Source organism: Drosophila eugracilis, unplaced genomic scaffold (genome assembly GCF_018153835.1).
Source record: "Drosophila eugracilis isolate 14026-0451.02 unplaced genomic scaffold, ASM1815383v1 contig_2154, whole genome shotgun sequence".
Lineage (NCBI taxonomy): Eukaryota > Metazoa > Arthropoda > Insecta > Diptera > Drosophilidae > Drosophila > Drosophila eugracilis.
In genome coordinates, this window is record NW_024573038.1 from 10,747,409 (window position 1) to 11,309,980 (window position 562,572).

The 562,572-nt window shown below is 41.5% G+C and overlaps 44 protein-coding genes, 1 long non-coding RNA gene and 2 other non-coding genes across 99 annotated transcripts; 18 read left to right on the top strand and 29 right to left on the bottom strand.

The window, feature by feature from the left end:
* Positions 1 to 17,380: 17,380 nt before the first annotated feature.
* LOC108113836 (ataxin-2 homolog) lies at positions 17,381 to 19,938 on the top strand. Its single transcript, XM_017224546.2, has 4 exons — positions 17,381 to 17,419; positions 18,657 to 18,994; positions 19,122 to 19,157; positions 19,510 to 19,938. Exons 1-4 carry the CDS (start codon positions 17,389 to 17,391, stop codon positions 19,873 to 19,875), a joined length of 771 nt encoding a protein of 256 aa, XP_017080035.2. The 5' UTR covers positions 17,381 to 17,388; the 3' UTR covers positions 19,876 to 19,938.
* LOC108113837 lies at positions 17,777 to 18,608 on the top strand. The gene has a single exon (XM_017224547.2). It carries the CDS (start codon positions 18,020 to 18,022, stop codon positions 18,458 to 18,460), a length of 441 nt encoding a protein of 146 aa, XP_017080036.2. The 5' UTR covers positions 17,777 to 18,019; the 3' UTR covers positions 18,461 to 18,608.
* LOC108113835 (nucleoplasmin-like protein ANO39) lies at positions 19,885 to 20,953 on the bottom strand. Its single transcript, XM_017224545.2, has 2 exons — positions 20,750 to 20,953; positions 19,885 to 20,683 (listed from the first exon to the last, which is right to left on the bottom strand). The coding sequence occupies exons 1-2, from the start codon at positions 20,775 to 20,777 to the stop codon at positions 19,977 to 19,979; spliced, it is 735 nt and encodes a 244-aa protein (XP_017080034.2). The 5' UTR covers positions 20,778 to 20,953; the 3' UTR covers positions 19,885 to 19,976.
* Positions 20,954 to 22,307: 1,354 nt separating this feature from the next.
* LOC108113840 lies at positions 22,308 to 23,533 on the top strand. Of its 2 annotated transcripts, none has more exons than XM_017224550.2 (2): positions 22,308 to 22,385; positions 22,473 to 23,532. In XM_017224550.2, exons 1-2 carry the CDS (start codon positions 22,355 to 22,357, stop codon positions 23,474 to 23,476), a joined length of 1,035 nt encoding a protein of 344 aa, XP_017080039.2. In that variant the 5' UTR covers positions 22,308 to 22,354; the 3' UTR covers positions 23,477 to 23,532. The 2 variants fall into 2 exon arrangements, with proteins under 2 accessions (XP_017080039.2, XP_017080040.2); XM_017224551.2 differs by having other exon boundaries at positions 22,319 to 22,385; positions 22,470 to 23,533.
* A 1,343-nt stretch (positions 23,534 to 24,876) lies between these two features.
* LOC108113867 lies at positions 24,877 to 26,057 on the top strand. The gene is made up of 2 exons (XM_017224581.2): positions 24,877 to 24,978; positions 25,029 to 26,057. Exons 1-2 carry the CDS (start codon positions 24,915 to 24,917, stop codon positions 26,024 to 26,026), a joined length of 1,062 nt encoding a protein of 353 aa, XP_017080070.2. The 5' UTR covers positions 24,877 to 24,914; the 3' UTR covers positions 26,027 to 26,057.
* A 278-nt stretch (positions 26,058 to 26,335) lies between these two features.
* LOC108113869 (transmembrane protein 19) lies at positions 26,336 to 27,864 on the bottom strand. Of its 2 annotated transcripts, none has more exons than XM_017224583.2 (2): positions 27,669 to 27,864; positions 26,336 to 27,593 (listed from the first exon to the last, which is right to left on the bottom strand). In XM_017224583.2, the coding sequence occupies exons 1-2, from the start codon at positions 27,775 to 27,777 to the stop codon at positions 26,710 to 26,712; spliced, it is 993 nt and encodes a 330-aa protein (XP_017080072.1). In that variant the 5' UTR covers positions 27,778 to 27,864; the 3' UTR covers positions 26,336 to 26,709. The 2 variants fall into 2 exon arrangements, with proteins under 2 accessions (XP_017080072.1, XP_017080071.1); XM_017224582.2 differs by having other exon boundaries at positions 26,336 to 27,605.
* Positions 27,865 to 28,638: 774 nt separating this feature from the next.
* LOC121529980 (spaetzle-processing enzyme-like) lies at positions 28,639 to 30,309 on the bottom strand. The gene is made up of 3 exons (XM_041818154.1): positions 30,287 to 30,309; positions 29,096 to 29,389; positions 28,639 to 29,032 (listed from the first exon to the last, which is right to left on the bottom strand). Exons 1-3 carry the CDS (start codon positions 30,307 to 30,309, stop codon positions 28,639 to 28,641), a joined length of 711 nt encoding a protein of 236 aa, XP_041674088.1.
* A 1,354-nt stretch (positions 30,310 to 31,663) lies between these two features.
* LOC108113828 (spaetzle-processing enzyme-like) lies at positions 31,664 to 32,802 on the bottom strand. Its single transcript, XM_041818204.1, has 2 exons — positions 32,239 to 32,802; positions 31,664 to 32,175 (listed from the first exon to the last, which is right to left on the bottom strand). The coding sequence occupies exons 1-2, from the start codon at positions 32,721 to 32,723 to the stop codon at positions 31,776 to 31,778; spliced, it is 885 nt and encodes a 294-aa protein (XP_041674138.1). The 5' UTR covers positions 32,724 to 32,802; the 3' UTR covers positions 31,664 to 31,775.
* Positions 32,803 to 37,028: 4,226 nt separating this feature from the next.
* On the bottom strand, positions 37,029 to 38,624 carry LOC108113833 (POC1 centriolar protein homolog). The gene is made up of 2 exons (XM_017224541.2): positions 37,628 to 38,624; positions 37,029 to 37,562 (listed from the first exon to the last, which is right to left on the bottom strand). Exons 1-2 carry the CDS (start codon positions 38,516 to 38,518, stop codon positions 37,281 to 37,283), a joined length of 1,173 nt encoding a protein of 390 aa, XP_017080030.1. The 5' UTR covers positions 38,519 to 38,624; the 3' UTR covers positions 37,029 to 37,280.
* A 6,383-nt stretch (positions 38,625 to 45,007) lies between these two features.
* On the bottom strand, positions 45,008 to 49,687 carry LOC108113842 (zinc finger protein sens). Its single transcript, XM_017224552.2, has 4 exons — positions 49,287 to 49,687; positions 47,990 to 49,062; positions 45,895 to 46,045; positions 45,008 to 45,683 (listed from the first exon to the last, which is right to left on the bottom strand). Exons 1-4 carry the CDS (start codon positions 49,444 to 49,446, stop codon positions 45,451 to 45,453), a joined length of 1,617 nt encoding a protein of 538 aa, XP_017080041.2. The 5' UTR covers positions 49,447 to 49,687; the 3' UTR covers positions 45,008 to 45,450.
* A 10,684-nt stretch (positions 49,688 to 60,371) lies between these two features.
* On the bottom strand, positions 60,372 to 61,558 carry LOC108113839 (GPN-loop GTPase 2). Its single transcript, XM_017224549.2, has one exon. The coding sequence runs from the start codon at positions 61,370 to 61,372 to the stop codon at positions 60,449 to 60,451; it is 924 nt and encodes a 307-aa protein (XP_017080038.2). The 5' UTR covers positions 61,373 to 61,558; the 3' UTR covers positions 60,372 to 60,448.
* Positions 61,559 to 61,763: 205 nt separating this feature from the next.
* LOC108113860 (actin-interacting protein 1) lies at positions 61,764 to 65,404 on the top strand. The gene is made up of 7 exons (XM_017224573.2): positions 61,764 to 61,920; positions 62,252 to 62,373; positions 63,018 to 63,108; positions 63,299 to 63,562; positions 63,623 to 64,677; positions 64,732 to 64,882; positions 64,947 to 65,404. Exons 1-7 carry the CDS (start codon positions 61,887 to 61,889, stop codon positions 65,054 to 65,056), a joined length of 1,827 nt encoding a protein of 608 aa, XP_017080062.2. The 5' UTR covers positions 61,764 to 61,886; the 3' UTR covers positions 65,057 to 65,404.
* A 714-nt stretch (positions 65,405 to 66,118) lies between these two features.
* Positions 66,119 to 71,292, bottom strand: LOC108113859 (protein bric-a-brac 2). 3 transcript variants are annotated; one of them, XM_017224571.2, is made up of 5 exons: positions 71,124 to 71,292; positions 68,758 to 68,902; positions 67,870 to 68,193; positions 66,728 to 67,776; positions 66,119 to 66,665 (listed from the first exon to the last, which is right to left on the bottom strand). In XM_017224571.2, the coding sequence occupies exons 2-5, from the start codon at positions 68,869 to 68,871 to the stop codon at positions 66,200 to 66,202; spliced, it is 1,953 nt and encodes a 650-aa protein (XP_017080060.2). In that variant the 5' UTR covers positions 68,872 to 68,902; positions 71,124 to 71,292; the 3' UTR covers positions 66,119 to 66,199. The 3 variants fall into 3 exon arrangements, with proteins under 3 accessions (XP_017080060.2, XP_017080059.2, XP_017080061.2); XM_017224570.2 differs by having other exon boundaries at positions 71,009 to 71,292; XM_017224572.2 differs by having other exon boundaries at positions 71,205 to 71,220.
* Positions 71,293 to 72,161: 869 nt separating this feature from the next.
* LOC108113862 lies at positions 72,162 to 73,044 on the bottom strand. Its single transcript, XM_017224576.2, has one exon. The coding sequence runs from the start codon at positions 72,882 to 72,884 to the stop codon at positions 72,222 to 72,224; it is 663 nt and encodes a 220-aa protein (XP_017080065.2). The 5' UTR covers positions 72,885 to 73,044; the 3' UTR covers positions 72,162 to 72,221.
* Positions 73,045 to 73,228: 184 nt separating this feature from the next.
* LOC108113861 lies at positions 73,229 to 74,234 on the bottom strand. The gene has a single exon (XM_017224575.2). It carries the CDS (start codon positions 74,232 to 74,234, stop codon positions 73,251 to 73,253), a length of 984 nt encoding a protein of 327 aa, XP_017080064.2. The 3' UTR covers positions 73,229 to 73,250.
* A 25-nt stretch (positions 74,235 to 74,259) lies between these two features.
* On the bottom strand, positions 74,260 to 75,410 carry LOC108113863 (tetratricopeptide repeat protein 36 homolog). Its single transcript, XM_017224577.2, has 3 exons — positions 74,886 to 75,410; positions 74,633 to 74,808; positions 74,260 to 74,571 (listed from the first exon to the last, which is right to left on the bottom strand). Exons 1-3 carry the CDS (start codon positions 75,193 to 75,195, stop codon positions 74,500 to 74,502), a joined length of 558 nt encoding a protein of 185 aa, XP_017080066.2. The 5' UTR covers positions 75,196 to 75,410; the 3' UTR covers positions 74,260 to 74,499.
* Positions 75,411 to 84,163: 8,753 nt separating this feature from the next.
* Positions 84,164 to 90,152, bottom strand: LOC108113870 (GATA zinc finger domain-containing protein 10). The gene is made up of 3 exons (XM_017224584.2): positions 89,663 to 90,152; positions 85,168 to 85,843; positions 84,164 to 85,089 (listed from the first exon to the last, which is right to left on the bottom strand). The coding sequence occupies exons 2-3, from the start codon at positions 85,821 to 85,823 to the stop codon at positions 84,309 to 84,311; spliced, it is 1,437 nt and encodes a 478-aa protein (XP_017080073.2). The 5' UTR covers positions 85,824 to 85,843; positions 89,663 to 90,152; the 3' UTR covers positions 84,164 to 84,308.
* Positions 88,014 to 88,086, top strand: Trnav-aac. The gene has a single exon. It is a non-coding gene; the product is annotated as a tRNA-Val (tRNA).
* Trnav-aac lies at positions 88,567 to 88,639 on the bottom strand. The gene has a single exon. It is a non-coding gene; the product is annotated as a tRNA-Val (tRNA).
* A 518-nt stretch (positions 90,153 to 90,670) lies between the features above and the next one.
* On the bottom strand, positions 90,671 to 94,979 carry LOC108113830. Its single transcript, XM_017224539.2, has 8 exons — positions 94,833 to 94,979; positions 94,334 to 94,770; positions 94,055 to 94,267; positions 93,546 to 93,746; positions 93,056 to 93,248; positions 91,499 to 91,735; positions 90,958 to 91,439; positions 90,671 to 90,895 (listed from the first exon to the last, which is right to left on the bottom strand). Exons 1-8 carry the CDS (start codon positions 94,918 to 94,920, stop codon positions 90,671 to 90,673), a joined length of 2,076 nt encoding a protein of 691 aa, XP_017080028.2. The 5' UTR covers positions 94,921 to 94,979.
* LOC108113853 (protein obstructor-E) lies at positions 92,777 to 93,751 on the top strand. Its single transcript, XM_017224562.2, has 3 exons — positions 92,777 to 92,924; positions 92,986 to 93,422; positions 93,486 to 93,751. The coding sequence occupies exons 1-3, from the start codon at positions 92,777 to 92,779 to the stop codon at positions 93,708 to 93,710; spliced, it is 810 nt and encodes a 269-aa protein (XP_017080051.2). The 3' UTR covers positions 93,711 to 93,751.
* A 692-nt stretch (positions 94,980 to 95,671) lies between the features above and the next one.
* Positions 95,672 to 97,065, top strand: LOC108113838. The gene is made up of 3 exons (XM_017224548.2): positions 95,672 to 95,799; positions 95,998 to 96,063; positions 96,192 to 97,065. Exons 2-3 carry the CDS (start codon positions 96,010 to 96,012, stop codon positions 96,873 to 96,875), a joined length of 738 nt encoding a protein of 245 aa, XP_017080037.2. The 5' UTR covers positions 95,672 to 95,799; positions 95,998 to 96,009; the 3' UTR covers positions 96,876 to 97,065.
* A 120-nt stretch (positions 97,066 to 97,185) lies between these two features.
* On the top strand, positions 97,186 to 103,718 carry LOC108113864. The gene is made up of 9 exons (XM_017224578.2): positions 97,186 to 97,543; positions 97,859 to 98,015; positions 98,246 to 98,631; positions 98,701 to 98,799; positions 98,862 to 100,380; positions 100,500 to 100,768; positions 100,832 to 101,382; positions 101,763 to 102,876; positions 102,936 to 103,718. Exons 1-9 carry the CDS (start codon positions 97,280 to 97,282, stop codon positions 103,533 to 103,535), a joined length of 4,959 nt encoding a protein of 1,652 aa, XP_017080067.2. The 5' UTR covers positions 97,186 to 97,279; the 3' UTR covers positions 103,536 to 103,718.
* Positions 103,719 to 103,729: 11 nt separating this feature from the next.
* Positions 103,730 to 104,779, bottom strand: LOC108113865 (bifunctional peptidase and (3S)-lysyl hydroxylase JMJD7). The gene has a single exon (XM_017224579.2). It carries the CDS (start codon positions 104,746 to 104,748, stop codon positions 103,798 to 103,800), a length of 951 nt encoding a protein of 316 aa, XP_017080068.2. The 5' UTR covers positions 104,749 to 104,779; the 3' UTR covers positions 103,730 to 103,797.
* Positions 104,780 to 110,649: 5,870 nt separating this feature from the next.
* Positions 110,650 to 111,676, bottom strand: LOC108113866 (lipase member H-A). Its single transcript, XM_017224580.2, has 3 exons — positions 111,625 to 111,676; positions 111,449 to 111,566; positions 110,650 to 111,387 (listed from the first exon to the last, which is right to left on the bottom strand). The coding sequence occupies exons 1-3, from the start codon at positions 111,674 to 111,676 to the stop codon at positions 110,700 to 110,702; spliced, it is 858 nt and encodes a 285-aa protein (XP_017080069.2). The 3' UTR covers positions 110,650 to 110,699.
* A 2,900-nt stretch (positions 111,677 to 114,576) lies between these two features.
* LOC108104016 (speract receptor) lies at positions 114,577 to 119,917 on the top strand. The gene is made up of 14 exons (XM_041818309.1): positions 114,577 to 114,987; positions 115,044 to 115,353; positions 115,414 to 115,664; positions 115,797 to 115,868; positions 115,935 to 116,080; positions 116,147 to 116,312; positions 116,508 to 116,598; positions 116,661 to 116,848; positions 117,216 to 117,434; positions 117,493 to 117,597; positions 117,675 to 117,746; positions 117,811 to 117,985; positions 118,045 to 119,365; positions 119,428 to 119,917. The coding sequence occupies exons 1-14, from the start codon at positions 114,577 to 114,579 to the stop codon at positions 119,633 to 119,635; spliced, it is 3,735 nt and encodes a 1,244-aa protein (XP_041674243.1). The 3' UTR covers positions 119,636 to 119,917.
* A 605-nt stretch (positions 119,918 to 120,522) lies between these two features.
* On the bottom strand, positions 120,523 to 129,239 carry LOC108104017 (tyrosine-protein phosphatase YVH1). 3 transcript variants are annotated; one of them, XM_017209847.2, is made up of 7 exons: positions 128,719 to 129,239; positions 124,047 to 124,135; positions 123,272 to 123,388; positions 122,760 to 123,210; positions 121,686 to 122,201; positions 121,395 to 121,590; positions 120,523 to 121,342 (listed from the first exon to the last, which is right to left on the bottom strand). In XM_017209847.2, exons 2-7 carry the CDS (start codon positions 124,065 to 124,067, stop codon positions 121,312 to 121,314), a joined length of 1,332 nt encoding a protein of 443 aa, XP_017065336.2. In that variant the 5' UTR covers positions 124,068 to 124,135; positions 128,719 to 129,239; the 3' UTR covers positions 120,523 to 121,311. The 3 variants fall into 3 exon arrangements, with proteins under 3 accessions (XP_017065336.2, XP_017065337.2, XP_017065338.2); XM_017209848.2 differs by lacking the exons at positions 124,047 to 124,135; positions 128,719 to 129,239 and adding an exon at positions 123,452 to 123,791; XM_017209849.2 differs by lacking the exon at positions 120,523 to 121,342 and having other exon boundaries at positions 121,484 to 121,611.
* A 2,893-nt stretch (positions 129,240 to 132,132) lies between these two features.
* LOC108104012 (BAG domain-containing protein Samui) lies at positions 132,133 to 138,387 on the top strand. 4 transcript variants are annotated; one of them, XM_017209839.2, is made up of 4 exons: positions 132,133 to 133,052; positions 135,927 to 136,026; positions 136,105 to 137,251; positions 137,314 to 138,387. In XM_017209839.2, the coding sequence occupies exons 1-4, from the start codon at positions 132,795 to 132,797 to the stop codon at positions 137,651 to 137,653; spliced, it is 1,845 nt and encodes a 614-aa protein (XP_017065328.2). In that variant the 5' UTR covers positions 132,133 to 132,794; the 3' UTR covers positions 137,654 to 138,387. The 4 variants fall into 4 exon arrangements, with proteins under 4 accessions (XP_017065328.2, XP_017065327.2, XP_017065330.2 ...); XM_017209841.2 differs by lacking the exon at positions 132,133 to 133,052 and adding an exon at positions 135,374 to 135,588; XM_017209838.2 differs by having other exon boundaries at positions 135,927 to 137,251.
* Positions 138,388 to 138,405: 18 nt separating this feature from the next.
* LOC108104014 (drebrin-like protein) lies at positions 138,406 to 141,153 on the bottom strand. The gene is made up of 5 exons (XM_017209842.2): positions 140,474 to 141,153; positions 139,962 to 140,413; positions 139,726 to 139,902; positions 139,191 to 139,666; positions 138,406 to 139,128 (listed from the first exon to the last, which is right to left on the bottom strand). Exons 1-5 carry the CDS (start codon positions 140,726 to 140,728, stop codon positions 138,896 to 138,898), a joined length of 1,593 nt encoding a protein of 530 aa, XP_017065331.1. The 5' UTR covers positions 140,729 to 141,153; the 3' UTR covers positions 138,406 to 138,895.
* Positions 141,154 to 141,467: 314 nt separating this feature from the next.
* LOC108104015 (extensin) lies at positions 141,468 to 162,979 on the top strand. Of its 2 annotated transcripts, XM_017209845.2 has the most exons (4): positions 141,468 to 141,663; positions 142,172 to 142,339; positions 161,437 to 161,739; positions 161,806 to 162,979. In XM_017209845.2, exons 2-4 carry the CDS (start codon positions 142,279 to 142,281, stop codon positions 162,573 to 162,575), a joined length of 1,134 nt encoding a protein of 377 aa, XP_017065334.1. In that variant the 5' UTR covers positions 141,468 to 141,663; positions 142,172 to 142,278; the 3' UTR covers positions 162,576 to 162,979. The 2 variants fall into 2 exon arrangements, with proteins under 2 accessions (XP_017065334.1, XP_017065332.1); XM_017209843.2 differs by lacking the exons at positions 141,468 to 141,663; positions 142,172 to 142,339 and adding an exon at positions 155,039 to 156,536.
* Positions 162,980 to 163,184: 205 nt separating this feature from the next.
* On the top strand, positions 163,185 to 172,093 carry LOC108104008 (mediator of RNA polymerase II transcription subunit 12). Of its 2 annotated transcripts, XM_017209829.2 has the most exons (7): positions 163,185 to 163,849; positions 163,911 to 164,852; positions 164,912 to 167,074; positions 167,143 to 167,386; positions 167,449 to 169,056; positions 169,563 to 169,850; positions 169,913 to 172,093. In XM_017209829.2, the coding sequence occupies exons 1-7, from the start codon at positions 163,814 to 163,816 to the stop codon at positions 170,305 to 170,307; spliced, it is 5,676 nt and encodes a 1,891-aa protein (XP_017065318.1). In that variant the 5' UTR covers positions 163,185 to 163,813; the 3' UTR covers positions 170,308 to 172,093. The 2 variants fall into 2 exon arrangements, with proteins under 2 accessions (XP_017065318.1, XP_017065321.1); XM_017209832.1 differs by lacking the exons at positions 169,563 to 169,850; positions 169,913 to 172,093 and adding an exon at positions 169,390 to 169,543.
* Positions 172,094 to 172,228: 135 nt separating this feature from the next.
* LOC108104009 (vacuolar protein-sorting-associated protein 36) lies at positions 172,229 to 173,664 on the bottom strand. The gene is made up of 3 exons (XM_017209833.1): positions 173,508 to 173,664; positions 172,721 to 173,446; positions 172,229 to 172,668 (listed from the first exon to the last, which is right to left on the bottom strand). Exons 1-3 carry the CDS (start codon positions 173,601 to 173,603, stop codon positions 172,291 to 172,293), a joined length of 1,200 nt encoding a protein of 399 aa, XP_017065322.1. The 5' UTR covers positions 173,604 to 173,664; the 3' UTR covers positions 172,229 to 172,290.
* A 292-nt stretch (positions 173,665 to 173,956) lies between these two features.
* Positions 173,957 to 176,840, top strand: LOC108104011 (liprin-beta-2). Its single transcript, XM_017209837.1, has 3 exons — positions 173,957 to 174,378; positions 174,438 to 175,381; positions 175,445 to 176,840. Exons 1-3 carry the CDS (start codon positions 174,184 to 174,186, stop codon positions 176,340 to 176,342), a joined length of 2,037 nt encoding a protein of 678 aa, XP_017065326.1. The 5' UTR covers positions 173,957 to 174,183; the 3' UTR covers positions 176,343 to 176,840.
* A 115-nt stretch (positions 176,841 to 176,955) lies between these two features.
* Positions 176,956 to 182,346, bottom strand: LOC108104010. 3 transcript variants are annotated; one of them, XM_017209836.1, is made up of 3 exons: positions 179,841 to 180,295; positions 179,479 to 179,762; positions 176,956 to 179,355 (listed from the first exon to the last, which is right to left on the bottom strand). In XM_017209836.1, exon 3 carries the CDS (start codon positions 179,342 to 179,344, stop codon positions 177,203 to 177,205), a length of 2,142 nt encoding a protein of 713 aa, XP_017065325.1. In that variant the 5' UTR covers positions 179,345 to 179,355; positions 179,479 to 179,762; positions 179,841 to 180,295; the 3' UTR covers positions 176,956 to 177,202. The 3 variants fall into 3 exon arrangements, with proteins under 3 accessions (XP_017065325.1, XP_017065323.1, XP_017065324.1); XM_017209834.1 differs by lacking the exons at positions 179,479 to 179,762; positions 179,841 to 180,295 and adding an exon at positions 181,496 to 182,346; XM_017209835.1 differs by lacking the exon at positions 179,479 to 179,762 and having other exon boundaries at positions 176,958 to 179,355; positions 179,841 to 180,292.
* Positions 182,347 to 191,473: 9,127 nt separating this feature from the next.
* LOC108104005 (CUGBP Elav-like family member 4) lies at positions 191,474 to 320,113 on the bottom strand. Of its 30 annotated transcripts, none has more exons than XM_017209808.2 (13): positions 319,712 to 320,113; positions 317,725 to 318,180; positions 305,060 to 305,101; positions 291,485 to 291,533; positions 254,078 to 254,212; positions 235,216 to 235,295; positions 195,955 to 196,098; positions 195,580 to 195,856; positions 195,170 to 195,268; positions 194,214 to 194,291; positions 192,517 to 192,675; positions 191,773 to 192,448; positions 191,474 to 191,546 (listed from the first exon to the last, which is right to left on the bottom strand). In XM_017209808.2, the coding sequence occupies exons 2-12, from the start codon at positions 317,782 to 317,784 to the stop codon at positions 192,321 to 192,323; spliced, it is 1,251 nt and encodes a 416-aa protein (XP_017065297.1). In that variant the 5' UTR covers positions 317,785 to 318,180; positions 319,712 to 320,113; the 3' UTR covers positions 191,474 to 191,546; positions 191,773 to 192,320. The 30 variants fall into 30 exon arrangements, with proteins under 30 accessions (XP_017065297.1, XP_017065293.1, XP_017065288.1 ...); XM_017209804.2 differs by having other exon boundaries at positions 192,517 to 192,693; positions 195,170 to 195,289; XM_017209799.2 differs by having other exon boundaries at positions 192,517 to 192,693; positions 195,170 to 195,289; positions 195,580 to 195,880.
* A 116,931-nt stretch (positions 320,114 to 437,044) lies between these two features.
* On the bottom strand, positions 437,045 to 460,228 carry LOC108104007. The gene is made up of 4 exons (XM_017209828.2): positions 458,389 to 460,228; positions 447,373 to 447,546; positions 443,706 to 443,815; positions 437,045 to 437,994 (listed from the first exon to the last, which is right to left on the bottom strand). Exons 2-4 carry the CDS (start codon positions 447,401 to 447,403, stop codon positions 437,776 to 437,778), a joined length of 360 nt encoding a protein of 119 aa, XP_017065317.1. The 5' UTR covers positions 447,404 to 447,546; positions 458,389 to 460,228; the 3' UTR covers positions 437,045 to 437,775.
* On the bottom strand, positions 458,865 to 467,960 carry LOC108104004. Its single transcript, XM_017209797.2, has 3 exons — positions 467,908 to 467,960; positions 464,479 to 464,909; positions 458,865 to 458,914 (listed from the first exon to the last, which is right to left on the bottom strand). The coding sequence occupies exons 1-3, from the start codon at positions 467,958 to 467,960 to the stop codon at positions 458,880 to 458,882; spliced, it is 519 nt and encodes a 172-aa protein (XP_017065286.2). The 3' UTR covers positions 458,865 to 458,879.
* Positions 467,961 to 487,248: 19,288 nt separating this feature from the next.
* Positions 487,249 to 488,168, bottom strand: LOC108105956. Of its 2 annotated transcripts, XR_001772374.1 has the most exons (3): positions 487,697 to 488,168; positions 487,547 to 487,630; positions 487,448 to 487,476 (listed from the first exon to the last, which is right to left on the bottom strand). It is a non-coding gene; the product is annotated as an uncharacterized LOC108105956 (long non-coding RNA). The 2 variants fall into 2 exon arrangements; XR_005993729.1 differs by having other exon boundaries at positions 487,249 to 487,630.
* A 432-nt stretch (positions 488,169 to 488,600) lies between these two features.
* Positions 488,601 to 488,953, top strand: LOC108105957. Its single transcript, XM_017212757.2, has one exon. It carries the CDS (start codon positions 488,634 to 488,636, stop codon positions 488,919 to 488,921), a length of 288 nt encoding a protein of 95 aa, XP_017068246.1. The 5' UTR covers positions 488,601 to 488,633; the 3' UTR covers positions 488,922 to 488,953.
* Positions 488,954 to 492,605: 3,652 nt separating this feature from the next.
* LOC108105924 (farnesol dehydrogenase) lies at positions 492,606 to 493,609 on the bottom strand. Its single transcript, XM_017212705.1, has 3 exons — positions 493,026 to 493,609; positions 492,827 to 492,967; positions 492,606 to 492,761 (listed from the first exon to the last, which is right to left on the bottom strand). The coding sequence occupies exons 1-3, from the start codon at positions 493,599 to 493,601 to the stop codon at positions 492,720 to 492,722; spliced, it is 759 nt and encodes a 252-aa protein (XP_017068194.1). The 5' UTR covers positions 493,602 to 493,609; the 3' UTR covers positions 492,606 to 492,719.
* A 315-nt stretch (positions 493,610 to 493,924) lies between these two features.
* LOC108105958 lies at positions 493,925 to 494,348 on the bottom strand. Its single transcript, XM_017212758.1, has one exon. It carries the CDS (start codon positions 494,197 to 494,199, stop codon positions 493,969 to 493,971), a length of 231 nt encoding a protein of 76 aa, XP_017068247.1. The 5' UTR covers positions 494,200 to 494,348; the 3' UTR covers positions 493,925 to 493,968.
* Positions 494,349 to 494,625: 277 nt separating this feature from the next.
* Positions 494,626 to 496,699, top strand: LOC108105928 (tetraspanin-17). Its single transcript, XM_017212709.1, has 2 exons — positions 494,626 to 495,141; positions 495,242 to 496,699. Exons 1-2 carry the CDS (start codon positions 495,085 to 495,087, stop codon positions 496,280 to 496,282), a joined length of 1,098 nt encoding a protein of 365 aa, XP_017068198.1. The 5' UTR covers positions 494,626 to 495,084; the 3' UTR covers positions 496,283 to 496,699.
* A 993-nt stretch (positions 496,700 to 497,692) lies between these two features.
* LOC108106000 (hemocytin) lies at positions 497,693 to 512,764 on the top strand. Its single transcript, XM_017212838.1, has 27 exons — positions 497,693 to 498,006; positions 498,963 to 499,058; positions 499,142 to 499,294; positions 499,353 to 499,400; positions 499,458 to 499,850; positions 499,910 to 500,037; positions 500,096 to 500,191; positions 500,248 to 500,445; positions 500,528 to 500,688; positions 500,745 to 500,902; positions 500,960 to 501,114; positions 501,177 to 501,779; positions 502,233 to 503,351; positions 503,423 to 504,316; positions 504,378 to 504,926; positions 504,992 to 506,314; positions 506,370 to 506,448; positions 506,504 to 506,753; positions 506,806 to 507,544; positions 507,606 to 508,091; positions 508,151 to 508,657; positions 508,730 to 509,213; positions 509,272 to 511,049; positions 511,107 to 511,319; positions 511,381 to 511,836; positions 511,894 to 512,150; positions 512,210 to 512,764. Exons 1-27 carry the CDS (start codon positions 497,900 to 497,902, stop codon positions 512,333 to 512,335), a joined length of 11,556 nt encoding a protein of 3,851 aa, XP_017068327.1. The 5' UTR covers positions 497,693 to 497,899; the 3' UTR covers positions 512,336 to 512,764.
* Positions 512,735 to 519,583, bottom strand: LOC108106001 (alanine--glyoxylate aminotransferase 2-like). Its single transcript, XM_017212839.1, has 4 exons — positions 519,285 to 519,583; positions 518,093 to 518,211; positions 514,241 to 514,475; positions 512,735 to 514,138 (listed from the first exon to the last, which is right to left on the bottom strand). Exons 1-4 carry the CDS (start codon positions 519,371 to 519,373, stop codon positions 513,097 to 513,099), a joined length of 1,485 nt encoding a protein of 494 aa, XP_017068328.1. The 5' UTR covers positions 519,374 to 519,583; the 3' UTR covers positions 512,735 to 513,096.
* A 2,458-nt stretch (positions 519,584 to 522,041) lies between these two features.
* LOC108105976 (putative cyclin-dependent serine/threonine-protein kinase DDB_G0272797/DDB_G0274007) lies at positions 522,042 to 525,644 on the bottom strand. Its single transcript, XM_017212793.2, has one exon. It carries the CDS (start codon positions 525,633 to 525,635, stop codon positions 524,901 to 524,903), a length of 735 nt encoding a protein of 244 aa, XP_017068282.1. The 5' UTR covers positions 525,636 to 525,644; the 3' UTR covers positions 522,042 to 524,900.
* An 87-nt stretch (positions 525,645 to 525,731) lies between these two features.
* LOC108105974 (whirlin) lies at positions 525,732 to 559,018 on the bottom strand. Of its 10 annotated transcripts, XM_017212780.2 has the most exons (19): positions 557,217 to 559,018; positions 545,906 to 546,743; positions 545,639 to 545,777; positions 545,285 to 545,296; positions 544,128 to 544,258; positions 541,621 to 541,916; positions 541,214 to 541,534; positions 540,973 to 541,144; positions 540,718 to 540,828; positions 540,628 to 540,657; positions 539,269 to 539,363; positions 538,514 to 538,826; positions 536,787 to 536,858; positions 530,905 to 530,910; positions 529,588 to 529,668; positions 526,926 to 527,012; positions 526,076 to 526,270; positions 525,918 to 526,010; positions 525,732 to 525,860 (listed from the first exon to the last, which is right to left on the bottom strand). In XM_017212780.2, exons 2-19 carry the CDS (start codon positions 546,728 to 546,730, stop codon positions 525,732 to 525,734), a joined length of 3,108 nt encoding a protein of 1,035 aa, XP_017068269.1. In that variant the 5' UTR covers positions 546,731 to 546,743; positions 557,217 to 559,018. The 10 variants fall into 10 exon arrangements, with proteins under 10 accessions (XP_017068269.1, XP_017068270.1, XP_017068280.1 ...); XM_017212781.2 differs by lacking the exon at positions 545,285 to 545,296 and having other exon boundaries at positions 541,621 to 541,904; positions 557,217 to 559,017; XM_017212791.2 differs by lacking the exon at positions 545,285 to 545,296 and having other exon boundaries at positions 557,217 to 559,017.
* Positions 532,213 to 536,586, top strand: LOC108105977. Its single transcript, XM_017212794.1, has 2 exons — positions 532,213 to 532,386; positions 536,167 to 536,586. The coding sequence occupies exon 2, from the start codon at positions 536,183 to 536,185 to the stop codon at positions 536,414 to 536,416; it is 234 nt and encodes a 77-aa protein (XP_017068283.1). The 5' UTR covers positions 532,213 to 532,386; positions 536,167 to 536,182; the 3' UTR covers positions 536,417 to 536,586.
* Positions 559,019 to 562,572: the final 3,554 nt, after the last annotated feature.

A 562,572-nucleotide genomic window follows, 5' to 3' on the forward strand; every position in this document is an offset into this window, starting at 1 on the left:
AATACGCACACAGAGGCACACACTCTCCATGAAAGACGCGCACACACACATGCATTTATTGCTGAATAGACGCACAATGTGGCAGCCACAATAAAGAAATAAAAGGCTCAGCAGCAGCAGCAGCAGTAGAAGCAGCAGCAGCAGCAGCAACATAAGCCTCATCGTCGTCGTTGTCGTAGCGACATCAACAAAAAGCACAAAAGCATTTGCATTGCAAATGCAACATAATGCAGAACAACAACATAGAGCACATACATATATACAGACACGCTGACAGACACATTTGCTTGCCACTTCCGAAGGATGTTGCTCCTTGCATGTTGCCCAGCAGCAATGGCAACAGCAACAGCAACAGCAACAGCACCAGCACCAGCGGCAACAACATCGAAGTATTTGCCATGACAAGTATTTAAGTTCCTCAGCAGCTCCTTTTGCAGGACCTTATATGAATGCATACATAACTTTTTGCATGCATTTCAATGCATTCGAGATGCTGGCATGAAAATATGTATATTAAGGTGCAGCAGGTAATACTAAACTTCAATAATACTAAGGGACCAGCAAGGACTTTAGTTTACCAATATATAAATATCTTTGGAATAATCTGAAGCTCTTGTCATGCAAATAAATAATAATGTGAAGCTTTTACTAAAGTGTAACTTAAATCCATGGAGATAATGCTGATTTGGAAAGAATATCTAAGCTAGAATATTGAAGCTGAAAGTTGAATTTTAGAGGTTATTAGTTCGGAAGTTCGGAAACTGAAATATCTGTCAAACATAATATTAATGGACTTTCGTCTTTAACATTGGAAAAGTTACTTAAAACTTCTTTTTTCTGTTAAAACCTTCAGTTACTCCTTGGATTTCCAAAGAGCCTCTCTCAGCCACTCGACGTCAGCTTTGGGCCATTGATTGCCTTTTGCCAAGAACCAAACCACAACCTTTTGTCTCATCAAGTGAGTTAGTTGAGTTTGGAGTCGCGGCTCACAGAGTGGCCTTTTGCATATTCATGTATTCCGACAACGAAAATTGACGGCAACAGCTGCCTTAGCGCTAAGACTGCGGTATGCAGACGGCAGGAATGCAGACACTGGTGGCCAGGAAGTCCTCGATGACATCCTTGTGAGCACTCGACTGTGGCCGCGTTGATTTGCAGGCAGCCAGCCAGCCCCCCATAGCAATCCCGACGGTTCGTTTGCTCTGGCTGTCGTTTTGCATGAATATGCATGAGCAGTTGAGCAGTTACAAGCCATCAAAACATGCCACACACGCGCTACAAAAAAACGCTAAAAAAGTACAGTAAATACTCGTTAATGAAGTAAATTATGTGATATTGCTTTGAAAAATAATATTCATCTGTACAAGATTTTCAAACTTCAAGTTTTAAATTTGGAATTTTTTTCTACTTCCCATATAGCCAATACTTACTGTATCCAGGAATTGTGGCATTATGGCGGATATAGCTTTAAAACTAAAAAGATGCGCCAGCGTTGCCATTCGCTTGCCATGTGAAATTTAACCGCGTGACTAACGAGTATATCGTTAGAGCCAGATCCTGGCTAGCGGCATGGCCAATGCCACCCAGAAGCACAACGTGGCGTATACTTGATGTCCGCCTCTGTTGTTTGACGTGTTGAGTTTAATTGGAACACTCCACGACGTCGACGACGACGGCGATGATAACGTCGCTGGGTTTGGTCGTGGGTTTTGGCATAGCCGCTGTCGCTTTTGATGTTGCAACCTTCCCCCTCATGCCACGCCCACCTCCACCATTTTCTGTGGCATTAATTCATGCAGTTTTCAAAGCTGCCAGCGCAAGCAACACATATTCATTTAGTTGATTCTTTTTTTTAGCACCTCCTTTTGCGCACTCAAAAGGATATACACTTTTCAGTGTTAGTTAGCGCCCAGACTATCCTCTATCCTTTTTTTTTTTTTCGTTGTCATCATTAAAGCGCGTGAATTTTAGCAGGAGGAGGTGGAGGCAGGAGGTGGAGGCGATGGGAAGTGAGCACTTTATTAAAATCTAAAGTTCATTGCAGAGTTTGATGGGCGTTGGCAGATAGAAGAAGTGATGAAAAAAAGGCGGCGTTGGCAAGCACTTAACTTGCCAGCTTACTTTAATGCAGATCAAGTTACTCGCAATCTGGAATCTGCGTGCTTTAACGGGGTGAGAACACTGTAACCATTAGCAATTTGTATTACTAGGAAGGGTGATAAGTTGTAATATTAAATATTTAAGTTAAAAAGTGAAAGAAAATGTCATTTCCACTATTCAAACTTTAACTTATCTCACTTATCTTAAAATGCCAAGAATCCCAATCAAAATTTCGCATTAGAAATATCCCCAAACACATTCCATCATCACCCATAATCCCCGAAATATCATTCGATACCCTAGAATACATTTACGAGCCATTACATCAAATCGTTTCTGGAGTAAAAGCCCAGACGCAAATAATATTCATATTATTATGACAGCAAGGATTCTCGTCTGTCTGCGCAGGATAAATAAAAATATTGTATTTCAATTGTCAATTGAACTTAGTGCAGCCGACGAGAAAACCTCAGGAAAATAAACGAAAATGTAATCAAATCATATGAAAAAGCCACGAAACTTGAAAGTCCCCCCAAAAAAAAGAGGGGTAAAAAACGAAATAAGATGACTTCGATGGATGTCATCGTCTGCGTCGACGATTTGCAGTTTTGAGGACCCATAAAGAATGAATCTGGCGCATACTTTCATAGGGCGGGCTGACGGATTTCACAACTAAATATCCCCGTCCTATATATACTTTTTGTTGTTGCCGTTTGTGGCTTGTCAATGGTTATTGATTGTCTGGGTGTCATGTGTGTGTAATCCAAAACGGGCGATGCCATGTAAGGCGGGACGGAAGCTTTTAAGACATTTGCCCTGCCAATCCTAGCACAGAGAGAACAATTAAGGAAAATTATGTTTTAGCAAAGAAAAACTGCATTTAAGTTCCTTAATTATAAATATTTTGGATATTTTTTAGTACATTTTTTAAATATTTAAATATATTTTAAGAAAACAAAAGCATTCAAAAAGGTTTAACTCATTTTCACAATTTTTCTCACAAACTTTTCTGTATTTTCTCTGTGTGGAAATCATTTGAAATGTGAGACCCTCATTCTGAGCTCCTTGGCATTTGCATTACACACAACAAGAGAAAGAAAAATAAAAGATTTTCCTTCTTACAGGCGAAATCAGAGCACATAAAAAAGTAAAACGCGTTTTCAAATATTCCAAACACAAAAGCGGCTTGGCAAATCCTCGAGAGCTAAGCAGCATATCACAAACGGCTCAGGAAGAAAGCTTCCTGCAGGACACGGCTCTCTGTCTCTCTGACATTGCAATGGGGCAAAAAAAAAGGAATGAAAGCGGGAAAATGGGAAAGTGGAAAGCAGGATGGTTGAATGGGAGGGGGAGGTGTTGGGTTGCCTTGCCAAACGTTGACAGTTGAACATGCAGGCGCTGAACGAAAACTTTGTCATAACTTTGCTGAATTAAATTTTGCTAAAAGTCAGCGGAACGATTCATCTTGTTCGTTCATTGTTTCTGGCATTGATTGCACTTTCCATTGGGGATGGCGGAAAAAGCGCCACGGCTTTCACTTCGGCTTAAGTTGCAAGAATGTGTCTTATTTTTGGGCTGATGAAGCGGAAATTTCTTTCAGGATAAAGTTATGTGAAGAAGTCGAACTAAAATAGACATCACATGTATTATTTGTGAGACAAAATGAAATGAGAAATGATCCTGTCAATGAATAAAAACTTTGTCTTAAATAAAATATAGTTTAAATACCTTTTGAAAAGTATAACAATCAAGTTGATTCACGAAATAAAAATCTTATTCATACTGAAAGCCATTTTTCCGCAGTTCAAAAGCGTTTTCCGAGTTGCCTTTCCAAGGCATCTCGTTCAATCCCTTAAAACTTTCTTTCACCAAAACCAATTCATTTTCCCCCAAATGTCATATTACAGTTAATTCCGTGATTTCTGGTTTGTCATTTAAATGCTGGCTCGAAATTTGATGCGTATCATGAGAGCCCGCATGTCAATCACTGAGATTGAGCGGATCTCCGTACTCACTCCATATATTGATAATGTGGGGGAGTTGAAGCTCCAGATTGGTGGTTGGTTTGATGGTGGTTGCTTTGTTGGATGCTAAGCAGCTGCACGTGACTCCCAAAGTGGTTGCCCACACCCCCCGCATATCGGTATCCGTATCTGTCTCCGCCTCTGTCTGCGTTCTGGGCTTTATCTTTACGGCTCGCATCACCCACAATATACGGACCACACCAGAACTTGGTACCTCCAGGTGAAAGTTTGGCACACACTTAAAGTTGCCTCATTAGAGTTGAAGTGTTTGTCCGAGGATATGTGCTACACAGAAAGAAATAATAGATATCTATTTTACCAATGAAAGAAATCATTTCATATTCAAATTAACACTCAACCAGATTAAAACTTAAGAAAATAGCAGGACTTTGGTCCTACTAACAGATCTAGCATAATAACTAATGACTTGATAAACTTTCTCACTCTGTACATCTTTAATAGACAATCGTTTCTAGTTGCAATTGCTTTGGCTGTGCGTGTCAATCGGTTTTTATCCTGTGAGTGGGTGAAAACAAAAGGTGTTGAGAATTAGCACAAGTTTAATGAAGTATCCATCCCAGAGCCGTATCCTTTGCCAGCGATTGTCTGGCATCGGTGGGTTTTGTTCTTGGTGCGTTAAGTAGCTGCTAACCCAGCGAGGCACTTTTTCCCTCTTGCCTCCTAAGTGGATAATGCATTTCCTTAGCCGAAAAGGAAACAGCAATGCTGGAGCTAAAACCAAGCAGGACCAAAAGGAACTCGGGCTGGAAAAGCAAAGTAAAGCAAAGGAGTCGCACGCACTCACAGTGACTGGCAGACAAACTCACTTAGACACTTGGACTCGGCCAGACAATTGCCAAACAGGGGACAAAGATGGCAAAGACTACTTTTAGGGATAAAAAAAGAAAATTACTATTCTAGAGAAGTTTAAGCTTCAGTTTTTATCTTAAATACTTTTTAATCTTACAATTTTCAGCTTTTTTTCATTAAAATACTTCCTTCACTATCACAAATTCGACCCATTTGTCGCCTGTCTCTGAGTACATAGAAAGAACTGCAATACGCTTCGTTGCACAACCCATCCAGCAACAATAACGAAACACTTAATTCGTCGTCGTCTAGCGACGTCATCAGTAACATTCCTCAGCTCTCCGACACCTTTCCTGCCCCGCCCCCTTTCACAACTGCCGCCCATCAAGACATACACACACATCGTTAGCACACAAACTGAAAAAGCACCCGCAAGGTATGCTCTATAAAATTTTACTTAAAATGCCACAGCATTGCCATCGCCCTTGCCACGCCCACACTCTCTCATTTCGAGTTGCTTAGCCGAAAGTTTTGTAACGAAAATTGCTGCAGACAGTTGAGAAAAGAAGAAAGGGCAACAGTGCTGAGCGCTGATGCTGATAGATAGAAAAACTAGCTCTAAAAAGGTTAAAAAATTCCTAATATCTGATATTAATCAAAAAAGTATTTAATTATCAATTTTAATTTTAAAAACTGATATTGATTTGAGTTTGTAAGTAGAGTTTTGATATAATTTATTGACTTTAAAAAATCCATTTTAAGCTTTAAAAAAGCTAAGCTGGTGACACTGGCGAGGCGTAGTGAAGTTTCCTTTTCTTTATTCTCTCAGTTTGGTGCTGCCAGTGCACTTGACTTATAAGCTGCCATATATATTGGCTATGGAGGCAATGGGGTGGGGCGGTGACACGCCCACAATACGTTCGCAATTTCACACACATACGTGAGGTAATTTTAAATTGTTTTGGGCAAGTTTCTCGATGGCATACAAACGCACACTTTTTGTGTTTTCTCCTCGCCCCCGCCGGAGAGTATGCAATGATTTTTGTTTCAGCTTCCAACATGAAGAATCCACAAACGTTTGTTTCCTTCCATTTACGCATTGGCGAGCAATGAGCGCAAATTAAGCGCATCTGGCGGAGTTTGAAAAAGAGCAAAAAGTAGCAGTATCAGATAAGGGCCAAAATGGATGCCATACACATACATACATTCAAGTCCTTTGTCCTTTGTCGTCCTCGTCGTTCTCGTCTGCTGTTACATCAGCTTGAAAATTAGTTGCTACTTATATGCTTCACTTAGTTTTTCTTAAGCAGCAGGGATCAACTCATATGAGTTCGTCTGCCAGCAGGTGTATGCCAGTTTTGGAGATGACAGCGTGAGGCAGGAGTTTTACAAGGATTTGGAGTTTAAGAAAGGAAAATAAAATCCAATATTTCGATACTGAATGATCTAGATATTGATAAGCATTTCAGTTAAATGATTTATTTATCATCCAGCAACATATTAATTGGGATTATAAAAGTTATTTATTTCTACTTTATTTCAATTGTTTGTGACTGCAAAAATAATCGACAAAGGTAGCTTTAGATGTTACGATTTTTCACCTCTGGTCCCATCGCCAGCGTTTAAATCCCCACTGACTTCTACCCTCTTTTCCTCTCCGACTTGGGGATTATTTTCTTTCTCCAGCTGCATTTTGCACCCGAGCATTTTCTACTTAAGAGAGTCTGTCAACGTGATTGCATGTTAGCTCCTTTCGCCTTAAACTCCTGACTGCTGCACAAGGTGCAGGGGGATTTGCGGCTACAGTTGCACTTAAGATGGCAGCTAGTGTTGCAGTATCAACTTTAAGAGATTTTCCATTAGGATTTATGATGCAGCAGCACAAACAAAAAACCAAAACAAATTTTAATCAGTTTTTGTCTCTTCATAGAATATATATTCTAGCTCTGACTTAATTGCCTAATTAAACAGAGATACAAGCGAACGTGACGAATGCATTTGAATTTACCTCCTCGCTCTCGAATTTGGTTATTGTTTGTTTGTCGCTCTTTAAGTTCATTAGTTTTGTGGCACGTCACTCGTTATTCTGTTTATTGAGTTATGTGCAAAACAAGCAAACAGACAAACAACTGAATGAATTTCTCCGCCAATTCCCTTGCCTTATGCCTGCCCCAATGCCAAAAATGTGCTCTTCTGTTGCTGTTCTGGTTTATTAAGCATACGCCCTGTGTGACGCACACAAGCAAGCCCCTTTTAAATGTAATTAAACCGCCGTATATACGAAGGCCACCACCCTTGGTTGCGCTTATTTTCAGTAAGTTTCGCCTTTGTTTTGTCATATTTGCATTATTCCGATTGCAGAATCTCTTTGTCCTATTAAATATGTCTGTGTGTGTGTGTGTGTGTGTGTGGGTGTGCCTAATAATAGGTGAGCTTGGTTGGGTGGTTTGGTTTTCGGCATCCCACGCATTATCCTCGAGGCCTTTTGACTATGAGTTTAATCCAATTACATGAGGTTCCCACAGCAGTTTCGGTATGACGTGGGTGTGGTCCACTAATTACATTAGCTAATGAATTGAAATAGAATTAAATATTTATTATTTATTTGCTTAGATTTGCACTTTGTTGCAATTCATTTTCCTCATTGTTGCCTAAGCCGTGTAAATAATTGTTTAATGGCATTCACCCTCCATTTACCAGTTTCCATTTGCCATTTGCCATTTTCCATTCACCGAAAAACAAACACAAACAAACTAAATGAAATGTGCTTAAATTGAAACATTTTCGGTAATATTTATTTTATTTATTAGCCTGCCATTTTTTGGTGTTGGGCATTTTGTGGCCATTTAAAACGGTCTCATTTTGCGGTTGGCCATAGATGGGCATTTGGTAATCGGCTATCGGTTATAGATAAATGTGCCTTGCCACCACTGTTTGAATGGCGATTAGAACGCTGGTGGAATCAGCAAGCCTCGCCACAAACCAAATGGCTTTAATACGATTTGATAGTGCTACAAAGGTCGAACTAAAATAATATTTAAATTAATCGATTTAAGTATTTGGCTAATCGCTATCCGCTTGGTTGATATCGATTGTTAAATTTTGGGTTTTGAACTTAGAGAAATTAAGTTTTATATATAAAAATTTGTTAATAACTTTACAGTTTAAGTCATAAACTTTCTCACCTGAAATATGTTAAAGTTCCCTCAACCCTTAGATTTTCCTTAATGTACTTTAACCAATGCCTCAATTGGCCTCAATCATGTTATCCGCAATCACCGCAGCATTTAAATTCCCTCCATCATTTCGAACCACCCATGATCACTTTGCCAAAACCACACACCCACCACCGCCCACAGAGTCGACTTAAACAGCGGAGGAGTTTTGGGATTCAGGTCAATGGGTTTCGAAAGGGCGGAGAAAGCTTTCATCATTCAACATTCGCCATGTAATGACTTTGGTCAACAGAACTCATCAACGATATGTCAGCTTACCCTTGAACCAACCAATCCACCCAATCCAGCCCACCCAACTCAAATCCGGATCCGTAGGTCTTCACTTCAGCAGTGGGCTGCGGTTGGGCGCTCAGCGGGCGTACAAAGCACTTAACTCGTTAGCGGTTAACGCTATATTGGTAAGCCAACGGCAGCGCGAACAATAATTAAACAAGAGCAGGTGGCGAGCGACTTACACGACTTGTCAACCGAGATCAGAAGGCCAAAGTCCAGGTTAAAACGGGCGAACATTTGGCGTTGGCAATTTGCAAATGATTGCTTGGTTTCGATGGATTGATTGATTGATTGATTGACCCCGTTCGAATGCTACAAATCTTAGCCAGAAGTGCGCAAAGCATTACGAACAGATTGTTATTTCAATTAAGTGCAATTAATGCGATTAAAGGAAGTCTGCAGTTGGCCGATTAAGGGCTAAGCCAGTGATCGAATGAATCAGAGTCGGCCATACCAAGTTGGCCATTTTGGCAAATGGCCAACAAAATGGCAAAAGAAAAAGAGTATAAATTATAAAACATATCTGACTACAATCAGAGCTAAATCATGGCCTTTCTTAAGTGCATGCTACACCCTGGTAAATGAGTTAGGGCCCGCCGGCTAATAGACTCCACTTAATGGGATATTAAGCCACGATGCTGCGAAAAACAACTAGCCGGATTGAGGGAAAAACTTGCCAGCCAATAGCACACATGACTCAACACACAAAATACTTGGCCAAAAAAATGCTACATCCCCAGACTTTCGAGGCCGAGTACCGGGGAGGACCAAAGACCAAGGATGGAGGTTATCAGGCGGAGGGACTGAAGCAGGACAGAGGACAGAGGGCGCGTAGAAGGCATCCCCGGAATAAAAATAACAAATATCCACAGTTAATTGAAATTCCTTAACTTTCTCAATTAAACTTTCGTGCAATGCTCTCTCTCTCTCTCTCTCTCCCTTAACTTTTGTTTGGGGCCCGAGACGAGGGCGAGACTTGGCTCAGTCTTTCATTCACTCTGCCGAAAAAAGTACAACAAGTAAAAATAAGTTTCTCCCCCCTCTGCAACCTTCTGCTTGCAACATGGCGTATGAGCAATGGCTACAAAGACGAGAGCGCCGAACGTTGAACGTTGAACGTGGCCAACCTGTGGGCGTTTTTCGTCGCAACTTTATGAACTTTCCACAGAGGAAGATAGTGTGCAACTTCTGTAAGACTATTTGAAGTATGTGCAAGTAGCGGCAACAACAATAACTGTCTGCTTAGTGCTGAAAAAAAAGTAAATGCAGCAAGAACAACATCTATAAACAAGCTAAGGAAGTAGCAACCTGCAACAAAGTTTTTATCAGAGATGGTCAGCCTTGAACTGGGGCTAAGATTTCATACTTTACTTTATCATTTATCGCAGATCTCCATAAAACTAAGAATTTTACTTAATATATAATTATAACATATTTTATAAATTTTTCTAAACCTTAAACTAATAGTACTTAATAAAGCCAACTCACGAATCACGAGCCCACCTACAGGTATCTTTAACAAACTCCAGACATGGCCAACAGGGTGCTCAGACCCCATCGTTATTGTTGCCACTGCTGATTCGCTTTTTCTGTCGCGTTTTTTTAGGGCGTTAGTTTATAAAAAATGCACAAAGCTTGGCCGTGTTAAGAACTCCCTCAGTACCGCCTCGTTTTCTCGAATAAGCTCAGGCCAAAAGTGGCTGCCTTACGACGTCTATGGCTCATTCTTATCAACTTTTGGCCGTGCTTATAACTTTTGCCAAGAGGTGGAGGCATGAGGATGAGGACAGAGGATATACAGGAGTCGACTTTCTTAGCAGCACGCGACAGAGTCGAGTCCTGGCAACCAGAATCCACCCACTCGGGCCAACAACTTCCAGCTAACAACAATAATTGTTAATAATGTTTATGAAAAGTTGCCCCGCATCGCTGGTATCCGCCGCCATCGTTTCCTTTGGCTCCTTGTTGCCACTTTGGCCATAGTTTGGCATATCTTTTGGTTTTGTTCAGTCGACTGCTGCTGGTCGAGCAATTGGCCTGAATGGCGGTATAGCAGTAGCCAGTATAGCCCTGGCACTTGCTTAAGTTTAATGATATTTGTTTATTTATGGCCAGTTATTGTCAAGTTAGTGCACAAAAGCAGATTGCTTGGAGGCCACTTTGGCTGGGCTGCGGAACAAAGGAAAGCGGAATACCATGGGTCATCAAATAAAATGGAGGGCCGCCCCCCTTTGCTTCCACTTTCTGCACCCGGATCAGGAGCCATCTATCAACCCACATTGAGGTAGATCAAATGCTCAAGGAACTGACGCACTGCCTCCAGGATACTGCCTGCTCAAAGGAAGTATGTCCTGCACTTCAATTTAAACCGTAAGCCAGCTTTCAGCTCAGCCGGACAAAATGGGAGTGGGTCTCGTCGTTCGAATGGGTGGTAGATTTCACCTTTGTCACAGCATTTGACATGACTGCCCACCCGCTCCTCCTACACCCCCAGCATCCGCTGGAAATGCTCCGGACAATGTCTGCCAGCTGACGCGAGTTTCCGTCATACACTTGCAGAATTCAGCTCTGGGACTTTACAAATCATTTGGGAAACTAATATTATACTTTCTTTAGATTTTTAGTAATGGATTTTTAATATAAAATGTGAGTTTTGGTTTTAAGTCAACAAAAGTTGTTAAAATGATGAAAATTCTCTTAAGTTTTTTGCAACAAGACCTGTTAAGGACTCTCTAAGATTTTAAACACTTAACTATAACCCTTACAAAAACAAGTCTAAACTTCAAAGCCCACTTTTGTTTAAGTACACAAACAGTCAAGAAAAAAAATAGAGCGCTGAAGGATAACTGAAGAACAGAGGAAATGGCTGGATACCCGAAAGACTGTTGCTTGAGCTGGGTGCCAAGTGTTCAATATATCAATCAAAGGTGTTGAAAATAAATGAAAAATGTGTCGAAAGTTTATCATTGGATGCGGAGAGGGTCGACCAGCGGATTTTCCATTTTCTGCAATTTTCCAAAAGGCAGCGATGGGTGGGGCGATGGTGAGTAGAACAAATGGTGCGTAAAAATAAAGTAGCATGGCAAGGGTAGCTCACAGGACATGGCAACTTTTTCCAAATCGATTAAGCTGCGACAACTTACCTGTTCCAAGGCGAACTCCCCTGACTTTCTCGTCCTTCGGAAATGTTTAAAGGTTATCGTTTGAAAAGTGAAAAGGAATTTTCTAACTCTTTTACTCTTTTTTACTCTTTTTTTTTTTTGCCCCCTCTACTGACGACTGGCTTTGGACTTGAGCCAAATGCTCCCACAAGGCCAACCGCAAAAAAACGAGGCGCTGGGAGCGATGCATTCTACCTTATGCAGTCGGCAACTATTTTCCGAAAATCTGTCGAAAATTGTTCACTTTTGCCCACTGGCAATAAGCCCCAGAACCCAAATAAGTGGAGGTGGAATAGGAAAAACCATTTGCCAGTCAACCTGGGGTCTGAAGTTTGAAAGTAACCTGGAAATTGTAAAGGAATAAAAGTTGCACTATTAAGGCTGAAGGTGGAATGCCCTTTAAAAATAGTCTTAGCATAGTGCTTAGTTTTTGATACTCAAGTTATTAATTGTAACTTAAAGTTAGCATTTTTAATTTCGACTTTGGTTTTAGAAAACAGAAATCAAAAACTACATTTCGGAAACATTTTCTTACTTTAGACTCTTCTTCTCTTTACCAAAGCATTTTCCCAAATTATTAAAACTGAAATTCTAAAAAAAAAAAGAAAATGCTTCTTCAGGAAAATTCAAACAAATCAACTTTTGTGTACTTTTTCAATGGTGAAACCTTTTGAGATCTTTTCCAAAGAGGTTATTGTATCGAAAATCCTCAAACTTCACCGGAAAGTTTTAGAACCTTCCTGCCTGAGGAGGTCCCTCAGAAAGGCAGGGGCAACATTAAGCAGCGGTAAGTTATTGGCAAAAGTGTGGCACAAATTTCTGCTGACTGCTGCCAGTAGCAGGACACCACCGCCTTTCCATAGACTTTCTGGCTTAAACGCCCGCCCCACTTCACTTAACTTTCAGGCGATGCTGTTTCCCTTTTTGCCTGTTGCCCAGCCCAGCCCAGCTCAGTGCTTTTGGCGTTGAAATTCTCCAGTGTTTTGCTTTTGGTCAAGTATGATTGGAATTTTATATGGCCAAAAGGTTCGAACTTCGACGACGACGCCGACGACGACGTCAAAATGGCCAACACGTATATTGAGGAGCAGCGGGTGGTGTTTGACTTTTATTTGGTAATAGAGAGAGCTCTCTAGCCTTTTTGCAGAGCAAAGCAAATTGTTACCGACTGCTCTTCGGTATTATTATTAATTTATGTACCGCCAGCAAAGCTATCCAACTAGCCAGTCAGCGAAGCGGTGAAAGTCCGATCGGAATCAATAAACTAGTCACGTTTGTGGCACCCCAATGGCCAATTCAATCCCATCGGAGGAAACCGGAAATGAGCAGCAAGCGTAAAATATCCATTCGCAATTTGTTGAGCTGCCGCGATTAATGAAGACCAAACGAAATCGGGCGAAAGAAATCGGCTAATTTATGTTCACTTATCAAAATGGCGCTAATTGAAAATTAGCCTGTTATCGTGCAATTATCAGGATGCGTCCCTTCTGCACATATGACTCCATTGCCAATTTAGTATACATCGTTCGTTCGCTTTTCATGATGATGATGAGGAGCACATCGAAGGGGAAATTCAATTTCCATAGCCCGAAAGATAAGCCTTGGAAGTCGGATGCTCTGGCCTTGCCATTGGTTTATATATTTTGATTTGTGCGAACAGAGATTTCCTGTCCTGGCCCACCCCCACAAACTCCCTCGCAGATAAACGTGGCTAAATTAAGAGGCACCCCTTACCCCAGATCTCGATGGAGTTAATAGACCATGGGCACGTTAAATTTATGGGCAATAAGCGAGGACTAGCAACTGCGGCTAAAGGCACAGAGCGTGGCTTGTTTTCATAATGGTGGGGCGATGAGATTGCAATTGGTTGAACAATGTTGAAAAGGACTTAACAGATTGTTGGCCAAGATATGGCAGTTAATGCGAAATCGAAAAGGAGAGTCAGATGGGGGTGTAATATAATAGAGGGAAACTGTTATTCGGTTTGCAAATTTACAATTTTACCAGTTTATCAAACTTATCTAGCTAGAAAAACCCAAAAATATGATAAGATTCTTTCCTACTTCTGAAAACCCAAAACCCTACACAGATAGGGAACACCCTTGGATAGGCTATACCCACCCTAATCCATATCCTTATCTCTAACCAAAAGATATCCTCAATAGAAGGTTTAGTAGATGCGTGTCCGTTCGTGTTTACATGGCCTATTGCCGAAATGCCAACAAATTGGACAACTTAAAGAGCTCATCAAATTAACTGCACGCATCTGTAGAACTTTTGGCCATTTTCACTTGTTCTACATATTTATTATTATCTTTCTTTTTCCTGTCTCTGCTGTTGTGTTTGTTCTTCTTCTCAATTTCATTTTGTCAGTTTTTGTTGGTTCCTCCTTCTCCGTTATCCCTGCTGACATGACATGAACTGTAGTTTATTTATTATTTCTCTGTGCCCCATTCTTCTTCTGGCTTCTTTTCATTTTATTTATATCCTTGACGCATGCTAACATGTATGTACATGTATATGTTTTAAGAATCAGGTCATACACTCAAACAAACTACAGCACACACACACACACACACACACACATACAGACATATACGTATGTCGTGCAGTTTATTGTCAATTGTTTGTGGCATTTATTTCGCAATTGTTTTCCTTTATTTTGTCACTTTATTTGCTCTGCCAGCCCAGCTTTGCTGCCCAGCCCAGCTTTTGTTCATTTATTTATTTATTTGATTAGTTTTTATTGCATGACAATTTTTCGTGCATATGATATAAACTGTTTCTATTTCTTTTCACCTTACTCTTTGCCTTCTTTTTTAGTTCTCTTTTTGTCAAAAGCTCGAATGCAGATATTTTGACCCCCTTTTAAATTATTGGAGCAGGCAGAACCATTTCTAATTGAATTTCTGTTTTAAGAGAATAAGAAAAGTTCTTTATTCTTTATCTATATAGGGTGGCCCACGGAAGATTTGCGTTTTAAAATCGCTTTAAAAATATCAATATTACCCTATTTCGAGCCTAAAATTAACCATTTTGTAAACCGCAAACCTTCTACTTACTATCTGACACATTCACAATGACATTCGAAATCTCAAAGTCAAAATTATCAATAGTTCAAAAAGCAAACGCTACATGGGCCACCCTGTAATAAGATACATATAACTGAAACTTAGAAAATCTTTTAAAACAAAAGAAATTCCTTTAACTACAATCAAAAACTTACAATTTACCTTACCCGAAAAACCAAACAAAACACATCCCTTTTAGGCCATTTGCTTTTGGGGGATAATTCATTCATCGTTTGACCATCATTTAACCATTTCAAAGTCAGTTGCCGGGCAAGGAGTCCATCATATGGTCTGCACAAACACAATAAAGGTCCTTCCGCAAGGTTCCCCAACCATTTACCCTATTTGACTGCAATGGGATTGCATTACTTTGACTGCAGCCATATGCAGAATGGTGGTGGTGATGGTGGAGAACTCTGGCTGTCAGGATAGCCATCCATCCGATGTTATTTGGTCGCTCAGTTGACTCCTTGCCCCGCAGTCGATTGAATTGCCATGCGGCACGTGCAACACGAATGGAGTCCCAGCAATCGTTCGGCGCATACAAAAGGAGGCCTCCAACCCCATTCCGCTAAAAGCTGATGATGATTGGGAACAGCAAAGGGTGAGCCATGCACTGAGAGATATTATTTAAATGTTAATGGATTTCCTATGCAAATTTTGGTTAAATGTAAGTACAGGAAGTAAACTTCTTTCTCTTTATCAGTATATTTTTATGGATTTTTAAAATATTTTTTTTAAGAATTTGTTAATGTGTAGAAGATCCAATTCTAAAGGTGGAGATGGACCCAACTTCAACGCGTGGTTTCAACTCAATTATCAAACTTTTGGCTGCCAATCCGGGAGCCCGCGAACCACCTGCCGATGGATCCACCGGATCCACCATACTCCACGCCGTAGACAGAGTGAAACAGACGTGTGGATTCGAAACAAACGGAAATGGATTTTTGATTGAGTGCACAATAAAATGTGAAATGCATTTTACAGACCGAAACAAGAGCGATATATGAACTGAAACAATATAACTCCACGAGAGGAGTTTAGTCGTGTGTATTTTATTATATTTTTAAATGAACAAAAAATAGATGAGACTCGTACTTAAAAACAAAACCAAAAAGTGTTTTTAATTTGCGGTGAAAAGTTGCCATTTATTTGCTGGGCCGTCCATCATGGAAGTCCATTTATTTCATTACGATGGGGGGAATCCCTTTTATTTCATTCTCCTGCTGGATATTATCTACTGCCGGACTGATGACTCCTTCTGCCTTCCACTTTATGGCGCATATTTGGCCAATTTATTGGCCTTATGGCTAACAAATTGCAAACACACAATGACGATGGAAAATTATTGCCCCACTCATTCGATTGGATGCAATGAAAAAGTTTTCCCCACTCTGGCTTTGACTTTTTCTGCATTTATAATTGGAAATCTATAAAGGGCGGATCGTAAAATTCAGACCCCCCCACTGAAGGGTCAGAAGGCCATAAAAACCAGTAACACTTAAGCCGAATTAAATGATGCCCTTATCAGGGGAATAAAATTGATGGATATGTATAAAATTTCATTCCATTACCAACTTGAAGGTTGGTAATTGGAGGACAGATTTTCTTTTTATTTAAACTTAGATTTATCCTCGGTTGTAAATATCTTGCCGAAAATATATATTCGCTCTGCTTAATCCAAAAAAAGAGACAAAAAATTAATTCGGATAAATTTGCTGAAGAAAACGTTGCCAATTTCGAGTCATGCCATTTCCCTATGGCCAAATTTGTATAGCCAACTTCTTGGGGCAATCTCGGTAGATCGATGTCTGGCACTGGCTGACTGAATCTCGGTCTAGACATTGTCTAATGACAAACGCAAACCGCAAAAGATGAAGGACATTGAGGGAAACGTTATGCAAGGCAGTCGGAGCCAAGTCAAATGGAAATGCCCGAACTCCCCGTCTGGCTGCTAGATAAATAAACTGAACTTTAAATGGATGCGGCCACCCAACGATGACTTTTCCATGGACCAGGCTAATTCCGATTGACCACACAAGGAGAAAAAGTAGCCTTTACTTACTAGATAATATTAAGTTTTTAGTTTTATGATAATATTTTTAAAATATTTGTATCAGAGATCACTTTACAGAGGGGAAAATCTGAAGAAGTTTTAGTGCGGGTTATTCCCTTAACGAATTGCTATAAATATGTTTAAAAAGTAATAAGCTTAATTGAAACCACAACCTTGTTTAGTTTTTCTCTCAGTGAAAAGTAGATTCGCCAGCAGAGATATGAAGAAACCCAACAACTTTTGCTGAGCACTGAGGCGAAAGAATCTCTCTCGAATCGAAATTCATAAAATGCATGCAAAATAAACCGAAAAAGTGGCGCATCATCATTATTTATTCGATTTTCTACCCACCGCCACACCCCCAGGCCAGCCCATCAACAAGAGACTCGACTCAATCAATGACGACATCGGCGTTTTAAATTTTGTAGGGCCCAAGAAGCTGGCAAAGTCAAATTTGCATAGCTCTAGCCATCGCCTGAGAAAGAGAAAAGTGGAGCCAGACTATTGAGAAATTAATATGCAAATTTCTGCCCGGTAGAACTTCGCATTGTTCCCATTCAAGTGAAATTTCTCGAGCTCCAAAAACTTTACCTTCTCGGGTATAAAATAGAAATCTCATGCCAAGAGCGGTTTCAGTATTATTTTTAAACACGAAACATGCAGACATCTTGGAGCTTTAATTGCGGAGGTGCGTTCTTTGAGGAATTGTGGTGTACGATGTGGGTTAAGGATACTTGAGAAATAGCCAAGAATATGTATCTAAGTGACTGTGTGAAAAAAGAGAAATGCTCAAGAGGGCAGCTCTTGCCTCCAGGAAAAGCAAATGTTGTCTAGAGATTTCTAGGGGGACACAGGGTCGTCTCCTTTGCCGAATTCCATCGAATGTGCTTCTAGAACTATCTACTGTCCAGGATTTCTGCGAAGGATATACGGGTATCCCCTGCTGAGTTCGGTTGGAAAAATCGCCACAAAAACCCAAAAGGTTCTGGGCGACTACGGCGCTTAGTTGGCTGCCATAATTGAGGATTAAGCCGGGTACGCGGATCTTTGGCTAGTCATAAAGCCATAAACGGGGAAATTCCCAGTGTCCGGGATGGCCAAGAAAAACCGAATGAAGAGCCTGTTAACGGTTTTTCGGTTTATGACATGCAAACGCGTGACTGGCACCCGCTAATTACCATGTCTACCTGGTCAAAGGATCTACCTGGTCGATAATATCCTTTAAAAGGATCTCACCGTGCAGGTCAGGGCATCATTCGCTCTAGAGACATAGAACCAGCAACACATCATGATTGATCAGCACAAGTCCAGCCACAAATCGGAGAAATCCAGCCGTAAATCAGGAAAGAAGCATTCCGACAAACCCCACAAAGTGAAGACCCACGATCCGCTAAAGAAACAGAAGAAGCGGGCCATGAAGAAGATGCGCCGCAATGCCAAGACCATCAACTTCCCGTACCAACTCTTCCTATATCGCCAGGAACTTAAACGAGCCAGTGCCGACTTCTCCTATCTCCGGCTTTCGAAGGCCAAGATACAGCTAACCTCGCAGCTGATAGCCAAGAAAATGGGCAGCTGCAATCCCATGTGCAGCGTGGATGAACTCAAGGAACTCAGCCGTGAGGTGCAGTTTCAGAAACGCCTCTGCCATCAGGTGGAGCGACTGCAGCAATTCCGGCAACTTGGACTCACCGAGATGATACTCAATGGCAAGAAGACGACCCTGTAAACTGTGGGATATTGGAGGGGAGGCTGATAGGCTGGGGCTAGGCATTATGTTAAGTTAGTCGGTAGTTTTTAGGTTGTAATATTTTATCAAATAAAATATCACATGGAAAGAGCAAAAAACATCATTTTTTTAAACTCATATTTAGTATAGTAATTACAAAATAATTAATATAATCACTGACCTTGTGACCTCTTAGTTTTGCTCCTTTGTGCGACTCTGTGCTCTGGTCAGAATGTAACAAAACCGAATGGCAACCAGCCGGCCATCAAAGTGAAGATCTATCCGCAGTCATCTACATTAGAATCGTCGACTAGCTCCTCTAGTACTACCACTACCACCACCACGACTCCCAATCCCAAAGGCAACCCGACTCCCAAGTCCTCGATACCGGCACACGAAATCGAGGAAGATGACTATAACTTCCACAACGATCGTCTGCCCGAATTAACAGAGGATGAGTACAACAATCTCAGTGAAGATGCCAATCCGCTGCACTTCCTCAAGCATCAGCCGCTGGATCTGGAAAGTGACGAGGTGAGAAGCTTTTAGAGGTTTTATATAAAAAGATTAGAGAATTTTCAGTCTAGAGGGTCTATAATAAATGTTCAAAGATCTAGTCTTTAGTTACTAATTTTACTTTTTTTGCTTTTCCTTTCCATAGACGAAGCCACCCCAATCCGAAAAGGAAGAGCAGGAGGTGGGTTTCTGGAATTTATTCCTTATTAGTGTTAAGCAAATTCAGTTTTAAATGATAAGCAAATTTCTTATATGCAAACTTTTTTTCACATAAACCCCCTACTTTCAACTTCATTTTTTCCTTGCATTTTTAATCTCACTCATTTGCATTCCATTTTTTGCATTTATTTTTGCATTTCTAACTCATTTCTAATCTTCCATCTTTTCAATATCAAATCAATATCAAAAAACTAGTATACTCGTATAACTTTCACATTCTACAATATGTTTAAAATCTTTTAAGAAATAAGAAAAACTTTTAAAGTAATCGAAGATCTCAATAATAAATATTTCCCATAATCTATATTTTTTAGCCTCAGGCTGAAAAACAGGAATCTCCAAGCAAGACCCAGCCCGAATCGCCAGTAGCTGCTCCACAACTTCCTAGTTCACCCATCTACATAACGATTCCCATTTATATCAGCACGGGTGGTAAGCTCCCTGTCACCCTAACCATTGGTGATCAAGAAGTGTCCCTGAAAAAAGCATCAGGATCTGGGTCCAGCAGGAAGAATCCCTCTACCAAGGCACCCAACTCGCATTTCAATCGCTTGCTACAGCAAATTGAATCGCCCAAGAGGAGAACCACCAATCGCCATCGTAGCCAGCTCAAGAGTCACATCCATGCGCTGGAGGAGAGGAAGAATCGCAGGGATCTAGTGTACCATCCGATGGACTAAACATTATCGTTTTCAAGATATATGGCATATAATTTATAGCTAAACAATAAATAAATGACAATAAATAGCTGAGGAATGAGTTGTGGAACTTAGTTGCTAGACTAGACAGCATTGCTATTGGGAGCTGAAGTCGAAGAAGTGGACTCCTCCATCTTCATGGGTTCCATGGCTTGAGTCTCCTTTTCGGGCACTACAGCAGGGACCTCGACTTCGGGAATCTTCTCCGAGTTCTCCCCCTCCGGCTTCTTGATATCTTCAATTGTGGTCTCCGTTTCGGGAAGGACAGTAGCCGGAGTCTCCTCCTCGTCATCGTCATCGCCGATTACTTCCTCAATGGCCTGTTGGATGAAGTGCTCGAACTGCTGGAAGTACTGCAGTGCATTGTTGGCCACCTGGGCGGTGGGCAAATCGGTGGTCACCTTCTTCAGGGCATCCCGAATAAGCACGAGCACGGGTTTTCGTGTTGGAGCTGTTCCAGTAGTAGCGTCCACCTTCTGATCTTCGGTGGGAGTTTCGGTGGCAGTCTCCTCCGATGGTTCCTCAGTGGCTTCCGCCTCGCGGCGTCTTCGGATCAAAGACTCATCATCGTCATCTTCGGCGTCGTCGTCCTCGTCATCATCATCTTCTTTGGATTCGTCTGCTACCTTTTGTACCTCATCCTCCTCTTCATCGTCATCCTCACTCGTATCGGCACTTGAGTTTTGGATCTCAGGATCCTGCTTAGATACTGGCAGATCGTGGATGATCTCTTTCTCGGATTCCCCCAGTGGAGCTGCACTTACAGAGCAGGTCAAAACGAAGAGAGCAACTGCTTTTAAAGATGGAAAGATTAGGTTTAAGTTTAGGTTAAGACCTAGAGATTAAGTCAGCTCACCGAGGGCCAGGTAGATGGGTCTAACCATTGTGGTAATCCTTTGCTTCCAGCTGGCTTCGTAGTGGACTTTTGCAGTTTTGCGGTCTTTATGAGCGAATCCAGCGCTCTGCTTTCGCTTTTTATAGCCCCTCCAAAAAAATGAAAGTAAATGCGAGCAAACAAGGCGATCCCAAAACGCTCCGCTCTCAGCGAGATCTTGGCCCAATCTCTGGTGTGGACTAAACAGAGCGTTGTCCATCGGCTTTTACTGCACCCAAGCTCTCTTTCATGGATGGGTTTTGGGTTTCTTTCCTCCCACCTCGGCCCATCTCATTTGGTTTCTTTCTTTTTGGCTTGAAACTCTTTTGTTTACACGATCGATGGCTTTACCAAAAGCACCGAAAAGAAACTGAAATCATTTATTTAAATTTGTTTCAGTCTTTTCGGTTTTCTGGTGACTTCTTTCATAAATCTGTTGATTTGTCTTCACAGACAGTCTCGGTTGGCTTTGTGTTTGTCTAACAGATTAGCGCCATTTGGCTAGCCAAGAGTAAGTCTTCAGCTGATATGCAAAACTGTTTACAAGATCTCAGAGTGGTCTACCATTTCTTGGGATTCGGTCAAAGCCCTAATTATGTAATTAGACACGCTTTGGCATCGGCATGGGTATCGATTTGATCGCCCCCACCAAACAGCCGGCGGCAGTGCATCACAGATTGGTTAACTTTCTAATGCTAATGGGAAATTTGAAAACTTTTCCATGGAACTACATTTCAAAATCAACAAGAAGTGATCACGAGCTGAATGAGTCATCAAACTGATGGTGGTAATAATAAATGCAATTATGGATGGCTCTTTTGGTTGATCAATAGATAATCAGGGATAATCATAAGAGAGAGCTTTGATAATGGTTTTCCATATATCTTCCAAGATATAGCAATATATCAGTTTAGAATATATTACAACCTATCGATTTGTAAGCTGATCACTCTTCTCAAGCTCGCTCTAATTACGATCACAATTACTAACGTTGAAGATGATCTCTTACACAGATCAAAGATCAACAGAGATCAACGGCAGAATAACAGAATAACAACGCTTGATTGGATGTGATGGTTTCCTGTGAGCGAGTGCAGCTGCCGGCGATCGCGGTCAGAAGAACCTCGTAAAATAACAACCAGATCACCGAACCTTTCCAGATTGACCCAATTTCAGAGAACCGGCTGGAGAAGCGTCGAAGAAGTCAAGCTTGGGAGGCTGGGCGTCGAATGGAGGGCATCGAAGGTGTTAAAAACACACACACCAACCAGTTCCAGATCTGAGACATTCTAGATGGCTATCGCTGGAAAGGGTACGGCCACATGAGTTTGCATAAAATTTCACCAAATAAGATATATGTAGTACCAAAAAAAATAAAAACTTGACGTACTTTCGTTCGGAACTCGAGACGACGCGAAGTGTAAACAAAACTCTGAGAAGATGTGGACGTTGGAAGAGCTGCAGTGCGAGGAAAAACCGGTAAGCGTTTTAAGAATTCCCCGGCGAGTGGCTAAGACTGGTACTTAAGCAACGGTCGCCAGAAGATGCGATCAGTTGTTGTGGAGACGAGCAGCTGACCAGATCAATATGAGGCCATATCAAATAGCTTGTATCGTGGGTAAGTCTCTGATATCCAACCTGACCAGTTCTGGTCAATATCCCATAATTAACCACCGGATCTCCCATTTCATTTTGTATCTAGCAGTGGCAGCTTTGCTGCTTTTAGAGGCGACACCAGCGGATGCAAAACGCCGCAAGCACAAGGGTTCCGATCACCATCACGATGGTCATGATCCCCAAAAGACCAAGACGAAGACCAAGTGGTCTACTTCTACGGATCTGGGAGGTAGCACGCAAGTTTCCACCGAGGAGCATGGCTACTATGTGAAGCGCACCTTTGCAGCGGCCGGTGAAAATGGAGCGGGACAGAAGCGTTTGAGTCCACCCTATCTGGCCATACCCATCGCCTGGTTTAGCTGTGAGTCTGGACAAAAGGATTGCCAGACATCCAATTCGGCGGCTATCAACAGTGCTGCCCAGTCCTTGAGCGAAGGATATTTGTGCGACGATGATTGCACTGATCTCTACGATCCCATCTGTGGCAAGACTTCCTCGGAGGTGGCCGTCTTCTATAGCAGGTGCAAGCTGGATGTGGCCAAGTGCCGATCGCATGGCATTTGGTCTGATTACTCCTATTCCGAGTGCAAGGAGAAATATCCCAAGGAGACTGCCTATGCCGACAAGAAGTTCCGATCGTCACCTTACTTCCGGGATGCGGCTCTGGTCGAGCAACTGAAGCTGGAGGAGGAGAAACGAAAGCACGAGGAGGAAATACATAAGCTGGAGAAGGAGCAGAAGAAGAAGGAAAAGGCGGAGAAAAAGCAAAAGGAAAAGGACAGCAGCGAAAGCAGTGAGGAGAAGCAGAACCAAAAGGAGAAGGACGAGGAGGAGCCTCTGACTTTAAATCTTCAAAAACCAGTAGAGGCACCCCAGGTCCCAGTGCCAGTTGCTGTCCAAGCCGCCATTCCTAAACCAGTTCCAGTCGTAGAGCCTGCGAAGGCAAGCGAGGACATCGCTTTGCCACCCATGCCCTTGAAGGACACCACCAGCCCTAAGCCACTAGAGATCGCTCCCCTGAAGGAACAGACCCAGCCCAAGAGCATGGACAGTAGGCTTAAGTATAATGTAGCTTACGCTAAAAATATCTAATTTAATACAAAATATTTATTTAATTTATTACAATAAAAAACAAAGGATTTACAAAATTAAAAACTTTTTACGTTGCTTTTCGCCGTGATTTTTAAGATGTTCGTTGTTTAAGGTCCATGGGGAAACCAGTCAGCTCTCCCTCCAACCTTCAAAAGTTGTCGAAAAAAAGTATTTTATTCAAAATTGTTTTTAACGAGCTTGAAAGTTACTTTTGGCAAGATCAATTCTAAGCTTGATCTCAGCAATACCTATTAGGTTTGGAATTATTATGTAAATTTTATAATTTCAGGCAGGTTAATTTTCTAAAATGAAGTCTTAGATCTGCTGCAGGGAAGCAGATGAAAGGCAATATATATATATGAACCCTATGAAGTCAGAATGTATCCCCTAATTTAAGTCATTTAAAATTAAGTTAATATAACAAAAAAAAATATTAAATCATAACATTTATCTGGATTACCTCCGGCTTTTCATACGGAAGAGGTATGCGCATTCTCCTTTCAATTGCCTTATCATGAATGTAATCCACATTCCACTGGTATTCAGTCATGGCGTCCTGAAACTACAGTCCTTTATTAAACCTTCCTGCTGGAATCCTGCTTAAGGATATCCACTTACAGCAAACAAGACGAACAGCAGGCAGATTAAGAACCTTCTCACCATTTTGAGTTCAATATTTAATCAGAGGTTGGTGGTCTGAATTGAAGGAAGATGATTTTACAACTGATCGAATGTCTTCATTATAATTATTAAAAAGACTCTGTTTTGCGCAGCAGCCCGTTTATGGCTTATCAAAAGCAATTCCGATAGGTTAAGGAACCAATATATTAAGATAACACTTATATGTATAATGTGATTAAAGTTGATTCTGATCATAAAGTCGGAGTAATGTTTAAGTAATATTAAAAGAGTTTTTATAGATTGCAGAGGCTATCAGCAGTCCAAAGATCAGAGAGAACTTCATATATTTTTAAATAATAATTACTTTTGTAAAGACATTTAGTTGAATTGGAGAGCAAACTACACTTCCTTTTTATCGCAGGTGTTATTTTAAACAAAACAATGGTTTCCATTAGCAAATACACTAAAAACCTTTTTCTTCTAAAAGGCATAACAACTCGTAGTTACTCTAAATTTTTATATTTCTTCCAATCAGACCCTATAAACAATTTCCTTTGAGATAAGCTCTTCACTTTATAATTCAATTGAGAGGAATTCTGAGATGATGCAGTTTCTTTCAAGAGCATTGACCCTCGAAACGAGTTCTATAAACTGATTGATATCAAAAGTTTGAAAGGGCCGTCATCCAAAGTCGGGCAGTAAACCTAAAAACTAATTGGGCGTGGGATGCATTGTGGTCACTGCAGCAGGTTGCACTGGAGTTGCCTATAAAAGCAGCGGGATTTGTGTCACATATCACAGAAGTTGGCCAACTGCAATGGGAGCTAGAAGTGTTGAATTTGGGATCTGGAAGATTCAGCTACTGCTCCTGTTAAGTGGATGTAAGATATCTGAAAAAAACATTTTTTTATATTAATAAACCCTTTTTTAGTTATACTCACTTGTAGAGCTGCTCCGGTGGAGGTAGCTGAAGGTGTGACCCATCCACCGCCCGATCAGCTGCAAACAGAGTCTCGATCCCGCAAAGACGATATCCTAGATGTGGATGACGACCTGGATGCTCGTAATGCCTATATTAACAATCAGTTTGTGCCTAGTGAACCAGCTGAAGTTCTAGAGGATGAACACAATACTCCGCTCTATGAGATCCTCCAGAAGCAGATGGAACAAGTGCTGGCCGCATCAGCTCCCACTGATCCAGTCTATGAGCAACGAGAAAAACTGGAACGTCGTGACCAACAGCCACCACACCAACCGCCGTACTTCTCCGGCGGAGACCGAGATGCTGATCTTCAGGATGACTATGAGGACGAAGAGGATCAGACAGATCAGGGCTATCCGTTGGATCCTGAGAAACCAGATGCAATGTCTGGTTCTCCCGAAGAAGTTGACCAAAACGAGGCAGGCTACCAGGGATCACAGTTGAGCTTCCCAAGCAGCACTAGCAGCACTCGGCGACCGATCAGGCGACGCACCACCTCACATCCGCGAACTACTAGGACAAGATCAACTGCGCAGCCGAAGATCACAGCCAGACCTTTAAATCAAACCAGCACTACTGAGCCACCAACGCCCGTGACCACCACCACAAATCGTCCTAAGATTGGCTCTAGTACCAATTCCAAGCCAAATCCATTTCAGGGAAACAATTTGATTAGTGATCCGCAGGTCTACCAGCACAAGCGCCGCATCATATTCAAAACCATTTCGACAGGCTCCCAGTTCATCAACTCACCCATTGGCGATCTAATGATAAAGTTCTCTATTGGCTTTGCCAAACCAAACAGTCCGGTTGCAGCCAGCAGTCCCTCCACTTTACCCAGTTTACCCAGCTCCTCTAGCGAGGCATTGCGTGCCCTCTCCCAAAACTTGATTCGTAATCTAGAACTGCAGAAGCTAAAAAGATCGAATAAAATTCAGAAAGATTAAAAATATCTTGATAATTTTATAAAAACAATAACAATATTTCAATTAGAGAATGTATTATTAATCAAATATCAGTTAAATTTTCAATATTCCAATTAATAAGAAAAGAAACTCAAAAGAAGAGTCAAGTCGACGACCCAAATAATTACCATAAGCCAAACAGGGCGAGGTTTGCTAAAAATATTCCATCGGGAATCATGCATTGTTCTCGGAATTATAGAAAACAACTTGCGATGACGCAATGGGAGTATACATATATACACGATCAGATTTCTTCGGTCACGTACAGGAATTTAAAGATAAACAAAAATATTGTTCATATATAAGGTTAGTTTAATCGAGATTTTAAATACGTAATCTAGGTGGACAGTCGCGGTGCTACTAAGCAGTATCAACAAAGTCTTAATTCCTTTAGGAACATGGTAGCTACCTTAGTGTAATATATGAACTAGCTGCCTTGGCAATCCGCTGCCTTTGCCTTAATCGTTGTTTCTATCGAGTCTCTTTTAGTCGGTTAGTTCGCTTGGCGATCTGGAAGCTTTACAAAAATAGATATGGAGAGCATTCACTGGCCTTGATTATGATAAACATTGGATTTGATCTTCTCAGGCACAACATTTTCGAATCGGGCTAGTGAGTACAGATAGTGAATTGCACTTAAAACTAATGTAAAACAAACAATAACATCAGCGTACGGGCCAGAATCTCTGTGCCAAGACGGGAATGGTGACGCCGGTAATGATACTGGAAATGAGGTTGACACTGTGGTTGTCCAGAATACGTAGTCCGCTTACATGACGTACACCCTTGCCGGGCGCTTCCACAATTTTTCCCTCCGCATTGATGCCCGAGAATTGCAGCAGTCCACCCAATACGGAGTCGAGCAGAGAGCCAAAAAGTCCAGCAATGCCGCCAAAAGCGACAATTGGCCATTGTGGTGGACTAACCAATAGCATTTTGGCCTCCACTGTGTAGCGTACGGTGACAAAGTATCCAAATCCAACGAGCAGTCCGCCCAGCAGACTGACAGCAATCCCGGCTAGCGAAACGCCACCGTTTGTGCCGCGCGGCACTCGACGCCAAGTGATAATGGACACTGGATCACGTTGCGACAATACTGAGCCCAGTTCACTGGACCAGGTGTCGCCGTTGCAGCATGCAAAGGCACTCATAACAGCAACGCCCAACCAGCTTGATCGGTACTCTCGGGAAAAGTCTATCGATCGCTCTCCACTGCCGCAATCCAAGAGATAAAGAAGCGCCAGCTGGGCGGCCATGCCTCCATTGCACAGCACCTGGACCCAGTTCCGCTGGCCTTCGCCCTCTCGGAAATCGCTCTCAAAACGCCGTTTCATGTGCGCCCGGAACTTGGTGGCTCGTGAGGAGCTAAAGAAGAACACTACCAGACTGGCGAAGAACGGATGGCTGGCAATGGAGAGGATGAAGGCAACCAGGATACCCAATGCAGCTCCAGATCGATTGACGCTCCTCCTTCGCAGTGCCACCGTCATTAAGGCCAAAGGTGCCAGTGTGGAGAATAGCCAACGTACCGGCGGAATCACCCGAGACTCTGTTGGATAACCTTCTCACATTATTTGACCCCGCTATTCGTATGGGAATCCATTATAGGGATTCCACCGCTTACCCTCAAAGTCGCTACTCCAGATCTTCGATATCGCCACGTTTCCCAACCACATGAAGAGGGAGAGCGGCACGGATAGTCCGCAGAAGAGTACCGGCATCCAATCGCGCATATTGACGTCTGAAATATACGGATTTCACGGGCGTTGTTTATCGCCACTTTCTCTAAATTTTGTTTATTTTTTGAGCTAGTAAGACCGTTTCTAATAAAGTTAAATAAACCAATATTATGTCCAACTGGAAGGAATCCACAGACACAAACCCAGCCGCTATTGTATTTCACCACCATTTTTCAAAATACATTAGTTTGAGATGCACTGGAAATATTTTAATTAATTTAATATTTTTATTTTTTCTGAGACTCACTAACTTTCTTATAAATAGTATACTATCACATTGAAATAACATTAAAAATCGAAATGATTAGACAGATTCAAGGCTCTAAAGCTTAAAAATATTTTTTTTGCATTTTAGTGAGTGATGAATTCATTTGTTTTTCTTATTCATAAATGCATAAGCGATGAGTTATTACTTTTTCATTATTTTCTGACATTCTGTATGTGGAATTTAATTTATTTAATGTTTGTGAGTTTAAAAAATATGTACATATATACAATATAACTAATTTAACAGTTATACTAACTATATACTAACAATATCTAACAACCAATTCACGTCTGAATTAAGATCCTATATATTATCTTGATATGCCCCGTAGAATCACTTTCCAAAAGGTGGTAATGGAATCCCTAGTTAAAACATCGATCTTTGGTTAATTTTCGAAAAATTTTAAATAGAGAAATATCAAAATGAGTGGGCGAAAAATAAATAATGAAAATATCAAATTGAATTTTCGTCGTTCAGAAATTGTATTAACGTTCTTTTAGTTTTTAAAGCTCTGCTGTAATCCTTAAAAGAGTTCCTCACATATTAAGTACCTATTACTCTGCAAAACTAAAAAAATACCTAAACAATTAAGGTCTTAAATTGTTCTTTATCCAATCGTAAAATACTCCTGTTTTTGTGTAGACAGATGGAGCCGTTCCGCAGTCACCATATCCATGGGATGTGATGCCTGCGGCATACACATATTCTTTGTCGCCTCTTCCCCTGGTATCCATCAAAGGACCACCGGAATCGCCAACGCATGTATCCTCGCCTTTCTGGCCACCGGCACATATTTCGGTCTGGGGTAGGAAACCACTTTTACCCCAACAATAACGTATATCTTCTTTAATGTCGGCAAGCAGCAATACTTGGGTTTTTTCTTTGTTTTCTTTTTGACCCCAACCGGCTATTTGCAAGATCCTGTTTGCGAGGGATATGTGATTTTCCAGAATACAGATCGGCTTAATTACATCAGTAAAACTGAAGGATAGCAAAGAAATCATTCATTTCTTGTTGATAATGTTTTGGAGTTTTATTACTCACGTTACTGGAGATATGACTCGAACCAGGCCAATGTCGTTCTCATAAGAAGTAGTGTTTTTGTACGCTTCGTGCATAATAACTTTGTCCACTTCGATATCCACATGTTGGGGCGAGCACAACTGCTTTCCATTACGAAGTGTGACGCAATCAATCTTAGTGGATAGGTCATGCTCGCCCAGTCGTACACTTCTCAGGTCGAAGTCCGAATATGTTGCATTGTCAATACAGTGAGCAGCAGTCAGAATGTAGCGAGTAGTTATTAGGGAACCAGCACACTTTGGTACAAGTCCCTGTCTGGGAGATGATCGTATATTATATAACAGCAACGCCATCCAGGGAAATTCGTTAGGATCAGATTCATTTCCACGTGCAATACGATAACCTGGTGGCTTTTGACCGCATATTTGTTTAGATGGCAACACGTGGCCATTTCCCGGTATGGGGCAGCAGGTGTATTGCCTCTTATTTATCGATTTTTTCCTCATATCAAGAGCGCATGTGTTTTTATTTATTTTATCCTTTGTCTGCTGGGAAATCGGTGAGGGGAGTGACTTAAGACATATATCTCGTCTTAGGCAATTCTCATCGGGTCCACAAACATGAGGAGTGTAATTTTTCAAATCTGGGCAGCAGATGTGTTGGTTTCCACATATTCTGGACTTAATCTTTTCAATTCCCGATATGTGTTTCATCTCGGGGCACAGATTCTTTTTGATACATTTCTCATTGCTTTGACAAACTGGAAATGTTGTAGGACAGCAAACATACTTTGTGCCGAAAGCCCCATGAAAGCATATTGTGTAATTTGAAATTTTATTCCGATTCGAATAAATGCGTTCAGTTATTTTGTCGCATTTTTTTTGCTTAATGCATCTCTCATTCGGTCCACAGATTTCTGATTTTGTAAGAACAAAAAAATTAATTAATAGATATTTAACTTTAAAATTGACTTCCCTGTTGCTGAATTTGAGTTCAACATGTTAAAAAACAGAGCGGATGTTTCCTTTTTTTTTATATTACAAGCCTTGCTCATAAATTCACTTAATGTTGATATGCTCCTTCAGACATACAATTTACAAAAATTGAATAATAAAGTGTTTAATGATTATCACTTATTCTAACGCTAGTTACCATTCCAAGCAAAAAGTCCCAGAAAGAGACTCTGTAGTAAGAGCACAATAAACAACTTACTTTGGAGGAGCATTGTGCTCCATCCAAGTTTTCAATTCAAACTGAAGCTCAAATTAGTAAATACAGATATCTTTCGGGTTTTTTTTTAAGACAGATCCATTTCCTGGAAATCCAATTATTCAAGGGAAAAACATTTTTATTATTGTTTGATCATATATGTATCATATACATACATATACGTACGTAATGCTCGCTTATGTAGATAAAAAATTCAAACAATTTTTGAAGTTTTTTTTTAGGATTTAATTAATTTAATTTTCGTTATGGTTATTTATAGAGGAGTTCTTAGTAACCCAGTCAGTGGTAATACGTCATTGATGTAACTTGCATTTCTTAGTAATTTTATAAATAATTGTCAATACTAAATAATAATATTTTCATTTAAATAAAAATAAATTGTATTGCGTAGTTAAAATATGGAAAATGGTTTGAAGTAAGGGAAGTAATCTTTTAAATTTATCATATTTTCAGGACCATTAATGAAATAATCTTAAATCACAAGCTAGACATACATATTTACATGTATATCCATTTAATAAGTTTAACATATGTACATACATATATTATAATAATATAAAGACGCTTACTTAGCTATAAGGAGTAAATGCCCTCTAGTCGGCGCACACGTTCATCGATCAGGGCCAACAGCTTGTTGATCTCTTCTAGCCGCTCAGAACAGGAGCAGGCCCCTGATCCAGATTCGAAGGACACGTCCACAACCTGCGAAAGGTTCGTCTGGTTATGTGAGTTTAAAGGTTTACCAGCTGTGGCAAACTTGTCCCTATCCTAACCAAAGGCCACCGCATTCGCCGCCACCGTATGAAACCGTAATTTTTGCTATTGTATTATATTTCAGCACCACAAGTTTGAAATGCACTGGACTACATATTTTAAATATTTCTGAGACACACATTATGTATAACAGATGTCACGTTAAAATAACATTAAAAATCGGAATGAGTAGGCAGACTCAAGGCTCTTAAGCTTTAAAATAGTTTTTTTTGCATTCAAGTGAATTATGACTTCATTTGTTTTTCTTATTCATAAATGCATAAGCGTTGAGTTATTACTTTTTCATGTCCTTTTAGCTTTGTTTTATGAATATGCTCAATTGCTTTTATTTTGTATATTCAATTAAAAATTTATTTAATTTTTGTAAAACCAAAAAATATATATTTACAAAATAACTGCTAATTTATTTATTAATAATATCCATCACTATTAGCCATTCCACTTCTGAAGTAAGATCCTGTATATTACATTGATATGCCCCATAATATCATTTCCTAAAATAAGATAATGGAATAATAGAATAGATTTGAAATATATAAATATAATTAAAAATAAATAATGTGAATATCAAATTGAATTTTCGTCCTGCAGATAATACATACGTTTTGTTTTTGGTTTTGAAAGCTCTACTTTAATCCTTAAAAGAGTTCTGTAAATATTATGTACTTTAAAAAGTAATAAAATATTACAAACAAATTTAAGGCCTTAAATGTTGCTTTATCCATTTGTAAAATACTCCCGTTTTTGTGTAGATAGCTGGAACCTCTCCGCATTTATAGTTTTCATATCCATGGGATGTAATACCTGCGGCATATACAACTTCTTCTTCTCCTCTTCCTATGGTGGCCATCAAAGGACCACCGGAATCGCCAACGCATGTATCCTCGCCATTCTGGCCGCCGGCACATATTTCGGTCTGGGGTAGGAAATCAGGTTTACCCCAACAGTAATATCTTTCTTCTTTAATGTAGGCACGCAGCAATACTTCGGTTTTTTCTTGGTTTTCTTTTCGACCCCAACCGGCTATTTGCAAGATGCTGTTTGCGAGGGATATGTGATTTTCCAAAATACAGATCGGTTTGATTACATCAGTATAACTGTAGGATAGGAAAGAAATCATTCATTTCTTGTGGATAATGTTTTAGTGTTTTATTACTCACGTTACTGGAGATATGACTCGAACCAGGCCAATGTCGTTCTCATAAGAAGTAGTGTTTTTGTAAGCTTCGTGCAATATAACCTTTTCCACTTCAATATCCACATGTGGGGGCGAACACAACTGCTTTCCATTACGAAGTGTAACGCAATCAATCTTAGTGGATAGGTCATGCTCGCCCAGTCGTACACTTCTCAGGTCGAAGTCCGAATATGTTGCATTGTCAATACAGTGAGCAGCAGTCAGAATGTAGCGAGTAGTTATTAGGGAACCAGCACACTTTGGTACTAGTTCTTGTCTGGGAGATAATCGTATCTTATATAACAGCAACGCCATCCAGGGAAATTCGTTAGGAGCAGATTCATTTCCACCTGCAATACGATAACCTGGTGGCTTTTGACCGCATATTTTGTTAGTTGGCAACACGTGGCCATTTCCCGGCTTGGGGCAGCAGGTATATTGCCTTTTATTTATCAAACTTTTTCTCATATCAAGAGCGCATGTGTTTTTATTTATTTTATCCTTTGTCTGCTGGGAAAGCGGTGAGGGGAGTGTCTCAAAACATATATCACGTCTTAGACAATTCTCATCGGGTCCACAAACATGAGCAGTGTAATTTTTCAAATCTGGACAGCAGATGTATTGATTTCCACATATTCTGGACTTAATGTTTTCAATTTTCGATATGTGTTTCATCTCAGGGCACAGATTCTTTTTGATACATTTTTCACCGCGTTGACAAACTGGAAATTTTGTAGGACAGCAGACATACTTTATGCCGAAAGCCCCATGAAAGCATATTTTGTAATTTGAAATTTCATTCCAATTCGATCGAATGAGTTTATTTTTGCTGCCGCAATTTTCCTGCCTAATGCATCTCTCATTCGGTCCACAGATTCCTGATTTTGTAAGAACAAAAAATTAATAAATAGTTAGCTTTAACTGTTACAACATGTTAAAAAAGAGAGCGGGTGTTTTTTCTACCCGTTACTGGTAGAGTAAGGGTATATTAGATTCGTTAAAAAGTATGTAAAAGGTAGAAGGAAGCGTTTCCGACCCTTTAAAGTATACGTATGTATGTATATATTCTTGATCAGGATCAATAGCGAAGTCGATTGAACCATGTCCGTCTGTGCGTATGAACGCTGAGATCTCAGGAACTATGAGAGTCGCAAAGTCGATTAAGCATAAAGATTCTTGTTTAATTGATCCAGTTTATTTCAGCATCCTGCCACGCCCACTCTAACGCGTACTAATCACGGAAAACTTTGACGTCCATAATATTATAATATAATGAATGTTTTTATTACAATACCTTTTATAACAATATCAATATATCAATATCTATCGATTAACCAAAAATTTTTTAAATCGAAACATTATTTCGCTATTTATGAAGAAATGTAGGTTATAAGGTGGCACAAAAGCCGGCTCTTTGACATTTTCCACTAGCAAAATTAATATTTTAAAATTTTTCTCATAGCTTGACAACGCACATATATAACATGTGCATATGGATCTCTCTCGCGCTCTCGCCTTATGTGTGAGGATCAGTGCTGCCAACTTTTGACCAGCAAAAAAAGCTGTTTTGGCGGGAAGATAGGAGAAAATAAGCTAAAAAAAAAAAGTATTTTAAAAGTCCACAAAAAACATAAGGTAGGCCAATTGGTGATGACCAAAAAAAAATTTAAAAATGTAGAATAGAAATCTTACGGAACACCAATATTCTTATACATAGACGCTGCTGCCGCTCTGCTCTGCAATAAATTATAGTCAAACACGACGTTTTGCCACAGGAATAATTACATGGCGACTATGACAGTCCTGTTGTGGTCGTCAGACAATATGGCCCTAGTAAGGCCGCCCTACATTATTACACAGTAACACTTGTCTTATATTCGCGGCTCTCGACTATAGCGTTTCTTCTCGTTTTATATTACAAGCCCTGCTCATAAACTCATTTTACGTTGATATGCCCTCTCAAACGTAAAATTTTAAAAACGGAACAATAAAATGTGTTTAATTAGTATCACTTATTCTAACGCTTTTTACCATTCACAACCAAAAGTCGCAAACAGAGAGTTTGTAAGAGCACAATAAACAATTTCTTTTGGGGGAGCATTGTGCTCTGTCGAAGATTTGAACCGCAACTAAAAGCAAAATTAATAAATATATGTAGATATCATTCTATTTTTTTTTAATCGTGAGAATAATTTCCAGGAAATTAATCATTCGGCATTCGGCTAATATGATAAGGTGTGACAGTATTTTGAAAATTTGGCAAGAGTTCACAGCTGCCCACCGAGAGGCATATGGGTTTTTATACCCGTTACTCGTAGAGTAAAAGGGTATACTAGATTTGTTGAAAAGTGTGTAACAGATAGAAGGAAGCTTTTCCGACCCTATAAAGTATATATATTCTTGATCAGGATCAATAGCGAAGTCGATTGAGCCATGTCCGTCTGTCCGTCCGTATGAACACTGAGATCTCAGGAACTATAGCAGACACAAAGTTGAGATTAAGCATGAAGATTCTTGATGTTCCGGGACAGCGCAAGATTATTTCAGCATCCTGCCACGCCCACTCTAACGCCAAAACCCGAAAAACCAAAAATGCAAAAATCTCGTGAACTAAAATAGCTAGAATGTTAGGCTTAAGAATACGTACATATTTAAGGGTTGCTACTGCAACTTCCCACGAGTTTTCATCCGGTCACGCCCAGTCTTACGCCCACAAACCGCGGAAAACTGTGGCGTCTATAATAATTTTATGAATGCCTTCGCTTGACCTTGTATAACTTATTTCTGTTAATATCTATCGAAAGTTATAATGCCTCCATGACTTGTGACGTCACTATCATTTACTCAACATGCTTTCTCCAACAATAGGTAATTTCCACAAGCAAAATGAATATTTTAAAATTGCGTAAAACAGTAACGGGTATCTTATAGTCGCGGCACTCGACTATAGCGTTTCCTCTTGTTTATTTTTATTTTTTCATTCATGTATGTTCGCTTATATAATCTATGCACGTATATACATAGATATACACTCGAAGAATTTTGGAAGTATTTTTATGAATTAATTTACTTAATTTTGTTATGGTTTTTTATGAACATGAATAACCCCGTCAGTGATAATACTTCACTGACATAACTTTAATTTCTTAGTAATGTACATTTATATGTACATATGTATATATGTATATGTATGTACATATGTACATATGATGTAAGCAAAGTAATATTTTAAATTTATTCTATTTCCCAGAACATTTTGAAGAAATAATAGTAAATCACAAGCTACATACATATACATACATACAGTGGATCCAAGCTTATTTCGTGCAAGAAAAATTCAAATTTTTAATTTGATACTGTTTTTACTAATTTAAAAAACAAAAGAATTTTTCATACAAAAACTAAAAAATAGGGCAACTCCGACGCACAAGCTTGTTTCGTGCAATCACTTTAACGGTTAATAACTCTAAACTAGGACTTTTTAATCCATTTTTTTTTCTTAATACAAGTAAAAATATATTAACAAAAGCATATTTATAAGTTTTCGAGGCTGGGGGCACCCAAAAATTACGGATTAACGAGGATTTTCAAACCTATTGCGCCACGAATAATAGTCAATAGTTATTGAGGAAAGCGAATTAGTCCTTAAACATTTTATGGATTGGAAAACCCAGGAAATGGTTGCCTCAAGCCCTAGTTCAAACCCATACATAACCCAAACACTTTTTTGCGAAAATCGGGTGGCAGAAAGGGGCGGTAATGCACCGAACAAAATTTTTAATGACCAGGAGGAGAGACGTATTGTCCGAAAAGTGAAGGAAAACCCCAAGCTTTGCACCAAATTTTCTTTCAAAATAGTTGAATATTTATTGGCATCCATGATTCCGTCAATAAAAACCAAATTTCGGAAGCCGGACAGAGTCATACATGCCCAAACTACTTAATTTTGTTATAGTTATTTATGAACATGAATAACCCCGTCAGTGATAATACTTCACTGACATAACTTTAATTTCTTAGTAATGTACATTTATATGTACATATGTATATATGTATATGTATGTACATATGTACATATGATGTAAGCAAAGTAATATTTTAAATTTATTCTATTTCCCAGAAATAGATTTTTAAGAAATAATAGTAAATCACAAGCTACATACATATACATACATACATATGTATGTACTCTTTTCGGACTAATTAGACCCTTAAGAGTGGAGTAAGCGTATCAATAAATAACTTACATGTCGGATTAAAATATCGCTCGTCGTAATATATGCTCCAAATGATGTCATTTGAAAAAAGCTTTTATATTTTTGAGTGTTTGCAAGAAAGTGACGTGATTTTGTTTTTTCGCCACAAAGCAATGACCTTGTTAGCTTGTCTCTTTTCTTGGCGTTGTTCATTCGTTCGAATTAATCGTATACTCCGTTTTTACCACTTTCGCCAGATGCTCACTTGCAGGTGCTCATTTGTTTTTGGAAATGCTATAAGACGATTTTAGCACCCCTCAGTACACGACTCATTTTTTATCTGCGCAGCAAGTCGTGATGACGTTAAGTCTGTGCAGAAACTCTTTCAAGACTGATTCTTAGTTTGCAATCTGTCCTTTAATCGTTCTCTCTGCCTTTTTACTCGTCAGTGACGAGTGCTGAGTCTTCACGTCTCACTCAGTAAAGCTTTTTTTCTATTTCCGACATATGTTTGTATGTATGTATGGATAACTAAATTAATACTGCCTGGTTTTTATTTTGTAGAAATAAGAAATGATTTTCATCGAATTAGATTTTTAATTGCATTTAAGGCGGAACAGAGTTCGCATGGTTAGCTAGTAATAATATAAATACGCTTAGTTAGCTATAAGGAGTAAATGCCCTCTAGTCGGCGCACACGTTCATCAATCAGGGCCAACAGCTTGTTGATCTCTTCTAGCCGCTCAGAACAGGAGCAGGCCTCTGAGCCAGATTCGAAGGACACGTCCACAACCTGCGGAAGGTTCGTCTGGTTATGTGAGCTCAAAGGCTATTGAACATTTTGGTTAGAAAGGCTGGTTTGGGCTGCGCGTTTTGGAGTCTGGTTTGAGCCTTTACTGTCGAGCACCTGGAAGTTCTCCTCCGACAGCTGATAGGCCACGGACTGACGGGGATCGATTCGAATACTGCGGTCGTTGGATTCTGAGTGGTCACTGCCTAAGCTGACGCTCGACGTGCCGGCACTGGTGTCACCACCAGAGGAGGCTAAGGCAGCTCTAGCATCGAACTGGGAGGCGTCGTATGTGTGCAAGTTCGACTGCCAGACCATAAGCTGCCAATTAAAATGGATATAAAGTATTATTGACATTTATATACCTAAAAGAAGCCCAATCTCACCTGACGATCATTACCAGCTGTGGCAAACTTGTCCCCATCCTGACTAAAGGCCACCGCATTCACCGCCGCCGTGTGACCTGTTAATGTGTAGATGGGTCTACCCTCCAGAAGATCCATGATGCGGATGGTAAAGTCGTCGCTGCCGGAGAGCAGGAAATGCCCACTTGGATGGAAGGCTACATCATTGACTGGGGCCGAGTGAACCACATACAATTGCAGCAGCTGGCTACCGCCTACGTCGAAAATTTTTATGCGGTTGCAGCCGAGGGCGACGGCTATCATTTTGCCCAAGGGATGCCAAGCCAGTTGCCTTGGAGCCGCTCGTTCCTCGGGGAAAGTGCGAACGCATTCACCACTATCGACATCGTAGATTCTCAGCGATTTGTCATCACTAACAGTGGCCACCAGTTGGCCATTGGGACTGAATTTGGCACTGCGCACCCAGTTGTTTTGATGGGCAAAGGAGGTTATAAACTGCCTCCTGGCCACGCGCCACATCTTGGCCGACTTGTCATCGGATGCGGTCAGCAATAGTTGACCGGTGGCATCGAAGTCCACACTGCGTACCTTCTTGCTATGAGCCACAAACTCTCCAGAAGCGCCGCGCAACTTAGGCTCCCAGATCTTAACGGTGCGATCGTAGCCGCCGGAGGCAACCAGATTGCCATTGGGCGACCAGGCCACTCCGCTTACGGCCGCCGAATGTGATGCAAATCGAATGCATCGCGCCGCTTGGTTCAAATTCCACAGGATCACAGAAGAGTCCATCGAGGAGGTGGCGATTTGGGTGCCATCTGGACTGAAGCGCAGCTGCGTTATCCCACCGTGGTGGCCCGTAAAGTGTCGCTCCAATGCCGGATCACTGAACAACGCCTGCATCTCCTTATTCATTTAAAAGAATTTTCTTTAAAAATTTACAAAATTTTCTATCAAACTGGATTGCCTTGCCGCTTGGGTTTGAAATTGAGATAATTGTGTCGCCAAGCCAACCCTAAAGTGTGACCAGACTTGAAATTAATAATATACATATAAAGGTTAAAAATATACTAAACTGAAAAGTTTTAAGGCGCCATCTTTTGCTGGGAGTAAAATTAACTGGTTTAAAGAATTTTTATAGCAACATTATCTACATTTCGGGTAGTTATTGTAAATATGTAAATAAAAAACTAAATAAAATTTTTTTTTGTGTTATATTTTGAATATCAATCAATTCTTTATTAATAAATTTTGTTTCCATAGAAATTTTAAATACTAAATAAAAGATATACTATTTAATTTTCCTATTTTGCTATTTTTAATGGTTTAGGTTTAGAATTTAATTTATTTTGCTATCAGAAAAGCAAATTTCTTGATTTTTGGATAGATTTTAGCAGCATTAGAAAGATTGTAATCAAATCTGTGATGACAAGAATACCAAAAGATTTGTACAACATCCAAAAGATGTATTAGAACTGATAGTATTTTCCCTTTGAGGTTGTCCATTTCGCCAGTGTCCCTACCTGCTGTCATTATCCTTTCAACTGATCGTCGAACTCTGGGTTGGTTCATTCAACTTCAACCTGCTGAGCTGCCCATGGAACTGAACTCTCTAATGATCCTCTGCTGGGTTTTTGGCCAAGTTCAATGCCTCCTCTCCTGTGCTGCTATCTCTATCGGTTAATTATGCGTTTGCCAGCATGTCGGGCAATGGACTTTCGGTAGTCCAGAGGTCCAAAAGGTCCAAACAGAACTGACATCAAATTAAACAACGAAATGTGACAGGAGTGCAACTGTGAAAGTGCAATGGCCAATGGAGCGGACTACAAACAAAACCACCGACCCAATCGAAAACTGGACTCGAACTTTGAGAAATTAGTGTGACAAGCACACGATTTCCACCTGTATATAGAGCTCTGACCGTAACTCGTAACTGTTCTTTGCCAATATGCAGTTAGGACCGATATTGCAACCCCTGGCGATGTTTTTATATATATTCCAGCAGATCGCATAGACAAAAGGTCGTTGTCGTCTGTTCCCTGAGGGGAGCCACTCATTTCAACTCCAACTTGGGCGAGGGTTCAACAAACTGCTTTTATCAAAAAACTGTTGCACTTTCAAATAAACTAAGCTAATGTGCCAGAGGGGAGAAGTCGACAGTACCTCACGCTGAGCGAAAATCCTCGGTCAAATAAGGATGAAACTACTCGATTTCCTTACCTTGAATGGCAAATACTCTTCTTGGAATTTGCTGATGTAGGTCATTAAACTTGTAGATATACAGTACAGTATTAATTTGCGTAATTTTCTAAGCATTTTAATTATTTCAAACTAACTAATAACAATAATAACGTATTCAATTTTAAATTAAAAGATTTTTTTCCAAAAGATTTCTTGGCAATGCAAACTTAAACACGTAGCTAAGGGTACCCTATGGTAGACTCATCTAAAAGCCGCTTCGGGAGAGGTCCTGGATGCGTGGCATGTGGCTTGTGCCACAAACGAGCCGCAGGATCGAACTGGGACCAAGAACCGGGATCGAAATCGGGATCAGGGCCCGGGAAGACCCCAAAGCGACCAATCAAGCAGCGGACCCTCGTGCCGGGGCTTCTCCACAAAAGCCCTAAGTTGGCTCGTGTCATCTGTTGAATTATAAAATATGGCAAGGAATTAATTTGGCCAACCCCTGCTGGCTTGGTCGCCAGAATCTGGCACAGCAGCAGCAGCAGCAGCAGCAGGAAAAGGACCAAAGCGGCAGCAGGATAACGATCCCAACCGATCCGATCCGATTCGAATCATCTACCGCTATATGCGATGTGCACTGTTTTGCTCTGCTCTTATCTGGCAAGAGCACCTGTCGCCCGAATCCCAATACCGAATACGAACTCAAAACTGAACTCGAATACGAATCCCGGTCCTGGAAAACAAAACGAAAGGTGCGCTTAAATTCTTATAATGACTTGGCTGGCTCGCGTATTCAACCTGCTGATCTTCTGATCCCTTGAGCCCTTAACCTCACCCCTAAAACTGTTGCATCTTCGGCCGCAATTTGTTGGCCATTGTGTTAGTATATGTTATGTGTGTCTGCCTCCGTCTGCTGCCGCCTCAAAATCTGTCTATAATCTGTGTTTTTTCGGGTTTCAGAGTCTGAAAACACCTTGAGATCGGTGTATTCCTTCGTCTTTGCACCTTTTCTTAAAAAATCCGTACCAATTTCATGTTTAGATTTTGTCATTTTAATTGCCGGGGCTTTAGCCTTTTGTTTTGCGTTTTGACTTAACCTTTTGTTTTGGCTCTTGTCTTCGCAACCCTTTCGCTAAGCCCAGCGGATTGGTCATTGATGTCTTACCTTCTTTTTGTTGTGTTGCCAATTAAGCTCTGCGAATAGATTTCACAATTTGCCTTGTCGACCCAAGAGGGGTTGCAGTTGCATATTTGACTTGGATTTGTCCTCTGCACTCAAATCGAAACAGCTTAAGATTTTCCCGGCGTTGGGGGGTTGGAGACTAATCTGCAACTTGCAGACTAGTCGTTGACACGGCACTCTATTGGCTTCCGATTTGGCCAGCGAACTTGGGCCAAACTGCAACAGTATTTGTTCTCTTGGCCAAGTCTGATTAAAGACCGGTCAATGCAATCTCAACTTGAAGGGAAGGAGATGGGTTAACAATTTCTTTAAAAAAATAAAAAGAAGGTTCTATTTCCTTCTCTACTCCAACTAGAACTAATCAAAATATGACTACTGTAAGGACTCCAGAATGACTTTACAATTGAGAGGACATGTAATATATTTTTATGACAGCATATGGAGCCCGTCACCTGTCCTTTTATGCCCATTCCCAAACACCTTAATACTTTCGTCGTCTAACAATCAATTTCGAGCAGCCCATCCAGCCAGGTGACAATGCTCAATCAAACAAAAGTGAAGCAATCATAACTTATCAGTTTCGAAAAGAAAACGAAAGAAGGAAACAAAAATGTAGGGACAAAGGCAAAGAAGAAGCCGGCGGTTGGTGGAAATTGGGTCAGTTTTGGCCTGGCCAACAAGTCGATCTTGTAATATCGATCGAGCGTGACAGGTGCAGCGGCGCACTTACGACTGTTGTTGCACCTTCGCTTGTGGATTTTAAGCGACAGCTTGTGGCTCAAAAACACACTCGCCAGTTACTCCCCTGAGGGCCAAGATTAGATCCAGATCTCTCTCTCTGTCTGTCTTCCGAGATCGGTTGTATATTTTTGCGGTCTGTCCGTCTGAGGGAGAGATTTTTACGACTGTTGCATCTTTTGGCTTCTGCTGTAGGTGCTGCTAAAATTTATGCACTGCAAATAAATTTTGGGGTGCTTAAAGATACGTAAAAACATATTCTTTTCAGAAATTTTTTGCTGAGAAATTAAACAGAAATTATTATTTTGATAATGCTGAATTTTAATTTTTAATATTTTTAGATGACTATACTATATAATAACAATCTCAAAGATTGGCTTGTATAGGTAAGTACTCTGTTTTTTTTTTTAAGTGCTGGCGATATAGCTGGTGTCGTGTGGCCCATGTCAACTGGTTGCAGGTCGCCGTTGTAATTTGCCTCCTGGCATATGGCTTTTTGCCGCAAACCGGCTTTGAGCACGCGTCTCGTCTCGTCCTGGCTCAATAATTGTGCGACAGGTTCCAGGATTCCGCCAGCAGCAGCAGCAGCAGCAGCAGGAGCAGCAACAGCAGGAGGAGCATCAGAAACGGCAGCAGGTGCTCAATGCTGCTGGAGGGAATCGGGAATCAGCGCCAGGCTGCTTACAACGAAAGGACATAAACATAAATGAGCCGATGTAATGTTGAGTCGCTGCTCCGCTTCTCGAGGAGAGTCCTTCCGTCTCCCTCTATCTGTGCCTTACAGGTGCCTTTTGCGGCTGCATCCCCTCCGAATTTTTAATTGTGAGCCGGGCTCTCGACTTCACCTGCAACACACAACTGACCTAAGACATCTTTTTTGCCCTTGCTCTTGGCCGTGCTCTTCACCTTTTTTTCTTGTATTTTTCTTCTTCTTTTTTAGCCGCAACTATTATTTTTATTAATAGCCAAAGTCAAAAGTCACCTGCCCGGCACCAAAAAGGCCCAAAGAGCTAAGGGTAGCCGGAAAACGGAACCGAATGGCGTGAGGGGGGAAAGGATCTGAAGACATGATGTTGCGGGTACTCTAGGGTCCTCTTCTAGACCACTTCTAAGATCAATTTCCTTTTCACAAACAAAATGTTACCCCATCCCAGATCATGGGTTTTCCATTGTTTGCATTTTGGGGTTGCAGCTTTTCAGTCTTTTTGATAGCCACAATTTTTGTCGTAGCTCTTCTTTGTTTCCATGGGGGCTTGGCCCGACTGTTGAATAAATTCCAAACGGCATGACAAATTATGTGGGCTCAGGTGTTATGCGGAAAAAGGGGTTAATAAACCGAGAGACAGCACTGCGGAGAAACTCCAGCATATGGCCTGTAAATAATTATCTTTGTAGCTGATCGGGAGTGCATTATAGAAAGTAAACTATAACTAACTGGGAGTTTCTTTCTGAATTATTTTCTTTTGATTACATTGAACTGGAATAAGGATCTGTATCTTTTGCTTTAACTTATAATTTTAGGTTCCATAACACCAAAGATCTGATAACCAATAAGATTCTGCTAACAAAGTTCTCTAAGACTTATAGTATCTTCCGACCTTGAGCTGGTCAATTCCCTGCCTGGTTGATCCACCTGCTCATCTTATGCAAAAGCCATTTCGTTACTATAATCAACAGTTCCAGATGCATCTACATTCTTTGGCTTTCGATACTTACTTTGTCGGCACTTGGCGGAAAGTCCTTGAACTGCATTTTTCTTCGGCCACAATTGAACTGCATATTTCTCTTTCCCACCCTTCTTTTTTTTTTCTTCTTCAATATTTTGTCAATTTCGATCAATTTGTGGCGTGCCAAAGTCCAAAAGAACAACCCGCCGATCGAGTTTGGTTGCACAAAAGTGGTCCCCCATTGACATCCTTCCCGCAGAGGTTCGCTGATTTCGTCGATTTCTGATTGCGTCTCTCGATGAATGGCGATAATGAGGGAAGTCGGTGATTTGTAAACTGCCAAACTTCATTTCGGGCGTTTTAAAGTGCCGCAAAATGCATTCGGACATTTCGATTACCCAAAATTGCGATCAGCAAACCTCAATGACCATTGCTCCAGCTCTACCATCCCCCCCAAACATACCCCTTCAGCGCATCATTTCTCACTTTAGTTCGTCAGCAATTAGTTCGAACTTCGAACACTTATTGGCGTTTTCCCCAAGGGCGGAGGGAAGGGGAAGTACCTGCTGCTGTAACGCGGCGACTTACAAAGGGCATTCCCCAAATGCCACATTGGGCACAGATCAAAGATCACCGCGTCACCCGAAACAGGAGCAACTTATTCCCCATCAATCGAGTACGTGCTGGAATTCATCTATAAAATCAGGTTTACGGCCCAAAATCCACGAAAAAAATATTTGGAGCGCTTTGGACAATTTGTATCAAAATGTGTAACTTCAAAGAAGGAGGCATTGTCCTTGATGTTCAGGAATTTCTTAGCGGAAGGATCGAAAGGGGATGATCGATATAATGAGATATTTAACCCACATAAGGCAGAAAGGGTTTGTTGGGCCAACCAGCCAAGGACAAAACGGAGGGTTAATCAGCAGTTTCTAGTTTGTTTTGATTATCTCAGTTTCGCATGCGCTTTACTGTTAGTTGGGCCAAGAAGCCAAAGACAAAGACGGATAAGCAGCGACGGGTTTGTCAGCAGTTTCTAGTTTGTTTTGATTATCTCAGTTTCGCATGCGCTTTACTGTTAGTTGGGCCAAGCAGCTAAAGACAAAGACGGATAAGCAGCGGCGGGTTTGTCAGCAGTTTCTAGTTTGTTTTGATTATCTCAGTTTCGCATGCGCTTTACGGTTAGTTTGTAGCGCATGCGCTTTTGGAAGCTTTTGTAGAACTGCTTTACCTCGAAGCTGTACTTCTTGCATTCGGCGTGGTTTTGTTGCGAAGTTGATTTGGTTTTGATTTGAACTCGAAATAAAAATTTAGAAATAGAACTTCCCTGGCTTATTTATTCTACAGTAATTAAAAAATCTTAGTTGCTCAACATGGTTAATTAACTTGGTACCTCTTTTAAAAACTGCTTATCAATCGATGAGCATCCATTTAGTATTTAATATTTTCCCATCTTTTAATAGATATTACCAACAAAATCTCATAAGTTTGTTCTCTTTTAGCTTTCAACTTTATTTTCCAAAAAATCATATAGAATTCTAATAAATATAATTACAATAAAAGTCATTGGTTAAATTATAAATTAAGAATAAACTAAAAATTCGCATAAATCGTATAAATAAATGTGTGGGATGCCATCGATAAACTTAAATAAATAAATATAAAAACTAAATTTAGACAAGTGGTCGCCAAGTGGTTGGGGGGGTGATTTAATTTGTTTTGAGGTTGTTCTTTGGTACGTTTAGCTGCCAATTTTGGGTTAAGTTTAAACCAAATCGTTAAGGGTTAATGCAATAAATTAAATTAGTTATTACAGCTACGTTTTAACAGCTATAAGAAGAGTCTTGTTTTGGATAACTATATATACAGGCAGTATCTTAGCTAACAATCTAACTTTTTAACTAACTTATAAATCTTTGCGAAGGCCTAAACAAAACAAACTTTGGCTTCATAGCAACGACTTAGACTTAGGGCCAACTGTGATCTGCTCCTTCGGCTGGTTCTTAGAGTGTGTCTCCTGCGATCCTGCTTAGCTAATACTGGGATCTCCTCGATCTGGGATGTCCTAGCCTTGGTCAGCAACTGCTGCTGCTCACCTCCATCTTCAGTGGTTTCATATCCTCCATAGGTGGCGCTTCTTCATGACGACTCTCCCGATGACGGCGTAGATCAACCTTTCGCTGGAAGGATTGATCGCAGAGCAGACAACCGAAGGGCTTGTAGCCCGTGTGCTTCCTCATGTGCGTGATCAGGTTGGAGCTCTGACTGAAGGCCTTGAGGCAAACGGTGCACTTGTGGGGTTTCTCGCCTGGAAAAACGCAGGGAAATCGATAAATAACAATTAGTTAAATGCCAGTTCAAAGTTTATTAATTGTGGTGGTCAGCTTTACAGCAATTAGACAAATTGAAAGGTGATAAAAATCTACACCCTCAGGAAGGGTGGTTCTGTTTACATTACTTTCTGACACATTTGCTTAGTCCCCAAAGGATGGCTTTGATTTCCAGGGAATTCAACTTACCGGTATGTATGTACGTGTGCTTCTTCATGTCCGACTTCTGGTGGAACCTTTTGCCACAATATTGGCAGGGATATGGCCGGGTATCGCTATGGATAAGCAGATGCGTGGACAGGGTGGATGAACGCTTGAAGCTCTTGCCACATTGTTTGCACTGGAAAAAAAAAATAGACAACAAAAATCAACATTAAAACCAAATTCAAACAGAACGAGTCACGATTTGTTAAGAACCCAGAATGCCCCATATTTGAACAGCCTGTGTGTATCCCCAAAAAACCAAATAATCAAAAAATCTGAAAAGAATTAAAAGACTCTCTATATGTATATATATAGAAATCCACCTTTTGTGTGCCTCTGAGCCAAATTCGCAGTGGTAACATGAATTAAACTAGATTTGTGAGTGATCAAATATTTGTTAGACAGGTGACGACAAGCTTTGGGCCAAAAGGGAAAACCCAAAGACCAACTTGGTTAGCCCACATAAGACACTCAGAGTAGAAACAGCTATGTAAACAGGCTTTCGTCTCGTTCCAATGCTAAATCTCAAGTGAAATACTTTCTAGTGGTGGTAGCTTATATATATACATAGATATATATATGTATATTTGTGGGCCAAACACAGCTGGGGCGGAGTCGGAGATCGATCGGGGATTGGACGGTTCCACTGGCTGTAACATCTTCGGTTGTCAGATTAAATGTTTGAACAGTTTGCCAGTTGCAGCAACATGCAAGTAGCCAAACATTGACATAACACAACTCAAATCGTCGGCCTACGTGGGTGACATTTATTAAACACAAAAAACAACAACACAGAATATGCTTTAAAAAAATGTGAGACAATTTTTCGAAAAAAAAACCACGCGTAATTGTAAATTGACACAAGTGTCGGTTTTTAAAAATTTCTTTCAGTTTTTTTATTGATTTTTTTTTGTTATTTATTTTTAGTGGCTTGTTTTTGGGATTTTCTATTTGCGCATTGCATTCGAGTGGACCATATCCACATTGGCTAGACTCAGACCCAATTAGTTGCTCTATTGTTAAGCTGCGTTCGACTGCCTGAGCCACAAAGTCAATTTGCTTAGCTCTGACAACGGAACGGAAGTTGGCAAAGCTCGAAAAAAAAGTTAAGTAAAGTAAAAAGAGCTAAGGAGAAACCCCAAAGTCTGAGTCAGCCGGGTGGGCCTCCTATGGTGAACAGATGTAAAGCACGAATTACAGAAAAAAAAAAGAGATATATATTCGAATTTATACATAAACAGCGCCTGCGCCTGCGCCAAAGACTCTGAGGCAACTGTCTTTTGGCCATATGGCCTGGCCAAGTCCTGAAGCCCGTAAACCTATCGCATTTCACTGACCCTTAAATGTGTGAAAAAAAAGGGAACAAAAAAAAAACAAAACAAAAAAAAGTGAACTCGCGGCTGGTGTTGATGGATATAAACGCAATATGACATCGGGGGTAGGCATAAGGTATAAGGGTAAGTCGTCTCAAATTCCTCAGGGTCGTGTGCCCTCCTCTTAGGCCCTCTACGCGGGCGGGCAATCCAATATCGAAATGACAATTATGATTGTAATTTGTACATAAATCTTCGTGGGTCAACCCTTACCCCAAGTCCCCCCAACCCCAACTATCGCTAATCAAAATTATTTGATTAACTAATTGCGTGATTTCGATGGGACTTAATTGAATTTCCATAGAGCTCTCTCCATCGGTTTGGTTTGTATTACCAATTTTATTACACTATTTGTTGTGCCACTTTTCCAAATTGAAAGTGGCAAGAGTGTAGAGGGGGGTAAGAGGGGTAAGCGGGTTTTCGGCTCGGTGACAATTAAAACCCTTCGAGGACAAAATATGAAACAATTAACACAAGGGAATTGCTAAGAACACGCAACCTTATGCAATGAAAGTATTAAACTTTCGAAGTGGGTTTGAGTTTTGGTTCTATATAGATCATAGTCTTGGATGGACACGTGATAAACCCATTAGAGTGGAGTCAGAGTTCAGAGATTTTCAAGAGATTTGCCCTCGATTTCCTTTTTCTTATATATATATATATATATATATATCCCCCTGACCATATCCTGTTTTGAGAGTGCTTACCTGGAAATTCCTGCCGCTGCGCTTCTCTTCGTTTTCGCCCTGGTAAGAGGATGAGGAGGATGAACGACGCGCAACATCTGTGGCCGTCGAGTCAGGATGTTGCTGCTGATGCTGATGATGTTGGTGCTGCTGCTGCTGGTGATGCAACTGTTGCTGCTGCTGCTGCTGTTGCGGCTGTTGGTGTTGATTACGCATATAGCCAAATTCGGCGGCTGCCACCAAATTCATGAGAGCTGCTGCCGAGCGGTTATCCTGCTGCTCGTCCTTGATGCGATGCTGCTGTGGCTGCTCACTTTTCTGCTTCAAATGCTGGGTAAGTAGCTCCAGATTGTTGCCCGTTAATCCGGCCATGAAGGCGCTACGATGGGCATACAATTGCTGCTGGGCCACCTCGAATTCCAGATCCTGGGCGGAGTTCGAGGCTGGAGCGGAGAGCGAAGAGATCGGTGACTGTAGCGATGATATGGAAGCTGTTCTTCGTTCGTACTTGAACTTTCGCACAATGGGATCCACCTGGTTCTCTTCATCACAGGCCTGCTCCTCCATTTTCAAGCCATACTGATCCCTTCTCGCTGATCTCTCGCACATCGAAGCCGGTGACCAGATGATATTACCCTGCGATCTCTGGCGTTGTTGATGTGGTGTTCCCGAACTCTTCAGATTCACTGCCCTTAAAGGAGGCGGTGTCACATTTAGAGAGGTCATCGGATGCATTGACTCAGCATCACTGCTGGAGCTGCTGCGGCTGCTGTTGTTGCTGCTGCTGTGATACTGATCCTGATTGGAAAGATTCGAGGTGATGCGTTCCTTGGTGCTCAGATTTAAGGGCATATCTTCGTCCTGCTCCTGATCCTCATGCTTATCCACCACATTGTTATTGTTCATCTGCAGTTCATGCTCCTTTTCGGGTGTTAGGGCAAAGTCACGATCTCGCTGTCCCAGAACCACAGAGGCTGGTGATTTTGGGGTCATGGGGGTCAGCGGGGTACCCAAAGCTGTTGCCGAGGACAACAGGAATTGGGGCCACAGAAGGGCACTCGAGTAGAGCAGTGGGTTGGACCAAAAGGGTAAATCTATGGGAAGGAGATTTATTAAGAAACCTGATTAGTTGGGTTCAAGAGTTAGGAAGGGAGAAAAGTATCTTTAGACTGCGGATAGGGATTTGGTTCTTATTGTCCAAATTTTTTTCAGATTCTTCAAGAAACTTTAACTCAGATGAGAGATAAGTCTGATAACCTAAACTTTACACGAATCTTCTCCGTACTTTTCTGGCAATCCAAATGGATCAGAAACTCACCTCTTCCATTGAGTTTCTGTGCCGCGGCGGAGGCTATCACAGTGTTGAAGGCGGATGCCCGCTGCATCCACTGCTTGTCTAGAGCTGCTCCATGGCAGCCCAATCCCGCTGGACTTGGCTGCTGGGAGTGCGGTGATGGCGGCGGCGATAAGTGATTCATTTTTGATTTTAGATCTTAACTTTGTGACTGGTCACTTGTTTGAATTTTCTTGGTTTTTTTCTTATTTGTTTTACAGTCTTTGGGTGATTTTTCTCAGTACTTTTCACTGCACAAATCTCACTTTCTTAGCGGATTGATCTTCGATTCGAACGGATCTTGGTTGGGTAACTCTCATGTGCGGTATTCTTGACTAACTGGAGACGAACACGTCCGTATCGCTCGGTGCTTCGCACCTGACTGAATCTTTGGTCGATGGCTCGGTTCTAAATTGAGCCAACGGTGAAGCGACTTGGCCAGGCCCGAAAATAAAAGGTACAAATCGAGCTCTCTTGTTTTCCTCCCGTGTGTGTGTGTGTGTGAGTGTATTGTGGCAGCAAGCCGAATCAAAACGGGCCCTCTGTGTATTGGTGTTGACTCTTTGGTGGTAGTAGTAACAGTGGTGGTGACTCTCGGTAGCCCTTCAATGTGTTCGTGTTACCAACTCTGGTTTTTCACCTTTGGCAGCAGTTGGCGGCTGTTGCAGTCGCCGCTCTATCGTGTCCTGTTCATGTTGTAAGGGTCAAGAAGACGCACAGTTAGGAGTCCTCTGACGCCCCCATCCCTTGCAACTACTATCTACTACTGGTTTTCTTCACTGCAGCACGCGTTTCCCTACTAATTGGTATGCTGTTAAAGTTTGGCGGGCGTTTTTTCTTCTTTTTTTTTGTCCTTTTCCCGCTTACCGCTTGTAACTGTTACAATTGCTATTGCTGTTGCTGTTGCTGTTGCTGCCACCAACTGTTGTTGGCTGGGACTTTGGCTAAGGGAGTGGAAGCGGGATAGAGCCAAGAATCGGCAGAGGATTTCTCTACTGATCGCTGATAGAGAACAAGGACGAGGGCGGGAACCAGGCGGGATAGCCTACAAATATTTAGGTGGATGAATCCACAGATCTAACATCTGTCGTGGCAACTCCACATGCCACAATTGATCTAGGAAATATTTGTAGATAATGTTTAGATTATATTTAGATTTGACCAAGATTATGTAATGATTATTAATTTTTTTAATTATTTTTTAGAAATATAAATTTGGAAAGTGAAAGATAAAGATTTGAATGTAAATGTAAAGTACAAAATAAGATAAATTAGGCAGCTACTATCATAGCTTTAAGTTATAAAGATCGTTTTAAGACTATTAGAAGAAATCTAAACTTAAAACAAAAATCACAAACGAATATGATAAAAAACTAATTTGGTTTAAATACAAAATTAAAGTTTTTGGTTTTGGTCTTAAAAAGCAAACTCATTTTGTATAAATAAAATAAGTTTTTTTACAGAAGCTCAAGAAATATGAAATAGTATTTATATAGGGTGGCCCACGGAAGATTAGTGTTAAAAATCGCTGTAAAAATATAAATATTTCCCTATTTTCTTTGAGCCTAAACCTAACAGCTTCGTAAGCCGCAAATCTTCTACTAAATATCTGACACATTGACAATGACATTCCAAATGACAAAGTCAAAATGATCGATAGTTAAAAAAGCAAACGCTACATGGGCCACCCATCCTGTAAAAGGAATTATTTTTATTAAGAAATACTTGATCCTTTTTTAGCTTACTCAGATTTTCTAACATTTTTTGTAAATGATAATAAGAAATCAATAATAATGTTGTCAATGTGTTTTCTTAATATAATTTCAATAAAATATCTTCAATCAATAATTGTAGGATCTTTATAAGTAATTTTACTTTATATAATTTTAATACGAATTACTTTACATAACTGACTTCCCTTGATTGCGATTTAAAACTGAATCGTTTCTTAGCCAATGGTTTAATTTCCCATTAAAACAATTTAAAAACTATAAACCTTAAAGATCCCTTAAAGATCATTTCGTTGGATCGTATATATTAAACCTTTCAGATAGGACGAGCACCTGCCACTTTCTCCCTCTACCGATCGGTGCACCTTTTCCCGAGCTTATCCTTCGGCATTTCGAGAACCTCCTCCTCAGTTTGGTCCTTCGCCACGCTTGGCCACCTCGTCTTGGCCGCCTCAATTCCAGTTTATCTATCCTTGGCGCGGGCCAACACCTGCCTAGAAAATTGACTAAGAAAAAGAAGTGGCAGACGCACACTTCCACATTTAACGATCCTTTTCCTTGTCAGCAATTTTTTTTCCCTTCCCCTATTTTGGCGCAATTTCCTTGGCCAGGACATGTGCAGAGTTGAGGCGACATCGAAATTCCTATGGACTCGTGTTCGCCACGGGTTCTGCCGATCTAGCGAAGCGGTACGAGGCACGCGGCCTCAAAGCGGGCCAAAATGGGGGAAGTTGAAAAACTGCCACCGCGATGAGGGCTGGCCAACTTGGTGGCATCGTTGCGCTTGGCGGCGTTTCTTTTTTTTTTTTTTTTTTGTTGAATTTTTGTGGAGTACTGAGGGCGCGTGCTCATCCCCTGCCGCTTTGTAACGGATTCGCCGTATGCCGCTGACATCTATCATTGTTTGATAGGCGGTGGTACACTGGGAAATATGAATGGGGAAACAAAATTTGTGATTATGATGTTAGATTTATAAGGTAATTGGAATGAAATTAAATAGTATTAACTTCCTAAATAATGCTACGATAATCCAAAAGTAAGATAAAGTTCTGATTATCATTAAGTAAATATTGTAAATTGTTCTAAAAAAATCTAAAGAAAGGGGAAGCCTGAACAAAAATTTAACCAAAATCCCAAATTCCTCAAAGAACATTACATATATCAGATTAGTACTTTCGAAGAATAGTTCGTAGGACAAAACTTGATTATATATCAAACTTAATAATTAACATTTAAGCTACAAAAAAATTAACATTTAAGTTGACAAAATGTTAGTAGCCCCTTAAGTTTTATGATCAATTTTGTTAGCACTAGCATGTAGTACAGATCATTAATTTTTTTATGTGCAAGACACCACAGGTAAAGCAGCCCGTGAGTCGTAAATAATTTCCATTCTCTGTTTTTCGTATCGGGCGACATTTTATTTACGACACCCTCTGAGAGCCCCTGTGTGTTTGAGCAAATTCCACACTCTGATGGTCGGAAACTCGGAAATGCCTTTGCACTTGGCTCGTGGCTCTTGGCCCGCTGCTTGCTGATTGGCTGAAAGACTGTTGAGAGGGCGGGTAACACCTACAGCGAACGGGTTTGCCTCTGTATGTGTGTAAGCCAGTTCGTCGTGGTGAGGTGAGTTTCGGCTTCAGGCCAACTTCGGCGGTGTGTTTGTGTGTGGGTTGTTTGGACCGTTAGATAGATGTTGGATTGGCTGAATGAAAAACACCTTTGATGAATGGTCAAGTTGACTCAGTGAATGGTTAAGTAAAGTGTGCTATTAACTGAGAGGCAATAAGCTAAAACGATTGACGACGGATTTTTCGTTAGATTAGGCAAATTAAAATATATATCATATATATATTTTTTTAAAGTTTTTACTTACGTCCATAAGGTTATTAAATATTGTTAAGTCCTTGAAATTTTAAACTTTATCTCCTTTTTAAGAGAAGTATAAAAAATATTACATAGAAATTTAATTGGTTTTGAATCAACATCTTTCCCTGATTTAGTTATGATTTTAAATATGATTTTCATTTTCAATATTAATAAGATGAACGAAATATTTAAAGACGAACTTATATTCTGATTTTTAGCCCACAAACTATTTAATTACTGAGATTCCTTTCCGTATTAGCCTTAACTCTCCTCACCCACTTGGCCAATCTCTACTGATTTATCGTACTATCTGCCGACAACGTTTTAAGCACCGAGAGACCATTTAAGTATTCTCTATTTGTCTCACAGTGGGTGCTGGATGCTGGCCAAGAAAATTCCTTACAACAAATCAGGCGGAAATCTGTAATAAATTTATTATTATGTAGCCTGGCCATGTGGATTATAATTGTGTTGGCAACAAATGGAGGCCGGAACGATGCCCACAGCGTGGCGACAGTGGCCACCGACTGGCTACTGGTTATGAGCACGACCAGGAGGAGTCGCTGTCGCCCGGTTCATATCGTGCAGATTGTTGGCAATTATTAAAATGATAATTGCACAAATCTGGCTATCAATTGACGACCATCGAAGACCTTAGACCAGGCCGCGCAACCGCAGAAGCAAGCCAATGGACGGCCAAAACGAGCGAAAGCCGCGCACAGAAACAGCGAAAACTGCAGCGCAGACGCATTCGCAGATGCAGAGTCAGCGGGCTCCCATTTCCCAGTTTCTCAGTTACCAGTTCTCCAGTCGTCTAGATCTCCAGTTGCTAACTCCAGCTCTCTTTTCTGGCTTGGTCTTTTCTGGCTCCTACCTCTTATCATGCGGCGTTGGCGCGCTGTGCTGCTTTTCGCCAGCGTTGACAATTTGGTATTAATTTAAGACAACAGCGTCGGCCACAACAGCCGACCAGGCCCAGACAGTTGGCCACTTGGGCCACAGCAGAGTCAGAGGCACAGCCGCAGTGGAGAGCAAAACAAAAGACGGACATTTACATGCTGCCAACGAGGCTAACAATGAAATCTGCGTAGTTTGTTTTGGCCTACAGAAGGAGGGGTCGCAATCGGCTAGCTTAGTCAGATCGGAAATGTGACCAGAGGTGAGACAAAATATTCTAAGATATTTGTTTATATTAAAGCAATCCTTGTAGATTTATTTTCAAAATGAATTATGAGATTTAAAATTTTTTATCAAAATTAATATATAAAAAATGCATTACCATTATGAAATAAATTCGATGTGTTTATTAAAAACCGAACCTAATTTTTATAAAAACTAAAGTTTGTAAAACTAAGAGCGTCCTACCATTCCCCTAAACATATTTTTAGTATTTTTGAATATCATAAAATCAAATTTCAAAGCTCTGAAAAATGCAACCTGGTCCCACTTACCATTTTCGCTCTGCTTTGCTTTGCTTAGTTTTCCTTTGTTTTTGGCTAACTTTTGTCCCTACACTGCGTCTGCGCACAATTATAAAACAAAATTGATAAAATTATTGTTGCTGTTGTTAGAGCTCTCCGCTGGCCAAAGGAGCCTCGATGGGCGATTAGTCCAAAGCCAAAAGGTTGCAGTTGCCCCAACTGACCAACATGGATGGCTTGGACTATGGGGCATACCCGACCCTACTTTCGCATGATGAAAATCAGCGAGGAGCGCTGGAAAAAAAAGCAAATAGAAATCTATGGTAATGCGGATTGGAAGACGAGGACCTCGAACTATTCGGTAGGTGGCTAAATGAAATTTATTTCAATTTCATTTGATATTAATTGCTAATGGCCATAAGATTGAATTCCAATGGGCTGACTGCCTTATTTGGTGACCGAATGGTGGAGGAGGCCAAAACAAATCGGGCTAGCGACTTCTCACACGCTGACTATGTCGGTGGCTTGTTAGGATTGTGTTTTGTTGTTGGGGACCCCGTTCCTGAGGGGTGCTTGGCGCCACGACAACAATTTCGGGCTACAAATAAGGCACCGACTTGGGGTCTCGCCCGCACAAATCTCTGACAGTTGAACGCCGTTTGTCGTTTGTCGTAATTAGCAGCCAAATGGTTAACTTACGATACTATTTTCCCTTTACCCTTCACCCCTAACTACCCATTATGCAGCTATTTTGACCATTTCTGGCCTGGGGCTGTGCGAAAGTTCAGTTTAGGAGGGAATCGGTTAGCTGACTTTCGAAATGCAACCGGCAACCCACACGCTGACACAATTAAGCCAAAGACATGTCGTCTCCGGCGGAGATAAGCCATTTATTAACTTTTCACAAGACCTCCAAATGATGCCATAATCTCCGCTTACGGTTAGACATATGGGAGAGGAGCCACGGCTATCTGCACCGCCGCAAGATGCAAACAGATAGAACGGAAGGAGAATGGGTAGAAGATCTTCCTGAAGAAGATAGGATGCCCTGAAATCAAAAATTATTCTATAACACAATAATAGCATTTGAAAGGTCAAGCTCCTATAGAAATCCAATTAAAGTAATCCAATTATTATGTTATTTTAAAAGATCAAGAACCTTATTAATAAAATTAGTTAGCGTAAACTTAGTTAAATTCTTAATAATCTGAAAATTTAAACCTAAATTTATTCATCTGACTTGATAAAGCTGTAATGCCTTAAGTAAAGACTGTAATTTACTGCTGCTAACTGCGGCTACTGTTTCGCTTCGTAGACCTCCAACGAGCGCCGCTTGACAAGATCCCAGGCAGCAAACAAACCCAAAGGAGCTGAAGCTCGGCCAACAATTGAACTGCAATAAAACAATTTACCCAAAATAGCGTTCGGCCCAAGAGCAATCTGCTGGTTAACCTGGCATCAGACTGTCGTTGCACTGAGAAAAAGTTATGATAATGTAATGAACTGGCTAAGGAAAGTATGACAAGATTATTTTCATAAAATCAATGCAGTAAGGAGAAGCTACTAGCCATTTTTATCTAAACCATTTCACTAAACCACTTAAATAACCATTTCTTACTAACTTAACTTAACTTCACTTTACTTTCCCTTAAACTTTTTAGAGATTAAAAATATTAAAATAATGAATAATTCAATTAATGACCAATATTTTTTTCTAGTGTATGACTGCTGCTGTTACTGGACTCTGGGCAACATTTATCATTGAAATGTGGCGTGCGGTTTCTACGCAGTCGCAGCAGCAGCAGCCGAGGATGCTTTGCGGCACCAAAACGAGCTCCCGAAACTCTCTTTTGACTTTGGCGGTTGCTTTGCATATATGCAGTGTGTGGCAGGGCTAAGAAGGGGCTTAAAGGGGGTGGGCGTGGCAGTTGGCCGATAAACTAGCCTCGAAACCCTACCAGTCGTCAGTCGCGTAAGTCAGGCAGTCCGATGGCTATGGGCGCAGGAAAATCAATTCATTGCCCTGAACAGATTTCCCTTTTATCTCCGGCAACCTCTAGACTGGTCGGTCGCCTGATTTGCATATGTTTTGGTACTTTGGTAGTTTGCTACTTTGGTAGCTACTTGCGACAAAGGCCCTCATAATTGCTTGCTTTAGCGACCCATTCAAGGCGAAAAGTCGGCGCCATCCTCATCTTGCTAACTTAGCTCTCAGGTTCCTTCTTCGTGGTGTAAATTGTCGTCCGCGAATGCTACGTGTGGTGCTGGGAGTTACACTAGGAAAAAAGGTATAAGGATTAAGGAGAAAACGTCTACATAATAATTTGTCATAGTAAGTTTAAGTTTCTATGGTTTTTAATCTTCTGTAGCATGGTTATCTTTCGAAATTTGTTAAAAAACTTTTATACTCTTCTTTAAAATGTCAAAAACTGAATAATCGTTAGAATAAGAATCTAAATTGAGAATTTTATTCTCTGTGCAAATGTTTTTCTGTTTTTGCTGCAAGGGTAGTGGGTGTCTTGGAGGTTTCTGTCGCGTAAATTGCCAAGCAATTCATAAATGTCAACGCGTCTCATATGAACGATGGTAGCAGACTTAAGGAAAGGAAGGAGACTTGAGGAAATGTTGGGGGAGATTTATGAGTTTGTTGGGCTACTCGAATCGGTTAAGCAACAATTAGAAAAGGTTTAAGTACTAAGCTCTAATAATCTGTTTTAAAACTTAAAAACTGCAATTAATATCTGCATAACTGCAAAAATTTCAAAGATTCCTAAGGATGTTTGTCTTTCGTTCTGATACCTTAAATTGGGCAAACTAAATTGAATTTTTCCAGTCATTTCATTTAAATAGAAGACAATGGAATATCATATAATTTATACCGTTCTAAGCCTTAAATAAAACAGTATAAGCCATCCAAAATCCTCTCGCCTTTGCTTACTCCCTTGAACTTTGTTTACTCCTTTCGACTCCTGTTGATTTCCAACTGTCCTCGTCTCCTCCTGTCCGATCAAAATATTTGCATAAGCAGAGAGGCCTGAATTACAGTTTAAGCCAAAAACCTCAACGGCAGAGAAAAAACCAAAAAAAAAAACTGAGAGCTGAGCAGCGTCATGTGCTCTGTTCAGATACAGATACACCGAAACCCAAGTCTTAAGACCCACCAAAGACGACGACGACAGCAGGCACGCGCCCCGATCTCGAATCCGAAAACCCGAAAGGCAACTCAGGAACTCAGGTACAAAGGAGGCAAAAAAAAAAGAGCAAAACAGTCAGCAAGCAAAAAAAAAAGGACCCAGAAATGTGCAACTGTTGAAGGATCGGGTGAATAACCCGCAGAGAGATCCCTTAGAGAATCTCGATCTAGGTGGAAGCTTAGTTTATAATTTTCGACAGGAAAAAGCTGCTGTGCTGGAATATGAAAGATCTTATCGTATCTAATATCTGTGCGCGGGACTCGATCAAATTACAGTTCCGGTCAAGATTGAGCATTTGGTTCCGCTTTTTGTTTCGGGGATGAAGACAATGCAGCAGGGGCGACCGTTAACCTTAAGTTAATGATTTGGCCGCTGCCGATGCCGCTGCCTTAGCCTTTGGTTGCTGCCTGCTCTTCAAGTGCAGCATATGGCATTTTCCTCTCCTCTGGCTGTGGCTTCAGCACAACTGACGCAGGATACGCAGGATACTTGCAGGGATCACAATGCCGGCCTACCTACCTACGATTGGAGTTTTTCGGGTTTTTGGGCTCACTTCCTATGTTCCTATCCTCCACATGGACCCGCCAATCTCCCCATCTCTCCCTTTCGAGTATGTAAAAAGATCAATCAAATATTGGGTTCCCTTCGCTTGGAAGGACTCTCCCTAGATGGAATTCTACTCGTATCTAGATGCCCACTTGACTCTGGCATTTTTTAAGGTATTTATACGGTGTAATAATAGGGAATGGGGCTGCCAGGGTGTCAGTGGGGTATGATGGTTTCAGGACTCGTATAAGGAAAGTCGAAAGATAGTACAATATTGATTTCCAATAACTTTAGCTTTATAACGTTTTAAGTTTTAAGATTATTTAGGATTACTTTTTAGGTTTATTATTAATATAAGATTTCTTATTTTGGATATGCGGGAAAAGTAAAATTTTAAAAGCTATTAAAAAGCATATTTAAACAAAAAAAATCAATAATAGTTAGAATATTTGAGTATATCAAGTTTTCCAGGTCACCTCCTAGTCTTATACCCTTACTACCAAAAACTCCTTTTTGTATTTTTCCTCTTGCTTAGCTGGCATTTTTTCCCTACTGCCACTGCTGGTGCTGTGCACCTGCTTCTTAGACACAGGACGCGCGTCTTTTGACCGCAATCGTTGCCAAGGCCCGCCTGCAAAAGCAAAACCGAATAGCACTCTTACAGGCCAGGTCGTCGCATAACTGTTAAGCTTGGCGCTCTTACAACTCTGGGTATCGCACTTAAAGTTTCTTTTTTTGTTCTCTTCGGGGACGGGACGAATGATCCTGCAGAGCGTGTGCCAGAAACGAAACCGCAGCCCGCTGCTTTACACAAATCCCAAAAAGCCAAAACGAATCCGAGCTCGGCTCACTTCGTCCTGGTCCCCAAAAACCACTTTCGTTTATTTTAATTTGGCTTGCGGTCAAGGGGATTGAGGGTGCTTTGGTGGATCGAGGGAATTGGGGAATTGGCAGCCAGCCTGCTGCAATCTGACAAGAGCCTGCTGCATTTAATAACTGTTTTCGTTTTTGCCGCTGTTTTCTTATACTCTACAAAGTAGAGTTGCTACGCTAAACAAAGCATTTTAAAGAAGAAGATTTTGTTAATCTCATCTATAACTTAAAATTTTGTTAAAAGTGCATCTTTGATACAAAAATTTAAAACATAATTACTGTTACCAAAATCGACCTGGGTTTGGGGAAGACACAAAAGGTGTTTCATTCTAAAACTCTTTCAATGTTAGATCTGCAAAGGCTTGATCAGTAGGATTAGTATTTATAAAACTCTTTAGACATGGAAAAAGTAAAATAATTTGTTTATAATAAAATGATTTTAAAGTGTATTTAATGATTCGAACTTTAACCATGATGTGTTTTTTTATTATTTTTTAACTCGTCTTCCCATGCCCGTAAAACTGCACCCCGAGTCATCACGACCTGGACTTGGTTTAGGACTCTATAGCGATCCCGTTTTGCGGTGCACGTGCCACATTTTGCAGCTTGCCACGAGATGTTCACCGGCCGATCGAGCTCTTATCTTGCAAAACAACGCGCCTCTGACTTAATTAATTTTTATTTATGTTAACGAGGCTTTTGGCTTTTATTTAAATCAAAGTTTAGGGTTAATCCCTTACTGAACTAAAGATCGTTTGGGCACTTTGAACCATTTGCTGGGCAAACTGGAAGGAATTGATTTCCACATTTAAAAAGGTGCCGAGTTGTAAATAAGAACTTATTATAAAGGGGCTTAAATTACCTTTTCTTACGCCAAAAAGGACTTAAAGGACTGTTACCCTTCCAAATGACTGATTCTTCCCGGAACTGGAACTATAACAAAAAACTAAGCATCAGTTTAAGAAACGAATTTAATTGAATATACTCATTGGAAATTTAAAATTTAAACTTACTACTACTTACATCTATTATCTTTTTTTATGCAATATAAATAAAGATTTATTGATGTATCTTAGTTTTTAATAGGAAAAAACATTTTTAATTTTAAAATTAATTGTTCAAACTATTAATTTATTCCTAAAACCTTTCTTTGAGTAGAGAACCAATTCTACATGTATTTTACAAATAAATGTATCCTTACATTGGCAAAGTCCACTAATAGATGTCGCTGGGTGTTTCTTTGATAGGTGGGAGTAAAAAAAGATTTTTATATCGAAATCATCTTTTTAAGATCCTTTAAGATCCCGTAAAAGTTATCTCTTATTTCAGTTCAAAATGAAAAGTTACGATTATTATCAAGCCCAAACACCGCAGATAACAGCTGGGATTTATAGATTTCGGTTTCTAAGATTTTCTTTCTCTTCTTCAGAGCCAATGTATATTTTCGATCAAAATCTTTATTTTCCAGTACAGGGAATCTTATCACAGACTAATTTTAATCATCCCCACTAATTCTATTCCACATAAGGCTGAATATCATGCTGTTGACGAGCGGCCTCAGTTTCTGCACCCACGGCGCATGCTAGCAATGAATTTACCGTCTGCTCCTCTCCGGCCTTGTAGACGTATCCATTGGCTTTGTCGATGTGGTTTCGCAGACGCAACATGCTATCTGTGCTGAAGGCGTCCAGCAGTTGAAACGAAACGAGAGCGTAGTCCTCCACCATGGAGCAGATGGCAGCATTTAGTTTGCGGTGTTTTCGAAAGACGGGATCATCGTCCAGTTTGTCCAGCAAATACTTAAGGTCCAGGACGTCTGTGTAGTAGTCTACATTGAAATGGAGTTTGGACTCATGTTTCCTTAGCAGATCGGCTTTGGAAAGGACATTTACTTGAGGTAGACTCATTCGTAGCATAGAATTTAATGCCATTAGCAAGGTGGCAATGAATTTTGAAGGCTCGGAGCAGTAATGCGAGTCTATGAGGTTCACGGTAACCAGGCTATAACGCTCTCGTTCTAAACGTTCGAAAACACGTGCCATTGCAGAATGATGAGTATAGAGCTCAATTTGCCCTGGACAATCAAAAAGGAAGTAGTTGTGAGTGGCTCCCAGTTTTCGCAGTGCCGGCAGAAGCCAATCTTCCAAGTGGTCGGCCAGATACTCGGCGCAGTGCATCAGGGCTCCATTGGGACCTAGCTTTAAGTGTTCCATGCAATCCTCAACCGTGATTAATTCCATCACACTGAGAACCGGTTCATAGGACATGTTCTCATTCGCCGGGTCCAGATTCACCACGCCGACTTGACGTCCAAGTTCACGGTAGAACTTAAAGGCCTCAGCGCAATAGGTGGTTTTCCCGGAACCAGGGGGTCCAATGATTAGCTGTCCATAGCGGGGATTTTCCACCGTCGTCTGTGTCGGAAATCTCTGCAACATATTTGTGGCGATTCAAAGATCACGAAAACGTAAACAAAACAAGTAACAAAAATAGTGTGGTCAGACTTGCTACAGCTGAAAATATACAATCCACAATTAAATACAAAATTAGTTTTCTACATACACTGTTACAAAATTATAGTAGTATTAATTATATATAATTGCATCTTTCTCAATATTAAAATTGGATTTCTTTTCCTGGTAAGCAAAAACGTTTCTGTCAATGACAATTTATCGCAGGATGCTCAAGTAAAATATACATAATTCATAAATATGAAATGGCTATGAATTTATATATTTTTACAGCTAAAAGTATTAAAGTATTATTGCGTGGGCGGATATAAAAATACCGATCAGCGTAGGAGTGCACTTTGTAGGAATTGGGCCGGCTCGCGATCTGGTCACACAGCACACAGTTCGTCGGCGAGAATTCAGTTTGGTGTTTTCATTTATCCGCGGAAATTCGCATTCATTAGTAAACTCCTAATAAGCACAGAGGAATCACACCACCGCAATGGCTCAACCCCAACCACCGGCGTACGAAAACAGTGAGTTGGCATCCCACAATGATAAACCACATTCATAAAACCGATCCAAATCGGTATTTGAGAGAGTGAAGGGGGATGAGTCAACAGGCGAAAACGGTAAAAGCAGAAAGCAAACGCCGGAAGCGCCGTGATTATGCCCATAAATGGGCATAGCTGCATAATGAAAGACTTTTAAAGTTAGGAGGCGGGGTGAGACATTTAGAGCCACCCCAGGCGTAACCCCAAATAAAGTAGCCGCACCCTGACTCTCACCCACTCTCCACTCCGATTCTGCCGGCGTTATCTTTAGGCGTTTTCAGTTCTAATCGTTTATTATCGCCATTAATTGCAGAAAACATCTACGCAACTCTGCCTCGCACCCAACGCGGCCAACCCATTGTCTTAGGATCCGATCCCAAGGGCAAGAACTTCCTGTACACCAATGGAAACTCTGTGATCATCCGTAACATCGAGGTAAGCTGATACGGATATGCTGCTGCAGCCTGCTGCTCCGCTCCTGCCATAAATCCATGGCATCTTTTTGTCCAAATGGTGTTTTATTTTTGGATAGGCTGCAGTTTTCTGTTGCCAGTTTGTGTGTGCTATCTGGCTTTCTGGCAGCTGTTCTATATTTATTTTTATATACGGCGCAAAACGCAGATTCCCATTCCACAGGCCAGCCGGCAAAATCAGCCATACACACCATACAAACTGACACACAGAGAAATTTCTTGTTTGCCGCCCACGCATCATCATTATGATGTTTTGATCTGGTAAAAGTGATTCGACAAAGCGGCTAAGTTTGAGTATCTTTCACCCGTAGAATCCGTATAAATTCAAAAAAAATTTCCTTTGTTTTCCCGCTAACAAATTTGTTTTTCTTGTGAAAGAGTGTATTTTCTTTACTTTTTATAACAATTACCTTTACTTAGTTATTTTCTTCTGATAAAAGTCGAATATATTAATTTTGTATTCCTTGCTACCTTCTGAAAAATAAAGTAAAGTGATAAGATATTCCTATGTTTGTCATCCAAAAGAAATCACCATTAAATTTTCTTATTCCGGTAAAAGTGTTTCTAAAAAATAGATTTGTTTTTTCCTTTTCTTCCCCACAACAGAATCCAGCCATCGCCGATGTCTACACGGAGCACTCGTGTGCAGTGAACGTTGCCAAGTACTCACCCAGCGGCTTCTATATTGCATCTGGCGGTAAGTCTGGCCCAGCAATTTCACACTTCGAGCACCCGGCTTGGGGCAACAGAGCATAAAGAATCGTGACCACCATGAGTCACGCCACGGCCAATGATTAGCATTTCCCTATTTGGAGCTTTGTCTTTATCTTATCTGCGGTTTCGATTCGAGCAAAGTTATTTATTTGCCTTTCCCCTTCTTTCACCAGACGCATCGGGCAAGATTCGCATTTGGGACACGGTCAATAAGGAGCACCTGCTTAAGAATGAGTTCCAGCCCATCGCAGGACCTATCAAGGATATTAGCTGGTCCCCGGACAACCAGCGCATCGTGGCAGTAGGCGAGGGACGTGAGCGTTTCGGTCATGTCTTTATGTCCGAAACTGGTACCTCAGTGGGCGAGATCAGTGGCCAGTCCAAGTCTATTAACTCGGCAGACTTCCGGCCAGCCAGGCCATTCCGCATTGTGACGGGTGAGTTCGCGTAATAGCCACATAATGCGGTTAACTTATTCCACAACTCTATTTTTACAGGCAGTGAAGACAATACCATTGCTGTGTTCGAGGGACCACCGTTCAAGTTTAAGATGACCAAGCAGGATCACTCCCGATTCGTCCAGGCTGTGCGTTATTCTCCCGATGGCAAGTTCTTTGCCTCTGCTGGCTTTGATGGCAAAGTCTTCCTGTACGATGGCACTAGCTCTGAACTGGTTGGTGAGTTTGGATCGCCTGCCCACAAGGGCGGTGTTTACGCTTTGGCCTGGAAACCAGATGGCACTCAACTGCTGACTTGCTCCGGCGATAAGACCTGCCGCCTTTGGACAGTTGAAACCCGCGAGCTGGTTAGCGAGTTCATTATGGGCACAACAGTGGATGACCAGCAGGTGTCCTGCCTGTGGCAAGGAGAGAACCTGATCACCGTCTCGCTTTCGGGCGTGATCACCTACCTCAATGTGGCGGATCCCTCGAAGCCTCTGCGTGTGGTTAAGGGCCACAACAAGCCAATTACTGTGCTGGGATTGAGCGACGATCGCAGCACCATTTACACGGGCAGCCACGACGGCGTTGTGACCAACTGGAATTCGGGCAGCGGCACCAATGACCGCATCACTGGTACCGGTCATGGTAACCAAATCAATGGCATTGCCGCTTGGGGCGACTTCGTCTATACCTGCGGCATCGATGACAGCCTGCGCCAATTCAGCGTAGAGGGCAACTCCTACACCGACTATGTGGTCAAGCTTAACTGCCAGCCTCGCGGCTTGGCCATCCTGCGCAACGAGAACATCATTGCGCTGGCCTGCATCAAGGAATTGACCCTTGTGCAGGATCAGAAGAAGATCTTCTCGCTGCCCATCAAGTACGAGGCCAGCTCTATTGCCGTAAATGCGGATACTTCCGATGTTGCTGTCGGCGGTGATGACCAAAAACTGCACATCTACAGCCTCAAGGGAGGAGTCCTGGAGCCCAAAACAGAACTGGATCACTTAGGCGCCGTTACGGATGTGTCCTACTCTCCGGACTTGAAGTATCTGGTGGCCTGCGATGCCCATCGCAAGGTGGTGCTCTACTCGGTAGAGGAGTACAAGGTAACAAACATGGATTTTTAAATTATTTCTTTTATTAATTAAATGTTTTTATAGCCTGCACACAACAAAGAGTGGGGCTTCCACAGTGCTCGAGTCAACACGGTGGCCTGGTCGCCAAACTCGCTGTTGGTGGCTAGTGGATCCTTGGACACCACAATCATTATCTGGTCCGTGGCCAACCCGGCCAAACACACCATTATCAAGAGTGAGTTTTTAATAGAGAAAATTTCAGATTATATTTCTAACTCTTCGTTTGTTAAACATTCCAGATGCCCATCCGCAGTCGCAAATCACCCGGTTAGTCTGGCTGGACAACAACACTGTGATCTCCACCGGACAGGACTGCAACACCAAGGTGTGGCACGTGGAAAGCATCTAAAATGGCCCAGCCGTGAAGCATATTTTTATACTTATCCAGGGAGAGCAGCCAGCAGCCCCCTGGCTTCATTTCATTTAAGTGCAAGAGTTTACATTTAGCTATTTATGTCTCCAACCCCGCCCCGCGCACCTCATGTCATGTCTTTAATTTTAAGCCCAAAGTGTTTGCTAATCATCATATCATGGATATCCTACTATTTTTCTCCGCTATCATTTGCACCTGTGTTTTTCGAAGTCTTTTTTATACTACTGGAACTACGAACTACGAAAGGAAACACAAAGATATGTAAAGTACGCCAGCGTACATAAATTATTGTATTATGAAATGAAATATACTAGTTTTTGCATAGATCGCTGTCATTTTTTTGTCCTTTGGCTGTTGATTTGGGAAAATCAGCTAAACACGCACCATATATTTTGACTTCTTAAACATTTATTCCTTTTTAAAATTGTGTTTTTTGGTTTTGGTAGGTCTTCACCCTGTCTTTTTGTGTGCAAGTGTGTGTGCGTGTGTGTTCAGGTGTGTATAATTACAATATTTATAAAAACTTGGCTTAGTTTACTAGAATGTGGTGTGGACGTGTGCTTGTGAGAAGAGAGCGTGAAAGCGAAAGGTAAAAGTGTTTTGTAACTTGCAGTTTGAGAGCCTCGGAGGTTGCTACAGTTTGAGAAATCATAAACGTAAATTGTGCTAAATTAAGTACATAAATTAAGATAAGATAAGAAAGGCGCTCGCATGTGTTTGTGTGCAGAAGACGAAAAACGAATTGCGCTAATTATCACAGCCGGGTCTAAGACGTTGGTTTCGGTGGGGCTAAAAGATGTGCATATGGCACTAGTGTTGGGCTTTTCCAGAGTGGGTGATGGTTTTCCTTCCTCTGAATTAATTTCCGATCAAATTTAAAGCAGAATTTTATGTTAGTTAACCAGAAATATTTAGTGACAGTTTTGTCAGTTTAATCTGCATTTGATCGGTATCAAAATCGAGATAGGGGGAGCTAGTCACTCACTCATGAGCCACCCAATCACTATGCAATATGCGTGCATGTGTACGAGTATGTGTGTGGGTGGGCATGTTCCTTGTGCTTGTGTGCGTGTCAGTGTGGTGAGTTGAACAAATCGAAAATATTAAAAAATATTATTCTCAGGTGGTTGCCGCTGAAGTCTCCACACCTGTCACCTCTCCATTGGTGGCCGCCGGTGGCTCACGTTCACTCTTAATGCCCAGCGGCGGCGCCTCATGGGCCAAGTCCAACGATGGCTGACCAGAAGCTGGAGAGGATTCAGCCACGGCCACGGCAGCTGCTGCGGCCGCCATCTGAAATTGATTGGGCAGGAAGAGGTATGGATTTCTTGCTTCCTGGCCCGAACATCCCAGAGCGGTCGCCGGTGATGGACCTATCTCACCGCTGGTTACTGTGTGACTGGCTGCCATGGGCATCGGTGTAGGTGTGGCCACTGATGCAGCAGTGGTTGCCGTCAGCTTGGATACCCTCTTTCGACGAGCCTCGTTCTCACAGGGTGATGGCGCCCCAGGATGTCGGTAGCTAACATGCTTGCGCAGGGCATCCTTGCTTCGGGACACATGGGAGCAAACGTTGCAAGCGTACCTAGAAAGATCGAATCAGGATTAGATCCAACTATTTCTTTCCCAAAGATATAGACGACTTACCGCACATTCTGATGGGTTTCGAGGTGGACACGCAGGTTGTACTGGTTGCTCAGCTGCTTGTGGCATATAAAGCAGGTGGCATAGAGTTTTGAGTTGGACGGCGGCTTGATGGGTGCGGCGGCCAGTGATTTGTCGCGGTCGGCGCTTAGTGAGAGCAGATTGGGCTCCGACTTGGCGCTGACCAGCGCCATACCACCGGCAGCCGCTGCAGCTGCTGCTGCCGCTTCCCGCTGATACTGCTCGATGTGGAGCTGCAGTTTGGCATGATCCTCGGCCGAGATGTACGGTGTCGGCCCCTGCGGTGGATGGTGATGCATTTGGGCCGCCTGTTGTGCCGAAGTGGGTGTGGCTGCAGCACTATACAGCGGCGGCTTGCTGTTATACAATTGACTTTGACCGAGGGTGCTGGGGTAACTGGCCGAGGAGCACTTGACCACCGGTAGCTGTGGTGAAAAGTGTGCCATGGCCGGCGGAGCAAGGGTAACGGGGGATGTGGCTACTATAGGATTTGGTATGGAGCTTTCCTGCGGCGACTTGCTACTGCTGCTGTTGACAGCAGATGATGATGCTATTTTAGGATTCTTGACCAGACTCTTCTCCAGACGCCGCAACTCCTTGGGCGGACTTTCACCCTTCAGCCGCTTGGAGCCAAAGCAGTCCGTTTCCAGGTGATCGTCCTGCATTCCGCTTTGGTAAAGCTGACATTGCTGCTGATATTTGGCCAGCAGTTCCGAGGTCTTGTTAAGCGCCGTCTGCGAAAAGTTTAGAGGTTGCGGCAGCAGACTTGGATAGAACTGCAGCGACTTAAAGAGATTCTCCAATGGCGTCGTACCCATTCCGGTGGATCCCACCGATCCCAGCTTGTTTGCCAACAGTGGTGTGCTAAGCGCCGGAGTGGGTAGTTGAGGCAAACTTGGTGTGGGAGTGTGGGAAGGCGTGAGAATGGGAGTTGGCGTGGGCGAGGGCGTGCTGGGGCGCTCAAACTCAGAGGACTTCTCGTTCGCCGTATCCATGTAAGAGGCGCCACCACTCCTCGCTGTCTTTGGTAGCTGTGGAGATTAGAAATTTTAGAAAATAATTTCATGAAGATGAATGTGTTAGTGCCAGAGATAATGCCTAAGTTCTAAATCTTTAAGACTCACATTGTTGTTTTGGACATCGGCCAGTCCCTTGATGCCCAGAGTCTCGGCCAGATTAAGCAGCATGGGAATCTGTTCCTCATAGACATTCACCTCGCCGGAGTACATAAAGGTGAGCAGTGAGACGATGGCCCCAAAACTGGCACCTGGTATGATAATAACAGGGTGGTTACTAGCCTCCAGAGCCCGGAAGATGTCCATAAAGAAACTACTGCAGGCACTGAGAACCACACGGTGAGCCCTTAGCTGGCGGCCCTCGGCCGAGATGGTAACATCCGTCAAATGGGATTGGTCCAGCAGAATCGGGAGAGTGCTCAGTAAACTGGTCTGGAAGAGATCAGTGGGGTTGGGAAAGTGAGAAGAAGTGCTTGTAAGTGGGTCATACGATCATAAAAATACAATTTTCCTGGGCACAGAGCAGCTCTGGGGAGGGAAGCTAAGGGGCCTGCGGCTGCAGCTGCTTTCCAACTTTTCGATTTACTCTCAGTGGAAATTCTTTGGATTTTGGCAATTGCACGAATCTGTTCATTTATGTGACACACCACCAATCCCCCTTTCATCCGCCTCATCGCTACTCTTTGTCCATTTGGCTCTTTTGCTATTTTGGACAGCAAATGCCAGTGCCGCCCGTTTCCCGCTTTTCACCCTTTGGGCGGCAGCCTTAGTAAACATCGAAAAACAAAAATTGTCACTATATGAAAATGCGGAAAACTATGTGTGAATCTGTACGTTTGGATAGATGGATCCTATATATAGATTGGTCGACATTTGGCTAGACCTGTTCGCTTCACTGAACGATGTCCAGTCCAGTTTTTATGGCTCTTACTTATCCGGCAAGCAGAGTGGCGGTTATGTCGAACATAAGACATCATTAAAGCTCAAGGATCTCACCTGATGATTGTGCCAGCGTAGGCAAAACTGCTGCTGGTTGTCATTGTGCTGCAGCTGCTGATCAAAATGATGATGCTGCGGTTGTCTGGCATTAGTGCTATTTACATGTTCCATAATTCATCTGGGTTTGGATCACATGGACCAGCTGCAACGGAAGGAGGAGAAGGAAATGCAATTAGTGGATGTGCAAGATGTGCAAGATGTCGGTTGTCAGAGAGAGAGAGAGAGGTAAACAAAATCTTTTTTTCGCCTTCCGCGAAGCCCACTTGGCTTCTTTGTTTTCGTTTCTCATAATTTGTTTGTTTGCATTTTGGTGGTTTGTTTATTTATTGAACGTTTTGTCACACACACACTTTTCGTGTCTGCTCTTCTGACTTTGGCTAGCTAGAAGAGCGTCTGCACCACGAGGCGTATACGTATTCTGTCGTAGCAGTTGGCTTATTACTCATACGCCTAGTCACGGGAAATCTAGGGGAATGCAGGGGAAGGAATCATTTTCTAGTGACCGGGAAATGGCATAATTTTATTTAATAACAGTTTGATCCATCTTTAGGTGGGTGTTTCTTCAAGGTATCCCGATTTCGAGTACTCCTTAGAGGCACATTCTGGTCTCGTTGACCAAGTCAACGGGCTGATTTGCTGAGACATTTTGCTGAGTGCCCAGTTTGACGAATCGGAATTACAATAAAAACATACACACTCACGCACACACACACACACACACGCCCAGTGTTATTTGTGTTCTTTGCTGGCAATTAAACTAAATTTATTTAAATAAAATAAGTTTTCCTTGGCTGGCCTGGCCTGGGCGATCTGATCACAGTGCCGCTGTGGGTTTCTGGGTGCACTATAAATTTGGCAATTTCCATTGTTCGGATCGTATAGATGTGATGCACTGGGCGGGCGGGCGGTTGGTTGGTCGGTTGGTTCACACTTTTGTCCGAGGGCTATTTATAAGATTCTAAGAGATGCTAAAAGGAAGCTGGGGTGGGGATTTTGGGGATTTCTCGGTCTATGCTGCACCGCCGACCATTGGAGGCCCCCCAAAAACAGCCCGGCCAATGCAAATCCGCAGCAAAGTGACAAGTCCGAGTCTTGTGTTTTGCTTTTTTCTTTTTTTTTTTGTTTTTTTCTTAGCATTTTAGCTAGCCCAGCGTGCAATTGTTGGACGACGGAATTTTCTTCATTCCATTATGTGTGCACATGGGACTGAGAATCGCATCTAAGCATTTCTCTATTGAGAGACGATGGATGGTGGAGGTTGCCTTGCCATGCCATCCCATGCCTTTCCTTGCCTTGCCTGATGGGGCACAATGGTTGCCTGGGATTGGAGGGAGGAGCGAGGTGCGGCACGGCCTTTTTGGCGCTCGTTCACACAAGAAAGTGTTGTCGTGACAGTCAGGCAGCCTTCTTTTCCGTAACTCTTTGGTATTTCGCTCAATTTTTACTTGATTTTCCGAAATTAGTTTTTCAGCCTTTCAGCTAGCCAGCTAGCCATCTTCTCCTTCATCTCCTTATACTTCTCCGTCCTCTGGCTGTTGTTTTAAATAGCCATCCAAAAAATAAAGATCTGTGCTAAACGCTCTCGCCAGGCTGTCTATTTTGATTTGTTGTCCAAGTGCCTGCCTTTTGTCATCAACGGCAGGCAATTCATTCCAAAGCACCTCGCAATCGTTTTCATTTCGATATTTGGTTTTGGTTTTTAGCTTTAGTTTTGCTTCATTTCTTGGCCATTCCGCTGATGCGTAATATTTTACACATAATCACTCATACGCCTCGTTGAGCATGGTATGTGCGGTGGGGGAGGATAAATAAAATGATTCTTAAGCCTTCGACGTTGTCTTCTTGTTGCTGTTGTTTAACTTTCATTTGTTCCATGAAATGTGGCGCACATAAATTTGATGTCAAAGCTGTTTTCTTTTTCGAAGAGGTATTTAGATTTCATTATAGAATTCGCACGATCAGAGCGGTCTCTATAACATATATGTGGCTGTGAATCACGCATAATCCAGTGGCCCAGCATATCTGCCCCTGGGTATAATCTAATAATAGAGCTCCGTGGCCAACCCTTATGGCCGAGGATCTCGAAAATACTTCTTTTATGCTAATGGAATGCTCGTGCCGACCATCAAAATTATATTTCCTTTTTATGTTTTTTATTTGGTGTTTTAATGGCTCGCCTTTAAGCGCTTTCATTCTTCCGTATTCGAAATCTCTTCTTTGGATTCCTCAACGACATTACACAATTTACTTGAGTTAATCACTCGTTTCTATGTTTTGTTCACTGGGTTCTCTTTCGTAGAATCCTTCACATTCTTATTTTGATTTTTAGTTTCTTTTTTTTTTTTTTCGTTTTTGGTTCACACATATTTTCCTAATGCCATTTTCCCCGCTTCCGTTACGAATTTTCCCTTTCGGTGATTTTTCGCGACGGGACGAGCGCGCACCTTTGTTAACCGTTTGCTGCTCGCATCTGAAATGAAAAAATCCGAAAATGTTTCAATTCTTTCGTTTTAGTTGGAGATTTTCTATTTTTCGAATGTCCATCTCTTGACAATTTTCCTCTATCTCGTGTTGCTGTTGCTGTTGGTGTTGCTGTTGGCCCAAATGTTGTTGCTGCTGCTGCTGCTGCTGCTGGTGGCGTTGCTGCTGCCATTTGTTTAGCGGATTCGAATGTGGCTCTCAGTATGTCGGGTGGATCAGTTTGTCGCCCGATTCCATGTTCTTTAATTAATGAGCAGCCAGACCCCAGAACAGTGAAGAGAAATCTCAGCGGTTTTGTACTCGCATTCTAGCCTCTTGGCCAAAAATTAATTGGCTTCCCCGCACTTAGTTAATCAAAACATTTGCCACACTGGCAAATCATCATCATAATCATCATTATCATTTTCGTCATCAGGAGGAACGGCGTCCACTTCGTCTCTAGACACAATTGACATGATCGGTCGACAAGCAGTGGAATTTGTTGCTGCATCATGTGCATTATTAATTTGCAATAAAATGTGGAACCCGGCGACAGCAGTTGCCGCCACATGAAAATTGCCCAACGAAAATAAATTCATACCTGGCACATTGGATTTTGAATTATGGCTGACAAATACAAATGGAATAGCCAGATGGAGACGGGCAACCCAGCAACTGGGCACACAGCACCTTCATTATGCACTTTTTCAAACCATTAAAATGCCACAAATACTTATTTATTATTGTCATCTGCGGGCACCTAGATTTGGGTTAGCAGCGTCGCAGTTTGGAGGCAGTCTGCAAATATCTCATAATATTCCTTTTCTCTAAAATAATTTCATATTTTTAAAAGTGATATAAAGAAATAATTTTTAAAATAAATTAAGATTCTGTTTAATCTGCATAACAGGAATAAGAAAGGTAAGCAAACCATTTTAAAGGGATTTTTGTAACACTTTCCTTTAAGTTAGTTCATCTTACTAGTAAAGTTTAAAATAGATCTAAAGACTCAAGCAGTGAGCCTCGGCCATCGGCTTGCATTGCATTGTGGGAAAGTCCCAGCCATATTTGTAAGGACATCTCACGATAGTTAAGTAACCGCTGAGGCACCTGTAGAAGTACTCGCAGCGCTGGGGATGAGGATGGACACCATCTCCGGTTAAGTCGCAGTGTGGTCTTTCAGAAGCTGGTGAAGATGGTTTGGGGGTTGATGAAGATGGTGAAATGGTTGGGAGGGTTGGGGAAGAGTCTGCAGAAGGTGTGGAAATATCTGAAGCTGCTGTAGAAGACTCCGAAGATGTTGTGGGTGTAAATTGAGCAGGCGGTGTGGGATGTGGAGTAGTACCATCACTTCCCTCCTCCTTCTCAGTAGTCTGCTGATCGCCTTCCGCTTCGGTCAGGGCAGAAACAGAGTTACCTAGGCACACTCCGTTATCATCAAAGGCACACTCCTGAGTCTGGTCGTCGAAGTAGGTTGACTCCGGACAGCTATCCCGGAAAGAGTCCTCGCCATTGCAATAGATGTACGAGGCGCAATCGTCGATGGCCATGACAAAAGTATCAAGAACCGCATTTGCACATTGCGGAAATTCTTCTCCTTGGATTGGACTAAGACATCCTGCTAGGAGCAGCAAAGAAAGCCAGGATTGTACTTTAAGTGACATGTTTATGAAGTTCTTTCACTCTTTTTGATGGAACTGAAGCTGGTGTGCCCCTTTTTATGGCAAATTTCAAGGTCGACTGCGAAACTCTTATCGCAACTCTTGTCGCTGATATCTGCCATGAAGAAATGTTGCCAATTTTGTTTTCTCTTTTTAACTAGTAAATATGTCAAGGCCGTGTAATGACTTTGAGACAATGATAGAGAAACATAGTTAAGTATATCTAGAAATTGGACTTCATTGTATGTTTCTTTTATATATTTAAATACCTATATGATTGACTTGAACTTAACCTATAACAAAACTTTAATTGGCAGTTCATTGATCTAATCATAAGACTTTCCTAGTCTGTGTTTAAGCTACTTTTATTTAAACATTTTTGTATAATTTTTCATATGCAACTGTTCCACAGTTAGACTCCTGTTTTAAGTACACCTTAGCCTGTGAAAGCATGCTCAGATCATGGTCCACTAAGTCCAATTGCTGTTCCAGTTGCCTCTTGAGGTTACGCACTCGCAACGTGCCCATGGAAAGGGGCAACCGGTTGTATTGGGCAATCAATTGGCTTTGCCGTTCACGGGCAGCATCCAAGAGAGCCCTACGTTGTTCGCTGGATATCAGAATAGGCTGGGTTTCCTGCTCTTTAGGTGACGCTGGCTGAAGATTCACTTGATCTTGTGGTTCAGACTCTTCTTGTGGTTGGGCCTCCTTTTTAAGGGATGCCTGCGATTTCACGCTTAACACATCCTCTGGGTCCACATCGACAACCTCGGGAATGTCCATTTGGCGGACCCTAGGAGAACTCGCCGTAGAGGAATGGGAACTCATAGATACATTATCATCCTGCTTTACGATAGATGAGCAACAGTTGTCCAAGAAACATAAACCGCCAGGCAAAATGCCGAACACGTTGGCTAGCGGCCGGTGCAGTGTGTACTGCCCCGGTTGATAGCCAATGCGTTGTTTCGGCACTGTGCCCAGCTCAAAGTTGGACGCCGTGCAACGCAGCTGCAAACCTTCGCCGGAGAACAGTTCTCCCCTACCGTTTAAGGGATCATCACCCTCGCTGCGGGATTGAAACTGCGATTGGCTTTTGTCCGTACATTTTAGCAGGGCGGCACTGAGAAACCGTTCGTCGCTGATGTCCTCCGTTTGGATCTGTTTCTCGGATAGCTCTTGCTGATTGGAAATAGTTTGTGCGGGTCTACCTGCACGTCGCTGAGGTTTTGCCAATGGTAGCTTAACTGATCCGCAGCATCTGGCCCTTGAGGCAAGCGTGGGCTTTTGATAGCTTGGCGAGCCCTGGCTGACCATCATTCGGTTTTCGAGCAGAAAGTTGCGCGTTTTGGTCATCTAGGGCCACGCTATCGACTGCTGATTAAGTTAACACAGCAAGTGAAAAAAAAACAAATATAAAAACGATGAACGTGGGTAATTGTTTGGGAGGCTACAAAAATCAACTGGAAAATAATATTTAATTTATAGGAAAATGAAGCTTTAAGCAAAAGAAGTTGTGATCTAATCTCAAGTTTAGTTGGATTTATAGAAGAATTATATTATTTAATTTTTAATTATTATTTAAAAGAGTTATAAACTTATCAAGAATCAATATCACATCCTATTTAAGCTGATCGAAGGCCTGTCTTAGCATTTGATTGCAAAGGGCAGCAAAGGGATTGATTTCCACAAGCTAAAATTAGTATCAAAATGAGAAAAAATGTTGTTGGGAATAAATTGAAGAGTTTGGTTACCTGTTCCCTGGCAAATTTACTACCCAATTGGGCTGCTGCCTCAAAATCTGCACGTGCCTTATCCAAGTTATCAAGTTTACGATATAAGACTCCCCGCTGGCAGTGGGCATGGCACTTGGTGCGTGCCTGCTGATCATTGGCCAGTTCCAAGGCTCTGTTTAAGTCATCCAGTGCCTCTAAAAACGTAAAAATAGATTAAAAGCGTTCTGCTAAACTGAAATTGTTTAAAGTTTAAGACTCTTTTATAACCAACCTTCATCACGTTTTGTCAAGCGTAGCGTCTGAGCCCTATTGTTTAGCACAGAAGCCCTCTGAGACAGGGTAAGTGATTGCTGGAATAGATCTAAGGCCTCCTCCAGTTTACCCTTTTCAGATAACTCAATGGCTTGTAGTTCCAGTTTCCTTGAAGCTCTTATGGCTTCAGTGTCCGGCTCTACATCCTTTAGATCACCTTCGGCGGGCACGGAATCTGTAGCTTGGACACCGCTAAGCTCAAGGGGATTAAAGATGGAATCGAGTACTTGCTGATCGTGAGCACTTAACTTAAGATTGAGCTGAGGCATCTTACGATGTTGTTAACTTAAGTGGTTCAGTCAAACTGAGCTTGGCATCTGAGTAGACAAACTACAAAATAGTTGCGAGGAGAACGAAATGCAAATTATGTCGTTCAACCTGTTCAGGCAAAGTTAAAAAACAAAAAAAACATTTTCAAAACCAGTCGTGTTTACCGACTTAATAAAGCCTCGCTATGAGCTGTCTTGATAAGAAGATAAAATCCCATTTCTGTAAATGTTACAGCTTCCAATATCAAAAGGTCAAAAATGTCCCAACTAAATTATAATCGAAAGTACATTCTTTAGTTACATAAACATAAATATAAACATAAACTTAAACATAAACATAGCCTTAAAATGTAATATTATATTAGCGATTCCTATCGTATCACGGGGACGGACTCTCGCCATTTGGAAGTTGTTCATCCGTTATCTCCAGCATTTCCATTGATGGCGCTATTACGGACTCAGCATCCACGGGTGGGTTGTTCAGAAATCGACCTTCACTCATATCTATCCAGCGGTCGGTGATCTGAAACTCAATACTTGGTCTTGAAACAAATCTATTAGCCTTCCATTTGCAGTTACGTATAAACAAATAGACGGTTGGGATTATTAAAATTAACAGGGCACTAAGGATCACTACCCCTTCGATTATAACCGTCTTCTGTTGTAATACACAATCTTGCAAAAACTCTATAAGCCGTAAGATACGTTCTGAGTTTTTATTCAGTTGCTGTTTGGGGTTATCCATTAAGAATTTGTCTATTTCTGATTTATTTTTGGAGCTCACAACCTTCACAGTCGAGGGATTGAAATGTACTAGTTTTTTCCTTCCCTTTTCTTTCTTTGATAAGCCCCTTCTCTACACTTGAAGTCTACACAAATTGCTATATACCCTATTTTTCTTGATCTCTTGGTTATATTTTTAATCACATTTTTAATGTTTCTAAATTTACATTTTTAGTATATAAGATAAAATGATAAAATGTACTGGAAATATGCAATTATTTTCTTAGTGCGAGGTAGTTTTTAGGCGGGACACTTAACACTAACGTCTATTCGGTTCTTATCTTTTGAGCGCTGAAATGATTAGTTTTCTTTTTTTGGCGTTAATACAAAACATTTATTTGAGTTTTACAGTTTTTTTTTTAGAAAATATAAATAACTCATTAGGCGTTAAGCCGGTTGGAAGTCTCTATATGTCTCTCCCACTATCCAGTTGCCGTTGGTCTGAGATTCTGAAACAGCATAGCTCTTCCTCTTCTTTTCGCAGGTCAGAACGAAAAATATATAAAGCAGGCTGATTAAAATTAATAGGCCACCAAGGATCAGTATTAGTCCAAGCATAGTCGCATCCTGCATGGCTATGCAATCATTAACAGCATCAATAATCATTTTATTTCTTTCAAATTCGTTTTGGAGTTGTTCTCTGGCTTCATCGTTATCCATTATGACTTTTTCTAATCAGTTAATTTTTGGTGCTCACAACATTTAAATTCGAGGGTTTGGAATGTACTAGTTCTCGACTTCGTTGATCCACGCACTTCCCTTTATTGGGCTTGATAAGCCATTCTCATATTATATTATGAAAGTGGTTTTTGTATACCCTAACTGTCTTCAAAGTCTTTAATAATGGTAAAAGATATTTTGAAAATTAAAGTAAAAGTTTAAAGATTCTTAAATTACTTTTTTTTTAATTTATAATATAAACAAGTTTTATACAGGAAAAATGCAATTGTTTTTATTAATAAGATATACTTTATAGTCGGTACACTAATGTGTAATGAAAAATGAGATTTTTTTATTTTTTGCCGCAAATAAAAACATTTGAAGTATTTTTTGTAGTTTTTTTTTGTTTTAAAATTATTTTTGCTAATTTGATGTTGTGAAGAATGTCTCGGCGGCGACCGCCCTTTATTTAGAAGTTGCTCCTCCCTTGCCGCTGGCGTTCTTAACGGCATCTGTAAAGCTTCGTGGTAGGAGGCATTACGACCTCATCGGTTATCCATGGCCAGTGACTGCTCCGTCAATCGGCTATTGCTCCTATCCATTCGGCTATCGGTGGTCTAAGACCTATTACTAATGCGAGAAACAAATCCCTCGACCTTCGTTTGGCAGGTCCGCGTTATCACATAGATGAGCAGAATGATTGCAATTAACAAGGCAAAGAAGATCGGTACTGTGGGCGGTAAAGCACTATCTTGCCCGGATTTACACTTTTCTAGTTCACTTTCAATCCTTTCAATGGATGTTTGTGTTCTTAATTTAGTTTCTCTGACCTCTTCCAGATTTCTTTTAGTGTCATGTATTACTTTTTGATTGGCTGTCTTTACCGAAAAATGACTAATTTTTGCCCATTTCAATGCACTAATTTCAGAACAGAGTAAATGGCGAGATCGGCTTTCACATTGAGAACTAGAAGCGTTGGACACATTCAGAGCGATAGCCGCGTACAAAAACAACAAAGTCAACTTAAGCATTTTGGAAGCTCACAACCTTCAAAGTCGAGTGTTTGAAATGTACTAGTTTTTGATTGGGTTCGCTGATTCACGCAGTTCCCTTTACTTTACTTGATAATACAGAATTTTAGATTTTAAATCGCGGAATATGAAGCTTTCTTGATATTTTGTGTACCCAGCTTTTGCCTGAAAGCCATGCTTAATAATCAGTTTAAAATATTGTGATCACTTAACATATTCTAAAATATTTATAATAATTTAAAATTAATATCTACAGGAATGGAGGTTATTATACTTTTTAAAATGTTACCTTGAGATATATTTGTTCTATATTACAACATTCAAAAGTGTGAGATATTTTTTAGTCGGGACATTGAGCTTTAAAAGTAATATAACTTGTGGCCCACGGAAGATTTGCGTTTTAAAATCCCTATAAAAATATCAATAAATCCCAATTTCGAGCGTAAACTTAACCGTTTCGTAAACCGCAGACCTTCTACTAAATATCTGACGCATTGACAATGAGATTCGAAATGTCAAAGTCAAAATTAACGATAGTTCAAAAAGCAAACGCTACATGGGCTACATGTCTCTTATCTGTTGTGCGTTGAGATGAGCTTTTATTTTGGCGAAAAAATATGAAACAAATTTTAGGAAATCAGAATTCTTCTTTTATATATTAAATATACATATATAATATAAATTAGGGTTTTTAATAGAGAATCCTATCGTATGACGGCGGCGGGGTCTCTTCATTTGGAAGATCTTCGTATATAGTCTCCGGCGCTTTTATCGGCATCTGTAGAGCTACTTGGTAGGATGGCGGCACTCTAGACTCATCGGTAACACATGGCTGCTCCGGTAATCGGCTCTCGTCCATTTCCATTGGGCGGGTGGTGGTCTGGGGACCATTATTTACCCATCTTCCGCAGGTCCGTTGAATCACAAAGACGATCAGAGCGATTAAAAGTATAATGGTAATGATGAACACTGATATTCCGATAAACATACTCGAATCCGGTTTGGATTTACAGTCTTTTAGTTCAGCTTCCATCTTGTTAAGGATTATTTGTGATGTTAGGCTTTCTTCCATTGCCTTTTTTAGTTCCTCCATAAGTTTATCTTTTATGCTTTCATTGTTGCGCACTTCAGCATAATACTTATCTTCTTCCATTCGCATTTGTATAATCCTGGAGCAGAGTTCGCTGGGTTCATGGCTTTCACAATAGAAACACGACGCGATTTTTACATTCAGAGCAATAGTCGTAAGCAAAAATAATATAGTAAGCTTAAGCATTTTGAGAGCTCACAACCTTAAAAGACGAGTGTTTGAAATGTACTAGTTTTTAATTGGCTTCGCTGATCCCCGCTCTTCCCTTTATTTGGCTTGATAAGCCATTACCACGAATTCACGAAGCCAGTCGTGGCGAATATTTATACCCTACTTTCCTTAAAGGTTTTGAATAATAAAAAAGACAAAATATATTTTTTTTTTATTTAATGATTAAATCAAAAGTTGTAGGTTTTAAAATTACTTTTTTAACATAGAATGGAAATAGTTTTACTATTGCGAGGTACTTTATAGGGGTCACTAAAATCTAACTCCCTGTTTTGTTCTTATCTTTTGAGCGTGAAATTACAGTTTTTCATTTTTGGTTTTTGCTTTTGTAGTTCTGTGGTTCCAGACGTTGTTTAGAATTTGTTTTTTAATTCTTTTTAGAAAAACGAAATGACTCATTTGTCTCGAGGCAGTGAGTCACTAAATATCTTAAAGATTTTTATACAATATGTATAGTTCGGAGCAGAAGTAAGGCACAATTCATAAAATCTAATGTTTGTTTGGAGATTCATTTGTAAACAAATAATAACGAAAAAGATTACTTCGGGTTTTAAAACTTTCGATCCGTTTTTCCTCGCTGACACTTATCTCTTATATTCTATTATCGTTGTAAACAATAAAGTATATGGCATGTGAAGAGGTAGGCTCCTCAATAAAGAATCCTATCGTATGATGGCGGAGGCACATCTTCGCTTTGAAGTTGTTCATCCGTAGTCCTTGGCGTGTGTATCGGCACAGTTAGAGCTGCTTGGTACGATGGCGGCAATAGGGTGTCGCTCCTATCCACCCGGGGGCTGGTGATCTGAGACCTATTACTGGGTGTTGAAGTAGATCTCTTCACTTTCATTTCGCAGGTTCGTCTAATCAGAAAGACGAACAGAATGATTGCGATTAACAAGGCACAAAAGATCAATAATAATCCGGTGGACATAGATCCATCCTGTCTGGATATACAGTCATGCAATTCATCTTGAATCCTGCCTCTTGATGTGTATACTGTTGTTAGTTCTTCTCTTAATTCCTCTAGATCTTTAGTAAGTTTGTCTATTAAGGCTTGATTCGTTGTCTGTACATCAAAGTGACTGCTTTCTGCTAATTTCATTAGTGAAATTTCAAAACAGAGTAAGCTGGGATCAGTTTCTTGGCATGGCAAACACGACACGATATGCGAATACAAATTTAATATAAATAATATTAATATTTTTGGTTTCAGCATTTTTGGAACTCACAACCTTAACACTTGAGCGATTGAGATGTACTAATTCTTAGAGGTGGAAAAACATCAATGCCAACATGTCATCGATGTTTTCGGAACATCGGCAACATCGATTTCTGCAGAAAATCGCGCATTTTTACTTTTGCATTAAATTGGCATACATACGATATATTATTTATAGGGGCATTAATTTTTTTTTTCCTTTAGTTTTCATTTACAAATTGGTAATTTTTTATGTAGAAAATTTTATTTCTATTTTTAAGCATTACAAATTAAAATAAACTCATTGTATTATATTATATTATTATATTATATTTATTATATTTTTTATTTTAAACATCGAATCAAAAGGATCGAGAATATCGATGTTTCCCCACCTCTGCTAATTCTTGTTTCGCCTATCCACGCACTTTCCTTTATTTTGCTTGAGAAGCAATTCTCATATTTTTAAAGTCATAGCAGTTATATGTATACCCTTCTTTTCTTTCTAAGTTTCGATCAATAATAAAGCCCAAAATATTTTTACTTCTTATTTTAACAATTAAATCAAAAATTTTTAGTTTTTAATTTACTTTTATAACAAAAGAGTTAAATAAAGAACAAAGCTAATAAATATATTAATGCAAGGTACTTTATAGTCGGCTACAGAAATCTAACTCCCTGTTTGGTTCTTATGTTTTGAGCGTTGAAATGACATTTTTTGGCGCAAATATGAAACATTTTTCGTTTTTGCTTTTGTAGTTCTGTAGTTCCGGAGGTTGTTTAGAATTTACTTTTTTTATTCCTTTTAAAAAACGAAATCACTCATTTGCCATGAGGCAGTGAGTCACCAAATATCTTAAAGATGTTTACATATATACATACATATGTACTGTTCGGAGCAGGAGTAACCCACAATTCATAAAATCTATATTTGTTTAGAGATTCATTTGTATATAATTAATTACGAAAACCATGCCTAAGGGTTTTAACATTCTCTATCCGTTTTGCGTCGCTTTCACTTATCTCTTATATTCTATTATCGTTGTAAGCATGGCGGTGTAGGAAGTTACATAGGCTCGTCAATAAAGAATATCGTACGGCGGCGGAGGCACATCTTCGCTTTGAAGTTGTTCATCCGCAGTCCTTGGCGTGTGTATCGGCATATTTAAAGCTGCTTGGTACGATGGCGGCAATAGGCTGTCGCTCCTATCCACCCGGGGGCTGGTGATCTGAGACCTATTACTGGGCGTTGAAGAAGATCTCTCGACCTTTTTATGGCAGGTTTGTCTAATCAGAAAGACAAGCAGAATGATTGAGATTGGCAAGATCACTATTAATGCTCTCCGCATATCTCCACCCTGTCTAAATTTGCACTCATACAATTCATCTTGAATCCTGTTCCTTGATATGTATACCATTGAGCTATTTTCTCTTAATTCGTTTAATTCTTGAGTAAGTCCGACAAGATTGGATTTACACTCATCCAATTCATCTTGAATCCTGCTATTTGATTCTAATAATTCGATTTTATCTTGACTATATTTAGAAATATATTCCATTAATTCTTGATTTTGTATCCGTAGATCATTGTGTCTGCCTTGTATTATTGAAATTTTAAAACAAAGATCGCTGGGAGAAGTTTCTTCGCACGATGTGTGACACGACACGATATACTGATTCCATGCAATAGCCGCGAAGAAAAAAACTATTTTTGATTTCAGCATTTTTGGTGTTTACAACATTAACCTTCAAGGGTTTGAAATGTACTGATTCTTCATTGTTTGATTTCGCTTTATTTTGCTTGAGAAGTCATTCCGATATATTTAAAGTCGTAGCACATAGTGACTCATCTTGTAGTTCAAATTTTTATACATAAATTTGCTTAAAAGCATAAATATATGATAAGAACCAGATGACGTTGTGGGGAATTAAAGTATTTAATGGAGAATCATATCGTATGATCGTTTACATCAGCATCTGTAGAGTTATGTGGTACGATAGCGGCATTCTGGACTCTTAGGCTGATGGTTTGAAACCTTTTACCATTTCTAGAAATAAACCTCCATTCTGAATGTCCGTTCAATCACAAAGGCGAACAGAGAGATTATAATTAACAAGACAGAAAAGACCATTGATTATGCGGTCCACATATCTCCATTTTGTCTGGATTCACACTCATCCAATTCATCTTGAATTCTGTTCCTTGATTTATATAATTTTGAGCTATTTACTCTTAATTCGTTAAGTTCTTGAATAACTTCGACAAATAAGTCTTTATATGTTGTCTGTAGCTCAGTAAGTGCTTCTATTAATTCTTGATTTTTTGTCCATACATCATAGTTTCTCTCATATAGTTGTGAAATTTTTAAACACAGATCGCTGGGAGCAGTATCTTCGCACGATGTGTGACACGACACGATATGCGAATTCCAAGCATTAGCCGCAAAGAAAAAAAATATTTTTGAGTTCATAATTTTTGAAGCGCTCAACCTTTACATTCGAAAGCTTGAAATGTACTAATTTTTCATTGGCTGATCCAGGCATTTCCCTTTTATTTAGCTTGAGAAGCCATTCCCAAATATTTAAAGTCGTGCCACATTTTTGTATACCCTTCCTGAAAGTTTTGAATAATAAAAAAGTATAATATACTATTACTGGTTTACTAAACTTAAAGGCTCTGCTTGTCCCTTACTTTTCAGCGTTGAAATGAAACAACGCATTGACTCATTACATTTTCCAAAATTTTTTATATATGTACATTTTAAAACATACGTATATGAAAAGAATAAGATGGTGTTGTGGAATTAGTACTTTTAAGGATTCTCTCTGTCATACGACCGTCTGTATCGGAAGCTGGACTCTTAGGTAGCCCATGGCTGCTCCCGTCGGCTGATGGTTTGAGACCTATTAACAGTTTTATAAATACACCTTCATTCTGAAGATCCGTTCAATCACAAAGGCAAACATGATGATTTTGATTAACAAGACAGAAAGCACTAGTAAAAATGCATTCCACGTAGCTCCAACTTGTCTGGTCTTACACTCTTCCAATTCATCTTGAATCCTTTTAATTGTGTTTTTGAGATATCTGTTCTTGATTTGTTAAGCTTCTTCTTAAGATTATCTAAGAAGACTTGATCTGCTTTTCATTACTTTAATTCTAGAACAAAGTGAATGGCGGTCACTGCTATCACATTGGAATCTATAAGCATTGAGGGAATTCAGATCGAAAAATAATATCTGGTTAGGTTTAACATTTTTGGACCTCACAATATTTAAAATCGAGAAATTGGAATGTGCAAGGGTAAAAAATTATTATACTTGATAAGGCTAGCCTTTATAAAGTTCTCCAACTGATTCATATCAACTATATGATGTGAGTTAAAATGAAACAGCTTTCTGGGTTTTCAACAAACTTCATTAATTGTACTCATTCGACTTGAAACGTTCCTCTATTAATATTAAGATTCCGCAGAAAGTAGTTAAGGTTAATTACTGAAGATTCTGTCGTCAGAATAATACAATACTTTCGGTATATTTATGATCGCTTTATTTAATATATGTCGTATTTACTTAAAGATATTGCACTTTGATTAATTTATTACTTAACTGCCTACTAATACTGCTGCTTGAATTCTTTAATTTCGGTACCAGCTATTTCTACTTCGTTTTTCTCGTTGCATTGGCTTGTCGTGTTTTTTTGTTTTTATTTATTTGTATCTAATGGTTTAACATATATACTTTGATCTGGCGGTCACTATAGCATATGATTTCTTGATCTCTTGAGCATATCACAGAACAAAAATGACAGTAGAATATGACATGTTCGGGTCTAGTGTGGAATAGTTTAAAGTTTAAACCTTAGTACGGGGCATAGAAAGTGTAAAAATATTATTCGGAGCTTAAAATTAATATATTCGTGTATGAGTATATGTTTATCTGATATATATATATATATTTATGTATATATATGTCGTGTAAATGTTTATATAAACTGTGATATCGTTTTGTTTTTTGTTTTTTTTTTTAGAAAAATACTGAGCAAAAGTACTTGGCATTGTGCATTGAGGGTGTCAAGGATCAGGGTTCGCGAACTCTAACTGAGGATCAATTCCTCGACAGCCTATACGAGAATCTTGTCATATGAGGGCGGCGGCGATTCATCCAGCGGAAGTTGTTTGCCCATTGTCGCCGGTGTCTGTTCCGGCAACAATATGGCTATATGGTAAGGTGGCGGGCCGGCAGTTGCAGCCGTTCCGCCCACTGCGGTTAATTCCCGTTCCTCCAGATACCGCCCCTCGCTCATCTCCAGCAGACAGCCAGCTGACTGGGGCGTTCCGGATCCTGCTAAGGAGGAAGAGTTCACACCACGACTATGACAAACCGCTGCCCGTCCATCCGAGCGACCGGAATTAGAGAGCAACGCCTTGGGAATGCGACAGAGACTGACCAGGCAGGCAGCCAGGAAAAAGGTGGCCGAGAAGGCGCAGAAGATCAGCACCTCCAGTCCGGTGCCTTGGTGGTCAAAGTAGAACTTCGTTCCGGCCACAAAAACTGAGGCCAGCACCAGTGAGGCGCACATGCCGCACTTCAAATGGCTGGGTAGCAGTTGTGAGTCCGCATGTTGCAGCAATGCATGATGTTGCTGCTGCAAGCGGTTGCTGTGCCCTGTTGCAGGTACGGCAGCAACAGTTACCGCTGGACTGGCGACGTTTGCTGTGTCGGCTACCGTTGATGTTGCTGCTGTTGCGGCTGTCGTTGAGTGTCGCATGTTGTTGCTGGAATTGTGACGACGGGGCGTGGCATAGGCGGACGATTGTCGCTGGTTGTTGCTGCCGCTGGTCGAGTGATTGCTACTGTGCTGGTGATGGGGGGTATGGTGATAGGCGCTGTAGGCATCATCACTGAAATACGATTTGGGTTGTTATTAAAGGCAAACTTTGCTTAAGAGTTAGGAGTTCCCCTTAATCTCAGCTACTTACGCATAGATATTGCCCGAATATTGCTGCTGCTGCTGCTGCTGATGTGCATCGTAGTGCCTCATGGGCACTGCCATGTTGCCAAATTGTGGATGGTGATAGCTGTAGTGTTGCTGCTGTTGATGCTGTTGCTGCTGCTGTTGTTGTTGGTGCAACAACTGCTGCTGCTGCTGCGACCTCGGCTGATAACGCGCACTGCCATGATGATTGTAGTGCGAGCCACGCGCCACCAGGGGAACGATAGTTCCACTACCAGTAAGGACAGCTGCCGAGGAGGCTATTCCGCTGGCATTGTTATTGTTGCTGGCAGTTGTTGTTGTACCGGTGGCAGCTAAGTTATTGTTGTTGCTAGTGCCACCGCTGTAATGTTGATGCAACATGTGCTGTTGCTGCTGGCCGTGCACAGGGTTATTATTGCCATACTGCGACGACTGAGACTGGCGACTTGTGCCCGGTTGGTGCAGATCGTACGGCGTCTGTGGCAGAGATCTATGCACCGGGGGCATCGACTGCCCGCTGTTGTTGCTGCAACTTGTAGACTTAGTTCTGCGTGGTGGATGACCGTAGCTTAGGCCGCTGCCAGCATGGGACAAGGAGGCAGCCACACGGGAACGTCCAAAACCGCATTGCTGCGATCGCTTGTCAATCCAGAAATGCATCGTAGATTGGGTTGAGCAAACTGAAAGTTATAAAAGTATAAAAGATATTAGATTAAAAGGTATTTAAAGATAGTTTAAGAATTAAAAAATCAAATTTTTCATTTGCGATAACTTCAGTGATAACCAAGATCAGTGACCAGCCCGAAGCCCTCATCATCTAGAAACTCAATGAAATAATTTCATTTGTGAGTAATAGAAAGTTATTTCACAAGTTATAGAAACACTTTCTAGTTAAAAGAAATCAAGGATATACTTTCTTAGAGTGCAGACAGACAGTCATATAGTCGGCATTAAGTGCTGCAAACTTATTTGAAGTTCATGTTGTGTGTTTTGTTGTTTGGGGGGAAAATCCTTGACTAGACAAAGCGCATCTGACTCATTTGGCTTTGTGTCTGCCAGACGGAAGGGAGTCATCCCCCGGTCCCGGCTTTCCCAATTGCTCTTGCGAAAAGCTGAAACAGGAAACGTGCGCATCGCATTTCATTGAGGCTGCCTCTCTGTCTGAAAAATAACAAAAAAAGAAAACCCCCTTCCAGGATCTGGTTCGGTATTTCCTCTTTGTGCTTCCCGGTTCGAAAGGTGCAACAAGGAACAAAGGTTGCCTTCGGCTGAGTTCGGTTTGCCTGGTCAAGGAACCCGCCCGAAAAATAAAACATTCATTGAACGCTTTCACTTCCCGTGTCATTGGCATCCAGCCACATCCAAAACATCCTAAAACACCAACACGACCACAAGGACCCCAACGCGCCAAAATACACAGACAGAGTGCGGCGGCATGATGTGGTGTTGGAAAAAGGCAGTGGGGTTAAGAATTTAGCAAGTCGTTTATTTACCAGTTTGATAAACAAATATTTGCACAAGCTCTCGCCTACAGAAGGTTATTAAAACATTTTTAAAGTATTAATCTGAATTAAGTTAATTAAGTTTTTTTTTCTAAGAAGGCATTATTATACCATAAACCCCCTTCTGATAGAAGTGCACCTTTGTTGCGGGGCACTTGGTGAAGAAAAGCTGAAAGGATGAGATGACTTGGGGTTCGCGAACTATTCAAAGATGGATTATGACGCGCACCTTAGTCTCTGTTCTTAGAAGTGTTTTGAGAGAGAGTTAAATCCCCGAAGCCTTTGTGGCTGATGTTTGCATTTTTGGTTCTTAACTCGCTTAGCTGTTCGTTGAACTGTTCCCCTGCTCTGACTTTGTTATGGTCTTATCGTGGTTTTAACCAATCAACGATGACAGGAGGGGAAAAAGTATGAATTTTAATTTTAAATTATCCCATAGACAATTTGCCGTGTCACGTAAATAATCGAGTAAGCATACGCATCGAGCAGCGTGGCCAAAAGTCATAAAAATCAACCGCACAATAAAATTATTTTTATTTCGGGAACTTTCCTGTTCTACTTGGCAGCAAGGTTCAAAGTTCAATGCCTGTCAACATCTTCGAGAGCAAAATTACACAATACAATGCCAGAGAACGGAGAGAGAATAAATAAATACTCAAGCCCGGGCCAGGGTAATAAAATAAACATATTTAAAAGAGACATTTTGACAACCTTTTGATAGGTACATTTCGTTTCTATTTCTCGCTTGGCGCCACTCGGATTTCGGTTTGGTTTGTTTTTGGCCACCAACACCCACCACCCTTGTTCTTCCCAGCTGGAAGGTTCAATGCTTTGTGCTCCTGCCACCCTGATTACAACCATTTAGTTTGCTTGCCATTCGGAGCAGAGTTCAGCTCGATTTGCCTCAATGCTGGTCAGGATTTGTGCGGAACTTGAAGGAACTCGGCCATTGACATTGTCTCTATGAAAGTGTTGGCCCTTGGACAGATAATCATAAAGGGAACTCCTGCCACTGCTTGTAGAGTGCAAGAAAGAATGATACTCTGCCCACAAAGAATGCCAATTCAATTTGTTTTAATCACCATTTACACACACTATATAAATCACTATCTCAGCACCCACCTTATAATAATTCTATTATCAGGTCCGTCATGCCCCTCGCTGGGCTTAAGACCATCAACAATGGCAAACTGCCCAATCATTGGCTCTCCTTGAAACATTCCCCATAAAATTCATTTAAATAGATACAAATACACTTTTCGATTTCATTCACTGAACCTGTTTTATTTTTGGCCCTCCGCCAGATGAGGTCGCTGAAGTTGCCCTCTGCGCCGCGTTAGTTTCAACTGTTTCCGTGGTGTAGCGGTTATCACATCTGCCTAACACGCAGAAGGCCCCCGGTTCGATCCCGGGCGGAAACAGATGTAACCAACTTTTTTGGTTCTTTTATTTTAGAAATCTCTTTTAAGTTTTATTTATTATCAATTATTTTTTCTAATTAAGTTTAAATTTTTATCATGTATGTACATTAACATGTTCTATAGGGAAATAACAAGTTGAGCTATACGATATGATAATTTTATGAATTTATACGAGTACTTCAATATTATTGTGAACAGAAAAAGAATTTAAATTATACATGTTTTCTAAATTTATATTTATTTTATAAAACATTTTTTGGTTTAAATTAATATTATAAGAGTCATGAGTGCGATGTGTTTAATCTTTTAAAATGCCTTATCTATGATTTTATATAAAGGAAGTAAACAGAAAGACTTTCTTAACTTGAACTTCAAAATACCGAAAACAGTTTGTTTGGTATTTGAAGTATGGGCAAAATAAATTCTTTTAGTTAAACTTATTATTTAATAGTTAAAAAAAAACAAAAGGTTTGTTACACCTGTTTCCGCCCGGGATCGAACCGGGGGCCTTCTGCGTGTTAGGCAGATGTGATAACCGCTACACCACGGAAACAGTTGTACAAAGCTTGTTCAAAGAGGCCCTAGTGACTCATGTTCGGGCAAAATGCCAGCAAATTAAATCAGATCATAAATCTAAACTAATCTAAAGTTAATCAAAAAGCTATTGCTTCACTTCGTTAAATTTAAAATTCATTCAGTCAGGCTGGCATATGAAAGACTTAAACTGGTAATCTTGAATAGATTTTATAATAATTCGAAATAGAACCATATTAGATTTTAAGTAATAAATGCATTTAACATATACGCGTATTTATGTGTATTTTGTTTCTTAAATGAAAATCTAAACGATTTAATAAATCCAATCAAAACTCGCCCAATTAATAAGCAGTCTACAAAATATTTACAATTTTAAAGGTCAGGCCCAGCCAGTTTATTGACTGAAAGACTTGATTGAATTTCGGGCAAACGACACGCTGGAGAGTCCACAGAAATGTTTATTAAACAAAATACTTTGGTCAGTCAGGAAATTCATGGGAAACAGAGCTATCCCAACCCCATAGGCATTGCATAAATGAAATGCCAGACATTCATATTTTCCTGCTGTATTCCCAGGCATTTTTCCTCACCTCCGCCAGCCGGATGAAATCTATGCGTCATTGGGCAAAGATGCCAAAACAAAACACAAAATTGTAAACTTTAAAAGCAGGAAGAAGCACCCCTTTTGGCCATTTTACTCTCACTCGGATGGTTTGTTTTTGCCATTAACCTTTGCCGTTCGCTCTTTTCGTTGGCGGGAAGTGAATTTGTCTCATTCGAGTAACTTTTCAGGTGGGAGGATTGGATGGCAGGTTTAATATTGTGAGGACCGACTGAGTGACTGTCTGTCTTTCTGGCTGTCTGTCTGTCTGTCAGTCGTCCCGACTAAAAGGCCACAAAAACGAACAAAAATCCCTGCCCACTTGATGGCGTACGCTGCGTATGAGCAATGTGCTGAATGCATGTGATTCTGTCTGCGAATATGTGTGCAGATGTGGGTTGTTTTCAAGTGCATCTTGCTACATTTTTTTTTTGTTACCTGCAATATTTTCTTGGTTTTCCGTTCACTCAAAAATATATATGTTCCTTTTCAGCTTTTCAATGCCTTCTCGCCTATTGGCACGTTGCTGTCACGTTTCTCGCCTTTATTGCACACATATTGTTGTTTCTGGCACTGGTTTTCTAGCTATTTTGTAGTTGCTGCAGCAGAGTCCTTGAACGCTCAACTGACCCGACACGACAAACACACACACACACGCGCGCAAACACAGAAACTGACTTGGCAAATAAATATCCTTTTTATGAACAGCTCGTCATACGAAGGACTCACGCGAATTGCAACTTTGTATTCAATTTAATTTAATTCAAAAAATCAGCCACCACGGATTCGCGCTCGAATAATTGTATTTTGCCAACCTTGCGGCCCGAGACGCAGGTGGGCGGTGGGCGGTATTGGTGGTGGGTGGTTTTTGGTTGTTTTGATGGACGATGGGTGGTGCCGATTTGCCTGCGATTCGAACAGCGCAAGGACTCGCAGCCAACTGAATGTATGAATGCAGCTGGGCCAGCGTCGTGCTCGTTTTCACTTTCATGAGTTTCGCAGACCACTCTTTCAACGACCCCTTCTGCCACCCACCACCCTCTCCGGTGGTTTTCCTCTTCTTTTTTTTTAGCCAGCAGACAGCGTTTTGTTTTTGCTTTCTGTATATGTGGCCGTGCAATTTGGTGGGCTTAACGGATGGGTGGTGGGTTTCATGCAATGAGAAGAGCATGAATGGGGCGCTCTCTCATTTGCTCTCTTTCTCTCTCAGTTTTGAAAATAACACGGTGGCTGCACGGCACATGCGCTCCCCGCATATCGCTATTGTGAATGGTTTATCAGATTTTGAACAATAACGGCTGTACTGAGAATGGTGAATGATGATTTAGATTTAACAGTTATATTGGGAAATAACCGTTACTTTAACTTATTGCCGATTAAAAAAACGGTAAATATCCAAAGTAAACAAAGGTCAATAGATTGCCATTGTTTATTTGCAAAATCTAGTTAGAAACCAATATATTCCGGTCTGCGGCACTCCTGCACCTTGGGATCGTAGAAAAGACCCGGAGTGCAGTCTAGTGTAACTCCACTGCCATCGACGCAATAGTAGTAGGCATCCCGGCGGGATTTGTGGGCAAAGAAGTGAACTCCCGATTGGGGGCACTTAATGTCGGCACGACGCATGGGAGATCGGGAATACGGAATAATATTCCGGGCAGCAGCATCAATCTGGAATTGATATAACTAGTTTAGTCAAAATACATATCAGAACTAAATATCTTTCAGCTCACCGTGCACTCTACATTCTTAGCGAAATCGCAATATTTGCCCTCGGGATTGTAGGCCAAGCCGGGTGCACACTCCTGCTCCCAAGGATGACCATTGGAGCAGACAAAATACTTGCTGCAAGAGGCTTTGCTGGGCAGGTAAATGATGTCCTGCGGCTGGAAAGTGGCCGAACAGTCGTTGGCCACACAGTCCACATACTCCGGAAAATCACAACGATCCGTTACGTTGTTATACTGAAGTCCATCCTGGCATTCTCGTAGTACTGGCTTACCATAGTAGCAGAGAACGTACTTAGTACAGGTATTGTCATAGCAGAAGCTGCTCAATTGAAACGACTTGCAGGTGGGCAGGCACTGCACCTTCTTATTGGTGCACACCTGAAGGACAGGATCATATCTAAAATCACACTCAGTCGCATTTGTACACGCGTCTGGGTTGCTCATAGCAATATCTATACAGCTGCCCATTTTCTTTATTGTGTTGTCTTAAAGTTTAGAATATATTATATAGATTAAAAAAAAAACAAATATCCTTCAAACTTACTTTCACACTCGATAAATTTAGAGCAATCTCCCACAACGGGCAGATGAACTCCATCGGCAACATTCTTGCAGACGTCGATCTGGGTGTTGGTGTACATATCATATATATCCTCTTCCTTAACATCTTCTTCTTCGAGGCTTTCGTCTGGACCGGGTGCTTCCACAAGATCTTCGTCGGCCTGAATCCGTGGGACCATCAGAAGAACCAACACTAGACCGGCACTTATTAGCCACTTCACTGGGGAAATAATGGAAATTTTATAGAATTGGAGCCTTCAGAGCCTTCAATCTCTGAGCTACTTACTCCTGGACAGCTCGAAATTTGCAACGCAACTGCTTACTTTCAGCCTGGTAGATATCCACTTTTATATCAAATACTTGTAGACGCCTAATTAGTTTCTGCACTTATCTCTTAGCTAATTTCGGCACACGCCTCTCCTAGGAAAACTACATCTCAATTTCTGCAAACATTTTAACTTTCAATTTGTAGCCACCAAACATCGTGATAATATGCGAACTTTGAAATGCTTTAAATAGGCTGATTCTCAGAACTCTTGAATATCATCATGAAAAGGTGTGATAAACACTTATTGGCAATTTCAACTAGAAACATTTTTTCGAGATTTTTCTGATATCATTCGATGAAAGTTAGTTTTAAGAAAATGTATATAACTATATCTATAATCATTATAGTCCCTATGATATATTTTCTAGCAAAGGGATCAAAAGGAACACATTATTTTTAAACCAAAATAAATAATACTATTCCATCCTTAAATCTTTTGTAATCAGGGAAGAGTCTAAAAGGTATAACTTCCTTTCATCTTATGCAAATACCCATTGGACTCATTTTATCTAATTATTCTTAGCACTTGTAACAATTACATTGGACCTAGTGCGATACATCAGTAACTAGTCATACATAGATGCAAATTTACAGCTGTGGCTCATCGTTACACGTGTTCCCTAATGGCAGAGGGAGCTGCACATATCTTTCAGATTGCCTCTTGTTCGCCAAAGTTATCTTTAACAGTCAAATTTTTATGAGATGATGATGGGGAAGGCACCTTCTAATTACCACCTAAGAACATGCATCCACGTCTGATAAGATTTGGAATTCGCAGAGAAGGAAAACAATCCAGAGATTGGGGTTTACCTATAAATGGAGAAGTTTCCTGAACTGAGGCGATAGTAAGTGGAGGAAACCAAACCAAAAAGTGTGAGTAAAAATCGGTACTCAGAAAGAAAGGCTAACTAATTAGATTTTTCACAGTTCATGATGAATTACCAGCTGGCCATTTTGGCTCTAGTTGCCCTGATCGGTAGTTCTACAGCTGCGGATGGTGATATTAATATCTGCTCCAGTGTGGTCAACAATCTCTTCCTTCCCCACGTGAGCAACTGCAGCAAGTACTACTTGTGCATGAGTAAGTTACTAGGAAAGCTAAATTCCATTATAATTCTCATACTATTCTATCCCCATCAAAGGTGAGGTGGCTATAGAGCGTTCTTGCCCTGCAGGCTACTATTTCGATGCACGTGATCAGGAGTGTGTTACCATTGAGGAGGTCCAATGCATCCCATCTTGTAAGTCTCGTGGTCTGGGCTCCTTCTGCTACGATCGCACCTGCACCAAGTACGTCCTCTGTTTCGATGGTACCCCCGTGATCCGTCAGTGCTCCGATGGTCTGCAGTACAATGCCAACACCGATCGTTGTGACTATCCACAGTATGTGGACTGTGTGGATAATCTGTGCATCCGTGAGAACAATCCGAATAATATCGTCTACATACCCAGCAAGGCACGTTGCGACAAGTATTACGTTTGCTTTGATGGTCTCCCAAGGGTTCAGAATTGCACAAATGGCCTACAGTACAATCCCCAAACTACGAGCTGTGACTTCCCTTCGAAAGTTAACTGCACTGTGGGTGTCTTCAACGTTGTAGTTCTTATAGAAGTTACTTAAGAAATGATTTTCTTATTCCAGGTGGAGAGCCTGCAGCGGAATATCTTGCCTTATTCCCGAGCACCTCCTCGCATCGCCGACATTGAGTGTCCCTTGGAGGGTGCCCATTTCATTGCCCATCAGAAGCGTGAGGATGCCTATTACTACTGCCTGAATGGTCATGGAGTTACCTTGGATTGCACACCTGGTCTGGTTTTTGATGCCAAGCGCGGAGAGTGCCGGGAACCACAGTTTGTAGGGGCCTAGACCTGGCTTAGACTGGCTTAAAATAAAGATCCAATGCTAACGAGATACATAGAAGTTTTTGAATGTTAGGGCTAACAATATTTTCTCAAATAATTTGTTTACCCAAAAATTCGCGCAAAAGAAGTTCCTTTGGTACTTTCTAACGCTCCAGTTCAAGTTTTTGTGATTAATTTAGAGACTCTTAATAAACTTTAAATTGTAAATATTTACTAAGAAGGATTCACTTAGACGAAGAGACTTGGACATTTTTGTTAGGCTAAAAAGAATATCCACCAAAAAAAAGGTTTTATCTTTAGAACTTTTTTTCAATTTTATTAAATTCCGGAGGTACATTACACACCCACATTCTGCGGTTCACGACACTCTTTAACCTCCTGATCGTACCACAGACCCGGCGAGCAGTCCAGAACCAAGCCATGTCCATCCACACAATAATAATAGGCATCCTGGCGAGACTCATGGGCATAGAAATGGACACCATTAGGGGGACAGATTCCGTCAGTAGTTCTGGGCAAAAGACGTGAAAACTGCCGAGCTTTCCTCTGTTCCGTTGGAATCTATAAGGAAGAAGGATTAATCAGTGTGTTCCTTAGAATTATATCAATATATAATATTGCCCTCACCTGACACTCCGCTTTCGATGGAATATCACAGCAATCACAATGGGTACTGAAATGCAGACCAGGAGCACAGGTCTGCTCCCTTGGAATTCCATTGCCGCAGAGGAAATACTTCTCGCAGGACACCTTGCTGGGCACATATTGCAGGTGATAGGCATTGTAGTAGATGGAACATTCGGATTCCACACAGTCCACGTTCTGGGCGAAGTCACAGCGATCTGTTTGAGAGTTGTATTGAAGGCCATCCTGGCATTCCCTTAGAACAGGATGCCCATAGTAGCAGAGCACGTACTTAGTACAGGTTCTCTGATAACTAAAGGTGCTGAAAGTGAAGTCTTCGCAAGTGGGTAAACATTCAGCCTCGCCGGGATTGACACAGCTCTGCGTCTTGGCATTGAATTGATAGGGCCATTCACACTGCAGTTCGATGGCTTGGCCGGCTAGTAGATACAAAAATATTATAATTTTATAAGGGTTATTGCGATCTCATATCAAAACTCACAACGGCAGAGATAGTACCTATTGCAGTCACCCACAAAAGGCAGAAAAACATTATCCGACACGTTGCCACAAAGGCTTAGATTGCCCATAATTAAACCATAAGCCTCATCCTCTGAAGAGCTTTCAGTACTCCCAGAGCCTTCAAACTCTTCAGCTCTGGACTTCAATATGCCACATAGTAGGCAGATAAAGAACCATTTTTCTGCAAAAAGATTGAAAATTATTATTTAAATTCCAGCTACTGACTTGCATACCTCCACTCATTGTCAGCAACTGATTTGCCGCTCATAAAAACTCACCTTTTTAAGGTTCAAGCATCAGATTACCTTATCACTTTATCAATGGAAGCTTCTCTCATACAACTGACAAATTAATTGGCAGGAAAAGTGATGACTCTTGGGGGTCTAATTTTAGATCACAATTTGTAGTGCAGGTTCAACTTAATCTGTATTAGAATGTGGGTTATATTTAGATGAGCAATGTATTTAGGTGTTAAATATAACTTGTATTAAGAGGGTATAGGTTATAATTGTTAAATTTCCTAAATAAAGTTAAATAAATCATTAAAATGTATAAGGAAAAACAAGCGTAGAAAATGTTCCAAAATATGTTTAAGTTTATAAAAACATTTTCTTGTATTTATTGAATAATTCAGATTTCTTTTTATAAATTTGTTAGTTTTCACTGAGGCTTTATTTTACATTAACAGGATTCAAAATCGAAAAGTGTACTTCTTTGTAAGTTTTTTCAAAAAATTTCCCAAATTCATTTCGAAACATTTGCCGCCTGGTTCAGAATTTTCTACGTACACACGAAAACGTTTGAAAATATTTTCGTTTTCGGCACTTCGTTTTAGTTGAAACTTTGGCATCTTTCTGTGAACAGCTCATCGTTCGGAGGATCAAATCTTAAATAAATAGAAATATTTTTTAAAGATATTTTTAATAGATTTGTTCGGTGTTTAGTGTGTAAGTTTTGCATAATTCCTACACTATGTACTGCTGTCAAGTGCCAAGATGATTGACACCATTCTAACTGAAAATATAGTTCAACAAAGAGGCATTTATTTATAGACAATGCCTCGCGGTGGGCCTTTGTTTGTATTGAAAAAATAAATTCAATGTGCACGATATACATAATACCAAATATTCCGTATTCTTTTCTAGCAACTAGAGAATATGGTCAACGAACTGAATAGGCCACAAAATGGGGACAATGCCGCCCTCAGCGAGGTAAGCAGGAATCTCGAAATGCATTTATGCATTATGACACATTTACAAAACAACAAATAAGATTTCATTTCTATATAATTAGTCGAGCCAGATCATTCTGACTAATAATTACATTTTTGTCTTTGTAGCGCCTGGCAGCTTCCAACCGACAGCTGCAAGAAATGCAGGAGGAGCACCGCCAGTTGCTCGAGGAGATGGAGACACTGCGTTTGCGAGCCGCCGAGCTAACACGGCTGAATGCCCAGCGCCAACATCTGAGGCAGGAGGAAGAAGTTACCCATTCATCGACGGTCCGCTCAGTGGAAGCTTCAGAAGAGATCATAGAAGTACCCTCATCTTCTGCCCCTCCTGTTGAAACCAGTGCCCAGGTGGATACACCATCTACCCAGGAAGAGGGCGACAATAGCGACGAGGACAAAGAGGAGACGGCCAGTTATCTGCAGGCAAAGCTAAACGAGATCGCTAACCTAAAGGCGCAGTTTAAGCGTGTACAAAACATGGTAGACACCACCAAAATGATTGAGGAGCACATGTCCTCTAGGCAAACGGTACAGACTAGTTCCTCCATTCAGACCAGCCGCCAGACAACCACTTCTGAAGTTCGAGTAGCAAGTGAGTCTGGAGAGGTTGCTCAAGAGTCCAGTCCTTCGACGCCTTCAGCTCCCGACAACGCAGAGCTTCTGAATTCCATGCTAAACATGTTCACGGACTTCACCAGTGATCTGCGTGGTCAGGCGGAGAGTCTCCGAGCAGAAAGGGATCGTATCAGGACTCTTAAGGAGGACATAATCCAGCGCAAACAGGGAAAATAAGAAAGTCTTGACTTGGATCTAATCCTATTATAATGCAAATCAAAGAAGAATATCCAATTGTATACATATTTACCATATAAATATATAATTATCGTTTATCCTTTAAAGATTTTAGTGTTAAAACTATAAATCCCTGTTAAAATAATAATATTTTTAACATTAAAACCAAATTTTAGATTTCATAACAGCATTAAATACATCTTTTCAAATTTACCGCCTATATCGATAACGATATACCGATCCACAGTGTGAACGCATTATGGTAGGCTTTTCAACCAGTTGACAGCCCTATTTTGGAACAGCTGTCAGAATACGCAAAGCAAAAAACAAAAGTGGGAGTACAAAAAAGAGGAGAGTTTTCAATTTTCTAGCGTCGTTTTTTGTACGCAAATATATATTTTCTAATGGCGCCGCCGCCCAAAGTAGTTGTGGACCAAGGCAGCGCACGCAGCAGCACTAGTAACAACAACAACAACAACTCGGTGGGCGGGGCAACCGGCGCCGTACCCAAACAACAAACGCCTCCAAATGGAGCACCTCCATCCGGAGGAAGTGCTTCAACGGCAAGCAACAGATCAGCTCGATCCCGTCGACAGCAGGAGCACTTGGGTGAGCCGGACATGGACTTCGTGGAGCCATTGCAAAGGGAGACGCTAAAAACATTAAATGTAAGTTAGCGGCACGGTTGTCATGGCAAATGTTCTAGAAGAGAAGACACCAAAGATCTTTCTCTTCTTTGGGTTTATAAATACACTTTACACTCATCTCGGCCTGAGAAAATTCAATTTCCACTAGTTCAGTAGCGAAAGCGTACGCAACCATAGCGGATAACGAATTTCGATCGGCCAAAGCAGCGCCCTTATACATAAATATACATATATATATATCTGAAATAGATATATATATATAGACACCGAACTAGCAAAATTACCGCCATACTCGTGATAATACTTCTGCTAACCTTTGTTTGCTGCTGCTTCAAGGATCTCCTCCATCGAGCACGCATCACCAACGGCAAGAATCGATCCCCGGCTGAGCAGCCGCTGTCCACTAAGGAAACCAGGTCACCATCCCAACAGCAACAACAACGCGCGACCCTGCGTCAACTGGCTGCCGAGCAAAGCAACTACGATTCAGCAGGTTCGTATCGAAAAACTTTTTAAGGAATACACATCTCATTGAGTAATTTCCAATATCCGCACCTGGCCAAGTAATCGGCCTGGCCCACACAAAGATCGGTGCGCCAGTTCATGTTCTATAAATAAGATGCGCACAAAAATAAACGCCCACTGAGATGATGTAGTTCGCTGCCCACTGTTCAGCAATATACCTAAACCTCCATACTGATCTTTTCATATTTTTCATTGCAGAGCAATTGCAGGAACAGCAGCAGCGCTATCGATTTCCCGTGCGTCCTGTCCAGAGAGTTCAGCACCAGCCATCCTCGTCATCTAATAGTACGGGCGCCCCATCATCTTCGTCGGCATTGCTGCGTTTGCGTCAATCGACGCCACCGAATGCTACAGTAGGCGTGGTTATTCCAAACGCAACTACCAGCAACGGGAACGGTAATTTAAGTGGCACCGAAGAGCACCCACCGCCACTGCACCAACTTATCAATCGGCTATTTGGTGTCCAGCACTTCGTACCCAGAATTGAACCAGGTCGTTCCCAGGTAGATGTTTTGCGATCTCTGCTGGGACTGGACGAGAACCTGAACTGCACAAGACACCAACCGAGTGCACAGCAAGTGGAGGTGAGTCTTATACTTTCTAAGCTCAACTTAAAATTAAGCTCTATGATAATTTCCTATATCACTTTTCAGGCACAGATCAACAACATGGTGCACGAGATCAACCCAACCGGAGGACAGGATGAAGGCATTGTTAATTCGACTAGTTTGGAGGATGTTGCATTAAGCGAGGTAAGCTTCTTAGCAAATCCTGTTATCTAACAGCTTAAATTACAGTTTTATTTACCTTGCAGATGAGCGACAATCGTGCCCAGTCCATCCAATCCCTGCACAGCGTTTTGGAAACACCCACGCCCGATACCACGCCCACTTTCGATGAGCTGCAGCAGCGCCTAGAGGCATCAAACAGGAATATGCAACATCTGCAGGATGAACAGGCCAAATTGGTACACATTCAAAATATGGCCAAATCTCACCTTAGCGAGATGGAACAGCTGCGCCAGGAGGCTGATCGCATGCCGCACAACAGCAATGGAGGAGACGCACCCAAATACGAATCGGTGCAACAGGTCCAGAACGACATGGCCTCGCTGGTAGGCCGCATGAAGAATCTCACCGCCTTTATTCACAACCAGAACGAGCTGAGCGCAGTGCTCGGGGATGATGGTCCTGAAATACTGGCAGAGCAGCAGGCATTGCAGGAAAAATTGGAATCACTGCGCACCCAACGGGAGGATATGCGCAATCTAGTGGATGAGCTTAATAGCATAAACCGTACAGCGAGGGAGTCAGCTAGGGTCATCAAAGAGACGACACCTACACCTCCTCCGAAACCAGCTCCTGCTCCAGAGCCGGCCAAGGAGCGCGTTGTACCAGTGGAGTACCAGAGGAACGTACCCATCATGCGTCAGGAAGCGGCAAATGCGGCTCAGCGAGCTCTTCACGCACAGGCAATGATCAACCAAAAGACGGCCGATATAGAAGCCTTAAAGGCTCAGATGGCCAGATTGAAGGGAATGCTCAACACTGTTACCCAGATTGAGGAGGGCACTCCCAGTATGGGCGGCTCTTTGGAGCGACGAAGTGAGGAGAGGTCCAGTGTGGATCGCGAGCTTCCGGCGGAGATAGCCCAGCGCGTGTTCGCCCTGAACGACGTCACTTCGGAACTACGTGCTGAGGCAGCTAGTTTGCAAAAAGAGCGTGATCGCATCCTGGCTCTGAAGGCGGAAATCGAGCGACGCAAGCAACAGGCAGCCGCAGCAGTTCAGATGGGTGAGGAGGCCCTTAAGCGAAACAGTCTAACTCCGACACCGACGCCCGGGAGACAGCGTCAGGTGGCCGAGGAAGAGGATCCGTCTGAGGTGGATACTTCACTTCAAGCCACACCCACTAAGGAACAGCTGCGCGATGAACTGCGCTTGCAGTGCGAGCGCCTGCGCAAGGAGTACGAGCAAAAGCAGCGGGAACTTGAGCAGCGCTACGTTGCCAGCAATAACACCACCTCGGAAGCTGATGACGAGGGAAACGATGACACGGACAGCGATAAGTACTTTGCTAACGTTCGTACCGCCTCCTCGGCAACCCTTAAGCGGGCTGCATCTGCTAGTACAGTTGTGGAGCAACGACGCGGACAGCAGCCGAACTTGCCACAACAACAAGCTCCGCAGCCTCCGGCACCTCCATCCACGCTCAACGAAGATGATCTGAACGTGACAATCGATACCCTGTCCCTGGGCAACGACAGTCTGCCGTCGAGCAGCAACAGGTCACAGTATATGCCGCCACCCATGCCCCCAGTACCGGGAATATGGGGTAAGTTTCTGGGGTATCAATCGCGGGATTCACTAGAACTTATTTTAAAACAATCTAGGTTATTGATTTAAATATTGCTTGAAATTTAATTCAATATCTTATCCAACGAATACCCTTAGCAACACACAACTCTGGTAATTCGTGGCATGGACAGCAGCCGATTTATGGCCAGGCCAGCTCCAGCACCGGAACAGAGTTCAAGCCACCACAAGTAGTCCCGCAAGTGGGCTCCTCAAATGCTTCCGGATCCAACGCCTCAAACGATGCCGTGCTGCTGCAGCAGTTTATGCAGACACAGCAGATGCTCATCAACTCAGTGTGCCAGTGCAACCAGACGCTGTGGCATCAGCAGCGGGAGATCGACAACCTCAATAACCAGCTGCATACGGTAAGTCAGTCTTAGGGATTGCAAAAGATTTGTACAAACTAATAGGATATTTTGATTATATAGCTTCAGGATCGCTTCAATGTAGTGGCATGTCAAGATCATAGCTTCGGGTTGCGCTCGGAATCCGTTCCGCCTCCGAATCTGCCGGTAGGTCCTGCTATGGGTCAGATGCCTAACAATCTGTGCATGGGCAACAGTCGTGCTCAATCGGAGCAGCTATTTAACTTTGGCACCCACCAGAGCGCCTTTAGTAACTATCAGCGTAGCTGTCACCGTACGGGAAGTGAATCTCATCATCATCAGCAGCAACAACATCAGGCGCAGCCGTTCCTTAACAATGCTGCTCCACCGCCGCCGCCGACGCATTACAACAATGAGACGCCCCTTTCACCGCCAACGTACCGCTCAAGCCCGGGTCCAATTTTCATGAACCACCACAACAACACGATCCACCAGAACAACTCAAATCTGCGCACCCAGAATCAGCATGCCAACAATCTGCACTCATTGCCCGAGGGACCAACTGGGGGTGGAGCACCAGGTGGCGGTATTACACTGAACAATCAGGTGCCACCCGGCAACCGGGCCAATAACTACTGGGATAATTTCCGCAGGTAATATAATAACTTTGGTGATGGTTTTTGATCGGGTGTTTTGATGGAAAAGGGTTAGAAACAATAAAAAGTAAATTAAAACATGAGTCTTGAGTTCATTTTCAATTCTGTGATTCGGTAAGTGCAACCAGGCGTTGCAAACGAGTGTTCCATTAACAGAGTTGAAAGTGACTAACCCAAGAATTACTGCAAGTACTAAAAAAAGGGTTGCCATCTGAGAAATATCAAATTTATTTTGCGTTGTAAATAAATTTTCAACTTATCTTATAATTTAATATTTTAGTTATTTATTTTGGTCGTTTAACTAGTAACAAAAACTAACTGCTTGATTTTTGCTGACTGCTTGCATTAACCCATTAATTTACCGTGCGCTTTTGCAGCCACTCGCGCCAGAATCTCCTTTCGAACAAAAGCAATGAGGAGTTGAACGTGGACCATCAACAGTACCGTCGACAACGGGCGCGTCCCAGCTACTTTCAGCCGGCTCCGATACTGGCACCGTTAACGACCCGAAGTGGTTTGACCCACCAGCAGCAGCAACAGCGTCGCCCTTTTTTCGACCAGCCACTAACCGCTTTGCATGGCAGCAGCTCCAATGGCAGCAATAATCTCAACAATAGCGGCAGTGCGGGCAGAAAACGTGACTGGCGCGAAGATCCCGGTCATAATCGCGACCATGATGATGACGATATTGATGAAGTGGAGGAGAACCATGACAACGCCATATTTGGCTCTGGTAGACGCCGGAATCGTCGTCGTCCTCAACTTTCCACACTGCGAGATGAGGAGCCCGAACAGACCAGTTCATCTAATCTCAACATGAACGTAAACTACGGTAACAGTCCGCTGTATCAACGGAACAAGGTACCAGCAAAGCCAACCACTTCAACAGTATCGCTGACTCCTTTGCAGCAGCGACACCTTCGATTCGATTTCGAGCTTCCAGCTCACTATATGGACTATATTGAGCTGCCCCAGATAACTCCAGTGGATAATACTCCTATTCTTGGACAGGAAGTCTCCACCGCGGACGAATCGAATACTTTGGAGCAAACCGAAGAAACGGCCTCCGAGGAGCTGAATCGAAATCTTCTGGTAAATGCTCTGAAGAACGATAAGTTCACCACAAAGTTTTACGAGTCCATAAAGGAGGATGTCTACCGTCGATTGGAGACGCTCTTTGAGCAGCAGCAACAGCAACAGCAGCAACAACAAAATCAGCACTTACAGCAGTCACAAGAGCCGCGCGGGCTGCGAAAAGCTCTAAATCAGGAGGAGAATGAAGCTTCGGGTGATGTAGAGGCCACCGAAAGTCGTAGTGAGTCGCCGCTGGAAGTGATGCGCATGCAGCTGGATAACGACCGTCCCGAAGACGAGAAGGGATCGCCAGTGAAACAACTAACTGTGGTCATTCCCCAGAACGGACATGACCTAGAAGAAATGGAGGCTAGCGCTTCTGCTGTTAGCTCTTCTCTAAGGCTGGAAAATGAAGAGGTAAGAAGGGGTTTCGTATTCCTATTCGATTCACTCATCATTTGCGTCTTCCTAACTAGCAAATGATCGAGGGGAAAGTAGAACATGTCACTGGGTCTGGATCAGGGGGAGGAACCAGCATGGAACTGGCCCCGGATCACGAATTGATCGAGTACATTATCAAACGCATTCGCAACCAGACGCACAACAACACCGTTATCAATGATTCCTTACTGGCTGAGGTGTCCAAGCTGACTGCCACTGCTGCCCAAAATTCAGCAGCCAGTTCGCCACTCATCTCGCCCAAGCGAATTTATGCCAAGATTAAGAAGATGGACATACCACGGCAGCGCGACGAGTTTTTGCTTTGGTATCGTTCCTATTTGGAGCAACTGTTTGTGGTGGAGCAGCCGCAGGACAGCTGCAAGGCTAAGTCGAAGGTGCCAATCACTGGCAGTCCGGCCAAGCAGACAAATAAGCGAGTGCGCGAACAGTCCCAATCCCAGTCGCAAGACTCCAATAATGACGCTGACCTGGCTGAAGCAGATCAGAAGAACGTTTCCTCGTCGGGAAATGGCGACCTCGAGTGTGAGAACAACGAAAATCCCGGCGAGGAAGCGGATGGCCAGGCTGCCGCAGAGTCTTCCGGTGCAGAAAAGCAGGATATCAGCCCGGAATAGGCTATCCTTTACCAATAAGCAAACATTCCTAACTTAACTATACACTCTTATATGGATATTTCACAACTCATTTACGGAATTCGCAGACGTTACATCTTTTTTGTCCGTGTCCCTATTTATATTTATTCACACTTCATTTTGGCCTATAGTTTTATATTTAACATTAAATTATGCAACATCTATATATATATACACAACGTATAACAAGATGGTTTTTGATTTCTGTAACAATCCCTGAGGAAACAGGATCTCCTGTTTGTGACTAGTTACTCCTGCTGGCTGTCATCTGCTCTAGCATGCGGTAGTAGCAGTAGCGACTATCATAGTCTAGGTCGTACCAAAAGTTCACGGCAATGCACTTGTGGCTCTGGGATACATGATGGAACCAGTAGTTGGGCAGGTACAGGATATCTCCGGCGTGAACACGCACTTTTAGCGGCTTGGCTCGGGCATACTCCGGATATGTAGCCAGGTCAGGTGCGAGAGGGTCAATACTGACCCATTCGGTTAGCTGCTCTATGCCATCCTCATCTCGGATGGGTTCAATGTAGAACTGGCCATTTTCTGAGGTTCTGTAAACGCCAGTGGGATAAATTCCACGGGGCACACAGCTGAGCTGATGGGGCGGGATAAGGATAAAGTCCTTGTGACCGGACATTACGCAGTAAAGGTTTTCGTAGGGATCTTTGTGCATGGAGGTTACGGCGCGCTCGTCGCCCAGCCAAAAGTTGACGGCATCGGGACGTTTGTTGAAGGACTGCTCAGCAAAGTCCAAATCCCCTAACCGCAAATCAGCAGCTAGTTCCGGCATGTCAACACTGAGATTTGAATTTTGCTTCTGGATGTAATGGACGGGTCCTGATCGGTCATCCAGGTGGCGAACTAATTTAGACAGCTTCATCTTTGTCTCCAGTGGCAGAACGAAGTACTCCTGTCCTTTTTGAGTGGCCAGACCATCAGCGTAGCCATTTGGGGTGATGGCCACGTCCACGTCCTTGTCCCCTAGAGCACGGATAAGGTACTCCGGTGTCCACTTCGCAATTGCGGGCCATGAGAGCGCCTTTCGAATGACCACTGGTTGGTTTTTGGAGTAATAGTCGCGGCAGAACTCCAGGGCAGTCGGAATCTTGTCGAGCTCGACCACACTGCTGCCGATGCACAGCTCCTCGGCTTCCTGAAGCAACACATCTATCGCCTCCTTAACTTGGGACATGCCGGCAATCACAATCCTATATTAACATATGTTTTTCTAGAGTGGACCTTGTTGTAACAGCGATATGTGGTGTTCCGGTTTTCAGATATATTACAACATTATTATTATGCATATGATTTTATTTTCTGTGAATATCTTTTAAAAATCTCAAAATGTAAACAGAAATAATGTAAATAAAATATTTTATTTAAAGTTAACATATTATAAGCTTTTAATTGTCAACTAAAGACTATTACCGTTACTAACACTATCTATTCCTACATCGTGGTCACACTGAATTCAAAGCACCGATAATCGTTACAAATAATCGTTGAACAGAAAGCGAGGCATCGATAAGCCAATCGGTTCTTGGCCCACCTTTAGTTGACGGTTGAAGCGACGCGAGTGTGAATGCGAGTGCGGGAGTTTCAAGACGCGCGCGAAGCTGCGGACTGTCGGATTGGAAGTGGAGCGAACTGAAAAGCAAATAAGGCGGCGCGTGTCGAGTGTTTATTATACAAACGATTTGTTTTCAATTTGCAACTGCAAACTGTGTTCGTGTTTTTAAATACAAATAATATTTTAACAAATGTACACAAGGAGGATCGGGGCCACCTCTTTTGCATGCCTAACATCTTTACCACGGATGCGAAAAAGCTGTTGGTGATTTCAGCAACAGGTGGCAAACGTAAAAAGGGGCAAATGGATCGTGTCAATGGGCGGGATTTGGCGAAATTTTGATGTTGATAGACTGACATAGGCCCATTATTATTTGCGGCCAAAAGGGGTCAGGCTGTGTGCGCGTGAAGAAATTGAATTGACTTGGCCACCGGCAGTCCGAAACCGAAATCGAAATCTGTGTCGCAAATGTGGCACTAATAAATTATCGCACATTCGCTCGCCGCACTCGCGAGTGCTTCATTAATGCAGAAATCGCAAATGACGGAGAATATCTAGTTTTGCAGCGGCTGCGTTTGTTTCATTTTGCTAGGAACGTGACCAAAATTTTCAAGTGCCGCGTAGATCACCCAAAATAATACAAGTCCCATTGCTAACAACTACAGTGAGCGGGAGCCACGCTTCGCAGAGCAGCGCACAAACAAAAAGAACGCGCTAACTCCGTGGCCTATAAATAACAGTATTCAAAATTACTAAATCCAATTGCAGTCCAATTAGCAGCCGAGCGCCAATGAAGCGCCAGTGAAAGAGTAAGTACAAGGCTTTTTTTTTATTTAAAAAAGTCTTTGACAAGACGAAGTTTAGATACGCTATCGGTTAAAAATGTGCACATGTTAAGCCCATAAATATAGATGCCAAATTCGTATACATTCAAATCCTTTTTTAAGATCACACAATAAGACCTTATGTTGATTTATATGGAATTTATTTTTAGAAAAAACAAAGTTTTCCAATTTAGAGCATTGGCTTCTGTGATAAAATTAATTCTATAAATAAATTTAACAAAATTTGTTGCACGTGCCATGACATAGCTACAAAAAGAAATAATTTATTAACTTTTAACGAAACAATAAAATTAAAAACATATAATTACGATCATTCCAATCAGAACTACGCTAGCTATAGTCTGATCAGCTTCAATCGGTGCGTTTTCCAAATCTTATCTTGGTAATAAAATAAGCTTTATATTGATAGCTTTTAAACTGGGCAGATATGTCTAAATTCAAAGACTTTTTAAACACTTCCGGTGATATGGTAAAAGAGAGCGCTATGCTCCTTAAGCCAATAGTAAAGATACCCTCTAAAAGAGTATAAAAATCAACAAACGCCAACACTGCGTATGACAGTTCTTACGCAATTAAAATACCATCGCACGCTGTAAGATTTACATACAATTTTGACTGCAAAATTGATAAGCGTCATAAAAAAGCAGTAAGCAACAGCTGTGTGAATCAAAAAAAAAAAAACGAAACGAAAGGCAATAAGCCAGTCAAACAAACAATGCAAAGCTCTCTCACACACACACACGCACAGTGAGCAATGCAATTTTTCCACAATTTATTTAAATTTCGCTTAGTTGTTGTTGCTGTTGTTGTTGCAATGCCAAAATCCCAAAATGAGTCAGTCGCGTGGCGTTGCCGCTGCATTTTTTCGTTGCATTTGCAGTTGCAGTCGCCGCATGCCAGCGCGTACTTCTTTCTGGCGACAGAGGCTGCGCCGTCATAAACACTGTCAAATTGCGATCGCCCCAGTGGGTGGGGTCGAGAGGGGTGTGCTGAGGGGGCGTCATTGGCCCACTAGGCGCGCTTTTTTTTCTCTTCCACTTCGCTTGCCCCGCCTTCACTGACCACACTCAACGGCAAATCGACAGCCGCCACTGGGCACAGACGAGGTCGAAAATATAGCACTCGAGGGCACAGAAATCAATTATCAGTTAATAGTTATAGTTACCTTTTCTGTACCTTTTGTTTACTTTAATGTTTGTATTTAAATCATAGACAGAGTAAAGCTTACACTTAAAGAAAAATAATTTAAGTTTTAAAAACAAGTTCTGGTGACTTCAAATAATTTAATAGAGTAATCTCAATCACGTTATCATAATCAGGGATTTCCCTCAAATCTCTTTAAATAAACTTCCAGACGAAAATCTAATCTTCAGTCCATATTTTTCGGGTTTATTGCGTTTTGAAAATAGCTTTAAAGCCACCTGAGTCAGTCTAATATGACTTAGTTTTCCTAATACGATGATTCTTCTAATTGATGAACTAAACTACTTAGAACTTTTATTTTGCTCACCATGCCTATGCTGTCTGTCTAGCTGCTTGAGTGCTTTGCGTGTGGCTTTTTGGAATTGCATTCGGCAAACGCAAAATGATAAATGATTGATGCTCGTGGCCAGAATGCGCATTAGTCGGGCATTAGACGGCCTTTAGGCGGCGCCTGAACTTGGTAGATTCGCCAATATTTTTGGCCCACACACTCCATAGTATGTTATCAGCCACGTCACCGACGCTCACGCACTTAAATTTAAATAGTTAAGTACCCACAATATATAAAAACTAATACTGCTGATTAGCGGCGAAACGGGGCCAAGAGATTATGCGTGGCGTTGAGGATGTCCCTCGGTGGAACGCAAATTACCCGCAAAATTCTTCCATCGAGTATAAACATATATGGTGTACTATAACCCGTCACTTGTTACCTGCATGTCATTCGCACCTTTTGTTGTTGGCATGGAAATTTTAATTAAACCTTTATGCAGATGGCTTTTCAATCGTTTGCTACAACTTTGCCAGCCCTTCGCCTCTCCTCGAGGGCCAATGAAATGTTGGACAAACGCCCGCTTATCATTTAAAGGCAGCTCCAAATGTAAAACACCTGGGGGCGTGGCAGCAGGTGGGTAGTCGACATATGTTACACTCAGCTTTGTTGCTTATCACCAACAATAAGCCACCCGGTTGAGTTGGCGACAAAAAGAGCCTCACCCACCAGTTGGCACACTTTTCGGGGGCTTGGAACTCTCTCATATAGGAAATGTTTTTTGAAGAAGAGGGTACGAGAGAGAGGAAGGTTTCACTGGGTCGCAGTTGGTGAGCCGTTCAAATGGCATCCCATAAAAACCTTGTACAGAAATTAACATAGCCATTAAAGCCAATTCTCCAGGGGAGAAAAGGCACCTTAATAACACGCGTGCTGGGTCCCCAAAAAAAAAGGAGAAGCTTTAATTGATAAAATGCCAGGCAGCTGGGGAGACCAAAGATTCCTTATCAATTCCAACTTACCAAATTCAAACGCATTCCTGGCCTCATTAACATTAACATTAGAAAGAAAAGCGGGCGACGGAAAAACCGTAATAGCAGCTCAAAGCGAAACAAAGTGAAATGGAAATGAAAATGAAATTGTTGCGACTTAATTTCTGTTACACATTCTGTAATGGCTATATTTTATGCTTGCAATGCTTTAAGGGGGGGAGTTGTACGAAAACCACAAAAACAGAAATTGTAGGGATATCGTTTGGGGGTCGACTAAGAGATACCCAGTAAACATAATTATAAAGGTAAGGTTTTATCAGTTCATAAAGTTTACAAAGCCTTAATAAGAACAAAAACGACGATGGAAAAAAGTACCAAATTTATTCTCTTATATCGATTTCGAATAGTCGATCCTACCCCGTCATCCTGAACTACCAAGTGAAAAAACCATGGACATTTAGCAGGGTTTGTGGTGAACTGAGGTTGGTCGCATTTCCCACCTCCAGACCCATTATTGGATCCTGTAGAGCTCTGCTGGAGTGCTGGGGTGGGGAGTGATTCTATTTTATGGCCTGACATTTAATGCTCAGCCACCGAATCTGAATCCGAAACCGAGAAACTGAGATTTAAGCAGGCCGTTGAGGCCAAGTGCAGGCGGCAAATGGAGTGAAGAAGCTGAGCTGAGCCAAACGCTGTGGGTTTAATGCCCGCTTAACCCACTTCGGCTGACAAATGTGCAACTTTAAATCTTCTCCTCAAAAAGCGTTTGAATATATAAATCACACCGGGGCACGCATCACAAGTCGCGCCGGAGGACTGCTCCATTCCCCAACCAAAAATCTGACGCTAATGAAGCCCCAATTAGCGATGTGAAAACTTTTGCCGGGAACCTACCGCTCATGTTGCAGGCTTTTAGGCGCTCGCTATCGCCAGAACTTAAGCCCCTTATCAGCCGGCAATGGATCATCATCAAAGGTAATTGACTAATTGTCTGATATCCACGAGTCATGACGGGCGATAAAGGCCTTTCGTAATGAAGTGACCACAAGTTTGATCTTTCTTTTGGACTTTCCGGGAAATGAAATCCGTATAAAGGCTACGTGAGCGCACTCCTTGAGAGGATTGGCCCAGTAACTTGCACTGGGCACGCAGCAAATTGGTTTCGCCACAAACTTCGGTTCCGGTTCATGGAAGGGAGGAAGTCCGGGGTTGCTTCTGACATTCGTTTACACATTCCCCGAAAGATAAACTTAAGTACAGCGCATTTAAATGCAATTTGTGACAGTTTTCCTTTAGCGCGACTTTCAAGTGACACGCACACAGCAGGGGGCGAATTTACTGGGCGATGGGTGGGTTCAGTAACCAGTGCAGTTAGGCGAGGCAAAGAAGGAGAAGGAGGAACCACCCGGTTTGGAAAAAAGTTAAGGCATACTTGGCACAAAGGAATTTTCCTATAATATTGCTCGCAAATATGCGCAGCAACTACAAAACTGGAGATGGGCCATGGGTCACGACATGCTAGCATGGTGGCCAGCAACTATGTCAAATATTTTAAGTAGATAAATTGATTTCCATAACATTTTTGTTTGAAGAATTAGTAAGCTTTAAAGAGTAACTAAATGTTTAGTCAAAGGTCATCAAAAAATTAAGCTTTGAATGAGCGTAGTTTTCTCTAAACTAACTTCCTTGCAATATATGATTTCACCTATTTAAAATTCAAAAGAAAATCCTTTATCACTTCCATAATAACCAACTTTTCCTGAAGCTAACACGATGCTCACCCACTCCTCCTTGAGTCAGTCCTCCTTGCATGGCATAAATCTGCCTCAATCCAGGAAAAATACGCAAATCCTTGAAGCATACTCAAAGGAGCCGATTCTCGATAAACTTTTATTATATTTTTTTTTGCCTTCCTTTGGCTGGATCGTCACTTCAGACAACATCTGGCATATGGAAAAGGGAAACTTGGGAACTTCTGCTATCTCCTGGGCTCATGCATTTGTCAAGGGAAATGAGATAAGAAGGAGGAGGAGCATGAATGGCTTCCCCACTCTTGCCAGGACGTGCGTCAAAACTTTTGGTAGGCGAGGCCTCTTAAATTGATTTTAAAATAATGAATGAGCCCAATGCCTGACGCTCATCAATTTTGGCACTTGCTCATCGTCTGTTGCCCCCTTTTCAACCATCATTGCTGCAATGACTAATGACAAAGTTGCTCCTTTGTTTCCTTTATTCGTTACGGCTTTTTATTGGATCCGCTCCTCACAAGAAGCTGACGTAGTAGGCTCCCCGGGCAAAGGGTGAGGACTGTTGGGTCTCTAGGAAATATATTCCTGTAACAGCTTCTTTCTGGCCCATTTTGTGGGTGGACCAACGACATTTGGAGGCACCTAGAGTTTCCACGGATCCACAAAGGGCACTAAGGAAGTCATTCTCTGGGGACCACATCTCTGCAAGCAGCTCAAAGGATCGCTCATGCGAACAGGAGTCTGTGGAGCAGCCTGGCTGTGTTTCGCCTCCATTCGGATAGTAGTCCACATGACCCAGTTGCTCCCATGTGCCCTCACCTCCAGCATTTGTGTGCACTACTTCTACGAACTCTGCATCGGCTGAGGATAACTTATGCTCTAGATCTTCTCCAGATGAGGGATCAAGGGCTGTTAGTTGGGTTAACTGACGACCTAAGTCCTGCTGCACCTTGGCAGCCACTCCGCCTGCCAAATGGGCACCCTCAGCGAAACCTACTAGGAGAATGCGATCGAGTGGCACATCGAAATTTTCGTTCAGGAGAATCACTAAGCTAGCCACGCTATTGATAATTTCTGTTTCGTTGTTAGCTTCCGATAGATCCACACTGACTATATTGCTATCCTGCAGCTGAAGTCGGGCAGTAACCACAGCAGAGATCTCCGGCGAAGAGCTGCCTCCCAGCCAGCGGGGAATGGTTAAGCTAAAGAGTACAAAGATCACTTATTAGAGGGATTACGCACTCAATAGTAGTGATGACTCACACAGTGGGATCCGCGGCGTAGAATGAGCTACGCACCAGAGCCTCCACCTCGGCCTCGATACGTTGGGGATCTTCCTGGATGCGACGTGTGTTCAGGAGGAATCCAGGCTCTCCATAAACTGGATTTAGATAAGGTTTAAGTAATGATTAAACATTTTATTATATTAGGGAACTTACCTGCCGCAAGTGTGAGGGTCAAAAACAAAACTAGAAGTTGTCCCGTCTGCATTTTTAATGTAACTGAAGTCAGTTAGGAAGCCTTTTGCCTAGGCATTCCTCAAAAAGCTCGATAAGATTGCGATTAGGAGTCTCGTTTTATGGCAATTTGATAAGCGATCCCTTATCGTTGGTCATCCACGATCGCTGATGGATTGCATGCCATCAGCCGCTAAAAATTTGAAACCACTTGGCCACTGATTTTCACACGTTCATCGGATTTCGTTCGTATTTCTCTCACGCTGAAATTGTTGTTTATGGCTCTTGTAGATTGTCAAATTAATCAGCGGCAACAGCAGCGTTGCATAGCAAGTGTCGGCACTCCCCGTGTGCCCTCCACTTCATCCGTTTCGATTGCAGCTGCATTTGCATGGCAGACAAATTGCATTTAATTGCCTGACAGCCTCAAGAGTCGAGGGCCACCGGCACTTCGAGTGGGTTGGTGCTGGGGTTTGGAAAATGTGTAGCAAACTTCACGCCACTCCCCAATATAGTGACTCCTCCTCTACAACCACCACCCCCCAGAGCAGTCGTGCCTCCAACATCACTGTCAGAAGGCAAAACAATGAAATTGGCAAATTAAACTGGAAGTGCAATGCTATGGCTTCACTGAGAGGAAATGTTAGAGGTTTTAGAGCTATTTTTAACAAATTTTAAATATAAATAAATCTTAGTTGACAAATTTAAGTTATTTTTACCTTAAGATACCTTTCAGTAAGCAGAGATTTCTATGGCTCCATTGTGTTTCTGGGAAGACCTTCAGGGACTTCTTTTCCTGCAGTGCTGGAAAGCAGCACCTGGGCCTGCTTTGATTAGGCTTCTGTTATGGAAAGGGAGTCATAATCTGATGGATGCAACAGCTGCAGATGACCTCGCCATGCACAGAAATCTGACACAGTATCCTTGGGCAGCTTTGGTATTCGGACAAACTGGAGCGGAAACAAGAACACTCCGTACTTTCATGGATGGCTCTTGTTTTCGGGGCTCCACCCAAAACGGTTTTGCGGATAAATCGCTTGCGAAATTGTTGTGTCAAGTGCAGGCGGTGTATCCTAAACCCACTCCTTGGATTCCGATGGGGAACAACAATTAACCGAAAGATCCGGGAACACTTCTTGCCGGCTCAATGGGCACGTCACGGGCTTTCGCTAGATTTATGGCCAAGGAAGCGTTATTAAACGATGCCTGTGCCGATGGCGGCCATTTATAACATTGTTGTAACCGGGACAAAAGGATGGGGAATGGATGGTTGCCAGGGTTAGCAACTTGTATTAGCATAAATAGAACAGCATGCGGCACGTAACACTTTACAAGCCCAATATAAGGGAGCGCATTCAATATAGGAACAGTAGATTTCCCTACTGTTCAGCTTTGGGGTCAAAAGAGAAAGTCAATATGCCAGGCAGGCTAACTTTCAAGTGGTTGGCTAGAGTGCAGCGCGGAGGGTGGCTGCTGCTCGAGTCAATATAATAAATTACTCTGATAGCTTCAAGAAGTTGCAAAGGTTCTGTTCAATACTCCTCCTTCTCCTCCTCCAGAATCCAAAGGGCGTGTGAAAGAAGCAATCAGCCATGGAGAGAGTGTGTGTGTGTGTTTGGGGGGCCAGTGAGAGATGATGTGCCAGACAAAAGGCAAACAAAGACATTCCAAGAGGAGCTAGGGGTAGGGGGGGTGTGTGTGAACTGGGGGTTTGGGGACTTTGGGTGGGGCTGGTCTATCAGCAACTTCACATGCAGCATCCAAGTGAAAATCACACATGATGCGTCGCCATTTCTCATAAAAATTTCATTACATTGGCCGAAATGTGTGGCAAGTTTAATATCAGAGAATTTCATTCAACACATTGTTAAGGTTGCAGCACATAAAGAAAAAGATACCCTTAACGTACTTTATCAGCCCTTGGCACGCCCCGAAAACAATTAGAACTGTGATAAACGAGCTCCTAACTTAAGTTGCCCATTCAGTCAGCGAGGTGAACTTCTTTATTACCAAACATTTCGCTACAAAGAAAACAGCAGACAAGTCTATTTTCTTTACTTTTTAGGAGAAGATATTAATTTAACTTGGTTGGGATAAACTTTTTATATTCTTCTTATTGTTATTGGTTAAGCTATTTGAGTAGATTGGTCTAGGGCTGAGTAACATTTTGTAGAATTATTTTACAAAGCTTTAATGTTTTATTTTTATTGCAGTTAGAATGTCTGTTGTTTATGCTAATAATATAAGAAATCATTATCATTTGAGAAATCTAAGAATTGTAGGGTTTCTTTAAGGTAAATTTAACACCCAAAGATCTCTCTAACAACCTTCAGCCAGATTAAAACACGTATTAGATATATTGTATTAATTGTCTTAACTAAGTCGCATAATAAAATGTGCTGAAGTGTACATAAATGAAATCTTTTGCGTCATTACGACGGCAGCCATCTTTTACGAAGCCTCCTTCGAAGTATCCTGCATTAGTTTATGTGTTATTTGCCCCCATATGGCTGTGGGCCTGGACGGCAGGAGGAGGATGGTATGTGTGTGCCCCCGCATAAATCAGAGGCAGTCCTGCATGACCGTGTCCTCGGCCCTGTGTTGTTACAAGTCTCAAGTAAAACGAATTCGTGATTAAAGTCCTTTTACTTTCAGAAGCAGAACAAGAAACAGGAAACAGGACTGTAGGCAAAAGGGAGCTGGCCAGAGACGAGGACGTAATTAAGTAGACGGGAGCTGGTTACGCCCAGAGAGGGGTGTGGCAATGCAAACGGAACAAAAATGTTGCATCTCCTTGAAGGATCAACATCTGATGCCAAGGACACTGTGACACAAAGGGGAACCCTCTTTAGTTACGCGAACCAATTCCATTTAAATTAAGAGCACCCCCAAAAAGAAAGGAGCAGCATCTTACGCGATTCCCGTCCTCGCGTAATGTTTGCCTGTCCTGCTCCAGCTGGAATCTACCACTCAGGACTGCTGCAACTCCTCCTCCTCCTATTGCTCGCTTTTAGCCATTTCCGGCCAACTCATGGAGAGGTCTTCACGCTCGGCTACCTCACAGCCTCGCAACGGCGACCGGGAAACCTGGACTACAATCGACCCGGTCTTACCATCTCGGGCGCCATATCGCTGGCGGTGGAGGAGGTGAATGCAGGACGACTCCGGGATCGTGGCCATTCACTTCAGTTCGTCGTGGCCGAGACTTATGGCGAGGAGGTGGTCAGCATCCGGCAAACGGCCGCACTGTGGACTCAGCAGGTGGCCGCCTACATTGGCCCTCAGGAAACTTGTGTTCACGAAGGTCGCATGGCAGCCGCCTTCAACCTGCCCATGATATCTTATGTAACTATGGAAACCCTTTGTATTTGCAATACTTATTAATAAGTAATCTCTTTTAGTACTGCACCCACCGGGATCCATCGAACAAGGCTGATTTCCCCACCTTTGCTAGAACAAGACCGCCGGACACGCAGATATCCAAGTCCGTGGTGACTCTATTGTTGGCCTTTAACTGGACGCAAGTGAGTTTTCTGTACTTGGACGACGCCAGTGGTCAATATCAACCTGTGGCCGAGACCATCTTGAGTACGCTAAGTGAAGCTGGAGTCAGTATCAGGGATATTCGCACATGGAATACCATCTACCATCATGGGTTTATGGACAATCCCTTTGAGGCGCTAGTGGAGCAGACTTATGCCAACACGAGGAGTAAGTATGGTCGTAAATAGGAATTCCATGAATGCTAATCACATTAAATATCCTTAATAGTCTACCTAATTCTGGGCCACTACTATGAGCACGTTGGCCTAATGATTAGCCTTCAAAGGAGGGGACTACTTTCGAAGGGTGACTACTTCGTAGTGGGCATCGATATCGAACAGTATGATCCCGCCAAGCCGGAAAAGTATCTGCGTGGTCTTCTTATGGAGGATGTGGAGTCGATAGCCGTGCAGGCTTTTCAGTCCTATCTGGCCATTGTTCCCACTGCGTCCGTCTCCTTTGCCACTTTTGCCAATGAGGTTTGTCCGCTGACAGGTTCTGACAGTGATGTGATTGATGCGCTGCATCCGCCTTCAGCCTCATCTCATAATTGTCAGGCCTTTCGCCACATTGACCACACATTCTGACCCTCATTTCGGTTTGTTTTTCAGGTCAACAAATACATGGAGCGACCGCCATTCAATTTCCCCAATCCTCTGGGTCCCTTTGGTGGTGTAAAGCAGGTTCGTCCCGATGAAACCTAAGCCGAAAACATTGACTGACCTCCAACCTCATCCCTACTTTTGTAGATAAGCGCTGAGGCTGCGTATCTCTATGATGCCGTGCATCTCTATGCCAAGGCCTTGATGGAAGTTCTGGATTCGGGCGGAAGACCAAGGAACGGCAGCGCCATTGTGGCGGCCATCAAGGGCTCGCGATATCGCAGCGCCATGGGGTGGGTTATGGCCCATTTGACAGTTAATCCGGTTGGAGCAATCGCTAACATACATTTTATTTTTAGCTATCACGTCTACATCGATGAGAATGGCGATGCGGCTGGAAATTATACAGTATTAGCCAGAGGACAAGTACGGAATGGTCGGAATCAGACGGTGCTGGGTCTGCGACCCGTGGGAACCTTCATCCATCGGAACAGCAGCTTCAGTAGCATCAGCAAGGCGTTGCCCGTAAGTAAATCCCAGTTTTTTTTCACATACTGCTCTTGTAACTTGCTCTCTGCCACTCCTCCAAAATCGCTTGGCCCGCCCAGCACCAGGTAAGCGCTTCTGCCTGGTTCCACTAATCGTACACACACACACCTTGCTGTTTGCCCCCGGTATTGCCTTTTAATCCTTTTCCTCTCTTTCTTCGCTTTCCCGCAGGATCTCAAATTGTTTAGTCCCATTGACTGGGTGGGTGGTTCGCGACCAGCAGCTGCTCCACGTTGCGGATTTGGTGGCGAGAAGTGCGTTAGTGAGTATGGAATTTTACCAGCAAACTCCATGGGTTAACCCACCTCTTTTTTTAAACCGCAGATTACACTGGCGAAATTTCGGCGGCCATTGCAGGAGGAGCTCTATTGCTGCTCAGCTTGGTTTCCTTGGTCTTGTACCGCAACTGGCGTTATGAGCAGGAACTGGACAGTTTGCTGTGGAAGATCGACTTTCGCGAAGTGCAGATTCATGAGAACGAAAGGGAACAGCAAAGTCAAAAGCAGACGCGCGTAAGTCCCAGTATCTGTCATCTTACCAAGATGGCAGTGACGTCTAGCCTAATGGCAATGTGTCCTGACACAACACTAGGAAAAATATTGGCCTTAAAGTTGGAGTTCTTAAATGGTTTACTATAAACATAGACCATTACCTTATGTTAACCTTTTTAAAAATAGAAAGTTACTCTGTCATGATAAAAGTGATTTTTGTAAGAATTAGATTAAGATTCTATCATACATTTCGAGTGTATGAAGGAAAACGGAGACCATGTCATTCGTTTTAGTTTATTATATGAAAACCTGTCAGAAGTCCAGGCAAACTCTCTCATATTCCTACAGTTAAAGACTCTTCTCCCGCCATTGCATGTCTGACAAACAGCACTTGCTAAATCACTTGCCGCGTCGTCTTCCTCCGCAGTCCACCCATCCATTGATCCGCACCAGCCAGGTGAGCCTGAGTTCCAACCCAGACGCCGACTTCCGCTACACGACCATCTTCACGCCAATCGGACTATACAAAGGTCAGCTTTATGCCATCAAAAAGGTGCGAAAGAAAAGCGTTGACATTACACGCGAGATGAAAAAGGAGCTCAAGCTGGTAAGTCATATAGTTATAGTAAAACCTTATCCTTTTGACATGATCGAATCCGTTCCAGCTTCGAGATGCCAGACACGACAATATATGCGCCTTTATTGGCGCCTGCACGGATCCACCCAACATTTGCATCATCAGCGAATACTGCACCCGTGGCAGTCTTAAGGTCAGTCGGTCAGAGAGTCTCCTGAAAGACCCAAAGCGACCCTTCCATTCCCACCTCCCACTTCCTTCCCATTGCAGGACATACTGGAGAACGAGGACGTCAAGCTGGACAACATGTTCATTGCCTCCATGGTGGCAGACATTATACGCGTGAGTGCTGTAACATTATACTAATGGCCGGCCCGCCCACTGACCTCTTTCCCCATCTCGGTAGGGCGTCATCTATTTGCACGACTCGCCCATTCGATTCCATGGCGCTCTGTGCACTTCCAATTGCCTGGTGGACTCCCGATGGGTGGTCAAACTAACGGACTTTGGCCTCTTTGCCTTCAAACAGGGCATCGAAGATAGCTCAACGGATATGCAACACATGTCGGCCAAGTGTCAGAGTGAGTACTCATTCGAAAATCTTGTTTTTGAATCTTTTAAATACTATTTTTGGTTTCAGAACTACTCTATCGAGCTCCGGAGCTGCTGAGACAGGGTCCATCCTCGCTGGTCATGGGCACACAGCGCGGAGATGCCTACTCCTTTGGCATCCTACTCTATGAGATGCATGTCCGTCGTGGACCCTTTGGGGAAACGGGTTTAACGAACATGCAGTGCCTGCAGAAGGTTCTCCAGCCTCAGGATCAACAGCATCCTTACAGACCTTCTCTGCAACCACTGGAAACAGCCTTCGACTGCGTCAGCGAGTGCCTGAGGGAGTGCTGGGCTGAGAGACCAGAGGATCGTCCAGATTTCAAAACCATCCGTACCAAACTGCGACCGCTGCGAAAAGGAATGCGGCCTAACATTTTCGATAACATGATGGCTATGATGGAGAAGTATGCCAATAATCTGGAGGCACTCGTTGACGATCGCACGGATCAGCTGCAGGAAGAGAAAAAGAAAACGGATGCCCTGCTTCATGAGATGCTACCGCGTTGTGTGGCTGATCAGTTGAAGAAAGGTCACAAGGTGGACCCTGAGCACTACGAACAGGTCAGCATCTACTTCAGTGACATTGTGGGCTTCACAGCAATGTCCGCCGAGTGCACACCATTGCAAGTAGTGGATTTCCTAAACGATCTGTACACCTGCTTTGACTCCATCATCGGCCACTATGATGTCTATAAAGTAGAAACTATCGGCGATGCATACATGGTGGTCTCTGGACTCCCGCTGCGCAATGGTGACCTGCATGCAGCGGAAATAGCCACCATGTCGTTGCATCTACTTAGTGCCGTCTCCGAGTTTAAGATCCGCCACAGGCCTACAAATCGCTTGCTCCTGCGGATCGGCATTCACTCGGGACCCGTTTGCGCCGGAGTCGTGGGCCTAAAAATGCCTCGTTACTGTCTTTTCGGGGACACTGTAAATACAGCTTCACGCATGGAGTCCAGTGGTGTTCCCCTGAAGATCCACTGCAGCTGGCAGTGCCGGCAGTTGTTGGAGAGATTGGGTGGCTATCACTTCCAAGAGCGAGGCGTCATCGCCATGAAGGGCAAGGGTGACCAACGCACCTACTGGCTGTTGGGTGAAGATGAGGAGGCACGCACTCGGCGAACCTATGAACGATCCCAGAGGCGGGGATCAAGGGCACTCAACAAGTTCATTCAAGGCACCATCAAGCAGGCCCAGGATCAGGCCAACGAGTACGGGATACGTTCCTCGCTTAAACAAAAGAATCTGCCGCGAAACTCACTGACCCGTTCATCCAGTCTTGAATCGCCCAAGAAGCTGAGATTTGCCGCTGGCAGTCTCCTGGAGCATCATCGCTATCACAGGTTTGATATCTCAGCAATCTAATTAAGAATCCTTCAATGTTCAAAATCTTATTGTCTTTCAGTGACGAAGCCTTACTAGAAGTGGACTCCTACACGGGACTGCGACGTTCTTCGGGAGGATCCACACAATCTCGGTACGAGGAGACGACCCTTTCGCTGACTCTCTCCTGCCAAAGTATTGAGGTCGTGGGTGGCCTACACAATAAAAGGCGTCCCTCCTCATATCCCACTGCCAATACGCCGCTGCTGATGAACCATGTGGAGGTCTGAAGCGGCTATCTTAGTACTTATTAAACCCAACTACAGGGATCTTAGTGGAATTTGTGTTCAGTATGTTTAGCCGAAGTATTTGTATCGCTTTTAGTGTCGTACCAAGATCCGCAAATCCTTGGGATCTGTAAATGCAATTGTGGTAAACTATAGCATCAGCATATTGTGAGAGTGATTATAAATCTAGTCGTTGTTTAAACACATTCATGCGGTAACCTAAATCAAACTAAAATAGTCAATAACCTAAACTAAAGTATATGAATAAAAATATAAAGATTAAAAGCCTATGTCATGGTATCGGCTAGGATTGGCCAAGGACCTGTTTATTATGTACTATGCTGCAATTAGATTTTGTTTGAATTGCTGTGTCTTGGAGACAGTTGCCTTTATTATTGTATAATAATTGTATTCATTTGACAAACTTAACGATTTCTTTATATAACTTTAGTTTAAAACCGATTTGTGCATTTCTCTAGGCATTATAAATACAGTATTTGATTCGCCGTTCATCGTCATATATATATATATATATATATATGTATATGTATTTGTGTATCTGTGAACCATTTTTTATAATTTTTTCAAAGCCAGCTTGCAAAAACGTTTCAAAGGTCCATTAGATTGTTTTCGATATTCTAGGAAAGTTTGTAAATAATTTTACATTCTTATATGTTTATAATTTGAATTGTGTTTTCTGTTTTTTGTTTTTTTTTTTCTTTATGATAAGCCACAAGCTTTAAAGCACACTTTAATGCAATTTGTTTAGTTTAGATTAAATTTTGTCTGTGATTTTTGTTAATGTGTAAAAGTCCGCTCCATATTGCTTGTCGTCGTATCGAGTTTCATTTTTGTGTGTGTTTTTTTTTGTGGAAGAAAGAGGGTGGGGGTGAGCTAATAAACTTTGTTTATATATATTCAATGCTACACAATGCAACAATTCTAAATAACAATCTCAAATCTCATATGTCATTACTATATCAACTAGGTATGAATGTATATAACGCATCTCTCTGGGGTTTCCCCCATTAGTTTTTCTTGGTTTTTGTTTTTGTTTTGTTTCTCTATCAAAATATTTGCAACAACAATGGATATAATCAAAAATACGCAATTGTACAATTCTCAATTATTGTTCGACTGTCAACACAATCGCTATGCCCGCCAACTTTCGGTACAAAACTAACAAATGGCCATTACCGTGGGCTGGCCAAAGGGGTGTATCAGTCCTGACAAGTGGACCGACAACAAATCTGCTCGTATAAATAAATACACTATATATAATATACAGTAAATATGTGTGTATATGTATATGTCGGTATTTCTTAAATGCGTCTCTGAAAAATAATCTCTCAACATTTGATTTTTCTTTGATTCAGGCTGCACTCCAAGGGCGAGTGCCCCGAATGCGGTTTAAAAATTGATCAACAACTTTTTTTTTTAGCCAAAGCCGGAAACAAAGAATGCTTCAGCCCTAGCGTCTAACAAGAGTAAGCTACTCGAAGACCTGTCGAATCCCAACTTGGGCATACGTAGTCCTCTTTCAAACAAATCAGCAGGTAACGCGCGCATTTTGCCAAAGGGTGCCAAGTTGCTTAAGGATTACAGATTAGATGCAGTGGGTGCCAATGCAACTTGCTTTAGAAAAAACCTCCTCGCCTTTTGACGACATCCTCAGGCCTTCATCTTGGCTTCTTTACCAGACTGGTGGATCTGTGGAGCAGGATATTGTTTAACTAAGGACTATAAGAATTTAAGAACAGACCTTTTCACGCCATGACGTGGACTGGCGGGTGGAGTGTGGCAGGGTGAGGGTGGAGCCGAGCCTCCCGAGGAACCCCTTGACGAGGATATAGATAGTGTTGAGGCCCTTGGTGCCGAGCACCCCAGGTATATAGCCGATCCTTTATCGGCATCCCGCAAATCCACTCGAGACCCGTGGACGGAGGAAGGAACCGAGCCTGTAAGTGGTTAAGGAATTACTACTCATTGTTTTCAGAAATGATTATCTTCCAAATTCTCTAAAGATTCCCTTAAAACTACAGCTTCCACTCACCCGTATATGCATGCAGACCAGCAGGACTACTCCGTGGTCTTACTCCAAATCCACTGACCGTACTGGCACTCCGCTGCAGCTGGGCAGAACTGTTTCCTTCCCTGGCCGCGGACTCCCTCCGACTACCGGCGCTGCTCACCCGAGGCGCATCTCTGGAGGAGTTTCCTGGCCGGGGAGATCGTTGACTCCTGCCCAGCTGCTGCTGGCGCTGTTCCTGCTCACGGCGAGCATCTTCGAAGGCGGCAGCATACTCGGCCGCCTCACGGGATGTGGTGGGCGGCTGTTCCAGGACGATCTCATCCTCCGGTATACGCTCATTGCCCACCGAACGACGAGCAATGGGCAGCGGTGAGTTTTTTGGTGATGTTGGGCAGGATTGGGCGGCGGCACTGCTCACGCTGAGCGAACTGGACGAGGCATTGGCATTGGAGGACTGGGCACGCAGACGTGAGTGGGTGGAGGCGTTGGAGGGGCGACGTCGAAACAAGCCTTTTGTGGGGTCCATATTGCAGACGCCTGAACGGAAATAAAAATGTATGACTTGTTAATTTATTTGATTTGATGCATAGATCTAAAGAGCTTCAAGCCTTTAATATATAAATATATTTAATATTACTTTTACTTATATACTTTCAAAGATAAAATATAGAAGATTTGCAGAAGATGATCATTTTATTGAGGATAACTATGATTTCTTAAGGTTGGCTTGGGTCTTCGAAGCGGAGTTCAGTTGACGGCGCCTCTTGACTTTTGTGGACTTGTCGTTATCTTTTGGCTTTGTGCAGGCCTTGATAGTACAGTACCGATCTTCATCATCGTCCGAGTCCAAATTCTTAGCAAACCAGCCTTTGTTGTTATCCGCATCATAGAGACGGACATTAGGCATAAGATCCACGCCAACACTGAAATCCAGCTGTGGCTTTTCGTTAAGTTTCTTTTTCGGCTTGTCAAAGGTGCTGCTCCTCCATTTTTCCACCGCAAAGCTCAAAGTATAGGCCACGTTTTTCCTAATACCACCCCAGCCCTCACCCTCATCATCTTCTTCCTTAGCCTTATCTAAATCCTCGCTCGCACCTGTAGGACATTTTTCGCCGCGGGAACAATTGCCCTCGCAGATGTCGCGGTTCTGCAAGAGCTCCTGGTAGTTATCCAGCGCAGTTGCCACTTTGGTGCGATCCAGTTGCTCCAACGCCGAGGATGGAAAACGTTCCCTCAGCCGGCGACGTTCTTCGGGCAGCTTAAACTGCTCAAATTCCTGCAATTGGTTCTGGAAACCAGTATTGGGATTGGCCACGGCGCGACCAGCGCGAACTACTTTGAGCGCCTCCTTCCAATTTAAGTGGGTGGCCGTCATGATGTAGGCAACAGCCACGGTCACCGAGCGCGACATCCCCGCTAGGCAGTGGATGAGCACGTTGCCTTCGCGTAGGCGGGCAGCGTGTATAAAATCGTTGCAGACGGAGAAGTACTGGGAGAGATTCTGATCCGGCGTATCTGAGGCCATCACGCACAAGTAGTGTTTGTCCTAGGATATGGATAGGAAGGTCAAATGGAACATCATCGGATGAAGGCCAGTGGTTACTTACCGGTAGCAGACGACGCGGACTGTCATGTATGGCGATGATGTGCGAGATCTTGAACCTTTCCAGTTGAGCGTGATCCTTGGAGTCGCGGTAGTTGCCCACATAAAGTCCCGGCAAGACCTGTAAAAGAACAGAAAAACACCATATGGTTGAGGGATTAGGCTATGTCAGCTTTGGGTTTACCTCTCCCATATGCCAGTTCATTATGGAGCTATCTGATCGCAATGTAATATTGTTGTGTGACTACAATTTATATGAAAACATGAAAATGTAACGGCTTTCGTGCATGTTGTTTAGTTTTTGTTGCCTTTGACAAGTTGCCGTGACAACAATCGTAGATTCTGATTGGAAAGTTGGTACCAGAGTACCAATTCCTCCTCACTGCGGAACTAGTTGGTTTATCGATAATTAATCATCGATCTATACAACAGTACTGCCAGTGCAGTCTAGCTAAACTAACAGAAACTTAAAGCTTTGGCAAGACGAAGTTTAAATGCCGTTTAAGTTATTATTACACAAAATTTGAAAAGTTAAACATAAAGAATATTTAAAATTGTTTATAATTAGATATTTAAAGACTAGTTATCCATTTTATGCAGGTTTTTTAATACTGCTTATATCTTAACTGAAATATTTTAGGATACGCCTATGCCTAGCCATTTGAAACCCGAAACTACTTAAATTATGGCTGCTTAAGTTTCGTGCAGGACCTTGAAAAGTGTTGTCATTGGCTTCCGTATGTATACTTTTCAACCATAAATCTCGTCCTTGTTCTTACCTTGTTCATGCCATTCCCCATGTTTCTTCATTTAAAAGTTGCGGCTCACTTCCTCAATTGTCAAACAACGAATTGGCCCAAAAGCAGTGCTGAAAGGATAAGAAGCAGAGGAAGAGAATCCTTTATTTGACAAGTTCAGGGCGCAAAATTGCCGGCGAAGGCCAAGAGGAAATGGAAATGCAAGAGGTTTGGGAGGCAGCTAAATGCTAAATGCTTTTGTTGTTGCGGGCCATGATGAAAGTGCAAGTGGCAAATGTTGCAAGCTGTTGCCACTGCCATGGCCGGGACATAATGGATGTCTTTTGTCGCCGCCTTCGTCGCGGAAGTAAACAGGCCTTGACGCTGGCTCGCCTGCATCTCATTAGTGAGACAACCAGCCATACAGACAGACAGACAGATAGTTTGTCCTGGTATTGGGGGCTAGGATTTTGATTCGGATTGGGGCCAAAATGCCAAAGGCTAAACGACACCACCAACTGGCCTACCTGTTCGGCCCCCAAAAGTAGGCAAGGTTAGGTGCCGGGTCCTTGCAACAGTTGGTTGGGCCCGTCCTGCCTACCATGTCTTACTCTCCTTTTACTCTTCTCAAACCCCGCATTTTAGGACAATGGCAAAGGCCTCATCACAAAGTCAAGACGTGGGCAGCCCACCTCGGGTTGTGTAACACAGTTGGTTCTGAACACCGCGAGCCCCATCCTTTGGGTGCACTTGGAATCCGACACATTTGCATAAGTTGTCTCGCGTTGAGGCAATGGGCAAAGTGTCGCTTTGTTGTAATTTCATTCCCGGCACGTTGTCGTCGCAGCCACGGGCATTAAATTGACTGACATACTCGAGAGTAGTAGGAGCAGATAAGGCACGTGTGTGTACCGCGCCAGCAGAAGCAGCTGTCATTTACCAGTCAGCTTGACTTGGCCCGCCTCATCCTCTTCCGGACCGGGGAAATTACGAAATTAGAGCAGTCAATCTAGCCTCTTCATCCCCTCAAAGGTATCAGAGGCAATTGATCAGCCAAAATTGCTGCTTAGCAGCCTTTGGACAGCGGCGACATGGACTTCAAGTGCATCCAATCAGCATCACAGTGCCTATAAATAGTCTGCGCCCACTTCTGTTCGGTCCGAGTTGAAGGAATCAGCCCCAGAGCCGCAATTCAATTCAATTGATGTGTCACTTCGCTCATCTCTGCCTCCGTGTTCCGCCCTACGGTTCCGCACGGATGGAGCATATCGTGTCCTTCGTATTTCTGGGATTAGGTTTGGGATTAAAAGGGCTTTGCTGCACTCAGAAAATTGTCTTAAATTATGATAGTTTTTTCTTTTTGACTGAATAAATATTATAAAAAATGTATTCTCTTAACTTCTTTAAGAATTTGACATTAGTAGGGACTTCAAATCAAGGATATAAAACTCTATCATAAGACAGAAGTCTACCAATTGATATACATTACAAATTTCCTGTGTGTGTGTTTGGGGAAAATGAAAACCGGAACAGCCTTGCTTGTGCGCCTGTGACGTCCTTGTGTCAGTGGAAGTGTGTTGGTTTAGCCGTTGGCCAAATATTTTAGGGGCCATGATTGAATTCATCGACGAACTTCTAATGAAATCGCATTGTGGTGGTTAGGGTCCTGCCCATTTTACAGCCATGCATTTCCGGGCCGTTTGCCAAGGGGATTTCTTTTTTTTTTTTGCAACCAAAGAAAAACTAAAGTAAAAAGTGTTGCATGCCCCGAGGCGCAGACACTGAGGGAAACGAAATTTATGGAAAGCTTTAATCAAATTAAATCGTTCCCCGCTCAACTGCTCTTCCTGGCCAGGATTTCGATTCGCTGCCAAGTTTTTCACTTGGGTTTTTCCCCGTAATGGCGTTAGTTTTTCCACGAATGTTTTTCCATTATCGTTCCCCTTCAATCGGCTTTTAATTCGGGGTTTTTTTCTTTTACGTACCCAATGTCATTTGAAAGGGGGGAGAGAGGGCGTTTGGTGTATATATTGTATGCATATAAATTAGCCGGAGTCGGCCTTGTACCATCGCCCATCTCGTGAGTCGCCCCCTACGGCTGGCAGTCAATTATATCGTTTAGACATTCTACATGAGCAATAAAATACATGCCACAACGGCACCAAAAGCCGCACCTACCAGGACGGGATGGGATTGGGAGGACTGGTGACGCTTTATGACTCCATCGCCTGGTGGGCTTGGTGAGTCAATGGCGATATGGGATATGGCTGTAGGGAACCCCGGTGGCAGGGACACCAATGGGTCCCAATTGCTCAGTGACTGTGAAAAATGTGAGTTTTTTGCCATCGAGCTTTGTTTGTTATAAATGTTTCGGGCATGAAAAGGACAAACACGCCGAGGCCTATAAACATACAGTTTAACCTCTGTAGGATGAACTTTAGATAGTAAATATAGTTTTAATATATTTCTTTTACAAGCTTTAATAGTTATTTTTCACAAACTATTGTAAAAGTCAAATTACGTATATATGTATCTTATTTCTATGTCTAATCGTCACGTCTCTTTTATTTCAATTTTCAACCAAGAATAAATACAATCGAAATATGCTATCCATCCAATGATCTTGTCTAAGCTTAACCTCGCTTCATGGGTTATCAGAATCATATCGATAGTTAAGGTGACCATCTTACTTCAAGCCTTTTACATTATCAAAGTAAGATTTAACCCTTGCTAAGGAATATATAAACATTCCATATAAGTTTCTTAATTTTTGACAATATGACAGTTTGTAATATAGAAACATTTTTCTACTTTTTAAAATATCCTTTTCAATCCAATTTCCACTGTACTATAAATATATCAAAATAGCGATTATGTTTTGCTTCCTTTGCTGCCAGGCAGGCAGTTTTAAATAAATTCGAAGGCCTACACCCTCTCTCACACATGGGAAATGAAGGAAGGCTCAGTCATGTTTGCCCCTCTTCACAAGATAGGGACGATGAAGCCAAGCCGGCAGCCAAATAGCGCCGCTTTGTCTACGGATATGTCAATGGACCGACAGCAACCTCCAAGGAGACGGGTCAGCAGTGAGGAGCCGACTAAGCAAAACTTTCTCTCCAGAGGGCACGTGATGCCATAAAATGCTTTATTAACATACAACAGTTCGGGCCAAGATGGGTAAATACAGGGTGAAAAAGAAAGAGGGGGTGGTGTTGTGTTGATTTCATGAGCTTCGAGGATTTCATTGCTCGGAGCAAACATTGTACCGGCTCCTAAGCAAACTTAAAACAAATGCTAGTGCCAGCAGAAACTATTTCCACTAGCCACCGGCTATCTGGACCCCCGAAAATCCCCTCTTACCCCCCTCTTTGAACCACAAACTGTGACAGAGACAAAGTGCTGCCATCGCCGGGGCAATAAAACTGAAATGTGATCGCCTGGCATCACCTACCCGATGATGGCACACATAATCTGAGCCAATCTGGGGACATCAACCTTGATTTCGGAATGCATCCGTTTCCCAAAGAACTCAGGTACTCTGTCTACATTTTCATTTTACCCATTCGGGTCACAGCTAATTAACTGCATTCAGAAGCGAAAGTCCTGCCAAATGGAACCCTCGAAAAATGTTACAATCTCAACTTAATGAACCGTACACAGTGAACGGAACTTGGAAAGTTTTCCACTGCTGACAGAACGCAATTTAAATAAATAATTAGACAGGTGGGAGGAGCGGTCGAATTGCATGACTCAAAATATTAATTTCGTTTTACATATGCAATGAGTGTGGCGTAAAAAGTTTGGCCATGTTTTTAGTGTGCAACAAGGGAAATTAAGCGAAATGAGGCAATCAAATTGGGGGTTGCTCTCGAACGAACTTGCGAAACGGGAATTTTTAAATAAACGGATGTTAAGCTATATGGTATGTGAACCTTTATCCTAACGTTATGTTATGTACTGTGTGGTTTTAATTACTACTATTAATGTATTAACTATTCACATAAGGAATAAGTTAGTTATTTTCAAATTTCATAGCAATTAAAACTGATTTTTAGGATTTTCATAGCTTTGGGATAGCTTTTGATGCGCATAAAATCTAACCAAATTACGAATATATAGAAAAACAAATTTTGTAAATTCTTTTCTTGGTAAAATGTCTCACTTTCATATTAAGCTGGACAAAGGTGCAAAGTATGGACAACATCCTAAAATATAAGTATAAGATATTACCATTGAAAAGATGTTTATAAAGGTAGAAAACTGAAAACTATTCCCAAAATCTCTTTAAATCAAAAGTGAATAAGGGAATAATTTTATTGCCATGGCATCTGCAACTTCTGACTTCCACAGTTTCCTACAGTCACGTTTCGGGGCATTTTCACACCAATTCGACTTTGACGGCCGGCTGACAGTCCACGACCCGCCCAGGCCGCACATTACCCATACGACCCGTGGGGCAAGATTTACATGGAAAACACTTACGCGCTCTTGACACGGGACATATAAAGGTTGAGGACTGTTCGTTAATTCCCCAGTTGCGTGCCCAAAAAAAAAACGCAAAAATAATTACTAGAAAGGGCCACAAATTGTTTCGTATATGCTTAAGGAGGAGTCTAATTTTCGGGACATTTGCATTTAAGGAGTAACAGACGTGGGTCAGTCACCTGACGGAATGATGGCATTCTAGAGCCATAAAGGGAATCGCAGGACTTACGTTAACTTCGGCGCTCCGGTTGCTTTCCTCCTGGTCAATGGAGCTGCCACATGGGAATCTCAACTTCGACTTTGACTCGAGCGCCCGAGAGAGAGAGAGAGGCGGAAAGGAAGTAGAGAAAGTCAAGCGGCAACTCCTGTTATATCACGGTGCCAGCGGCGGCCGCAAAATTTACACACACACACAAAATTTAGATTCGCTTCTCTACCTTTCTGCTTCAGCTTTTCTCTCAGTGTGAACACGAAAAGTAAACTGTGTGACAGTTAAAGCCAAGTTGATTGTATCCCAAACATTTTTCCGTATCGTTTCGCGGCAAAGAGTGTTGTGAAAAATGAAGCACCGCCATAGAGGTGAGAAACGTGAAAAGCGTTTGAGGGTCGAGTAACAATGAAAGCCAGACCGCAAGAAACGCAGCCGTGAAATATGTGTGTGGATAGTAGAAATCAGGAAAAAAAAACGAGCTGCAGCCGCCGCGTGAGTTCCTTTTGCAGAAGGAAGGATTGCGCCAAACGAATCGGCTCGAGCGCTGGTCACAGACTGAGCAGCTGAGCACTGCTGCCACTTCGGACTTGGCTCAAACAGAATGTTAGTGTCTCATACTGCATGGGTAACAAATACCCGCGGGCATGAATGGGAACAAGCCGAGTTTGCGCATTGCACTCCAATGAGCAGCGCGCCAAAATAAAAACTCACTCAAAGTTAGGAGCTCAAAACGAGAGAGAGAGAGTGAGATTGAAGGTTCCTGGCCGCAAAATGCGTAAAAACCTTTGATTCAGTTATATAATTGAGGGGGCGACCGGCCAGGTTTTTTCTTTGTGTGTGGGGTGTTGTTTTTCTTTTCCGTTTTGGGCCCACACCTGTCCGTGGTCAATTAACGGCCGAGTTATAATCATCAAGCTGCCCGCATGGCCATAACCAGGATTTGCCGTTACCTTCTTGAAACGGTTAATTGAGCCAATATTCGATATTAACGGTAATGGAGTACTATTGGGTAGTAGCAGCAGGGACTATGGGAATAAAAGTCTTTAGTATTTCACATATATTTTATAAAATTAAAAAACATTGCAAAGTTTAAGTCTTTTTTTGACAGAGAGCTTTATTTTAAACAACACAACATTTTTTCCATCAGTTTCCGTTCCACAATAACGCGGAATTTCAACTTCTTTGCAACTTAAAAATATTCTTCTGAGAACTAAACTGAAATCTTTCAGAAATTCCAAACCTGTATTACAAAAGGTAAATGCTTGCTAATAAATATGCACAATCTGACTTAACAGAGCCAAGATAGTATTAATATATGTTCTATATACTCTTATAAGGTAAGTAGAGCAGATATCCCATATCATGTCTACTGCAAACAGATACATTCAAAAATGTACATTTTCCAGAACAAAAACTGAACTCTACACCAAACCAAATCAATCGAAAGTTTCAAATTCCAAATATGAAACTCATATTTGTTTTACTTTGCTATGGGAATCGGGGTTTCTACGATGTCAGCATATTTAGCCAGAATAAACACTTGCTTCTCACTGACTCATCCAATGCGATTTGTTTTGACGGCTTACATTTCATTCACGAGGCCATAAAAGGAGCTTATTAAAATGCCAAAGAACTCTATACGGAAAAGCTTGTTGCCCCATCAATTGCAATTCTAAAATATTAATTCAAATATCAAAATCAAAGAGAAGAATCATGTTCAGTGTACTATATATTTTGACCCATTTCAGAAAAAGATACAATTGTTTTCGAACTGAGAATTCTCAGGAAAAACGTCTGAAATGCAACATGATTTTAAGCCGATTCGCATTGCGTTTCGCTTGTGTATCTACATGGGATTTATAACAACAAAAATCGTATCTATATAAACAGATATATACCCAAATATATATGTACAGCGAGATGTGCAATATTTAATTATGAATTATTTCAATTTTATATGCTCTGGCGACGCAGTTGTTCGGCTGAACAACAAGAAAATATTTGGAAAATACATCTAACGGATAAAGATGGGTGGGCGTGCCGCCGCCGCCGGCAGTCCGATTATACACATGATCTTGCATATTCTCTCAGGTCTACAGATATTGAAATTATTTTAAAAATGTTTTTTAGGAAATTCCTAAGAAAGTTCTCAAGATTATTAGTCATTTCTATACATTGATATTTTCCATTTTGCATTGAAAAATTTAACAAAAATTTGAATCTTTAGTAATCCTTTATCCATGCTCCTATTATGCTGACCACAACTGTGCGTTTGGGTCATTTTGGTGTTCTAAGGAAAATGCTTATGGCGTGAGTGACTAATGGCTGCTTAGAAGGTGAAGTAAACAGTTGGCCCAAACAACTGGCCGTAATCAGCTGATCGTTTGGCAATAACAGTTGACTGCAGAAGACTTTCTGTCGCTACTGCACATTGTACTCTATTGTTTATTGTACTTCATTGTTTATTGCAAAAATACAACAACAACAAGAACGTATTGAGAGTGCGGGGGAGCTGTGGCAACAGATCGTTGGTCATTGATCGATTGATTGGCCGCTCAACAAGATTCGTCGTCGTCGTCAGTGGGCGATGACAACTGTTTACGCTGCTGATTTTGCCTTTGCTCTTGCCTTTGGCTTACTTGCTGTTGTTGCTCCTCGACGGCTGTGACGCAGTGGTTGTATGTAGGCGGTACCACTGCACAGAAATAAAAGCAGCTAAATGTCATATTTATAAAAAAAGTTATTGTTTCATGTTGAACCTTATATTATATAGAAACTAGATTGATTTGGAATAGTATTATTATCATTTACGTACCACTGTCTTCTATCTATTTTTTGTATTTATGTAACAAAAGTTTAAGTTTAAGTTATAAAGTTTTATAGTTTAGTAAAATCTACTTATGTTAACTTTGTTTTAAACTAGCTTTCAAATTTAAAAAGTGATTCTCATCCAAAATAACTTGAAATAATATCCCTTTTCTTTCACATATCACTTAAATTTTTCTTTCAGTGTGGCTTACGGTTACAGATTCGAATTCTAGAAGCCATGCGACTGCCGAGGAATGCGTTTTAGAGAGCCGCTCTCCCACTCTCTCGGCCAACTTTCTAGCGAACGTCTATTTATAAGTCTGATGTGTGTGTATCTTGGCCATGGTGATCTTGGTGCAAACACAAAGAGAGAGAACGAGAGAGAGAGTTGAAAAGAGCGGATCGAGAGTGCCGTATCCGTATCCATAAGATAGTATTAAATATTTACCAATTAAGGCCTTAAACCGCCGGAGGAGAGTGTCAGGTAGAAGCCAAGCAAAGCTTACTGAGAGAGGGAGAGTAAGAGCAGAGAGCTTCTGTGAAACCAATTGAGAGCCAAAAGAGAGAGCAACTGACTGATGGCTATGGCCAAATGCTAATGGCTAGCAGCAAATGGCGTTGGCGCTCAGTCGACGAGCAACTTTGGCAGCGTGAGGACGCCCGTGTGGATGCGTGTGGCCCGTTAAGCAACAACAATTTCGAGTGGCAATGTGCAAAAATAAAAAATCTATATATATTTTAAATTGAATATAGAAATCCGAAAACCCACACTCACACTCGCACACACACACACAAACGCAGGGCCGCAGAGAGCGCGAGCGGAAATACTTAAAAAGCTTAAAAAGTGGAAGTAAAATAAAAATTGGCCGTATCGGTGTGCGGCAGCTAGAAAGTGTGGCCAAAAGTGACATCACACTCCGTTCAGCGAAAAAGGAGCAAACGTTTCAGGAACATACGAGAAATCGGAAAACGAAATCGAGCGGTATTCGCACGCGTCGTAGCTCAAGGTGAGCCCGCGCCACCCCTCCTCCTCTCAATCCAACCAAAATTAAACCCCCTCCCCCCTTGCACCCCACTCTGCGTCCAAAAATTAATCTCAACAACTGGCACGACGACAAGTAGTCGCCGACGAAGTCACAGCCAAGTATCAACAAAAGGAAATAAATTAAAATTTGTCGCTACGTAGCGAGACGACGACGACGACGACGACGGATTCGATAGTGGTTAGGCCAGCGAGCGGTACGGTTACGGATACGGATACGGTTAATTCGGCCAGCGGTACACCAATGAAGCCCACTGTGATGGCGGCCAATCAGGCGCAAACTAATCCAGGCGTTGCCGGTGGTAATGGTTCACCCGGTGGACCCGGAGTCAACATACCCGTTAACCGGGAGTACGTCAGCGGTGGCTATGGTTCGCCACAGCAGGCGGCACAGAATACACACTTCCATAACCCTCAAAACGCTTTCGGATCGCCCAGGCAGCAACAGACGCACTTCCAGCACCAGCAGGTTCCTCCAAATCAGCAACAGCAACATTTTCAGGTGAGTGGCCGCCAGACAGTTTGTATGCCGGAGGAGGGTATTGCGGGTAAGGGGGTGGCAGACGAGCGGCGAGAGATCCCAAGGTTGGCGCCTGGCAAGGTCGATTCACCCCGCCTCCTCCTCCTCCTCCAGATCTCCCCCAACCCCAAAAACCTCGATCGCATAGCTGGGACATATTCGTATGAGTGTCATGGTTTTTTTTGTTTTGCTAGCTGTGTGGCAATTCAAGTACAGTGGGGATTCTTAAGAGGGAAATAGAGGTTTAGGTAAATCAATTCAATATAGTTTTAAAAATGAAAACAATAGTAAAGAAGCCTTGACTTAGATTTTCTCACAGATTGTATTAAGTATTTCTTTAGGCAAATTTAGTGGAAAAAACTTGGAGATATCAATCAGTCCATAGGTTAATTTATTCCCTTAAAGAGTGTAATAGTTGTAATATTCAAATTTCTTCTAATGATAGTTTAAAAACGTCTTTATAAGTTCAATTTGTTTATTCTGATCTATCTACGTTTTGCATATATTTAGCAACTATCTTGTATATTAAATATTGACTTTAAACAAATACGAAAGCAAACAGTTCTGCATATATAAAAGGGGTTATTAGGGGTTAAAGATCTCGTTTCTAACTTTAATACTCGCTCTTACCTAACTCCTTGAAATACTCAGTTAATAAAATCATTTTATTAAGATTATTTATTCTACAAAATTTAAATTTTAATTTATATTTCCCATATAAAAACCAACCATGGGATGTCGAAATCTTTACTTTAGTAGCCTGGGCATTTTCCAAATTACATTTTACGCACTGCATTCTTTGTTTGTGGAAAAATTTCCGGGAAAACAATTAAGTTTTATTTATTTTACTGTGCCATGACACAGCGTTTTTTCCATTCGTTTCCATTTTTCCGAGTGAATCCTTGGCAATTTCGCATTGCCTTTTAGCGCTTTGTAAACTGTCTAAATCGCAATAAGAGTACAAAAACAATGGGGGAAAAGTCAGTTTGGTTGCGTAAAGGCAGCTGCCTCCTAAAAGAGGGTGTTCTTGGGGGAAAACAACCCAACCAGCCTGTCCGCCGCATCAGTGTGTCAAGTGTGTGTGCACACTCTGTTGACCTACTGGGCATAAACTTCTAGTATCTGCTGGGGGGATGATGGCTAAGTTTTTTTCCTGGGCTGATGTCGTGTCAAGCTCTCTTCTAGTGGCCAACGCTACGTATGATTAATGCCGCAACGCGTGCGGAATTTTACCAGAAACAAGTAAAGTACAGCTGTTTTTTTTTTTTTTGTATTGTTGCTGTTGTTGTTGCGGCCTAATCTAATGGCCAGCAATCCAAATCTATCACGAACGAATCGTTGAAAATATTTGAAAATTTCTAGAAGAAAACACACACATAAGCTAAATGGACGCCTTCTCGTTCTTTCTATTTTGGCGCCGATTCTCAGTCGAAATATCGCTCTATTCTATTGCCGCCGCTCTTGATTCTTGGCTAAACTTTGTGCTGTGCGTGTCTGTCTGTGTCTTCCGCTGTAGGTGGGCACCGTACAGTAAATACATAATGACACTCCATATGTGAGCAAACATACTACACTATACACTATAGCTGTGGAAGCAAGCCAGTTGTCTAATGGAAAGCGTGGGCGGTTTTTGGTTGCTCAACCTCTTGGCCAACGCGGGGGCCTCAGCAATGCGTTGGTGACGTTGACTATATAAAAACGTCATCACCAGGTTAACATTACAGTGGATATAGGCAGTTAGACATTGGACATTTTAACAGAAAGCTAATAAACTAATATTTTCTGCAATTAAACGCTTAAAATTATATGCAAGAATTTTTAGTTTGGTTTAAGTGATTTGTCAGATTTTTGATATTATTCCATTCAAAGATTTCTTATATATTTTTTTTAATCTCAAGCTAACTCTATAAGTTACTATTTTCTTTCTTGAAGTGTGCTTATGTAAGATAACGAATAAATTATCATTAATTATTGAGAGGTACTGTAAGACAATGATAATTTCAAAAGCAAACACAATTATCTCTCACTGAAAGTAAAAATTTGTAAAAACCCATTCACTCTTTAGAGTGTCCACTGTATCAGGTTTTCTTATACTAGGTACTTACTTTACTTAATTCACTGTTCATATTTCCATGAGTTCATTGGGGTAATTGAGTTGGAAAACAGCGAGAGAGCAGAGCGTCCTTTCGGGAGAGACTCAGAAAGAGTCTCAAGAGTTGCAGAAACTGCGAGAAGTGGCCAGAATGAGCCAGCAGTTACGAGAGTGGGCGACATTCGCTTTAAAAGGCCTTCTCCGACGACGAGTCGCCTCATTCGCATTTAAACAATCGGACGCAGTGCATCACGTCACCGAGCGGAAAAGCAATCAAAGCTATAAAGACAGATAAACTAAAGCGGAATATACACACGTACATACATACATATAATAGAAGTCTAGCACTTGTAGCGAAAATAATTGACGGGCAGTTAGCAGTGAGCAGTGCTCATTGATAAAGTAAACAAATTGAGAAGGCAAAAGGTAAGGTTCCGAGATCGAGATCCGCTCCCCAACAGCTGTTCATTCAGTGCCAATTGACATCACTTGTTTGCCCACACTCGCACCCATTCTATGGGACTCTGACTCATTCTGTTATTTATAAACAATTCGCCCACCGATCCGAACAATTTGCACTACTCTATTGCTACACGGAAAGAACAAATGATGGGAAATTATAGTTAATTGATTTATATATCAATTTAAACCATTTACTCTTACTTCATTATCAAATTAGATCTTGAAACATAGATCTTAAGATAAATTATATGACTCACCAAAGTTTCAAGTTCTTTGTACTTATTACTCTCTTCTTATTCCAGCCGACCTTTGGATTTGAACCGAACATGGACATGGACAACATGTTTCCACGCTCCCACCTGGGCAGAATGCATGATCCCTTTGCCGGCTTCGGCGACTCACGTAAGCGGAGTAGTTTGCATGGTCCCAGTACCCAAGCCCATGCTGATGATGACTTTTCGTCCTATTTCGACGATCCAGACTTTGCTTTCCCACGATTCTCGACATTAGGAAGGCGAGGACGTACCAACAATCATATGGATCACGATGACGACTTCTTTAACCGGCTGCCCTCGGAGTTCCGTCAATATATACCAGATGGTTTTGGAGCCAGACGTGGTCCGGGACCGGCATCAGGCCCTGGTCAAGTTCCCCAGCAGCAGCAGCAGCAGCCGCAACAGCAGCCACAGCCACAATATACACAGCAGCATCCCCAACAGCACTACCAGTATGCTGGACCGCCCCAGCAACAGCAAGTCTACGTGGGATCACCACAGCAACAGGTGCCACAGTCGCCCTCGAAGCGTTTGTGTGATGCTGCCATCCAGACGGAGGATCCTGCCGGCCGCTCAGAGGTGGATTGTGCCCCGCCGAGCAACTTGAACCAGCACGGATTACGAAACACCGTTGACATGGGCGTAAAGAGTGCCGCCGAGCAGGATCAGGGTTTGCGCTCCCACTCCGCCCCACCGCCAGAGCAACAGCAGCAGAATTTGCTCTACCAGCAGCAACAGCAGCAGCCCCAACCAGGAGCACATCACCAACAGTTCGGCACTCAGACCAGTCCACCTGTCCAGGGTCAGCAGTTCAAGACCTACTATGCGCCCCAGCAACAGACTCACCCACAGCAGAAGCAGCCCACCCCGCCGCCAGCACCACAGACTCCTGGTGGCACCTACGTGCGCACCATACCCATCTTTGTTGAGGGTCGCACCGAACCGATCATCAATGCCCACAAGGAGATACCCAACCAGAACGCTCCGCCTAGTGCCCAGGCTCAGGCGCAGGCACAGGCACAGGCTCAGGCTCATTATGCTCCACAGCAACAGCAGCAGAGACCCACGCCACTGAATACTCAGCAGGCTCATCCCGACCAGGAGGTGCCAGTAGAGGGAGCTGCTGGTATACCGCCACAGACGCCACACACACTCAACTCGATAAACAAGATCCAGGATATACAGCGTGACGTACTGGAGCTGATGGGCAAGGTGGAGCAGTTCAAGGGAACGCGCCAGGAGAAGGAATATGCCTACTTGGACGAGATGCTGACCCGCAACCTGCTGAAGCTGGATACGATCGATACAAACGGCAAGGATAGCATCCGCCTAGCACGAAAGGAGGCCATTAAGTAAGTTTACTTTGCTAAAAAGCACCCCTGAGATTGCCTTACTAATCTTTACTTCCTTTTAGATGCATTCAGGCTTCCATAAATGTCCTGGAGGCTAAAGCGGAGGAGAATGCCAGGGTGGCGTCTGGAGAAGCAACTGCAACTGCCACGCCAGCTGAAGCAGTGGAAGCGGGTGCAGTTGCTGCCCCAGAAGTCGCCGGTCAAATTCCGGAACCAGTGACTCCACAGCCACAGGATGCTACGAAAATCCAAGAGCCCATCCCTCTGCCGCCACCACCAAATGCTGCACCCTTAGATGGAGCAGCTGCTACCGAAGCCACAACAACAGAGCCTGCTGCTCCAGGTGAGACGGCTCAGGCCGCCGCCTCGCAGTCTGAGACAACCACAACGACGTCGGAATGATGAACGCAGCGCCTTTACAAGGCGACCGTTTCGAAGCAGCTACGCAAATTAACCAAATTTAAGTGACAACAGGCGGGAGAAAGCGGCGAGTCCCGATCCCAATCCCGACTCATCAAAGGACAGCGACAGACTTGATTATACTGAATTCGAAGTGAATGTGAATTGGATGGTGGATGTGAATGTGAATAAGAGGAGCTGGCGACGAATCTTTGCTAGTATTTCGTAGAAGCACACCCGTACTATCTAAACATGCAAATCTCATCACACATCATAGCACACCCATAAACACACAGCATAGATTATAGGCTAGTAAGGAAATTAATATTGAGAAAAAGTGCCTGCATATAGAATTCGGAAGTTAACAGAACGAAAACGATTTGGCAACCAGAGATTACTCCAGTAACTCAGTTGGCCTTTAATTAAAAGAGCTGATTATGTTTAAGCGATAGATCACCATGAGGATATTTTTGAACCTGAGTCCAGTTTTTATACATACGTAAATTGTACCGAGGGGCAGCAATAAGCAGCAAGCCGCCGTATGATCTCATACAAATCTACAGCAATCGCGCTTGCTTGCCACAGCCACCTCATCCAATCCACATTGAGTGCACCACACTCACGGCTATGCTGCTGGTGAATTGTTAAACAAAGGTAAACACTTCTAGATGAACTATGATAATAACTATTTATGCTACTAATTAATGCGAAAATAAATGTAGATATTGTTGACCATATAAGGATATGCTTTCTACTTTCTGTTGCACAATTATCAAAGTTTATTATCGAAAAGGTTATAAATTTCAATCAATAATACATATACAAAAAACCCTGGATCGGGAATGGAGCGGGCCTTAAATACTGACTAAGTGGTTACTCTTTATGTATCTTAAGAACATTTTAAAAGGACGCAACATGTGGCTTCGGCAATCGAGGCCAAACAATGATATATAATATGTATACAGATGGGAACAACGTATGAATGGGTTGCATATGTGGCATGGAGTATAATTTATATAATATGTATGTAGATAAAAAACAGACGCGTGATGTACGATAAAAATCTTATAGTCGCATTTAGTCATCGTTGAATCTCTTTTAGGTGTATCGCATTATTGTTCAAGTATATTGGGGTAAAGTGTTTAAGTAGCTATAGTCCGGATCCAAAATATATAGTTAGCTAGCTGTGTTGGTGTAGATATCTAGCAAAAGGGTGACCCAGCTGCTTGGCACTTGGGTATATCCCTAGTTGATGATCTCGACATAGTTTGCCGGAAACAGTCCATATGTTCCATCAGGGCCCAGGCCCTGCCACCATCCCTCATCGATTTGATCGATATGCGTAATGACATCGCCTGGATCAAAAGTGATCTCTGACTCGTCGGCTGCTTGGTAATCGTACAGAGCTCGGGCTCGCAGTCCCAAATCGCCGAGAGTTTCCTGGCAAATAAAATCATCCTCGTTCACCAAATCCGTCACTGCAAAATACAAATTATTTTAATTAAGTCGACACTTTGAGCCGCAGCTCTGCAGTACTTACAAGCATTCCTTTCCAATGTACTAAGGCCACTTGACTTAGCTGATTGCGACTGTTGCACGGTGACCGAGACCTTAGTGCGTACTTCTTCTTCCTGATCCTGGTAAACAGCGGTGTCCGTCTCATTGGAAGAAGTGGTCTCATCTGGAGACTGCGACTGGAGTGAGTTGGTTTTGCTGTGTGGTGATCGCTTGATGGTAGAGAACTGCTCGCTTTCATGGGCCAATGGAAGGTCGTCTATCGGATGGGACTCCTCCACCTCTGCTATGGTAGAGACTACCTCAGCAGCAACAGGGACAGCAGCAGCAGCTGGAGTAGGGACCACTGGTACAGGAGTCTCTACTGGCAATGGTTTGGCAGGGGAAACAGCGCGTGGTGGTGAAGGCACAGGTGCATCTTGAGGTTGATTTTGGTTAAAGACATTAATGCGCTGGGCAATCGAATTTCGAGCTGGTTTGGCTGGAGGTTGCGTGTTTAGTCTGAGAATCAAACAGGCAGTTTAGTTTAGAACGGAGTAGGAAATAGGGGGGAGACCTACTTGGACTGGAGCTGACCCTCGCTGGTGTGCTTGGTAAACATGGCCTTGGCAGCTCCAACACGCGAGCCAATCAATTCACGGGCCTCCTGGTTCCTCGCTTGACGCATGCGCTCCGCATCGGTAAGATTGTTAGCAAATCCTGGTGCTGTTTTCTCAGGGCTCAAAGGTTGCGGGGAGCTGTGAAACAAAATAGTAATTAGTACCAATAAAGATACGTTCCCGAGGCTTTTAATTACGTTTTGATGGGAACATGCGCTGGCTGAAGCTTGGTGGTGCTTATGACCAGCTTTTCCCGCTCCTTGTGCTCTTTCTCCTCGCGACTGCGTTGCTCTTGCTCTAGCTTTTGAAGCTCCAGGCGCTTGGCTTCTTTTTCTTCTTCTTGGCGAAGTTTTTCCTCGGCCTCCTCCTTTTTCCAAAAGTCCTGCATAACGCTGGCGTTTAGCTCCTTGGTAGGAATAACCCGAGTATAGTTGGTGCCCACCGGCGCCTTCTGCTCCTCCATGGCGCCGCGTGGCTCCTTAAAGCTGTAGGCCGAGCTCACGGTGCTCAATTTCTTGAGCAGCCGGTCTAGATCAATGTCGTCCTCATTGCGTGCGTTGATGGTAAGATGGGCGCCGGATAGGAGATTACTCACGTCGCGGATATGGTTGGCACAGGTGCCCTTGCGTAGTACAGGTGCGCCTTCGCCCTAAAAATGGAGCAGAGTTAGATTATGCGTGCAGCGATAAGATTGCGCCACTTGACTCACCTGCCAGTTGATGAGTAAGTACTTGTTGAGGCCCGTTTTTGGGTCTTCAATGCGCACGAAGGCATACATAATCTTGCCGCTATTTAGGTCTTCATTCAGCTCCTCCACGCCGCCATCGCCGGTGCCCACTACCTTTAGCTCGTTGGTCTGACCCTCGTAGCCGAAAAGCGACCAATTCGTATCGCTTTTGTCATCCAGCACATCCTTCCAGGCGGCCACTATTTGTTGCCGATTTTTCTCAAAACTGATGGCCATGATTCACTGCCAACGACCTTGAACAAAGAGATCTTGGCCAGCTTTCACTGGGTCGCCTTATCGAGGTGCCCTCTTCGTCGAGTGAAAGCCAACGCCCCGCAAAGACTCCAAATTAGCCTGGGTTGTCTTGACTTAAATTTTAATTAAGTGCAGCCGCCTCACAAAAGCACACAGACAAAACAGACACCACACACATGCACACACCAGCAGAACAATAGGATAGCGGGTGATTGATTTTCCAGCCTGTGCGAATTTCCACTCTTCCAAAATTCCAGTTATTCACTTATTTAATTTCGGGTTACGTGTGTAAAACGGTGTCCAATGTAATGTTCAGGCACTTGCAACTACACAATTACCCAATCCAATTGGAATTTTAAACTTTTCGATCGCTGGCGGCGACCCACACACTTTTTCGCAACAACAAAGTAGGGATGGAACTGAAAGCGATAATAATTCGATATCATTAGTGATGCCAGAAGGTTGGGATTCTGCAATTATCGATAACATCCATATTGGTTTGAGTAACTACTAGATTGGGCGAATTGAGGGTGTCACAGATAACCAAGTGTTTAAACTTATACTATCCGGCTTGTGGTTTGAGTTAGCGCTATATTACCGATTGGAATGGTGCCCCGGATAAGCATGTGCTTCAACCATTAACTATAATGGCGGGATAACTATTATGGCGGTTAAAATCTGTTTCACCATTTGGTAACACTAACCGATAGGCTCAGTCGAATAACGCCTCCTAATATCGAAGTGCGATAGGTTCACCAAAAACACTATTGTGATTGCAATTATACCAAAAACCATCAAAACCCCGCTTTTGCCAACGCAAATCGTGATCAAAAGTTGCAAGTACGCAAGAAGAAGCCGCCGAACAGCTGAGATACCATATTACAGCGAGGATTTGGAGGCGTCCCCCCAGGCGAAAGGTAAAGTGGCCCGTTGTTGTTGGTTGCTAATATTTTGAGTACATTATGTGTGGAATATCCAATGTTCGATGGATGCTGGCTAGCAACAATATGGCTGGGCTGCTGTACTTGGTGTGGTCATTGCCGAAAAATTCAGCAGAGCGGGCCCCGTTGTGTTGGTCTTGGTGGTACCGAAAAAATAAAAAAAACCAGTCCCAAGTGCATCGTGCCCCCGCCACCCCGCCACCCCGTCATCCACATCCACATCCTCAGCTTTCCGATCAGATGGCAACTGTTTGGCAGCAGCAGGATTTTGCCTTCGTCTTACTTGTTTCAAGTCAGCCAGTCAGTCTTTGTTCGCTTTGGTTTGGTTTTGGTTTTGTTCCATTTACATATATGCCAATGCCAGGCTCGGGCGATATATCCAGTTTTTCACTTGGATATCTCTGTGTATATATGTATATGCAAGCTAACAACTATGTATATGTATGTGTGCGCCTGTTCATGGTCAATTTCTTTGCATTTTCAGTGTGAAACTCATGCGGTGCAGATCGAGTCGGTGCAGGAGCAGCGAAACCAAAACCAAATCCAAGTCCAAATCCACGTCCAATCCCACGTAGAAACGTAGAGATCATCATGGAATCGGCGCTGGATGTGCTCTCTAGAGCGGCGACCATGGTGCAAAACAATCCCAGCGGTAAGTGAACGAACCGAACGAACCACCGACCCAGACTTAACCAACTTTAAGCCATTAACCAATTCCGTTTAAAAAGAGTCGACAATTTTTATGATTTTAACTTGGCCAACAACATGCCAAGATGATGTACTCAGCCAGCCCAACGGGGCAGTGGGGGTGGGGGTTACACACACGGCTCTTTTATGGCTTTCACCTTTGAGCCAAGAAGACTCGAAAAGTATTTCAACAATGTCTCATACACAGTAAGAAAAAACTAAAAGTAATATGATGATCAATGGGGGTTTGCTTGGGATTACCAAAGATAATTCATTCAAATTTAAAATTACTAAACAAGTACTAATGGTGATGTAATTACTTCTCGTATTCATTTCCGTGTGCTTATCTTTAAGAGCTTGTAATGAATTTGGGGACAAAATCAATGTCAGTTGGGGCAAAATATTAGAAAATGTTGTTAGAAAATAAAAAAGTTTTGAGGTTTAACATCTATTTCGTCAGACAAAAGAACAAACTGATTGATAAATTGAAATAGTTACTTTTCCAAATGCTTATGAATATATTGTTTTTTAGGCTGGAATAATATATTTTTAAATACATTGATCAGCAGTGGAATTCCAACCTTGGCTTTTGTTATCACAGGCAAATTCTCTACGCACTAGTCAGGCATAAAACCGCAGAATGAATATTGACAAAGTCTTTATATATAGTTATATACACAGGAAGAAAATTGTTTTATTACTAAAATCAATCGTAAATATGGAAAAGTTCATTTAGTTAATCAGCAGCGTTGGTATTTCAACACAAATTTGATCTTTGAGTTTAAACTTACACAAAAATAAACAAATATCTCATTTAGGCTTTACTTTCATATACAAACCTTAAGCAAAATGTTAAAATTTGTAACCTTTTTACATCGATTTAATATTAAGTTTAACTTTTCTTTCGGTGCATCCAGTCGCAGACCCTTTTGCATGCTCCAGTCATGATTCACGATTGCAACAGAGTGCGCTCGCTAGCCCTCCTTTCCCGGCTGACATCTTCTTTGTAACCGCGATCCCCCACTCGAGACAGTGTCTCCCGAAATTCTACCCACTCGAAGGCATCGATGAGCTCGACAATGGTCGATGGCGGATTCCTTGCCGCGAACACTGTGTGCGAGAGAACGCATAAACACTCGACGAATCCGAGAAATGTTTTATTTTCGTACAAAAAAACGACAACAAAACATTCCAACAAAATGAGTTTGCGGCGCATTCCGATTCCGATTTTCATAAATGTGTCAAATGCCGCATTTTCGATGGCCGAGGCAAATGGGCAGGGGGCAAAACGGGCGTCGCGCATATGTGAAGTATTGTCGCGTAGGGGTGAGGGGGGACCGGACCCGGGAACCCCTTATCAATAATAGCCAGCCAGTCGTCGTTTTCGTAGTGCCACTGCGGCTGACGAGCACGAATTGTCAAGCTGTAGAGCTGTCGAGTTGCTATGGTTTGTGGATGGGCGTTCGTTCGTATTGCATATTTCTGTACTGCCGACATATCTTTCATATATATATATATATATATATATGAACATATATATATTTGCAATTTGCATTCTCTGCCCACACCACATACGGCACACACAACACCACCCAGAGCGACAAACAAGCGACTCGACCGCGTGACATGCCAAAGAAATGGCCGGCAGAGAGTGCTCAAATAGTGCTATATTATAGTATTGTATTTACTATATATGCCGCTGTCTCGCGAATATGTGTAAAATTCTTAAACAAAACAAAACAAAACACAAATACAGAATTTGATTAGGCATGTTCTGTGGGTCTCGGTAATTGCACAATTGATAAACCGTTGATAAGCCTAGAATTCCCTGTTTGGGCTTTGATTTCGTCCCATTTAGCTTGATAACATGCAAATCATGCCACCAGAGCCATGGAATTCCGATAATAGCCTCAATTTATGTTTATGTTTGTTTCAGTTTCTGTTTTTGTTTATTTACCCATTGGGGAATGTCTTTATCAGCCATAATTCTGAATATTTGACAAATTCCTCGACCGATATATATGTTTATATATATATATAAATGCGTACAGCTGTCAACACACCGAGTAGAATTTATGAGATAGCCCCCGATACAGAAAGAGAAATGGTTCCGATGCTCGAATAAATATTTAAATGCGAGCACGCGGTTCTTTGGCGATTTGTGCGCGATTTTTAGTTTTTGGTTATTCGTTTTTCGACCATGGACAATTTGGCCAACAATTGAGTTCTCAATGCAGCGGCCTCAAAAAGGCAGTGGCAGGGGCAGGCAGGCAGGCAGCAGTTAGTCTTTTTTGTGGGTTGGCGAAGATGCGAGATTTGATTGATCGGCAGCAGCCAAAATGCAAAATGTCGTTAACCTGGGCATGATTAATGGAATTTGTCATAATCGAATGAGCCACTCGGATTCTGGATCTTCATAAATCACACGTAGAAAAGCGGGTCGATCGGGCCGTTAATTAAGCGGCCCTTTCCATTGTTTGACGAGGAGCAAAACTCCTATGGCCCGGGCCATAATTAATAAACAAATAGTTACACAAATTGTGGCCTGCCTGGTACTGTCTTAGACTGCCTGACTGCCAGCCCTGGGTACAAAAGAAAAATTGTGGCAATTTCGAGCTTGGCCAGGCACACACAGCTGGAGACGCAGACACCAACCGTTGGCTATATGGTCATAGTGTGCTGGGGACGGCTCATCAGGTAATTTACATGGCCTTTCAATTCTCCGTTTTAAGCGAGTGCCAGTGCCAGTGCTAGTGCCAACTCTGTGGGCCAACACTCTCTTCCTTTTACTGGCAATGGCCAAACGGTGCGCATAATTGCCGCAAATCTCGACCAAGAGGAAAATCTAGCAGGCAAACCAGTTTGGGTTTGTTATTGCCTGCCATGGGATGGGATGGGATTGGATTGGGTCTCAGTGAGGTTTTTTTTTTCTTTCAGTTCGGGGATGGGCCACGGGATCGGGATGGTGGATGGTGGATGGTGGATGGCGGTTGTGGACACAGATTGGGACTAGAGCATTACCTTTCTTTTTGCTACTGCCTGCAGTCGGAGCGACTGCTATTTATTTATTTAAACATAACATTTGCCTATTTGCCATAAATTTTCACTCTGCGCGACTTTTGCCAGGCAATCTGGACAGGAAGAGAGGTGGCAGGCAGATGCAGCGGCAGAATCAACTTGTTGCGGACAATATCGAAATGAAAGTTGTCTCACAAACACACCACCACATCGGTCTATTCTTGGTCATCTATATCTATATATATATATATTTCGGAAACTACTACTACGATTCTCTACGAATCTATCGCGATCGAAATCTTTCGATTTGAAATTCGGCAAAAATGTATTGAGATTTTTCTCACGCTTGATTTAGCACCGGATGATATTTTATAATGACAACTATATTTATGTTATTGTTAGTTTTGCTATCGCTTGTTGTTGTAGTAGTCTGTGTATTGTTTTTGTTTTTGGTTTTTCTATATTATTTTTGTTGCTGTTCTGGGCAATCGAAAACCAGTTTCTTTTCAAATCGCGCGCACGCTCGAGTTTTATTTAAATTTTGAACTGGTTTTCCGCTGATTTGTGTTGTCTCCGCTGCGTATATATTATGTACCCACTAGATATATACATATATTAGATTGTTAGATTTCACAAACTGGGACTGCGGTTAAGATATAAACATAATTTGTCTTGTTGTTGTCGGATATCGACAAGTTCTGGAAATTGCCGGCCGCCACCGCCACCTCACCTCTTCTGTGTGTGTGTCATCATCATGATCTGCTGTTACTGAGATCTCTGTGATCTATAAAGCAGCCAAAGATCTTCCATAATGAAGTCAGATCTCGTTGACTTCCGCACTATACACTGACCCAAATTGACAGGCAAGGGATCTCAGGTTTCTGTGCCGATTTCCAAACAACACAAATTTCAATTAGCAAAGCATTTTCCGGGGGTTTTATTTCTGTTTGGGTTCTGTTTTCTTCACAGTTTCGAATCAATGGAGCAATATTAAATTGCTGCTTAGCTGGTCATTCATTTAGAGTCATAGAAAGGGAAATAAGCTTAGGAAATCTGGATTGGAGTAAAGTGTCTGGGAAGGGAAAGGTGGAGAAGTTACGGTCTAAGATGAGATATTACTGAAGAGAGAAAGGCTTTTTCTGATAGAACTTATATATTGTTAAATAAAATGCGTTTAGATATAATGATTCTAGTTCTGGGAAAAAAATATTTAGTGGACTTTAAGTTCATTAGCACTTGATACACATATCCAAGACTTGCGTTTAGGGTCTTCTCAGAATTAAATTACATTATTTAAGTAGTTTGAGACCATGGTAAGGTAGTGTGTAAAAATATTATTAAAGAAAAGAGTATTTATCTTTATAAAGCTTGTATTTTGTAATCATTTCTTTTACTTTATATGTGGTAAAGTCATAACTAACATACTCACCATTAGACATAAAACTTCATTAGCACTAGATACGAGTATAGCCTAAAGTTAGGGGGTTTTCCATTTGACTTCTGTAAGCCTGCCCGCATCATTTAGCTTATACACTTTACCCACTTTTTGCCGCCTTACTTTGGCTTGGTCTACGATGTTTGGTTTTTGGTAATTTGTTGCCATTGTTTTCAGCCAGCCAGTGGAGTCTTCTGCCCCAAAGTCTGTTGATTCCCCGTTGTTGTCATTGCTTTTTTTTTGCTTTATTTTGTTTTTTTTTATGTTTTTTTGCCATGATTGCCATTCGATTGACCTCGTTGCGCATGCGTGCGCATGTTTCACGCTACACTACAAATTTTCGCGCATAACAAACGGCTCGGAGCCGCATTCGCCGGATGATGAGTAAGCGCCAAAGCCTAGGAGCAGCACTCAATCCATTACTCAGTCAGTCAATAGTTTTAGCTTGATTTTTGGTTGTTGTTTTTGTTGTTGTTGTTGTTGTTGTTGTTTTCCCCCACTGGTTTAGCAGTTGAAAATTGCACATTTTGTGACTTGGATTAGCAAACGAGCGATGGTGAAAGATGGAGAAAAGGAAAACCATAAGGGGGAGAAACACCAATAGATCGATCGTTCGTTCGATCGATCGGCGGATGGCGCGCGAGATCAACAGCTGAGCTTGTGCAAGTCGGTTCGGGCCAGGCCAACACGGGCCATATGATCAACACCCATGTGTAAGAGTCGACTCTATAGTCCACAGCTCTCCACTCCACTTCATTCGCCTTCGCCTTACGACGTTGCAGTTGCAGTAGCAATATTCATGGGGCAACAACAGTAGTGGTTGTACTACAAATCGGGCGTAAAATTTCATGGGCCTGCTATTGAATTAGAAACGAGTTTCCTCCATGTTGTTATTGGTTTCTGCTTTCTGCCGCTGTGTTGCTGTTGCTTCTGTGCCGTTTTCTTGCCGCCAACTTGCAGTTGCAGTTGCAGCAATGGTAACTGCTGTTGCTTTTGCTTTTGCTTTTGCTGCTGTTTTCGATGGCCGACGCATAGACAGCAAGACGGACAGATCACCCGATTGCCATAGCCTGAACTAAGCCAAACAGAGCCTGCTGAGTCAAGCCAAGCCCCAAAGCAGCCGCAAACGTGTAGTACCGTCGACCGACCTATTGTTTGCTACCAATAACAAAACCAAACAGCTCACCGAACATCTTGGCTATGTGATGAGCTTTGTCCTAGAGCTATTTGCATTGATTTTCGAAATCAACTTTATTCGAGCGATTTAGTCTTCATTTGAGTTGATTGATTGCTGGTCTATGGCCAAGTAAAATCACTTTTTTTTGGCTAAAGATATGAATTAAAATGTTGAAAATGACTCTAATGGTCTTATCAATATCCTATTTGATGGCCAATTTAAACAGATATTACTATGATTATGATTATTGTAAAACAAATGGAAACTACAAATAATAATAATGAATATTTCGCCAAACTAAATTGTGTGCTGACCTTACCTAAGTAGGTTTTTTTTTTTTTTTTTTTTTTTTGATATAACAATATTAATATTTATTAAACGTCAATCAGCCAACTTAATGGCTATAATACGTTGAGTACTACATAGAACAAAATAACATAAATACCTAACAGGAAGGAAATTAACAAATTTTTATAACTAGATAACTAGAGATCAATGCTAAATGCTAATGCTAAATTTACTGCTTTAGGACTCGAGAAATTTGGCGTCCTCTTGTCCAGAGATCGGCTGGATGCCTTCGCTTTAAACGTCTTCTTATAGTAGTGAGAGCTAGCGAGGAGGCTAGGTGGTTTGTGTGAGCTGTGAGACGATCGTTATACCGACTCGAGTGCCTGTTTATCTGTTCCCTAATAGAGGGAATGTGGAGGTCATCTTCTAGAGCTTTGTTTCTGACGTACCAAGGCGCATTTGCAATCATGCGTAACGCCCGGTTTTGAACCCTTTGAATTTTCATGACGTTAGAATCCGAAGCCAAGCCCCATAGTTGGATGCAGTACATCATCGAGGGCACCACAATTGATTTGTACAGTAGCACTTTGTTAGCTAGGCTTAGCTTGCTCGTTGGCTTAAGCAACCAGTAGAGTTTCCTAAGCTTGGAACGACAAGTAGCTGCTATTTTCGAAGTATGCTGCCTCCACGTGAGGCGCTTATCTAAAATGAGGCCCAGGTACTGCGCCTGTGATGATTGCGGAATGATGTCGTCGTGAAGTTTAACCTCCGGAAGGGACTGCACTCTCCAAGCGAAACAGCAGTGTTGTGATTTCCTTCCATTAATCGCTATGTTCCACCTGTTAGTCCACTTGCCGTATGTGTCCAGAAATTCCTGGGTGATTCTTGATGCCTCGATACGGCACGAGGAGTTGACTAGAAACGCCGTGTAATCGGCGTAGATGACCAGAAGTGTGTTTGGTTCATTCGGACAAGGTAGGTCTGAAGTGAACAGGGAATACAACACGGGACCCAGGACACCCCAGGAGCAGATCTTATGCTTCACCTCACTCCTCTTACTTCAACCATAAAACTTCGACAAAGTAAATATGATTTAAGTAAGAGGAATTGGGCAGTCGGGAGAAGAGATTTCAGCTTATACAGCAGGCAATCAACGGCACGCGCGATAAAAGGCTTCCTTAACGTCGAGGAAGATAGCAGAGATGTATTGCTTGTTTTCAAAGGCATTCAGAATATGGTGCACAACTCGATGGACTTTCTCAGGAGTCCCATGTTGCTTCCTAAAACCAAACTGGTGGTCGGGAATGGCGTCCTGAATGGTTCTTACTCCCATAATTCTACTAAGGAATATTCTCTCGAATATTTTAGAGAACGTAGGTAGTAAGCTTATCGGCCTGTATGATCCAACAAGGTTCTCCGGTTTTCCTGGCTTTGGAATCATCGTTATCACGGCACACTTCCATTGGGACGGGAAGTGGTGGATACGTAACATCGAGTTGAAAATGAGAACAAGAAACAGGACTCCCTTTTTAGGGAGAGCCTTAGCAACCCTGCTATCAATGCCATCAAATCCTGGCGCCTTGCTGGAGCGTAGCTTTTGAATATGGAGGCAAACCTCTTTTGGACTTATGTGCTTTATGGGGGAGTGCATCCGGAGCAGGAGAGTTGAGAAAGGCCCGAGTGTCAGCGACATCCTCCGAGCTCGCAAGGTTGAATGGCTGAAAGCGTTGCTCTAGTTCTTCGGCAAAAGCTAATGAGATCTCTGAGTCTGATTTGCACCATGTACCGTCTGTTTTCTTAATTGGGATCTTCCTAAGAGGCTGCCTTTTTAATTTCCTTGTAGCTTTCCAGAGATTGAAGCCGTAAGGTTTGCTGGGGTCCGCATTGAGAAGCATTTCCTCAAAGAACTCACGCTTGGTTATACGCAGGAGTTTTTTAAGCTCGTCTTCAGTACGTCGATATGCTCTTTTGTCGACTGGATCTTGGGACCTCATAAATCTACGGCGCAATGATCTTTTCAGCCTTACCAAGTCCATAATCTCAGGTTTTAAAAGTGCCTGAGATGGATTGGAAGGTTTGGAGACTTGCCCGTAGGTTGACGATTCCGCAGCGATATGAATGTTCCGAGCAAAAGTTTCAACTGCATCGTCGATATCTTCAGGGGAGTTGAGCACCATATTGAGATTAACAAGTCTGTTAATTACCGCCTGAAACCGCGGAACACTTGCATTACGAGGAAGAATTTGAGGCCGCCGACTAATTTTTAACGCAGCGACTCTTAATGAAATTATTAGTGGAATGTGATCAGAGCTCAGTTCGAAATATTCTGTAATAGAAAGACTCTCCGGGCGTATCCCTCTGTAGACTGCAAAGTCAATGGCTGTTGGCGAATTCTGGCTGTATGGATAATGTGTGGGTCCTCCAGTTGCAAGGACCTGGAAATTTGATCCTTGAACAAGTTCCGCGAGCGCTCTTCCGCGGGAGGTTGAATTTCGAGACCCCCAGAGTCGATGGTGGGCATTCCAATCACCAGCGATTATGAAGTTTGTTCCCAGATCGTCAAAGAGTTTTTCAAAGTCTTCGGCAGAGCATTGAAAGTTAGGCGGACAATAAATAGACGCAATAGATATTTCACCAAGGACGGTTTTGACTTTAACTGAGACACATTGAATATTTGGACTTTGTAAACTATAAGACTGGTAACATTGAAGGCAGGATTTTATAATTATGGCAGAGCCACCGCGTTTCCGATCGGCAGGATGGTTCGCTTGATGGGTATCGTAACCATGCATGTTGTAATATGACCTTGAACAAAAGTGTGTTTCACTAACTAGCATAATATCAATATCATGGCTTTGAACAAAGAGCTCTAGCTCAAGGGCTTTGCTAGTGAGACCGTCAGCGTTCCACACACCAATGTTAAGGCCGATTTGACTCATGGTTGCGTTACATGAACCGGGAGAGATCCAGCGAAGGCTTCAGCTCCTCCTAGAGGGTGTTGTGGTAGCAATTTAGAAACAAGACCCATCATCGACACCATCATTTGGAACATCTTGTCAAACTGAGCTACAAGGACCGACAGTCTTTCGTTCGATTGCAAGAACATTTGCTCTTGACGTTGCCATTGAATATCATTGACTGACTGCTGCGTGGTGCGCCGCTGTTGTTGGAGTAGAGATTGCTGTGGGTGTACTTGTTGCTGCTGTAGTTGGGGCACCGGCCGCTCCTGTCGAGGTGGTGCATTGTGATGAAGAGTCGGACTTTGTTTCCTGTTATTGCTGCCCAGCGGAGGAAACTGTTGTTGGCTCTGAGTGGGTGTGGGATAACTAGTTTGTCCACGGACAGCGTTAGCGTAGGAGCTCGGAAATACAGGATTTGTCCGAGGAATGGAGGTAGGTTGCTGTTGGAGAGTGGTGGTACGCCTTGATGTACTAATTTTCCGCCGACTTGCAATCTGCTGATAGACAATACAACCTTTATAGCTAGCTGTATGGTTGCCGCCACAGTTCACACACTTGACCGGATGAACATCCTTTAAGCACGCCTCCAGGCCGTGCTGTAAGCCACATCTGACGCAGTTGTGGAGTTTTTGGCAGTGATTCTTGGTGTGCCCAAATGCTTGACACCGGTGGCATTGCACGACATCATCCTTCTTATAAGGGAGCTCAACTTGAACCCGTTGCCGACAAAGAGTCTTGACCTCATGAATTTCTTTGTTGTTAGCCGCCGGTTCTAGCTCGACAAAAACCAAGTTGACAAACTGTGTTTTGTCAAATCGGCTCCTAGGTCTGTTGACAAACCGAACCGTGTGTCCAGCTGAGGTAAGGCTTTCCTTAATGTTGTCATCGGGTACAGAATGATGGATACCACGGATAACTACACGGTAGGATCTCTCTTCTTTTAGTTGCCACGAATGGAACGGCACTTTTTGGCTGTTAAAGATTTAGTAATAGCTCTGTACGCATCAGAGTCTACTGCTAGGATAGATACAGAGTTATTTGGATGGCATTTTAATGAGTACTTGCATGGGTCAACAATTTTGTCTATTGATCTTATGAGACCATTTAGGTTTTCACAATGATTAACCACAATAGGGGGTGGCTTGTGGGAGGCTGGTTGTTCCTGGCATCCAGAAGGATTTTTGCTGTTGTTGTTGTTAGTTGATGAAGAAGAAGAAGTTTTGTTGGCAGCCTGCCTTAATCCGGCAGACGTACTAGGAGTTTCAATAGGTCTGGTCGGTCGATGAGAACCTGCCACCTCAATGTCAGTGTCGATGTCCGATAATTCAGAAAAACGGTTAGCTGGAAGAATGGTTTTAGGGCTATTCGAGTTTCTTTGAACTTTGCTGACTTTATTCGGTGATCTTGATTCGAGGCGACGTTTGTTGTTAGTCGATCTTGGGGTCCACCAGTCTTCGTCGTCGCCGTTAATGGCTGATAATTCCGGTTCACGTTCGTCGAATGATGGTAATGGCTTGGCGCTTGAGGTAGAAGCATATATTCGGCTGAAGTTATTTAACGCTTCTTTCATTGTTTGCTGATGACGTGCTACAGTCTTTCTTATGTTTAGCTCATCCTCGGAGTCTGAAAGGCGAGACATTGTACGATTTTAGGCACTTCCGTGCACTGCTTTACCGACTGGATTGTTAGATGGTCGCTTATCCCAACAGCGACAAGCACTGATCGTAGCCTAGGGGGCAAGCGCAAGCCCCTCAGCCGGGACGTACTTGGCTCAGACCCGCCGAGGGGTGAATTAAATTTTTATTTTATTAATCTCTTTTTTTTAATTTGTATCGATCGATCGTGATTTTGTTTTCGTTTTCGTCTTCTTATTGTTCCACTTGTTCTGACTAACTGTTCAACTTGTTTTCGCGACGAGCACAACTAACGGGTCGTGGGAGCACTGACAGCGACTTTTTGAAACAATTTACCGGGGGATTTATTTTGCCACAGATGTGGACTTGTCCATTGACTTTTTACCAAGAATTCGTAGAAATTCACAAAAGAATTACGCTTTGCCACAAACGTGGACTTCTCCATAGACTCTACACAATGAAATCCGCAGCAATGCAAAAACGCGTCTGCACTACACGAAAGCATGATCGAGACTGACCTAAGTAGAGAACACAGTTTTTTTTTTTTTTTTTTTTTTTGAAAATAACTCAAAAAATATTTACCTACCTAAGTAGGTAAATATTTTTTGAGTTATTTTCAAAAACTGTGTTCTCTTTGGGTACGTGCTTGCAGTTTCCTTAATCGGGCGTTTAAATATTTCAAATATTCGTAATGCATTTCTAAATGTTCTGTTTAGTTCTAAACAAAAATCTTTGTAAATATGTTTTTATCAGGTTGTTGTTTGTTTTTTATTTTCTGCAAATACTTTAGATTCTTGTTGTTTTTTTACCCTTTTACGTATTATTTATTTTTCGAAAACTGTGATAATTCCTACATCCTAAAGCAGATTAAAAATATATTTTTTGCGTATCAAAAATGTTAGGAATTTTTAGATTTAGAACTTTGAGTGCATTTAGAAACATGAGCAATCTGTTTTGTATAGATTTTGGTTTAAGAACTTTCTTTAAAAATGTTTATTCCTTTAAAAGTGCAAAGCATGTAAAATCACAAATATTTCCATGAATTTTCCCTAAAATACTTTTAACAAAGTGTAGTGCCTAGCAGCTGTTTTTCCAGAAGAGAGATCAATCAGTTTTCATATCTGAATGGAAATCCCTTAGAAAGTGAATGAAATTCGCAAATTGAGTTAACAAAAAGGACTCTTCTGGGTATTCTATTGTCGGTGCGGCTGAGCCTAACCCTCGTTTTCCTAGTTGGTTGTCATTTTCGCAAGCCCGCTTGCAGTCCACACACACACACACGCACACACGTACTCACACACACATACACGACAATCCGTTGAACGTAGGTAGTTTTACACGCAGCTACAAACATACAATTTAACGTTGCTTTTGTGGCAAAAAGATGAAAAACGAAAACAAACTCTGGGTAAACATTATAATGAGCCCAAATGCAGTGACCGGGCCCCAAAACAAAAGAGCGTTGAAGAAAACATGAAAGAACGCCCACGCCATGTGCTGCTCTTGGACGTGGACCCAGCCGGCCCTACCCAATACCCAGTTCCCAGTTCGCAGTTCGCCGTTCGTAGCTCTAAGACCTGAGTTGTTTTTGGTACTCCGGCGGACTGTGGCCAATTTCCAATTGCTGCCATTTCGTTACCCTTTTGCCCAATTTGCCAAGCATCAATGGGGCAACGGGGCGTGGCAGCCACATCCTACGGGATGTGACGGACAGACCCATTTCCCTGTCCCTGTCCCTGTCCGCTTACCAGCTTTAAGGTTGTACTTTTTTTTCAATTACCAAATCACCAAAAGCAAGCAAAGATCCGAAATCCGTCGAGAATGAAACCCCCAGAGTACGAGAGAAAGAGAGAGAGAGGGCCAGGCCAACCAGAGTCGAAACGGAAATTGGTAAGAGGAGAAATAAACGAGAAAAAAAAAGAACAACAACAACAAAAACAACAACAAGGGACAACTGGCGCAAGTGCAAATGACTCCAAATAAAAAGCAAGGGAAAAAAAGCCCAAAGTCTACAATATCCCCCGTTTCCAGAGACCCAGAGACCTGTGGAGACTTTTATCATGGAACCGAGCAAAAGACGAAGGCTAAACGAAGAAGCCGAACCGAAGTGAAGTGAAGACTCGGTCTCGAAGTCGGAGCTTCGAAAGCCCCTCAGTCGCAATCTTCAAGTCGCCGTTCGCCGACGATCAGTTTGAGTTTGTCCGTGGAAGCCGCCAGTACGGTGTTCGGTGTTCGGTTTAGCTTTTTTAGTTCCTAGTGATATATATTGCTATATGGGTACTGCTATTTGCTGCTACTGTTAGTGATATTTTGCTTTGGTATTACTACAATTTCTGGTGTGAAACGTGCGTCCAGCTCGGTTCGTGTGTGCCCCGTCGTTCGTTGTCGGTCTCTGAAAGCGAAAACTGGCGCTCAAGTTCAGTCAGCGATTTGTCGATTTCTATGCAAATCATTACTCGGAAAAGAAACATATATAACCCAGAGACGACAGAGTCACAGAGTCAGTCAGAGCCGCCGCCATAAAGACAGTCAGAAAAAAGAGCGTGCTATTTTTATTTTGCTAAATGTCGACTGGAGGCTCACGTCGCCGGAGCAGAGCCAAAGTCTCCGTTTCAACTGGCAAGAGACTGTAACCCGAGTCGCCCGCCGTTCGCGAAAAAAAAGCGCTGGAACAAAAAAAAAAAAAACAAAAAAAAACAAAAACTAAAACAGACAAACAGAAACAGATTGTATCTGTATCTATAGTCGCGACTTGCGGCTCGTTTTGTGTGCGCACATTCGTGTATCTGTATCTGCGGCCGAGCGCAAAAAAAAAAAAGAAAGAAAATCAAAAAGAAAAAAGTAATCATAAACTGGAAGGGAAAGAAAAACAAATAAATAAATATAAAGAGTGCCGCTCCCCAGCCTCCGAGGAGTACTTAATACTGATACTGGGCATAGATAGATAGTGCCCTGTCGAATCAGCTGAGTCGTCGGCTTTTGGCGGTAGCTATGTGACTGGCTATCGATCCATCCAGAGAGAGATTTGGTTTACGAGAAGGAAGTAGTAGCCCAGCTAAGTGAGAATCCATCAAAGTACATTTGCTTGGGAGCCATGGACTATCTTTGCATATTGAATGCCTTCGAGCAGAATTACTATAACCGCATCAAGGAAATCGAACGAATGGCCGCCGCTGCCGCTGCAGCAGCAGCTGCTGCATCTCCTGCCTCGTCCGCTTCATCGACGGCCTCCACATCATCTGCATCCTGCTCGAGTGGACCCTCAACATCCTCCTCCGCCTCATCCACAGCAAGTTCGCCCAGTTCGTCGGCCCAGGTAGCCGCTGCTCATGCGGCCACTCAAAGACTGCCCGCTTATCAAGCCCTCGGACCAGGATCCCAGAGCCAGGGGGCCATGTTATATCATCCTCCGTCGCAACACCTTCATCATAATCACCACCTCCAACGCCAGCAGCTGGAGCAGCTGCAATCGTTGCAAGCGGAATCTGGCAATCAGCAGCAGCCGCAGCAGCCGCATCCTCAGACATCCGCGGGTCCCATTGCCTCCTCCATGGCCAATAGCCTGATATGGCAGCCATGGCTAGATCTCCAGCAGGCGGCTGCCATGCATCATCAGCTCTACATGCAGAAGCAGCAGCAGTTGCACAAAGGTTCGTTTTAGTCTCGGGGCAGCTTTAACCCATGACACCTAATGACCCCTGACTAAAGGGTGAACATGTCACATAGTTGGGGGATCTTACTAGAAAAATCTGGAAACTATATATGTATCTTATAAGTTTTAAGTAGGGCTGAACTTCTTGGTTCCACGTGTCAAAATTTTGCTTTACCTAACGCCCCCATCACAGCTTTTAATTAGATCCGTTTCACGCCGTCTGTTTATTATGAAAAGCCTTAAGCCTGAAAGATCAAAGTTCTATAACATTATGACGATTTGTTGTGATGTATTTGTTGTGTTTGGATAGTCACACTTTCGTAAAAAAGTAATCTTCTAACTGCAGAGTAAGTAGAAACCAAAGATAGAACACAAGATCTATGGGAGATGGGCAATACTAGACAATATCAGAAAGCAGCTTTAAAATTAGAATTATTAATTATAGATATTAAGACCTCATCGGGCGTAGCATAACTTTCAATCAAAAACTAAAAGGCTTAAAACTTAAATGTGTTTTTAAAATGAATTTCAAGTCCTTGCAATTATCTAAAAAAAGATGACTAGCGAAAGAAAGGAAAGATTCATTACACTTGTGCTCATCATTTCTCATAAAACCACAAGTCTGATATAATGGCCCCTGAAGATGTTTTATTATGCCTTTCGATGACTGGTTTAGAATCTTTAAAATTAGTATCAAAAGCCAAGATATAAAGAGCCGCAAAAAGTTATTTTTATTTAGCTCGAAAGTTCCAATGACTGTTGGAAGATATAGCCGTCGTTTTAGTAGTCCGGTTTTCAAGCATGAATCTGTTTACAAAAAGATTGCCAAAGTTTTATGGTTATAGCTTCTAAACTGGGTAAATAAATGGCTGTTTAAATAGACAAACATGACTATTTCTGCTCGCCTGGTCTTGCTGATCGAGAATTTTCGGTTTTGCTGATTTGATTTAGAATTTGATCTTAGAAAAGCTCTCACTTTCTGAAGATGTTTGGCCATTGAAACTAAATCAAAATCTGAATGATTGAGTGAAGTTTTAGTTCACAAATTTAATGCCTATACTTTGAAGATAGACAAAGTTCAGTTAAGACTGACTTGTAGGACTAGTAAAGACCACGTTCATCCACCTGCTGGTCACGTGAAGACCACACTCCCATTCGCCTGATCAGTGCTGAAGTTCAATGGATTCCGCGAACGTGCCCTTTCCTTAAGCCACTTTTACACTACAGATAAGAGCTCACTCCCCCTATGAATGGGATCGATTTGCCACGGTTTATCACTTAGCTGGTAGCGTGTGTATCCAGGACGTGGACAAACGTGATGACGATGGTATTGGGACTCAGAGATTGCCACAACCATTAGCTATAGCTATAGTATATAGAATCGGTCACGCTGGATGCAAGAGCGTATCGATGGCGTCTCCATTCGGCTTGTGCCAACTGGAAAATTGGTAATGAAATTGGCAACACTTTTACTGCGCTCCCCCGTCGCATTCGATTGGTTTCAGATTGGCAAACAAGTAAACACAGACATACAGACACACACACACACACACTCCTTACACACCGCACACCAGTTCCTCCGCGTTAATTGGCGACATTGCACAAATCACACAAATGCTTTCAATTACATGGCGACGCCAGGCAAACACACAAAAAACACACACAAAGTGCCAAAGAAACGTTCAGGGAAAGAGCAAAAAATGAGCGCCTGTTTAAACATTAAACCTCCATAAAAAAAAAAAAAGAAAAATTGGATGATCAAGAGGTGGGGCCGAGGGGCTAGAGAGCTGCTGTGCTTGGCTCGACTCGGTTTTATTTTGCTTTTGTTAATTTGTTGACATATTAAAACCAGATTTGCAATCAACTCGGCCAGCGGGTAATGCGGGTATAGCGGAAAGTCAAGCGGGGCGGGAGTTCGGGTATCCGGGGGATCCGTGGTTACGGGCATGACTCACGAGCCGGCGGCGCAAGAAATAAATATAAATAATGAAAAACGCCTGCGACGACGACGACGACGACGGCAGCGGCAATGATGGAAACAACAACAACAACAACAACAACAACAACGAGAGCAGCAACAACTTGTTTGCATAAGCCACAAATGCTGTTCCCATTGCTATTGCTTTTGCTATTTGTAGTACAATCCGTACAATCCTACAATCCCAAAGCCATATAAGCATGCAAGTCTGCCAGAGTTTTGTCACTCGCGTCTCCTTTCTCTCTCTTTCCGCCGTCTCTTTTACTCAAGTTCTTTACGAGTATGTTGTTGTCTTTTCCGAACCCGAACCAGATTTTTGGGATCTCACTGGGCCGGCTTTCAAATCGCTACTCAGCTGATACATATATCACCTCAGAAGATGTTAAGATTGTGCCTTCCCCTTACCACTGGCAACGTTACCGGAAATTGTGAAATGTCTTGCCCAAAATAATGGTTCGATTTTTTTGTTTATTAAAATAATAACGTTTTTTGTTTATTAAAATAATAACGTGCAGATGGGATTAGATTAGATATAGGTGAATATTATAAACCGTTTGAGTACTTTCTGTCATTTGTTGGAATATAATAGGGTAGGGGCAGGTAGCTGTTTGTGAAACTTAGTTAAGTTCTTAAAAGATTGGAGAAGTTTGAGAGTTCAAGTTATTCGAGTTAGGCAGTCTTTATATCCTACTGTAGTACCTAAAGTTGATTTTCATTCTCATCTCATTCTTATGCAAGTTTATAAAGAAAATTGAAGGCTCTCTCTTTGAAAACTCAGCAGTTCGGAGCTAGCTTACAAAAGTAAGGGTCTTTAAGAGTCCCAACTAAGTTCCTAAGATGAGTACACATATCGACTTAACCTTTACCATCTTAATCTATACCATTAGTTCTTAAACTGAAACTAAATCAGTTTAAGAACTGATGGATTTAGTTTCAGTTTAAGAACTGATGGAGTAGCCCTATATAAAAATGTCTTTTATTACTTGTTTAACTAATTTTATTGCAATTAAGTTGCAGCTGCAGGATATTACGGTAGCCCAACTTTCACAACTTCCTATACCTTTCGAGTCACACGAATGTCCCTAGCCTATGCCATTAATATAAACCTTTTTCTTGCTCCCTTTCGGGACTCCTTCGATTTGGAATCGGCTTGCCATTAAGTTGGGGCTCCCCTTTATCGCCAATTAGCCGATACTGAAATGATTAAAACGCTCGCAGCAGCAGCAGCAGCAGAAAAAAAGCCAGCAGAACAAATAAACAATGCAGGGCGGAGAGGATGCTGGAAAAAAAGCGGTGGCGGCGAAGGTGAGATAGGGAGCATCCGACCACAATCCGCAAAGAGGGGGAGCCTCAAAAAGAAAGCTCCATGCTTCATAGTCGTCGTTGTCGTTGTTGTTCTTGTTATTGTTTTTTTCGTTTCGTTGTCGTTGTCGAACCGCCGATCCCCCAACAGACGGCGACGTCCGACGACCGGAAATGTGCAATAAAATTTGAATGTTTCTTTATTATTATCATCATCCCCATCATCATCCGCTTGAGCCCAAGCCCAAGTTCGCTCCCAGCCTCCGTGTTTGTTGGTTTTTAAAGCCTCTTGGCCTGCAACGGCTCCACCTCTTGCACCGCTCGCTTCTCCTCATCCGATGCTCGACTCTGGGCAGACCAGTTTCTTTAGTGAATTGGTACTCCTCGGGGGCAGAAGAAGTGGTAATGTATGGCAGTCCCGCAGTGACGTTGCCAAAAACAGGACAACGCTCCCGCCTCCTCGTGATGGTGGTACAGCTCCTCCTCCATCTCCTCCTCCTCCGCCAATGCTAGCCAGCCGACTGCATCGCCATCCCAGCCATTCATTCATTCATTCATGCCTGGGTTCCAGGGACTGCTCCATCTCTTCCTCCTCCTCCTCTTCCGATCAGGCTCTCTGCGCTGCTCGAAATGTGCAGAAGTCGCCCGACTGGTTTGTGCCTGCCCCTTCGATATCGGCCGAGAAACTGGGTTCTGGGACCTGGCTTCCCGCTGCTGGCAGTCTTTTTGCTTTATTTTTAAACTCGGCTTCCTGGCAAGCTCCAGCTACACTGAGCACCTCCAGCGGATGGATCTTTCATCCCGATGGGGATGCCCACGCTCGGTTTTGGCCGCTTCCCACGCCAGCAGCTCGGTCAATCGCCCATTGGCAAGCCAGGCACGTTCCTGCATTTCGCTCAGTGTAGGCCAGGCCCAGACTTTTTTAAACACACACATACATATTCTCGGAAAAGAGCGTAGAGCAAACGAGTTTTCGTAACCAATTTTGTTAGTGCCTTGGAGTTTCGATTGTGTGCTTTCTGTTGTTATTATTTATTTGCCAGAGTGTGTGTGCCGTTTTTTAGTTTTATTTATTTATTTATTTTTTTTTTATTTTTTGCTGGTGACGGCTACGTCTTCTTGTGCATAATTTCTGTGCTGCCAGCAACTCCGCCTCCTCCTTCTTCTGACCGCCACTCTTGGCCGCTCCTCGACTTCAGAGCTTTTGGCAGAAGTTCATTCAAAAAAGCGAAAGACTTAGGCAACAAACTTGAAGGGGGAAACGAGTGGGGCGAGTGGCTAAGGGGCAGGGATGTGGAGATACTATATAGACAGGCAGACAGGCGATCGGGTGAAGGAGAACCTTTGTAGAGTCAGCCTCGCCTCAACTCCATGTGATTCATTACGCCCACTCATCGGCCGCATAATCAAAACCAAAGACGACAGACACGTAAACCGCAGACAAAACCCAAATCGACCACAAAGCCAAATCAAATTTATGGCTTTTAATTGAAATGCGATTTTGGTATAATATTATTATATTGACTATTACTATTCAGGGGGCTAGCCAAAAAAAAGATGGCCAAAACGGATAACTCGTTTTCTGACTTTGTTTCTTTATTTTTATGTTCCCTTGCAGAGATGCGTGTGACGTCCAAGGAGCTGCCCACCACCAAATGGCGACGCGAGAGACGTCAGCGGACCGCTGAGTATCAGGTCCATGAGGCCGGGAGCAGCGATAGGGAACGGGAACGAGAGGATCGGGACATGGACAGTCCCATTGACATGTCGGTGACAACGGGAGCTTTGAAGCAGAGATCCTCACCACCGCCGCCCTATCGTGAACCCTTGCCTGGGACCAACTACGCGGCCAACAGCCGACCCAGCGTCATTACCCAGGCTCCACCCAAGCGGGAAGTTCCAGAGCAGGCCCACTCCTCAGGTAAGAAGCTCATAATACAAACTTATACCAAATATTCAACTTACCTGTTTTACTTTTGCCTCTTAGACATGGCGATGTGCGACATTGACGAGCACTTCCGGCGCTCGCTGGGCGAGAACTATGCGGCCCTGATTGCTAAGAAGTCGCCGACGCCTACGCCCACGCCCTCGCCTTGTGGTACACCCAAGCAGCAGGTATCGCCTCTGGCCTACGGACCGCCTTCATCAACCAGCACAGTAGCCTCGCAACTTTACCAGCAGCATCGCTCGCCGTTGGCCAAGCCGGGCTTGGTCATTATGGAGCCTGAATCGCCGCAGCCGGAACTGCCTCCGCCGCAGGAGGAACCACTGCCGCTTTCGCTTGCACTTCATCGCACGCAAACGCCACCATCACCGCCACCCTCGGCCACGGGATTGGCACCAGCGCTACCCACGGCCGTTAGCCAGGTGATGGAGGCAGCGGTGGCCGCCAAGCGAATCCTGGACGCTCCCCATCACACGCCGCCCAGATACAACACTCCACCGCCACCGCCGCCAGCTTATGGAACAGCCGGAACCACCGTGGTGACGACGCCGACTTTGACACCGACTCCAACTCCGAATCCGACGCCTTCGCAGATTCCCACGCCTACACCCAGCATGCCGGCCATCATTCGGGTGAAGGCTGAACCAGGATTGGCGGCTGCAGCCGCCTCCTCGACACAGACGCCGCCCGCTTCGCCCACCTCGTCCACGAATATCTCGATATTCACCAAGACTGAAGCCTCGGTGGACGATCACTTTGCCAAGGCGCTGGGCGACACCTGGAAAAAGTTGCAAGGCGGGCACAAAGAGTAAAAAAGAGAAAGAAACCAACCCACCCACCCGTACATATCCCGATCCCAATCCCCCAAAATCAAAAATCCAAAACCAATCCCCCCCTTCGATCCTCAACGATCCAACTCAAGAGCTGTTTTTATTATAAATATTTCAAACTACACAATTAACGTTTAAAGATCTCATGCTGATGTGAACGAAAATTCTTCAACTGCGAGTGTATTACAAGTTTCTGATATAATGATTTTATTGAATATTGATAACGGTTAGCGCGGATATATATGATATATGATATATGATATATATGGATAAATGTGTATGGCAAAGTGTATACGTACAAGTGACAAAATTTTGTATTCTTAATGCTTAGTTGGTAGAGACTAATCCTTAATAATATACCTATTAAATATAAGTGAACAATCCTATAAAAGCGTCTTTTTAATTTCTGACTAAAGGGAATTTGGAATATTAAGACTTAAGTAATATTTGAATTTTTAAAATGCGGTTATTCGGTTAACAGTTCGATAACAGCGCGCTTTACAGCACACGGTGTAATCGAACCAGTGTGACCACACCATAAAAACAGCACATTGAACTAGTATCGGAACGGCGATTGTGCCATTCACCGCGAACGATAACGATTGTTGGCATTCGCACGGCACGAATCGTACAGTACATTTACATTGCAAAAAAAGCATAAAACAAAGTTTTAAAACAATTAAAAGCGAGCAATCCTCGGCGTATTATTAAAGAACTAGCCCACTGTTCGCCCCATAACCGCAGCAGAGCGCGCGACCTTGCGATTTCACGGAGTAGCAGCGTCAGAAAGAGGGTTCATCGGCAGAGGGGCGCAGAGAGAAAATGTCACGCAAAGCAGCAGCAGCAGTGGAAGTGGAAAAAGAGTGAAGAAACCGCAGAAATCGTAGTCGGGATCTGATCTCGGTCCTTTGGAGTAGCGAATCCAATCGGGGCTCGGTCAGCCCATCCTCTTCCCGATCCTAATGCCGCCAGCCCAGTGGTAAGTGTGGTGTCGCGAAACTAACCGATGGGCAGCAGCAGCAGCCAGCGAAAGTAGGAGACAACAACGGAGCCCTGCGTCTACGGTCCTAAGAAAATTCACAGGTAACGGACACCTGCGAGCGCAATGCGAATGCTGCCGATCCTGGCCAGGATTGCTCATATACTGATGCTTGGATGTCGTCGGTAATTGAGTGCGCCATCCTCCGTTGGGAACCCCCTAGCAATCCGCTGGCACCACCATGCAAAGCCTGGACTCCTCATGCCAAGAAGCCGATGTAAGATCTTATTTGTTGACTAAAACTGATTAATCCTCATTTACAATTTTTTTTTTGCCAGTTTATTATAAATGACACGCTCAAGAAGTTAAAGGGATCCAGTAACGCGGATCATGTCCCGGGACTAACGGTCCACGCCCACGGATCGGGCGTCCATCAGACGCAGTTCGTCCAGTACGGCACGTCTGGTAACTCGCCTCAACTGCAGCCCCAGCAGTCGTACCACCAGCTGCATCCTACCCTCCAGCAGCAGCAGTTCGCCTCGTCGAGCAGCAAGTCGTACCTGGAGACTAGCCTGCTGCAGGCCATACCACAGATTCCTGCCCAGCCGCCCATTTGCATATTCGATGACGACGAGTCTCCCACCGAGGGCACAGGCGGCTCATTGGGCGGCCTGCTCACGGAGCCCACCTCGGCCACGCCCAGTGGCCTGCCCACTGCAATCGCTCCGTCGCCCTCATCGTGCTCATCTTCCACTACAACGCTGTCGAACTTTAACTCCATTACGTCGCCCTCGCCAGTGGTACCCGATCTGCTGTTGTCAACGCCGCCCGGCGTCAACTCTAGCCTGAGCAATAGCTCAACAGGAGCGGCCAGTGTATCCAGCAAGAAGTCAGAAAAGCGGCCACCATCCGCGAACTCAACAGCCAGTAGCGGCGGCCACCACCTGCACCATCATCACCTCCACCAGACGCACAATCATCATGTCTTGGCATCACCCTCGTCGTCGCCAAGCAAGCGCCAGAAGTCCAATAGCAGTAGCAAGGAGAGCAGCTCCTCTAGTCGCAGTTCAGCTTTACCCGCCGCCTCAGTCTCCACGGCAACCTCGTCGTCGCAATCAGCGCGCGCTGGCGCCGGCGCTGCCTCCTCCAACAGCAACAACAAGCCACCTTCCTCCGCCTGCCAGTCAACCAACAGCAAGTTCTTCAATCTTCACGAGAAAATAAGGGACCTGTATTTACATCTGCTGAGCAACGACCTCAACTACTTTGCCGAGACAGGGGTAAGTCTTATGGTTAAACAAATGAATATATCTGTTTTACATTTATTCAAAATTTCTAGCTAAAGCAACGCACCCGCTCCTTTACCCTGGAGCGGCTTGTGGAGCGGGAGAAGCTCAACACGATTGTGGTTAACCTGTATCCCGGCAACAAGGGATACTCACTGGCCTTGCATTATGACGAGCATATGCTGCTTAACCCGCAAACGAACGAATGGTCAACCATAGACAAGGACGAGGCCACGAACGAAGTTGTGGGATTGGGAACGGGTGCAGGACCAGGAAGTCATCGAACTCGGCCAAAGCCAGCTGCATTGGACGAAAGTCACTCCAAAGTGGAAATGGGACAGGCTAAGCACGACTTCGGACTAGTAGAGGTGCTTCGGTGGCCATACGAGAATGATCTGCTGCTGCAGTGCATCGATCGTGAGATGCTGCCGGAGTTTCTAATGGATCTGCTAGGAGCGGAGACGGTCAGTTTGTCAGATGGTGAAGGGACACGAGTTTATGCCAAGCCGAGCGTCTTCTACGCGGGATGCGTTATAGCCCAAATCCGCGACTTCCGCCAGACATTTGCCACCTCAACGAATATCTGTGATATGAAGCACATCCTGCTCAGGCCGACGAATGCCACCCTCTTTGCGGAAGTGCAACAAATGGGCAGCCAGTTGCCGGCCGAAGACAAGCTCGCCCTGGAGAGCCAGCTGGTGTTGGCCACGGCGGAGCCGCTGTGCCTGGAGCCGGATCCTAGCATAGGGAGGCAGGCCATCAACGCCCAGCATCAGCGTCAGCTCTTTAACTCCCACGAGATGCGCCGTCAAATGAAAAAGTTCACCCAAACGGCGATCAATCGGAAGCGCAAGTTGGACCAGTTTACCCATCATCACGGCCTGGAATTGTGCGATTACTTGGCTCGTCTGCGACAGCGACCGCGAACAGGGAGTAGCAGTGGTACCGGCAACGCAACCCCAGCTACGGCACCAACCAACAATCCGCTGGTAGGGGCCATGCTCTCGTCGTTCACGTCAAAGGTACCCCGACGACCACACGAGGTCATCCGCCCAATTCGACCGCCCACACTGGAGTATCCCGCCAATCTGAAGGTGCCCGAGCACGTGATCAGCGTGGAAAAGTACGCCAAGGCCTACGAGCCCTTGAACGAATTCAGCGAGGCCTGCAAGGACGGCTGCCAGCCGAATTGCCGTCACAACTTCCAACCGCAACTAATCGAGGAATATGTTCTTGAGACAGAGCGTGAAGCCAGCGAAGGTCGACGGGCTTTGTACCACATTAAACTGTCCATCTTCCAGCGCCCCTCTGATGCTGAGTATCTCGGCGAACTGTACGTGGACCGGGATTACCGGGAGGGCGAGCGCAACGGGGAGTCGTGCCGATTTGCGTTGGGGACTCGTGTGCATGCAAATCGATACATTCAGCAATTCCGCGAGATCTTCACCGAGGAGGGGCGAAAGGCTGTCAAAATCACGCATTTGATACCAGGGCATGCGCCCATCGTGACTCACACTGGACTGACGAACGAACAGCGAATCCTCTTGCAGCAGCAGCAGCAACAACAACAGCAGCAGCAGCGGCAAGCTCAAATGCAACAGCAACAACAGCATCAGCAAGTTGTAGTTGTAGGTAATCCACCACAGCAGCAGCAACAACAGCCCCAGCAGCAGCAACAACAACAGCAGCAACAGCAACAACAACCACAACAGCAACAACCCCAGCAAGCGCAACAGCAACTATCAGCCACAGTCCACCATGTGGCGTTACCTCGACAACAAATAACACAAAAGACTCTTAATTTGGCTGGAAGTAATGTCATTAATGTACAGCAAAACTTTCGGCAACAGCCAGCGCAGCAGCAACAACAAACATACACAATTGAGGCACCGCAACAACAAGCTGCAACACAAATTGTTCCGCAACAACAACAACAACAACAGCAGCAACAGCAACACATTCATCTTCAACAATTGGGCACCGGCAGCAGCAATTCCTCCACAACAACTCACCAAGTTAGTCTGAGCAATGGCTCCCTTGTCCTTGTACAGCAGCAGCAACCCCAGCAGCAATCGCAACAGCTGGCTCAGGCACTGCAACACTCAGGTATAACCATCCAGCCTGCCACCATTCAGCAGCAGCAGGTAAAGGGTACCTCTGTGGTGGGGGCCAATTCAGCATTGCGTGCCCAGCTCAACTCAAATGTTCCAATTTTGGTAAGTGAAACATTAATCAATTTATCATTACACCTTTATAATTGTATCGTACTCTTCTGTCACGGCAGCAAACGCAGCTGAAGGTTCAACAGCAACAGACCATGCAGAAGCAACATCAACAGCAACAGCAACAACAGACAACTGCCACTAGTAACAACAACAACAATAATAACAATATGAACAACAATACGGCCATACATCCAAATCCTGCAATAAATGCCATAGTCAACAGCATTATGAACTCCGCCAACCAGTACCAACAGCAGCAGCAGCAACAACAGCAACAGCAGCATCAACAACATCAACAACAATGTAAGCTTAAGTCATTTTCTGGCTTGGAAGCTTTCCAAATAACTTTAAAATGGTCTTTACAGCGGGAAACACGGCCAGCAACAACAATCCTGCAGCGCCCGGCGGAAACAATAGCAACAACAACGGGAGCAGCACCAGTGCAACCACACTTAAGAACTCCAGCAACGCATCAATTTTGAACCTGCTCAACAGTGCTCCAGCTGCCATGACCAGCACCCCAGTGGCTAGTGGAACTTTTACCACCTCGACCGGCCAGCAGCAACCGCAGACGCTGACACTTGTGCAGCACCAGCAACAGTCGACCCCTGCCACAGCTGATGCCGCCACTGCAACCTATGTACAAACCACACGGGGAACACCCACGCTGGTGAGTACTCAGCGGAAACAGCAATCTAGCGAAGTGCTCCAAAACTTGTTGAATGCCAATCGAAAGATTGGAGGTGGAGGAACCACCACGACAACGTTTCGCACAAACTCCGCTGGCAATTTGATAGCGGTCAACCTCAACCAAGCCGGGCAGTCACACCACCAACAAGCGGGCGACGGTAATCAGACAGTAAGAGTGTCCATGTCGGCGCTAGCCTCACAGTTGGCCTCACCGCCAGCGGTTATGACAAACCCCACTACCAGCTACACAGTGATCTCATCAGGCAATAGCGCCGCGGCTGCTGCAGCTTGGATTCAGAGTCCAACGGGTCCGGTCCAGCAACGTATCTTGAGCTCGCTGAGAAGGGACAGTACCACTGCGCCACCCAACGCTATTGTGGTAGGAATGGCAGCTCCATCGCCGGGAAGCGATTCCAACGCCTCCAATGCCAGTGGCTTTGCGGTGCCAAACAATCTAGCATCCACCTCCAGTAGTGGCGGTGGTGGTGGAGCTCTGTCCGCTTTGCTGACCAATGCGGCTACTCCCTCGCCATCGGGTTCGGATCACTCGCAATCGTCCCAGACGCATCAAAATCAAGCATTGCTGGAACGCCTCAGCAATGTCACTTCCAACGTGTCTGCCGTTTCCATGCCACATATGTCGCCGCAGCAACCACAGCCGACACAGCAGTTCATCACGAAAACCATTGTTCACTCTCCCGCCACCTCTTCAATACACTCGCCCATGTCTAGTCCGCATCCGCAGCCTTCTGCTTCGCCACAGCAACAACAACAGCAGCAGCAACAGACAACTGCCACCCTGAATCTGCAGGGCATTAATCTGTCACAGCTGCAGGGTGCAATGGCTAATTTTGCCGGTCTGCAAAATGTCCAGGTGCAGATTCCCGGCTTCACGCAGCCCATTTCCCTGCAGTTCTCAGGAAATAGTCTGCAACAGCAGCAGTCAGGGAGTACGGCAACGGGCGCCGGCACAGCGCAGGGTCAACAGAGGAGTGTTCTTGTCTCGGTGCCGGTCTCCAGCCAGCAACAGCAACTGCCACATACCATAACGTTGCAAACGCAATCGGCGGCGCACCATCAGCAGCAGCATCAGCAAAACCAGCAGCAGCATGCTCCTCCAACAGGCACTATTGTGAGCTTGCCCTCGACAGGACCTGGCACCCAGACAGTGGTCATAACAAACAACGCCAACGCAGGAGTCTCATCGGGAAGCAACAACAGCGGTAATGCAGGTGGCGGAGGAGGAACCGGCGCCACCACAGCCATGCTGACTCTTCCCATTGGTGAGTAAAAGAAAAATGCGAATTTAGTGCAGAGGCTGCTTGCTAGAATGCTGCACATCCGTTTCGGCCGGGCCGAAGAGATATTTGTGACTCCGGATTTGGCTTATTGATGCAATCTTTATTTATAAACGGACCATATTATTTATACGTAACTCTTTTCTTTTGATTGAACATGCTTAATTTTGTTCTCTTCTGTTTCTGTTTCGTTTCTCGTTTACAACAACAACATCATACAACACAAACCCGTTAACAACTCGTTTCGATCCCTCATGCAACTAAACTAATCCAATCCGATTTATGTGTCTTGTGTGTCCTAACCCGAAATGCCATCAGTTTGAGATTAGAGAGTCCATTATGTATAACCATAACCATACAGATCGTACTGGTTAAACGTCCAAGTTGGCGGCTCCCCGACCTCTGACCTTCGACATTTCTCATTGCAACCTAAAACAACAACCAAAAAAATCTCCCCGCACACCCACGTTCTGCTCTCTCTCTGCTTACAGCTCAAATAGTCGGTGCCGGTGTACAGAAACTAAATCCTCAAACAATACGTACCTCAAGTGTTGGTGGTGGTATAGGTATCGCCCAGCAGACGGTCCAGCAGCAGCAGACGATTCAGGCGCAGTCGGGAGGAAACAGTACGGCGGCCATTCAGCTGTTGGGTACCATTCAGCCGCGGGCCCGAAACGTCCAGGTGGTGGGCACTAAGCAATTGGCTAACAGACAGCTCATCACCACCCAGCGGCAGATTGGTGGATCTACGCTCAAGATTGCAACAACCCCTGTGAATTGTAAGTTTAAATTCCGTTGACTTTTGGGCGATTACAAGCGAAATTCTTTTTCCCATTTTTAGCTGGCAGTGTAGTAACCAACAGCGCCAACCTTAGTACCACTCCAATTGTGATGTCCGCGCAGAAGCTACAACTGAAAACGGTAAAGGCGCCCGTGCAACAGCATCAGCAACAGTCGCAGCAACAACAGCAACTGCAACAACAACACAGAATACTCAACCAGCAGAGCACCGCAACGGTCTCGTCGCAGACACTGCCCAGTCCCAACCAAGTGCAGGTGGGGCCGCAGCAGCAACAGCAGCTGCAGCATATTCAAATCGCTGGAAGGGCAACTACCGCAACGGGAGCCATCAGTCAAAGGACATTGACGGCTCTGGCAGCGGCCAAACAGCAGCAGCAGCAACAACAACAGGCGGCGGTCAATCGAAGGCGCTCAACCACCGATGCGACCAAGTAAAGGATGTGGATTGCCGGGGACTGAGACGACTGAGAGATGATGATGAAGCATTAGAGCGAACAAGTAAAAAGGCTACGCGTTGTGTATTGCTTGATATTATAGTTTATGGTTACCTCCTAACTATCACTACTACCGTACATTGTATACCCATATAACTATATATGTTTTGATGTGTAATCGTAAGTGTAAATTGCATGGGCAACAGCATGGCAGCTCATAGTTGTGCAACCTAGTTAGGAGCTGGAGCTGAACCACAGTATTGGTCCCTGGCCCTGCTCTACCGACTGCGCTTGTGTTAATTGTGTCTCCCTTGGCAGAACGAATTAGGTGTAGAGGTCTTAATAATATTTATCTAGTTGTATATACGCATATATATTATATATATATATATATATATGGAAATTGTTTCAATATGTCCCGCGCCCAATCGCCATTTAAACTAAACACAAGAACACCTATCAATTTGGCTCCAAACTCCAATTCGTTAAGTCCTAAGACTAGTTCTTTAAGTGTGCTAATTTTAAGCTGTAAATCATGGGAGTCGCCGAAAACAAAAGGAAAGCAATAATATGAGGAGAGAAAAATCAACAAAACAAGTAAATTAATTGTAAAGAAATTCTAATTATTATGATTACGTTTAGCTACGAGAGCATATGAACCGGGTTAGGGGTTCATTTTAGCAATTAAAAATATTCATATATTATTACTATTAAAATTATTATTGCTAATTATTTAATCGATTGCATAGCTTAAGTTCACAAAAGAAGAGAGAAAACACACATTTTAGTTTGTAATGTACAATTCGTAGCCTCAACCAATTTAGTACTTCCAATTACAGAAACATTAAAAAACAACGGAAAGCAAAACAAAATACACAAAAAGTCAAAACTTATTTTAACAATTTATTTGTAATAGCTCAATGTACAATGAAACTAGAGAGACAGGAGCAGCTGATGGAGCTCAGGCGAATGAAGTTGCAAATCGAGTAAGGATGTGTAAAAAGTAACGCTTTGACTATATACAAATTTGTTTTTCAACTAAGCCAGTTTTTTGTAGATGGAAATTATTTATTTAAGTAACGATTTTATTTATGTTACTACTCTGCTGTCATTGTTTAGCATTGTTTGATTCAGCTGTACAACACTAAAACTAAACCTCTTCAACAAAAAAAAACAAAAAACAAAAACCAGCAACCAGAAAAGTAAAAACAAATTAACCTCACCATTACCCGTATTCCCTACCGTACCCAACAAACACACTCAAGCATAAATTACTCAATGTTAATATTAAATAATAAATGTGATTTAAGAAGAATAAACGAAAAAGAAAACATGGTACTACGTAAACCGGATGAATGATTGAAAAGCATTACGAAATGGGAAAAATGTTACTCAAGCAAAGCGACGCAAAGAACTGGCCAAAAAACCTGAGTACGAAAGTTATATACATACTTGATAATATGATATACGTGTGGTCTGATCAAAGGGTTATTGAAACGTAATTCAAAGATTTATTAATGTAATGCGGAGCAATCTAAGCAGCAGCATAAGATATTTATATATGTAAACACGAAAACCACTATTAATATAAATGTGTAATTTCAATTCAATAACTGCTTATCAAAATACCTGACTGTAGAAACTTTTCATTAAACTGATTACGAAGAAAACTCTTGAGAAATACTAAACGAAAATTTAAATTACGACAGAAGCAAAATAAAATAATGAAGCGCCGACAAAGTCAAAGCAAAAGCTCCGTTAATCAATAAAGTGTGAAATGAATTATACATTTTAGTCTTGTCATTCTGAAACTATGCTTAGTGGACATTCTAATAATATGCAGAATTAGAAGCTACTTTTTGGAATGAATAGATTTTTCAAGGTATTATTTTTTTTCAGAAAAACACCTTTAGGCATCCTAGTCAAGTAAAAAGTAATAAATGTTTATTTAGCATATCTATTAACAAGCACATTCACAGTTAAATTAGCCCCGGTTAAGCAGCAGATTAGGATAGAACCGTAGCCCCTCCACGGACTCGTCGCGACACACTTTGCCCAGACGCTCTGCAACAAGTAATCGCTCCTTTGCCAGCAGGAGAGAGATTCCAAGCTGCTTGGCAAGTTCCTCGACAGCCAGAGACTCGGCAGCCTCAACCTTTTCCAATGTGTCAACTGCAATAAGAGCATCATCGTGCGATTCCAGTTGAAGCACTCTAGCACCGCTGGGAAAGCTGCGTAGGCGTATAGGACCACTAAGCTGCTCACAGGCGTGCAGCAAATCTTCTGGCGAAAGTAATTCAAGTCCACGGGCTCGATTCACTCGACAGTAAACGTCAGCCAAAGACATCATACCTCCTTGCTCCTAAAGATTGAAACATTGGTGATTATGAATATATATTTAGTTCAGTTCTTACCTCGATGGGATCTAGCAGCATCTCGCAAATCTGTCGGGCTAAGCTACTGAAGTAAGCCGAATTGCTAGTAAAGTTATCCCGCGTCACGGGATCGTCGATTCCCAAGCTCATTAAGTAGGATTTGAAACGCACCGTTTCATCGTCGGATATTTCGCCCTTTTGCTCGCGTATCTTGCTGCTAATTGTCTTGGACACTCCAACCATATCCTTCGCCATGGCCATGAGTACACTAAGATCTTGAAAGGCCATTGCTATATTCTCATCCGTTGCCTTGGCTTTCGCCTCCAGATGCCGTTCAATGCCGCCAATTCCTGTCCTTTTCTGAATGCGAGCTAGTCTATCGTTGGCTGGTTCCGACACTGGACTACTGCTCAATCCATTAATGACAGTTTCGTTGCTCAGAACTATTTCCCAGACGCGGGCATTAAGAGTCTCCCGCAGAGCGCTGTGGAACTCCACGCTTAGTCCATTCTTTCCGGATAATTTGATGTGAGTTGCTCGACTGGTGTCCAGTGGTCCAGGCCCTTTGTTCGGCGCCGGAGGACGAAGATGCATAATTATGCGAGTCTTGCGCCCAAAGAAGTTGGAGGCAGTTGTCTCCTCGCTGAGGGATATCACATAACTAAGTGGCAGGCAAAGTGTTACGGCGGCCCGGGCTATTTCTCCAGGACGACCCCAGAAAAGTCGGTGCGTGGTGAGCACTATTTCGCCCTCCTCAAACTCCGTCTGATAACGTTAATGTAGTATATTACACTGGGTTTTTGATTGAGGGGGTTCACCAGCTCACCTTTTGGTCGCCATCATATATTTTCACCTTGTTATCGCGGCTGACAAAGGATTCATTAGAACTCAAACGGGCCTCCACATAGGCGAAGCGATTCATTTCGGGTACCTGTTATTTTATGTTTCGCCGTTCTGTTTGTTGTGACATTTGTTGGAGATGACCTAACTTGCGTGACTAACTTGTGTTTTAGAGATGGCAACATATTTTTACAGTAGACATCGGCTAAGGAGATTATAATATATATGTGTATTAATATTTTTGGTTTGGTTTCAGTTTTTAGTTTTCATACAAAATATTAAAATTTTGAGTTCTTGTCAATATATTTATACGTAGATATATTAATGTAATATATTTGTTAAACTCTTTGCGATATATGATATGTTACATTGTTACATAGAAATCTATCGCCTTGCTAAAGGAATATCGTGCGGGCGCGGACTATCGATATACCTCTGGGCTGGTATAGATAAAGAAGAAGCAAAACGGTGCAGCAGCACTTCTATTTTCGTGATAGTTTTCCCCAATTAGTGCTAAAATTTATAACCATAAATGCTATTTTCCGACAAACATATGCAAAATGATGTGTTTTTCCTGAGCTGCTTACATAACAATGCACTAGTCGCGCAATAAGCAACACACATCGATCACCTGGGATTAGCGAGGCTTTGGTTTGGACTTCATGGCGACTGTGACGGAGGGCAGTAAAATGCTCGAGGCAGCCCTTCAGCAAATGGATGGCCTCATATCGAGCACGGCCACCCAGGCGGGATCGGTATCGGGAGCAGGAGCTTCTTTGACGCTTAGCGAGCGAAACTTGATTTCGGCCACCAATGTTCTGTCGACAGCAAAGACTTTGGCTCTCGCCCTGCAACAGGTGAGTCACTCAAAATAAGATAAGACTGAGAAACCACAGGGCTGATATGCTTATTTTAGGTCGGTCTGGCTGCTCCAGCCCCGGATCCTGTCACTGCGGCCATCATCAGCGATTGGCTGGAGACACACATACCGCGCCAAGACTCCGACGAACGAATGCGACGCCTGCAGCGCGATAAGGAGGGATTGGCTCTGCAGTATCAAATGCTTGCGGAGCGTGTCTCCGAACAGGCTGACAAGATCATAGAGCTCGAGGGCCTTATAACAGAAAAGAGCCAGCAACTATGCACCAAGGAGGAACAGCTGCAACGTCAAATGATTTCGAGTTCGGCCTACGAAACGCAAAAGCTGCAGTTGATGAGTGCCTTAAGTGAATTGAAACTACACCGCACTGCCTTGGAACAAGCCAACGATGGAAGCGGCATAATTTCAGCCAGTATTCCGTACGGCAGTATGAGCAATATTAACCAGAAGCCCTTCCTGGGGTCCCCTAAAACGCCGCCATCTGCACTGCGTCATCAGATCAAGCCGCAGTTCCACAGCTTGCCGAGGTCACATGGCAAGCTGGCTAATAATAATAACAATCGTGCCTTAGACGTGAATGCCAACAGTAGCGGCAAACAGCGGAATGTAGTCTTTGCCTCGAACGAACAAATTCTGATCGAAGACAATCCTAATCAAGCGGAGGATGCTATGACTTCCAGCTTCATGTCGCAGTTTACGCCCTCACCTAAGCTTCGTGAACGATCTGCTCGCGGCTTGCGAAACATACTAGGCAAGTTGCGGCGCAGTAACAGCAGCAACTGTGAGTTGACTGCCTTGGAGCAGGCGGAGCCCGAGTTCCGGCGAGGCGGTTCCCGAGCAACCGCTGGAGGACGAATAGAGTGGAGTGCCCAAACACCGTTGTTCGGTGAGAACGAAAAGCATTGGAGCACCTGGGGGCCCCAGGAAGTGTGCAATTGGTTGGCATACATGGGTCTGGGCTCCTACGAGGACAACTGTCGGTAAGTTCATCATAGCATAGCATAGTAACGAGTAAGTGAATAATGACAATTTTTCGTCCTTAGAAAGTGGCTGAAGGCCAATCCATCTGTATCGTTCTTTACCGCATCGCCTGTCGACATTGAACGTGAGCTCAACCTGAAGCTACCGCTTCACCGAAAGAAGATCTTGTTGGCCATCGATGACCTAACTGGAAAGGAATTCGACGACTTGACATTGAAAGCATCCAGCTTGGATGTGGCTTGGGTTCTGCGCTGGCTGGATGACATTGGTCTGCCCCAGTACAAGGATTACTTTATGCAGGCCAAGGTCGACGGACGGATGCTGCATCGTCTAACGCTCGAGGATCTTTCCCAACTGCACGTGAGCTCCTGTCTACACATTGCATCTTTGCGAGCGGGAATTTTGTGCATGCGCCGTTTGTCTTGGAATGCAGAGGGACTGATTCGACGATCCATTAAGGTAGTCAGCGAAGATGAGGCTGCAGCCAGTCCGGACAGAGACAACGTAGAATTATGGACAGCGCACCGAATAATGGGTTGGTTACAGACCATTGACCTCTCCGAATACACGCCAAATCTGCGTGGTGCTGGTGTCCACGGCGCTTTGATGCTGTATGAACAGCGCTTTAATGCAGATCTGTTGGCCGACCTTCTGTCAATACCACCGAGCAAGTCTTTACTGCGCCGTCATTTGGCCATGCATTTCAAGGAGCTGGTAGGTCGGCCGGTCATCCTCAGCAAGCGTGATGCCGAATCGGCACCTGGATACCAACCCCTAAACATTACTGCTAAGCTGAAGCCGGTAAAGAGAACACAGTTTTCGTTAAAGCGTCGCAAGAGCTCCAAGGGACAAAGCGACATAGACTGGACAGAGTATGTGTGCCCAATGAATGCCAGGGTGCCGGAGTCTTCTCTGGCGGACACGGCCAAGGACCATGAGAGCTCAATGAGTTCGAATTGATGATGAAGCCGACAGACGCACAAATAGATTGCAAGAAAAAAATGTTTTTTAGTTGTAAGCTCAAGCCTGTCCCATGATCCCTACACAAACGAACGAACTGCCACCTGAACCAATTAAGCAACCAAATCCACAAAACGTGCGACAATATTAGTGAGAATTTATCTGAACACAGGCACGCCCAATCTTCCAAACATCTTTCGAATGAATTCGATTTAAAATTCTTTCGTCAACCTAAGCATACCAGCAAACATTTTGGAAATCTTTATATTAACTGTAACTAACATTTAGGATAATCTGGATCTGGGATGCAATGACATCTTCTGAATAAGCATAACGATAATAACGAGAAGTATTCGCAATGGCATTGAAACGACCTTGAGTGCGATCATAACCCTTATAGACTTATCGCCCATTTTGGAGTTTATCTTTTGTACTAACACGTAACTGTATTGACGGATATTTTATAAAATACAAACTACGTTGCCTTTTACAACCAAATATGTTTTCTAACTTTGCTAACTGAAAACTATAAAACTATTCTTTGTTTATCAACAAATACCTTTTGATTTCTTACCATAAATTATTACTTCGTTTTGACTTTTACGGTTAAACATTGAGTTTATTTGTTAACAATAACATTGTATTATGCACTAGAAAAACTGATGAACGACTAGGAAGCGTGGCTGAGGATCATTGATCGTGTTGTTGGGTAGCCCGCATGGACGGAATCGGCATGGGTTGCTCTGCTCCACCCTCAACTGGCAACGCCGACCGGTACTTGACCGGCCATTATCTGATCTTAAATTTAAATCTTTGGCAGTGCTTTGTGTGACTTGTTCCAGGATTTCCTCTGGCAAGGCTTACGTAGCCTGGTTGGCGGCAGCTTGGGTCTCCTGACTGGGCAGGATATTCTCTCGACTGCCGCTCTGGTGCTTGGCTAAATCGCTTTCCGGTATGTGATCCTTCCAATTGCGGAACAGGTAGCGTGTGAACTTTTTTAGCTGCCTAAACTTGCAGTACGTGGCACCTTCGGCGGACTGTAGCTGCTGGGTTTGGATAAGGAAGCCTTTCTCTTTGAAGGTTTTCTCCAGCTTCTCTCGTTGCTTTGATCGCCGCGAGGATCGTCGTTTTCGTTCGCTCTCTGACGGGGATTTGCCCTGCGACTGGCTGGGGCACACGGTTCCGGGCATTGGACTCTGGGAGCTGGAGCACTGAGAGACTGGACTGTGTGGCGCCGCTGCTGTCACCATATGATTAGTGCTAGGAAGGAGTAGCGTTGACGTGGGCGATTCCGGTGATATGTGCAGCAATTCAGGGCTGAGGTCGGTCGATGGTGGTGGTATATCCACGTAGAGCTTCTCCTGGCCCTGAGGTTGCTGCTGCTGCAATTGTTGTTGCTGATCCCGCGAGATGAACTCGTATCCTCGCATGGTCTTGTCCCCGGTTCCATTGTAATACCGATAGTTTCCCTCCGCGTCCACAGAGAGCATCTTCTTCTCCTGCAGCGTGGGTTTGGCCCCGCCGGTGAACTTAAACTTGCAGATGCTCACCTCGTTCGAGGGACTTGATGAATGCTCGGAGGGCATGGGCGGGATGAAGATCGCTGACCGTTTCCGCTTGCGCATGGCCAGCGGCGTGGTCTCATTGGCAAAGAAGCCGCTTGGAATCGGTATCTTAAGGGACAGCTGGTTGTCCTTTTCGATTGTCTCCAGGGGTACGGGCATCCCGCCCAGGCTGCATGACTCTACCAGCTGCTGGTAGTATAGGCCAACCGGTTGAAGCAGCAATTTGGCAGCTGACATGGGCTGATCCTCGCTCCCGGCCAGCTCCAAAGTCAAAGGCTTCCCAGAACTAAGTGGAGTGGTGCGGTGTGAGGAACAATCCGTCGTAGTCGTGGTCGTGGTCGGTGTAGTTCTCGTTGTGGGTTTCTCACTGTCGCCGCTGGAGATGGAGTAGCGATCGCCACTCTGGTCACGCAGGCAGAGATTCAGAGGCTCCTCGGATGACACTGCAATCGTGGAAGTTGATGACGGCGGAGCTGCACTAACGGGCATCGCCGCCACAGATGCAGGAACAATGGTGCCATAGTTTTTGTAGATCAGATGGCAGATGTCCGCCTTTTTGGGCTTTCGGCCACGACGTGGCTTGTAGTTATCCAGCGTGATCTCACCCATGTAAGGCAGGTCGGCGTATTTCAGAGAGTTACGCTTCGAAGTGGTGGTTACCTCAGGAATTTTGGCAGGCACCACCGACGTGGCTGCGATGGGTGAAGATCGTGAGGTGGGTGGCACAGGACGAGGTGCTGGTGGTTGCTTCTGCTGTTGGCGCTCGGCACTACGCTGAATCTCGGCAATCTTTCGCAGCCAACTGCGTACGTTCTCGTGAGCTTGAGTTGGTGGCGGAGGTGGCGGTGGTAACACCGGCCTTGGTGGCTGACGTCCTTGAGTGGCCTCGTAATGAGCGGCATACTCCGCAGGAAGAGCTTGATGGTGGAAACGCAGCTTCATGGCCCCCGCATCGCCTCGTTTTCGAGTTCGGGTTTGGCCTTGGCTTGGCACCGACCTAACTGTCTTTTGTGGTGAGGCAGTGCTGGGCTGCTCTTGCGGTGGCTGCCTGTTTGCTCTTCGGCTGCCCATCAGCAGATTGGCCTTTAGCTGCTGCTTGGTTAAGGGACTGCAAGTGCCATTGTGCGGTGTCTCATGACCGGCACTTTTGCGCGCCAGTAGCGTCTTGAAGGGATGGTCCTCGTCGTGGACGTCATTAGTGGCGCCATGCGAGATCAGCGGGTCGTCGGAACCCTGCAGCAGCAGCCGGGTGCTGTTCAGATCCAAACGGAGTTGTGAGTGCTCTGGTGTGGGTAGCCAGCACTCCAGGTCGGGATCATGTTCCAGCTTTATGTTGGGGAGTAACTGGTCCAAATTGTTGGTGGCCGGCGCTACTGGCACTAACTCACCCTTGCCAGCACTGCCATTCAGTTCGCAAACCCTGGTCAGTTCCTGCATGCTGATCCTGGCTGAAATGGAAGTAAGAAAGAGGAAAGTTAGTTCGATGATATCGAAGAACCGTGATCGTATTTTCTTTATTATTTCAAATAATTAAAACCAAGAAAAGCTAAGTAAATAATAGTAACCAATACGTTGCGTATACGTGATGCGAGAAACACACGTTTTTCCCTCCGTTTGTGTTGTTATTTTGATCGCCGGCGGACGGAGGAGGAGACCTGCTTATTCTCTCTTTCGAACGGTGGCCAGCACGGGAATTCTATTTAAATGTCTGAAAGGAACTGGCAAGTGGCGCTCTCTTTGCCAAACACACACAGACGTACACCGAATATCGCTCCGAAACCGAAATGTTGTTTTTGTGCATGAAATTCGATTCCTTGGGCCAAAAGCATGCCCATAAAAGGTCTAAATGCCCGGCCTGAATGAATGTGAATCTTAACTAAATTATTCCATTGTAGAATTACGAAGACTTTGGAGTAGAGAGAGTTATTATTACCTCGTTGTAAGTATCGTTTGTACTGTTAAGGTGCCCCTGGAAAAGTAGGGATCTCTCTATTGGGCTCGTCTTTGGTTTCAGTCTTGGCTCAAGATGTCCGGGTAATCCCAGCTGGATCACCACCAAATCGTCACAGTCCACAGATCACTTCACGCTGCCAAAGGCAGTTGATCGACCAGAATCACCGCTGTACGCGTGTACATCGTGTTGACATCCAAAACGCAACTAGTTGCGGGAAAGCCGAGTCGCGGAAAGCATCGCTTCTTCGGAATATGCTCCTTAGATGGACCGCCGCGGAGAGTACGCCCCACACACAATAGAGGAAAAATAGCGCGGACGATGAGCGGGCCAAGTGAAAATCAAATCAAATTCCTACGCTCTTTCGGCGGAGATGCGTTGTCGCTGCTCGACACACCGATGGATGTCGTGGTCTGTATTTAACGCCAAAGACGAAGCTATTTCGTGTGTGTTCATTTTTAGAAAAATCCAACTTGTTGCCGGCCATATAGAAGACCCCACAACCCCCCCATCTTCACATTCTCGCTCTCTGGCCATTCGGACAAACATCCAATCCACAACACTACGCAGAATGCGGCAACCAAAAAGAAAAACGAAAATATTTTCAACAAAAAGGAATATATTTTTTGGTTTGGTTTTCATTCATGGGCTGCTTGTGCGCCTCTGCCAGCCAACTTGTTTATTGTATCAACAGATCAGGGTGAAAACAAATTGGTTCCGTTTAAGTTCTCGGCTGCAATGGGAGCAGTGTTCTTACTAAGGGGAAGTGAGATTGCAGAGGGTATCACCTGGTCGATCACCGCCCCCTCGATTTCTTTATAGCTCTCTTTTTTCGGTTGGATCGCATATACGCGTAAGATCGCTCAGTTTGATGGCATTTTATTTTTAGCACCTTGCTACTTCGGGTTAGGGCAACTAAGAATCGCCTGCGCCTCAATCGGATTATGATTTTACGGGTAAGGAAAGGAAAGGAAAGAAAAAAACACCTCCCGAAATAGACAACGGATCGAGGCGGGTCCTCTATTTCGGGCCGAGCACATGGTAATATAGGTCACCTATGGTTACACCTGGAGTGGGTATACACCGAAAGAAAAGGATTATCGAAAACATCGTAAGAGTTTACGAAAATATAATTTTTTTAAGATTTTTAAAGAGTTTTTTTATGGTTTGAAAAAATATTTAAAAACTCTAGTAAAGAAAAATGTACTAATTTGTCTTCCTAAAAATTCCAAAATTTCATAAACTGAAGAAAAGTTTCTTAAGAACATTAATATAAAATTTAGCAAATTTAGTTTAAACACAAAATATAACATAAAAAAAAGTAAATCTTTTTGAGACCAAAATGTAAACATAACAAAGTGACACAGCAAAATGAACTTACAAAAAAAATGTTATAAATGTTGATAGCACTGTTGCAGTAGGTCATGGGCTAAAGAGGCACTTTCATTATAATCTTAGATGTGAAATCTGAAGAATAACGTAATAGATAATACTCAGAATATCTGAATTCCAAGCACAATCAGCAAAAGCACTAACCAAATGCGAAAACATGCCTTTTTGGGGCTGCTGCGTTCTTCAAGCGACTCATTTGGATATGGAAACCTTATTGATCGATCAGATCACTTAATAATACCTACCCGATTTCAGCTGGAAAGAATGGCATTCCCGGTCGAACGTTTTTCGACTGTTTCGCATCGCGTGCAAGATCGAACTTCGCAGTGATCACTGTGCAGCAATGATGACGCCTGAAACGCTGGCTGTGGTGGGTGGGCGAGTTTTTCGCGACCTGCAGAAGCTTTACATTCTACAGTTGGTTAGACGGCGGTTAGACGGCGGCAGTAAGCGGTAATTGGTAACTGGCAGTCCAGAACCGGAGCTTACATCACCGGCAAGCGGCGTCCAACCTACGGATCCGGAGCGTAGCTCTTGAATATTGCACATCTATTCGGCAGCTGCGACTGTTGCTGCTGCTGCTGCTGCTATCTGCTAGCATGTTTATTAAGCGACACTCACAGTCAATACCTGCTTACGCGAACGTACATATTTGTATTTATGGCCATAACTGCCACTTCAATCGCCCACGCTCGCAGCAGACACACAGCCATGTCGCTTGCGAATTCTATAGAGACCAAGAGTCTTTAGTCTGGCCTTGCCTCAAGTTCACTCTTTTCCCAGAGATATTGATATGAGTTTTCTCCCCTGGGAATATACATAAAATATCTCACTTCACTATAAACATAATTTTCACTGTTAATTTACGATGATTTTGCGATGATTAGCCGGTTAGAATTGGCGAGCGAATATGCTAATGCTTGGCTTCGAAAAAGCGAACTGCTGCCGCCTGATCCGACTTCCATTCAAATCAGATTCGCTTTTCGTTATGTTAGCCAATTTGGCCAGGTGGCCAATAATAATAAGATTTTTTCCAGACAGACAGACCTGCCATATCGTTGGAATAAGAAACAAGGCTGGTAAATGATATTTTTATGGTAAAAGTTTATTATTTGCAACTTTATTTTTTAGTTTCTTCTTTGTGTTTTTTGTTTTCATGTTTAAATGTCTATAAAGTATATATAATATATATATTTCTGCATTTTTTGTGGTTTGTGTTTGTTTTTTTTTTGTTGTTTATTTCTTTTTTTTTTTTTTTAATTTTTCATAATTTTTTGTTTTTTTGGTTTTGTTTGGTTTTTATTTAACTTGCCAGTTGTTCTTTGTTTATATACCTATTACACATTTGCATAAGTTTTTGTGTATAATAATTATTGTTAATAATAATTTAATTGTTGTAATTATAACTTGGTTTATAATCTCCTCCCGGTCTCTCTCTCTTTCTCTCTGTCTATATCCAATTTCCTGCTCCTCGTTTATAATATGTCCCCGCCTCCGTATCATCAATGCGCTTATGTCGCCCCATCAGCGACGCCCAGTTTTCTTTTCTTTTTCTTTTTATTTATTTAATTTGTTTTTGTTTTTTGTTTTTTTTTGGCAAACGAAACAAAATGTACACTGCTTGCCCATATCATTTTTGTTCTTGTTGAAACTGGCAATATAATTAATACTAGGGTGTTTGATATTTTCTGTTTTTATTACGATTTATAGCTCCATCTCAACTTATTGGTTAGCCTTTCGCCACGATCTCTGGATCTAACTAATCTGCTTTTGCTCCTCTACTGCTTCTATTTTTAGCTGTGACTATGGTTGGGATCAGTTTTGGGATCAGAGCTTTTCTTTTTTGGAAACTCAAAATTGATCGGAAATGATGGTTGTCTAGGATGGTGGCGGTGGCCTCTTTAGTCGATCGGTAGTTATTGTTACTGTAGTGTAATAATGTACTCATCTATTATTATGCTGGGTTTATTTATGTTGTATCCTGCAGTAAGTCGCATAAATAATGTTTAAAATATACTTCTGTTAATAATGCTTTAAGTATTAAAATATTTATAGTTTTTTGTCCATAATTAATTAATAGTTTTCTTGTTCGATAGCATTTAATTGTGTTTGTGGGCTTCCAGCCGATTTCCATGTGCCAAAACATCATGGAAAAGGCCGATTGAGTATATATATAGATATATATATATATATATATATATATAATATATATCTGTATTGTTTTTTTCGGTGTTTACTTTCATCCTTTTGTTTTTAATGAACGAATGCACAATTTTTACACACTTCGCCATTTTGGTTGCATTATTCATAGATTGTATTTAATGTACACATATGTATAGTATATAGCGTATATTTCTATAAATAGTTATATAAAGACCTTCTTGTTGCTATTATAAATGATTTACTTAATTGTTCTTCACGTCTCTCCCGACTCATCCATCTGTTTCGATCAACTACGTTTGACTATTACATCATTACCATCATCATGATCATCGTCCATGTTAGTTCGGCATTTAATGTGTGTAAATATAAATTTGTTGTCATATTTAATATATATATATATACGTATGTATATGTGGGAGTATGCATGTTATAGCTGTGTGTGTGTGTGTGCATGATTCTGGCCTTATTTCCGTTTCCTTTTGTGATGTATCTTGGAAAAAATGCATGTAAGTGAGAAAAATGCTCGATTTGTGTACAAAGTGCATTCGATGTTAGAATTCAAATCAAATTTCAATGTCAATGAAGGACTACAGAGAAAAACTCTTGAACTGTTCCGGGCTCTCTTAGGGCCAAGTTAGTGTGATCCTGTTTATGCTCTATTTATATTTTTTTTATTTCTTTTTGATTCTGAAACCATTTTACATTTAACATTTAATTCATGTGTTGTTATTCTTGATTTCTTCTCTTGGTTTGGTTTTCTTTTCTTTTCTTTTTTTCGACTTTGAAATTCGAAATTCCTCTTGACAGATTTCTTTAAAGGAACTGATCACGAATCACGTCTTCTGGGGGTGTAAAAGCATGCCTTTGTGTTTTGCCTTTTTGGTATTGGTTTTTGCTTTAAACTAAATTAAATACGAATCGGCATTTTCTGTCTCTTTACATTTATGCTACTAATATTAAGTGCAAGTTCTCTTAATTTTAAATGTCATTTGCTGAATTTTAATGTTAGTATTTTTCTTTTTCTTTTTCTTTTAGTTTAGTTTTTCCATTTTGTGTGTTTCTCATTCACATTTTGCTGCTAATTTCTTATTGTTTTCGTTAAAGGTGCTCTTCAAAAATCTCAAATAATGGATTGATGTAATATTTGTATTTGTGTGGGCTTGTTCTTGTTCTGGGTATTATCATCGGTAAAGACGAATGTCATTTTACATAGGACTTGGGCAATAGCAAATCAAATCGAAATCGAGGCAAAGTTATCAAAAAATCAAATCACATGCCGTTGCTTACGTGTGTGTGTGTGTGTTTGTTTGTGTGAGTGTTCTGTGTGTGTGTGTTTTTTTTTGCATAATGCTAAATACGGACGGATTTCTAAACGGAAAGTATATAGAGTGTACAAAGAAGCTGTAGCTGTAGAAATACCTTCTGAAATGCATCTCAAGCTACACTCAAAAAAATTCCAAGTGTTTGTGTTTTTATATGTTTGTTGATGTGTTAAGGCTAAAATCTAGACTAGCAACTAGTTTTGGTTTTTTTTCTTTCTCAATAATATGCAATAATTTAACCCTCTGGTTAGGGGGGGGGTTTCTGTTTTGAGGGGCTTTATACTATATACAATATAAATTCGCTTTGACCATTTGGTTTTATTCGATTAGCCTGCTGCCAAAAACTGCATGAGTTATATCTCTGTAGCTCGTAGCTCGATCTAACATTTGGCTAAGTACTAAAAGATAACAGTTTTATCTACAAAAAATAACTTTTGGGCCTTTTCAACGCCAATATCTCCAGCCGTACTCTCATATCATCATATCATAATCATTATCAATCCATCCGATTCGGTTTGTATAATTGCAAAATTGGTTTATAATGCTTGGTTGACCTTAGCTCGCTAATAAATCTTTCTTTGTTTCATAGTAATAGTAATAATTGTCATAATAATAGTATTATAATATATCGTCTATATAAGTACGACTAGTTTCGGTTTTTAAAAATGTTTAAATTTCTCCCTTTTTTTTTTTTTTTTTTTTTAATATTTTTTGTTGTATTTTTTAAATGCACTTTCTGAGCTTTCTTACAAGCGCCGCCAATTATTGTTGCTGGTTTTGTTGTTGTTGTTGTTGTTGTTATATTCCTATGGCTACTACCGCCTTTCCTTTGTCCCAACTATGCCCATGGTTGATGATACTTCTAAAGATCTAACCCTATGCCTATCCAAGCGAAATCTATTTGGTAAGCAAAGCTTCAAAAAGTGTGTCTCGAGCTTAAAAATATCGTATCGAAAAAAGTGCGAAAGCTTTTTTTTTTTGAGGGGGGGGAAAGTATAATACAAATGAATTGTTATATAATATGAAATGATCATAGTTAGTTGATAAGTTTAGTTTACTATTTAGATTTAACTGCATGTTTTACCCTGTATCCAATATGTCATTCTTGTGTTCCTATTCAAAATCAAAATCAAAAATGCGCTATATTAAAGGCAAAATGTTTTAGGCTTGGCAAAAAGATATGCACCCCTAACGTCCTATCAATCCTACCCTACACATTCCTCCTTATCCCTTCTGCCTTTGTTGGGCCCATGTAACTGTGTCTGTGTGAGTGTTTTGGTGTGTTAGTTGTTAGTTACTGTGTTGATTGGGTGTCCTTGTAGGTGTGTAGTTAGAAAACTAGTGTATGCAATTTTGGTAAGTCCTTGGTTATGGTGGGGTTAAGTGCTTGTCTCTATCGTTATTTATCGTTATCGTTATCATTAGCTTTAGTTTTAGTTTTTTAGTTTTTTAGTTTTTGTTTTTGTTTACCTTTACTTTTACTTTCTTTTTAAATACCTGCAGAAAAGTGTATCTAAATATATTTTTGATTAGTAAGTTCTAAACTTGGACTCCATGTGTTTTTTTGGTTGTTGTTCATGTTCTTTTGTTTCCGTGTCAGTGTTTGTAAGCTTCATTCACTACTTTGTCTAACCTTGTCATTAACTAGTATATAATATATATATATTTATATATATGTATATATATATTTGTGTATAGTATATATAATAAATAAAGAAGTTAGTTTTTATTAGTAATGCCATTTGTATAGAGTAATAAACATTCTATAAGAATGCCACATTCCGCACTTTGTATAATAAAAATACATTATGCGTAGGACAAAATCTATTCGCATATAGATTAAGTTTAAGGAACGATCATCGATAAGAGACTTCATTTTCATTAGTAATGTACAATGCTTATTCTTAGTTTAGCGCTATACTTAGCTGTCTACAAAACGAAAATTGGAAAATTCAAAAGTGAAATCAAAAGGGAAATCAAAATTCAAAATGCAATGCCAATGGGGGTCCCTTCGATTTCATAATCTCTTTCGCCGGCAGCAACAAACAACTTGAGAATCGCTGAGAAGTCTGCCGCCAGGTTATAGACTACTTTTCGCATATCCGCGTATTTGATATGATGGTTATGTATGCATGTATTGTTGAGTTCGTTGTGTGTGTGAGTGAGTGAGTGTGTGTGTGCGTTTAATTAAGAGTTAGAGACTGTGAAAACGCGGATTATGACGAGGCTTAAATGCAGATTGTGGTAGCTCTAAAGGAATTCTTTTCTGGCACTAAACTGGATTTTGGCAAAACTTGCAAAGAAAATGTGTGCCAATTTTCATATCCACTCAAGCGATATCGGGCGAAACCTGTCCATATTTTTCTTTGATCAGTTAATGTGGTTGCATTATCTATGGTTTATGTCTAGGAATATTTTAATTTTTACGAGTTCCAATTTTTTTACACTTTATGCTCAAGGTACAATTGTCTTTTTCTATTCGTTAATGTTTAATATGAATTCGACATGTTTTTCTCTCTTTTTTGTTTAATTATTTTAGCTTTGTTTTCTTTCCTTATTTTTTGTTTTTTGTTTTTTGTTTTTTAGTTTGCTTTCATCACATTTCATTTCGAATTTGAATTAAGCGACTTAATTGTTCGTTTATATTGTATTTTATTCGTTTATCGATTTAATTTTGATTTGGCTTTAGTGGTTGCTTGTTATCACCGCTCTTTAAAATGATCAATAAAAAACAAACTAAGCGCAAACGATAAATTAATTTGATTTTGTTCACACTTCTTTTTTCTTTGTTAAACGTTCGTGTCACAGCCCTTTTCGTGTTTTTTGTTTGTTTTTATTTTTTTTAAATTTATCAAAAGATACTTAAGGGAGAACAAGGTTAAACGATATCGGAGGGTATGGGTGGGGAAATGCTGCCAAATTCTCAGTCCACTGTTTGCTGATTGGGGGGGATAGATAGTGTAAGTCTGTCCTTGTTTTTGGTTTCTGGTTTTTGCCAATTTTGAAATCAATCAAAAGCCGGATGTCACAGACGCGGAAAATAATGAGAAAAATAAAACAAGTTTGTTTGCTTTGTATTTTTGTATTTTTTTTTTTTCAATTTGTTTTCTCATTTATTTGTTCTGCTTCTCTTGGTTTAGTTTTTAGTTTATTGTGTGTGTTATGCTTTAGAAATAATAGTTACGATAATTTAGGTTTAGGTTTTTAGTTTTTAGTATCCTTCCTTTTGGTATATAAGTTGCATAATTTTGCCAAAATCAGTTTAGCACAAAATGTATTATTTTGCTTTGATTCCGTATGGTTTCATAGTATAGTGTATATGATCTAAAAATGTTCTTGTATAATAGCATATAATAATAATAATAATAATAATAATTATAATAATTTTCATTTTGTTTTTATATATATTAATTTAAATACTTGTGTTCGTATTTTCAATACATAGATAAATCATAATTCGTTAATCATAATCATAGTACATAATAATAGTAAATTATTATTATCTCAATAGTTTGACTTGGTTTTTATTTATTATTTTTATATATTTCTTATTTATCATTAAGGTTTAATTTTCTTTATGCAATAATTAACTTGAATTTGACTAGATCGATTCATACAAGATCGTAAATACATGTAGTGTGTGTGTGTGTGGGTGAGTTTTCGGGTGTATTTGGATGAGTTTCTTTTCCGAAGTAAAATTCTAGTTTAGCATTTTAAGTGAAAGCTGTCAAAATTCTCTTGGGTGTCTCTTCTGGCTGAACTACTTTTGAATAGGCGCTAAAATCAGTTTGATAATTTGTCATATATGTTATGTACTTGGTATGTTTTTGTAGGTATATAATATGCATGTGTGTGTGTGTGTGTGTGTCGTTAAATAACTGCCATTTTCCATTTTCCATTTTCGTTTCTTTTCAGTGTGGGACTTTCATCCGCCTTAGGTTTCATTTTCTATATTTACAATATTACTCCTGTCGAGGCTTAACATTTTGTGATTCATAAAAAAAAGCGAATTAAATTAAAAAAGATTTAAAGATTAAATCGTTTTGTCCTTGAATATAATAATATTTCCCCTCACTCTCTGGCTTATAAACTCTTTCTATATTCTTGCCCAGATTTCTAATACTGTCTCAGTGATCCAACTGGCAATACTCATAAAAGTAAAAAGTAAAATTCAAAACTGAAAACTAAAATTGAAATGGAAATATTGATATTGGTTGAGAGGGAACCCATAAGTAGCTGCACCAAAGTATTTATTGCACTGGTAACAAAATTAACTTTAACTCTGATAACAATTTCCTTTTTTTTATAATTTTAAATATTTCTTATAGTTCTTTATATTTGTATTTGTTAATATTTAAATTTGTTTTTTGTTTTTTTTTTATATCTTTAGTATCAAATACGTCCCGCAGATGGAGACTCATACTGCAGGACCCACATACTAGGCGACTCTAAACTTATCATTTTCACTATACAAACTCTAAATAATTGTTAATTTCTTATCCCTTCCTCCTTTTTCTTTATCCTTTCACTATCCATAATCTTATTTTTTGGCATATTTAGCTGTAGATTCGACTCAAACGGTCCTTCTCCTCATCGTATTCTTGCTTTTGTACAGATTTTGCTGCTAAATTGTTAAAGATTCGATTCAACAGATAGTTGAGTAAATGTCGGATAAAGATCTCATTTCTTTTATGTTTTTTCTTTACTTTTCTTTTTATTGACAATAATATTTAGTTAGATTTCAGTGTGTTTGGTGTGCGGGGGTATATTGTGTGTGAAAAATAAAACAAAGAAAAGGTTTTTGAATAAATTGAATAGGCCGTGATAAATTCTCTAGTTTCGCTAAAAAATACTTGCTTTTTGACTGTGATAAAAATTCTAATGGTAATTTGTTTTTGTGTTTATAATAACAATCAATAATAATTAATATATGCTTAGTGTTAAATAGTTTGCTTAGTCTGGCTAGGGCGCGCTATGGTCAACTTGATCGGAATCTGATTCTATATCGGTATCGGTATCGGTATCGGTATCGGTATCTCTATCTTTCTCGGAGCTGGTTGTCAAAATAAGTGGCCAAAACTTTCAGTTTTCTGTATATCTATTTTTTGTATATATTTTTTATAGTAATACTTTCATAGCAAAATGTTTGTTATGTTCTTCCGTTCTTTCAGTAGCCCTATTTTTATATTCTCCTTTTTCCCCTTTTCTTCTCTTTGTGTTTTTTTATTTCATTTTTGCTTTTTTCTTGACTTTATCATATATATTTCTATGTATATATATATATATATATATGCATGTATATCTGTAAGTACCTGTAATTGTTTTTGTTGAAAGCAGCTAAGTTTAAGTGTAAAGTTGTTGTTTGATTTTATTCAAAATTTTGTTTATTATTCTATAAAATCGTTTACGATTTTCTTTAATACATTTTCAAACCAAACCTTATCGAATCGAACAAATTGAGAAGTTTAAACAATTACAAGAATCTTTCTCCCTCCGAGAATATAGGCCAACATAAAAGATCGCTGTAGATATTGTATTTCATTAATCTTTTTAATGTTTTTTTTTCGGTTTTTTGTTTTTAAGTTTGTTTAGCTTTCTTCACTTTGATTCTCTTCAATAGTTCTAACAAATCCATATTATAATATTTCTAAAATTAGTACTCATTTATATATTATAAAAAATGATATTTTTGCTTGTGGTCAGGCTGGTCGAACCCCCTGTTTTTTTTTTTTTTGAGAGGGTTGGACTTGGCCCTGAAAGCATTTCGCATATTAAGTGGCTTGCTTCTGTCCCGTCGTCTAGTCCTAACTTCCTATATCCGTTTTGTTTTACTTAAAATTAATTAAATTCGAATTTTTGTGTTAATTTTTTTCATGTGTACATATAATCTGTTTATGCATCTGTTGAATCTTTTGCCATTTTGCTTACCACTAAATGCTAAAAAGTTGCAGACCTACTTTGTCTTCTTTCTCACCTAACTGCCTCTATGTCCCTTCTATTATATTTTAACCCTTTCCATAAACTGCCTTCTGCCGTCTAATTACTCGATTAACTGTAAACTCCGATCGAGTTATATTCCTCATTCCATCATCGGATTAACAAATTCAGTTTTAATAGTTGTTCATTTGTGTTCGCTTTCTTTGCTTTCTTTCAACTAATTTTCCTTGCGCAGATTTGTTAATTTTTATAAATTCCCATCACCAATTACTCATATAAAATGGTTGCCGCCTCTTATCGTCCTTAATTGTTGTATTTTTTTTTTTATATATTTTATTTTATTTGAAAACCCAGATAATTTTGGTCTCTTGCCAGTCAGTTTTTGTCTCAAGTTTTGTGTGTGTGTGTGTGTTTTGTGTGTGGGAGTGTGTAGTGGTGTGCAATGTTTGTTGTTTTTTTAGTTGTTAACAAAACTATCAATATCAATATCAATGTTTGTTCCTTGCTTCTATAAATATATACTTTTATTAAATCGATATTTTGGCAAAAATTCTGTCATTCTTTCGGTTTTTTTTAATTTTTGTTTTTGTCTCAATTTTATAATTTTGTTTTTTGTTTGGTTTTCTCTTATTATTTTTATATATTTTCTTGTATGTACTGCTGTACTGCATTCAGTTGAATGTATAATCGGATAAATATATATAAATATATTATATATATAAATCTATTCAATTTTTCAGCTCTAAGGTGTTTTTTTCTTTTTTTAATTTACATTTTTCTTGTTTACTATTTTTTATTTTCTTTTTTTTTTTACATACGCTTTGCATGTGTTTAATTTCTATAATCGTTTTCACATAGCATGGCTGACGACCATCTGAAATGGGAGAAAGGCAATGTTATAAGAAGCGTATAAGGGTTAAGATCATATGTGATATATCGATAAAGTCTTGCTTATCGTGTATCGTTAAATGCGATAGAAATTTCTTTATTTATTTTATTCTAAAAGTCAACTTGTTCGATATATCAAAAATGACTATTATCTTATAAAGGGTCAACCGATTTCACTTATCGATCATTGATTAGTCTACCATTTTGCTCACCCCATCAATAGTTGCTCCTTATTGTAGCTGCAGTTGTTGTGGTTGCTGTTGTGTTTGATGTTGTTGTTGCTGCATATTTAGGCCTTTCGCTTCTGCTGCTGCCACATGAATAGTCTCTCGACCAGTTCAACTTTGGAGCAATTGGTATTGGTTTGTTGATCGTTATGGGACTGAGACTCGGGATCATTTCTGTTGTTGTTGTTGTTGTTGTTATTGTTGTCGCTGCAGTTGTCGTTATTGTTGTTGTTGTTGCTATTACGATAGCAATAAGTACCGCTACGCCAGCTGGCAAATGTATAGGGCATATGGGCATTGTGATTGGAACTTTCTCGGGGTAAAGTTGGCCTAAAGCTGTTGGTAAGGTTATTATAGTGGGCTGCGGCTGCTGCTGCTGCTGCTGCTGCTGCTGCTGTTGTCGCTGCTGATGCTGAGGTTATTCCCGATGTAGGCGTGGCTGCGGAAAATGCGTTAGTTGTTGGCAAAGCGGCTGTTGCTGATGTTGTTGCTCCAGTTGGTTGTTGTAAATTGCGTTTAAGGAACTCCGATTGTTAATAGGGTCGACTGGCATCCTTTGGCCGCTTCAATTGAACTTTCAGTCTTTTCATGCCAATCTGGAAGCCATTCATGGCCTGAATGGCCGCTTGAGCGCTGGCGGGATTATCGAATGAAACAAAACCTATACGAAAAAGTATATTTTATATTAATACAAAAAATATATAAATAAAAGAAAATATGTTGATGTACCGAAACATTTGCTCTGGTTTGTAGCACGATCAATGAAGACCTTGGAGCTGATCACATTGCCAAAGGGCAGGAACATTTGCATTAACTCGGCGTCGCCAAACTCTTGGGGCAAATGGTAGATGAAGAGATTGCAGCCCTCGGGTCCGGATATCGAACATCCTGGGAACATCAGAAAATCTTAAAGGGAGACATTTTAAAGAGAAGAAACAAAGTAGAGAACAAATTAAATTTAATAATGAGGAAAATCATAATATATAATTTATGAGTTATGTCTGCTTGCTTGTTCTTGTTTTTAATATTTTTGTTTGAATTGATTTCGATTTAGTTTTGATTTGGTCTGATCGATTTCTTATTGGTGATCTGTAATCTGTGATCTGTGTTCTGTGGCTGATCTTGTTTTTGGCTGGAAGACGAATCAACTAAAACTAAAGGGCGCATTAAAGGTCTGCGGAAAATAGGAAAACCAAAACCAAAAACCATATGAGCAAACGAACAGATCTAAATGAAGGGTTTCTAGGTATATACTCTAGATATGCCTTATGATTCTGGCCATATATATATGTATATATATATATATACTTATACTAAGCTTTAGCCCCAAATATCCATATGATAGTTATGTGTGTGGTAGATATGTATATGTGTGTGACTGGGTGTATATATCATGCAGGTAAGGTCTAGAGGATACACAGAGAAACAACAGACTACGGCGCACAGATATCGAAATGGAACCAAAACGAACTTTACACTCAAGTTAGGTTTATAGTAGTTAGCATATAGGTAGTATACACACACACACACACGAATACAAATGAATATGGCACACACATACACATACACCATGTTACAACCACACCCACACACACACACACACACACTCTGTTTTAAGGGAAGACAATGGATTACTTGTGTCCCTCTGGCCCTGACGAAAGGCAAAAGGCAAAAAGATGAGCAAAACGAACCGAAAAAGAAACATAAAATTTTATGAGCAAATGTCTTCGAAATACGCCGACGGTCTTTATATGATTTTAAGCAGTTTATATGTAATTTTTACGATCGCATAAAATGCCGTTGAATGCAGCCATTAAAAACGATTTACGCCTTGCTTTCCAACCCCATACAAAAAGGGTTGAATAACCATTTCATCCCTTTCTACTTTCATCTTTCTTTTTTTTTTTGGCAATGGGTGGTGCTCTTGGCAAATGGGATAAAATGTTTATCAAAATAAAATAAGGACGAACGTAACGCAGAGTATGCAAAGTAATTAATTTTTATGAGCTTTTGTTTAAAATTTAATTTCTTTCCGCACAACAAATAAAATTAATTACTGCTCATCGTCGAAGGCAGGCGATATATCTGATTTCCTTTTTTATTTTTTTTTATTATTTTGCTTTCTCTCAGTGTTTGGCCATTGTTATATAAGTGTGCCTGTGTGAGTGTGTGGGTGTATGTAGTAGATGTATGTAGCATGTTTACGATGACAAAGAATTGAACAAAATTCAGAATCGGTAGAAACATGTACAATTTAAACATATAATGACCGAAATCATTCGATATTGGTAAAAAGATCAAATGCAATATCGTTTAACAAGAACTTAAACAAACTTTGTGTGTTTTCGAGAAGGGGTTTGGAGAGGGGAGTGGAAGTATATCGGGGATATAGGTGATCAACGAAAAAATTATAATGAAAAGCTTACCTTCACGCTGAGTGGGTGCAACCGCCGCTAGGGGAGGTGGTAAAGCTTGTGGAAACTGTCCATAGACGGCGGGAAAGGCTGCATTATATATAAATAATTTTGTTTTTGGTTTTTACACAAATTCCGAAACATTTATAAAGACAACACAACAATTAAGAATACGTATAAATAATATATATATATATATATATATGTATATATGTTTTAAGTTTTTTAAAAATAGTTGTCATATTTTAGTAATCAACAGACAATGAAACAAATTTCTAAAGAAACAAACTAAATATCGTTAACCAGTCATCAGTAGATCGACTGGGCTTTAGAATGGGGTTAGAACAATACTCTAATTTAGTTCAAATCAGCAAACTGATTTCGAAAGTTTCTAATAATTTGCATTATAAAAAAAAAGTTAACTAAAATAAATTAAAAGCCAACAATCGAATGCTAGTTTATGTTGAAAATGAACTTTTTGGTTGGTCAAAAAAATCTTCACAATATGCACTTGGCTTTTCTTAGCACAAAAAAAAAAAAAACATAAATAATATCAAGTTTATTTTTAGAAATTAGAGTTATATAACACTTTACTAACAATAAATATTTATGGCATGACACAACAATTATTAATTATTCGATAAAAACAGTTATGAATGATTGGGCCGTTTTTTTCTGTTTTTGGTTGGGCTCATTGGAACAAAAATCCGATGCTATTAATGAAAATGATGATGATGGTGGCGGAGAGATGGTACACAATGCCATGGATGATGGAGATTATGAGCTAAATGTGTGACTGAACGCGATTCAAATGACTTGGCACAAGTTACTCTCTTTTTTGGGTGATTTGATTTTTTTTGGAAATTAAGCAAATTGCAAGAGAATAGAATGTCTTGTCTGGGATCTTAATTTATCTTACATCTAAGTGAAGGAAAACTTAATCTGATCTAGATAGGGGATCTACTTACCAACTCCTGGAAACGGTGGCAGACCAGGGAAGGCATGTTGCAGGGCAGCAGCATCGCCGTTTGGCAAACCTTGTGGCGGTATGGTCAAGTGCAGCGGATCTGCAAGAAGTAGTTCAGTGGCTATAGAGAATATTTAGAAACTCAATGAGAAAAGTTCTTAATAGGCAAAATATATTTTTAGTAATATTTAAGATTATAAATCAAATTATGTAGGTCGAACCGACGCGTCTCTTTTATTTCATTTCACAACCAAAAATGAATCTTAGCTTAACATCGGTTATCGGAATCATATCGATACTTAAGGTGACCGTATAATTAAGCTGCTACAAAAATTAAATTAATTAACCAAATAACTTATTCTTACTAATCAAATTGTTAAATTAGCTTAAAAAAAATTCTAAAATACTCACGTCCTGGGAATGCCGTTTGTGGAATGCCGTTCGTGAAGACGCCGTCCGCAGCAGCCGCCGCAGCAGCAGCTGCAGCTGCACCGCCAGGCTGTCCGTTAGGCGTATTGGCGCCCATGTTGAAATTGGGCATGGTCGGCGAGGGCAGCGACGGTGGCTGTCCAGTGCCATTTAGGCCATGAGGTATCTGCGTTGCCAGAGCCGCCATGGGGTTCATGTAGGCGGCTGCGGATCCGGGTGCCGTGGCAGCGGCGGCCATCAAGGCGGCCTGTTGCTGTTGCTGCAATTCCGGAGGAGAGGGAAGCTGCTTTATATATAGGATGGGTTTTATATGAGAGGTGGGGGTTGGGATGGATGGGAGGGGGTGTTTGGACTTACCTGAGCGTAGGCGCCGTACGGACTGAATTGATTAAAGACAAACGGATTCAGTAGGTTCATGTGACCGGCCATTTGCTGCATGCGCCTTATTTGTCGCTCCTTCTCCGTGTCGGCGTATTTTACGACCAGGCTGGAGGATGCACCCTGCAAAATAAATAAGTGGGGGAGTCGAGTCAAGAGTTGTTGTATCGAGTGCTCTTTCATTGCATATTTATAGGCGGCTTTTCCGCTTTTTCCTTTTCGCCTTGTGCTCCCTCTCTTGGGAACAGGAAATCCTATTACAGGCCATTATTTTGTGATGACAGCGTTGTGTACTTGGTTATAAAGCACCTCTGTGCACCTGTTTCCTTTGTGTTCGACTGCTCATTATTATCTTATTATAATTATATACGAAAAATGAGAAAATATATATCAAAATAATTGGCATACGCGCACTTCAATTTGCATTTCTATTCAAAGCGGCTTATGGGCCACTCCTTCCATCTTTCCGTTTCCTACATTTCCACCGGAGCAGCTGCCTATTGTCGTCTGTCATTGATTTTGATATAAATACAAAGATAACAAAGAGCTCCCGACTAGGCCTCGGCTCTGCCATTTTCTTTGCTTTTGATGTCAATTAATTAGCATAATAATGGCAGGCTTCACATTTCGTACACCCCCCCCAGCCTTTTCTTTTGAGAGGTTTCGACTTACGTATGACAATTTGAATTGAATAGACATTTCCAATATTCGGTAACATTCCGTTTTCGTATTAATTAAGGACGTTTTTGTAATGCGAAACCTTTTTCCCGCTTCTCATCATGATGAGGATGATGATGATGGATGGAGTGGAGTGGGTTGGGTTGGATTGGTGTTCATGGTGATGGAGTTGGAGATGTAGGGAAGCAGAAAAGCTTTTATGATTTTGCAAATCATTAATCAAAGTAACAATGATATTGTGTTGCACAATTCACCCGCCACACCCCCTCCTTGCTTATAAGTATCTGTATATATATATGTAGAGGAGGGCTGTTAATGAGTCTACAAGCGAACAGGTGCTCCAACTATAACGGCTATCTTGGCTCTGCCTTGAACATAATTTTAATTAATGAAATATGAAACTCGAGATTATGCAAAAGGCCAAAAGCAACGTGGAGTTCCAAGGCGAAACTATTCCCTGTTTGCTCGACTATAGCCCGAAGATGGTAACGTAGATCGTGTAATGAGTTTTAATGAGCTGCCTTGAACATAAGACATAAGGCATGGCCAGCGGTTCTCATATCACAAGAAAATTAATTTCAATCTCAGTTATACAAGCAATTTGTAGTCGAAAGCTTAAGGCAGATTAAACACCAATAAGTACGACTAGGAGTAGTTCATCAAAATTTAGTATGAGGTGAGCTGGAATGCTATTTGTTTCAACCTCAATAGCCTGCCTGCCTGCCTGCCTGGCTGCCTGCCCATTGTAGGCGATAAACCTCTATTAACCAAAGCTAATCTGTGGCCCAAATTGTCTCTGCCCTTGCAGAGCTATGCAACAGGCAAAAGGCAACCGCAGAAGCTCATAAATTAATTCATTAACGTCAATTTAATTGTCTAATAATCCCCGGCTCATGTCAGCTGGCTGATGGCCAAAAAGCTTGAGTTCAGAAGGGGAAAGGAAAAAAAAATGAAATAGAAAATTTGTGTGGCTCACTGGGGGAATTATGGGCAAATGCTGAGATTTCCAACCAGTTCCAGGCAGTCGTCATTCAGTCAATTTGAACGTTTATTATGTGCTCTATATATGTGCAGTTGTTTGGCCTGCTCACTTCCGTTTCCGCTTGACGAAGACGACAACGACAACAGCAACGTCTGCGACTGAAACTGCGACGACACGAAATTCCCATTCAAGTGAATTGCTGCCGCCAAATCAAATGAAAAATTCAACACGGCACACAGACACATCCTTGAAAAGGACTCGATCTGGCTATAAAGAGAGAGAGTGAGCCAGAGAGTTGGCAGCACGCCTAACCAAAACGAATAGCAGTCGTGCTTCAGTGGCAAGTGCAACAGGCAGGCAGCAGGCTGCCAACTAACAAGCCAACTAACCAGAGAAGGTCCTTACTGTTTGGGCCATAGTCCTGGACTCGTGCCAGGCGGCACTTTTGGCAGCAATCGCATGTTGCATGCCACTTTTCGGGGCGGCACAAACGTGACGCCATTAGACGATGGGCTCAAAGTCCTTAGCCTTTCCTCGGCCCAATATTTTTTTTATTGTTTTTTAATGCGGCTCACTCATAGTTCTCTCTCACTTCGATTTGTGGCTGGTTGGTTTTTTTTCTGGTTTTTCTGGTTTTTTGGCAAAGTTTCAGGTCCTGCACGATGGCCAATTACAATTGAGAGGCTTACAGTGCATTTAAAAAGTAATTTGTCTACCGCCCCAAAAGCCGTGCACGTATTTATATATATTTCAATGCGAAATGCAAATGCGAATGGAAATTGCCAGCCAAGACTTGCTCTCCCAGGGTGAACCTGTCGGAGAGAGAGGAGTGAGATTGGGTCATGGGCCCGGGGTAATCACAGTAACCCGTGTTCACTAATGGTTCTACAAGCCAAAGGGGCAGGCCGGTAAGCCTGGGGACACGGACAGGGGCGATGAAATGCAGTGCGCCAGGACACATACATATATTCTCTCCTCGTCCCAACCTCTTACATAATAAACTCGCGCCGGGAAGTATGCAACGTTTACCGTATTCAATGGGTGGCGCGTTTGGAGGGATGGGTGGCATGGGGTTGTAGTACGTGTCTGGGGACATGTTAACATGGCAGTCGTGCCAAAAATTATTATTCCCGCCTCGCCACGTTCACTGTGGCAATGCCTTTGGCTCATGGCTTTGGATCTGTGTTGGTGCTGCAGCTACTGCTACTGCTACTGCTGCTTTTTGCTTGTTGCACACTTTTAGGCGCGAGTGTGAGCGCCGATTTGTCAACGCCTAAAAGGACAACATATTTCTTGTCCATATAAAAAAAACGCTGGCAGCAAATGGCCGGCAAATGGTTTTAACAAATGAATTATATATATTTTTATATGCAACTGATTTGCATTTTATAGTTTGCTACGTTTCCAGCATTTTTTACTGTTTACTCGTTTTGGCCGCAGCTTGTTTTAATTGCTAAATGAATTGGCCTGGCCAGGACTGGTTTCAGTTTGTTTTCGGTTTCGGTCCGTTGCTTAATGGTGAGCAATTTTTATCTATCAATTAAAGCAGCGACAGGAAAATGTATTCAAAATGCAAGCACATAAATTCCAGCCTAATGGTAATGGACATTTCTTTTCTTTTTCACAGCACCATCTGTTGATGGTGGGTGGCCATTTTTTATGGCTGCTTTTAGTTAAAAAAAAAATGGAAGGGAAAATGTTTTTAAGCCTTATTGAATGTGTGAAATTGATTCAGAGGGTGATGTGCTAAGCCAGTCAACGGATTGGCTAAAATAGTTGCTGCACTTTGTCCATATGTAATTTTCGGTGAGTGACTTAACAACACTCCGGGGTTGCGGCACGTTCTGCTAGCTAAAACGCCTAATGACGTTTTGCACGGCCAACATAATTACAGTAATAATGTGGCTGAGACTCAACTACCAACCTGGATGTGGTGATAGAGGTGATGGTCGTGGGCACAATGATGATGACATTAGCGAGGCGACAATTTAACGAGCAACACAACGTTGCACACACGTCTCTGTACTCATACGCGAAAAGGAATCCTTGTGTCGTCAGGCTTTTGTTGTATGTGCCACATGCAACACCATATCCATCCATCGGCCAACAAAGCACATTCGTCACGAAATGAGGAAGCACAGCAACAGCAGCCGTGCGTGGTCGTCGACACCCAGCATTTTGTATGCTTTCAAATTAGCCAAAGTGTGAAAGTGTCATGTTTCGAAATATGAAATTAAGCACAGGAACAGGAAGCGGTGCTCGACGCGAAAAAGGACCTTGCTTGTTGCTCATCGTGCATGCTATGATGGTGTTGATATGCCATAATTTGTTGGGCCAAAATTAAAAGGAAGTGCACTTCAATTAACGTTCGTTGTTCTTCTCCTTAACGCTTCTTCGAAGTAGTTGGCTGGGAGAAGGAGTTTTCAGGAAAAGCTTTAAAAACTAAGAAACTCTTTAACCCACTAACAAAAAAGAGAACCTTAGATAGACCCTTCATTTGCATTGGCGGTAAACTCGTCACAATGAGCCAGCCCTGAGAGTTCTCAACGAGTTTTCCAATTAATTTTCACTTAAAAGACAAACCTGAACTGAACCCGAAAAACTCTCAATAGAACAAAGTACCGAGTACAACCGAGTAAAAGTGGCAGTAAAACTAATTACAAATTCGTTTTCAGCTTTCCATTCCGCTGTCAGCGGCAGAATCGAAAGGCGAGTAGAACCTAGAATGAGAGTCATGTCAAAATGGTGGCTCAAAAACGCCGACTGGAAAACCACAGCCACAGAGTAAGTAATCTTTTCCGGCAAATAAATCACACCATTGCCAGTGGGAGTCGCACAGTCGAAATTAGTGTAAATGCCACTAAGCTACCTAAAAGTATGCTCAGCATTAACGGAGTTCGGACAAAAAAAAAAAAAGTATAAAATCCGGAAATTTACGTACTATGCGAAAAGTTACTTCTTTGCCCGCCCTCGAGGCCCCCCGAAAAAGTTGCGACGCGCTGTTAACCGCAACTCTGGACTCGGGACTCGGGAGGATGGCTGAATGGCTGGTTGGATGGGCAAGGCAATGCATACATTAAACAACTTTTGGCTCATTGCATTCTGGCCGGGATCTCCCCTCATTTCCCACCACTTTCCCCCCTTTCCCCTCATCGAAAATGGCGACCCGACAAAGGGCCGCCGGCGAAGCGTAAAATGCGGGCAAGCAAAAAGCAGGACTCTGGGCAGAAGGCAGGACGAAGGACTCAGACGACGATGGCGTTGACAATGCAACTTGGCCGCGGCCAAAATGAAAAACTTATTTAATTTACTTTGCTTTTTGCCACAGCGCCAGCCATTTAATTCAATTACTCGCCGAGAGTTCTTTTCGAGAAGGTCCTGCCGCTCCCTACAGGGCCTAATAAGGCAATCAACGGGGCTGAAATTTGTCAAAGACTTCGCTGAGCAGATCGCCAGAACAAGAAACCCCTTTTGAGAGGACAAAGCGCAATCTTTAATGGGTTTACCAAAGGATCGATCTTGGTAGAAAGAGCTTGCTAAATGGCCAATCAACAGGCTGGAAATTGGCCTGAAGGAACTTCAGCGAAGATATGCTTGGAATGTGACAGAAAAGTTTAAGGGCAATTTCGCCTCAAGAAGTTGGAAATAGGTAGAGCATAGTTAAAGGTTGCTTCCTGTCACCCTTTTCCTTTTCGCTTCACGGCTTGCTGCTGCATTTGTCCTGCATACTTTCGAGAACTCAGAGGACTCTACGCCAGGGCCAGGACCTTGGAACACTGAATGTGTTTGTGTCAACATTGTTGTTATTGTTGGGTATAAATGTCTCCAGGAGTTGGAGTCGCAGTTGTAGTTTGAGAAGATGGGGGCTTACTCAAACAAATGGGCTGGGCTCAACGAGCAAGGACAACGGACAAGGGACTCGACACAGAAGTCCAAAGGAGGCGGCAGGATATTGCATGCAAGCATGATTGAGTTTTGAGAGAACATGACCGAAAAAGAGGAAGCGCACAATTTCATAAATTTAATGCGAAAAGCAGCACAAAAAGGACCTCTGGCTTTGGCCAGATCCTGGTCCTGCCTGCTAGCCGCCTGATTTCAGCTTTTTAGCATAGCATTGCAACAAATTGAATCCAGCACTAAGGACTGGGCCTCTAATGCAGTTAAAATCACAGTCCTCCAGCACACACAGATAGAGAGAAAGAGAGGCAGAGAAAAACTAAACCACTGCTGGGATAGCAAGGATCGGCAAGGATAAAGCAGCACTTGCCACGCCTCTCCCATGGCAAAGTCTGTCTGTCTGCGGCGTTTTTTGCGCTTGATTGAACAGAAATGTTTCGGGGGGCTGGGGGCGGGAAGAAGCTAAATTTAATTTACGAGTCCTGGCCAAAAAGGGGGTTTGGGGAATTGGGAATAAGACGGAGATAGTCGGTGAACATGAATATTTCATCTGCTTTTCCACTGTGGCACAGCACAAAAAGAGTGCACCAATCCGGCAGACGCCTAAAAAGCTCTTCCCTTTTGGCCCCCACCCCCCCAACCTAGTCTCGCCTTCCGACAAGTCGTAAACAATTTACAGTCGAAATTGTTAATAAAATTATCAAATATTGTATTTATGGTCAGGATAATGGTCAAGGAAAAGGCACGAGGAGGTGGCGATGGACTTTTTACGGTGGCAGTTTAATTTGCTGCTTTGGTTTTACGAGCTGTTGAGGCGATAGTGTTTGGTCCGTGACAAGGATTGAGGATAAGCCCGGGCACTAAGAGAGATTTTCCATTTTACGAGGCTTTTCCAGAGGTTGCATTTAGTACAGAGAGCCCCTTAAATTTTAGCAGACACCGCAGATAGCCAGACTAATGATGGAGAAAACATAATAATCAGAATTACAATTCGAATCGAAATCACAATTAACCGCACAACACGCGCAACCCAATTAGCTATGGAACATGGACTTGGCCATTTTGGCAGCCGCAGAACGCACAAAACATTTCAGTAAGGACATGTCAGGAGCAGGACTCTCTGCACTCTCTCTAGCTGGGAAAATATTTTCCCTCGGACTAAAAACTAAACTAAAATCCAAATGAAAATATTATTAAATTCAATTGGGCAAACATTACAGCAAACATGGACCAGGGCCAGGCACACACATTTTGCAGTTGGCGAAAGGACACATATGTGTGTGTGTGTGTGTGGATGCAATGTGGCGTCCAGTTGGCCAACGGCCGCCGCAACAAACGACCAAAAATTGCATTGCCATTTTTACGCGCAATTTGTTTTGCGGAAATATTGTGAAAGTTTTCGAACGGAGGACAGGCTGCCACGTTGGCGACATTTGGCCAAATTGCACACTAATATGTGTGTGTGTGTGTGACTGCTGTTGCTCGTACATATGTGTGTGTGTGTTTGGGCCAAATGGCTAACGGCAACTGGCCACAAATACTTTATATTTTTATTTGCTTGCGTTATGCGTTGATTTCTGATTGTTTCACATTTTATTTAATGCCCGAAATGTTCGCCCTCGCACTGACAGGACAGAGAGAGAGAGAGAGAGACGTCTGCCCCAGAAAAAGCTCAATCGTTTGCCGCTTAAACCGAACAGAAATGAAAATGAAGCCATCAATGTCTGGCAGACTCGATTTAATCATCAGCCAGTCAGTTCTAAAGTTCTGCAACTCTGAAGTCCTGAAGTCCCGAAGAGTCCTGGAAACCCAGAGAACCGCCCAAATCCAGTAAGCACAAATCGCTGGCATGCCTCGGCAGACACATTTGCCAGCTGCCTGTCCCTTGCAATTGAAAAGGCTGTAAGGAATTGCGGTCTGGGGAATGGCAGGACTTCATCTCCATCTCAGTTCATTCTAGGATGCGGGGGCAGCCCAAATCATGGCAAATCTTTTCTAACTATTTGCAATTCAAGCGTAAGTCTCTCTGGCTCCCACACGTCCACACACACACACACACACACACATCCTGCACATCTAGCATCCTGCATCCAAGCAAACTTGCCTCATATGCAAACTGCTCCACCCACAGACAACAAATCTTGCAATGAATATATTTGGCAGAAGCAAGCCAAGGATCTGGGGAGCCGAAAAAAAATGTTGCACACTTCTAGGCGTTGGCGGCGTGAATCGTTTCACTTTGCCAGAGAAAAGGGAAAAGGAAAATATATAGAAAAATGGCTGGGAAGCCAGCCAAGACCTGCTCCCTGGCTGATAAACGAGAGTAGTCCTGGCTACAGACGGTAACAGGAATGGCGGTTTATATTTTGACAATTTTTCCTAACAGGCAGCAGGTAAGGTCCTTATTTCTTTTTTGTCCCAACTACTACAAGCTCTCGAATTGCCAAAGGAAATGATAGACGGCAGTCGGTAGTCGCTTGTTTTCTAGGCGATTTATACACTCCTTTGTTGTCTGAGTCGGGATGTGGCTAAGCCTAGAAAGCAATTTACCTGCTTATGTGAGCCTTAAACTTGTCAGCCAAGGCAAAGTCAGAGAGTAGACTGAACTTTAAGTTGCTTAGGGACTCACTCAGTTATTTTTCCATTTCGCAACTTTATTCAAACATAAGCAGATATGCAGTTGCATCTGGGAGTACCATCCACTCTCCCTCTGGCATACAATTTTTTCATATAAACATGCCGCTTCTGCTCGACTTGCTTATCACAACAAAAGTTGTCTGCTAAAAAATATATATATATTGAAGAGTTGGGAGGGGAAAAAAAAGTCGAAATAATATGCCAAAGCATTCTTCAGTGATTCTGGCTACGCGTTTTTGCACTTCAAAGTACTTCAAATCAATTTTCTTCACTTATTTTCATAAACCCCGGCGCAGTCCCTTTTTCAACCCCTCCCCCCCCATGACCATCATCAGCATCATCCTTCCTGCCGCCACCCACCTTCTGTTCGCCATCATCATTGGCGAAGAAAAAATTTGCCAGAAAAGTTCAATTTTTGAAAAATATTTGCAAATTTCATTCACTGCGCTCGTCCATTCAAATTTCCTGCATTTATGCTGTTGTCCCTTTTGGGAACTGAAAGTGGATGTGGGCTGTGGGTGGGGTTCGGTTCGGTTCGAAGGGCGAAATATGAGCGGGCTAAGGAAAAGCAAAAAAAAAATGGAAATAAAGGACAACAGAACGGCGGACGAGGGCCAGCAGCAGCAGCAGCTGGGGTTGCCTCAGTCCAATATTTTCGGCACATTTGCCTGGGCGCAAGGACCTTTTGTTATATTGAGAAGGCAGCAAGAAATTGCGCTAAGATGCTTATCCTTTTTTTTTTTTTTTTTTTGGTGCCTTGCGAGCTGCTGCTCCCTTTCCTTTTGCAGGAGCAAAAAATGGTAAAAATTGTAAAAATGCTCCATTATTATTTTTATTACTTATTTGCTTTTAATACTTCACGGGGCGAGGACGAAGGCGAAAGGCGACGACGATGGCGAGGACGAACGTCATCCAATCTCAAAGCGGATGTCGTCTACTTTGCATTTTGAGCCGTTTCTACTTATGTGCTTCCTGCTCCTAGTCCGGGGACTCAGTCGAGAGGCGAATTCTGTCCCCCGCCCAGGCATATTTTAAACGATGCTCGTCCTGTCCCGTCCAAAATTATAATACGTTTGGTCCCTTGGTGGCCTTGCCCTGTTCCTTTTGCCCCCTTCCCTGCACAATGGTTGCACTTATTGAAAAATTCGCATCTCACATCGAGGAATTGAGGAAATTCCTTCTTCATGGCTTTCGGCTTTCAGCTTTCGCCTTCGATTTGGCTTCAGTCCCTTGGTCCTTCTTCCTTCGTCCTTCCTGTCATCTTATCCCACTACTCCTCCCCTCCATTTCTGCCTGACTCCTCTTGTTTTAAGTGCAGTCAGTAGTTGGCTTTGTCGTCTGTGTTTATGCAAAAAATTTGTCTACAGTCTGCCCTGGACCCATTCCAGGCTAAACTGAACTTAACCGAAAGGAAAGCAACCAAAAGGAACTGAGTTGGCCTGGTTCGGTCAGGGCTTTTGTTATTTCTTGTGCTTAAGTAGTTTCTGCTGTTTTTCATACTTTTAGCTTGTAATCACTGTCAATGTCGACGACGGCGACAGCCAGGATAGCCACCGCTCCACCCCCTTCATCGTTTTGTTTCTGACATGCTGCTTAAATGCTTCCCAAGATTTAGCTACTTGATGGGGTTTTGCCTCCTTACAATGTTATTAATAATAAGCTATACAAATTTTTCAGTGTCTTCGAAGGGTTCGGCTAGGGCTAGGATTGGCCCTGGACAGGACTGGACCAGACAAAGGAACTTGAACTTACGAAACGCTTTAAGGATTGATTATCCTGGGGGGTTTCTCTGTACATACCTGCAAAGACAAAGAAGAAAAGAAAATTATGGTTAGTTTTTGATTAAAGGGAAAGTTTAAGTTTAAGGTAGTTTTGTTTTAAAAGTAAATCCTTTCTATATCTATTATCTATATCTGAAAATCCATTGCCGAAACCAGTGACAGCCTAAAAAATCAACCTTATGGACAGAGAGATCTTAACGACAGCTTTACTGGGTCTTTTCCCTTTTCCTTTTAGGAGCTCGGGAAATTTTAATAATAGCAAAAAGTTCAATTGGCATTTCAATATTGTCTTTGACCTTAGCCTTCTATCGAGAATTCGCACACCCACTTTAGGGCCAGCCACGGCTGGGATGATATTATGAGTGTTGCTGGCATTTCAACGATTTTCAGTTTTCTTATTAAATATTCTAGAAATGTTTCGGAATCCAATGATTGTGCAATGGCATGTACGCGTTCTCTTCTCTTCTCTTTCCTTCCCCTTTCTCCTTTGGCTGTGTGTGTGTAGCGTACGCTGGGAAAGCATTTTTCGCTTCTCAGGGATCCAGCGACAACGACGACTCCCAATGTTGTTTGTCATTTTAAGTCAGTGCCATGGGTGGCTAGTGAGGTGGAACTATGGGCAAAAGGCAGCCGGCGCAAATGGCATTGTAGAACTCAGATCCAGTTCTCCTCCTGCCAACGTTCTTGCCCCCTCTCGCCTCGAATGCGCCAACAACAAAGTGAAAATGAAATGACTCGGAACGAATGGCAAAGCAAGCGTTTACATGAAAAGCTGAGTTGGTCTATGGCTCTGGGTTTGGGGTTTGCCTCTATAAGAAGAAGGGAAAGAGAAAGGGAAAGGGACTGGTCATACACACACATACACACAGAGAGGCACACTCACGTAGTTTATATACCTTTTGGCAGCCAATGAAGCATGCCCTAATTGCTCCTGCAACTTTAAGCTAAAGAGTTTTTGAATTTTAAAGGAGCTACCCAAAGCTAAACGACGATTACGTGGGTCAGAAAATGGAGAGATGCCTTTGGATTTGCATGGAATACAAATTCAAGAGAAGTATGTGATAAAAAAAAAAGGATTTTAGTCCTGAAAATGTATGTAAATAGTTGAAAAATATTGGAAAAACTTCCTTTGCTAAGATTCCCTTTAAGGAAAATTTATAAAACGGCAATATTCTTAAGACCATCCTCTTTAATGAATTTAATTTAATTTCCAACGTTGAAGTTCTAGTGCCAGAGGCAGTCCATGAGTTCTCCATAATAAATCAAAGCGTTTGCCTTTGGGGCACTGCCACAGCCGAAGCCGCAGCCGTTAAATAAACAACTCGGGCACCCAAAATTATGCAACACAAATCAGCGAATTTTATGCATGGCCAAATCAGCGATAAACAGGCATCTAATTTCCAGCCAGTTCTCACTGCTCAACATAAAAACCAAAATATGAAAAAATTTTGTAAAAATCAACAAAAAATATATATAAACTAATTTTTACAATGATTTGGGTAGAATGTGAATTTGAAAGGCCAACAAAACTGACATAATCAAACGAAAAACGACACATAGATGGCCTGAAATCGAGTGCAGTGTAAATATCCTGCGGTTTTTAGTTTATTAATTTTTTGTCAACGAGTCCTTTTGCTGCAAGGCTACTACTACTACTGATGCTGTTTGTCTGTCTGCCTGTCACTGATAATAAATTTTCCACCAACAGCAGTTAAAAAAAAAAAATGAACTAAAATTCAGGCAAAAAATGAAAATATAGTTGACTGCCTCACCGAATGCCCTAAACGCTTCACTTTTTTCTTGCCGTACTTTTAAGCGTCATTTAATTAATAATACAGCAAGGCCCAGGGGCTGGCATTTTCATACTACCAATGTCCCCCGGGCTGATTGTTGTCATGTCGTTGGCGTTGCAAATTCGGTTATTAATTTTTCAAACCAGCCGACAGTTTTTTTCCCCTGATGCACGTGTGAGGCTTTACGGCTTTTATGTGCGGTTAACGAAAGTGAAAATCTATATTTTGTACTTCTAATAAGTTAAATTTATGTAGAACTTTAGTTTAGGGTATGAAAGTTATACCTAATCGATGGCAATTTGAAAACAATTTAAAATTCTTTCAAAAACTGGTTAGATTTTCACTCTAATATTCTGTTGGCCATCCTCCTCTATTTCGAAATGTTTACATTGCCTATGCAGAAATATTTACAATATTAAAAATTAATAATTGCACACAAAAACCCAGCCTAAAATCCCAAAAATATTCTAGCGAAAATCAAAAAGAATGCCAACTAAATTTCTGCACACGGATGCAATTTAATATTTTAAATATGTCAATTAAACGGTCGACGCGGTGGGCATGGCCAGACAATCGCTGACAGGCAGAGGCTGCTTATAATAAATTATAAAATTGGCTGCCACATGAATTAAATAAAATGCAGCTGAACATTTATTTAATAGCTGATAACTGTTTCGGTCGGGGGTTGAGGGGATGGTAAAAGGATCAATGTGTGTGGTGTGCAGACTTTTAGCCAGGCCACCGAGACACTGAGCTATAAAAATATTGAACTTTACGACTATGCACTTGGCCATAATTCCATCTAGACGAGATGGCGCAATCTTTAAGTCAACCAAGTGGTTTCTGGATTCTGAATCCTGCAGCTAGGGGGCTTTTTGGCCACCACCTCTAGGCCAAGTCAAGTGCTTAAAGCAGCTCAAGGAGCGACGAAGACGAGGACGAGTGCTCCTCCGTAATGCACATGAAAGGAGACTTGAGCAATAAAAAAAAAGAAGGAAGACGAGGAGCAGGAGCGAAAAGCAGGACTTCTCCGTCAGACACACACAAAAAGGCACTCGTCAAGTCCATGACGACGGCCAACAAACCCAACAACCCAACACCAAGTGCGGGGGCGAAGTTTAAACGACTTAAGCGCCGAAGAAATCATCATTAAAGTCCCGCTGAAGCTTCGCCATTTTTGCCGGAGGAGGCGTGGCCCGGCAATCGACAATGCTGGTTAAGTCAAGTGTAGGTCGTTGGTCGGGTCGCGGCGTTCTTCTTCAGCCCTGGGTTCACAGATCCTTTTGGGGGGGCTGCTGGTGTCCTCTGGTGTCCTCTGTGTGTGTGAGTGTATTCTAGGTACTGACTGTTCTTGAACTCCTGCTGCTTTCGGCGAACACTCAAGTAAATAGAGTTCAGAATGAAATGCAACCAGCCGCGTGTGAAGTGCAGGACGGCCCTCTGTCATCGATCTGGTACCAGAATGGTTAAGATGGTAGAAGAGTAGAGAGTTTCCCCACCCAGAACGGATGACTGGATGTGGAGCTTTAATGCCTTGTCTGCATTTGTTTTCAACTGTCCGTGCGTGCGCCATTTTAATTAACATGCAAATCCAGTTGAAAATGCCAATTTATGCTTGACATAATATACCGAGAAAAAACGAATCAACAAATAGCAAACAGATACAGAATGCAGCTTTTCCATGGCAGGACAGACACACACGCATGCAGTGCTAGGCACAATAATATGGACAATCGCAATAAGCGATCGGGCAGGGGGAGGGATTGGTATCCGAGGATGATTCCATTCAACTTTTGGTTTCATTCCGATTCTTTACGTTCATAAATCAACCGAAACACACACACTCTGCTGTTCTTTCTTCTCTGGACTATATATAGGTATGTATGATTATATAATAATTACAGTTTTTTTTTTTTTCAATTGAGGGATATCCGAAATCAGTGCGTTTACTGAGACACGCATGACCAGATTATTGTTATTATTATTGAGTATTCCGTTGTATTTTATTCATTTTTTTTGTTCGTTTTTTACCTTTTATATAATTAATTTTTTGTCGCTTGTTTGTTTGATTTTTACATTGGAAATGACAGTGGCATTGTCCGTCGCTCGTCTTTGGCCATTGTCAGAAAGTAAATATGAAAAATTATATGCCACACAACAGTAAAAATAAAAATTAAAACAATTTTAATGATTGCTTTTTGTCATACATGGCCATTGCATAAATAAGTTTTAATTTGGTTTTATAATCAGAAATGCAATGCATAATAATCGCTTTAATGAGACGACCTGACAACGACACAAGTCCGCAGTCAAGATCGATTCATCATCAAGTCAATCAGAGAGGTGTCGTTTGGTTATTCAAAAGGCAATGGCAACGCAGCAACAGCAGCAGAGGCAGTCAGGTAAGGTAGTCAAGTCAATTTGGTAAAAATTGAAACACCTGCTTGATTTCACGCCTGATTTAACTTTGGCCATTGTCCTGTTCCGCCCAGGAGTTTTCTCCTGCTTGGCAGCAGCATGTGTTTGCAATTTAGCAAACAACGGGGCAAACTCGATAAGTTCGCTTCATTCTCCTTGGCAAACACTTGTCGCGAACTGGAGTCCTGAGTCCTTAGTCGAGTTGAGTATGCCAAGGTGGAACGTTGCCAGATTGCCGTCGCCTGATAGGAAGCGGTGAAAAAGTCCTGGCCCTCTAGCAATTTGTCTTTTGTTTGAAGTGAAATTTGCTGTTTGTCATGGCTTGAAAATTTAATGTGTCTGCCCCACGGCGGGTTGTTGTAAGGAATGGGTCTTGATGTGGCTCGTACTAGGCAACTTCAGGCATTAGTCGTATGTTCGATTTTAAATGCCTCCTGGCAGGACATAATTACGACTGCCAAACAATATTTGGTTAGACATCAGCCATAACAATTGCGGGAAGAAGACTTTTAATTGGAAGACGAACTGTGGTTACTCTTACTCAGATTTTAAGAGATGACTTTCCAAGACCTATCGATCGATCCTCTTTTCTTTACTGAACAAGTCTCTCTTAAACATTACAGCTGATAGATATCGATAGGTTATCGATTATAGTATGGATGTAGAATATCTTCTTTGTCTCCTTGCGATGTAACTGTAATTGCCTCTGCCCAATAGAGTTTACAACGGCAACGACAGTTAGTGGCAATGCCATAAGCCATGCCAGAGCTAAAGACATGGTAATTAGTGGCTCACACAAATTCGCAGACATACACACATCCTCATACACTCACGCACTTTCGCACCCGCACGCTGTAAGGCAGAAATTTATGCATTTACGTAGTTCGGGCTGCTGATGTCGGGTTTGGTTTTAGTCCTGGTTGGGCATGTCCTGGCTATTCTGGCGCCTACAGCCGCCTACGATTGTGCCATGCTTTATTTTAAATGCTTTTAATTGTTGTGTCAACACACACACACACACACACAAGCTCACTTACACACATAGAGAGAAGCTGCAGGCGGGTGGCCTGTCAAACCGCAACGCGCCTAAATGCATGCTTTAAAACTTGTTTGCCTGCAAAGCTAATGAGCTTTGCCATTACACAACAACACAAGCTTGGCTTACATGTTTGTGTTTGTGTGTGTGTGTGTGTGTGTGTGTGAGCTTCGCACTTTGTTTGCGGTTGTGTCATTAACAGCAGGCGCCACATCCTTTGGCCAAAAGCAGTCAAGGCGGGCCAGGAGGCACAAGTATTACCAAAGACTAAACATAAGTAAGTGATATTTGCCAAGGGGGTTAGAGGACAAATATTAACTCATTTTGGGTTAGACGGGGGTGTAAAAAGTTAGCCTAACTGTGGGTACAATTTGAGGAATTAATTTAATTAAAATTGATTAGAGAACAGGCGCGAGCAGGAGCTGGAGAGAGAGCAAACAAATTTCCACAAACGCATTTAATTGAATTAAATATTATCGAACGGGGCTAGAAAAAAAACGTTATTTGTCTTTAATTTTTCAATGTCTGACTGAACTTTGTGTTATAACTTTATTCTCTCTCCTTTTTTTTTTTTTGCCATAATACCTTTTGCTTTAGTTATTTTTCATGTTAATTAATTTTGTAATTAAATATGCATTTATGGCCTGGCGCGAACATAATTCATCTGCCACATCGAAAAATACTCGTGTGTAGATGGGCGTGTGCGTGTATATATCCGATATATATGCTTATGCCATTTTCAATATATTTATCTCAGAGCTCTCATTTATATTTGCATATATATATAGCATATATATATATATATATATAGAAATTGTTTTAGCCAGCGGCCATGTTGACACATGTTTGAAACGTAAATAAATAATGCAACAAACAAACAAGAAGAAAAGCACAGGGGGGATGGAGGGGTGAATATATTTCAAATAAATATTAATGGCTGCGACCAGGCGCAAATGATTTTCATGTAATTATACAAATAGCTAATTATTTTTGATTTTTAATTAAAATTCAAATGGCCGTCGGCGAGGCGGAGAAAGTCCATTAAGGAAAAGCCGCCAATTACAAGATTAACTCGAATAGAAAATGCAGCCAGCGATGGCTGGCTAAAATACCAAACGTTGGTAGTCAAATAAATTAAAATGATTTATATGCAGATTAAACTGCAAACTCTATCTAGCATTTGGGAAGTGCAACTGGAAATGCAACTGCCACTGCCACTGCAACATGCAAATGAGCCTGTAAAAATGCATTTTCAATGTTCATCAAATGTGCAGCTCATCAATCGTTGATAACTTTTTGTCTTATTTGCAGTGCAAAATCATTTGTCTGTCAGCACAATTATAATTATTATATTATTATCATTATAATTATTATTATAATACGCTGCCATAAGCCACCATGCTGCTGTCTATTTGTTTTTAATGGCCAAATGCATAAATAAATGCCAAATTACATTAATAGCATTTGTTCAATGCCCAGCCATGACTTCCGCCTGTGTGAGAATTGTTCAGTGGCTGGCGTAACAATTTTTGGAATTTAACCAATGTTCAGCCAGTCGGAGAAATGTTTTCCACTAAAGTTAATTAACAATTGTTGCCCCAAACATGAGGCACATGCACGAATGCGATTGTTGCGGTTCGTTGGGAATGTATTTTAATGGATTGTTTTTGTCAGGGATTAGCATTCGGCCAGTGTTAAGCACTGGATAAAGTTGCAAATGTAATATTTTATAACTACAAATTCCATATCTCACTTTACTGTGAGAGAAGATTGAGGTGGTAGATCCCAAACAGCTGTCGACAACTGAGCCTGAGCCTCTTCACTTTTCCCAGACAAACATTAATCAATTGAAAATAATAAAAAAAAAAGTAAGCCCATAGAATGTACACATTTAATCTAGCAGAAAACACGACCCTGGTTGCTGCCTAAACCCGTTGAAGTAAATATGAAATTTGAGTAATTGTTTTTAGGGTCATGTCGGGGGGCCAATCATAAATCATGCTAGCTGTTGCATAGTTTTAGGCACCATCTTATAAACCTTCTATTATAATGTAAAACGAAACCCAAAACGGCTTCAAATGGATGTAATATGTGGGAAAAAGAGTGACTCAAGTGTGGCAACAAATTGCAGGTGGCCCAACCGCCCAACCCCACATCGTAGGGCCCAGGATGTGTGACAAAAAAGCAACAATCACCATTAGTGTCACATGCCATCATCAATCATCGACAGGACTCTGTCCAAGGTGGACTTTCGCCTTCCCGTTTGCAGTCGTGTTGCTCAGTTTAAAGCGCTTTTAAGTAGATGAGGCCCATGTCAGCGTCAGCTGTTGTTTGCTCTAATATTTTCGTGTTTGGCTTTGTCAAAGGACCAAGAAAACTTCGTTTCTTTTTCCCCCGTAACGACAGGTGCTAATGAAGTGTTCGCTAGTGACGCGGCAGATTCCCTGCTCTATTTGTAATTGTTTTTGCCGAGCTGCAGCACTCGAATGTCATCATTTATCACAAAATAATTAAAGGTCTAGCAACCTTCAAAAACTTTCGCACAAAAGTGCAGTCAAAGTTTTGGCCCAGGTAAGCGAGAGCGAGCTCAAACTTTTTCAGGTGCGCTTCAAAGTCGCAAAAAATGTTTACAGATATGCAACTTAGAGGTGGTGGTGTAGAGAGTATGAAAAGGGACGACAAAACACTTGGTAATAACTGCCAAAAAGTTTTCTGTCTACCCTCTATGTTTGTTGTTGTCTTTGGTTGCGACTTCAAAAATATAATTTATGGCCCCATAGCCGCGGGTTCAGCCGGAGCATCGATAAGGTGGCTGAAAGTGGCAAGATATTTGTACTTTTCCAAAAGGGAACCCCGAAACACTTATGGGCGAACTTTTACAGCGCCTCACACACACACACACTCGCACACACACATGACTGTCTGACAAAACATTGTTGCATAGTTTTTGGCCACTTGGCAGGGAGCTGGGCTGGGGATGCAATTTTTTGAAAAGGGGAGATCGCTAATAGAAATAGGAAATGTTTACAAAGTATTTTCATAACTGCAGGCACACTGACACCTGACACAGGTGTATGAGTGTGTGCGAGTGGTGCTTCTGAGCGCGCCTGAGGGTATGCAATAAATAAGGCAGACAAATATTTCAGGACGTCGCAGGTTAGAGGGGCAGTACTTAAGCGAAAAGGAGAGACGGAGACAGAGACGGGCGGCTAGCTGGCATTCTGACACTCTGGCTAAATAATTTCGCACACGCATCTTAACCCTTCAGTGCCCTTGGCCCGCTGGGCTGCCTGTCTACCTGTTTATGTCTGCCCCGCCCGCTGTTACACCTCTTCTGGTTTGTTTTTTTCGTTTGCCAGGATAAATATGAAAAACATGCTAAAAACTTTCAGGGCAACGTCTTCTCCTTGGGCTCCGCCCCCCCCTCTCATCTCCTGACAGCGTCTGCTGTCTCAGCAGCATTTTTAGCAAGGTGCAACATTGCTGGGGCATCCTTTCTGCGCCGCCGCCTCCTTTCGCATTTTGCATAACAAAAGTGCAAACTCATTTCTTGGCCGCCTGCGGAAAAAGCGCGTGGGCGTGGCAGATACCATAACCATCCTTTCTAGATATATTTTCTTTTTTTTTTCTTTTACCAGTTGCATGCATGAAATTTAATGGCTTGCACTTTGTTGTTGTCGCCATCGCCGTCGCCGTTGCCGTTGCGACACCCGGAACGCCGCTATGCAAAACATTTCGTGCTGTTTTGGCATGTGAATTATGTATCAGAATTTTCCCGACCTTTTCGCTGCGACATTGCTAGGGCAAAGGAATTATTCTTCTTCCCTGCTTAATTTAATGTTGAGCAAGATGAAAAATGAGCTTCCTGCTGACGGACAACAAGAAATCTGGCTAATAAACACGAAACCATTTTGGTAACTTTCTTTCCTCTTTTTCTAGTTTTCTTTTTCCCTCGAATCGATGTGTGTTGATTAAATGTTTAAAAATTAATCGAGCCGAACCCAAGTGCCGACCCTTCGCTTCACACTTGGCGTTTTCGTTTGATTTATGGCCAGCGACGACGTCAGGCTTTTTGCTTGCAAAAATGCCGCAGGACGAAAAAGGAGTGGGAGAGGGCGAGAGAGAGGGAGAGGCATTCCCGTTGGCGGCAGCACACAACAATTTCAAATTGCCAGCTCAAATTTTTTGAAAGGCGGCGACATTTTTGGCAAATTTATGTATTTGTCACATTGCTGTTGTAGGGACATAAAAAAATTATATCTAAGAGTGCGAGTGCGAGTGTGAGTGAAACTTTTTGCGGCAACATTGTTTTTGGTCCTTTGCCGCCGTCGCTCTCTGCATATGATTTATTGCCAGGGAAATGCATGTGCCCAGGACGGGCAGGAGAGGAAAAAGCTCACTGCTGCCAGTTTCAGGGCATTTGGCTGCAACAAAACGCAAATTTGTCTATTTCGTCAAAATGGTCGACAGGCGTTTGGGGTTTCAGCCGGTTGGCTGGCTGGCTGGTCCGTTGGCCTCGTCTGCTGTTGACATTTACCAAGCAAACCAAATACAGGCGAATGCCCCCGTTGTCTCACTTTCAGCTTGTCTTTTTTGCTCTCCCCTTTTTTTTTTGTTGGTTGTTTGGAATCCTTGGATCCTTTTGGGCTGCTGCCTGGGCAAAAGTTCTGAGCAAAACCAAGACAAATCACATGCTCTTACACAGGGCAAATTGTCTGTTGTGTTTTTTGCAAGACTATAAATTATGCTGAGGGTGGGGGGAGGGGAGGGAGTTCTGGTATGTGCAACATTTGCATACTTTTAGTTTTGGGGGCAATCACATGGCTTAACTGCAGGCAGCCACGCCCACAAGGTCACCACTCAAGGGCAAAGTGCGGCCAGAAAAACCGAACCGAAATTGATGTGTCTGCCAGTCTTCCTTTTGGCCCAGGACTAAATAAACTTAATTTTTAATTTCAACCCCCGTGAAAAAGGGATGAGGAGGAAAAACAAAAATATGAAAAGTAAAAGCTAAGAAAAATGCGTTAAGTTCCCGCCCCCTTTCCCTTTTATGCCCCCCCCCCTGGGGGGAAAGGCAAGAAAAGGGTTTTTATTTTCGAGAAGGAAGTGCAAAGTTTTGTTTGTCCAAAATCAACAAACACAAAAATGTTGGTAAAAATTTCGCTTTTCTTTGGTCTGGCTGTTTGTTGTTGTTTCTGGCTGTATGTACATTATATTATAAGCAAACATAAATACATATAAATATTTGCCATAAGAAAAGATATGCCGACGTCGTCGCTTTTAGTTGTTCCTGTCGCCTCTGCCTTTGCCCGAATCCTTAGTCCTTGGTCCTCAATGTTTGCTTGTGCCTTAGTGCGCAAAAAGTAAATTATTTATCTACGAGTGAAGCGAAGGAAATAGGAAGTGCTCGCTCTCTCTCTGTGTGTTGCGTATAAATGTTAAGACAAACACAAGACAGGCAAAGCATACATTGCCACCCCCAGAAACCAACCCATTCCCAGCCCGTTACCCACCCATCAAGTACACACAACGCGGCTTTCAATTAGAACAAGCGAAACGCGCAAAATTAAAAACACGCAGTGCAAGACAAACAACCGAAAACCGGAAAACTGGGCGGACGGAGGCAAATCTTCCGGCTGTAGCTACGTTTTTCCTCTATTCTCGGGCCATCAAATGAAAAACTCAAATAGAAAGTCCAACCATTTTGATGGAAAAGCTTGTGTTTTCTTCTTTTTTCTTCTTGTGTCTTTCGCAGCATAGATTTTCTTTCGTTAGGATTTACCGGCAAAAACAGTGGCTAAAATGAAGAGAGAGAAATTGGCATGGACCTAACCATTCTCGATGACTGAATTGGGTAGCAGATCCCAACCTAATTGTTGGACAATTGCCTGAGCTGGGATCTTGAGCGAGCAGCGAAGCGGTTTAAGTTGTTGCAATTACAACCGATGCACAGATAGCACTGTTAGCAAGGCCACATGCCACACAATGATTGCCCCGTTCTAACTAGACCCGAGCACTTTAAGGCCAAGTGCCGTGATATGGCCAACTGCGGCCGGCTGGCTGCATTCCACTTGCAATTACGACTACAAGTTGTTGGCCAACGGACTTGGGACCGGGGGATCCTAAGATAAATACACTCCGGTTTCTAGGGTCTTAAATTGAGGCGGCTAATGAAAAAAGCGAAAAGAAAAAAAGTATAATATATAAGGCAAGGACAACGAAGGGAAAATATGAAGTCTGGGTGGGGGGGAAGACTGACTACTGACTCCCTTTGCCTTTTTCAATTTTCATTTTCGCAGCTAAACTGTGAAACAATTTTTAATTAACACTTTCAAGTTGAGCAGCGGCAGCGGGAAAAAGAAAATACAACACAAACACAGGCAGATATAGAAGATATATACATACATATATCTTTATATATATATAAAAGAAAAAGAAAGCGCGGATAAAGAGGAGAAAAAAAAAAACAGAGCGAAAGAAGGAAAACCTCATTGTGTGTCTCAAGTTTTTCCTTTTCGGGTTGCTTGAGTTTGGCCTTCTCTTTACTTAGCTGCTGTATTTTTTAATTAATTTGGCATTTATTGGAAAAGGGTTCCCCAAAGTTCGTTCCTTCTAGCTTTTCATTAATCTAATGCACTGAACGGCGACACACCTGAGGTTTAACTTTTGAAGGACAAAGAACGCCGGACGAAGGACAACGTAGCCGGCCACTTAGCCACTTGCCGGTCGTTTGTCTCGTGTCACGGCTAAATGCAATGCAATATTCATAAAATGCAATTAGTCACTGGACACTCGGCCATTTATGAGCCGAGCTGAGCTAACCAGAGAGCTTTAGCTGCAGCTAGACAGGGTCTCTCCCTCTCTCTAACTATAGTTGGCTAGCAGAAAGTGCCACAAGCTACATTTGCAATTCTTTTAATTAAATTCCGCGAGCGCAAAACAGCAGAGTACGTTCCGGCACGTCCCTCTTCTCATTCAGCCAGGGTAATTTGAAATTCCAACTTAATTTCCAAGAGGCAGGAGTCGGGGATTTGAACGCTGGTTACCCAACACGTTTAAGCTTTTAAAAACCAAGCTAAGCGTTGCGGGAGCTGAGGAGCCCAAAAGCCGAGACACAAAGCATTTATTAATTGTTATTTATTTTCATTGCATTTGCGGTCACTGGCTGCAGGAGCATTGTCTGCTACGAACGACTAAATCAGGGAACCAGGGGTTTAAGGTTGTCTTAATTTGGCAAGGTTTTTCCAAGTTTCGCTTACATTTCATGGCTGCTTAGCCCAGAAAGTGACTTATTTATCAAGAAAGTAACGAAAATCACTGACAATCGCTTATAAAATGTATGTATATGGTCACCTTAAATATTGATATAGTTCCGATAACCGATGAAGCGAGGTTAAGCTAAGATCATTGATAATCACTTTTCAGTTGGTTTAAGTCTTGGCTAAGAAGCGAAATAAAAGAGACTTTTACAAAAAGGATTTCCTTAAAGCAATAAAGTAACACATCTCTTGGAATCTTTTAGGTTGATGTGAATAGCACTGCCACCTGCTCACACTTATTTGCCTGTGTCACTCTAACTAATAGCGTTTCTTCAGGCGGATTTTCCCTTTACTCCCCACCCACCGACCACTGCCGAACTGTCTTGCTCTATTGTCTTCAGCTGCTACTTGAGTTGCATTTGTAATTGCACTTCACTCCAGTTCGGAATAGTTGAGTTCAGTTCGCGACGCGCGTCTGCAGAACAATTGCTTGGCCACCTAAAAGCATGCTACAAGCGGAGAGACAAATTGATGGCATGCTTCATTGCTGCCCGATGCTTCGTCCTCCTTTAGCCCTCGTTTCACCCAACGAAAATAGCCAACAAAAACTGAAAACCCACTCCCAAAAATACCCGCAACTGCAACTGATGTCTGCAATTAATTATCGAAAGTGGGCGCGGTCGTCAAGTGGGCGAAAGTAAGTGACTGTGCACGAAGAGGACGGACGGAGAGTGAAACAAGGACGATGGACTCGATGGCTCGATGGGTTTACGGGTCCACGGGGTAATCAATGTAAAGAGCGGATATATATTTTGTTTGGCTTGGCCAGAAGTGCAGCCCCATTGAGGCCAGACGCAGACACGGTTTTTGTTGCAGGTGTAAATAATTGAAAGATAGTTGCTTCTGTAATTAAATACAAAAGCGTGCGGTGACTGCACCTTCCCCAGCAAACAAACACAGACTCACACCCTGAATCCCAGTCAATAGATTTGGTATACAGGTATATATTGTTGTTCATTAGGCGAATGGACTTACGGCTCTGTCAGGACAACGTCACTTACCTGAAAAGAAGCAAGAAAAAAGAAGGGAAAGAGTAAGTTTGAGTTGGCTGGCCAATGTTTTAATTAAATATTTCGTATGAAATTGAAATTCCCGCCATATCCCTATGACTTCAATTAATCATTCTTGGCAAACAACAATAAATGAAATATATGAGTGTAAATAGGAAGAAAATTTAACGGCGCCACAACAATACGGAGTAGAAAGCGGAAAATGTCCATAGCATGCCGCGTTTCCTCGTATCGTGTGTCATGAATGCAAACACACGGAACGAGCGGCGAGGCAGGAAGCGGCCGCACATAAACAAGTGGCGTGGCAGAGGCAAACAATCAAACAGAGCCATGGGGCATGGGGCAATAAAAAGAAGCGACACTGAGAGCTGCCGCCAGGATAGGAAAACAAATTAAAACATTCCTACACACACACACACACACTCCCTCCTGCTGGGAATGAAAGAAGAAAAAGCCGGTCGAAAGTTGTAGGCGGTCTGCCTAAAAGAATGCCAGGGACCAGGACGAAAACAAAAGAGACCCGTTGGAGCTCGGCAGCCGCTGAATTGAGTCGCTTCGCTAGGCTCGTTGAACAAAATCAAAAGGACATTCATTTATAGAGTTGCCTCCTGGCAGCCAGAAGGACCTGCCGCAACAGTTGCAAATAAATTCTTGTGCCATTTGTTGGCCGGCCTCACCACCGGCCACCATCCTGTTGCAAATATGAAAGGAGCGTGCACAAGGATACACACACTCACAAGCACACCAAAAAACTGTTGCATACCGCATGGCGTACCGTTGCTCATTTTATGGCTGGCTGCCTGACTGACTGGACTGAACTGGCTATGGTCTCTAGACCAGGACTCCTGCGCATTGTTCGAATGCCAGGAGACGGCCCCCTTTCCCAACAAAAAAAGGCCAAAAATGAAACCCAAAAAAAAACGAGAAAACGAAGCCAGCACGGCTCGGCTGCAAGTTGGGCAAATATTTGTTTAAAAACTTTACGTTGAAATGCATTTGCGGTTGAGTGCCAAACGTTGCCTGGCGATGATAGAGAGAGTGCCGAAAAAAGCAAAGTAAAAGGAGCGGAAAGCTCCTGGAAAAAACCAGCCAAAAGTCAATGCGGGCAAATTGCTTTTGAGTGTTTTGGCCCTAGACAGCAAACAGTTGTCTACCTCCGAAATATGAATGCGAATGTCTTGGTTTTGGACCAACAAAAAAAAAAAATAAAAAGATAACCGAAAAATGTTCAGAAGGCCTCTTAAATAAAACCAAATGATGAATAACCCAGTCTGACTCCAGCTACGACCTACGATAGCAGTTTATTAATACATCCATTTTGAGGGATCCCAAAGATTGTTGCCAGCAAACATTGCCTACTTTTTGAGCCCTGGCCAGGAGGTAATCCCAGTCGGCAGAAGGCTGCCATGCATAATAAACCAAGCTTTACATCGTTAAGCTGTCACTCAACTAAGGCGATACCCGGACCAACCAACCAACCAAGCAAAACCATAACCACTACTACACTCAGCTCGATCAATATTTGCACGAAATTTAATGTATCAATTAAAAATTATGAAGTTTACTAATATGTAAGAGCACGTTCCGGAGATTCCAGATGCCGGGGTGTCGTTGGTGGTGGTGGTGATGGTCGGCATTAGTGCGCCACTTGGTATGCCGAAGCATTTTTGTTATTGTATAATAAAATGGCAAAGCCGAGGAGTTGAAGCCATGGGCCACGGAGCCAGCAAGGACCAGAGCCCAGGATCTGTGTTTACCCAAGGATATTGCTGTGCATATTGAAAAGCAACGAGAAGGTCCGGACCAGGACCCGGTCTTAACGTTTGTGTTCCTTGGTCAAGGCATACTTTTGGCCCACTCGCCCCGTAACCGTAAGCAATTATGCGACCAGCGCCTCCTCTCTCCCCCACCACCAACTCGTCCCTTTCACCCAGGATGTGTATGTGTGGAATTATCGTCAGCGGCAGGACTTGCATCTTAATGGAAATGGATTCAACGGCAATTAACATAAGCAAATATATATACAACGGGTTCGCCTGGGTCGTATGTATGTACGAGTATGTCTGTATGTTGTTCGTACGTGAGGGGCGTGCTGCGGTTCAGGACATACGTGGCCTCTCCTGCAGACGCTGTAATGGTCTTATCATAAGGTGGGCGGGCTCTTTGTGGCCGTTATACCCCGCACCGTAGCCGGGGGTTCCTTCTGCACTCCGACTCTAATCGTAGCCGTGTCGAAGAAAAATGGCTCTTTTAATTTAAATGCAAACACGTTTGACTCTGGTCCTTCGGCCTCGCCTTTCGGTTTCTCTATGTATGTGTGTGTGTGTGTGCTATGTGGGGATTTATGTGATAATCGTTTAAGTGAAAATTTAATTGCATACTTTATGGATGGGTTTTTAAAAGATTGCCCGGGCTTAGGCTTAGGCCCGGCGTGGCTCACAGGCACATAAAGCAAAATTTATGTAATTTTTAAGTAAGCCTCGCAATGGCTATGGCTATGGCGTAGGCTTAATTCCGATTCTAATGACAGTGCGCCTAAAAGTGTGCCATAAATTTTGGGCAAAGGTGTGGCCATAGCAACGGGGCGTATGAGATATGAAGATGGAAAGGCAGTCGTTTTTGTTTCCTTACCAGCAGCTTATTCCGCATTAGACTTGCAATGGCAAATATTTGTAATTACCTAATGCCTCAATAAGCCACGGAACCCCCCGTCCCAAAAGACCACGCCATCTGGTGGCTATAATTATGCACTACAGGAATTACGTGCAAATAGCCGAAAGGGCAGCGCCTGGCCGTTATTAATATGTATTATTAATATTTACTTAGGTCAGACGAACGACTCATACTGCTAACCGCCCAGCAAGATGAAAGCTTAGCTTGTAATACATTTCGCTTTAATAATGTGCCAACAAGGGTCCTGGGCCCCCCTTTTTCTTTCGGGGGTCCTCGCCTCGTGTTTATTTTAATGTGGCCCCGGTAATTGCTTGACCAAAGGATTTTTTAATTAAAAACGTTGTATATGTACATGCAAAGGGCGCTGTGCACCCCCTGCCTTTCCCTCTCTATTTGTTGAAATAATGAAATTTTTATTATTAAAAAAGTGGCTGAGCAAAAGCGCGGCTTACATGGCGGATGTTTAATATTTGCTTAGGCAAGCCAGGCAAATGCAAAGAGCATTACCCTCACATTGTTATCCACAAAGTAAACTGGACTTTAGCTGGCATTTCTTAATTAGCGAAAGTTCGCCCGGCCATCAATGAAGATTCCTATCGTTGTGTTGTCCACGGGAAATATTAATATCTCTCCTTCCCCCATCTCGCATCTCGCAGCCCTCATTCCCCCATCTCGTGGCCAATCAATTTGTTAAGCTCCTGGCCGGGAGACACAGCTGTGCAAACAGACACCACTCAGTTGACCAGTTTAGCTGACTGGCCAATAAATTATGCGCCATCGCCTGCGCCTAGGCTTTAAACAGCAAAAAAAAAAACACGGCGAACATAATTTCTGCAACTAATCCTGCGGCAGTCGCATTAATATTTATACAAAACAAATTTATGGCCATATAATTGGCGAGGGCTGGGTTGGGGATAGGGGATTTGTGTGCATCTGCTGTTAGGTGACACATTAATGCAGAGAAGGCACCACGCAGTTAGGAACCGGCTGACTGAGCGGACAAATGTCGCACAAATTAAAATCAAACGCTAAGCTGGGGCTTAATTTAATTATACAAAAATAAAATGTCAGTAACTCAATTAAATTTTAATACAATCGGGTGGGAGAGAGCAAGCTCTCTGACCCGCAGGCGGTCGTTCTACACCTCCTCCTCTCCTTTTTTTTTGCTGTTCTGGCCAAGAGCTAAGCTAAACTAACATTGAGCGTGGGGGATCGGGAAATGGTCTGGTCTCGACCCGGGCACAGTAAAAATAAATTTTCATTTGCAATTTCAATCAGCGCTAATCCCTGGCCAAGCGCATGCGGCGGCGGCCTCATCCTCATCTTCATTCTGCTGCCCCAAAAACTCCAACTCCCCTCTCCTCTCTCTCTGGTATTGCGTGATTTTTGCAGGCCAAATGCAGGCGTGGCTAGTCCGGAGCTGGCCAAAGCTGAGGCTGGCTTAAAAGTGCAAACAAAATTAAGCACGTACGCGCGCTCAGTCCGCAGCTCCAGTCCGAGATTAAAGCTGTCCAAACTGCGTGAGACACAATATATATCCTTATCTGGCGGGGTTGGGAATGGGGAATGGGAAGTGGAGCTGGGCAATGGCACCCCTGATCCCAGACAGTACGACTGTTGTTTGCGACAATAATTCTCAATTTAAAGTGGGCACACGAAACCGAATGGCAACAAAGCAACACAAAAGCGGATGGTTCTTGGCCAGACCTAATCCCTTGTCGATTAAGTAAATGCCTGCAACGTTTGTTTTCCAGCCAGCAGACAGGGACACGGACCTGGATCTCCGCAGTTCATTGGGATTAAAAGATTCCATTGTGAAATTCGTTATTTGTTGCGTTTTAGGAGAAGGAGAGTCGTACCAGGGCCGTGACTAGAACCTCAGGACCAGGACAACTTCTGACAGTCGTCAAGGAGCTGTTGCTGTTGCTGTTCCGGCTGCTGTTTCTCTGCTGCCTCTGGCTGCTCCTTCTGCCAGTTTAATGAAAATTGAAGGCCGAAACTGAAGGAGGCGCCCCAAATGTATGCAATGGAATTTTCAAACAGACACTAGAACGCGCACCAAGTTTTGACAGCTGTCAAGTTTTCTTTTTTTTTTTGCGGCAACAGCCGCGAGTCTCATGAAATATTTATGCCACGGCGAATGCGTAGGGTAAAATTTTAATTTCCATCTATTGCATAACTCTTTAGAGCCTTCCCCTCACTGGCCCTTGGGTAATTTATATGCTATTACTAATTTTGGTAATTTCCTTAATGTCCTTTTGGCTGTTCTATCTGGCAGGGTTAGGGACAGGAAGTGGGTATCCTAAAAAGGAAGCGAGCCAAGCTGGAATAACAAGAGACCGACTGGCCCCAGGGCGCTGATAGTTGCTTTTACATTCTCACTAACACATAGGGGAGAGGTGGTGGAGAGCTCTAGCTGGGACGATATAGATTTGCGGGCCATCCCAAAAGTATGCTGCATGTCTCGCCTTGCTCTTGGGCAGGTTACCCCCAACCACTTCACCGCTTTTGGCTTGCCGTATGTTTGATAAAAGTTCAAAACCCTGAACTTTGCGCATGTTTAAACAACGCAAACGCAAAAATGCTGCTGGCTATTTTAGTTGCAGGTTCCTTCACAGTCCTGGAATTCCCACCCCCTACTATCTACTACCACCATTCCATCCTCCCAAATCCCATCCGAAAACCCGGCATTGTTGTTTGGCAAAACTTCCCTGTATGTGCTCGTATGCAGCTGTGTGTGTGTGTGTGTATGTTCTGGTGTGTTTGTGTATGTTAGCCGTAATGTTTCGTTACAGTTTCGTTGGAGGGCAGACACACAGTTACACACACACACACACACACACAGGAAGATGGGAAAAAACAACTGAGGACCGAAAAATTTAATCTCTTAAAAAGTGTCTAGGCTATGCCTCCCGTTTTAGTTTCACTGCCCTGATACGGAAATATTGTTTGTGACGCACTTTTGGCACTAATGTCTGCTGACTTCCTTCTTTAGTTTTTCCCTCCCCCACCCCCGACTACCCTTAGGTGCAGTGGCCTAATGCTTTTTAGCAGCTTTTTCCTTTTCTACCATCTTGTTGTTTGTACTTCCACAGGCAAGCCAACTTGATTACAGTTGATAGTTTTTGGCCAAGGCTTGTTTGGTTTTTTGCTTGAAGTTTGCTGCTCTGCGCTTGCTCTGCTTGAAAGTCAAAAATGTTTAGACTTAGGCCGAGCCAGCAAAGAGGAGTGTTGAAAAAGTTTTCTCTTGCTTAAAGAAAGATTGCATTTTCATATTGGCCATATCTGAGCTTTCAAGACGAGATTACTCATGCAACGTGGTCTTTGTTTTTGATACTTAACTTCCTACCCTACGTATACGTATTTAATTTATATTGCACTTAGAACTTTGCATATAAATTTCCTTAGCAGTCGAGCTGCTACTTTGCATACGCCCTGGCGCCCCCATAAATAAACCAACGACCCGCCCGCCTATCCCTTCCGCTATCCAATGTCTATTAATAATATCGTTCGAAGACAAATTTCTTAGCAAACGCTAATGACATGCCCAAACATTTCCGTAAGTCGTTATCACAAAAGCAAAGTCATTATTATAATGCCACAGAGGGAGACCCTAAGCACATCATCTATTCACCAGCAGAAAAAAAAAGTTGACATAAATACAATTATAGATTTTGCGCTGTGAAAATGAAGATGAAAATAATAAAATTGAACAAAAATTGATGTCAACTTTTTGGGCGGCAAGCAAAGAGGGAGAAAAAAAACAGAGAAGGGGGAAGAGGGGAAGGAAAACAAACTCAACGACGGCGACGGCGGGAAAAGGAGCGGAAACGTCGCCATTAGAAGGAAAGAAAAACTGCTGCGCCATTGAGAATTGAACTGCGGGCTTTCAACTTGGCCCAAACCGCCAGGGAAGAGAAGGCAGAGGAGGAGGAAGAGTAGCAAGCAGGGTCTAGAGAGGCGGTTCTGAGGCGGCGTAAATGACAAACAAACAAGCCAAGTCCTTGGCATCGTCCTGGGCGCAGATAAAAAGAATTGTCAAAGCGCCTTAAAAGTATGCAATGCCAGCAAAGTAAGCTGCAAAATCGACAAGTACAATGCTGACAGGCAATTGCTACAGTTCCGAACAACCCCTCCTATACCCGCCCATCCCTCTGCACCATCTTATACCGGCAGTCCTTGGCTGTTGTTATTGTAATAATAATATCGATTCTGGGCAAGAGGCGGAGGTATAAAAGTGTCCACAGTCTGTGCAGTCTGCGTTTTCTAGGTCTGCCTGTCGCCCTTGCCTTTCGTTTGCCTTTGCCTTTGCCTTGTCATCGCCGATTCCGCCGACCATTCGCCGGAATTCGTTAATAAAATTTTATTGAAATTGTAGACAAGCGGCGAAAAACTGACGACGACGTGCAAAACAAAAACACCGAAGAGGAAACGAAACGAAACGAAACGAAGAAATTGCAGAAATCGAAGCCGCGGCCAGGGAAAGAAAGAAAACCAATTGTCATCATTGGCACGTAAAGCGGAAGAAGGCTGGGCCCGGTTTCCCTTTTTTTTTTTTTAGCTTGAAGTGTTTGGCTTGCTCTCTCTCCTCCTGCCCCCCCTCTCTCTCTCTCTCTGATGTGTGATAGAAATCTAAAGCAGCCGTCTCCTTGGGGGTTTTTCCTCTCCATTTGGAAGGAGGGATAAGAACAGGGAAAGGGTTTCCTTTAGCCGTAAATGGAAGGCAAATGCAAAAGCCAAATGGTTGACAGCGCCTCAAGGTATGCAACAAACAAAGCCAAACCATGGAAAAGGGGGAAAGTTTCCTCTCAGTCATTTCCTTGAACTTTTCCCAGGGTTCCGAGTGCCGAAAATCACGTCAGCATTCAATTTCTTCTGGCCAGTTCGTGTGGCTCATTAAAGTTTATGCGCGGCAGACTGGCAGTCTGAAGGAGCTGGTTTGGCTGGCGAATTGAAGTTTGCTCATCATTCGCTGGTACCCGAACGTGCCCATACATTGATGATGCTCCTCTCCACTGGCACAAGCTGCTACGTTCATGTTGCCGTCGTCGATTCAATAAGGTTTGGGTTTATGCAAACAGACGTGCATTAAATTAAGTAGCCGCCGCATCGGACGGAGGAGAGCGCTGTGCAAATGCAGTGCGGCACGTAGCCGAAACAGACGAAGAAATGCAAAAGACAATGGGGGTCCATCAGTGATGATAAAGCTGCAGCAGCTGCAAGATCACAATGTTTCGCAGGAGGAATTTTCCTGTGAAGATACAAAAAGGAGGTGAAGGCAAAGGCAGAGTCACCTGCAAATGTTTGCCCTTAAGCAAGTCTATTAAAATTGTTTATAACATGCTGCCTGGCTGGCTGCCTTACTGCTTGGCTGCCTGAGAAAGACAGTCGCATCTGCAGCACTTTTTATGTTGCACACTGCACTTTTTTCGGGAGACGCAACACGGCCCGAGATGTCGCTTTTAATGATGCACGCGCATTCGGACACAAAAAGGCCGGAAGTTTTGTGCTTTTAGCTGCCATGACTTCATTTTATGAGCGGAAAGCCCCTGGAGAAAGCCATTACCAGTGATTCTTTTATGTGGCAAGGAAATGCGAGATTTCTCTTTAAGAACTTGCAATGCCAAGACTTTTCGCTTCAATTTCCGGCAACTAAAAACCAAAAATTTATGTCCACTTCGCCCTGAGTTAATGCCAAGAGTCAGGGGTGCTTCGATGGAAAGGTCCTGAACCATGGACCATGGAACGTGATGTCAATAGCAAAACAGGTGCCACAGCAGGACCAAGCCTGGTAACACACACCCAGAATTATGCTCTATCCCTTGGAAAGGAGAAACATTTCTGCCTTCGTTTTCATCCCCGCGTATGTGGGTTTTGATTGGCAACACTGCCGCGTGCCAATTTCACTGTCAAGATATTGAGCAAGAAAATTAGTTTACCGAAAAACGCCGATGCCCTGGCCAAGGCGGCGATGGCGAGGCTGTCGTGATGAGAGGGTTGAGAGATGGCGGAGGAGCAGGCAGCCTGTCTGCAGGCTGTGCCAGAAATTGTATGAGGCAGGCGTTGTTTGGATTTGCCGCTGGAGCGAAATTGAAATTGATGGAGCCTGAAAGCTGAGAGGATGGTGGGTGGTGGCTCTCGCTTAGAGAGTGAGCGAGTGGATATCAGATTGGCTGCAAATCAATATTAAGACGATGTGGGCGAAGGCTGCTTAGCCACCCTGTGCATGTCTCTCTAATATGCTAAACATCAGGCATGATTTAGTGGTGGATGAGTCGTCCAGGCTTTGCCGATCTATTCATGATTTATGTTTCTACAAAAGTTCGAAGCTTTTTCAAAATTACATCTTTAACTTTCATTGGGATAATCTTGTTTTTTAGTAAGATCGATGATTCTGCTCAATGCCCAAACGATTAAAAGTCCTTCTGAGGTTTCCAATTAAGTTGGTAAATCTCCCTGTAAATCTACCAATTCAAGTGGCTTAAATTTTCACTTACAAGTATTTTGGGACCCACCATTCCACCCACCAACCATGTCTAAGGTGGCGTTGCTTGTTATTCGACCATTTCCACACGGTGGCACGACAGCGATTTAAAAATTGCTTAAACGCGCACATAAGTATGCTTTAGAAAGAAGAATACAATACCTACGTATAACCAACACACACACGCATTCATCCACACAACAACTAACAGCAAGAACAAGCAGCCAAAACACAATCAGGTTTGCCCCCTCCCTCCTCATCCTCCTCCTATCCATCCAATCCCGTCCACCTGCCACTCCGATTCCCCACTTCCATTGTTAGCAGCTGCTGCACATTAGAAATTCAACATCGCCTCGTCTTCTTTTAGGCGCTGAGCAACAATGGCGTGTGAATTAAAATAGAAAGCCAGTTCAGCCAGCGCGCCCTATTAGGCACATTACGCCGCAAGAAGTCACGCTGCAATTAAAGGCGCTCAACCTAAAAAAGACTCCTGGACCCGATGGCATCGACAATCGAGCGGCAAAGGCTCTTCCACCCAAAGGAGTGCTTGCAGTGGTAAAAATTTTCAACGCCATGCTGAGCCTGGGTCATTTTCCGAGGCAGTGGAAGCAAGCCAGGATTATCATGATCCCTAAGCCAAACAAGCCTCCGACTCAAATTGATTCCTACCGTCCAATCAGTTTATTGTCTACACTATCGAAAGTGTTCGAGCGGTGTTTACTCAGTCGTCTTTTAGAACTACCTCAAGTAGAAGGCCATATACCCCAACATCAGTTTGGCTTTAGAAAATCTCATGGCTGTCCAGAACAAGTCCATCGCCTGGTCAATCACATCACCTATGGACTCGAGCACAAACTGCACACTGTAGGCGTCTTCCTGGATGTCAAACAAGCCTTTGACAAGGTGTGGCATGAGGGCCTCCTGTATAAAATCAAGGAACTTCTCCCTGCTCCCTACTTCGTCATCCTGAGGTCCTTTCTTGCCGATCGAACCTTTGTAGTAGCAGTAAGGGGACGCAAGATCCAGCTTGGCTCACATCCACGCAGGAGTGCCCCAAGGAAGTGTGCTTGGTCCATTTCTTTACACCATGTACACAAGTGACATGCCAGTTCCGTCGCCCACTACAGACGCCCGTATGCTTTTGGCTACATATGCTGACGACACGGCGTTGCTTGCGTCCCACACATCTCAGCTGACGGCTTTGGCTGCAGTTCAGGACTGGCTGCGTGCGATGGAGCGCTGGACCAAGCAATGGAATATAGCCATAAACTGCAGCAAGTCGGCAAGCGTAACATTTACACTAAGGCTTACGATCGACATCGTCTTAAATTTTAACGGTGACACCATCCGGAACGCCACATCGCAGTGCTACTTGGGTGTACACCTAGACCAGCGGCTCATATGGAACACCCACATCACGGCAATCAGAGCTAAGTGCGACCGCAAACTTAAGAAGCTCGATTGGCTCCTGAGCGCGAAAAGTCTCCAGCTTTCGACAAAGGTTCTGATAATAAATGCAATTCTCACGCCAACCTGGACGTATGCGATACAAGTTTGGGGCACCGCGTCTAAGCACCAGCTAAACAGGCTGAGGGTAGTTCAGGCACGAGCTGCAAGACGGGCTTCCGGGCTTCCGTGGTACGTAACCAACCAGGCCATCCAGAACGACTTACGGCTTGTTCCCGTGGGCGATCTCTTAAACCAACACAGCAGCCGATACTCGGACAGGCTAATAGGTCACCCAAATCCTCTGGCTAGCAGGCTTGCCGACCCGCAATCTACTAGAAGACTTAGTAGATTCCACCCCAGCGACTTGCCATCCCGCTTAATTTCCTAAACTTGTAATATTTTGTAAATAGTTTTATTTTAGTTTTGTAAATATTTGTACATATACTCTAGGTACACCCATAGTACCATAACTAATTTCCTGATAAACGCCCGGTTATGTTCAAATGCCTGAACGATTCCGGCGAAATAAAAATGTAAATATGTAAAAAAAAAAAAAAAAAAAAAAAAAAAAAAGAAAGCCAGGCCAGCTCTCTTGGTCGTCAGCTTGACGCGCCAAGGTGCGATGCGATGCGATTCGATGTGTGTGTGTGTGAGTGTGGGCGTCGCTCAAGCGTTAAGAAGAAACCTCCCCCCCGGCCGCAATATACCTTCATATATAGACCATAGTTGGGCGCCATTTTTGTACGGCAGAACAGCAGCCACAGCTTTGGCCCACGTTGGGCGCCATTTTTGTCAAGTCGCATTAAGGCAGCGCTCATTCGACTTGTTCGTTCTGCCCGTCGACTGCTGACGAAAATTGAACGGCCAGCAGAACGAAAATTGTTGTATAAATAAAAGCATAATTGATGCGAGACACACACACACACACACACTGCAGTGTGGAAGGTAAGGAAAACAAAAAGCGAGAGGAACAACAAGAACGGCAGCAGTCGCACAACATTCGACGCTGGCAGTGGCATATGGCATATGTTGCGTCAATCCAGCCATGAGCAGAGCAAACAAAACGACCAAGGAGCCGGCAAAAAGTAGGGAGAGAGGAGAGCTGTGCGCGCAAAAATGTTTCTTCTTTTGCATATTTTACGGCGCCCGTTCTGCGAAATGACTGTGAAAACAGGTTTGATGGGTTGGAAGGGAGGCGGAGGTGGCAGCGGCAACGCTTCGCATATCATTTTTTGGGACAGCGCGGACTCTTCTCGTATTTATCTGGCACTCAGCTATGTGTGTGTGTGTGTGAGCGCGTTGTCAGCTTGCAGATTTCTTATTTCTTTCAATCTTTGTTTTTTTTTTTTTCATTCTTTTTTGGTTTTCCTTCAGCTTCACATGGCGAGAAATTAATTTGAAATTTAAATGCGCACCCAGCAAGCTGAGAGAAATGTCTTTGATGATGATGATGATGATGATGACTGCGTTCGCCAGCTGGGAACATGTGTTTCCTTCCCCCGAAAAGCAAGGTGTGACAAGGTGTTCTGGCACACAGCATATTGGCCACTATTTGTGGTTATTCCAACGCCACAGTATGCTCTATATATCTAGTGTACTCCTCAGCTGTACAAATAAAAATGGAAAATGCTAATTGACTAATTTATTCGAATTTCAAATGCTGTCAAAGGTGCGGGACTGCTGTCCTCATTTCGAGTAACTTCAAGAATTTATTTCCCTTTCCACCCATCGCCTTTCACAGAGGGTGACATTTTTTATTTTAAATTTTATTTTCACTCCCCTTTTTTGGTTTGGTTGCTGTTGGTATGCATGTTGGGCGGCTTTTGCGCTTCGTCAGTCAAAAGCATTTAGAGGCAAAGGCAGCTTTAATGCATGCGCGCGCTTTCATTAACAAGTGTTCGGGCCACGCCCACTTCTAAGCCGCGCCCATGGCATGGACAGCAAAAAATCGCATCAGCAGCTTATGCAAATGGCTCTGTGTGTACGGCTGTGTGTGTGTGTTTGGGTGTTGAGTGAATACGAAATTATTGTTTACAACTGTAAACTGTTAACTTTTTTTCCACTCTCTGTGTGTGTGTGTTTGTGTGGGTGTCTCGTACTTTTTTTTTTGCATTTAGAAAACGTTTGCCAACCGCACTAAAAGCGACTTATAACATGTTGAGTGCCAAGAGATTAACAAGGGAGCCAACGTGTGAGGAGAGTGCCTCGTCCTCGTCCTGGTCTTGGTCCATCCATTTTCGCCCAGCAAATTCCTTTTTAATGAGCGCTTGGACCACTCCTGGACCAGGGGCGTTCATAAGCTGCTTAAGGTTTGGCGTAATCAAAAAATGTTCTTTCTCTGCATTTCGTTTTTTAAAAGCTTTCTGTGGTACATCAACATGAAAGCTAAAAGGAGGGGAGGGAAGGTTAGTGGAAACAGAAGCCAGGGGTGTTGGAAGTGGACTTTGTTAAGCTTAAAATTAACTTGCGGTTTTGTCTGGCGCAACTTTGACGCCTGCAGGTAGGCAATCAATTCGTTTCCCCTTCGAGGCAACTCTCTCTCCCCTCTCTCTCTCTCTCTCTCGTTGTACTTTGGCCAACACTACTACTGCACTTGGCCATATAATTAATGTATATGCCTGGCAGAAGGAAAAAGCGTCGAATACTTTTGCGTGGCAGCTAAAAATTTTTATACAACACACAGCAGCAGCTGGCGTCGTTTTGCGCTAATTACCTCGACCCCTCCCTGCCCCCAGCCCCCTGCCACACCGCAGTCGTAATGCCAAATTGCAATTACAGCCGCGTAGAGGGTTAGCAGTGGGTGGGGCAAACTGACATTAAAATGCTTAATGCAGGCAGGTATATACGGAAAAAAAAGAGCAAAAGAACGAAAATTACGCGCTCTTAAAATTAAAAAAGCAAGTAGAAAAATGTACAACTTGCTTTGCCAGAGTCTGGCCATTTTTTTCCAGGCTCCCACTCTCACTCCCTTCCATGCCAGCAATTTGCCAGCGTCGTCTTTTAGAGGGGGTTCCTGCTCATCTTAAAAATTGGCCAGGTGAAAAATTGCAGCTGTGTGTTGTTAGTCCTTCATGCTCTTCTTGGCCAAAAGGCATGGCAGGTCAAGGGGCAGGCAGGCGCAGGGCAAGGGGACCAGGCCAGGTCAGACATTCCAAGCGTGTAACGCTCTGGGCAAAAGGTGAGAAATGGGGAATGAGCCACATTCCAGCGTAATTGGAGGTAAAGTGCAGTTGCCTGTAGGCCTCCAGCGGATAACCCACTCTCTATCCACACTAATGTTGCTGAAAAAGGGGGGGTAAAAAAAGGAGCCCAGGGTAGACAAAAATTATGGTAATGTTCGGGTAGATGGCAATTTACACAGATTTCATCTTAGAGTTTGATTGAACAGTCCTTTTCCCTTTTCTCTTTTCCCTTCTACCTTCTCACCGAATACCCAATGAATTTTCCCGAGGCTATGTCTTTGATTTGCTGTGTTTCGACGACTGCAATCAGCCATAAAATGTGACGGTTTTTGATGCCCTGAAATTGAAATTGACTTAAGCCGTGCTCTGTTTGCACTTTTGCCTTTGCCTTAACTTGGGTTTCCTTGTACTCTGTTTATTTGCCTCACTTGCGGCTATATTTTTGAAGTTTTCCCGAAATGCGTATTTGTTTGGCAAGTCCGTTTTCTGAGGAATGTGTAACTTTTGGCCAACGGCAAGTGTCATTCGGTTTTCGGCTACCCCCAGTTTTGACAAACAACACTAAAGACTGTAATTACGTGGCAGCCTGTGCAGCATCACCATCAACCATCCCCATTCCCGTCATCATCATCATCATCATCAACTTCCGCCTAAGTAAACACATGATTTCTGTGGAAGCGCCGCGGCGTTTGTTTAAAAACGCATCTAAATTGCAAATTAAGCAACAAATTTCATCAACAATATTTGAATTTGAATTTAAATGCGCCAACGAGTTGCCGACTTGAGTGAGAGACCGATCCACGGTTGGAGGCAGATGGAGCTGAAGGAGAAGCCTGGGCTGGAGGAACCCGCAAACACACACAGAGAAAACCCAAAATGTAAAATTCGTTTGCTGAAAGAGTGAAGAGCAGAAAGGGAAGGGGCAGAAGAGGATGAGGACTTGGTAGAGACTTGGGATTGCACTGACTGCCTGGGCTGTAAACACCGAAAATACAACAATGGCAGCGTTTCAGGCTCTAGCCCACCACCACCACCACCCACTCTCCTCCTCCCTCTCAGCAGCTGGTTTGTGTATTTGCTTGTTTGTTTGTCAAAAGAAGCAATTTACGTGCAAAATAACTCAAGTGTCATGCAAATTTCATTTATTTTTCGCAAGCAGCAAGGCAAAGTACAAAAAAAAAAAAAAAAAGACGAAATAATTCCCGGGCTACGTTGTCATAGAGCTAACCAGGGGCCTCTACAGCTATATAGCTGCCTGGCCGCAGTCTCAGCTATATATGGTGATTCCTTACAAAATTCGAGCATAATGAAGTCACTTGGCGGGAAAACCTTCTCGTTCTCCGTTCCACTCGGGTTTCTCTGCTCCTATGCCAGAAGCTATTTTGATTTATTTTTATTCTCTTTGTATTTCCCTTTTTTTTTTAGAAAGAAAATTAGAGTAGAACGAGCTTCTTGATTTGCCATTGAAGTGCGGCGTAAAAAGGAAAAAATAATAATACGGCATTTAATTTAAATCTAATTTTATTTATAAATCATGGCAACTTGAAGGGGAAGGCCGGCGGACAGGCGGACTAAGCACTTGTAGCTTAAATGAAGTTTGCTAAGTACTTTTCAACGATGAGATTGGGCCAACAGCAACAAGAAGGAGAACAACAACTTTGAGTACGCATACTTCAGGTTTGAAATTTCATTATTTTCATATTATTCGCACACACACAAGTGCCATCAAGGAAAGGAAAGAAAGAAATCCTTGGTTTCTAGGAGAGAGAGAGAGAGAGAGAGAGAAGAAAAACACAATTTTCTAATTTCACAAAGCGTCGTGGGAAACTCACAGTTCTTTTTCCCCCAAAATATATTTATATAATCAAAGCTTAAAGATGATTTCAGATTCTATAACTTACCGGCATAGTTTGACTTCCGTGTAGGTTGGTTATTGCTGACTGGGCCTCCTGCTGCGAACCAAATTTGACGAAAGCGCAGCCTGCAAATGAAATCAAATAAAAGTTGATTAGTATTAATATTAAGGATTGCTTATTGAGAACATTTAACTATTCGACACTTCATTTCCCTGCCACTTCAATATACATTTTTGTACCATACTGTATATTGAATTTAAAAATCAGTAAAAATTCCATAAATACCGAATCGAGAGAGGTCAAATGTGGCTACAGCTGCCCCGTGTATGAGGGGCATTTAAATAAAATTTTAAGTGCAATTAAAAAACATTTTTGCAAGAATCGCTTCGTGCACTCTTGCATGAAAATCAACATCGCCATGGCCATCGAAGGGATGCGAGAATCAGCGCCCATCAACGCCCATTATATAAAAATAATAGTCGGCCTGCGTTTGGCCAGTAACTGGAACTGGATGGAATGTAAAATTCAAACTGAACCGAAAAATATACAAAAATAATAATAATAAAAAAAAAAACAAGGGAAAATAATTCCGCTGCACTTGCTCGCTCATTATATTGTAATTTGTGGGTGTGCCAGCTGTTGGGTGGGTGGAGGAGGAGGAGGAGGAGGAGGGAAAGGGAAAGGGAAATCACAATGGAGCCAAAGGCAGCTGGAGTGGTTCGGGCAGCGGCTTCAATGGCATAATTATTAAAAATCATTTATGCTAATTTAATATACAGTAATAACCACAAAAAGTAAGGACTTTCCATGGGGCCGAATAGCGGCAGAAGGGGCCTCGAAAAGAGAGCATGGCATGCGGCTGGTATAAACGTGGCTTATACCACATGTAAGCCGGTGCTTGAAAACGATTTAAAAATGCGGTTAATGCTCGATGGCTTCGAGCATTGTTTTACATTTGTAAATTGAGAACAAATTAAGAGAGTTCAATTTGGATTTTCATGTGGTTAGTTCGAGCTAAAAAGTTTTCATGGGTAAGATGATAATAATTAAGCACAACACTGCCACGAATATCTATGTGAAAGTCTAACTCTTCTTCTTTAATCTATATCAACTAGTATTTGAATGTAACGGCTAGCTGTTTGATAGTCGTTAACATCTAGAAGTGCCTTCTGTGGTAAAGTGGCCAATCTGGCAACGCTGTTAAAATGTATCGATATTGATCGCAGCCTTCAATTAATCGTATGTTCAAACTGACGCTATGTAATAACTGCAAATGAGAAGTGAAAGAAGACGGTCAAGTGTTAATTTCTTCCCAAAATACAAAATTTCTTTAAAATCAAACCGAAAACCAAATCTTTATGTTCGAGCAGTCTCTACCTTTAAACCCCAGCCGCCAAGGAATTAATTAAGGCCTAGCTTAACCCTTGCTCTGCAACTCTTGATCTGTTGTTTCTGTTTTCTGTTTTCCGTGAGCAAAAGCAAAGCATCAACAATGCTGAAAATTAAGACCCTCCAGCTGGGTGAGTCCTTCTCCAGGGGTGGGAATCCCCTGTCTCAAAAAACCCGGCCAAATGTCTAATTCCCGAACCCTCAGAGCGGGTTTTTGGACAGGATGGGTGTCCAAATTGCGGCTTGGGCTGTTGCTCTCCTCTGGCTGTTGTTGTTATTGTTGTTGTTCTTGTTGCCTTTGTAGTTGACGCTATTCCGAAAAAGGCGTAGAAAAAGGGGGTGCGGCAAAACAAATCCCGCCTAAAACCATGCAACATGCGAGCTGACAAGCCGAAAGGCAGACAAGCACAAATTTCGCGTGCAAACAACGCGAAGAGCAACAGCGAGAGAAAAATAACAACAACGGGGGAAAAAAAAGGAATAGAAAGGGAAAATTCCCTTTTATTCGCCTTGTTGCAAATGTACAAAAAATAAAGTGTAAAAAATTCAAGTGGATTTTTGTTTCGGCCCGGCTCGTCGCGACTCTTGTGTATTTTATGTTTTGTGTGTTGAAGTGACAACAAAATCCAGAATTTTCCCTGTCCCAAAACAGCGGACAGGCGGATAGGCGGTGGGGGGTGTGGATTCAGGATTCAGGATTCAGAATTCTGGGTCCTGGAACCGAGGGACATACAAGAGTGCAAATCAGCGCTCTGCTAAGCAATAAAAAATAAAATATTTTGTGGCCAGTTAATCCACACACAGCTGAAAAATGAAAGAGAACAACGAACAACGAGAGGACCAACACAAAAAGTTAAAAAAGCAAGGCAATTGCTAAGCATTTTTGTAAACTTAAATCAAAGTTGATTTTCCTTTTACATTTTTTTCCCGTTGTATTCTTTTTATTTCTTTTTGTTTTTGTTTTTTCTGTATATATTTCGGGGCAGGCTTTTGCTTTATGTGAAATGTATTTTTCTTGGCATAACTTTTGTGAAAAGTAAACTTTGCTTTTCGGGGGGACTCTGCAGGCTTAAAATGTTCGAACACCTCGAACAAGCGAGGGCCAGAAAGATATCAGAAAAAGCTTTATAAATGTTGCCATTGTTACATCGAGTAGCTATAGCTATAGCTGTTCGGAAGTGCGTAAGTTCTATATCTCATTTCGTATTTATGGAAAAGTTTCATCCTCCGAAAAGTTGGACATTCATTAGCATCTTGAACAAACAGTGCGGACTCTAATTGTATGTCTTTGACTGAAGTTCGACTTTAACAACTGGCTTAGTTGACTTTCCCGGGGTGCCATTTGATGATTTACCCTTTTTTTTATTTTTGTCTTCTTACTTTCCAGGCGATGGCCCAACATCACGGATAATTGTCAAACTTGTAGTCATTATATTAATTAAAAGCAAATTAGCCAACGGGAAAGAGGTGGTGGATGGATGGGCCAAGACCAAATCCGACCTCATCAACTTTACTTTGATGTTGCCAGGAGCTGGAAAATTGAATCTACATACAAATCGAGTCAAGGCAACGGACAACACTTTTAACAATTAGTGCAGGAGGAGGACAGGTTGCAGGACAACCAACATTCCTTGGAAAAGCTAACAAAGTGCAACGCCTTAATTACTTAACGGCCAAGAAGAGAGACAGGAGATGATTCTCTGATTCTCGGCAATTAGTTGAAATTAAAATGTGAGCAAGTGCGCCAAGTTTTTTAGCGTCTTGTGCAACTTCCGGTGAAGCGTGAAATGATGCAGCCAGCTGCTAGGACAGCGGATGAACTGAGCTGAGGAGCTAAGGAGTCGAGCCTAATGACACTTTTTAATCAAATATGCTAATGCTAATGCAAAAGTTGAGTTGTCATTAAAATTATAGCGAAGCAAAGTTGTCTTCTGTCTTTACTTTCGCTCAAGTCTCTTAAAGCTTTCATAAGTTTATTTTAATCATCAGATTTATTCCTTTATCTTGATTTTGAAAGTCATAATTTACCATCTGCTAGCCAGATGACATTTGCCCCTAATGGGTTAATCTTTGATCGTTCCACCCGGGAAAAAAACGGGTTTGCTGCGACAATTGAGTTGCACGAGATTTCGGGGAAACACATGCGATTAAATTTATGGGAAGGGGCGGCGGGGGCTCCGTATTCATGCTTGGCCACAACTTGCACATTTGCAATACAAATTTGCAATGCCATTAATGTATGGGAAACCCCGAATGCTGGGCTCTTCGCCCAAAAAAATGCCTTGCCATGAAAAATCGCCGCCGGTCAAACACGTAACCAAATTGTGCACAGCAGCGGCAGTAGAAGGAGCAGGAGGAGCAGAAGGAAGAGCAGCATGTGGAGCAGTAGCTGCAGGGCTAGGAGCGATGGCAGCAGGACATCAGGACATTGGGACATTGGCAGAAGCAGCAGCAGCAGCTACAGCAGGAAACAAGGATAACGAGCGTGTTGAGGCCCCCTTCTTACCCGCCTTCCCTCATCACATCCGAAGCCCCGTGAATGGGGTTTTGGTCGATATGTTGGCCTTGTCGGTTGCCGCCGGTAGGGGGGGCCGGGCAGGCTCATGTTATGGCCAGGCCAGGCCAGGCTTGGCCAGGACCTCCCTCATCTCCACACTGCCTGTGATGATGCCTGATGTTGCCTGCCGCTTCCAGTGGCACTGGCTGCATGGGACAAGTATTTTAAAATCCAATTAAAAACGCCCTAGTGGGATTTTTCAATCGCTGCCGACCAGGAGGAGAGGAGAGTGTAGAGCTGCCAAGGCAGCTGGACAGGCATCAGCATCAGCAACAAAGTTGCATTAAGCGCGCGACATTCGCTGGCCACCGGTCGCGTCATAGTCATTTGTTGGCAGTATGGCAAGAGGGAGGAGGCAGGATGGTAGGATGGTAGTATGGCAGGCTACCAGGATGGCAATGAGTTGAAGGAGGTCTATGGTCCCTGGTCTGGACTGGACCTCGTTGATGGCCATTGCATGTTTGCCTCTTGGGCGCAAAAGCGTAGCATGAATCTTGTTAGCCAACGTTTACGCTTATTATGCGATGGCAAGGCTATCGAATTTGTTTGATGCATGTGCAGGAGAGCTAGGATCCCCTTGTCCTTTGGCATCCTCGAAATCAGGTAGTGAGTGAGCGAGTGCTGGGGCAGGGATACGCCATGGATATGGATATATATATAGAGAGAGAAGGGGGGAGAGTGGAAAGCAAATTGCATTTGCGGCATGACACTCACAGTTGAATGCATCTCAGGAGATGGCTGAAGAAATCAAATAAACTCATCCAAATGCAACATATGATGTCCGGTCAGGTAGCTAATGTCGTTTCAAACTATTTGCCCAGAGTCGAAGGATAGTAGTATCAGTGTGCTTATATAGCCTTTCCCAAAACTTTGACCAGCATGTCTAATCAAATCTGTCGCTGGCAGAACTTATCAATATGGCCAACTACGAGCTGCAAAACACAAACACACAAATGTGACCAGGATGGACCCCAAAATGGATGAAATTGAACTCTGCCAGGCATGAGGCCCTGGCACTTTGCATACAAATCATATAGACTTTTTCGACTATATCCCAGGACACACACACACATACACACTCTCTCTCTTTCTCTAATACAAGCACCACTGACACGTAGTTGGAATGCCCAATGGAACCATTATTCTTGATTTTAGACCAAAAAAAAAGAGTAGGTTGGGGGAGGAGGCTAAACTCTCGACTACCTTTTGCCAGTTGATAAACAACAAAACTTTCGGGCCCGCCAGGCCTGAGGCATTTTGAGGATTTGCAACTTCAGTAAATAACATTCGAGAGTCCGGACTCACTTCATATACGAATTCATGGCCCAGTCGACTTGGGCTGGAACTCTGGCATGCAAAATAGTAGCTCCCCGTACGTGTAATGTGATATATTTTTTACTATGATGTGGGCAGTAGGACTGCAGGCCAAATTAAATAAAAATCAGTGCCCAGAGTGAGCTCAAATTGCAATTTCATAAGCAATTTGCCACTGGACATCGTGCATCTTTTTGTCCTTTGGCAATGGCATGCTAAAAGGGACAACCAAACCGAAACTAGGAGAAAATGTAAGCGAAAAGATCAAATGAAAATTACATTTGAACAAGGCATGGGTTAACATTTAATAGATGAGACGAGTGGATCGAGATATAGTCTCGAATTGCTGACATTTTTATGGCTCCGTCGAGAGTTCAACCGGAAAGTATGTTCCCTCTCGCTCTGTCAACGTGTGTGTGTGTGTGTGTGTGTTTGTGTGTGCTTCTGACACACAATAAACACCAATTAAGAAAATAATATTTTGTGTACACACACAAACAAATGTCTCTGGCAAATTGAAAAGCCAACGCCAAAGCTTTTCGTCTCTAGTTTTGTACAAGTGCTGTGCAAATAATGCACAAAAGTATGCTACAAAATACGAACAACAAACAAGCCAGAACCACAAACACAGCAGCTACATCTACAGCTATAGCGATCCGAAAACGAGAGCCAAAAACCTATATAACAAAAGCTAAAATATTATTGCTTTGGCCGAAAAACTTCTTCGTTTCAGTCGATTCCCCTTACCAGTTTACAGTGGGTCTCCCCGTTCTTTGGCCTCAAGTCCGAGCCAGCTTGTTATAAGGCATGTTGACAAGCCTCTTTAACAAATGACACCAACAGACGAACAAGAAGAAAAGGAGCAGCAGCCATTCTTAGCAGGACAAGCCAAATAGTCAGAGTATTGCACCCTTCTCTCCGCCAGTTTTGTGTAACATTTGTTGGGCGCAGCCGAAAAATGTTGCTGTTTTCTCGTTGTTGCTGGAAACTTCCTGTCTTGTCAGTTTGCCCTTCTGCTTATTTACTATTTTACCCATCCTGTTTGTCCCTTTTTTTTTTGGTGTTGTTGTTGTATCAAGGGGCCAAGGCGAATATTCTTAGCATACCGAACAGACCCATGTCAAAAGGGAAAAGGGAACTCTAACATCATTGGAATTTGGCATAGTTTTTGGGGGTAATACATAGCTAAAAGCCATTGTCTCTCTGTTTCCAATTCAATTACTTTTTGTCATTAAATCAGTGCCAATTGCCCGCAAATTCCACTTTAAAACTCGTTAAAGTCGGGGGGAAATCAGAGGAAAAGGTACCATTAACCGCCTAAATAAACTGCACCGTCAAAGATTTAAAATCCTTCGCCTTCCCTTTCCAACTTTTTTGAAAAACCAAAGTAATTTCAGGTCCTGAAAAACTGTTGCCAGCGCTCAGCGAACCACAAACAAGGTAAATGCTTCTGCAACAGCAACACGAAAACTGGTGGCGAGGAGTCCTCGGTAGCAGCATGGATGCAGGCGTAGAGGGGCACAGTAACCGCAACATAATAATTATGCAACAGAAACCGCAATGCATGCGGGGCAGGCAGGCGACGCCAACAGCCACTCCGCTCCTCTTCGCTCTCTTCTCTCGTCCTCCACTACTTTTCTGGCCAGATTTGGGAGGGAAATTGTTTTGCCAGGCGAAAGTGTGAACAAAAAGCTGTTGCGTGTGCTGCAGAAAGCAAACGGAGCGGGGGCAAAAAATACACAATAAAAAAAAAAAGAAACACACAAAACAACAAGCCAACGCAACAACGTCAAACCGCAAAGTCAAATGCAACTAAAACCGCAGCACAGTTTGGGGCGCCGAGGTTTTTCCATAGTTGGGGGGGAAAAAAGAAACAAGAAGCCTGAAATGAACTTTAATCTCTGGCAGGACCTCTCATCCTATGATAGCCAACTATTATGGCCCTTAAGAGTGCTGTCCTGTTACCTTTATTGTTTTCAGCATTTATTCCGCAGCATTTCATTCCGTATCCTTTGGCGATTTATGCGCCCACTTATTTAGCCAGAATAGGTACACGAAACAAATTCGAAGGACTAAAGCCGCATAACTTAATAGCAGCTCGCTTCATTTGAACTTTATTGCTGACTCTGCTCTGGCACTGACTCTGACTCTGGCACTGACTCTGACTCTGGCTCCTGGGGGGAATATAAAAATAAAGACAGAAACGTGAAGAGAGAACCACGATAGGGAAAATCAATTTTACCGGGCTTAGCTTGGACATCAAAGCGTAGGCAGGAGCCCCAGGAAACAGGACCGCCAGGTTCCCAGTTCAGCCTGGACAGGTAGGTTAAGCCTAATAAACTGCGCCGTCCAAAAGCATGCAACAAAATTTATTTATATATATTTTTTTTTTCTTCTGTTTTTTCCCTTCTTAGCGGGACGAAAGGAGAAGCTAATTGTATTGCGTCCAGGAATTTGATTGCATGGATTTGGACATGATTGAAAAGGGCCCCTGGGCAAAAGCGGTAAGCATCTGGACAGGAGTGAGTGCATAAATTGTGCGCCCAAGTCGCGAACATTATTCATTTTTAATGCGACCGAGACATAGACATAGCCACAACAATTTGGCCACATGTAAGCACAGGCAAGTTGGCCATAATTGCCTCCAAGTTGCGACCAAACTGGCGGAAGACCGAAGACACCGTAGTGCACTTGGGTCCCCAGCCAGGTAGCCAGCCATCCAGCCATCCAACCATCCAGTCAGGATCATTAAAATGAGTTAGCGTCCCAGACGAGAAGGAAGTTTGGACTGAGTTGGAAACTGAGCTGGAGTCTAAGACAGACCTCGTCTTTCCTGTTGGCCTTTTGGGCGCAATTTGCTTTGGTAGTTGGCCATGGCAGTGGCAGCAATTAAGCCATAGGGTAGATTAACATTAAGCTGCCGCCGGGGCAGATGCACTTGCTGCACTTGCGTCTTTGTGTGGTTACGAAATTTATTTAATTAACCGGGAAATTTTGTAACCAGAAGTGGCTTTTTTCCTTGAAGAAAAATGAGATTTTCTGGGAATTTTTCTATTTTCTTCTTTCTCTACCTTGCATCCTTGAGGCCATAAACATGAAACAATGATTCATGGCATAAAAACATGGCCACTACACCCAGCTTTGCCCTTAACTCGAAGTCTTTGCCTGCGGTATGAAGAAAACCTTATGAAAAATGGAAAGGAGCATAAATTCCCTAAAATAATATTGCAAATTGCTCAAATTGAACAAGATTTTCAATTGCATTACGCAAAAATCTGTGAAGCATTGCATTTTCAATTGTTGTAGAGCATGGCTTTGACTATATACATATATATATATAGAGGAAGAGACGTGTATAGATTCATATTCCGTATCTGTGTATGCATAATGCTCAGCTCAGCTTCGTGCTCTCTGATGTGGCAAACAAAACGTGCCGCTTGCAAAATTGTACAACAACCAATTAAAATGCATAACTCGATTTAAAGTTTACATAACATTTTGCTAAATTACAGGTTCGTCCCAGGCATTCAGGCTTATATAAGTGGCCTTCCAACCCATTCCACTCCCACTCCATTCCCTTCATCCGTTTGCAAGGGGCTTACAATGTCTGTCGCTTGTTGCTGTTGCTGTTGGTGCTGTTGATGCTGCTGCTGTTGCCACGGCAACATGCAATTAAAAGCGATATTGAATTTTGTTACGCTCTGCGCTTGAGTGTGCGATTTGCAGTGGTTGTTGTTAGCCGTGGTAGTGGCACTCCTCTGCGGCTCTTATTTAATTTGACTCGGGCAAAAACATATATTTTGTTATGTGATTGGCATAACTTATACAATGCCAGCAGCAACAACAACAGCAACAGCAACATCAGCTTAAAACCATGCTTTGAATAACATTCTGTGCTGTGGAAATACATCCGTCTGATTTACGTGAGTTTGGTTTTTGTGGATTTCAACGGTCTAAGCTGATTCCAATTACCAGCTATAAACTGCCTTCGTTTTTCCATTTTTCTCCTCAATTGTTGTCGGCTGCTGCCAAATCGCCGCTGAACCCTAATATATGGCTATTATGGCATACAGTACTTTAGGCCCCGGAGCCATAGTCATGACAACAAGGGGGGCGCGCTGTGGGGCTGGAGGGCAAAAGGGCATTATAAATCTTCATTGTTGTGGGGCAGAGTCCTGTAAAGTAGCGCAGACAACAGCCGAAAATTTTCAATGCTGCTGTAGAAGAGTCGATTTTTTCCAAAGGATTTGTGCACTCAGGAAAATGTAGGATTAAAAAACTTAAAAATTTATTTTAAGGTTGGTAATTCTCCTAAGAGTGTTTGTTTTAGTTTATTAAATCTTCTTTCTCTTTTATTTCACTTCTTAACCAAGACTTAAACCAACTGAAAAGTGCTTATCAATGATTTGGTCTTAGCTTAACCTAGGTTCATCGGTTATCGGAATTATATCGATATATTAAGGTGACCTACTACAAAAAGAATAAGCTGTTTCCCTACGAAAAATAAATCCCAAATTGGGATTTAAAGATAATTCTTCAGCTTAGTTTTTTAAAAACCCAAATTTATTTTAAATGTAAGAATATTTTCTTAATTTCCCTGCACATTTTCTTCAAGTGCATTTGTGCTAAAAGCAACATCAATTTGCATGAATTGTGTGGTTGTGTGCGTGTGTATATGTAATTACAAAAACACACGAAGCGAAGCTGAGTACGTGCAAATCTGACCAAAAATTTAAATTGAAGCTAAAATTTTTGCCAAATGCTGTTGCCAGCAACGATGATGTTGCTGCTGCTGATGATGATGATGATGTATGCAACTCACCAGCTCACCACTGCCACCGCCCTTGGGCCATATAAAACATGGTCGAAACGAGGCCTAACTCCTTTCACCACTTTCTCCTCCCCCAACTCGCACTCTCTCCAGGCCGTTTTGTGAAAACAAGTATATCGAATTTTAATTACATTTGCTTCATCTGTGCGGGTGTATGTGTTATTTGCTTTTTGCCCAAACAGCCGACACGGAAATGTGATTTTTGATTGAGTGCCGACCAAACAGTGGCAAAAAGCTATGTGGAAAATAAGAGGAGAGTCGAGGTAAAAACGCCTTGAGCAGGCACTGCGAAAAAGAAGTTATGTTAAAGGGAAAAGTTATAAAGTAAATCAGTAACTAATATAAGTTTACATCTCTCTATGTTTCTCTATGTTTTTACTTTGGATTTCAAAGTGAGATTTCAAACTTAACTGCAAGGAAGGGTTAACCAAGCAATCAAGGAAACGGTGAGATTGCAGTCACTATATTATGCAAAAATCTACCATATTCTCTACTCTATATATATATATATAATATGTACGACTGCAATTTGTTCTCATTATTATGCATTGTTGCCTGTCAATTCGGTGATACTCGCCACTTTTTGCGGTTGACAACGATACAGTGGCTATCAGAGAGGCTCATTTGCATTTTGACAGAGCTGCTTCCTTTGCGGTGAATAACATATGGTTAGTGACCAAATCTTTTGGTAAATTCTTAGAAATTCTTAGAAAATATTCTTTGGGGAGTATAAATATTGATTTTCATCTGCTTACCGCCACGTGGATCACGTGTTCTGCTGTAAGGATGAAGCCTGCTGGGGCACTTACCTAAAAAAGCAAAGAAAGAAAAGGAAAACTCAATAAGTTGGGGAGGTCTAGGCAAAATTCAAGCTAAAGATAAATTCAACTTAAGAAACTCTAAAGGGGAAAATTTGAAATCTCTCTCGGCTCATTTGCTGAGTTGTTACCATGTTTTCATGGGGTGCCTACCCTTGCCAGAAACTCAAGTCTTAAGACCCTATCCCAAGGCATCCTGTCGACACTTGACGCAGCTTAGCAACCCACAAGCAAAACAGGCTCAACACCAGTGTCAGTTTTATACTATATAGTATATATATATATATTTTATTTTATTTTGTGTGCCTTTGGAGCTTTGAAAAAGGATAGCAGCCTGTTCGTGGGTGCGCTGTTCTGGGCCTTAGACGTATCCATTTTCATTAAATGCCTTCGCGGCTCGACTCAAGCTGCCAGGCCATGTTTTCCAGGATCTAGTTACGAGGAGCAAGGAGCAAGGAGAAGTATGAGATAGAAGCCAGGAGGCTGAAAAGGATATTGTCTAACAACAAAAGCGGAATAAATTAATTTAGCTCATGTCTTGGCCCCGGCAATGAGCTAGAAAATGAGCTGCAGAATATGTATGTGGCATACGGTTGGGCGCCTCTCCTTATAACCTTCTGATAATAACAAAATATGTGCAACTGACAGGTGGCAGCAACAGCAGTTGCTAAAGGAGGAGGAGCAACCATTAGACGAGCTCCTTGTCTGAAATTTAATAAGTTCCAGAGGCGAGCTGAGTGGCGTCTTCGTTATGCTGCTTATTAAAAATATTAAAGCCTATGGCAGCTGCGAAATAGAATCTCTCTCTCGAAGCGAGTCTCTATCAATAATCCAGATAAAGGAAGGAAAAACAACAGCATGCTATCGCCCCTTATTGCATTAATTTTTCAATAATCCTCTAGAACTAAAACAAATATCTAAAGTGGCATATTTCATGGCTGATAGGACTAATCTTTTATTGATATGAGAGAAGGGCGATGGAAGGCGCGCTCAACTGAGTTAATTAAATTTGCTGCAGAGGGTCCTCGGTTGCCTCTACTGGGACTCTTGTCTTGCCTTTAATAAGCACATCCACATCCGCATCCCAATCTCCAACCAGCCATGGATATATCCTCTTTATATATATATATATATTTTCGTGGGCAACCCTTTTCACCGACTAACCTTCTCCCTCTCCTCCTATACTTGGCCCAAACTTTGTGCTTAATGCTTAGCCGAAACTTTTTTGACATTTTTATTGACAAGAATCCAGGAACCCCAAAAAGAAGCGGCAACCATGCGGCTTGTACAACATTTTTTGCTCTCCTGGGCTGGGGCAAAGTTTTGGTCTGGGCTCTGGCGCGGCGGTCTCCTGTGCCCGTGTGTTGCGGTCAAATCTAATTTCCGCAGCTTTTACTACTTTATTAAACTATTACAACTAAAGCCAGCCCAGGCCCAGTCCTGTTAGTCCTGTTCTGTTAGTCCTGCCAGGCAGCTGGCAATGGCGATGGCGATGGCGATGGCTATGGCGACGATAGGTATTAAAAAAGTTATGTTCTTACGTATATAGTTAGTATGTGTGTGTGAGGGCGGGTGGGCCACGAAATGTGTTAATAAAGCACACTTGCCACCAACATGGCCACATAATGAAACGAAATTGCGGGTGGCAGCAATATAGCTGCCACAAGGCAGAGGGTATGGTTTGGGGATGAATATTGAAAAGAATATTCCGATATGATACCTCACGGGGGTAAGGTTATTTAATATTTAATCGAAGATCTTTTATCTTACTAAAATTCATAGTTAAAAGGATAAGATGCCTTACAGGACATTTTGAAATCCTAATGCTAAAGCTTGACTTGAAGTAAAGAGACTATATATCCAAGATAAAAGCTCCTTAAAGTTAGGGTATGTAATATCCTTGGTTCCATTTCCCTTTTTCTTTTCCATCTAAGCTGGTGGGCGAGTGGCATAAGTTGCTGGCACTTTGTGGTGCTTTTATGACTCGTTGGCCCGGCTTGACGGCATCAAATTTCAGCCACTTCCTGCTCCTGCAGAGCCAGCTACTACTTGGCCACGTTTAATTGCCCTGACCTTCGCATGTGTGTTTGTGAGTTTCTGTTGCATAGTTTCGGGCGTGTTGCATGTTAATTAGCATTAAGCAGGGCCAAGAAGCGGAACGCCTTTTCTACTTCTTGTTGCTGTGTATATGTGATAAAAATTTATTGGACTCGACTAGAGGAGGTCCTGCCACCACCCCAACACCCCCAAACTTGCATATGAAACTTTGACCGTAGTGCAATTAAATTTAAGCTGCAACACACATACACAGGCGTTTTTTTGGAGAGGCTCAGTGAGAGGAACAAGGATCAGGACTCACAAAAGACTTGTGGCCATGGCGACTATACGAGTAAAACGACGACGGCAAAGTTTGTTAGGTTTTCTGGTTTCGGTTTTTGGTCTATATAGACGCAAAAGTTCGCGTTTTGTTACTTCACTCCGCCCGTTTTTGATATGTATTTTAATTCCTTAGCCTTAGCCTTAGTGTGCATGTGTGTGTGTGTGTGTGTGTGTTTGTGCCATTTTGCAGCCGACGGAGTCCAAGAAGCAGGACTTTTGGCTTGCCAACGGCAATAGCAACAAGGATGACTGCGGCTTAAATGGCACTTATGAGCTTATGCCACAACTTACATTATTATTATTACCCCGACTTCTTATTCCTTTTTTTGCTTTTTTTGGTATAAATGCTGCTGCTTCTTGGCAGGCAATAAATAGTTATAGACTACGGCGGGCACTTGAGAGTTTTGTTTTAATTAAGGCGCATTAAGTGCAATGTTTTATGAGTCCAGGGGGTGATGTGAGCGGCATATGCAGAGCTCTAATTACGGGTAGTTTGAGATAAATTAGATTTACGATTGTTTATGATAGTAGGTAGGTAGGTGAAAGTCTCTCAAATTATAGATAGTTATCTCTGAGCTTATTAGGGTAAAACTTCAGATGAAATCTTTAAAGGGAGAAAACTTTCAATCCAATCACTTTCCTTTGAGCGTGGTAAAAACCGAAAATCTCATCACACTTTTAACCATTATTATAAAGAATCGAATAAAGCAAAGCTCTCGCATGTCATAAGCGTTAAATTCAATTTGAGTTTTACAACGGGGGTGGTAGGAGTGGGCGGCCAGCCTTTGTTCGGGTTCGGTATGTTTGTTTGACAGTTTTTGCAGCGCACTCAATCAGCACTTGTTAGAACTTTTTAGTGTGCTATAAAATAAACATGAGTGTATAGAGCTGAAATGAAATGAAATTTAATAAATGCAGTTGGTTGAAGGGTGAGAGGGGGCGTATGGTATCTCTGGTCTGGTTTGGCTGAAACAAGAGTAGAGCAAAGCGACAGGCAGCATGACATGCACTTCATAAAACTTTGCTCATATAAATTGAAATTGAAATGAAATGATGATGCCAGAGCTGCCACGGTGATATATGTAGAAGTGGTTGTGAATGTATATGTATATGTATAGATGTGGATGTGAGCAAGTGAGAGTTGACAACCGGCGCGGAAGCTTCTTCTCCTCCCTTCTACCCATCGCACAATGGCTGGCTGTAAAAATTTGTTGGCCAAACAACAAGTGGAGCAGCCAAAGCAGCAGCAGCAGCAGCAGCAGCAGCAACAGCCTGAAAAACAACTTAAACTGTCATTGCAAAGTTTGAGCCAAAGCCCGGTAGAGCCATGGTGAGCCAGGGACGGGGGGGGGCTGGTATGGGGTATTAAAAACTTTTCTCTGAGCAATTATGTGAAGGCTACTTAACTTTTTTTGCAGGCAATAAATTTGCTCTTTAAACTAAGACTCGAACAGCTAGAGAGGAGCAAGCAGCACGCACCTGAGTTTTCTGCGACACAATTTTGTTGCACACTCGATTTTTCTTTTCCTATCCTTTTTTTTTTGTGAGTGGGAGGGAAAGAGGAAGGAGATTGTCCTACCCACTCGTAGAATTTGCCAGAGCTATGTGCAGAAATTCAATTAGCCAGCCAAGCGTGGGTTGGTGGAGAAATGGAAGCAGTTTGCCACTTGGCATGCCATGCAGTTTTCGGGGAATGCTTTGAAATACACGCACACATGCACACGGTGGGATTCAGATACTCTCTACTCTCCGCATGCCTAGATACATTTGCTTGGTTGTGTGGTTGTGACAGGCTTTCGATGATGCATGCTACTTGCTGCATGCTGAATGCTGCATGCTGCATACTTGCCTCAATTACGCCGAAAATGTCACATTAATTATTGGCATTTATGGGGTTTGCGCCGCTTTTGATATGATAGACGACAATGCAGGCCAACATTTGAAGTCTACTTTACGGCGCGCTATTGTTGTTATGTCCTCGAAAGTGCGAGAGTGTCTCTCTGTGTGACTCACCCACACAGAAATTTATGTATATATATGTATGTGTGTGTGTGTGTGTGTGTTTGTGCGATGTATTAATTGGAATTTGTTTTTGTGTGTCAGCTGCAAGACGACGACTCAGAGGTCTCTTTGTTGGCTTTTGCGGCAATTAAAAGTTAATTTGACAAAGCGAGACATTTCGAATTAATTTCGAGTCTAAACGACGTTTTAATTCAATTTATGTTTTTGGCAGCACAACTTGACAATGCCATCAATTGAGAGTGGCTCGATTGTCAATAGACTCCAAGGTCTCCGATCTGAAGATGCCAATTCAAAATGTGGGTAACTAGAGTGCCGTATTTTATTCTCTTCTTTAAATTAATTGAGTGCTGGGTTTTAGCTACCACTCCATTTTGGTTTTCATTCCAATTACTTAATGACAGCTTCCAGTTGCAGTGATTAGGCCGAAAGGCGCTTTAAGCAGGGCAAGGTTGCCCTGTTAACGTGGCCCATCCAATGTCAACTTATGCCAACCGTCTGTCAGCAACAGGAGCCGTTCGGTCTATTCACGTCCTCATGCGGCTACTTATGCAAAATGCTCGACTCCGCCACTAGACGACACCCGTTGCTTGCTCATATACACGCACATGGAAGCTTAGATTACCAGCGAAAGAGAGAGAGAGAGAGAAACAGAGATAGAGACGAGCGGTAGAGCCGGAAAGCGGGACGGCGGAGACACACAATTGTGTTGATTGCACAGATGACAAGAGCTAGGACGAGATGACAACTTTGCTGCCTGCCAGCCAGCCTTGATGACAATGAAGTGCATGCATGAATATTCTAATCAAATGAGCCGCCAGCCTGCTGTCCTGGCACCCAGCTCCCAGCTCCTGGCTACTGCCTGCTGGCTTCTGGCCCTCCTAGCTTTTGCCTGTGGTCTTGCCATTGTCGAGCTGTAAAATTTTTCGCCTCCGCCACATGGTTACACGTGGAGAAAAGGGATTAATGTTTAGTTTAAGTACCTAAAGAAGGAAAAGGTATAGAGAAACCACCTTTTAGTAACCAGAAACGTTCTCTTTTTCTAGCTTTTTTTACTTTATGACTCAGCTAACAATCCTCATTAATAATTATCCTTAAAGATTCCCTACCAATCCTTTAATTTCTCTCAGTGCTGCAACACCACATGCTTTGTGTTTTGTGCTGGGCAAAAGTTTCAAAGTCAGCCCAAGAGTCCCCCCGGCCAGAAAAACCTTTCCTTTACCTCGTTTCATTTCATTCACTCACTGAAATCGAATTTGCATAATTTAACATGATGGTTGCGCTTATTCCTGTAGCCTGTCAGGCGCACAGACATCGCCCAGCGAAGGAGTTGGAGGACTAAAAGGTGGAGGTTATTATTGTTCGCCCTCGGATTCAGCGTCACCGCATTTCGCTGCCACATGCATCATCATTTGCATACATTTGCAGTTCGCCCAGTCAGTCAATGTTCATTCCTCATTACCCCCGTCCTCAACTCCCTCTTTTTCCTCATTCAGTCGATTTTCTTTGAATATAATTCGCAGCGGAAAAGTGCGGAGAACGAAGGCACATTGACGTTGATGGATTTTGGCACTTACACAGGCTAGCGCCTGTCACTTTCCTAACACCAAATGCGACTCCAAACAAAAAAAAAAAAAAGGAGAAGAGGGAACGTCAGACTCTGCTCCAGTTGAGCTGACTTTGAAGCGCATTTTAATGAAGAATGATATGTTGGCATCGCCGCAGCCGCAATTTTCCAACCACCTTCCCCTTCCCAGTCCCTTTCCCTTCCCAAACAAAATTTAACCACATCGACTGACAGTTTTCGCGGCTTTGCACGCAGCCACTGTCGAAGTTGAAGGGCGACGACATCAACAACAAAGTTTTCCTGTTCAACAGGAAGTGAATAAAAAATCAGACGAAAAAATACTCAAGAAAAATGAAAATTTGTTTCAAATTATGTCACTGCTTAGTCTTCGATTTGTGTTTTCCCAGGGAAATGGCAAATAAATATATGCGTGAAATATTTCAGCTATTCAAATTTTGTGGAAATTTTCAGGCATCAATTTGATTGGAAATTGATGGCTGTCTCGGAAAATCTCAGGATTCCAGTCCCCCATTTTCATGCCTAAATATTCGACCCCCTGCTAACCCCCCTAAGATAAATAAACGAGCAAAACAGCACAAAAAAAAAGGAGAAAAAATAGAAACAAAAATAAATACCCCTGAACATTGCTTTTCTATGCAAAGTGTCACATGGCCAATGTGCCACGCCCCCTACTACCTACCGCCGCCTCTGCCTTTTCATGCATATCAAAATGGCAACAATAAACGCCAACAAAAGAACAACAATAACAAACATTAACATGGAAATACACACGCACACGAGGAGGACAAAAGGCGGCAGTCAAAAATGTTGCAAATGTAAGCAAAATAAAAAAAAAATATATAACAAAGACACAATTACACTCACAGACCGAGTGTTTGCTGTATTTGTATATCTGTATCTGTGTGTGTGTCTGTGTATGTGTATTTGTAAAACCAAAACTTTTGACATAATAAAATGGAATGTTATTGTTAAAAAAGTTACTTGCATATTAAAACAAACGAAACTTCCCACTGCCTCTATCTCTCTTTTATTTTTTGTTGTTTTTATTATTTCACCATTTGTTTGCCCTTTGCATGTGTGTGTGTGTGTGTGTTTGGTTATGTGTGTGACTGTATTTTTACTTGCAAATGCCGCATACAAATGCAAATGGCCGGCGTGTGAAACGAGCAGCACTGCCAAAAGCAAACAACTTTAATTGAACTGTTTACCCGATTTTTATTTTATGCCACCTCAAGGCCCCCAAAACTCCCCGCCCCACCCCTGGGAAAGCTGTGTGTAATTGTTATGGTTATGTTTGTGATGATTATTTGGCTCGCTGCACAGCTGCCCACATTTTGGATGGGACATTATCAGTTGACTGGAAGCGAGTTTATCAGTCTACGTTTTACCGGAGGGAATTTGCAGCCAAGGATTGGACAGACGGAATGCACTACAGGCAAGGAGTCAGTAGTGCTTTAGTAGAAATTATTAATTCATTAAATCTTATGTTTAATCTTACAGGTAAGGTATAGGGAGCCAAAGAAATCAAAAGAGTTTTAAATAACTTTAAAAGCTTTCCAAATGAAGGCATTTAAAGGATTTTTGGTATAAAACTAAATTGTAGCATACTTTTAGACACAAAGTGGTATTTCAGTGGCTTTAAAACTGTTCTGATTTCCTTAAGACCCTTTAATATATTCACATTTTAAGATAGGACATGATCATTTGATCTTGCTAACACGAAGATTTCCTCTCTAAAGATTGCACAAGCTATACGACATCGATGTAGCTGGGCTTTTATCTAATATACTCTTAGCACGTCTACAGACAACCAAGCTAATGCCAAAAAATATAAACGTAACGATTAACGAATCTTAAGTTGTAATAAAATAACTGGAAAATACAACAGTTAACGAGCCGAACACGTTACGTATACTTAATAAGAACAGTAATCGTAAGGTGGGGGGAAAAATTGGATATAGCTGTAGATAGGTAATATATATATGTAGGTAAGAATTTTGGATTGTACTCACCTTTACTAGCACCGTCCGGGCCACGAAGTATGGTGCACTCCTCTATAGTGCCGAACGGATGGAAGATTTGTCTAACATCGTCTTCGGTCTGTTGTTTGCTGAGCATGCCAACGAACAGCTTGCGATCTAAATGCTCTGTTTTGTTTACGGTTTTGTTCATGTTTCATGTCATGTCATGTGATTCGATCGATCCGATTGATTTTTTTTTTTTTTTTTATTGATTTCGATTGATTTTTTTTGTTTTATTGTTGCACCAAAAGAGACGGCAAAATGGACAAGTGGCAATGTGTGTTTGTTTGTTGGTTTGGTGGCAGTGTGTGTGTGTGTGTGTGTGTGTGTGTTTGATCGTGTTTGGTTGTGTGAAAATGATAAATTTTCAATCAAGAAGCCATAGCCAGAGAAAATTCGCATTAAATTATATTATAAATCGGAAAAATGAATACGGAAAGAATAGAGATTCTCGATCATAATAATATGTACGTGTGTCGTATAAAGAGAGAGATGTAAATGCAACAGGGTTACACATTACGCAACAATTGTTTTTTTGTAACGAGTAACGAACGCAGCAGGCACATTTACGTAATTGTTTTTGTTTTTTTGTTTTATGTTTTGGTAATAAAATTTTCAACAGGCGCAAAAATACCCAAAAAGGAAAGTAAAAGCAACAACATTTATTTAAGGAGAAATTCGTTGGTGTTTTGGGTGGATAGTTTGAGCACCAATAGAGCAAATACAATTACAACATTTATTAATGTGATTAGGTTTTTTTTTTTGGTTTTTATTTTTGGGTGGGAAATAGGGAGTACAAATTTTTGATTTTGGTTTGTTGAAATTGTTGCATCAAGAAGGTAGAAATTTCGTTATCAAATCAACCGAATCAAATCAAAAGATTACGAATTGAAAACCACAAAAATAAAAGTGAAATCAGTTTTCAGAAAATCATAAGAGAAGAATTGTCAGTTTTCCAATTTTGCCAATTTTGATGTATTGATTTTTTTTTTTTTTTTTTTTTTCGTTTCAATCATATATATATATTTGATATAGAGCACACGAACAAGTGTTACATAAAAAGGAAAGAAAAGAAGATAAAAATGGGTGATATTTAGTTAAAATTGTCATACAATTTGTATTTCTTTTTTTTTTTTGGTTTAACTTACAACTTACGAGAATCGAAATTAGCTAGTCATATACGTAATATATAAGTATGAATATTTATAGGTATTAATATATATAATATATATATATATAGAGCAGACACTCACACGCACACGCACAAGCAATCCAATCTCGCACACACTTACAAGCTGGCCACGCACAGAGCTACTGAGTTAAGGATAGACATTGAAAGGTAATTGAACACGCTAGCCACTACTTGGAAAAAAGAGTTGGTAAAATTACGACGAGCATGAGGAAATGTATGGCTTAAAAGTACTTAGAGTCTAGATTTAAGGCTAGTAATGGATGTACGATGGTGAGATAGATGATGGTGGTGGTAATGGTTTTCTGTTGGTGATCAGCAAAGAGATTCTCGAAAATCGAATCAATATCTACTGGTAAAATGGGATAAGGTGTCGCACAAACGGCAGCTGTCACGGCTGTCTACCCTCTCTCAATTTTCTATTTTCACATTTTTCGCCATTGAAGGAGAAGCACATATAAGCTGGTCGCCCAAATCCAAAAAGGACTTGGTATCATATCGAAAATTGAGCGTCACATAATTGGCAAAACACTTGCCACAGACAGTCGAGCTAAGGCAAGCCAGTCCGAACCGAGCTGCTGTCGCGTTAAAGTGGCAAAAGCAATCGAAGTAGAAAATAACTAATACGACACGTTGGACCCATGCACATGGCCTGCAGGCAATTGTCTTGTGTCCGGGTTAAGCCTAATGGCATTTGGGTTCCGTTTCGTCCTTTGCCCATCTCCTACTTGCCTTGTCCCAAGCACGTGCAATAAGCCAAACAACGCCCCTGGCATGCTAAACAACAACAACAGCAACAACAACAACGACAACAACTAGAAGAAAAGGGGTGAAAAAGATGTGGAAGCAGTTGGAAGGGTTGGCTTAATAAAAATGTAAAGCACGTTGAAACGGAGGGTAGGGCAAGGTAAAAATAGTGCAGCATACTTTGCGGCGCCTGCTGTTGTACATATGAAATGGCATAGTTCAACTGGCTGTTAACAGTTGCGGCCAAAAAAAAAAAATAAAGAGAATAAAGAGAGAACAAGAGGGTACGGCTGGTGGGTGGTGGGTGGCAGGGTCAGGACAAAAGGATTTGCACAATGTTTAGCCTGGCGTTGCAGCAATTTTCTACAATTACCTGAGGCAAAACGACACAGACCGGCAGGGATAAAATGCACACAGGGCTTTCAGTGATTCCCTTTTGGTTGTTCTCCTCTTTTGCTTTTACTTTCCATTTTTTTTTTGTTTTTTTGGTCTCTGAGCTAAAGGAAAGAGCAGTGAAAATAATATTAAAGGCCATTAGGCTCATATAGACAAGTTAAGTGGCTCCTGGTCCGGGTCCTCGGTTCTCGGTCCTCAGACTATAGAGATTCCTTTTTCCCAGCCATGTGTGGCAGTTTTTAGATTTTATTTTTATGCCTGCCCCGGCAAAAGAAGTCATTAACGTGTCGTTGTCTTTGATGCTGCAGCAGTGCCAAAGTGAAAGCAAAAAGAAAGCCAAATTAAATTAGCTAACCACATGGCAACTTTTGTACATGTGCGAGCGAAGCCAGGAGAGACGACAAGGACAGGCCACTAATTGTTGCACGTTATGTTTTTGCTCAAAATCTCCCAAGCCACGGCTCAGCATCATCCCGCAGCCAACTGCATCTTTTTTCCCTCTCTCTGGGTAAGAGTAATTGTATTTTAAGTCCCGGCCAAAGGTGAAAAAGCCAGTCGCGTCTATGAATAATACAAAAAATTGTGGAGACAGCGGCGCCAGAGGATAAATAAAAAAAAAGAAAAAAGTTAAAAGGAAAAACTAAACACAAAGTCGCTGACAAAGCGAAAGTCAAAGCTCAAAGCTCATGTGTCCCTGAACTCCCTCCATTTCTCAGTTCTTTTCGCTGTTTTTTTTTACTGTACTGGCTGGACTTCTTTGACTGGCTGGCTGGGTGGCTGGGCACTGTTGCCAATTGACATGTAAATTGACGTTTAATGGCTGCTAATGAGCGTCTGAGGATGAGTTCCTCCTCATCCAGACAGAGTGGACAGTTGGGGGGCCATTTGAATATCTGAATAGTGAAGAGTAGGCGGCGATCTCAGGTGGACGCATTAAGTCGGAATTTCTCAACTCAATAGCAGCTGCCTATTCTAAAGGGATTACCCGTCAATCTGGTGAACCCTTTTGCCAACCAATTCCAGCTAATAAATCATTAAACAAACAAATAAATACTCCATTAATTTTCACAGCTTAGCCAACATTCTGAGAACCAACTACTGAGCAACAAATGAAGATCCTGCCGTAATGCGACCAATTCATATCTGAAAATGTCTTAATCTGATTACGGAAGATAGCTCAAAATGCTATGTAAATATGTTTAAGTTATTAATTATTTTGTGGGGATTTTCAAGCTCTTCGTTCGTTATAATTACAAAACTTTGTGTGTGTGGGAGAGACGGAGTGCCTGTCTTGGAATAATATTTGCTTGGCAAAAACTGATTGAAAACGAAATCAACCCCCGGGATTCCCATACCCACCGCCCCAAAGTATCTTTGTATCTCTCAGTATCCCTGTAAATCTGTATTTATGCGTTTGTATCTCTCGTCTGACCACGTTTATTTTGCTATAAATTATTGAAATTGTAATTACTTAGGCAGGAAATGGGTAAATGAGTACCAAATCGTATACTTAATGCCTTACTACAGCTCTCAACTGGCTCTTTACGTTGATATGGCCCGATTTTCTTAGCTGCTTCTAATGAAAATTTAATTAGAAATATATATGTATTGATTAAAGCTGGCAGGCAGCACTTAGAGTAGTTTTTCATTTGCATTTTTCCAGATTCTATTACAGACCTCTTCTGCTCAACTTTGATTGATGATGTTCCCCGGGAACTTTGAGAGTGTGAGATTGAGTGACTGGTAAAAGGAAACTAATTAATATGTAATTAGTGACACTCATTTGACATGTAACGAGGCTAATGTAAAAATATTCACTACTCTTTCTCAGTATTAAGAGTGAGTATAGGCTTGGGGGATGGAGAATTCATTGCAAAGATTTTGATTAAAATGTAAATGACTCCTTCTCGTACAGCCAATTCATACGCCATATGCTAAAGCCCAATCACTGGGATCAGATGTGGCAAATGTTATGCTGCCCCATCAATATTGCCGGCAATTGTTTCGCTCCACGTCCTGGCCAAGTGTGCCTGCAGGCGGGTCGACATTCCATTTTTATGGCACTCAGACAGAATGCCAGACAGGCGGTCTGAAAGTCATCCCCGAACAGCCGTCGGAGGTGTCAGTATTTATACAGCAAATAAGCTAAATGCGCTCTTTATGAGTCCCTCAGCGTTGCTGCCCGGCTGCAAGGCAGTTGGTGTCGCCACCCGACAATTGTGTGGCAATTGTCAAAAGTCACCCCCCTTCAGTCTTGACGTTTAAATATGACTAGAGATAACTCAGCAGCTTCCACAAGGGGGTCGGGTCTCTTTGCTCTTTTCATCTTTGTTGCCATTGTGTCGCGAATCCTTTGGGCCTCCTTCCGGCGACTTTTCGAGTTTATTTGTCAGTCTCTGGAATTCCTCCATAATAAGCGTAAAACTCGACTATAGGCTGGGGACAAAACTGTTGGAATTATACAAAATTCAAAGCGAGAAAGCCAGCAGCCTTAACCCTAAACTCAAGTTAGAAGTAAATTAGTTATTAGCCTTGTAAGTAGTTCAAAAGTTAAACCAGCTGATGGGGTGGGGGGAAGTTCAGTTTCGGAGAATTGGAAACGGGTAAAGAGCCGCTAAAATGCGCCTAATTGTTAATTAGTGTCAGCGTGAATTTTGGTGTGCGGCTATACAGTGCCAGACATTTTCATAGTCACATTTTTAGGCAGAAAAGTTTCTGTGTTTTTTGGGCCAGGACCAGGACTGCGGGGACAGGACCAAAAGTCAAAGGCAGACCGAGCGGAAATAGGAAGAAGGCAGAAACTTTGTCTACGCTGCTGTGGTATTGAAGTGTTAATTAATATTGAAAGGGATAAACTTTTCTCCGACTTTCTGAGTAGGCGAAGAAAGGACTGCATTTCGGCTTATTTTAGCTCAAAAGAAAATCCCACTTAAAAAATTAAAATAACTTTAATTTCAACTTTAACTTTGAAAAGGGTTGTCGAAGTTATGGCTTTACTTTCTTGAGGGTAATTCAATGACCTTTTGAACTATTAACAGCTGGGCTATCAGTTGTGATTTTGAAACCTTTTCTTGAGACAGAAAACATTTGCATTTCATTCTCCAGCTGGTGATAAATTTGAGTTCAAGTTTCTTCAACGACAGCATCAGCAGCCGAAAGAAAGAAGCGAAGAAAACCCCGGCACTTGGAAAGGCAATCTTGACAAGCCATTAACATTTCATGTGCACCTTGTCTCCGCTCTTTTTTCCGCTGGCTTGACTATCACACTAAAAGTCAATATAAAGTAAAAATTTTTTATGACCCCGGGATTATCATTTCGCGCTGGTTTTGCTGCGGCTGCAGCTTGACATGAAATTGGCTGCACACTGTGGGTAACCAGAAATTGGCTATAAAAGGCGAGCGACGGCCAAAAGGTGCCGTCGTCGTCCTTTGCTCCTTTTCATATATAAATAAATGTGTAAAAAAATATAGAAATTTTTATTTTAAGTAGTGACGCGTCAGGGATAATGTTAATGGCACACGGCATTTTCATTTCAAACGCATAAAAGTGTCCGCAGTTCACCGGGAAATGCTTAAAGAAAAAGAAGGCGAGCGATGCGAAAACGGAAAATGTCAACGGTAGAATGTCCTTTTTGTGGCTGTCGTTTATGTCTGTACAGATTTGTTTTTTATTTCTATATATATATAAATTTATATATATATTTGCAAGATATGTGTGTATTATAAGGGGCAAACTCACGATAAAGCGGAATTTAAAGTTTATGGCCGCTAGACGGAGTTCCTTCTTTATAATTATATGGTCTGCCTTGTTTTTATAACCCCTGAAATGGCCCATGGACATGGCCATAAATTTACGATTCTTACTCAAATTAAATCTAATAAAAAAGTAACTTATGTTAATGCTTACTTTTTGGTTGTTTTTTTGGCTTATTTATCCTCTAGTAACTTTTTCGGTTTAATTTGGGAATGTAACGTGGTATTAGTAGTTAAGTTAACTTTCCTATTATGTGTTATTTTTATTTTGATAGCTATCCCTGTGTAGAGTAAAGAAGTTCAGCACTTTTGTTGCGTTGTTTTGAACTAGAGGGCTTAAAGCTCTGTCTACGTGAGGCACGGCTTATTAACGATTACTTATCACGGCCTAATGAAACGGTTTAACATTTAACAAACTTTGATGCCTTTAAAGCCCAGTTTTTTTTAACTTTAAGAACTACTTGTCATGGACGTGGCTGGCTGTGGGCTCTCTCCTCTTGCACTTATGCAATCGTCGAGTTATTTGGTAATTGGGTTCGGGTGGCTTTTCCAAGTTTCCATTGTGAATCGCCGCCTTTAGTTGGACGCCTTCATTTCGATGCTTCTCAGGCCGATTGCTAAATTTGTGTATATATATTTTTTTATTTTTGTTGTTTATTTTTTAAAGGTTTTTTTGTTTGTTTTGTTTTTTTTTTTTTGCAAAAAAAGAGAAGAGCAGAAAAAAGAAAGAGAAAAGTAAGAATAAATAAAGTTTTATAATCTCTGTTGTTGTTTGGGTTTTCTGATTGAGCGTGTCTCTTACTTTTTGTAGTAAAATATTTACTCTGTAAATGTTGTTGCTTATTGTTAATTAATTGGTTTATTTGTTTTCGGTTTTTATTATTAATTATTTTCTGTTTTTGTACTACGGAAAAGAGCAACACAACAAATGTTTACGTGGCACAACAATACAGAATTGCTATTTAAGTTTTTGCGGCAAGAGAGGCTCTTGAAGAGGCACGTAGATAGAGGACTAGATACGAGTATATCACAACATTTAGCATAATCGTTTAGGTCTTTCCTGAATCGTGTCCATTATTTTCAGTGGTAAACTGTACGCACAACATCGAAAAACAACAACACAGAGGTATAAAATTTCATTTTTTTTTTTTGGGTTTTGGGGGTATGGGTTGGGTTGGGGGCCAAAAATAAACACAAAACTTAATTAAGATAAATATGCGGGGTGGGAAATTCAAAATGTTAGAATGAAAATCAGCTAAAAACATTATTAAAGTAAGAATATTTACGGGCGGGTACATATTGTCTGATATTTAAGAGCATCAAAGTTTGATATGTTTGCATTTGTCTATTAAATACTGATTTAAATGCAAATATTATTTATTGATACGTAAAAAGGAATTAAGGAAATATTATAAAATACACGACAACAACACACGGCATATGCGTATATATACTTAAATAATATGTGGGTTACATATCGATAAATGGTAATAGTTAAGGTAACTAAGTCTAGAGTTTAGCAAAACAAAAAAAAAATGCCTATGGCCAAAAGGATTACCACAACAGGATTGCTATCTAAGGTGCGTAAAGAAAAACCCATTTTCAGATCCGAAAAACAAAGCCTTCCATCATCTTTTTGAAGCACCTCAAGCATCTATAATTGAATATATATTGCCTGACTTAACTCTGGGAAAACAACAACACTTTGCAAGTAGCAAATCAAGGCAGAACTTCGGGCCTAGAACACTCTCTCTTCAACACCTTGACAGCAGCTGAGGCCACAAATCAACAAAGAAAATCAACAAACAGGAAGAGGGGCAGTGCAACGGCAGTCGAGAGTCAAGTTCGTCAATCAAATTGCTTTGGGAAGTTTTAAGAGAAAATGCCTCAATAAACATGTCTTACATAAAACATTTTAATTAAATTATATTTTCCACTCCCCCTCCGTTAGTGGCATGTGTGTGTTAGTGCGTTTTGCAATATTTATCAATTTTCCAAGAGTCATCACAATAACCATACGTCTTCATCTAGCCCCCAACACATACACAGCCCCAACCCACTCACACTGGCAAACAAAAGTGTTTTAGCGCTCCTCATGCACATCACTCATTTACACGAAGGGGTAGAAAGGAAAGAGAGGGTTAGATTGAGATGGAGGGAGACGGAATGATGGAGCTGGGGGCTGATGGGAGCGCTCTACTTTAATTTAATTTTTGTGGTTGCTTTTCCTTGTCGGTGTTGTTGTTGTTGTAGTTGCTGTTGCTGTTGCTGTTTGTTTGTTTGTTCGTTGCGCGCAATTAATTGAACTTGCAGCAGACTCAGACTATTGACAGCTGGGCTATGGAGTTGGGGGTGGGAGAGATGTGGTAAGGATATGGAAAGGACCTGCTTTCGTAGAAGAGAGTTTCTGCTGCGGTTGAGTCGATGAACACTTAAGCCGCACTCAATGCACCCTCGCCCCGCGCTCGTTACCCGTTACGCCTTTTGGAATTTAGCTAAGACAAACACCACAACGAAAACAACAGAGAAACGGACTGAACCACACATAGCTATAGTAGGGTGGACCTTGTTCGTATGAATATTTGACAAAATAAAGACTATGTTTTTAGCTTTAAATGATATATATATTTATATTTATTTTGCAATCTATCAACTCTTAGCTTAGACCAATCAATTTTGTTAGTTTTAAACCTACTTAGGTCCACCCTAAGCTTCACAATCACTCGGACAAATACACTAACACAAGTTTCGCAGTTTGTTGCCTTTTCCGTTTTGGTATATGAAATGCTTTCGGGACTTATGTTGGCTTAGCAGCAAACTTGTCTAAGCTTTACGGCCAAGACAGATAGATGATAGGACTGTGGAAGGTCTTCGAAGGGGTAGGCAAAGGGCGCAATGCTCTTGCAATTACAATTACGCATAGAGGGGGTGGCGGAGGGGAAAAACAAAACAGCAGTGGATGATGAAGAGTACCGAGCAACGGCCAACGGTAATTGTAATGGCCAACAAAGTTGGCAAAACGTTTAGCAATTTAACGCACATTTAACCTGCTCGAAGCATCCCTTTAAAGTCGGGCGAGTCCTGATCTCCGTTGACTTTCAACTACTTAGCGGACCAGCCAGTAGTAAGCAACTCCGCATCCTGGTCAAGGCTCTCTCCTGCCAGCCTCTAAAACATATTGCACAATTACTTGGCAGGAGCAGGCGAGGGGTAAAAAAATAAAATAGCTAACGAAATTTATGTTATTGTTTGTCTGACTGCCTGGCAGCTACGAGCAGAAAGGACTATACCTTGGCTCTCCCATATTATTTCCACATATTTCTGGCCCTTCGTATATATATATATATATATATGTGTGTATAGGTATGTGTGTGCCCTGTTTGTTGCAACATTTTATTTATCGCACTGGCCATAAAATGCACGCTGGGGGCATTTGTAACAATTTCGCAGCCGCACACAATGGAGGATCCAACCCCTGGTTATATAGCTCCTCCTGTTTTCCCTCCATTTTCCTCCTTTTCTTAGTCAAGTTAAAATATTACAACATCATGCTTAAAAGTCACGTTTAAACGCTGACGACGACGACGGCGCTGAAAGATTATTGCATTTTTAGACTGCCAGGACTGGCTCCCCGGGACTTCTACACCCCCATCCGAAAAAGAGGGGCACCTGGTTTCCACCTGCGCACAGCCGCACAATCACAAACAAACGTAGTTCATTTCAGTCAGACGTCGTCCTTGTCGTCTGCGCCTGCCTGTCTGTGAGTCCCGGCGAAATAAGTAATAGTGTTGCAACGTGCCTGCCGCATTTTATTTCCTTTCCCAGCCAGCCAGATACCAGGATTCAAGGGGAGGGTTTAAGGTGATCCTTGCAGGCGGAGAGGGAGGGATTGGAGGCGTTGAAAGTCTGCTCGCTGGCAATCCATTGATTGTATAATTCTTGTGTTGCGAGTGAAAATTGTATATGCTTGATGTCTGATTGAATTGGATTGATGTGAGAAAGTGACTGCCCCTCTTCGTTTGGCTTTTGCGGTTACGAAACCAATTTATTTGCTTTTGCAATGTGAAGGAGAGAAAGGGACTCTCTCTCTGTGTGTGTTGGTTATTTATTTTAAATAGCACTGGCAAGGTGTATCTTTACTCTTCTGACTCTTTCACTGAGTATGGCCCAGAAATCCTTGAAAGCCAAAAATGATTTCATAAGATGAAAAGCGCTTTTTCCCACAATATTCTGTCTGTAAGTGTGTGTGCGTTTGAATCGAAATATGGAGAAAAGATGGCAGGAAGAGCCACAACAATTTTTGGCAACTTTGTGGGTGAGCAGATTGAAATGTTAGTTGGAAGCAGAAAGATATCAGAACGAGGCGAATGCAATCAATGGTAATGACAATTAAAGCAAATTGCTGCCAGGAAAAAGGAGAAAGTAAGAGAAAGGTACATATTGATACAACTACACCATGTATTAGGTAAACAGAGCTGTATCCTCCTTCCTTATTTGATCTCCGTTCAAGGCTATTTCAATTACAGTTAAGGAATGGGGCTCTGGCTCAACCCCTCAGGACATAAAGTCAGGAAAGCAAAAGTCACTTTTTCAATTTTCAAAATTAAAAAAAAAAAAGAAGGGAAGAAAATTCAACGCACACACGAGTAAATCACTAAGTTACTGTGTCGCATTGATAAACCCTTATCAAGCTGGCATTTTTTCCAGGCACACACTCCCACCTCCCACCTCCAACCCCAAACCCCTCCTGGTACGTTGACACTCTGTCAGAGGGCACAGAACTCGAAGGGAAAAAAGTCACTAAACGGAACGCGGAAGTCTGACAAGGGTGAATGAGAAACCTGCCCGAAAATAAGGCCTTCCATCCTTGACGTTGCCTACTTTTCGGCGTGAATTTAAAAGTCAGCCGAGGGTTTGAGGGTTTTGTTATGTAGCGCGCATATTAAAATCTATAAAATATGCTTGTGACTGCTTTACGACTTGAAAGCCGGCAGGAACCAAAAAAAAAAAGTTCAATATTTGTAAATCTTCTGCTGCTTTACCACTGTCGCCTTCTCGACTCCTCCAAACGGCTACCCAAGCTCTCGTTCTTTATGGGTTAATGGTGCGAAAACGTGACTTAATGTGCGTGTGTAAGAATTTTTTTCCTCCTCCTTGCACCCCAAGCCCGAGAGTTATGAGTTCGGGGGGCAGAAAGCCGTCGCATCTGGTGTTCAAAGGTCAAAGCAATTTGAGGCTACCATGGGCTGGTGGATTTTAATAGAAATGTCAGTTACCCAGGCTTTAAACTGGATAAGAGGGTTCAGGGTTATCCTTGAAAACTTAAAGACCTCATCAAGTTGTCATTTAATTATCTATTTTTGCCTTAAACTATCAAGCCAAGGGAAGTGAGTTTAGCGTAAATGACAAATCCTTATGCTAAATATGCTTAATTGCAGGACACACACACACGGATAGACACATACCAAGAGCTTACAACGTGCTGTACATATGCTTAATGAAGCTTATAACTCTCCCGCTTGCACACAGACACACTTGCATACTGTGTGCAACACGTACATGTCCTGACAATCCAGGCAACAGGCAGCATATGCCATCAACTGGAGGCCCGCCAGGCGAAATAAATATAAAGCGCTCGCAGCAGCGGAAGCTGCAACGGAAATGTTACCGTTATACCTGGCAAAAGCACGTGCAGTTGGCTCGTGGGCGTGGCAAGTAGCAGGTGGTAAGGTGGGAAGGTGGAAAGTGGCATGAAGCATGAGGCATCCTGGTTGCGGGTGCAAATTCTAGCACTGCCAGCCGTTTAGTTTAGCATAATGACAGGCACAGGAGCATGGCCCCAGAAATGGAGACAGGGCTGATGGGTGGTTTTCCATTCTGGGTGGTGCAGTGAGTTGTTGTTGTTGGCCGGGGGCAGCCACTAAACCAAGCCACATTAGCTCGGCAGCAAATGTGGCAAGGCGTGTTAATAACTCACTGTGCTACGAGTGCACTCCGGAGAACAGAGCTAGCTCTCTCTCTCTCTCTCTGTCTCCCACTCACCTCCTACTTGCATTTAAGTTTTCGGATTTAATAATAAAGTTGGGTGGTAGAGAAGAGGGAGAGAGAGAGAGGGGTAAACCCAAAAGCAAAGGATACAGCCGAGGTGGGTAAGTTTGTCGTCGCATCTTGACGTGTAATGGGGAGGAGGTGGGGGCACTGCTGGTCCTGGCAGGATCTGGCCTGCTGGCACTGCATGTTTTCCATGCATAATGCATAATTTCGTTTCATCATCCGGGGCACTCGAGGCATTCCTCTGCCGTCTCGGGCCTAATTTGCTGCATAATGAAGCGTGTAGTAGTTGTAGCTATAGCTCCCAAAGTCCCAGTCCTGTTTTGTTTTCGGGCTGCGTTGCAATTTCGTGTGCGAAATATTCTTAGTGCTTGTCAGGGATTTGTTGCTGTATTTATGCTAGATAATTGGATAACATCCATCAAGTCAGCCAGGGCCCAGAACCTAATGAGATACATATTCTCGATGCTGCACGACGCAACCGCAGCTGTGACCAGATGCTGTGACATTTCATCTCGATGATTACACGCTCTAGAATCAATAGTGCTGCCCCGTTTTTTTTTATCTTCTTTTATTTTCTATTCTGGCCATCATCCAACCCTCTGGCTTTGCTTTTGTTAACCTGAAACTAACGAAAAATCCAGACGTTATGGAAGAGGAAAAGCTCCTAGCCGCAGCACACACACCTTTAATGTGGCCACAATGGGAGAAGCAGTATGTGTGTGTGAGCTTCATTATTATTATGGTTGTTGTTATGCCCCATTCGTCCTGTTTTTTTCTATATACGATATATATATATATATATTTAGATATATATTTATCTACCTGTCCCTGTGTCAGTATTATTTTTGTCGTATTGTTTGCTTCCTTGTCGCTGGCATTGTTATTTTTCGTATTTTTGTCAGCGCCTCCTTCTTTCGACATCGTTGTCATCCTGAATCCTGAATCCAGGCGAGTGTGTGTGTGGCTTATTTTCGTTGTTAGTTTTTAGCTGGGTTGTGTTCGATTTTCGTCACTAATGAGCAGCCGTAAAAGGCGAACGGTGAACTCGAGAAGGGCGTGACGCAGGTAATGTCCTTTGGACACTGGTGTCATGTGTGTGTCGCTCTCTCTCTATCTCTGTATGGGTAAACAATGTATTTTATTTGTGTTTACGTTTTTAACAGCTCTGACAGGCGACTGTCTTGTTGTCCAGCGGATTTGGGTCACAATAAGGACAACTCCTTCGCCAAAGCCCTTAACCCCCGCCCACTCCTTTTCTATTTATATCCTTGAGATCCTTTCGTGTCGGGGATTTTTCATTTGCCTAATGAATTCAATTATTTATTTACCTTGAGTTATTTTTCTTAGCCACGCTTTCAGCGACAGTCTCTGATTTGATTTAGCGTGCCATTCGCCTTTACTTCGATACTGAGAGATGAGTGCGGAGTGTTGGGTGGGGTGAGGGGCGGGGAAACAGGGAGGACATTTCTAATTAATTTTGTACAAATTACATGGGTATCGTGCAAGACAGGAGTGGGGGCGGGGCATTGAGCTAGCTAGCTACAAAAAGTGAAATTTAATTAGTGCAAGAGCAATATTTAATTGGAAATTGAGGACTAATTAAACGGCGACGCAACGATCCTTAATTCAGAGGGACTGGGGGGTCACTCTTGCAGTCAATTGCAAATGCAACTGACGGCGATTCAAGCACAAAATTAATTAACACTCAGCCACACCAAACATACACACACACACACACACACTCGCTATAACCCTCATTGTGCGAAAAAAGGGCGCACAAAAATATGCAATTAAAATTGTAGTTGGGCTAAAAATCGACGTCGCTAAAGTTATTAACAACAGCTAAACAATAATAATAATAATTCACAATTTTACCACACAAACACAGGCACACAAACACACACACACAAACACAAATAATAAACTAATTAAATCGACAGAGGCCTCTCTATACGTAATGTGCTTAATAATTTGCTAAATAAATTGCTTTTTTTTGTTGTTGGTTTTGTTTTTGGCCAATTCAATGGAAAGTGTCAAATGCACAAATGAGCCGAAACTAAGCCGAAAGTAACCCTATTTCGGAAAGCATCTCAAACGCAGCTAACACAGATGCAGGAATCAGAGCAATTAATTAACAAACTCAACACAGAGAAGGAGGAGGAAGTTCTTAGAATGCAGAGTGAAGATTGAAGGAGTTTCAGTTTGAAAAGAGTCTTGCCATTAAATATGAAACTGTTTAATGATAGTGGTTAGTTAGATCACAAACTTACTGCGAGCTTAAGGCTAGAACTGAACTTCTGTGATTGAGAACTTGAACTTACCTGGAAATACAAAATATATAATAATTAATAAATATTCAGAATAAGTTTATACGAGAAACAGGACGACTCCTACAGACAAATCAATTCGTGAGTGGAGAAACTATAAGCTCAATATTTGCCCCACGTTTTATAGGTAACACAATTTGTTTTATATTATTATTTGCATTTTTCCACCGCCTCTTGGCTCGCCACCCACTTTTTATTTGGTGCCAGATCCCTATTCACATCAATCCAATGCTAACAGAGAGTTCTCCTGGTGTCGGGCTGCCCTTTTTTCAGGCTTTTCAATTTCGCATATACCAAAAATATTTTTTATGTTTTCACCTCCTCAACCCTCCTCGGTTTTTGTGAGCTGGGCGAGATCTCTCTTCGCTTTTCGTTTCTCGTCTCGTTTTCCCTTTTTTTTTTTTTGCCATATTTTACATGCAAATCGAATTTTCCTCAATTTTAATTGGATTTTTGATTGGTTATACTTGTGTTTATATACGCACATCTCGTTTGGATGGATCAAACCCTCGACAACTCGGCTCCCCTTGCTCAGTATATATATATATATATATCTGTACAGAGTATTTATTTGTAAAAATATATATTATATATATATCGTTCAAAGTGCTGCCTATACTTCAATTATTTTGGTTTTAAATTTGATTTTTGATTCTCATGTTCGTTAGTTTGTTACACGATGTAAGTTGAGAGTTTACAACAAAATCATGTGGAATATGCAAATTCGGCATGTGCTCGTTAAGTCTGAGCTGGATTTTGGACAATTGTTGAATTTTCACCGATTTACCCAGCGATTTAAATTTATAAATTTTTGTTCTTCTTTTTTAATAACAATTAATTTTAAGGCTTTGCACATGAAAATTGAAATATAAGTAAGGCTCTGAAAGTTTTGCAAAAGTTTGTGAGCAACACCTTTATGGCCAAAAGCAGCCATCTAATCTAATGATACCTTTCCAGCAGTTGGCCTGGGCAATTAACCGAGTCGCGCACAAATTGCTGGCAATTTGTACAAACTTTTAATTGAAGACGACATGAAGGGCGACATGCCCTCTATGTACATATACTTAGCCAAGGGAATTCCCCTCATCTCTCTCTCTGTGCGCGTTGTTGTATGTAAAAATTTTCGAGTACCACACAGCCTCGAGGGCATTGGGAAAATTGGTGGGAACATTCAGTCATAGTCTCTCACCCCCCTCAAGTTGGCTTAGTTTTCTACTTATAATTACAATTGAGACCGCAATGATTATAATTATGTCCTGTCCTGCCCCACCTAGGACCAGGATCTTCCCCCCTCTTGGCAAAAAAAAGTAGCCGCCACAGGTAAACCGAAAAAGATGAGGCAATTTCGAAATAAATCACTTTTTGTTCGGTTTTTTTGGCCGGGCAGCATTTGCGAGCGCTTGGCAAGGACTTATGCTGATTAGTAGCAAAAGCGACACAGTAAATTTGAATGTCAGAGGGTGGGTGGGAAGAGCACCCAACCACCCAACCAGCCAACCACTAGCGCCCACAATGCCCTGTCAGGCATTCGAAATGATTTATGCAATGAGCTCAAAAAGATGAAAGTTGTACATTTTCATATTTTAATTGCTTTGCTCTCTTAATACTTTTGGGACCCAGGCTCAGGTCTCGTTTTGCTTTTTATTTATTTTTGCTGCTGCTGCGGCCGCTTTGGTTTCTTCTCCTTATTCCTTGTTACGCTTCTATGGGTCTTTTGAAGTCCTTGCTGGGGGTGGTCCTTTCCAGGGAATATTCTTGTATATATATATGGCTTTTTATATGTGTGTGTGTGTGTGTGCCTCGTAGTTAATGTAAATGTTTGCTGAGAAAATTTTACTAATTTTATAACAAGTTGCGGTTTGTATTTCTGTTGCGTTTTCAGTTTTCCATTTTCCTTGGCCTTACCACCCTCGGCTGTCAGTTTTCTTTTTCGTTTTTCTGTTTTTTTTTTGATTCTGCTGCGGCAGGAAAAGTAGATTTCGTGTATAAGTAAGCATTTCGCATTTATAATTTATGGCTTTGTATTTGTCAATGGCATTATTATTTCTCATTTTTATGTTTGTCCATTCACCTTGGTGGGCGGTGGGCGGTTGGCCTGCCTTGGCCTGTATGTTTTATGGGGCATTTAGCATTTGAAGTCCTAAAATGTAGGTTTATGGAGTGACAGGCAAATTTGACAGCACAGGCTTTGGGTTTTTTTTTTTTGTTTTTTAAATGATAATGAAAACTTTTCCAGCGGTTCTTTAAGTTAAGGGTGTGGGCTGAGAAATGGCTCCTTGGCGGCAGTTTAACATTGATTAAAATGGAATTGTGGGGAGAAGCAGAGAAGTCTCCACCAAGCTTAACCCATGTCACGCAATAAATCTAAAATATATACATATATGGATGTGTGTGTGTTGGCTGGACAGAAACGGTTCAGGTTTCGGGGCAATTTCCAAACACATTTTCCATATGCACATTTGCCACTAATTATGCTCAAAATTTCTAGCTCAAGGGCTCCAAGCAATTAGCAGGGCACACACACACATTGCCAACCCCACACCACCCACTTTACATCCCTCTCAAGCAATTTACATTGAAATTAAACAAAAACTATATGTGTGGTGTGTGTGTGTGTCCAGGAAGAGGTGGAGAAGGAGGGGCTCTCTATTTTCCTGTTCATGTGGCCAACATTAATGCAACAAATTATGTTTAGACCGCGCGGACTCGGGGAAAAACTCCAAATGAAAATAAACCGCAACATTTTTCATTTGTATAGAAAATGAAGAAGAGGACTTGGGAGCACTGTGGAGCTGAGGGACGACAGAATGGATGTGAGCTGGATGGCGGCGGGTGGCGACTATCACACGGGAGCAATATAACCGGTTTGTATGCCACAAAAGCAATTTTATGATTATAACAGCCGAGGCCCGGTCGAGTCCTTTCCCTATCCCCTATCCTTACTCCCCACTCCTCCTTACTACCCACTCAGGGAACGATGTGCAATTAGGCGCCATAAAAATGGCTAACCGCCCCAGATGGGCGGGGTTGTTTGTCTTCGTTCCGTTGTTTTTATTTGTTTCATTTCGCCCAGCCCAGCCCGCACAACCCGCACAAAACTCGCTGTGTTTTTAATTTAAAATCCACAACGAAACGTGAGCAGCGCAAGAAAAGAGTGATAGACAAGATGGGATGGTGGCGGAAAGGTTCATTGAAATATCTAGGTAAAAAAAAGATAGCAGGGTGAGTGGATAACAAGGTCAGAATGTTCACTTAGCTGGCTGTTTTGTGATAAGAATGTACGGTATGTTGATCGGCATGTGTAGGTGGTATTTTCGATACTGCATAGTGGTGCTTATGAAAAATACTAAAACCCTAAAGCAATATTCCAAAAATCGGTTTAAAAACCTGTCTTCAGCTGTCATAAAATCATGAAATGTTAAACATAATTCTTGATTTCATAAAATTCAACCGAAATCCCATCGAAAAATGCTTAACCATCAATGATCTTATCTAAGCTTCACCTCGGTTCATGGGTTATCGGAATTATATCGATTGTTAAGGTGACCATGTCAGTGTTAAACCTTCTTCTTTATTAATGGTATTCCTTTTTAATGAAATCAATATAATTTTTATGATAATTAGAGTCATATTTCAGTTCTTTTGGCTATACCTTCCTAATGGAAACTTAACCAATTGCAGTTTAATGGTACTTTGGCTACTTATAGTTTCCCTCGCCAAGATAGACCATTAACCAACTCCCACTCCCACCTCCCTTCCGCTAACCACATTAACGCTGCTGACTTCGAAAGGGGAAAGGGAGTTAAATTATGGTTATTGTTTATGGTAAAACACGGTAAAGGTCGACGGCTAGTCAAATTGGTTGTGCATCCCCTACCACAATATCAGCTCTGCTACCCCTTTGCCAAACTGCCCCTCTCTCTACTACTCTCTCTGCCTGCCTGTTTCAGCAAAGGAAAACACAAAAAAAAAAGAGAAAATATTTACACTGTATTGCTCGGCGAGCAGTCAAGTTTTATAGAAATTTATGAGGTTTATAGTGTCGTGCCATTTCGTGTTGGTTCGGCTTGCTTAAAAGTCCCTCGAGATGTAATCAATTACTTAATGCTATGGAAGAAAGCCCCCCAATCTCCCCCAGCGACTCGACGCCAAACAAAAGCCATTACGCTGAAACTTTTCAATGAAGCGTTGCTCGTTGGTTCTCCGTCCGCCGTTCGCCGTTCGCTGGATCGTTCACTCCCATCCGTTCGTCAGCGATTCAATGGCGAGGACAGAGGACGAAGGACTATTAGCTGACTGGTTGGGATGATGTCCTCGATGTCCTCGATGCCGTTCTTTGGCACAACCCCTTGCGGGGGCATTGCCACAGCTGATGTATTATTATGGCCCTCTAGATTGGGCTCTGTGGGCTGGCTCTCTGTTATTAATATTGTTTTTTTCCCTCTGTCTCTGAGTCTCTGAGTTTTTGACTTTGCCCTTCCGAGTGAGGAGTCCTGCCTGCTCGAGTCCTTCTTGACTCGTTCTCGCTGTCGTTTTTGTCGGGCCTGGCTAATACTGGCGAATCCCCAGCGCATTACGTGCCGAAGGTAAGCAGGCAGCATGTCATCAGAACACGCCCACTTGAATTTTGAATGGGGTTTGGCAGCAGCAGCAGTCGTCTACGGTTTTTAGGTTGAGTTTACAGTAAAATAAATATTTAAGTGGAGCCTGCGACTCGCTTTCTCTCTCTCTCTCTCTTTGACTGGGGTAAGTCACTTGAGCGTTTGTTGGCACGTAAAAGACATCATAATTAGCATTGGGCGCTCGAAATTAGTGTGGCATGCCAGCCAGCGAGCCAAAGGTTAAAAAGTGCAAAAACGTGCTGCAAAGAAACGGCGGGAATGGAAGGCAAGGCACGTGAGTCACATACCACCCACTCTCAACGAGAAGTAGTAGTAGTAGGCCATCCAGGACACAGGCGAGACACTACTAGACACGAGAGATGGCAGCATCCTGGCCAAAAAGCAGAAACTTGCAAGAGCCAATTTCCGTGTCATAAAACTTGAAAGCTTTCCCGAAGACCGAAAACAATTTGCATGCGAAATTCAATTTGATAATGGCAGCATGGAAAATTGGCCAAAGGTTCAGAGTGTCTTTTGCTTTGCTTTTGCCTTGAAAACTTTTTTGGCCTACGACCTGGACAAAGCCAAACCAAGCCAGCCAACCCAACCAGGTAGCACTCTAATTGGGTCAGGGCGGAAGGAAATCTAAGCTGGCTATCGAAGGAGCAAAGGGAGCTTCCAGTACAGAGAAAGAGATGTGCCCCGAGTTCAATAATATTTGCCTCGGCGATAAAACAAAGGAGCAAAGTTTTAAATTACCAAGAGACGTTGGGCAAACACAGTTTGTATGAAATTTATTTTTGGGAGATCTCCGCCCCAGACCCAGGACTTAGACCGAGGAATGAAATCGAGAATGGGACACAGACGCCGGCGACGTTCGACGGTCGATGGTCTTCTGTCGCCACAACACCCGTAGAATTTGTGTAATTTGACCCAAAGCAAATGTAAATAGAACTGCGACTGCTGAAAGGGCGTTAAATTGTATAACTTAATGAAACGACGGCGGCGGTCGGTGCAGGGCCCAGTTGAGCAGCAGCAGCAGCTGGGCAACCAGTCAAAGCAAACCGAAAGCCAAAACCAAACCAAACTGAACCGTAGCAAACCAAGACCACCTCCAGTCGGTGGAAGGTTAGAAGGGAGCCAAACCCAGAACCCAGAAAACCCAGAAAACCAACAGCACCAGCACAACCAGCCGCCAAAGTCAAAAAGTAAGAGGAGTACCACTGCCCAGGGTGAGATATCCTTGCTTTGTCCTCAGTATCCTGTCTCCGTTCTCCTTTTTGCCCGGTTGTGGCTGGCCATGTGCGGATTACGTTTGACTTAATGCAGTCAGGCGGCGAGAGGAAGGGGATTCAGCAAAAAAAAAGAAAGAAGAACGAACGGAGTCCACACGAAGAGGCAACAGAAACTGTTGCACGCCATGCCACGCCCACATTAAATTAAAATTAAAATGCTAAAATTTCGCAAGCTCAAGCTGTGGGCGTGGGTACACACGCCCCTTAGCCACAGACCTCTTTATCCACCCTCCGATACTGCCCGACGCCACAGGCCTTAAAAATGCAAAGCAAAATAGTTTTTAATTAAAAGGTCTGACTGTCACAGTCATGCTGTCTACACTCGAGGCTGTGACTTTAGTTAAGGAGTCTGTAGTGTTAGATTTTTGAAATCTCAGAGAGTGGAGATGGAAATGGATACAAAAGATGATAAATATGTTACTATTTAATCATTATTTATATAGCGGATTGTATAAGAATAGAAACTGCTTTAATATCAAAGCAACCAAGCTCACTCCTGACTGTGATGTTATCCTTTCAATTTATTAGTTACTTTTTCTGTTTGCCACTCATCCACTCATCGAACTGATTTCAGCTGAAAATATTGGCATTTCCCACCGCACTGGGAAACTCGTAATGGCGCAATCACCAACTTACCCTGCCTTATCATTCACCCACCTCAGCGGGTCTCAATTAAGGCGGCCAAGAATTTTTGGGCTTCCCTCCAATGCCGCAAGTCAACAAATAATTTCTATGCAAATATTTTACACTAATTATTTCAAATATTTTGCATGTGGCGGCGTCGGCGGCAACTGCCGGGTGGGTAAATATACCGAGAAAAAGGGGGTGGAAGGTGTTTCGCATGTCAGTCTATCTGACTGTCTGTCTGTCTGTCTGTCTGCTGCCAAAAATAGTTATTTGCTCAAATTAAATATATACATTTGTGTTTCGTATTTGCACTGGGCAAATATATGTCTCTGTGTTCGAGTCTCTTTCTCTCACTCTCTCTGTGCATGTGTTTGTGTTGAAACAAAATTATTTTATGGCGTTTGCGTTGGGTAAACACACAGATACGATGGCAGGCAGGCAGACAGACAGACTGTTCCGCCGCGCCAACCAAAGGCGGTGATTCAGTAAGTCCGGCACCGAAAACTATGCAATAGAAATTGGGCACCCCCCAAAAAAAGGCACTCCAGAGGCAGCAAACGAAAAGAACGAGAACGAGAGGCTAGCAATTTTCCAGCCTTTGGGCACGCCTTTTGTTTGGACACAGGCGCTGAAATTGATTAAGTTTGTTGCCTGCCAATGGAAAAGGCACTCAATCAAACGCCATTCGTTCCTACTCGTTCTCGTTCGGCGACAAGGCAAAAAAAGTGTCATTGAAATGGTGCAAGCACACACACAGAGGAAGAGAGAGAGAGTTGCACAAGTGCCTACCGAAATAAATGAATCAATGAATGGAGGACACACTAAGGTAGGAGTAGGGGAACTGGGAATCGATGCACTGGCATTCAAATCAAGTCAAACGTAAAAACGTTGACTTTACACTCACACGCACCTGAAGGACATGAATCCCTTCTATTGATCGCCGCGGAGATTGCAGTTCGTGCTGTGAAAATGAAAAATTGATTTCACCGGCAAGTGGCGTCGTCAAGTGGCAGATACTCAGACCCACTTTACATACTACCATAGTGCCATGCCATCATAGAGTACTACTAAGCAGTACCCGAAACTCATTCATAAATTCGCATTCTACGCTCGGCCAACGTTGCGTATGCGTAATGGGGCACTAAAAACCAAAAAACTTTACTGTGTAAACAAAATCGTTCGCCGTCTGAAATTTACAATTTTAGTTTCTGGCAATTTTTGCAATCTCGCCAAGAGCCAAAAGATATGGAAAAAAAAGAAGAAGCTGCCTGCAGGATAGACAATTCCGACAGTCAAAAAAAAAAAACGAGAAGAGAAGAGAAGAAAATCTTATCAAATTTTTCCCAGAGCTAGCGAAGTTTGGTGGGCGGAATGGCTGGCTGGTTGGTTGCTTGGTTATCCCCCAAAGTGCCACTGTAAAATATTTTATTGAATATAATAAGCAGTGGAAAGTTTTTGGTGCGCTTTTGCCAAACGGAGACAAAGTTGTTGATGCCATTTAATATGAGATTGCAAACATTTTGCCTTCTCTTTGCAGCGTTTATTGCATTTGCTTTTGTACGCTGCTTTGGCAATATAATACCTGCGTGTGAAATAACGCAAAGTTTATGCAGCCCAGAAAAACTTTGCACTTAAATGAAAACTACAAAACATTTAACTTTCGGCAAAAAAAAAAAAAAAAAAAAAACAACAAGAAAAACGAAGCGGCAAAGGCGACAGAATTTAAATGCCGCATCCCCCGACTCCAGCAGACTCTTCATAGCCCTTGGGCTACGAAAATGAAATTTCTTTTCGAAAAGTTTACACTTTGTAGTCCCGTCTTTGATGCGCACAGCTCAGAAAGAAAAGAAAGTGTCAAATTAAATTTAAAAAGTGATTTGCCGCGCTTTCATTTTGTTGTTGATTTTTCCTCCCTTCGCCTCTTCCTTTTTTTTATTGAGGGCTTTAAAAGCCTGCAAATGCCAGGGTGGAAATGCGAAAACATGACAGTAAATCAGCAAGGGGTAGCTATGAATTGGGATCTATATATGTTCCTATTTTTCCAACTTATAAGTCCAACTAATTGCTGCAATATTTTATTACCAGCCAAATTCGAAACGGCCAAGCTATCTAACTCGAAACACTCATTTAGATGGCGCCCGAAAGCAAAGACAAAAAAGAACAGAAATTGGCTCGACCAAATGATGAGCTTTCGACTCTGTCATTGACCAGCAGGTGAGTTTTGGCCATCCAGACAGAGCTTAGTGTTATCACCCGCAGCCAAAGCCCTTCCATCCCCTCCACTTTTTGGTTCGTCTGGCCTGTCATGATTGACGGTCATTTGTCATTTTCTGCCATTTGGCCATTTATTTGGCCACAACTTTTTTAACCGCTACCGCCCAGCAAACCAAACCAAAAACCACACGCAAAAGTTTGCTACCCTGCACAGCTCCCCTCCTTCTCTCTTTCTCTCTCTATCTAAAAAAAAGAAAACCCCTGCTTATGGCACATTTGTCAGACGTTGACGTTATGCAAAAAAGCTCAAAAAAGTGGGGCGGAAGGAATTTTTGTAGGTGTTGCCAACATGACGCCTTTAAGCGCGTATAAATTACAAAAAGCCAAAAGTCAGGCGAAGAGCCGAACCGAAAAAGGATTTTATTTTTTTTTTATTTCTGTTATAAATGAAGTTGCATACTTTCTGACGGGGGGTTGGGGGTAGGGCCGAAAGGATACCTGGAAAACCTGACATGTCACGGCGTTTCGCCTTCAACTCCAGACCGGTTACATTTACAGCCTGCGACGTGTTATCGTACCAACCCACGCCCTTTTACACAATTGCCACCCCGTTTTTCTCTGTTGCCCGGGGCATTCATTAAAAAACGGAAATTTGTGATTTTTGGTGTGGCTTGAGGTAAAAGAAAAATTGTTGCCTCCGGTCGGGATCTGATTTTGTGTTTAATTAGCCACTCGGGCCAAAACAGACAGCCCGAGGTAGTTGGCCATTAATAAAAGGGGGGAGAACGGAATTCACTTAGAAGTCTGCCTGCTCAGGCGAAAACAATTAATTATGAATATGTGGGTTAATGTTGGAATGGAGAATACAGTATGAATTTTGCAGAACTTTAATGATCTGAGAGCGCTGGAAAGTATGCTATGCTTTAATGCTTAATGCCATTAGGCTGGAGCGAAAGTTTTTAATTTCTTATAGCTGCTTCTCCTCTGCTCCTCCTGGCCATTTGGCAAACAAAGTTTAAATGCAGCTGCGTTAACTTGGGCCACACATACACACACACACACACAGAGGCACACATACACATATGCAAATGGCAGGCAAAGTTTGCAGCTAAGCAACAAACAAGGTCCTGCCCAACTCCTGTGCACTCGACAGGAGGCAGCAGGCAGGCAAAAGCAATCCATCAAAATTGCACCTTCTTGCAGGAGGAGCTGCTTCGGCTGCTGCTGCTACTGCTGCTGCTGCTTCATGCCCCATCCTTTAGATCCTGCCCCCCCTCGGCTGCTGCTGACTAAATTGAATTTAATTTGTTTTGCGCGTCGCACACATGGAACAAGGAGCAAAAGCAGCAGCATTACAGCCCAATTCCGCCCACCGTCGAGGCCAAGTTAAACACTCCCCAGAGGGAGTAGAAGACGGCTATTGTTTTTAACCCCTTGGTGGTCCTGAAACACCATCTCCAAGCCAACCTTCCTGGTTTTTAACCCCCCCTTGTTGCGACGGCACTCAGAGCGCTGCTTTTGTTAATTATTTGATGAATTTTTAATTGATTTTTCGCACACAGCATGGCGGCAAATAACAAAAGCTACAACATTCTTTGGCCGCATCTACATCTACATCTACGTTCCGGGGTAGACGACACGAAATGCGCTACATTACACCAATATCCTGGCATATATATATATATATATATGTACATGTGTAAAAAATGTGCACCGTTGCATACTTTTAGTTGCTTTGTTTTATTTAAACAAAAGCAACCGTCGCTGCTCCGATGTATTGTTGCAACATTTAAATTAAGATAAATCACCGCAAAATTTATGGTTTTTAATATACGTATGTCTGTGTGTCCATGTGTGTGTGTGAGCGAGAGTGTGCCACGCCCACCACCACGACTGCTTGTTGCCGCTGCTGTTATACAACATGGAAAACAATTTACTAAATTGCAATTAAGTGACATTTTATACCAGCTCAGTGCAGTGCCGCTTCACTCTGCTCCATTCCGTTCCCGTCGAGAGTGAGGTAATGGCCCAGTGACCACCACCAGCACCACCACCACCACCACCGCCACCCTTGGGGTAATAAATTTGAAATTGCGGTTTGGCAGTTTTAAATATTCAATTAGTTGTGAAATTTTTGCACCATGGCCAGCCAGTCGGCCAGAGAGCGTTTGCGAAAAATTGAAAATGAATATGAAAGAGTTTTTGGGTAGTGGCAGTGTGGCAGTGGCAGTGGCAGCGGATTTATGGATGATAGCTGTCGATATTCGCCCTTTGCCAAGGACATTTGTGACCTGAGAATCGAGGTCTGAGCGAAAGCCAGACTGCACACATCTACTTAAATTCCAGCAACCAGCAGAGCTTAAAGCATTTTCTGTATATTTTTGCATTCCATCGAATGCTCCGCCAGTGGTCGCCATTTTATTGATGTCTTTTGACGCCGCACTCTGAACCAAGGACAGCAGCAGTAGAGTAGAGCAGGACAAGGACCTGGACAAAGTGGGTTCGGACAATGGAAAAAGAGAGTCCTGTCCACAGGCTGCATTTCCTGAACTCGCCACCCCCCTTACCAACCCACCCACCCGATCCATCGACAGAGACTGCCTGCTGCGTCTGCTGTCAGTTTGAGAGATGACGGGGCAAGATCTCTAGCAGTAATTTATTTCAGGGGAATTCCCCCGCTTCTTTATTGTTCCCTTACTGCCTCTCTCTCTGGCTGCTCTCTGGCCGCTTTCATCTGGGCCAGAAACTTATTAATTTAGACTTTTTGTTTCGCAAATTCTCGTCTGTCTCTCTACCCCCCCTTACCTCCCTGCTCCATAAAACTCCCATCTTTGGGTCGTTGGCCAAACTAACAACAACGTGGCAGCAAAGTCGTCAGCTATTTTGGGTTTTTTGCCTTGGCAACATTTATGCAAATTAGTTTTGATTGTCTCTGGTTCGTTGGCCAGAGAGGGGCAGGGCCAGGGGGCTAGGAAATTGAAAGTTAATTTGCATGCCACTCGGTAGAAGGCGCCCACAGTTAAATACACAACAATAACTGTCAGGGGAAAAGAACAGAACGCTTGGTTGGTCCACCCTAAAAGGAAAGCATTTATTGTTGTTATTATTGCATTATCCATTGCATACTTTCAAGCGCTGTCGCTTTATTTAATTGCACGTGCATAATTCTTTTAAAATACAGTTGCAATTATTGCCAGCAGACGTAACTCTTGGCCAGAAATTTATCGTCTGTTCCAGTGGGTCTCATTGCTTATGCAGGACGAGTGGGTGGGAGGAGTTCTGCCTTCGCTCCAATCCTGCCATCCATTCGAAAGCTTCGCCTCTCCTTCCCCTGCCTGTGTAATTTTAATAAGTTTTCACAGTTCGCTTCGGGCTGACCAACGAGCAGGAGCCGTTTTAAGGAGCTTACTTGCATATTTATGTCACTCTCGGCCAAGCCAACCCACCCACATGTCCTCTTCGGGGATCTTCTCTGGGATGAGATGGTAAAATGGATTCAGACCCGATTGCCATACAAATAAAATAAGATCAAGTTGATATATATCTTTTAAAAAAGCAAAAAGCTGTATATATCTTTTCAAAACTTTCAAAAAAATTTCCCCTTTCTCCTACGTTTTTGTATCAGTGCAGGCTTCTTCCATAATGGAGACAATTTTCGAGCCGTAACAGCTGTCAGACCAATCGCAAGGTGGCTGAAACCAAAAAGCATCGCAAAACTAAATACCAAATAATAATTAGCCAAAAACGCTTGGTGGTTATTAAGCGCAACTGTTGCCAAAGAAGAGGGCTGGTGGCTATCATTCCTTCGGCTAAGAGACAAGCTGGCAGCACTATAAACTCATCAACGTAATGAAATTTGCCATTTAGTCAGTCAGAGAGAGAGAGGGAGTGACTTGAAGGAAGAAGGGAGTCCATCAAATAAGCGAGCGAAACGCGCATGTTTTTAATTACAAAAACAGGATAATGCCCTGCCGAGATGAAGGATAACGCCAGCGAGCTGCGAAGGACGAGGACGTCACATTGTCTGATAGTTAAATACAAAAAAGAAATCACTAGGATAATGAAAAATATGAGCTTGGGCTGCTTGAAAGTGCCAGAAATCGAATGAAAGTGAAGATGAGTTCGGCAATTAATAAATAAATGATGGGTGTATATGGGTGCCTGGTGAAGGATATTAAAGGGCACCAACCATTGCCGTTTTTGCCATAAAAATTACATTTTATTGGGTGCTCATTTCAAAATATATGTGAGCTAGTTTAATTGAAAGTTGGCAAGACGACGATGGGAACGTCGACAAGGACGACGACGACTATGGGTTTGACTTTGAAACGACATTCAAACGGTCCCTCGCTGCACAGAAGGGTAATAAAATTATGATGAAGCTTATGGCTCAGACCACACTCGCATTTGAGTGCCATTGTCTGCCTGTTAACATGCTCATTATGGCCTGGTAAACTGGGAAAAGGCTGAGCGGCAGAGCCAGACAGAAACTGAAACTCGTTCATGACTTCACTTCAATTATAATTACGTCAAACAGTGCAACAAGAAAATGTGCAACTTGAGGCAAACAAGATAGAACTGAATGAGAATGGTATAGAGAATAAGGACGAAATGCAGGACTCTGCTCGACAATTGTGTGTGTGCGCAGAGCACACTGAGGGGCAGAGAGATAGAGAGACAAACAACTTGAAAGTGAGCATTTCCTTTTAATGCCTTTTGCTCATTTTTTTCCCCCTCTCGTCTGCCTCCTCTTCCCTTTTTCATCTTTTTTTTTTTTGTTTTATATTGCATTACATTTGCTCTGCCAGAGAACATTAAAAACAATGCACACAGAGAGCAGTCCTGGCAACATTATATCCTGGCCAGAAGATGAGAACTGTTTTTGAAGAAAACTCATAATTGCTTGGCACAAATTGCAAGTTATAGCCAAAGTTGCTGGCAAAAGCGAGACCGAGAGAGAAAGAGAGAGAGAGAGAGCAAAGGACGACGTCTAACTATGGGCATTCATCAACTAACTTTTTCGCCCTGGTCAGGTGATGGTCCTAGAACCTTATTCCTTGTTCTTTGGATCCACCAGAAATGAGCTGATAAGGTGGGCTAATCGAACCAAGCGGTGGCATTCTCTGCTTGTTTGCTATGCAAAAGTAAACTTAAAGCTCGGCAATCCACTCGGTAGCAATGCACTTACTCCTACAAATCGCTTCTTGTTTTCGGTCAAGCTATGCTTGTATGTGTGTGTGTGTGTGTGTATAGGGATAGGGATATTTGCCCGGGGCAAATGCGGCCGGCAACAAAACATAGTCGAGTCATACGGCCATCTACTATATATCTATCTATCTATCTATATTTGGAAGGGATGGGCAAGTCATCCATTCAGCCGGCCATCCATCTATCCATCCATCCATCCATCTATGCAGTGCAGCAAGTCATGCAGCGAAGCTCGCTGACCCGCACGATGAAGCCTTTGTCTGTCCTCCTGGCCAACCTCCACCACCCCTTATCCTAGCTCCCGCTTCTCCACCTCCTCCTCCCACTACTGCTGGCCAGATCCTGCATGCATTTGGCTTTACAAACAATATTTGCCGTTGCCGTTGTTGTTTCTGCTGTTGTTGTTGTCTTCACACAACAAACTACATCAGGCTCAGGACTCTGCTGGCTATTTGGGAATCCTCTTTTTCACTTTTCAGAGAGCCCAACCAAAGCTCCCAGCCTTCCCGTCCACCCTCCCTGCCCCCCTCGTAGAACAAACTAATATGCTATGCTTAAAGCGTACATATTGGACTTATAGTTGTTGTTGTTGTTGTTGCCTGTTGTTATTTTTGATGTTGTTTGTCTGGCGAGGAGGAGAACAAAAGGCCTCCTGCTGCTGTCATATTTCGTGTTTTCCTCCCTTCCCTGCCTTCTCTCTCGCTAAAAAGGAGTCTCCCACTGAGGCTCGCCGGACACCAGGACCGGGACCCGGATCAGGACGACCCTGGAGTTCACATTGACGGACCCCGAAACGCTTTGCCTGTCCTACGCTTATCATATAAATTCTTCTGGTTGCTTGTTGTTTTTCGCTTCTGGTTTCGGCCACGCTCTCCTGATCCTACGCCATAACAAAAAGGCTAAAAAGTTTAGTTGCTGCTGCTGCTGCTGTTGCTGGCTCCTGTTATTGAAGGCTTAAGCGTCCTGCCTGCCAACCGTCGAGTTAGTTAGCAGAAGCCAAGCCTTCCTCTTTACCACCCACCACTGCATCCCCGTATCCTGTAAACAAAACAAACACACACATCTAACATCTAACGTAAAATCAACGCTAGACGAAAACAACAGCAACAGAGCGAGCTATGGCTCGTCGTCAGTCAGGAATCTGAGCAGGGATTCCACTTAACAAAAATTGAAATTTTTCAAATTTGAATCTTATTCTTGGAAAGAAGTTTAAAATCCTTTTGAACTCCTTCAAATGAAGTGTATCTTAACTTGTAAAAGCACAAAAGTTGAAGAAAGAAAGAAGTTTTCTCGAAAAGGTTTTCTCTTTATCTCATGGATAGCCCTTAGTCTTTCTTCCAGTGCAGCCTATGGGCTACACCAGTCTACACTCCAGCTCTCTAAACCGTCAGGTCATTGATGTGCTGTGCTGATGCAGTTGCAAGTGCATTTACTCCTGACCGATGACGAGAGACTTGGCTTAAAGCTGTTTCTGTGTGCGAATATTGTTGCAGAGTTTTTCGTGACACAAAAGTGAGACCCCTCGATGGAAAGGAGTAGAATGGAGCCTCGATAATTTCCATATCCTGTGCAACTGCTCTTCTAATGTATTAACCGAGCGACCGCAGGCAGGACGGACTCCTATCGGCCGCAGCTCCTTGTGGCCTGCCAACACGCCATTTGGCCATATCTCGGAGCCATTCCCAGACGGGGGACGTGTAAAGGAGACAGATAGCAGTTTTATGCGTTCCTTGCCCCACCGCACTATATATATATAATATATATATAAATACAAACATATATACGGCTCATATACTTTACAAATCTTGATAAGTTAATAGTAGAAGACGACGGCAGGAGGAGGGCTGTCAGAAAGCAAAGACATGTTTTGGCCAGTTGGATGACGGCGGGTGGCTCGGGGCCTGGGCGTTTGCGTGGAAATTTTGGCACATTAAAGCCAAGTCTCCAAGCAGCCGAAAAGTAAAATAATATGAAAAGTCTCATAAAAATAACAACGGGAGATGGGACAACCACAGCGACAACAACTTTTCGGTTGAATTCGTTTTTGTTTTTATTTTTATTTTTGGCGACAACAAGTTTTCTCTGCGTGTGTTAATTTAGGTGAAATCAATATCGGGCGGTGTAGGTGGTGGTGGTAACAACATTTTATATTAAGCCAAACACAGAGCAACAAAAGCAGCGGGACAGCGTGGAAATCTATAAAACTTAACGAGCTGCAAGTAATGTAGCATACTTTCTGGCATCAAATGCGCTCTGTTGCCTCCTTCGGCCATTGTTTCTAAATGCTTGAAAGCTGCTCTGCGGCTGGGCCTGTGTGTCTGTGTTTAGTATTATAATGCCATTATCATTTTTATTATTGCATTTTAAATGCATTTTTTTTTTGTTTCATAATTTTTAATGCCCAGTCAGAGCCACAGCTCATTAAGCAGGAATAACTGCAAGGAGCGGCGACTGCCATGTCTCGACTTCTCGCTGGTGCAGAAAAGATTAATGTTCCTCACGTGTCCTGCTTGTGCCTGTCCTTTTGCCACAGCGTTTGCCCAGCTCAAAGTCGCTTCAAAGTCATGTGCATGATTCCGTAGGATTCACGGAGCCATCATCTCCACCCGCCACTTGCATTTAAAGTATGTGCAGCTTATATTCTTCCTTCTCCTTCGTCTTCGGCTGTCCTGCTTTGTTTTCCTAGCTGGCTTGTTTGTTTTTTCTACCCCTGTCCATAAACAGAAATGGCCCAGAGCTGGGTCAATCACTTCGCAGCACGCCAAAGTTAGCAGGAATAAGGGTATTCGGGAAGGAAGCTGTTCGCCAGGATACTCGCTTAAGGCAGGATTTGAAAAATTAGATTTTGCTAAAGAAACTTGCTTGAATATTTTATAAGTTCTGAAAATCAGTTCTTTTGACATGAATTCTCATACTTGTTTTTATCAGTGTAGCCTTCTTTCAAACTCCTTAATTGCCACTGCTTTTAACTTCCGCTTTTAAGCCTTAAATCAGTTACCTTTGCCCTGAAACATTGTTGCCATCACAAACATTGCAAACTGTAACTGAAACTGCAACTCGACAATAACTGAAATGTCCTGCACCTGCCACGCCCCCCACACCAGTCGTAACTATTACCATAACATTTATGATTATTAACCTACAATGCGGGGCACTCTAAATGCAATTAAGATTACGATCTATATTGCATTTTCTGTGCTGCAAAAAGAAGCCTGGCAACTCTGCCACGACAAACAATTAAAAACAATGCGCCTCCATCTTCCGTTCCCCCTCTCTCTCTCTCTCCCCCTTTGCGGCAATAAAATGCTGTTCCAGATGCTTATCCAGACCGCTCGACCATATTGCATAAGAAATAATTACTTTTTATATTACACATACGCCCCGTGTGTCCCGTGTGCCCCGCTTGGACCTGCGCTGAACTCATCTAAGTCTATTGATTGCGGTCACAATTTCACCTTTTGGCCCCCCCTCTCCCCGCTCATAATATCATCACACGAAAGTGTCGCGTTTGCGTGTCGCTTATCATTGGCTGTTGGCCAAAACAAAAATGAAGACACCCCGAAAAAGCTAGAAAGGCCAGGGCAAAAAGCGTCAGACAATTGCCGCACCGATAAGATCGGCCAAAGAGAAATGTTTTTGTGTTCGTTTGTCCAGTGGGGCAGCAGTACCTGACTGAATGGAAGGAAGGCCAAAAGGACCCTAATCGTGGCTAAGCCGCGTCAACTCTATTCAATAAGGTGGAATGGCTCATAAATGGGGAGTGGAGGGAAGGAGACATAAATTTGGGATTAATTCTTTAAGAAAGAGTCTTGAAGAGAGTTCTTTAAAGAGAATAATTAGAGCCAATACGCTAGAGGTCTTAATCAGAACGATTAAATTAAATATTTTCCAGTTAATAAGTTAAAATATGAACTTGAAATATTGAAACTTGAACCATTTTCACTTTACTAATCCATTTCGAAACTCAAATAGGGAGAGGTTTTTCAATCTTAGAGTTAGAGCATCTTTCCATCGCTTACTTTCGAGCTGCTCCTGTCAAAGGTAAACATCAGGCTGCCTGCCTCCTGCCATCAAAAATGACAACGTCAACAAACTTGACTTTTGGTATTTTATGCAAATGTTTCAAGTGTCACGGACTAAAATGGCAATTGAAACGCTAATGATGACATTTGGCAGGCCTAAGCAGTGGGCCAAGGAAAACAAAATAACAGAATAACAAACTAAAAAACAAAACGGAGAGCGAAGGAGACAGAGTTGGTCGTCTTCGTGGGCTTTTCCGTTTCCTGTTGGCGCTGCGCTGGGAAAACATAACAAATCGTTTTTCTTCTTTTTCTTGCGTTGCGTTAGGTTTGGCAGGAAAGAAGTTCCTTGTAGGCCTCTGGCATTTTTACGAGGCATTCAGCCAATTGACAGGCTTCAGTCGCTCGTAAAAACAAAATCAAGCAACGAAGAAAAATGATGGGCAGAAACAGAAACTGTCGATGGGAAATGAAAAGGAAACTATACGGTCGTTCGAGTCGCCTAAAAGTATACTTAAATATTTAAGAGCAAGCAAGGCAAAAGTTTAAAAAACATTAAAACACATTTAGCAGGATGTTTTGGGCCTTACACTCGTGTATATACATATATATCGTGTATATATACGGAACTGAATCTGCTTTTGCCCCGCCCATAAATACTTATTATCGCTTATTTGAACTTGTGAATGCTGCCAGCAGCGATGCTTGTGATTTACTTTTATTTGAGCTGGCTTTTCCTTTCCTTTCCTTTTCCGTCTCTCAAATTTTGTTGTGCGTGAGTTGTCAGTGCGAAAAAGTGTGTGCCAAAAAAATCGATTTTTATTTCGTCTCTTCAGAGAGAGAGAGAGATAGAGAGAGAGAGAGAGAGAGACAAGAGGGAGAGCGAAAAAAAAGGTCAAAAACAATAAAAGCCTAAATACACATACGAGCCTTTGAACTGGCTTTGATAAAAGCAACGCAGTCTCAGCCGCAGGAGCGAAAAAATAAAGAAAAAAAAAAGTGAAGAGGAAGGAAGTCCTGGATGGAGTTTTCGGGGGGCGGGTAAGCCTCCAATCAATGGTTGTGCGTCGCTTTTGGTACGTGTGAATTTAAGCTGATTAAAGAATTGAGCTCCTCCGTTGCCCGAGAAAAGAAAGGAAAGCGAAGAGCCGGAGCAGAGAATAACGCAGAAAGGCAGAAATTGATGTCTGCTTTTAGGCGTAGATGCTGCCTTGGCTTTATTTATGCCTTTTGTCTGGGCTCGAAGGCTTTGTTATTTGGGGCTTAGTGGTGAATATCCTCGTCCTTTTAATTTGCACCCCACCGAAAAGTAAAGTAAAGACGAGAGAAAAACACATGTGGGACAGATAAAAGAAGTGGCAGCCGCAGCTGAAGCCAATCATCATTGCCAGTCAATCTATATTACAAATTCAATTGAATTTGTCGCTCTTTATTTGCGCTAATCAAATTGCCAGCGCTGCCATAAAAATGTTGACACTAATAAGGCCGCCAGCAGGTAGAGAATGAGTGCGTTTTCCTCGTCTCTCTACTTTATGGTCAAAAGGATACTTTTGCGGGGTGGGGGTGGGAGGTGGAAAAGCATTTCGGGGGAAACAGAAAAGTGGGAAAATACAATTCAAATGCGTAATCAGGCGTAAGAAAGTGGGTTTGGGGGGGCAGGCAAGTGAATGGCGGCAAACGAAATGAGAAAAGTTTCTTTTGGTGGCGGCCAACGCTGCGTATTATTATTATTATTAGTTTTCGCCCTAAAACTTTTCGCAGCCTGCTTATTAGCAGGCCAAGTGGAAAGGGGTTTCTGTTTCATAGCTCATTGCTTTTCAATTTGATCAGACGTCGTTGTCTCTAATGAGCTCTCTGCGAAGTTTGCCTTCCCTGGGAGCATCCACATGCGGTCTACCTATATCTACATATATCCTTTAATGTTCTTCCTTTTTTTTCCTTATACTCTCTTTTTTTTGTTAATTTTCGACTGTCATTTATCATCAGGTGTGAGGGATGTGAGGAAATTTTTATGGAGTTGATTTTTAATCTTTCGCAATCATTCCCCTACAGCACACTCCACCCCCTCGCCATCGTGTGTACCGCAGAAGGAAATGAATATTTATAAGTATGATGGATGAGGCGAGACGGGAAGTGCCCCAGGTGGAAGCGGGCTGGAGCGGCATCTGATTTACTGACGTGTGACAAGGAGTCACAGGGATAAAGGTAAGGAAATTAATGCGTAGTTAGAAACATAAATCTGTGCGTCGTCCTTGTTGCCGGCATGAGGAAATGGCGGGGATTTCACAATTTATGTTTCCCTGTTTTGCCCCGGCTAAAGGCAGAAGAAGATTCTTTCCAGATTCGCTTACGGGTCGTATGAGTGATATTAATTTGACTTTAAGTCTCTGGTCCTGCAGCCCAACGAATATCAAACGTAACACGTCAACGTAAACGTAAGCGAACGTATGCAATTTACGTGACATCATTACGTGTTAGACAAGTACAAATTACGCGTAAAGAAATAGAAAGAGAGAAAAGGCAGACGACAATATGAGTTTGATAATGATGAAGCATGGTATGTGTGTGTGTGTGTGGGCTGGCAGGAATATCAAGATAAATAACTAAGCATGGCCATGTGTGTGTGTATCTCTGTGTGTGTGTGCCAATGAAACGAAAGTCATCAGACTTAGATATGGCACAGAAGATTGCAAATGCGACAAACGTTCTCGGAACGTAGGGATATATATAGCTGTGTAAGGACATGGAATGGGAGGACAGGAGATGAAAGACAAAGGCAACAAATTGTACTCAAAGTCCCGTTGGCTTGGGATTTTGGGTTTTAGTTTGGGTTTTGGCCTGGTCAAAGCCCAGACATGTCAACAATGCCTGCCTCGGTAAGTTAAAATTGATGAAGTTAGCAGAAGGCTGAGATTGCGAGAAGGAAACCCTTTTAAATCAGTTTCCCTTCAGCACTTGTCAACACTAATAAATATATTCATATAGCCCCCCCCCGTTCCTTACTCTGGCAACTCACTCACATTTCACGCTTGATTTGACTTTAAATAAATTACATTTCTTTGTCCGAGTCGGTTGAAAAATGCAAATGTCAGCGGGTGAAAACTGAAAACTTGCAGCAGCCGGCAGGATTTGGCCCTGGTCGAGACCAGCAATTAAACTTGTCCTTGTCTAATTGCATTTTGGCCTAAAACCAAAGAGCCAAAGAGCCAAAGCCAAAGATCCTTTCCTCACACACACACACACACACACACTCAAGCTTTACTATCACAAACAGGGCAAGTCAAAAGTCGCAGGACTCGGTGCCGAGTTGCCAAGTGCTCTGCTGATAGCGGCCCAAAAAGTTTAGCGCTTTAATTTCTTAGAAATTTGTTCCAACTCGGACGGGGCAAACAAAGCAACAAACAAAAATGTCGACTTGATTGCGTCGCTGATGGTTTGGTGGGCTCTAGGTTCACGTCCATCGTCCAACGTCCAAGTCCTATAGACCAGGTCCACAATTGTGCGGACAGATTGCCGGCAAGTTGCCAGAGTTGAGCTGAGTCGAGAGTTCCTTCAAGTTCCCAATCCCCAGCGGATTAGAAAAGTTTAAATTGTTGCTAGCGAAGAGGGCCAGAGCCAGGGCCAGGGTGAAAAGGGAGCAGCAAGCAAGGAGCTGCAAAGCGAAATCGAAGCAGCCGAAGAAACGGATGAATAAAGGGAGCAACGTAACGATTAGTGCTTTCATGTCCTTTGCCAAAGTTTAAAGGTCATCCGGAGGAGGGTCCTGCGCTCGCTGCTGATTTGACACATCAACTTTGTCAAGGTTTTTTGCACCGCACACAGCCACCAGCGACAGCGACTGTTATGAGCAATGGCTCTGTGCTTTTCCCTCCCTTCCTCCCATAGAAGTCGAAGTCTTGGCCAGGATGGCTATATATGTGTGTGTGTGTGTGTGCAGTAGCAATTTGTGCAATGGACATTTTCGGGCGCTGCCATTCTCTGCTCAGCAGTGATAAGCGCTGCCAGCTGCAAAATGTCTTAAAAGATTGCGGAGTGCACTGACTTTCAGTCCCGATTCAGCCCGGGGGCATCCTGCGATGATTGCGAAATGTGTAGATTGTACCTTTTTCATGAAGCGAATTTTATGGGTTGAGTGCTCCCAGCACCCAGCTCCCAGCGGGTGGTTGGAAATATTGAAATTACTTTGAAGCTGCTGCATAATGAGCCTGTCAATAAGTTTATCAAAGCAACAACTACTCGGCAAACGACGGCCTGACCCAAAAAACAAAGTTGAAGTGCTGTGTAAATTATGCAAATCTTTATCATTCTTTTTTTTTGTTTGCTACAAGGGGTGGCGAGAGGAGGGAGGGAGGGTTGTGAGTCGAGGGGACTTGGGTCGATGGGCTGTCACAAACAAGCGTGAAGCACGACAACTGTGTGAGGGTCCCAGTAAAAACAATATGGCGCCCTGGCCAGCGAGGCCTCACTGCCCGCTTATTTTTTTCTTCAACGCCCCATCTCATCCCCTCACCCACACCAACTGACTGCCATTGACAGTTCAACGTTGTTTTGCTATACGCTTTTCCCCATTTTCTCTACCTTTTTTTCCAAGTATTTTTTCGAGGTTCGCTTGCTGGTTCTTTCGTTCTTTCTTTTTTTTTTGTGAAATGTCAAATTTTTGCAGACAGTTTTGACAGTTTATCGAAGTGCGCCCGTAATTTTTGCTGACGTGTGTTGTAGGTGTTGAAAATAGCAGGAGAATGTTTAGGTGAGTGGTTGAGGGAAAACTTTGGCTAGCTCTGCACTTTTCGGCTGAGTGCTTTGGCACAAAAACTTTCCCTCCCCCCGCAAACAGAAGTAGAAAAAGACGGGTCAAGTTTTTCGTAATTATTTGTTTTGGGTCACCTATGGAGAGACTCACAAATTGATTTTCTGGCTAGGGAGTCGTCTAGGGGGGGTCATAATGGAATATGGCAGGTGATTACTTACCGCTGCGACTTTCATTTTCAGCTGGCTTCAGCTGTAAAGCACGGTTCATCTGGAAGGAAAAGAACAAGGAATTAATATCTGAATCGAAACAAGAAGAACATAAAGCTGAAAGAGATTTTGCATTAAGGGTGTTAGCAAGGAAAAATGAAAGCCGGAAAGTCCATTAAATCGGTGGTTAGAGCATGCCAGTGTCGCCCCCTCTAAAAATTCAATCAACTTTCGTTGGTGGTTCGTTGGCAGAGGACCTCTTCATAAACACCTCCCAAACACACACACACACATTTGGCCAGCGAAGCATTTTCAAGCATTTAAATGCCACTCAATATGCAAGCCCATCTCCTGTCCCTCCTGTCGCTCCTGCACATTTGCGCTCATTGCCTTTTACCCACGACTGGGCAGCCACATCCTGTGCCGCTTCATGCATCATTAAAGCTTAAATCTCACCCAAGCGACCCATGTCGATTCTGGCCAGCCAACACTTAACGTTCTCTCTGCCTCTCTCTTTCTGTCTTCCTTCATCCACTCGGGATCGGGATTGGGAATGTCGAATGGGGTATGGGTTTGGGTATGGGCCTCGAAAGTAGGGTGGATGGCTACGTGTTGTGGTCACCTTTTGGTTTATGGCAAATGAGTAATATGCCCGTGCCAGAGCACGAAAAATCCCATTAAAAGACGTTCAAATGAAATGCATTAAAATAAAACTTAATTGAGGGCTTTATACGAAATGTTCGAAACGGTTGGCCGACCTGCTACCTCCCACAACCCCCCTCCCCACCCGAAAAAAAACCGCAGAAACCCAAGCAAATCAATAATCAGCCAGAAGGAGACCCCATTTACGTATCTCTCTTCTCTTCAGGTGTAATTTATTTGCACCACACACACACACACACAGGTAGTGGTTAAATGGGCGTCTATGGCTACGCCCTTTGGGTTTCCTGGCCTTAGATTGGCTCATCACCAGAGGTCCTGGGCATATTCGAGTCCTGTCATTAGCCACCGCATGAAAGTCTGTCGTCTCATCGCCTGCCGACTGCCGACTGCCGACTGCCGCTTGTCGCATGAATATTTTATAATCAGCCATTAGTTTGCGGCAATTGAAAATGATTGAAGCTTTTAACTGCAAAATTCAATTGCTTTATATAACCGTGAGTGGGCGTGAGTTGAGCCCTTCGTGTCCCGCCCACAATATGAAATATTTAATGGGTCCTACGAATTTGTGTGTTTTCCCTTTTTTCGTTTTGGTTTTTCGGAACAATCCATTAGTCAGAGGCGAGTAATTAAAATTGCGATTTATGCAAGCGCATGTTGAGAGCGCGGCAGTGTTTTTCGGCGGTGCCTTTCGCTGCTTGCAATTGGGCTTGTTTGTAATTCAATTATGTTAATGATTGGACAACATTTACCGTATTTACATTAATGCATAATGAATGAGAGGAGGTGTGCTCCCTCTTCTATATACATATGTGTGCTGGAAATGTATATTTTTTTTGTAAATCGTAATTGCAGCTGGAACTGAGGGTCCGCTAAACACGGCTAACGGCAATTAAGTGCATTTCTCTGTCTGACCAAGGGAATGCCTCTCTCCCCTCCTTTCCCTAACCATACTCATGCTCTTCATCACTCTTGGCCAGACAACACACAAATGCGCTTTTGCCTTTACTCAAAGCTCAGCTGGATAAATTAAGTGGTCGATGAACTGAAGCCTTGTTGATTTTATACACAACGCCATGTTGCTGTTGACAGCGGGCCTGGGCAAGGGGAACTGCGGTGACGCCGCAGAATTTAAACCAATGTTTAACCGAAAAATGTTCATTTAGTCGCAGGATGTGATGCTGCTGCTGCTCCTGCTGCTCCTGCTGATGAATGATTGATGTGCCGTGGCTTAATAAATTGGAAAATGTTTTCAGCTCAACTTGACTCCGGGCATCTCAAAAGGCTGAGAGAAGGGAGATTGCCAAGCTAAAGGCAGGTTATGCCCTCGGAAAATCACTATCCCACCCCCCCATTTGGACTTTGATTTTCTTTATATTTTCTGTGAAGAGTTTATCACTGCTGGAAGCCCGCAGCTGACTGCCACATCAAATGGCTGCAACAAGGAGAAATCAATGCAGCCTGCAGAATACATATTGATCGGTCCATTCAATGGCATTGCCTGGATGAGGGATGGATGGTTGGCCCGCTTTTCGCTTGGTTAATGAACTTCTGGCCATTTATGAGAAGACAGAAAAAATGCTGCTGCTCAGAAAATTTAACTTGCTTTCCGAGCATCCCTTCTAGGGCATCTCTGACTCTGCACAAAAAGTCTGGCTAATTATTAGCGGCGGCCAAAAGGCTTCTTCGCCCAAGCCCAAGCCCCTTTCGGTGGCGTAATTAGCGCACATAATTTGAAATTTAAATGTTGCCAAAAGCCGAAGCCTTTGAGAGTCAAAATGTTAATTAAATCTGGCTCTCTTACGCTTTTCTTTTTTCTTTTTTTTGGGGGAGGGGGAGGAAAAGGGAAGGGAGAGCCAAAGAAGCCGAATCAAAAGATGCCTGCCTCGACACAATTAGCCTTCACAATTGCTTATGACAAAGTGTCGTTGCTGGGTGGTATTTTGGGTGGCAAGATGTTGCAGTCGACACAGGCGCCAGTGGCAACGTTAAACCGCAAATTTTAGCGCCCCAGCAAGTCGAGCATGACGAGTTCGAGGGTTCGGTCGTCGAGGGGCCGAGAGGTCGAGACTAGCCGCAGTGTCGCCGCCTACGCATATGCAGCAATGCCTGAAAGTGCCAACTTGGCCAAGTGCTCTGTTAAACCCCAAACCCCTCGCCGCCTCTTTTGGCCATTTTAGATGTCCTTGTGTTGGATGGGTGGGTGTTGGCGGTGCCTGCTGACTCTGCTGGCTGCCCTGGGTGCATGGACCCATAAACTGCGTTAGTTTATGATGCCCGAGCGCTAAGTGAGCAAAGCGAAATACGCAGAGAGACAGCGCCAGAGATCCAGAGATCCAGTCAAGCCGTAAGTGCCTTCCTAAAATCCCCCAACCGAACTGTCCCCTCCCCCCTTGCAATCCCCAATCCCATCAGCCTGTGCAATTAGAATGCGGCGCATTGAACCAGCCGGAGTACAAAAAGCCGGAGACCGAGGTTTCAGAACGCTTTTGGTCAGTGCTGGTGGTGGTGTGGTTGGGGGTGTGGGTGTTGTTGGTGTGGTTGTTGTTTTTATGCATTCGATGGTCGAACTACATAAAACGGAACAACGAAAATGCAATTAAAACTACGTTTTATGGCTTTGTTATGGCAGCGGTCGCCTTTCCCTCTCTCTCTCCTTTTTGGAGCACATGAAGAGCGATTTTTATGATGCTTTCTCCACTCCGACGACGACGACGACGACTACGACGACGATGATGATGATGATAGTTTGGAAAATGGTTTCGAATTGAGTGGCCCCGGCAACTTTTGTTGATAGAAAAGTAATATTTTATGGGGTTAGCTTGAGGGTAAGAACAGCAGAGGCTATACTAGGGCTTGCTTATTGAAAACGCCGGCTCGGGTGTTTCGTTTCTTTCCTAACAAAAATCATCAAAGTTTTATGCAAAAGTTTTTTTCCTTCTTCTGTGAACACAGATACTCGGCGAAAAAGTCTCACTCTCTTTTTCGCCTGATAGAGAAATTTGTCACTGGCAAAGCACCTAAAAGTAGACAATGTTGCCTCAAGCATCTGTCATGTGTATGTGCTCAACGAGGGGGCCCAAAAGGGGTGTCCCACCACCCAGCTGGAGGTAAAAGCAAAACAAACTAACGAGCTAGCAAGCAAAACAAAAGCTTGTAGAACAGCTCTAGCTATCCCTCTTTCTCTCTTCACTCTTCGCTCTAACAACCTGCCATAACTGCAGCTTAATCAAAAGTTTTTCACTGCCTCCTCAGCCACAGAGATTCAACTCCAGCTGGAGGGCAGCCATCCAACCAACCAACCGCAACTGTATCATCCAGCTCCCTGCTCCTTGATCCTGTTCGTGCTCCTCAGCTCCCCTCCCCCACACTCTTTTTCGATACTAATCAGTGGCTGCTTCTTCTACTTTTTATGCTGTCTGCTCTGGCCTGCCTGGGCCACGTTCAATGGGAAATATCTATATTCTTTATGTATCTCGATGTATGAAATATGGCAAGTGTATATAATGGCTGTGTTGTTACAGGGCTCCACTCTCCTTGGTGGGAGTTTTGCAATTAGCAAGTGGCAATTAAAGTTCTGGCATTGAACCTTGGCCATGGTGGGCAGCAGAATGTTTATTGGTTCATATATATTATCCGATCTGCCAGACAGAGAGCTGTTAATAAGTGGTAAAACGGAAAAAAGGGAGTGGATAGGCAATACCAAGGCGAAAATCGTTCATTAAATCTTTAAGTTTTATCCTTGAAAAACCTACCTACACACCTGTGTTCGTGTCCCAAACCCAACTCAAAGCCTATTTCATTCAAGACACGACACTTGACTGTCGTATGACACTTGAGTTCCTGCTGTTCCTGTCCGTCAGCCGAGTTTTGTGGTTGCTTCCCACCCTTTTTAGACTGACACAAAATATGCAAATAAATTACTAATAACCTTAGAATGTAACCCTTGCACGGAAGCAGTTGGAATTTCGATGGGGGCAGGAGCGAGTCGAAGGCGGGGCGAGTGCTATTCCTGATTCATAATTCAAATTTTACGCCGCAATAAACAAAAATGCCTAAAATTATGCAACACAACGCCCATGAACATTGCTGAGCAAGTCATAAATTATGTAAATTTAATTTTACGCCCCCCACCGCGCCATCAGCACTATATACTCATATATATACTTAGATATTTATATATATATGGCCACGCCCACAGTCAAGTCAACCACAAAATTGTAAAACGCGCCCCTCCTCGTCCCGCCAAAGAAGAAAGTATAGGAAAAAGGAACGTTATTATTATGTAAATAATTAATGGCGTGTAATTATCTAAATTTCGGACAATTAGAAAAAATTAACACACACCGACAAAACGGATAAAAAAAAGCGAGAGAGAGAAAAACACGCGGCCAGAAATTTATGACATTTTTATTATACCAAAAAATTATGAAAAAAAAGAAGAGAAAACCAAATGGAAATGAAAGCGAAACTCCATGTCCATGTCGTTGGCTTTGCCGGGTTTCCGTTACACATTTAACGCCATTTTAACGCATGCTAATGACCATCTAAGCCTGGTCGTCCTGCCCCACAAAAAGAAAAACCAAATAACTTTGTTTACTTTCGAGAAATAGGAAAAACCCGAGAGAGAGGTGAAAACCGAAAATATGGAACAAGGTGTAGCCCTTTGAAAGGTTCGCCATTAATTAGCCAAACTTCTCGGGCCGATGTCAGGTCAGACAAACATTAGTTTTGGTAATTTATTAGCTGGCCGAAAAGCCCAATGAAAGCTAATCAATACTTTCAGTGGGCAGACAACGAAGCACTTCCAAAAATTACTAATTAGCATGAAAACGGTCGAGTCAGTCGGTTTTGAGCGCGGTTCCATCTTGCGAGGGCGAAACTTTATTGATTTCGATTGCGTAATGTTAAGAGAACTTTAATGGGTTTATTTTCGTTAAATTGAGAAAGTAAATATGTATTGTAATATTATTTTAAATTACGCTTTGTGTGTTTTAATTAAAAGAGAGAAAGCTACGTGGGAAACGAATTCTGAAATTACAGTTGTTGGTTTGTCAATCGCAAAAATTGAAATTCCTCGTATTTTTGGGGCGATGACCCAATTGATTTGCTTTGCTTTGCTTTTGGTTGGAGCAGCATTGAAGGCATACCTTTAAGGGCAATCGAGAAGAACGAATTCTGCTCTTGCCCATCCTTCAAAGCCGTCCTAAACCCATCAGAGCTTGTGAAACGGCAACATGGAGAATTTTTGCTGCATACCAGCAGGCGCGCTAGAAATGCTTACAAATTATATAAGGCCCTGAAGAGATTGGGAGAGTGAGGAAGAGCTGGGGGATGGCCTGAAAGGGGTCCTGCGAGTGGGCGGGAATGGAAAAAGGGACGGCGAGGGGGGCGAGGCTGAGCCCAAACAACGCACTCAACTGTGAAAATGTCTGTTAAGGGCAACAAACACGCACTCATGTGTATTTGGCAGTGTGTGTGTGTGTCAGTGTCTGAGCGTGGGCTACCTAGCCTGTCAACAGAATGACAGTATATATAGTATATATATATATATATATAATATATATACCTAAATTTATACATGTATGGTGGGTCCATGTGAGTGTGCCCCGCCTTGGCCAACTGTCAATTGAGTTGGCATGTTGGCAGCCTCTTGACTTTCAGTCTAATGTGAATTCCTCATAAGCATGATAAGCATAAATATCCATTTGGACAGCCACACACACACACACACAGAGAGAGCGAGTGTGGCAAAAGGAAAAAATTTGATTGAAATATTGCCAAGTCAGGAATCTGAATTCAAACGAAATCCTCCGGCCGTAAATATACACAGCCCGTACTCTTCTAATGCCCGGCACGTATTTTAATTGATTCGTGCCGCAGAAGGAGCCGCAGGAGTGGCAGCTCAGCGGCAGCTCATTACATGTCATGAAGAAGGCGCCGATGCTCCAGTTGCAGCAAATTGAAAAACCCATGCCAAAAATCAGAAAAAAAATAAATCAATGGCAATGCAAACAGGCAAACAAACAGCCAAACACACACACACATAGCACACACACACACACACTCACACACACAAATACAAATGCAAACAGAGCAAAAGGATACTCGATATTTGCTCTACGGGTTTGATGTCTGATGATGATGCTCCATTTATTATTAACTTGAAATGATTTCGGGCAGTCAGAGAGAGAGAGAGAGATCCCGCTCTGCGGTCCGCACTTCTCTGCTCGTCGAGGTGACGACGCAGCGATTGAATGCACGACTGCATCACTGGCAGGACTCGCAGGACTCGAAAGGACTCACATGTATCCGTATCGCCAGGACTCGTCGTTGCCATATCTGTGTATCTCCGCATCCGTGTATCCGCCTCTGTGTGTACACGTGTGAGTTCAATTGGAAAATCGTGTGCGGCATACGGCAGCGTGTGTTTTTGTAAATAGCAATCGCGTACGTTTCTCAGCAGGCAGCGGCATCACCAGCCTGTGTACTCTTCAAAATGTATCTGTATCTGTGGCACACACACAAACACAAAAGTGTAACTCACCGCAGCGGCAGTTGATGAAATCAGGCGAATTCATATTTCATATTAAATTTTAAAAGCTCTGCCCTGAGGTGAGATGAAAGGATATGGGCAGGGAATCAACGGAAGCAGCGGCTAAGAAAGAGGTAATGAAATGTAGGGAAAATCAAGGAAAAACTCTTTACAAAGTTTAAGCCAGAACTGTTATTCGTTTTGCATTTTGTTAATATTTAACTTTAACTTTTTAACATAAGTTTTTTTGGTTTCAAATTTTTACAAATTTTTAAAAAATTTTGCAATGGAAATAGCAGAACTTTGGCTTAAAATGGCACATCCAAAGTTGTTTATTATTTTTCTTTCTAATTTTTTGCTTACCAAGCTTTAATTTAAACTTTAAATTGGCCAGCAAAACAAAAGGCCAACAAAGTTTCAGAGTAGCACAAAAGTATCAAACATTTCTGGTGGTAAAAAGAAAAGCCTGTCTCTGATTTAAGAATTTTTAAAAATTCAGATCATGCTCAGCTAAGGAGAAAAGATTCACCAAACAAGGGGCCTCTGCCATTGAATCCCAAACCCTAATCTTTCACCCATTTATGACCAGATCCTTCGTCCTGAACATCCCATGTTCATGGCTCTTTAAATTTAATTTTCGTCGAGAAAATTTCTGTGTGCTTAGCATACAGCAGAAAAAATAAACCGCTTAACATGGCTTTGAGCAGTGCAAATAGCACAAACGCATTGAGCGCATGCAAATGACAACACGACACGCCCACACACGCACATATACACACTCTGGCACAGTCGCACACTCGCACACATGCATACAAGCTCAGTGCTGAAGTGTGTTTGTGTGCGCGTAAGTGAAGTATATCTTTGTAATCCGAAATGCTCAAGGCGTGCAAATATTCAATTTTAAATATGCAATCCCGTTTTCCGTACCCCGAAAGCCCACCTCCCCCCCCCAACGCCGCCTGACCAAACATTTAAAATAAAAAAGGAAGCATTGACAGATGCTCTCTCTTTCTCTTTCTACTGCATACTGCTCTAACTCTCTATAGAAGGCTGCACAGCTCGTCATCTCGCTCTGGCCTTAGCCAACTAAATGTCATAAACACAATGTCATGACAACTTTTGAAATTTGAATTTCAAAGCAAAAATTTCTCTCATTTATTCATTTGCTCAGTCATTCATTGCCATTTATTTTATTTGCCATGCCTTGCCTTGCCTTGCCTGGCCTGGCCCGGTCTTCATATATGAACGAAATTGGTACCATGTCCATGTCTCAATTTACCTCCTCCTCAGAGTACTCCTCCTCCTCCTCACCCGAAAAAGGAGCGCAAATTCCTGGCGAGCACAAGTTCTTAACACATCTTTGATCTCGTTTTGGCTGTCAATATGGCAGGACGTTGGGACTTATAGGCGGAGTTAGCTAATGTTGGGTCCCGAACTAAGCCTAGCGACCCGAAAATTGTATTAATTTAGATTTCATTTAGTCCTGTTGTCCTCTGTCCCTTGGGTCAGTAATAGTTCCTTTTCCTGGGTCCACCAGCCAACGGAGTGGGGCAAATTAAGGACCTCTAACATGGCGAACAACTTGATTTGATGATGATCAAAGTGGCATAGATTTCGGCTGTATTTTATGGCCTTTAAAAAACTTAAAGATTTGTGTTTTCCTTTACGGCCTTGGCTCGTCTTCATTACTTTCCATCAGGGTGGGTCGGTTTCCGCATCTCTAATTGCTGCCTGGCCCTCGGGCTGGGGTTAGTTTTAACCTTCGAGGGTTGACTGCATCCCATATTTGGAGTTTCAGTTTTTTCCAGTCCAGCCTTGTTATTATTTTAATAAGCAATTTGATGTTGCTACTCAAAATGCTGACACGTGTCCTGTGACACGGTGTCTTAGTTTGGGTTTGTGGGTGTGTCAAAGGCAAACAAACTGGAATGAGATTTTTTCTCTGTGTTTTCCTTTTTTTTTGTATATATAATTAATGGGCGGACCCATAAGTACCTAACTGCAGACGGTGAGAAAGTGCAATGTGCGAGAAGAAGTCCTGAATGGGGAAATCAGATTATCTTTGTGAGATATCAGGACATGGACATGACAAAGGTCCTGGCAGAATGGTGGAACTTGAGAACCGCCTGCTGACGCCTGTTAGCTCTGCATATGAAACATAATATTAGGTTCATTATAAGCTGGCAACCATTTGTTTATCACTGCCTCATTTTCACCTTCCGGTTCGAGTCGTTCTCGTCTTTGTCCTTTGCCCTTTGTCCTTTGCCCTCTAACTGAAGGGAATCTCTCTGGCTGGCTGTCGCTGATTCCCTCTGATACCCACTTGAGCCTCAGAGATCCAAAAGTTTATTAAATATAAATTTATAACACCCACATGTGGCCCCTTCATGTCAAACGGAAAACAAACAGAAGTCAAGTCTGCAGCCCTCTTCAGAGAGAGAGTTAGGGAGAAAGGGGAGAAAGAAAGTCACCCTCTGGGTTCTTCTCGCCTTTTGCCATAACTTAAATAAATATGCAAACATTTCGTCACATTCCGCCCACGCCCACTTTTAATTTAAGCCCACTTAACACCTCATAAAACCGGCAACGTTCTGCCTGAATAAATGAATGACTGAATGAGCGAATGACTGAATGACTGAATGAACGGGGGCGAAAGTGAGTGACAGACAGAGCTCTTCCTCGGTTTAATACAAAATATACACATTTTATACATTTTAATTTTTACATTTAACAACTTCCAAGCAATTAGCTCGAAAGGGTTGCGCTGCTCCCTCTCTTGCCTAACCACCCACCCCTCAGCAGTCTAACTGTAAGCCAGCAGCCACCCCCTATATATGTATCTCTCCTGGCTCTTGGTTGATTGCTACTTTTGGCAAATTAAACTTGAAAGTTGTAAAATTTCCCTTGTCATTGGCAAGGACACGTGCGTGTCAAAGAGCCAGCAAACAGTCGAGAGCTCAACCCCTGTGTTTCCCTCAACTGATTTTTCCAAAAAGGAATTGCTTTCTGGGACAGCGAGAGTTCATAACTAAATTAAAATGTTAAGATATCCTTGCCTAAGGGTTGTATTTAGGTTTTATTTTGAAATGCAATTCGAATCCTTTACCTTCAACATTGATTTGCATGCTTTTAGGCTGCTCGAAATTACCTCAATTCAGTGAAACAGATGTGAGCTTGGCGCTGATCTGGGCTTCATTCACAGCCCATAACAATTGCTGTTTATGCTGATTTTTATGCCCCCTCAAGACACACACTTTCCGCTCAGGTCTGGCTATGAATAAGTAAGTAAGCGGGTGAGTTTTCCTCTTCTTTGCCTCGAACCACATTCAAATGTTGTCCTGCTCCGGCAGCTTATTTGCCATGTAATCTTAAGCGACAGGCATTTGTTTACTTATTTATGCACTTTCTCCACCGCACAACAAACAAACACATACACACTCGTACTGAACTTCCTTAACCATAAAGGTTAGCAACTTAAAAATCACAATGGGGGCTTTGACTCTGCCATTAGATAAGATGGGGAATCTTGGGGGAATCCCTCTTTGGGGTATCTCTCTCTCTTGCTTTATTTTTATGCGCTTCGTGTGAGATTTTTATTGTGTACACACATCTAGAAGAAAGAACTCTCAGAGACAGACGCTATCTTTGCCACGTTTGCTTTTATTATTTAATGGAGCACAAAATGCATTTTAGCTCGCCCCCTCCGTCTGGTTATTTGCTTTCCTGCCGCTGATCCTTCGACTGCTTAGGCGTGCTTTTTTGGGGGATGGAAGAAGAAACCAAGGCTGGAATCCAGGCAGGCATGCGAAATTAATAATTTATATATGAAAATGTGCGTTAAGAGCAGCAAAATGCGAGGCGGTGTGAGTCTGTTTGCCAAATGGCTCAGGACCGACGCGTTAGGCTGTTTGCCAAGGTCATAAGTAGGACTTGCCGAGATTCTACTACAGTTACAGCCAGGACCCATCTCGTTCATCGTAATTTGCTTAATAAAACGCGGTGTGTGGCATATTGCATAAAATATAAGGCATTCCCTTTGTTTTTCTACCGCCTTTTGCGCAATTTGTAAATTGCAAACCAGATTTCTTTCCCTCTCTTTCTGTCTCCTTCAGCTGGAACATCTTTGGCTGCTGTCGCTTTTCATTTGAGTCTTCAGCTTGAGAGTTGCACTTGATGGGGCGGCAGTAGGCAGGATGTGTCTGCCGGAAGGAGTCAAGTGGATGTTATGTGCATAAATTTCACCCAGATCCCAGACTACAGACTCCACACTCCAGGGAGAGGCTGCCTGGCAAAAGGCCCTGCGGCTGGGAGTATTTTTATGGAGAGGCCAAATGTCAAATTTATGCATATGAATGTTTATGGCAGATCCGAGAGGGATTACGATATGATAAGTCATATGAAGGATATATATATACACTGCCAAGTCTGGCATACCCTTTGCTACCCTCTCGGAGAGGGATAACTCTCCTCTAGCAATCATTTTCTCGCTGCCCACATCCGGCAAAAGTCAATTGAAGTTGTAATGAGAATTGAAATGGCTAGCAATTAAAGGTGATGGTGGCTTGGTATATCCCACGCTCTGCCAACCACGATCCGGTGTCCTAACGCCCGATTTCCCCGCCCTCCTTTTTTTCCATTCGGTGGCTTACGCATGCCGCAGGCTCAAACACTTTGCATAACATTAAGCAGCTTCACTTCAGTTTTTATTTCGATTCAGATTCCCTTCCGTTCTCGCTGCTTCTCCTTCTTTTTTTCTTCTTCCTGTTTTTTCGGTTTTTTGTGGGTGGTCTCTGTGGTCGACCGCAGCTCCATAAAATATGCACCCAGACCGACAACAAAGTGAAGTATGCAAAATGGAAGGCAAACTGTGTATTTGGTAGGGGGAGGGTTGAGGGCTTGATGGCTTGACGGGGGGGGAGTGTGGCAAAGCGCCTAAAAGCATATTTCAATTAAGCTATCACCTTGAATTATTCTCACGAGCCCTGGCACCCCCGCAAATACACATACAGTCGGCCCATATACAAAGACAGCTGAGAGTTCCGCCTAAAAGCAGACTACACTTTTTTTATTTTTTAATTTTAATGTTTTCATTCAACCGCCAGCCTGGCAGCCAACAGAGAAGAAGAACGTTAAAACCGCTCGTCAAAAATTTGCATTTAAATGAGGCGCAGAGGCGACTGACTGACGGGCCTGTTTCTCTTCACTCCTTGGAAGTGGAAATTTTTATGATTGCGGTGACTGCCAAATTGTCAGTGGATAAAGGCGAGTGTGTCTGTCTCTCTCTATATATGCGTGGGTGTGTCCTCTGTATGTGTGAGTGTGTGTATTCCTGCATAAAATGTAAATATTCTCTCGCTTGTCTGAGTGAGTGGAGAGATGACGAGGGGTCAGTGAACACAGAAAAGTCATTTTGCAATAAGGGGAAAAATACATTTTGGTCCTCTTCGAATTCTTTAGCTCAAAACAAACAGGCAAAGGCAAGCCAATTATGGCCATATTCCATTTCAAAATCAAAACAACAATTTCTCTAATTCACAAGGCAAAAAAGAGCAGGCTTAAAGTTGTTCGAAAATCACAATTAAAAGGCAATTCCGGGCAAACAGGATACAGCGCTCCTCTGTGTGTTGGTTATGCAGAAATTGCTCAGCTCACACGCATACTCAGACGTTGGTTCATCGTCATCCTTCATCCAGGGATTTCTCCACACACAACCCTCCCACCCCCGCCACCACTCTACCTCCCTTTTGGCCAAAAATTTTTGGCATAAATGCCATAAACAGTTTATTTAGCAACGGAAAATTAACTGCAGAATGCTGCCAAGCCCCCTGCAAAACCCAAACCAAGCCAGAAAAGAAAAAAAAGAATGTATAAGAGGCACTGGCAGGCAGACAGACGGGGACTGATGATGATGCTGCTACCCAAGTCAACCGTATATTGGCCTCCGCTCGGCGCAACTCAACTCGACGCTTTATGACGTTTTACTTCATGTGCAGCTTCATAATTAAGTGACTCCCGAGGGGGGGGTGAGGGTGGGTGTTTGAGTTTCACCCACCCATCCAAAAACTAGCTCAAGATTCGAGCAGGCAGGGGTAGGCGGGCGGCGGATAGACACTCGGGGGAGCTTTTAGTTTTGAGCCACGTGAGTAGCATCATCGCTTGGGCTTCGCCTGAGCCATAAAAACAAGCCCCAAACGAGGTCAACTGAGGGCACTAAAATGCATTTGCTTTATATTCCTGTACACATACGGATACGGAGGAAATGGCTATATACAGTGATATATATATATATATATATATAGAGAGAGAGAAAGTAAGATAACAAGATAGACAGAGAGGTGAATACAGTTAAAGACGCACATAAAAAGTGTTAGCAGCTCGTTTTGTGTACTTACTAATTTGATGGCTGGTGGTATTAATGGATGATGGCAACTTACCTGCAAAGACAGACAAGGGAGAACACGGAAATGTTTAATATTAAGTGATATGGCAGAGAGTAGAAAGGAAAATTGGCTAAAGTATAATTAAGTCATTATGAGTGCTGAGTTTATACGGGGGGGTGGGTTGGAAAACTGTAATTAGATATGATGGGTAAGATAAGAGCAGAGAGAGAGTGGCCAAATAATAACAGCTACCAACATAAGAACTCGCATTTTAAAGCCCCAGTCACGACTCCCGCTCAAGTTTGCCTTAAAAATTGATTATTGCAAACACTTTAACACGCCCAGGCACATGGCAAAGTTAGCCCAGGGCAAAACCAGAGGAAAAAATGTCATAAAAATTCTATTTTCGTATAAAATTTCGAAAGTAATCTAATAAATATTGATTTTCATTCGTCATCGCCAACGACGATGGCGACGCTTGGCGACAACAACATCATCATCAGCACCACAGGGTCACTGGGATGGGATGTGGGTATGGGTATGGGTATGGGTATGGGTGGTGTGTAACCCTACACGGGGACACGACATCACGGAGCGCCACACAGGCGTAGTCAATAGTCGTTATTTGATATAGTCGCCAGACCAACAACAAGCTGGCCATGATGAAACGTGCCTGGGACCGCCGTTACCGCCGCCGCTGCTGACCAGGACATCGGCCAGGAGCAGGAGCTGACCGCACGTAGAGCGAGTCCTTTGGCTGCAAGGGATGAAATCATGCGCGCAACTCGTTTTCGGTCAAGCCAAGCCATGAGAAAAAGGGACTGGGTGTGTGTGTGTGTATATGGATGGATGGGTGATATAGAAAGGGGGGCAAACAGTTCATTCAATCATTCAAATGTCCTTTGAACTATAAAAATACATGACACTAATAAAGAAAACGAACAAATGACACGACACCACAGGGCTGGCGTCGGAAGAAGCTCTAGAGGTGGAGCAGCCAAAATTGCTATTTAGAGCAATTTATAAGCATACTTTGAGGCGCCCTCGGCCCTCTCAGCACACGACATTTGACATTTACGAGTGAGTCCAGCGCACTCTATCCTTCCACTTCTTCCTTCCTTTTACTACATCCTTGCCACCATAAATTTTGTTGTAGCTATTTATTGCATTTTTATGTAAAATGATCCAAACGGTAAACCTATATACGTTCGTCCCTTTACTTATTTTCGCTTTTTTTTATATTTTTTTATACTTTTGAAAAGTTGTTTATGGGGCCTCGAGAAATCGAATTGCTGTAGCTAGCCACGAAGCCCACCACGCGGCACGAGAACAATTTAAGCAATTAAAGGTGTGTGCCCAGGAAAACCTTTTGGGATTCCCGTTGCTGGCTGATTTTTACAAGAAGAATTTCCTATTCATTCGCTACCGGTATGGTATAGCAGCGTAGCATACTTTTTGGGGCTTTGGTATGATTTATCCTAGCATCTAGCACGTCTGCACCGCATTTTTATGGCCATATGCTGAACTCTGGCCTCGATTGCCATAACAATCGGGTAAAAGCCACAACACTACAACTGCCTGGAATAGGAACACCGCCACACAAATCAAAACAACGCAGCACAGCGCCTAAAAAGCTGTGCTAGTAAGGCCACCACCGGGTAGAGATCCACGGGGGCAGTAAACTACATGAAGGCTTTCTTCGCCGCGTCTGGGCCCATGTAATCTCTGTTGACCATAAAGATTTATAGACTATTGTGTGTCGTTCACGCTGCCTCTGCCAGCGCAGCCACCACCGCAGCAGCAGCAATGAAAGGAAACTTTTTGCAACTTAGCGCCAAACTTTATGCAATAATTTATATATATTGGGAGAGCGAGCGCGCGCCCAGGCTTCGGCCATATAAAAATGGTCGAAGCAAAACAAAATAAAGAACGCAAAAAAAAAAAATAATAAGACCAGAAAACGCAATGCCGACGACCTACACAAAAGGCATTCCCCATAATAGTCGCAGGAGCAAACAAAGGACGAAGGAGCAGCCACAGCCGGCGTGAACGTAACGCGTGTAGCAGCAGCCAGGACGAAGGATGAGGAACTGCACAAGAAGTTGATGGAGTAGTAGAAGGTAAGACATACACCTGCCAAGCCGAACTGATCATACTCTGCAGGATTCCCAAATAGAATAAACTTTCAACATCCAAGTTCTTCATATCATCAGCGATAACAGATGATGGACATAAATAAACGCCGAACTGGGGCAAGTTGAAAGGTTTTTCAACTTTATTTTCTAGCTTTTTAAGGACTTTAAGTTGTCCTCCAAATGATACTTTCTTTAACTTTCAGTACTCTTGGTCTTTCACCGAATGATAAATTAGATTTCCATAAACCTCACCGAAAAAAACCTAACCAAGCTAAATCTGAAACACTCGCGACCCTAAACAAGCGTAACCAGGTTGCCTGCATATCGGCCAGAGTTGGCTGTGGCGCGATAAAAAATTAAAAACTTCCTCCTTCGATACACCGCTTAGGTGTGTGTGTGGTGGTGGATGTGGAGGTCCTGGCAAAACGGGAGAGCGCGCCAAGTGTAAAAAAGAAAAACTTTTCAATGAGTTTTTCCTGTTGGCGTCGGCGGCGTCGTCCTCGGTTATGAGCCTGCTCCCCCTGCCCCTGCCACCACCCCTGACGGTTTATTGTTGTTTGCGTTTTAAATAGACTCAAGTGTTGTTGTTGTTGTTATTGTTGTTGGTAGCTGCCGGTTGCAGGCATTGTCTGAAGTGCGTTTGCCACTGCGGCCTCATTGTTGTTGTTTCTGCTGCTTGCTGCTTGCCGGTTGCTGGTGGCGGGATGCTGCTGTCCTGGGGACTCGAAATCAATCGATAGTTAATGGAAAATCGTTATTAATGAAAAGTTTACATCTATCTCCTTTGCTCTCCCTGCGGCAGCCGGCAATTGAGCGTTCACTGAGCCATGGCAAAATGGTTGATAAAGTGCAGAAAGCAATAAAAAAGAGAGAGAATGCGAGAGAGCGCTACATTTAAGTAGCAAACTTTTTCTTGCTCTTCCTTCTCCTTCTCCTCTTTTTTTTTTTCTCGTAATTTCATTTGAGTGTGAAAAGTTGCACGCACATGGCGAAAAGTTCAAAGGGAGGGAGGGGGGTGGAAGCTGCATATTTTCCAGAGCATAAATATTTTATGCATGCAACAAAGGCAGTCAAAACACAATGGCCAAAAAAGTTGTTGTTGAAGGCGACTTGCTCTGTCTGTTTGTGAGGCATTTGCACCTCTAACAAAGCAGGGCTTTCCTTCTTCTTCTTTTTTCCCCCCATAATATTTCTGATTGAAGAGCCCGGAAAAAGTTTTCTTTTTATATATTTTTTCACATCCTTCACTTTCGATAGTTTAATGGCAGTTTAAGTAGTTTGACAGCGGTGCGAAGAGGGGCAGAATCTTGAGAAATTGATTTGCGGGCGGAACTCATTACGACCGCATCGCGATGAACTCAGATCACGCAGGACATAAATAAAGGATACCCTTGGTTCTGGTCGAAATGGTTTTGTAATCACATCAGGACGGCCGGCAAGGAGTTGCAACCTCTTTTTTTTTGGGGGGGGGTGGCTGATTTATTGCAACAACAAAGTTTTATCATGCATATTTTATGCGTGTAAATGTTGCCGTCATAAAATGCCTCCTCGAAGAGGTCCTTCCGTGTGGCTGTGCGTGTGCGTGTGTGCGTGGGTGTATTCAGGATGTAGCATCGCCCTTTACGCGTACGAGTTGTAATGGCGGCCAATAAAGCAGCCATTCAATGGCAGCAAATTGGCATTTTATTAGCGCAACCATTGGCATTGCCAGTGCCCAGCATGCCTCCCCACCCCCCTCCCCACTCAATTCACCACTAATTTGGCCCCGTACTTCTCGCGTATGTCATAATAAAAATGAGTGTTGAAAACTTTTAACAAACGACAAAATACCAGCCGCAATCCCTGTCCCGCTGTTCTCTACCCTCCCCCTCATCGATCGATGTCCTGCCTGTGGGTGCAAAAGGATGTCGTCCTGTGCTTTGAGGTCGTCGCCGCTGCCGCCGCTGCCTCGGATTTCGCATCTAAGACTGCGAGGGGATAACTCAAAGTTTACTCAAGTTACTTGCGCCAGCGACAAGACAGAAAACTTTGTACTTTACATCATTAAAAAGTTTCGCTTTCTCCGCTATTTTCAGTTTTCTCTTCTTTTTTTTTCTCCTACTTTGCTCTCTTTCTCTGTCTCCGGTTTTGCAGCTCTTCCCGGGGCGGCTTTCGTCTTTCTCGGCAACTTTCTTTCCGGCCAAAGACTGACTCCTTCGACTTTGATTGTGATTCCAGGCTCTGACTGAGGAGCTTAGCAATTGACAGTTGGCCATCAATCGGGGGAGGGAGAAGTGGGGAGAAATCGCTTAATTTGTGCGAAGCCCAGGAATTTAAAGGATTTCTCTGACCGCAGGATGCGATGGCTGGTCAACTGATTAAAGGGAATCTTGTCCCTTATCCCTTGTCCAGAACAGCAAAGGCAAAGGAAAAAGAAAACTGCATACTCTTAGGCGTGAGCTGGAATTCCCGTAATAAACGAGCGCGTAATAGAAAAAAATCCCTGCCTCCTGGGGAGGCGAACAACAAATAAATAGTTGCAATGCTCCAGTTTGCTCTACGCTCTGGTTGGCTGCCTGCCACTGGCCACATTCTGGGCTAAGGGTTGTGGCAAAAAGGGGGATTCCAGCGGCGTGGAGGGCTCTGCGGCGGAGACTGGGGACTTCCCTTTGGCTCATAGTTGGCAGCAGCAGTAGTAGTAGTAGTAGTAGTCGTGCGGTGGTTGCCTTTTTGTGCCCATGCGCATGGAAAATAGTTGCACAAACTTGCACGGGGCACAAAAAATGAAGGCAAAAAAAAGGATATAAACGAAGGCATGAAATGGACGGGTAGGAAAAAAAACCAAAAGGACTGCCAACAAAGGAGGAGGAGTTCCCCGGCTTAGAGTGTCCTGCTTTGTGTATCTTTTCTGCACGTGTGTGCACTATCTCTATGTGTGTGTGTGTGTGAGCATTGTCACTTGGCAAGTCTCCACCTCCAGCGAATGGCAGAAGATTTGCATAAAATTCTCAGTCTCGGACAGCACATGTGAGTCCTGGTTTTCAGGCAGGAGGCAAGAAGGCAAGGAGTATGGGGTGCTATGTGGCATTAAAGTGTTGCGCTGTGGCAATTATTAAGTTTTCCTTTTCTTGCCAACAATTGCAGTTGTTAGCCCTTCTCGGTTCCTGGCTGGCTGTGAATTATGTGCAAGGGCATGCACCGCCGAGCACAAGGCGGCGTATTAGTGACAATTTAGCGAGGTCCTGGGGACCAGGAAAATAGGTGGCTATGCGTGTGCGTCGAGCGTTAAATTAAGCCATGCCAACAGGACAATGGGAGGTGCTAGAGAGAGAGTGAGAGAACTGCAGATTAGTTAGGAAAAAGCTGGGAAATTGAATGTGGATTAGGTGTAAACCAGAGATGTGGATTGCTATGCAGGGAAGGAAGGTTTACCAGCGATCGAGGAGTTCTGTTTTCGAGATCTATAATCATTAAGGTCTCCTAGTTGGCGGGGTATGAGATCATAATGTAGAGATTTAACTTTAGAAGCAGGGAGTTTAGGGAGGTTATATCTTATATCCGATTTTTATAGTTTTTTTTTACTTAAACAGATTATGAAACCCATTCAGAAAAGTAAAAATGATCTATTTTGTTTCCCATTTTGGACAAACTTATTCTTCTCTCGTCTTATCTAATCCCAGTCCGAGACAAACGGAATCAAAAGGAATGCAACATTAGTTGAGATTGGAGAGCCAGCTCAGACTATCCAGTTTCCACTGTCGTTGGATAAATGATGCATATGCATTTCTATCTCCATTTCCATCTCTTTCTCCATCTCCATCTGCATCGGCATCTGTGCAGCTTGGCGTTCGCGAACGGCATTTGTATCTGGGAGGTGCATACATGTGTCATGTATTTTTTATATCCCTGCCAAACATAGTCTTTATGCTTTGACAAAATGTATACCATTTGCATATCCTCAGCTGTTGCAGGGCCCCAACCAATGTTGTATATTTTTCGCCTTTCCTTTTCGTATATTTTCCCTTGAAAAATGCAGCAAAAGCCAACGAACTGTAACTGGACGTCGTTTTCATCAATATCAATGGGTGAAAATCTCCTCTTCCACTCCTCATTCTTTTCCTCTGCGTTCGCTTCTCAGTTCTTATTTTTTTCCCCATTTCACCAACAGAGTTGCAACATATGCTATGTTGCTGCAAAAGTGGGCGGCAGATGATGGGGGTGTTTTTCCATAGAGGCGGGGCGGGGCGGGTGCAGGTCTGGTGTGGACAGCAGCGCTTTTGCAATACAACGCATCATTTTTATTGTTTGTCGGCGGCAAGAAAACAGCAACAACAACAACAACAACAACAACAACGAAGTCTATTGAAAATAGAAAGCAAAATGCTGAAAGGCATTTCGCGGGGTCGGGGAATCCGTTCGTGCTTTTGTATTTTTGAACCCAAAAATAGAAAAAAATGCAACTAACTCGCCGAGAAGGCAGAAAATCGAGAAAATAAACTTGAAATGCGCATTGAAGTGGCGGGCAGCGTCTAATGCAGCCCAAAAAAGGGGGCAATGAATTGGGCGGAGGTTACGGACTGACTATAAATTTCTGAGTTATTTTCCTCGACTTTCCTAGGATATTTTCTCAGTTCTCTAACTTCAGTGTAAGATATGCACTTTGGCATTACAATTTCCCTCTAAAGATTCAAAAGAACTGTTCTTTAATATGCTAAAAATATAGAACTTTAAGCTTGTTTGGGAAATTTATTGATTTACAGCTCTTTAAGTTCAGATACCGCGGGGTGAAATCCCCTTTCCCCCCACGACTGCTTTACTAACGACACTATCAACAAGGCAAACAGCAACAGCAACCGCATTTAACTATCGTACACTTCACTACCTAATAAGTCTCAATTAAATGTACATAAAGCATAACACCTTGTAACATTTGCATGTTTCAACCAACAAACCTGCCCCTGCCCCTGCCCCTGCCACCTCCCCCCATCGTGTTTACTTGAACAACTTTCAAAAACTTTCAGCACGCAAACCTTTAACAACAAACGCTGACTACAAAGGCAGCGGCAATACAGCAACAAAAATCGTAAAACACCTGCACACTCACTACCCAGGCACACAGAAAAGGAGAAACTGTCATTCTGTCAGTGTGTCATTCAATCATTCACTCATTAGTTCAGTCTCTGACATTGTCAATGTCATGAGGCGATGTTGTTCGCTGGTAGTTAAAGTTTTGGGTGTTTAGGTTTTCAAAGAAGGGAAGCAGGGGATAGTAAAGGTTAAGGTATAAGGATAACCTTTTTATATTAGAAAGTAAGAAATTAAAAAGTAGTATCTTCTATAGAAGAGCTTAAGGTATGGCCAAGTTCCTTCTATAACACCAACTAATCTTACTAACAACTATCAAGCTTATCAAGATCAAATTATTTCCAAAAACTAAACTCCACTTTTCAGCAGGGTATTTCGTGGCTGTCCCCTGAGTGTCTCCTTGGCCTTTCAATTAAACATTTCTGGCTTGACTTGGGAACTGTCAGCCCCACTCCTTATATCCTGGCCAGGACCCTCACAGCCAAACCCAACCTCAACTTCAACCCAAAGGCACTTCCCACACCTTCCCACTTCCCATTCGCATTGCATGCGTGCGTTTCAAGTGGCTGTTGCTGTTCTGGCCGGCTTCCTGTCGTAAATCCAAATGGAATTCGCTTTTGGCAACTCCCCTTCGGGCGCACAGGTACACCCGTCGTTTGGGCCACCCTTAATGAATACGACATTATTTTTTATGAGCTGTCAAACACTATTTTCCATACATTTCTTCTTTCCTTCGACTGCGACGCTTTTCACCCAACTCGTGAGGCTCATTCCAAGTTTCCTTTTGCCATTTTTATTTATCGCCCTTCGGAGTGTTGGTGTGTGTGTTTGGGAGGGGGTGTGAGTTCGCCCCGTGTGGTTGTGCGGTTATTGTTATTATTTATATTATTTTTGATAAATGTTTTTGGGAAATTTGTATTTTATTGGTTGTTTATCGACAATTAGCGGTTTTGTTTGCCGAGTTTCCTTTTGCATAATGTAAACATAATGTAAACATTCGTTTTCCTCTCACTTTTCCCTGCCCCCTGCCTTGTTGATTTATTTGCCAAAGTAGAAAAACAATAAGCAATATTCTCAAGGAGCTAGACGGAAGGAAAGTAGCAAACTTGAAGAGCAAATATCAATAAGGCTAAGGATGTTGTGAGTGGAAGTAATTAGTGTATAAAGAAAATGGAAAATCCAAAGAAAAACTGGCAGAAGACCGTAAACATTCTGCTGGGGCACATAAATAATAAACAGAAATACAATTTATTGTTCGGCCGGTAAAGAGAGCGAAAAGTCGAAAGCTAAAGGCCTCTTCATGCGGTTTTGCACTTTGGCGAAGGCATTAAAAAGTATGCAAAGTATATATATATATATATATATCGGGAAATGCACAGTGAGAAAGGGTGGAGGAGGAGGAGGTGAAGGGTTGGTGGTTGAGGAAAAAGCATCTGGAAATTTTGTTCACATGACGCACGCAGCTGCCGCGAAGTGAGAGATTTTGCTCTGCTTTGGCCATTTTCGTTTTTGGTATTTTTGCGCTTTTGTTTACATTTTGATTCAGCTATTTTGAGAAGCCATAAACAAAACAAAGGAAAACGTGCAGAAGCCCAAGGAAAAGCAGAAGACCAAAAAGGAAATCGGAGCTGGGGGAGAGTAAACTCGAAAGTCGAAAGTCGAAAGTCGAGAGAAATATCTAACTAATATATAGAGTATATAGACCATAGGAAACCTAATGAGCTGTGCAGCTTTTGAAGTTGCCTCATTACGGTGATCGAATTGAATGGAATCGAAAATCGATCGATAGTCAAATGGAAGACCCACAATTAAGGCAGGCAGCCATAGATAAGACCTGGCCTCATCGTGGCAGTGGCGGGGCGGGGTGGGATGGATGGACACGCTCGAGGGTGTGCGTTAATCACGCAAGTAATTCTAATGCCCGACCCTCGGTCCCTGCCCACATTGCGATAAGTTTTCCATCGCCCGAGGGTGAGTTTTACCCCCCCTTCTGCTTTCCAGCTTTCCCGCTAGCTGGCACACACACAAAGCATAATCAGCGCTGAACATGCCAAGCACAACAAAAGAAGCAAAAAACTGTTTGTTAAGGTTGTTGAGGGGTGCTCTCTGCTCTGCTCTCTCCCTGTTAACAAAGCTATAAAACTGTCACCTCTAATAATCAAGAAACTCAAATTAAGGCCCAGAGCAAAGACCAAGTCGCGTGCCCTTCGCTATAAGTAATAAAAAATTCAAATAATTTCAGGCATCCGTTGAGGAATTGAGAGCTAAGGAGGAGGGAAATTGATAGATAAAGATAATAAGAACTATTTTCATTAGGAATATAACATAAAGATACACTTTCTTTTTGACTTTACTAAAGAATTATAGATTATTCCCTAGGTAATTGCATTTTGTACTACCCATTAAGATCACATTGTACTTAATTCACTGAACACTAATTCCATTTCCTATTCCTAATCAATTTGTAGCACTTTCCCAACGTCTCTTAACCCTTTCAAAGTCTTCCTATGGAAATAGCTCTGCCTTCTTAGGTAGTATTTATGATTATTAGGCTGGGCAATTTGCCGACTTAAGCAATTACCAGGCAAAGCCAACAAAAGGCGTTGGCGCTTTTCAATATTTATACGCCTGTCACCCCCCAACCAGAACCCATCACCACACAGTTTGCCCCATCTAATGGTATGTAAATGCTTGACGGCTTACAAAACATTGAAGGGAAGTATAACAAAGGCGACCACAACCCGTTATTATTATTGTTGCATACGTCAAGGCGTTCTCGCTATGCGGTCTGTCTTGTTTTCCCAGCGACTTTTTGTTTCTTCTTCTTCTTCTTCTGCTTTGTTTTCTCAAGTAATTTGCAGTGGCATGTAATTTAATAGCACGTTGCATGTGAGTATGTGTGTGTGCTGTGTAGCTGTTGAATGCGCCCCCAGGTGGGCATTTTTTCTGGGTTGGGCCGTCAAAAGGTGTATTATGCCAGTGGCTGACAACCCAGAGACTCCTTTCCTTTCGGTCTCCTCAAGATTATTGGTTTCAAGGGTAAAATTATGAAATGAAGTGGAAAATTAAGTGTATGATTGTGCCAAGTGGCAAGTGGCAAGTGGCAAGAAAGCACCGTCAAAGGAGAGGCGATTAGGAGTGGTGTAAACGGTGTAAAGGTTGAAAGTGAAGATGAAGGGATATTGAAGGATGTTACTGAAGGTGAAGATGGCTAAGAAGAGAGCCAATCTTAATAGTTTTTATCTACAATATCAAACATATTTAAGCTGTAATGAAGATAAAATAAAATAAATATCAAATCAAATTAACTTTCTGCCTTTACGATGCCAAATTTGAAAGGTTTTTGCAAGCCAATCACTAAAAATGCTTTTATTTCGGGACATTCGCGTGTGAGGTTTTTTATTGGCTGTCCTTCACTCAAAAACCAGTCTACTTCGATGCTTTGCTTTCTCAAAAAAGAAAACTAACTTGCCAGCAAAGGATATAACTTCGTGTCTCTGAGTCATGGCCCAAAATGCAAGTACCACATTCGCTGGCTCGCTGGCAGTCGACAGAAGGAAAGGAAAAAAGGACCCCAAAAGAACTGTGTCAACGACTTTGCTCCACTTAACCATTTAACGAGCAAGTTGGCTAACACGTAATACCAAAAACAACAACAACAACAGCAAGAACTGAGCGGCAACAAAAGGATGTGGAAAAATTCAAAACAAGTGGCACAAAAATATTGAACAACAATAGAGGGAGCGCAGGATTGAGCAGGGAAGCAACAGAGAACGCATGTGTCATCATTAGAATAAGGAGAGAGTAAGGATAACGGAGGGCGGAGGGGAGAAGGACATTCGAACATCCCTGCCAAGGATAAAAGCAGACATACAAGTGGGTGGGCTAAGAGGGGAGAACAGGACGCACGCGGGACGCACGCACAAAGGACAACAAAGAACGCCGGCGACGTCATCTAACGCAGCAAGCAGCACGCAGAACGCACCACCCACCACCACCCTCTTCTGTGGTGCTCTGCCATAGTGCTGTGCAACCCCCAGCTACATCTATGCCCGATCCTAGACAGCCACCACCATAAAAGTGAAATACACAATGAAATTTACGCAATATCCCTCCCGAGTAACAGACTTTTCTGCGTTGGCGTTGTAATAAAATCAAAAAATAGAGAATATAGGATATAGAATGGAATGGAGGATAAGGGAAAAGAGGGTGACAACTGGAGCAACATCAACAACAACAACGACAACATATGATAAAGCAGTCAGCTGAAAGTGAAACACATAGCTATATATATATATATACTATATACATTAAGGGGGCGAAAGAGAGAGAGAGGGCCGAGCGTAGTTACTCAAAGCAACAGAAATAAATGTAAATCGGATTAGAATTTAAGTTTTCTTTTTTCCACAAAGCTGGTTGACAACTTTTCGGGCGAATCAAGAGACCGAAAGGCCGAAAGTGAATAAAAAAGTTGATAAATCAATATGTGGGTTAAAGACGCTGCCATATGGTTAAAGTGTATTATCAGGTATTGAAAATAAAAAGCCAGATAAAAGGATATCAGCAAAGCCCAATAAAAATAAATCATAATCTATGGTCGTTTGATTGAGAGATTTATGATCTTAATTATGGGAAAGATATAGATGTTTTTTTGGGTAATTCTTTAATTGCTACGCTAAACTAGGAGTGCTTTTGAATGAAATTCTGTCTTTGAATTTGTTGCTTTTGGGTACATTTTAAGCAGCTTTTAGGTTTTTTTGATATACGTTTTGTGTAAATCAAAGGCACTTTTTATTTTTTAACCTTTCAAGATAAACTCTGATATATATTCTTTAATAAAAAATCAGTTTAACTGCTTCAAAAATCAATAACTAAACACAATAAACGAAATTTCTACATTTCTTGTCTTTAATATTAATCTCCCTTCAAATCGTAGTCTACTTTTCGGACTCCCTGACATTTGTTTCTTCTGAAGGACACAAAACACTTTAAGCCGGGACCAATGGACTTGTAACAAAGGAGCGGAGATGTTGGTCATTGTGAAGATTGCGGTGTGTTAATGGCCAAGAGACGCAGACAGTCACATTGACCTACACTGATTTCGAATTTTCGCACAAAAAAATGTGACCGCAATCACCCACACACACTCATACGGACACTCACACAGACACATCGAATGATTAATTGTCAAAATATGTTGAGCAAAGCCAAAGGCAACAACCAAAAAAAAAATGGAAGGAAAATAAAGAGAGAGAGAGAGTGGAAAAGCGTCACAATAACATAATAAAAAGTGCGTTAGTGTGTGAGTGCGGCGATGTATGCATATGTATTTGTATTAAGTTGTCATTACGTGACTGCGGACAACAAGATTTATTATCATTTTGGGTAACGAATGTTGTCCACTCCCCCCTCCCCCCCTCATCCTGCGGGGCGTACAAAAAAAAAAAAATTCATTTGACTCTCGATTTTGATACTCACAGTAACTTGTTGAGCAAACTCAACCTTCGGCTGGCCGACCAATTCAATAATATGAACCATATGGAACGATTTGCTCTTGGACGTGGCGCCTTTGCGAGAAAAAATTGTTAACGATTTTCACCGATTCTGCTGGAAGCCTTTAAGTTTTCTTCCTCGGAAAATGGCCGTTGTTTATTTGTCTAAGTTTTTGTTTTGATTACTTTTAAGCACTTTTGTTTTCTGTAAGTTTTTTGTTTTTTGTTTTTTTTTTTTCACTTGAACTGCTGTCTTCTCTCTGTACTTGTTACTTATTGATTTGAATGTATTTTCGGTGTGGTGGTTGTTAGCCTGCTATAATGTGTGTATGGCTTAGTGTTTATAATAATTTATCTTATCTGTATTTTCCAGTATTTAAACACACGCGTCTATCTCTCTTCTCTAGCTTCCTTTCCTTCTCTATGATTTCTCTGCTCGTTTCTAAAAATCAAATTAAAATTTGTGTTCGCTGTAAGCATGGGTAATTCAATGATTTTTCCAAGTACAGTTGGCTTGAAAAATTTCCCTGGCTGTGAGTTTAATTGCTTGGAATTTAGGTGAACGGTGAGAATGGTGAACGGTGAGCACTGGGAAAATGGAAATAGAATCTACCGGAGTAAATATTTATCAATATATTTATTATTGTTGGCAAGGCAAATGATGTATCATTCGAAGCAATGTTTTAAAAACAAGAAAATGTGGAAATTTTCCAACTAGGTGAGAATAAATCTGAAAGAAAGTTATCACAGTGCAGCACATTAAATTTCCAAACACTTCACAGATTACCAGGCGAATAATTTCAAGCACTTAAAAGAAAATGTATAAAAAAAAATTATGAAATTTTCTTGGGTTAATATAAACCATTTCACATAGGTTCTAAATTCTAAAACTCCTCATCTGGAACCAGTAATATTTTTTAATAGTCACTCCAGAAATGAAAGCCACCTCCACCTCATTGGAATATCAAAAACTGGTGAAGCGTTTTACGACCATTTTAACACTCATCGAGAATCAGTAAAAATGATTTCAATTTTGGGCCAGAGAAAATAATTTACTGTAAATATGGGCCATTCGGCGGGCCACATCAAAGCGGCAGTAAAACATTTTAACCAACTGAAAAATATAGGAAATCGCTGGCCAAAGAAAGGCAAATCATGCTCTGTTGGCCAAAAATCATTAAGGCCAATGCATATTCAATTAACAGGGCCATCTATATGTATATATATATTGGTAGCTGCTAGGCACTGGCACTGGCAGTGGCAACAACTACACTTCGAATACAACAAAATACAGCAAAAACAAAAACAGATTTTTGGCGAAAAATGTTTTCAATGGGATCATCGAGTGTGCTGGAGAATTGGAATGCCATGGAGATGGAAACGAAATTATGGAATGCTCAATATATTCAAATTCGATGTGAGAAATGCTCTGCTTTGGTTTTCGGTTTTCGGTTTTCAGTTTTCGGTTTTTTTTTTTTGATTTTTCGATTTGGTTTGCTTTAGTTTGGCTGGCTTTTTGGGCAACGAAATTTTAATTGAAAATGTTTTCGTGTGCTGCGAGCGTGAAACAATTTTCCCTCGTTCACTCGTTCGTTTGTTTATCTAGGCAAATTGAAAAAAATATACATCGAGTATAAAACAGAGCGTGGAAAAATATATCCCAAAAAGTAAAGTCCGAGGGAAAGAAAAAAGAGCGGAAAAACTGCCTGATCGGCAATTTGGGTTTCCTCTCGCACATTCTCTGTCCAGTGCTATTTGGAAATTTTGTTGTTTACAAATTGTTTCTAATTATTTTGGGGTTTGTTTATCATGGCAGTGTCGGTCTATTTCTGGAGCTAATGTTAATGATGCCGATGAAGAGAGAGATTCAACAGAAATCGAGTTCTAATGAGTGAGTAGAATCTATGGGAAATGCTTTTGTTTTGGGAGCTTAAGTTCAGGATGATCTTAGTGGTAAAATTGCCCTTGCTTACAGATTTAACAGTTATATATATTTTATTTTATAATTTATTTTAAGGGTTTTTTGAATTAGTTGTAGTTTGTGTTTTGGAGGGGATTTTGAGTAAACGAATTTTGTAAACTTTGTTTTGCGATTTTTGGTGGCGAATTTGATTTGATTAAATTTTTTTGTTATATATTTGTAATATATATTTTTGAAGCGAATTTGAATTTTTAATTTGAATTGATTTTGGTTTTGTTTTGTTTTTATTTTTCCTTTTGGTATTATTTATATTGAATATTCGTAATTTGTATTATCGCTGTGTTTCAATATGCGTTTCTGAATTGAAGAACAAATGTCACACGACAGTCGACGAGAACTATACGAAATATTCCGACTTAACTACACAGAACTCAATATCATACTGAAAAAGGACGGCGCTTACAACGGTGTCCAGAGCCCCCAAATATCCGAACCGAACCCGAACATATCCATCGTCCGAACCCGAATCGGACCGAACTTACGCCCACCCGACCAATTCGAACCAGCGAACGCAACAGCCCAACACACGCCGGCAAAACAACAACGCACGTTCTCGTCCTCGTCCGAGGTGTGTGGATGATAGAGGGTGGTCGCGTGGTCGCGTGGTCCCACCCCCACGACCATTCGGCTCTTTTGCCGAACGTTGGATCGAACATGTTTGGTATCGAACCGGTTATAGTTCCGAACCGAAATTTCGTATGCTCTACGAGATCCCGGTTAGGTTTGAACCCTTGACTTCCACTGATAATGGTTAGCTTGTTGCTTGTGAGTTTCTATAAAGCAGAAGTTCTGATAGTGTGCCCTAACTATAACCTAACCACCCCCTGGTAATAAAGATCCAATCGTAGTAATGCCGAAGAAGAAACCCTCTAGAAACATAATAAAAACACAACCAAAATCACACCGAATAGCGGCACTCTGGCTGAAGCGGCAGAAGCAGCAGCAGCAGCAGCAGGCTGGAAAACCCAACAAGGCCTAAAGGGAAAATCCCCGAACTGTAGAAATCGTGACTCGTGTTAGCCGATTCACGCGCAGGCGAGGCTCTCTCGTTAGCGCCCTCTCGTTCTCGCTCTCCAGACCCCGCCATGGACACATGCCATTCGTGCGAAAGGGACGGCCAGTCGGTTAGTTTTGGGCCCTAGATATGTAAGGTGTCTTGTGTAGTGGAGCGGAGTGCATCTGAGTGGGAGAGCGCGAGAGCCATGTGCCGGGCTTACTGGCTGGTTGTCTGCCCGCCGTTTGTAGGGGGCCATCCATATGGGATGAAAGGTGGGCCATGTTGTGTGTTGGTGACATGGTGTGGGTGGTAGTATACTATCCATGGGTGTTATGATGAGCGGGTTGTTGGGCTGGGAGATTCGCACGAAAAACATGTGCGTTTCACTGCCCCTCTTTTCGCTCTTTCGATGAACTCGAGGCGAACTTGTTTTTGCATTTTCTGTTTTGACTGGAAGTCCTCATCATTGCGATGATAATTTTCTGTTGAATATTTATGAAACACATGACTCACAATGTGATTAAGGCTGCCGTCGCCGACGCCGCCACCGCCGCCGCCGCCTCCTTGAGGTCCCACCAAACGGCATAAACACACACAACGTGGCTGGAAAGTTACGCCAATAAGAGCAGCGAAGAGAGAGTTCTTCCGCTTCGATGTAAGAGAATCCTTTTTTGTCGAAGAGCAAATAGAGCTCACTCACACTAGCACGCCATTCACCGAAAATGTTGGCAAATTCATCATCATGAGCTTGATATTGTTGATGACGACGCACGAAGACAGGAAGAAATTAATATGCGAAACGCAACAATTTTTGCCAACTACAACATCAACAACAACAATAACAACAACAACATGGGCAGATGGTAGAACACTTTTTTAGTATGGCTCAGAGCCGGCAAAAATAACAGCAACAAGGAAAACATCTGCGAGGCATTGAATAATGCCAGCCAAGTTTTTGGGGCGCGGCTTGTTGTGCTTTTTTCTCGGGGGTTTCCCCTTATGGCCGAGACACAGTTTTTGGCTTACACACCGAAACGGTTAAGGGCTGTGATTGATTTCCCAAGGTAATTTTTTGAAAATAAGGCTACTTAGCAAAAGTGATTCGCTTGTGAAATGGTTTATAGTGATTAGGATTCATTAAAGCAAAACGCTTTTTTCTACTCTTTGAAAAAGTTAGAATATGAAAAGTTGAGAAAAGGCATTTACAGTGAAGGAGTTTGGTAAATATATAAACGATAAATTGCGAAAGAAAGTCTGTTAATGGAAGAAAGTTTGGCATAAAAGCAAACATAATCGGTAAATGCCGATTTCTAAAGCTTTTAGCTTAAATTTTCTAAATTGTTATCCTAATCCCATTGGCCAGGTCGGTTAATCCGCTAGCTAATATGCCAAAATCCATTAATAGTCAGCTCAATTCAGTCGAGTTCAGTACGGTTGAGTTCAGTCAGTCATTCATTCAAGCTGCTAACAATCTCCGCCCTTGACAGACTCAGAAACCTAACAACCTGCCAAAGCAGCAATGAATGTCGTCTACTCAGTTGCCTGTCCATCTGGCCCCCGCCTCACGACGCTCCCTCCTGCCCCAACTTTTCTTTTACCAAACCCATCAACCCACCCACCACCCCGCATAGATCAACCAACCACCCAACCAACCCACCGGCACTCCATTCAAGCGTTATTATTGTAGCTAGCTGTTATTCTTTTTCCCTACTATTTTTGCTACGCGCTTTTTGCTCTCGTTTCTTTGGGTGCGTGGGTGTCTGTTTCTATCTCTGTCTCGATGTATTTGTGTGTCACTAGGATACGCAAAAGCATCACGCGCCACAGCCACCCATTCAGCCGCCTCCTAACCCCCGCCTAAAACAACCACTAGAGCAGATTCGGAACCGGAGCTTCAGGGGACCCGCGTCAGGACCTCATCCCCATACCACGCGGCTAGCAGCGTGGCGCGCGCGTTGTCTTGGAGTTTTTCAATTTGATATGCTCGACCGATTTTCACTCATTTCAAGCGCGGGACAACGTTGTCAGCATCGTCAGTCCGCCGCCGCTGTTGTTGTTATTATTGTTTCTCCGCGTTGCGCTTGTCGTCGCCAATTTATCGCATTTTTACTTTGATTTTGCGTTAATTTTTGGACAGCAACAGCCGCTCCTCCGCTGAGAGGCTCTCCGCTGTCCGTCGTCCGAGTTTGCTGTGTATTTAGCGCTAAATGGTGTGTTGATATTTTCGCTTTTTTTTTCTTTCTTTCTTCTGTTCATGCCGCCAGGCTTGGCTTGGAATCCAGGACCCCCGGAGGCAGTCAAGTGTTAAGGCATATAATCAGTGTCAAGATGGCGGCGATGATATGAAATCAATTTTACAAGCAGAGGAAGCTAGTTGATGGAATGCTATGCCCAAAGCTGACAGCGGAATTCTTAGCGATTCTCCACAACAAGTTGTTAAGTTGGGAGAGTTGGTATAAATTAGATATGCAGGGATTTCATTTTTCAAGATTTACTTTTCAGAATTTAAGCAAAAGATTGCTGAAAGTTACTTTAGGGTAAGCTTTCATAGGGTAAGCCTTCATAAGAAGGTGATGTTCATATTCCAGCAGTAATTTTCTTCCACTAGAATTTACTTTTCACATATTTTTAAATCAGAAAACTTTAAGCTAAGAACTTTAATCTGTATTTCTTATTAAGATATCATCTTCTTCGACTAGATATAAAGATTAAACAGCTAGTTGGCTTGTCATTAACTTATTATAATAAAAAGAAAATAAAGTAGGTGAAAACATAATCGTTAAAGCAGCCATGATAACTACGTTCTTAAAAGTGGAATTTTACGTATCGGTTATGAAACGGAAGTCAACCGGTTATGGGCCAAAGACACTCAACTTGCCGCTCTTAACATATTTTCAGCCTGGTTATGCCCAGGAACTTAGCCGTACGACATTATTAAATCCTGAAATGGCAATAAATTCAATAAAACGAAAAATCACCAATGATTTTTCTGCCATTTACTTGGGCTTTATGCAGTTGGACATTATCTGACACTCCCCACGCCCCCCATATACACACTTACACACACACCGCCGCCCACATACCCACTTACAACGAGTCAATGTCATTTGGATTTTACATCTTCTATACGTACAACAAGTCGTTAGGCCGAGTCCGGGCACTCAGCTCCAGAGCCATTGCCTTTATGCATCAACGAGCACACAAAAGTGGAGCTCTTCCCCTCCTCCCACCCCATCCACATGGTCGATATTTATGCGAAAATCAAGCGATAAATCTAAATTATATGCCAGTGCTAAAGCTAATGCCGGAGCAGCCATGACGGGGCAGCCTTGGCTCCTGATCCCGGCACCATCTCGAGCTCTTCATAGCCCATCCCCCCATAGCCGAAACCCATCCTCATACTCCCATTCAAGAAGTGTATTATTATGATGATTAGGCATCCTTCGAATGGCCTAATTAAAAACGAAACGAGAGGCGATGCTGATAGATTTTGATTATCATATAATTAGGAGAACTTTCCTGAGCGCCTCTGCCAGATTTGTCATCATCCATCAGGAGCAAGGAAAGGTCACCGAACGGTAGACTTTTCCAGATGCCTGTCAAAAGTTGGCGCCGAACCGAAACTGAATGTCCTGTCATACATGTCGCAAAATTTCATTACGACTGCTAACCAATCCTAGTGCTGTGTCGTCAAGTTTTCGTTACGCTGTCAGCCGTAGGGGTCAGAGGGCACGACAGCAAAGCACAGCATATCCCAGGCATCAGCAGAAACTCTCTGCGGTCGAAAATTAATGAAAATTTCATAAACTGACGGGGCCTATGTATATATCTATCTCAGCAACAGAAGCCATCGCAGTGTTTGCGGTTTGCCATCATAACTTAATTAACAGCCGCACAGCCCCGTACCCTAGGCCAATATCCCAATCCCAACAGTCAGTCCAACTCCAATCCAATCCGGTCCAAATCCCACCCCAACGTTGACCCTACGAGCGAGCGCATGTCCCCCGGAGCACTGATAGATACTTGGGCATGATTCGCTGTCATCCCCTGCTTTGCATCTGACCCATCTAGGGCTGATCAAGTTATAAATAGTATTTCATATTTCACTACCAACGCTCGACCCAAAGAACTATGTCAAAGTAGCATATGTTGATGGGTGTAACGTAAGGGGGTTGGGTGGATGGTGGATTAAAGGCCGACCAAGCAGCGGCAGCCCGACAACCCTTTCGAGACCCTTGGGGCAACAGCAACAGAAACTTAAGGGCGGCGCGACGGCACACCAACCAACCAGCTCACGTACTCATAATAATATTTCACTTTGGTCCCACAGAAGAAGGTTTCCGCTTCCCTTGGCTTTTTTGGTTCTGGTCTCTGGTCTCTGGTCTGTGTTGATAAATTGGCGACAGGGTATAAATTAAGAAATTGTACACTAATTGCGTAAAAAACTTGTTGTAGCTGCATACTTTCAGGCGGTTTTTCAATGCCACCGCAGTGAGGGGATGGGAAGCGGGAAGGATACGGCGGAAGGATATCGCAGGAAGGAGAGGGAGCCCAAAGTGCGTGAAAGTGTTGCCGCATTGTAAAAAGTTTTATTTATCGATTTTGTTTTGCGACCCGCAGCGGCCCCGTCCCTTCCTTCCTCACTCCTACCATTCCCCATTTCAATTCCAATTTTATGTTGTATCAAAAATTGTTAAAGCATACATTTTGGCGTTTGGCAGCCACTGACTAAGTGGGATGGGTGGGGAGAAGTAGGAGGGCGACCCCATCATCTGCGTGTTGCTGTTGCTTTTGAAGTTTGCACAACACAAAAACCGCAAAATCTAATTAACGGGGCGCTTGGTCTTGGTCTTGCCGTTGCAGAAAAAGGGGGCGGGCCAGGCCGTAGGGGGGGCGGCATTTTGTGGGCGGAGGTAGTTTTGTGAGGTGGCGCGGTTAGCGCGGGTTTTCTTTTGCTGTTCCTGGCATTTGGCTTCGGGCCCTCTCTCTTTCTCTGTCTCTCTGCCCAGCTTTCTTCTTATTTTTGCCGCTGGCTCTGGAAAAGCCAAAGGGAAAATGAAGCAGGGCGCAGAGCATCACTTTTAAAAGCCAAGCCAAGAAATTAAAAGTGTTTTCCGGGCAGGTGACAACCAACACCCTTGCCAACGACAACGACAAGCCACTGGTCTCGATGTCTCTTTTAATGGCGTACGAACTCCTTGGAATATCAGCATCAAGGATATTCATTTTAAGCAGGTTTTTTGGACAATTTCAGATTCAAAGGAAGTCTGAGATATTTTATCTGAGTCACAGGTGTATCGAGAACGTGAAGTAATTTACTATTAATATCTATCAGATTCAAGAAATTCTGAGGATTATCAGATATCAGGACTATGATCCAAAAATGCTACAAAAACAATTAACATCTTAGATCTGCTTTACTTTCTCTTCGCTTATCTCCAACTTAGATGCCCCACCTTCTTCATTGCTTACACTTTTTCACATCATCCCGCCACCATTTCTTTCCCATTAATCTCACTTGAACAGATTCGTCCTTTCTGGTCCGACAGCTGTGTCAACTTTAAGCATCATTTAAAGTATTTGGTTTGTTTGTCAATCTTGTTTTACATATTGCATGGCGTTAGGCACGGCGGGCCCTTCTCGCTCCGGCCCCCCTATCTGGATTGACAGACCTCAGTTAGTGTCATCATAATCATTTTGTCATTAATATGTCTGACTGGCCACAGGACGCGTCGTCCTCGTCGTCGTTGAGGTCCTTCCCGCCCATCCCTCGTTGTCGCATAATCTGCGGTTTGCTTTTTGTTGTGTTTGTCGCCTCTCCCTTTCTCTCACTCTCTTTCTCCTTTTCTCTGGTTCTTCGGGGAGCCAATCCATTGAATTATATGGATTTTTGCTTGAATAAAATATATATCTATATATATATATATAATCAAGCATATGTGTGTGTGTGTGGATGTGGCCCACCCTAGCCCAACATTTCCGTATTTTTATTTGTCTTGTCTGTGCTCTCGCTCTCGCATTTGGCTCCTCTGTGAGTTTTGTTTTGCTTTTACTTTTGGCCACATATATCGCAGCATTCGGCCCCGTGATTGACGTTGCCTTAGCTACCCGGCTACTGAGATCCCGATGCCGAGTTCGCCCTTCTTCCTACCGCCCTCCGAAAAAATGCGAGGCCAAATCATCTGGGCGGCAACCAAAAGCCTCAGCCAAACATTCACATTTCATTTTGCCCTTCGTCTGCCTTACAATGTGTGTGTGTGTTCGTGTTTGAGTTTTCCGCTCACACAGATATATCCCTATCCCCCACATAGAACACGGATGTGTGGGAACGAAAAGTACTCCTAGGCCCTTACATAAGTACGTGCCCCGCCGCTTCCCCAACTTCCTCCTATATCCCCAATCCCTATCCGTGTTGGGCTATCTCTCCATGCATTTTGACATACTTATGTCGTTTCATGTTTTTGCTGATTTTGCAAAAGAAAGAAAAGAAAATAAAAAGAAAAATCAAAGAAACTCGTGGGGGGGGAAAATAAAAAAGTTTGTTTCCTTTTGTTCGCTTTTGACTTGCCATCCGGATTTTTTGTTTGTTGTTGGCTCGTTCTCTTTGGTTGGGAAAACGCTCTTAGCAAAGGCCTGGAAAAGTGGTCGGAAAAATGCGCATGTGTTGTAGCCATGGCAGTGAATTCGCCGCAACTTGAAGGGATTCTGTTTGGGGCGAAGTTGGAATCAAGAGGGGAGTTTTCATCAGAATTTCCTTTTTTGAGTTTAAGATTTAAGAGATTTTTTGGGTAGAAGATAAAGATTATTAAGAAATATTATTAATACTTAACAAACTAGCTACAATAAGCTATTAGTTAATGATAAATTTTAATAAAAATTTTCATTTTAATTTACTGTTAATAGGGAAATTTCCCCTTAACCTTTTGGCCTTACATTTACCCCTGCTGGAATGCTCCTCGTTACCCCTCATTTATGGCTTTGCTTTTACTTTGCTTTACGGCCAGAAATCATTCTTATCAGTTGGCCCAAAAAGATATTGGCTAGTGGGTTATGTTTTTTTTTGTTTTTTTTTTTTGGTTTCTGCTTTTGAGGGGGTTGGAGAACCTCATGAATATTTCACAGACGGCAACACGAGAACAATTAAACGAGCAATTGCACGCACTAGCGCGCCTTTCACTTCGCCTGTTTGGATGTTGGAAGTACTTTGCGTGGCTATTAATAGATCGGTTTTTTGTGTTTTTGTTTTGTTTGCTGGTGCCTTGGTTTGTTTACACCAGAAATAAAGTCAGAGGAGCAGAGATGGGTATGTAATAGGAGGAGGGGAACGTGCCGCAGAACATACCAAGGCAGCTAATTATTCTAATCAGCGGGAAATGGAAAGACTGACTGGCAGGGAAGAAGAGCAATTGAACTGCTGTTGACCCCAGATGTGAACGAGGGAAGGAAACTCAAAGATACACCATATGGTGTGCGGTTGCAGTTGCAATGGCAAACGAGAATGTATCTGCCAGATACTTTTAGCATACAAATCACCAGCAACGTCACAACAAATTGCCATGATTTTGTATAACAAAGTTGTTGGCTTGTCATATTTGAAGTTTTTCACCCCTCACCCCATGTGTGTGTGTGCTGGGCAGGTAGCAGCCTAGGAAGAACGAAGCGTGAAATTTGTTGAACAAAACGTGAAATGAGCCATGAGATGGGTTAGAAAAAAAAGAGTCCAAGAGCTGGGAGTTCCGATCACTTTTTGTGGGTCAGCGACTTTTTGGCTTTTAAATTCGTTTTTAATGCATTCCAAAAATTGTGAACTAGAACATTAAATTGCTTTGCTGGCCAGTCATAGATTATACACATGGTTCAGATTTATCTTTACTCCCCACCTCCCCTCCCACCACTACCAACAAGCTAAATAATATCCAATCAAATTAGCCACGAAATCCGCTTTGGCTAGCAGTAATTAAGCGAATCTGTCACACGAAATTCAATATTTTGCAACTCAATATTTGATTATGGGAAAGCGATATATCCAGCAGCATCTCTACCAGGATATCCACCTGGCCAGGTCACGAATATTGAACACAAAAAATCAGTGCAAATAACAAATGACCAAACAAACCCAAACAGAGGGCCATGATGAGATGGGTTTGGGTTGGGTGGTGCCTCGCTTGCCAAAGGGGCAACACACAAATCATCATCTGACGATGCGTCACGTCAATAACGAACGCAGTTGAAAAATTGTTAAAATTGAATTACAGTTGCAAAACGCTGAATCCTGAAAGAGCAAACACTACCCCTGCAGCCCACCCACCCACACACACACTGCAAGAGGTGGAAAAAAGTCAACGCATATGAAATACGACAGGAGGAAGGGCTGGAAGGCTTCTCTTTTTGGGGGCGGGGGACGAGTCAAATCTGCATATCCTTCAGCAAATAGACAACAAATTGCAATGTGATATACAGTTGAGTTGATGGCCGCGTTGTCCTTGGCTCCCTGCTGCTGTTGGACAGCGGTGAAAATTGATAAAATGATATTGATGAATTGCACATGGCAATGAAACTGGTAAGGGGGGGGATGGGGGTGGGCATTGCATATCCTTCAGTAGCAGGAACAGTATCAGCCTGCAGCCTGCGTCCTCAGCTTCCGATGATGATGAAAAATTAGCTTCTGCCTTTGCATTGCTGATGGCTTCTCGGTTGGATGCGTGAGTGCGCAAATAGTTAGCGCCTCCAGCCAGAGGAGGAGGAGGAGGAGTAGGAGGAGGCGATTCTCCAGGCGAAGTGAGCAAGATTAATGAAGGGACTCTGTGCGTCCGTGGGCAGGAAATCGAGGCAGCGCCAGGGAGCAGGTAGGGGCCAATCCAATTAGAAATTGAGATGGCAGCAAAAGATGGCCGGCTTTTCATTACATCAGGCAGCTACTAGCCTAGGCCCACTTTTTCAGTTGCCGTTTGATTTTCCATTGGTCTCAACGTGGTGCGAAAACGATAACGATGTAATGGGTTCTTGAAAGTCAGGAAGAGAGATAAGGAAAGTGATTAGAAGTTTGCTTATTCTTAAGAAAGGTTTTAAAGGGTTTGAGAATCCAAACACCTAGAGTTAACTTTAAGGGAAACAGGCAGCTTAGCTTCCTTCTCAATTATTAGGGTTTTCCACTCGGTCACTCCCCTTGCCTCTCACATTCGATTTATAGGCCTTTTCATTACTTCGGAGACTTTATCCATCTCGAGCATTTTAGCATTCATTTGAATTTATTGCCATTTCCATTTCATTTGGCCGAGGCAGCAGCCACAGCATTTCATATTATAGTTTCCTTCATCACATTTGTTTTCGGCAGAGAGAGAGAGAGAGAGGTAGGGGAGTGAGTGGGCGGTAAAGGATATTTTTCACCTGGACAACCGCAAGGGGAGGTCTGCCCTTCGTGCCACAAAAATTTATAAGCGCCTTGCGATGCTTTTTGTTGTTACTTAAGAGAAAACCCCAAACGCAATTCTTGTAGTTGCTATAAATAAAACAAAAGCACACACACACACACACAGCCTTACCCCTCTCCCGCTTACACCCGCTGTGTGCTCGGTTTATATAAACTTAGATAACAAACAGCTTGGTTATTTATTTTTCTTAATATTAACGTCAACATTCAGCGCACATGTTGCACGCATAGAGCTCCCTCCGCATCCCTCCTCCCCCCTACCAAGCCCTCCCGCTGTTTTGGCCCAGACGCAGACATAGATAAAGTCATTTACACAAACACATACACACACTGGCACACACACACACACTGGCACACACACACATAGACAGATGGAGAGACTGCGACTGTTGTAATATTTGTTGCCATCTTACAGGCGATGGGCAGTGGGTGGTGGGTGATGGTTGCGAGGTGTGCAACTAAATCACATCAACAACATTGCTAAAATTTATAACTGTATGCCCGGCAAAGAAAGAAAGGGGGCTGTGGCATGGCACTAAGCGTGTGCGACTGTGTGCGTGGGTATTTATGTTGGCTTCTTCTATCCACTTAGCCTTGGTTATTTTGACTTTATTAAGCCAAAACACGTTGCATAGCTGCTAAGCACGCGCAGATAAATATAAACAAAACAGTCAAATCGGTTGGCTTTAAGGAGAAAGGTGGAGAAAGTTGATGAGTAAGGAGAAAGAGTAACTGTGAAAAGGACAAATCTTCTTAAGAAGTCATGAAAGTTCTTTAAAGAGAAAGAAATTACCAAAAATTAATCATTCTTCTTGCTCATGATTAAGTTTATTTATTACATTTTTGATTTCTTCTAATAGAAAATATCTTAATCTCAACTTAACTACCTGAAAATCTCTAAAACTCTTCACAGCTTTTCCTCTCCTTAAAAGATATAATTCAAAATCTCCCATCTCCCAGCCCCAAAAAAATAGAAATATAAATCAAAAGACGACATTCAAAACATTTTCTGCTGAGCAGGGCAGAAATGGGCCAAAAACCTGGGCCAAGTCAAAACAGGAAGGCAGCTTCAGTACGAAAAGGCAAAGAAATAAATGGAGGACTCAGTTCAATGCCTTTGATTAGTTTGGCCACATTAGCAGCTCACTGTAGCTACTATTTCTCCTATGAAACTCCTTGACTGACTGACTGTCAGATATTTTTTGGTACAACATCAACAATTTCGAATGCACTGCGGCCCGTCCGAGCAAGATTCCTTTGTCAACACCTCAGGAAAATTCGAACAAGCTTCCCTACTTCCAACTTGAGTGAATTTTGCAGGGCAAAACTATTTGACAAGCGTTAATCAATCAAAAAGAAAGTGAAGTCTGGCTGAGATGTACGTATGACAGCAGGCAAAACCTTTTTAATAATATTTTCCAGCCCAGCCACCCCCATACGACCTCGACCCAAGCCCACTTAGTCAGTCAGTCAAGATGGGTTGTCAGAGGTAGAAAGGAAAAACAAATGTAGAAGACCAGAAATCAGATTATAAGTTTATTAAACACTAAGGACGAGTACTCTGCTTGTTAAAAAAAAAAATAAACATTTTATGAAATAATTTCTTAGTAAGCAAAGAAGAGAAGAGAGAGAAGTCTTTTTCCCTTCAAAATTCTCATAAAAATACAGAAAGTTTTTCAACATTAGGCAAGCTGATATACCCAACTTATCTGTAGAGCATCAAAGTTGAAAAAAAAGTGGACATCAGAGCAGCATAAGGCAGGAGAACTCACCAGGGACTCGAGTGGACTGAGAGGTCCTTCGGCTCGGTGCGGACTGGTCAAAATGGGATAAGATGGGTAAAGGGCCTTTGCCAGCGCGAGTTTACCTTAAGCTCGAGACTTTCGGGGGTCTAAGAAATTGCCAAATTTAATAAACTTAAAAGGGTGCGCATGTAAGGATGTCTGTATCTGACACATACACCCATACACCGCCCACTCATACGCACAGTCATGTAATCAGCAACAACTTGAGTTGTCAATAAAATTGTGATTTCTTAGGACAGGAAGGGAAGGAGGGGGTGGGGGGTCAGGATGAGAGTAAAACAGATTATTATATTGTTTGGGCAGCCATAAAAAAAAAGGAAGAAAACTGTAGCCAACCTCCTGCCCTTTAAAGAGCCTTTTTGCACCTGTAGTCCTTCTTGGCAGTGAAATGGTTTAAAAATTTATAGTAATGCGCCTATGGCTAGGCAACACATTGCTGTAAGCAGATGGCGCACACACACACACAAACTTGGGGGGGAGGGACTGACTACAGGATAATAAAGGAAATTGCTGGGCAATTTTGTGGCTCGAAAAGCCTCGGTGTGTCTAATAAAACTAAGTGGCAGCCATCGCGTTCGCCGATAAACGAAAATTGATATTTAATGGGCGTTCTTTCATTCCCAAAATTGACATTAAATTCAACTGAAATCCGAGCAAGATTTAGCCGGCCTTCCTTCCGCCCCCCTCCACCAAAACAAAGGCATCCAAAGTTCATTATGCGCCCGAGCAGGCCTCTGGGTATCATCTCACCCGCTTCCCCTTCTCTCTTAAGTTTTGGCTCATCCTGCCTCACATTCCTTCATGTCAAAGTCAAAGGACTTCGACAGAGTCGCGCGCGTGGCAAACCATGTAAATCAATCAGTTTGGCGTGCCTTCTTCCTCAAAGGCATCGCCGCTTATATAAGAGTTCTCAGCAAAGGTCCCTCTCCATCTCCGACCCCAAGACCAACAATGATGTATTGATGAACGTCGTGCATCATTGATGTAGAAAATGTTTTAATGTTATTATTGGCCCAGTGCCATGGCTTGCCCTCCGTCTGCCTGCTGGTGACAGTTTGGTTTTATTGAATTTTATTTGCTCAAGGATTGTGCAACAGGCTGGGTGTGGAAACTAAGTCAAGGAAATCTGAGAGGGTATAGGGTGTACTTTTTGAGGGAAGGAAAGGTTTGTAATAAAAGACTGCATTTCGAAGGATAACTAAAGGCAGGAAAGAGAGCAATGGTTCTTTGATTCTGTGGGAAGTATTTGTGGATTTTCTTTAGTTTAAATTGGTTACATATTCAGACCAATCTGACCTTGTAGCTTCTCTTTCAGATTCATCATTATGAATACATCTAGTCTCAAACCAAATTGTGTTTGAAAAACTTCTAAAACACTTTTAAGCCATAAAGGAAGACAGTGCAGCTGATCTGCATTCGAAATCTAAGCATTTCCATTCTCTGTTCAAAAATATAACTCTTTGCCACACCTTCTCTCGCCTCCCCCTAAGCACTCATTTTGGGCAACAAAGTCTGCTTTTCCCTCTTCGGATTTTCCTCTTTTTCTTCATACAGTAGAGGAGTCTTAAGTGTGCTTTCTCAGCTCCAGAGCTTCATTTTTTCCCAACCACTCTCTCCCCCTTCTCCTATATCTGCTGCCCACTCACATTTTCGGGTGCGTGCTGGAAAAGTTTTTCTCATCTCCTTTTCTGGCGCTTGGGAAAAAAAGTTTTTGGCTCCTCAAACAAGGCTCACAACAAGAACGACGAAACACAATGAGAAATATTGATACTGAAATATAAAATGTACCCTAGCCGTTGGGCAAAGAGGGGGGGAGGGCTCGAAAAAGGTAGCAGCCCAAATACAAATATGAAAATCTATGAAAAGCAGAAAAGTGCGGAGGCGGGCCAAGAAAGACACTCATGTGGACACTTTGACACACAAATTTACAAGTTTGTTGCTACTTTCTGCAGGATCCCCAAAATACAAAAGCGTTCGAAAGCGATTTCTCCTTCAAAGCCACCCACCGCCTACCTTCCTTCATCCTCCCAATTTGTTACTTTCCCAGTGTTTGCCGAGACCAAAAGTATTGATGAACAGTTGGTTGTTTGTTGCTGTCGCAGGGAATGGCGGCAACTTATTAGAAAGTTCACACAAACACAAACTCACACACACACACACATTCGCAATCAGGGATATCTGCATGGGTGTGTGCGTGAAAAGTCAATAAAATAAACGTTCTATGTTTGCGGGCAAAGAAAGTAAGAGGCGTTGTTGTTGTTGGTGAAGGAGGAGTGTGGGTCAGGAAGGGCACCCCAAAAATAGGCAACACATTATGCATACATATCAAAGTTTCCTACTTTCGCAGGAATGCGTTCCTGAAATTCTCTAACATTAAGAGAAACAGCAAATACTACAAGGAAATAGAAAGATTGTAAGAAAAACAATATTTAAAACCTTTATAATTTGGCAAAATCATTTGGGAATGCTAAAAAGTAATACCATAAATCGGGAATATTAAAAGAAATTCCTATACCTTCTTTCGAAGCATATTATTTCGAGCCGTTTACATCCATTCAGTCCTAAAAATGTTAAAGACTTTTAAGAGCTTCATTGAGATCATATTCATCATTATTCCCTCTCGTTTTTCTCCCTGTGTATCTAAGAGCATCTAAGCTTTCGCTTGACACACCCCATATTCCATTCCAACAATCGCCACTCATTTTTCGCAGTTTTTACCAAAGTTGCCTCCTTTGGTTGTTGTCGTTGTTGTTGGTGTTGGCAACTTTCTGCAGTAAATGGTATTTATGTTGGTTTAGTAAACTTTGACGATAACGCTGAATGGTTCAAGAGCCGAGCCGGCTGCAGGATCCTGTAAAGGACGATTGGCGGCACCCCAGCAGCCAGCAGCCCAGCAGCCCAGCTCAGACTGTGCATCGAACGTTGTTGCGTTGACGACCTCAACAACATCATGTAGAATTACGAGTATTTGAAAAGTTTTACAAGTAATTTATTTAGGCGCAAGTTTTTGAGACTCTCTGCCAGAGCTCCCTCTCTCTCTCGTTGGCGGTCAGACCGTGAAAATATCACAAAAAAAAAAATGATATGGAAAGGATGTGGATGTGTACCATGGGGATGATGATGGCACATCGACAGCTTCAGCCCTCGAAAGCATGTGTTGCGGTTATGAGCAAACAAATATAAAAGTATCCCGCCGAAATAGCTTACAAGTACATCAAATTTTCATAAATTAGGCATGCATAAATAAGGCAGAGCCGGCAAAACTTTTTCCGTTTCGCTTCCGTTCAGTCTCTTCATATTTTTTTCTTCTTTTTTGCCCTCATCGAATCGAGGTCGTGTCATGAGCTGGCGAAAATTATGTAACGCATAATAATTCATCAGAAAATGTGAAGGGGCTGGCTGGGTTCGGGCGTGGGGGGTGGTTGTGTCTGTGCAAATTGCAGCAAATTTGTGCCGAAACATAGAGAAATATGTTCGATCATCATCAACGAGGTCGGGACCTAGTCTCATTATGAGCATATATATATATATCTGAAAAACTATAATGAAAAGGTCCGCCAACAGCTGTCCCAGAAACGAATGAAGATGTCAGGGAAAAAGTTTCCCTAATGAAATGCTTGAGCTTCGGACATAGATGGATGGATAAATGGTTCTAAGTTGATTTGAGTGCTTGAACCGAGAGGGCAAACGGAATGTCAAGGCGTAAATACTGAGAGGTGTAAGCGATTATTAGATGTTTGACATGTGGTAGAGTGGAACTTGGTCCTGCCTTAGGAAGATTTCCCTTCACATTCAATGACCACCACATGGCCAGTCCCACCAAGCAGTAGACAAAATCAGCCTTGGGCAGTTTTTTGTTTGTCCTGGGCAAAAGCAGTGAAATTTAATGAAACTAAAACGAAGAAACCCTTCGTCGAAAGCTAGATAGCCTTGGCCATAAGTAAATAAACAGCTCACATCCTGGCATGTCCTGCTTTCGCTCATATTAATTACAATCCATGCGAGCTGGCCTTGGGCAACAACAGAAGGAAGCGTTCGGCAAATTCCTCGGCTCAGCTCAAAGTAATTAAAATTAAATCTCAAACTAATTATTATTGAACTTGGACTGGGCTGGGCGGGGCTGGGCTGGGCTGGTCTTATCCATATATCGTATCGATGTAACTGTGTTTGTGCTACTTTCCCTGCGGTCATTTTCCAGGCGCTCAATCAAACGAATTTTCGTCAAGGTTATCAGAGGGTTGGCCTTAAAGCCGGTAGCTATTAAAGAGGTTACACTGTATTGGCAAGAACTTAAAGATTTATGCGGTTTCTTGATGTAGATTCTTAGAGGTCTAAGTTTTTCTTTCACCGAATCAGTTTTTTACCTCAAACTAGAAGATTAAAAGGTTTTCTAAAGACAGAGAGATTTCATCAGCATATTTATTCCTCCATCTGTACAATCTCCTATTTTTAAATCCATAATTAAGCGACTTTTGTTTGCGCTTAAAAAAATGCGAAAATCGCTCTGTCCCGATTTGAGTCTCAAAATATCAGTATTTTCCTCATTACAAAGCCAAAGATGATCGTATCATGGAATGTTATATCTCGTTGAGTTCGTATTTAAATTCCCCGTCGAACTGTGTACCACACTCAAAAAGTGCATTTTTTCAGATTTTTCGTAAAATTTTATGATGTTACCCCTTTCCAAAAATGCGAAAATCGCTCTGTCCCGATTTGAGTCCCAAAATATCAGCATTTTCCTCATTACAAAGCCAAAGATGATCGTATCATGGAATGTTATATCTTGTTGAGTTCGTATTTAAATTCCCCGTCGAACTGTGTACCACACTTAGAAAGTCCATTTTTTTCAGATTTTTTGTAAAATTTTATGATGTTACCCCTTTCCAAAAATGCGAAAATCGCTCTGTCCCGATTTGAGTCCCAAAATATCAGCATTTTCCTCATTACAAAGCCAAAGATGATCGTATCATGGAATGTTATATCTTGTTGAGTTCGTATTTAAATTCCCCGTCGAACTGTGTACCACACTCAAAAAGTGAATTTTTTCAGATTTTTCGTAAAATTTTATGATGTTACCCCTTTCCAAAAATGCGAAAATCGCTCTGTCCCGATTTGAGTCCCAAAATATCAGCATTTTCCTCATTACAAAGCCAAAGATGAACGTATCATGGAATGTTATATCTTGCTGAGTTCGTATTTAAATTCCCCGTCGAACTGTGTACCACACTTAGAAAGTCCATTTTTTTCAGATTTTTGTAAAATTTTATGATGTTACCCCTTTCCAAAAATGCGAAAATCGCTCTGTCCCGATTTGAGTCCCAAAATATCAGCATTTTCCTCATTACAAAGCCAAAGATGAACGTATCATGGAATGTTATATCTTGTTGAGTTCGTATTTAAATTCCCCGTCGAACTGTGTACCACACTCAAAAAGTGCATTTTTTCAGATTTTTCGTAAAATTTTATGATGTTACCCCTTTCCAAAAATGCGAAAATCGCTCTGTCCCGATTTGAGTCCCAAAATATCAGCATTTTCCTCATTACAAAGCCAAAGATGATCGTATCATGGAATGTTATATCTTGTTGAGTTCGTATTTAAATTCCCCGTCGAACTGTGTACCACACTCAAAAAGTGAATTTTTTCAGATTTTTCGTAAAATTTTATGATGTTACCCCTTTCCAAAAATGCGAAAATCGCTCTGTCCCGATTTGAGTCCCAAAATATCAGCATTTTCCTCATTACAAAGCCAAAGATGAACGTATCATGGAATGTTATATCTTGCTGAGTTCGTATTTAAATTCCCCGTCGAACTGTGTACCACACTTAGAAAGTCCATTTTTTTCAGATTTTTCGTAAAATTTTATGATGTTACCCCTTTCCAAAAATGCGAAAATCGCTCTGTCCCGATTTGAGTCCCAAAATATCAGCATTTTCCTCATTACAAAGCCAAAGATGAACGTATCATGGAATGTTATATCTTGTTGAGTTCGTATTTAAATTCCCCGTCGAACTGTGTACCACACTCAAAAAGTGCATTTTTTCAGATTTTTCGTAAAATTTTATGATGTTACCCCTTTCCAAAAATGCGAAAATCGCTGTGTCCCGATTTGAGCCTCAAAATATCAGTATTTTCCTCATTACAAAGCCAAAAATGGTCGGAATCTGTAATGCCATATGTCGTTAGGCTTGTTTTTCAATCTATTTTCAAAATAATGAAGTCCCATTCAAATCTGAAGGAAAAAATATTTTTGGAATTTTTGGAAAAAATTATGATGGTACCCCTTACAAAAAAATGAAATTTGTCAAAAAATTTAATTTCCGAAAATCATCTCTACAATCACATAAAGAGTTTGCTTGAGTCGTTAGCTACACAAAACAATCCCCCCTATAGCTGTGTGTCTTATTTTAACAGAGTTTTAAGCATAGTACTGGAAAAATATCGCAAATTGTACTCAAAAGTCACAATTTTGATGTATCGCCTATGAGGTGTCTTGATGGAGATTGTTAGAGGTATAAGTTTTCCTTTCACCGAATCAGTTTTTTACTCCAAACTAGAAGATTAAAAGGTTTTCTAAAGACAGAGAGCTTTCATCAGCATATTTATTCCTCCATCTCTACAATCTCCTATTTTTAAATCCATAATTAAGCGACTTTTGTTTGCGCTTCACTAATTACAACAACAATAACAATTAAAAAGTAAAAAAAGAGACAAAAAGAGAGAAAAAGTTGCAAAGAGACCGAAGCAGAGAAGCTATGAAATCGTAAACAATTCCAACTGCCATCGCACCAAAAACAATAAAATCTGATTGGAAACATATATATAGATATATATATATATAGCAAGAGGATTTCCACAGAAAGATGAAGATAAATTGCGAGCTCAGTCTAAAAAGTCACGCATGCAACCATATTCCATATTTTATATTCGAATTTTATTTATATTTTTATTCGAGAACTTTTCACACTCGAACAAACCAAAAGCCAAAAAAGTTATGCTCTACAAACTGCAAACAAAATATGAAATGTATTTTTCGGGCAACGGGAGTAGAGGACTAAATGCATTTAATTTCTGTTTATTAATACGCTTGGCTAGCGGAAAAAGCATTTACCTTTTTTGTTGATACACCGTCGAAGTAGATAAAATCATGTGCGAGAGTTGAGTATGCTAATGAGAGTGGCCAATGGAAAGGTGTTCTGGAAAATGTGGAATGCAGTTTGAAAATGAAATGAATGTGTTTTGGGTTTGATAAGAGTTCGGATGAATTTCAGATATTGCAGATTATAAAGAAACGGATCGAACTCTGATTAAAAGCCTTTACAAGCAGGAATCTCACTTTTCCTGGAAAGTCTTATTAAAACTATGAGTTTGATGGAAAACTATTTCCTGGAATATATCTGAAATATATCGAAATTTGCACTTTTCCTCTTCTCAATTTGGTATGTGCCAAAATGTTATATTTCTCAGAAAAAACTACAAAAGCTTTTTCAAAGTTTTTCCTCACATTTTCGGTTGAAAATCCTTTCCTGGAATGCTCCTCCATTTTGTAGGCGCCCTCCCCCTCCCTAGCATGTGCTAATGCATTTGTCAATAATTAAGTAAAGTTGCATCCTGCGTAAACATTCCTCACTAATTGTTGTTTCTGTTTTTATTATTTTAGCATAATATTTTTGCTGCCAAGTGGAACATTTTCCTACCTTTTTTATGATATTTTCCTGCCTCTCTCTGTCTCTCTCTCTCTGTTGCTGTTGTTATTTCGGTGTATTTGAGTTTATATAGCGTAGAAAATGTTTATTTATTAAGCACACACATAAATTTGTATTATAAGCGCTGACTAAATCAACAAAGCATTTTTGGTAAATGGGTTTTTTTTTTTCGTTCTATGGGATGAGGGTTGGCCGTGGGTGGGTATAGTGTGTATATCCTGAAGTGGATGTTTCCTGGGCTGTTTACGTAATTGGAGTGCCGGGGTGAAAGTTAATTGTTCCGCTGCCAAATATTTACAGGTGGGATTTTCTAATTGGACTCGAATGACAGATAACTATCGCATATCCGGCAATAAGAAACTTTCCCCTTACGTTCGCTCCATCGATAACTTTTGATAACGGTCCAAGGAGGAGCTTATAGTCGCGTACCGCAACTTTTTTCCATCCAATTTGCCTGGATATCTCGAAGCACCCGTCGTCCAGCCCATTCTAATTAAGACCCAATTGGATTGGCCCGCGACTATCGCATTACCGAACTTTTCGCCAGATCCAAAGTTACTCCTCCTGCATGTGCGGTCGCAATCACCGCGTTGACAGTTTCCGTACCCATCGTGGGTTTTCCGCTTCGACTTGGCCCTGGGCCAAAACCTTTCTCGCGGCCTCTCTGACAAATTTTACATATTAGGGCCAGCGAACGCGTTTTGCATTTAAAAAACAAAAAGACGAAAAAGAAAAAAATGAAAACAAAGCGGTTGAAAAAAAGGATTTTTGTCAAGCACAAGGTGGACGTGTTGACGACTCCCTTTTTTTCCAAGTCGTTTGCTCATGAAAATGTACTGAAGGGAGAAAGAAAAGCCGAGGGGGCGGAAAGAAATCAGTTGAAAGCTTTGAGCGGCATTAATTGGATTTCAATCTGAATGGCAAGGGCAGCGAGAGGGATGGGTGGACTGAGTTTTTGGGTTGTCGCGCTTAATGAGAGGAGGAAATTTTTCAAGCGACGCGGCAAATGTTTCAATTTTGTTGAAAGAACCTTTTTCGCCTGCTTGCCTCCGGTAAGTATTTGACACATAAGCCGCCATTTTGTTTGCGGGGTTAGATATTATGTGAACCCTATATAGTATATATGGATACCCTTTACAAGGTAGAGTATTAGAGAGTTTGCTGGAAGCTAAGTAGGTGGAATCAATCCTTGAAATGCATAATTTACAGCATACTTCTAGGCAGCAAGTATTCTTAGCCCAACCAAGCTATAGTTTGACCAGCCTGGTATACTTTCTTTTTCAAAAAGAAAGCCACGAAGGTGGATTCAATCCTTGAAATGCATAATTTACAGCATACTTCTAGGATGCTGCTGATTTATAAGGTCGCTTAAGGTCAAGATGGGAGACCTAATACAGTTTCTTTTTCAAAAAGATAAAGCCAAAAGAGTAATATCCTTAGTCGACACAATTTCCTTGATCAACATTAATTGTTCTATGCGTTTGACAGTTTCGCCACGCTGGCGCATTAATTTCGCTAATTTTGACAGGTTCTTGGAGGTTGAGTTGACTCGGCATTCGGGTTGGTTTTCTTTAGAGTTTTTCTTCGATTTTGGCTTGCCACGGATTTCCATGTAATTTATTTTTAATTTCCACCCATTCAGGCATTTTTCAAGCAGATAGAGAGAGAGAGACAGAGAGAGAGTACCGTAATTACGCGTCTAATGAGACAACAAAGCAAGGTCAGAGAGTTGGTCAAAGGGTTGGAGAGGAAAGGTTTCTTTTTTCTTTCCAAAGATTAGAAAAGAAACGAAGGAAACGAAAGTGTCACCAATTTGCATAATTGCACCGATTTTTCTTTGCCGCAGGGCCCTGTGTGTTTTCATCGCCCCTTTTAATTGACAAAATCGTTGATTAATTGCTTTTGACCGCACCGCCAGGCTCAATTAGGCGGCAGGCGAGTTCATTTGCCGGACAACTATGGACATGTGCGAGATCGAAGTTCTGCCTTCTTTTTTAATTGTCTCTGACATTTATGGTTGACAGCAGTTCGTCGCCAGCCCACCCATCGCCCATCCATCGCCCTTCCCCGCACACACACTTTTGACCAATTTGGTTAATGGCCATAATATTTGTTTAGTCCAAAGCAAACACAACAACAAGTCCGGATAATGACTTTGCCCATAAAAAAACGCGGCCCATAAAAATAATGCATAAATAAAAGCAAATAAATGACAGCATGTAAAAAGAAAACAACCAGCAGTGTGAGTTTGGTAGGAAATGGAAGTTCAAGCCTTGTTCTATATGAGACGGCCATAAGCAGAACAAATGTTTTCTTGGCCTGGAAAAGTGGTGGTTTTCAAGGGGACACAACCAGGACAAGGTGGAGTGATGTGGCCGCAATGAATGTCAAATTTGTGTGGCTTATTAATTGTTCTTTGCCTTCGGTTCGGTTCTAATTAAGACAAAATGTTTTCTCCCATTGTCAGTTTTTTCCGTTCTTTATGGCTAACGAGCTTTTGGCATTGGGGAAAATTAACGCATTGGCAAACAAGTAAGAAGAGCTTCGAAAACTCAAATTTTCCACAGTGCATTTAATGCCGCGCCACCAAGCCGCAGGAAAAAAAAAACCTGTGTACAAACACGATTCGCTGCACAGATCGCATTGGCCATTCTAATGACTTCCACTGGGCAGTTTGTAATTACGCATTATTCAAATTACAAATTTGCAGCAACAACAAGGACAACAGTTGGCTAGGCGGTGGGTTAGCTGGGAAATTTAAACTCTAAACAGGCGCAAAAACAGACGGCGGACCACAAAAATCGGGTCAACTCGAATGACAAATGTCCTGGGCCAAAAAGTAGGAGGAGGAGGAGGAGGAGTACCAAGAGGTCGTAGAAATGTGCATTCCATCCAACCTCCCGTTGAACAATATGTTTAAATGCTGCCTGTATTCACTGCTCTGCTTTTCGGTTTGACTTTCAAAATGTCAAATACATTAAACGTGCATTTGCGTTGGGGTTAGTTGCGATTTGGTGGCACAGCCAGCCACAAAAAGTGGGTGGTGGGCGGTGGTAAGCAGATCGAAAGAGTCGTTTAGAGTCCCTGACAGTTGAAATTTACCTTTTGGCCATAATGACATCACGTACACAAAAGGTGTGTGTGCTTTCGAAAAAGGGGGAACCCCTTTTTCTGTCCTGTTTTGCCAGTCCATATGCTATTTGTTGCATACTTTTGTCCACTCGTGGCATGGGTGAATGGCGGCGTGGGTGGCTGTATTAGCTGGACAGGATGGCGGCGTGTGTGCGCTTTTGCGGCTTACAGGCCGAAAGCCGAGTGCCGTGGCTAATGTGAATCCGAAAATGGAGCCAATGGACAATCACATAAAACAAATTACACGAAAAGTTTGCAGCTCCAAAAGCCCACAAAAGTATGCTACAAAATGCAAGTACCGAGCTGCATTACAGGATCGTTTTTCCAGGACGAATTGAGGATGCTCTGGCCTCAAATGCAGCAATTTCGTTGTAGCAAATCCATGGTCCATGCTTTTCCCTATTCCTCTACTGCCCAAGGACTCAGGGACAATGACCAGGTAAGACCGTTTTGAGTATGAAAGGAACGCTGCAAATCCTTACAATCAACGCTTTTGGTCAATGGGGGTTCCCCGATTTTCAGTTTCTTTTTTTATTTTGGAGAAGTGGGCGTGGCCGTGACTGCCCAGTTACCAAACTGACTGTGGAGATAATCAAATGAAAAAACGTAAATGTCTCGTTAAATTGCACAGAAATTAGATTTTTCTTGCTCCCTCACTCACTTTCTCTGCTGCCAGCAGCGCGCTCTTTTTGCTCGTTCGGTTTTTCCGGAAAATCAGAGCATGACCACTGGCTGTGTGTGAGTGGTGGCAGCAGGAGGAGGAGGCGGAGGAGGAGGAGGAGGAGCAGTGCGGTGTGGGACCTGTGTGAAAAATCAAATTAAGTATACGTAAAACGCGAACAGCGACAGGACATCCCCAGCAAGCGAACCGAACCGGCTCCATCTCCCAGCTGAAAATCAAGGCGAGTTGTCGATTGGTAAAAGCTTTTAAGGTGCCCAGATAAAGGAGGGTGATGGAGCAGTACGGTGCTCTCATCGGTGGGATGAGGTGAGGTCGGATTCAAGGGGCACCGCACGCTAAAAGCCAACTACTATGCTACCTTTAATTGGATTACAGGTGTATGGCTGTGCGTGTGTGAATGTCCACGACAACGAGGGTCGGCCAACACTAGCACACACATACATACACACACCACCAAACCAAAAGTTGTGAAAAGCATAAGTTTGCATTTTTATGAAGTTGGCTAACCATATGGTGCCATAGTGCAGTGGCGTGAGTTTCGAGCGGGATTTGGCCAAGTAGATGGAAATTGAGCATCTGGTAAGGGGACTCTAAAGATGGTAGTGGTGGTGACAAGATTGGGGGGGGGATAAAACCCATGGAAATCTTTTCCTTTCTCTTTTCTCATTTCACACACCAAGCCAACACACACACACATTCGATAGTTAAAGGCTCATTCCACAGTCCATTTAGCAACGCTAACTTGATTAATCTGCCCACTCCAGCTGAAGTTTCGACGAGGCCTTTTGCTCAAATATTCATAAATATGTTTGCAGTTAACGCAGGACAACATTTCGAGCGGCTACAAAGCGAATTGGTTATTAACGTTTGGGGCCATACCCCGCTTATTGCCTCCCTCTTTCGACGCCATTGAGCTGTGCATTTTAATTTAATTAAAAGTTATGGCAAATGTAGCGCAAAGGGGCAAAGGGGAAGCCAATAATAAACCAAATTATTGCATGTATTAAATGAGTTTTCCCCCGGTTTGCTTGTGTGTGTGTGTGTGTGTGTGAGTTGTGTTGTTGATGTTGCCTGCAATTAGGCGCAGCTGCTGCATGGAAATTGAGAGAAGGGTATTCGTGCTCCAGGTTGGCCAGGTTCTGTTTATGGGCCGTGTTCCTGTGGCTTTTGAGCTTTTTGCGCCAAAACATTTGCCCTGCCATAATTGAGTTAGGCAAGGCATTCACAGGAAAACTCCAACACACACACGCACCCACACATACATAGCAATACAGAAGCGAAGAGAAAGTTTATTTTAGCATACTTTCGGTTGGTGAGAATTTCGAACCTTTTGTTTATGGTCCTGTCATGAGGTTTAATCTAATGTCAAATTCTGTGCATAATTTCCTATTGTTCCTGGTGTAATTGGCTTTTGTTGCATACTTCCAGGCAGTGTACGTGTATCTTTCATGCCACGAAACGTTTGCCAAGATGTTGGCATTTCTTGGCTAATTGCATTAGTTTCGTTGCGCCCTGCATACTTTTCATCCTGCCAATTAGTTGCAGTCTGCCCTGCACTCACACACACTTCCGACTCAATTAGTCGACATCAATGATTTATTGCACACTTTTAGGCAGCCGAACAAGAGCCAAGTTTCGCCTCCTTCCAAAGGCTATCTTTTTCGTTAGATAGCTTAAAAGCCTAGGCTTTTCAGCTGCAGTCTAAGCGGATTTCCAAAGTATTAAAAGTTTATTAATAAGCATTTTCGCCTTGGCTGGCTAAAGGATGTCCTTGCTCTTTGATTAATTTTCGCATCTCCCAAAGACAATTGGGCGAAGCCTACACAGCCGATTACCTTGAAGAGGGATTTTCGGAATTCCTAGAATTCCTTAGCCCTAAATCTCTTTCTAATATTCTATATGCTGATAGCCTTGAGTGGCTTCTATCACATTTGCTAATTACCCTGATGGCAGCAGAAAAACCATTAAAGGTTTCCTGAGCCTTTCATTGGCCTAACATCTCATTTTCGATAAATTCGGGTCTTAATTAGATTATTATTATTACTGCAAGTGCAGGCACGAAAGGAACAAACAAAGGACCTGGATTCTGCAGGAGCCACCAGAAGCTAAACCAGTCCAATACCAGTGAGTTGATCTTGTGGTCTGGGCCAGAGAGAATAGGAGCGGTAACCACAACAAAATATGTCTGGACCAAACACCACACCCACACTCACACTCACACCCACACCCATAGCCGCACCCACATCCTGGTGGCCCCCAAAAATCGTCTCAGACCACAGCATGTCCTAGAAACACTGCAACCAGGCAAAACCGAACCGAACTGAAGCGAACTGTCTGCATAAGTTGAAGATAAACGTAAACCGCATGCACGGCACAATAAACAGACATCCGTGTGCATTTCCCTGACTATTTGTCAAAAACATTGCAATAACAACAGGGACAACAAGAGGCCCAGTGCAGGAGAGCCAACAGGATCAGGATCGGGTGGAAAACCGAGGTGAAGGTGTGGTGGTGGCAACCAAAAACCAACGTACAGATAGATAAACCCTTGAATGCAGTCCAAAAGGGTGCCGGATGTGGGATGAAGTGAAGGTGTTTGCACTGGCAATGCCAGCGATAATAAACCAGCAACAGCAACAACATCACACGATAGCAACAAGCATAGCAACAACAACAACCTGCGCGAAATGAGAAATGCAGCATAATATTAACCACAAACTGAGATTGCAAGCACCGAGATGGGCGGAAAGTGGACTGCATCCTAACAGGCGTTCAATCTGCAGTTGTTACACTGAGAAAAAGGCAAAAGATTACTTGAATTCGTTACTTTATCTAATAAAACTGATCATTTCCTAATGGAAAGAGGTTTCTCTAGAACCAGTTAACAGTTTCTTAGATAGGGAAAGTGCACTTTTAAGATTAGATTTTCACAGTGTTTACTCTGTAGTTGGCATGGCCTTCACACCGGCCACGGGGCAACTTTTGCATGCGGGTTTTTCTAACGAAGCCGCCCATTCCAATGATCCTGACCATAAAGGAGGAAATGAGCTGCTGTTACTACAGCTACTGCTGCTGCTGCTGCTGATGCATTTCCCCCAAACCGAATGCAACCTTCGCTTGGTAATAACAAACCAAACACTGCATAAATTCAGGCATCGAGTCTGGCTGGCCTCTTCCCCCTCAGAAATGGTGAGCTCTTCGTTTTCGCTTTGGTATTTGGTCAAGACTGTCTGTTTGTATTTGGATTTGGCTTGTTTCGCCAACTGCCAACAGGCCCAGCAGCAGCAGCAGCAGCAGTAGCAGCAACCGCCCAAACTGCAGCGCCTATTGTTAGGCTATGGCTTTTGTTTTGTTAATTTGCTCGGTCCAACAATAACAACAACAACAACAGCAACAACGCAGTTAGCCAGCGGCCTGGGCAACTTTCATGGAATGCGCTTTGCTTAGGCTTGACTTGGATTATTTGACTGGCAGAGGCAGACGTGGATGCGGGCTGTGGGGTCTCCCTCCCCCCCGACAGATAACTAAGCTACTTTGAAGCTATCGAAAAATGGACACTCTCGAGAGCAGGAAGGGCCAAATCTGAGGGGCTTAAATGGCTGGATGATGCACAGCCCTGCCAAGTCCCCCAGAAAGTTATTCACCGAAATTCGTATACAGTGTAGTTCCATATACCCCGCAAATCTTCCAATTGCAGGACTCTAATCTCAGTTGCGCCTTGGGCCCGATTTTTGGACTGCAGGGCGTACTTAAACCGATTTTAATTACATGCATGGTGATGCCCGTTGGCGAAATGGGTGGCAGGGCGGTAGGGTGGATGGGTGGACCTTATCAACGGCACTACAAAAATTAATGCTCAGCTAATTGAATATGAAAAGAGCAGTCTATACGATGCCCATACCGAAATCTAAGCCCCATGGCAACCCCGACAAGGACAAACGACGAATAAAGGAGTGAGTCCTGCAAAGAGTATAAGGATTCTGGGATGTCACTAATGGAAAAAGCATCAATGGCTTATGGATTCGAGTTTTTCGAATGGCATTGGCAATGGCAAAGAAAAAAAAATTTATGGATTTCATTCTCTATTCCTCGCATTTTCTTCATTCCCGGGAAGAGGCCACCTGTCGTTTGGCGTATTTGCAGATATTTTTCTTTGGCCCCTCTGGCAATACAAACAAATGGCTAAGATTACACGGCAACTGCTAGCCTGGCCTACGATTTCAAGGCGATGCCAGAGTGCGTTTTAAACTGACGCCCATGACGCAAACAATAACCTTATAAACCCATCCGCCATCCGCTCCCACCACCCTACTGGCTATGGGCGGTGGAGTGTGTGGGGTGTGGGCGTGGTGCTGTATACACAAATAAACATTCAAGTGGAATTATTGCAACGAAATTCAAAGGATTACGACAAAAGCACGTTCACAGGATTCAGCAGCAACTACGGACTCCAGTGCAAGGCACGGCCCACGGATCGGCAACGGACTCTCCGGGTCGCCAATGACAACAATGCGGGCCTTATGGAAGCGGCAGTAGCAGCAGGAGCAGTACCATGATGAAGCATTGCCGTAAGGTTGGTGGTGGTGAGTGTTGTTGGGGGGTTATGGGGGATCATGGTGGGCGTACTCGGAAGACCCGGAGTATGGTTCGGCAAGTTCAATGAAGGAAAATTATGAAGCCTTATTTATTGTTTATGCGTGCGCATAGCTCATGCAGAGCATTTGAGTCTGGGGGCCAAAAGGAAGGACGTGTAATTTTTGTCCACCCATTTTCCGGGAAGTCATAAACTGGATAGATCAGCTAGATGATTTTATTTCAGATCATAAAATATATAAATTATATTGAGAAGTAAAGAGAAGGGAGAGCTTTACCTAAGAAATATATTATAAACCTTGTAAGGAAAGCTTTCCCTGTTAATATTAACTGATATTACTTGCTTTAAAAATGATAAGAAAATCAAAAGCATTCTAAAAGTTGGTGTTGGATTTTCACAAAAATCGGACGGGATTATTTGGTTTTAGATTAATAGGTAAGATTATTATAAACTAGCATAAGAAAGGGTATTACAAAAGCCACCATCAAGGACCTCCAACTTCTTCCTGCCGACATATTAATGTGGAAAGTGGGCGAGGCGAAGAAGGAGCAGCAGGAGTCAGATGAAACGGAACGGAATGGAGTGAAATGAAACGCGGCTTGGCAAGCGGTCCGCGGAGCATGTGAAAAATTTGCACAAATAAATATGAATTGCACTTTAATGCATATTAAGCGAATGCGAAGGATACCGGGTAGGTGGAACTGCCGACGGGTGGGGGGAAATGTGCCTTGCCAGAGGAGTTTATTATTAAATAAAGTGCCCACTGTGCGCCATGTTTGTTTGTATTCAATATTTATTGTTGTGTATAATTGAGTGAAAAGTTATATGTTTGTGTGATTACATGTGGGGTGGTTGGGGAGTAGGGTGTAGATACAGGCGCATAAATACCATTGAAATGGGCGAAATTCAATATTACGGCTTCGCAAATAAAAATGATATTGAATTGTTGGAAATTTTTATTAAGTAAGTATATCAAGTAAGGGAGAAGCTTGCCGCAAAACCGCAAACCACCTACCAGCCACCCGCCTCAGTCATCATCGACCATTACTCTGATCCCACTGTAAATATTCGTAATTGGGGCTCGAGATGGAGCGGACGAGCGAGAGAAACTCAACCGGGAATTGCAAAAGTGTTTAAGGAAATCATTTCGCCGAATTCCGAATGCCGAATGAATTGCCAGACTTACCTGTAAAGGAAAAAAAGCAAACGATAAAACAATTAGCCATATGCAAGTTAAATCAGTGAATGTAAAATGTTGGTGGAGTTCAGCAATTATATCGATCGGGAAGACCGTAAAGAAGACCTTCCCGTAGCCGTAAGTAATAAATAATGAAAGGCATTTGTAATGGACACAAGGCTGTAACTTTTTAATTATTTACTGAAGGTGGAAAATGTCTTATTCAAACGACTTTTGACACAATTTACTTTGGGAGTTGACGTAGTTTTTCCCTTTTCGATAATGTGGTAGGACATGTACTATAAAGGCCCACTGTAAAACTTTTAGAATACAGCATAGGTATAAGACCCAGTGTAAGCTAAGTAAGGAAACAACTTAACTGTAAATATTATCCATATATCTTGCTATCTCTTTCTATCATGTAAGTTAGCTTTAAGCGATCGTTTTGTATATATATCCATCTCGCTCACGAACAAGCGAACAGAGGGATGAACAAGAATTGAAAAGAGACTTAGTTTCTGACTCTCGAGAAACGAGGCGGCGCGAATAAAAGGCATAACAGAAAAAAGCTAACCAGTAGTGAGTTTTATACTTTTACAGTAAACTTTCGCTTAACTTTACAGACATTTCGATTTTATTTCAGAAGATTGCTGATTTCCCTCATCTGGCATCTTAAAAGAGCGATCATTACCAGTTCCCTGTTCACAGAGTCGATTATGTTATATTGAAAATGCCCAGTCTACCGGGCAGAATGTCTTAAAAGTTTATTACCCATACATATCTCCACCCCAACCTCCCCTCTACTGGTCAGCTTCGTTACACAAAAGGCATTAGCATTGGCCTTAAAATATTTATGCTGAAATCTGGCGAACATTTTCGGCAAGACGCCTTTTACAAAGTTCGACGCCATTAAATTGAGCCTCCAAACATTTCCACCAGCCTCGCAGCCAGCCACCCACAATTCTACCCAATAGTTTATGAGCGCAGCTTATGAAAATCCTTTTGTTACACAATTTTACAGTTATTTTAAGGGGAGGTGGAAGGCAGAAGGGTGGCGAAGGGAAGGCTAATTTTGTCGTCTCGGACGTGCCAAAGCAACCGAAGAAAGAAAAGGAGAAAGGCGATAGAAGAAAGCCGAAGTGGGCGTGGGCGGGGCCCAGACAATGTTGGCCGTCCTGTCTTGGCAATTAAAAACAGTTGACATTCAGCAAACTGAAGCGGGACGTTCGAGGTGATGAGTTGAGGCAGGAGCAGCTGCCTATAAACTAAGCAACGTGAGTTTGCCTAAAATTATGCTAAGCCGTGCTAAGAAAAGAGAAATGCACAGGGAGAAATGGGAGAAGACTCGATTATCCTTTTAATGATATAACAATTTGATATGATAAGTGACTTAGTAGTCTTACAATAAATGTAGGTTGGTAATACTTATCTTATTTTAAAAGTGAGAAACCATTGTAACCGCTTTTAACTTTTATTTATCTATCTATCTAATATATGTACAATTTAGTAAGTTCTATCTTTACTCTCAGTGTATTTGAAACCGAAACAGACCATTTCTAGCCCCGGACAAAGACAAAGTATTCAACGATGGCGGCAAGGCGAATGCATCTTCGTCCTGGCTGACTTCCCATCCGTTTCCCTGGCCCCAACATAAGTACTTAAGGCAACAAAGTAGACTTTTGCATGCAAGCGCATGCCGCCAGCGGGCACTGACAACTTTGTATACTTTTAAGGGGACGGTGGGTGGTGAGCGGTGGGTTGGTAGATAGTGGATAGCGGGTGGAGTCCGTGCAAGGCTATTGACAGCTTCAAACTGCACACAGCATAAATAATTTTCAATTTTTTCCAAGCAATTTTGCAGAAAAACTTACAAAGTTGTTCGCGCTACTGTATTCCCGTCAAAAAGTTGCCAGTTTTTTTTTCCAGTCAACTCCGACTCCTAGGGCTTTAAATGAGTTGCTCTTAAAAGCTGAAGCTAGATGCATCGCCCATCTCATCATTTTCGAGGAGGATATCCAGCCGGGTCTCGTTAGGAGGAGCGCTCAACAAGTTTTCCCACTCACGGCACAGGACAAGAGAGGAACTCGAAAACCCGGCTGGTAGATGCCAAACCAGTGTCATGCAAAGATGGCTTAGCCTTTTGCAGCCACTGACTGCCAGGCGGCTTCAATTGCATTTTGATTTCCTTCCTCGACTCTGGAGTGGCAACGGCACGCAGGACCTAATGTGTCCTGGGTAATTGACTCGACACAAGATTCTGCATTGTTGTCACGCTTTCCCTGTCTGTGTGACTGTGACTCTGACTCTGAATCTGCCTGTGACTGTGACTGAGGCCTGGGAGTGGATCTGAAAGTGGAACCTGAGGGTGGTAGCAGCCTGAATCCCAGCCCCAGGAGGAGTATGCAAATCAAAGTTGTCGTCAATCCAAAGACCTCCCCTTTGGCGAGGCGACAAAACTAGCGCGCCAACTAGGCAAACACTTCCGCTGGCCGGAAGCATAAAACAACTCGACAGCGGAAGTTGGCAAAGGCTATGCTTTTCCCGCCTGCCACATCCATCCCTCGTCCTCCGTAGTTTTATGATTAGAGGTGGTCTTCTATGCCAAGCGACTCGCTTATTATAATTATTATTTTATGTGCCGCATTCGGGCGGAAAAGTTGCGTGCAGCACTTGCACGTGAGCTGTTTAGCCAAAAAAGTGTTAAAAAGCCGTTAAATAGGCGAAGGAGAAAAGTGTTTGATATAGTTTTGGATACTCTTTTTAGGGAAATGTACTCGTATTCAAGAAGAATGAGTTTTCTTTGATGATATAATATATAAATGTATATTTTACCTCCCCTTTCCAAAAGCATCTGCCACTTTCACAGTCGCCTGTGGCTTTATCTATGTCCTTCCTACTTACAGCTGTCAGATTTTCCCAAATCAAAGTCTCCAAATGAATGCAATAACCAAACTTCCCTAATATAGAGCACCCAGTGTGCTTATGATGAAATTGTTGCTTGAATAATATGCAGACGACATGCATGAGAGTGATGTTGCTGCTGGTGGCGGTGGCGGTGGTCTTTCGTAGGTGTTTACGAGCCCAGGCAATTAATTTAACTGCAGTCTCAAGTCACGCCAGCCAGAGGCCATAACTAAATTTATGGCCAACAACAGTTTTGTCAATAACTTTTATGCGCCTTTCCTCCCACTACTCCTCCTGCTAATCTAGCTGGCACTTCATTAATCCAAAGCTCGCAGTTAATGCCATGCATGTCAGAGCACCAGACAAATGTTTTGCCACCTCCATTCAACCACCGCCTCTGCTCCTGCTGATTCTGTTCCAAAGAGATCCTAGAGATCCTGCTGCCTGGCTCCGTAAATTTATGAGCCACAGCAAAATGCAACTGCCAAGGCAGCATATCAAATTATATGGGCGGCCACAAAAAAAAAAATAGCAATGTGTATATGTATTCTGGAGAAGGAAGTGCCAGTGGCTGGGAAACCCGGCTAGCTGGTTGCATAAATTCTGATGAATCACTGCACCTTTTGGATGCCAGGTGGTGCAATGTGCAGAAGGAGCAGCACCGGACCAAAAATGTTTCTACGTAATGCGGCATCTAATAATAAATTTAGCTTGTGCAGCGAACGAACGCGCCACCGAAATTTCACAGAATGCATAATTCAAAATAATTCAAAACACAACGAATGGGTGGCTCTGATTTCTCCAGGATCCTCATTGGTGGTCAGAAAATGGGCAGGCGGTGGGTAGACCACAACCAGACAGGGTAAATTATACCATTTTGGATTGTCTTTTTGGTTATTTTGTAAGTTTTATTTTTAAAAAACTTGAATTACATTATTTGTAAAGAAATAAAAAAACTTTTCCATGGATTTTAAGTCAATTAACAGAAGACTTCTTTGTCAAACTTTGATACCTTTTCCCTAGATAATCCTTATCAGAATCCCTGTTTTGACTTCATTAGTAGTTAATTTGGTTCTCTAAAAATCTCCTACGAAACTCTTTCTCGTCTCTACCTCCCTCCCTGCCAAGTTAACCCCAATCAACGCCTCTCCACCAGCCTTTCTTCCTGCTAAATCATCCAATTCAATGAAGAGAAAGACCGAGAATAAACCTACTACAAGGCTGCCTGCCATTTACCAAGGCAAAACGGCGATTGGGACTGGCTAATTAATTCAAATGCGTGAAATTTTGAAGCAATGCCAAGGATCGGCAAACAACAAGTAAATGGGATTCGTTAGAAGGGAGTGGGTTTGTGGGGTTCAAGTGGAAGAGGCACTGGTGGGTTAAGCTGCTTATCAAGTTGAGCATTGAAATTATGGCCGCGAGCTAGACACAAGAGCACAACCTGCGAAGGATACCAGGATACCAGAGACTACAGAACCGAACACAGGACTTGGTTATTGTGAGTGCCGCTGCTACTGGGGCAGCACGGGACTCGCACAAAGGCATCCTTTTAAATTTCCTGTCATTTGCCACACAATACGCCAGAGAGAGAGCGGCCAGGCCACGACGATGACGACGACGATGAGCAGGACGCTAGTTGGGCGAGGAGGTCCCTCCTTTCCAACAGCTGCACTTGCCGAGAATACAGCTGCTGCATCTTGGTTGGGGGGCTTGGGCTGGCCAAATGCTGCAGTCAAGGCAAGTCTATTTGTGTACACTTGAAAAAATGGGGAGGGAGTTTAGAAATGAGGGTTTAACTATTATTTTGGAACTTCTGTTTAAAGGAGATATTAACTTACTTAGCTTCTGATTACATTTGCCCTTTTTTATAGCCTTTGCCTTGCTTTCTTTACCCCTATTTTGTTCCAGTGTAGAGGAGAAAAAATGAAACGCGTTGCTCTCGACGCGGCGCGTCGCTTTGCTTGTTTGTTAGAATTTAGCCGTTGGGAATTTGCATTTTTCATTACGCACAGACTAGGTTTGGGACTGAACTTGGGGCTAAAGGGGTTGGGGCTGGGTAGCTGGGCGCCGTATTAACGCCTAGACTCGTTCATGGGGTTAAAAGCTAGTTTCCGCCGGAAGTGGCTGCCACAGCGCATTCCGGGGATCTCTCTGTCACTCCTGCCTGCCTCCCTCGCTGACTTTTGTTGGTGTGTGTAAATAAATTTCTCTGCGAAATGAAATGAATGTGATTGCCATGCCCCATGCCCCTTCCCCACACACACACACACACACAGCTGCTATTTGTGCCTCTCGTGGCTGTCGGAAGCAGTTATTATGGCAGCATATTTGCCGGTTCTTTTGGGGTTTTTAGCAATTCCCTGTGAAAGGGTATAGCCACTAATTATTAAAGTCATAAAAAAGTTAAAAGTTTTTGTTATGGAAATCATTTTGAATACCAAAAGTTTGTAGTTAAGCCTTTCATTGGTATATATCATTCTAAGAAAGTGTATTCCATGTTCGTATATACCCTTTTTTCGGAGTCTAGTAACCAAAGCTGTTGTTAAATCTAATTGACTTGGGATTTTTCAACTCGCCGCCTTTTACACAATAGCTGCTCACTCGCATGCTTTATTATGTGTCATCAGAATGAATTTTGCAATGCGAGCTGAGTTCGGCCACTTGGCCACCTTTCAGTTACAGGGAAAGCCAATTGGCTTAAACAATTAACAAATTTAACAGCAGTAATGAGGAAATATGCAGAAGTTGGTAATGTAATTTAATACTTTTTGGTGGACTAACAAAAACTTAAGCATCCCTTTCTGCCTTCCTTTCTTTCTCTCCATCTACCTCTCTTCTCTCCATTAAGCAACTTCCAATGAGTAGTTAACCATAAAGACAGTTAACTTATTTCTTAATATTAAATATATATTTACATTACTTTTATCTGCGTATAAGAAATGTACTTTAATCTTATTTATGCAGCTCATTTGCTGTCTGCCCTGCCTCTCAGCCAACTTAACGCTCTCCCTGTCTCAGCAAACTAATAACTTGTACCTGGCCTAAAGCGAACATTATTAATCAAAGTCAATGCAGCAATGGTCCTACCACCCCGCCAGCTTACACACAAGTACTACTACTACTCTCCGCCCCCCCAAAATTCACCCTGTAACAACGATTTTTGCGCCTAATCAATTTCCCTGAAAACGTCACAAGTAAACCGAGCAGGACGACCACCACCCCCGCGCCCCATCCTTTACAGAAGGCGGTAAAGTACAACCGACGACTGCTCGAGGAAAATTTATTTCATTTGTGTTAGCATTTTGCATTTCATTAGGTTTTCATTAAATAAAATGTTGAATTACACGCATAATTTATTCCTGGTGCTGACGAGCGAGGAAGAGACTTCCAGGAAAGGTATCGTGACTTGTCCTTGGGCTTAGTGAGAGAGAGAGACGTATCTATTCCATAGTAACGAACATTTTGGTTAGGGAATTTCCTTATTCAGGACTTCACTCACTCACACACACACACACACGCACAAATCGAAACAAATTACAATAAAAATGCCAAAGATGCGTGCTAAAAGATTAAAGCCTGACACGAAATGAAGCGTGGCCAAAAAAAAAATCCAATCCTCTGGTTGGGGTTGATTATCGGAGCTGGGTGGGTTGGGCGCGCCTGTGTGGGTTTGATTTCCATATGGCATGCCAACAGTTTAGTTTCCTTTGCTTCCTTCAGCTAAATATATACTTTTTCTCTGCGGGTTTCTGTTACTTTGTCGTCAGAAAAGGCAAATATTTATACAGCTTCCTGGCAAATCAAAGGTTGCCAGAGAGCCTCTCTCTCTCTCTTCTCTGGCCTGGCTTCGCCCTGACCCCAAATGATAAATTACTTTAATTAATGCCGCCATATTGTCTCAGCAGGGAAAATTCGAGTGGTTTGGTGGGGGGGGAGTAGGGGAAAGTTTGCTGCTGGCCTGGTGGCTATTATGCAAGTTCATTGGGTTTAATTTGTGCGTGGGCCACTTTTGCTCGGCGTTAGCTGATTTATTTAGTTCCTTTCTTGGCCTTTTGGCTCTGGCATTTCGTTACCCCTTACCTTGCTTTTTTGTAGGCTGATGTCCTCTTGGTTTTTGGCCAGGCAAATGCAACAGGCGCAACGAGGCCAATTTGCTTGACATATTTGGTTGGCGAACCCGAAACTAAAGCCGGCCTAATTAATTGGCTTAGTTTGAACTTTGGGGCGCAAGGAAATTGGAATCTGTGGAGAAAGCTTTAAGTTGGCTAACTTCTCTCTCTCTATCTCTCTCTCTCTATCTCTCTCTTTATATCTTTATCTTTTGCTGGACTTTCTGGTCTTTCTGGTCAACTATCAAATGACACTTTTACCCACAGACATTGAGAACGAACATGTCCTGGGAGTGTTTTTGTTGGATGGATGGACAGAGACAGGACACGTGACCGAAATACATAAAAAGGCCTAACGTTGATTGCGGTTTTTTAGGCCATCATTGAATGGAGAGGTTGGAATGGGGTTAATACAGATACAGGTAGAGGAAAGACCAAATGTGATTTGATTTGGTGGTAGGAATACATCCTTATGGCGGGGTGAATTGAGGTATGTTTAAGCCAGAGAGATATCATGGCCTCTTAAGTATCGATAAGTTGGTTTTGCCCTGAAACTATTCCTGAAGTTTCTTCACCAATACTCGAACACTTTCGCTGGCATGCGAAGGCTAACATACATTTAATTCGAAATTATGTTCAGCTAATACAATTTAAAATTCCACTGGTGTCCACACAAGGTCCAGTGCCATCCTCTCTCCACCCATTTTATAGAGGGCCAAAAGAGGAAAGAAATCTTGAAATGAGCACTCAAGTGGCAGATGAAGTTGCACAAGGAGGGCAGCAAAGGGAGCAACTAGAAAGCCAACAGAGTGTTGCCACACATACACACATACACATATACATTCACATACATATATATATACTTATATATATATATATAAATAAAATTAATATTAAATTAATTCTGAACATGAAGTGTGTGAGGAAAATTACAAAAGTCGCAGCAAGGAGCCGCAGAACATTTTTCCGATTCCATAAGCGAACTTCAATTTCAATTCAAGTTACGACGTGCCCAGGACAACAACAAGGATATAAGGATGGGTGGCCTCAAGAAGCCAATTTCATACAAATGGCTGACCATTGAAGGTCCTGGCCCAGGACACGGAAACGCAGCCAAGGACAAGTACAAACATTACGACTTAAGGCGATTTATGAACAATTTTTGCCGTTGCCATGACAAGAGCTCGTTCCTGATGCACTTGATTATCTTTTTCTAGGGTTCACCCTACCCCTACTACTCTCTCTTTATTGTTGTTGAAAATTAGCCAAAGTATAAGGACATAATGGCAGGACAAATAAAAGCAAACAAATGTCAGCTGCAGATTGCAGATACTCAGCGAAAGTCCAGGTCTTTGCCTTAACCCCCGTGAAAGGCCAGCTATAAAAATACCAACAGTAATAACTCCTCAGGTAAACCCCAGGCCTTGACTTCGCTTTCCATCCATATCTTTGCATAAGAATTTTCATTGGGGTTTAAGCCTTCGAAGGTTTAGCCCGCCCAACCACTTTTCCCACCCATTCCGTCAAATCTGAAAGAGACAAACAACAACAGGGCAAAGTATTTGCAGCTGCTCGTGCTTCTGGTTGCCCTTGGCAATCTTTAGCCATGTTCACACACAAAGCCCGCCCACTGCATTAAAATCACAAGACAAGTGGATAAGCGTTACCAAAAGAGTTCCCAACCCGCCATCCTTGCTCCTTCTTGTTCCACCAGTTCCCAATCCTCACCAGAATCATCCACGGCAAACTGCTGGCAGCGTCAACAACAAACGTAAAAACCGCAGCGTGGAGAAAGCTTAAGAGTTACCTGATGCTGACTACTCCCCACTACCTCTCTCTCTCTATATATATATATACCATCATGTATATATCTCCCTTGGCTTCCAACCAGCGAGTTCGGTTGGTTCGCCTCCCTTTTTGGTGGCCTGCTACTCAGTTGGTTACCATGGCAAATTATCTTCAGAGATGGCATAAGTTAACAACAGCAACGGCAGCAGCAACAACTCTTTACTTATTTTTGGCGTGGGTTGGCAAAATGATGACAAATAAAAGCTAAAAACCATCCAATACTCGTCGTGCATACTTCAGCCAGCTTCTTGGCATTCCGAACTCAGGGAAAAATGTGATAAAGACACTAATCACATGGCAGGGAGTGTATGCTTATTAAAGACTGTTTTTAGGATAAAGAAAATGAATCAATGACATATGTTGTAAATGAAAAAATGAAATAATTTTATTAAATTTAGATTCTATTTTAAAATATTTCCCTAGATTAGAGTCTCTCAAGTTCGACTTGTTAATATTTCTTGATATTCCTTTGCCATCTACACTTTGTATAGTATTTTGCAAAAGTATTTGCATTCTGCAGTTGGCATGACAGAACGCCTTTGTTACATTAAATGCAAACAAATGACAGAAATATTACCCCCTCCCCCTCCTTCCGACCTCTTCCTTGAAGCTTTTCCAAAGAATTTCTGGTTTACAAGCAATTTTACTACTATTCCTGCCTTAATTCTTACGCATTTTAATTAATTTTCTCCTGACTTTGGCACACAAAAATCAATACACCAAACTCAATAAAGCCAAAATTGATGCAAGTCATAAGGAAAAAAAAGAGAAATTTTATGAGAAATAAAAGAATATTGTTATGAATTTCCCACACCTTAAAGTTTTCCAAACATTTCCCAAGCAAAGTGTATTGAAAAGGACAGGAGCCGAGGATTCAGCAAAGTGTAGCAAAAATATATATAAGTTATTTATGTTCATATGAACAATGAAGGCAGAGTGGGACGGGGGGAGTGGAGAGAGTACATGAAACACATAATAAAGCGAAAATCATGTCCCTCAGGGTGACTCCAGATAGCGAAGCCAAAAAGGAACCCCAGAAGGGAACGAAAAGTGAGAGAAGCCACCAAAGCTTTTCAATAACACGTTAAAATCTTTAAAAATTGAAATTTATTATTAAAAACAAGGCAGGGGGAGAGGCAGGAAATGCACTGCCAAAGGTTTTCCCCAGTTTTTCCCAGTCTGACAGTTACTTGGGGAAGGGAACCCCCATCATCTCGCGGAAGTGCGTGCCAAAAAATTATTCTATAGATAATAATAAGATATTAACAATGCTTTTGCGTGGTGCTCTCTCCATTCCAGCAAAAAAAAAACTCTGCTAAGATGTTGGAAATTTATAATTTATGATGATTGCTCTTAGATTTCCTCGGGGATAATGCCTCTACGTAGATGTTTCTCAAACGACGGACAATGATCAGCTGATTGATATACGCATGAGGTTAATGATAATGTAGAAATATGGAAGATGAGGTTACTTTTAACCTTCTCCTAAACATCAGGTAACATAAGAAGGTTTTATTAGCCAAAGGTTAAGTCCATTTTCTAGTTTTCGCTTGCCAGGGAATGTTTCGTGTAACCCTGTTTGCATTATAACAATGGTAGTAGTAGTTCATGCTCCCCCCCTCCTCGTTGGCATCCTCTTTTCAGTTGGAATTTGTATTATCATTCTGCATTGTTTTATGTCTCTTTCTAAGTGTGTGTGTGTGTCTGTGTTTGTGTCTGTGTTTGTGTATTTCTCTGACTGCCTGTGTATGAGTGCTCGTGCTGGCAAGTTATTTCAAGCAAAAGGTAATAAATTTTAAGCAGCTTAACACTGTTGCTCGCTGGCTTGTAAATGCTCTTCGCCTCTTGTCGTCCAGCAGCACAGTGCCGTTCGCAAGTCTATGACCAGTTGATATGGCAGTTATAGTTCTTTACGAGTGTCTACATTTGAATGCCTCGAGGTGTTAAATAGAGGTTGCACCTGTTTAAGACTCAACTAAAAGTATTTGATGCCATTTAATCCAGTTATTTGCGAGTTTACACAATAAAAACCTTGAGGGGTGGATAAGCAGGCAGAGTGGGTTGTTGATGGTAAAGGAATGCATGGCCCAAAGTCTAGTTAATTAATTGTCTTTCATGGCATGGTCTTGGAATGATCACAGGCAAAGGAAGATGACTTGGGGAATTTTAAGTGCCTGAGAGCCGAGCACTAATCTCATCTCTAATATTTCAAGCAACTTGAAAATTTCATTTTCCCCTTAGTCTCTCTCTCTCAAAAGCTGTAAATAGAGGCAAACACTCGAATACACTTTGCCGTTACAACTGTTTACTCGCTTTTGGGTTTTCAATAATTTACGTTACATACGTGTGGGCGTGGCTGGTCGTCCCAGGTGGCCACAGTTGGATGGCACTTCAGTGTATAAATAAGTAATAAATACGCTTAGTTGCATCAAAAAGTGCCACTAACCGAAAAATAGTTGGCCAAGCCCCTGTCCTAGAAATAAAATAGAAAAAGAAAGAATAGTGGATGGTATCAAATGGGTGCCCAGGATGCAAGGATATAAGGATCTGAGGTACTAGGGGTACGATGCAGCCAAGCGATAGAAGTGTCGCCTCAACTCACCACACACAGAAACAAGGCGGGAGGGAGGTTAGGTAGCAGGGGAAAACTTTTTCAGTTGAGTTTTCATTGGTTACCGGCTTGTGGCTTGAAGGACACAAGAGGGATTCACACACAGAAAGAGAGTGGCAGCGGGAGGATCTAGTGAGTGGAGTGCAGAGGCCTCATATAATTTTAAAGTGCTTCCGTTTGTGGCGTAAGCCGAAGGGGTCCTGCAGTCCAGTTTGGAGCCCCAAAAACGACAAACAGTGGCTGAGCATTAAAATATGCTAACGAAAATTAAATTTAAAACTAACTGCGCACCCAACAGAAATCATTGTGCCGGAATCTGAGGACTGTCATGGTAAACGAATGTTAGATACCCTGGAAAAAGGTTGCAGCCCAACCTTGAAGTGAAGGATTAGCAACAGTAACTTTATGACCTTTACCAACATCTTTAATTTATATTATTTTTTGTAGTTTTCTCTCCTTCTTTATCACCTTTAATAATAATAATATTTACTTTTACAAAATCCTGAAGCTGCTGAAAAAAATATTCACACCTTCCTGTCCTTTTTTCCCAAGGTTTTCCTTCTGTCTGCCACTGACCCTTCCTACTCCATCATGACGCTTTTGTTGCTGTTTTTTTTTTTTTTTGGGGGGGCGAACAACTCGGCAAGCCAACACCTGCGGTTGTTCAGAAGCTTCAGAAGGGTGTGCACACACGCAAATAGGAGGATTTCTAGACCCGCTGCACACACATATATGATTTATGACTTCCTGTTTCTGGGGTCTAGCATCCGTTGCCGGAGAATGCTGCTTAAATTACCATGTCCTGTCAACACAGACCAAGCCACACTCACTCCGTAGCCGAAAAAATTTAAAATTTTTTAGTTCGAATTTAAGTTAAAAATCTGTGCCAGTTCTTATCGAATTATCAGGCAACGGATATCGCCACGATGCGTGTCACTCTGTCAGTTCGACTGTCACTCATTCAAAATCGAATAATGTTGATCTAGTAACCACCCATACCCATGGCCTGGTATCTTTTTCTGCCTGTCTTTGGTGCTCTCTGGCGTCCTTTTCGTTGTCAATTTGCTTGTCTCTATCGAAGCCCTGACAATCATTTGCTGCCCGGCCCCATACAGCTGATTTCCATCTAAAGTGTGTGCGAATCCGGGGAAATCAGTGCGAAAAATATATATATATATATACGTGTGCAAAAGAGACAAGGCGACAAGGTGGCAGATGTCAATAAGTGCCACAGTGAAAGAGAGACAGAGTGCCTCGGAAAAAAAGCGGAACGGAAACCCAGTAACAAAGTAACGTTTGACACCCAATTACGGCGTGAAATCAAAAGAAAATTTCTTTGGGGAATATGGGACTACTGATCGAAAGGGGGAGGGGGCAGGTTTTTGGTTAAGAGGTGAGCTAGCAGGGAAGTCAATAGTTCCTATGAATCCTTAAGTCCGAAAGTCTTAATGAAAGGAACTCCCTTATAAACAAGTTTTTACTGGCATTGCCTGAAAAGATAGCCTTCTATCTCGCCCAAAAACCTGTTAGCAAACATAATTTAGCATCATCATTAAGGCAATCTAAGCGAAAATGTAGCCTTAGCAAAGTTTGAGATGAATCTACAACGAATTTTTGTGACCTCTGTAAGCGTTAATAAAAACCGTTGCATAGCTACGGGCGTCATTGCCTGAGCAACATGTGACATATTAATTACTTGGCTGACAAAGCAATAAGCCAGTTGATGAAAAGCAGACCAAAACCCAAAAAAAAAAAGAAATAACAATTGCTGAAAGGACAAACAAAATTAGCTTTCGGCAAATATGTGATGGCAGAGTGGGGGAGCTCTTCAAAGGACTGCCAAAACTAATTTTCACCCAAATTAAAGTTCATTTAATTAGCTACAAAATGTTACCCACAAAGGCAAGCCAAGCATGAGTTATGGTTAGATAGAGAGGGAGAGATAGAGAGAGAGAGAGAGAGAGTGAAATAGTGATAGGGAAGTGGCTATATTAACATACTCATAAATGGTTAGCTGACCAATGCCTTTGCATCTGTATTTCCGCTTTGGTGCAAACGAAAAAGCCACTAACGATGCTAATCACTTCAACTAACTAAAACGCTTCAGCTGACAGAGCATTCAGTGTGCAGCCTCTGACCAGTGACCTGGCATGCACTGGAAAATAAAATGATTTTAAATTTGGGGAATAGTGAAAGTTGGAGGATTTCTTCTCAGTGAGGCTGTGGTTAATCTAAAAATCTTATAAAATATTTGGAATATTATGAATAATTTTCCCCTTCCCTTGATTTAATCTGTTTTCTGATATGGAAAAGTTTTTATAATCTTGAAATGGTTCTTAAGGGCTACTAACCCGAAGATCCTTCATCTCTTTTTAAGAAGTTTCTTTTGATTTTTGTTGCATTCTTTTCTACTTTTACTTCATACTATCTGAAAGTAAAGTTATCAAATATATTTTACCTATAAAATCATATCAAAAACATCACCTAAAACCGTTTTTTTCCGTGTGCAAACACAAGAATAACAGTAACAAACATTTCCAGGTGGCTGACAGTCGACAACTGTCCACCTATCTATCTATTTGTATCTGTATCTGTATCTGTATCTGTATCCCTACATACATACATACATATACTCATATGTTACGTGCATGTGAAGGCTGTTTCCCCCCCCCAAACCCCTACAGTTTTGCCTGCTTGGTTGCAATCGTGTGATTTTGATGAATTTGACAGTTTGTGGGCGTTTGCGCTGACAGCTGGCTACATACAGTGTTGCCATGGCAATTGCGGATGGGGTTTTTGGGTATGTGTATGGGTAAGTTGGATGGCTGGAAGGCCACTGCATCGACAGCTCTGGAAAACCGCAACCGACGACTTCCGTGCAACGGGCGGCTTGTTTGCCCATGGATCGCCATCTAGGCAACCATGCATCCGGGTGGTCTGAAAATTGACGGGGGAAATTGTTGCTGCATTTGCATTAATTTTGAATTGATTGCTTACATTTTCGGGTCCCCTAATATAATTATAATATCCACGCACATGCACACGTAGCGGGACTGCGGTTTTTGGTTGTCATCATTACCCAGCCATTGTTGCGATTGCTGTCGTCCTACTGGATATTGCGGTCAGCATACAGTTGCATTTACATTCGCCTCGAACAATGCCAACGATCCTGTGATCCCCCTTCCCCCCACCCCCTAAATGTGAAAGCCACAAAATTCATAAAACAGCCAAATAATGTCATAGCCTGGCTATGTAGCTCTGTTGCTGGTTTGATAGGTTCACCGAATGAATCACTGACAAAATTAGGTAAAAATGGAAAAGGAAAATGGGAAAGGGGAGAAGGGAAAGTGGAAAGTGGAAGGGGAATTCAATAAAATGGTTTTCTGTGTTTACTCAACCAAAGTTTGTAAACAAGCCCCTAATCAAAAATTTTTGCAAATATTCTTTAAAAGTTGGCAAACATTTCCCAAACAACCGCATGGACACACACGGACCTAAAGAGCAGATGTAGAGAGAGAGGAGATATATAAATATGTTCGTACATATACCCCGGGGAGTTAATAATAACGCGTAAGCAAATAATAAATAAACCCCTCGATGCGCAAAAAAGTGCAATAAAGTTTGATGGGGAGGGGAGAGGGAGCATCGGGAAGGGGTCACAGAGATATAAGTAAATATTGGACAAACAAGAAATCAATTAAAAAATAAAAATTGCATTTTCATAAGCTGTCAACTTTGGTCCTTCCTCTCCAACGCTATCTGCATGCCATGTGGATACGTGTTTTTGTTGAATATTTTAATTAAATTGTTATTATTTTTCCAGTATCGTTTTTGTTGCTGTTTTCCGTTGCTGTTTGTCTGTAGTTGTGCGTGCCATTGCAACTGATTTTGTTGTTATGGCTTGGCAAAGATTTATTTATTTATATTGATGGTCGGTCAGTCGCTCCCATTTCGCACATCAATTTGTTTGCACGGCCAAAATCGTTTGGAGTTGATGGGGTTGGGTAATGGTAATGGCAATGGCAATGCTCAAGGCAATTGAAGCGTGCGGATGAAATTACATTTCGTTTGGATTCTGATTTATGCCGCTGTTGATTTATAAACAACCTGTGTATTATTATTAACCCGAGAAATGCCAGCTCTCTATGCTTGTATGCCATGTCGTTATTATAATATATAAAGCTTAATTAAGTGCACCCGAGATAAATGTTTGGTCCAACTAAAAGATTCAATTACCAGATTGAGCAATGAATCAAGTCGTGGGGTCAGTTCGTGGACTCCCTCAGCCGTGGTGCAATGGTTCGTTCCGTTTGCCAAATTTTCGATATCCTTAAAATGAAATCACCTGCATAAAAGCATCTCCCCACCGAATCCATTCCTTGCACTCTCTCTCTCTCTCTCTTAGCTTGGCTTTTGGTGATCAATTTTTATGCACTTTCACGACGAGACTTGGAATGTTTTTCAGTTCTGCTCTAGATGGCTCATATGGGGGAAACTGAACTGAATGATATTTCCCCAAGTGTTTTCCTTTCTCTCTCTCTCGCTAGTTTCTAATCCAAATCAATTTGCATCAAGAGCCTCATTTCATTCTATTATTTTGCAGCCAATTTAAGCTTCCCTCGCCGTCCACCAGGACGCATCATTTTCGATTACTTTGACTGCTATAAAAAAAAAAGTGTCCTTGCTTTGTTCGACCACCCCCCTCCCACCCATTGTTGTTGCAATAAAAGTTTATAACGCGCTTGTTGACAATCCTAATACGGAGTTGCCAGAGTCCTGTCCCCAGTCCAGTCCTCGTCTGCCTGTCAGCAATTGTTTCCTGCAATTTTATTGCGCTGCCCTACTTTCCCGCCCCCGCTCTTTGCATTCGTCGAGTGCAGATTTGTTTGGTGTCAAGTTTTCAAAAACTATTTCAAAACTGTAAATGACAAAATGTTAAATGGACTTTCAATGCCAAAGCCAAGATGACTCCACTGCGGCTCTGTCTCTGTCTCTAGCCTTTTCTAGACTGCGAATATCCGTTTACACTTCTACAATAAATCAGCGCCTAGTTGGAAATCCTTTTTACTGGCCTTGTCTCCCTTTACCAGGCTCCCCCTCTCTCTCGCTCTCTCTCTCCTTGTTTGTTTGCCTTGTTTATGCCACTTTTCTTGCATTTCTTGCTGCGGCCAGCAGAAAGTTTTGTTAATTGAGTTTGTTGAAAGTTTTATTAAACAGAGCGACAGCCGCATTCAAGTTTTCCAGAATTTAAAGCCGCAAAAGTCGACTTAAATTATTCGCCGCACTTTGCCTTCCCTTCCTTTTTGCATTGTCGCATCAGGTGGGCGGAACTGTCTGAAGTGGGCGTGACACTTGCCAGCTTGATTTTTATTCCTTTTTTTTCGGATTTAATTTTATGCCGTCGGCGCTAAGGTCATACATGACGTATACGTGATTTTTTTTATTTCCTATAAAATGAGTGGGAGTTGGACTTTGCAGCGAATATTTTTCATTAAATGGTTAGTACATTATGCTTACTGATTTCAAATTAACTTTCGCATCAGTAGGTAGCAAGCCTTTGATAACTTTTACAGGCAGCCAAACGAACGATGGTTGAACTTTCATGGCGGGAACTTAAATTATTAAGCTAGAACACATATATATTCCTTAGTTTTTCCTACAACAAATGTGTACAACATTCTTCTAGTTAGTTGCAATTAGCCGGTAAGGAAGGCCACCCACATATGCCTTCTATCTAAATATCTCTGTTAGTACTAATTAAGGCACTTTCCCCTTTGGCCCAGTCATATATGTTTCGCCTATCGGTCTGGCCCTTAATGGCCAGCTGTTGTTCTTGTTGTCCCATACTTTCAACACACGACTTGACAAAAATTATTAATAAGCTTTTCCCGGCGACTGGCGGGCAAATAAATGGCCAAGCGAGACCAGCAAAGGGAAGGACAAGAACTGAAGGACGAAGGAGCATCTCATGTATGCACAATAATGAAGTAAAACCATAAAAACAGAAAACAAAAAAAAAAGAGCACAGAGAGAACAGCGAGAAGATGAAGGAGTAAGGAGTCACACACGACTGGAACATCCAGTTCTTGGCTTAGGGGACGGCAACCACCGGCAACAACAAACAAACAACATGTCACTGAAGGACACTTGAAAACTACTATTTAATAAATGAGCGCACAGAGGAGGGACACCAGGACCAGCACCATGTGAGATACAGGAGTGCTGTTGGTGTTTGAGGGTGTGTATATGTGTGTGTGTGCCCCAGAGAGCGATGGCGGATGGCAGGAGCGACAGGATTCGTCGTAGTCGTCGTCGTCGTCGTCGCTGGGTAAACAAACAGAGTCATTTTGCAATTCATGCATTTCCTGCGGCAACTAATTAAAAGAGTCATTCATCACAGGCACAGGCAGTGATGTGATGCGGAGTCCAAAGCCACCCCACATCCAGTCTCCTTCTCCATCTGTGGTTTTTTTGCACCCACATATACGGGGGTGGTGGTTGGTGGGTCAGTTCCTGTATGCTCTGCTGCATGCTTATTACTGTTTGCTACGTGTTTGTGTCCCATGTCCCCCTCCTGATCCCCTTGCCAGCTTGTTTGTTTTAACGTTTTTATCTTTTGATACACTCAAATATGACACACACATACATGCGTACACACACACAGATTGCTCACTTTGTGACTCACTCAAACACACACACACACAAACCTGGCCAAAAGCTCTGAGATTGTCTGTATTTTTGATGTTTGTTTATCTTTTTCGGTCATTTCAACACATTTAAATGAATGCAAAAAGGGGAGAGGCTGGCCAAAAAGGTTCATAAACATCTCCAAAAAAGTTGCCTTTTTGAAATGCCAAAATATTTTGTCTTAATTACGAACGAGAGTCATTTTAATGAATTCAAATTTCGCATATTCGAAAATTATCGATCCAACATTCAAGTTTTTTGCACTTCATCTTGAGTTTATTAAGTGTTGGCCATGATAACTTATGATTTCTAGCTAGGAAAATAAAAAGAAAAACCTTTTTCAGGTAGCACAAAGATTACTCATACGCCATGTGATTGGAATTTGAAAGCATATTTAATAAGGTAAGGAAAGTAATAATATTTTATTAAATATATTTAAGAGCTTCTATAAACCTCCCTTAAAACTCTCCTAAACTGCATTTTGATTAAAACCTCTCAGCTAGCACTTAAACAAAACGGAAATAGCAATTGTTGCTGCAGCAGAGAAAACAAAAAGAGAGAGAAACCCCTGACAGGCGAATCGTTTTTGCTGACAATATAACTTAATATACAACAAGCAATTAAAATTAAATAAAAATTGTCACAAACTATGCAACTTCTACAGAAAATGAAAGCGCTGCATCATGGAGAGTGGAGAATGGGAGGGGAGCTCTGGAGTAAGAGAAGAAAAATTGCTGTGAAAACATATATATGAACGTGTTTTATTTTATGATAGCCCTTTGTCAGCGCAGGACACTCCTCCTCGCACACAAGCACACACTGGCTGCACTTGACAGCCAGCGGATGGGCGTTGGGTAGGTGAATGTGGATGGGTGGTAAATCTGCTGCACAGGATAGACAGTCGGACGGACAGAAGGCGGCACAAATAGACCGCACCAAGTGGTAGGGCTGGCGGGGAATGGATAGGAGACTGACCATTGGACAGTTGGAGAGGGGCCCACGCACGACATGACTGTAACATGTAATTATTTTTCAATAAAACCCAAGGCAGCAAAAGCAACAACGCGACGACAGCAACGCCGCTGACAACATGCCGTATGAGTGACCAAGGCAACAAAAAATATAAATAAAAATAAAAAGACAAAAATATAACTACAACAGCGTGCAAAACAAATAAAAAATAAGAAAATTAATGAAATTTATAGTGAACTTCACATGCTCTTTATGGGAAATTGAGAAAAACTGGTGAAAAATTGATGGCCAGAAGTAGTTTTCATCGAAAGCTTTCCATTTTGTAGTTTCAGCATCAGTTGGTCTTCCTAAAATCCATAAATTGGATTTAGCTTAGCTTAAACTTATTGCTTTTTTCCTATAAATTGTGCATTTGTGATATTAAGTAATAAGTGAAAGATGAAACTTATAGTGAAGGCCACATTCTTATAGATATTTCGCAATTTAAAATAAAAATGTCACCTTTAGGTCTATAGATGACTTGGTTTAACCTGTTGATTTAATTATTATATTTCTGTTTGATCAACATTACTTGAGTTTAAGCTTCTTCTTCTCATAAATCTTTAAATATTTTAGATTTCAGCCCATTTAGAGAAGATTTTCACACAAATTCCCAGTTACACCCAAAAAGCTGCTTGACAGCTCAGTCAAGTTTTCTCCCGAAATCAACAATACCCCTCCAAGCATAGTGTATACCAATACATATTGCATACGTGATAATAAAATGAAATAAAAATGGCCGGCATATATGCGTCAGCAACAGTTACGCGTTACTACAGCGTCCAACTTGGCCTGGAAGGGGGAACAGAACTTGGCCAGAACTGGCCACGAAAAAGACAATAAAAATAAAATTATTAATTTGACAGAACGAAATGGTTGGTAAGGTTGGCAGTGGCAGTGGCAGAGGGAGTGGACTGGGACAGCTTGAAGGAAGAGTGACCGCAGCATTTTAACAGCCGCAATTTTTATGAAAATGCTCTCCGCCGTCCCGCTTCGGCTGGCTTTCTTTTAATTTTTGTTCTCTGCAGAGCCACGCCCACTGGATGGAACAGCTGCTGCAGAAAATAAAAACAAAAGACTCATCAGGATGAGAGCGGATGGGGGGGGGATGAGGGAAATGGAGCGGGCAGCAGTAGAGTAAGAGGACAAATGCATGAAAATCTGACAAGCCCGTGGCATCTGACATGCCATCTCTCTTCCTCTCGCTACTAGACCCGTTGTCCGAGCTCTGAAAAACTTTTCTTTTAGCCGGGTTTTTCCTTCTTTGCTGCGGTTGACAGCCAACAGCGAAAACATTTTAAAGTCGCTCTCTGGGCGTGAGGAATGCATTTTTATTGAATAAACAAATTTATCAACCGCACACACACACACACACACACTCACGACCACTTCAACGCTTATATTCGCACGTAGTGATTTCGCATATAAAGCAAGTCATAATTAAATTTCATTTTTGCAAAATCAAGGCTCTTATTGTTCGCTGTTTACCCCAAACTGCTGCATCTCCGAAAAAAGGAGGCACAGCCACATATATTCATGTGTCATATTCAGGTTTTCGGCAAGGGGGGTTAGAGAGAATCTCGAAATGAACGAAAGGATTGAAGTCCAGCTCGAAGTGGAGTTTGTCAAAGGGGTGGTGGATACAGAAAAACGCTAATTAATTTCATGCTACACTCACATGATAAGGAAACTAATTAAGCTTCAACTCTGATTAACAGCAAAAACTCTCTTACTCTGCGTGTCCTTTGAAATGACAATTTTTTCGCCTCCGTTTTGCTGCATACTTTTGTGCGCATCAAAGCGAAATAATTAACAAATGTATAAAACACACACAGAGCCAGAGAGAAAGCATATCTCTCGCTGCTTTTCAAATGTCAATGGCAAAAGGCTAGCTGAAAAAAAAAGTACTAAGCACTGCATCGAAGTGGGCCATAAAAACGGGGGTAAATCCTTGATAACTGGACACCGGCACGTAGACACAGGGTGAGTGGCCATTTTAATTAGCCGAGCATCATCGTTTTTAATGCTCTGCGGCCCATGCATAATGGTCACCCAGCCAACCAAAACCCAAACTGCCGACGTCAATAGTTTAATCATAAAGTATAAGGCAAAAGCGGGTAACGATAACAACCATTCATCATTCGTCCTGGAAAGGGGAAACTGCGATGTGTGCACCTGGAGAATATAGGACTGATATCTGATTCAAAGATAAGCCAAAGCAATATGTGATTTCCAGGCAAGATTGCATCAATAAAGCCCCTCATTTCCTAGCAGTGCATCGCGCATATTGAATGCCGAGGGGTTCAGGGATCCTCGACTGCCATTCAGTTCAGACTCCAAAAGGAGAAGTGGCCGCGGTGGCGGAGTCGTCGCTAAGCCTATTCAATGCGAGGTTCAATGGGCGATGCCAAACAGCGGCTAAATGCCTTTTGTATGCTATTGAAAAGTCTTTCACCTATTGATGGATGAATCCAGTTGGATTCGGATTCGTATTCGTATTCGGATTGGGATTGAGATCGGAATTGGCATTGGCTGAGTTGGGGGAACCCCTCTGTGGGGTTTCATTGGTTGGGGAAAGGAGTTGGGAGAGTAATTGGTCGGTCAGTTGAATGTTCCCACTATGCATTATTTATGGGACTTTATGCATTCCACTTTGATTTCCATCATTGTGAAAAAGCTAATTAAGTTTATATATATAGAAAAGGTAGATATATATATTGAAAGGAGTGGCAGGAACAAAGCGTAAAGGACACTCTGTCTGGGAGCAATTAAAATGATGAATGATGAATTTTATAAAACGCAAGTACTGTGAATAGCCAAGGTCCATTACATACTTACAAAGGAAGAGGACTTTTAGACTTACCTAAAACGAGAAAAAGTTGAAAAATTAAGTTAGTTAAAAGGCTGTGGAAGGTTAGTTTAAGCTGGTTTACAGTAAACCCTCTATATATATTCAGATAGTTTTAGTAAAATCCTCATTAAAACACATCAAAGAACTTCATATTTAGATATATTTGTTTTTTACTGAGAATTAGTGGCTTGTTTTAGTTTTTAATTAATATTTTATACCATTTACAAAACATAACCTAAAATCTGTTATAATCCTTTATTAATCCAAACAAAAAGAGTAAAAAGTAATTAAAGTAATATAAAGAGTTTGCTAATATTGCTTTGCAGTACGTTTTTGGCCTCGGGCTGGCTTTGCTTGCCCTGCACTTTGCAGCCATAAAATTCATATGCAGTTAAATGGCAAACAAACTGACACAAAGGGGGCGCCACTGTTTAGGGGCATTCAAGGCGGACAGACGACAGGCATGTTGAAGTCGGTTGGACATTCTCTTTCAAAGCTGCAACGTTTATTTATTTATCTAACCATATAAGGAGAGGGGTTCATTCGTAGCAGGGGGAGGGAGGGAGGCGAAGTCTCCGGGCGCATCGTGTAACTTTGTTGTCAGCAGCAGCAGCAGCAGCAGCAACAAACATCGTGTTGCATTTATGAAATCCTTTTATCTTTCGGGTTTAATGCTAACACACGAGGAAAGAAAAGGGTGCCGAGAGAGGGGCGGGAGGGGAGGACAGACAGGCCATCACAAAAAGCTCTTTTTGGCAGCAATATTGTCAGAGGCAGGGTTACAACCTCCCCCTTTTCGGTTCGCCCCTCTAACTGACTGACTGCATTGTTGGTAGGACAAACATTGGGCTGACACCTTGAGTGTCATTAATGCGTGTGACATTTTCATTATAACTTTTTATTGTTCTCTCTCTCTCTTGCCTTTTCTCCTTTCATCTTCCTCCTTTCCCAGGACTGAAGATAATAGGGCGAAAATTGTCAGTTTGCTTGGAATTATAAAATTGTTTATTGTTTGGTCGCCGACAAAACTAAATGCAATTTTCATGCTGCTGACGGGAGATCTTAGGACATCAAATTGCTTTTGTCAACGAATGAGTACGTCGTGAAGGCTGATTTATGAATGCCGAGATTTCGAGTCCAATTTCGATTAGGCTTACGGAAAAAGGGCGCCTCCTCTGGCGAATGGTTCACTGATTTCTAATGCAACTGCAATTGTTGCAACAATGCGACCCGCCATTCGTATCCTTTATCGCTGTCATGCAGTTGACAGTCAGCAGTAAGCAACGTTGCTTTCCCAACTACGCAAATTGGCCTAGTACACCGCCATTTCGGAATTGTATTAAGTCCCGAAGGACCCTCACTCCTCCTCCTTTCGATTACCACCTAAGTCCGCGACTCTTTTGTAGGTGTTTTTAAAATTCAAAGGGGGAAAAACAACGAAAAGCCAAAAGGATTCGGTTTTTTTTCTTCTCTTGTGTCGACTTCCTGCAAATTTCATTTCCGCTTTGATTGCGCTTTTTCCGCAAGGCGGCAAGGGGTGGTAAAAGTAAAACAAATGAACGGAAATGCCACACACGCACCCGGGACAACAACAAGCAGCAACAAGGACGGCTGCACCTTTGACACCTTTCGGCCAAAAGTGTGACAAAAAAGGGAGGCGCGCCAGGTAGGGAATCGCAGTCAGAGATGAGCTCGTGATGCAGCCACGTGGAGGATCCTTGCTTCTCAGGCCGTAAGTCCTGACACGCCCGCACCTCTGTACTGATTTGCCGTTGTCCTGGAGCTACAGGCTGCATGCAAAGTATCAGGTGGTGGTGCTGGTGCTGGGATACCCCATCCTTGACTGCTTGTTTAGCCGTTTGTTGTGCTTTTTGCTATGCTTTGTGCCCTCGTCGTCGTCCTGCTGGCTTGCCCACCCTCCTGTCTAGTGCAGCAGCTCCCCTCCAAGTGTGAAAAATGTCGAAAATGCAATTTCCTTCAAGTAAAATGCCTGCCATGCGCTTTTGTCACCGCCCCTACCCCCTCCGTTAAGTCCCACTACCCCGCCGCCTCTGGCTACGTGGCCGTATTACAAACGAGTATGCGTTGTCCTGGCAGAGTGGAGAGGTGTCCTGCCCGATTCTCTGTAGCTTAAATAAAGCACTTCCGCTAATAAAGTCGCACTCGGCACTCTCTCTCTCACTCACTCTCTCTATCGCCTGGTAGCTGTGGGTGACAACAGCAGGAGCTGGCAGCCAGGATCGTGCTAGGACCATCGCACACTGTTGCAGGCCGACTGCAACATGCGTGTCAATGCGAGCGAAAGGAAAAGGATATATAGAACGAGTGAGAGACCTAGGTTGTCCTCTGTATGTGTGCGGCTACTGGCCTAGGTTTGCTTTCGTGGCAAAAACACATTTGGAAAATTTGTGTAGGCGACATTGTTGTAAATCACCGACACATTTTCAACTGGCAACCAAAACACCGAGGCCCATGCAAGACCCTATGGTCCCTACTTTGCCGCAAAGGCACTGGAAGAAAGCGAAGAACTAATCAGGGTTTGCTACTTATTAAGGTAATCATTATTAACTGCTATGAAAGGTTGTATTAGATAAAGGTTCTAGCCAAGCACACTTTATGAACTCAATATGGCTTTCAGTTTCGTACGATTAGTAGGCCGCCTGTCTATATTGATTGAGCTTTCTGTACTAGTAGGGAAAATAAAAGATTGAATGACATGTTCTACTTTCTAGCTAACCATTGGCAGCAGTCAGTCACGCTTGTAAATATCCTTTAAGTCTAGTATTAGTATCATAGCCTTAGGTCACCTTTTTCTAGCAACTCTTTTTCCTTAAGCAGTTTTACTTTTTTTCCAGTGCAAAGGACACAAGCACTTGCACTTCTTGTCCGCCTGCGTAAATGTTGCGGCTGCACGCATTGGCCTATGTGTGTGACCCGACCCGATTTCGTCCTTTCTTTTCCCGCTCCTCTCGGCTGTGCAACTCAAAATTACTGCCAACTTCTGCAAGTGACGATGACGACGACTGAAATGTTGCATGCATTGCATGAGGAGACAAGGAGAAGGAGGCAAGAAGGATGTGTGTTGGTGCAGGACAATGACGTTTTGACTTTACCCAACTCCACACACACACACACACACTTGCCCCTTACATGCACACGCACACACACACATTCATCACGGGGCATAATGATGGCCCTTTCGCAGAGTTCGGAGTTGGCATTCGTCGGCATAGTCGTTGCACAGATTTTTGTTGACAATGGGTGTGAAAATTGAAGGCGAGTGATTGCATTTGCGCCTCCCCCCAAAAATCCCACCCCCACAATGCATAACAAAAGGGGCTTCAGGACTTTTGTCTTTCGACTTGGCCGACGAGGTGGTTCCTGGAAGTGTAGGTAATTAATAGACTTGAAATGGTCGCTTGAGCAAAATTTTAATTAGGAGACACATGCAAAATTTTGCACCAACATAAACAGAGTGCGGGAAAGTGTGGAAAGCCGAGCTGGTGCTGCTGCTTTTTTGGCTCCTGCCTTTAATTGATAGTCAAAAACAGTCTCGTTCGGCGGTGTTGTCATCGTCATCACAATTCCCAAGCCCCCTTGGATTCGCTGCTGCAGTTGAAGTGAGGAAATTACAAGTCGTGAATTAATGGCTGCCTTCCCACCCGCCATTCTCATCCCCTTCTTCTTCCACAATCACTTAGAGTATGACGAGGGGGTGGGGAGTAGGGAGTAGGGAGTGGTGAGGAGTCCTGGGGATGCACCATGGTTAAAGGAGAGTATCCCGCGCGCACGTTGCCAGGATATCCGACGTTGTTGTCGTCGTCGCTGTCTTCGCTGCAATTGCAATTGCTTTGTCAGCTCAAAAACTTAACCTCAGACTTTGGCCCGTCCGTCCTTTTGGCCACACGTGTGTGTGTGTGGCATTGTTTGCCATCTCTGGAATACTCGCTGCGCTTTCAACATCTTTGGCTTAATTTAAATTTCAAACATTTGCCCAGGCAGAATGGAGATTGGAGCTCTCCTTTTGCCTTGTTCGAATTTAATTAGTAACGCGTGCTTTCCGTGGGTTTCCTGTTTTTCGGCTTCGCCAAGCCAGCGGCAGACGCGTGAAAAGCTCGCTACGGGAAATTGCTTTGGCAGTTGCCTCCCCTAAGAACCTTTGACCCCCCCAGACCCCGAAGTTCCCATTTTCCTTTCCAGGTTTAATGCCGCTTCCCCTGCCGCTGCCATTCATTCGCTTTGAACTTTGACTTTGAACTTGAGACTTTTTTCCAGTTATTGATATGATTGGAGGCCGCTGATGTTAAGCTTGGCTGGTAGGGAAATCCTTTTAAAACAGCTTCCTTTGCAATTGTGCTCATTTGGCGACAGCTACACCCCACTTCCCCACTCTAGCCTGCGCATTGGAATCTTTAATTACACTCTCCTGCCCCTTAACCTCTGTTTGGGGGAAGACCACTTGGAGTCTGGTTGCCGCAAGAGGGGTGCAGGAAGTTGGGGCAAGTTAGATGACTTGAATGCGGTGGCAAGGGGAGAGTTCTACAGTTTCCGCGCTCACTTCATAAAGTCACATCAATTTATTTCATTTCCTTAGTTAATTTCAAAGTGTCAACATAATAAATGAACTGCACGTAGCAACAACAACGTGGCTGCTGGTTGGTGGGTTGGTGGGTGGTGGCAGAGTGGTTGTTGTCCATTGGCAAAAAGTTGTAGCATTTCAAAAATGGTTGCACGCAACAAACGAGCGCGCAGGACCAAAAGGACCGCGCAGGACATTCTGAAATACGCATAAAAATGCAAGACAAATGGTGAGCAAGCCAAGAAGACAAGGGAGCGCAGACAAGAATGTGCTAAAGTGCACAAAAAATGCATGGACAGGGGGCAGGACTCAGACTGGGTAAGTGGAAGGAAGGTATAGAGACGGGGAACTGGCAAACTGGGAAAACAAAAATGATTAAAAAGGACATGCAAACACCTAAAAACGTCGCGAAGGAGGAAAAATGCCACAAATGCAGCGACCGTGCAAATTTTCTTCATTTCCATTTTGACAAAACGCAAACAGTGAACCCAGAGAGAGAGCGAGACAGGGGGAGATGGAAAGCGAGGGAAACGAGGGAAGCCAACTTGGCAGGGAGGGACAGTTGACGGACTGACTCCCACTGACATTGACAAATAATGAATGGCCAGAGCCAGGGGAGCGCTGGAAAGCTGGCCAGGACCACAGGCAAAAGGAGCAGGAGTACGACCATAACGCATGACCAAGGCGGCGGATGCGGCACTGTGGTTTGAAACTAACCAAAAAAGTTGAGGCAACAAATTGGTTAGCAAATCGAAGAAGTTATCTTCCAGAATTCTCTATCTAACCGAGCTAAAAGATCTAAGCAAAAAGATTTTGATTTAAAGTCTTGAATTTCTAACTCTAAACTATCCCTCAGCTTTTCTTCAAGATACCCAACTGTTTGTTATCAATGCAGATAAGCAGCCAGATTCCTTGAGAGCCAACCCTTTACCGCCTTGAAGGACTTTTTATGGCATCCTGGCAACCCACTGTCCTCCGCCAGAACAGAGAGATTCTGCTACTGACTGGCGCCGCTTGAATGTGTCAAAATTGGAGCCACATTGTCCGCAGCACAAAACGTACGGGAGATGAGCTGCAAGAGCAGGACCTCGACCAGGACGCGGACCAGGAGCAGAATGAACGGAACAGAATGAGAGCTGAAGGTGTAAGGAAGCAGCTGCAGATGCCAGCGTTTACCGCAAGGATGATGACAACGAACGTCGTCGAAGGACTCGTGGCTGCGATGGCAATGCGGCTGGGAATGGGTCTATAGATGGTGGAGAAATGTGAATGTGAATGTGAGTGTGTATGTGTGTGAGTGTGTATGTGTGTGAGTGTGAATGTGTGTGTGTGTGTGGGGTCCTGGCAAAAGTGGAAACAAACAAAACGCCAGACAAGAAATTAAGACAATTGAACCGTTGAGGCGTGCGAAGACATGACATAGGTGGGCAGTGGGCGCCAAATGGGCGTGGTCATGTTGACATTACAGGTGCGCCATGCTCCACGGCACTAGCACTGTGTGTTGTCAATGGCCCAGAAAGGACAACAGCAACCGATGCGGCAAAAAACAAATGAGGGTGGAGGAGTATGAAGGACACCGCCCGGCGACGTGTTGGCTTAAGTTATTAAAACAGAAGAGAAAGGATAGCGAAAAGGGGGAGACACTAGAGCGCATTCCTCCAGGGATAGGGGTTTGAAAGAGGGAGTGTGGATGGTTGAAGTAAACAAATAATTGCCATGCAAAAAGTATTAGATATCCACCCCCGCCCGTTGCGTATCCTTGCAGTTTGAGAAAATAATTTGTTTAATGGAATGTAAATTTCATACTTAAGCAAATAAATGTGCCAGGGGTTGATTGGGTTGGGTTCGGTTGGGGCGATGTTGGGGGCGGGAACTGTCTCTCGTTCTAAGTTTATTCCAGCTTTGGCTTTGGCTCTTTCAGTTCGGAAGAATAGTTTTTGCTTGCCTTATGTTGCGGATTCTGACAATGATTATTGTGGTGATGGGAAAAAAGAACTTAGAAAAGGGTAAACTCTTTTTAGCTGAGCTGGCGAAAAGCGTATGACGTCGTTGCTGACCTATAAACTGATTCTGATATCCATTATATGACGTAGAAGATTATCATCCGGCGTACGCCCACGTACAAGCAGCTACCTCTCTTTTTTTCGGGCCAACCAACGTAATTCAATTTTAATTAAGCGTGTCACTATTTGCCCCTAATCAATCTATTTAACTAACTAACCGCAGCGAAAAATCCATTTCGATGCCTCACTTAATGCACTTTTCAAATGCAATTAGCTGAGGCGCAAAAAAAAAAACAGAGTGTTGCCTGAAAACCACCTAAAAACTATCTGGCATATTAAATGACAATTAATTTGCTGGCCAATCAAGTGAATAATGTTTTCCGAGAGCAAACAACCAAAATGCATTAACATTAATGCCGCCAAATGGCGGACAGCCACACCTGATTGTGCATTTATCTGATATCTTATATCCTTCTATAACCATCGATTCTTCAGTTTGGTTTGGCCTATGGAGGAAGGGCCATCAATTAACCCATAAACCTGTTGGTTTTCCTCTCCTTTTTTTTGGAGGCTGTACGTTAGGCTTAATCTAAAATTCAACAGCTAATTAGTTGACTGGCTACTAAAATGCGGCTTTCAACGCGTTTTGGCCGCTGATGCGTGCGCCGCAGCCGTGTCCTGGGAACAGGTCCTGGTAATCCTCATTAAATAGTTAAATTCAAATTAATTAAATTGCCGCAAATCAATTATACATAAGCGCTGTAATTAGAAGAGACCTCAACCGCGTTGGGATGAGTTGGTTTAGCAGGAAAACTTGATGAGTCATAATGTGGCAGGTGGCAGGTGGCAGGTGCTAGGTGCCCATCCCAAGCAAGGTTATCGTATCCTATCATATCGTATCGCCTGTTGCACGACACTGTCAACACTTTCAATTAGCTTAACAACCGAAACGAAACGCATCCCAAATGTTTAGAAAAACATCAGCAAATTAATCCCACAGCGCTCGCTGGACACATGGCGAGTGCTAGCCAGGAAAAGGAAAACTATTCGACAGAACTTCGATTTTGCATTCGAATATTGTTAGCCTTCTCGAATACCGCCAGGGACAGAGAGTTGACAACAACTTAATCACTTAACATTATGCAAATTTAATTATTATCACTTCATAATCATCATCAATGGAGGAGTAGCCCCACTCCCTCTCTCGGGGGTTTTTGCTGGGGCTCAGATGGCTATCAGTAAATGGCAACAACATTCTGGCTTATGCCCCCCTCCTCCTTCTCCCTCCCTCAGCTGCTATTATTGTCAATTTAATCAGAGACTTGCATTTGTTTATGCAGCAGTTCCATGGCACTCGGGCATCTGATCGAAACTGATAAACGGCAGTCTGGATACTTGTTAATGGCAACGCGTCAACGACTTAAATCAAGTTAAGCCTTTAAGAATTTTCCAGATAACTCACTGGGTTTTCCCTTAAATCCCCTTCTTCCTTTGTTATTGATTCAATTTTCCTACAGAGGCTTTTCTTTTTTGCCCATTTCAGTTCCTAATAAATGCTTTTAAGATCGTAACTTAGCTGAGCTTTTATATTCCTGTCATAACATAGTGCAAGTGATCCCACTAGTTTTACTCGCGATCATTAAAAGTTCGTTTTTAAGGCCTTTGTATTAGCCATGGCTGCATGGTCGAGCCTATTCAGGCTCATATATTTCCGGCCATTCGAAGCTTTTTATTTGGCCATTTACACAGGGCAATAATCTACTTAGCACCATTAAAATGGCTAAAAGTGCACCATTGTCCGCTTCCATACATATATGGAAATGGTTTTTTACAGCTTTGCGTAGTTTATTTAAAATGCCATTAAGCGCCGAAACAATTTCAGCTTCAGTTTTTGGCTTTCTGTTTGTGCACTTCTTGTTTATGTTTGCCATCGTTGGCTTTACGTTGATTATTAGGCGAGAAGGTGGGTTCTTCCCTTCCCACCTAGACATGGGAATACCCTAGAGCATAGAATCGAATGAGTACTGTACAGGACTACTACCAGATTTATGGCTCCAGCGCAGGCATAAACATTTACACTAGAACGAACGAACGAACAAGCAACATTTTGATTTAAGATCGCCAAATGAATATTGCGATACGGTGGCCATGGAAATCATGAAATACTACGACTCCTAGCCAGCCAGAGAGAGAGAGAATAGAAGCCACCAAGCACCAGAAGACCATTAAAAAGCGACCCCAAACACACGGGCAGAGGAAAGGTGAGAAATACATTCGCTCAAAATAAGGGAAGGCGAAGAAATACAACCGAAAACCAGCAGCTTGTAGTTGAGCAGGCAGAAATAGTGGCAAGTGGCAAGTGGCAAGTGGCAAATGTATTGTAGTAATAACAATAAAAGCAACTGCCAAACAGGCTCACTCTCTCTCTGGCCAGGGCAAAAAGAGGACTCTGGGCCAACAACAAGTTGCACGTGCTTTCAACTTAATAACGTGGCTTTTATTTTTACGATGGTGGAGGCCTGGGAAGCGGCAGGAAGGATAGCCTTGCAACGAAGGCTGCCTTTCTACTGTAGAGGTTGGCAGTTTTGAGAAAAAAGGGAAAGGCGACCGAGATGGAATCGGGGAGCAGCAGCTCGCTTTCAATATCCGGCCCATAAATGCTGTTCTTGGCTATTAGAGAAAGTGAAATTCTAGTAAGGAATTTCAATTATTAGATATAGGCAGTGAAATGTTTAAAAATTCGGGAAAGATATTACAATAAACAGCCTAAAAAGTAGATTAATTCATCAACTATTTATCAACAAAGCCCATAAAAGTATTGTACAGGCTGGCCCATGAAACGTTTGCTTTTTGAACCATCAATAATTTCGAATTCGATTGTCATTGTCAATGTGTCAGATATTTAGTAGAAGGTTTGCGGCTTACAAATTAGTTAAGTTTACGCTTGAAGAAAATTGGGAAATATTTATATTTTTATAGCGATTTTAAAAAGCAAATTTTCCATGGGCCACCCTATATTTTATAGAAAAATGTTAAAAAAAAAAGTTTCTTCATCATTTTTAAACATAACTCTCTTAGTCACGCTGCCATCCCTAGCTGGCTGATATACCTTATTCCCACCCACATCTGCGGCAGCTTTCTTCCTGCTCCTCCTGGTCCGCCTTGTGGCGCTATCAAAGCGTCAGCATCGACAAACTGCCGCACAACGGATGGCTCCTTGGTCCTGGCCGCACTTTTCGCACCTTTTTTGCATTTTACAGGCGTTGCAGGGGCGTATAAAAAGAGAGCAGGGGCGTGGCAATGGGGATGAGTGCTGGGGCAGAAGCGCACAAAAGAAAGCACACACAAAATGGCGTAACGTTGCGGATTTTACGCACGGCAAACAGAAAACTACGCGCGCGTACACAAACAACAAGAAAATGCACTCAGGCTTAGTGTCGGTCGACGACGACGGCGACAACGGCAACGCCGGCTAGGTCCTGCGTTGGTCCTCTTTTTTCCTGGCAGTTTCCACCTTTTTATGAAGGGTATGTGTGGGTGCGAAAACTTTTTGAGGTCTGCTTTGGGTAAGTGCTGTGCGGACCGCAGCTTAGTTACGCTGAGGTTGACTGCGCCCGCTGCCAAAGCGCGGGCATACCTGGCCCTTTTAGCGAGTGTCCTGCGAAAGGACGAACCAAATCCGCCAAGGGTGGTCAAATTAAAGCCATGTCCTTGGGTGAAAAAAACTAATCCAATGATCTTTGGTTTTAGTTAAATGACTTTGACAGCCTGATTTTATGGATTATTTTATTTTAAAAATATTTTATTTAATATTTTTGATAGTTTTAAAGATTTTCTAAAAAATTTAATTAAAGTTTGAATTGAGTAAATAATATAGAAAAATGTTACAATTTTTTAAAACATGTAAAAGGTTTGCCAACTTGATTAGCATAAAAATTTATTTTTAATTTTCCCAAATTTATATCCATAACATATTTCCATCCTTTTAAGATTCGGAAATACCTCACCAGCTAACTTGCAGGGCGCAGCACACACGTGGAGTAAATGCATGGCACAAAACACTCAACCAGATTTATGTTTGAAATAATTTATAGAAAAAATACAGAAATTAAATAAAATAGAATTACGCGAGTGCAGCATCAGCATCAGCAGCGACGTCGACGTCGACGTCTATCCTATTAAATGTCCATTTGGCGTTTTGTTATGTGAGTCCTTGCTTTTGTTGCTCACAAAACTTTCAGCCATTTAATTTTGCAATATTTTTGTTGCCTTTCCGTAGCCGGTCAGGGCAGCAGCAGCATCCGAACATCATTAAAAAACTGTCATTAGCAGTTGAGTACATGAAAACTGAATTTTCATTACGCCGGACGGACTTGGCTGAAGGAAAAAATTTAAACGGGGGAGATGTTGTAAAAGTTTTGTAATTCGCTCTTCGTTTTTTTTACCCTCCCCTAACGCCATTCCCATCCCCATCTCCCATTTCCGCTTCCTTTGTTGTTGTATGTTGACATAATCGAATTTTAAAGTTCTGTAAGGACACTCCATTTTAAGCGATGTCCGCCAACACCTGGCCAGTCTTCAATAACTTGTATTCCGGGTTATACTATAAACAGATATTAAATACAGAATATTCTGTTGATAACAAGACAAAGACAAAGAGAGACGTATTGGCTTTATCCTGAAAGGATGGATGCCCCCCGAACTGATGCTCTTATCGTGTCGCTCTATCAATCGTGTATCATCTGTAGACACACTTTAACACTTCCGTTTTCCTCAGTCATCAAATGTAATATCCTGTTACACTTTGTTTGACTAGCCTGGGGCGCTTTTTAAAATTAATTACCAGAGCTACAAGAGCAACAAAAGGCAATGGCATCAGGACGTCTCTGCTCCTCAGACGAACATGAAATGTTGACAACATTGTAACTAAGCCCGAGACATTTACTTAAACACAGACAGGCTGGCTCTGGCTCTGGCTGGGCTGGGTGATGAGAGAGAGAAAGGGATCTCTACATACAACATCCTCGATACAACTAATGCCGAGCTGTCAGCTCATTATTATCGACACTTTGGGTGTTGGGTTTTGGCCCCATTCAATGACTCGTCGTTCTATTCAAATCGGGCGACCAAAAACCCACTCAACTAAATTAACACTTTAGACCAGCGTGGATGGTTGATAGGGAAGAGTGGTGAGGAACTCTAGGTGAGGGGTAAAGATAGACTCCACAGCCATTGACAATTGGATAGCCCTTCTGTTTGGCTGTTCAGGCCAAAAGGGCACAGCTCAAAGGCATTATTGACAAATACGAAATGTTGCAATCTTAATCTGTAATCAACATAAAATTCAGGCACTGGAAAATGTCATCGTGTTGTTGGCTAGCGGGGGGTGTGGGCGTGGCTATAACAATTCAATCAAAGCCCTTCTCTTCCTGCAAATCAGCAGTTGACCAAACCACTCCTTTCTCCCCCGTTCAATCCAGACTTTGACTAGACATTTACGACTCGAGGGCAGCATTTGTTTGCGGTTCTTTTCCACTTTGATTTGTGTCCAGATTTGTGCCGTGCTTAAAGCATCACTCACAAGGCTCTAGATTTGCCATGGTTTTTCCAAATACGATATTCGTTTTACGTTTTCCCAATGAATTCTGCAAGTGACTTTTGCTTAAGTCACCGCATTCAGCATTTAGACATGAGTGAGAAACACAACAAGTCGTTTGCCTGTAAATGATACGAGGCGACCAGAGTCAACAGAGGCCTGACTGTACGGCAACAGCAACAACAATTAAATCAAGTGCAATTTCAACACAAATATTTTAAACTTAAACCACAGACAGGAAGGCAAATTCAGAGTTAGAAAGAGCTGGGCTGAACAGAAGTTGCAAAATATTTGTCATGCCTGGCACGGACACAGGACGCACGGCACACCAAGGAGTCTCCTTCGTGGTTGACAGTGGGTACTCGTTTGAATGAATTGAAGATAAGTTTATTTATGATAGAAAACAAGAAGGTGTTAATGGATATATTTTTGATTTAACTCTAAAGAGAAAATAGCGAATTTTCTACAGGGTGGCCCATTTAGCGTTTGCTTTTTGAACTATCAATAATTTTGACTTTAACATTTCAAATGTCATTGTCAAAGTGTCAGATACTTAGTAGAAGGTTGCGGTTTACGAAATGTTTAAGTTTATGCTCAAAGAATAGCGATTTTAAAACGCAAATCTTCCGTGGGCCACTTACTTTACTTACTTTTTCTTGAGCTTTAGAGAAGGTTTAAGTTACTGCTGGCTTAATCAGCTTTTTCATTGACATTTGCTGATATATAGAACATTATTAACAGATAATTAATTATATTTTTGGATTAGTTTAAAGCCATTGTCATATTTCATAGTTCTACAAAATCAAATTAATAAATAATAATTTGCCATGATTGATAAGTCAATAAATTTGTATATGAAAAACCATTAAGCACATCTAATATCACATAAAATATATATTATAAAACCCATCTCCTACTCTAAAATTACCATAACTTGTCCCACTGTACACCGCCCTGAGCTGGCGTCGTCGTCCTCATCATCGTCAGAGACACCCTGTGGCCAACCGCAAAGAGACATGACCGTATAGTGTGACATGGCCTTAGTAGACAGTTGTCAAAAGCACTTCCCCTTCTCTACCCCTCTCCGACAGATCTCAAACACATATGTGTGTGTATGTATACATGTGGGATGCTTAAAATTCATTACATTTCTGTGCAATTTGTTTTTGATTTTTCATTTCATTTCATCACGAATTTATGTGACGACGAATTTGAGCTCGCTGTTCGCGTCAGCGACCCAGGCCACCAGCAACATTCCCTTCCGCAAAAGGCACGTGCCATCTGCGCTTCCTTGTTGATTGTCTCCCTGCGCCAAAAATTCATCACAGCATAACAAAAATGGTAACACCAAAAAAAGAAGAAAAAAAACGCAATATCGAGGATATTCATCGTCCTGCCAGGCAGCCAACCAGCCAGCCAGCCAGTCAGGTAGAAAGCTGTGTGAAAATATCCGTCGCGCTTTTCCGTCCCCGGGGAAATCAAACATTTCATAATTAGTCATTGGCATTGGCTGTGTGTCCCCCGGCAGCCGAAGCTATGATTCATATTTAGAGCCTTTGGCTCGGCCAGGACCCAACTCCATCCTGCTGCCTATATAAACCAGCTGGGCGGCTGTCGGCATCCTGGCACATAGCAATTAAAAAACCCGTTGCGCGTTTGTGGCGCTTTTGGCCGCCTTCAGCAGCTCTGAGGCGTATTGAAATTGCTTCTTCGAAATGCAATCGACATGGCCACATTGGCACCAGGCACATCTGGGTCTGGTTCTGGTTCTGGTTCTGGGTCCTGGAATGGGTCCCTGTATTAGTTCTTGGGCATGGGTATGGACACAAAGTAAGCGACTGCCCGCGGCGGCTGGGAAACATGCAAAGCTAAGGGGAAATCTAGTTTAATTTTTTAATACAAACAGTCAAAGGGGCGGCTTTGGACAGCAGGAGGACGAGCAGAGGGGCACAAGAACTAAAATAAGGAATCAGGGGCGCGGTCTTTAGGGGGGCAAAAGAAATGAACTCTCGGAGGGGTGGGGGGGTTGTAGAATGTTGCCAGGTAAGAGGATGATAACTCTGGACTCATGAATGTCCTTTGATTGCCAAGTGACCAAACACACAAACCGAAAAACCCTCTTGAAATACCACAGACGCCCTTTTCTGAATGCTGTGATTGCCATTGAATGCAGCTCAGCGTTCGATTCTGTAACGCGTTCCCTTTTTGCCCAGCGGCAAACAGGAAAGTTGATTTGTTTTGCTACATGCAAAAAGATTGCAAAAAGCAAAGGCAAAAAGAAAAAAAAAGAAATGAAAATGTAAAATGGGAGACCAGAAAACGACGACGAGTCAACAACAAATCGTTTGCTGCGGCAATGGAGTGGGGCAGTCAAAGTGCCTGCGAGTTGGGTTCGATTTGCCACAAAAGGAAGTCCCCGCTTTGGCCATGTCAATGCAGCTTCAGCTTCAAGCACAATATGATTTGTGTGTGAAAATTACAAAAAACTGGGCAAAAAAAATATATATATAAAAAAATGGGAAATAAAATAATACCACTCTCTCTCTCTCTCTCTCACACTTTTTCCCTGGCATGTAATTGGGAAAGCGTCAATAGCAGCAAATTGAAGTTGGCCAGTGAGTGTGTGTACTTTAAAAATGTTGTACTTGTTGTTGGCCAGCAAAAATATTTGCACAAATCATTCGAACTGCAAACCTCTACCCTACCCTTCATCCTACTCACTTTCACGCATGGAAATTGCAAAGCAATTAAATGAATTGCTTAGATATTACAGGGGTGTATGGTAAGGGAGAGAGCGTAGGGAGGAGCAGCCCAGAAAAGTTCGTCTCTTCTGCGGCTGTGCAGTCAACTGATGCAGCTACGCAGTTGTAGTAACCCGGCCACACTCACTAATAGTTCTAATTGCAAAAAGCAATTAAAACTTTCGCCAACTCCAAGATGCACATACCCATATACCGCCCCTCCAAGAAATTCTTCCAAGGGAATCTGCAGTTGGATTGGCAGAGTCGCTGCCAGAGAATAAGACATCAAAGTCAAATGGCGGCGGCGGCGGCGGCAAAGGCAAAACCAGTGGCAATGTAGCAAAGCACATCAATCACAAAAATTTCAAGTGTGCTAAACTTGTTTGCCAAAAAGCTGAGGCGAAGGCGGTGGCGGTGGCGGTGGCTGAACTCACAGAGAATCAAATTTATAAATTGAATTGGCATTAAGCATAAGGCTGCGCTGGTAAGTATGCTATAAAAAGAGTTAACTCCGTCGAAGCGAATGTTGTCAGAAATGGAGATTGTTGTGCTGTTTGGCATTTGAAGTGCGTGCCTGGGATTTTGGATTTTGGATTCGGAAGGGAGCTCTTCAAGGGCTAAGTTGCCGGATTTGAACCTTAAGCCAGAATTTAGGGTTGTAGCTGCAGAACGAATTCAAGACTGAAATTGCTTCGGATAAAGGTAGAATCATATTAACTCAGGCTGGCAGTGATCTTGGGAAAGGGAATGGCTTTTTATGGGACAATATTTTTCATTAGGAAATTATAATTTTCCTTTGCTAATACCAAAACCTCTGGGGAAGTTGAAATCGTCAAATTCATAACCGATGTAGGGCTGGAGGCAGAGTTCCTAGAATCAGGAGCCAAGCCAGGAGTTTCAGCCACAGACAAGAACAGTTTACATGGAAGAGGTCCGCCCACAAACACAACAACTGGAGCAGACGGAGGCGACCATCAATCAGCCAGACGCAGATATTGGTGTGAAAACGGAGAGCTCACTGGAGGATGAGATGGATGTGGGCGGAGGAGGAGCGGAGGAGGCAGCCTGCAATGTCAGAGGCTGGGAGAGTACTGGCAAAATTGTAATACATTTAACAGAATTTAATGCATTTGCCACAGACATTAATCACTGTGATGCACAGGACAGGACAGCAGCAAACCGAAACCGAACCGAACCAAACCAAACCAAACCAAACCGAACCCGAAGTGAACAGGAGTGGAGTGGAGTGGAGTAGAGTCCTGGTTGGTGGTGTCCTTGCTGCAGTGAGTCGGCTCGACTGATACAGTTGATTTTTGCAAAGCCAGCCTAGGGGCAAAAGGGGGCGGAACGGGTGCAAGAGATATTGAAAAATTGAATATTCCATGTCCACAGAGAGGGAGGTATCCTCCACCCTCACCCACCCCCCACCACACACACACGTTTTATTGGCACTCTACGACGCCAAAGGAGAGGGTGTCCATGGGTCCGGAGGTGGAGACCGGTGCACGATTGAATGCACACTTGGCTGTGAATGATTTTTGAAAAATGATTCTAGGGCCTGGTCAGTGTGATTTCATTTGGTTCGGCAGCATAATTGCATGTACCCCCACAACAGAGTGTGGGATAAACGAACCGCTGATACCTAATGGAATCCGGTGGTTGTGCAGGGTAGCTACTCTTCGAATCGTTTCCTATCGATCCTGCTCTGAGTGGCTCTGTGTAAATACATGAGGCGAAAGCTCAATGAGCAAAGAAGGCGATGCAGTTGCAATATGAAATTTAAAACGCTCAAAGGCATATCCATAACCAGTCAGAGCGGAAGGAGCAGTAGCAGTAGCAGTAGCAGTTACTGCTCGGTAAGTCGAAGGACAAAAAAAGGACATGCGATGCGAGGGCTGAGCAAATATGAGCGCTTTTTGTGCCATGATAGACGACGACAGAAGATTGAAGGGCTGCGGAGTACAGAAATGGAGAACGGCAATGATTCCAACTGAGACTCTCCAAGGATGTGACCGTTTGGGTGTGGTTGTGTGAGCTTATGTGTGTGTGTTTGCTATCCCCAAACACACACACACACACACACACACGCACAGTCAAGTGCCCCGTTGCCATTGACGACTTGAGCAGCGCAGTCGCGTCGTTTATATAGTTGATGCTGCAAGTTGAAGATTTTTGACTTTTATGCAACAATTCGCCAGCGAAACGACGAAGATGGTGGAGTCAGGAGGGCAGGATGGTAGGATGGTAGGATGGCAGGATATGTAGCCAGACAATCCCCTGCCGAATTCCCTGCTCCTGGCAGTGACATGCCAAGTGGGTTTGGCATGGCAAGTTTGCCATGGCATTCCTCGCAGTTCCTTCCTTTCCACCCGCACAACACACGCACTTGGCATGTAAAATAGTTTTTTGCCCGCCCTGCAGTTCTTATCCAAGTCGTTTGTTTCGTTCCGTGCAATTAGACTTTGGCAGCTCACAGCAAACCGATCCGCCCACCAAAGAAATGGTTCGAGAACCAAGCTATGCAGCTAGCTTTTTTTTGTGTATTGCAACTTCAAGCAGGTGAAGTAATATTATCAGTTGCACAATTTAATTAAAAACATTTGTAGTTTGTAGTTCAGAAAGAACTTCGAATTTTAAGAGGGAAAACAAAGGACAACCAAATTTTGAATGGCAAAATCAGAACTGCCAAATAATCAACAGTTTGAGGCGCCTGCCTTGCTTGCTTGTTCACAAAATGGTAAAATTCTGTGGCAGGGGAAGGAAATCAGCATTCGATATCTGACCATTGTCTGGGATAATAAGTCGCTACTGTTGCTGGTGTGACACGTGATGTTCTGACTATCAATTAACAGCGCATTACAAGCCCAACCACCCACGGCCAGCCACAGAGCGCACAGCAACACACAGTTGCAAAACCAAACAAAATAATTAAAAACCCATGACAGCCTTCGCACACTGCCTCCCCTCCTTTGGCCATACTCGCCAGTTCATCGGGCGGCCTGAATCATATCCAAATTCAAATTTCGAAAAATACGAAATTCAAAATCACAAGGCCCTGTCGTCGCTGCAGCTGCTGCTGTTGCTGCTGCTCTGTGGCATGCAACTCAATGCACACACATACATCAACCCACTGGCCTCCTCATTTAAGCCAACTCACATATTCGGCTATCAAATATCAGCCCACGTCCAGGCGTGTCCTGTTCTACACTTCGAGCGGTGATGATGCCAAGTTCGGAGTCACAGTGACTGGTCCACAGTGACTGGATCTTAGTAACAGGTATTCAGGTAAGCCAATACTTACTTGGTTTCATCTTATTTTGTTTAGTGATTCTGATTTTAAGGCGATCAACGATAACCATAATCCATTCCTACCCTTGCCTTAAAAATAATCAAAAATAAATTCAAAGATCTTAAGATCCGTTTAATTCACTTTACCTCTCAACTAATATTTCTAAAGGAATTATATCAAATAAAATAAAATCCTTAAGACGTGATTTTTGGCTACCATCCACGTTGCGTATACGTATTCGCATTACGCATACGCCATGAGTGGCCACTGACAGACTATACAGTGCTCGTCAGCGTCGCCGCCATTCAGGCCTGGCAGGCAAAAAATGTTTGCCATTATTGCATACACTAATGAAGCTCATGTTACCCGTTACCCAGAGATGGGGGGACCATGAGTGAGATCCGAGAGATCTGGCCCTGGGGCAAGCTCAACTTGGCTGAACGGGAACGGGCAATGGCAACGGCAACGGCAACTCGACTTGACTGCACTGGACACGCATGATTTTTGCTTGTTGCAATTTCTGATTAGACTTAATTACAGTGTGCGCCTGTCTGCCCATCAACCCATCAATTTGATGGGTTTTCATTTAGTTTCACGGCATAAAGAGTGAGCGAGCTCCTGGCTTACGTACATATTTCTCGGCCAATCAAAGGTTACATTATATATTTTAATTAAAAACTTGCCATGTGCATAATTCGCCAAATGGATGGACAACACGGTAATTAATGCAAACAGCAAACATCAGCCAAGTACAAACAACAATTTTAATTAAACTAAAAGCAAAAATGCACTGCCAACGAGAATGTCGGCTAAATGATGACCATTGAAAGGGAAAACCAAGTTGAAATGTTTCAAGGGAATTACCTTACCTTGGGCTTACCATAATGTCGGATATACCCCTTTTTAAGCTGACGCTGGCTGAAGGCTGAAACAAGGCAACTTTCATGGACAACGCGCGTTGACATACTTGTTTCTGAGAATCACCCACTATCCTCCTTCCATCACCATCACCATCACCATCGTCATTTGTCTTGTACTGAAAGTGACGCTCAACTTCAAAGTTGATTGCATATAATTCTGTTCGCTGTTCTTTTCTTGTTTGGCTGCTCTTTCCCGCCCGTCATTTGCAAATTTGATGGATGACAATTTGCTTAAGCGGGGATAAGCTGCAAGTTTCCTTTCCCAGTTTAATGCAATTCTAATTAGTTTAATTATAGTCCACGAAAGCCTTAATAATATATCAAAATTTGGCTTCCCAAAGTGATTTTTTCTGGAACTATAATAGCAGGCATCTTAATTTTAACCGCTCCATCGAAAAAGTTGAAATTAAAATCACAGAAAATATGACGAATACGGAATACAATTTCTCAACGAAGTCATTTTCCTTTTTGCAAAGAGACGAGGAATTGTAAAAACAATAAAATTGGGAGTGCATTTTTTTTCGGGGAAATGGGAAAAGGCGGAGGAAAAACCGCAGGACTTCAAGAATGGGGAAGGGGGCAAGGGTGTATTGGGCGAGTGCCCAGAGAGCAGCAGCAGCAGCAGCAAGAGGAATAAGATTTTCAAATAAATCCGATTAAATGGAAATTTATTGTCATCCACTGGCGAACGGCACTTACTACTTCAGTGGGGCGTGTGCTCATCGTCATCGACTCATCGACATCGGCCCAATGTTCAGTTTTCCCCCCCTCCTCAGTTCAGCTCCTGTCCTGCCCTGTCCGTGAACCCTGAGCTCTCCCGGCCATTCCATTTCATTTCAGCCCTTTTTTCAAAGGGGTGAAGAGAGGGGTTTTGGCGGGGAAACATGGGGGACTTCAACACTTCAATATGCTCGCTGACTGCCATACAACATTCATTTTATTTGCAGCCATCCCATGTGCACGCTCCCCTTTTGCCATTTCCCCGACCGGTCGCTAAAAGCCAGTAATGTCCTTTCGCCACACTCGACTGCATTTTTCTTTAACACTTCAATATACTGGCTGGGCGAAAAAAAAAAAAACCAGAGTCGGACTAGGGCCAAGGGAAAATTCACAACTTGAATGAAAGTGCAGCCAAATCCGTACTGGAGTCCAGGAGTCCAGCTCGCCCGAGTCCCGATATCCATGCAATGCCTTTTTCATTGACTCTTGTCTAGTTTTGTGGTTACCCGGCGACAACTGGTTTTTGGTCCTGGCTCTGATCCTGCCCCAGTATGCGTGTGTGTGTATGTCCTCTGAATATGCAAGGAATTAAGTAGTGTAAATAAAAAAGTTAAGCCTCTCAGTCGGCAGTACGTCGCTTTGCTTGGGGATCAATATGAGAGGGTCCTAAAAAAAAGGGGAAAAGCCCTAAAAATATTTCTTAATTAATGCCGGCTAGAACAGTCACTGCTGGGATTGAAAGCTCTCTCAAAGAGGAAGTGAAGCAACGGAATGACAAAAAAAAAAAGAGTACTTCCTAGTGCCTAATGGAGTTGATGGCTTTAACCCTTTTAGAAACGATCCACGTAGCCAGTTTCATTCCATCAGCACCTCATATCGGGCTTGCTGAACCGAAAATGAAATGATCGTAAAACGGGCTAAATCAAGTCATGGCCGCACCATAAAACTTTACTAACCGTAAATGCAGTGTTATCTTAATCCCGCCAGCTGCACCAGCTGCCATCTCATTCGAATCTGTCTTTATGTTTTTCCTCTGCCATTTTTCCCGTATCCTGGCGTATCCTGGTTCCTGGCAAGTCTCAGGGGAAATAAAAAACACTTTAGCAGCTAATGCATCAAAATCCAAGATCCACTTATCCGTTGCCTTTTGTTGTCCCATACACACACACCCGAAACCCCAAAAGCTGTCCAATAACTGTTGAATGAGATTTACAGCAAGGAAAAGCTGCCTAATTACCGCAACAACAATGATGAAGGAGAAGACCACCAGCTAATGCAGTGCAAAGTCAAAAATATAAACATAAATAACAGTTAAGGCCGAAGACAAGAGAGGAGGTCCGTCCTTTCAGCCTGGCCTAAGGATTGCCCGACTTCTCCGCCTTCAAATAAATTAAATCCTTTGCAGCTGAGACAGTGAGGAGCTGAGGAGCCGAGCAACAAATGGTTTTTTCTGCTCTCTCGCTGGCCACTGGCCTTCAGACAGGAGACAAATGCCAATGGCCAAATGTGTTGAAAGCCAACACAACCAGCCAAATAATATCGAAAACAATTTTCGAGCACTTAAGTGCAGTCTGGCTGGGTCTGACTTGGGATTTCTTTTGGCCGCAGGCAGGCAGGCTGCTTCTGCCTTGCTCCTCCTCTTTCTTTATTTTTTCCCCTTTTTTACGGTTATAAATTCTCGTTGCTTGCACTTATCGATAATAGATTAATCTACTTGGGGCATGTTTGGCATATAAATCCCCAGCTGAAGCATTGAACTTGCCGCCAGCGAAAGTTGGTAAAGGAATCTTTTTTGGGGGGAAAACCCAATGAGATTAGCCTTAAGCAGCTTTAAAGATGATATTAAAGCTCTTTTGCCGCAGAAATCAAATGCAAAAATGTGAAATGAGAAAATTGTAAATATTTGCCGTACAAAAATATATTGACTCTGGCATTCGCATTTTTATCAGGTGAAAGCAAGCAATTGCGGCCTTTTGTTTGTCCATGGAAGCTGGGATTTTATTAAAATATGACTCTCGGTTCCAGGGGGGGAAAAGGCAGACGGAATCGTTACCTTGACGAGCATATCATATTTGTCTTCAATACATTGGTGACAATCACCAGCGGCCATCGAAGAGCTGTCAATAACATTGACAACTCGCATATAGACAGGGTTTGCAGGATGCAGGCTACAGGATGCATTCCTTTTGCAAGTATGGAGGGGGAAGTGTCGTTGGTATGAGGATGCAGGACACGTATTGCTTTGTGCCTTCTCCTTTTTCGATGCATGCTTAATATTGAAATATTAATTTCGATGTCTCTTTGCCCCTTGCCAGGCAACTTGTTTATTATTTGCTTTTAGCAAGAAAATGTTGCACACATTGCACATTGGCTGGACTGCATTGAATGTGAAATTTGCGGGAAAAGTCTATGCGATATATGCAATATATAGCCAGATGATTTTGGCTTGCTGAATAAATTTCAATATAATTCCTAATGAAAATATTGGTAGCCGAAGCGTACGACAAACTGCAAATATTCAATGAAAAATTTTCTTTTAATGATCTAGCATAAAGTGGAATTTATGGCTGGCATTCGAGTCGAGGTGTGGTCTGGTCTGGTCAGAGGGGGGGGATTAGCAAGCAATTTGACAAAATGCGATTGTTCTTTACCAATCAAACTTGTATGTAGATTGATTTTCCGATTTAATCTACCAGCTCTCTTAAAAGCTTTAAAACTTTAAGCCATTTTCTTCTTGGCCTTACCAATGTTACTCCTTCTGCCTTTCTCTCTTTCTCTCCCTTTGAAAAATGTAACAAATGCCTTCCATTTTAAATATGACAACAATTACAGTTGTACAATTTGTCCCCTTTTGGCATTCCAGCTGCACTCGATGTGGCCAAAGGACCAAGGCTCTTTACCACACACACACACACACACACACACATACAAATACACATGCATGGCCAACAAGCAATTTGTCAGTTTATCGATTTCTACCAAACATTTGTGCCAGACACTCAACTGTATTAAATGCTAAAAAACAGCAACAAAAAACCCACGGCGATGGCGAATCCAAAGTGAAAAACCTTACACACAATGAAAAGCTGCGAGATTGCTGACTGCGGGCGGGGGGGGAGGTGAGGAAAATAACCAACAGACGGCCAATGGCATATGCTAAAGAGCATGCAATACGGAAAATTCGAACAGGGGGTAGCAGGGGGGGGAGAAAAAAACCATAAAATAAGAAAAGGAAATACCAAAAAAAAGTACAGAAACAACAACGAGGTGGAATCAAGGCAACGAAACACACGGCTATACCCATGAAATGGGTATTTCAAAGCGAAAAATCGAAAACTGAAAAATAATTTCAAGCATAGACAGAGACCAAATGTTGGTGTGGCCAAGAGGAGGGGGGTGGTGGTTGGCAGTCACATATGCAGGCAGCTGCACACAGACTCAAATCCAGACACTCACACACACACACATACATATGTGAACACCATAAATAATGGTTGCATGATTTATCGATAACAAGCGCAATTTACAGTCGCACAACAACAACAACAACAGCAAGGAGGAAAGCGACAATAGCAAAAAAAAAAAAAAAAAAAAGAGGTTACAACTGCAATGAATTTGTTCGCGATAGAAAAAGAAATAAAATAAAAATGGGGAACAGGGCTGAAAGGCTAGAGAACCGAAGGCTGGAGTACCCTTAAAGGACACTCTCTCTGGGAGAACCTTTAAGGCGAAGGTAAACCTGGCTAAAACTATGATAAATTAGGTAAAAGGGGACAAAGAGTAAACATAGTAACTTGCTTCTTAGATCTTTATTTCTCATTAAAATCATTAAGTTAATCCCGCAATAAGCCAACAATGAAGTCATTTCAAGATAAACTTCTGAAATTTTGAACTATTTCACTATTTCATCACTTTCACTACAAACACCATATACCTCTCTTAATCTACTAACACCAACTATAAGAACACAAAATAAAAACAAACAAAAAAAGATCTGAAAGGACAAACACGAACAGAATGTAGGAATTGCATTGTCATTTTGTTTTTTCAGAATATTTATTTTGTTTTTATATTGAGAAAAGTCCTTAGGACTATAAAATTTGCATGCAGGCAAAATTCGCATAAAATTTTATTGAAAGCGCATTAAAGTCAAACACAAGAAATGCAAACCAGACCCAAGGAGTAAAGAAACCCATCCGAAGGCCATGGCAAGGACTTTATTAGCAAACGGGGACCAACTTCAGAGTCCTTAGAATGAACTCCTCCTCTCCTCTACTCTCCTCGACTTCTTTCCCTTTTTTGATCCTAGCTGGCAGAGTTTCGCAGCAGTTAGTCTGAAGTCAGTCAGCTGCCAGTGCCGTAAAAAGGCGGACCGTAAAAATGTCAAAGCATAAAAATGCGCACAGCCACCGATAGAGGGCGGAGTGGACTGAGTCAAGGTGTTTGCTCTAAGTGAAATGCCAACGCACTGGATTGGGGCTGGGATAGGAAGCTTTTTTCTTCTCTTTTTTTTTAAGGACCCCCTCTATGCACTAGGAGTAGTGTCGACAAACAAACAGCCAAACAAAGCGGACCATTTTCACGCGGCGAAAAGCGACAGCGATGGGAAAGCAAAGAGCCAAACCAGCTGAGGCCATCAAAGGGTTTCTCAGTACGAGGGCGAAGCTGCAGCAGCAGCTGCAATATATGGGAAAGTAAACGACGCGGTCCTTAACAAGTCAGACGACATACTGCCAATCGAGATCCTTGAAAGACAGCCGAACACAGCCCAGAGCTAGGACTTAAAATGATTTTCCCATCAATTGCCAGGCAAATCCCCATGACAATCCATACCAGGTACCTTCGGCAAACACAAGCGATCTCTTGTTTGCTTTTGCCAAACATTTGATATTTCACAAATGCATTTATCAAATGCAATTTATACGCAAATTCATATATTTTTTATTTGATTCACACAACTCGCTCGTATCACTCTAGTCACGTACCCAACAATGGGCAAACAGCAGCCGCAGAAAAAGTGAAACCTATATCCAGGACAAAAATTGTTCAAAACCAAAAACGATAACCGAAATCCATACGAGAATATAATCCCCAATCGAGCGGAAGGGGGCAAGTGCATTATTGTCAAAGGTCACAGGTTCAATCTAAACCCGAACTGGTAATAAGAGCCCAGCTAACCTATAATTTTCATCGTAATAGAGGGATAGCAGACATGTGAATTTGATGAAACCCCGCGTATAACCGGCGGGCATTTTAGGTAAAATACATATAAAATTGAGGAAAATTGGCAACTGAAATGGGAAATACCCTTGGTGTAGCCTTGAATATTATAAATAACAGATTGAAAACTCAAAAAATAGGACAACTTCATAGAACTTTAAAATGTTTATCCAAAACCAAACTTTATGGCTAACCAAAGGTAGCCCCCCAAAAGTATGCAACGAATACTTTCTTTTTGAATCCCCGCAGAGTTTTTGTGCCAGGACTTTTATTAGCAATGCAATTCATTTTTACACCCGATATATAATAGTGTTTATTTCTAAACAAAATGCCAAAAAACAACGAACCGAAAGCACGTGAACTGTGAGAGAGGTCAAAGCGCTGTAAGTCCCCCGTCAACCCTGCTCTTCTGTCTATGTTTGTGTTCGTGTCAATGTTTGGACATTTGTCGCTGCCGTTTTGAAAAATAAAACCTCATCTCTCGCTGGAAAACAATGGAATGTCCTTCAGAGCTCTTCTCAGTCTGTTTGTGCCACCCCCCACCCCCGAAACGTTGCAAATAAATCTGTGGCTGCTGCATACAAATATCAAATTTGCAGCAGAGTTCGGCGGCCATGAAGCGGATGGTTTCTGTTTCTGTTAGTGGATTGATAAGGCGAATCATTTTATTAGATAACTTCGCAGCATAGCATTTTTCCTGATTACCTTCTGTGTTTTATGTATAGAAAAAGAAACTTTAATAATTTTCCCAACTTGGATGCAGATTATTTTATAGCTGCGCCAACGATTTTCACATAAAAAAGTTGCCTGGCAGAGTGGTGAGCGGGAAAAAAAAACATCATAAAAACATATGGTACCCAACTGCAGTTGGGATGATTTTTTTTTTTTTTTGGGGTGGCCATGACATCCACGTCCCCATCTGCCAACGCGGAAAATCCAACTGGTCCGCTATCGGGGCCTAAACACGCGTTCAGTGAACATTTTTGTAGCCATTTTATGTTTGTTTTCCCTTTTCATTCTCTATTTGTTATTTACAGTTATGCTTTATAACTTGTTCAGCCAAAAACAACAAAAACAACAAAAAAACATATTCAATTTTCACACATCGATGGGTGGCAGCAGTGGCCCGAAATGCATGACAAGGAGGCTTTTGTGGAGTTATCAAATGCATTTTAGGCATTATGGCCTGGCTATAAATTATTGTTGTTTAGCAAATAGTTGAAGGAATCGGCTTATATATGTATATATAGGCCCTTGCCTGATCCAACAGCCAGTCAAATGCAATTCATTTTTCATATTTGCAAAGAGAGAGAGAGAGAAAAATGCCCTGGCATGGCCATGGCCCTTCTGAATATGTGCTGTTTTGTTGGCCAAAGTAATTTAACAAATGGATTTCTAAACAAATACGGAAGTTTAATTTGTAACCAGAAGGACAGGGCCAAGAGGAAGTGGCCGGAAGCCAAGGAAATGTATGCCAAAGGCAGGACAATATTCAAGTGGCAGGAGTTCCCTAGGAGTTGCCTAGAATCCGCAGACCGCTGCTACAAGCGGCAACCGCAGGCCAAGACCAACATTTCACTGCGCCAGGATGTAGAGGAGTATCCTCTCTATGGGTGTGCCCGTCTCTCCTCTGTGTGTGTGTTTGTGAGTTCTGACATGCCAGCATATTCGCACTTCAAGATGGCTTCGATATTTCTTAGTCAACAAAATGGCGATTGCAAAATTGTCGTCCTCGCGCTGCTCTAGCGCAGCGTTAAGAAATTACTTTGGGTCTGTGAGCCGAAGGATACACTGAGAGGAAATTCTGTTAGCTAGTAGTAAAAGGAAGTTTCTTAGATATATGTTCTTTAGTCAGGTAATGGTATTGTATCATAAAATATTCCACAAAAAGTTATCTCTAATTAACTTTCTTCTTTTCCAAGTGTAGGGAGGACCCACTTTGTCACGCCGGGCACGATCGTCAGGGGATATATATAGCTCTGTATACTCACACGAAGGCATCTCGGGACACCCCGCCCACTGGCCATTTTTGCGGCTTGGTCACCCCTGCCTCACTCTCTTCTCCTCTACCACCACCACCACCACCACTATGACTTCCCCGAGTGCAGCGCCACCACAGAGTTGACACAGTTTACATTGTTGCCACATTTATATAGCCTGGCAGCTTTTATGGCACTTTGGCTTTTGTCTTAAGCTTTTTGCCAAAGTCAACGGAAGTGGGCGTGGATCAGGCTAGGTGGCGGTATAGGCGGGGCCAATGCGGCCAACGTAATTCTCAATTTGCCAAGGCGACAATTTAATGGATTTCCAGGTGTGCAACAATCCAACTAGCCAGGCTGCGAGTGTGTTTTCGAAATTGAATTGAAATTGCAGAAAATGACATTAAAAATTAATTAAATTGATTGGAATGAGAGAGAAGTTGGCTAGCTGTCAGAGGCAGAGTAGCACCTGGCACCAAGGCAAGGCAGTTACAGATTGAGACGTCACCTTCAGCAGTTATCGGGGGATTAATAGAGTTGGCCAATATGAGAACTTTATCTGTTTCTTTTAACACCTGCAATTGGAAAATAATTCTCTACTTAAAGAGCATTCAACTTTCGTCTTGAATGGTTTACCATTTTGTTTTTATTTGCATTTGCAATTCCAGTTAATTGCAGAATTCCAAGGCGTTTCGACTTGGTCTTTGATTGCCTGACTTATGGCAGCCATTTAATTGGCCACCCGCCACGTCAAAGGCAGCCAAAATGAAGAAATATTATAGAGGATACTTCCTTTTCACACAATCACGCTCACTTCTTAGGGGTAGAAGGGCGAACGACCCCTGCAATGTTGCAAATCAATTTGGCCTTTGGCAAACTTTGGCTACCTGCAAGAAGGCAAAGAAATGGCAGTGGCAGAACTTCCGTTTTGCACATTTGTTTGCACAAAACATAAGGAAAAAGTTTCGCTTACTTATTGGCCAGAAGAAGTTGTTTGTTGTCGGGCTTCTTCTTGGCCTCTTTGAATTTGTTTTTCGGCCCCGGGAACGGTAATGAGAGGCAGGGAGAATTTGGTCCAGCAATTGCTGAATTTGTGGGTTGCTGCCCTAAAAGAAGGCAAACAATTTGCTGTCAAGTGGTTTGTGGCTCTAGGGTGAGCGCTCAACACTTTTGACAAGTTGTCCCCCTAGTTTTTTGGTAGAATGATTTAGAAGAGGTTTTGTGGGTGACTTCCTGTAAGACTTACAGATAGTTAAGAACATGCCATATTAGCTAAGATAGAGATGGGTTATGCTGTTTCTTACTGTCATATGAATCTGTTTTTAATCTTAAAACCATTTAATAAGTTCTATTGCTCATCAAGGCTATCAGTCACCAAAGGTTGGAAAGCCCTTGTGCCTTGTTATTTTTCCCGCAAAAGAGACGTAAACAACTTTGCTGAAGCTAACACCCTTTTGGAGTGCTTCAAAGGCCAGGGAAATTTCATAATTATTTGTTCAAGCCGCGCGCGCCCCTACCGTGACCTTTGTGTACACAAAATAAAGACAGACAGAGAGAGAGGGAGAACACACACTCACAAGGTGAAACAAACAAACAACAAAATGGCGTCGCCCGGCTGATGCCACAAGTAACAATAACAACATTGGGGCACGGCCTTCTTCTCGTCGCGTCGCCGTTGTCTTGTTGATCAAGCGAAAATTTTAATAGAGTCGACGTCAACATCAACGTTGTTTACGTCTCGTCAACAACGTGATTGCTGTTCTCCGTTGTTGTTGTTGTTGTTGTTGTGGTTCCATCCAGCTGCTTTAATTAAATTTTTAAATAATTTTCCCTCTTATCGTTGCATCTGCAGCAGGCAGCAGGCTTCTTCTCGTTCTGATTCTCTTCTCTCTCTCTCTCTCAGAGGGGCTATCTGACAATGTGTACGCAAATTAAAATTGCATAAAAATCGAAGAGAAACTGCAAGCGAATGAGATTGTAACATGTCTGCCATAATGGCAGATTTTTAATTGCCAGTCGGAAAGTGTTTCGTCCTCACCGCAAAATTATCATAATGAGCTACAGCTCTCTCTTGGCCAGATGACCATAAAAGGCCCAGCCAAGCAATCGAACTTGTTAAAATATTGCTCATACGACATGTGGGTAAGGGGAGGACTAAAGTTGATCATTCAGACCATTTCAGTGTCAAGCTGGCACCCTTGTGTCTTTGCAGTTTTCTTTTTGTAGAAGTGGTGCTTAAAGTTAATTTTAGAATTTTGAATGATTTTTTGGTGAAAAAAAAAGAGGTTAATGAGAACGAAAAGCAAAAATTGCCATTCATTTTGATTATTAATCCATTATTGGAATAATCAGTAAATCATAAAGACTATACATAGCCAGAAAATAGTAATTTAAATTCGATTTTTAACCCACCAAAACTTCTTTTGAGTGTATATCCCCATTTTGACCCTCCCCCCCACAACATATGCTTTATGAGCTGCGATTCCCGGACTTTCTGACCCACACCCGTGTTGCAGTGAAAACCCTTGGCCATTTTAATGACTTGCTGCTCATTTTTATTGACGCTGACGTCAGGCCCACACAGAAGGCAGAGGCAATGATGACGAAGGACGAAGGACAACAGTGGCCGCAACGTCGCTTTATTTATGTGGCCATATAGTGAGAGGGGAGTGAGAGTGGGTGGTGGTTGGTGGGTGAGGACGACACATTGGTCAGTCCACATAATTATGCGAATTTTTCGTAATTAAATATTCCTTGTAATTTGCATTCGCCGTTCTTGCATTTTTATTATGCGAAAAACCTCACCACCCCCAATCGGCTGCTCCCACAGGGAGGGGTCTTTTGTTGTCAATTTTTAAAGGTAATTGAAAAATACAATAAAGTGGTTTTATAATTATAATATGGCCAAGCGTTGTCAGTTCATGCCCAGGCAAAAGTTGAAGCCCAAAAAACTTTTCCTTTTATTCATCTTTTTTTCTTTTGCCAAAGCAGGCAAAGAACAACAGCAGATGTTGTGCATTTTTTTCAATTTCCGGCTTAAGACAAACAAATGTACTCCGAAAGTGCGAGCCGAGCATCTCCGCCAACGGAAGTTGCTCGATGCTTGTTTAAAAAGCTAAGGAGTGAGCAGAGATGGAAGAGGGAGAGAGGAAGGGGCAGAGTAGATCGGCGCAGGGGCCAAAATTTATTTTTTATTTACACCGGATATTAATTTTATAGCAGGCAGAGGAAGGAAGGCGGCATCCTTCTTGGCTTGACAAAAGCGTCAAGTCAAGGACTTGGACTTTTGATCTCTACAGTACACACCCCCCCACACAGAGACACACACATGTGTCTCAGCATATACCTCCCACCCCCCTCATACATATATATATCTCCTCATTCAATAATTTTAGCTTGACGCTTCCGTCTGTCCAGCTGTCAAGGGGCAAACTTGGCTGGCTTTTCGCTCGGCTAATAACATATACAACTTCCGTTGGCGGAAGTGTGCAACTGAGGCGGCCATTTTCAGTACATGCGAGAGATGAGTTGGGGCTGGTCGTATGCTAAAAGCAAAGTCAGAGGGGAGAAACTAGCAGCCACAGCTTGAACTTCGCTCTTTAGGATCGGGTAACCAACACCGTAAGCAGGCAACCAGCCGGGCGGAAGGCATCAGTAAACACCTTCGCCGACTTTTATGTATGTTTTTCTTTTATGTTCTGTCAGCGTAATAAAAAAATGCATGCATAACCCATCCTTGGGGGGCAACCAAACAAACAAAGGCCCCCAACTTCTTTCTCCGCCTGTAATCTGTCTGTGTGTCCACATGCAATGCTGCCTTTGAGAGCCTCCTGCTCTTGGAGCCAAACAACTCCCACGCCATCTTGACACACACGACAGCCAGGCAAACACCAAATGGGTTTAGAGCAGCAGTTAGAACATTTTTGCCCAGGTCGACTACCCTAACCAGGTATTAAGGGTGTTTCTTGAATCAAAAACAAAGACCTTTGGTACTCAGATCAAAAGTATCTGCTTGGCATTCTTTTTTCTAAATGAGGAAGTTGGGTTTTTAAGGGACATTAAAAAGGGATTAATATTATATTGGGTTTTTAAGATTTAAAAAAATATTTTATTATAGAAAATATATTGTATTTGCAAATACTTATCGTTAATTTAGTAATTTTTTAATTCATTTACGAATTTATAGGATTTTTTAATACAAAAATGTGGCAAATTTCCATTTTTTAGGAATTTTTGTTGATGGTTTAAATAAGTTTAAAAATTGCCATAAAAATATTAATATTTCTTAATCAAACTTAACCATTTCGTAAACCGCATACCTTCTACTAAATAACTCACACATTGACAATGCCATTCGACATGTCAAAGTCAAAACTACCGACAGTTCAAAAAGCAAACGCTACATGGGCCACATTGTAAATAAAAATAAACCTGATTCCTCTTTCAGTAAAAAACAATTTTATTTGTAGAAATTTCTTTTAAGCACAAAAGAACGAAATGTAAAAAAGCATATTTCGTTTGAAATTTATTTGCCGTCCTGGAGTTTTCATGGTTACATGCTGGGAACTGGCCAAATTAGATTAATTAAATCAAAATGCAGAATTTCTCTATGAAAGCGGACGGGAGAAATAAACAATGCAATAAATCAGCAAATAAATGCGACTACCACAACGAAACTATTTGCCATGTTGGGGGCACAAAATTGCATTAAAACTTTCACAATTCAATTAAGACATCAAATTGTGCAGAAATTAAAAAAAAAACACGAAAGGGGATTGGGAAAAGGATTTTACCAAGAACTTAATTGAGTTAAGCTGGCATTTCGGGGCAAGCCTAACCCTGACTAAGAGAAGTGTTTCGCTTAGCAGCAATTCCAGAGGTCTTCTGGTAGGTGAGTTTATCCAGAAGACAGAGACTCCTTGCTCCTTCAAACGTCACTCCTTCTCCCTTCGATTTTCCCTTTCTTTTTTTTTCCAGTTCGCCTTTCATGTGAAATTGAATTATGCAGCAGATTTCACGTTTCGCCATCAAAATGCAAACGAAGTCTGCACTCGGGGCATTGTTTGTACTCGCTTACATTTGTAATAAACTTAAATCGAGTGTGAATTGTGCAACGCCGGGGGGGCCCACGCGGCGTATACTTAATGTGCGAAAATGTTCCAGGTTTCAGTATAGCAGCAGCATGGTATATATATGCTTAATTCAATTTTATTTAAATACTTTCGCAAATGTAACGTCATAAATAATGAACAAAATACCTTGACAGAGTGCAACCGGGCAGCGGGCACCGGGCACTGGGCACCGATGAGTATCTCTCGACATCAGCTGTTTATTCTTGTTTGTCGCCAATGTCGCTTCATTAAACGGTAAAGTTATTAAATTACCACAACCATCGAACCGACCAACAGTCGCCAGCAATTTGTACAATGTGAAATATGTAATTGTCAAGGCGTCCGCCTCTGTCCCGCTGCCGCACTGTCCCTCTGACCATTTGGCAATCCGTCCGTTCGTCTCCCCTTTTTATTTTTTGGCTTCACGTTTAATCACACAAACCAACAACAGCAGAGCGGCGGTGCAGAAGAAGAAGCGAAAACCGAAAAACCGCATTCGGCAAAAGCCAGCGATGAAAATCGATGCCCGAAATGACAGTGACAATTTCATTTAATTGGTTTTAATTAAATTAATGAGTGAATTTTACAAATTGCAGCAAAATGATAAATAAGTAATTTAATATATATTCCCAATCCCAATCCCAGTCAGCCAGCCGCTCGCTCGCTCGCCTCATGTTAATTTAATTTAATATCGCAAAAGTTGCCCAACTCGATTATATATATATATATATATATATATACCTTTTTTTTTTGTGTAATTTTGTTGCGTAAACGCTATCAAATTTAATTTAGTTTAATTAATTTTGCGAATAAAAAAGTGGCCGAGGCAGCTGCAAAAAAATAATGGCAAAGAAATTGCAAAGTGATGCATGACAAATGACTGATTTACATAAATTTTTAAAGGCAAGGCTAGTTCAAATTTAAGGGAAATGTTTGCCATAATAATTAAATTTTAATTCGAAAATTATTTAAAAATTAAATTAAGGAACAGCAGGGAGTATGGCCCACAGCAGTCCTTAAAGTCTAACCTTCCTTTAACTTAGAAGACTCCTCATCTTGAAATACTTCCCACAAGCAACCCTCTCTCACTCCTTGCCGCCTTAACAACTTCCAACCCCCCTCCGCTTCTTTAAGGCTTTCACAGCTGACTAAAGCGGCTTATCGATAACATACTATCGCATGACATTCAACAAGGCACAAGCCATTAAACTCCAGCAGCCCGGCCTGTAGACCCTCGATATGTGTGCCCTTGCACTTGTCGCTTTGCATGCATAAATTTCTCAGCAATAAGATGCCAACGGCATCGCCTGTCAACTTAAAGGGACGCGGGCAAAGCCAGTGCGCTGGCATGAAAAATTGTTGGTGACTTGAAGATTAGACTAGCCTCTGATCCTTGCCAGGCCAGGGCAGATAGAGGGCTCTCTGGGAGCAGAAACAGAATGATGATGAGCAGCCAGCAACTAATCAAAGCGTAAGGGGGAGAGGAGGAGGAGCAACGAAGAAGGGCCAAGGAAAAATATGAGCAGATGAAGTCCAGGAAATTGACGGCAACAACGGCAAACAACATTTCCATTTGAACACATAAATTTTCACAACAAATTCAATTTCCTCTTTGATTTTTAGCAAACGAGCAGTGGGAAAGTGGCCGCCGCTGCTGCTGTGGCAGGGCAAATAAAATAAATAACTTCCCCGAAGAGCGCAACAGTTGCCAATAAAATGCGGGGGGGGGGGAAGGTTCGAAGAACGAGGCTCGTCTAACAACAAAACGGAAGCGGAAATGCAGCGTATGTTTGTGTACGTGCGGCTGTATGCGTGTGTGTGTGTGTGTGTTAGGAAGAACAAATAGCAAATAAGTGCAAAGCAACCAATTGATAAAGTAAAAAACACTTCAAACTGCACCAGCCCCCAGGCATTGGTCGTTGGCATTCGCCCATACCGTGTAACAAAGGCCCAACTCTCTGGCAAAGAGTGAGTTTGCCAGCAGAATCGAGTCGAGTGTTGAGTTGCGGGAAAATGGCAGCAGGAGAAAACCAGAGCAAGCCAACCACTTCATAAATAATTCATTTCCCGCCTGCTAACTTAACTTGAACAGCCTTTTTTACGAGGATATCCTATGTATGTGTTTCTAACCAAGGAGTGTGCTCGAAGGCAGGGATAGGATGAGACACCTTCAGGGTTTACTTTTTTGAGGGTAATATTTTCCCTTCTTAGATTAGATTGATATTTATAACATAGGTAAATGTAAGGTAACTTCCATGCTAGCTTGATCCAAAAGTATCAAATAGGTACCTTCAAGTCCGAAGCAGCTGGGCAGGACTCTTCGTTTTTCCTATGGCTACGTGGCGTATGCGCAACATATGCAACAGTCAGAAGCATTCTGCAGAAGGCGGAGTGGGCCGAGGATGCGAGTCGCTGCCGCAGACGCCAAACTAACGTGAAATAGACACGAACAAAGGCTTTTCATGCCTTTGCAAGCATAAAATTGGTTTTTTGCAACAAATATCCTGCCAGGCAGAGAGAGAGAGAGAGAGAGCGAAAGCGAGACTCGGCATGTTTGTCTAGCAGCCAGCCAGCCAGCCAGCCATCTAGCTAGCTAGCTCTATCATTTTCTTCTTCCTTTTTACTACTCCTATTGGTCCAACTCCACAAACCCCGGCTCTATTTGTTTGCAATTGCATGCGTATTTGATTCAATTTCTGCAATTTATTTGCAATTTGGCAGACGCCGACGTCTTTTGCTTTTTATCTCTTTGATGATTGAAAGCACACGTACCAGGATCACCACACCGCCGGACATCTTTCGCACTCACTCACCCACTCCCCCCCCATTCGGATGGCAGTTTATTAAATTCTTTAAGTGACAATGGGTATGCTCTTCGTATAATAGATCTACATATTCATATTCTACACATCCTAGTATATAATATAAAGAGAGAGAGAGATACATCGTTTACATTGTTGTATTGTCATCCATCCGAAATGCATAAATTTAACACCTAGTAAGCAATTCTGGCCACAATGCCGAAGGAAACTAACACACACTCACGGGGACACTCACCAACAATGTGCAACACCCAAACATCCGTTTCCGTTGCATCCGCTTTCGCCTTTCGCGTTGTTTTGCCTGCCCCGACCTCAGTTGCAGTTGATGTCGGTGGTTCGGTGGTTCGGTGGTGCTTTTGTTGCCGTGATGCATCGTGTGCATATATTAAATACCACTAAAGCAACATACACACAGAATTATAATTAAATGCATTGGTCGCAGCTGAGGCTGAAATGGGGTAAACTGCAGGCTCAAGGGGGTTTCTGGCCACTTCGGTTTGATAGGCAGTTTCCTCTAAGGCCCAGAAGATCTTAGTCAAAGTCTTAGGTAGGTACAGTAGAGACTATACTATATTATTACATTAAATGCCAGTGGATCATGAAATGAAGATAAAGCGATATCAGCTTGAAATTTGCCTCTCCATGAAGTTGCTTTAAAATATATCCCTAAAAGTATGCCATATTTTCTTACTAACTCTAAATTTTAAATCTGTAACTTACAGTAGAGACTATACTATATTATTACATTAAATGCCAGTGGATCATGATATGAAGATATAACAATATCAGCTTGAAGTTTGCTTCTCCATGAAGTTGCTTTAAAATATATCCCTAAAAGTATGCCATATTTTCTTACTAACTCTAAATTTTAAATCTGTAACTTACAGTAAAGACTATACTATATTATTACATTAAATACCAGTGGATCATGATATGAAGATATAACAATATCAGCTTGAAGTTTGCTTCTCCATGAAGTTGCTTTAAAATATCTCCCTAAAAGTATGCAATTTTTTCTTACTAACTCTAAATTTTAAATCTGTAACTTAACTACTTATCAACTACACTTCCTTCTCATATAGCAAGGCGCCATAGAAGCTGTCCAAATACAGATATGTACATACTTTGACCGGAACTCCGACGGCCTTAAATCCATACTGTCTCTCCTCGCGGTTAAATTGCCAGGAGCAAATGCAGACAGGACGAGGCCACTAGCGACGCCACCGAAAAGGGGTAAACAAAGCCAAAAGCAGCAGCAGCAGCAGCAGTACCATGAACAATAACAACAACAAAGGCTATGATAATGAAGGCATTCATTATTATTCCAATTGCTGGGTTCGCCCACCCATTTAGCTACCCATCCAGCCCAACCACCAGAATCCATCCGCCGGCTGCTACAATCTGCAACGTTGGCGCCAAAGAACCGATTAAATGGAACTGTGTCACAAACAAAATTCGCTTAAAGACAGCATCAAAGACTTGCTGTTGGCAATTTTGACATAAATTTTGGTCCATACATTTGGTATTGTCAGCCATGAAAGTTATTTTTAGTTGGTGGTAAGGGAAAGTTGAAAGGAAATTGTTCTTTATAAGGAAATTTTACTGATAAGTCTTGGAAAGCCTTAGAAAACTCATTATATTTTAGTTTTCTTACTCATTTAAAGTTCTGATTAGCTTAATATCAGAATTAAAATATGAAAAAAAAGGTAAATGACTTTAACTCGCAGCAAAAGGAAGTTTAGAGACGAAACTCCCCTTCGCCTTGTGCGTCACATGTGGAAGGCAGAATGGTAATTCATGTTAGGAACTCGCATTTTCCGCCTCCAATGCCACCAGTGCCGCATAAATTGTTGCTACCCAATTACGAGCACTAACAATGAAGGCCACTTCCACATAGCCATCCAACCCCCTCAACCCAAAAATCCACCCTAACCACCATTGTCTGAGCCTGGTCCTGTTGTAGTTGCCAATTTTAGGCCAAAATGTTATCATGTCACTCGCAGTCGTCGTCATTGTGCCACACGCCTACACTTCATCCCGCCAAAAACCCTTCGGCCACCATCTAAAACAGCAACAACAACGTCCAGTTGCGATGTCCCACGCTTTTGGAGTGCGAATTTGCGTAAATATAATTTATTTACGCAATGGCAAAGGACCGGAGAAGGCTGGCCGGATTATATGAGCTCGGGCAGGAACCCAAAGTGCAATTCAACTGCAGTCTGCAGCTTTTGTCTGTCTGACATTTAAGGCTCTGTCACATTGGTCACACATCCTGTCTAGGCTCCAAAGTCAGGGCGTTTAATTAGAATGCGGTTGCTACTTTGGCCAGTTTCATTTGCAGTTGCAGTTGCTGATGCAGTTGCAGTTTTCCTAGAAACCTATGCATTTATTTTGAAAGATTTCTTCTCTTTTTTTGTTGTATTTTTCCGCTAGAATGGTTTGTCGCATTTGTACGATTGGCTGTTAGCCGGGGCCAACTTCAATCAAAGCTCAAAATTGAAGTGAACGCCTCATGTCTGGGGAATCTTGTCTGCTTACAAAATGGCAGAGTAGGAGAGAGAGGGTTGGTTAGCAAAAGAGAGGGGGAGAGAGAGAGAGAACTGCGCCAATAGCAATTGCAATTGCGAAAGCATTTTCCTTTTCCACGTGTATTAACATAATCAAATTGGATTTGTGCACAGGATAATGATGAGCTTCATTATTGGTTATATTCCCGCTGTTGTTGCTCTCATATCGACGTGTGTGTATGTTTGGTTGTGTATTTTTTTTTTTTTGTCGTCCTTGTCAGCGTTGTTGCTTATTATAAATTATAATGAATTTGCTGCTGCTGCTCCTGCTTGCCACCACCAGCCACTTGTTGTCAGTGGCAACTCCACTCAGGCGCTTCTCCATACACTTGCTCAGTCCGCTGGAAAATGAAGGCACATGGGCAGGCGGCGGCAACCAACCAGGCAGGCAGTCAGAGTCTGCCATAATCGAAGATCTTCCCAGACTAAAAAACCTGTCCATGTCGTGTGTCGCCCTGTATCGAAGGAATATATTTTAGGACCTCCAATCTCCACTCCCTTTCCTATGCCTGCCAGCTACAACATTTTCAATGCTTATTATGCAAATTTTGTCAGAGCTTCCTTACGCCAGCCCCCACCCACCATCTACCCACCAAAATTACCAGAAAAAGAAGTGTAGAAAACTGACAGTGATAGCCGCGGGACAATTTGCATCGTCTACAATTAAAATTTAAATCACAAGTAATTTAATTGAGCTAAACTCCTCGGGCCACTTCAATTTCGTAATGGCTGAATGGGGTGGGGTGTGGGGTGTGGGGGCGAAGGGACTGCCTTTCGAGGCGCAATTAACCAGCAATTTTCGCATAAACGTTTCTTTCATAATTGAGCCCTCCTTCTCGCTCAACAAAGCCAACTCCTCGTTGGCTAAAACCACAAAAAAAAACAAGAGGAAACGCTATAGTCGAGTGCCGCGACTATAAGATACCCGTTACTGTTTTACACAATTTTAAAATATTAATTTTGCTAGTGGAAATTCACAAGGCGCCACCTATTGTCAGAGGAAGTAGTGACGTCACTGCCCATGTGGAGCCTTATAACCTTATTTCTTCATAAATAGCGAAATAATGTTCCGATTTGAAAAATCTTTTGTAAATCGATAGATATTAACAGAAATAAGTTAAACAGGGTCAAACGAAGGCATTCATAATAATATTATAGACTCCACAGTTTTCAGCGGTTTGTGGGCGTTAGAGTGGGCGTGGCCGGATGCAACTTCGTGGCAAGTTGCAGAGGCATTTCCTAAATACGTGTTCCTAAGCAAAATTGTGTAGCTTTTATAGTTTTTGAGATTTTTGCATTTTTGGTTTTTTGGGTTTTGTGGGCGTTAGAGTGGGCGTGGCGTGATCGGAAAAAAACAATTCGCATTGAAAGCATCATAGAAACATACATGCTTGATCCGAACTTTCTATCTCTTATAGTTACCGAGATATCAGCTTTTCTAGAAAATCCGAAAACAGTCTTTTGAGCCTTGTGGGCGTATGGGTGGGTGTGGCCGGATAGTAGTACCACTATAAGATGCGCTGTCATCTAAAGATTATACTTTCTGAATTTCAACTTTCTATCTGCAATAGTTCCTGAGATTTCAGCAATTTTAGTTTTTTGCGATTTGTGGGCGTTAGAGTGGGCGTGGCAGGATGCTGTAATAAACTTGCGCTGTCCCGGGACCTCAAGAATCTTCATGCTTAATCTCAGCTTTGTATCTGCTATAGTTCCTGAGATCTCAGCGTTCATACGGACGGACGGACGGACGGACGGACGGACGGACGGACGGACGGACGGACGGACGGACGGACGGACGGACGGACAGACGGACATGGCTCAATCGACTTCGCTATTGATCCTGATCAAGAATATATATACTTTATAGGGTCGCAAAAGCTTCCTTCTATCTGTTACATACTTTTCAACGAATCTAGTATACCCTTTTACTCTACGAGTAACGGGTATAAAAACAAGGAAAAAGAAATGGAAAAGAGTCAAAGAGAGAAAGAGAAGTAAGAAAAATAGACAAGGGCAGACTTTTCAATTGGCAGCGTCGCCAGCACTATCTTCATCATCATTATACCACCGATGATTGCCTTCATCAACTGCCATATTATCGTTGCTTTTAATTTTTTTCTTGTTGCCATCTTTTGTGTTTTTTAGTCGTTGCAGTAACTGCAATTGTTAGACCCTTGCAGGAGGCAAAGCCAAATGTCAAGGTGGAACTAAGAACTCAAACATTGAATCATTATGACAAAAAAGAAGCCATTTACTTATGTATATAAAAGCAGTGTAAGAGCTGTCATTTACCAGGGATTACCGTACTCCAAAAAACCGAACTTAAGTTGCGATTCCAGAAGCCTTTAAATGCACCAATTTCGTTTAGTAAGGAAACCCCGAAAGAAGCAACCACGAAATGAAGCGTTTATGGTTATGAGTCCCGTGGGCGCAGGCAGAACAATTCGCCAAAAGGAAACGTCTTCTCCGGATTCGTTGGCTTGCCACTGAGCGAACACTTTAAGGCCGAAAAAAAAGGGGGGGCAAAAAAAGGATATGTTTCCCGGAACAGCAGCCGCCGTCTATCTGTGTGGCTCTTGAAAAGGACACTTGAGGTGGGATATTAAAAATACATGAGCATACGAGGGCGAGGCGAGGTCTTCGTTTGTGGGCTCTACTTGAGTTACAAGTGGCTTATTTACCTTACGATAAGTGCAGCCTGGAGTGCCATGACTCGACTATCAGGCACACCCCATGCCTTTTGCCTTAATCATATCAATAATTATTTCGTTTCTTGCTGGTATAAGCTCTCTCCAGGGTCAAATCAAGTTAGCTTTCCTTACCAACAACTTTTCTTTTACAGGAAAAAAAGAAATTAAGCATCATTATTCAATATCAAATTGAGCCACAGGAATGAAGCTTGAAGTTCATCCCGATTTTCTGGCCAATAAATCAGGTAGAATTTTCAATAAAATGATGCGAGAGGCCTGTTGACGACGAAATCCAACCTTTCATTCCTACGCTGGCTGCGGGGCCTTGGGCCTTGGCCCACTGATGATTTATGCCCTGACCGCAAATGATAACCCAGCAAACATGGCCAATGTCCCTGGCCTCCCACCAAAAACGGTTGAAAATTAAACGCCCGGCAGGAGTGTAGCAAAATATTTATGACAACAGCAAAGGGCAGCCGCTGCCTGGCAATGTAGGCAACGTAGACAACGTTGCGTATGCGTCATATTAATGGACAAGGCTCGACCGGTGGAAATTTTTTGGTAAAGCCAATTTGCGTATGGTTTTCAATTAAAATGTCACATGAGCTGTAAAACAGTTTGATGAGCCTGTCAGGAGGTCCTGTGTGGTGCTGTGCTGGGCAGAAATGAGATATTGACGACGAGGTGGTTGGTGGGTGGGTGGTGGTAGATATCATCTTCTCAGTGTGTATGAGTGTCTACTGTAGTTCATGCGATTTCATGGGAACGTTGCCTTATGTTGGGAGAAAGCAAGCAAGCAGCTTGTCCTTGGTCGCCTTCTTCTTCTTTCATTTTTCCCTTGACAAACGCAAATTATTCTCAACAAATATTTTCATAATTTGCTTTACTTTTTTAAGCTTAAACTTAATGAGATTTTTTTTACGCTTTGGCTTCATTGACATCAAACGAATTCCTTCGTTTGGCAGTTAATTAAGGCGGATTAGGGTGGCCCAAATCTACCACACGGCGCGCCGTAGGAGTAGCAGTACATATATGCTGCATACTTGTGGGCGAGAATGTGAAATAGAAAATCCTATTGCTGAGAGTTGTCTTTTGGCTCTTGGTTGGATGTCAGCGCTGGATCCTTTGCCAGGATTGCATGCGCACATATTATCCTCAATTAGCGCGCTTATTGTTGGCCCAAAAACCCACCTCCCCCCCCCACCCCCCAACCCAGGAACATCCCACTTCGCTCGAATCTGCATGGGTTTCCAGAGTGAGAGGAGGCGGCTTAGGCTTAAGTACCTAAAGTTAGGCGCTTGCCATGAAATGCAAACTTTACGTTTCGACTGCCACTATCCATAAACCATCGTTCCCCCTCTCTCTCTCTCTCTCTCTCTCTCTCTGACACTCTGCACTTCTGCTAGTCTATCTCTATCGCACACACATGTGCATGCATCCTTGTTGCTGTTGTTGTTTTTATTTGTTATGCATTTTGGCCGGAAATTGGAGATAATAAGCATATTGTTGTGCGAAAACAATGGCCATGCTAATGATGTACATCTGTGTGGGTGAAAGGCACTTGCATGTGCGCGTGCCAACGTGTGGGTGTGTGTGTGTGTGTGTGTGTGTGTGAGTGCGTTAATAACTGCACACGTAGGCAAGTCAGGGAGTTTAATACAGACAAGGCAGCCTGAATTGAAATTTAATTTCGACTTCTATCTTCTAAATATTATTTTTAAAAGGAAACATTAATTAGGGAAAATTCCCTGCAGTTTCTTCAATATTAAAATCGAAAACTTGAAGGACATTCCTTACTATGAATTTTCCTATCTAAGCATAAGCTTTAGCTTGTGTTTCGCATTCACCTTGAAGCCCACCTTAGCCTGGGTAGCTTAGACAAAGTGCATTACAAGACAAGACACAGAGAGAGAGGACCAAAAAACTTCGAATGGAAAACACAACAGAACTAATTGAATTAAAACTAAATGCAACTTTTATCCCCAGCAATTACGGAAGTGGATGAGAAGGCCCAGCGCGCTGGGAGGAGGCCAAACATCAAGCCATAGAAATACATTTTCATTTTCATTTCTATTTCATTACAATTTCATTTAAGTGAAGCTTAAAAGCGCACCAAATGGCAAATGGCTGCCTGCCGTGGCAATTATTTTTGTAGATTTTTCCCCTTCCCATTCCTTGCTCCCTTCCTCACCCCAAATGTAGGTAAACAATGGAAAAAAAAAACAAGAACACAGAGTAGAGAGCACCTGTAAAACAATAGAGGGAGGCTGGGCTGGTTGGGCAGAAACAACAGCAACAACAACAGCAGGAAGCAAATAGAAACCAGGCATGCCTCGAGATTGAAAAACAAGTTAATTGCAATAGCTTTGGTTGGCTTTGGCTTGTTTTGGTCCAACATCTTGGTCTGCGTCTTACACTTGAAATGCCCAAAACAATGGCAGTTTTGCAAGTTTAACAAAATGCCTTTATTTCCTTAGATATGGCAAAGCACTTTGCGAAATATTCTTCCTTCGCCCGGAATATCCTTCACGAATTTTACGTTTTTTCGATGATCAATTCACGCGCTTACTTCTAGAGCTTCTTCTCGTTTGTTTAATACCCCAGTGAAGTAATTAATTTACTAAATACACACACGTTCTGATACTTTGATAGTCAAGAAGGCAACTCACAAGGCTGCAAGGGTGGCATACAACCCCATAAATACTTTGGCATATTCAATATTTTATTTATTCGCAGCATGCCAAGTTGATGTTCCTCACGATTTGGTTTTCCCTGTTCGTGTCTCAAAGCTTCTTTTCCTTTTGCCTCCTGAATTTTTCTTCTGTTTTTTCCTTAATTATACACCCCACCAGTCTCATGTGCTTAAGCACTTTTCAATTGTCTTTTAATTAGATTTTTCGCTAAGAAGAGCAACACCTAGGAAGGTAACTCTGAAATGGCACCAGAAGTTCCTGCGGCTATAAATTTAACGCAACTGTGGGTCATAAATTTTCAATTGCCTTTTAATTTGCATATACTTAGGCCGGCCATGGAACATAACAATAACATCCATTTAACCCCAGGACCAACCATGGGGCGACTAATTACAGTTTGTTAATGAATAGGCACAGCGCGGCACTTACCTGAAACGAAAACGGAAGTGGGCTTGCTTAAGCGATTAAAAAAGTTGTTCTGTCATTTTTCGATAAAGGAAAGGTTAAGTGTTGGTAAAATTAGTCATTAGTAATGCTTTTTGAAGGGTCATTTCAAGGCATAGTTAAACCGATTAATAAAAATGCTAAGACTTATCCTTTGAAAGGCAAACCGTTCTTAGTTTTTGCAATCACAAGTAACCAAAAATCTAGATTATTCTTCTAATAAGCTTAAACTTTAAGAACTCTACACAAAAACAAAAAGCATTTTCAAGGCAAAACCATACACTGTTAATCTGGTAGAAACAATTTGGTAACCATTTAGATTTTCTCAAACCGCAACCATTCCGACATTTTGCCCACTCGAAAAGCAGTCGAGCAGAAAGCGGCTTAACTATTTTTCCCTTCTAATTTTGTTTTCCATATTATTTTAGACATTTATCCACCCCCCGCCACATATTTTTATTTTTGTTAGATTTTCCAACAAAAGTTGAATTATTATGAAGACCTATTAACATGTTTGCCCTGGGATCCTACACTCACACTCCCTCCCTTCTTGTCTCGTGCCAAATGTCTGCTTGACTTGCCGTAGTCAAGTTGAAAACTCTCAATGGGGGGGGTCGGTCGGTGGGCTTTGCTCACTACGAATAATTTACGAGCCGCTCTTGATCTGCTGCACATAAACTTGCAGATTTTTGGCAGCATAGTTTAGTTTTGCATGTGCGGTTAGATTTTAATACCAAAATAATTGCCGCAAATAGTTTTGTGGGGGAGCAGGAGTAAGGGGGTTAATTAGATAAGGTCTGAAAGCTGATGGGTTTTCATATGAAAAATATAGGAATGATACGCTGAAAGATATGCTACAAAATTGAGAGAAAACAGACAAGGAACTTAAGTAGGAAACACGATGGAAACTTAATTAATAAGCAGTGCATATAATTGATATGATCCTGGCATTCCGCCTGGGTTGTTTATGAAACAAAAGTCAAGTGCTCTTTGGTGGGCTCGCACCGAGTATGGCATTTAAAATCAACGAGCAACAGCCAGCGATGGACGGACAATCAATGCCGAGTATTGTTTTTCAGACCTCGTTCCCCTCCCCCCTCCCCTGTATTTCCCTTTTTGAGCCTCAATTCGGTACCATTGTTATTAAGCTGACGCACAGTGCGTATACGCAATATGTAGAGACAGGCCCAGAAAAGCTCTTTTGCAATGCGTATTTTCAACGCACAAGATAAACAGGACCAGGCCAGAGACAGAGAGAGAGAGAGAGAGTTGGAGTCCATGGAAATTAAGCCAATGCCAATGACTGGACTGCGGTTGCTGGCCGAATGAGTCTCGGCCACGTTAATTGCAACGCTTTGTGAAGTCTTCCATGCTGCTCCACGTCCTTCCACGTAAAGGATGTGTATATATCCATCCTACATCCTACATATACATATCTCCCGCACTCGAACGCACGCACTGAGAGTATTTTTTTTCCAGTGCGGTTTTCACACCCCTTAAACACTCCACCTCCTCCTCCACCCCCACCAACTGCGTGGCGAATATTTACTGCATGGCACATTAAGCAGGCAAGTGGTGGTGATATGATTGAGTTTATGAGTGTCTACGATTTTCCTCCCATCCATCCGAAAAGTTCTAAAATTAACTATCAGTTCTTTTTTTCGTTTATCGTTTCAACTGATGGCTGAGTTAATTTGGCTTGGCAGAGCTCATTGCAGCGGAAAGTACTGGCTGGCTGGTTTTTGTACGTGTTGCCAACTCAGTGAGCTAAGCCAAAACCAAAGTATTGATAAACTGATATTGCAGATGCCGTGGATAATTAGTGGCAGGTTGCAGTCGAGTGGAAAATGATGTGAGAAAAAATAGCATTAAAAACAATTACAATTTTTTTTTAGTTTCCCATCCACCTTCAGGGCCGTTTTGCCTGCCTCGGGGGAGTTAGAATTTAAATTTTAAACCGCAGAAAAGTAAGTTTTCAGCAGCCGCAAAACTTTTCCCAATGCAAAACTGGGCAAATATTTGCCCTTCGACTTTGGCAACAACAGCATCTGCAACGCAGTCCAGTCCAGTTCAGGTCCAGGATCAGAGAGATTCAGAGTGAAGCCGCAGGCGCATTTACTTCAAGGTGCATAAAAGGTAGGACTACTATGCAGCTGAGAGAAAAAAAAAAGTGGGGAGCTGGCAATTCCTGGTATCAAACAAAAGGCAAAATGCAGAAAACATTTCACTTGGCTTTTGTTATTAAAAAATTCCTAAAATTACCAAAGATAAATATTAATAACAAGCCGCAGCTAACAGTTGCTCCTTCGTCCTGGCAATGGTCTTCCTTCTGGTCTGCACTTGTTGTTGTTTTTGTTAGCAGGTATTTTTTAATTTGCATTGTGCGGCTTGAGGTAAACTGAGGTTGTATGGTGGGCTGGTAGGGGTAGGTGAAGGAAGACAAACTCAAACAATTTGCGGTTTTCATTAAGTCATCTTTTCTCCCCGCCTTCACCAGTTTTCCCGCTCGCTGCCGGCCTTCCCTTTGCCAGCTTGGGAGTTTATTATATGAAATAATTTATCCGAGTGGCATGCCAAGAGGAGCTCAGGACACGCCAGGACAGCTGTCATTAAATGCAGGAGCAAGCATTTGAATAAGCTTACTCATGCTACAGCATCCAGGAGATGTTTTAAGACCAAGATAAGCTAAGATGGTAGTAGTGGCAGTACCTTCTGTAGCCAATGAAATGGAATCAGGGCAGGGCATCTTCAGTTCGTTACTAGCTGATGCATGTGGCCAAGAAGGTGAAACGATGGACCAATGGACCGACCATCTCAGGGGTCTGGAGTTCAGTGCATTTAATAGTTTCCATTTTGTTAAATTTTCTGCTGCTGCCTGCGGCTTTTGACGTTGGCACTTCCGTTTCCGCTTGAATTATCGCGCACAGCAGGCGTTTTGGGATGAAAAGGAGGTGGGGCGGAGCAATGCCACGGGAAATTGCATTAACTGTGGCAAAAGTCGCTGGCAGCCTTTGGGTTTGCTGTCTGCGTTTAATATGCAACTTTCCACACACCCACAACCGGCGACACACCTACCTCTGGCTGTCTTGCGTCATTTTGAAATATTTGTGGCATCAAATGCAGTCGTCAACTTGATTAAATGTCATGCATAAAGCAACAGCCAAGCTGCAGATGAAGATGGCTAAGGGGAAAGGGGATGGCTTGGGGATGTGAATGCCACTTGGCTTGGAGACGAAGGCTGGCTGTGTGGTGGCATGAAGAAATTGCAAGGCGTTTTGAGCACGAAAGAACGAAAAAAGCTGAAATTGCGTAAGGGAGGAGAAGGAAGCTGGCTAAAAGCAACTTCCAGATGAGTTGAGCAATGGAAGCTGCAACCTGCCGGTCTGACATGACCCCAAAGTGACATGCAGATTTGTTTGCCACAAATATTCCTTATGGCTGCGGTTACACTGCTGCTATTACCCAGTGGGCTGCCATCGCAGAAGAAGATCAATTACAAAATGAAATGCGACTGACTCATCAAAGAAAAAAAATCCACGTCAGCATAATTATTGGAAGCTTTTTTTTGCGGATAAACATGAAACCTGAAACTCATATGTTATTATTTTTTGATATGTTTTTTCCCTTTATTTTCCTTTTTTTGTAACAAATACCTTATTGATATTAAATAAACTTTAATATTTTAACTATGCCTGGCAAGATTTAGTTACCATTTAGCTATTATTTTTTAGAAAACGAAATGGAATTTAAGTTTTTAATGAGTTTTTGTAGTTTTTTAATCAATATTTTTGCTTTAAACTTGATTTCTGGCAATCAAAACCAGCAAATCCAAATTTCTATGCATTCGTTTCCTTGGTAACTTACTATCATAACCCTTAATTAATTACAAATTCACCAGAACTGAAACTTAAAACCAAACTTTTAAGCAAATTAACAAGGTGGTCAAGCTTCCATTTTTGGAATAAATATGAAATGCATTTCCAAAGGTAAACAGAAGTTTACTATAAGGAATGAATAACACAATTGTACATTAATTACATTTGCTTAGGCTTGGCTGGAACTGAGATTATTACACATACGCAGTGTTGACAGACAAAGTCATCAACGTTCAACGGCTCATTCTTCTTTCGCCCACAGACACATATTACTTTAATTTCTTTTGACAAACCACACATACACTTACACACATATACTTCTCAAATGCGAAATATATTTGTAAATTAAATCAATTTATTTGAAATTTCTTGGGCCAAAGCTAAGGCGTACGAAAATATGCAGCAATTTATTTTCCCTGTTCCCCCTGTTGTCCCTCTGCTAGCCAACCTCTGTGTCTGTTCATTTGATTGAAAATGCGAATTACTCATGTATATAGCCCCAGCATTCTCTGTTTGCTATATATAGGGCGAGTGGCAAATCTAAAATCAAATCAAATCAATTTTCTCAAATGTTACTTGGTAGCAGCTCAGCTCCAGTCTCCAGTTCCATCTTCCTCACAGCCACCATTTCTGGCCTTGACGCGCATCGTTCTATTTGGCATTTTATTCCCCCCCACCCCCACCGTCTGTCTGCGCAGCTCTGATTGATCGAATTTAAATTTTTGTGGCACATTTCAGAGTTTTGGCAGTCAATCGACGACTCTGCTGACGGGGCTTGGCTTTAATTATGCCTTTGGCGGTCGTGTGTGACTGGAATTTTATGCAAAAAGAAGAGCCAAGATCGTCATGAGAACGGCCAAGAACGTTTGTATTTCCAATATACAAACAGGGAAAACTTAAAAAGACCAGAAACGGCAGTCAATCGTTTCGCTTCAAAACCTCACAAACATAGAGTTTGGGGGGGCAAACGCAAACAAGCCGCAAAAATGTTTGAAATTTTACAAATTGCTTTTCTATTGAGAGAGGTAAAGTCAATGGAAATATGAGGATATCCCTTTTCTGGGCGTATGGTACCAACCAACCAGACATAATTAGCCAAAGAATTTTCTCATCAAATGTGCAAAATGGCCCAAACAGCGACCCAAGTGTCGAAAATTGCTGGCAATAAAAACTCACAGAGGAATACGAAAAGTTATGATTCAAAAATTATAGGGGAAAAAAATGGTCAGGCCATGGCTCAGCGGTGGCGGAGGGAAAGGGGAAACTTTTTTATGATTTCAATAAAGTTGTTAACTTTATTAAAATTTTTGCTCAGCTCAAGAAAAGTTGTCTAAAAGCCAGCCGAGCATAGAATTACTATGAGAAAATACTTTTCGCCGAGTACGACGTCCATAAATTGACAATTTAAGTTCTGGCTGGAAGATGGCTGAAAGTAGAGATGATATAAAAGAAAAAAAACCGAGAGTAACTAGCGAAAAAGTTGTAGTAAAATCGCGCATCAATGAAGCATAAATGCATAATGCCAAAGGCAAGTCAAACTAATAAATGTTCAACAATGAAAAGGGGCAGCATTCAGTGGCAGTCCCATTCTTAACGTCATCGTCCTTTATGGCCATCATCGTTACATGCTAAATTACACGCCAAATTGCGCACAGCCAGCCAGTCAGCCAGCCAGCCAGTTCCTCGGCTTATTGATTTTAAGTAAAAATCTGACTCTGACTCTGACTCTAACTCTGGTTCTGGTTGTGGGTAAAACTAAATCGAAAGGTGAAAAGAATGGGGAAGAAAGGGGACTCTGAAACGAAAATCTAAAGTGCTGGCCACTTGTGCCATAAACAAATCAAATATTTCTCATATTTCTACGATTTTCACGCATAACTGCCTCGAAGAGGGATTGCAAGGCAGTTGGAAAATGTGTTGCAGGCACCCGAAAGGGTGAAGCCAGGTAAGCGATACCCAGAGTAAGCTTGGCTTTTCCAGCAGAGAAGACCAAAAGAAATGCATAGTTAAAGTTTGTTTTTCCACAACATTCCCCCCTCCTACTATATTTCCTTTGTGCATGTGTTTTTAGGGGGGGGTGGAGGGAGGCGTTTGTACTCATAAATTCATCATTTAATCAGTGACGGAGGGGTGGAAAAGTCATCGATAGCATCGAGCATCGTTTTACGGCTCACTGGGTAACAGATTTATTGAGCGCGTTTTGCTTGTTTGGGCTTGTGGATTTGGAAAAGCGTTTGGAATTTTCCTACTCTCAGAGAAAAGTGCCTGTTGCAAATCACAAACATTTTCCTTTTCTGAACTCCAATCTCTACTTGATTAGTGGAAACTTTTTTATCCCTTTCAATTAACCATCAACTCATAACTAATTTCTACTTTGTAAAACAATTTGTCTGGCTTTGTTTCGGCATCCCATAGTTGGGTCTAAAAACCTATATATGCCACATAATTAAAAACCCAACTTTATCAGCAGATAAACAAAGAACAAAAAAAAGAGGAGGAGGTGGAAAAAAGAAAACACGAGGTAAACAACTAAAAAACAAGGTAAATAAGAGGTACAAATTATGAAGCACTTCATATTCCCATCTCTTCCTCTCGGCTTCCTTTTTCGAGCCAAAAACTCAAACCAAAGTCGGTGATGTTGGGTATGGGCAATCAGCACAAAACGACCTCGTCAACAACTCCAGCTTAAGAGCAAAAATATCACAAGTGGGTGGCTGAAAAAATTGTGGGCGGAGTCCAGCAGCATCATCATCATCATCATCATCATCCACGTCACCCATGGCAACTTTGTTGCTGGCAGCATAGTTGGCAGCAAAAAAAAAAAGAAAAGAAAAGTTCTTTCGGGATGAGTTTTTGGCCGTGAATGGAGGCGGTATGGTGGCTGGGGGCGCTCTTTGCCGATTGCTAAGCAACGCAACAGTTTGCCATGGCTATAATACGTTATAATTTGTTATTGAGTTCTCTTCAGAGCAGCTGCAAAAATGCAGGAAAAAAACGAAGAACGAGAAACGAGAGCATCCCGAGTTGGGCTGAGCTGGGGCGGGGGGCTGGAAAATATGCGAAAAAGTAAACAAAAATAGAAAAGCCATCTAGGCTTTAGACGAATAGCAGTTACCCTTCTTTTGGGAGGAAGCCTTTGTGGATTTTCTCTTTCTCAAAATTTCCGTTCATGCGAATTTAATCATCCCTCAGGGGGCATAAACTTCTATTGGCAGAGTATGGGACCCTGTGTCATAAGTGCCCCTTATCCTGGCTGTTGGTTTTGGGTCCAAGAAAGGCCTGTACAAAAAGTATATATATATTTATTGGCAACAACAGCTTTTTAGTGCCAGTGAGTCCCTTTTATTTATATTTTTTTTTATATATTTATTTCATGTTTTTCCCTTCCTGCTCTTGGCCAGGGCTCTTGCTTTTTGTCATGAGGGGAAAAATGTAAAAATAAACGTTTTTTTCAATTTTGTGTGTTTGTGTGTGTGTTTTGTGTGTATGTGTGTGTGTGTGTGTGTGCCTTATGAAATTGATGCTCGAAAATCGCACTCAATTAGTGGGGATTTCATATTTATTTATTGTAGCTGCTGCCTTCGCATCATTTCAGGGAACTGAAGCCTGGCACGCGTGTCCTTATGTGGGTGATGGGAAGGGGGAGGGGGAGGTGAAACTTGGGTATTTGTGGAAAATCAGTTGTTTGGCTCAAAGGGTGTTTTTTGCGCTTGATTTAATTTATTGCCGATTTTATTTGAAAGACAAATACCATCCTCAAAGCCTTGATGTCAAGAAAACCACCTAAGGGTGTCCTTTGAATTGACAGGACCTTGCTTATCCTTGAGAGGCCCTTAAACTTAACATAGACAAACATGTTACTTGTTTAGTTTTTTTTTATTATAATTAATGGTTCTTTATGGTTTTAAGGGTAGCTATCTTGTGAAGAGGACATCTGTTAACGAATTCTGGAAACCTTTTAAGGATAGGCCATAAGCTGGGAAAGGCTTTTGAGAGCTTCAACAAGTTTTCGGAAACATAACTATGGGAAGAACTAGCTTTCTAGGAAAGCAGTTATAATAAAAATAGGAAATTTATAGAAAAGTTTTTAGAGTGAAATATGGCTTTAAAAGTCAAAGAGCTTTTAAAGAACTTTCAAGAATAGCAAAGTTTTCAAAGCGCCTTCAAACGAGAAAAGAGCTTCTAAGAACTTTCAAAATATCCTAAAAATATCCTTTAACAGTGTTCTAAAAGCTTTCCTACACGTATAACAATTTACTTTTAGCTTTTTAACAGTCTTCTAACAGAACTGTTAACAGTACTGTTATCGAACATTTTGCCCATTTCGCCAAATTGTGCGTGCCCCCTGCATTCCCTTCGACATCCCCTTTCCCCATCCTTCTCAACTGCCTGGCAGCCAATATCTCGTTAGTGCGTCTGTAGCTGTAGCTTAAACACAGGACATTTACTTTATGTGTTCTTAAATGACAGTCCCAGGATGAGGATGAGGATGATGATGAGGACCAGCCAGCAGCCAGCAGCCAGCAAGGCGAACTGAGAACTGAGGCATAACGATTACATTAGAAGCGAGTAAAATTTCATAAAAATGCTCTACGTGCGCTGCCTTTTTGAATATGTAATGATGCCACGATGGGAGTGCAATTTGCACACACACACTGACACATACACTTACACACACACACAAACTAATACCCACGTAGAAGCCAACGAAAGCGCCAAAAATTCTATTTGTGGTTAGGGCGGCCAACTTTATTACGGGTAAAGTATGCATGGTGAGTTAAAAAACGAAAGCCACAGCCACAGCCAGCCAGCAGGAAAAAAGGGCCAAAATATATTTTACTATCAATTTGGGGGCTGGCATTAATTTGCGCAAATTTTCGGCACTCGAGTTTGATCAATTGTGGCCTATGGTTTATTTTACGCCAGTTGCCTGTCGGTTGATGAGGGTGTTGTCAGTCGGACCACCTGTCAAAACGCTGGCTGCCCTGTTCTGTCCAGCTCCTGCCTGTGGTCAATGGACATTGGACAGTGGGCCAACTAATGAGTTTACACAATTGCATTCATCAGATTGGCTGATTTATTCATTTTGTGAAAATTTTGCAATGATTACATTTTCTAGCCAAGGGCTAAGTACATATTTATGAATTTACGAGATTTATGCAGAAATTATAGACCATATGCAGTGCAGGTGTGTTTTAGAAATATGAAAGAACAACGAATATATTAGTTTTTGTTAACATTAAATCATTCCAATCATTCAGCAATGCCAAGATAACCCATGAAGACTTATAAAATCTTGAACATCTGCTGTTGTTGTAGCTACACCCCTGAGATTTTCTATGAAAACTAAATAAAAATCAATAAATACATCACCTTAGTACCAAAACCATAAGCTCTTAAACTTTCAACCCATCTATAGACATTTTAAATCGATGAATAGACTCCCACCAAGTTTGAGCGTAAAATATTCGTAGCCGCCTTAAAGTAGGCAATGCTTTTACCAGGCTAGTGCTCCTGGTATTTTATGGTCAATAATTGAGCAATAAAAGTAGGTTTTTAAGTGTTTGCAGAAACATAGTACTTCTATTTCGGGGGATACTCTCACATTTCACTCGTGACCCCACCGTGCAACGTCTGTTTTTCAATCCATTCAAGAGCTGCCTGCGTATAGGCCTGGCCTGGTCGGCACAGTTGGTCGTAGGCGTCCTGCGGTTTTCATTACATTTTCGATTTTGTACATTTTGCAGTCGTCGTCGTCGTCGTCGCCATCAGAGTTCGTCATCGTCCTGTTTCGCCGCCGCCTATGCCCCCTCGATTTTCGCCACCGTCTGTTTGGGCTGCAACTTAAGCGGCTTTTCCCTGTAAGTGCGGCTCTTCTCTCTCTCTCTATATATATGAGTATGCATGTGTATGTGTGTGAAAACTGCCCCGGACGGCGGCAATTTGGCTAAAACGGTAAGCACACGCCTACCTGCGCCCACAAAAACGCACTACACAAATTGCTATTTATGTGAGTGCCCCCCCTCTCTCGCAGTTCAACCTTTGCCCCTTTTGCCATCTCTGTTGGTGCGGTTGAAATGAGCAAATTGTATGCGATTGTGGCAACCACAAAAGGAAAAAAAAAAAATGAAAAAGACCCCAGTTGGAAAAGCTGAACCTGTAGTGCAGCTTAGTTTTTTTTTCGTTTTGAGAAAGGGGTTGTGCTTGGTGAAATTTGGGTCACGTAGTTAAATTTTCCAACTCGTTTCGATGTATTTCTTTTTTTTTTTTAAGCAACTTACTTAAAATAAATTAGTTTTGCCAAACCACAAATACGAAAAACCTTCGCAGACCAGGGGTGGGGGGGAGAAGGAGAAGAAGAATATCAAAAGCAATGTATGAAATAAATGTGAAGAAATCAGTGCCAATGCCCAAAGGACTTTCACGTTACAAACAGGATTCGGAATGGACGGAGAACGTCCTTTAGCGCTGGTCAGAGAGCAGCAGAAGGAAGGCGGCGGGCAGGCAATTTTATGGTCAGACACGCAATTTACGCCCTCGTCTATCTCGGTGTGATTGTGTGAATGCAAAGAGGCAACGGCAACGGCAACGGCAAAGGCAATAGCAAGGCAAAGAAAATACAAAAAATGCCCCAACTATTTGCCATTTTAGTCACCAGGGGGCCCATGACTCGGCCAACGAGGCTCGAGGAGGCCAAAGGACGAAGGCTCCGCCAGCCGGTTGGCAATTCTATTAAAGCAGCAACGCGCTAAGCATTCGAAATCGAGTGCATAACATGGGCTAGCAAGCGAGGTCCTTGGGCCAAAGCCAGCACATGGTGGTAAAGTAGGAGAGTGGCAAAATGTCCCCAGAAGGGGCAAAGAAGGTGACAAATTAGCAAGTACCAGGGGTTAGGACCTGGCGGATCAACAATTGATCAAAGCTTGCTAAAGGTCAGGAAAGGCACTCTCAATGGAAAAACTTGACAAGCAATTTGGCAAAGGAAAGAAAAGCAGAAGGCATGATTTTTACTTTAATTTTTAGCAGAAGCTATACTTAAGTGTCCCCAAAATAGAACAAAGTAAAGGTAAACTTTAATGGGTTAGAAAACTCTGATTCCCCAACATATTTATTCTTAATTCAAATTGGTTTACGGCCCATCTTTATATTCAGCTTACAGTAAACACTGTTCATTCGAGTCTGAATTGGTTCCCACCATCAATATAACCATCTGGCCATACCGGTTTGGCTAAATAAAAACCAATTACTTACAAAAAATCCCCAGCAGGCGCAGCTAGCCAGCGGGTTAGTCCCAAAAAAATGGACCAACAAATGCCATTGAATTTGAAATAAAACTAAAGTGAGCCAAAACTTTATTGCAAAGGCGTCTCTCGTGGTATCTATGCGATCAGAGCAAATTAAAATTCCAATATATCTGCATATTGGACTAACAAGTGCAGTCAGAGATTAAATAAAATACGGTTTTTGTTGAGATTTTTAATCAAAGAGAGGAGGAGGAGGGGTGGGTGTTAAAAAAACTGTTGGTACTGGACCAAAAGTGTGATCAAAAAACCAAAATATTCTTTCTAAAAATTCACCACTGGTTGGTGTGTGGAGAGAGCGTCGTAGGCGTTTGCTATAGGAAAAAAGACCAAAAAATTACACATACGTACTGTGACTGTTGGCCAGCCCACAACAGCAACAATGCCGTCCCGATGGCAGCTCTGCAATGCAAAACTGTCCGGTGTGTTTGATGCACAAATCCCTCAACTGAAATAGATTTACGTCACTGCCAGACGACGGCATTTGGTAGTACGGAAATGGTAGTAGTTGGGAGTGTTCTTTTTTCCATGGGGAGAGAGAGAGGTTTGTGGAGAGCAAAAGGGGACTCAAGCTGCAACTGCAATTGCGTTGGCTGGCCATTTTTCGGCTCTTCTATTTCCACAAAACACCGCTACCAACATCCCAACATCTGACGCTCTTAGCTCTGGCAATTTATTTGCAAATATTTTTCAACATCAAAAATATGTTTTCTTTTTGCCTTGCGTTTGTCCTCTTTTACGTTTTATACCCACTGTTCAGGCTGTGCGAGGGCGTTCTAGATTTATAATGGCATATACATATATGTGGGGAAGGTAAATAGAGAGCTTCAAATTTAGAAAGTATTTAATACTTACCACTACTATCTGTTTTTGTATAACTAGTATCCAAATTAGCAGAACATAAGGCAGTCGCCTTCAATGGTTATTCCTAGCATGGTTACCTCTGAACTAATACCCATTGACAAATTCCTCTTTTGACTAAGCCAATTCATACTACTGTAAAATATGACAATGAGAATAGGACGACAGGACATGCTCTGTAACATCCGGATAACAAATCGAACGACACATCCCTGTGCGTGCGTGTCCTGATGAGATGTCACATGTCGTCGCCTGCAATCCGGTGTCCTCATCAGCAGGCTCATCCCACAGTCTGTCAGCCAACTACAATTCGTACCAAACTCAAACCAGTTGGCTGTGTTTAAGTCCCTTGATGCGGGAAAAGTATTCGCTTGAAAATATGGAAAGTTGGCCAGCAACTATTTTTTAATTAACTGGATTTTGGCTTGAGTTGTTCTGGCTCAGACCATCAAGCCAGAGTCAGAGTCAGAGCCAGAACAAGTGAGATGGAGAAAAAGAGTCAGTTGGTGCAATTCAAGCTGATGTCAAATCCATTGCTGGACGACTGGCTTGTTAAATGTCAGGAACACGCCTCACTGATTTTTCAGGGTGGCAACGACGAGTGGGCGGTTGGGCGGTAACAGGGTTCAGGGCAAAAAAGAAAAGGCAGACGCAGAAATTTATCTGGCAGGAAAATTCGATTTTCCTATTCTCATTCTGTATGAGAGGCTGAAAGCATGCATCTGCTTCCACAATCAGATTCATTCATTCATTTTCATTTATTGCCACGATAATACAATGCCAAGCTGTCAAGTTTGGGCAAAGATAGGAGTAAAAACCCAGCACTCGATGGATGTGCCAATCTACGTGGGGGATTATTTCAAAAATTATAAAAGGGCACATATTTTTTTTGGAAACTTTTATTAAAGATATGCAAAAAGGTAATAGCTATCATATTTCTGTCCCATAAACTTGCAGTATTAACTCAAATACCCTCTAAATTGCAGAAAAAAGAGCATTTACCAGTACTACAGGAGACACCTTATATTTCACGAATAGGCCACCGAGTATCTCATTGTTAATCCACTCGACATCAGCGGTCTTACTTGTGTTTTGCTGTACCTCCTAAGAGCCCCCAAGCGGCCTTCCACTTGACTCAGGTCCATGCCTCAGTTTTCTTCTTCAGTCCGACTAAATTGCTCCCAGTTAAAAAGCACTTAAGAGGGGTACTTACTCTAGTATTCCACTTTAAGCTCGGGAAAAAAAAAGGAAAGACATTTCACCGTTGGCAGGCACGTTTAACAGCTTGTCCCACGGACAGTCATTCTAGGATACTCAGTTTAGAGGAGTAGGCCTTTTATATCGCAGATGTACCTGGAGTATTTGCCTCGGGAGGATACTTATGGATAGGTGCCACCGCAGACCAAGATCAAGAAGTTATGAAAATATTGACAAATTTAAACGGAAATTGAGAGAGATCCCAAGGATTTCCTTTACTTCTTTAACTAACACAAAATAATGGTTTAAAGGGTATTTAAAAATGCACTAGCTTACTAGCTTAACCATATAGGGATTCAATTTAAAGAGTGTGTCGCCTAAGGAGTCCTTAAAACGGCTATGGATGGCGTAAGCTGAGTCATTTATTTATTTATAAGCACACAATCGAGCCGAGCAAGGGCAACACAGACAGGAAGCGTTGTTGGGGCAATCCATTTACGTGCCACGTCCACGTTTTCCATCCCGTTCCCGTTCCCGAACCCGCTCTCGTTCTCAACTCTAGGTAGTGGCTAATTAATTTTACACCGTTTATCGCTGCGTTTCACGGGCATACACTCTCGTGGCTTAAGTCAAACAAATCAATCACAGAGGGGCCCGTCCGTTGGGTGGTGATGTTGGGCAGAAAGATGGCGCCGGCGGTTGGTGGCCAATTAGCAAAGCATACACCACACAGCTGCTCTTTGCATGGCGACAAGACGACGCCGACGTCGCAGGACTCACAGGACATCCACGATAATGTCAGTGCGGTAAGCCCTTAAGACAGATGAATGAAGTGGCAAACATAGCAGACAGTTCCACCCGATTTACAGCCGAGTCCAGTTCAGAATCACAACTACAGTCACTGGCAGAGTCAGAGGAGGCGTCGACTGGCTACCGACATTTACAAATCAGCAGTCATTACTTATTGCCCTCGAACGAGCACACAATGTCAGGGCACATGAGGCGCCTTAAACACATTTCACTGATGTTTGCATGTGTATACATCAGAGGGGATTAATATTGATAAAAGTTTTAAATCACTTGCTTAAAAATTTTAAAGGAATATAATAAATAAGTAAATAACTCTATGAAGTAAGTTACAGGTGGATAGTTGCAGACAGGTCTTAGGCAACTGATGACAAAACTTATTAAAAAATATATTAAGTTTATGGAAATGATAAAAAATGATGTTAAAAAAAGCCTCTATTAAAGCTTAAAATTAAAGCCTACATAAGAAACCATCGGAAGTGGACCAGTGAGTCTCGCCTTTGGGGAATTCGACTTTGGCATTTCCGTTTTTTTAGAGTCTAGTTTCCAACATCCTTTTTGCCAGGCTGTTATATAAAATTTCAGGACTGCCATATAACCATATACTTTACGCATATAAAAACCAACGTTTAAAAACCTGACAGTGAAAAAAATGCTAGGTGAACAAATAGACACGAAAAGGGTAAAAAGGAAAAAGCGGAGGAAAAATGCAACAGCATTGAGAAGAAACTGAGTTCAAATAAAATAATAAAACCGAGGCATTTTTCAGCTTCATTAAATACCGACAAAGTTTGTTTTATATGCTGCAAGTTGCAGGCCCAGAAAGCAGCGAAAGATGGAGTTTCCGCCTACATATGAAATGCAGGAAAAACAAATAGAAGCGAGGTTTACGAGACGATCGAATGGGAGATACCCATTACTTAAAGGTTTTATGGTAATTAATTAGGAAAGTTGAAGACTTAGTTAAATTTTGGCTTTATTTTGCCAGTCTCTATCCGGAAACTAATTATGAATTATTTATTAGCTCCTTCTTGGCCACAATTACAGCCAAAATATGCTTCTTAAGGCAATTGACTTTATTTAAACTGCCAGGACGAACAGGATAAATATACTCTCATTGAGGTTGAAGGTTGCTGGCACGGCCTTTGGGCCAATGACAGTGGTTGGAGTCATGACTTTTTTGGGGTAAATGAATTTGATAAGGAAATTTCTTTTTAAATGACAAAAATCTTTCTTTTTGGACGAACTTGTTAATATGGTAGGACAAGTACTATTAAGCCCCACTGTATGACATTTAGCATAACGTATAGGTATAAGACCCACTGTAAGTTAAATTAAGAAACAACTTAGCTGTTAATATATACATATATACTGTTATCTCTTTCTATCATGTAAGTAAGCTTTAAGAGATCATTTTGTATATACATCCATCTCGCTCACGGACAAGCGAGCAGAGGGAAGAACAAGAAGTGAAGAGGCTTTTGACATTCGAAAAAAGACGTTGTGAGGATGAAAGAACAAAAAATAAAAAAAAAGTTAACCAGTAGTGAGTATTATACTATAACATTAATGAGAAAATATTTCATCTTAAATATTTATCTGTTATGAAAATGAAGTGACAAAAACGGCAATATAAACCCACTGTAAATTAGACATTGACAAATATTCAAAGCGGAGGCAGGGCACAATTGCCCAGAATAGCATTGCCTGCAGTTTGTGTTAAATCAGCAACAATTGTTTGAATTGGAAGCCGGGTCTCATATCTGTTTCATGCTTTTGGCGTCGCTGTGGCTCGGCCTGGGCTTAGGATTGGGCTTTGGCCAGCCGCCAGACAGAGGAAATTAAAATTTATATAGCAAACCCAACGCGGCAGATGCTGACTTCAGCACATTGTTGCTAGGAACTTAGAATTTCTGGTACTTAGCATGCCTTCTTAGAGCCTCTCCTCCCCATCGCAGTCGTGGTTTTTGGGTTTTGAAAACAGCAAAAAAAAAGAAACTGGGTTAAGAATGAAACGTGGAGCGTGGCTGCCAATAAGCTTCCAATAGGCCATTTGTCAGCTTTGACCATCATGACGACGATGAAAGCAAAAAAAAAAAAGAAAAAGAAAGAAGCCATGGCAAGAATCGGTTTTTTCCTTCCTGCCTTCCTGTTGCCAAATGCTTGCCAATGGCTTTCAATTGGGTTAAGTGATTTGGCATTCAATCAATGTTCGTTTTTCTAACGTCCCCTTCTGCGCAATCACCACATAATTATAGCGTTTCCTGGCTGTTTGTTTTTGTCCTCGGCTCATATAAAACATACCCCCGTCTGGCACGTCTGAAACTCTGGCTCTGGGCACTGGGCTCAAATGCATGTGGCAAATCAACAGTTGGCAGGAACGGAATGGAAAGGAGGTGGAGTTCGGTTCGGCCCCATAATGACTTTATTATCTGCGCCGATAGAAACTGATCTGACGGCGACCAGTGTCCTGGCCCTGGTCCTGCGAAATATGTCCATTGTTTTCGTTTCTCTCTCTCTCTCTGTGCGTGTGTAATTTAAATCAATTATGCGCTTGGGACCGAAAACATGTAAGCGCTGTCAGAGGATTTGGACAATGAACTCCACACAAAAATGAGCAATAATAACAGCAAATTAATGAGTCGAGCAATTTATGGTGCTTTTCCGTTAAATCGATTAATTCAGCCATTCGAATCAGATTTCAGCATTGCGGATATGTCCTTTAAAGTCAGGCCACATTATTCTCCGTCTGCCACCTCGATATATGTATTTTCATTTGACATTTGATTTAGAACAACGCATTGTCGAATGAATCCCATGTCTGTTCTGCTACCAAAAGGAGACGAACAAATAAAAGGCTCAGCCCTGCAATCATTGCGGTAAACAAAAGGCAACTGCAGGGTTCACGAGGACACATGTTTATCAATGTCCTTAGCAAAAAATTAGTTCAAAGAGAAATCGAGGCATTGGAAGCAAAAAAAATTCAGCATGTTATATATGGAAGAGCTAGTGGAAAAAGCGGCAAAACCACAGACATAGATGCTGAGTCTCGAGTTGGTGATAAAAAGCCAGGTCCTAAATTGACAGACCACATATTAAGCCAGGATATGGATTGATTTATTGCCTTCAGACTGATTCTTTGCCATTTTTTGGCAATAGACAAAATTTGTTACATAGCCCGCAGGAAATAGTGCACATATTTTGACAATTAGTAGAAGAGAGAGTGAAAATTTCAGAACTTAAGATTAAGTTTGAGGATATTTTAAATTTTACTCACTTGTTCCTTAAAAACATCGATTGTTACTTACCTAAAAAAGGAGAAAAACAGCATTAGTTTCTATATTTTAAAGGAATATATTTATATTTTACTTAAACCAAATCTTAAAGCCTCTTAAAACAGAAACCCATTCCCACTTCATCAAAAACTTGACAGCACATGAGGCCTATTTGTGGCAGACAAAGAAGAACATAAGGAAGGCCATCGAAATGACAATAATGTATTACACTCGATCACAAAAACAATGCCTATGCCACATCGTCCTTTACTGGTATTGGAAAAAGAAAAATAACCGAAAAGACGATAACAAAAAGAAAAGTTGAAGTTCTTTAACAAGGACATGCGGAGAAAACACACCCAAAACAGGACCGAACAAAAACCGAGACACGAGTGGAATCCTCCACAGGCAAGACATGAAATATTTCTGAATGGACAAGAGGAGCAACAGAATTTCCAAGTGTTTTGTATTGATTTCAATTGTTTGCTGGCACCCAAACATAAATATGATATTGAAGGGGAATATATATATATATAAGGAGAACTTGTCGTAGTCTGGGAAGGTCAATCACACCAAAAGGCTTTGTTTTTGCAACTTTAAACTGGAAGATTCTGATAGAGTAGGAATATTCTGATACTGAAATCTTGTTTTGTATCAAATATGTTAATTTATTAAACTGTTTTAAGGCATTTAACAAACAAGATACGATTTCCCTTTAAATTTATACTTAAGCTTACGAAATGTTAATGAAAGTTTAACATTTTCACCTACTCTAACCTATACTAAGTCCTCGACTACCCCTTAAGCCCTGCCACCATAGTAAAAACTTAATTAAATGCTTGCAAAATTGTGGTCTAACCCCCTATTCGATTAGAAAATAGATATAACTTTTTCTGATGACTTTCGTGAGCCACTAAACAAATTGGTTAAAAGGTTGCTTTAACCCCATGTACATATAGCCATGGCCCTCGATATCGTGGCTATATTTTAATTATAGACTTTTTAAGTTTGTTTTACCTTTGCGTTTAGTTTTTCCATTTTAACTAAACTGTCTGCGTGTTTGCATATTTAATCAACATTTTTTGCTTTTAGTTTGGCCAACTTCCGACTCAGTTTCGGAGGCGGGGCGACGACTACACTTTTCGTTCAGTTAGAGACTCCTCTGCGCTGGCATTTATAGAGCTTAGTTTTAAGGGAAAGTCAGAGGAGTTGGAAGAGTGCATGAGTGGGTTGGGTCGTCTGAGAATGACTGGCATAAATCACAGAGGGCAATATGCAACACTATTTCCACAGTGCGCCTCCTGCTTTATGACCCCGCAAACCTGAAAGCTATTTCAAGTCCTCTAACTTCTTGTTGCAGCTTAACGCGTTAACTCGTACCTAAGCCAAAGTTTTAATGGGAGCTTGAGGAGTTCCTGGGAAGTTCGTTGGAGGTCTTACAGGTCGTTGCCAAAGCCCTACGTTGCGTTTTATTAAGCCCCTGTGATCGATTGTATTGGCCATGGTTGGAGACCAGAAACTTGGTATTAGTGGGAATCCCCCAAAAATAACAAAGTATCAAAAGATAAAAACAAGATAAATGTAAAACAGAAAATAACAGCCATCTGAGGTCTATTTTATAAAAAACATGAAAGTCATATACATCTGCAGGCAACTTAAATATTTATTCGAGCAGGAACTCTGTTATGGTATTCCCAAAAACTTGTTGGCTCAACAGAAACTAACCAAAAATAAAAATAAACTTTAAGTCCTCGTCATCCTGGACAGTTTCCAAAAACAAAAAAGAAGAAAAAGAAACAAAACTCCTGCACACGCAATCCAGGCAGCTGCATCCTTGGACTTGTAAATTGCATTTGCAGCCAATTTACACAAAATTAAATTGAATTTACGCTACGCTTGCCCAAAATATCAATGAATGTCGCCCAGAGAGAGAGAGACAGAGAGAGAGAGAGCACAGATGTGGGCGGCATGTCCTTGGCATGCAAGGACTCCACACAGAGTACCGCAAAAAGTCAACTGCATTTTATCAAAATTCAAATTGTATTTTCGTTGCCAGTCGCTGGAACTGACTGAGAAAGGACCCTCGACGAGTCTCTGCTCCTTGTTTAGCATGCGTGATAAGCAGCCAACAGAAAGCAGAAAAAGAAGAAGGACTGTCACACAAAACTTGCCAACGCACACGGTCGCACATAAATGAAGTGCCTGCAACTTGGCCGTGTAGTTTGTTGCATGTTGCACATAGAACAAAAACAACAACCAGCTAGAAGTAGTACCTAAGACAGCATGGACAACAAACTAATGCACTCACTCGTGTGAAGCCGAGCCAGCATTCCCCCCATTTCGCCATTTAGTTTAGCTGTCCATGGAACTCGCTGACTTACTCGACAAATCACAAGAGCTCCACCATGGCTAGCAAATGAATCCACAAGCCCAAGTTTCCTCTACCTGCGTAACTTTACAAGTGTTGAAAGCTGGTAAGGAATGGGCCTGAGCGCTGATAATGCAGGCGGGCTAAAAGTCAGTTGGGTGTTAATGTCGACCAATAGGAATCAGGGACAGCAGTGAGAAAAAACTCTTTGATCAGGATATGCTTTAATGAGGGTTTTTTAGGTAGACCCTTGGTGTTAGTTAGCCTGAGGTTTTTGACTTTATCTTGCCAAGAACTTTGCAATGTTGCCAAAGTTCTGTTGATATCAGAAAAATTGCAATTAAAATATATAAAATATATTTATCGACATTTTAGTTACCCAAAGCTTTTTATTATTTCATATTTCTACGATTATTTTTATGCTGAATTTTTATGCAATTGAATTTTTAATAATATTTGCACTATGACAACATCGAATTGGAAAAGCTTCACACCTACTAAAACATTATAAATTTATAATGAATGTATCCAATATTGACGAACTAACACCATTGTTATTTAGTTTTATAATAATATTTTTAGCATATCTCTCAAACCATAACCAAAACCTGCTAACTTTATAAAAAACATTCATACGAAATAAACCAAACTTAAGTTAAGCATTTTCCCAAGATAGAAAACCCATGTCCCAGCGGTCGCCAAAGGTCTAAGTCGGGTTGCCTGAAAGCAACGTTAAGGATTCCGTGTACATACTCATCAATATCATATTAATGCTCGGCTGCCAACAAACAATTGAAAACAATACAAAATACTTAGGAATTCCTTGGCTCCTCAGCCTGTATTTATTCCCCGGTTCGTGACGTGTTTGTCTGTTTGTTTCGAACCCTTGGAACCGTGTGGATGCCTTAAGTTTGGCCTTGTGCCAGAAATCCTACCTTACTCATTTTTATACATATATGTATTTATATATGTATATATAGTTTCCTTTTTTTTAGGGGTTTGGGGTTTTGTTTTTCGTCCTGGGAAGTGGATATCCAAAATGGAGAGGGTAAAAAGGCAGAAATACTTTTTGGTTTTGGGCCGTTATGCATATTTGCCATTTGTTCACCTCTGGATCTGTTCCTCGAATGCCAGAAATATGCCGCAAGTGCTGTCAATTGTTGATGATGTGGGAATTGCTCGAACCTAATGTTTTTAAGGAACCCATAAATTGGGGTGCAGAGCTTTAATGTGTGTTACTTTGGGGTTAACTAGAGAAGTTTTAGTGATTTAAATAGTGATTTGAATATGTCCACGGAACAACTTTTAGCATAACTTATATGTATAAGACCCACTGTAAGATGAAGTAGCAACTGAACTGTAATTATTATCCGTATATACTGTTATCTCTTTCTACCATATATGTTAGCTTTTAGGCGATCGTTTGTATATACATCCATCTCGCTCACGGACAAGCGAGCAGGGGGAATAACAAGAACTGAAAAGACACTTGATTTTTGACGTTCGAGAAAAGCGGTTGTAAGAATAAAAGACAAAAGAAAAAAGCTAACCAGTAGTGAGTTTTATACTATTACACTTTTAATAAGGTTGCCTATTATATACTTTAACTTCTTTTTCAGTGTAATTTTCCCCCACACAACAAATATCTTAATTAAGTCATTTAAAAAAGTTACTTATTCAGATAGCATCCACCGAGCTTAAAGTTTTTAACCAGAACTGAGCTGGTCATGTCCAGGGCTTGTGAAGGGCAGTTCCGTGCTCCGAAGCTACATACACGATCGAGATTGGGAGGTGGACAGATGAACCCCATCCTGTGGGCAACAACATCTTGCTTGGAATTTACGTGATGTACATTTAAACGCGGGTGAGCAACCGGAATTATGCGTCCACCGGGTCTGAAGCTGCTGCAGCCCAGGGAAAACATGGATGAGAGGAGGGTAACGGGGATGGAATGATTTTCGAACAGTTTGCTAAATTGGCATGGCCAGACACTGAAGGCAAAAGGCACGCCTAGGTGAGCTCGCGCGCCCTCCAATATTTCTGGCTCGACTGCGACGACGACGAGGTCTATAAGTATGCTGAGAGCAGCGGCAGGGAATCGCACATCTGCTGAAAAAATTGATTGATGATTGATGGCAATACAAAAAGGGCGACGTATGCCTCGGCCTGCCGCACATGAGTTTTCTCGTGGAAAGGTGCATCGACATCCATATCCACAACCAGAAACAGAAATAGAGGGAAAAACAGAAAACGGGAGAAAAGCACAATTTCACATGTGTATATATACATATATACATACATATAGTCGATTCTGAGTGGGCGGCGCTGAATGTGCGGGCGGCTTTACGGAGTTTGGGCTGGCACAAATATTCATGAGCAAAATGCCGTGTGCTCGTCTCCCGTCGCGCGGCTCAGACAAAATTTGCATAAATTTGGAATTTGAAAAGCTATCCAGCCTGATGGAAATGATGACGAGAGCGGCACACACCTAAACACCCACTTCAAACAAACATGGGGGGAAGCGACAGGCAAGCGACGATGAAGATGGAAGGCCCCCTCCACTCCCAGTCAGTTGTGGCACGTTGTATTAAGGCATTAAATGTTTGCCACACACACATACACATTCGAGAGCAAATATGTTGAAGCCCGAAATGGAAGCGAAAATGCCAGCCGACATTGCTGAATTATTATCGAGAGTTTAGGCTAAGAAGCCTTGTACATATCATTTCGCAGAACACTGATAGAAATGTCAAAATTTTTGGCATTTGTTCGCTCGATTGTCTATTTATAATGTTTCGGGATTTTGGCCACTTAAATAGAAGAATAGAATCGAAACTAGTCTGACTGTTAAGACTAAGTTAAGGGTCACTCCCATTTCATTATCTAAATAAGTTTAAAATCTAAATGCCTTAGAATAATTTTGTAATATTTCTTTGATCAAAAAGTTCAATAAAATTGTGAAAAATACTATAAAATTATATTAGTTTTAAATAGAAAATTATATTACTTTTAGTATCATATACTAAGAAAAATTCCTCATAATTTGTCTTTACTATCTGCGAAAGATATCAGAGAGTAAAATGATGCCGCCTTGTAAAAATGATAATTTTTGAATAATTTTGTGGCCAAATTGTTTTAAGGAATCATGAATTTAGCAATTTGAATATTTTCTCTTACTTCCCATTTTAACTATGACTAAACCTACTAATTTATCGGTTTTTTTCTGGCTTAGACTGTTAGTCACCTACCAATTTCGAGTGACTAATTTGGCCCGGCAATTGCTGTAATGGCTGCAGTTGCATTTGCAATTTGTGCGTTTGCAGAAGTTGACCTGCTGTGCTTAATATTGTTCCAGGATTGCTTGATGTTGGATTTCTTAATGATGTTGTTGATGATGATGTTGTTGTTGCTGAAGTGGCACTTGCATCGCTGGCAGCGGAATGCAATTGCTGTTAGCAAATTGCCTGAGTTTTGCAGAAATCGCGCAAATTGTGGCGGCTGCTGTTGCTGCTGCTCAAACAGAGGCGGCCGGAACTTGATGGCTGATTTCGAAGCGATGGCTGTTGATGGCGTTGCAGCTGGAGACGTGGGTAAGGATATCCAAGGGATTGTGGATTTTGCTGCCAGCGCAAGCGCCGCACGTTCAAAGCGCCACATGGATAGGCGGTAACCTGCAAGAGATTGGATGAGAGATTCAAGAAAGAACACAAATGTTGGACAGAAGCTGTCACACACACAGAATAAAAAAAAACAAAAAAATAAAATAAAAAAAAAACAAAAACAATATGCATATTTACGGTCAAAAAGAACAACAACATCAATGAGCAGGGGGAGAACAACATCGATTGGTAATATTTATGATATTTATGGATTAAACGGAAATCATGATTACGGATAGTGTGTTCTTGCGTTATTAGAGAGGCTTATGGTTATGTACGAATAGTAGTAGCAGTAGAGTAGTAGAAACAACATCAACAACAACAACATCAATTATAGAACAACATCAATATATTTTGGAGTCAATAACAACATTGAGTCTTATAACTTATTTTTGCTTTCCTTAAGACTATGTAATAGAATCGATTTGATTTATGTTTTTCTTTTCTTTTTTTCCCCCTCTTTTAAAAGAAAAACAAACACATATAGTTTATATTTTATCAGAGACTTAGAGACATTCAAAAAAGGAACATTCCGACACACTTATGGTATACAGTTTACTTACCTCTTCTTGTTTATATGGTTTAGATTTTATAAAAGTTATAAAAGCAGTGTAGTTTGAGGTACGATAAGGAAAAAGCATGCAAAAGTGTTAACATTAAGTAAGATTGTTGATATTAGTGTTTAAATCAAAAGCCTTCTTATGTTAAAACTAATAATAAAAATTAAAATGAACTCCAAAAAACTAAACTACTAAATAAACTAAAAATCAAAATATGTTTAATTTCAGTTTAGGGTCTAATAAACGCTTTTTTTTCACTTTTCAACAAAGACTGAAACCTATCGAAATATGCTTCCCACCCAATGATCTTATCCAAGCTTAACCGCGATTCATCGCTTATCGGAATCATATCGATATTTAAGGTGACCGTAGTTTAAATATACTTAAACGGGACTGAAATCCCCATAAAATGATCTCTCACAATTGCGCATTTATTTTGTTCGCTTGTTGGTGAATGAATAACGTGAAGAGGTGGCATAACACCCACAAGGACTCTCTCAGATATACGTAACCAATGTAAATCGACATTTTTACAAACTAAAAATCAAAATATGTTTAATTTCAGCTTTTTTTTCACTTTTCAACAAAGACTGAAACCTATCGAAATATGCTTCCCACCCAATGATCTTATCCAAGCTTAACCGCGATTCATCGCTTATCGGAATCATATCGATATTTAAGGTGACCGTAGTTTAAATAAACTTTAACGGGCCTGAAATCCCCATAAAATGATCTCTCACAATTGCGCATTTATTTTGTTCGCTTGTTGGTGAATGAATAACGTGAAGAGGTGGCATAACACCCACAAGGACTCTCTCAGATATACGTAACCAATGTAAATCGACATTTTTATTACGCTATTGGAATATGTCAAGCTCCTCTTCTCTGCTCTACAATAAAAATGTCGCGCATTTGGCTTTGAAATGCAAAAAAATGTTTGAACGTTCCCCGCCGAATCCCTCACCCCCTTGTGACGCAACATTTTCAAGTTGAGGACCTACCAGTTTTCTAATAAAATATATTTTTACACATGCGCATGCATAAAATATTCTCTTTGTAGTCGGTGTCGGCAATATTTCATGGGCTTTATAAAGTTGAAAATTGTTCCTTCTTTGGCTCAGACAGTTTTTATGGCCACGGGAGAATAAAATCAGAGGCTGGTTCTTTTACCATTAATCACACTCCTTAGCATAGTTCAGGGGGGTGAAACTTCTATGGTAGTATTAGTATAAATTTGCTTAAAACCATAATTTTTAGCCATTTTTTAAAACTATTATTTTGGCATAAAATGTAAATAGAAACTAGTTTGTCTTTAAAATTGGAAACATGATAACATCAAGGATATATTTCTTAGAGAAATTTTTCCCAATTTCATTTTTAAGTAAGAGTAACTTAAGAAAGAGCATCAGAACTTGTCTAATAAATCTAAATGAACTGCCAAACAGACTTCTTGGCTCAGCTGGCCAATCTTAATTAATTAACTGATTTGCAAAAATAATAATAAAACTGTCAGCCACAAGCGAGAGAGACCAAAACAGCCGACAGAAATCTCCTGTCCAATTCAACATACTATGTGGCGAATATTTATATAGTTTTTTTTTCTCTCTCTTATCTTAAATTCCTCTTGGCCCGGAGGACGGAGGACACAGGGTATTCTCACTTTCCCGCTTACACTCCTGTTGGCCATCGGCAGAGAGTGGCCGTGGTCCTTGTTTTTCTGGAAACTGGCATCCGCCAACACTTAATTAAAATGGCATCCGGCCGAGGCAGGAAAAAAATCCTGAGCGGCCCAACATGCCTCCTACTATTCCATCCAACACATATACACAAACACACATACGTATATACAGGACCATCCATCGCGTCCAGTGGTGTGAGTAAGTGAATTCGTTTCCCGCTTTTGGCCGTTGATTGATATGCCAATGAAGCGAACGCCAAGCTCAGGGCTCCTATTCCATGGCCATAGACCATGGATCCGATAGAGAGAGAGAGAGAGACCAAGGAAAGAATGCGGAAAAAATCTAGTTCGTTAGCTCTTATGCAAAGCGGGACAATAGTGTACACTGCGGCCCAATCGCTGGCGCAAAGTCAACAAATGCAGATGGGGCCAGATAAATTGCCAAACTGAAGCGTCGTCCAGCACCAAAGCGGCTTCGGGGGCCCAATAGGAATTGCTTGGCTTTTAGCTCAGTTAGTTGCGGTTCAGTTCAGTTTGGCAGAAAGGCCTGCGATGGTATATGGTATGGTATGCTATGGTCAGCTCTCGTCTGGAATAACAACACAAATTTTTGCTTTTTTCCCTGCCGAAACAAAGTTTAGGTGAATAATGAAAAAGAGGAGTGGCAACCAAAAGGTGTGCTATAAAATCAAAGGGATTTTTCATCAGCACAGTAATGCCCTGCCCTTGGGGTTGCTGACTCTCCATAACAGTTGTTAAAAAACTCGAAGATATTTTTATAAAAATAACCATACAAATTCTAAGTTTCAGCACATAACTTCCAGTTTAAATACTTTCCAAAAGAATATTTTATATATTTTTTAGAGTATTTGATATTCATTAGTTCTAGAAGATTCCCAACTAACCACAAAATCCATTCATTCATGAATTGTGCTACATCAGGGGCGGGCGTGATTAATTGCAGGCTGTGGTTAAATCCTTTTTAGTCCTGATTTCGGAATATTTCAGGTTAACTTCGGCTACTTCTTTGCCTAGCTGAGTTCTTTTTTTTTACTAACCTTTTTTAATGGTAGATGTAGGGACATGGCAAAAATATACAACAGCCCTTGTAACTTGGTAAATAAAAATAGTATGTTAGAAAAAGTTCAATTAGTTACAAACTTTTTTAGTTACTTTGAATAAAGGTAAAAATCTAATGATTTTACATGTTTTTCAATATTTTCCATCTTTTCTACTTTGCTAGAAAAAGAGCTATCTGTGACCAAAGTTAATAAGCCTAATAAGCACTCGATCATCTGCAAACTGTACAGAAAACGTTTTTAAGCAAAAACAAGACTTAAATCAAAAGCCAACCCGGGAGTCTTGACCCTTTCTGCTTGGCATTTCTTTAGCTTCCGTTTCTAAGGCTTTTGAATTATCAGCGAGGGCCATTCCCTGGCATATGTGCAAAGTTTCTGCCCACTTTCCGTATTTGCTTCGTTCTCTATCTACTTCTACTTGGCAGCAGAGATATTTTTCATTTTTTTGGAAAAAAGAAAATTATGACTTTTCCCACCCAATTCCTGGCACCGCCTACTTTTGCTACGTTTTTTGGATGGGGAAATTTGAATACGACAAAGCGGCGCATAAGATTCAGATAAAGCTAAACTGCCAGTTGCCATGAAAAGTTGAGCGGTGTTTTCAGGCTTCTTTTTTTATTCTTCTCTCTCTCTCTTATGACTGAACCATCGCCTTGTACGAACCCCACACAGCTTGACTTTTTATTTTTATGCTAAACTGTTTCCTCTTTGCAAAAGGCCGTATTTCGTTTTGGGCAAAAAACTGGCAGCCAAACTGAGGCACAAAGAGGAAACCGGAAGTTATATCGTCCTCCGGATGATTACTGCACTTTCTGTTTGCAAGTTGCCCTTGTTGAAGTGGTCTCCATGGCTCGAGTTGAAGGATCCCCTTCACTTATCAAAGCACTCGATACGTTAATTAAAAGATCAGAACAGGGGGGGTTAGGTTTATACTTTCTTTCTCTCTCTCTTAAGGGAGAGAGGTTCTCCTTCCCTCTTCTCGATTTAATAAAACAACTCTTGATTATGCAACAGGAAGTTTAGCTGCCTCCTTCCGTCTACAGATGCAAAACAATGCAGCTAAAGGCAGAGAACAAAGGTGGAATTCCTACGACTCGCCCTCAAGTTTTAATAAGTAGCACACATGCAGCAACAGTCGACTTCTTGCCACACGCACACACACACTCACACACACAATGCCATTGGCAAGTGCAGAAGAATAGAAAAAGACGAGGCTGAAAGTTCTGAAGGAAAAGCTGAGAAGAAAGATAAACTCCCATACCAGAGACTTCCCAGAGACTGCCACCAACCTAAGGCCTAGACTAAGAAAATGTAATAAATTTCCACACAAAAACAGCCACAAATTTCCCTCTCAGTGTTTGTCAAGAGAGTAAACAAAGAAAATATGAAAACAAAAGGCTGAAGGAGCAGATAGGATGGGATTGAATGGACCAGCCTATCTCTATCCTTCTATCTACGACAAAGGATGGGGGGCTGGCTGGCAAATAGGAGGTCCTTCGGCTTGTACAACTCTGCTGCAGTTCACAACATTTTGCATATTCAATAAACTGCTTCTTGTGCCGACTTGTGTTTAGTTTGATTTCCTTTTGAAGACTCTTTTTGTCCTTTTAAGCAAAATTAAATTCCAGTTATGAGTTCTTAGACCAGGGACCAGGGACACACCACACCCAATCAAGATTTGTTTTTCTTTTCAATAATAATTGAAATATTGTGAGGTCACTCTAGAAATTGCCTTCAATTTAAAGACCAAACAAATGTTATGTTTTTTTTAGTTTCTACTTTTCCATTTTCCACTATTTTTGCAAATTGTAATTACTTTTCTGGCCAAATATCAAACCAAAATGGCCAGCAGGTAGGGTGAGATAATCGACAAGCCGAAACATGTGTTCCCAAAACGCATTTACATGGTTACACATGTTCACCATTTTCGACTAAAACTCAATTAGGATAAACATTAACAAACATAAATCAAAAACAAAACAAAATATATCCACATTTTTGACAGTGAAAATTGCTATCAATTTTCGAAACATTTTGGCTGCCCTGTCATAAAATTGGCCAGAACAACGCATTTAAGGATTGGCTGAGTTTTTGTAGAAATAATTTAGCACACGGAAAATCCACAAACAACGAAATCGAAAGCAATCAAAGGGGATTTGCACAATTTTCAGTTTTCAGGCATGCAAATTCGAATTTTTCAGAGCGTAACAACTCAGAAAAGGTAAAAATAGTTCGTTTTTTCCACTTTGATCTGTTAATATTTTATTCGGGTGAGAGTAGTGACAGTAGTACAACAACAACAAATTATAGACAAAAACAACACTCAAACAATGTGCATTTAAAGGAAAATTATATGTCTAGCTACTTAATTGATGAAATTAAGGACATTGCCCCCTGGCCACTTACCCCTGCTATGGACTGCTTGTCATTGTGTAGCGTAGCCTGGGCTCCCGTTGTCGGCGACGTGGCTGGCGTGGCAGAGGTCTCCGGACTGAAATATGTCAGAAAAGCGCAACCTGCAATGACAATCATTAAATTATTTATCAATAAGTGTAAAACGAAACAATGTTAAAGTCGGGGTTCGGCATATGATTCCGAAACTATCTCTTAGTTTCATTTTAATCTATTTGTTTCCGCAAAAAGCATGTTCGTTCTATTATACAATTAAAGCGCTCTGGCCCCGTGGAATGTCCTGGCGAAAAAGGGGATTGCAAGGACTACTAACCACCGAACACATATGTCGGTTTGCGTGTGCAAAGCGTCAACGTGTTTAGCACAGTTTTGTGGCCATTTTCATAAATCCGTGTAATTTTCCCCACCGCTTGGCTTGCTTTTCCTCCTACCATTGTTTGGTTGTGGTGGCCCGCTAGGTGTTATTTCTGTTGTTGTTGTTGGAGTTTCATGATGGCAAAGGGGGATCCTGTCTCTGCTCCTCATTAACTGCTCAACTGCCGCTCCGTATTTCACCTGCACGGCGACAGGCTCGTGTCAGCCTAAACCGATTTAGCAACACATATTCCACCAGCACGAAGCCAGACCCTGACATGTGGTCATACCCAGGGCACCCTGCTACCCCCATTGACTGTCTGTTCCTGTCCAGGGTGCACAGAAAGAAATGGTTATAATAAGGTAACATTTTAAAGGTATTTTTGAAAGAAATTTTAAAAAATAAACTTACAAAAACCCACAATAACTTCTATGTACTCAAAAATGCAGGAACCCCAAAATCTTTTCAAGTTATCTTAATACTTTTGATATTTCCTTATTTGACACTTATCCTAGGGTTGACTAACTAAGAAATATCAATAGTTAAAACACATTTCTAGCCGTGTAACCGCTGAAACAGCAACAATTATATTTAACTTTTAGCCCAAAACGCGCGCGCACGTTTAGGCCTGGCGTAGAGAGTAGTCGCTTTTACCCAGTCTCCCTGCCTTTGTCCGTTGGCCTTTTGTCTGGGCAACTCAAAAGGCCACAGCATGCAACACGTCAAAAGTTGAACGACAAGCGACCAGCTACAACAACTGTAGGGACAAGTGCAAGAGCAACAACCCAACAGCCGAACAACCTGCCAACTGTCGACGTCAGCGCCGTCTAACAACATAAAAATTGTCGGCACATTGTTGAAATGCCAGGAAATTATGTGCAGTCACCCCCCACCCCCCATCCCCAAAAGGACGAATGGTCGAAAGGATGGCTGGCTGAAAGAGCTGTGGGGGATATAACAGCTGCCAGTAATTAAAATGAGCAATTCACATAGTGTATAGCGGCAAAAAAAAACCCGTTGACCAGACCACTGCCTAATGAGTTTATTAATTAAAAATCACTTTCATATATATGTCTGTGTCTGTACAGCTGAAATAGTAGGAGAAAAGTCCTTAACAAACACTACCCAATATGTCCTGATCAAAGGAAACTTTTGCAAACCCACCAATTCCATGATTAGACACAAACTAAAGTCATCAAATTTAAAGTCCGCATTAATTAAATGCCTTGAAACTAATTAACTTTAATTGAACCTTATTGCTGCCTATATACATATTCCCAAACAAATTTCAAACTTATTCACTTTAAATTTCCACCCAAAACTCCTTAAATTTATTAACCCACATTAACCACTTTCCAGACAAAATGTGGCTCATGGGGCCTGTGTAATGTGCCTCCAAAGCAATATTATAAGTTGCTTTAGGCTTTTAAAACTTTTCACTTTCAAGAGGAAAGTGCGGTTTGGTATCTCTTTTGCGGCAAATCAACTTTCAAGCTGAATGCTAATGAATCATTTTTTCCCAACCCACTGACCGCAGTCGGTAAAGGTAGCGGTAGTTAGCCCACGCCATCTATTAGTGGTTCTTGGCGAGGCCAAATTTATGTTTGTGGCTTGTTCAAGCAATAAACAAGAATGAATATAAAAAGGAAGGAAAACAACTACAAAAATGCTTGCAAAATTTAATTAAGACTATCTTTGTAATTTTATGTTAGCAATAAATTTATTTTTAACAAGCTTGCTTAGACATAGCAATCATGAAAAGCAGCCAAATTATGGTTTCTTCTTTATTTACTAAAGTTCAAAGGAAAACCTAAGAACTTGTATGAAAGGAAGTTGTAAAGAGGAGAAAATTTAAAGAAAAAGATGAATCGGAAATGATACATACATTGAAATTATGTAATTAAGCTGTAAATTAGTCATTTACTTCCCTAAAAGTTATTAATCTTATAATGACTAAGAAATCATAGCATACTTTTTTGCTGCGGTGTAATAATATGACTTAATTTCGGCATTTCAGCAGAGAGAGCTAACAATATACCTAAAACAGCTTATAGTTCAAGGAAATTCAAGCAATTTACTGCAAATTGAAGTAAGAAAAGTATCTAAGATCGTTTTGTCAAAATAAACATCGAAACACGATATTATGGAAATGAACAACCCAACACGAATAAGAAATTATAACCTTACCACGGTCAAAAGCCTTCGACAAGCACTTTTCCCAAACCAAAACTTAGCATGTGTTGTAATAGTCGTGTATCTATTCTTAAGCAAATTGCAGACATATTAGCCGCCACTGAATTATACACAACTTCTACCCCAGAAACGAAGAAGGAAAAGCTTAAATTTTCTAATATGTACGGCACAGGCAGCTAGCTAAATAATTGATACAAGTTTTTCCAGAGGAAGCCCTCGTCGTCTGTGTGGGTTCTTTTTGGTTTCTTTTTATGGTATTAAGTTATTATGTGCTTAAACCTAAATATAATGCCGAAGGCTTCAGATGTTGCCGTGGTGGCTGTGCTTTTATTGTTTATTGAGAGCAGGGCCGATGTAACAGGCCGATTTAACTGTCTCACCATTCCACCGCCAACACAAAGGATCCTTGGGTGAAACATCTTAAGTGCAGCTTCGAGTTGCTGTTATTCTTCGTTGCCTTCCATTTCCATCACACAGGAAATTGTTATACCTAATGGGTTTTTACCCATAGCAGACTATGCCAGCCGGAGGTAAGTGGGCAACCTTTAAATGTTAAATGGAGCTCGCTTAATAATTGATTAGTTTGAGGCTCACAAGTAGTTAACTCCCCCTTCTACCATTCAATTTTCTGGGGCACAGAGTGCGCATTGTAGCAATTACAGCTCGCTTACCAAATTTGCAAATGCAAATTGATTTTGCGGATGGATTTTGGGTTATCCCAACATCTTAGTCCTTGTCTGACCTCTCATGTGATAATTAAATTCAGTAATTGGGGTTATCTCAGGTGATTTCTCAACTTTTAGGTTAACCTTAATGAGAAAATGTCTTTATATGATAAAATATTAACTCGTAGAGCATTATTTTAGGGTAATGGGTAAATTGGAATCTTTTTAGCTGTTTTAATAAATAATATAATATGGCCCCCGGAAGATTTACGTTCCCCAATATTCTTCGAGCGTAAACCGCTAACCTTCTATTAAATATTTGCCACATTGACAATAACATTCGAAATGTCAAAGTCAAAATTATTGATAGTTCAAAAAGCAAACGTTACATGGGCCACCCTGTTTAAATCAGCAAAATAAGATTAAACAAATTTTGTTGCATACTTACTGGCTATGTGTTCGTTGTGAAAGGCCAACATGTTGGGTTATTTCTGGAACTGCTGCTTTGATATCCGCTTCCGAATTTACTGTATGCGAGTTACACAAATTTTTACTGTTTCTGAAACTTTACGCGGCTGCAATATCACACTTGGACTTTTCGGTATTCAATCGTTGCCAAAATCTGCAAAAGAGTAATAAAAGTTACTTATTTAAGGAGTCTTAAAGGATATTTTCATGATTTTATAAGGTAAGTTATATACTCAGTTTCTCAATTAGAACTATCCTAGCTAGTCACAGGGTATCATAACATCAATACTCTTTCGTAGTATAAAAACTTTTTTAACAACCCGCCAAAAACTATTGTTTTTTGTTGTACAAATTTGAAGTTGGCCAAAACTATAGTGGGAGTATATTCGCCCTTTGATTTTTAGTTAGACTCTCAGTAAGTTTGACTGCGCAACTGTGTGGCATTTCCGCTTCCGCAACGGAAGCTAATGGAAATGGAAGGCGGCAATTGCGAGGGTCCAAATGACTTGGAATGAAATTCCAAGCTGAAATCGAAAAAAACAATGCACAAGCAATTTTTAAATAAATAAAGGGAAATTCATAGTACTTCCTTATGTGTTTGTTTTTAGTATTTACATAGTTCCCTGTTTAAATATTCTGCTAGTCTTAGTTCCTAAAATAGTCTGGTCTAACTGCAAGCCAAGCTAAAAGCTTAAAAAAGGTTCTTTTGGGGTCAACATAAGGGTCTGCAATCTTTGACTTATAGCTGGCAGACTACTCAACCTTACATTATTCCTTTTTATGCTTTAACGAGAATCGCTGAATCATTAAGCTACCTTGAAAAAGGTGTGACGCGTCCATGTGCTGGGCCTTAAATGCGTCTGGTAAATCTTTAATGAGAAACCTAAACGCACTCCAAGTAAATATCGATTTTATTTTCTTGCTAATTTTCTGCTCGTTATTGCTATTCCTGCCCTCCTCCCAACAACAGGACATCGCACACACACACACGTGAGGGCTGCTCCTTTTTTGTCCTCAACCAAAAAAACAATGAGCTTTCCAGCTAGGTTCTCGTTCTTTTGCCTTCTGTTGTTGGCCAGGCTATGTTTGTGTTGTCTGCAACTTTTCTGACCATTCAACCAAAATAGTCCGGGACATTGTAGCAAAAACAAAGGAAGGATGGGAGACGAAGATGGGCGTACGAAGGACGTCGTCTACTGTGTGGGAGATGGTGGGGTGGTTGATGATGACGATGACGACGACGTTCACGTCGACAGACTTCCTGACTTGCTGAGTTTCCTGCCTCAGCTTGCTGTTTTTATAAACCACTGTAAACTGTGAACTTTAAAAAGGTATATATTGGGCCAAGTTAAGTCAGATCAGCTTATCTAAACAGGGTATCTTTTGGTTCGGTTGGTAGTAACTTCATTCTTATGCTTGTTTGCCTTTGCCTATGTCTTTGCCTTATTCAGATTTGCATTTACCAGTCTACACCTCCTCCTTTTCCATGCCCAATTCACTTTACACATGCAGAAGCCTAAGCAATTGGTTTATCTGGAATGAATGTATGTCTGGTTGTTAAGGGGGAAGGCTCTCTGGTATTAGATTTAAAAAACTCAAATGATGGTTATGATGATACTTAAGGTGATGCCACCGTTTACTATGAGAGATGGGCAATGTGATTTCCTTGTTATGGGCCATCATAGATCTATGTTACATGAAGTTTTCATCACTTTCTATCTGCCTTCTACTGACTACTGATTACCAGTCCTAACCTAACATTGTTTTGGCTTACTGTTTTAGCCAGCATTTAACTTCCCTACACCCAACCGCTGAATTTCGGCAAACATAATGGAATTTTCGTGTAAACAATTTGCATGCTTTTAGCTTTACTTCATTTACATGGTATGTCAAGAAGAGAGAGTGGGTTTGGGAGAGAGAAAAAGTGGAAAATTTACTTAATCAATTAACACATCAAGTTCGGCTAATAATTGAGAGATCTCAGATAGAAGAATTTTAATAATTTGTTTGTTTTTGCTTATCCCTAATGTGGCTGGTCACCTTTTTGCTGGGCTTTCTTTCCATTAATTTCAGTAAACCCTCATTTTGCCTTCTTTGTCCTTGTGTGAAACTGTTTGTTAGGCTTATGGGCTTAAGCCCAGGACTCGCTCACATAGAAAGCTAAGATATATGGCTGAGTAGATGAGATACGTATGTATATAGCTGCACTCAGAAAAAATGAATGTTGGTTTGGGTTTTAATTTCCTTTTTAATCATAAAATAAGTTTATTTACTTTAACCAAAACTCAACTTAATTAGGGTGGCTGTAAGTATAAAGCGCTGACCGCATTTTCGTTTCATTTTCTGGCAAAACTTTTAAAAGCCCGGAAGGTGTGCTTCAGTGAGTATAAAAAATATAAGCACTGAAAGAAAAGAAAGTTAAGAATGAAAGTAGATAAAAAACCTGTTTATTATTTCACTTTCTGTTACCAAAAAAATCTTTTAAAATCATTTTTAGATCATCTGACTTCCACTTCGCTTTACCCAAAAGGCAACTAGCTTTCCCGCTTTTCCAATTAGTTACCAACAACCGTAACCTGCATATCTGCAGGTGTACATGTATGAGCATAATAAGTCAAATTAAATAAATTTAATTACATAACCAGCCCAATGCCAGGTGGAAGAGGACCCATCAAGCCGGATACTCAACTTTTGCTTGTGTTTGTTAGTGAGTGTGAGGCACACCCATACATCCTTCCCACTTACACCCACACACACACACAAACATACACACAACACTGTCCCGTAGATAGACCGAGTTGTTGTGGCGCTGCATTTGTGCCGGAATGTTTGTGTGAATGCGCCTACTTAGCCTTTAGTTTCAAGTGCACGGCCTCTCCGGAACCCCCCCTCTTATGAAAGGGGAAAGGGGGTTCTGAGGATATAACCTCCACCCACCATACACGGGTGCAGGTGCTCAAGCGGAGCAACACACACACACACACACACACACACTCTTATATTTATTCATTCGTTGTGGCAGGGAGGCTGTGTGGCAAAGGGGTCCTGTGTACAAGTTCGTTTAGTCCTGGTCGCCGTTCATGTGAGTGGTGCTCTGAATCAGGACTCCCCCCTTTCCACCCGTTTTTATCCCACCATAAGGACCTCGTCCGCAATCGTCCACGAAACTCAACTCAACTGACTTTCTCCGTGACTCTACGCCTCACCTCGCCTCTCACCCACCCGATTTTCCCTTTCTATATTTGACTTAACAAGTCAGCATCGTAGTCGTCGTCGTCGGGCGGCGGCGGCGAGTAATTATGAAAATTTTCAAAATGAGCTCTCGTCCTTCTGCCCGGATACTCAGTTCAGTTTTTGAAAGTTGAGTACGAGTAATTAAAAATTTCGTAGTGTCGCTGGTACTCTCAGTTCCCCAGGTCTCTAGATTGGACTCCTCCAGGCCCGCCAAAAACAGAATGGTCTGGCATATGCTTATTTAGCTGTTGTTCCCGGAAATATGTATGAAGGTATATGAATTCAAATTAAATTCATTTCGCTTTTCTATTTATCATATATATATATATATATAAACACTATTAAGCTGTGTGAATGTGTTGGTGGGACTGGGACTGGGACTGGGCCTGTTACTTCCTTTTAATTAGAAAAGCGGAAAGGCATTTAGTTCTAAAGCGTTTCCATATAAAAGCTAAACATTACTGCAATTAGTTTTGTTAGCAGGCCTAAGATGAGGGGTGAAACATAAAAAAGAAATGTATTTTAATTGAGTTTATGTAGGGTGAAAATTAAAACTTAATTAAGTAATGATTAAGCAGGTAAGGTAAGGAATTTCCAGTTTAGAAAGTTAAGTAGGCTAGAAGCTGGTCTTTAGGAACTTAAAGAATGATATAAAACTAAAGTATTGCTAAGTGAAAAACACATCTTAGGTAGAATTTAAAGTTAAATTCCAAAAGCTTCTTCCCAAAATGCCATACACCTTAATACTCTCTTTGTTCTCCGCCTTATTCTGGCCAACTAATTTCATCTCAAGCATATGACGATGCACATTAACAACTTGGCTAGCCACAAAGCAAACAAAATGGCATCTAATCTAACCATTTATGTGAGCATAAAGTGTGTGAGATAATGGTACGTTTGGTTGGGGGAGTAAGTCCTTTAGTTTTCAGCTTAAATGTGGCAAAGAAGGCCAAAAGCTTTAAAGGCAAGTCTTTTGGGGCTTCTTGAATGAGATTAAAATGCAAAATTTGCAACTATTTATTAGTGTGAATCGATTAAATAAATAGAAATTAAATTAAGGAAATCTTTTGACACCTAACTCTAGTTTTAAGTGGCCTTTTAATATTTATAAACTTAGTTTTAGGCTGAAATCAACTTCTAATAAGCTTTCTTTCTTTCTTTTTAACATAAAAATTCTGTAAAAATAATTCACGAAAATTCACACCCAATCTAAGCCAATAGAATTAACCAACTCACTCAGGTCTGCCCAAGTCAGAACCGACAGTTAATAATTAATCAAGCTGTAATTTGCTTTCTTGGCAGGGCAGACATTATGGCCAAATGACCTTTTGGTCATTTACGCTTCAAACGAAAAGCAGACGAAACCCAGACAGTCAACGGCAAAGGGATGATGATGGAGATGATGATGAGGATGATGATGATGTACATGAATATTTAAGGGACACCTACACACAGCTAGATGGAGATGTAACTAACTTGTGGTTTCCCGATTTGGCCAGAATACTGAAGCTGCAATTTGCTGTTGTTATACCAGATAGAAGCAAGACAAGAGAGACAGAGAGAGCAAAGGGAAGTCCAGTCCAATAGTTTTGACATATTGTAATAACGAAACAAAGGATTGTCCAAATGGTATGAATCTGTCACGAACAGACTCAGTCTATCCATGTATGAAATCCTCTCTCAAAGTGAGACTTAACTTCTGAACTTTATGGAAGATCGAAATATTTCGAATGACTTCCCCTTTTACCCTTTCTAAATGCCATTAAAAAACCTTAACCACAAGAAACATTGAAACTGAAACTCATATTCGAAGCCACAAAGAATTGCAAATGTAATTAACAATGTAATTTTGGCCATAACATGCACCTTTGCCACCTTGTTTTCCCTCAAACTGCACGTGTGCCTGGGCTTTCAAAGACAAGTAAGGTTGATGGTGAAAAGGTGAAAAGGGTCTGGCCAAAGTCTGGCTAGGAATGTTAACAATAACAATGCCACAGCAACAATTGTAATGATGAAATAAAAGTCAAGTGAATACAATGGCTTCGAAAACAACAACAACAATAAGAAGGGCAAACCAAACATGAAACTCACTCAGAGTGGGTCTATATATATATATATATATAATATATGTGAATGGCTTTGGTTGGTTGTAGAAAAGGGGAAACGGAAATACGACTACACCTATTATCAGAATGGTTCAACCCCCCCCATGAACCCCAAACCTTAACATCAAACATTGGCGTGTGTTGTTGTTGCTGTTCGTTACATGAAAGGGCAACTTTGTAACAACAGAACCCGGTACACAGTTTTATAATAAAAACCAGAAGCAATCCAGCAAATCGTGTTGATAGACGACTAAGCTACCCCTCACTTCTTGGCCTTATAATAACAAAAATCACTACCCAACTGTTAATCATCGCCCGCAATTGTAATGGCATGTGCAGTCCACGTCCACATCCACATCCTGTCTCGTCCACTTATACACTCTCCATAAACATGTTTGTAACAGCTTGTAACACCGAACAGAGATTTTTGTTTTTCTGTTTTTCTTGTTTTTTTTTTGTTTTTGTTTTTGGCCAGCTTTTTCCAAACTCTTTTCTGTGTAACTCATACTGTCTCTGGCCTTCGAGCTTGCATACGAGTTTAAAGTTGTTCGGAGGGGTGTCCTCCCGGTTTAGGTCCCAGCCCACCAAAAACACTCCGTTCGTGTGCTGCCGAACTACTAAACTGGTAACTCTGGGTAGCTGTGAACTGGGGGAACCGAGAGTTGAGAGACTAACAGCAAGCCAAGCGCCCCAGGTGCAAAGTGTAAATGAAGACTGATTGCAGTGCACATGGCGAGGTAAAAGAGTTGTGGCGGTGAGGGGGGTTTCTGTGTGGAAGGATAAAGAAGAGTGGCATAAAAAAAAAAAAAGAAAACGCTGCTCTCTGCCCCGACGCTCTTGTTTGCCGAAAAACGGGGGGTAATTGCGGTTAAGTGCTGGTTTATTGGCTTGGCAAAAGGACTTAAAAGATATTTGAATTTGGCAACGCGACAAAAATACACCCTGAGCCTGATTCCTGATACAACACCAAGGTTAAGGGCAAGTTTTTGCCAACCCCCTAAACTTAAGCATTCATATTTATGATGAGGTGTGTTGGAGTTAAAGAAAAGGAGTTAAGATACCAGCATAAATGAGTTTTGCCATTCATTATGCCATCTTGGGTTTCCCTCTGTTTTTTGCTTTTATCAACATTAATTTCTAAAAGCATTTCGAAGGCAGCTACACATCAGCGGATCACATTAAAAAATTAATTTTTTAATTGAAATACAAACCTCCTGGCAATCCAGAGAGCTCCCCAAAGAGGTGATTCCTGTTGGTACACTCCACACACTCTACATTCAACATATATGTTGGCGATGGGGGAGACAGCTGCTGTCGCTCACTTAAGTTAATACGCAAACCAAATGTCACTCAACATTATCAACAGCAAACGTAATCAGTTAAAACTTTTTCCTGCCTCTCTCTCTTCCGCTCTCTCTCTCTCTCTGTCTCTTTGTTGCTGTTGTTATATGGGCCTAAACCATTCCACAGACCGACAGACTGAATGACAGACAGTGGTTGTTATTGTTGCTATTGCTGCTGTGCAAAAAGTTGGCAACATGTTTGTACTTTATTTCAATTTTGTATGTCCTCTACTTGACTCTCCTCCGACAAGCAAGCCAACATTGTGAGTGCCCAAAACAAAGGGAACTACAAACGCAAAACTACAACGAATCCTAGATGTTCTGCCAAAGGTCATGTGTATAAACCCTTACGATTGCTTTCCAATCAGATTTTTATGATTTTTACTTCTAACTTTTGATTTTTACTTAAACTTTTTTAGTTAAAGTTTAGGTGAAGGGTAAAAGACTGTCAAGGCAGTAACTCTCTATGCCCTTCTTCCTGGAATAGTAATTTTTCTATTTGGTTTCACTTTTTTGGGGAATGAAAACTGAACACAAAACCATAGGCAGAATGTCTAAATTTTGCTTTTGCCATAGAGTCCCGCAACCTGATATAGTCCTTCTGCCGTCGAAACGAGCTTGTCGTAAGTGCTCGCGGGTTCTCTCTCTTTTTTTTGCATATTTTTGGGCAACTGCTCGCGTCGCGTCACTTTGCAAAACTGCTAACAAAGGGTGGGGCAGGTAGTGGATACTGGGTAGTAGGGGGGCAATGAAGAGAGGTTTCAGAAGCAAAGTGGCGTGTGTGGGCCACTTGACAGCCGTTTAAATGCATTAAAAAATTACCTACTCTAACATGAGCAATGGAAAAGAGGCAAAGGAAAAGCGAAGCAAAAAACCAGCGGCAAACATGTCAGCCGCCCAATTTCACATGTGACAGAAGGGCGGAAAGCGGGAAAAGCGTGAAGGCCTACGTGGTTGTCACGCTCAATGGAAAAGCGGGGGAAAAATCAAATCCACTGCAACTGGCGTTCAATCCAAAGAGGTCAAAAGCGAAGAAAGGATTTGTTAAGGGGAGCCATGAGCTTTTTTTAGTTACCTACTGAAGAGGTTTTAACTTTAAGGAAGACTTTTAATAGAAACTTCTAAGAAGAAACTTTCCTTAGATCTTCAGACTATGAGATATGGCTAAGCTTGAACTAATGAACTTATAACATCCACTATCATAATTACCTAGAACAACCCTTCCTCCATCTTTTTATATACTTTTTGATAGCGATGAAATTATGTTTAAAAAACTGCCTTAAAAATAGTAAAACTCAATATTTATTCATTAATTAATCTCGAATAATAATTTCTTACTATTTCTGTAGAACCGCAAACCCTTCTCCTGACAGCCTTTTGTTAGGATATTTCAAAGGAAAACCGCATAGAACATGGGAAACAACTCAACGGGACAGAAAATTACGAACCTGGGTGACTGACAGCGTCCAGTTTTTTTTTTTTTTTTTTTTTTGGTGGTCCTGTCCTGTTTTTGGGTGCAAAAACGCATTACGCATTCACTTTGCTCAACACTTGTGTGTTCATTTTATGCAGCAGCCTAGCCCCGTCCGCTCGTTTCGATCCCATTACCAATGCTCGCTTACCGCACTCGGGTCTGTGTACGTTTGTTCAAATATTCATTGCAAATTCCAATTAAATTTTCGCTTAAATTGGCAATACCAACAGCGAAATCTGTAGCTGATAGCAGCTCAAAAGTTTGTTTTCTTTAAAGCTCTTTTCAATTTTACCTGGCATACGCCGAGTATTTCGCTCGGCCAAATGAAAATATTTTCGTATTTTTAATACCGTTTGAGGGGTAGGAAATGAAAGCGGGAAAGGGGTTTTATAAAAAGGAAATGTTTTAGGTTTTTCAATTTTTATATATTTTATTTTATTAGCACTAATTATTGTTAAAATGTGAAGAACTGAAAACTCATTAAATTTCAGATTAAAAAAAGAGAAGAATTTGCAAGCTTAACAGCTTTTTTTTTATAAACTTAAAGCTGTAATTCTTAATTTAATTTATATTCTATCTTTATTTTTATTAAATAGATTGCCTAATACTTAAGTCAACCATCATTAACAATGCCAAGCCAGCTTTTTCCCTAAAACACATTACCCTCTGTTGGACTCCCCGAGGTTGGTATGCAAAATAAAGTGGTCCCATGCTGGGACTTTCTCCGCTTTATTGCTTTAAGATTTATGTCTCTGAATTGCATTCTACATTGGCCTGATTTGGGCCAACTTGGTATGAACTAACTTGGCATGAGTTCTACAGCCTCAATAAATGGGCTCACGCTGCGTATGAGCAATATTTCAATTAAGTTTTTTAAGGAAGCCTAAAAATTTAGGTTTTTCTTGTAATTTAAAGTTATTATATAAATAGATTATTAAATTACATACATTATCAACTCTCGTTTAAGCTTTAAACCCCCTACAAAAGGTCAAATGAGAGCAGAAGGTCAACGCCTGCTGCTTACACATAGAAATCGAACAGTCCTTAGAAAATGAAGACAAAAAGCCTGGGGAGTTTTTTAGTGGTCTATTGAGATGAATTTAAGTTGTGGCACTGACAAAAATAGCAAAAAGAAAAGCAAAAAAGACGCTCTGTGTGAAAAATATCGATAAGTTGGGCATATTGATAGTAAGTTTGACCTGGAAAATTGCAAACTTAAAACTTAAAGGAAAATGAATTTATGTTTAAAAAAAGATAATAAAAACAAACACTTAAAGCCAACATTAACATAGTACAAGCAATAATAAACTTATAAAAATAAACCAACAAAAAAAGAAATAAATTTCATATTCAACCTGGTTAGCTGGCCTGGCACTTTCCATTTCCAATTGCTATTGCAAATGAATGCAATTATACTCACTCGTCTGGTTACATACTACCAGGAAGAAAGCAGAAATTATGGGCTATATAAATCGTATTGATAAATCCCTGGCCAGCACGTAATATGGAAATTAAAAAACACAACCCAAACAAGGTACAGTCCAGAAATTGGTTAAAACCAACTCATCCACACTCTCACACCCATTTCTGCAGTGCAGTGTAAATGTTCAGTCACATGCACAAAGGACATGCAACATTGTTTTAATTTTTTGCCAAGTCTAGGCCTTCTCGTCTAACAAAACAAAACGAAAACGCGTTTGGTATGTCTGGGGCTCATGAATTTTCTAGAGCTTTGCTTTTATTTTTAGAAAACGAAAAAGTTGCAGAAGAACTTTGTTTGCGTTTCAGAAAATTGTATTTAACCAGGGATTTGATTATAAATTTCATTCATCATCTTCATAAACATTTCGAGACATGATTCAAGCCAGACAATCTTCTTTCCAATTTAAAATCTAACAAACCCAGACATTTGCGGTCAACCTGTTTAGTAAGGGTTTTTTTTTCACTAGAAAACCTGTTCTGCCAGGCAAGAGCCAAAGAGCATTTCTTGCAACCTTGTGGCAAATGGGGAATGGAAAATTGTTACTCGAAAAATCGCAGACTCTTCCAGACCCGAGCTTCCGTTTGCAAATGTTTCAAGTTTAAAATGAGCGTGTAATTAGAAATGTAAAGAGGGTAATGAGAAGGTCTGGGGAAAAACGGAAAGTGGAGTCGAGTCAGCTGCAGAGCAAAAGTCACTGCTGCTGCTGCTTCAGCTGCAACGTGTCCCGAGGAAATGTCCCCCCCCACGCAAAGGAAGAAAATGGCGAATAAAATTGAAATAAAGTGGTGGAAATGCAAAAACGTGCACTTAACCAGACATACACCTTAACCGCAAGAACTAACACCACATCTCACATCGCTTTTGCTTTGGGAAGTTTTTTTTTGGAATCTCCAACAATGAGTGCAAATGGTGGCAGCATAAAAAGTTATGTATAAAAATCTTTCGCTATTTTCTGCTTGCATTTCCGTTACAAGGCGAACAGAATTTGCATGTGACATTTGTGGTTGCGTTTTTGTTGATGGATGAGGGTAGACAGAGATATCTTTGCATCAGCAACGTCTGTTGATAAAGCAATAAACTCGGTTTTATATGCATGTTTTTGGCTAGAGATATGGTGATATGCTTTGTTATTTAAATTACAGGTTTTTCTAGGACTGTGGTGTTTGAGGATGGATGGATGATGGGTTGATCTGGTAGAAGGGAGTTAGTGCTAGTAATGGTTATTGACAAGGCATTCTTAGTAACATTTTGAGTAAGAACTTAAGTTTTAGGTCTCACAAGTGCACTTTGCTCACTTAACCTTGTTAGAAATATAATTTTATTATTAAAAATATCCCAAAAAATCAAGTTTACTTACCACTTTGTAACCCCCAATTAAGTTGTTAGCACTTTAATAGCCAAACATTCATAACACGACGACGGGTATTTGTTGTTTAATTTTTTGTGTATAATTCAATTTGTTTGTCACGGCTAGCATATGTGATATTTACTCTGCTTATTTATTCAATAATAAATATAAATTTATATTTCATATTTCTCCCTTTTGTAACTGGGCTTTGCGGGTATTTAATGATCTGCTGCACCGCCTGGTCTACTCGGTTTTATTACACATTGCATTAGGCACTACATTAATTCCTGATGTTTATGTTGTTGTTGTTGTTGTAATTTTGTTTGTTTGTTGGTTTTATTTTTTTTGTTTTTAATTCCGTTTATGCTGTTTGCTGAATTAATTTATAAAATATTTAAAGAACGACGCGCCGCAAGCTTTTATTTTTGGTTATTTCTGTTTGTGTTGTTTTTTTTTTTTCGCCATGAATTATTGATGGCGTTTGTTTTGTATTTTGTTATTCATTTATTACTTTTGATAATATTTTTTGCAGACGCTGTAAAACATAAATGCACATGTTTAAAGAGGGTTTGGCTAGAGGGGGTGGAGAGGGCGTGTTACGTATACGTAATGGCGAGGCGATAATAAACATGCACAAACACAATAAATTTCACATTATAAACACAACAGCAAGAAGAACAAAATGTACAATTAGCAACAGCGAAAGCATAAATTTCGGTTAAGAGTTTTAAACCAAAAACAAAATCTCGTATACGCCACGTTAACGCGTGATAATTATGGCCTTTGGGCACGCAGTGTAGGCCACACCAAAATATCTTGAAATTTTGTCCATTTTTTTTTTCCTTAACATTCCATCCTTTCTATGCTTCCCCTGGACTGGAGGGAATGAACGTTGAAAGCGAAATGTTTTTAGCAAGGACATGAACGCGAGGTGGCAAGGTCTGTCAATAGCCAAAGTTGGCTGACGAAGCCAAAAACAAAACACTCGGCTGCAAAGAAGCCAAGCGCAGCCAGCCTTTTGGCAGCTGTAAAAACATATATGTAGCTGCTAGGCTATGTAGTTACATACATACATACATATATGTCTATGTGGGAGCTGTCTGGGTTAGTAAAAGGCAAACGCGAAGTAAAAGGACTCTGGCTAAAGCGACAAAAAGGATATCAAGCCAAAAGCTGGAAAGAAAAGAAAGAAAAAAATAAGCGCAAGCAAAACAAAGTCGAGCGGATGATGAGACCTGACTGGCCCAGAAGAAAATGGAGAGAAAAGCCAGAGCCAAATGATACAAAAAAGGTTTTCCTTTTTTTTCTTTCTTCTCACCCATTAAAGGGGAAGTGTTCATTTTGGTTACCAAGTGTAAAGGTGGAAGCTATGATTTCTTGTCTTAATGGGGTAAAGGGAGAACGTAAACAATTATGGGTTAATTATTAGAATTATTTAGAGGTTTGAGTTATCTAGTTCTTAGTAATGTTTTAAGTTTAAGGAGTTTAGTTTGGGTACTAACAATATTCCTTTTAAAGTCGCTCATTTCTGTCTTTAAAAGAAAAGGAAACCCAGAAGAATTATTCCTCATTTTTCAATTAGCAAAGAAGTTCATTTTGACCACTTACTAACTATATTTCTTAGCCATAATTTGAAGGTGAAAAAATACACTCTTTTGTCTTAAGAAAACCAACCAGACAATGGACAATTATGGGTCATCTTTTGGTCATCTTTTGGTCATCTTTTGCCTTTGTCATTTTTCGGAAATCCCTTTTTAATGTGATTTATTGATTGCGGAGGTCAAACTTTATACGTCCCACTACTACCTTAGGGCATATATATATACGAGGTGTGTTCAAAAAGTAAGGTGACTCTTCAAATTTCGCGAATTTCAAATTTTTCGATTATCGATTTTTTTGTTTTGTTATATTGGTACACTCTTCCCTAACATCTGTACCAAGTTTCAATGGAACATCCTCTTTTGTTTGGTTGTGAGAGGCGTAAAGTTACAAGTTGTTTTGCGAGCTCGGCGATTTTTTGCTATCGAAAAATATGGATCAAAGGATTTGGATTTTTTGGCCAAAAACAACACCACAATAATGCCTCAGCCACCATATTCACCGGATTTGGCCCCATGTGACTTTTTCTTGTTCCCAAAACTGAAGATAATCGAAAAATTTGAAAAATTTGAAATTTGAAAAGTCACCTTACTTTTTGAACACACCTCGTATAACTTCTAAAAGGTTTCGATAATCGAAAAATTTGAAATTCGCGAAATTTGAAGAGTCACCTTACTTTTTGAACACACCTCGTATAATATATTTTTCTATATATAATATAAGAAAAACGTATTTGTCATGCCTTTCATTCTGTTATCTTTCTATCTTCGTTTTTTCCTTTGGTCTCCCTCTGTTTAGCCATATTCCACTTTATATAGATTCCATGATGACTTTGCTTGTGTACGCCCGACTTGGTTTTTGCTATTTACACACGCCTACATGGTTGGGTGGCTGAGGCGAAGAACCTCAACCTTCAGAGGCCATAATATCTTCTACCCGCCAGAATGGCTGCGTCGTCTGTTTTATAATTTCGCACAGACATCGCCAGAGCCAGAGTCCTCCCCTCCCACTCAAGTGCCCTGGGTTGACACTCGCACATTCAAACAACACTTCATAAAAAAGCCGCGCTTGTGCCCATTATTTATGTATATTTTCACCTACATTTATTTTATTTATGAAGAGCAAAACGAATGGAGACAGTAAAAACTAAAAGAGGGGAATCTTCTCAGTTAAGTTAGGGGGGCGGCCAAAAGCCTAGGGGAGAAAACATCAAAAAAAAAAACACAACAGATGAGAATAAAAGAGGATATCTTTAAGGCACAAAAATAAGCCTAAGCATTGTCTGTGGAAAAGAAAAGCTATTAATGTGAAGAACATTTTTATTGCAAGTTCAAAGGGCTTGGCATGGAAAATATAAAAATACAAATTAAATACGTTTTCCTCTTTATGCTTTTTTCTGCAAATAAATCATTTCAATTTTAATTATAATAAATCTGAAATCTGAAAACAAGCGTAAACAGAACGATAAACTAATTTAAAGTTTAAACCATTCAATAAACCGAAAGTTGTTATTTAAAAAATTGAATTTTTCAATTAAATATCTTTTTTATCTTCAACGCCAAGAACCCAATAAATATTAAGCACATACATATGTGTTATAATAAGCATATTTAATAGAAGCTGTGCCGGCTCCTCCTCTACTGTTGCTCAGTCATGATGCATTTGCATATGTGTCAGGGCATAAATATATAGAACGCAATTTATATATGCATCTAGTTAAAGTTTTTCCTCTTTTTGGTTATGGGTAGGAGGAGAGGGGTTTGACTTGACATGGCGGAGGAGGAGCTTGGGGTCAGAGGGCACGTTCGGATGAAGCCTGCACTTGTCACGCCTTGTCTTCTTCTCATTCAGCATGTCTATGTGTGTGTGTGTGTGTGCGATGCTATTTGCATGGGGGCGTACTATGTATGTGTGTGTGAGTGCGGTTTGGCCTCGTTGAAAATGCAAAACAAAAACACAAACAAACAAAAAAATGAGCAAGCGAGATAAATAAAAAGGACAACAGTGTGTGGGAAAAAAAAAGGACGAGTCTAAGAAGGCAATGCCCGTGGCTTTTTCAGTTTGCCCATAAGTGTCTGTGTGTTTGTGGATGTTTACTTCTGTGTATGGATTTGACGACTTTTGCCATATATTGTAAAGTCCAAAACAAGCTTAGATCGCACTACTATAGACCGTTTTATGCAGAAGAGAATCCTTTGGAAATCTCCTTGCAATTGAGGCACTAATATTTTTGAAACTAGACTTAAAGGCTGAAAAAGCATTCTTTAGATAGAAGTCTTAAGAACAAATATAAGTTTAATGATAACAATAGCTGAAATTTAAACCAAAATGTTAAAGGTAATAGTTGTGGTAGGACAAGTTCTGCTAAGGCCCACTGTACAACTTTTAGCAAGGTATATATAGGTATAGGTATAAGACCCACTGTAAGTTAAATTAAGAAACAACTGTAAATATTTTCCATATATACTGTTATCTCTTTCTATCATGTAAGTTTGCTTCAAGAGATCGTTTTGTATATACATCCATTTCGCTCACGGACAAGCGAGCAGAGGGAGGAACAAGAACTGAAAAGACTCTTGGTTTTTGACTTTCGAGAATAGCGGTTGTGAGGATGAAAGACATAAAAGAAGAAAGTTAACCCTTAGTGAGTTTTATACTATTACAAAAGTTTATTTTATTTCATAGGTAAGCAACGAAGTGCTTTTGTACTACAAATTAAGGGATTAAATAATTTTCATTCACAATTCTTAATAATATTCAAAAAACATATACATTTCCTTTTAAAAATCATAATTTTGTGCGATTTTCTTTAACCCGCCTACTTTATTAAACCCACCAAAGAGAGAAATATAATTTTAATTAATCGTCACTACACTTTTTCATCTGCCGGCTTCCGCCAACAAAGTTAGCAAAAAGTCAGCGCAACTTGAGGAGTTTTTAAAGCACTCATAAAAACAGAGTTCAGAGCAAGGGGCCTTGAGCTGCGTATTGTATCAAAAATGAAGCGTAGAATATAAAGGTTGAAAATAATCAATAATAAAATGAAGGAGTTTGCCGAAACTTTGGCAATAAGTGGTTTCAGGCTTGGTTTCCCTCGGGCAGACAGACTCCTTTAGGTTTGTGTTAATGTTGATCTTTTACTTAAATACCAGGCTATATACTAGTATAGCAACAGATGCAGCTAGCGATTAAAACAAAGTTTTTTGTGAATATTTCTGTCGCTTAAATATTTTATTATCCCCTGCCTAAGCCTAGAACTCCTTCTTAACCGCAACGGGGTAATGAACTCAATCTTCGCGGGAGTCAGCTGGAGGCTGGAATGCCCAAGCTAAAGGGGTAGACTAAAATATGTTAAGGAAATATGATCAACCCTCGCCGAATTTTCAATGCACTTTCTTGTGAACTAAATACAGAGGTTTTATCACATCCTCCTAAGCCACACCTTCACTTAATGGTAAATATATTTCATTCTAGGCTTCATCCTCAACAATTTGTGATGCCAGCTGGTCCGGAATAATCCATATTCCATCAGGTTGGGTTAGGGTATAAATAACAGGCCGCCGCCTGTAGCGATTGGCTGCACAAATGGAGCGTTTCAAGCCGGCAGCTGCAGCTGTATCGAAAAACAAGCGCCTTTGCACGTGTACGTGGCTATGTGTTCTGTGGGTGTCAACAATTGCACAGCTGGGCACACACACACACAGTATATACACACACTCAGACACACATATACACTCTTAAACATATACCCACACAAACTAAGATGCTGGCCAAGGAAGCTGCGGAAGTGGAAGAAATAATGGCTGTAGCGGCTGGGAGAATCAGCAGTTGCCACACTCACACATACATAAAACTTATAGTAAATCCATGGGTGGACAACTTTAAAAGGTTCTGTGCGGACAGGAGCGAAGGACCATAGGTCAGTGTTGAAAATGTAATCAACATTTTTATGGGGGAGCTCAACACTGAACTTTAAATCAAGCACACTGTGCGTATGAGTAATGTCTGTTTAACAGGTGGAAATTCGATTGAAAGAGTAATAGTTCGAGGAGATTGCTTCACTGAGACTTATTTTAACATTTTGTTTCAGTTTAAATTGTCTATTTTTATAGAAGTCCATTGTAGTAGCCATAAAAAACAACCCAAATTGTTAAGTTATCTGAAGAAAAACCAAAATAAAAATCTCTTAAAGTTGGCAGTATAAAACTTATTGCCTTTGGCTGTTTGTTATATTTGACAAGCATAGCCGCAAATACTAAAAATCACATAAAGCCTTAATTTAATTTGAATATTCAAGCAAAACCATCTAAGGAGTGACAAACACACAGCAAGCCAAATAAGAATGCAAAACGTAAAATAACTTTAATATTAAATTAATGACGAAAGGAAAGACGGGCAATCAAAGCAAGAATGCTTTCAGTTTTTGAAAATGTTGTAAAAAGCTTTGCCAAATCAGCATTATTAAAATGAGTTGGTAATTAATTGCATTTTCCGAAATACTTTTGCTTTCCATCAGCAAGATGTTGTCGAATTTTTCAAGCACAACTTTCACTGGAATCACAAAACACTGTGGGTAAACGGGGCGTTGGGTTCGCGGGTAGGAGCTGGGCTTTAATTCTCTTTGACGCTCGTCAAAGTTACGGGCCAAAAATGTATCAACACCCGACTCGTCGGTATGGAATGGCCAAAACAAGTGGATGCAGGATCTGGACCGAGAGGAAAACGATGACGCCGATGACGAAAACTCGTAGCACAAACACGGAGGAGGCGACAACAAGGACGACGCGGTGGGTGAACGACGATAAATGTTTACAAAGCGGCTACTGCCACGCAACTGAAGCGACAGGATGCAATAGCTGGCAATGCCAGGCGGCTGCGGAACGAATGGCAATGGAGCAGTCAAAACACGACTTCGGCTTTTCCGAAGCTGCCTTTTTAGGAATGGGTGGGTTGGGTGTTTGGTTGTGGCAGTGGAAATGGGATGGATGGTGGTGGAGTGTGTGTGTGTCTTTTTTTTGGGTTTGAGAAAGTGAATTCGCCGGCTAAGAAGGTTTGGGTTGGCCATTTTTTTTTTGTTTTTGTTTTTGTTGGGGTTGGTTGTGGGGAATTCGCTTTAACGGGCTAACTAACCTACCGCAAAAACTGACTCTAGAACTTGTAAACATAAAGATAAGAAAATAGCCAAATGAATTATTCAAACTTGCACGAATATAGTTAGGACTGAACTGGTCGTGCTGCTGGCGCCTGCGCCAGGACCTCACACACATGTATGGTGAGTCGGTACTAGGACAAAAAGGCCTAGACTAGAAAATAGGCCTAAGCGAATCAACATTAAGCAGAAGTGCAGCCCACACACGGCGTTAGAGTCGATGCCAAAAAGACGAAGAAGTGGCCGAGAGAGTGGGTGATGATGGGTGGTTTGGGCGTCTTTTTAGTGGGTGGTTCGAACTAGACAGAAACGCTGATGCAGCGGAGGCAGAAGTTTAGAGCACTGTGCGGAATATGCAAAACCAAAACAAAGGCAAATTAAAGGCAAACGCAAAATCAAAAGCAAAAGCACACTCTTTTGTAATTGCCTGGCCAAACTCTCTCTCTTACTCTTTACAAATTTCTCTGCAAGACTCTCTTTGGGTGACATTCTAGGCACGTGTGTGTGTGGGTGAGTGTTGGCAGTTCATAGTTATTAGCAAAAGCAAAATACTTGGAAACGGAAGGACTTACTAATTAATACATGGCCAAACCAAAGAAAATGTTGACTTCTAATTGAATTATTAAGCTGCGGGCTGAGTCACATTTTGATTAATGGCCTTACCATCTACAGAATGCCAACTGGAAACAAGAATTACACGATCTTTAAGTTGGTAATGAAATTAAAATACCTTAAGCTGCACGGAAGCCAAATAGAATTGCATGAAAGGTGATAATTACCAGTGAAATTTCACGGTTTCCAATCCCGTGACGAAACATTGAAGAAGCTCTATATTTACCGAAAAAAACTGCTCCATTTTCTCCACAAAAACTAACATGCAATCTATAATATAAGTGCAAGGAAAGAAGTGAAAGTAATTTTCACGTTTTCTAACCTGACCAGAAAAACGTGAACATCTCAAGGCTAGGTTTTCGTGTGACATTTTTATAAATTACACAGTTTGAGTGCCCTTCAACGATTTCTGAAAATAAACCTGTTATCCAAAGAAATAAGCACAGAAACATTGGTATGACATTGAAAACCTATATTTAAGGTGATTTATGGCACGAACATTAGCTAAAGTTAGGAATAAAAAAGGTTATTTAAAAATATATTTCAGTTCAATAATATATTCAAGTTCTTCCTAAAAAGGTAAATAAATTTACTCGAATTTCTCGCCATATTTCCTATGTCCTTAACAATTGAGTGAAAAGTCCCAGACGCGTTGAGTTAGCTTAGACATTTTGTAAGAGCAGGCGACAGGTGAGAATCGTGACTTGAATGTGAAACAAAAACAAACTCACACAAACATAAATACAAACATCACCAACGACAAGAAAACTGTGTGGAAAATGTACCTCTCTATTGAACAAAAAAAAAAGGAAAAACCAGAAATAAACAAAGAGTCATCTCCAAGAAAGTCGCTAATAACGATTTTTCAATAAACGCGAGTCGCTCCAAAAAGCGAGACGACCTTCCCCACTTTTTCCCTTTCTGTTTTTTATCCCAACTTGAGTATTTTCCTTTCTTCGCTTTTAGCCTTCTTAAATATAGTTATTATGTTGGTTTCTGTATTGTGTTCCACTTCAGTTTCACTTTCCATTTTTACGGCTTTATTTTCGCTTTTGCCTTCCACTTTCCTAGACACATTAAGAGATAAAGTGTTGGGAAAGCGAAAATACTCAAAGTTAGTAATGTTAGGAAAAGTTACTAAGCAAATGAGATTAAAAATTATGGCAATTCATAAACATAGTTTTAGTTTAAACTATCTCTTATATTAAAAACAAAAGTCTTTAAAGATTTCCTTGAAATCACTTTTGGGAAAAGTTACAGCCACCACTCTCCACTCTTAAGCTTTCAGCTCGTCTTTTACTTAACCTTTAAGCTTTCCTCAGGATGCACATTGCATTAAAAAAGTTAAAGCCAAAAATAGGTTACATGGTCTTTCAAGCCACGAAACAGGAAAAGAGTTAATCTGCGCTGAGCAAGCAAAATAATTTCCGATTTTTGCAAAAAAAAAAAGGAAAAAAAAGGAAAATGCAGACGAAAAGGCAGACTAATTAACGCAGTAAGACATGAGGAATGCTTTGCGTTTCCTTGCTCAGGAAATAATCAAAAATGCCTAATGCTGCCAACTAATGGCACAGAATGGTTGAATACATAAAATTGGCTAACGCCGTGCTGCCTTCTAGACCATATATTTTAGCTAATCCCTGAGATATGCAGCCAAAAGCTCTTGAAAAGTGTAGAGTACTTTTTAGAGCTCTTAGACTTTTCGCAGCTTACATCTGCTGTGGATGGTTTCCGCTTAATTATCCCGTCGTCGCTTCAAAACCAATTACCACTCCTCACTCCCTTACTCACCCTTACTCTGGCTGTTACTTATTTAAGATCCTGGGCCTTCTTTTCGTGGCTGTCTCATAGTTGATCGTTTTGGGCCTATTAGCCTTAATGGGACTATCATGCCTGACTACCAAAACTTTAGCATATATACACATTTTTTTGGAGCGCGAGTGGCAGACATTTTTTTTTTTTTGATGTCCGACTAGCGCTGACCTTTGGTCTTGCAATTTTTTGCACGTCTTTGCAGTTTTCAATTATTTATGGCTTGTGGACGCCTTTGCATTAAAATTGCCCAAGCAGGCTTAACCAAGTCCATGACCACGTCCAGGCTAAAAACGGTACTAGCGACCAAATTGCCGTACAGAAATATTACCACCATTGCATATGACTCACTCTACCATGTGCCATTGGCCCCGTGCTTTTGGCCCAGTCTGCAGTTCAGTTCGTTCATGTAACCTGCAAAAATTGCTTTATTCCATGGTGAGAAAAAATTTAGGAATTGCCTTTGGGGGGGGACGGGGGTTGGGATTTAAGAGAACCACATAAAAGGTCTTTTTGCTTTCGAAATGACTAAATTAGCATGTAAATGTTTTCCAGCTTAAGTTAATTTTATTATGAATTTCATGTTTGCCAGGCACGTCATTGAAAATGCCTCTAAATTATGGAAATTCAAAGCTAAATTGGATTACAAAACTGTGTTGAAAGACTGCAGCAAAGTTGACCCTAAAAGTTAAATTTATTTTGCAAATGAGTTTATAATAGAAACTTTAAACTATGTTATTGAATATTTCTTCGAGTTTGTATAGCAAATTTTAGAATTAGAAACTGTAAAATCTTTAACTTAATGAATCATTAAAGTTAACTTAAAATCTTCTTTCACGTTGAACTGATAATATCCACGTGTTGGCAGGAAGTATCCGAGTTGGTTGCCCACAAAAAGCCATGAAATAAATTATTTCAAGATTCAATTATTGCTAATAGCATAGCCCAAATGGAAATCAATTCAATTCACTTGACAGGCAGACACAGCAGCACTCAGGGAGGACCACAGCGGATAGGAATAAGTTCAAGCCTCGTCGCCTTCTCTCAGGACATACATATACTATATACCCATATGCTGGGACTGCCATGAACGTATATATAAATCGCATGTGTGACGATTTAAGCTAATGCATAATTGATTGTAAGGTATCGACAAGACGACATCCATTCGCACATGACTATGTGGTCTAAGGGCAAAGCAGATTTGCTGTTTTATTTGCTTAATTTTTGGAAAGCGTAACTTTAATGTGGGTTATTGACCTTCTTCTGGTGTTTAATAAAATATATAAAAATTCAGGTTTTTTATACTAAGAACTCAAAAAGAACTACTTAAGTTGGGATGCTGGGATGATAGATTAATAAATCCCTAAGTTCGAATGCCATACTCCAACGTATGAGCATTTTTGCATCGTGAAATTAGTTCGTCTAAATTTACCATGGAAATCACGTGGCGGGGGAGGAAGGGCAACGGATACCTCTAAGAGCATTTAATCCAGTGCTCTCTACCCAGACTCGCAAACATGTCCAGTTCTTTTCCGCTTTGCTTGTTTCTGTAGTTGACGGGCATGCAAACCCATAACTTTTGTCAACTGCAGCCGTAACTCCCCACCGCCGCTGCCACATCCCGTTCCATTTCGCAGGACCAAAAACCACTCCCCCTAAGCAACCACAAAATATGCTCGGCGCAGGGAAAATTTCATTTTTCTTCTGGTTTAGTTTACTGCAACTCGTCGTAGTCGTCCTCGTTGGAGTTCCTGCGTGGGCTTATGGGCTACGGGCTATGGGTTGGGGTAAAGAATGGGTAAAGAAGATAAGTTTTTGCGGCCCAGAACTGGAGGCAACTTAACGTGTTGCAGTCGGGGAGAAGCAGCCGCAGCAGCAGCAGCAGCAGCAGCAGTAGAGTTAGAGCAACGAAATTAAGAATTAGTATTCATGCCCCACAGTGTCATTTCCGCGAATGCGTGCGGGCGCAGAAGACTTGCAAGAAGAGAAAAAAAAAACAGAGAGAAAAATGAAAAGAAAAACTTTTTGCCAGCATTTCTTGATGGGAATGGCGTGGGACAGAAGAGCGCAGGCGATTGATATGCATACTATCAAAAGGAGGAGGAGGAGGTGGATGCAAGTTCAAAATGTGTGACAAGAATACGTGTTAATGTGTATGAGTGTGGGTGTGTGTGTGTGTGATGGTGGAGAGTTTATTGCTCAACTTTTCATATAAATCCTTAATTATGACATTATTTTGCATATTATAAAGTTACCAGCCAGCCCACTTTTAAGCTTCGCCCGAAGATGAGTGCCAAAGCATTGATGGTCGGAAGGTTTTGTAGCCTCATCCTTTTTTTTTCTTCTTGGGGGATCCTGTCGTCCACAGAATATGTGCAATAGTAGAGTCCGATGCCACAACGAATTTCACATACTACAAATTTTGCAGCTCGTGCTGCGAGTGTCAAGCGGACAGAATTAAGCCTCAAATGGTGGATCTGTGCGAGCAGAAGGATGCAGGATGTTCGAAGAGCGAGAATCGAGGGGTAGGTAACAGGTCGCCAATAGTCAGGCAGTTTGAAATATTTTGTATTTTATGCCAGCAAAATTCCGTTGGCCAAGTGCCAAGTTTGCCACCAATGCTGCCTGCTGCAACAGCCGTCTGTGCATCAGCACCACCAGCCAGGCATCATCCTATGAACAGTGGTGGATGGTGTGTGTAGGTGTTGGTGTTGGTAGTTCTAGTGGTGCTGGTGGGGCAGCTGGTGGAACTGCTAGGGAGCACCACCGACCGCAGACGAGAACGGGGGGCAGGGGATTTTCGATTTTAGGCTTAACACGGCCGAGCGCAAAAGTTCAACTCGTTGAACAGCCAACCTAGGCATTGTCCTCGTCCTGGTTGACATTAAAACTGATGCAAATATGCGCTCCAGGACATCGTCGAGAGTGCCTGCTTTTGTACGTTTGCCTCGTCTGCCTCAGCTTTTTTTTTTTTGAACCCAATCCTGCTGGCTGACTGGCTAGCTGGCTGGATGGCTGGCTGGCTGGCTGGCAAATTTTTGCGGCTTGACGCCGCATGTGACAGAAGAGACTGGCCAGCGAGGGGGTGTCTCTCGGAAATTATGAAAAATATTGACTATAAAGTGACAAGTTAACACATAATAATTCAGATATGAACATTCTCAATTAATTCGCTAAAAAAATCTTAACGTGTTAATAAAGGGCAATCAAGATATGTTTAAACCGATTTAACAGATATATTTATCAGTAGGCTAAGGATTTAAGGTTTAGAGTTTCAACCTAGTCTTTTACCCAATCTTTTTAAAACCAACATAAACCCTTTTCCATCCAAAAAAGTCAATCGATTGCACTTCGATTGTAAATCTTATGCCCTGAGTTGGGTTAAAGAAACACACGACATATTTTAACTCTTCCAAAATGCGCACATTGAGAACTCGAACATCCTTCTAACGCACATATCTCTCACATATTCCCTAAGCTTCACTCCTACTGCCAATTCGTGCATGTGTGTGTGTGTGTGTGTGTTTTAATTTATTTCACCCGCATGGGCCATAGAATTCAGCGCCTGAATGTATGCTAGACATATTTGCTTAGCCGGGCTAAGCTTTAAAGTTAATCCAAAAACTTTTGACCTTGAAAACTGGGTATGCAAGATGGGTGCCGGTGGGTGGTTGTCCAACTGAGTGGTCTGTCTGGTAGGACTACCTTTTTTTTCAACCATTCCCTTTGGTGGTGCACGACCAGACGCATGGCAAGTTTGTTCTTTTACCAGTTTTTTCGGCTTACAGACTTTAAACAAAAGATAACCTAACCTAACGCCTGCCACGCCCACCGAAAGAGGCCAAGCCGACCGGCACCAGTCTCACATTTACAGTTGGCTTAAGTAAACAATAGTGGAAATTTGAAATTGTAAATATTTGCACTCCGTTTCCGAGAACCAAACTCGGTTGGGCCGGGAGGGGGCACTTTTGGAGCGGTGGCGGGGGAGAGATTCTCAGTTGGGCCTACTCTGAAAATGGGGGCGTGGCTGCCGCAGATGGAAAGCCAGCGGGGCCTTTGCCTTTTGCATCTATGTTTAACTAAAGTTTCGTGCGCTTGTGCAAATAGCACAAGGATTCGCCTTTCGTCCTTTCGTGGACCTTGCCCAAAGCGGATTACAATCATAAGCGAAAATTAATGAATTTCTTACCAGCATCTTAGTTTCAGGGCGAAATGTGCTCATAAGCAGCAGCCTCAGCCAAATTACTAATTTCGTGACCCCCCACACCAGCCATCTGGTGGAAAATACCTAACGGAAAAGTCAAAAGTGGCTGCAAAGTTAAATGTTCTCTAAACACCGCCACGGTGGCTAAAATCCTTCAGACGCCACACGGTAATTAATTAGACAAGTCATTTGTCAATATTATCTGCGACTTTTATAAATGGCACCGAATTTCCCCCTGTTTATTTCCAAATAAATAACAAAGTTTGCAAGCTCAGTCCACGCTAAAATACAATTTAGATACCAATTTTTGTTCCGAATAATTGCGTTAAATTGTATTTTTTTTTTAAAAATTCTAATAAGCAGATAAATTCAATCAGCTTTAGTATGTAGAAAATAAAAATAATTCTAATAAAATCAATTTTAAAAGCCTCGCATTAGTTTTGATTGCGTCATTGAGTGGAATAATTGAAAAAATATAATAATTAAAATTAAATAATTCAGTTTAAATCACTGCCAATGAGGAGCTTTAAGTTAGAATTTATTGGAAATGAAACGAAACTAAAATAGAAATTATTCATTATAAATGAAAGTAATTACGGCTCATAGAATGATGAAGTAGGAATCTCAGCTCAGCTTCCTTATTACAATGATAAACACTCAGGCAACGTTTTGGCCAAGATTCTGCCACATAAAGCTCACATTTGTGGTCACAGCAACAGCAGTAGCAGTGTTCCTCCTTTCTTGGCCATTTTCCAGCTATAAACAGCAACTTTAAGTCATCTGCAAGGACTATTATCCTTCTTGGAAATGTTTGTTTTATGGTTTTTTTTTCTTGCAGCCGGCGGCTTTCGGCAAACACAGGTTTTACACATGAATACCTAACTTATTAAATTGTAAACATGCATAGATGTTGTTTATTGGGGCAGGCATTAAAATGTAATAAGAAGGTGGCACAATGCGTTTCATTATGTTAAATATATATACAAATATTATTATTACAAATATCTTGTTAATTCAGATGTCTTTTAAGGCAGAACCATTTGAAATAAAATTAAGTTCTTTCCCTTGATTAAAAATAAGGAAAGCTTAGTTCCTCCCCATTTTCAATGATTTTCAATTTCTTAATCTTCTGACTTCTGAGCAGCAAATGATGAACCAAATAATGGCCTTCTAGCAGATATTTACAAGCCAAAGAATATAAAAAACGTAATATTGCGATACATGAGATGCAGGCACTGCCATGAGATTCAATCGATATGCAATTTTCTTAAATATCATGTAGATAGGTAGCAGTATACCGTACCGTATGCCGCTTAAAAATCTAAAATGCAAAAATCGTTTATTTGCTCAAGAACCGTTAAAATGTACAAATGGGCATCGTCGTCTTCAGAGAGAAAGAGAAAGAGCGAGCTGGAGCAAAGGAGTGAGGAGTGAAATGAAGTGGGAAAAAGAGTCGGACTCGGCCAAGTCAAACATGGCCATTTGTTGCAGGTTCAATTTCAGAAGATTGCATACGTAGAAAGGCGGCACAAAGATGAAGAAGTTGTTGTTGATATTTGGACGTGCAGTCGAGCGCAAAGAAGAACACAGACCTCTGCCACTGCTTCTCACAACCTTTTCTCGGATGGGACCTCATTCGCCCAGACGGACGTATGTAGAGCTCACATACAAAAATTATAAGGATATGTGCTACGTGTAGTCAATAAATAAAACAGTTGTGCAGTTCTGCTACCAAAATAGGAAGAACCACTAGACAGGAGCGGATGCGGATCTAAAAGGGATGGCGAAATAGCTTTAAAAGTTATATAGTAAATATGATGATAACCGATATTCTCAAGTTTTATAAGTAAAACAATCGATATCCCAGAAAATACCACTAATTAATATGCAATTTAGCAAACCAAAACTATCGATGGCGCCCACTATCGATATATCCCTAGCCATAACCTAATCCTAAAAGGAAATACTAACTGCTAATATGTTATTTCCCTTAAATGTCCCTAAAACTTCCCAATTCCGTTCCTGACACCTGAAGTAGCAGCAGCAGCAGCATCGGAAGTCTAGGAAATGGTAAAGTAGAAGGCTGGAGGCGAACACGTTCGATTTAATACAAATGTGCTTCGGTGTGTGGGTGGAGTTCAAAAAGCAAGGGTGCACCGGCTCTGGGTGGGATTTATGTCGAGCGACGTTTTAAGTCTTCGTCGCCAGCAACAGCTGTTCCACAGACTCAGTTTTCTTGATATTCTCTCTATATATATATATGTATATGTAGTAGCCTGCTTAGATACGAGCACTTCTGCTTATGCAACTTATGCAACAGCTGGGCTTACAAATGCGCAGCCATAAAGTCATTGCGTTTTTCGCTTGGCCAGCATTTCTAAAATAATTCTTTCTAAGCTCATCTGGTTATCTAATTTCGATGTGACAGAGTAAATAACTTAGCATATGAAACAACTGCAGGTGAACTAGTATTTTTCCTTTAATATTCTCTGCTTGGTCAATGGACTTTTGCCTTTTGATCACACAGGCATTTCTCTCGAGATAAGACCACAAATATGATTTATTCGGTATGAGCTCGAACCGGCATTCTAGCAATTGCCCCAACAGAACGATAACAGTTATGGTCAGTGGTCGAAAAAGTTTTTGCATACTTCAAGGTGCACATTTTGAACCCCAAGGATTACCGACTAGTACCGAAAACTGAGTTGAAACTGTTAAATTGCCGGGAATTCAAAGGATGCAAGAAAATTTGTGGCTTCTACTGACTGAATTGCCATTTTTGTACTTAAGACAGACACACACCACAAACACACACATGCACACACTCTCTCTCACACACGTGGATGCCTATTTCTGGTTGGAAGTTTTTGGGGGAGGAGTAGGTGGCAAAGACACATTAAGTTTGCCATTAAATTCAAAATACGTGGGAAACGCATATGGGAAGTGCAACAGCTGCATATTGTTTGATAAATAAATAGTAAAAATACACACACTCACGCAGAGGACCTAAATCACGCACATTCGTGTACACTGAGAGAAGTTTTTTTGAGATTACTATTTGTTTAAATGTTTTTAATATAATGTTTTGGATTAATTCATTCAATTGGTTACTTATAATAGTCGAAAAATCACTTTGAAAGATGAAAAATTATTTTATATTATGATAATATATTTTATAAGGTATGACTTTCTTAACTATTTCTCTCAGTGCAGTTAGCTATATACACTTCTACGTACATATGCTATGCTTTTATCTCCTTCGCATGCACAAAATTCCATTGCAATGCTTTTTGGAGCAAGCTGTTGTCAGTGATGTTGGTAAGATACCAAAAAAAGAGAAGAAGAAATGGGAAAAAGATGGAAAAAGTTAGGGGGTGCGTATTGATTTGGCATTCCCGCCACTCACTTTCACAGTTTCATAACATTAAATGTCTGCTATTTATTGTTGTTTGATTGACTGTGTGTGCACTTTTCACTCCCCCAAACGACTCACTAAGTTTCACTAAGCACAACTATTACACAGTTTTCAAATTGTAACGACAATGATAAATAAATGTTAACAATGTGCAAATTGTTTAAATTTGCCACAAACAACGTGAAGAGTTAAAAACAAAGGCAACACATTTACGACCACAATAACAATTGCATTATCACATGTTGGAGTTTCGTGTGGAGAGGGGAGAGAGAGGGGAGTTTCCTCCATATAGAAGTCTGTGTGTGTGTGAGCAAAAAACTTGTAGGTTAAGTTCTGCTGTTGGTGGGTTGTTTTTGCTTAGCGTTGTTCGTTGTTATTGCCGTGCTTGTTGGAAGAATTATAGTTTCTTTTTTTTTTTTGGTCGGACTATGTGAATGTTATAGGGGTTAAATAGAGAGCGGCGAATTTGTTGACTACCAAATAAGTATGCTATACAAATTGAACAAAGTAGTAACTAAATAGAAACAATGTTTAACATTTATTGGTCCACATTTTCAGATTTTTCGTAAAATTTTATGATGTTACCCCTTTCCAAAAATGCGAAAATCGCTCTGTCCCGATTTGAGTCTCAAAATATCAGTATTTTCCTCATTACAAAGCCAAATATGATCGTATCATGGAATGTTATATCTTGTTGAGTTCGTATTTAAATTCCCCGTCGAACTGTGTACCACACTCAAAAAGTGCATTTTTTTCAGATTTTTCATAAAATTTTATGATGTTACCCCTTTCCAAAAATGCGAAAATCGCTCTGTCCCGATTTGAGTCTCAAAATATCAGTATTTTCCTCATTACAAAGCCAAAGATGATCGTATCATGGAATGTTATATCTTGTTGAGTTCGTATTTAAATTCCCCGTCGAACTGTGTACCACACTCAAAAAGTGAATTTTTTCAGATTTTTCGTAAAATTTTATGATGTTACCCCTTTCCAAAAATGCGAAAATCGCTCTGTCCCGATTTGAGTCTCAAAATATCAGTATTTTCCTCATTACAAAGCCAAAGATGATCGTTTCATGGAATGTTATATCTTGTTGAGTTCGTATTTAAATTCCCCGTCGAACTGTGTACCACACTCAAAAAGTGCATTTTTTCAGATTTTTCGTAAAATTTTATGATGTTACCCCTTTCCAAAAATGCGAAAATCGCTCTGTCCCGATTTGAGTCTCAAAATATCAGTATTTTCCTCATTACAAAGCCAAAGATGATCGTATCATGGAATGTTATATCTTGTTGAGTTCGTATTTAAATTCCCCGTCGAACTGTGTACCACACTCAAAAAGTGAATTTTTTCAGATTTTTCGTAAAATTTTATGATGTTACCCCTTTCCAAAAATGCGAAAATCGCTCTGTCCCGATTTGAGTCTCAAAATATCAGTATTTTCCTCATTACAAAGCCAAAGATGATCGTTTCATGGAATGTTATATCTTGTTGAGTTCGTATTCAAATTCCCCGTCGAACTGTGTACCACACTCAAAAAGTGAATTTTTTCAGATTTTTCGTAAAATTTTATGATGTTACCCCTTTCCAAAAATGCGAAAATCGCTCTGTCCCGATTTGAGTCTCAAAATATCAGTATTTTCCTCATTACAAAGCCAAGGATGATCGTATCATGGAATGTTATATCTTGTTGAGTTCGTATTTAAATTCCCCGTCGAACTGTGTACCACACTCAAAAAGTGCATTTTTTCAGATTTTTCGTAAAATTTTATGATGGGACCCCTTTCCAAAAATGCGAAAACAGCTCTGGCCCGATTTGAGTCTCAAAATATCAGTATTTTCCTCATTACAAAGCCAAAGATGATCGTATCATGGAATGTTATATCTTGTTGAGTTCGTATTTAAATTCCCCGTCGAACTGTGTACCACACTCAAAAAGTGCATTTTTTCAGATTTTTCGTAAAATTTTATGATGGGACCCCTTTCCAAAAATGCGAAAATCGCTCTGTCCCGATTTGAGTCTCAAAATATCAGTATTTTCCTCATTACAAAGCCAAAGATGATCGTATCATGGAATGTTATATCTTGTTGAGTTCGTATTTAAATTCCCCGTCGAACTGTGTACCACACTCAAAAAGTGCATTTTTTCAGATTTTTCGTAAAATTTTATGATGTTACCCCTTTCCAAAAATGCGAAAATCGCTCTGTCCCGATTTGAGTCTCAAAATATCAATATTTTCCTCATTACAAAGCCAAATATGATCGTATCATGGAATGTTATATCTTGTTGAGTTCGTATTTAAATTCCCCGTCGAACTGTGTACCACACTCAAAAAGTGCATTTTTTCAGATTTTTCGTAAAATTTTATGATGGGACCCCTTTCCAAAAATGCGAAAATCGCTCTGTCCCGATTTGAGTCTCAAAATATCAATATTTTCCTCATTACACAGCCAAATATGATCGTATCATGGAATGTTATATCTTGTTGAGTTCGTATTTAAATTCCCCGTCGAACTGTGTACCACACTCAAAAAGTGCATTTTTTCAGATTTTTCGTAAAATTTTATGATGTTACCCCTTTCCAAAAATGCGAAAACAGCTCTGGCCCGATTTGAGTCTCAAAATATCAGTATTTTCCTCATTACAAAGCCAAAGATGATCGTATCATGGAATGTTATATCTTGTTGAGTTCGTATTTAAATTCCCCGTCGAACTGTGTACCACACTCAAAAAGTGCATTTTTTCAGATTTTTCGTAAAATTTTATGATGTTACCCCTTTCCAAAAATGCGAAAATCGCTCTGTCCCGATTTGAGTCTCAAAATATCAGTATTTTCCTCATTACAAAGCCAAAGATGATCGTTTCATGGAATGTTATATCTTGTTGAGTTCGTATTTAAATTCCCCGTCGAACTGTGTACCACACTCAAAAAGTGAATTTTTTCAGATTTTTCGTAAAATTTTATGATGTTACCCCTTTCCAAAAATGCGAAAATCGCTCTGTCCCGATTTGAGTCTCAAAATATCAGTATTTTCCTCATTACAAAGCCAAAGATGATCGTATCATGGAATGTTATATCTTGTTGAGTTCGTATTTAAATTCCCCGTCGAACTGTGTACCACACTCAAAAAGTGCATTTTTTCAGATTTTTCGTAAAATTTTATGATGTTACCCCTTTCCAAAAATGCGAAAATCGCTCTGTCCCGATTTGAGTCTCAAAATATCAGTATTTTCCTCATTACAAAGCCAAAGATGATCGTATCATGGAATGTTATATCTTGTTGAGTTCGTATTTAAATTCCCCGTCGAACTGTGTACCACACTCAAAAAGTGCATTTTTTCAGATTTTTCGTAAAATTTTATGATGTTACCCCTTTCCAAAAATGCGAAAATCGCTCTGTCCCGATTTGAGTCTCAAAATATCAATATTTTCCTCATTACAAAGCCAAATATGATCGTATCATGGAATGTTATATCTTGTTGAGTTCGTATTTAAATTCCCCGTCGAACTGTGTACCACACTCAAAAAGTGAATTTTTTCAGATTTTTCGTAAAATTTTATGATGTTACCCCTTTCCAAAAATGCGAAAATCGCTCTGTCCCGATTTGAGTCTCAAAATATCAGTATTTTCCTCATTACAAAGCCAAAGATGATCGTATCATGGAATGTTATATCTTGTTGAGTTCGTATTTAAATTCCCCGTCGAACTGTGTACCACACTCAAAAAGTGCATTTTTTCAGATTTTTCGTAAAATTTTATGATGTTACCCCTTTCCAAAAATGCGAAAATCGCTCTGTCCCGATTTGAGTCTCAAAATATCAGTATTTTCCTCATTACAAAGCCAAAGATGATCGTATCATGGAATGTTATATCTTGTTGAGTTCGTATTTAAATTCCCCGTCGAACTGTGTACCACACTCAAAAAGTGCATTTTTTCAGATTTTTCGTAAAATTTTATGATGTTACCCCTTTCCAAAAATGCGAAAATCGCTCTGTCCCGATTTGAGTCTCAAAATATCAGTATTTTCCTCATTACAAAGCCAAAGATGATCGTATCATGGAATGTTATATCTTGTTGAGTTCGTATTTAAATTCCCCGTCGAACTGTGTACCACACTCAAAAAGTGAATTTTTTCAGATTTTTCGTAAAATTTTATGATGTTACCCCTTTCCAAAAATGCGAAAATCGCTCTGTCCCGATTTGAGTCTCAAAATATCAGTATTTTCCTCATTACAAAGCCAAATATGATCGTATCATGGAATGTTATATCTTGTTGAGTTCGTATTTAAATTCCCCGTCGAACTGTGTACCACACTCAAAAAGTGAATTTTTTCAGATTTTTCGTAAAATTTTATGATGTTACCCCTTTCCAAAAATGCGAAAATCGCTCTGTCCCGATTTGAGTCTCAAAATATCAATATTTTCCTCATTACAAAGCCAAAGATGATCGTATCATGGAATGTTATATCTTGTTGAGTTCGTATTTAAATTCCCCGTCGAACTGTGTACCACACTCAAAAAGTGCATTTTTTCAGATTTTTCGTAAAATTTTATGATGTTACCCCTTTCCAAAAATGCGAAAATCGCTCTGTCCCGATTTGAGTCTCAAAATATCAGTATTTTCCTCATTACAAAGCCAAAGATGATCGTATCATGGAATGTTATATCTTGTTGAGTTCGTATTTAAATTCCCCGTCGAACTGTGTACCACACTCAAAAAGTGAATTTTTTCAGATTTTTCGTAAAATTTTATGATGTTACCCCTTTCCAAAATGCGAAAATCGCTCTGTCCCGATTTGAGTCTCAAAATATCAGTATTTTCCTCATTACAAAGCCAAAGATGATCGTATCATGGAATGTTATATCTTGTTGAGTTCGTATTTAAATTCCCCGTCGAACTGTGTACCACACTCAAAAAGTGCATTTTTTCAGATTTTTCGTAAAATTTTATGATGTTACCCCTTTCCAAAAATGCGAAAATCGCTCTGTCCCGATTTGAGTCTCAAAATATCAGTATTTTCCTCATTACAGAGCCAAAGATGATCGTATCATGGAATGTTATATCTTGTTGAGTTCGTATTTAAATTCCCCGTCGAACTGTGTACCACACTCAAAAAGTGAATTTTTTCAGATTTTTCGTAAAATTTTATGATGTTACCCCTTTCCAAAAATGCGAAAATCGCTCTGTCCCGATTTGAGTCTCAAAATATCAGTATTTTCCTCATTACAGAGCCAAAGATGATCGTATCATGGAATGTTATATCTTGTTGAGTTCGTATTTAAATTCCCCGTCGAACTGTGTACCACACTCAAAAAGTGATTTTTTTCAGATTTTTCGTAAAATTTTATGATGTTACCCCTTTCCAAAAATGCGAAAATCGCTCTGTCCCGATTTGAGTCTCAAAATATCAGTATTTTCCTCATTACAAAGCCAAAGATGATCGTATCATGGAATGTTATATCTTGTTGAGTTCGTATTTAAATTCCCCGTCGAACTGTGTACCACACTCAAAAAGTGCATTTTTTCAGATTTTTCGTAAAATTTTATGATGTTACCCCTTTCCAAAAATGCGAAAATCGCTCTGTCCCGATTTGAGTCTCAAAATATCAGTATTTTCCTCATTACAAAGCCAAAGATGATCGTATCATGGAATGTTATATCTTGTTGAGTTCGTATTTAAATTCCCCGTCGAACTGTGTACCACACTCAAAAAGTGCATTTTTTCAGATTTTTCGTAAAATTTTATGATGTTACCCCTTTCCAAAAATGCGAAAATCGCTCTGTCCCGATTTGAGTCTCAAAATATCAGTATTTTCCTCATTACAAAGCCAAATATGATCGTATCATGGAATGTTATATCTTGTTGAGTTCGTATTTAAATTCCCCGTCGAACTGTGTACCACACTCAAAAAGTGAATTTTTTCAGATTTTTCGTAAAATTTTATGATGTTACCCCTTTCCAAAAATGCGAAAATCGCTCTGTCCCGATTTGAGTCTCAAAATATCAGTATTTTCCTCATTACAAAGCCAAATATGATCGTATCATGGAATGTTATATCTTGTTGAGTTCGTATTTAAATTCCCCGTCGAACTGTGTACCACACTCAAAAAGTGCATTTTTTCAGATTTTTCGTAAAATTTTATGATGTTACCCCTTTCCAAAAATGCGAAAATCGCTCTGTCCCGATTTGAGTCTCAAAATATCAGTATTTTCCTCATTACAAAGCCAAATATGATCGTATCATGGAATGTTATATCTTGTTGAGTTCGTATTTAAATTCCCCGTCGAACTGTGTACCACACTCAAAAAGTGCATTTTTTCAGATTTTTCGTAAAATTTTATGATGTTACCCCTTTCCAAAAATGCGAAAATCGCTCTGTCCCGATTTGAGTCTCAAAATATCAGTATTTTCCTCATTACAAAGCCAAATATGATCGTATCATGGAATGTTATATCTTGTTGAGTTCGTATTTAAATTCCCCGTCGAACTGTGTACCACACTCAAAAAGTGCATTTTTTCAGATTTTTCGTAAAATTTTATGATGTTACCCCTTTCCAAAAATGCGAAAATCGCTCTGTCCCGATTTGAGTCTCAAAATATCAATATTTTCCTCATTACAAAGCCAAATATGATCGTATCATGGAATGTTATATCTTGTTGAGTTAGTATTTAAATTCCCCGTCGAACTGTGTACCACACTCAAAAAGTGCATTTTTTCAGATTTTTCGTAAAATTTTATGATGTTACCCCCTTTCCAAAATGCGAAAATCGCTCTGTCCCGATTTGAGTCTCAAAATATCAGTATTTTCCTCATTACAAAGCCAAGGATGATCGTATCATGGAATGTTATATCTTGTTGAGTTAGTATTTAAATTCCCCGTCGAACTGTGTACCACACTCAAAAAGTGCATTTTTTTCAGATTTTTCGTACAATTTTATGATTTTACCCCTTTCCAAAAATGCGAAAATCGATCTGTCCCTATTCCTGGTGTTGTACTGAAGTTGACGATGATGACATGCTAATCGCAACATACGCCGACGACACAGCGGTTATGGTCCGGAATCCTAGCATAGACGTTGCAACCATAGGCCTGCAGGAGTACGTATCAAGTTTTGTTAAATGGACAACCGACTGGAACATAGGCATAAACTGCAACAAATGTGCCTGTGTCACTTTCTCCACAAGGCCAAAAAGCTGCCCAGGCATTTCCATGCTCGGTTCTGTGCTTCGTCACGGGCCACACTACGAGTACCTTGGTGTGATTTTGGATAGAGGGCTCATCTTCCAGAGGCACACAACAATGGTGAAGCAGTCAGTGCTTTCAAAGGCAGCAAGTATGTCCTGGCTACTCACGGCAAGAAATAAGCTTTCTTTGTCCAACAAAGTACGAATTTACAAATCGATCATCAGTCCAATCTGGAAATATGCACTACAGGTCTACGGCGTAGCGTCTAAGTCGAACTTAAACCAAATACGTGTAGCGCAAAGTAAGATTGTCAGATCGATTCGCAATGCCCTATGGTACATGAGAACCAGGGACATAGAAAGAGATCTACAAATCCCAATGATAGGCGATGTTTGTCGAACGCATGCTGAAAGCTACTTCAGACTCCTTGGCAATGATCCTAACTCCCTGGCGAAGAGGCTAATTTGGAGACCAAGAAGGAGAAGGCTCAAAAGATTCCACCCACACGATCTCCCGTTAAGATATATGTAACACCTTGAAGTCTGATGTAATTTAATGTAATTTAAGCTGTTAATGAATAGAAATATTGTATTTATATTGTAACCTTTATACCACCACTTTGTTATCCCCTATATTTAAAACCTGTTCAAGCTTACCTTTAGTTCCAGGTTCTTATAACATCTCAACTTATTTAAAGGACAACTAAAAGTCAGTCAGTTTTGCCATTTAATTATTAAATTTTGTAACTCTAAAAAAAGAAAATTCAATTTCGCTTGAAACTTCTGTTCCTCATCAAGAAAATGGATATGTAAATAAATAATTTTCCCCCTTAAACGGAGACAAATTAATTATGCATATCTCGGCAGGAAAAAAGGAAGTCACTTTTCGCTCAAAGTCCATGGTAAAATACTACGTGTCCCTTTGTTCAAATGCATTACTCTCCTTTTTCTTGGCTGCCGCACAAAAGGATAATTTAATATTCACATCGCCTAACCTAGGTAAATTGTTGAATCATACAATAAATAAAATGCCAAGAATGTGAAAAACTTGCCTGCCATAATGTGTGTGTGTGTGGGTAAGTGCAGGGCTTGGGGGCTTCTTGGCAACCCTGCTTTTATTGTTCAAGTTATTGCAACTGAATTAATATCAGCCACACACAACTTCATTGTTGTTATATTTTTAATGTGCCTCTGTCTGCAGTTGAATGGCACGCATGCACCTTCAGACCATTCAGTCCATATGAATATGTGGAAAAATAAAAACAAACAAAGTAGCAAGGAAAAACAAGCCAACTACCCACAATAACACTTAATTATTGAAATGCAAATGCAAGGACGGTTAAGAGCTGAGCAGAGTCGGACAACCAAGTCCGCCAACTTTTCATGGGGAGTCAACTTATCATAAGGAGAGGTGCCACAACAATATGAATGGCTGGGCAACCAAAGAAAATGCAACCATTGCGGACATTGCCATAAATTAACTGCAAATTGCTCAGAACTTGCCCGTTATGGAGGTTATAAGTATTAATGGTAAGCACATTTTAAATGAATTGTCCCTTTAACATAATAGCGCGTTTGCAATGAAAAGCTCTACTTATACGTTTAGGTCAAATTTTACAAGTTCTTGAAATATATATTCAAATTTTTAAGGACTAGGCTAGCTAGCTTACTAATTTATAACTTAAAAATCTAAAAATATTCTAAATTAAACTCTTAAAAGGTGCTAATTCCAAGTTGTCATCGTCACCCTTCTTTCTTCTGTCTTTTTCTATAACCCAAGCCATTGCAGATTCCGCACACGTGCGTGTACCTTGGCTGCCAGGTTAATGTCCTTCAACGAACATGTCCACCTACGTTCCCTAGGCTACTCTCACCTCCTTCAGACCACTCTGAGTGCTGCCTAACATTCTTTTGGTTAATTGAGAGAGAGAGAGACAGAGATGGGGAAAAGGCCAGATGAGCTTCAGATTGGAGTATAAGGATAATTACGCTTCCGAAAGAGCAGCTTTCTGCCTACGAATGCATCCAGCAATTGTCGGGCGAAGGTGTTGACATGAAATTAAAATTAATTGAAAATTCCGGGCACATAGCAACGCAATCGTGTTCGTCCAGCAACTTAAAGTCGGAAGTCAGCAAATCCACCAAGCAAATTAACCGGTGGTCAACGTACTCGCCGGAAGCAGAAGTAAAAAGGACACTCAGATTTTTGATAGCAATTAAATCCTTATTATCATTTGTATAGCGGCTAAATGGAGTTCCAACTCAAATCTTTTTCAACTTTAATCGATGGGAGTAGTTCATGTCTATTGGTTGTTCTCCCAGTTTCCTTTTAGTCTTAGCCTTAGCCTTATCCTTACTATAATTGCCTTAACCTATTGATTGGTACTCAGTCAATTTACAAAGGAAAGCTTTCAAAGATCCCTTGCACCCCACCTCGGGCTCCTCCACACATGGCTAACTGGCTAATTTCCGAGGACTGCTGGCTGCTGTGCTTGGCCTTGTGCTTATGCAAACCGAAATCGGCTTGCCAAGCATTACAATCAATTATGCATTGGCTTAAATCATCGCATATGTGATTTACATACATCCAGAGCAGAGAGAGAAGACCGAGAATGAACACATTCAAACCACTCGGAGACATTGGAAATCAACGGAAGGGGCCATTGGGTTCGGAATTTTGTCCCTCTCTGGCATACAGACTCCACTTCATCCTTTTGGCAAAAGCGCTACGTATGCAGCTCAAGTGAATTAAATTGGTTTCCAGCTGGTCTGTGCTATTAGTTGTAATTGATTCTTGAAATAATTTATTTTATGGCTTTTTGTCGCCAACCGCCTCCGGCTGACGATTGCCTTCACTTAACGATCCCTTAACTGGAGTTCAAAGTTTGGCAAATTGCATATAATCGGGATTTCCTGTCAATGTCAATGGCTTAAATTAATTAGAATGGATAGCACGCTAGCTTTGTCTTAGATAAATTAGGATTTAATAAAGATTTTATAATTATATTATATTGCCAGATATTTAAGTTTTTTAAAGCTTTCTACCTTCACAGTTCATGATGCAGCCACCACGCTTACAGTACATAAAATATAGCCTTCTTTTAGGCACCTTTATGAAATCCAGACTTATTGTTTAATATTTCGATAAATTATTTAAAATTATGTTGCCTTGAGGTATTTTAATAGAAAATAAAGTCCTAGGGCAGTTACCCACCTACTTTTAGAAGCCTACTCTTTCAGAGTTACTACCACTATACCCATTCTGCTGAGTGTATTTACAGGTTGCACTCTGATGGCCGCTGCATTATGTATTCGCCACTCCACAGTCATTTGCCACCATTTCCAAGTCCTTGGGCAACCTCGATGGTATTATTAAAAATTCGCCTCTTGCATAAGCGACTACTTTTCAGTGGCAAATGGTCGACCTCCTACTGCCACTTCCATCCTGTTGCAATTCTTGCTCATTGCTAATTCCACGAAATCGAACCATCATAAAAGCTTGATGCTCTTCCTTTTCTCACTCTCTGTTAGCATATTTTTAAGTTTTTCGGGCCATTTTCTTCTCATTTTTTTGGTGGCGTACCATGGTATAGTATACGTATAGCAGCTGCATCGGCAGAGGACAACAAGGATGGCGCTGTGGGTGCCGCCACTGAGTTTAAGGGTGGAAGTGCCAATGATGGGTTCTGCGCTGGGGGCTACAATTTATTTATAAGACTGCTGTGTTCATGAATATTTTGTTTTCCGCCGGCCACTCCTGATTCCTTTTCTGCTTGTAAGGCTTTTCTATTTTTTCTGTTCCCCCAAAGTTTTTGGTAGTTTTTCTCCTTTCGGTTTTCGTATGCTTGGAGTCTTAGGTCCTGGCAAATTCAGAATGTGATATTTGGTTCTAAATTTATTAATTTAAAAGTAATTTTGAATATTTGTAGATTGGGGGTGTCCGAAGAATTTTTTTTAACGAAATTCCCACCGAAAACTTCTTATCAGAATCGCAGAAACATGTTCAAAAAATTACAAAAAACTTTAAAAAGAATTTAAAAATTGAGAAACGCTTCTCATAGCTTCGTTTTAGGATTCCTATTTTTCGGTCTGCTGGCTCAAAAATTTCAATTTGTGTTAACTAGTCGACTCAGTCAGTCATTCCATCCCCATCCACTTCGATACTCTGTGGCAAACCCTTTTCCTGTCCGCATAGCAGACAGCCACGCCAAAGTTATCCTTTCACCATTGTTGCAGTCATTGGTTTGGCGCGTCCTTGGCTGATGATTTGATTTTTCCCTGGCCTTCTACGAGTGGGCGTAACATTCCCCTTCCCTCTTCAACTTTATACTTTCCCCAAAAACGTCTATCGCATGTGAAAATTTGGCGGATGTCATGTTTGCCCTTGCCTCTGTTTTGTTTTGCTCATGCTGAAGAAGGTAATATTTTAATGCATTTAAACGACTGTCAAGTGGCAAACACAAGCACACACACGCTATGATTCCCTTCCTAGGATCTCCTTTTTGTTTCCTGTTTTTAAGGGGGGCCTGCCCAAAAACTTGTAAAAGTCGCGAATATTCATGTGGAGGCATCTTGAAAGTATTTGTTGGGCAAAGCAGGCAAAGATAGGCAATTGCACAGCGTGTAGGCACCAAGAATGCCATTAAATGTGAAAGTACTTATTATCTGGGGTGCCACAGAAACTAAAATAAAGTTACACTTTGAGTGGGGTTGAATGGGAAATACGTTTTTTTAGCTTTAAGAAGTTGGTATGCAAAGAAGTTCCTGAAATTTTTTATTAATTATTTTTGATATTTTTACTTTTCCAAACAAACTGTACATCTTTTTAACCCCTTTTAAGCATATTTATTACCCTGATAAATTTCAAATTACAATTCAGGAATTCCCATAATAAACAGAATGCATTTTTATTGTCATAATTGTTAATTTTTGGCATAAAGACCAATTAATTTCTTTCCTTTGATAACGGTCAAGCCGATCCTTTTGTTTTTTACTATGAACATTTTTTTATTATGGACATTAAACATATATATATATATATTTTTTTTTTTGTACAGCAATTGTTGTTGTTATTGTTATTCACGGTGTCTGCGGTTCCAATCTGGAATGGCTTAAAATATGCAATTAATTGCAATTGTCGCCCCGGCATTTTGAAGCCTTCATTGGATGTCAATGTTTACCTTTCCAGAGAATGTGCGGAGGCAGCATCATTATTTTTCCATACGAGTATAATTAAATTGCTCAATTTCGCAGGCGACAGAATGCTGGAATGGAATGTGTATGAATATTCTGCAAAAAAAACTGCAGACTGTGAAAATATTTAAGCATACCTTAAAAAAGAAAAGTACTCGTTGGGGAAAATACAAGCAACTCTTTGCAAAAAGTCTTCCATTCTGAATCTCTCGAATATAAATTAAATAAAAAACATTAAAAAGAAAAGGTTTACTTCTTCTCAGTGCACTTTGCACTTTGCACTTCTCGACCTTTATTAAACTAAAAATCTGTCATGTGAGATTTCCATAAACTTAAATTCTGATCCACTTCCTTCTTCTGAATGGCCTTCCAATCACGTACTCTTTGGTGAAGAGCTAAAACTCGATTTTTAAGATCCTCCGTTGTCATTTTTCCAGATGCAAATGAACGCCGCATCCGTATAATTTTCAGTTGTTGCTCAGAAAGGGGCATCTTGCTGCTTCTGGATGTTCTTGAGGGTATTCAAATTTGGTAACGAAAAGTAAACTCAATAAGGCTGAGAGAGGTACGACAATTTGTTTGTATAAATTACAGATATAACAAGCTAGAAATTTGACATTACTGCTTGCCAAATCAAAAAGCCTTCTAGATTAAAATAATAGTTAATCGATTGGCACTTTATTAGTTCCTTCTTCCAATCTATAAAATGTATCGAACTTTCTAGTGTTTAAAACCACATATTAGGTTTTCTTAAATAATAGTTTTTGGAATACTTAAGTTACCTAAGCTTACCTCTTTTATGGTTTTTATGGGTTTATTAGTTTATTAGGTCCTTCCATCTGTTAGGAGATTATTAAGCAGGGTTTGGAGTGCAGCTGTTAGTACTCTACCTGATCCTTTCTTGGTTACAGTTTCAGTTAGGTTGGGTTTTTTACCATTTTTACCTGAATCCATTGCAGAAGAGTTATGTAAATTTACCTGCTTAGATCTATATAAACCAAAGCATGAATACTTTCAAATTAGTCTGCTTCCAGAGTCTTATCTCAACAGTCAACTTATCTCAAATAATCAAAAATGCCAAACGTTGTAGCTGTAACCACCAATGAGAATTCCTCCGTTGGGCAAGTGAAGAATTGCAAGAAAAGTGCAATGATGCCTACTGAGATATCAATCGAAAAACTGCCCAATCTGGCATCTAACTGGTCAACATTCCTAAGAGACATCACAAATGACCGGAAACTAAGAGCTGAGCGCATAAATCGCCAGTCGGAGGATGTTGTCCAATTCATAAACAGATTTCCCCTTTTGGAATCCAAAGAGAATTTCACTTTGTCTACTACTAGAAGTGAAAATCATATTTAACACACCCATAGACTTTCAAAATTATATATAATTAGATTTAAGTGATACCAAAAATTTATAAAATAAAGAAAAAAAACTATATTTCAATTATAATAAGAAGGAGTTCTTTTTTAATTATGGGTTATAGGTAGTGCAAATAGTGGGTAGGGATAATACTAACAAGGCTTCAAAGTCTTCAGTCATAAATAACCAACATAACCAATATTTTATGGCGTTTGTGGTATTTGTTTTCTTAGTCTAAAAGAACCTATTATCAAGTTTAATTTTCTGCAAGATAAACTTTAAGTTTTTCCTCTATATTTTCTTTCTCTCTCGGTCTTTCACTTTTTCTTACATCATGCTAAAATATTTTTTTTGGGTAGAGAAATATTCCAACCCAACTTTCGGGTTTGGTAGAGCAAATTCCTTTTTTATTGTTATTGTTGCTGTCCGTGTAGCATACAAAGATTATAATCTTTATGGCCGAAAAGCAACTCAAGCGACAAATAACCAATGAAAATGAAAAGCATATGAGCCATGGTCCATGGCCGTTGCGAGCGGCTAAGAAGAGAGAGAGAGTCATGGAATTTTGTGCCCGGCACACAAATTATGTGCTGCCGAATCAACCATTATTTATGGTATCTACCAAGCCATAAGAGTTCTTGTTTTTCTTTTATTATATAATTTAAGCATGCATTTTTGGCAAGAATAAAGCAGAGTGAATTCAATTTAGCTGATCCAATTAAGTGATCCTCGCTAAATAATTTTGCTATGAAGCTTTTTAAGCTTTTCTTCGGAGCCACTTCGGAGTTTATCTTAAAACTATGGTATCGTATGTACTGTTTCAAGTCAACGATATCATTCAAAGTTGACATCTTTCTTTATATAAAGTAAACCAAAATCACATAATGAAGTAGATGTAGAGCATCAGTGATGTAGTCAGAAGGCTTTCAGGACTATATTACTTAGATCTTAAAGCTTAAAGACCAAAACCTACTTATTGGTGCAAATATTAATGCGAAAAAATGCAATACTTAAATGCAATTGTCAAAGCAAAACTCTTCTTTAAAATATATTTTAAAAACTCCTCTTAAAATTTCATTCTTTATCCGCCCATGCACTTTGTATTTGCCCAATAAGACAATAAAGTTTCATTTGCTATAGTAAAAGCAGCCAGCAGGCAGCTGATGTTTCCAGAAGCTCATACAGATTCTATTTAACTTGATGGAATGAATTGAGCCGAACGCAGTCGGTGTAAAGCCTGGCCTGTCATCAAGGCAAGTGTCCTGAATTCACCATTCTGAATATCCATCCAATCCGTTCGTCTACAGTATATCCTGTGAAGTCAATGACGTCAGCTTCGTTTATCTTGTGAATTTATTATTTGCATACTTTACGGGGCATTGAAGGGAAAGGCAGCAGACTGAATACAGAATTCCGAAATCTTAATCGATTAAAGAAAACTATCACATAAGTTTGCTAAAGAAAAAAATATTTTCAAAAATAAGGAGTAATAAGTTTAAGACAATGGCTTAGCACTAAACAAAATAAATCTATTTTAACATTCAATTTAGTTTGCCTATCGGTTAAAACCAAACCCAGCCAAGACAATGCCGATTGCGAAGTGCCATTCCAGGACATAAATTTCAAAACAATAAAGACAAGGTCCTAAGAGCCAAGGTAGGCACTGCAAAGGCGCCGCTTCCTTTATGATTTACGAGTACTAGGGTTCATCGGTATGGCTTTTAATAGCACTTGTATAGCCATCGAGTACGAGGGCAGCACACCGTCCCCATCCGTGATTTATAATCTCACATCGATGTCATTTCGGTGGCTGGCGTTTAACATATGACCATTTGCATAGCGGCCTGCTCTCAGCACATTAATTGCCTTATCGATGACGGGGGCTTACGCTAATTTATATGGAAATAGGAAAATATATTTTATATTCAAGTTTACATTTGCCAAATTAGCCGCTAAACATTTATTTATGGTTATATTTTTCTAATTTTATTTCATTGGAGCAGCTAGCACGCATAGGTGACACAGTTTTCTATACTTAATTTATGGGTCCTCGAACGAATTTTTAAAAATGTTTGTTTATTCCATGTTAAATGAAAGTTTTTATGGGTGTTAGAATGTATTGAGGGTGATGCAATGTCGTGATAAGAGGTGATTTATTCTATAGACATTGCTTTCTAATATTTTTAAACGTTTTTATGAGATCGAAATGAAAATCTTTCTACAACTCAGGCTGGAATGTTAAGGGATATTACCAAATAACTTTAATTTAAAAAGGAAGAAAAACTTATAACAGAAGCTTAGTAAAACTGTTTTTGTAAATTTCATATCAAATTCGATTAAAACTTTTGCTCAGCGATTTCAACGCAATGGGACTACGATTACCTTAAATTTTTTATTTAAAAAACAAAAAGCGCAAATCGTGGCATTTTAAACATATGCACACCCTCATCCTTAAACCCAAAACAGGAGCATCCTCAATGGACTCGGTGGAATCCAGCACCCATTAAATAAATAACCGACAAACTTTTCAGCTTTCATGAATATTAATAAAAGGAGATTTTTCCAACGAAATCAAATGAGGTGACGCAGACTCATCAGGTTCGTCTCAATGTAATATGTGCATTTAAATTGAGTTTCCTAACAATATTGGGGAGATTTAGCCAACATGATATGTGGAGAGATATGTGATATGAGCAAAGGATTAATGGTTAGCTCAGCTTTAGATAGTTATTTATATTCTGCAGAAATTTTTCGAAATTTCGATACAAATTGTTTTAAGACCTCGTTTACAAAATATTTCAAAAGCTTTTTAGATTCGAAACTTAGACATTAATGAGCGATGAGATGGCGAATGTAACTAAGTTTTTTGGTAAGTTTATGAGATAATCTCTAATCACGCATATAGCTAAAAACCAATCATCAGTTAAAATTTTGATAAAAATAATCTCTCTCAAAAGACAAGCAAAATCTGTAAAGTTCCTACTCGAAGACTCTGGCAAAAACACAATCAACAGATGCACGCAACAACAGCTGGCAAAAGGATGCAAAATCTAAAAAAAAATAGCTCAAAGGGGTTACAGCGAACAAAGGTCGATGTTTACAGAGCGAAAGGCTACACGCAACTAAAAAGCCAGAATGCAGTGTCGAGCATTTTGAAGCCTCTTTTGGAACGATATGGAAAAGGAACGTTCAAAGCAAAACTTTGTGCCGAAGCTCTCTTAAATCCACTCTCAAAGCAAAGTAGAGAGTCCTTAGCAGAGAGAAAAGTAGTGTTGGGGGGCAAAAGGGTGTTTGCAGTGGAGTAAGATCCGTGGTTGGGGAACCGAATTCGCCGACACTGGGGATTGCGGAGGAACTTTATAGGCTCTTACTGAAGGTATATTAAAACTATCTTAAAACTTATACTTAAAATAGAAGACAAGATCATTTTTTGAGCTATAAAACTATAAAATAAAATTTGATAAATAATTGGCTTCTTATTTTGTTTCAATTCGAAAAACTGTATCCAAAAAATAATGATTTTTAAAGGTTAAAATAAATTTTAGCTAATGTATATTAAATATGCAAAAATGTACATACAAAAGTAGTTCTTGAGAAGGAATAAGTCTTATCTTATACTGTTTAAGATTAATGAGTTTGAAGGAATTTTTTAGACTGTCAATTTAAGAATGTAATAAAGACTCTTGTTTGCTTATTTATTTTTTACCTAATCATTAAATCATAAAATTATAAACTAGCATCAAGCACCATGCTTGCATGTTGTCCAATTTATTTTTTATTATCCCAGGAAGCAGATTAAAACTTCTCGCCTTGCGGCTTAATGGTTATATTATGAACCTATAAATAGTAAGAACAGTTATTTATATTAGTTATCATCCCACATTTAAAGACCAATACTTTACCTGAACATTCGGTGGAGTTCCAATGGCCCAAAGAACGGCATCGGCGACATCAGCACTTTTTAGCATGGGCATGTGCTCTTTGATAACCCCTTGGATCTGCTCTGGCAAGATGTCCGTATCAACCATGCCCGGACTAATGGTCTGCGAAGACAATTTAAACTAGTAACAGCTACTAAAAACAAGAAAACAAAACACTCACAGAAACCCTCACAGGAGTCTTGTGCCGCTGGAACTCCTGGCGATAGATCTCGTTCATGGCGCGAAGGGCAAACTTGGTGGCCGGATAGATGTTCAGCGAAGGAAGCTGGGGACCCAGATTGGGAACCTGATAGCCCGCAATGCTATTCACGATAACCACGTGACCTTCAGAACCTCGTTTCCTCATCGAATGAAAGGACTCGCGGACGCAGTAAACGGTGCCCATGATGTTTGTCTCCACAGTGGACCTCATAGCCGCACCGTCATTCCGCTCGCTAAGTTCACCGGTACCTATAATACCGGCATTGCTGACCAAGACATCAACGCCACCTAACTCCCTGCACGTCCAGTCAAAGGCCTTCAATACTTGATCCTCCTGCGTAATGTCGCACTTGATTGCATGCAACCGGGACTGCTGTTCGGGCCTCAATTCATTGCGGAGCATCTCAACTCGCTCCTGTCGCCTGGCCAGACCCACAACGACCATTCCTGCACCGATTAAGGCCCTAGTGCATGCCGCACCGATTCCGGCACTTGCTCCACTAACCATGGCCACTTTGTTGCACCAACGCTCCATGATGATGCCGTTCAACAGACGTCTGAAATCATACTGGCTTGTCGCTTGGCTTTCAATCGCTGCAGAACAACCGGGAAGCCATAGCAATCAACGAACTATTGATTGCTGACAATTCGCTATGCGCTATAAAGTAGGTCACTCACCCCAGGTTAAAGATGAGCTAATTAAACGATAAAAAACGTCATAAAAGTGGAATATTTGATAAAATACTTGCTCAGGGAGGGATTCTACTTAACAGAAAAGAAAACTAAGCCATAAACCATAATCTATATTAGATCTTATAACCATCTTAAACTTCCTCGTTACAAAAACTAGTTAATACAAATATTCAAAATTTTATTTACATTTAATTTAGTTTATATTTATGTCAGACACCGCCCGAGGACTGCCACTCTTTGACCCGTCTCTGAAGAGCCGCTAACCGAGTACCCAGATCTTCGGTTACATTTGCTTTCTTCTTGGCCATTAACGACTGGGGCTGAACGCTCGACATTTTCAAATTGCTGGCTCGTTTTCCTGGCACTGGTCGCTCTATCTTAACAATCCGAGGCTGTTGCTCCGACACAGGCATCTTGTGCAGATACCGACCCTTAAGCATAATTTGCAACTTATGTAGGTTTAAAATGTTTTTATAAAAAACATAAACATATGTTTAGGAAAATTTCGTTGGCCTTAAGCCAAGTGTTATAGGCTGGAAATGTTTAGTGAGGCCTACTGAGATTTCGTAGTCGAGTAGATAAACATTCAGAAACAAAGAACCTATCACAAGTCATAGAAACCAACATCCAACTAGATTTTACTCCATAGGCAAGGCCCACTAGGATTTTAGAGAATATCATAGAGTACCTGTCATAAAAACCAACATCCATCTGAATAGATTTTAATCCATCTATTACATAGTTAATTTTCCGGGGTCTAGTTAAAATTAAAGTTCAACTGGTGGTGTTGCTTTACCAGCTTGTTGGCTTTTGTCTGAAAACGGTTCCATGTGGCTGGAGATGGTGCCACAGCGATCAAATAAGAGCAACGAACATTGCGCCCCATCCATGGGTTTCTCTCTTTAGACTCTAGTTTCAACTTTAATTTTGGTGGAGGGAACAGCATTTTCATTTTCAGTTTTCAGTTTTGTTTTGCTAAGCTAAGCGAGACGCTTGAAAAGTTACGATGAGAGTTAAAACCCATCAAAGGGGTTCGTAGAGAGAGAGTTACTTCTCTTACTTTCGCTGCTTTGAACTTGCCACAGAATGTTGCTTCTCTCTCTCCGCGTAGTTTAGTTTAAATTGTACTGTCCAGAGTGCCGCATCGGATCAAGTGCTGTTTAAAGTTTCCACTTTGGTGTATCTATACATTTTTAGGCATGCAGCAGATTGGGGCATACATCACAGCCATTACTGATCGTTGCTCATGTCGCAATTATTGCATTTCATCATAATCAATTTGTTTGTTATTCATTTTAAACGACCACACCCGCCTTGATATCAACATGGCCTGCTGTTTTAATTACAAATTTGTGCTCAATTTATGCAACTTTTTGTTTTTGGTGAGTAATTAGTAGGTAGACTAAAGTGAAAGTTTATATAGTTTCTACTTAAAGAACAAATAAGTTTAAATCTTTCAATAACATTCAATATTTTGTACAGCTTTGTGGCTTAATGCTGATCGTATCCGGCCTTTATATCTTTTCGGATAACAAACGCATTCTGCTCTCCAGACTTTTGGCTGCCTCTAGCGATCGGCTGAGCTCACTGCCCCAGCCCCTGCTCTTCTATATAGCACTGGGCGTGGCTATTGCTGGTTTTGTGGCCATTTTGGCTGCTGTCATTGGTTTCTGGGCCAGCTGCCTTCACACCTACTGTTTCCTAACCATCTACTTCCTCTGTGTTGTGATGCTGCTTTTGACCGAATCAGTGCTGTGCCTGGCCATAACCCTTTGGCCTCAATGCTTGGGGATCAGCTTGGATGAGAGTCAAATGGTGAGATCATTGCAGAGCAACTATGGAGTTCCGGGACAGGAGCAGTTCACCAATGCCATGGATTTGGCACAATTGCGTTTTGGCTGTTGCGGGATGAAGAGTTCGTTGGACTACGACACATCGCTGTGGCGATTGCAGGGCTACGGGCAAAGGAACTGGCCAGTGCCGCTTAGCTGTTGTGTTCTGGAGAATGCAGATCAACCTTTGGCATATCTGGATCCCAAGCCAGCCAATGAATCGCAGTGTCAGTCTCTGGAAAGATTGTCCTACGAAAGAGAGCGCTACACGGAGTCCTGCCTTCCCCATCTGGACAATTGGTATCGGGAGCAGTACAGCATCTTTCTGGCTGCCAGCCTGATCTTGGCCCTGATTGAGTTCTGTGTTCTGCTAGCCATCATCATGAGCTGCACGGGATTGGCTTCCCAAAGGGCCAGGCTGAAGAGACCAAAACAAGAAGTGAGAGCTCAAAAGATAAAGTCGCGACAAACTCTGATCGAAAATATATACGAACCTGAGGTTGAGCTTAGGGAAAGTTCCAGTCACAGCATCGACGGAATATATCTGGGACCAGCTAGCCGGCATGTCAGCAGTGAGGACTTTAAGGAGTTGTATATAAAACCAAGGGATTTGTATAAAAAACATAATTTGGTGCTGGGAAACCCTGTATCCATCGACCGTCCATCGCAAATGAGGAACTATTTGGTGTGAATTTATATTTTTAAAGTGTTTTAAATTGTTAAATATAAAAGTTCGCTCAAAAATATTTAAGATAAGGAATAGGACTGAAAAATATATATCTATATATATATGATTATTTTACTAAATTCTGCTCATGGTTTTGGATACTTTTTGTAGGTAAAATATAAAACGGACTATTACGTATGAATATCTTTGATCTTTGATAATACACATTAAATTATAATAATTATATATATATATTATATTTTCGGATTTATTATCTTACTTAAATCATGATTTTACATCAGCTAAAAAGTTTTCATTCTGAAGATGTCTAGTTTTTGTTTAATATCTAAATCATTTTCGTGTTTTAAATATATACTTAAAAATTGGGATATTGAAAGTGCAATAGGTCTACGGGACCTTCTATCAAGTATTTTTAATTAAGTATAGGCCTAATGTACCTTATAACTAAGAAAATATAATTATAAACCTTACAATTACATTTATTATTTAATATAAAAATAATAAATAAAAAATTCTTAAAAAATTAAACCTGATAAAGTAAATCTTGCTCTAAGTATATACATACTTGCTCAAATTTAATCCTATCAATATAATATTTTAAAATATTTAAAATGACTTAATTTAATATATTTTAAAGTTTGTTTATTTAAGCTTCTTAAAGTTAAATATATGTTGTTTTATTTTATACTTACTATTCATATATAAAACCATATTAAAGAATTAACATTTTCGTTAAAAAAAAATTATTAAATTAAGTATGTTAACGCATGCAACATTTAAAATATCCCATGCAACAAATGCATAAATGCAACAGTGGCGCTACCTAGTGTCGAGATGACGCCTTACTTACACTGCTTGCTACACAAATCCACAAACTGCTTGTCTATACAATACGAACTGCTTAAATCGATAACATTTAACGGTCTCAAAACAGTCCGTTGAAAGTTCAAAGCAATCAACTTTTCCTTGGCCCAAATGGGTAAACTATAATTTCCAGCTCTCAAGTTCAATGCAAGTTGAGTTATGCGTAGTACTTAGTTCTTTCAAGAACTACTCGCTTGAGTAGATAATTTGAGAGGCAAACTATCAACTGATTGGGCTTCCCCGAGTCCACAAATTCTTGCCACCCCCAATGTGGAGAGCGCTGTGAAGTTATGACATAGGCCCTCCCCCGGAAGTGGCACTATTATCAACTTAAACTTGGCACAATTCTGGTACATTCGCCATGCTAATTTTAGCTAAACACAACAACGATAAGCTGAAGATGGTGCTTTTCTCTGTGCGGATTCCGGATAAGTTCTGGGCTTGACCCTAACAATTCTCAGAGTCGTTTTGATAACAAAGCGTCGCCTTCGGGCCTATAAAAGGCGATCCCCAGCCATTGGCAGCATTAGTCGCGTTCGGGCATCGAAATCGTCAAGTACAGTGGATAAAAACAGTGTTATATACAGTGAAAAGTGCTCTAATTGGAAGTTCTACTAGTCTGTGGAAAGACTTTTGGCCAAAAAGGATCAACAGCTCAGCAGTGTCCTGGCAGAAATGGATTACCAGTGCTAATTACCCAACAGGATATTCCTGTGTACAACATTTTTGAAGCAACTTTCGAGCTAGCCATTAAAAATGGCAAATAAAGTGATTTCTGTGTCCTTGTGGCTGCTACTCATTGCTACTGTGTGGGCCGAAGATGGGGATATTGTGATGGGCGATGAGGAAGACGAGGATATTAAGTGAGTGGCTTGGAAAGTGAAAATATGTGGGAAAGTTATCAGTAAATTAAACTATATGGAACTAAATTAAAAATCTAAAACTAAAAATCAAAAATCATATTATGAAATTGTAATAAATTTAAAATTCAGTGAACTAATTTTTAACATTTACTTAAAAATAACTATTCAGTGGATTGTTAAATATTTTATAGAAATCTGAAATCTTAAATCATATAAAAGTGCAATAAATATATTATTTAGTGAACTAATTTTGTAAATTCTACTAGAGGCTACCTGTGATCGTCCTTTTTATTTAAGAAATGAAGTAGTCTAAAGAAAGTGTAAAAGAATATTAAAAAAAGATTTAAAAAGTGTATCCTTTATAATCCTTTTCTTATCCTTTCTAAGAATTTTCAAAAGATCGCTGATACTCATTTTTTATTCAGTAAATTAAACTAAACTGAACTAAACTTATTAATATACCAATCAGTGTTTAGTTAATAAGTCAAATGTTACATTTTTTAAAGAAATCTAGAATCTGAAACCAAATAAAATTGCAATAAATATGATATTTAGTGAACTTAATTTAAATATTCTTATAAAAGCGGTTCATAATCAAACTTTTTAATATAAAAAAAAGGATATTTAAAACAAAGGGTAAAAAAGAACACCCTATATCCTTTCTAAGAAACTTTTAACGAACTTCTTCGAAAGTCATTTTTAAAATCTTTAACTTAGGGATCAAAGCATGAACAATCTTTAATATCTGTTCCAAGGTAGCAAAAATACAATTTTTATATTTTCTATACACATATTATTTGATAGTCCATTTGATAGTCCTTAATTTTTAATAAGTCAAGCAGATATTTCGTCCACAAAAAAGTATTTCAAAGCTCAGATAAGAAACCCAAAAAAGAATATTTTTCGTACAAAGACCTTTAAACCGCACTGATTGCTTAAATAATTTGCAAATTTAGCCCGCTGAGCCAAGCCGCACCGGAAGTCGCCGATAAGGAGAGCGAACGCAACGAACGCCATATTAGCTTCAACATCCTCAAAGCCCCCGCAGTTAGGTAATGATAAGTCGGAAGAAAGCGCGATAATTCGCCAAGTTCATAGTGGATTATATAACTGGTTACATTATGCCATGTTTCAGTGCGCGATACACTTATGGAGGATCAGGAGGAGGCGGTGGCGGTTACAGTAGCGGTGGAGGAGGATATGGCGCCGTTGGAGGTGGTTATGGCGGCGGAGGTGGTGGATATGGCGGCGGTATAAAGACATCCCATGTTGGAGGAGGTAACTTTGGGTGAGCTTAATTTGTAAATTAAAAAACTTTCTTTTATATAATATAAAATTCATGACAGAGGAGAATTTCTGACCAAAACCTTGGGACTCTTTGGCGTTGGAAAGGGGTAAGTGGCAGCTATAGTGGAGCTACAACCAAGACAATAATATATCATCCCCTACAGGAGACAAGGCAACTTTTACGGAAATGGTGGCCAAGTCCTGGCAGCCTTTGGAAAGTGTTCCGCTCTACAACTGCCACCCAATGTCCAGGCTGATTGTCATAACGGTCGCTGTAAGGTCTCATGTCCAAATGGCTATAGCTTCGCCCAGGACATACAGTTCCTAGACATGTTCTGCAGCAATGATGGATGGATCATAGGCAATTCTGTGTTTACGGAGGTTCCACCCTGCCAGGCCAAATGCCTGCCTCCGTGCCAGAACAATGGAATCTGCATCTCTGCTGGAGTTTGCCAATGCCCGGAGAATTACTACGGACCTTTTTGCCAGCAAAAGAAGTCCGTATGTGCTTCCATTCCGAAGACACCCAAAAACTCCAAAATGGCTTGCAAGAATAAGTGAGTTATTCTACATAATTCCAGATTTTGTTGGTCCTAAGACCTTACTTTCTTTGCAGCATGTGCCATGCCGAATGCATGAGGGGATTCCAGTTTCCCGACGGAAGTGGCATCACCAACATTGAGTGCCGCAATGGCCAGTGGGTGCACACCAAGACGGGTCTTCCCAAGGCCCCCGATTGTGCTCGTGGGTAGAGCCAATGAAATAATGGGAATTTCCTGATTACATCTGCTTTTCCTTTCAGCTACTTGTGCGCCCGCCTGCCAGAATGGTGGACAATGCATTAGCTTCAATGTCTGCTCGTGCACCAAGATGTTTAGGGGAGCCAACTGTCAATATAGTAAGGATTATAGGTTTTTCCTGCTAAATATATGATTAATATTTGACATTTTACAGATATTCAAAGCTGCAATGTCACAAATACCAATTTTAATGGAAACTACAAGTGTTCCTATGAAATGGAGGAGGCCCGTTGCACATTCACTTGCCCTGAGGTACCGGGATTGAAGGTTCAAGGACGCCTTGACATAGAGTACAAGTGTAGCTACCAGCAAGGACAATATCTTCCTGCTCCACTACCAAAGTGCATATTTCGTAAGTTTCTAAAGATTGGACTCCTCTTATCAGCCTTTTCTCTACAAGCAACTACAAATTAGATTTCTTGTTAATCTTACAGCTCCAGGATATACCATTCGATCCAAAACATCCTCTCATGGCGTAGTGTCTCAGGCTGGCTATCACCGGGCAGTTAGTGGGGAAATGGCCTATGAACTTCAAACTGAACGTGAAAAGCTACTGGCCTTGTTGGCCAAGTATCGTGATCTCGAAAGAAGAAGTGTATGTTTATAATAAGTAGCTTCGATTTTTATCTACTATCCATATCTACCTATTAGGAATGGTGGTCTTCAGAGGAATCTGTTGTTACCCTCAGCAGTTATACCCTGTACCAGAGCAACGATTTGGATATCGTCATCGACAAGACTCCGCGACCGGCCTTATGTACCACTTGGGGTGGCATTAACATGAAGACCTTCGATGGCCTGGTCTTCAAGTATGTTTAACAAGATTAATAAATAAATACGGATATTTAGAGTCCCTTTCTCTGCAGAGCTCCTTTGTCCTGTTCCCATACGCTAATTACAGACAAGGTCTCGGGTACTTTTGACATTATCCTGAAGGCTTGTCCTTATGGATCTGGCTATGGCTGTGCACACACCCTGAAGATTCTTTGGCAATCGGTTCAGTACACCTTCGAGAATCTAAGTAAGTTTATACAGGTAATGACCTAGCATGTGGAATTACTTATACAAAAACTTACCTTCTAGATGGCACCGTTCAGCTTACCACACCCATAAAGAAGCTCCCCATGCCTGTCCAGGTTATGGGCATGAAGGTTATGCCTGTGGCCCAGCATGTACAGATTGATCTGGAGTCTGTTGGCCTCAAACTGGACTGGGACCATCATCAGTATGTCTCCGTGCAGGCTGGTCCCCAGATGTGGGGAAAAGTGGGTGGTCTTTGCGGATCCCTTGATGGCGATACCAACACTGACTTGACCTCCAGGACTGGCAAGAAGTTAGCGACCGTGAAGGCATTTGCAGATGCTTGGCGGGTTGATGATCACAGCGAATTGTGCCAAGTTGAGAACAGTGCAGAGCTGGAATTCGGTATGGACTCCTGTGAGCAAAGCAAGCTCCAGAAGGCTGTCTCCGTCTGTGAACGTTTGTTGGCGAACGAGAAGCTTGGTGACTGCATCAAACCCTTTAACTACGACGCCTTGATCCGCACCTGCATGGCTGACTACTGCAATTGTGCTAATCGAGAACACCCGGAAAGCTGTAATTGCGATGCCATAGCTATGCTAGCCAAGGAATGCGCCTTTAAGGGCATTAAATTGGAGCACGGCTGGCGGAATCTGGAGATATGTCGTAAGTATACTTATGTTATAGTAACGGCTTTATATTTATTTCTTATTATCCACGGGATAAGCACAACAAGTTCTTTTCACTTTCTCGACGTTTCCCGACTGACTAAAAACTCCGTAAAATGGTTTCTATTTACATAAGTTTCGTTAAGATTTAAGTTCGTTAAGTGATAAATCTTGGAGGACTATCTTCATCCCTTTTTAACTAATCAATCAGTGCCTATGAGAAAGTGAGTACCGCTGATTGAGGACTGCCAACTGATTAGTTGGAAAGGGATGTTGATAGTTCTGCAGGATTTTGTCGCTTAACGAATCTCTTATGAATCGAGCATTTTGCTAATGATTTCTGTCTTTGCTTGTGCTACTTCGCTTGCAAACAAGAATAGTGTAATATTTACCACTCCTTCTATAACACATATTAGAACTTCCTGACATTCATTTCTTTCTTCTTTTTCAGCCATCAGCTGCGGTTTTGGACGCGTTTATCAAGCTTGCGGTCCTAATGTGGAACCCACCTGTGACTCGGACTTAGCCCTACCAGCTTCCAAGGGCGCCTGCAATGAAGGCTGCTTCTGCCCTGAAGGAACAGTACAGTACAAGGAAGCATGCATCACCAGAGAACTCTGTCCGTGTTCCCTTCGTGGCAAGGAGTTTAAGCCAGAGTCGACGGTCAAGAAGAACTGCAACACCTGCACCTGCAAGAACGGTCAATGGCGATGCACGGAGGATAAATGTGGTGCCCGCTGTGGGGCTATTGGAGATCCACATTATCAGACATTCGATGGCAAGCGTTACGATTTCATGGGCAAATGTTCCTATCATCTGCTAAAGACCGAAAACATGTCAGTGGAGGCGGAGAATGTGGCTTGCTCTGGAGCCGTTTCGGAGGCCATGAATTTTGCCGCTCCCGACGAACCATCGTGCACAAAGTCAGTGACCATCAGATTTATTCTGCGCGATGGTACTCCTTCTGTGATCAAGTTGGACCAGGGACTGACCACGGTAGTCAACGACAAGCCCATTGTGAAGCTACCCAAAATGCTGGGTCTAGGCGAAGTTCTCATTCGACGTGCCAGTTCTACGTTTCTAACCGTAGAGTTTGCCGGTGGCATTCGCGTCTGGTGGGATGGAGTTTCGCGGGTCTATATCGACGCTCCACCCAGTTTCCGGGGCCAAACTCAGGGTCTTTGTGGTACCTTCAACTCGAATACCCAGGATGACTTCTTAACACCCGAAGGCGATGTAGAAACGGCCATTGAGCCGTTTGCGGATAAGTGGCGCACTAAGGACACTTGCGAATTCAAGGCAGAAACCCACCAGGGACCTCACCCCTGTACATTGAGTCCGGAGAAAAAAGCTCAGGCCGAGAAATTCTGTGACTGGATTCTGCAGGACATCTTCCAGGACTGTCACTTCCTTGTCGAACCGGAACAGTTCTATGAAGATTGCCTCTACGATACCTGCGCTTGCAAGGATGACCTTTCCAAGTGCTTCTGTCCCATTCTGTCCGCCTATGGAACTGAGTGCATGAGGCAGGGTGTTAAGACGGGATGGCGTATGACGGTCAAGGAGTGTGGTGAGTTTTATGATTCCGAATTAGACAATGAGTTGTTTTCAGATCAATATAAACTTAAACTTCTTCCCCAGCTGTCAAATGTCCAATAGGCCAGGTGTACGACGAATGCGGAGACGGGTGTGCTTTGTCTTGTGATGATCTGCCCGGCAAGGGCAGTTGTAAACGGGAATGCGTTGAAGGATGTCGTTGCCCCCACGGAGAATATGTCAATGAAGAAGGCGAGTGCGTCCCCAAGCAGAAGTGCCATTGCAACTTTGACGGCATGTCCTTTAGACCGGGCTACAAAGAAGTGCGTCCAGGAGAGAAGTTCCTGGATATTTGCACCTGTACAAATGGCGTGTGGGATTGCCAGGACGCCGAGCCAGGTGACAAGGATAAATATCCACCATCATCGGAACTGCGTTCAAAGTGTGCCAAGCAACCCTTCGCTGAGTTCACCAAATGTGCACCCAAAGAACCGAAAACCTGCAAGAACATGGACAAGTATGTGGCTGATTCTTTGGACTGTCTTCCCGGATGCGTTTGCATGGAGGGTTATGTCTATGACACTTCCCGCTTGGCTTGCGTCCTGCCAGCTAACTGTTCTTGTCATCATGCTGGCAAAAGCTACGATGACGGCGAGAAGATCAAGGAGGACTGTAATCTCTGCGAATGTCAAGCTGGCAACTGGAAGTGCTCGAAGAATGGCTGCGAGTCCACATGCAGCGTTTGGGGAGATTCCCATTTCACCACTTTCGATGGCCACGATTTTGACTTCCAGGGAGCCTGCGACTATGTTCTTGCCAAGGGAGCTTTTGACAATGGCGATGGCTTCAGCATAACCATCCAGAATGTTCTATGTGGCACAATGGGTGTGACTTGCTCCAAGTCGCTGGAAATTAGTCTAACTGGCCATGCTGAAGAATCGCTATTGCTAAGTGCGGATTCTGCGTACGGCATTGATCCTAACAAGACACCTATTAAGAGTTAGTATAAGTTACTTTTTTCACTTTCGCCTGCTTAGTAACATATTTAAATTCTCCTTAGAACTCCGGGATAGTGTCAACTCGAAAGGTCACAACGCATTCCACATCTACAAAGCTGGTGTATTCGTCGTCGTAGAAGTGATCCCCCTGAAGCTGCAAGTAAAATGGGACGAAGGTACTCGGGTCTATGTAAAGCTGGGCAACGAGTGGAGACAAAAAGTAAGCGGTCTGTGTGGCAACTATAATGGCAATGGTCTGGATGACATGCAGACTCCCTCGTTGGGATTGGAGACAAGTCCCATGCTCTTTGGCCATGCCTGGAAATTGCAGCCCCACTGCTCGGCACCCGTTGCCCCTATCGATGCCTGCAAAAAGCATCCAGAACGTGAAACATGGGCTCAACTTAAGTGTGGAGCTCTAAAGTCGGATCTGTTTAAGGAGTGCCATGCGGAGGTTCCTCTGGAACGGTTCTGGAAACGTTGCATCTTCGACACATGTGCCTGTGATCAGGGCGGTGACTGCGAGTGCCTGTGCACAGCCATGGCTGCCTATGCTGATGCTTGTGCCCAGAAGGGTATCAACATTCGATGGAGGTCCCAGCATTTTTGCCGTGAGTTTTGTTTTTCCCCCTAAATAGTAAAATTCCTAATTTACTTTCGAATTTCTAATATGTAGCAATGCAATGTGATCCCCATTGCTCGGATTACAAGGCCTGCACTCCTGCCTGTGCTGTGGAGACCTGCGACAACTTCCTCGATCAAGGAATTGCAGAGCGCATGTGTAACCGAGAGAACTGCCTCGAGGGTTGTCACATCAAGCCATGCGAAGATGGATTCATCTATCTAAACGACACCTACCACGATTGTGTGCCCAAAGCAGAATGCAAGCCAGTGTGTATGGTGAAGGAGGGCATGACATTCTACGAAGGCGATATTACCTATACGGATTCATGTGCCACTTGCCGATGCTCCAAGCGCAAGGAGATTTGCAGCGGAGTAAAGTGCGATGAGCCCATAACAACGGCACATCCGGCTCCCCTTATTGAGGGCACTACTGCACCCACTCCTCAGGCTACTCAAAATCAGACCAAGTGCGTCAAGGGATGGACACGATGGTGTGACAAGGATCGTGATACCTCGGACAAGAGTGTGCGACTTAATGATGAGGAGAAGGTGCCACGTTATGATCGAATGGAGAATGTCTACGGTACATGTCTGAAACAATATATGACCAAGGTAGAGTGCAGGGTGAAAGGAACGCACGAGGCACCCGAACAAATGGACGAGAATGTGATTTGCAATCTTGAGGAAGGTCTTCGGTGTATTGGCAAATGCCATGACTATGAACTACGCGCCTTTTGCCAGTGCGATGAGGAACAGGAGCCCGATGTGCCCCAACCAACGGAAAAACCACAACTTGGCCTGGCCTGCGATGCTGCCCTTGTGGAGTACAAGGAATTCCCTGGAGATTGCCATAAGTTCCTGCACTGCCAGCCTAAGGGAGTTGAGGGTGGTTGGATTTATGTGGAGCAGACTTGTGGCGAATTCATGATGTTTAATCCCACCATGTTCATATGCGACCATATAGCCACCGTTACAGAGATGAAGCCTAACTGTGGCTTAAAACCAATACTAAAACCTGAACCCGAACCCATCAAGCAATGTCCGCCGGGCAAGATAAAGTCAGAATGTGCAAATCAGTGTGAACATACCTGTGATTACTATGGCAGCATCTTAAGGAAACGAGGTCTCTGCCAGATCGGCGAACACTGTAAGCCAGGTTGTGTGGACGAATTGCGACCTGATTGTCCTAAACTTGGAAAGTTTTGGCGTGACGAGGACACCTGTGTTCATGCTGATGAGTGTCCTTGCATGGACAAGGCTGAGCATTATGTTCAACCACACAAACCCGTGCTCGGGGAGTTTGAGGTTTGCCAGTGCATTGACAATGCCTTCACCTGTGTGCCCAACAAACCGGAGGCTATTCCAAAGGGAGGAGGTTAGTAGTTGGAAGAATTAGCATGTACTATTATATATCTATTCTTCGTTTTTAGAAACTGAAGTGATTTTGATACCTTCAGTTCCCATTTTGCCTGTTACCCTCACACCACCTCTACAATGTTCCCCAGAACGGTAAGAAAATCATATTCTTCCTTTAAATAAATAGTTAATGTACATTCTTTTATAGTCTCAATTACAAGATAGAAAACCCTACACATTCAGAGCCTGATAGCATATTCAATGCAAGTTCTCAGTTGGCCCCCGAACATGGTCCAAAAATGGCTCGTCTTACCAAAGATCATCCGAAGGGCAGCTGGTCACCTAGCATTAATGATCAAATGCAATATCTGGAACTAAACTTTGGCAAACCAGAGCCCTTCTATGGTGTAGTTATGGCTGGTAGCCCGGACTTCGATAACTATGTTACCCTCTTCAAGGTAAGTCCTTGTAATTCTACTATCGCGGTCTTATTTTCAATTCTTATTGCAGATCCTTCACAGTCATGATGGAATTGCGTATCACTATTTGGTGGATGAAACAGAAAAGCCTCAAATGTTCAATGGTCCCTTGGATTCAAGAGCTCCAGTACAGACCCTATTCAAGATCCCCATCGAAGCCAGTTCTCTACGAATTTATCCTCTGAAATGGCATGGTTCTATCGCCATGCGTGTGGAGCTGCTTATCTGCGGAGATAAGGTGGAACCTTTGCCAGGGGCACCAGCTCCAACAATCGCACCCATAACCGAACGTCCAGCCCAATTGGTAGATCTTGAATGCATCGATCTTATGGGTGTGGATGAGGGTAAGATGTACCAGGACCAAGTTCAATCGAGTAGCTTGTGGCAGCAGCCCAAGAAAACGCAGCTATTGGAATTGCTCAAATTGTCGACACCTCTGGCTTGGCGGCCCCTTGCCAATAGTCAAAACGAGTTCATTGAGTTTGATTTCTTGGAACCTCGAAATATCTCTGGATTTGTAACAAAGGGCGGTCCAGATGGATGGGTCACTGGCTACAAGGTGATGTTCTCTAAGAAGAAGCCAACGTGGAATACAGTGCTATCAACCAACGGACAACCAAGGATCTTTGAGGCAAATCACGATGCTGAAACTGAGCGCAGGCATCACTTCAAGAATCCCATACTAACTCAGTACCTTAAAGTTGTGCCTGCTTACTGGGAAAGGAACATTAATATGCGTATTGAACCACTAGGATGCTTCTTACCATATCGTAAGCTTATTCTATCCTTTTACATCACCCTTCACTGTATCATTTCTATCTCCTTCATCAGCTGAAATCCAACGTCAAGTGCCTGTGGAAGAGGCCAAGCCCACAAAATGCAATATCTGCGATGGTGTGTCTGCCCCGAGTCCAACCACCGTATGTCAGTGTCAAGATCAATTCTTCTGGGATGGCAATAACTGTGTCCAGCACAACCTATGTCCTTGCATAGAGAACTATGTTAGCTATCCGATAGGCAGCAAGTTCGAGAACTCAGCCTGCGAGGATTGCGTCTGCGTACTAGGCGGCCATAAGAATTGCAAGCCCAAAAAGTGTCCGCCCTGTCAGGATACTAAGTTGCGTCCAGTGATTACCAGCGATTGTTTCTGTAAGTGCGAGCCGTGTCCCAAACATCAAAGACTGTGCCCATCCAGTGGTGATTGCATTCCCGAGATCCTCTGGTGCAACGGAGTTCAGGACTGTGCTGATGACGAGGACGCCAGCTGCAGTGATTCCTTTACTGTACAGCCTGATATTAAACGGGAAAAGAATGAGAGTAAGTTAAAACTGTCTATATATATTGTATCACATATAATCATTTTTATTTTGACACAGCTGAAGTCATCACATGTCCAGTACCCGTTTGTCCACCTCAGATGAAGATTAAAATCACGGCCAAAAAGTCTAGAAAGATGTCCAAGATGTTTACCTTCTCTAAACAGGTATCAATAGTGGACGACGGAATGACCATTACGAAGACCAAGTTCATCTCGTCGAAGGAACAAATTCTGGCTATGCCCAGTCAGGAATTAGACTTCCAACAGGAAGAGGAGTGCGATGAGTTTACATGTGTTCCCATTCCCAACAAACAAGTGGACATAAACGAGACTGTCACATGCACAGAACCAAAGTGCCCGGAGAAGTACGATGTAGAGTTGGATATGAGTACGGCAAAGGTGGGAGACTGCCTGAAGTATACCTGTGTCCTCCGGCCTAATAAGGACGATGTGTGCGAGATTAGCGGCAAGAGCTTCACCACTTTCGATGGTACTGTTTTCAAATATGGTCCCTGCAGCCACATCCTGGCTAGAGATATTCACAAGAGTAGTTGGTCTATATCAGGTAAGCAATATTATTAATATTGTTACGTTATAAACGAATCTGGAAAGCAAATTTTTTTGTTTCTCGTTTCAGTTCACCAGCAATGTAGCGATGAGACCCGCAAAGTCTGTCACAAGGTGATCACCATCCAGGATACTGAAGCCGGCAACGAGTTGATTCTCCTGCCTCATCTGAAGCTCAAATTCAATGGCTTTGAGTTCACTGTACAGCAGTTAATAAATTCACCTATTTGCAAGGCTTCTTTCGTAGTTTCCCAGCCCGGAAAGACCCTTCTGGCGGTGTCTACCAAATATGGTTTCTGGGTACAGCTCGATGATATTGGAATCGTCAAGGTCGGCATCTCCTCCAAATTTATTCGTACTGTTGATGGTCTTTGTGGTTATTACAATGGAAACCCTAAGGATGATAAAAGATCTCCGGATGGCCAAATTATTGCAAATACAGAGAAGTTCGGTGACAGTTGGTATGACAAGCGAATTCCCAAGGAGCAATGTGGCGATCTAAAGTGCTCCAGGGAAATGCAGGCTAAGGCTTTGCAGCTGTGTAATATCATTCAGTAAGTACCAGGATCGTTCAACCTATATCTGGACTAATATATTTCCCCTTCTCCACAGTCATCCAACCTTTGCTCGGTGCCACAAGGCTGTTAACTATAAGCAGTTCCTTAACAATTACTGCCTCGAAGCTGCCTGCAATTGCATGATGGCCAACAATGGTGATCCAGCCTCTTGCAAGTGCAACATTTTGGAAAGCTTTGTGAAGAAGTGCCTCAGTGTGAATCCTTTGGTTCAATTGACCACATGGAGGGCAGTGGCCCAATGTGAGATTAATTGTCCCGCACCGTTGGTTCACACAGATTGTTATAAGCGACGCTGTGAGCCATCCTGTGACAATGTTCACGGAGATGACTGTCCAGTTCTACCAGATGCCTGCTTCCCAGGTTGTTATTGTCCAGAAGGAACTGTCCGAAAGGGACCCAACTGCGTGCCCATATCCGAGTGCAAGGACTGTGTGTGCAATGCTCTGGGTGCATCCAAGTACATGACCTATGATCGCAAGAGCTTTAGTTTTAATGGAAACTGCACATATCTACTGTCGCGGGATGTGGTGCTTCCTGGAGTGCACACATTCCAGGTCTACGCTACTATGGACGACTGCAAGAAACTGGGACAGCCGACTCCAGTGGAGGGAGGTAGCTGCGCCAAATCTCTGCACATTCTCAATGGTGACCATGTGATTCATGTCCAGCGCGTTCCACAGAAACCGAAATCTCTGCAGGTTCTAGTCGATGGATTCGAGGTTAAGAAAATACCATACAAAGACAGTTGGATTAGCCTTCGGCAGGTTGTGGGCAAGGAGCTGGTGCTATCCCTTCCCGAATCCCACGTTGAGCTGACTGCCTCCTTCGAAGAGTTGATATTCTCCTTGGGTGTTCCTAGTATCAAATATGGCAGTAAGATGGAGGGACTTTGTGGCGACTGCAATGGCAATGCAGCCAACGATCTTCAGCCTAATCCAGCCAAGAAAAAGGCTGGAGTGGATGTAATCCAAAGTTGGCAGGCAGATGAACCAAAATTGGGACTGGTTGAAGAGTGTCTAAGCGAGGAAGTGCCCAAGGAGCAGTGCATTCCACTGCCGCCGGAGAAGGATCCCTGCTTGCAATTCTACAATGCCGAGTTGTTCGGCAGGTGTCCTTTGGCGGTGGATCCGATTTCCTATGTCTCCGCTTGCCAGCAGGACATCTGCAAGCCTGGAAACACTCAACAAGGAGTCTGCGTGGCTCTGGCAGCTTATGCTAAGGAGTGTAACCAGCACGGAATATGCACTAATTGGAGGAGGCCAAACCTTTGCCCGTATGAATGCCCCAGTGATATGGTCTACGAGCCATGTGGCTGTGCTAAGAATTGCGAAACCATCAAAGCCATGACCGAATTCGATGCTGTGAGTCTTAAGAACCAGGCGGTCGTGCACACCGTCAAGAGTGATGAAATGTGTTTGAGCTCGGAACGTTTTGAAGGCTGTTTCTGTCCTGCCGGAAAGGTAATGGACGGTGGCAAGTGTGTTCCGGAAATAGCCTGCACAAAATGCGACGATGGAATCCATTTGCCTGACGAGAGGTGGCAGAAGGATAAATGCACTGAATGTCTATGCGATAAAAATGGAAAGACTTCGTGTGTGGAAAAGAAGTGTCAAGTGGAGGAGAATATCTGCGCAGAAGGCTATGTGCCCGAAGTCATTGTCAGTGTGAAGGAATGCTGTCCCAGATATCGATGTGTCCCAGAGACTAAGGATCCAGCCAAACTATGCTTGGCTCCTCTTATGCCCATCTGTGGTCCTGGACAGTTCAAAAAACAGAAGTTGGATGTAAATGGCTGCTCTCAGTATATTTGCGGTAATGCCTTACCTTACTTATTGTAAATTTCTTATTTAAACCTTTATTATTTTTTAGAGTGCAAACCCAAAGACCAGTGTGAAATTATTAAGCTTCGGGAATTGCTACCAGGCGAGATTGTGGTTGAGATTGAAGAAGGTTGCTGCCCTACTAAAAAAATTGAATGCAAGCCAGAGTCGTGCCCTCAGGCACCTGCTAACTGCAAGGAGCGATTCTATGAAGTCAAGACCATCAAGGAAAATGGAATGTGTTGTCCCAAGCATTCGTGTGGTAAGCTAAATACGCTTCTCAGTAAAACGTATTATTTAACAACTATTTTACTTACTTTTAGTACCTCCCAAGGACCTGTGCATTGTTCAATATGAGCTCGACGAGTCCACTAAGTTCACCAAGCAGGTGGGTGATAAATGGACGCATGTCAAGGATGTTTGCAAGCAAGAGACATGTTCTTATGGTCCCGATGGAAATGCCCAGGTGGTTAGCACTTTTGAGCAGTGTATTACTGACTGTGCACCAGGATTTAGCTATCAGAACTTTGACAAAACCAAGTGCTGTGGCAAATGTGTCCAGACGTCTTGCATCTTTGAGCAGAAACTATATGATATCAATGCCATTTGGAAATCGGATGATAATTGCACGACGTACAGTTGCCTAGAGAAGGATGGACAATTTTTGGTTACCACTTCAAATGAAGTATGTCCGGACATAGGCAGTTGCCTCTCTCATCTGTTGTACCAAGATGGCTGTTGTAAGCGTTGCAAATCTGAGCCACTGGTGGAGGACAAATGTAAGCGAAATTCAAATTCTTTAGATCAATCCAACATAATCCGGTATTTATTTCCAGCATTATGTTTGCCTGTTTCATTGGCCGAGTCGCGGACGAAGGAGATCCTTAAGTTCCCCATTCCAGGACATGGATCCTGTGTTAATGCCGAACCCATCCAAGGCTTCACTGACTGCGAGGGTGCCTGCTCCTCTGGATCCAAATACAATACACTCACCGACATGCACGAAAAGTTCTGTACTTGCTGCAGCATCAAATCCTATAAACCGATCTCAGTAAAAATGATTTGCGAGGATGGTCACACGTTTACGCAGAAGGTTAGTAAATTGAAATATTTTAGTGTCCTGTATAAATATTTATGGTATTTCTATTCCAGCACGAGGTACCCTCCAACTGTGGATGCTCGCCGTGCTCGGAATTCTCGGACACCGCGATCGATGTGCGAATGCAGCCTGATGTGCAATCGCCGCTACTGAATTTACTTGGCAGTCATAGGCACTGAATGGCGAGGAAGTAATTTAATTCGATTTAAGAAAACTGAGCATTTAAAATAAAAAATTTAAAAAAAATAGGCGTGTTGTGTGAAATCCGAACTGTATATATAATATTTATAAACTTGAATGATGAAGTCGATCTCCCACGATCTATTCGATACTCAAACCCAATTGCTTTACCCACAACGAAAAGGGTAGCATACATTTAGGGTTTTACTTATATGCAAAAATGAAAATTTATATTATGAACATTATGATAGATTCAGTACAAACTTAATGAGACTAGGAACTGTGAGACAAATCAAATTTGGAATGAAAAAAATTTTAAGGGCTACACGCCTGTCAATTCAGCATACTAATTAATTTCTTTTACAAATCTATCAAAAGTCATTGAAAACATCAATAAATTTTACAAAATATACGTAACTTTTTAATAACATTTTTAACATATTATACTTAATATTATCAAAACTTTATATATACATGTAACAATGGAAAAAATTCGTTTTGAGCTCCCTACGTTTCTAGATACTAGAAGAAAATTGACGAACATAATAATGGTTATACAGCGTTAATATGCGTAGATTACGGATAAATGGCACTAGATCTAATCAAATTAAAATGTTGGAGATAACATGGAATAGAGGAAAAAGGACATTGGAAATGGGGTTTATGGAATAATTTAAACATCCTTCGTGGCTAAAGCTATTTTGTGCCCGGGCGGAGAGGCTGTGTTGGTGGTGGCATTCGCCAACCAGCAAGCACTTCCTCAGACGGACTTGATGAGACGATCTTGGCGCTCGAAGAGCTTTGTCTTGTTGGCCAGCGTTTCGGCGGCGGTGGCAATGACGCCACTAGTGGCAGCCATGGCAGCGGATGCTGCACTGGCCAGTCGATCTTGCATCACGGCTGTCAAGCATTCCCGGAAGGCTAACAGGAATTCATCGGCGTTCTCCCGGTTGAAGCACATGGGAGGCTTTAGCTTGATGACGTTGTCGTTGGGACCATCAGAGGAGACGAGCACTCTGTGCAACTGCTTCATTCGGTTAACCACCCAGTGGGCGGCCTTCTTGTCCGGAATACGCTCCGCCCGATCCTGAACCAATTCAATGCCAACAAAGAGTCCCGTGCCACGAACATCACCGATGCACTCAAACTCCTGTTTCAGGCGATTGCACTCCTCCAACAGATAATCTCCCAGGACGAGGGCTTTTTGTTGCAGACCCTCTTGATCGATCACTCGCATCACTGCATTGGCGATCGCACAGGACACCGGATTGCCTCCATATGTGTTAAAGTAGGCCACGCCGGTGGCATGGAAGGCCTGGGCAATTTCAGGAGTGGTGACCACTGCTCCCACTGGATGTCCATTGCCCATGGGCTTGGCCACGCACACAATATCGGGGATGACGTTCTGGGTCTCGAAAGCCCAGTAGTGGCTACCCACACGACCGAATCCCACCTGCACCTCATCAGCAATGCAAACGCCTCCAGCGGATCGAACCGCATCGTATACGGCCTGGAAATATCCAGCTGGTGGTAAAATCTGTCCACCACAGCTCTGCAAGCTCTCAGCGATGAAGGCAGCAACGCCCTGGCCCTTAGCCAACTGCTTTTGGCAGATCTCCTCAATGGGCTGGGCATACAGGGCACCCATATCCGCATCCGGATACATCTTATCCGTAAACTTTCCGCCGTAAATATCCGGACAGGGAGCAACATGCACGTAATCGGGCTTTATTTCACCGCCAGGCTGGTTGAACTTGTATGGAGACACCTCCATCACCGACTGCAAGTGTCCATGATAGGCACTATAAGATAAAGATAAAGATATATATAGATAAGTACATTGGCCTATATTTTTTGTCATAAGATAATCTTTTCTTTTATAATACCAATCAAATGAAACTTACTGGTCGAGAGTAATAACATCCTGTCGCTTGGTGAAGTTACGGGCCAGACGGAGAGCCAGGTCATTGGCCTCCGATCCGGAATTGACGAAGAAACACACGGACAATGGCTCCGGCATTTTGCTGGTCAGGGTGCGAGCGCATTGGACCAACTCGTCGTGAAGAAAGCGGTTATTGGTTGAGATAGTGGCCATTTGCAGGGCTCCAGCTCGCACCACCTCGGGATGACAGTGACCCACTGCAAATATGAGAAAAGGAAATGAAAAATTAATAATTGTTTTATTTTAGTATATTAGTAAAGTATTTTATAAATATTTATTAAATTTAACTTAAAGTTTTACTTTGATATCAATGGCAAGTCAATATAAACATTACATAGAAATTTGTTATACATCATTTCAAAAGCAAAAATCACAAATTATATACCATTAAACCTATTTAATCCCCAACTGATTGATATAGGTTAGGGCATATTATACAGGTGTCATAAAAATTCTATTATAAAACCAATAGACGAGACGCGTGGAATACAAAACTCATGCTGATGAAACGCCCAAAAATAAATCTTTTGTCGCGAGTTTCAAGTGCCAGAATCAAGATCTATAAACTTGCGATTAGCTTGGCCCAAGTTTTCCCACTTGAATGTGTACTTCGGGCGTGCCTAAAAATAAGTAAGTCGCGCACGTGATTTTCCTCTGCTCGTTTAATTATCCCCGCCGTTTGCGCATCGCACCTTAGAAAATCAAGTGAATCTGATATGGCATCGAAAATAAAACGCTTGCAGACAGGCCCGGATCCAAATGAAACGGCGTCGCCATCCAATAAGTCTATCACTTTTCCGTAGGCCCCGACGGATGGGCGATAAGACCCGGGACCCAGACCACTCCGCTCCCGTCAACGACTATAGATTGCGTCGGTTTTGGGGGTCAACTACTCGTACCGATTGCGTTTCTAATTCTGGCGCGTACTCTCATTTATAGTATTTGGACTTAGACTCACGCCTTCTGATAAGACGTAGTGCCCGCCGAGCCACGTATCACGTGAAGTTCACGCGATGCCTTCACGTTTCTAGTTTGTAGAAAATAATCAGTGCCCTGAAATTATATAGCCATTTTATTCCCCCGATTAGGTTTGCAATGAGAAATGACCATGGGGTAGTCTCTGCGATTTCGTTTCTAGTTTTCTCAAGTGGTCAAGAAGTACAGTTATGCCTGAGAAATACTTATTGTTTAGTTACTTTCAGTTAGTAACTGCAGCTAGGGATTTCCTAATTATTTTACTTACACTACCTAATTAATCTCTTATTTCCCCATAAGGCCATTTCACTTGTTTTCCCATTTGGTGATCAGCTATATTTAAACATTTTCCGCTTTCTACTTTGTATATCCCACACAATGTGCAAATTTTCATAGCTTTGTGCGACATTGTGGCCAATCTACAAGTGGTAACGATGACATGCTTCCACATCCACTTGCTCTTGCTTTTATATCGGCTGTTTGTCCGACTTTTCACAGCCCACAGCTTGGGGTGTATTTTCCGATTATCTGGTCAGAATTTTCCACTCGCAATGTGTGCTGAGTGGCACAGCTGATTGCTCAGATCTCTCGTGGGGTAGGGGCACTACGACAAATATTGAAACTAGACTACGGGCACAGAGCAATGGACGGACGAATGACTGGATGGATGGTCAGGCAGACTGTACGCCTTGTGGACTCTCCCCGGGCGGCAACGGCCCCTCCCCCTTTTTTTTCCTCCGGATTGTGCTTAGTCGCTATCTCGAGTACATTTCCATTCGCACGAGACGTTCACATGTTGCTTCCTCTTCGAGGACCGGAGTAGGAAAAGTAGCACGAGATTACGCGGAACGTGGTTGAAGTTTCATAACAACTTGTTATTCAGATCGTAGATGGTCAACACGTGCACCCGCTTGTCGGTCTTATCAGGTTTATAGTGCCAGTTTGATGTTATGTTTGCTTGAGGACTGATTTCTTACTTTATTATTGATGACTTATGGGGTATAGCCATAAGTTACGAGCCTCCTTATGAGTCTAATATTACGCCTCATGATCGTAAGGGCCCGTTCGAAGTTGACTGAGTTTTGCGATCGTCGCTTGAAATGTGCAAACGTTCATAAGTAGGTCAGGCTAGTTTTGGCTACACAGAGGAAGATTCAGATTCAGATTCTTTATATTATACTTTAATTTTAGTTGCTTTGTTTTCTTATAGTTTTGCTATAAATAAATGTAATTGTAAATAAAACCCTTAACGACAAAGTCATTTTGTTGATAATGCTTAAAGGTGCAAACATCATCAGGTGACTATCTGTGAAAGGTAAACAACTATAGCCATTTGCCCTCATTATTGATAACCCTTTATCGAATATTTATAGTTTGGGACCCAGTTGATGAGACCCCACTGTAGGTAGTTCCTAAACCGAAAGGGAAGCTATTAATAAATAATCGGCATTATAAAGTCCCACTGGAATCTGAATTTCTTTTCATGATTTTTCAGTACATTTGCAATGCCAATGGCCTTAGCTTATCAGTGGTGGGTAGCGTTAAACCAAAACGAAAAACTAATTTAATAAAAAAGTGGAACACAATAATATGATTAAAATGTTGACCCCTTTTTTAACTTTAATATATTGTAATAAAATCTTTTAAAATTTGCACTTTTTAGCTAAGGAAGTTCATGTCACTTCAATCTTGTAAATGGAAATTTTCCGTTGTAGGAAGTGTTTTGGAAAAATACAAAACAAGACGCAAACAATTTGAGCTACCCAGATCCCAGAAACAGCAAATTGGCAAATTGGTTGCCGACGTCAATTCCTGTTGTTGTTGTTGTTATTGTTGGGCCATCGTTGTTGATAAGTTGATATGGTTAGACTGGATTTACTGGGACCCCCTAGGTGATATATAACATACGAATGTGTATGCTCGTAATACGTATTGTATTTTTTATACGCAAATGTGCTCCCCTGGCCACTTATTGTTATTGTTATTGCGATTGTCTTGATGACACTGTTATTTTAATCACCAGTTATTGCTCTGCAGCACTGTGTCGGGGCCCGAAATCTGAAATCAAAACCAAGTGGCCAGGCCCGCCCGCCGAATTTCAATTGCCACAGTCTGCGATTCCGTCAGGCAGCATCTAAAAATTAGCCACTGGGTCGTTATGATAAGGCTGACTCAGTTGACAGTGGGCTTCTCAATCGGGGCCTGATCATGCCGCCATCGTCTGGCCCGCTTGCCACTCATTCTACATCTATTTATTCGGTTAACCTTGAACTTGTTGCCAAATGTGAGAGTCCGCCCACCAGCACACCTCCCCAGTACAAGTGCACTTGCTGTACTCCATGCACTTTGGCTCTAAACTTTAGCCATTTGTTGGGCGTGTGCCGCGGCTGCTAATCAGCATAAACCGAAATAGGATCTACCAGCTGCCAAGTGTCGACGGCCGGAATAAAAAACGTCATCAGGCCCCGGTTCCAAAAATTGCCGTCTAAGTAATCAAATATGATGCCCTGGCAACGATTTCAGCGAAATCTAGTTCAATTTGGAATTTTTATAATGCAATTGAGGTAAAGTCTATAATCGATTTGTACCTTTTTTAAGTATATTTTGCCTTAAACATATATTTAAAGCTGTTTGTTACTTTTTTTGGAGATAAAAAAGGTGATCTTTCCTTAAAAACATCTAAGATACTGATGAAAAGAGCATCAGAAATCTATACAATTTTTGTTATTCTACCCTTAGATGTTGTTCTTATAAAGTATATATATTTTGGCGATTAATCTATATTTTACATATCCCATTTAATATTTTCAGATATTTATCTTTGAATAAACGAACTTACCGTGAGCCACATTGTTGATGCAGTCCAGATACCGGTTTCCCTCCTCATCGAACATGTACTGACCTTGGCCGCGTACAATTTTCAGAGGATCAGAGCGATAGAAAAGCTGGCAGGCTTGCCTAAAGAAAAAAGTATAAAAAAAAATCACCAGATATTAGTTATATTGTAAACAGCTAATTAAGACAATAAAGTCTCGACGACAAAGTAAAATGCAATGACGTATATCAGACTATAGAGTTACACCATTAACCGGGGCCTATTTCAACAGTCCACAGTCGCACTTATAATCGCTAAGATTATTCCCGTTCCCACTCCCGAATTTAATGGTTATTGTATTTGTGTTTGTCACACAAAAACAAGGCGTCTTGCAGGGTGTTTGATAAACATTTTATGGTTGACTTTGGGCAAACAAAGAAAACGGGGATAAAGCTGTTAACGGGCTGCACTTTGATCTTAATATTAATTATTAGGTGATGGATTTTTTACAATTTTTCCTATTTTAAAAATTGAAAGTTGACAGCAATTAGCTTAGCTTACTACGTAAGAGTTTTTAGTCATAAAAAACCAACCCGTTTTTGAATAATTAGGTTTATGGCTTTGAAATTTGCAAATTACAAAATATTCCACGAAATGGGCACGTTCTGTAGAAAATTTGCCTCTTAGGCAATTTAAATTGTAATCTATAAAGTACAAAATGATAAATTTAATAACTGAATTAAATTCATTTAAGTCGGATTTCATAAGCCCAACACAAAATCCTCCCCCTTCTTCCTCGCAAACTTTTTGAATTTATTTTGGCAATACTTCTAATTTAGGCTTCCTATTATTTTGCAGTCAGGCGATAAAAATCAATAAAGCCAAAATCTAAAAAAGCGCCACTTCTGCATGTTTTTGTTTTTGTGTTTTCCTGTTTCTTGTTTTTGTTTAGTGAGTACTTTTTGTTTTAGTATTTCTCTTTTGGGTGGCTGCTGTTGGCAACAGTGCCAAAAATACGAAAATACAAGAAAATCAGGCGGGCTGTGTCTTTGACTAGTGCGAGAGCGAGAAAGAGATGGAAAACGATGAGTGGGCCGCGTGGGGGATGCCGCCTGACCTTGACAGCCAAAGCGAATTCAAGGCAAGGTCGCAGGCTCACGACCCGGACCAGGGATTACGGAATAAGGACTACGGACAACGGAAGGATGTGACTTACCCGATGTGCTGGTTGCGCAGCTTGATGGTCTCCGTTTTGCTCAGCTGCTCGCTGGCCACCAGATTAAGTTGTTCGTGGGCGAAAGGCATTTTTTATAATAATATTTACTTATTTTTTGGATTTTAAAACTCGGCTAGGAAGCGCGCACTTTTTAAAAATTAAAACTGAGTTCTTTGTATTGTTTTAAACGGTTTGTTTTGAGACTGGAGTCCTGGCAGGATTTACTGGGCTCCTGAACAGTCAGTGGCAGGCACGGTCGCCTTTAACGTCTTGTTTGAAATTGTTGCCGAACCAAGTTTCGTTCTCGCTTATAAACACATAGTGCGGCATGTCGTGCCATCTCGCTCTCCAAATTCGAACTCGCTCGCGTCTATCGATTAACCGATTATTCATCGCATGAGGGGCTATTTGGGCGCCGAAATTTAAAAAAGTAGTTAAATAAAATACTTTTATTAAAAATGAATTTGATCTATATTACTAATAAACTACTGACTGTAAACTTTAAATTTAATACCCCGTTTACAAAATTTTTTATTATTATTTTTTTTTTAATCAGATAATACATAATTGGATTAAAAACAAGGCCGCAATAAGTATTGCTCTGCTTGAAAATGTTTTAAAAAAATATATACCAACATTTTAAAAATGTTTTACCAAATTTACCCACCCATCTAGATGAATACCATGCAGATCAGCTGCCCAAAAAGATCTCGGTTATATAAAAAAACGTTTTCTTTTTTTTATTTTTTTTTTTTTTTTGCTGTTTTCTTTATGTATATGTAAATACCAAGGACAATATCATTTGTTTTTCACTTTGTTGTTTGCAATAATATAATTAATAATATAATATTAAATCAGCGCTTTTTGTGTTCATTTTCATTTCAATTTATGTATACCATTATCTTTTGCTATGCTAATGCCTTAGATTTGTTTTGTATTAATTTTGATAAATACAATTATTTTTTTGTTTTTTTTTATTAATGTTTCAATAAATTTTTGTTTGAATTATTCTTTAAATGTTTAACTTTATATTTTTGTTCATTTATAATTGTTCTTTACAATATACACAACTGAAATACTTTTATTGGAATTCTTTGTTATCATTAAACACTAAGCACTAAGTTTTTAGCTCGATCTTTTGCGTTTATGCCTGGTGTTATCTTTCCTAATTGTCATTTTGAATTGGGTATCGGGGATTTTCAGAGGTTTTTCAAAAATAAAAATAATATAGAGGTACGGGGGTTTTTTTCCAGGGGATTTTGTCTCGCAAGCAAAGCAAATTGGCTCTAAAAAGCAATGGAACGCAATATCTAGGTATATAGAACTTGTACACTATATATAAATATATGTTCTTTTTGGGCATGAGAATTTTCCTATGTTTGATTTTGTGGTTCAGTGGTTCTTACGGTGCTTCGTTCTGTGTCCTTTCATTTTTGGTTTTTCTTTTATTTTTCATTAGCTTTCTTTTCGATATAGTAGGTATGTATGTATGATAAAAAATATAAAAGTGAGCATTGTTGAATGTTTACCTCCTTCTCTATATATAATATATGTATATATATCTAGATATAGTACAAGTCCGTGTTAAATTGTATGTGTTTATCGTGTTTATATAGCAGATACAGATATATAACCATTTCTTGTTATGTACTAGGTGGCACAGTTTGTTTTTGTTGTAGTTGGTTTTGTGGTCTGGTCAGGAATGCATTAAAGGGGCTTTGATATATAGTTTTGTTTTGGGCTTAAAGAGGATTAACTCAAAAGCGAGACCTGGAAATCATAAGAGTTTTATTTGTTGTTTTTTATCCGGTAATATACACAATCATACACTTTATATGTGATATATCGATATATCTACAAGTTTGGATTATCTCTGGTTAAAAGTCTAGCTCAATCTTAATCGTACAACAAGTTTGCTTCGGCTGAGGCTTTGCTTTTGCTATTCGGTAATATAGCTATCCATATTAACTATAACTAACTGCTATTGCTATTTACGATATACGATATTTACGTGGTAGATGGTTTGGTTTTTGTTCTGGATCTCTATATATGGTATGGTACATATACGGTTCTATATGGTATTTATAAGCTTTCATTTCCGTTTTTCCCGTGTGATGCGGTTTCTGTTTTTTGTTTTTTTTTGGTTGAATGAGTTTTAAATGCCGTTTACCCTTTCATTAGCATAGCATATAGATAGCCTTGTTGCTGTTTGTAATCATAGTTATGTATATATATATATAGTTCTATACATATTAATTCACATAAATGGTTTACATCATCCGTGTGTGTTTTTTTTTGTTTTGCTTGTGAGAGGGGGGAAGGTTTTGGGGGTATTGAAGTTGAAATTGAAATGGTTTTTCTTCATTTTGCTTAAAATTGCTTCTCATTGTCGTTTACAATTTAGATATAGTTTAGCATACGTTTTATATACGGTATATGTTTATATGTTTGCTTGTATGCATGTATACATTATATTAAATAGATATTTATCTGGTAGTTCTCAAAGTTTAAGTTAAGCCTCCTTCATCAAAATGTATCGCAATATACAAAGGCGTGAGTGCGTCCACAAGGCAATCCCCTTGATATTTTTTTTCCTTCATCATCTTTTTCTTCACGCATAAACATTGCAAAATGATTTTTCTTTTCTTTTTATTTCTTTTTTTGTATTTATAAATTTTTGAAAATTTAACTTGAGTTTTATTTGTTTAGATTTTTGTTTTTGTGGTAAATTCACTAACAATAAGTAACAGCATAAGCTTCTTTGCTTGAATTTGGTTTTTAATTTTTACTTTTAGCTAAAAAATGTACATAACTGATATTCAGTAAAGCGTTTAATTACATAATAGTCAACAAAAAGTACAAGTACAATACCTCATATATAACGATTCAATTTCAATTGCAATAATTTTGTATATTTCTTACTTTCCACACAGACACATACATAAAGAGAGTTAATAAGAAAGAGAGTTAAGCAGAGAAATAGATTTTCTTTTGGTTTTCTGAAGATTTTTTTTTTTTTGGAGATGATAAAAAATAAACAAGCCCGACATAGGAACAATGCCCTATCCATATCATATCGTTTTAGTAGACACAAAGTTAACTTGCTTTTTGGGAGGGGGCTTTTGGCGGGTAAGGGGAGTTATATAACAAATTGCTCTTGTGACATGCAAAAGTTTCATTTTTATTCCAAACACTATCACACACAACAAACGAAATCAACAAACTTGCCGAAACGATTGACTGAACGATTGACTGAGTGAGTGACAGATAGATAGGTAGATCGTTTTCTATATAATCGAAAAGTGAAGGATAGAGAGCGAAAAATACTTTGGTTTTTTGATCATCTATAAAAAGGATTTTTGTCATTTGCTAATATTTTCTTTTCTTTTTTTTTACACAATACGTATGAAGTTATAGTTAGCACAGACTGTTGTTCTTGTCGTGCCTTGTTGTTAAGTTATATAATTTCTTTTTTTTTTTACTTGCTCGTGATCGCGCCCTGTCGGCTCGGCTCTCCCTGCTTTAACATCGTTTAACTTTTACTTAATGCCAATCAACCTCAAATTTTAAGCGTTAATTTCTTCTTGTCTCTACAGCGCGTTAATGTTATTTATTTTTGTTTTGTTTGCATTTTTAGTGGCAGAGCAGGCGAAGAGGCCCTTCTGCCCTAGCAGTTTCATAATTCGTTTACCATTTTTTTTTCAGGTTTTGGAGTTTGGTTTTTGGGGTTTGGGTTTGGGTGCCTGGGAATTTCCCTAAGTTAGTTTTGAGGTGAGGAGAATACAATTTTGCAGCGGATTTTCCTGGTGTCGGCATTTGCTCTTTAAAACATTTAACAAACATTCAAAAATTGTGCAGTGTGCAGTTTAAGTTGTACTAATAACAGGGATATGCCTTGCGGTGTTGTTAGATTTATCGATACGAAATGATCGAAAGATATATGTATATCGAATATGGTCAAGAAATCATTGTCGAAATACTAAAAATATCGATTAACCTTACAACACTGCGAGTATATAATTTGATATTTTGGTTAAAATTTAGAATCGATGCGCTTTTTTGGGCTAAGTACTTTTGAGTGGGTGTTGGTATTGGTGTATGTGTATTTAGTGTTTGTATGTGTGTGTATTTGTGGCCATAGCTACTGCTTCCTTCTTTTAATATATATTTATAGCTTTTTACATTGTTTTTTTTGTGATTTAATTTTAAGATTATTTTTAATTTTTACAAATTATCTTTTTTGCTTAGGTGGGCTTCATTTTTGTTTGTTGTTGGTTTTTGTTTTTCGTTTTCGTTTTCTTGTTTGTTTGTTCAATTAGCTGCTGTAAATACAATCAATTTGGCAATATGCATGCGAGTGTATGTGTGTTTGTGCCGTGCATGCGTGTGTGTACTTGTGTGTGTTAGTGTTAGTTAGTGTATGTTTTTTTTTTTGAATCTAACAAAAGCGACAATTCGTTACTAATTTGCTGGTTATTTTTACATTTTACAGTGTCTGTGGTGCCTTTAAATCTTGTTTCTTCAACATTTTCATTTCTCTGCATCGTCTTCTTCTTCTGGCTTACGGTTTAAGGGGTTTTTTTTCTTTAAAGATATTTTACTTGTTCACTTTTTTAACATTTTTTAAGCTCTTGATTTTCTTAATGTATGCCTTATTGGGTTTGTGAGGGGGCTCTTTTGTGGGTTTATCATCAAATAACATTGCTCTTACAGTAATCACGTGTGAACCTAAACTTGTCTTTCGTCACTAGTTTAAACAAGTAATGACTAACGGTCTAAGCTACGTTTGCTCGCTTGATAATCAATAGTAATAATAATTAATAATCATACAATAATATGTTTTTAGAGTTTACACAGATTTTGTTTTTTACACAATTCGACTAGCGCGTGGTTAGTAAGTGTGGTTCGATAGTAGGGGGGTTCTTAGGGATACCTAAAGTCTGAATATAGGTCTTGTCTCTGGTTATTCCAGTTGAGGATTGGAGTGGTTCTTGGTTCTAGTACTAAGACAGTTTTTTTTTTATCAGGGGTAGGAAGCCATATACTGCTTTGTGGTTATAGAACGGAAAGCCAAGTGAGGGTTATAGAGATGCTCTTGCTTTTTATTTGTATATTTTTGTTTGTATTGTTTTTTTCTTTAACCTTGGCAGTGTTAAAATTTTTCATTTGATATATCGGAACTTGTTTAATAAATTAAACAAAAAGAAAGTAACTTAAAAGAGGTTCAAAGACCTAATCTTGAAATATTTGACTTTTTTTTGTTTAGAGCATCTCTTCAGCTACAACAAATTAACACATTTCTAGGAAGCCTAGTGAAGCGGGATATGTTGGCTCATATAATTCAGTTATAATCGGATATAGCCGGGACAATTTAGGGATAATTTTTGGTCAAGCGCGTTGTGTAGTTCAGTGTAGTAAGAGGCGTGCATGAGGGGGGGCAGAGAGAGAGGTCTTTGTTAACAAAGGTAGCACAATTAAACTGTTTACTGATTGAATTGCTGTTGCAGTTTTGAGAGAATGTTTCCAAAAGTTTTGTTGCTCCAATTGCTAGAATTGCATTTTGACTTTTTTTGTATGGTGTTTTTGTATTTGTTTTTGTTTTTGTTCGGTTTCTCCTTACTGGTAAACGGAATTATTATGAGATTTGTAGTTGTTGCTGCTGCTGCTGCTGTAGCGTTGGTGTTGCTGCTGTGATCCAGATGAGTAATGATGATGGTGGTGATGGTGGTGTTGCTCGTGATGGTCACGATGGTGTTGGTGGTGGTGTTGTTGTTGTTGGTGGTGTTGGTGTTCGTGGTGGTGTTCGTGTTCGTGTTGATATTCCCGTTCGCGTTGTTCGCGTTGCTCCCGCAAATTTAGCTGCCTATCGCGATGATGTTGCTGCTGTTCGCGTTGATGCTGCTGCTGTTCACGTTGTTCACGTTGCTCGCGTTGCTGCTGGCGGGTGGGTGTTTGCTGCTGGTGTTCGCGTGTGGGCGTAGCATGTGGCTGATGTTGATCCCGTGTGGGTGTTGCCTCACGCGATGCCTTTGTTGGTGTGTTAGTGTTTCCCGGTTGTTGTTTACTTGCAGTTGTTGCTGCTCCTCCCGTTGGTGTTCCTTGTGTGTTGTTAGTGTTAGACGTTTTAGTGTTTTGATGTTGTTGCTGCTGCGGCTGCTGCTGCTGTTGTTGTTGCTGCTGCTGCTGTTGCTGCTGTTGCTGGTGAGGATGTGGATGCGGATGCGTATGCGGATGAGGTTGATGATTGCTGATCGCCGCACTGCTACCATAATGGCTATTGATGTTGTTGTGCATTTCATGTGGCAGTGGCGGCGGGTTCTTGGCTTTCGTTAGCGGTATTGGTGTTGGCATTGGTTTTGGCGTCTCCGTTAAATCGATGCCCCATTCATAAAGGAACTCAAGTTTTTGTCGTTCCAATGGGTCACTGGCCGGCAGGGCAAGCAAATGTTAGGCTTCTAAAAATATCAGCGCCGTTGGCTTCGGTTCCAAATTTGATTTTTTTGCTTCGACAACTAAGAAGGTTATTTCAGCCTTTTCACGATTAGCAAAGCATTCGGCTATTAGTCGAGCAACCTCCTACAGACAGATTATTTAGTATCTTAATAGCGTAAAAACTATATTATTTAATCTCACCTGATGATGTAGACCTTCCACTTTGGTTCCATCTACCTCCAGTATGAGTTGCCCGACTTCTAGGCCGCCCGCTTCAAATGCTGCACCATTTTCCTGTTTGCAAGATCAAAGTTAGTTTCATTTTCATTACTAATATATAAAGAAGCATAAGTACTTACATGGATATTGATTATCCTAGGGAGCGGGTGTTTTGTATTAGCACCACCTTCGATAGCAATACCTAAAATTGGTTTGGTTTTCTTAACTGTAATGTGTAAGTTGCCTCTATGATCAGGTACGACGTTTGGATTGTGTTCATGTGTTTGTTCAGTCGTTGAACCACCATTCTGCTCCGCTGACAGACGCTGCATGGACTGAAAAATAAATTAAATCGAGACTTATGATATACAAACTAAATAACTTACGAATTTTAAGTATTCTTTTACAGTTTTTAGTTTAAACTTCTTAGCTAACCAACTTAGTTTCTAAGATTAAAGTTCAAATTGTGTTTTGGTTTGATCAAATATAACTTTGGGTCAAGCTGTTAAAGTAGATTTTGTGATTTGTTAAAGGCAAGCAATTTAACAATTTGTTGATAATCAAGGACTTTTGTTGTATTTATTTACGTGTGTTTTTAAACAATAGGAAACGGTTCAAGCTATGGAAAGTTAGGCCAATTCAAATTTACATATAATTGCTAAGTCTTAGGTATATATATTCAATGGCATAGTTGCTGTTTATTTTGGAGTTATATAGGTAAAATATATATAGAAACAGATAGTAGAGAGAGAAAGTAGAAATTTTGTGTGATTTGTTTGGAATGAATCATGAAATGTTCTGGGGTGACCGAATTTTGTAAAGTAAAAAAACCGACGAAAATCTTAACTTTGATTTGGTTTCTCATACGATTATTATTATTTTTTTGTTTGTTTGTTGGCATTCAAGTGCTGTATTCAGTTATTATTATTCGTTATAGATATATCTGTTATTAGTTAGTGTGCTTGCACTAGTTTTTGGAGTAGCACTCACCTGATGCCTTCGTACACCTTTATCGCCCAGCAATGTGCCGCCTTCTTCCTTCATATCGAAACTTCGTGAGAGTTTTGTGGCCAACTCCTATTTTTTGTTTTTTTTGGTTTTGTTTTTATTTTTTTCAGATTTGGCCACATTGTATTTTGGCAATGAATTTGATAGTTTGTTTTGATTTTTGCAGAGTGAGCAAACATTTGATTGATTTTTGGTCGTACAATAAGTTGAATGTAAAATGAAAATAGTAGAGATATTTGCATAAGAATTCGTTGTAGTTGCTTGTAGTAGAGATTAATAAACGTTGTAGATTTATCTTGGTAGACTGTATATTTTTTGGTTGCGTGTGAAATATGGTTAGAATATATAATATATATATATATAAAGTTCTTGCTTGTAGCCGCTTTAGAAAGTGTTTGCTGATGTTTGTATTTCACTTTTTTTTTTTTTAATCTTGCTCGTTTTCAAACATACAGATAGAAATTTAATTGAATAAAGTATGACAGTTGACTATACGGTGGGTTAAATTGAGTGGTGGTTGGGCGGTTTTTGTGGGACAGCATAAGCGTGCTTCGAGAGAGAGAGATAGAGATAGAGTTAGATAGATAGAAAGAGTCAGAAGAGGGGACCTGTCAGAGATTGGTGTTATCGATTTGCATTCGAAGTGAACTGACTAGAGCAGAGCTGAGCTGATTTGCTTTGAATTGCAGAGCTTTCATGTTTTTCTGTTTTTCTCCTTTTGCATTAGATTTTTGGTTACCTTTCACCAATATTGGATTATTTTTTGATGTAAGCTTTGATTGCCTGATTGGCTTGGCAGTGGTTTTTCAGTTTGTCACTGGAAAAAGCAGCTTAGCTTATATTTTGGTTTTTATTTTTGCAATCGAAAAGGGAAGGCAAAAAGTAGTAAAAATACAAAAATCTAGGGTTTAACTTTATGCTTGGCAAAGTTAATTGAGTTAAATTTAAAGATATTTTTAAGATAAGGTAACCTTTAGTGATAAAGTTAAAAAAAAACGGGCAGTTTTTTAAAGATTTTCAATATTATTTTTAACCGAATCAACCGTATTTTTTAGCACTTTTATACATTCCCTTATATATATTAATATCGTTTCCTTTTTTATCACCAACACACAGAACGAAATGAACACTTTCTAGTCACTGAAGACCATAAGCTTTTCACTTAATTAGTAATTGGGACTAAGCTGAGTTCAAAAGTGCAATTTATGAATATGCGAGTGCTGTGTGCGTATCTGTGGGTTTTGTCTCTGTGTGTGTGTGTGGCTGTTTTGTGTTTGTCTTTGAGTTGTTGTGCAATTTAAGGCTTTTTTTTTGCAACTATACATTAATTATTATACAATCTATATATAAAAGCTAATGGCAAAGATTTGGCAACTAAGACACTTAGATATTGGTTTTTTGTTTTTTTTTTAGCTAGTCTAAGTCGTTCTAGGTAAGACCAAAATGTAGCGCTAACTAAAACTTGAAAAAACTTCAACTTACGAGTATTTTACAGGACTAAAGAGCTGCTAACTACGACTATGTTGGATTTTGGAGGTGCTTATGTGTGGGTGGGTGTCTCGTTTGTGTATGTGAGTGTGTGGGAGAGCAGCAGCTAAAAATGAAGGGCAACATAAATTGGGATTTACACTAATTACAGGGCAAATGAAAAGTGAAAATGTTATAAAAACACTACAAATCGATGTGTGAGAGAGAGAGAGGTGAAAAGGTGGGTGATTTATGGCTGGCGGTGAACCAAGACCAATTTATTCGATGCTGATACGGATATTGATATTTTGCGTGTGTTTAGAAATCGGGGTGACTCATGCGTAAATGTGCAAATGTATTTTTCAAGCTTTTCTTTTTTTTTTTTGTTTATTATTCACTTTTGTACGTTCTTTTTTTGTTGTCTTAAAGGCTTGACCTTTTTGCTTTTTAAAATGCATTGTTGGCTTTTTAGTCTTGTGTCTTGTTTAGCTTTTGTTTTTGTTTTTTTTTTAATTTAAATACTTACATTGACAATTTACTTTACAAAAAACAGACTAAGGAAATCTATATGAAAAGTTTTCAAGTGCGCCACGAAAACAAACAAAACAGAAAATAAAAAATGGAAATAATGTTGTTTAACTTGTGGGGCAAGCAAAGATTTGATTTGGAATGAGAGAGAGAGATAGAGATAGAGAGAGCACAAAAAAACTAAAACACATTTCCTACGAAAATACAACACAAAATGCTGGAAAAACAATCTTAAAAATTTTTATTGTTATTTTTCATGGCAGTTGCAGTGGCTTTCGTTGCAATGCACATTCAAAGAAACGATTAAGTTAGTTTAAGTTTAAGTTTAAGTTAATAGAGAGAGATAGACAGAGTTAGACAGAGAGACAGAGCGAGTGAGATAGAGTGATTGGCAACAATACTAAGTTCAGGCTAAATTCAATGCAACGAGATGCAAGTCTTGTTCCAAAAGAAAAACAAAATGCAGACTGTGAGAACATTTCGCAGACAAAAATTATTATTCCACTGAACTTGCGAACACAATTTCTATTTTGTGGTTGCTGGTGATGTTTTCTTTTTTTTTTTAGTTATTATTAAGTAGTTTTGTTGTTGTTGTTGTTTTGTTTGGTTTTCGTTTTAACGTTTTAACGAAAAATACATTGGCACTTACTAGAGGTCGTCCCCAATACCATGATTTGACACGTTGTGTTAAACCACCCAAATGTGAACGCAGTCCATCTAAGTAGCCGCCCTGAAATGCACACAAATGAACAAACAAGAACAATTTCGGGGAGTACGGGGGACAAGAGGTCACGGAAATTCAAACTGAAAAGCGATCTCTGGATTCGAATGGCTTTGATGGGAAGAACACAAAAACTGAGCTGAGGGTGTGACCGGGGTGAAATGACAAACTCGAGTGGTAGAGGGGAGAAATCAAAGAGGGGGGGAAATAGAAAATCAGTGTGCTAGGTTTTTGATAGAGAGAAAGTAATAGGAGGATTTTGTGGGTCGTTTTTGTTAGGGTTCCTAAGTTAAATGTATATTAAGCTAGTCAAGCTACTTTTTAAGTTTATTACTGGATATACATATAGTTGAGTTGGTTACATATTGAAGAGTACAGGAGGTTACAAGTAACCATAACTACTTAGATGTACTATTGGAATATGAATACCTAACGACATGACTCTTAACCATAAAATGGGTTTTATAATGTGTCTAAATCAAAAAATCTCTACAAAAGCTACTGTTTATATAGATCAACTTTAACTGTTGTATATATTTCTATATTAGCTATTTAACTAGTTAGAAAATCTGTAAATTATTACTTAAAAAATTTCTACATTTTCCTATTTACTCTTGGCAACATATGTTGCTAAGCAACATGTTGATAGGCTTGCCTTCCCATGTTGCTGGCTACATGAATATATAAACTAGAATGCTTCTAACATTTTAATAGCACACTTTTCGGCTGCAATTTAAATTTCCTTTGCTCAACTGAATAATCTGGGATTAAACCGCGCCTACAACCACTAAAACGCGTTCATTTACTAATTAGCTTTGGTTATGTCAAAACTTTGTGAGGTAATCTTCTCAAAAGCTTCGTTGCATGGGCCTGTTGTATTACGCCCACGTTCGCCGTTACCCGCCTCTTGCATTTGGAAAATTATGCACACGAATCACCCAGCGGCGAAATTAGTTAGCGAAATGGTTTAAAACAGAGATAGCGAGCTAAATATTTACAAGAGTTTTTTTGTTGCTCTTTTTATGTTACGATTGCTTCCTTATTGGTTTTTTTCCTTTGTTAAATATGTTCGTATATATTGGAGTTTATATAGATGTATATATATGTGTATATATGTTTTGGCATTTCTTTGGTTGTGTGTGTGTGTGTGTGTGTATATGTAAGTGAGTGTTGTGTGTCGAAAAGATAGTTTCGAAAAGTGCTTAAAGTGTAACAAACGGCGATTGCAGCGAACATTGAGCTTACCTGTTCCTGTTTCCAATTAATGCGATTCCCATCCATTGCGCATACGCAGCGTGAAACGATGGCGAAGAAAAAAACAAGAGTAGAAAAATGGAAAACCGAAAACAAAATTACAAATTAATTATCACCGCTTATTTGCTAATGAGCATCATCTCTCTTTTCAATGCCAAATGCAAACGCCATTCTGGCCATCATCAACTACCGCCTCACTCAAGTCGACAAAAACTACGATGAACTAACTAATTTTCCGTTTACGTCATGTTCGAAGAAAAACAAAACAAAGTCCCAAGTGGTAAATAAAAGACAGAAGACAAAAAAATGAGCTGGCCGGAGGAAACTAAAAACGCCGCACAGCTGCAGTAGATGTCAGCTGCAGTATCCCACAGATACATTTTATTTATTTGTCACTCCAGTTTCGACCATTGCGTAAATCGCACACTTACACTCGCACTTACAGCATAAATCTTTTCGATACATATTGATAGATATATATATATATATATATGTATATATAATTGCAGTATAATTTTTAGTCATAAATATTGACAATCTTAGTTTATCAAATCGCTTGCCATTGTTTCTGTCGTCGCTGTGGGTAATTTTTTACATTACTAGGCCATAAAAAGTAACTGGGAAAACGTTCAGTGGCAAAACGTCAAAGAAAGCAAAACTCAAACGCAACAACGAAAGCCCCAAGATGGAAAATATGTCGATGCCAAGCAAACTAAGAAATGCTCTAGTTAAAAGGTTTTTTAAGCCAAAATAAATGCAACGGTGTAGGTCTTAAGTTTAAGTTTAAGTTTTTACTATTAACTAGAAGTCGTTATTATTTCTGATTCACCAAAGGACCATAAATGAAATTTCAATTTAAATAGATTTGTGTTTATATCAAGGTAAGAGACTGTCTTGATTCTGAATGTTAATCAATTTAGTTTTGTATCTTTGAATCTTAAATGCTTAACTTAAGTTCATTCATATAATTATTAGACTTAACCTAAAAGCTAACTTAATTTTATTTTCGCGTCTTGGTAAGTAAATAAAGTCTTAATATGACCCACTATTTAACTGTATAATTTTTTCAACAGAATTTATTCTGAATTCTTTATTAACTTTTATTATTTTTCTCCACGGAAGTTCAACTATTTTTATCATTTTACAAGGTCTTTCCATGTTTTGGTCAAACTTTGTACCATCTGCCCACGACTCTGTTTCAAAAAGAGTAGCTCTGCTGCTGCGGCTGGCTGGGCATCGTCAACTTGGCTGGCTTTTGGCAGCAGCAGCAACAGCAGCAGCAGCAGCAATCGCAACAGCAACATGAGCAACTACAACCGTTCAGCAGCGACTATAGATTGAGCCGCAGCTCTACTACCTTCAGAAAAGTCTGCAGTTTCAGTCGCGCGTCGTCGCTTCGAGCGTAAGGTTGAAAGCCCAGTCATCAGAGAAAAGAATAAAACACGTTAACAGTCAACCAGACATCAGCTAAAAGTGCGTATTACACGAGGCTTAAATTGAACGAGAAACAAGTTGCCTGTGGAGTTGACAAATCTCGCGTTTCGTTACATTTCGCGCTCTGTTTGCTGCCAAAATTGTTGCATAAATAATAATAATGGTAGCAGAAGTTTGGTTATATCATCGCAATACTGCCTTTTTGGCATCTGAGATTGCTTTACTGCTTTGCATTTTGCATTCAATTAACTTCTAACTATTTCTCACAGTATTTTTTTTTGGCTAAGCCAATTTTCTTTGTTATGGTTTTGTTACCTCTTTTAATTGCCAGAATGAAGTTAAGACGCAGTCAGGCGTTCCGGGTTTCGGTTGATTTGTTGTCTTTCTTTTCTGCACTTAAGTTTCTGATGGAAACGGTGGGGAATTCTAGGTGGTAAGACTGCGAAATAGTTGCTAAACATTTCGACCCAGAAAAAAACAACCATTGGCTGTTAGGGAAAGCCAAAAAAAAAAAAAAGGTTCAGAAGAAATGCGCATAAAACACAGAACGAACGAAATGCTTTTAATGGCTTTTCAGACAGGCTTTCAGAGTGTGTCTCTCTCTCGGTCTCTGGGCCTAGGGGCAGCACTGACAACTTGACTAAAGTAATTGCCATTGGAAAAGGCATAAATACGAATACCCCTTTTTTCCGACTAAAAAACTCTAATGGAGATTGCTCCAATAAAACGTGGTTCCGCATGCTCACCAAAAAAAAAAGAACGCCGCTTTTTATGGTTTCATCAAAATTGGTTCCATTTAACCAATCATTTTCAAACGAAGCCAACTTTTGACCCATTTCTCATCAGCCGCCGATCAACAAAATCAGAGCTAGAGATTTGATAAATTATTCTTAGACATTCGGTCAGCTGTCAGTTGGTTTATAGGTCAATGAGCTGGCCCAAACACAAATTATTCATACCCAGTGTGTCACAACAAACACAGAGCTTAAATCTGATCTCAGACATTCTGACTTCATCGCGGACATAACAATAGTGTGAATTAAACAACAAATTAAATTTTCACCTTTTGTTGAATTTAACAAGAAAAAAAAAGCAAAGTTAAAGAAGTAGTAGAAAAAAAAAAAGGTTTCGGACTGGCAACAGAACCAGAAAGATTTCACCAGAATCTGAAGGAACAACTTTGGAAACCGGGAAGCCCAACTTTCACGGGAAAGAGAAAGAGACTTTTCCTCACACAATAATGAAAACTTTCAGTCAATTGCCTATATGTCAGCCCATTTAACTGTATTTTTCCCTACGCACATCATTTTCGGGCAATTTTTCTTTCAATTTGTTCAATCATTTTCTAGCCACTTTTTTTTGGTAAGCAGCTCAGGGCAACCATTTCAAAATCAATCAAATTTATGACTTTGCAAACTTTTGCAGCCAAGATTTGTTGTCGTGTTTGATGATGTTTTTTTTAGCCGTAGTAGCTCAATTTTTGTAACTCGAATCGAAAAGCTGGCAATCATCATTCATAGCACATGCCATTGACCTCGTTGTTCAGTCGGAGGCTGGAGGGGATTTTGGAAAAACTAGAGGGGCGTATAGAGCGGAGAGGGCAACTCTTTGTCATTAGATACGCATCGGCGGTGGAGGAGGGTACCAAGTTGGTCCACCGCAACGATGGAGTTTTTATTGACCCAAAGCTGGATTTTATTAATGCCATTGCAAGGTCAACAAAATTGTTTTTTTTTTTAATTTGAAAACAAATTAAGGCTTGCGAAAGTGTCACATGTCAAAATTTATCGATTGCAATAAAAGATAATGCCTTAGGGTATCAATGTTTGTGGGTTAAAGTTTATGATTTGTTAATTTTCTATTGGTAAACTTTAAGCTAATAGTTACCTATGAAGATTGAATAGCTTTTGATTTGTAAAGTTTGAAGTTATGAACTTTAAATTGGTTGCTTAAATTGGTTTGAAGTTGGAAATTTACTTATAAAAGGAGTCACTTTTTAATAAGGTCACTTTCCTATACCTACTAGCTTTTTTAAACGCCACCTTAGGGTATTTAAAAGGTAGCATAATTACCTTTAACCCCCCCTGGGGGGGAACCCAGTCAAGTATAATTAATAATGTCAAAAGATGACAAGCTGTCGGGATTGCTAAAACAACATAATGGATAGACGTAAAAAGAGTTTGTCATAACGGTTAATCAAGATTCAAGACTTCACACTGCCAGCACCTCCTCCTTACCCTACCCCCACAAGGTTCTCATCATGATGATGATGATGGGTAAAAGTGCTCTCTATTGACAGACATTTCTTCTAACTGGGCTCAATCTCATAATTATATTTTACACCCATTGAATTTGTAGACCGTATTTGGGTTTGTTTTTATTTTCAGCATCAGCTTCAGCTTCAGCTTCTGTTTACTGGTTTTCGCTACGCATCCAAAATGGTTTATTTACATTATAAACAACTTCTTCTTCTTCGTCTTCCATCTCTTTTGGTTAATACAAAAAAAAAAACAAGCAGAAGAAGAAGAGGAAAACTTGCAGCTACAACAATTTACTTTCCATTTACGTTTGCTCTTGACAAAGTTTTGTACCTTATTTAGTACATTTCTCTAATGACCCACTTTGAGTTTTTGGTCTTGGCCATTGCTCTGCCAGATCTGGCCCCCACCCCCTCCTTGCTCCCCTACGATTTCTATCCCCGGGTCTCGGAAACATGTAATTTCGAAAAAAAAAAAGTGAGTGTCCCATAAGCCAGACAAGCGACAACCCAACAAAAAAAGTTGTAGTTGAAATCAAACTGGTTACTCAGCTGCCGTCTGGGTCGGGGTCTGTCCATTGGCCATCGTTCGTTGTCCATCGTCCATCGACCATCCGACATCGTTCGGCGGTCAGTCAAGCCGGCCCAAATGGTGTCAGCTGTGTAAACAGGGCTAAGCAAGCGGATCGCAAGCCGTTTAGCTGCTACTCATTTTGCCAGACCCAAATCCAAATCAATTTCATGCGAACCAAAATGAAAATCCTGCCCTGAACTTGACTGACTCCTCTGCTTTTGCCTCTGCCTTTGCCTGCATGTTGATACGGTTGAACGCCTTTTGCGGAAATTATTGCAATTTTCTTGTCTTGTCTTCTAGCCGAAACACATACTATATACCAACGTACATACATTGGGGTTTTGGCGGTGAGTTTACTTTCACTTTTGCTGCACTTAATCAACAAGTTGTGCGGGAGAGCTGTGTGCTGTGAGTGGCACGACCGGCGAAGTTTGCACAAATGGTAGGGGGGAAAACATTCATGAAAAGTATATTCAAGTATAAGACTCTTCGCTCTAAATCAAATAAGAACTTAAGTGAATAAGTGAAGTTTGCGGGACATTAAAATAGTTCTTCATTACTGGACGATTCTTGGTCGATAGAAAGAGTTTTAAGGGAGGTGTCTTTGAGGGGATAGTATTAAATCTTTTGGAATTCTTTAAAGTGTTAAGAAACTTCTTGACATTGAATTTCGACTCGGATTGTGGAATATTTTTATATTTTACAGCAAAGCATTGTTAGAAAAATAGGTCAGGTTCAAATGTTTAACCAAAAAGCAGAAGAAGTCTTATTTAAAACTATCCCTTTCCTTTGATAATCTGAATTAAAAGTTAGTTAAACTTTAACGCTCAATATCCTAGGTCACCCCAACCCATTCCCTCTGTTTATTTTTCTGCTGACTTTGCCACCATCGAGTGCAACGTCAAACTCATCAAACAAAGTCCACTCCACACTGATTGCAACTTGGCCAAAGAACAACAAATCATTTAAACAAATCAAACATTAACAGGCGACTGGCTAACAACATGGAAACCTATTTGACGGAGATCAAACAGTTGCGCATACCACGCCCGAAATTCGAGCCCAACAGTTGCCATCAGCAGCACCAACATGCGGTAACAACCGGCGGGTCCACGCCCATGCAACCGCCCCCGCCCTTACACCACCGCCAGTGGCGACACTTTGTACGACCCTTTACACCGCCACGTGATTACCATCTGCCCATGGTGGCCGAGGGTTCAATGCATGACAAGATGTGAGAAGGATTCAGTGGCTAGGCAAACATGCTGCCCATACATAAACCCCATATATATACATAGATACTTAGATATATAGTGCTTAAGTTGTAGTGTTAGTTAATATAGTTAACGTATGTACTATAGATACAGATACAGTTACAGATACAAAGAATAAAATATACAAAACTTGAGTGGAGATTTCTTTCAAAAAAAAAGGGGAAATTCAAGGTGTGTGCTTATCATGAAATGGTAATTCATGGAAATGGTTACGAAAGTGTAGAGTTAAGAAAACTTTGATCTATGATTAGAATCTGCTATTGATCACACTCTGCTATAAAGCTTTATATTACACCCCCGCACTATAACAATCTCGATCACTTGGCTTACTCACCGTATCTTGTTCGTATTCCGGTAAAAGGGTTTCGCTGCCCCGGCGAGTTCTGTGCTCATCACAGCCGTATTCCTAAGCCGGGATAAAAGAATTTACAAAATACATTTTTTGTCAGCTAAGCAGCTCTTTTAAGGCTCTTTTTGGTAACCAATTTAGTTTTGGCATTGGTCTTAATGCGACTTAACGGGTATTACAACACTCAATAGCCAATTGGACAACATTGAAAAAGGAAGTACAACATAACCGGAAACAGATACGAAAACGTAAACACACAGACACAAACTGACAGTTGGACAAACATGGAAAAAGACTCAAAACATATAAAAAAAAAAATCCGACAATTGACGTTACACACAACAAGAGACAAAGATACGAGGTGTGTTCAAAAAGTAAGGTGACTTTTCAAATTTCGCGGGCAACATATTTTCGATTATCGATTTTTTTGTTTTGTTATATTGGTACACTCTTCCCTAACATCTGTACCAAGTTTCAATGGAACATCATCTTTTGTTTGGTTGTGAGAGGCGTAGAGTTACAAGCTATTTTGCGAGCTCGGCGATTTTTTGCTATCGAAAAATATGGATCGAAGGATTTGCATCAAATTTTGTGTAAAAAATAAAATTAAGTGCTCTGAAACACTTGAAATGTTGACAGTGGCATACGGTGAAACTGTTCTGAGTAAAAAAAATGTGTACAAGTGGTACAAACTCTTCCAAGATGGCCGGGAAGATGCCAATGACCAGCCTCGCTCTGGACGCCCAAGCACGTCAACAACTGATGAAAACGTTCAAGCAGTGACGAAAATTGTTTTGGAAAATCGTCGAATCACTATCAGAGAAGTTGCTGAAGATGTCGGTATATCGCTTGGCTCGTGCCATGAAATTTTTTCAAACGTTTTGGGTATGAGTCGTGTGTCAGCGAAGTTTGTTCCGAAATTGCTGAATTTTGAGCAAAAGAACCGTCGCATGAGCATCGCTCAAGAGCTGTTGAATGACGTCAACGACGACCCAGATTTACTCAAAAGGGTCATAACTGGTGACGAATCATGGGTATATGGTTATGATATCGAAACCAAAGCCCAATCGTCCCAATGGAAGAGCCCAGACGAGCCAAGACCGAAAAAAGCAAAAAATCGCCGAGCTCGCAAAACAACTTGTACCTTTACGCCTCTCACAACCAAACAAAAGAGGATGTTCCATTGAAACTTGGTACAGATGTTAGGGAAGAGTGTACCAATATAACAAAACAAAAAAAACGATAATCGAAAATATGTTGCCCGCGAAATTTGAAAAGTCACCTTACTTTTTGAACACACCTCGTACAAAAAGTAGATATAGAGATAGAGAGTTAAAGACACTCAAGATACAAAATAAATATAAAAAAAAACATAAGAGAGACACACAAAAGAGTTGGAAATCTGAAACCTCGGCTAATTCCTCAGCCGAATGTCAATTTTTTCTTACTCCAAAGCTTAGATGAACTTAAAATACTGCATACTGACCAAATTTAAGATAGATTTTGGTGCCATAAAATATATTTTTAAGGAAATTTAAGGAAACCCTAAGAAAAGACTCTTTAAGTAAGAGCTTTTCATATAAAAGCCTAAGTTCGATTGCCTTAGGATAGGAATCGTTGATAGATCCGAAACTTTTTCAAAAGAGAACCGTGAAAGTCAAATTTTCTTTTCCACTTGCTACCCTATTTTCCCATCTCGCTTCGATCCTGACCTGTTGCTGATTGTCTTTGGCCTGTTTGAATTTCAATTGACTTGGTCCCAACGGATGATGATGATGGCGCCCAGATCCCACGTTGCCGCCAATTCCGCCCAGATGACGCAATGAGGCATGATGGGGTGGATAATGTTGTTGTTGTTGCTGCTGCTGTTGTTGTTGTTGCTTCTGCTGCTGTTGTTGTTGTTGTTGTGGAGGCGATAATGATGATGAGGACTGGTTACTTGCTGTCTGATAATGTGATGCTGGCTGTGAGCGATGCAGTATGGGTCCCGCCGACATTGGGCGATGGGGCAACTGTAGTGCGGGTCTATCGTATACATATACACACACACAGGTAAGTTAACTGTTATGACGGGCTGGGAGGGTGGTGGGTCGGGATCAGTGTTGGGGAATTTCTAGATATTTTTAGCTAGCTTTTTACTAAGGATAAACACTTTTAGATATTTTCGGTTTAAATTGATAGTTTTCTAACATTTGACTTTACTGAATGTTCTAAGTTTTTGTTTACATATTTGGAAAACATTTCTACTCTTTCTAAGGCTGCTCTGGATATGATAATATTGATGGAAAATCTTTGTATATATAGTAGTATATACTTTTAACTAATTCCTATTCCAGAAGAGGATTTCTCGACTCTCACGACTAATCTCCTATGTACTCCTTTCTCTTATCTTTTCCAACACTGTTCAGGATAGGATCTTAAGGGATATGGGATATGGGATATGAATTTTCTTTTATTGGCTAGATACCGTTTGTGTATATCCGTTACGGTCATGCCCAGGCCCGAGTCCGACGAAGGACTCCGTCCAGTGGCAGCAATAATTTCCAAATCATCGGCAGTTACCTGTTGGGGAACGGAACGGAATGGTACGGAATGGAACGAAACGAAACGAACGATTTGGTTTTGCATACGATTCAGAGCGAGTGAGACAGTGACAGCTGAACAACAGTTTGAGAGTGAGTGAGAGTCAGTGAGAGGGGCGGGGAGGCTCTAATCTAGGCTTTCGTATAACTCTACCGAGCATAGAACAGAGACAGAGAGCGACAGAGAGATAGATAGTCTTAAAGACAGAGCGACAGAGATAGAGTGTCTGGGAGTGCATTCGATCGATAGTTATATTGATATGGTGCTGATTCTTTTGGTGACTGTTGTGGTTTCTTGATTATCCTTTAAGTGCATTTTCAATGTGAAATTACATAAGTTCAATTTGATATTTTACAGTAATTTTCTTACTTAAACATAAGACTAAATCTAAAGTTAACTATTTGGCAGTAAACCCTTTTTGAATTTCTATATTTACAACGACAGTTTCACTCATTTTGAGACAACTGTACTTCGTTTCGAATTTCCTCCTTAGAGGCAGTTGTATTGTTTGTCTTCGAATTGCTTTGGTTTCATCTTAATTTACATAAATCCACAAAACTCCCCACTTTCTTAGTACTAAAAATGATGTAAAAACTTTGCCACTACAATGTGTAACTAATGTTGGTATGTATATGGTGTCTTTTGTTTTTGGAAAAATTGACATTCGATTTGATTGTTTTTGTTTTTGTTTTTTAATGCAACTTTACTTGCAAAGGGCCGAATCAGAAGTAAGCGAGTTTTCTGAAAGCTATCTCAACCAAAATAAAATAAAAGAAAATTGCATGCAAGGAAAATGAAAAAGCAGCATTAACTGGTTTTGAGTTGGGTGGCTAAAGAAAGTGTATCTCGTTCAACAATTAAACTACAAGTTTTGTTTTGATTTTCTTTTGACGAGTGTTATTTGTATTTTGTCTACAGTTGAAACAGATAAATTAAAGTAAAAGTTACAAACGGTACAGTGACAACAATTATCAAAGACAACAGCAAGAAGTGAAAGATATACTAAACAATAATATATATATAGATATAGATATAGTATATAGTAAGTAGGGTAGAGATATAGACGAATAGTAGTAGACTGTAGACCGGTTGAACAGTAGTCATATATATAGTATTAGTTTAGAGTTTATTTGGCAGAAGAACATGCTCAGTGTTAGTTAGTTTGGCAAAGAGGAGTGTGTCTCTCTCTTAACTAAGTATATATTGTGTCTGTGTCGTAGAATAAATCTTCTAAAAAGCTTACCGGCAAATCACGGGCGGGGTCTCCCTTACGCTGTAAGAAAATCAAAAGTTTACATAGGGGTTAAGGTGTTAAAGAGAGCCTTGAACTTACCCTATGCCTATCCACGCTATAAGGATCGCGTTCCCTGCGATAAACGAGCTCATCGTATCGCGTGCGATCCTCAGGGAACACCAGTTCCCGTATTTCCGTCACTAGCGTGTGCTGAAAGTTAGAAAAATATATAATTGTTGTAAATATTATTTAATCTATTAGATTATCCTACTCTCCTCATAACTTTTCCTTTGGTTTTTTGAACATAAAAACCTTATACATCTCCAAAACCCAAAACCCTTCCCTCAAACTCACCTTCTCGTACGTATCTAACATCTCTAATAAGACGGCAACAAAGGCATCTATGGTCATTGCTTTCGCACTATATTCGGCAATATAGTAGGAAAGGCTTGCAAAGTGATGACGGGGCAGCAGAGAGCGCGCCTTCTCCTCCACCATGGTCGCAATCTGACCTTTTCGGCGTGCTCTATATAGGATCAATAAACATATTTTTGTATAATTCATATATATAATTTAAGGTTTCTTCCTAACCCACCTTGTGCCCGTTGGACTGTAGGCGTCCCAGGGCTCCATCTCGATGGAGGTGCAGGAGTGCGGAACCTTGCCCACGTCACGTATCACCAGCGACATGCGCTTGTGGTACTTTAACTGACCCACAGCCTCGTCGTGGGTCACATCGAGAAAGGATTGCCCATTGACCTCGAGAATCTCGTCGCCGATCATCAGTCCGGATCGATCTGCTACACTGTCTTTATCCACACCAGTGACGAAGATTCCGAGGCCATATTCCACGCCGCCACGGATCATCAAGCCCAGAGATTGACCGGGCTCGATCAGCAGCTCCACACGACGTATTCTGGGGGGGGGTTGGTAAGGGTAAGGGGTTAACTATAGAATCTTGCTTTTCTTTTGGTTTTAGATTGACAGATCTTATATACTTACCGATCTCGTCGCTCGCTGCGCCTGCCACCGTACTCCATGGGCGGGGAGGCGGGTCGTCCGTGGCGGTCCATCCAGGAGCAGGTCTGTCGGAAGGGCAGACCCGCACCGGAGGCAGCCGCCGCCGCTGCTGCCGCTGCCGCCTGATTCTGTGGATGCAGGGGTGGTGCCATCGATGCGTACATTGGGTCGCGGGAGGGCGGACCGAAGCCGTGAAGCGGGGCGGTCGAGTTCAGAGTGGGCGGCGCTCGCACCGTCATACTGATTTGACGTGACGATTTCAATATCTGCACACATCTCTGCGTTAAGAAAAAATGTGGCAATAGAAGAGACACAAAAAAGAGAGGGCAGATGCGAGCAGAACGGAACGAACCAACAAGAATAATAGAGAAAGAGAGATAGATAGCGAAATAGAGAGGGGGAAATGGAGCAAAATACTAAATAAAAATGAAAATTACAAAAAAAAAAAACGAAAACAAATGGAAATTTGCAAAATTGCTTGGACAAAAACGTGTACGGTAAAGTGGTATCGGAATTTCCCGAAATTATTAATTAACTTTAACGGTGGGCGTGTCCGCTGTCCCCCCTTCTTAACTTTCATTTGTTGCCGAGTTTTTCAATGGTCTCTGGATTTTGTTGTCAGTTTTTAGTGTTGCTTGCCACAATTTGCTGTCATTATTTTAATTGTTTTCGACCAAAAACAAAAAAAAACTAATGTGAGAATGTGCAGAATTGTGTTTTTGGGTGGTCTGAAACTGACCAATGTTGAGGTGGGCGCTAGGTGCAGGTGCTGTGTGTGTGTGTGCAAATTGGTCTGTGAATCCCCACAGGTGTTGTCCGCTTTTAGGGGTTTCCAGCTCTTCGGTTGAAGTCTTAATTTTTCGGTTTTGTGGTCGGCTTTCCTTGGTGCCTTACACCCAACTGCACACATATATTTGATAATCTTTTAAAATTCTGTCGATCTAAAATGCAGCGACATAAGCTTTTGTGGTTTTTGAAATTCTTTGACATTCGTTATGGATATCTGTATAAATCCTTTTAAGCTCAGTTCTCTAGTCAAAAAGGATGTGTGGTGGCTTCTAAGAAATTGAATAGTTAAAAGGCAAACTCAGTGCAAAGTCGTTGCAAGTGGGTAATGTAAGTCCTTCAAGTCGGTCAACTTAAACAAATGAACTTAAAAATGTCTAAAAAAAAGTAAAAAAAAAAAAAAATATCAAAATACTAAAAAAAATTCTGAATACAAAATGCGACTAATCTATTGCCAATTTTTTCTCAGTGTATATTTGTATTAGTGTATTATTGATTTTCTTTTCATGGTTTTTTCTTTCAAATATGTATGTTCGTATTTGGTTTAGTAATATTCATACAAAACTGTATCAAGTGCATAAAGATTTATATACTTGTATAGGAAACAAACTACGAAAAATCGCTCAAAGCATACAGCAATCGATTCGAGTAAAGGGTGTGGGTGTAATGTCAATCTATATATTTGCATTTGCAGTTTATCATATATGTGTGTATCTATATATGTATTCCCAAACAAAGTTCTGTCGAAAACTGTTAAAGTTTAAATTGCTCGAAAGCGTGAGAAATGGCACAACATGTGCCATGTCTCTTCGTCGTCCTTTTTGGCCATATCTAGTAATATGTTTGAGAAAGAATTATATTGACTATCATAACGTGTCACATAAAATATTCCACAATAAATTGACTTTCGTTTCGGAGGCAGCTGCCATTGTCGGTAGGGCCAAGAAAATCCTTTTCTTTTGGTTACTCTGTCAAGTGTCGGCCATAAAAGACGATGGTGATGTGGTGGCCCACTGACTACAGTTTACCCATATAAATATATAGCATGTTTATGCATATATATATATATATATATATATACTTGATGGATAGAACCCCATTATGGGCAACTATTAAGAGCCAGTCGATTGACAAACTGAGGCTGCCTATATCAGAGCGGCCTGGCTAGAAAATCGCATTAAAAATCAATAAAGTGTACAATAAAATTAGATATTTTTTGATGGAAGAAGAATTTTGACATGGCTGTCAATGTCGAAGGAAAGGCAGTGGCTTAGGTCGAAGAGAGATGAAGATGAAAATTCATAGAAACGGGGGGATAGGTCTTGACTCTAAACAGATTTTAAAGAGCTCTCTGAAAAATCAACTTAAGATTACTTTTCTCTTCATAACTTGCCTTTAGTTAGATACATTATTGAATAAAATATAAACTGAGACATTTTCATTACAAAAAATGTGTAATTTCTAATTCCTTTTTAATATTTTGTCAAGTGTAAAAACCCTCCCCTTGTCAATCAATGTTAATACCCAATAAAAATGTATTTTTGGTAAATCAAGGAAACTTTCACCCCACCACCGCATTGCTGTATGCTTTCATCGATTTTTATCTAAGTATAAATAACATTAGCTACTACAAAATATTTAATAAAGATCAAAAGAGATATAAATATTTATGCGAGCGTAAATATATTTTGTGGGATGCTCACCTTCAGCGCCTCCTCGTGATTGATTGAGGTGAAGGGGGTGCCGTTCACCTCTAGGATTGTATCACCGGGTCGCAAACCGGCGCGTTCGGCCACCGAATTTTCCTCTATGCGTGAGATGTAGACGCCTAAGCCTGAACCAGAAAATAAACCAAAAAAAAAGTGGAGAAAAGAGGAGAAAGGTAGAGAAGGGGTATCAATTAGTCAGCCTGCTCATACACTCAATTTTTAATAAAAGTTCCCCGCCCTTCAGGCAAAAATTACCCAGACCCCTTTCTCTCTTTGTTGGTTTTCATTTTTTCTTCCTTTTTTTTTTTCGTTGTTTTTCATTAAGCTCAGCCATTTTGCAGAGGATTGAGAGGATGGAGTGCGGCAGCCATTTTATGTTTAATTTATAAAGCACGTGTGTGTGTCTGTGTGTGTGTGTTTTGTATTTGTATGAGTAGGCACAATGGCACACAGGAGGTAAGGACGAGGAAGAGCTGAGGAAATAGGAGAAGCCTGCATACGGGGCCAACTTAAATAGATTTTTATCGATTTTAAAGCCGTCCGCATATTGCAAACTAAAAATAAATTCAACGGCAGGAAATGAAGGAATGAACGAAGGGAAGAGGCCGTTGTAGTTGCAGTGGCAGTGGCAGAGGCAGAGGCAATAGCAGTTGCCATAGCCGTTGCTGAGTAAAAGCCAGAGGTAAAGGAGGCAGGAAGAGCTGGTTAGCCAAAAAGGTAGTCAGGTGCAAAATGCACTTGGAAATGTCAAAGCTGCTGGCGGTTTGTCACACACAAACATGCACGCCAATACACGTGGTTTACTCAAACACGAACGGACAAGGTGGACGCACATGGCGGACGTACAGACACATGGCTCTCAGAGACCCGGACAATAAAACGAAATTGAAAACTAAATTGCACGTAAGAGCTTCCCAGGCCAAAAGGAAAACCAGGAGAACCATCACCCAAAACCGACTGGGCGTGACATCGAATCAAACAGCAAGGGGCGTACCAGCGGACAGATTAAATGGGTAAGAAAGTGTTGGGATATCGTAGTTTGGAAGGTTTTTTTAGCACACTAGCGAGCTAAACATAGCTTACTTTGGTATATATTATACACTAAGCTACCATAAGCTGTTAATGTGCCAGTAAACATACAAAATATTTACCAAAAGACAGAGCTTAGTTCATAGAAATTTTTAGTTAAAGAGGCCCAACGTCCATGTTTATGCATGAAATTCGATTTTTAAAAGGAGGAAAATTATTATTATTTGAGACATTAAGACATTAGGTATGCGACTAGTTTAAGTGTCTACTCAGATGACTTAACAGACTTATAAAATATCTCCTTTCCTGAGGTATGAATTCCTTTAAGAACTTCAAAAATGCTGTTTATCACGTATACGTAAATGGGCAGGCTTATGCTTTTCAAAATTCAAAGATTTGCAATTCTTTATCACTTCTCAGTAAAGTTTTTGCTAAGACCATCATTTAATAAATAAATTACTTTCACTATCACTCACCTGAGTCTTTACCTCCTTTGACGCAAATCCCGAAACCATGATCAATTTGCTGGTCGCGCGACATGGAAACGGTTCGCGTCGTAAGTTCGTGGATATTCGGGACACTGCGATCCCTTTCCCGCTCCCGATCCCGATAAATCTGGCAAGTAAAATGACAGTAGAATGATATCCAATATAGAAAGAAAAAGTTAAAGTCTTCTACATTCGATATACTTCTTAAAGACTTATACTTTTTCCTATAAAAAGAGTTTTAAGAACTGTACTCACCTGGTGGGTGGTGGAGGGCGGACTGCTGGCGGGGCTCCGCCTGCCCGTGCGATCCCTATCCCGCGTGCCGCCGTTGCTGTAGTGATAGCTACTCGTAGGAACTGATGACGACTGGGTGGCGCCAAACATGCGCAGCACCTGCTCCGGCGAGATGGGCCTCTTCTTATTGCCATTACTACTTGAATGTTGGCCCATCGATCGTCCGCTGGCTGCTGTCGACGTGGGCAATGTGCCCGCCGTTCCAGCAGCCATGTGGCTGGCAGGTGAAGAGCTAAGATAGGCGCTGCCACGCCCCGGCAACGAGCCACCCTTAGTGGGCACACCCGCCGAGTTGAAGTAATAGTGCGGCGAGTGGGGTCGCTCAATGATGGTATAGGAGGTGCCCGGCGGCGAGTAATAGAGTCCAGAACGACCGCCGGCACCGCGCAACGAACTAGTACTGTTGCCAACGCGCGAGCCACCGGCCGCCGCTGCAGCTGATGATCCAACATAGGGTCCACTGCCCGGTGGCGGGCTAATCATACCGAAAGCCAAACCAATGTCCTCCGCCTCGAAGCTGCTCGGACCTGGCGCTCCACTACCGCGCAGGTGGTGACCACTGAGTCCAGCCGATCCACCCGTCGGCACACTCGACGACGATTGCGTTCCGCCCAATGTGGGCCCAAGGCCAAAACTGGCGGCTGCCGCTGCGGTCGCATTGTATCCGTAGGGTCGGGCACTCCATCGCGAGGGTCCAAGATCACAGAGTTCGGCATAGTCGTTGCCAGCTGCGCTCATTGTCAGGGGGTCGCCGTCGTATGGAATGCCACTGCCCCCAAGGCGCATTACACTGCTGGAGCTGGAAATGAGAATATGTGATTAATTAGAGGTTCTGTCATTAGGTAAAGTAGGTAGATCTTTCAAGCTGAAAATTCCCTGCAAAACTATCATTTAACTGGAAAATAATCTTATTTCAGGATTTCTATCCAAAAATATTTCGAATAATTATAACTTCCTCACATAATTCCCTTTTTCATGACATAATGTAAAGGCCTAATCTACCCATTCTCTTATAACAGGTACTATTCATTCGGAATTGGGTTAAAACACCCGCTCCTCCATCCAATCTGAAATCCCTTGAACAACTTTTGTTTACGTACGCAGGCCGCTAAGCCGCAGCTCAGACTGAGCGCCACATTCAGTGCAAACAATGGCTTAATCTCTAGAGTCATATGGTGTACTGCTGCCCCTCATCCTCCCTCATATATCCTCACCATCCCTGTAAACACACGAACACACACACAGAGACACTCATTTGCACACACTGTGAAATCAATGGGAACTTATGCCCCGTGCTTCATTATTTATGTGCCAACTTTGGTTGGCAAAACAAAAACAGGTTAGCACAAAGGCAGCACCTCCACATGCCACACTCCCGGTGGAGGAGCAGTGCTCTTCCCCCTAAACCATCCACACATTTTCACATCGTTTAGGTGTGAGGTATGGTGCGAGGGGAGGAACCTCTGTACTCATAAATAGTTGAAAATTGCCGTGCTTACACATTGCCACTCACTTAGCCATGGATATGGTATTGGTATTAGGTATGACGTGCACACGATAGCCATTCAGCGGCACTGGCCACAAAAATATTTGCAATTTCCCCGGATTAAGCCAAACATTGCGCTAAGCACATATTGCAGTTATTGATAACCGATAAGTACTCAATAGGTGAGAAGTGAGTGGTGGTCTTAAAGTGATTTAGACTACTAATCCTTATTTTTTGATTCACAAACTTAAAATCTAAACTTATTTTTTCTTACACTTGTGTTTTACAGTTCTCTGAGTCCGATTAGCGGTTTTCTCAAATCAAAACTTTTAAACACTGCCAGCCAGTGAATTTTAGTGTTGCCAGACTTTTTCTATATAAAGTAAACAAGTTCGATCGTTTCCGCGATCTGGGCAACCTTGTCACCCTAGCAACAGAAACAATTATTATTTCATACTACTTTAATCATGGTTTTAACTTAAATCTTAATCATAGTCCTTAATGTTTAATACCTCATACAGCCATTCGCCATACTTAAAACCACTAACTACTTTCCGAATCAACTTTTTATTACCAAAAGCCTCTAACCAAATACAATTTGTAATACAAATTTGAAGCCAAAGTGAAATGAATTAAATAATTAAATAATTGGAAGTCAGTTTCCAAACTGAATCAAAGGAAACTGCCTTAACTTTTACAGCAGCCCATCGAATTCAATTAAAAAAACTTTGCCATCGATTATGCCGATAAAAGTTGCATCAAAGTCATAAACGAAAGGCTGTCGATTAATCGAGTGTAAATAGCAAATAAGTTTCGAGTGCTCAAATACTCGTGCATGCGTGAGTGTCTGTGTGTATGAGTAGTTTTTTTTCCATTTATTTATTTGTGTGAGTTGTAAAGTTGTGTGAGTGCAGAGAGTGGGGCGGGGAAAGGTAAAGTGCACTTTCAGCTAAGCGCTGAAGAACAAAGCGCCGGCCAATTTGGTTTGACGCTTAAGCGCACTTAGCGGTCGACCATTGGCAAACACAAACACAAGCACAAACACAAACAGGACATACCAAACACGCATACAGTTGCTCTAGTAGTACACACACATACAGAGACACCTACGTAATGGCTGGCAATTGTGCTTACGTCTAACAAGCAGCCAATAATGTCCTTTTTGATTTACCGATACACATTTGCATTTCTTTCGGCCACACACACGAACTCTCACACACAACAAATTGGCAAGCAGACGCCATTACAAATGAGGCTAACAAATACACACGCGCTCTGGGAAATAGAAAACATATGTTTGCTAGTGTGTGAGTGTGCCTGCCAATGTATTTTGTATAAATATCAATAAGAAGCATCAGCAGAAGCTTTCCTATATTATATAGATATGACAATAAATTTGCCCACTGCTATTTGGCTCTCTCTCTTTCTCGCATTCCCTCCTTTGTTTCTTTCTTTAACTTTTTTTTTGTATTTTATTTTTTGTTTTTTTTTATATATATTTTTATTTTATTTATTCTGCTTTTTGTTCTTGTTGCTGCCTTGGCTTTGTTAGAGAATAAACGGCAAAAACAGCATGCTCCAAACGTATTTACTCATGACCTTGCTAAAGCACAGCCAGCACTCACACACTCGTCCAAGGACCACATCTATACATATACACACACACATATATAGTAACAATACACAACCACAGTTGCCGCCGTTTGGCGTTGGCGCTTGTCACAAGGACATTTTTCATGTGCGCAATGTGACATTTTTCGGAATTTGTTAGTCTGACTCTGGTTTGTGCCAGGCAGCCGAGTCGAGAGTGCATAGATGGACTGTGGCATAAAGTAGTGACTTTACGGGTTTTTCTTTTCGATTAGAAACTAAAATATAAACTCAAGTGATAAAAAAAAACAAATTTAAAAGTTTATTTTTATTTGTTTAGTTTTAAGAACTGGTTTTCCTTTCGAATGTTTAAAAATGTAAACAAAAATTAGTATTATTTTCGAACTTTAAATACGGATTTTTACGTTTTACTTTAATATATACCAACAGTTTTATCAGTATAAAAATACTGTTTTTTTTCTACTTTTATAATAAAAATAAAAGTAAAGTCAAAAATTTATTCTTCCAGACTAACTTCTTTTCTGACTTTTTTTCGAAATCTAAAATTCCACTGTCCCGGGTTCCAATTCTCTCTACTTTTTTTGTCTACTTCCAGCAGCTGGCACTTTGTTGTAACTGTTTTGCTGTTGTCACTGCCACGCCCCCTGCTCTTTGGCCCCCTTTTGGCCGCCATGGACTTTGGTTTTTGCTGTTGCTGTTGTTGTTTGATTTGAAAATAAGTTTTGTATATTGTTCACTCCAGTTTTTATGGCACTCGAGCCTAGGCAGTTTGCATGTTGCATGTTCGTTCTATCTGCCACTGTCTACACAGGAAAAAAACTTGTCAAATTGATCTTATTAAATGTTTAACATAAATGTTATATTGCCTATAAAAATCTATTTCCTTAATATTGGAAAATTGCAATAATGTAATGATTTTATCAAAAGTAACATTTTTCTTTCGGTGTCCTTGTGGGAATGTGTTCTTCTTTTTGCCTCGTCCTTTTTGGTCCAATGCTCAACTGCGATTGCAATTGTCGTGGTAGTTGTTGTTTTTCCCAAGTTGTTTGCATTTTTAAAATAATTGCTAAGCACATTTCGATGTTTGAGTATTTGCATACAATGAGCACACACATACAATCATACACACAAATATAGAAAGGAAGAAGAAAATGCGAGGCCCCCAAAATGTATGCTATGCGAATGACTTTATTCTCAGCGCGAAACCCTTTTTTCATTTGGCATAAATAATTGATGTTTAATATGCGGCTGGCATTTAACGTTCAGCTTTTCAAGTGCGCTTAATAGTTGCCAGAGGCATATTAAAACATTAACCAAAGCAGCAGAATTTCGCTAAAGCCCAGGGCATTCATCAACGTTCTTCACCATCATCATCAACGCTCTTCTGTGTTTTTTTTTCCGCCTTTTCGTTTTTCTTCATTACTTATTTTTTTTTGGCGGTAAATTTCTGGGGAAGTAATTATGATAAATGCAGGATATACACGAGTGCGGGTGTGTGTGTGTTGTGGTGGGAGAAGGTGGGGGAGCCTTTTGCCAAAGCGGCATGTCGAACTTGTAACTGGGTTAATTGCGCGTAAATAAAAGAGGCAGGTAAAACACGTCGAACATGTGCCTTGCCCATTTCCCATTTCCGGTGCTGCTGCTACTGCTGCTGCTGTCAATAAATCTTGAACAAGATCTCGGGGCATTTTGATAAGCAGTCTTGAGTTACGTGACTTTGTCTGGTTTTCTCACATAAAAATATGTGCATTTTCACTTCACTCTTAATAACTTTTAGTGATAAGCCAGAGAATGCAGCGTGATGATAGTCAACTGGGGAAATAAGTCATGCTATTTTATACTCAAACTGACTCTGGCATGAATCATTAAATCATTTTTATTGAAAAGTGGAAAGTGGAAGTAACTGGAAGTAGTTAAGCTCTTACTTAAGTCCCTTTGGGTATTTACAAAGTTTTTCATATCAGTAATTTATTGCTCAAACATTCCTTTGACGAGTATGCAAAGTCACTCTTCGAACCGCAAAAATTAATATATGGCTTGCAAATGAAAATTATATTAAAATTCCAACCTATTAATAATTGCTGGCCAATCAATTTGGTTTAAAAATGTTTCGTTTATGACTGTTTTTATGTTAAGAATGTTTATTAAAAGTTCTCAGCCAAAGAATGTCACATGACTTGTAAGATTAAATAATAAATAAGATCTTTACCATTAACCAAGTCCTTACTAAGTCATCTTATCTTCTCTTAACAGATTTTGCAGCTAGCAATAATTATTTATTTAATCTTCTTAAAAGATGCATTTAAAATCATTTCCAAACTCAAGTCAATCCTAATAATACATATTCTGCTTTCCTCTGTAGCTTATTGATTGCCCGCAGATAAAATATAATCCAAGGACATGGCCGAACAATGGCGCTGCTCCTGGTGCCATGATTCATGTTCTACATTGAAAACAATGCTATCACATACATAATGGAAAATTCATTTGCTTGTGTGTTAATCAGCTTTGAGAATTTGGAGGGTCAATTATCAGAAACTAAAGGAGTTTGGTTAGCCTTGGAGGCAGGTGTTGAGGTGTTGAGTCGTATGAACGACTTTTTGAGATAAAAAAATGTAAATGGCTACATTTTTAGTAAATATAAAAATGCTTAAAAATTATAAACTTAATGAAATTAATTTTTTATGATTTAATTTCTGTAGATTTATTTTTTAGCTACGTTTTTTGTAGTCATACTATATATTTCCCGCACCAGTACTTGTCCACATATCTTCCATGTCTTTTTAGTGGCTTTTAAGTTATCTTTTTCCTACCATTGAGGGTGTGGTTTTCCTAAGATATTCCTCCAACTGAAACGTCACGTAGACGACACGAAGCCAGAAGAAAATCTGCCATAATAAGATATGCACAAATGCACATGCATAAGTTAGGCCAGCGGACCCAAAGAAAATCGCCCTGAAGAAATTCGAAACGTGGAAAAGGTAGAACAACAAACCAGGCCCGAAAGAAGAACAAACCAAGTTGACTTACATGTCAACTATTGATTTTTTAATTAAATATTAATGAAGCACGAAGAACGGCAACAGCTACAGCAGCAGCAGGAAAAATGGCACAAAACACGCTCGAAAAAAAAAGGAAAACTGGAAGGGAAGAAGAAAAAGTTGAACAGGGAAGTGGAACGCCTTAGGGTATGCTACAAAAAACATGACACACAAAGAAGGGCAGCAGGTGAGCTAGGGCAGGTATACGAAATATACGGGCAAATTACGAATTTTTAATCACACGTCGCGTTTGTTATATAAGCGGGAATATCAAGTCCCCGCCAAACCTACAACTGAATATATATATATATATATATACATATATAACGTAGGAAAAAGCGAACAGAAATCAAATAAAATAAATATGCAAAGCGTCGTCTCGCTGTCCCTGCCACCCGAAAACCAACCATACCTACGCCTCATTTCCCACCCATATTTGCCTCTTTTGAGTAGGTCGTCTATGCACAGACACGCAACTACACTGAGAAGAAAAGGGGACAAGAATTCAGGGTAAAGTCTGTACCAATTCAAAGAGATCATAAAAGGTGACTTTCAATTAGAAAATTCTCTAAAGAAAAGGTTTTTCTTTATAACTTTTGGGGTTGAGAAGGATCTATACTATGGTTAATAACTGTTAAATAAAAAAAAAACCAATATTAAAATGTTAAAAAACCATCTTTAAGCTTTCCACTTAACAAAGATCTAAGCTCACTAAACAGACATTAACTAACTAATACCTAATAGTTACAATTTCCTCTCCGTGCATTAGGCAAAAAAGTAGGAAATGTGTGGAAATGTAAAAGGCAAATGAAACTAACTGGGGAAGCCAGGATCCGGAGAGTGTGTGTGCCAACGAGAGACAGGACAGCCAGGACAGCCTGGTATTTCCTACAAAACGCCGACGTCGAGCAGAGCAGCATTTTGTCCAGTCACGAAAAGTTTGGTCTAGGCAAAAAACAAAAAAGGAGCCAGCTCTATAAACACACACACACACTCTCTCAATGGCGGTATGGCTGGGGTAACCAAGAAGAAGCTCTCGAGTCGACAAAGTCTCAAGTTGAATGAAGAACTCACGCAACTTACAAAAACATACAAAAAAAGAAAAACTAAACCAAACTAACATATTACGAGTATATGCCGGGCAGGAATTCTAGTTGTTTTCCTTTATGTCGCAGGGCATGTTTACGATGTTACTGGATGGGGGACTACAAAAATGGTGCATTTGAAAATTGAAATTTATGAAGGGAATAAAAAGACATAAATAACAGTAGAAGCATAGCAAACCCAGAGTAATATTACCATATCATATATATCTCAATTATGAATCAATTTTATTGACAATTTCAGCCATTGGCCGCCTGTCATTCGGTTTGTCTTTGCCTTAAAGTGCTGAAAGCCTTCATTAATTTTCACATAAATCTTCTCTTTGGAAAATTTCACATAATTTGGCATGGCAAACGGCTGCAGCTCGTAAGCCCCCTTAATTATTGTGTCAGCTAACTGAAAGTTAATAAACCACCCATTGTCATGAAAATAAAATCCAAAAATAAAACATTCAGACCAAATGGGCCAACGAGCCAAAATCAATAATAAATACATAAACACAAAGGCCAAACACACAGGCAGCTAAAGAAGAGAGATAGTAGAGAAGCCATTACCACGATGAGCTATGGAATACTCTTCTATATAAAAGCAAAAACTAATAAATTTAAATATATAGAATGAACTTGCCATAGAACAGGAGCCATTAAAACTTAAAATATATACTTATTTGTACTCACAAAGAGTTCGTTCTATTTCCCAAAGAGCTGCCTCTATTTTAAGTGGCTTTATGGCACACAGCACATAAATAAACACAAACTATATTATTATATTTATTTATAAAACAGCAGAAACTGAAATCTTCTTATGCTGTCTTTATCTTAAGAGGCATATTTAATAGAAAGTCATAAAGAAAGATATTTATTATTTATATTCCACACGTTTGTGCCGTTTGAAGTTCTCTCTCTTGGAATTTTTGGTGCAATAAATAATACGGCGTTTTATCAGAGTCATCATAATCGTTGAATTGCGTGGGAAAATCCCCTACCCACTAGCCCAGCTCCACCGCAAATAAGGATAATAAGCCAGCAATTAGTGTCACCGATAGACTCGCTGAAGCCTTAAACAGAAACATGGCCCAAAGCCAACGGCAAGGCAAGCCTGCTCAACCCATTTAAAGCAATTTTCTTTGGTCTAGAAAGAAGGAGGATAAAAAAAAAGGTTAAACGAGGCGCTCGCACAGACGCAAATCTATTATCCTACATCCTTTTTAGCTTCTACGGCAGAAATTGCAAAAAAAAAAGAGAGAAAGTAAAGAAGAGGAAGAAAAGTTGCAAGGACAAATCGCAATTCCAGTTTTATGAATATTTTTCTATTTGCCTATGGAAAACTGCTGAATGGTCCTTACTTTATCAAGACCTCCTTTTCGGACTCAATTCAATGGCTAGAGGTGGAAAAGAACTTTCTTAATACAAGATACTTAAAGGACTCGCACACGGTCACAGAATGAGGCGGAGTCCGACATTCAATTGCCACCTTTTGCTCCTGCCACAAAAGGATATGCCATTTATTATGGTTGTACGTGTGTGTGTGTGTGTGTGTTAGTGTCTTCGTGCGAGTCCTGGCAAACTCAAACCGAAAGTCTTAAGTGAATTAAGAGGAAAACTTGCAACATTTCTAAGACAACCCCAATGGCACCCCAACCACAACCATGGCAGTCCTCCATCAAGGTTAGCCCACTTAATGAGCTCTTGAAGTGCTCAAGTTTGAGTTTGCTAAATACATATATATATATATATATATATCTTCTCGTATACGAGAGCTTGAACAAAAAAAGGATTATTTGATATGCCTGCTCCGCCTCCCATTTAACGATATTTCCTTCTGACTGGACACCTGTGTCTCCCATCAACCACCCTCCCCTGTAGGCTCCAAGATTGATTGTTATGCCACCAAAAACTGAACGCAAAAAAGGCTCGGCTTTCACCCTACTTGATTTTGGTTTAGTTTTTTGGGCCACTTAATGATTGCCAGCCAAAGAATTGTGAATGGTGCGAGGTCAGGTGCGTTCTGGGAATGTCGGGGGGTGTCACCCACACCTTCTGATATACCATAAAACAATTATTGGAATTTCTTTCTTTCACCTTCCCTTTTTTTTCCGTTGGGTAGGGTTGGGTTTGTTTTTGGGGTTCAGTTTATGATGGCTGTAATTAAAGTTTGGGCATGGGAAGCGGGTCACGTAACTTCAAATCGATAGCAGATATATCAGCATAAAAAGCATTCTAGATTTACAATATGTCTAATGTTTGTCAAAAAATCTAACTTAATCGGGGAAGTCTTCGCTGCTGTCATACAACTTTTAAGCCTACCTTGGTTTCCCTTTTCTTAGTATTTCCATCTTTATTGTAATGAATAATGTAAAGTTGTATATAACTATCAAGATTAATTGATTTTAAGACCAAATTTATAAAACAATTAGTTTTCATAATGCTTTTAAATATCAATGTAGACCCATAAGCCTCACCCAACTTGACCCAAAAATCTACTTCCACTTATCTTTCCCACTATAGCCATTATTAACGACAGAGTGTCAACAAAAAAATTCGAGTAAGATATTAATAACCTAAAAAACACATTCGTGGTTGACACTTTGCCGGCGACATGGTCTCAGGCTGAGTAATAACTATTTAATGAGTTTGTGTCACAGCTCGGGTGTTGGTAAGAACAGAATAACTTGGCCGTGAACCAAAGTGCCAACTGCCGTCATAGGGAGAACATTTTCCATCAACTGATGATGGCATTTAATTAAAATTTTCGACTAATTAATTGCCGAAAAACGGAAGCGCACAGCCTGATTGGGACATTGGGTTTGCTAGGCGTATGAGTAATGTTTACATTGGCTGCTGATGTTTGATTTTGAAAGGAGCTCAGCATACTAATTGTAAATGAAAATTTGATTTTTCGCATTTCTGTGCTTGTGGCACATTTATTGTGCAGTTTGCATGATTGATTTCAATGGCTAAATTTCCCACAATTATGCATGAATTATAATTATTATTATTCAGCCACCTCTCGTTGGGCAGCCGAAAAGTATGCCACACTTTTGTTGTTATCCGATTTTTATTTTTTTTTTTTTTTTTGTAATTTTTTGGTTCGTTTGCCATCGTTTTTACTCTGCATAATTGATGGCTGAGCTTTTAATTGAAACTGAGTTGTGGTTATTATGAGTGTAACGAAGGGGACGGCACGCGGATAAATTTATGCAAATTAAGACTGCACTGGGGGCGGTTGCAATTAAAGGCAAATTGCAGCGTTCGGAGTGCAGAAAAAGAATAAAACTGCTGTAATTGAAGAGCGTTTGAAGGGTGCGAGTGCCGAACACGGCTTGAGATAGAAACGGAAAGGGCGTCCTTGAAGGCATGAACGGTTTTCTACTTTTTTTTCATGACTAGGATTTGTTAGTCGATGGAGAAAATAACATTGGAATTTCTCTTTTAATTAAAGGTGGAAGTTATATATAGAAAGATAAATTGAGAGAAGAATGAATGCCATTTATGGAATAAGTTAGGGAAAACGGGAAAGTAAGTAAGTAAGTAAGTTAAATCAGAAAATAAACATTTTTTGTTGGGAAAACATCGTTCTGTTCCTTTAAATTAAATCTAATAAAAGGCTAAACACCTTATAGTTGGAATATATTAATGGTTTTCACAAGCACCCAATCTTATTTCTTGTTTAAACTACTAAAAAAAAAGGATTTTTAAACCCTTTTCAAGCCCATACTCTCCTAAATACAAATTTAAACACAAAAAATAGCATGTTCAGAACCTTCTGGTTTACAACTAATCCTGATAAGACAGATCGTAAAAATAAATGCAGAAACAAAGCAACTACTGTATTCCCATTTTATCCTTGTGACAAGCTTCCAACTTTTAATGTAGCACACTTTTGTGGGCCAAGGCATTCAAACTTATCGCCCATTCAAAACTATAAACACAATGATTTATTATACGAATATCAAGTCCTTTCACTACAATTCATTTGCAGCCTTATCTGTGCTCACATTTTTTGGCTTGTAGTTGTATTTTATGCTCACCTGTTTGGAATTCTAAGGATACATTAAAACTGCTGCGTTTTGCTTGGGCGCGGTGTTTGTGAGTGTTGGTGAGTGTGGCGACAAGAGGAGCCAATGGCCAGTGTTTGAAGGAAACTGGTGGCTAGAGGCCTCTATTGAATGGATGGTGACACGACCGGACGCTCGTCCTGTCCGCAACACAGTTGTCCCGCTGCCAGGCTTCCTGCAGCAGTCAGCTGATGCTGATTGTGACGCTCCTGCTGCTTGTGGCATGCAAAAAGTTTTTCCCTTTGAGTTTTCCCAGCGCCGTCCTCTCCTGTCTCTGTCTGCCTCTGTCTGTCACTCTATGCGCTTCCTGCCTCTCGATGCCGCCACGTTGTGGCGAGAGTGAAAGTATTTTATTTCTTTTTTTCTTTTCTTTTCTTTCTTTTGTTGTTGTTGTTGTTGTTGTTGCTGCTGTTTCTTTGTTGTATTTTATCGTGGTGAATTCGGGTTGAGGGTGCTGTTCTCTTTTGCTCCAAGCTTTCTCCCTCGCTCAGAAGAGAGCTAGGCACATTTTCTGGTTGAGTAAATTTTTAAAATATTTTGCTTGATATTCTCCAGTGACACACAGAGAAACTTTCTTTAAGGCTTTTATATATATATTAAATATTTTTTCTTTTAGGAATTTTAATCCCTTTTTGAAGTTGTTATAGTGGGAGGAAAGTTAGTTGGAAAGTTTGGGAATGTGTTATGTGCTCTATAGTTTTTGCTCTCTGCACGCCTATAATCTGGATACTCCGTATCCCGACCGAGTAGGACCGACTCCGAAAGCGAGAACGTTTTTCGGACTGGTGAATCCGAAACGGCTGTCGTACGTGGCGAATTTGACGTTTTGTGTAATTTAACCTTCTGCCCTACTCTTCTCGAATGCGTCATCGGGAATCGCGTAGAGTGGAGTCGAGTCGAAACGAATCGAATCGCTTATTTATTTGCTTAATATTTTATTTGGCACCCACACACGCGCACGCACACTTTGTTGCACATGTTTTCATATTTAACTGATAATATTTATATAGATTTTGGTTTTATTAAGCATACGCCATGTTGTAAGCGAGCCCTCGAAACAGCAAAGCTGAGAGCCTTGGCCAGTAGCCTTCAAGGTTATTATTTCCTTGGTGGTTTTGCCTCAAAAAGTAACCCTCATCTGTTACAGTTCCTTTTTTTGTTACTCTTTTCTTGCTTTGATTATTTCTTTTTTTTTCTGTAACCAATTTAAGGATGAACCCTTCTTTGTGGCTCTATTTTGGCCTGTTCTTGACTGTATCTACATGCCCCATGCATATTGCCAAAAAAAAAGAAATGAAAAGATTGTTGGAGGAGGAAAATCGTTTCACACACACACACACGTTACACACAACAACATGGAAGAGCCAGAGTGGCCCTGTCTCTTTCCTTCTTTCGCCTTAGACAGCCCATAATTGGCGTATTTGTTTAACTTGCATTTCGAAACACTTGTTTTTCTCTCAGATTATTTGGGCTAAAGCCTTCTGCAATTATTTTTATTGTAGCCAAACGTTTTTTTTTTTTTTTTTTGTTTTCTTCTTTTCCACGAAACGCGATTTGGGCTGCGATTTTGTAGTTTCTTCCCCTTCGCTCTCTCCTTCTGGATTTTTGTTTTAATTTTTTCAGCGGAGCTCCGCGTCTTGACCGTTTGGCTCCACTTCTCCGACTACTTTGGAGGCTTCGCTTTCGCAGAGGCCTCGGCCCAAAAAGCTTTCCCCGATTTTGTAGGCTTCTGTGCAGCGAAAGAGAGCTGGGCAACGAGAGCCGAATCCCCGCCGAGACTGACTGGCGACGTCCTGGCGAGCTGCGCTCTCTCTCTCTCACTCTGTCTCTTTTATTCTGTTTTTACAGTTAAAAAAATGATGTAGAATTTTAAGCTTATTAATAAGAAAGAAGTTTAAAAACTTTTGTAAAAGTCTATTTGCAGATATACTTAACGCGCCTCTTTTATGGCACTTCTTAATAAAGACTAAATCTAATCAAAATCGTGCTTAGCAATCAATCATTATCTTAGCTTAATCTGGGTTCATCGGTTATCGGAATTATATCGATATTTAAGGTGACCATGTAGTCAGCCTGCCAGACTTTGCAGTTTATTTACTTAAATAAGTTATTTTAATTTAATTCAAATAATATTATTTGATATTTTTTATAATTTTGCAATATAAATTCACTACCTTTTTTCTATGTGTATCTCGCTCTGGCCCTGGGTCCTAGGGTTCTCTTGTTGGTCTTGCACTCAAAGTTTGCGTTGTTTGGATTTTGTTATTTTAATGTTCACTGAGCAGTCCCTGAGCAGATGGGGCATGATGAGGGGGGTGGCGGAAGCCAGGATAATGGGAATTCGAGAGAGGAGAGGGGTGTGTATTCTCAGTCTCGTTTCCCGTGTGCTTTTTGAGGATTTCTTTCGTGTAATTGTTTTCGTTACGTTTGTTACGTTTGTTATGGGCACCAGGTCCACATGCACCTAAAATGTAGACGTAATTGTGCACTACGAAAAATCTTTGACGTAAAGATTAAATTTCTTGTCAAAATTATTACGTAAACATTTTAAAACAAAATTCGTAAGCACATTATTCTGAGTAAAGTGTTTATCAGATTTTTTAGCGTTAACTTTTTTAAGTATTAATGTTAAAATAAATCAAATGTTTAAATTCTTTAAAAAATTATTATTAATATTATATGTTATAATTATTATCTAGTTTAGAAAACAGAGAAGTTATGTCATATTAATGTTAAAAATCCTACATCCTATCTCTATCTTATTATATTAATCTGTGCGGTCTTTCATTGGCTTTTCTCTAATAAATAGCTTTTCAAATTTAAATATTTTATGCATAACGAAAAAGAATTGAAATAAAATATTTCAAATTACAATTACTAGGCTTACGCTCTCGCATCTTCAATGGCTTAATGCAACATTTTATTGAAGCTTTTGCCCAATTAAGTGTCTTGGTGTAGCCATAAAAACCATCCAACAAACCCGCGCCCATCAAAAGCCTACCCAGTTACCCCAACTCCCAAAATTTGTCTTTCATATTCCTCGCCCTCTCGAATTTCCCCAAAGCGAGTGAGAGAGAGAGAGAGACAATCAACTCACTCAATAGTCCGAAAAGCGAACTGAGGCCCATCCGCTGAGACCCCAAAAGAACCAGGTAATGTCAGAGCTTGCAGGAAAGCTCTCTCCTGGTCGGAGTACTCTCTCTCTCTCTCTCTCTCTTGTTTTTTGGCTAACTCTCCCACGCAGGAATTCAACACAGCTGGCTAGGAAACGTCAAAAAATGTGTGACAGGAGCTCCTCCATGCTGAAGAAGAGGCAGAAAAACGACCAGTTTGGCAGGTAGCAGAGGTCCTTTACTCTCTCTAGGGAGGCTGTCTATATGTGTGTGTGTGTAAGTGTATGGGGAGAAGAGTGAAAGAGGAGAGGTGCTAGTGTGAGTGAGGGCCCGACACGTTGTTGCATTCTCGCCTGCCAGAGAAAAAGCGCTCAAAAGCAGGCAACTGAAAATAACGGTTTGATTCCTTTTGGCTTGATAGTGCCAAATGCTTGCAGGGGATATTCAAATTCCTTCACTTTTGGTATCAGCTTGTGTTATCTAATGTTATTTTTGGGATTTTCCTAAGGGTTTTAAGGTTTTTAAAAGTAAATATGTAGGTTTAACGATTTTATTATGTGAATTTTAATGGTAAAGTCTTTGCTATGCCAAGATTCAGCTTTCTTTTTTCTCTTTTCCATCCATTTTAACCTAAGCAGTGTTTACTGGAAAACTTACAAATTGTTCTTAAAAATCTTAGATCGATTTTTAAGAATATTTTATTACTTAAAAGGCTTTGTTAACTATTCTTTACTAACAAGTTAGTTAATACATAGCAGCCTATATTAAGATATAACTTTACTAGCAACAAAGCCAAACACTTTTGATATATTACCCCGCAAGGGTATTTAAGTCACTTGGCATGAGTCTTTGGTTTTTGTTTTTTGTTTTTGTCTGTTTTTTGTTTGAAGGTTTCACCTGGTGTCGATGGAAATGTACACGTGCTATATGGTATGGGTATGGTATGGTCGAGGGAATCGTTAAGGAAGAGGGTGTAACCAGCAATGGGTGGTGGGGTGATGGTCTTCTGTGTGTGTGTGTGTGTCTGTGTGGTTTGGAGGAATGAAGAAGGCCAAACTAGACTGTCGTCATGATACTGCCACTTTGCCACCACACTACCACCCTTAATCCCCTCTCTCTTTCTTCTAGGACTTTCTAATTGAATTTCTTGTTTTGACCTGCAGTTGTGACCCTGTCTTATCAATTCTCCCATTGGGTATGTGTGTTGAATTATGTCATTCTAACTGCGTCATTGTGTCTGCTTGAGGTTATCGATTATTCCTTTTCAGTTATGACGAAACGCGTTTGTACGCTAGAAATTGCTTTAACTACCTTCACTATCCACCCCAACCACAATGGTTTTGCTTCCGTTTTGCAGAGAGAAAAATGATAAGAAAGATGATTTTCTAGATATAAATATTTGCTAAGAACTGGGTTGGGGAATTAAATCCCTGACCTTAGGGATTTTTTATATATATAATATAAAAATATTAATATTAATATAAATAGGCTCCCTTTCTTAGTATATTCTTTAAATTATTAAAACTTTATTATAATTTTTTAATATTATTTTAATATCGAGCTAATAAGATGACAATGATTTGGTTAAAATTTTCTTCGCGTGCTCATGACTTGCACAACTATGACGTCATTGTTAACCCCGGAGCTTTCACTATAGCCTAGTCCCCCGCGCCGCCACGCCCCCTTTTGCCAGCGCACTCCACTTTGATGAACGCCACCCAACCCATTTTCCAAGCCCTTTTTAGCAGCCTCCACGTCAAGTCAAGTCAACTTATTTCCATTTCCATTTGATGCTTGATGCGGATTTTCACCGACTAGTTTGAGAAAGTTTGTTTTTTTTTTCGAGAGCTTTTCAAGTGGCTTGCCCCGCCACTCCCCCTGGCCCTTATGCATTTCCAGTTGCTTGGCTCGTTGGGTTTTTATTATTGCGGCAGGAGATTTATATTTTTGTCATTGAAGTGATCTAATTAAAGTTTTCTGCGAGCCGAAAAATAATTCGCGCCGAAAAAAAGGGGTAAGGATAACGAAATTTGTGTTCAGCGAAAGTTAGAGGCGGGTCAGGCCAGGTTGGAGATGAAACTTGTTTTCGTTTCCGACCAAAAGTTGTTAAAAAGCCAAAAAAAAAAAAACAAAAAAAAAAGTAATTTATTTCAGTTTTACTGCCTTCAACTTGTCTTTGTGTTTGTGTGGCTATGCGGGTGTGGGTGTGTGTGTGT

Coding starts and splice junctions, on each gene's coding strand:
- LOC108104014 (XM_017209842.2), bottom strand. CDS start 140,728: ATGGCCATCAGTTTTGAGAAAAATCGGCAACAAATAGTGGCCGCCTGG. Junction 140,414..140,473: donor ACTTACTCATCAACTGGCAG/GTGAGTCAAGTG, acceptor CTCCATTTTTAG/GGCGAAGGCGCACCTGTACT. Junction 139,129..139,190: donor TACATTGGAAAGGAATGCTT/GTAAGTACTGCA, acceptor TGTATTTTGCAG/TGACGGATTTGGTGAACGAG.
- LOC108113859 (XM_017224571.2), bottom strand. CDS start 68,871: ATGGAACATGTAAATAGCACTAATGCCAGACAACCGCAGCATCATCAT. Junction 67,777..67,869: donor CCGATGTCCAAAACAACAAT/GTGAGTCTTAAA, acceptor TAATCTCCACAG/CTACCAAAGACAGCGAGGAG. Junction 66,666..66,727: donor GAAACCCATCAGAATGTGCG/GTAAGTCGTCTA, acceptor CGATCTTTCTAG/GTACGCTTGCAACGTTTGCT.
- LOC108104005 (XM_041818209.1), bottom strand. CDS start 317,784: ATGGTTCATATTATTGAATTGGTCGGCCAGCCGAAGGTTGAGTTTGCT. Junction 291,534..305,059: donor TACCACCAGCCATCAAATTA/GTAAGTACACAA, acceptor TTTTCCTTCCAG/ATGAACCGTGCTTTACAGCT. Junction 194,292..195,169: donor GCCACCGTTTCCAGGAGTTG/GTAAGTAGATCC, acceptor TATATAATGCAG/CCTTTCCCGCCGTCTATGGA.
- LOC108104008 (XM_017209829.2), top strand. CDS start 163,814: ATGCAAAGCCTGGACTCCTCATGCCAAGAAGCCGAT. Junction 167,387..167,448: donor TCAACAACATCAACAACAAT/GTAAGCTTAAGT, acceptor TGGTCTTTACAG/CGGGAAACACGGCCAGCAAC. Junction 169,057..169,562: donor CATGCTGACTCTTCCCATTG/GTGAGTAAAAGA, acceptor CTCTGCTTACAG/CTCAAATAGTCGGTGCCGGT.
- LOC108113870 (XM_017224584.2), bottom strand. CDS start 85,823: ATGCATTTCTGGATTGACAAGCGATCGCAGCAATGCGGTTTTGGACGT. Junction 85,090..85,167: donor TATTCGGGCAATATCTATGC/GTAAGTAGCTGA, acceptor ATCGTATTTCAG/TGATGATGCCTACAGCGCCT.
- LOC108104012 (XM_017209838.2), top strand. CDS start 132,795: ATGAAGCCCACTGTGATGGCGGCCAATCAGGCGCAAACTAATCCAGGC. Junction 133,053..135,926: donor AGCAACAGCAACATTTTCAG/GTGAGTGGCCGC, acceptor TTCTTATTCCAG/CCGACCTTTGGATTTGAACC. Junction 137,252..137,313: donor GCACGAAAGGAGGCCATTAA/GTAAGTTTACTT, acceptor ACTTCCTTTTAG/ATGCATTCAGGCTTCCATAA.
- LOC108113830 (XM_017224539.2), bottom strand. CDS start 94,920: ATGGGCAATCTAAGCCTTTGTGGCAACGTGTCGGATAATGTTTTTCTG. Junction 93,249..93,545: donor CCCTCCAAGGGACACTCAAT/GTCGGCGATGCG, acceptor ACGGATGCACAG/ATTATCCACACAGTCCACAT. Junction 91,440..91,498: donor TAAATTTATCGAGTGTGAAA/GTAAGTTTGAAG, acceptor CTAAACTTTAAG/ACAACACAATAAAGAAAATG.
- LOC108113863 (XM_017224577.2), bottom strand. CDS start 75,195: ATGCCTCAGCTCAATCTTAAGTTAAGTGCTCACGATCAGCAAGTACTC. Junction 74,809..74,885: donor CTTGACAAAACGTGATGAAG/GTTGGTTATAAA, acceptor TTACGTTTTTAG/AGGCACTGGATGACTTAAAC. Junction 74,572..74,632: donor GTAAATTTGCCAGGGAACAG/GTAACCAAACTC, acceptor TACTAATTTTAG/CTTGTGGAAATCAATCCCTT.
- LOC108113860 (XM_017224573.2), top strand. CDS start 61,887: ATGGCTCAACCCCAACCACCGGCGTACGAAAACA. Junction 63,109..63,298: donor CTTCTATATTGCATCTGGCG/GTAAGTCTGGCC, acceptor TTCTTTCACCAG/ACGCATCGGGCAAGATTCGC. Junction 64,678..64,731: donor ACTCGGTAGAGGAGTACAAG/GTAACAAACATG, acceptor ATGTTTTTATAG/CCTGCACACAACAAAGAGTG.
- LOC108113862 (XM_017224576.2), bottom strand. CDS start 72,884: ATGTCACTTAAAGTACAATCCTGGCTTTCTTTGCTGCTCCTAGCAGGA.
- LOC108113840 (XM_017224551.2), top strand. CDS start 22,355: ATGAGGCCATATCAAATAGCTTGTATCGTGG. Junction 22,386..22,469: donor TCAAATAGCTTGTATCGTGG/GTAAGTCTCTGA, acceptor TTTTGTATCTAG/CAGTGGCAGCTTTGCTGCTT.
- LOC108104011 (XM_017209837.1), top strand. CDS start 174,184: ATGGCGACTGTGACGGAGGGCAGTAAAATGCTCGAGGCAGCCCTTCAG. Junction 174,379..174,437: donor TGGCTCTCGCCCTGCAACAG/GTGAGTCACTCA, acceptor TGCTTATTTTAG/GTCGGTCTGGCTGCTCCAGC. Junction 175,382..175,444: donor TCCTACGAGGACAACTGTCG/GTAAGTTCATCA, acceptor TTTCGTCCTTAG/AAAGTGGCTGAAGGCCAATC.
- LOC108104009 (XM_017209833.1), bottom strand. CDS start 173,603: ATGAATCGCTTCGCCTATGTGGAGGCCCGTTTGAGTTCTAATGAATCC. Junction 173,447..173,507: donor TATATGATGGCGACCAAAAG/GTGAGCTGGTGA, acceptor TAACGTTATCAG/ACGGAGTTTGAGGAGGGCGA. Junction 172,669..172,720: donor TGCTGCTAGATCCCATCGAG/GTAAGAACTGAA, acceptor TTCAATCTTTAG/GAGCAAGGAGGTATGATGTC.
- LOC108113842 (XM_017224552.2), bottom strand. CDS start 49,446: ATGAATCACTTATCGCCGCCGCCATCACCGCACTCCCAGCAGCCAAGT. Junction 46,046..47,989: donor GCAGCGGCAGGAATTTCCAG/GTAAGCACTCTC, acceptor TTTTTTTTCCAG/TGCAAACAATGTGGCAAGAG. Junction 45,684..45,894: donor GCACACGTACATACATACCG/GTAAGTTGAATT, acceptor GCGTTTTTCCAG/GCGAGAAACCCCACAAGTGC.
- LOC108105957 (XM_017212757.2), top strand. CDS start 488,634: ATGCCAAACGTTGTAGCTGTAACCACCAATGAGAATTCCTCCGTTGGG.
- LOC108113836 (XM_017224546.2), top strand. CDS start 17,389: ATGCAGACATCTTGGAGCTTTAATTGCGGAG. Junction 18,995..19,121: donor TGGATCTGGAAAGTGACGAG/GTGAGAAGCTTT, acceptor TCCTTTCCATAG/ACGAAGCCACCCCAATCCGA. Junction 19,158..19,509: donor CCGAAAAGGAAGAGCAGGAG/GTGGGTTTCTGG, acceptor TATATTTTTTAG/CCTCAGGCTGAAAAACAGGA.
- LOC108106000 (XM_017212838.1), top strand. CDS start 497,900: ATGGCAAATAAAGTGATTTCTGTGTCCTTGTGGCTGCTACTCATTGCT. Junction 499,295..499,352: donor GTTGGAGGAGGTAACTTTGG/GTGAGCTTAATT, acceptor AATTCATGACAG/AGGAGAATTTCTGACCAAAA. Junction 508,092..508,150: donor TAAACGGGAAAAGAATGAGA/GTAAGTTAAAAC, acceptor ATTTTGACACAG/CTGAAGTCATCACATGTCCA.
- LOC108105977 (XM_017212794.1), top strand. CDS start 536,183: ATGGAAACCTATTTGACGGAGATCAAACAGTTGCGCATACCACGCCCG.
- LOC108113867 (XM_017224581.2), top strand. CDS start 24,915: ATGGGAGCTAGAAGTGTTGAATTTGGGATCTGGAAGATTCAGCTACTG. Junction 24,979..25,028: donor ACTGCTCCTGTTAAGTGGAT/GTAAGATATCTG, acceptor ACCCTTTTTTAG/TTATACTCACTTGTAGAGCT.
- LOC108113853 (XM_017224562.2), top strand. CDS start 92,777: ATGAATTACCAGCTGGCCATTTTGGCTCTAGTTGCCCTGATCGGTAGT. Junction 92,925..92,985: donor CAAGTACTACTTGTGCATGA/GTAAGTTACTAG, acceptor TCCCCATCAAAG/GTGAGGTGGCTATAGAGCGT. Junction 93,423..93,485: donor CTTCGAAAGTTAACTGCACT/GTGGGTGTCTTC, acceptor TTCTTATTCCAG/GTGGAGAGCCTGCAGCGGAA.
- LOC121529980 (XM_041818154.1), bottom strand. CDS start 30,309: ATGGAGCACAATGCTCCTCCAAA. Junction 29,390..30,286: donor GAGCACAATGCTCCTCCAAA/GTAAGTTGTTTA, acceptor ATCATCTCCCAG/ACAGGGACTTGTACCAAAGT. Junction 29,033..29,095: donor CGAGTCATATCTCCAGTAAC/GTGAGTAATAAA, acceptor GCTATCCTTCAG/TTTTACTGATGTAATTAAGC.
- LOC108113833 (XM_017224541.2), bottom strand. CDS start 38,518: ATGAATAAGGAGATGCAGGCGTTGTTCAGTGATCCGGCATTGGAGCGA. Junction 37,563..37,627: donor CAGCTGGTAATGATCGTCAG/GTGAGATTGGGC, acceptor TTTAATTGGCAG/CTTATGGTCTGGCAGTCGAA.
- LOC108104007 (XM_017209828.2), bottom strand. CDS start 447,403: ATGTTGGCCTTTCACAACGAACACATAGCCA. Junction 443,816..447,372: donor TCACAACGAACACATAGCCA/GTAAGTATGCAA, acceptor TTGTCATTGCAG/GTTGCGCTTTTCTGACATAT. Junction 437,995..443,705: donor ACAAGCAGTCCATAGCAGGG/GTAAGTGGCCAG, acceptor AATCTCTTGCAG/GTTACCGCCTATCCATGTGG.
- LOC108105928 (XM_017212709.1), top strand. CDS start 495,085: ATGGCCTGCTGTTTTAATTACAAATTTGTGCTCAATTTATGCAACTTT. Junction 495,142..495,241: donor TATGCAACTTTTTGTTTTTG/GTGAGTAATTAG, acceptor TATTTTGTACAG/CTTTGTGGCTTAATGCTGAT.
- LOC108106001 (XM_017212839.1), bottom strand. CDS start 519,373: ATGCCTTTCGCCCACGAACAACTTAATCTGGTGGCCAGCGAGCAGCTG. Junction 518,212..519,284: donor CTGCGCAACCAGCACATCGG/GTAAGTCACATC, acceptor TTTTTTCTTTAG/GCAAGCCTGCCAGCTTTTCT. Junction 514,139..514,240: donor GATGTTATTACTCTCGACCA/GTAAGTTTCATT, acceptor TTTATCTTATAG/TGCCTATCATGGACACTTGC.
- LOC108104017 (XM_017209847.2), bottom strand. CDS start 124,067: ATGGGGAATGGCATGAACAAG. Junction 122,202..122,759: donor CGGCGAAAAATGTCCTACAG/GTGCGAGCGAGG, acceptor ATTTCCGTTCAG/GCGTCTGCAATATGGACCCC. Junction 121,591..121,685: donor TGGTCTGCATGCATATACGG/GTGAGTGGAAGC, acceptor AACCACTTACAG/GCTCGGTTCCTTCCTCCGTC.
- LOC108104010 (XM_017209834.1), bottom strand. CDS start 181,553: ATGCGAAACAGTCGAAAAACGTTCGACCGGGAATGCCATTCTTTCCAG. Junction 179,356..181,495: donor TTCTTTCCAGCTGAAATCGG/GTAGGTATTATT, acceptor CTTCCATTTCAG/CCAGGATCAGCATGCAGGAA.
- LOC108113865 (XM_017224579.2), bottom strand. CDS start 104,748: ATGTCCCAAGTTAAGGAGGCGATAGATGTGTTGCTTCAGGAAGCCGAG.
- LOC108113869 (XM_017224582.2), bottom strand. CDS start 27,777: ATGCGCGATTGGATGCCGGTACTCTTCTGCGGACTATCCGTGCCGCTC. Junction 27,606..27,668: donor CTGGAGTAGCGACTTTGAGG/GTAAGCGGTGGA, acceptor TAATGTGAGAAG/GTTATCCAACAGAGTCTCGG.
- LOC108113864 (XM_017224578.2), top strand. CDS start 97,280: ATGGCGCCGCCGCCCAAAGTAGTTGTGGACCAAGGCAGCGCACGCAGC. Junction 98,016..98,245: donor AAGCAACTACGATTCAGCAG/GTTCGTATCGAA, acceptor TTTTCATTGCAG/AGCAATTGCAGGAACAGCAG. Junction 98,800..98,861: donor AGGATGTTGCATTAAGCGAG/GTAAGCTTCTTA, acceptor TTTACCTTGCAG/ATGAGCGACAATCGTGCCCA.
- LOC108113835 (XM_017224545.2), bottom strand. CDS start 20,777: ATGGTTAGACCCATCTACCTGGCCCTCG. Junction 20,684..20,749: donor ACCCATCTACCTGGCCCTCG/GTGAGCTGACTT, acceptor CTTTAAAAGCAG/TTGCTCTCTTCGTTTTGACC.
- LOC108113861 (XM_017224575.2), bottom strand. CDS start 74,234: ATGACCAAAACGCGCAACTTTCTGCTCGAAAACCGAATGATGGTCAGC.
- LOC108113828 (XM_041818204.1), bottom strand. CDS start 32,723: ATGAGAAAAAGTTTGATAAATAAAAGGCAATATACCTGCTGCCCCAAG. Junction 32,176..32,238: donor CGAGTCATATCTCCAGTAAC/GTGAGTAATAAA, acceptor CCTATCCTACAG/TTATACTGATGTAATCAAAC.
- LOC108105974 (XM_017212780.2), bottom strand. CDS start 546,730: ATGCGCCTTGGGGGCAGTGGCATTCCATACGACGGCGACCCCCTGACA. Junction 541,917..544,127: donor ATCACGAGGAGGCGCTGAAG/GTGAGCATCCCA, acceptor TTCTTAACGCAG/AGATGTGTGCAGATATTGAA. Junction 536,859..538,513: donor CCAAAGACAATCAGCAACAG/GTCAGGATCGAA, acceptor ATCCCGGCTTAG/GAATACGGCTGTGATGAGCA.
- LOC108113837 (XM_017224547.2), top strand. CDS start 18,020: ATGATTGATCAGCACAAGTCCAGCCACAAATCGGAGAAATCCAGCCGT.
- LOC108113838 (XM_017224548.2), top strand. CDS start 96,010: ATGGTCAACGAACTGAATAGGCCACAAAATGGGGACAATGCCGCCCTC. Junction 96,064..96,191: donor ACAATGCCGCCCTCAGCGAG/GTAAGCAGGAAT, acceptor TTGTCTTTGTAG/CGCCTGGCAGCTTCCAACCG.
- LOC108105924 (XM_017212705.1), bottom strand. CDS start 493,601: ATGGAGCGTTGGTGCAACAAAGTGGCCATGGTTAGTGGAGCAAGTGCC. Junction 492,968..493,025: donor AGACTCCTGTGAGGGTTTCT/GTGAGTGTTTTG, acceptor TTGTCTTCGCAG/ACCATTAGTCCGGGCATGGT. Junction 492,762..492,826: donor GAACTCCACCGAATGTTCAG/GTAAAGTATTGG, acceptor TACTATTTATAG/GTTCATAATATAACCATTAA.
- LOC108104015 (XM_017209843.2), top strand. CDS start 155,981: ATGGACTATCTTTGCATATTGAATGCCTTCGAGCAGAATTACTATAAC. Junction 156,537..161,436: donor GCAGCAGCAGTTGCACAAAG/GTTCGTTTTAGT, acceptor GTTCCCTTGCAG/AGATGCGTGTGACGTCCAAG. Junction 161,740..161,805: donor AGAGCAGGCCCACTCCTCAG/GTAAGAAGCTCA, acceptor TTTGCCTCTTAG/ACATGGCGATGTGCGACATT.
- LOC108105958 (XM_017212758.1), bottom strand. CDS start 494,199: ATGCTTAAGGGTCGGTATCTGCACAAGATGCCTGTGTCGGAGCAACAG.
- LOC108113866 (XM_017224580.2), bottom strand. CDS start 111,676: ATGCAGACGGGACAACTTCTAGTTTTGTTTTTGACCCTCACACTTGCG. Junction 111,567..111,624: donor GACCCTCACACTTGCGGCAG/GTAAGTTCCCTA, acceptor ATCTAAATCCAG/TTTATGGAGAGCCTGGATTC. Junction 111,388..111,448: donor TACGCCGCGGATCCCACTGT/GTGAGTCATCAC, acceptor TGTACTCTTTAG/CTTAACCATTCCCCGCTGGC.
- LOC108113839 (XM_017224549.2), bottom strand. CDS start 61,372: ATGTTGCAGAGATTTCCGACACAGACGACGGTGGAAAATCCCCGCTAT.
- LOC108104004 (XM_017209797.2), bottom strand. CDS start 467,960: ATGAACGAACTGAACTGCAGACTGGGCCAAAAGCACGGGGCCAATGGC. Junction 464,910..467,907: donor CACGGGGCCAATGGCACATG/GTAGAGTGAGTC, acceptor ATTCCTAAAAAG/GCAGCTTCGGAAAAGCCGAA. Junction 458,915..464,478: donor CTTGCTGATGGAAAGCAAAA/GTATTTCGGAAA, acceptor TATGTTTTACAG/CGTCTGCAAAAAATATTATC.
- LOC108105976 (XM_017212793.2), bottom strand. CDS start 525,635: ATGCCAACACCAATACCGCTAACGAAAGCCAAGAACCCGCCGCCACTG.
- LOC108104016 (XM_041818309.1), top strand. CDS start 114,577: ATGTTTGCCTGTCCTGCTCCAGCTGGAATCTACCACTCAGGACTGCTG. Junction 116,849..117,215: donor AAAGTCAAAAGCAGACGCGC/GTAAGTCCCAGT, acceptor TCTGACAAACAG/CACTTGCTAAATCACTTGCC. Junction 119,366..119,427: donor GAGCATCATCGCTATCACAG/GTTTGATATCTC, acceptor ATTGTCTTTCAG/TGACGAAGCCTTACTAGAAG.